The sequence below is a fragment of the Danio rerio genome, chromosome 14, assembly GCF_049306965.1.
Source record: "Danio rerio strain Tuebingen ecotype United States chromosome 14, GRCz12tu, whole genome shotgun sequence".
NCBI classification, from domain to species: Eukaryota; Metazoa; Chordata; class Actinopteri; order Cypriniformes; family Danionidae; genus Danio; species Danio rerio.
The window spans coordinates 28344934-28762959 of record NC_133189.1 but is presented as its reverse complement, the minus strand read 5'-3'; the positions used below and the strand labels follow the sequence as shown (position 1 = coordinate 28762959).

The 418026-nt window shown below is 37.2% G+C and overlaps 13 protein-coding genes and 9 long non-coding RNA genes across 54 annotated transcripts; 12 read left to right on the top strand and 10 right to left on the bottom strand.

Moving 5' to 3' along the window:
* The first annotated feature begins 4128 nt into the window (after positions 1-4128).
* Positions 4129-79431, top strand: LOC137490493 (uncharacterized). 4 transcript variants are annotated; one of them, XR_012389744.1, is made up of 5 exons: positions 4129-4220; positions 5190-5255; positions 60238-60410; positions 72798-72888; positions 79216-79431. It is a non-coding gene; the product is annotated as an uncharacterized lncRNA (long non-coding RNA). The 4 variants fall into 4 exon arrangements; XR_012389745.1 differs by lacking the exon at positions 60238-60410; XR_012389746.1 differs by lacking the exon at positions 72798-72888.
* On the top strand, positions 30998-34036 carry LOC137487522 (uncharacterized). Its single transcript, XR_011006128.2, has 7 exons — positions 30998-31111; positions 31216-31323; positions 32135-32218; positions 32339-32393; positions 32493-32568; positions 32643-32819; positions 33153-34036. It is a non-coding gene; the product is annotated as an uncharacterized lncRNA (long non-coding RNA).
* On the bottom strand, positions 36683-44673 carry LOC137487588 (uncharacterized). The gene is made up of 3 exons (XR_011006210.2): positions 44576-44673; positions 37927-37974; positions 36683-37070 (listed from the first exon to the last, which is right to left on the bottom strand). It is a non-coding gene; the product is annotated as an uncharacterized lncRNA (long non-coding RNA).
* Positions 79432-81236: 1805 nt separating the features above from the next.
* Positions 81237-91107, top strand: cxcl14 (chemokine (C-X-C motif) ligand 14). The gene is given in 4 exon segments (NM_131627.1): positions 81237-81547; positions 82535-82640; positions 85280-85393; positions 89911-91107. Coding segments are annotated over 4 exon segments (303 nt in total). The 5' UTR covers positions 81237-81480; the 3' UTR covers positions 89927-91107.
* Positions 91108-93533: 2426 nt separating this feature from the next.
* LOC110438987 (uncharacterized) lies at positions 93534-96838 on the top strand. The gene is made up of 2 exons (XM_068213266.2): positions 93534-94588; positions 94672-96838. The coding sequence occupies exons 1-2, from the start codon at positions 93973-93975 to the stop codon at positions 95619-95621; spliced, it is 1566 nt and encodes a 521-aa protein (XP_068069367.1). The 5' UTR covers positions 93534-93972; the 3' UTR covers positions 95622-96838.
* A 3584-nt stretch (positions 96839-100422) lies between these two features.
* On the top strand, positions 100423-175250 carry fam13b (family with sequence similarity 13 member B). Of its 8 annotated transcripts, NM_001328042.1 has the most exons (24): positions 100423-100617; positions 114401-114561; positions 115053-115233; positions 122315-122524; positions 122771-122948; positions 124806-124950; positions 135601-135716; positions 155453-155494; positions 156660-156779; positions 156893-157016; positions 158176-158279; positions 159027-159081; positions 159173-159275; positions 159854-159919; positions 163712-163922; positions 163995-164133; positions 165075-165156; positions 165495-165641; positions 166022-166242; positions 166418-166501; positions 167399-167494; positions 168010-168275; positions 168884-168985; positions 172901-175250. In NM_001328042.1, the coding sequence occupies exons 3-24, from the start codon at positions 115083-115085 to the stop codon at positions 173022-173024; spliced, it is 2886 nt and encodes a 961-aa protein (NP_001314971.1). In that variant the 5' UTR covers positions 100423-100617; positions 114401-114561; positions 115053-115082; the 3' UTR covers positions 173025-175250. The 8 variants fall into 8 exon arrangements, with proteins under 8 accessions (NP_001314971.1, XP_005173185.1, XP_005173186.1 ...); XM_005173128.6 differs by lacking the exon at positions 159854-159919 and having other exon boundaries at positions 100457-100617; XM_005173129.6 differs by lacking the exon at positions 165495-165641 and having other exon boundaries at positions 100457-100617.
* Positions 109147-208122, bottom strand: klhl3 (kelch-like family member 3). Of its 4 annotated transcripts, none has more exons than XR_012389593.1 (16): positions 207786-208028; positions 207131-207253; positions 205580-205686; positions 203396-203517; positions 200535-200697; positions 200293-200402; positions 199766-199882; positions 199543-199692; positions 196649-196766; positions 196372-196569; positions 194160-194261; positions 193792-193920; positions 193553-193693; positions 190742-190885; positions 190538-190663; positions 109147-109537 (listed from the first exon to the last, which is right to left on the bottom strand). XR_012389593.1 is itself a non-coding variant. In NM_001423975.1 (15 exons), the coding sequence occupies exons 1-15, from the start codon at positions 207797-207799 to the stop codon at positions 190635-190637; spliced, it is 1767 nt and encodes a 588-aa protein (NP_001410904.1). In that variant the 5' UTR covers positions 207800-208122; the 3' UTR covers positions 188835-190634. The 4 variants fall into 4 exon arrangements, 2 of the variants coding, with proteins under 2 accessions (NP_001410904.1, XP_009289334.1); XR_012389594.1 differs by lacking the exon at positions 109147-109537 and adding an exon at positions 187082-187273; NM_001423975.1 differs by lacking the exon at positions 109147-109537 and having other exon boundaries at positions 188835-190663; positions 207786-208122.
* On the top strand, positions 198068-341271 carry LOC141377517 (uncharacterized). Of its 2 annotated transcripts, XR_012389752.1 has the most exons (4): positions 198068-198269; positions 337764-338678; positions 338787-339024; positions 339090-341271. It is a non-coding gene; the product is annotated as an uncharacterized lncRNA (long non-coding RNA). The 2 variants fall into 2 exon arrangements; XR_012389751.1 differs by lacking the exon at positions 198068-198269 and having other exon boundaries at positions 337791-338678; positions 338765-339024; positions 339090-340554.
* LOC107195253 (uncharacterized) lies at positions 208299-213829 on the bottom strand. The gene is made up of 4 exons (NR_135142.1): positions 213542-213829; positions 210855-210979; positions 210698-210767; positions 208299-208485 (listed from the first exon to the last, which is right to left on the bottom strand). It is a non-coding gene; the product is annotated as an uncharacterized lncRNA (long non-coding RNA).
* Positions 212056-214464, bottom strand: hnrnpa0a (heterogeneous nuclear ribonucleoprotein A0a). Its single transcript, NM_212645.2, has one exon. The coding sequence runs from the start codon at positions 214368-214370 to the stop codon at positions 213453-213455; it is 918 nt and encodes a 305-aa protein (NP_997810.2). The 5' UTR covers positions 214371-214464; the 3' UTR covers positions 212056-213452.
* On the top strand, positions 214666-224123 carry dpf2l (D4, zinc and double PHD fingers family 2, like). The gene is given in 11 exon segments (NM_212696.2): positions 214666-214733; positions 215278-215438; positions 215528-215635; positions 217137-217333; positions 217434-217526; positions 217667-217751; positions 219989-220120; positions 220434-220565; positions 220658-220770; positions 220847-220928; positions 223131-224123. Coding segments are annotated over 11 exon segments (1218 nt in total). The 5' UTR covers positions 214666-214701; the 3' UTR covers positions 223214-224123.
* chrm1a (cholinergic receptor, muscarinic 1a) lies at positions 226527-242084 on the bottom strand. 3 transcript variants are annotated; one of them, XM_073921831.1, is made up of 4 exons: positions 241944-242084; positions 239853-239916; positions 232754-233558; positions 226527-229921 (listed from the first exon to the last, which is right to left on the bottom strand). In XM_073921831.1, the coding sequence occupies exons 3-4, from the start codon at positions 233456-233458 to the stop codon at positions 229229-229231; spliced, it is 1398 nt and encodes a 465-aa protein (XP_073777932.1). In that variant the 5' UTR covers positions 233459-233558; positions 239853-239916; positions 241944-242084; the 3' UTR covers positions 226527-229228. The 3 variants fall into 3 exon arrangements, 2 of the variants coding, with proteins under 2 accessions (XP_073777932.1, XP_073777933.1); XM_073921832.1 differs by lacking the exon at positions 241944-242084 and adding an exon at positions 240168-240273; XR_012389737.1 differs by lacking the exon at positions 241944-242084 and having other exon boundaries at positions 226535-228170; positions 228325-229921; positions 239853-239927.
* On the top strand, positions 240963-244690 carry bnip1a (BCL2 interacting protein 1a). Of its 2 annotated transcripts, none has more exons than XR_012389738.1 (6): positions 240963-241057; positions 241366-241458; positions 241542-241633; positions 241788-241892; positions 241983-242097; positions 243206-244690. XR_012389738.1 is itself a non-coding variant. In XM_684156.10 (6 exons), exons 1-6 carry the CDS (start codon positions 240974-240976, stop codon positions 243400-243402), a joined length of 690 nt encoding a protein of 229 aa, XP_689248.3. In that variant the 5' UTR covers positions 240963-240973; the 3' UTR covers positions 243403-244690. The 2 variants fall into 2 exon arrangements, 1 of the variants encoding a protein (XP_689248.3); XM_684156.10 differs by having other exon boundaries at positions 241979-242097.
* nkx2.5 (NK2 homeobox 5) lies at positions 247986-269393 on the bottom strand. Of its 3 annotated transcripts, XM_073921161.1 has the most exons (4): positions 268555-269393; positions 268164-268272; positions 250336-250638; positions 247986-249198 (listed from the first exon to the last, which is right to left on the bottom strand). In XM_073921161.1, the coding sequence occupies exons 3-4, from the start codon at positions 250598-250600 to the stop codon at positions 248600-248602; spliced, it is 864 nt and encodes a 287-aa protein (XP_073777262.1). In that variant the 5' UTR covers positions 250601-250638; positions 268164-268272; positions 268555-269393; the 3' UTR covers positions 247986-248599. The 3 variants fall into 3 exon arrangements, with proteins under 3 accessions (XP_073777262.1, XP_073777261.1, NP_571496.2); XM_073921160.1 differs by lacking the exon at positions 268555-269393 and having other exon boundaries at positions 268164-268344; NM_131421.2 differs by lacking the exons at positions 268164-268272; positions 268555-269393 and having other exon boundaries at positions 250336-250779.
* On the top strand, positions 259263-317899 carry LOC141377519 (uncharacterized). Of its 4 annotated transcripts, XR_012389755.1 has the most exons (6): positions 259263-259303; positions 262007-262065; positions 305285-305456; positions 314370-314417; positions 314497-314707; positions 314815-317898. It is a non-coding gene; the product is annotated as an uncharacterized lncRNA (long non-coding RNA). The 4 variants fall into 4 exon arrangements; XR_012389756.1 differs by lacking the exons at positions 305285-305456; positions 314370-314417; positions 314497-314707; positions 314815-317898 and adding exons at positions 263000-264257; positions 266375-266589; positions 266663-267286; XR_012389757.1 differs by lacking the exons at positions 305285-305456; positions 314370-314417; positions 314497-314707; positions 314815-317898 and adding exons at positions 295443-295609; positions 298428-301528.
* Positions 271528-276901, bottom strand: stc2a (stanniocalcin 2a). The gene is given in 4 exon segments (NM_001014827.1): positions 271528-271885; positions 273897-274108; positions 274388-274530; positions 276763-276901. Coding segments are annotated over 4 exon segments (852 nt in total).
* On the bottom strand, positions 281228-288889 carry LOC141377520 (uncharacterized). Its single transcript, XR_012389759.1, has 3 exons — positions 288786-288889; positions 285021-285200; positions 281228-283453 (listed from the first exon to the last, which is right to left on the bottom strand). It is a non-coding gene; the product is annotated as an uncharacterized lncRNA (long non-coding RNA).
* Positions 331392-369044, bottom strand: LOC141377518 (uncharacterized). 2 transcript variants are annotated; one of them, XR_012389754.1, is made up of 5 exons: positions 368896-369038; positions 346562-346846; positions 346260-346463; positions 332942-333018; positions 331392-331993 (listed from the first exon to the last, which is right to left on the bottom strand). It is a non-coding gene; the product is annotated as an uncharacterized lncRNA (long non-coding RNA). The 2 variants fall into 2 exon arrangements; XR_012389753.1 differs by lacking the exons at positions 331392-331993; positions 332942-333018 and having other exon boundaries at positions 343982-346463; positions 368896-369044.
* An 8680-nt stretch (positions 369045-377724) lies between these two features.
* On the bottom strand, positions 377725-397428 carry LOC141377516 (uncharacterized). 2 transcript variants are annotated; one of them, XR_012389742.1, is made up of 4 exons: positions 397044-397428; positions 396858-396903; positions 388703-388826; positions 377725-378796 (listed from the first exon to the last, which is right to left on the bottom strand). It is a non-coding gene; the product is annotated as an uncharacterized lncRNA (long non-coding RNA). The 2 variants fall into 2 exon arrangements; XR_012389743.1 differs by having other exon boundaries at positions 396858-396938; positions 397044-397267.
* cpeb4a (cytoplasmic polyadenylation element binding protein 4a) lies at positions 381376-395576 on the top strand. 9 transcript variants are annotated; one of them, XR_012389411.1, is made up of 10 exons: positions 381376-381448; positions 382270-383441; positions 384732-384822; positions 385820-385843; positions 386050-386226; positions 388397-388486; positions 388566-388846; positions 390266-390380; positions 390617-390798; positions 392565-394592. XR_012389411.1 is itself a non-coding variant. In XM_005173113.6 (10 exons), exons 2-10 carry the CDS (start codon positions 382332-382334, stop codon positions 392790-392792), a joined length of 2136 nt encoding a protein of 711 aa, XP_005173170.2. In that variant the 5' UTR covers positions 381376-381448; positions 382270-382331; the 3' UTR covers positions 392793-394592. The 9 variants fall into 9 exon arrangements, 4 of the variants coding, with proteins under 4 accessions (XP_005173170.2, XP_009289296.1, NP_001338649.1 ...); XR_012389412.1 differs by having other exon boundaries at positions 381376-381885; XM_005173113.6 differs by having other exon boundaries at positions 388728-388846.
* si:ch211-277c7.7 lies at positions 396735-400051 on the top strand. The gene is made up of 4 exons (NM_001346205.1): positions 396735-397149; positions 397240-397298; positions 397381-397489; positions 399521-400051. Exons 1-3 carry the CDS (start codon positions 396846-396848, stop codon positions 397486-397488), a joined length of 471 nt encoding a protein of 156 aa, NP_001333134.1. The 5' UTR covers positions 396735-396845; the 3' UTR covers position 397489; positions 399521-400051.
* Positions 400052-410237: 10186 nt separating this feature from the next.
* msx2a (muscle segment homeobox 2a) lies at positions 410238-412090 on the top strand. Its single transcript, NM_001030269.1, is given in 2 exon segments — positions 410238-410599; positions 411153-412090. Coding segments are annotated over 2 exon segments (774 nt in total). The 5' UTR covers positions 410238-410280; the 3' UTR covers positions 411608-412090.
* The last annotated feature ends 5936 nt before the right edge of the window (positions 412091-418026 follow it).

Here is a 418026-nt window from a genome sequence, read left to right as displayed (position 1 = left end):
TGATAGTGTGTGTTAAATTCAGAATCAGAATATAAAATAGGGTGTGTGTGCGTACGTACATTTGTTTTTATTTCTGTTGTTTCATTTTATGATGAAAACTAATATACAGAGTTGTCTTCACCCAACACCGGGACTAATATAAAAAACCCAACAGCTGGGTTTAAAATGTCTTTTAAATTTATTAATAAATAATATCCCAGCGTTTGGATTGTCTATATTTTACCCAGTGTTGGGTTAATACAGTCCAGCATTTAGAATGTAGTATACTTTATACCAGGGGTGCCCAAACTTTTCCTTATGAAGGGCCAAAAACCAAACTTGATTGAGGCTAACGAGCCAGATTTAAATATAATTGCCATGGGTAATTTCCAAATTCGTTAAATAAAGTTTAAAGATAACTTTGCTCACTGATGTCTTCAACATAGTCCTCTGTCTATCAAGTGACACAATTTACATTTTTAAAAATTAGATTCATTGACATTTACATTTAATTGAAACATTTAATTTTAATTTACTTTTCTGGTAACTCAGCAATTATACACATGAACCCTCTCCATCATACTCAATATCTTCTACGATGGGGTGGTGGGCCAAAACAAAGGTTACAATGGGTTAACTTTGGAGCATGTGCCCTAATTTGGGCATCTCTGTTTTATACTGACCTGTCTTCTTTTCTGTAAATAAATGCTTTCCATAATAATAGTTTTATTTGAATTTTTGAAGACACATTATCAGTAGTTCATAAAATAACAAATTAATGTTTTCAAAATCTGTCCATCAGTGGTGCAAAACACTTACTAATGGCATATCCAATTTATACTGTAGTTGTTGTTTTTTTAGATGTCATCTTTATTATTTTATAATGTAGATTGTGTCAAAGCAGCTTAAGATATAAGTTCTAGTAAATTAATACTGTGTCAGTCCAGTTTTCAGAGTTGAAGTTCAGTTTAGTTCAGTTCAGTGTGGTTTAAATTTCATTGCTGAATGTCCAAACAAAGAAGAGCAAATCCATCGATTCCGCGCTCCACAAGTCCCAATCAAACAAGCCAGTGGCGACAGTGTTGAGGAACAAACTTCACCATTTGATAAACGTAAAGGGGAAAAAAACTCAAGAGAAACCAGGCTCAGTTGGGTACGACCATTTCTCCTCTGGCCAAACTTCTTGTGCAGAGATGCAGTCTGGCGCCGGAGGCTGGAAAATGCTGGACGTCCATCATGAAGAAGCTGCTGGTGTGAGTAGGTCACCGGCAAGTGTTCAGGCTGGCTCATGGGATCAATGCAGAGACTCGTCTGTCACTGAGGTCTTTCAGGAATCAGTCTCATGCTCTCCACTTCTCGATGACCACCACAGCATCTGCTCAGGATACGGCCTGGTCCAGGATTATGGAGACTTCAGGATAAGGAAAAACAGACTAACCTAATAGTGATGCTGTTCAATTTATGTTTTTTTTTTTTATAGTGTTAGCTGAAGTTTGTCCATGTGGTACAAAAAATTGCCTGTGTTAAAGGTATTAGATAATCCCAAAGACAAAATGTCATGTTTTGTTAATATTTAAACAGTGCATTTAGAAACATATTAAAGTTTCAGCATTAATGTTTTCTTTATTTTTTATTTTTTTGTCAAATTATTGATGAAATAATGGTCCTTTACATTCAATGTAACAGATTTATTTATACCATTTTTTATTGAACTAAAACAGCCCCTCCCCCCCCCCCCCCCCCCACCCCCCCCCCCACCCCCCCACCCTCCCACCCTTCAACATTATTATGATAGTTACTAAATAATTAAATCAAGGTTGAATAATATTAGGCTACTTTATTGTTATTAGGGAATACCCCTTACCTGAAATCTGAATCTAGGCTATACCTTGCCTGAAAAAGTTGAGTTTTGTTTTTTCTGTATTTAGGTAACATTAGCTGTGTTTCGCATAATCTAGCTGTCGTTTAGATTAATGTGAATACTAAAAGTATATTCAGACCATAGGCAGAAATAAACTATGCAAAGATCCGTGCATTTAGCAGTTTTGTCCACTAGATGGAGGTGAACACCGGTTTTACATTAAATCTGAATCTGAAACGTGTCCTGGCAGGTGTTGAGGGGTTTCTGACTGGATCCTGGTGATCATTTTGGTTAATGTTTGGTGGATTTGGCATTTGGGCTTCATTCAGGAGATAAAAAATGCATGTGATTAGTCTTGTTTCTGATCCAAATTTATACGGATTGTTTAGTAAGGCTTTTTTTATTTCTAGTTAGTTTTTATTTCTAGTTCAGTTAGTAAACAATGACATTTTTCTTGAGCTTTGATAAGTTTTTCCTGCTGTTTGTGCTCCACAAAACCTGTGAGACCAGTTGTCTTTGAATAACTGGATCTTGATCCTTTTTTCCTTAAGGGCACTCTGAACGTTTTGTGTTGTCGTTACTCACTTTGTTTTAGTAGCCTTGGACTTTATATTAACACAATATTGTGTAGATAGGAGCTATATATCAGATCTCCAACTCATTCTCACTGACCTTTACAAATCGTATTCTTTTTCATTTTCAGTCATAGTGGCCTGTACCATTTCTTGCCATTAAAGTGTTAAGAATGCTATTTTTGTGTCATTCTAATTCATAATATCATTCTAATACACTTCAAAAGTCCTGAGGTCCTTTACTATTTGTAGCACACTGCTTGTCTGTTTGATTGTCTCAAATAGACACAGTTGGTTTGTTTATTTATTGTGTTAATTTTTATAAAGGCTAAATTAAGGCGGGAGCCACCTCCAATTGGACTGGTCAGCACCAAGTGAGGTCCAAGTGGGCTGTACAAACCGCATTTTAATTTATTTAACCGCTTATACATGAGTCCAACCTCTTTTGTTTTATGAAAGTCTACACCTACCCTAACCCTAAACCCAAGTTCACAATAACCTGTTGTTTTTTATGAATGTCGACACTTGGAGATCTCCAGTCTGCAGTTACTGACTTGGATTTTTTATTTATTTATTTATTTTTTATTTTTTTTTGGTGAGTCTTTCTGCATTATTGTGCCAGCAGGGGGTGACAATCGACTGTATTTATGCATGTTAATGTGTGAGTCATTGAAGCATTCACTCAACCAATTCATTCAAACTCCTAGCTAAAACATATAGCCTACTTTCTAACAATAACGATATAATAAAGCAAAAAACACTATGTGAAAAGGACAGTGTCCAAATTTAACAGAGGCCTGCTAGTGAAGTGCTGAGTGCTGAGCAACCGTCTCCTATGCAAAGAATCTCTGGTTCAATCCCAACTTGGAGTGAGTGGGCGGTGTAGAACCAGCGGGTTACACAAATTTGACATAATATCGCATGAGACCACTAAAGAAAAGTTTGAGATTATGTCAAATTTACTTTCATACAATGCACATTCATAATATATCCAGCTTATCTTTATGGGATATGGCCATTTTTAATGTTCAATAATTTCATGGTTTTGTAGTTAGGGTTTTACTGCAAATACTGTACAGAAAAATATTACTTTTGTATTTGCTTTGCCCTATGAAAATTAACAATGGTTTTATTATTGTAAAATGTTACCTATTTAGTTGTTTGTTTTGTGCATTTGCTTTTGTATAACCACAGTTTTTAAAGTAGTCTTATTTAGTGCGTTGCAAAATATCTTATTTAGTGCTCATTCAATTGGAGGTAATTACTCTTTAGTAATTAGTAGCTTTAGTAATTTAGTAAATTAGTAATTTTATTAAGTTTTTCAGTTTTGTTTAAAGTTTTGAATAATATTTTGCCAGAGATAATCGGAGCAAAAATACGCAAACTTTTAATATTCTGTCAAATATTACCTTTGTAGCCTGTTCAAAATGAACATATTGTATAGTGTACAAAACAACATTTACATCAATAATATTAGCAACGGTTAGCTATTATTTGAGGGAGACTAATGTTAACTATCCCAGTTTCGGGAATGTAAAATATCCCAGCTTTTCCAACTCGATCGATTATTGCCTGTTTTACAGCACATTCAAAACGGCCTCAACATTCACAAAAAAAAAAAAAAAAAAAAAAAAGCTTATCAGTTGCTGGCTGCTAGCCAGTGTATCATGTAGTGATTATTTTGACCAACAGAGGGCGTGGCGAGCTACACTGATTAAATCACAAGTTTGGCAGTGAAGAACAGAACCTGGATGTAAACAGTGCTGTTATAATCAGTCATTAAAAGAAACTCCATTACTGCTTTCAAGGTAATCACGTACTAACTTTTAATGTTAAAAGGAAATAATACTGTTTGTTTGTATGGTATAACAGTGCTTGAACTTGCTTTTGGTTGGTTTTGTACACAATCTTAAATGTTCCTCTGTCACTTAGGCCTATACACAATACCATATCTTAAAGTAGGCTACTATACTAAATAAATTGACACCCTGTTTAAACACCCAATATGACACCCTGTTTCAAAATTGTCAAAAATGAAACTAAAATAATGTAGTTTCTATTTATATTTGCGGGTTTCTCAACAGCAAAAGTGTTGTAGTTGGGTAAGAGCAGTGAATGAGAGAGTAGCCTACTACTTTTGCCAGCTCACTTAAAAACGCCTTAAATGTTTAGTTTACAAATACCTATAGTTTTGTTTTACCAGTTGTTTTGTTTTATAGAACTTAATAATTAATGTTTATGAGTTTCCTTTGATTTGTTTTTAAATTATGATTCATGTTTTATAATGAAAATTATTCATAAAATCACTTTGCCTTTACAGTAATATTAATTTTCATAGATATTGTAATAAAGGAGCTGAGTAACACTTTTGTACCTTTTTATGAGAACATTTATGTACATCACCTTCATTTCAATTGTACCATAAATGGTCCAAAACGGTATCATAAGAGGTATCATTTCTGTACCATATAAGGTTCAACTTTTGCAAAGGTACAAAACCATTTGTAATGAGAAACATTATTTGTTCCATTGTTTACCTTTTTTCTGAGAGTGTGGAGTGTCTGGTGAGGTATTACAAGTGGTGTTTCTTAAAAGTTTTTGGATATGGATTTGGATGTCAACAAGGCTTCATTAGCTGGAGTTTTCATTACATTTCTCAAACATGCATTTATTTATCTATAAGGCAACTTCATTAGTGCACCTGTAGAAACCCCATGACAAGCATTATTCTTTCATTCTCTTTCATTTTTCTTCATTGTTCTTTCTGACATTGACAGTGGAGCTTTTTTACGGAGACATTGACAAAGTAGACATCAAGGAGCTCACTCCATTTCAGATACAAGGTAATTTTTACTTTACTATTTGCTGTTGCTAGTCTGAAGTAAGAGCTATCAAAAAAAAATGATTTATCACTTTTTAAGTAAAGTACTTAAAAATAATGATTTATCACTTATTAAGTAAAGTACTTAATACTTGGGCACTGTTATTATATAATTATTATATAAACAGTGACATAAATTAGTCTTCAAATGACAATAAAATAAATTATCGAAATCATTTTGATGCCAGGCGACGCTGTGGCGCAGTAAGTAGTCCTGTCATCTCACAGCAAGAAGCTCGCTGGTTCGAGCCTCGGCTGGGTCAGTTGGCGTTTTTGTGTGGAGTTTGCATGTTCTCCCTGCGTTCGCGTGGGTTTCCTCCGGGTGCTCCGGTTTCCCCCACAGTCCAAAGACATGCGGTACAGGTGAATTGGGTAGGCTAAATTTCCTTAGTGTATGAGCGTGAATTAGTTTGTGTGAATGTTTCCCAGAGATGGGTTGTAGCTGGAAGGGCATCCACTGCGTAAAAACGTGATGGATAAGTTGGTTGTTCATTCCGCTGTGGCAACCTCGGATTATTAAAGGGACTAAGCCGAAAAGAAAGTGAATGAATGAATGAATGAATTTTGATGTCAAATTATCAAATACAAAAATTATATATTAAATACAAACATACAAAAATTATATAGCCAAGGATAACTGTGACAACATTACTGCTTACTGCAGCACACTAGCACACAGAATACTACAGATGACCTCAAAGCCAGCAGACATAGAATTAAAGCCACCAACTCCAATTTAGATTTCATGGGCTCTCAAAGGTTTCTAAAAAAAGTGAAGAGTTCAAGACACTCATTTAAAGTGAAGGTCAGGACGACCTTCTAGCTCTATTATCTTTCTTAGTAATCCACAGGAAAAGAGAGATTTTAATAGCATTCAGATTAAATGGCGAGCATCCCAGATTACCCGGAACAATGGCGCAGTAATACCCAGCTGCACCGGGTTTGCAGCGTGATACGTCCACTTGTTTATTGAAGTGGCTAATCTCTCCATAAGTCTTGTCCCCGTGAGAATCTGTGTTTACAAAAGGACGGATCTGCTCCTCTTTCATGCCATTCAAATCCTTTCAAGTGCTCGGTCATTATGTTCAGTAGCTTTGCCTCTTAACCCTGCTTTCCTAGCATGCTGCTCTTCCTCCTGCGAGAGCAAACGGAGAGGTAAAACTGCCAGGGCATGTCAAGTTATTAAGGCACTATAATACTTGCGATTCCTCAGCATTAGCCACACATTGTGGTCATTTGAGAACTGGCTCCTGGGGATGAACATTGGCACAGAGTTCTAACGGAGATGCAGGAAATGAAGGGAAATGCTTCAAGGAATAGTTTAGCCAAAAATGACTATCTTGTTATCATGTACTCAACTCTTTTATGCTTTCAAATCCGTGACTTCTTATTTTTTCTAAGGAACACAATAAGTGAATTTTTCCAAAATGTGGTGGTTTTGATTAATGGAGCTTGTAGGAAATCCCTGTGTGGAAAATACCAACAGATTTCTGGCATCAAAACAGATTCAGCTGTATAATGAGGAATGTGAGGGAATTTGTTTTTATTTTTGTCTTACAGTAAATAAATGAAAAAGAGTGCTGTATAGCTAAGCAAGATAAATGTAAAAGATTTAATGTCAAAAAGTCAAGACAACAAATATGTTTATGATGCTTTAACTTATTTTAATAAGTTAGTCATGTTTCAACAGACTTTTTAAAGTTATACAAAGTATACTTGATCGATGTAAGTTCCGATGACAAGAAAAGTAATTTTTTTTACAGTCTAGTAAGAAATAGTAATTTTGATGCAAATAAAAAATTTGGTTTTAGAAAATAGGTTTAGAGTTTAATAGGTTGTATAGGTTTCTTAAGAGGGTGGCACGGTGGCGCGTTGCAGGTAGCAGTGTCAACTGGTCGCTGGTTTGACCCCTAGCTGGGTCAGTTGACATTTCTGTGTGGAGTTTGCATGTTCTCCCCGTGTTCGTGTGGGTTTCCTCCAGGTGCTCTGGTTTCCCCCACAACTCCAAAGGCATGTGCTATTGGTGAATTGGGTAAAATTGTCTGTAGTTTTATGTGTGTTTGTCCTGGTCCTCCAGGTTAAGGGTTGAGCATTTTCTGTGATTACTTGTGTCAGAGCAACAGAGATGATGTTTATTTAATTTCTGTTTAAATAATATATATTATTGATATAATTTGGAACCAAATTAATATAGAGATGTGGTTTAGACTGGGATTGTATGTGGAGTGTCTGGTGAGGTGTTTTTGTTTATCTGGCATCTGTTTACATTTGAATTTTTACGACCCACCTTGTAAAAATTTGATTTTACGAAACACCAACATGGTGTGGCTAAATATCAACTTCTATATAAATGAACCTTGGAGTACATAAGTAAGGTTTCTTTAAGTAAGTTTTTGTTAAACCTTTTAATAAATATAATATAATTCATGGTTTGTTAATTTGATAGAGTGTTTGATTATTACAAAATGTATTAGAAAGTATTAGAAAGAATGTATTAAATGTTCAGAAAGAAAGAAAGAAAGAAAGAAAGAAAGAAAGAAAGAAAGAAAGAAAGAAAGAAAGAAAGAAAGAAAGAAAGAAAGAAAGAAAGAAAGAAAGAAAAGATAATCCAGTGCTTCATGCTTGAGAATTTTTGGTGAACTATATTAACTGAATAACTGAAAATGTTCGTCTTATGAGTTGCTCACAAACATAAATTTGTTATTTTAATATTAAAACAAATAAGTTAGTTTTATTTTAATCATTTTGTTTTGAATTTTGTGACCAAGATATGATAGCTGGGATGAATGTCAATTTTATTACAGTGACAATGTAAGGGTTTTGTTTTTTTTGCATAGCTTTAAATTAAAGTTCATATTCCTTACTGATATGTTCATGTTTCTTTTCTACTCTTTGAAACTTAAAAGAAATCGATCAGAATATTATTCATTCATTATATTTTCTGCAAAAGAAATTGATTGAATAATTGAGTTAAATGAGATTGAGTTGAATTGAAAATTTTCATCACAACTGCACCAGGTTTCCAGAAGTGTTTATCAGTGAGTCATAAGCAGAGGGTATCTTGACAATATTGGAAATGAGTGAATTATGGCATTGACAGAGAGCATGACACTGTGTGAAAGAAAGTTCCCACCACACAGCTGCTTATAATCAGGCTGAGAAAGCAAACAGATGGTACCCAACTGGCAGGGTTGTCACACACCAGAATGTTGTGCAATATGTCAAACAGAACATGTCTGAGATACAATTAGTTTCTGTAACTATTGCTTTATTTTTACATAAACTTTTTATGTAGCAAATATAGAATTTATATATGTTTTAAATAAATGGTACTTGCAAAGTTTGTGCTTACAAACGTAAACAATTGTTGTGTGCATTTATATCATATTGTTATAAATGAAATCTAAAATGATGTAGTTTGGTTGTATTCAGCCTATTGGAGAATATATCGTCCTATTTATTGTTCGCACACACTGCGGTTTTGCTATCTGTGGTTTTAAATTCGATGTCAGGTAAAGTCTGATTGGATGTCATTATTTTTGGCATTCAGTTTCCAGTGATATTATTCTTTGGGATGTCATCATCGTTGTAGTTCTGGTGTAAACTTCTTTTATATTAACTATGATTTTGAGGGATGTGTTTTTATTTACAGTTGAACTCAGAATTATTTTTACCCCCTTGAGTTATTTTTTTCCCCCAATTTCTGAGAGAAGATTTTTTTCAACACATTTCTAAACATAATAGTTTTAATAACTCATTTCTAATAACTGATTTATGTTATCTTTTTCATTATGACAGTAAAAAATATTTGACTAGATATTTTTCTAATCACTTCTAAACAGCTTAAAGAGACATTTAAAGGCTTAATTAGGTTAATTAGGTTAGGGTAAGTAGGCAATTCATTGTATAACAGTGGTTTGTTCTGTAGACTATCGAAAAAATATAGCTTAAAGGGGCTAATAATTTTGACCTTAAAATGTTTTTTAAAGAATTAAAAACTGCTTTTATCCTAGGTGAAATAAAACAAATAAGACTTTCTCCAGAAGAAAAAATATTATCAGACATACTGTGAACATTTAAATATCATTTGGGAAATATTTAAAAAAGAAAAAAATTCAAAGTAGGACTAATAATTTTGATTTCAACTGTGTGTTATTATAATAAATGCATAGATCACCCCCAAATCAAAAATTCTGTCATTATTTTATTTATTTGTTTGTTATGTTGAACACAAAAGAAGATATATCAAAGAATGTTGGAAACCGGTAACAATTGCCATCCATATTATTTGTTTTTCCAACTATGGATGTCAGTAATTACCAGCTTCAAACATTCTTCAAAATATATTCTTTTTGTATTCAATAGAGCAAAATAACAGTTTGGAACAAGCCAAGGAGCAGTTTTGCGATTTTTATTTTTTTATTTATTAATTTATTTTCCTTTTTCTATCCCTTTCAACCTTGATTAGAACAGGTCTTAATTCCGATTCAATTTAATCAATAAGTAGAACAACATGTTTAGTGTTTTTGTGTGTGTGTGTGTGTGTGTGTGTGTGTGTGTGTGTGTGTGTGTGTGTGTGTGTGTGTGTGTGTGTGTGTGTGTGTGTGTGTGTGTGTGTGTGTGTGTGTGTGTGTGTGTGTGTGTGTGTGTGTGTGTGTGTATTCCTAAAAGGAATTTTGTTTTGGAAAAAATGTCCACACCTCAAGGTCTTGCGACTGCATGGCTAGCATGTTTTCAGCTTGTTTGTGGTTTCATTTAAGACCACCACTAAGGGCATTTAACTCTTTTACTGGGGTTAATAAGCAAACTATAAAGTGAGCCACAAAGCCTTGGAAGAAGTGCAGTTTGTTTTGCAAATGACATTTTCCTGAGTCTCTTTTTTTTTTTAATAAAAAATTATAACGTATGAAAAATAATATGTATGCTGCTGAAATAAGTAAAATTGGATAAAGCCAAACAACAAAACCAGGAAAGTCCTGGATCAGATTCATTTTTCCTTTTGCAGTCAATGAGTAGTTGTTCAGTGGTCATCGGAGACGTTTGGTATTTGAGTGTTTTTAGGAGTGTGACGGTGGAGGGGTGGCAGCCTGGCCTGGCATGGGGGCGAGACTAACTGCTGCTCTGCCCTCAGATCACTGACAGCTGTGCACTTTCCAGTCCGATAATTCTTTCCAGCATGGGACGGAAAACCAGCTAACACGGGAAGAACTGCCCTCTTTTCCCAGAAGTCTTCCATCAGCATCTAAAACATGCTGTCTACAAAATTACCTGGACTATCAAAGAGTAAAAACTAGCCAGTTTTAGGGTCAAATATTTGGTCATTCATTCACAATCTGTTTTCAGAGATCTTGATCCCCAACGTAAAAAGCAAATCCCACATTACAAATTTAAAAAATACACCTCATGAAGCTCTACAACAGGTTTTATAGCAGTGATATTCTTTTTTTATTAGGGATGATCTAGATGATATGCAGTTTTCTTATTGTGCAGTCTGAATTACCATGAATAGTTAATGGTAAACCATTGTAATGGCAATTGTAATAAAATAAAATGTTTACGATTACCTGGATGATAATGGCATGAAGGGATAATATCACTGGAATTAATTTCAGATTGATGAATGATAAAAAAATATTGGCAGTCAATGAGACTTTACCTGACATGAGTCATCTTTACTCAGCTGATTTAAGGCAGCCCTAAAGTAGGTCTGTGTATTCTGAATTCAGTGTGAAGACGCTATGCTGCATTATACAGTTCATGAAAAATACACAATTTCATGCTGCTCCAGCCTGCACAATAAAAAAACAGCATGACATCTAGATCATCCATAAGAATTTAATGTAACTGCCAGAAAACCTGTTGTAGAGCTCCTTGAGGTGTGTTGTGTTTTGAAGTTGGAGATAAAGATCACTGAAGAAAGATTTATTTTCTGCAAAAGTAGAAACTATGCAGTGAGCAACAGCTCTGGGTGTAGCCTTGTTGATGTCAAAGGTGAGTGGAGGTGATAGAAAGACTCATAACTCAAACCATCACTTTAAACCTTGAAGCAGATGAGCTACAGCAATAGAAGAGCACACTGGTGCCACTGCTGTCAGGCAAAGACTCGCTAACAAAAGATTAGAATAAGTTATGTGATTGATGAGGACCGATCCTCCATTTTATCAAAAGCTGTGGCTGCTGGTGGTCTAAAATTATGTGAATTTTTGGTATACAGTACAATTTGGGCTCTGTAGAACCAATTGAGCATAATTTAAATTCCACAGTTTTTTGCTGACCATGTTTATAACTTTATGACCAAAGTCATCTATCTTGTGATGGGATAACGCCCAATATTACATCATTAATGTATAGACGACAAATCTGCAGTTACTAATATCAATATGGACCAAAATCTTTGAACGTTTTTAGTACCTTGTTTAATCTATTCAAATAAGAATTCAAACAGTCAGTGTATTAGTAACACTATTCCATTCATTTAATTCAATTTAATGTTAAAGGGATATGTAAATTCTATCACAATTTACTCACACCTCACTTGTTCCAAACCTGATTGACTTTCCTTCTTCTGTTGAACACAAAGGAAGATATTTTGAAGAATGTTGGAAACATGTGACCATTGTCTTTTATTGTATTTGTCAACAAACTGGAAGTACTTGAGCTTAAATTGTGAGTACATTTGAATTTTTGGGGTGAGCTGTGATCTTTATTATTATTAATATTACCATCCTTGACCCTTTAGAGTGTGAAGAAGCCTGCTGTAAATAGGTTTAAAATAGCCACAAGAGCTTCATACATAACTGAGTCGGCCTGATGGACATAAAGTGGCCTCAAAGTTTTCTAATTGAAACAGCCAAGTGAGACTGAGACATCCCAGCGGGGTCAAACTCACCTGCCTGCAGACAGTTTGCTGTGAAGGCACCTAATCACGTCCCAGCAGACCACCATCTGCCCGTTTCTGCTCTTCAGTCACCCACCCACCCGCTACCCGTCAATCTCACAGTCCAGCACACAACGCCTGGGCATCTCCGTGCCATGCAAGCTTCATTTATCTGCAGATTTGGGTCTGGGAAGAGGCAACGTCCTTGACTGTAAAGTAAACATGTCGGCAGAGAGTACTTTTCAACAGTCTGATTGTGTTGGATGGCAGCACTTTGTTCTGGGGCAATTCATCATTCATTCACAGCTCCCTGTCAGAGATGAAACACTCGAGTTGGTGTTCAAAGGCACTGAGAGGTCATGGGGAGAAAGCTTTGTTAAAGGAGGAAATCCCACAGTGATATAATAGACAATTTGAGCATGTGGTCTATGGGGTCTTTTGATGCTACTGCAAACAGCCAGTCCTTCTCACAACCTGTAATGAACTATGGAAGAAAAAAAGCACCAGCAAGTCTAGGCAATTTCTGTCTGAGTCCTTTCTTCTGTGAGCACCAGTCACAACATTAGCTTTTTTCAGATGCATTGAGCAAAGTAAATTTGCATCATTCTGAGGGCAATTTGTTTTTATTTATTTGTTGTGCATTCCCAGCATCTACTTATAAAACTAATGATATACTGTAAGTGGATGATATACTAATGATATAATTAACATAATATTAAAATTAGTCCTAATATAGAATGAGTAGGGAAAGTATTCAGACCCTCTTACATTTTTCACTCTGTTATATTGCAGTTTATTTTTTCCTCACTATTGTACTCACAGCACCTCATATTGACAGAAAAACAAAGAATTGTTGACATTCTTGCTGATTTATTTAAAAAAGAAAAGCTGGAATATCACATAGTCCCAAATATTCAGTATTTAGTAGAAGCACCCTTTTGATTTAATACAGCCATAAGTTGTTTTGGGAAAGATGCAACAAGTTTTTCACACCTGGATTTGGGGATCCTCTGCATTCCTTCTTGCAGATTCTCTCCAGTTCTTTCAGGTTGGATGGTAAACATTAGTGTACAGCCATTTATAGGTCTAACTAGAGATGCTTAATTTGGTTTAAGTCAGGGCTCTGTCTGGGCCATTCAAGAACAGTCACAGAGTTGTTGTGAAGCCACTCCTTCGTTATTTTAGCTGTGTGCTTAGGGTCGTTGTCTTGTTGGAAGACAAACCTTCGGCCTAGTCTAAGGTCCTGAGCACTCTGGAGAAGGTTTTCATCCAGGATATCCCTCTACTTTCATCTTTCATCTTTACTTTCAGAAAAACACCCCCACAGCATGCTGCCACTTCCATGTTTCACTGTACTGTATTGGACAGGTGATGAGCAGTGCCTGGTTTTCTCCACACATATCGCTCACAATTAAGGCCAAATAGTTCTGTGTTGGTCTTAGCAGACCAGAGAATCTTATTTCTCACCATTTTGGAGTCCATGAGGCAGGCTTTCATGTGTCTTGCACTGAGGAAAGGCTTGCGTCAACCCACTCTGCCATAAAGCCCCGACTGGTGGAGGGCTGCAGTGATGGTTGGCTTTCTACAACTTTCTCCCATCTCCCGACTGCATCTTTGTAGCTCACAGTAATCTTTGGGTTCTTCTTTAACTCTCTTATCAAGGCTCTTCTCCACCGATAGCTCAGTTTGGCTGGATGGCCAGCTATAGGAAGGGTTCTGGTCATCCTAAACGTCTTCAACTTAAGGATCATGGAGGCCACTGTGCTCATAGGAACCTTAAGTACAGCAGAATTTTTTTGTAACCTTGGCCAGATCTGTGCCTTGCCACAATTCTGTTTCTGAGCTCTTCAGGCAGTTCCTTTGACCTCATAATTATGGTTTGCTCTGACATGCATTGTAAGCTGTAAAGTCTTATATAGACAGGTGTGAGTTAGTGTGTGGCTTTCCTAATCAAGTCCAATAAGTATAATCAAACACAGCTGGTCTCAAATGAAGGTGTACAACCATCTTAATGATGATCAGAAGAAATAGACAGATCCTGAGTTAAATGAGTGGCACAGCAAAGGATCTGAATACTTAGTACCATGTAATATTTCTTTTTTTTTTTTTTTTTTTATAAAATGTCAACATTTCTCTGTTTTTCTGTCAATATGGGGTGCTGTGTGTTCATTAAACTTTATTCATTTATAAAGTAAATAATTTAGCAAATGGTTGCAATATAACAAAGAGTGAACAATTTCAAAAGGGCTCAGAATAATTTCTGGACCCACTGTAGATTTAACCCTATCCTGGGGATATATGTGGCTCTGAGACTCTGCCTTCTTTGACATGGAACTCTTCTGTGGGTTTGTCAATGCTCAAGAGTAAATTCATGTAAAAAATGCATTCAATAGTTTTATTTTTGTTAAGTTAATTATCAAAAGCTACTTGTCTTCTCTGGTATGTGACTCGACTTGACTAAATTGGCAAATCACAGAGCTTGTGCAAACATCTCTGATCAGATGTTGTTTTCTCACTGTATTTTTAGATATATATTTATTTTGCTACTGAGAGGAAAGGGTGCGGCACATGTAATTTTCTAAATGCTGCTCATACATAGTGATAATATCAATGTAAATATTGTGCAATGATTTTGTTCCTAACTGTAAGACACTGATGTTAATTGCATGAAACGTGAAGTTATAAAACTCTAAATCTAAGAACATGGCACAAAACATGTTTTGAAACAGTTCACAATTTGCTGTTTTTGAAATTCAAGACATTCAGATTTTATAGAAAAATATTAAACGGAATTGTTTTCAAATTTGTTATGATGCAGAAATTATCTCTGCTACTTTGTTATTTCAAACTTTCTTCGTTCTGTCTTTAGTTGAATCAATAATTTGTGATTAAATGTCTCAAACAACCTTTTACACGTCCCGTAGATTGTCAAGTTGCTTTTGAAAATCTCAAAGCTCTGTTGTGCAATAGTCCAGTCCAGCATCTCCGTGATTTGAGCATGCTTTTAAGTTAGTGGTTGATGCAAGCGCAGAGTTTTGGCAAGTCCCTTTAACAGAGTGTAAGTTGGATATATCTGCCTTTGTGACGCCCGATTATTTTCTACAATATAACGTTATGGCTTAAACGTTATGGCCTTCGGGTTGCAGAACGCACGAACATTCCAACATTTGGTTCAAACTGTTTTAGCTGGAGTACCTAAATAACGCATATTTGGATGGCTTAGTGATGTTTTCCAGTCAAGGAAGGAACACATGTCCATACTATCTAATGTGTTTGAGCATTTGAAAAGTGCTTCTTTGACACTAAACCTTGCAAAGTGTGTGTTTAGTCAAGCTACTGTTGCTTATCTTGGTATCAGGTTGGACAGGGTGAAGTGAAGCTAGTGAAAGCAAAAGTTGCGGCTATTACCGCATTTCCAGTACTGGTGACCCAACGACAACTGAGACACTTTTGGGGTATGATCGGCTATTTTATTAACTTTTGTTGGAATTTTTCTACTGTTGTAACTCCTCTCACCAACTGAAGGCTTGTCGTGTCTTGTTGTTCCTCATCTATTATCAATGACAGCAATAATTACAACAGGTTTAATGTTTTCCTTTTCGTTCCCCCTCGACCATTAAAAAGTAACTGAAGGAATGAAAAATATACACGTGTGTGTGTGTGTGTGTGTGTGTATTTTTATTTTTTTTACTTACCAACTGAAAAAGCATAGACTAAAAACACCCGATACTGAAGCTTTTTATTATAAATGCTGTTACAGTTAAACCCCAATATTAGCAATTGAATATTTTATTGTGTGTGAATAAAATAGTTTTTTTGTTTTACATTAAGATTTACTTATTTTATATAATAATAACAATTTATTTGAAATATAAATTTAAAGCAAAACATGTTCATACATTTTCGTACAGTATAATAACATCATGTGTGTAATGCCTAAATATTCTTGAAACATTGAAAATTACTGATTTTACTCTTTACATTTTTTATTATTATTTAAACAAAATAAGGATGTCAATAAATTCAGAGGTGTTTTTCAAATATAATCAAATATGTGTCAGCTATTATATTAACATTCATGTGACAACTTTTTTTCAAAACAAAAAAGAGAGATATCAGTTTGTCCTTTTGTAGTTTTTATCAGTTTATTGCTTGACCTATATTTGCTTGTATGTCCACGTATAACATGAAACAGCCATATTTCAATGCAGTGTGTATCTATTTGAGGCTTTACAAATCTCTGTTCAAACATAGAAACTCATTCATACAATGCCTTGCAGACCCATCCATCAATATTAGGCGCTTGTACGTCATCACAACACCTGTCTGTTTCTGCCCCACGCAGAATCCTATTTCCAACTGCCAGAAGATCAGTTCTAATGCCAGGTTATTGTTTACTGAAAGAAAAACTACTGCCTTGTCTTTCACTAGCTCTATTAATTGTCTAGTTGTAGGTGAAAGACATGTAGAAATAGTGCTGCAAAATATATGTTTTCAGCATCGACATAGCAATGCGCGTACAGCAGAGATGTATAGTAACGAAGTAGAACTACTTCACTACTGTACTTAAGTACTAAAAGGCAGTATCTGTACTTTACTGGAGTATTATTTTTTTCTCCTACTTCCACTTTTACTTAAGTACATATTTTCCATGAGTTTAATACTTTTACTCCGATAGATTTTTTATGTGCTGCATCGTTACTCGTTACTAGGGGTGTCAAAATGATTGATATCAGTTCAGTAATAGGTCATAACCGGTGATTACGTGATGACGTCATTTATCTCCTATGCGCGATGTCGCAATACTATGGCGAAGGACGGAGGCGCGAGGGCGAGGCGGCACAGCATATCAGCCGCTAGTTTACTATTAGGGAGAAATGTTGTAAAACTTCACCTCTGCCTATCTCTCGCTCTCTCACTTTGGACATTTGACCCGCGGGCCAGTTTGTAAGGTAACTTTTCCTCTCTTCTTAGCTGTTAAAGCTGTGGATCCAGACATAAGCGTGCCTCATGTGCAATTAAGGTTTCTCCACTGTGTCTATTACCTGTGATAATCGCGTAATCTTCCCGCCATGGGTGAACAGCGCTTATATTTCTAAAGCCCTTTCTGTTGAGGACAATAACCAATCATAGCCGTGTAAGACCCGCCTGTCAGCGCTCAAAAAGCAGGCGGGATAATATTGACATGAGTTTATTAGCTGTAAATGCTCGTGCTGTCTTCTGTGCATGAGTTTTGTTTGATACATCCAGAAAGAGTGTTTTCTTTGAGCAGGTCAAATTAAGGGCACAGTTCGTATATCTGACTGCTGTATTAAAGGACAAAATTTTATTACAAAAAACCCTTTAACTGTCACACCAAGACAAAAGCAATAGAAATTTTTTGATTTTCATTTCTTAACTCCTAATGTCGCTAGTTAACACAATCAGTGCATTTTTATTCAACACATCACATTATTTCTAAAATATCAGCCTCTACCAAATGGTTGAGATGTTGGTTTATGGTAAAAGTACCAGAATTAATAAATATACTACAGAAAATATGAACTGTAAGACCAATTTCATTAAAAATGTGATAAAAATAAATAACAATTATTACTAAATCATAGCCATAAGCCATAAAATATTTCAGATTTTCATTTAACACAGTAATATACACATTTTCCTGTTTTGTTTTTTTTTACAATAAAATCAAATGAATTAGTGAAGCAGGATTTAGTTTGCTTGTTTAGTTTAGTTTCACGAATGCTTCCAGAAGACAGAACTCCTGTTTATTGTGGTATTAACCAATCAAACTTCAAAACTCCCAAAGTTTAAGTGTGTCTTTGTGTGTGTGTGAGTGAGAGTGAATAATGTGTGAGTAAGAGAAAACAACAGTGTGATTGTACCTGTGTGTGCATCTGTGTGTGTGTGTAAGAGAGAGTGTAAAAACAATTGCAACCTATGTAATGTCCCCACAATACACAAAAATGTGTGTGTGAGAGAGAGAGAGAGATAGAGAGAGAACTGTGTGTGTGAGAGTGTATGAATGTGTGAGAGTGGGGAGAGAGTGTACATTTAGGTGTGTGCAGGGCAGTGTGTGTGTGTGTGTGTGTGAGAGAGAGAGAGAGAGAGTATGTGAGTGAACATGCTGAATTATCTCATCAGTGAAGGCATTTTCTGGTAAAAGGGCCTGACGATGTGAGCTCTTGTACCATAGAAACTATTTACAGAGAAAAACAGTATCATAAGCCATGTTTCTTTTCGTTCTGCTTAATCAAGTACCCCAAAAAAGATATTTAAAATAAACAAAACAATTAGTGTAATTCGACTGCTTTCTTTAATAACTACATTGCACAATACTTGTACTTTTACTTTCAGTACTTAAGTAGTAAATTTTGAAATAAACTACTTGCAATACTTAAGTACAAAAAATGTTGAATACTTTTGTACTTCCACTTAAGTATGGTGCTTAAAGAGCACTTCTACTTCTACTCAAGTCAATTTTTGATAAAGCACTTGTACTTTTACTTAAGTATGGGTCTCTAGTACTTTATACATCTCTGGCGTACAGTAACTACAATAGTCAAATCCCTTGATGAGGATGCCATGATTAGCTGACTGCGCACCACAGTTGAATTGTGGAGTATTTGCAAAGTTTATTACAGTGAAAGTTCATCTTTTTATATTGTTTTTAAGGTCAGATACTTTGAGTGAGTTTAAACCATTCATGCACAAGTAGTTTTGTAGCATTAACAAAGATTACTTGTATTAAATTGATAATGTGATGACTAATTTGTTTACCCATATATTCAGAAAATTATGTTAAAATCTTTTTTTTTTTTGCTTTGCTGTCAGCTAATGAAGGGCTCAGTGAAGCAGCTTCAACTCAAGATTAACTTCAAAGGTGATTTATTTCACAAATTAAGGAAGAAATCATGTTTTAGAAATCAGTTCTATGCTGAGTCAATCGACATTGCATTATGAATAGACCTTATTCTTCTCAATACCTCAAGATGGTTTGAAGAACCATGTTTTACTATGGTCTTATTTGTAGCTTTTCCCTTTCAGCTACAAGATATGGCTTACATGGCATACTAGATGGCATATTTACATTACTGTGTTGGTTAAGTTTAGGGTTGTGGTAGGGGTAGAGGTTAATAAAATACAATTTAATGGGTAATTTAATAAATAACGTGAATAATACTTAATTACAGTCTTTATGTCAGTGTCCCACACATAGACTTTACTTGGGCCAGCCGCCTAGGTATTTTAATGGCTGCCCAAGTATATTTAGTGACATTTTTTGTTTACTTTTATGATCATTCTTTACATTTTTTTTTTTTTTTTTTTGAAATCTTCTCTTGTTCACCCATTTCGTTCTGCACGACACCTGTCAACATTCCCACAGACAGTCTCATGTGCTCTGTAGACCCACAGAGGCACATCGTAAAAAAGGGACTTAAAAATTTTGTCCGGCCAGGTTCTAAATCTTTGTTATATGTCCGGGATTCTGCTTTTGTTTTCGCTTTCTAAAACTTGGACATTGCAGTCCAAGGTCAGTTTTATCCAATATCATGCAGCCCTCTTTGCAGAAATCATTGTCATTCATCAAAAACCATATGTGAATGATTTTAACACCATGGAGATGATAAAGTCATGAAGTGTCACTTGACTCACGGTATACAGTGTCCAGCCATAAATACAGGAGTTCAGGTTCTTGATTATATATATCTTAAGTACACTGTGAAGATTCGCCTTATTTGCATCAATATCTCCACAGTTCACCACTCATGGATGCCAGCAGGTAATATTAGAGGATTTTATGACTTTTGAGCATAATTGGAATTGTAATGTTGCATGGTCTGTTTCCATCATACCGCTTCCTCTTCTCTGTCTCTTCTCATTCATCACACATTTGTTTTTCTTCCACCAATGACTGGCTTCAACCGCCTTATCTAACAGATTTTGCCTCGGATTTTAGTTGTGGACATGTTGTACTCTCTGAGTGTGAGAATGTGTGTTTTTTTAATGCATTTATTTTAGGAAAATGCTTGTGGCGGGAGGGGGCGCTTGAATTTTTCTAATGAGGGTTGGGTTCTTCAACACTTTGTGACCTTTTACTGATGTTTCCTTCTTTCCTGAGGCGTGGGGTGGTGTTTGTTAGTGTGTAGAGCTTGGCAACAGGTACGACCCTTCTTCAATGACACAATGCCCTTCTCCATGTTTGACCTCTTGCTCATCGCCCCTTTGCTGATTATATGTTACCCTCTTTCGTCTTCCTGATTGATCCTCTAATCTTTTCATCTGGACGCATGCCTTCCATCCAGCTGCTCTCACAGAGCGAGGAAAAAGAGCTCGTCACGGCTCATTGTTGGGAAATAAAAGACTTTTTTTTTCTCAGCTGAGAAGCAAAATTGCTCACACACTTCCTTTGTTATCACTTTCACTTAACTTTTTTAACTTCAGAACATCAGTGCATTGTGCATGTTGTTATATGGTTGAAAAATAATTAATTGTGAGCAACTTTTTAATGCATTTATATGCCGTTTCCATCCAATTTGGGTCGTTTAAGCCATTTTAAATATGCATGATGACTGATAATTAGGTCTGCATGGAATCTGTGCGTGCAAAAATCCGCAGATTTATAGCCCATCGATTCCTATATATTCACTTGTGTAAATGTATGTAATTTTATATTTATTCAGTTTTTAAGTAAATTTCAGTAATATTTTTGACTGATATGATAATGTTCATATATTTTGTTTACAATGTTAAATAATATTTTCTGTCTCGCTGTAGGTATATTAAATGAGAGACTTGCTTTGTTTACCAAATTAATGAATCTAATTATATTTGCATGGTATTATTATTAATAGGTACTTTTTTTAGTACATATATAAAGTTTTTAATAATGATCCTCCCAAAATCATTTCGCATAAATCCACAGATTTTTTACAAAATTCTCTGCAGAAATAGCAAAAAATCTCTGCAGACTCTGTCTGGCCCTACTGATAATGCATGATGATTAATTAATTAGGTTAAAACATTGGGAATAACACTGCTTGTTAATAATTGCTGGGTTGTTTCAACTTATATTTTCTTTCTTTCATTTTTTTTAACAACGCAACAGTTTATAGAAGCAATTTCAATTTCATTTGTTAAAATTGATCAACCACACTCTTAAAATAATGGTTCTTTATTGGCATTGAAGGTTCCTTCAAAATAAATCATCCATCCATCATCCACTAACACCATGGGAACGTTTTATTTCATGAAAGGGTCTTTATTGTTGAAAAAGTCCTTTGATTATTAAAATGTTCTGCACACTATGGCATCCCTGGGAAAACTCTGTTGTATTCTTTATTTTTAAAAGTGTAAAAGGGTTGTCATTAAAATCATTTAATATTTCATTTAATATCTATGTTTGACACAGCATTGGGTTGCAACAAGCCATGCATCTTTTGTGTACACTAGTAAGAATTAAAGCTAAAGGCCATTTTGGCAATAGAAAAAAAAAAAAAAAAAAAAAAAAAAATATATATATATATATATATATATATATATATATATATATATATATATATATATATATATATATATATATATTGTGCATATTAAATGCAGTTGTCTAGTTATCTAAGTAACTCTTATAAAAATAAAAAATTATTTACTATTAAATACAATAATGTCCCTTGACAATAATGTCATTTGGTACTGTGGCATTTTTACATTGAAAAGACTTTATAATAATAATGGTCACACTTTACAATAAGGTTCATTAGTTAATGTTAAGTAATGCATTTACTAACATGAACAAACAATGAATAGTACATTTACTACTGTATTTGTTCATGCTTGTTAACGTTAGTTAATGAAAATACAGTAGTTCATTATTAGTTCATGTTAACTCATGGTGCATTAACTAGGTTAACAAGCATGGACTTGAATGTTAATAATGCATTAGTAAATGTTCAATTATGATTAATAAGTGCTGTACATGTGTTGTACAGCATTAGTTTATGTTAGTAAATGCATTAAGTAATGAACCTCATTGTAAAGTGTTACCATAATAATAATAATAAAAACAAAAACTAACCTTAACGTAATATAAAAAAGAATGTGTGATTGTACCAAACATTTGATCCTTTAAAATAAATCATCTTTGAACAAAAGCATTACTCAGTAGAGTTAGGACTAACATGAGCAATTGTTTTTTTTTTTTTTTTTTTTTTTTGTTTGTTTGTTTGTTTGTTTGTTTGTTTGTTTGTTTGTTTGTTTGTTTGATTGATTGTTTGTTATTAACTAGCATTTTCAAAGATAAATACTGAAGCAAAATACATGTAGGATCAGGCTATCTAAATGTTATGGTACATTTTACCAAATATTTACCTATCTTAGCTTATTGTAAAGTGTTGCCATTAAATGTATAACCCTACAGTCTATTTCAAAACGGTTTCGGTGATACTGTTGTTTTTTTGTCATTTGTTAAATATAAAGGAATGTCTTTACTGCTACAGTACATGTAGAATCAAGTTTGTATTCATTTTCTGCTATAGTTATGAATGAAGGTTTTAAATGTCTTTCCAGGTTTTAAACAAACTTACCAGATTGTGATCCAGTAAGCTTTTCAGACCTGCCATTCACTGAATGTTCTATGATTGACTTTCTATGTTAAGCGTTAACTTTATACAACCACAAAACAACTTGGCAGTTTGAACATCTGATACACAATTTGGGCTGTAAGTTCACGTGACCTCCGCAGGGCTCTGCTTGCTTTGATTTGTTGGCCTGCTCCCATTTTTTCTCTCAGGGACTTGGCAGACGATTTTAACACCCTAGCAAGTATGCCTGAGAAAATAAAAAGTGTATTATAAAGTATAGACTAACAAGAGGGTAATTTGTTCTCTGTGGCAGGTGAGCGTAAGTGATATTGTTTTACATGCATTTGTGGAATGACCATGATCCTATGGGCCTATGGATATAGTGGATAATAATATATAAATATAATGTCTGACATTTAATTTTACGATGTGACGACTGAGCTGTCAAATCGCATAGCAGGGTTAGCTTGTTTGTAGCTGAAACTAAAATAGTTATAAATCTCTTGTCTGAAGAGAAGTACAATGAAACCTCTAAAGGAAATCCAGCATATATATACTGACAAAGCAGGACTTGTCATTTTGCCCTGAGGTTCCCTGCAACCAGCGTTCCAAGGCGTTAGTGGAAAATTCCACCCAGTTTGTTTAAAGCACATTTTTGTTACCTGTCTGTGATGCAAAATGGAGATTGCTGTCCTTCATGTACTGTAAAAAGTTATTAGTTGACTATACTTAAATAAATTGAGCAAATCTGTTAACATGAAAATAAAAAGTAAATGTGTATGTGTATAATTTAAAAAAAGATAAGTCGGCATCAAATTAAAATGTACTTTTCTTATTTTTAGGTGTATATAGTGTTTTTATAATTTATGTATCTTGTCCACTTACTTTTTTATAGCATTTATTTGCACTCAAAATCTAACCAATGACCCCAACCTTCACTCAAAATGACTTTTCTTCACATCTGGTCACATGCGTTTCGTGCAGGCTGTCTATCAGCACTCAAAAAAACATATTTTGCTTCTTGTTCAAACTACTTTTTAAAATGAGTTGAAACAACACAATTCTTGAGATTGGGAAAACTTGATTGTGTTATGTTCAAACCACTTACATTTATTAAGTTAACTTATAGGTTGTAATCACATGAGGCACAGTTGCCTTGAACCTTGTTGAAGCGCGATTGTCCCCTCTCCCCCGACAGCCTGCACTTACACTGCTCCTTGCCTTCTGAACCTGAGCACGCTTATGTCATTGATGATGCGACTGTTTAGTTTCACAGAAGAGAAGTGCTCTCGCATAGCACAGTGGAATACTTTAGTTATATTGTTTTGTATTATTTTAGTCATTTGGAATACAGTGGCATGCGTATAATTTGCCAAAGAGATCCGCATCTTTTGACACTCATAAATTATTATAAGTCCTTGTACTGCAGGTATTAGGAGGTTTGCTGAAGGTGGCTGCTGATGTGCAGCGGGGGGTTTGTATCTTTAATAAACGTCATGTAATAAATGTCATGTTCATTGAAAAGTAAGAATGATTAATAAATCCATACGAAGCAGTCCCTTAAAAGTGACGTTGCATCTTCGGTTGTGAGCTTGTGCTTTGGCATGCTTTGCACTCACACCATAAGCATACAGTGTCAAAGCCCAACCAAACCACGCTCTGGCCAACCTCTTCCAACCGGGCCCGGCTATAACTAAACTGCTCCTGAGCCCGATTCGGTGCGCTGGGACAGCATGAATAAATTATGTGGAACCCTACTTTTTTTACAGTGGGAATAGTTTACTCCTTTTTGGCCTGATTTCATCCATTTGTAAAAAAAAAAAAAAAAACAGGCATGTCTTGGGAAATAAAGGTCTTTGATATGGGTCTTTAGCAGTTCAGTTAGGGTTGGATATCATTTGGATTTTTTGGTACCAGTGTCGAATCAATACTTATAAAAAGTACCCATTAAAGGAGTGACATGATCATTTTATAAAGTATAGCCCATCAATAAAGTAGCGATTATGTATGTTCAGGCATTTACTGTAGGTGCTAACAAAATTCCTGTTCGGGTTTGGTCTGTAAAAAGGCTGTGTTACACACAATCAATTTGTTTTGGGAAAACATGAAGAAATTAAGTTAACTTATTATTATTATTATTATTATTATTATTACAAAAATTGTAAGTGGATTGAACATAAAACAATTAGGTTGTTGCACTCAAAACATTTTTGAGTGGGTACATACCGGTTATATAGATACCGGTGTTATATTGGCATTGGGTTTCAGTACCCAACCCTAGTTACAAAGGGTTTACTCACTTTTTTTTCAACTAGAGAAACTAATTCTTTTTACAGTGTGATGTAAGTCTTAAAGGGATAGTACAGCCAAAATTAAATAAGTCACCATTTACTCACCTTCATGTCATGCAGAACCTCTGCAGACTCTTTTTTTTCATCTGTTGAATGAAAAGAAGGCATTTCAACTCATTTCAGCACAACCTAATGAAGTGTAAAGGATGACGTCGTGATTATCATTTTTAGGTGAGCCATCCTGTCATTTCTCTGCATGTTAACATGATTTCTGGCACGTCTCCTACATCCATTCACATCTGAATGATTTTTCTGCATGAATCATTTGACTGACGTTTGTTGGCATATGGGTGGAGTAGCTTTGAACGTGGGAGCTTTGTGTTGGTTGAAGGAATTTAATTATGTACATCAGTAGATTATTATTTTAAGGCTATGAAAAGGCCTAACTCTACATTTGGTTGAAAATGAATGACAACTAGTAACCACAAATCGTAATTGTAGATCATAGCATGTGTTACTCTATATGGCGCCAAACTGACTAAAGTCGCACCCGAACACATTGACATGCAAACATGTGCATGACCAAGCACTTTCTGCCATTTTGGGGTGGTACATCAACAACACATCTGCACCTGACATTATTTCTTTGGTTATCGGTCTAAAAAGTAGAAAGTCTTGAAAAATATTTTTTTAAAATTGAGAATAGGCTACTTTTAGGGTGAAAAAGTGGGAAAATGTCAAAATGTAATTAAAAAATTTGTATAAAATTGGTATTCAACATACTGATCTACACTTAGATAATATATATTAGATGTTTACCTTTATTACCACATTTAAATAAAACCACTAAATATCAAGTACAAAAAAAAGATGTGTTTTGTTAACATTAAGAAAGTTAGTCTTATTGTTTTTCATTAAAAATAAATAACCAATAATTGAAATAACCAGAAAGGCACTAAGCTGAAAAGAAAATGAATGAATGAATTAAATAACCAGGGAATGAATGTGTGTACACTCGATTCAAATGTTAATACTAAATATCCAATAAGCCACAGAATAGTGAGGGCGTATATATATTCAGTTTTTATTTTACTTTATAAGGCACTCTGTTGAACTAATTAAAATACTAATTAAAAGGAGAATAAACCCTGAAATGTTACTGTGGATTATTACAGGATTTTTCACTTTTATGACTGTATATTATGGTGTAATCAATGTCAGTGAAGTTTCTGTTCAGGTTCCTGGTCCGATAAGGGGTAAAAGATATCAACTATAAATGATTTTATAGTGCTAAATTTATCATATTTGACACAATTCTAAAAACCTCTTTTTATCTTTGACACCTAAAACAGTTACAATAGTTCACATGAAAAGTCATATCGTATTTTAGATTCAATATTAAAGAAAACATTTTTTTTGAGTGTGTATTTGATATCCTGCATATAAAGTCAGAATTATTAGCCCCCCTTTGAATTTTTTTTCTTTTTCAAATATTTCCCAAATTATGTTTAACAGAGCAAGGACATTTTCACAGCATATCTGATAATGTATTTTCTTCTACAGAAAGTCTTATTTGTTTTATTTTGGCTAGAATAAAAGCAGTTTTTAATTTTTTTGAAAACCATTTTAAGGACAAAATTAATAGCCCCTTTAAGGTATTTTTTTTTTCGATACTCTACAGAACAAACAATCATTATACAATAACTTGCCTAATTACCCTATCCTGCCTGGTTAGCCCAATTAACCTAATTAAGCCTTTAAATGGCACTTTAAGCTGTATAGAAGTGTCTTAAAAAATATCTAGTAAAATATTATGTACTGTCATCATGGCAAAGATCAAATAAATCTTTTATTTATTGGAAATTTATTTAGTTATTAGAAATGAGTTACTAAAACTATTATGTTTAGAAATGTGTTGAACAATTCTTCTCTCCGTTAAACAGAAATTGGGGAAAAAGTAAACGGGGTGGGGGGGTGGGGGGTCGGGGGGGTTAATAATTTAGGGGGGGCTAATAATTCTGACATCAACTGTATATTGAATATTTTTGTCATAATTATAGACCACCAAACTGTTTTTGTTTTCTTTAGCTTAGTTTTTCGGGATAGATCAGTCTGGTCTCCCTCTAGTTGTTTTATCCACTTTAATCTGAATCATTTCCAGACATGCTTCATATATAAGTAGCAGTGCCCTTACACATCTCTCATGCCAATAAATCTTCAGTAGGATTCCAAGCATTGATTAAAATCCCCACAATGATAGGCCTGAAAGAAATGAGTCCTGCTTTCACAACAGGTGTTGAAAGGAACGTGGTTATGTGTTTGTGTGCGTATCTGTGCACCAGAGCTGGATTTGGAGGGGCAGCATGATCCCACAATCCCTTCCAGGCATCGCCATCTGGCCCTGCCACTGAAACCCACTCCAGTGCATTTATCGAGCAAACACAAAGGCCCTAATAAACTCCATACTATAGGATAATTAGCCAAGCGAGAGCTCCAATGAAAGCAGATTAATGTTAAAGAACTTCTATTGGTTGTACAGACGCAGTGGGAGCAGGCTGGTTGTTAGGAGTTTGGCTGTGGTGGAGGCAGGAATTCAGCTGCACACATTCACTTGTCACTTCATTTCAATTACTGGTAGCACTTTATAATAATAACTGCTAGGGTTGGGTGATTAATCGACAAATAATCCAAATCGACATTCAGAACCTATTAATCAAACTTTCCAGGTCAATTTTTTCAATTACTTTTCCTAGCACGTGTGGAGTCACATGACCCCGCTCTGTTTACATTTTTGCTTTGAGTGCAGCGTTTGGTCTTGCTCAACCTTCATGCGTTTGCATATCCCTCGATGTACTTGATGCCGACACTGACCTTTTAAAAAATGTAACTACACGATGCGACGACGCATAACGCAAGCTCTGTGATTAGTCAGCTTGGTAGTGTTGACGAGTGTAGGCGGCGCGGAGAGGGCAAAAAAAATCATAATCGAGTTAAATTGTTCAATTAATTGAGATTTAGATTTTAGGCCAAATCGCCCAGCCCTAATAACTGCACACTTTAAATAACTAAGTATTAAGCATTCACATATAGTTAGTTCATCCTTTAAGTATTAACTCTACGTTAATAAAAATTTGTAAACAGTTTATAAATGCACATACAAATGCTACGAGAAAGTACAAGACTATTTATGCTGTAAATTAGGGTTCCTTCATTGAGAGAGTGGCCACCTCCATCAAATTTTGTACTTTCTCCACCTTTTGACTAAAAACAGACAGGCAGTCATGGCTACTAACAAACCCCAAGTGATGCTTAAGCACTGCTCATGTATTTAATTATGTTTAATGGTAGCCTTTTAAAGTAAGATAATACAAGATAAAATTACAAGAATAATGCAAAATGTGTTTAAAAAACTTCTGTGATCAGGATACCACCCTCCCTCATTTTAAACCAGGAACGAAACTTACAAAGCATAACAAGTCATCCAATTAGTCACAAAAAAAAACATCTTTTAATAAATATTTTATTAATATACAGAGTAGCCACACTGTAAAAAAATCCTGATTGCCGTAAATTTTTAAGCTTAATCAAATTAACCTGGAGTCCAATGGACTTATAATATAGTCACCTTACAATTATAAGGTTCTATCTAAATTTTTTTGTCCAATTGTACATTATGGGATGTTTTTTTTTTTTATAAGTTGTTTACATTTTAAGACTTTTTATTCAAAAAACAAATGTTAAACACATTCTGTACTGTTTGCTATGCAATGCAAAAGCTTTAAGATCAATATCTCAAAATCATTAAGAACGCAGACAGAACCTTATAATTCCAAGGTGACAATATGTTAAACTGACTTGTGCTTGTGCAACTTATAAAATTAAGTTAAAACATGATTAACTAACGGTTACATGTTCTCCCTGAGTTCTTCCTGCGTTTCCTCCGGGTGCTCCGGTTTCCCCCACAGTCCAAAGAACTTAACCAGCAAGTTTTTACGCAGCGGATGCCCTTCCAGCGCAACCCATCTCTGGGAAACATCCACACACACACTCATACACTACGGACAATTTAGCCAACCCAATTCGCCTGCAGCATGTCTTTGGACTGTGGGGGAAACCGGAGCACCCGGAGGAAACCCACGCGAAGGCAGGGAGAACATGCAAACTCCACACAGAAATGCCAACTGAGCCGAGGTTCGAACCAGCGACCTTCTTGCTGTGAGGCGACATCACTACCTACTGCGCCACTGCCCCACCCCACATTAATAAGTTACAATGACCTAAAACAAGGTCTAAAACAAGGTTTTAAAAGTGTACTATATGCCTTAAAAATTCGATGTTTAGTGTTTCTTAATCTTATTTTACCCATACTAAATGATTTTAAAACCCAACTAATCATCAACTAATCTTAAATAATCGGTTCATCAATAATACTTAATTTAGTAGTAAAAACTTAATCATAAATAAATGTATGAAAAGGCAATCCATAATACATTGTATGTGTCAAGAATACAGCATTTGTAGCTTGTAGTTATACACTGCTTATTAATGTCCATTAATATAGAGTTAATGCTTAACAATTTTGTACTAACTATGAGCTAATGCTTATTATTGATTCATACTGTGCAGTTATTATATAGTGTTACCAAATTGTTTTAAATTAGCATATTGGTCATGTTGTCTTTGATAGATGCCAGCCATGCTGTCTTATTCGCATATCTATGATGATTTCTATCAGAATCATTCTCGTTTGCCCTGTTAAACTCTTCATGACCGGAGTACAAAACCATCTTATTCCTTCTCAGTTCTTCTCTTTGACCTCTTTCTCCCAGCAGATGGCATTTATCAGGGTGTAAATGTATTAATGAGTTTTCCATGTCCTTTGCTTCAGGCTTTGGGGACTTGAAGCAAAGATTAGCTTTACCCTAAGACAACTGTGATTAATTTCTTGCTACTATTACTGACAAAATGTTGAAAGTTTCTGTTTGCGCCATTAGTCAGAAGTCAGACTGTGGTTGTCGTAATTACTCAGATTGATTCCTGATAAAAGTTTAAAGAAGAGGTGTGTACAATTTCATGTCACCCTGAAGTGGATCCAAACCTTTATGAGTTTCTTTATTCTGTTGAACTCTAAAGAAGATATTTTGAAGAAAGCTGGAAACTTGTAACCACTGACATTCAAAGGAAAAACAGATACAATTTCCAGCTTTCTTCAAAATATATTCGTTTGTGTTTGACAGAAAAAAGAAACTCAAAATGGTTAGTTACAAGTTAATGACTAACAAGTAAATGATGACAGACTTTTCAGTTTTAGGTGAACTGTCCCTTCACTCTCAGAAAAAAAGGTACAATGAGGGTACAACTTTGTTCCTAGAGGGAACAAAATATAAAATTGTACCTTTAAAGGTCCCATATTGGTATTTAGGGTACAATTTTGTACCCAAATGGGCTATAAAGGTACAAATGTCCAGATTTAGGTTTGAAAGGTACATTTTTGTACCTTTTATAGCACATTTGGATACAAAATTGTACCGTAAAGGACCAATTTGGCACCTTTAAAGGTACAATTATATATTTTGTTTCCCTATAGGAACAAAATTGTACCCTCAGCTCATGATAAGATCAAGACACTATATAACACTAATTTAAATGTATTAATACTTAACATTAATACTAAAATACATAATTTAAAAATATAATAAATAAATAAATTGATTGAATTAAATATTTTAATAATAAATAAAAAAAATGTCATGTATTTAAATTACATTTTTTCGCAAAAATGTTAATAATTTAATTTATAATTGAATGTAATTTTAATCATTAAAAACGTAAATACTGGTCTTTGCTTACTGTTTAAGACCCTATAGTTTATGGGATGTAGAATAAGAACTATGCAGAGTGACAGCATCTTCATACAGGTGGTGATGTTGCTCTCTCTTTAAGAATTTGGCTTGTTGAGACGTTATAGTAGTGTTTGTTACTGAGGCGGTCGGTAGAGTATGCTGGCTGTTTACACAGAACTTCGCACGCTCTTCAAAGGAAAGTCTATTTTGGAGTCCACACTTTTCAGGTAAGAATGTATTAAAGATATATTTTCAGTCTCATTTTTACATGTGAAGTCGTGTTCTGTTGATTTTGTCTGACTCTCGGGTCTCGGCTTTCCCCCGCTTTAAGTGCTCCGGGCTGGCCTGCAGGATGGAGTTTGCTAAGATGTCTGCAGCTTATTAAAGAAGTTAATACAATGTGATATCGAAGTCACCGAGGGACATAACGTTATAGACGGTGAGTACTAACGTTATATGCTGTTAGTTTTCTCGGTGTAAAAGTTCCCTTTATCGCCTACGTAACGTATTCGCGCCTTATATACGTTACGTTACTGCTTTATTAATAAGTGTTGCCACGGCGGAATATAATCGGAACCCAAATAGCAAAATACACTCGGGCCAGTTGCGGCAGCAGAAGCGAGCCGACGCTGCCGTATCCGTGCACCGAAATCGGGCCGTGAGTAATGTGCGGTGTGGCCCGGAGCTCGCGCGACTAAAGTCTTCATATACCTTGATATAAAACCTTTTGTTATTAATACTGGAAATTTGTAATTATCGATAATGTTTTATATTTTGAGGCCATTTTTCTAGCCACGGTTGACCGCTGAAATGTAATTTTAGAGGTTATATAAGTTACACCGCCATTTTGTGAAGAAAAATCACAATTTTGTCACCGACAAAGCGACTGATTATGTAAACGTGGCTAGTTACAAACGTGGCGTGTGTATGCTTGTACATATCTTCGTTTCAGTGTCTAAGTTACATTAATGTTGAGGAGTGTCCACAAACTCTCATGTTCAGAATTGTTGGTGCTTTACTATCGTTTAACGTTATACTTATGTTAATGTAGAATTATTAACATACCACGTTTTATAAATCGACGTTTTAAGTTATACTTTGTTCTTTAATGTAATAATTTGTCTCATCTGTTCTGAAACTGGTACCTTGAGCTATTTTACCTATTTTATTAATATCTCAAAATAAGTAAATAGTTATTGCTTTATCTTATTGCTTTCCAGAAGTTTTTGAAGTTTCCAATTGTCTTTTAGGACAAGATTGAACAACAGAATGCAGCCTAACAGCATCAGATCAATGAAGGCATGTCATATGAAAGCATGGCTCAGTTACAAGATGTAAGTATGTCTCATTATCTATACCATGGTTTTAATGGCTTACATACTATTTTAAATGTGTAGGTTTTTACTTACAAACAACAATAAATGTACACCCACATGTTTAAAATTATTTTCTAGGTTTTCATCGAAAGATGAGAGATCAACTGAAGAATGCTATGGATCTGACTCTAAGGTACTCTTTCTAAACTTTCTCCACTTGATTAAAATTATTAAATTCTAGCTTTGTATGGATTCCTTCATATTTGTTTGTATGCCACATCTTATGTTCCAGGAATTGATTTTACAGCAGCACTTCTCATGTTGCCAGCCTTGTTAAGCGAGACACTTCAACATTTCGTTGTGCTCAGGTGTGTAAGTTGTTTTCTGTTTAGTATATGCTGTGATAAATGCATTTTATAATGCTTGATATTCTTTATATTAGGATGACGCAGTGGGTAGTGCTGTCACCTTACGGCAAGAAGGTCGCTGGTTCGAGCCTCAGCTGGGTCAGTTGGCATTTGTGTGAGGAGTTTGCATATCCTTCCAGTGTTCGTGAAGGTTTCCTCCAAGTGCTCCGGTTTCCCCACAAGTCCAAAGACATGCGCTATAGCTGAATTAGGTAAGCTTATTTGTCTGTAGTGTATAAATGTGTGTGTGAATAAGTGTGTCTGGATGTTTCGTAATACTGGGTTGCAGCTAGAAGGGCATATGCTGCATAAAACATGCTGGATAAGTTGGTGGTTCATTCCACTGTGGCGACCCCAGATTAATAAAGGGACTAAGCCGAAAAGAAATTGAATGAATGAATGAAATTTATATTAGTCTTTTAATCTGTGATAATTTTTTTTAAATCAGTGAATATTAATTATTTTCCTTTCTATGCATGTTGATTTTCTCTTCATCAGTGATAGAGTGACTGATATTAATGTAATTATTGCTTTGTCATTTACAGTGAACCATCTTCACCACATCCAACAGTTCAAGTACAGGAGGAGGCCACCGACTGGACAACTGTGTTAACAAGACGAGTCACGGCAGTCTTCAGAGTTGATGGGATTGGGATTGGCCGGGCTAATGATGTGGACGAATATACATTTTTGACATATCCATCTTATTAGAAAAACACCTTGATGTTTCTGCAGTGGAATGTTTTGAATGAACGGTGGACGGTGACAAGCCTTGATCTACTCCAGTTACCAGAGTGATCAACCTTGTTTTTTGTTTCTCCACATGCTCTTGGGATAATCACAATCATCAAGTGAATCCAGCACACTGCTATCATTTATGCATAAAGCAAATTTTTAAATAACTTGTGGTCCTGATGACTATCAAAGAACATTTTCCAGATATGAGTGCTTTACATGTCATGTTTATCAAAAGCATAAACACATATTGTGTTATAACAAATTACAACTCCACTTGAGGAGTAATCTACTGATGTTGAGGAAGAGGCTACTGATGTATGGTTTTCTGCACTGTTGAAGCAATTTATAGAGAAACATTGCCTTCATTCTGAAATTCAGAGAAAATGTTGATGACAAATTATTTATTATGACCGAGTATTCTGACTAAAGACAAATACTTTGGACTTTATAAATACAGTACTTGATGTACTTGATGTAGCCTGTGTAATGTGTTTATAAATCTTAAACAGTATTCTTGTGGTCTTTAAGTGTAGATTATTTAGTTTTTATTCTTATCTAAATTGTTCTTTTTACTGTTTTACATGTCTGCTTTATACTTGCTGTGTAATTCTATTTCTTAACACATTCAGTTGTGAGTTGTAATGAAATATTTCTACATTAATAAATAAAAATGGACATCTGTGAACCAAAATATTTTATTTATTTATTTGTGCATGCAGTCACCAAAAGATCAAAATGCCTGGGTCAGTACCCTGAAAATACTATACAATATAAAAAGGTACATTTTTGTACCTTCAGTGTCTAGGGTACAAAATTGTCCCTTAAAGGGTACAAATGTAGAAGGTACAATTTTGTACCTTTAAATAGAGGTACAAATTTGTACCCTTAAGGGTACCACCCCAGTGACGGGCCATTTGTACCCTAAAAGGTACAATTTTGTACCTTTTTTTCTGAGAGTGTTTAAACACACCTGAAAGTGTGTCATTTTTTAGTTTATCTTCCACCAAAAATGTGAACAATGAGCTTCACCCACAACTTTAAAAGCTGTCCATTCAAATCTGTCAGTCTGTTTGATTGAACAGCTTGACCAATTGTTATAGTAGACAGGCTGAGCCAGAGGGTGTTGAAGCAGTTTATGATGAGGGCTGAAAAAAAGAAAAGAAATTTAAAGTCAGGTACAAACAAGTACTTGCCAAAATTCAAAATCTTGGTAAAATAGTCAGAGAGAAGCAAAAAATGTAAAACAAGGAAAAATATTGTTAATGCAAGACGATTTTTTGAATATTTGGGTTTTAATCTAAAGTCTAAGTGAAAAGTTGTTTGAAAATATGTTTTTGTTGTTGTTGTTGTTGTTGTTGTTGTTGATGTTATTCATCTAGATCAGAAGTTCTCAATCTCGGTCCTGGAGATGCGGAGTCCCAGAGATTTTAGCTCCAACCCCAATCAGACACACCTGGGCTAGCTAATCAAGCTTTTACTAGGCTTTCTAAAAAAATTATTGCAGGTGTGTTAAGGCAAGTTGGAGCTTAAATCTGAGAACCCCTGATCTAGATGATATTCATATATTCATTCATTTTCTTTTCGGCTTAGTCCCTTTATTAAATCTGGGGTCGCCACAGCAGAATGAACCACCAACTCATGTAGCATATGTTTAACGCAGCAGATGCCCTTTCAGCTGCAACCCATCACTAAGAAACATCCATACACACTCATTCCCACACACTACGGACAATTTTAGCGTACCCAATTCACCTGTACCACATGTTTTTGGATTTCTGGGGGAAACCGCAGCACCTGGTAGAAACCCTGAAACCCTGTTTACATTCTGAAAATGTACCCCTACTGTATATACATTTCTAAAGAGTGCCAAATACATCCCAGGAGGTACTGTATGTTGTTTTTTTTGTTTGTTTGTTTTTGCAGTTTTTGCTTTTGTGAATTCACCAGAGGCTGCTGTGTATGCTTTTCAATTTTATCGTTTCATGGTAATTGGTATTACAGCATTCTGTAGCATTCAAAGTGTTTTAAATGCTAATATATAGTATAATACACTTTGTTATAGTACACTGTATAAACAGGTTGTTACTGTAATTACACAGAGTAATTAATGTGATTATAACGGTTATCAATGTATGCAGGTTATTATTGGTTATTATGTATTTTTAAACATACAATAATTGGTGTGATTATAAAAATTACTGTAATTAAACACATTAATTAATGTGATTATACAGAATAATTTTGTCATTTTGGATGAAATCTCTAAATAATCCATCAAATTTTTCACTTTTAATATACTTTTAAAACAGAAACAAACATCTTTTAAAGAATGATAATATTAGAAACTATGATATAATGTAACAAATATTTTTAGCATATGTTGGTTAAACTCCAAAGCAATTGGCTTGAAAAAATACAAAACTGTTGAGGATCAAATAGCAGTTTATTAAGAGAATGATCTTGCAATTAAAGGTTGAAACAGGAACAAGCAAGTGCATACAGAATATCCCAAGCGCAAAGGCAGCAAACAAAGTAACAAAGCAAAGGGTTAAACACGATAAAGGAAAACATGTCATAATGCTCACTAAACAGTTTAACGAGACTCAGCAATGTGTCTGTGTGTGCTAAGTTTATAGTCCTTGAAATCAGTCCATAGCGATCTTCTGACTTTTTGTATTCAGTGAGAATCAGGAATCGGTGTGTGGGAGGTGCATGCTGGTAGTTTGTTAAAGTATCATGTGTGTAGTTCTCCAGCTATCTGCAGCTGCTAGATCGCTGGTTATCGTAGCATAGCAACATAGTTAGGCACTGATTAATTTTTTTAAGAATAACAGAAACCCTTTTTAGAGGGGGAATAACAGGTATTTAGACCCACACTGTAAAAAATGTTACTTAGATCTAACTTATAAAAAGTGAGGCAAGTGGTTGCATAGGACGTTTTAGGTTGATTTAACTTCCAGCCTTTTTTAAGTATTTTAAACACTAAAACATTGCTTAAAACAAATGCAATAAAATTAAGTTGAGCCAAATAATATTTCTAAAATTACTCAAATCAGATAAACTTACTTTTTTTGTTAAACTTAACTTACTTATACATTGCTATATGTTGACTGTACTCATTTTAATTAAGTATTATGAACTTAATGATCTAAATAAAATTAACCATGCATATGTCATTTAAAACTAATTTAATTGACTTCTGGCTGTAACCTCAGAAAATAAATCGGCGTTTCTATATTGTAAGCACAATATACACTAGTAAACACAGATAAACAGACTTTCCTGTCAATAACAATTAAATAAGAATGGGAAGATGGATTAAAGACCATAACATGTATTCAATATCAATCAATGTTCCTTTTAATAGTGACTACAAAATAGGCCATTAATGTGGCTACACGTACACAATACATAAATAAAAACATTAATAATACCAGATCCTATTGAGAAATCATCCAAGGCAACTCAGTGAGGAGATTTGCATATTTTGATGAAGATTTTGGATGCATAACGTCCAGTCCCACAAAGAGTCTCTAATACATCTTAAATGTATACAGTTTTGATGGATACTTGAAGTCGAGGACATCGGTAAGTCCAAACAGGAGCCATCATGCATTTGACAGGTTTGGCAAACCTCTGACAGTCCTATGATAATCCAAACTGTGTTGGGCTGATGGCAAATTTTTCCCGTGGGCAGCCGCATGCACCTCTGATTCCTCACAACTCTATTGGTAGAGACAAAAAGAAACAGGAGTTCAGGTGGTTGCTACCAAACAACATTAAATAGCTAAATACTAAATAGAAAATAACTACAAGTGAAGTTACAAAAGTCCAGTGAGAATGATGCATGGATGAAACACCTTAGTTTATCAGTTAAAAATTACCTTAGTTAAAATTACCTAACTTTTATTTAAAAAATAAAAAAAGGTTATAGAGGTTGTGTAATTACATTATTCCAGGTGTTTTTAGTTATCAAATTTTAAAGAAAACTGTGATTTTACTCAGTGTAACAGTGCATGTCATTGTGGTTTCCTGTCAATCACAGAATTGTTAAAATTTAGGTATTACATTTTTTTTGTTTATTTTGGCAACTTATAAAGCATAAGAATGTGTATTTAATTTAGATATTAAAACTGTTTGAAAACGGCTATAAGAAAATTATAGAATACAAATTCTATAATTTAATTGTCATCTTCATTTTGCACCAAACTTTGCACGTCATAATACAAATTTTATTAAATAAATAAATAAATACATTGCCATTTTACACATTACATTAAGGTTTACATTAAATTTTTGCTAAAGCTACATTTAATTGACTTTTTCTTCAAATTTAATGTCACTGGCAAATGACAGTTCAGTGATTCAGTGTTATCAGTTAGCTTTATTGAAAGACTGACAGATAATAAGAAACTGCATTAGGATATTTTTATACTGTTTTTACTGTTGCACACATAAAAAAAATCTTCAGATATCAAATGTAAGTTAATTCTATGGAGCCCGCTATTGTTTGCAATTTTACCAATGTTTTACTTACCTGCAAATAATTATAGCTGTAATTGTATCTAATGTTTTTCTTACCTGGATGTGAAGTTTGAAGATCCACAGGTAACAAAATCACTTTGGTATCTAAAGACCAAGAACGTTCGAGGTTACTAAAGTAACCCTTCGTTCCCCGAGGAGGGGAACGGAAGCACTATAAGTGGATTTGATTTGTAAAATCCACGCATAGGGAGGTTCGGTTCAGAAGCTACTCGTCTGAAAGAGTATTGAACGGGCCAATTAAGAATGAATTGGCAGCGCAAGCCTGCGCAGGTGAGCGGCATAAGCAATCAACTGAGTATATAAGCTCACCTGGCGCCAGCAGACGCTATCCTTTTTAAGCTGAAGAGACTTTCAACAGCTAAGGGACAGTCATTATGGCGACGGAGTATAGTGCTTCCGTTCCCCTCCTCGGGGAACGAAGGGTTACTTTAGTAACCTTGAACGTTCCCCTTCGGGGGGAACTTCAGCACTATAAGTGGATTTGATTTGTAAAATCCACGCATTGGGAGCCCATTGAAAGCGCCATAATGACTGCACCTTACCAACACCCCCGATGAGGAGATAGTCAAGCAAGCGTGACGCACCCGCATCATGGGGGGCGCGGTCCTCCAACGTGTCCCTGGCCCTAATTTATCCTACTTCAACAGAAGTTTTACGGATTTAGATATATTTTTTGGGAAGTCGTGAGCATCTAGATAATTCTAGGAAATACGACAGTACGTTGGGAAGCGTGCAATCCCGATAGGGAGGACGCTGCGGAGGCCATCCGTTACCCGAGGGGGGATAGATGGCAGAATTTACATATGGACTAGCCCTAAAAAGGGGGAGTACGCATAGCAAAAGAGTGGTTAGCGGGGAGGGAAGACACGGGTCCGCCCAGGGGGGGGACTTAACCGTGGCGGAATAAGCATATGGGATCGCCTAGTGGGGATCACGCATAGCAGGCACCTTTACCCAAAACGCGGGCTGACCAGCGGGCAGACCTACAACGTAGTGGGCCAGCAAGTGACTCCTCCGCTGAGTCAGTGCTGGGGGCCACGGAGGAATCTGCAGGGCTCACCTGACGGGGAACTTTACTGACAGATAAAAAGGCGCACGTATCTCCGTGTTAGGGAAAATGGCGCAGCAAGCGTGTTTCAACACCCTACCGAATTGTTTCCTCAATCACCAAGGGTTACCTAATACCCTTGAGGAAACCGGCTCCACTCGCAGATTGTAAAACCTTGCAAATGTGTTGGGTGTCACCCAGCCCGCAGCTCTACAGAAGTCTGTTAGAGGGGCGCCGCGTGCGCGCGCTCGAGAGGATGCGAAACTCTGAGTGGAGTGCGCACGCGCTCTCGGGGGACGCGGCTCATCTCGGCTCTGATAGTGAAAGAAAGGCATCCACAATCTAGTGGGAACTTATTTCGGTACGGCACTTCCCTGCTGCCGACCGTTATAACAGACGAAGAGCTGCTCAGATGATCTAAACTCTGAGTGCGGTCCGGATAATACGCAAAACGCGAACTGGACAATAAAGAAGGGCTGGGTCTGCCTCCTCCGAGGGCAGCGCTTGCAGGCTCACTACCTCGTATTAAAACGGAGTGGTAGGAACCTTGGGCACATATCGCGGGCGGGGTCTCAGGACGTGAGAGAAGCCAGCCCAATTACAGGCACGAGTCACTGACCGAAAAATGCCTCCGGGTCCCCGACCCTCTAATCGATATCAACGCGACCAGCAGAGCTGTCTTCAGGGACAGAAAGATACTAAGTCGAGGATCGAAGGGATCTGACGCGGCTTGTGTAGCGAGGGCGAGATCCTAAGAGGGCATGAGAGGGGGCGGGATGGATTAATTCGCTTAGCGCCCCTGAGGAACCGGATGATGAGGTTATGCGTTCCCACGGTGCTGCCAGCCACCGCGTTATGAGAGCGGAGATGGCAGCCACGTAACCTTGAGTGTGGAGGGCGACAGCCTGCTCTCCAGCTTCTCTCGGCGTAAAGAAAGCACAACGCTGATCTGGCAAATTACGGGGGTCTTCTCAGCGAGAGACACACCATTCAGTGAATAGACTCCACGTCAGGGCATAGGCGCGCTCGGGGAGGGGGCTCTAGCCCGAGTGACGGTATTAGCCACCGCAATCGGAGGTTACCTAAGTCTTCCTCGCGTCTACAATCTCTTCAAAGATCGGCGAGGGTGCCAGGTGGTGCCCTGTCCCTGAGAGAGTAGGTGCTCTCTCGAAGGGACTGCCAGGGGAGGGCTATCGCGAGGGAGAGCTCTGACATCCAGGTCCGGTTGAGCCAGAGGGGCGCAACCAGCAACCTGTTCCTCGTCCTCTTCCTGACCTTGCACAGTAACTGCGCGAGCAGGCTCACTGGGGGAAACGCGTATTTGCGCGTGCACCGAGGCCAGCTGTAAGCCAGTGCATCCGTGCCGAGAGCACTCGGTCAGGGAAAGAACAACTAGCAATGAGCGATCTCGGGGGAAGCAACAGATCGATCTGGGCTTCCCCGAATCGCGCCCATATCAGCTGAACAGACTCGGGGTGGAGTCTCCATTCTCCAGGACGCAAGGCTGCCGTGAGAGCGCATCGGCTGCACGGTTGAGCTTGCCTTAATATGAATGGTGTGCAGCGATTTCAGCCGCGGATGACTCCAGAGGAGCAGACGGCGGGCGAGCTGAGACATGCGGCGAGAGCGCATACCCCCTATACGGCTGATATACGCCACCGCCGCCGTACTGTCCGTCCTGACCAGCACGTGTTGCCGCTCCAGCACCGGAAAAAAACGGTGGAGAGCGAGGAACACTGCCAACAGCTCCAGGCGATATGCCAATGCAACTGGGTACCTTTCCACAGGTCCGCAGCCGCATGCCCGCAACGCACAGCCCCCCAGCCCGTGTTGGAAGTGTCTGCTGAAACGACAACAAGACTGGACGCCTGTTCTAGAGACACCCAGGTCTGTAGGAACGAGGGGTCGCTCCAAAGGCTGAGGGCGCGGCGACACAGCGCAGTAACAGAGACTCGGTGTGCGCGCGCGTGCCATGCGCGTCTGGGGACTCGATCGTGAAGCCAGTGCTGAAGTGGTCTCATATAGAATAATCCGAGCGGCATGAAGCGGCTGCGGATGCCATATGCCCCAGGAGCCTCTGAAATAGTTTCAGTGGGACCACTATTTTACTGTCGAGCTCTCTCAGACAGTACAGCATCAGCTGAGCGCGCTCTCCGGAGAGGCGCGCTGCCATGGTGACCGAGTCCAGCTCCAGCCCGAGAGAAGAGATCCTCTGCACGGGGGCGAGTTTGCTCTTTTCTCGGTTGACCTGAAACCCCCACAGGTGGAAGTGCCAGAGCACTTTGTCTCTGTGCATAATCAACTGCTCTGAGAGAGGGCAAAAATCAGCCAGTCGTAAAGAAATTGAGTATGCAGATGCCCGCGAGCCGAAGGGGCGCTGAGGCACCCTCCGCGGGCTTGGTGAGGACCCGCGGAGACAGAGAGAGCCCGAAGGGGAGGGCTTTGTATTGCCAAGCTCGACCTTCAAACGCAAACCGCAGAACTGTCGGTGGCGAGGAAGAGTGGAGACATGGAAATACGCGTCCATCAGGTCTAATGCTGCAGACCAACCCAGAGGACGAACGCACCGGAGGATGCGCTTCTGCGTGAGCATTCTGAACGGCAGCTTGTGCAGGCAGCGGTTCAAAACGCGCAGATCTAGGATTGGCCGTGACCCACCGCTCTTTTGGGCACGATGAAGCGTGGGCTGTAAAACCCGCTCTCCATCTCGGCTGGAGGGAGCGGCTCGATTGCATCCTTCGCCAGGAGGACAGCAATCTCCTCTCGCAAGACAGGGGCGGACAGGGGGCTGACCCTGGTGAATACACACCCGTGACTTGGGGGGCCGTTTCGCGAACTGAATCGCATAGCCGAGTCTGATTGTGCGTATGAGCCACCGCGAAGAGCTGGCCCGCGCTAACCAGGCAGGCAGAGCTCTCGCTAATGGACTCATCGCTACAATCGCTGACGTACCAGCAGTGGGGCAGCGCGGAGTGGGTGTGCTGATCCGGGAAGCTCGCGGGTCCCACGGAAAAGCTGGAGGTGAGATATTTGCTCTCACTCCAAACCCGAGCTCCGGAGGGGAGGCTCGAGGGGTGGGAGAAAGGAGACCGTCCTCCCAGCGCTCGTGAGCCACTGGCGAAACGCACCGAATCTGCAAGCTAGAAAGCATAGCGTCCCAGACTGGCAGATTTCGGGCTGTCACATCTGGGGAAGTGAAAAGTGCCCTTTCATAATGTTTTCATGGCAGTAAAAAGTGCCGTTGGAAATGGGGCCCCGCCCTCCAGCGGGGAAAGAGCAAGTTCCCTCTTCTCCAGATGGCCTGTCCCAGGGGCGCTTCGCGGTCCGTTGCCGGACTTAGCGGCGTTCTGGGCAGGGGGGCTGCCTGCTTCCGAGGTGCCCGACGCGCTCGCTTCGCCTGAGGCGTGTGCGGGGGCGGAGCAGCTCTCGTAGGCGGGCGCCTTCGGCGAGGAGCAGGTATGAATGGCACGGCGGGCGGAGCGGGCTACGGACCGCCGATAAGACATCACCCACCAACTGCTCTCTCACCGCCTTGAATTCCTGGGTGAATTCACAGACAGTGTCGCCGAACCTGGACTTTGTCGACTTTGCGCATATCAGCCAGGGGTGGCGCTCCTGGACCACTAATGTGGACATCGTCCTTCCCAACGCACACGCAGCGGACTCAGTAGTCCGAAGAGCTAAGTCGGCGGCGGTGCGAAGCTCGTAAGCCTGGGTTGGACCCACCCTCGTGCAGCTCGGCCAGCGCCTGCGCTTGGTAGCGCTAGTAGGTGGCTATCGCATGCAAGGCTGAAGCAGCCTGGCCCGCAGCTATGTAAGCTCTAGCTCCGAGGGAGGTAGATAACTTACAGGCTTTGGATGGGAGACGAGGCGGATCCCGCCAAGAAGAGGCGCCGCGCGGATTTACCGCCATCGCGCACTCAACCTGAGGAATCGCCACATACCCCCTGGCTGTTTCACCGTCAAGAGTGGTTAGGGTGGAGGAACACGCAGCACGAGCAGAAAAAAGTGCTTTACAAGACCGCGTGAGCCTACTGTGCACCTCCGGGAAGAAGGGAACGCCCCTCTAGTCGGTCCGGCCGCGGAGCTGGGGGATAAACCATCTCCAACCCACGGCCGAAGCAGCCCGGGAAAGCACGGCTAACATGTCCGTTTCAGGATCCGTAGTGACAGCGCTCACCAGCCCGAAGGGGGCGAGCGGGTCTGGATCATCATCGGACAATGAAAGCCCACCCTCCGATGCCGCGGTGGACATCTGGTCTCCGGTGTCATCGGGCGTAAGGGCTACCATCTGTTAGATGGATCGCTTCCCCCGCCCGAAGCTTGGATGGAGCGCTTAGAGGAGCGGGAGGTCCGCGGGCCCGTGGGCGACGGATTATCTCTCGCTGAAACCCTCAGATCTGCCCGAGTGCCCGCTGCAGAGCAGGGGACAACTGGGGTGGTTCACCCTTTTGCAAAGGCTAACCGCGATCTTGCGCAACAGTCATGGCATCGCAATGACGACATGAACTGCCCGCGAGCAGCGCATTAACATGCTGGACCCCCAGACATGTAACGCAGTCATCCGAGGACAGGAAACCACCGCATCCAGAAACGCACAGTCGGAGCGCCGTCCTGATAAGGACGTGCTGCACGACTGTGTTGCTCTTTCTGTGAAGTTTGCAACTTTATACGCACCGCTCTGGAGGACCGGACCCAAAGAACGCCAGGCAAGGGAGAAACCCAGCTCGACCGTCTGCCACTGCGTGTACACACTCTGGACCGGGAGAATGCTCTCGTTCGCTCAGAATCGCTGGTCACAGCAGGAGGAACCCTCATCGACTCGATCAGAAAGTCTCTGAAGCGAAAAGGATAGCGTCTGCTGGCGCCAGGTGAGCTTATATACTCAGTTGATTGCTTATGCCGCTCACCTGCGCAGGCTTGCGCTGCCAATTCATTCTTAATTGGCCCGTTCAATACTCTTTCAGACGAGTAGCTTCTGAACCGAACCTCCCTATGCGTGGATTTTACAAATCAAATCCACTTATAGTGCTGAAGTTCCCCCCGAAGGGGAACATGCATTTTAGAATGAGGTGCATACAATTTAAATGGTTCTGTAAACATCAGTAGTAAATGTAATTTAAGTTAAAATAAATTGTAAATCTGTAATTTATTCACTATGCAGCATTAAAAAACTTATGGACTAAATCTCTAAAACACAAACTTTAAGTTATACTTTCTCTTACGTTAAACACAAACTACTTAACTGTTGCATACGTTTCTGAATTTAATATCCATCCTTAATGTGCTGCTTTAACTTAGGTGAGCTAACTTTAGCTAAGTTAGCGCTAACAAACTGAACCCCCACAGCCCGACCGCCCACCAGTGACCTTGTTAATCGGTTCTGCAACGTTAGTTTTACCTACTAAGTGTTTTAAAACTACTTTCACTATTTTTCTCAATAATATCACTTTTAATCGTTAGTATAAACTAGCGTTGGTTAGCGTTAGCCAACTTAGCTTTCCATGTGAGAGCAGTCTAACTGTTAACATACCTGAGGCTACAGTACAATTTACAAAGCTAAAACCTCACCTGCCTAGCGAAGACAGCAGTTTTGCATGACTTTACAATTATCATTCGGCTAAATTTGCAACTTACCGTGTTAATCAGATCCGCTGCTGGGAGCAGTTAATGTCGACCATTGCAGAAGCTGCGTCTGCCTGCTAAATCCCGGGCAATGAAAAAGGAGTCACGCCAAACTATTAAAATCACGTTTTATGAACACCTGCCCACATCGACAGCTGCTCTAATAAAGTGTCTGTGTCAACTCACTTTTATAACATTTATTCTACACAATAACCACGTACAAAAATCTACTCAAAGAAATTGCATTAGTTTTATTTAAAATATACAGTTATATAAAAACTGATATATTTTAAGTAAAGAGGAAGCAAATTTTATTTTTTTGGTATAAAACAAATAAAATTAACTAGATTGCAATTATTTAAAGTAGATAGAACCAACTTTGTGAGTGTAGCACTTTTTACAGTGCATGTATACACTATGCATTACAAAAACTAAACTCATAATTAAATAAAACATTAAAACAAGGGTGTCAAACTCTGTGCAGGTTAAGTCCAACCTTTTAGGATAAAAATATAATTAAAAAATAAATAAATTAATATATATATATATATATATATATATATATATATATATATATATATATATATATATATATATATATATATATATATATATATATATATATATATATACTGTATGTATATATATATATATATATATATATATATATATATATATATAATAGTAATAAAATAAACAATTTCAAGTGTACAGTGCATTCATTATATGCAGCCTACAAACAATGGGCTATTGTTTGACATTGTAAACCTCACTTTAATCCTCATATGATTACTATTCTTATAGTACTAAAAACTATTTTTGTTCCCCTATTTTTATTGAAGTAATCTGTAAATATTAATCTAATATTCTGTGTTACTCTCTGAAAATACAGAAAATTTCCTTTTGAAAGCAGACAAACAATGTACTACCACAATACAAGCAATAACTGTAAATTTAATGTTACAATTTTTAATTACAGAAAATATCTTCAAAGCATGTATATTTCACTGTATAATGAAAAAACATGAAAAATTCTGTAAAAAATAAAGACAATTACAAAAAATAGTGTTTATTTTTTCATGTGACTAGAGCGAAAAACTTTAATAAATTTAGCCAAGTGCCCATATGTGAACTTTATTACTGCTTTAAAAGCATTCTTCTGCTCCATATATCATATGTTGTATTTCTATTGTATATTTATAGTCAAATACGGATTTGACTCAAGTACTAAACTCTTGAGATTCTTTGGTCATTTTTAACGTTGATCTGTCAGTTGTGTTTGTATTGCTGAGCTTGAGGACACGGCATTTGATGATCTCTTTGGGAGAGAATAACAGCTGGTTTGGATCTTTTCCATGCTTTTATCATCACAGAGTCAGATTGCATAACTCTCTGATCTCCTCCCGCAGCTTCTCATTTGCCCTACATTCCACCAGAGCTTTAAGGCGTTACAGTTTTTATCTTCTTCCATTTTTAACAACAAAAAAAAATTTACAATCCATGTCCAGCAAATCTGCCAGATATTTGATGGTATAGCACTAAAAAGAGTCAGGCGGTGTGACTGACAACCACTAATGTCATTAGCATACAGCCCTGAAGCATTTCTCCACAGTCAGCAGCCTCGGGGAGAAGCGGACGTGTTTTATAAAGTCACGGGTGAATCTGCAGCGACAGCCGTGTGCAGTTTGAGGAGAAGAGAGGAGACAGGAGACGGGATGAAAACATTCAAAGGAAGTCTAGCAAACATTACGCTGTGTTTGTTTCTGGGTGGTCTTTGATACAGGATATTCCAGATAAAACAAGACATGATAACTCTTAAATGCTGACATGTTTGTCTTGGACTGCGTGTGTTGATATTGAATGCCTTGGAACATGTTGCCACTTTCAAACTCTCCTTTTAATTACAGCGTTCCGTTTGTGGTTTGGTGCCACTGTTTTACATCGTTCAAACAGGCACTGCATGTTTTCAAGCCAGAATGGAATGCATTGAATGTGATGTACACCAGTCCTGAGGAGTAACAGATCCTCCGGTATAGTATAGTATAGCAATACAATTGCACCCTATGAGTTTTCTCTTTTTTTTTTCTTATTTTGTAGTAGTAATACAAACATTATGTTAATAGGTTATTTACTTTATATCCATATTCATATTCATATCGCACAATTTTAGCTACGTTTTGGAAAACATCCACTGACATCTGGATTTATTTTGATTGCAATTATAGAAATGTAAATCATTTCCAGAATCTTAATTTTGAATGTTTATTTTGCTAGTGCACGTTACTATTTTTAGGTGAACATATAATCTGTGCAAGTTAATCCACTGAGAAAAAATTGTTTTAGTAGTCTTCAATCAAAATCATTTGCTTCAGTGTTTGGAGTGGTGGTCCTACTCTGTTGACGTTAGTTTGACAGCTTCAGCCACAATATTCTTAATCACACTCATCCTACTTTTATCTATGAAGAAATTATTTGCAAAAAAAAGCCTTCTCAATATTTGGTTTCATTTGGAAGTACATGATAATACTGATATAAAAGTTTCAGCAACTTCTGGCAACAGACTTTAAAAACAGTATCTTCCTGAGACCCCGCCCATTGACTTGTTCCCTCAGTAGTGGACATTGCGTTTTCATAAATTTTCTTTGAATTTTTTGAGCTACTCTGTCAATTCCTGTTGTACTGTTCAGAGGACAATCCTGGGCTTTCTTGTGATATGTCATTTGATTGGCTGGCATGCTAGGAACCACTTACACTGCATCCAAAAAGGCCGACATACAAAAAAACACATTTCATGGGAAGGATAGAGTCATGTAAAATTTAGCTATTTAAATATATTTTTTTTACTATTATTATTACATATATATTTGTTTATTAAAGTGTCTGGAACAATACATTTAGCTTTCGAAGCTGTTAACTTGTTTGTGTTTCAAAATATCATCCTTTTTTAAATGTCCACTATAGTGGACACCAGGACCATCTTAATGTAATTAATGAGGATTAATGAGGATTCTTTAGTTGAGGGAGACTCTAATTTAGTGTCTGAAAATCAGACAATTAGAGAATTAGAGACTATTAGAGAATGACAATCAGTTTTAAATCCCTTTTAAGTTAAATTTGTTTTAAATAACATCATTTCTTTTATTTTTTTGTATTTATTTATTTATTTATTTAACTATTTATTTATTTATTTTTTAATTTGGCTCTCTTTCAGACTAAACTGTTTCGGGAATTTCAATGCAAAAGAAAAAAATGGCTTTTGTTTAGTTTTTGTTACATTAATATTAGATTAAAATCCCTTTACAGCCATATCCTCTACTGTTTTATTGTCTAAGTGGCGGTCGTTTCGAACTAAAATGGTCCTGTGGTCCACAACAGTGGACATGCTGTAAAATTAAAAATGAATACAAAATGTAAAAACTCTAAATTGTAGATTTTTTTTTAACCCAAAAGATGTAGGAAATCAAAAAATATATATAATAATAAAAGAAAATAAAATTCTTTGGGTCTCAGCAGGATATATTGTACCTTTTTTTAATTATTATAAGACATGGTCTAGACCAGGGGTGAGTCCTGTAGGGCCGGTGTCCTGCACAGTTTAGCTCCAACTTTAATCAAACACACCTGCTTTTCGATTTGTAGTGATCTTGAAGACATTGGCTGTTTCTCAATATGCATTCTTCAGCGGTCTTGCGTCCTCATGTTCTCGTGCAACGTCATCATCAGCTGCTTAAGTTCATTTCCAATACTCAAGACCGCAAGTATGGAGGGCGCGTGAAACTTCCCGGATGTGATCTTGATATCGAGGACGCACTGATGCAGACTTGAGCACCGAACTCGCTCTGGAGGTGTGACTGGAGGTGGGAAGCACAGCATTTAATCTAGATTTATTATTAAAGTTCAGAGATTTAACTAATTTACCTCAGGAGTTTCCCTAAATGAAACGGTGAAAGTAAACATTAACATGAATATCTTAATAAAGGAATTAACACATTAAGGGTGTTTGTTTGCTGAAATTCGTATTAAAATTTGTTTTATTTATATTGTGCAGAGTATATTGATAATGTTTTTATGCAAAGATATTTTAAATATTTTGAAGAGGGGAAAAACAATATATCGTTGTATGAGTGCTGTCATGTTTAAATAATTTCCATTTAAAACGTGTGAAGGTCACGTGACCATCAGAAAGAACGCAGCATCCATTTCTCAAAGGACGCGATCTCTGGCCTCGTGGTCTCCTGAGATCGTTCTTCCGAGGACACCTGGCAAGACCAGTCTCCACAAGGACGCAAGTCCATACTCTGCGTTCTTGGAATTGAGAAACAGCCATTGATTAGCATGTTCAGGTGTGTTTTACTAATGTTGGAGCTAAACTATGCAGGACACTGGCCCTCCAGGACCGAGTATGCCCCGGGTCTAGACAATCAGCATCAGAATGAAAAAGAAATATTTTTTGTGACTTTGAACATGGCATATTTTTTGGTGCCAAATGCTCTGGTCTGAGACCTGCTTCATTCATTCATTCATTCCTTAATTTTCCTTTGGCTTAGTCCCTTATTTTTCAGGGGTACCTACGGCGGAATGAACCGACAACTATTCCGGCATATGTTTTACGCAGTGAATGCCCTTCCAGCCGCAGCCCAGTAATGGGAAACACCCATAAACTCATTCACACTCATACACTATGGCCAATTTAGTTTATTCAATTTACCTAGTACAGGTCTTTGGAGTGTGGGGAAACAGGTGCACCCGGAGGCAAACTCCACAAAGAAATGGCAACTGGCCCAGCTGGGACTCGAACCAGCGACTACCAGAGACCAGTTTCAGAAACTGCTAATCTACTTGGATTTTCATACACAATCATTTCTAAAGTTTAGAAAATATCCAGTGAGCAGCAGTTCTTTGTGTGAAAAAGTTGATGACAGATATTAGAAGAGACAAGACCAGACAGGTTTAAGCTGATAAAGACAAACAATATTTACTCAAATTACCATTCTGCAGAGAAGCATTACTAAACTCCCAACACATCAAACCTTGAAGCAGATGAGCTACAGCAGCAGAAGACCAAATTTTGTGCTACTTATTTCAGCTTAGAACAAGAAACTGAGGTTATACTTCACACATGGACAGTAAAAGATTAGAAAAAAGGTTGTCTGATCTGAAGAGTCTTGATTTGTTTGGTGCCATTTGAATAGTAGGGTCAGAAGTTGGTGTAAACAATAAGAAATCATGGATCCATCCTGCCTGGTTCAGACTGCTGGGGGTGTTATGATGTGGTAGAATTTTTCTTGGCACACTTTGAGCTCTCTAGTATCAACTTAACATAAACACCACTGCCTACTTGAAAATTATTGCGGACCCTTGGACCCATGTCCATCCCGTTATGACCACAGTGATCTCCATATTATAATGGCTACTTCAAGCAGGATAACATGCCATCATGTCGCAAAGGTCAAATAATTTCAAACTGGATTCTTGAACAGTCTCCAGTTCTCAGTCCAATGGAGCACATTTGAGATGTACTGGAACAGGAGATTTACATCATGGATGAGCAGCTGAAAAATCTGCAGGAATAACTCAAAAATGTATGTCGCAAGATGAAAAAAAAGATATGTCAATTTTATTGTGACTTGAAAAACTAGTTATAGTCTTTTCATTGAAATCAAGCTTGGGATGGATTGTTATACTACCTCGTCCTTGATCCAAATGATGGACAGTCTCTAACCTACACATATGATGAGAGAACGCAGCCATGATGAGGTGCTGCAATAAATGTCACTCTGTCCTGCAAGAGACTGGCCTCGGACGCTAATGATCTGGAACAAATCTTAGTTCATGGGTAGGGCAGACATGCTAACCGTTCTTCTCATTACACCCACCCGAGACATGCTAGAGGAGATTATGAGAGTAAAGCAGTAATTATCTAGTCACCCTCAAGCTGTTTCATAATCCTGAGGCATTATTTTAACCTATACTATAACATTTGTTTTATTTAGGATTTCCTCTCATGTGAGGGTTTGCTAAGCTCCTACAGTAAACAACAACATATCAACGGTTTAATCAAGGTTTAAATGGAGTTAAATCAGATTTGGTTCGAGTGGAATGCTTGATATGTTGGAGGCGTGACCTAATGGATCACACACATGCTCCAACATGTTGTTTACTGGTGCTCATAAATGCAGGTCTTAAAGGTTCAAATTCATTTGTGGAATTTCTCAATGCTGTCAAGCATTCATTGGATCAAAAATGTAGAGAAAACTAATAAATAACATTTAAAAGTTATTTTCTGTGTTATATATATATATGATATATAAAAATGTGTTTTTGTACTACAAATGTTTGATCCATGGTTGGTAGACATGTTATACAGTTGTTTTAAAAAGGCAGTGCCTTAAAAAAGCAAATATTTTAAATAGCTTTTATATTCATATTTAAAGCAGTGGAAACATTGCACATTCAATTCTTTTCAAAGAGATTTTATGAAATCTGTTTGAAATATTTTATAGATTTTATTTCCACTTCAGCTCACATAACTGAACAAGTATTTAGTTGCATAGCCATTATTTTTTCTAACTACTGCGCATTTGTATTGTATTTTGTCAGTCAACTTCTTGCACCTATAAAGAGATATTTCAGCTAAGAAAGCACAAATGACACCCAACAGTTTCGGTAAATTTAGAGTTTTGCAAACATTATTTGTCACAATTACATTATGTCACTCTACCAGTTTTCAATTTGGTGGAGGTCAGGGGATTAAGCTGGCCACTCCGTTACCTCAATCCTTTTTTGCCTGATACTAAGTTGTAGCTTGCTTACTTGTGTCTTTAGGGTTATTGTCTTGTTGAAATACTAGTCCTATAGCATTTTCTCTTTAGCCTAAGACAGGGAGGGTTCTGCAGGGCCGGTATCCTACAGCATTTAGCTCCGACCCCTATTTTATACACCTGAACCAGCTAATTAAGCTCTTAGGTATACTACTTTCTGGCAGGTGTGTTGAAGCAAGTTAAAGCTAAACTCTGAGAACAATTGGCCCTCAAGGACCAATTTGGGCACCCCTGGCATAGAGAAACATAAACTCTTAAAGTATTTAGAATTATTAAAACTGATCTGAGATCCATGGAAAGCGATAAGTAACGTCACAGTAAAACCAACACCACGGTAGAGTTTAACATCTCCACACCATGATTTGTATGCCACTATGCTTTAGAGTATTTACAGTGAACTGAAGCTTGAATTTGGTACCTGTGGGTTTTCTTATCTATCAATGGCTAGATTTGAAAAGAACACAATTACTGTCACCAGTTCATATTTGTCTAAAAGGCAGTAAATGTGTTGTTTGATTTTTTTTTTTTTTCCCGAATTTTGCATATGCTGGTTTTGCTTTACTTCTGGCTTACAACTGAGGTTTTCTCAGATGTCTTCTGACTGTAACTGGTACGTACACTGTAATTTTAGGAGGTTATGATTGGCGAAAATGTAAAGCATTTGAGATGATTTCAGATAAGCTTTTTTTGATTTGTGCTTCTTAAAAAATTCCCTTTCTAATTAACTTTTTTAATTACTTTTTGTTTGAATTGAACCATTTTGCTTGAATTCATTTTTTTTTACCACAAAAGATTGTATTTTATTATTTTTTGTTATATTATATGTAGTATGTAGTATTATATGTATTTTTCACAGAATTAATTAATTAATAATGTCATTAAATTCCACACTTCTATTATTTTAAACACATCACTTTCAATCTATTAGCCAATTAAACAGCCCACATTACAGAACAGTGGGGACAGTTGTTTTTTATTAAACTACTACTTCCACAAGTAATTATTTTGCAATGCACTAATCAATGCAATAGCCATATTGCTAATAACAGAAGAAGGGTCAGGCTGCAGACTAGGTGCAGATGCAATCTGAACTGCATCCAATACTTTTTAACCCTACCCCTCACAGTGGTGTCTCTAGCTCCACTGAGTGCATTGCATCTCTGAGCGATGCAGTCTCAGCTTGCATCATAAAGGCTGCATCCAGATACTATTGAATAACAGTTGTTTAAGAGTTTACTGATGTTGTCTGGTTTCTACAATGTCTTGTCCCCAAATATGGTCCCATTTTAAGCCTAAACCCTTATAGGAACAATAATAGCACAGCTCTTCTCAATAAGGTTTTGAGCTGTCATTTAAGTCCACAGAGCAAAAGGATTGGGATGAGTTCCTAAGTTTAAACCTACAATTAGAGGTTTGTTCAACTTGCTTACCCTGAGCAATAGTTAGATACAGTAGCAGTTGCTAAATATTGTCATCTGTTAAGGAATACCTGCATTTATAGCCCCTGAAAGCAGACAGAAAGATGAGCAGGATGTGGATACTGCTGAGCTCCAGTTGGTGGGGGCGTAGTCTCAGGGTACACAACACCTAACTGGTGTTTATCATATACTGTAACATTTAACGCACCACTCACAGAAAAATAAAAGCTGGCCAAAACACGCTCTCAAACATCCTTCTGACTCACTGTCTCTTTTGCACGAAATATTGTGCAATGTCACTCACTTTTAAATCACATGGCAAGTGCCATGACAAATTTCAGTTTTGGTCATGTGACCTGTTTGTGCCACGGGCATAAATAATGTTGAAAGTGATGTATTAGTTTTCATAGTGATTAGATCTTACCTGATCAGCGTTAAAAGCTCAAATATTCAGTCATATCTAAGGGAACAAAATATGATTTCTTAGGATTTTATTAAGTTGTTTCTATCCTGAATAGTAAAATAAAATATAAACTGTCAAAATTCACAGATGAATCTGTTGTCGCATTACTGAAATTAAGGCAAATGTTGCTTTTGTCTAGGGAACAATAGGATAGTGAAATATAAAGCACAGTTCAAAAAGTCAATTTTAAACCAAGCAGCTTTTACATTTGAGTGCCCAACATTCTCAGGAATAAAGGTACACGAGCTGTCACTGGGGTGGTACCTTTTTAAAAGGTACACATTTGTACTTAAAGGGTCCCTCAAAAGAATATATTAGTACCTTTTAAGAGGAACACTTTTGTACTTTTAAGGTACTAATATATACCTTTGAGGTATTAATATGGACCTTTTAGGTACAAATTTGTACCTTTTGAAAAGGTACCACCCCAGTGACAGCTTGCTTACCTTTATTTCTGACAGTGTACTTGAAAACTGTAATATCTGCATGAAGAAATTTCCAACTGCTTGGATTCCTAATAAAGGAATAGTTCACCCTAAAATGAGAATATACTCACTGTTTATATACCCTGAAGTGGTTGCAAACTTTTGTGAGTTTGTTTATTCTGCTGAATACTAAACAAGATATTTGGAAGAAAGCTGGAAACCTGTAATCATTAATATTCATAGTATTGGAATTAAATACTATGTAAGTCAGTATGTTTCCATCCATAAATGTGAATAACTTTATGCGCAAAACTGGATTATGGCATAAAAGATTTGCAAATAAAGCAGCGTTTCCATCCAACGAATCAATGCAAACAAAATCGTCACTTTCTGATTAACTGGCACCAAATGTCAACAGTAAAAACTGAATTTGCCGCAGTAGGAGAAGCTGCGTCAGTCTTTTCTTCATCTAATAAATGACTTCCACCTCAGACGGCAATCCTGACACACAGTAAACTCGCGGTAGGTGTCAGATGCTGAGCACAGACACTCTTGATTCTGGAGGTCATTTATAATATAATACCACTAGTACTTAAACGATGAGGCGTTTTAGAATGACCAAAACAACATTTCAGATGTTTAACAGTGTGCTCAGCATCTTTTCTTATCGAATAAAAAGTTTATCCTACTCCGTTATGTGCATAAGTTTTTTTATGCACATTTTTAAAATTCATGCCATCATGGTGTTTCCATCAACCGTTTTTATGCGCATATCTAAAATGTGCATAAAACCAAAAAAAAACTAATTATATAACATGAACACAACTAAATGTTCATGTTATATATTTAGTTTGTATTTTGTATAATAGATATATATTTAGGATAATAGGATCTATTATCCTTTAATAATATATAAAGGGTAATAGATATATATTTTTAAGTGTAACAAATAAAGCCATTCATGTAAATGAAGAAGAAAGAATAATTTTTTTATTAAAATATTTATTTAAAAACACTTTTTACTGCAGCTTTTACTGCATCCACCTAGCAACCACACATCAATGATGTAGAAACCTTCCAGAACACTCTAGCAAGTGCACAGCAGCAGCAAGCTGTGAATCATTCCAGGCGTGGTATGAAGGCCTGACTGTACAGATTTACTCACCTGTCATTTATGATCAGTTACAGAGCCAGCAGTACTGTTTGACTACCTAAAGCCCCAAAATACTTACCGTCCTTAGTTTAGAAGTAAAAATGTTTCAAATACCTGAGAAGCTGTATACTGTTGGCAAACGTCCTGATGACATCTAGATTGTTAATAGCCACATTTAGATGAACATGCAAATATGTGCTGTGCCTTTTTTTTTATTTGTTTATTATTCATCCACCTACAACCCAGTACTGGGAAACATCCATACGCACTCATACACAACACAGACACACTTATACACTACGGCCAGTTTAGTTTAGTCAATTCATCTACAGCGCATATCTTTGGACTGTGGGGGAAACTGGAACACCCGAAGGAATTCCACACTTACATGGGAAGAACATGCAAACGCAGCCGGGATTCGAACCAGAGATATTCTTGCTGTGGTGCGACAGTGCTAACCACAGAGAAACCGGTTGCCCTGCCTTTTTTTTCTCAATTAAAAAAATGTATATTCATCTTAAATTGTAAAAATACAGAAAATAGATGAGAAAAGCAATTAAGGCATCTGTTATTCAATAGTGATATGGATGTTTACACAAGCTCTGAAAAGCATTAATTAAAGTCACATCAATTTTATATTTTACTTTAAAGCAAGCAGGTTTACAGTATTAAACATGAAGAATTCTCTTTGTTGCTTTTAAAGTCGAAATACACTTCCATTTGTACTATAAGCAGCTCTTTAGAGTTTATAATTTAACTTGGTTGTCTTGACAGATGAAATGAACTAGTAAAGATTTCCATGTCAATTTAACAAAGCGGTCCCACACTTACCGGAGCACCTGTAGGAAACCCACGCAAATATGGAGAGAACATGCACAATCCACACAGAAATGTCAGTTATGTGTTATTAATGTTAATGTGTCATTGTCTGAATAACACAGTTGAGAACCGGGTTACTAACTGTACTGTGGTGTTGGTAACTGTACTATGGACTGGGTTGCAAGCGGATGTGGGATCGAATACTTTACCAAAGTTGGCAACCCGGCGGTGTTACAGAGTACCTAAAAGCTGAGGATAGAGACGGGGTGGAATTACGAGAGTTTTCTGGGAGAAATAACAAAATGGGAGGGTGGCGGAAGATGGGTCTGAAATACGGGAGACTCCCGGGAAAAATGGGAGTGTTGGCAAGTATGGGCTACAGTGTTAACCACTGGGCCACTATGCCACCAACAGAACTCCTAAAAGCATCTCGAAGCAAACTTTTATTGCTCTGGTTTTTTTCAAAGTGATGTCAAACTAGTTGAAGTGTATTATGGCCATCAAGTAGAAGACACATTTAATGCATATGTCTTGTTTTTGGAAATGCTACCCAAAACTGGATTTTCTTTTTTTTTTTTACTCTTTTTTTTTTTTTTTTTACTACAACTAAAGAACTTACTAAAGAAACGAGAGTACTACAGCTTTGCTGCTTCCTTATAGATAGTGCACACTACACGTTTTATGTTATTTGTTATAGTTTTTTGTTGCAAGTGTCACACTTAGGATACATTCATTTTCTTTTTGGCTTAGTCCCTTTATTAATCTGGGGTCGCCACAGCGGAATGATCCGCCAACTTATCCATCATATGTTCTACGCAGCGGATGCCCTTCCAGCTGCAACCCATCACCAGGGAACACCCATACACTCTCTTTCACACACATACACTATGGACAATTTTAGCTTACCCAATTCACCTATACCACATGTCTTTGGACTTGGACTTTGAAATGCCAACTGACCAAGCTGAGTACTAGCAACCTTCTTGCTGTGAGATAGCACCACTCAATGTTCATGTTTCATCTTTAGTTTGTATTTTGTGAGTTAATGACGTGTGTAAAATATTGCTGCAAGTGCTATTCACATAGTGAAGTTTCACAAACTAACGTTGAGAGGAGCAAGTAATATACATGTAATTTATCGCAGCTGGATTATTCCAAACTCATCATAAATAGCCCGACTAACATTATATCTTCGTTTTTTAAAGAATCCCCTTTTCCACCTCATCTCCCACTGTCCTCCTTTACCTGGTGGAGCTCTCAAGAACTAATGATCTAGTACCTCTTATATGCTCAATGACCAGGCGGGAGCCCTGGGCTCAGATATATCAGAGCTCAGGGTTCTCACAAGGGACAGCATGCCAAACCTACTATTATTATCAAGCAATATTTAATTGTGAACACTTGACATTATTGTAAACAACAAATATTGAATGAACAATAGATCATCTGTCATATTTCTATTCCTATAATTACTATAATTGCTTTGAAATTTCATTATACTGTAGCATAATACTAAACAAAATCCAGAACCATCATTTGTTTTTCCCTGATAGAGATGTTACACAAGGGTTTAATTACAGGACATTAAAGCAGAGTGATATGAATTGCTGTGGGAGGCTGAATGGCAGAGACATCCATGGGACTTCCCGATACCCATGCATTTGCACGTGAATTGGGTTCCCATGCTTAAGAAGGCATCCGCTGGTGCTCTACATTGCCTTTGGAGCGGCACACCACACTTTCACACCCCCCGCCACGTAGGGCAAGGAGACAGTAATTAGCCTCCTGCTGCGATTGGCAGCTTTAAGCGAGACCTCCCTGCTGCGTATAGACACCCTCACCCCGACACACGTGGTCAGATGGATGAACGGACGCTGCACCATGGGACAACATTACCCTCCCTTTACAATAGTAATTTCATTGAAGAGTAAACAAAACATCCTGTTTATGTGGAAAGATGAAATTTGAGGCAGAAGTGCTATATTGTTCCTGCTTGTAACAGCGTTGCTAATCCAAAGGGCTCGGTTACATAACATTCCAGAGAATTCTTGACGACGCTTATTGTCCTGGGACTCTCTTCTGAGCATTATCATGTATGATTCATCAGTAAAAGGACACCGATGCACAAGGCTTCTCTCTGTCTTGAGTCTTCAGTGGAGGGATGGGGAAACTTTTGGTGTTAAACTGGCATTGTCATCTTTGGCTCTTCCACCTGTTCTTTTCATAATTGCTGATGGACATGTTTGCGATATTTGCCAAAGAAACAGAACAATGTCCTGCTACTGTAATTTAATCTCCTTGAGGGCGGGATGCGGTTTTCTCTGTTTTGCGTTGTGATGATGTGGGCAAACGTGGTTTGTTCTGAAAAGAAAGCATGGTTTGTGTGGCTTTGAATCAAAGGAAAAACTCTTTCTGTGCATTACAGGTGTGGTTAGTTTCTGAAGGATCTGACATGCATGATGATGTACCTTTACCATACTTTTAAAACTGTTAAGCACACCTTTAGAGTTATAATAAATATTTTTAAGTCCATATAGTAAATGCTTTCGGACACTTAATTGCATGTAAAAGGCAAGCGAATGTCAATTTTATTTAAAACAATTAACAACCTATAGAATGCTTTTTGACCACCAGTACATGTACACTGTCTAAAATAAAGGTACAAAACCTGTCACTGGGGTGATGCCTATTCAAAAGGTCAAAATGTAATCCTTAATTGTACCTTAAAGTATACTATTGTTTAAAGGTACTAGGAGGTAAACATTTGTACTTTTTAGGTATCAATATCTACCTTTAAGTTGCAAATGTGGAAATGTAAGGTACAAAAATGTACCTTTTGAAAAGAGTGCTAAGATAGAGTGGAAATTTAGTACATTTAAAGTATATAATAGGGATGTACCGATCAGGTTTTTTTGAACCTTAAGTACGAGTCTGAGTCATTTGATTTTAAGTATCTACCGATGCCGAAACCCGATCTGATACTTCTATAATACATTAAAAAGAGGATAAAGAAGAGCGAAAAAACTGATCCAGGATGTTCCTCATTTTTTATTTAGGTTACTTTATTTTAACATTCAACAGTTTTGTTCTCAAACAGAGCACTTCTGTGAGGTAGCTTGAACAATCAAGTTATACATAACATAAATCAGGCGTGTCCAAACTACGGCCCGCGGGCCATCTGCGGCCCGCAATCAGTTTTGTGGCGGCCCGCGAGGCTTTTTATAAATTTCAATAGAATCTGGCCCGCTATACAAAAATGAACGTAATTCAATAAATAACCACCGGGTGTCGCTATTAAATGCATTCAATTAAGCAGCAGTTCTTGTTATGATCTATCTATCTATCTATCTATCTATCTATCTATCTATCTATCTATCTATCTATCTATCTATCTATCTATCTATCTATCTATCTATCTATCTATCTATCTATCTATCTATATACACACAGTTGAAGTCTGAATTATTAGCCCCTCTTTGATTTATTTCTTCTTTTTTTAAATATTTCCCAAATGATGTTTAACAGAGCAAGGACATTTTCACAGTATGTCTGATAATATTTTTTCTTCTGGAGAAAGACTTGTTTGTTGTATTTCGGCTAGAATAAAAGCGGTTTTAATTTTTTTATGAACCATTTAAGGTCAATATATATATATATATATACATATATATATATATATATATATATATATATATATATATATATATATATATATATATATATATATATATATATATATATGCGTGTCTGTGTGATGTGTGTAAAATTTGGCCCGCGACAACGTTGTTTTTTTTTGCATCTGGCCCTCGGCCCAAAAAGTTTGGACACCCCTGACATAAATTCTTCAATTTTGGACGCTTGAGCTTTATAATACCTCCAGACTGCAGACATACTTGTGCTTTCCGCTTAAAGCTGCTTCCATGCTCTGCTTTGCCGGCATTTAACTAACAGCATCTCTTAATAAGCGGATTGGTGTGTTATACACTGAAACCAATATGAGTCATTCTTGTTACAAATGTAGCAGTATTCAGTATCAAACAGACAAAGCCATAGTTGCATGTGTTACATTTAAATCTATGCATTTGGCAGACACTTTTATCACTTGCATTGAAGGCACAAATTTTTATCAATTCTTACTTTAGCTGATAATCAAACCCATGATCTTGTCATTGCTAGCATCATGCACTACTATTTGAGCTACAGGAAAGCTAATTTTTTGGTGGATCAGTGGTTAGCACTGTTGTCTCACAGCAAGAAAGGTGCTGGTTCGAGCCCAGGCTAGGTCAGTTGGCAATTTTGTTTGCATAATCTCCCCGTGTTGGCATGGGTTTCCATCGGGTGCTTCAGTTTCCTCCACAGTCCAAAGAAATCTGGTATAGGTGAATTGGGTAAGCTAAATTGGCCGTAGTGTACGTGTGTAATGCGAGAGTGTCTGGGTTTTTCCCAGTGCTGGGTTGCGGCTGGAAGGGCATCCGCTCCAGTGACCCCTGAACCATAAAGGGACTAAGCCAAAGCGAAATGAAATGAGTGGCAAAGCATTGCATTATATAGTAACAATTATGACTTTGATTTCAGAGAGACGGAGCAACGCAGTGGCGCAGTAGGTAGTGCTGTCGCCTCACAGCACGAAGGTTGCTGGTTCGAGCCTCGGCTGGGTCAGTTGGCGTTCCTGTGTGGAGTTTGCATGTTCGTGTGGGTTTCCTCCGGGTGCTCCGGTTTCCCCCACAGTCCAACGACAAGTGGTACAGGTGAATTGGGTCGGCTAAATTGTCCGTAGTGTATGAGTGTGAATGTGTGTGTATGTTTGCTTCCTAGAGATGGGTTGCAGGATAAGTTGGTGGTTCATTCAGCTGTGGCGACCCCAGATTAATAAAGGGAATAAGCTGGAAAAAAAACGATCCCAGAGAGACATTAAAATGGGTAAAGACTGCACAGTTGTTTATACTCCTACTACATGATTGTAGCTTGTCAGTCTGCACAAACATGATTTCCATGTCAGACTGTAGGATCTCAGCTGTCATAATGGCAGACTGAACGACAATCAAGATGTGTCAAACAGATCCATGCAAGAAAACTCACCTGGACTTTGACGTCATCCATCTATGACGCATTTAGTAATCCACATTGTGAAATGATACCTCGCAGCACACATAAACAATCTGTAGTAGTAATTTTGCTCATAATATGCATTAATCATAAAACCAGAAAAATGCGCTTTTAACAGTCTCACACAGTGTTTTGAAGTGTTCATTGTGTCATGACATTCAGCGCTCCTATTGGCTCTTGTATTGACACTCATCATAGCTGAAGTCACACTGCAGGAAAGTTTCTGAAGTCTTCTGACACCACCGGAACTTCATCTCAGAGAAATCGCAATTACTATTAAGCGGCTGTCAGTGAACATGTCAAAACAACAATCAAAGACCACAGATTTTAGCATAGGATCATTGAAATCTTTCTTTGGATTCGCCAAATTTGTCTCTGATGACCAAATGATGGCTGAAATTGCACCATGTAATTTAAATTAAAGATGCTTAAAACTGGCCAGTGAGATCCAATTTCTTGCGTTTAACCCCAATCAAACACACCTTTTCATGCTAATAAGTGGTTGTTTCTCAATACCAAGAACACAGAGACTGGATTCGCAAAGACTGCAAGAACACGGAACACATCCTGTACAAAATGAGATGCTCCAATCTTAACAAACAGCCTGTTAGGTGCAACATAGGCTCATTCTGAAAACCTAGCCGAATTATGAAGGCCTACTATTTCTGGAAATCGTGAATCACATGGCTGCATTTCATCTTTAAAACGAATGCTACAGGGCAGTATGACAGCACTACTTTTCATGCTTTCCTGCTGACCACTTACCTCCGTATGAATGGCTTTCCTGCCATTACCAGTTCATCCTGTAGCTCACTGTGTATGTTGGCGGACTTTAGATGCAAAGAAGAGTTGACGATGGGGTTTGAGTTTAATAAAAAACAGTTCCAGAAAGAAGGTTAGAAAAAGTCAAATAAACCAGTAAATAACAGGTTGAGAATGTGGTAAAATCTAAAAGTGTGGTAAAAATTTTAGCTGGATTAGCCTGTTAGGTCATCATTATAATGACACATTTAATGTACCAAAATATTTTCTAAAGATTTAGAATAAAAAAAAATAATTAAATACTTATTTTTAAAATACAAATGTATTAGATCCTAAATCGTTAGAAAAAATAGGAATCTGTTTAAGTTTTAAAATTAAAAACTGTAGCCTATTGTAGCTTTAGCCTACAAACTGGCCTCTGTCAGAATTTGGCTATTTAAATAATAAAAAATAAAATAATAATAATAATAATAATAATAAAAGAGCTTCACAATTTTTTCTAGCCTCTCTTGTAAAAAAGTACATTTGATTTGATTGAAAATTCATGGATAACAAAAATAGTCAAATTAGTTTTCAAATTAATTTTAATATAGCATTTTGCTTGGTCTTAAAGCCTTTTTCAGAGTATTAATTTCATAGCAGACAAAATAAGACAAATGAGCTCGTATGGGACAAATTCTGGATCTTTGGGCCTGCATAGTTACCATAAATAAGTTTCAAATTGGGATAATTTTGACACTTACCACCACTTTTTTCATGTTGGAGCTGGAATTTATGTATATGCTTTGATGTCAGTTGATGTACAGCATGCATCACATTGTCAGACTATTCTTGTTGACACCTTGGAGTGAAAACAGACTGAACTTGAGGCCGGTTGACCTGGTCCGATAAAATCACTACACAGACAGCATGATCGTCCTTCTCGGAACCGCAAATGGCCATGGCGTGACCGCAGTATAACTCGCACGTCTCCCTCGTCAGCCATTATTCAACACACAGGCGGAAAGCGGGAGACCAGCTCTATAGCAACCTCTCGTGACACAACCTCTCCAATGCGGCGCCTCGCGATATTTGCAAACAAAACATATGGATCTTTTTTTATTATCATTTGACAGTAACGGAGGAACGCCGCGAAATGTAGCGAAGTAAGAGTACAGATTTTTCTATAATAATTTACTTGAGTAAGAGTAAAAGTACACATATTCAAATGTACTCAAAAAGTACACGTTACCCAATAATTTTACTCAAGTAAATGTAACGAAGTAAATGTAAGTCGTTACTACCCACCTCTGGAAGTTTAAGGAAGGAGCAGGGTGGGTCAATCAATTGGTCAGTCAGTCCATCAGTGGACAGCAGCCTCTGGTGAATTTACAAGTGAACAGCAAGCGTGAATGGCACTCAAGAGAGAAATGTGAGATCTGAAAAAGTGTACACAGCGGCCTCTGGTGGATTCACGAAAAAAAACTCTACCTCTAAAAAACTCTAAAAAACGTACCTCCTCGGACTTATTTGCCTCTCTACAGAATTGTATGTAGGGATTTGTATCAGAATGAGCCTGGGTTGGTTAGGTCAGTTCCAAAGCACATAGTATCAGAAACAGTTTGTACACCATGAAAAGAAAGACACTTATATACCAGCATGTGTTCGATTAAAAATATAGACTGTGGAATGCATTTTTAACAGAAATATTCTGTAGATTAAATTTATGAATGAAAAATGTTAAAAACAGTAGATTACTGGCATATTATTTTTCTGTAAAATCACGAAAGGAAAAAAAAACAGCAAACCATTGTGGACGATATATTGTCTTTGTTCATGTCCAAGATGAACTGAAAATAATTGATTTTATACTGAATCTTTTGTTTAAATGTAACTGTGTAGTTACCAGGGCAATGTTAATTGCAATCACACATGTACACATTAATGCATCTAATGACTTTACATTTTTATGCACTAAGCTACGATTTTGTGAACTGAACATTGTATCAGTTCATGAAATACGGTTATTTTCTGTAAATTTAAACAGTTCTATAAAACCTCCGTATTTTTTACGGAAAAAAATATGCAATCACAGCTGCTGGTATTTTTCTGTAAATTTAACAGATATTTTACAATATAAGAGCTAATTGTGCTAATTAACACTTTCCAAAGTGTTATTTTAACACCTTCATAGTGGTTCCCATATAAACTCTGAGGGAGTGTTAATTTTAACTCTAAGGTACTTAAATCTACTGTCTAAAATTTGCAGTGTAGACATTCTCAATGTATTAAAATAATTCCTTTAATTTCAGTGTTTTGTAAAGTAGGCAGCATTTTCACATCAGTCTCATGTCACCCAATCACTCAAACTTCACCTGACAAAACTTGGTTTCATTCAAAGTTATTTTTGGACTATTGAGGAAGTTTCAATTTCTTAAAGTTTTAATGTTGGGTTTCAGAGTACAATAACCTATTGTTAAGGAATGAGGGGATATTTGGTTTCTTAAATAATAATGGAGAGTTCAAATGTAATATCGAATCCACTCTACAGGTAAAATTACAAACAAGTACATCACATGTGCTGTAGTGTGTTAGTCACCTCATAAAAAAAGTGTAAATCTTTAAAACACGATAAAATATGTTCTTTATTAAATGTTCGTTAAATTAATATATTATTTTTACAATCTTTAAGAAACATAATGAAAGTGGATTCATTTTAAGTATCAGCCGATTATTAGGACGACTTTAAATATAATGAAGTACTTCTTCCTACTTTGACAAGGGTGTATTTACAAACATCTAATTTATGTTTGTTGGACTTTTCCTGAACTTATGATTTACCACTTGAAATCCTATACAGAAAAACAAACAGTCGAGATTCAGTGATTCATGCATTCCCTGGTGATTGCAGAACAGAAACTGTTTTGCATTCAAATTGCCATAATGTTATATCAGTGTATAAAATATGGGGGTTGACGTGGTTAAATGCTTCCGGCAAGCGATGACGCATTCCTCCGCAGAACAATGAAGTTGAAAGTGACTCATGAAATCTCTCTGTATCTCATTGTTCTCCCCTGAGAAATACAGATTAGGACCAGATCTTCCAAACCAGAAGAAATCTCTACAGTCTATCTATTGTGCAGCTTCACTGTGATCTCTCCCCCTCATAGTTTTGCATTTCAGTCACCCAGCTGCGTTGAGCCCTATTTGCTTATTTATCATTCTTGATCCAGAGCATAACAACCTCTGCACATTTCCCATAATCCTCAGCACATGAATCCTGATGCAATCGCTAAGAGGATTTTGTTCGGTTACAATAATTAGCCGCAGTGAATCTCTCATCCTTTATTGGATCACTTTGAAGTATTTAACAGAACTCATCTTTTGTTGAAGAGAGAACATTGATGGCCGATTCTCCACCAAGCTCTTCTTCGAATCCACAGTGAGGAGTTTGATTCTCCAATGTCTTATTAGTATTCATCTTCTAAGCATGTCATGCGCTTCTGTACGTAATAACGAGGATGTTTTGTGACTCACAATATGCCAATATGCCTCCTTCTCCACCACAACAATAGCACCATTGTCTTGCATCTATCAACTTTTCTCTCATAATACGACAGAGAAGGGGGACAATCTGTCAGTTGGATGTTGAACATCATCTTCTGGATGCTCTAACAGACAGTGCCATTCAAAAATTGAGCAAAGTCTAAGCAAAAGTTAACTGTTAAAAGGGATAGATGTCATTACAAAGACATAATACCTTCATTCATGTTTAGAAAACATTTATTCATTCATTTTCCTTTGGTCTCAGAGGTTGCCATAAGCAGAATAAACTGCCAACTATTTCAGCATATGTTTTTCACAGCGAATGCCCTTCCAGCTGTAACCCAGCACTGGGAAACATACTGGAATACACAGGAATTGACAAACATACACTACAGCCAGTTTAGTTTATTCAATTCACCTATAGAGGACTTACCAACCTACATCACATATGACGTCACACAGGTTCCTGGTTGCAAAAAAAGACCGGTTGCAATAGCAAACATGTGTTGTGCGGACGGATGCCAAATTAAGTCCAAAAATAAAAAAACTTAACTTTTACCGGACACCACACTGCTTTTAATGCCAACCGCAGACGTCTTTGGCTAAAAGGGAGCTCTATGGGGTGAGGACCTAATTAAAAATGCTGGACTCTGCAGTTCTCATTTAGTATCATGTAAGTTCATGCTATGCTGAATCATACACATTACTCATTTTTGATTGCAGCAATGAATGATTTTAGCAAAAACAGTTAAATATGGTTAATTAAACTACGGATCCTGAATGCTTAGAATGAAATGTAAATATCTAAGTCCACATACTCTGCCATACAGGTGCAGTGCACTGTCAGAATGCAGTTGTTTTGCTTGGTGATGATTACCCCGGCCTTGTATAGCTTCGTCTTCTTTCCTCGTCTTTGTCTTGGCAGAACCTCTGTTTTAGCACTGCAAAGTTTTGAATCTGGTAATCATGAAACAATATTTATTGCGCATGACCACACAGAACAAAGTTGTAGGCATCCAAAGACTTGTAGGCCTTTAACTTCTCCCTTGTAAAATCACTTGAAGTTTCAATGAGATGCATGGTCATTTCATCTTATCCAATATCATTGTGAGGGTGCTATTGCAAATAGACCTGTCAGACAAACGCCACTTTATTGTTAATTTTGCAGAATCACTGTGCTCATCACTTGATGACACACTGTTGTAATACACTGAAAGCATTATTTAAAAAAAAAAAAAAAAATATATATATATATATATATATATATATATATATATATATATATACACACACACACATATATATTATATATACATATATACATATATATATATATATATATATATATATATATATATATATATATATATATATATATATATATATATATACATACATACATACATATATACATACATATATACATACATATATATATACATACATATATATATATATATATATATATATATATATATATATATATATATATATATATATATATATATATATATATATTGAGTAGATATTATACATATATATAATATCTACTCAATATAACTTATTTCTAAGACAACAAACTCTGTACCGCATCAGATGTCCTTCCCTCGCTATAAATGCTAGTGCTTTTTCAGATGAGACGTTAAACCAAGGTCCTGAGTCTCTGTGATCATTAAAAATCCCATGGCACTTCTTGTAAAGAGCAGGGGTGTAGCCCCGGTATCCTGGTCAAATTCTCTCTATTGGCCCTTACCCATCATGGCCTCCTAATAATCCCCATCCACAGAATTGCCTGTATCACTGTCTCCCCTCTCCACTAATACTGGTGTGTGGTAAGCGTTCTGGCGCCGTTGTCCTATCATTCAAGTGGATGCTGCACACTGGTAGTGGTGTGGAGAGACCCCCCCTCATGATTGTGAAGGGCTTTGGGTGTATGGTCATACACAATAAATGTGTTATATAAATGTACACACAGTACATTACATTACGCATCATGGGTAATGGCTATAACTTGATTTAGAAGTAAAAAATCCGGGTTATGGTTGGGCAAAAAACTGCAGGTCATCTTCTCAGTTGAAATCTTCAGATGTGGATTTTACAAAGTTTATTTAATCTACAGTGTGCATCTTCCTCTGCTTGAAAACAGCGTTTTAGTGTTCTCATAAATGCACTCATGAATGCCACAGCAGAATGAACTGCCAACTTATCCAGCACATGTTTTACACAGCGGATGCCCTTCCAGCTGCAACTCTGCAACGCAGAGGCTCGAACCAGCAACCGACCTACTGCGCCACCGCGTCACAGGGAATAAATTGTTTAAAAAAAATTTTTTTTGGCTTTATAAAATTACGGTTAAAGCACTGATAACTCATGGACTGTTTTGATGATGTTCATGGTACCTTAAACATTTCAGGATCCTTGATGTCTAATAAAAAGCTCTCTGATATTATTAAACACACTTTCAGTTCCGAAGATGAAAGATCTTATGGTTTTAAAACAAATTTAGTTGGACAAATAAATAACAGAATTTAAATTTTGCGTGAACTATCCCTTTAAGAAGGTCTGTTGCTTTCTTACGCCAAGGAATATCACTGTCCGAGGTGGGGAGAAAGCATCTTGCCCATTTCATCCATTACACAACAGTTCTGGTGCACTACGGTATGCGGCTGTTGGTGCAATTACACCAGCGGGCATCTGCTTTGTCTCCCGTGCTTCTCATCCCAAGTAGGGTCCTCCAGGCCTGCAGATAATGTGTGCACAAAGCCACTATTATGGCCCATGAAAAAATGGCCCTATACCCTGGGTGCAAACTTGTCTCAGGACTTGTGCCTCATTCACACATAGTTTCCGCAGCAGGTCAATGGCAGTTGCTAAGATGCTGGATTGGCTGCCCATTACCAGTTCAACTTCCCAGCCAAGGTTGAGCCCCTAGCTTAAAGGAAGGTGCCTGCTTCTTCTGCGCGATCAAAATGCACAGCTCTGGGTTCTCATACTGGGGTGTAGTTTTTACCTGCCCTTATAAATACAACTATTGAGATCTCAGATTAAACACAGAATGAAGATGAGACTGGAAAACAACAAAAAACGTGTATATTGTCAAAGAAAGCTCAAGGGAGGGCAGAAACCAGTGGAAGATTTTAACTCTTAACCGCACATGTCATCACCGCATAGCAATTTATGGATGGCAGCACATTCTCTTTGAGTTATATACCTTACATAGGGAGGATGTGATGGATATCCTTTTACATATCACTTTAAGTATTTAAGACTTTAGTCACGTTACTCTTTTGTTGTCTTATAAAGGCTTTAAAACAAAATGTCAGAGTGACCCATATTCTATTTACAGTTACCGGCTTGCTAAAATAGCGGCATGTCCTCAGTTTCTTTGTTCTCCACAGTACATAAACAATGCATTTAGTTTTAATGCAGGTAAGTCTCTTTGGATCCACAGTGCATCCGGAAAGTATTCATAGCACTTGACTTTTTCCACATTGTTTTATGTTACACCCTTATACCAAAATTCATTAAATTCATTTATTTCCTCAAAATTCTACACACAATACCCCATAATGACAATGTGAAAAAAAAAAGATTTTTGAAATTGTTGCAATTTTATTACAAATTAAAAAACCTGAAAATCATCAGTCATATGGACAAAAGTATTGAATAAAGAATTGTCTTGAGGCACAAGGCTGGGGAAGGTTACTGAAAAGAATTCTGCTGCTCTGAAAGTTCCAATAAGGCAAGGCAAGGCAAGGCAAGTTTATTTATATAGCACATTTCATACACAATGGCAATTCAAAGTGCTTTACATAAACAAGAATAAAAGAAACAAGTAAAATAAAAATAAAAACAAATAATAAAAATGCGTAAAAACAAAACAAAACATAAAAACAGGTAAAATGTGATATAAAAGAATGAAGAAGAAGAGAAAAACATGATAGTGCAATCTGTCGGACGCAGCACAGTGCTCATTCAGTAAGGCACAGTGGTCTCCATCATCTGTAAGTGGAAGATGTTTGGAGGTTTGTAAGTGGAGGCCTGTGACCAAACAGAAGCCACTCCCCATTAGGAATTTGCCAAAAGGCATCTAAAGAACTCTCAGACCATAAGAAACTAAATTCTCTGGTCAGATGAGACTAAAATTTAACTATTTGGAGTGAATCTCAGGCGTTATGTTTGGAGGAAACAAATAGCACCTCAACTTAAAATACCGGCAGACAATCCCAACTAACTAACTCTGTGTCACCGCATAACTATAGATGTGTTCGAAAATAATGAGAATATATATATGTATTCTCGAGTTCGAGTCCGAACGTCCGATTCCGATTGAATCTAAAATCGCATAATCAGCAATCACGTGATCGATTCTAGACTTCCCTATATTTAAATTATAGTTATTTTTTAATGATAAATGGAAAGCTAACATTTGATGTTATGCATTTAGGACATTTTTATTTGAAACTATTAAATAAGTTTTGTCCATTTTGAACACTAAAGAAATGAAAATCAATAAAACAACGCTCACCACCAAGCTGCTGCAAAGCTACAGCTAAAAAAAAAAAAGAGATCTTGAAAATTTTTTGTTTACTACATTTATTTATTACATTTTAATTCTTAGCTGGGCGACGCAGTGGCACAGTATGTAGTGCTGTCGCCTCACAGCTAGAAGGTCGCTGGTTTGACCCTGGGCTCGGTCAGTTGGCATTTATGTGTGGAGTTTGGATGTTCTCCCCATGTTCTCCCCAAGTGAGAACATGCAAACATGCACTTCCTCCAAGTGCTCTGGTTTCCCCCACAGCCCAAAGACATGCGGTACAGGTGAATTGGGTAGGCTAAGTTGTCCATATTGTAAGAGTATGAATGAATGTGTATGGATGTTTCCCAGTGATGGGTTGCAGCTGAAAGGGCATCCGCTGCGAAAAACATGTGCTGGATAAGTTGGTGGTTCATTCTGCTGTGGCGACCCTGGATTAATAAAGCGACTAAGCTGAAAAGAAAGTTCTTAGCTGACATTTCTTTGAAATTTACAATGAATTCTTTTGCAGAATAACAAAAAGGTCAAATGCATTCAGACATATTTCTTTCATGTATATTTTTTGACACCACAATACCAATGTTTTATCTTCAGATGAGTGAAAAGTCAAAATTATAATGATGCAGATTTCAGTAATAACAAATGGAAATATTTGTAAAAACATTTGATCTTCTGACCAACTGTTGTCAAGGTTACAATTCACTTGTTAAAATCAACTTTCAAACTCCAGTAATGAATCGCAAAATGACTCTTTAAAGTTGTGGGGTTACCAGCATTCTTTAATATATTCTAGAAGAGAAGAAAGGGAAGAAATGTTGACTTACTCTTATTTAAAGATAGTACATTATACCTGATCTTTAAAATGATAGATGGACCCAAATTCTAAATATTTCAAGGCTTGATTCTGCTAAATGTTTTGAGTTTTAAGAAGAAAAAAAAATCAGCTGTGTGTGTGCGAGCGAAAGAGAAAGAGAATGTGCTAGGCCTTGTGGGATTAATCAGGTTATTTAACTGCTGTTTATTTACACTGTGAAGGGATGATTTTCTGGGCTGCACTCTCTGACAGCTAAAATCAGCCAGGCTTTATTTTCCCAAGAACCATACTAAGCTCATGACACATGCAATCTGGATTAAACCGCAGCCCTGCGCTGATACTCCTGCCTCTGGCAAAGGCCATCAAATGTGTTCCCTGCTTTGGCAGGTTTGATGGGTATGGCATGTGATGTTTGGACAGAAGGTTTTTAAAAAGACATCAGTTTATCATGAAGTGCTGGTGCATTACATCAGTCTCACTCAGTTAAATAAACCGACTGGCTCCAACAGAGCAATCAAGCTCAGAAAAACAGCAGAGAGCTCTTGGTGTGAGTGGTGTGCTTCACTCTTCAGCCAGATTTGGACAAAACACAAATTTCTTACACCATGTAATGTGCTCTGGCTAATGGATTATGGTGCACAAAAGGTCATTAATGAGAACGCATATTTTATAGAAAAGTATTTTGAATGTGTGTCAAAAGAATAGCAAGGAGTTGGTTTTGTTAGGTTTTCAAATATTTACATTTTCAGTTTTCTGAAGAAACCACTGTTGAAAAGTAATTTTGTTTTTTCCCTAAAGATTAACATATTTTCTTCTTGGATCAGAAAATGCCTTTCTATTTTGTTGTAAATAACCTTCAGGGTTCTGCAGGGCTTGATATTGGACTCTTTTCTTTTTTCTATTTGTATAAATTGACTCACTAATTATTGTTTTGACAAAGTTTCTCATCTCAGTTAAAATTAATTATAAAAAATATATAAGCTATCATTTACCCCAGGACTACTTCTGAATTAAAACATTTCATTTAATGATCTACACTACCTGACAAAAGACTTGTCGCATATCCAAGTTTTAGGAACAACAAATAATAACTTCACTTCTAGTTGATCATTTGGTATCAGAGGTGGCTTATATGAAAAGCAAAGGCCTCGAGATTATGCTTACTTTACCTAAATAAAATATGATCGTGCCTTGACTTTGCTTGGACAAAAGTCTTGTCACTTAACAGAAATAATGTACAGTATAGAACATAAAGTCATGCCCAAACCATGATTTTTCCATCACCAAACATGACTGATTTCTGTGAGAATCTTGGATCCATGTGATTTCCAGTATCTTCTGCAGTATTTGTGATTATTGGGATGCAGTTCAGCAGATGATTTATCTAAAAAATCCACCTTCTCCCACTTTTCCTTTACTAGACATCAAGTTTTTATTTGTTGCTCTCACAACAGGGATAGGCAACAAGACTTTTGTCAGATAGTGTATACACAGTTAACAAGAATTTGTCCTTCGTCTTAATTTCGCCATGCAGATGACACATTGTACACATTTCTGGCATTAATAATAGGAAAAATTATTTTCAAAAACTGGCCTGTCCTTATTCATTTAATAAGATTTTGTTTGTGTGTGTGTGTGTGTGTGTGCGTGCGTGTGTGTGTGTGAGTGAGGTGTGTGTGTGTCGATCTGAAGCTCTAAAAGATTTGCTGTCACTTTTTATTTCCAACCTTTTCCATCATTACACCTCTGGCTGTCATAAATCTTCAAAGCAATTACTTCTGTCGACTTCACGGTCCTGATTAAAGTTTAAAGGTGATTATGATTTCTCTGTTGCTTCCCAGAGGCAATGGATCTGTGAATTTGATACTCCTGCACAATTATATATTAAAATCATGTCTTCTTCCTCTGTAACCTTTCAAGCCATTGTAACTTGTTTTGTTAGGTTAAATTCTTTATTTGGAGTCATATAGTGCTTTTGTCTTATTTAAATAGATGTATTGCAGTATGCAACATGTCAAACATTTTCTATAAATGAAGATTATTTTTCTAGCGTGCAACATCCCATTATTATTTTAACCAGACTGACTTGTATAACAGTGTATTATGTGTTATTATCACAGGGTTTTTGTATCAATTTAGTTGGCTTCATGAACAAATCATATTAAAGCCATGTCAAACACTGCTTATCCTGTATCTGAAAATTCTGCAATGCATTTTTAGACTTGGTCTGTGGTAAAGAAACTTATGTAAGCAGAACAGCAAACTTAAAAGTCTCAGCAAAATGTTGAATCCACCACAGATATGAGATGAATAGATCAGAAGCTCCAAAGACAGTGTTATATAACACTAACAGTCATTAGTGTTCTCCTTATGTTTATTTACTCACTAAAGGCCTGCTCTTGAAGAGAAATAGAGATTGAAGGAGGTGTACAGAAACTTGGCTGGACGCGTCTTATGTCTCGGCTTGTGCAATGCTGAACAGGTCAGTTCTGGTATGTACTACTGCTTGTTTATATGTCAGTGTGGGAACAATTATTCTCTTCCCAAAATAAACTGTTATGAAGTCAAATTATTTGTGACACTGAAAGTCAAATGCATCTTCTGAGCCTCCCTGTTTAGGTCTTATGCAGGCTTTCCGTGTAATTTAAAGCAAGCATTCCTCTGATTCCTCCATGACTTTTAGATTGCTAGTTCTACTGTGCAGTATCTGTGAAATTCTGTGCTGGGATTATCCAACGTGTTCTATCACGGGGCAAGTATACGCGAAGAAGCTGACAGCCCGCTGGCCATTGGCTAACTTGACTTAAAATCATTACATGCAATTACAAACACCACCCTTCTTCGGGAGCAATTTGCTCAGGCATGCCTGATCAAGTAAAAAAGGAGCCGCTCTGATTCTTGTTGATGTGCTGATTTACATGTTGTCATGTCATGGTGCTTCCCTTTTAACACCTGAGATTCTGTGCTGATATTTACTGCATTGAAAATACTACAGTAAAAATCTTTAGAGCAACTGAAGAAATATTGTTTAACATCACAGGCCGATACACTACAACCTAATGCAGCAAAGAGATAGAGGTTTGTCTTAATGCACTAGTCAATGAAAGAACAGCAATGAAGTAGAATAGGTCTTTATGGGTGGTAACATAAAACAGTTTAAAAATGCTTTCACATACAGTCACGCTATAGCTTACAGTCAAAGGCATTTTACTGGTAATCTCTACAATGATTTGTTTGGATCTGTATAGGTTTTTACTCAGAACAGTACACATAATTTAAACCAATCACAGAACTCAAGATTTGTGACATGTAGTAGCTAATGACTTATAAAAAATATGTTAACATTACAAAAGTTACTCAGTTAAAAGAATGATGTCTTTTGTTGATTTATTTATTTTTGTGGTCATTTTAGATTTCACATTATAGTTGGTGCCGATATTGGACAGAAATATAGTGGAATTGTACTGTGGGCATCCCGAGTCCCTTTCCCCATCCTATCCCCTGATCTCTCTTTTCAATTTCATTTCCCATCAATACATATACTGTCCAATTATGAAACCAAAAAATATTTAAAAATTTTTTTGTTTGTAATCACAAGCAAAACTGCAGAACTTCAAAATAACTGTTTCAATAACAAATGCTTGCTGTACTTTAACTCATTTGTAGGGCCAGATGGAATCTGTGGACATTTTTTGCTATTTCTGCGCAGAATTGTGTTAAAAATTTGCAGATTCATGCAGACTTATTTTGTGAGTATCATAACTAAAACCTTAATATATGAACTAAAAAGTAATACCTTTTTAACTTGCATTTAATGTTTACAATGCAAACACAATTAGATCCACTTTGTTTGGTAAACAAAGCAAGTCTTAATATATCTACTAAAAAAGAAAAAATATTACTTTACAAACTGTTTTGTTTAATAAATTATATGAACATTTTCATATAATTCATTTAGAATAATTTAAAAAATTGAATAAATATAAATTTACACACATTTACACAAATAATTAAACAGAATCAATCATAGGATAAAAATCTGCGGAATTCTGTGCGTGCAGATTCTGTTGGGGCCTACTCATTTAGTTATTAGTGATTTAACCTTTGAATTGATGGTTGATTTGAATAAAAAAGCATAAATATAAAATGTGTGCATAATCACTGACACATAGATAAACACTTTATAGCTGGTCTTTAAGTATACTGACTAAGGCAGGATTTTCAGCTGTTGTATTTTTCCATCCATCCCAGGAAGAAATAAATGTGAGATTCATTTGTTTTCCACACCGAATGAAGAATAACACATTTAAATGACAAAAGAAAGAAGTAAAAAATTTATAATTTGAAGTCCCATATGACCATTTAAAGTTGAAGTCAGAATTTTATTTATTTATTTTTTTTATTTTTTTTTTGCCAAATGATAATAAACGGAGCAAGAAAATTTTCACAGTATGTCTGATAATATTTTTTCTTCTGGAGAAAGTCTTATTTGTTTTATTTTGCCTAGAAAATAAAGTTATTTTTTATTTTTTATGAACAATTTTAAGGTCAATATTATTAGCCCCTTTAAGCTAATTTTTTTCCTATACAGAACAAACCATCGTTATTTGCCCTTAATTACCCTAACCTGCCTAATTAACCTAGTTGAGCATTTAAATGTCACTTTAAGCTGTATAGAAATGTCTTGAAAAATATCTAGTAAAATATTATTTACTGTCATCATGGCAAAGAGAAAATAAATCAGTTGTTAGAAATGAGTTATTAAAACTATTATGTTTAGAAATGTGTTGAAAAAATCTTCTCTCCATTAAAAAGAAATTGGGGAAAAAATAAACGGGGCTAATTATTCAGAGGAGCTAATAATTCTGACTAAAGTCAACTATACATATGACAATTTTTTGTTAACTAATGCGTTCAGATATATTAGCTGTTTATTAACTATAATTGTATATATGTTTATACATAGCCATATCTAAATATAATTATATCTAATATGTTTGAACAAAGGCGATGAGTGGCGCGGTAGGTAGTGCTGTCGCCTCACAGTAAGAAGGTCGCTGGGTCACTGGTTCTATTCTCGGCTCAGTTGGCGTTTCTGTGTGAAACCCTGCGTTCGCGTGGGTTTTCTCTGGGTGCTCCGGTTTCCCCCACAGTCCAAAGACATGCGGGGATGTCCGACATGCGGGGATCCTCCGTGCATGTGGTACAGGTGAATTGGCTAGGCTAAATTGTCCGTAGTGTATGTGTGAATGTGTGTGTGGATGTTTCCCAGAGATGGATTGTGGCTGGAAGGGCATCTGCTGCATAAAAACTTGCTGGATAAGTTGGCGGTTCATTCCACTGTGGCAACCCCAGATTAATAAAGAGAATCAGCCAAAAAGAAAATGAATAAATATATGCACATATTTTAAAAAAATATTAAAGGTATTCGTATTATAACTGCAGACGTCACAGTGGCACAGTGGGTAGCATGTACACCTCACAGCAAGAAGGTCGCTGGTTCGAGCCTCGTCTGGGTCAGTTGGCATTCATGTGTGGAGTTTGCATGTTCTCCCTGTGTTTGTGTGGGTTTCCTCCCTGTGCTTAGGTTTCCCCCACAGTCCAAAAACTTGTACAGGTGAATTGGGTAGGCTAAATTTGTCCGTAGTGTATGTGTGTGAATGAGTGTGTATGGATGTTTCCCAGTGATGGGTTGCAGCTAGAAGGGCATCTGCTGCATAAAGCATGTGCTGGATAAGTTGGTGGTTCATTCTGTTGTGGCGACTGCAGATTAATAAAGGGACTAATCTGAAAAGAAAATGAATGAATGAATGAATGAATGAATGAATGAATGAATGAATGAATGAATGAATGAACAAAGCTAATTGTTGTCAACCTTTTGTCATTGCATTTTTTACAGTTTTCTATTCTGGATTTTATGTTTGTTTGTTTGTTTGTTTGTTTGTTTGTTGCTGTTGTGTTTTTTTAAGATGAGGGCATGGCATGCAATCTGACTAATCTGTCTTATTTCTATCAAGTGACAGATCAGTACGTGCCTAAACACTGTAGCATTTGAATGGATGATTATATACAATATAGAAAGTGATTAAGAGTTGTTAAGCCTGTTTGTTTTGCTGTTCTACACAATTATATGTTTAGTTGTATTTTTCCTTGCTGTCCTCAACTTTTCAGAACAGACTTGGGATCCACCAGAGCCCCTGGTATATGCATCTTTATTTTCAGTTGACGTCAGAATTATTAGCCCTCCTACACTATTAGCCCCCTCAATATTTTTTTCCACAATTTCTGACAAGATTTTTTTCAACACATTTCTAAACATGATAGTTTTAATAACTCATTTCTAATAACTGATTTATTTTATCTTTGCCATGACAACAATACATATTATTTTAGCAGATATGGTCCACGATACTAGTATTCAGCTTAAAGTGCACTTTAAAAGCTTAGGTTAACTAAGTTAGGGTAATTAGGCAAATCATGGTATAACAGTGGTTTGGTCTTTAACCAATACAAAACATTTCTTAAGGGGGCTAATAATATTGACCTTAAAATGTTTTTTTTTAATGAAAACTGCTTTTATTTTAGCTGAAATAAAATACATAAGACTTTCTCAAGAAAAAAAAATATGAAAGGAAATACTGTAAAAAATAAAAAATAAAATTTTTGCTCTGTTAAACATCATTTGGGAAATATTTGAAAAAGAAAAACTATTCCCAGGAGGGCTAATAATTTTGACTTCAACTGTATGACAACCGAGACACTGCTGCATTCATTATTAACTTTGTTAAATATCATCAATCCCTCTGAATCCCCTCTCGGATCGCTGTTGCAAACAAACATTTTTCAAATAGAAGGAAGAAGGACCATATGCCAAAAATGGCCTTAGGTCTAGACAGGTTTTATAAGCATACCAATAGTAATTGCTCCAATATGCCTGCCTGGAATGAGCATTGCATTGTTGCAGGGTCAGTCAGGTCCTTTCACATACCTGGTGGAAGGTGAGGTAGTGATTGGTGGACGGTGTTTTGCATTAGATTCAGCAGGTGGCTTGGACAGCGTTAAAGTATCAGATTTAATCCACGAGAAATGGGGATGTTTATTTTAGTTCACCAACTGATTTACCACTGCAAACCTTTCAGTGTGCACGGTGCCTCCTTATTTAGAGAACCTGATTGTTGTTTAGTCTACTGCATATAGAAATATTAACCAGCTACAATGTTTTATTGCTTATTTGTGATTGGTTAGATCTGCTTAATATAGCATCAGACATATTTGGATACTAATGCCAAATGAATAGGATTGCTAAAATATGAAATGGCTCATTTTAGTTACAGCATGTAGTTTACATGTTATGATAAAGCAGTATACAGTTGAAATCAGAATTATTCGCCCCCCTGTTTATTTTTTCCCTAGTTTCTGGTGAACGGAGAGATTTTTTTCAACACATTTCTAAACATAATAGTTCTAATAACTCATTTCTAATAACTGATTATTTTCTCTTTGCCATGATGACAGTAAACAATATTTTACTAGATATTTTTCAAGACACTTCTCTATTGCTTAAAGTGATATTTAAGGCTTAAATAGGTTAATGAGATTATCTGGGCAGGTTAGGGTAACTAGGCAAATTTTTGTACAATGATGGTCCAAACTATCCAAAAATATATAGCTACTATCCAAAAATATATAGCTTAAAGAGGCTTTTAATTTTGACCTTAAAATGTTTTTTTATTAAAAACTGCTTTTTGTTTAGCCAAAAGAAAACAAATAAGACTTTCTCCAAAAGAATAAAAATTATCAAACATACTGTAAAAATGTCCTTGCTCTGTTAAACATCATTTGGGAAAATTAAAAAAAAGAAAAAAAATCAAAGGCGGCTAATAATTCTGACTTTAACAGTATGGGTCCAAGAAAATATAGTCTTAAAGTATCAAAAAAAAAAATGATACCGCTTTTATTTTCTTTAAAATGTGTTCTTTTTAATTGTATGTTTGTTTTTTGAGCAAAAAATAATGACCATCATACTTTTGGCATGAATTACAGAATGACATAAAATGTCATTGACTATAATGATAGTTTATGTATCAACAAAGCTCATCAGACATATTTAGAGCAAGAATCATTTTCTGACATATTAAAAAGCTCTATTTAAGGATCAAAGACAATTACTTGCAATTTTCAATGTTTATATGTTGCCAATGCTTTTATGTACTAGTTTTAATCATTTGTTTCCCGACAACATTTTTAATAATTTGAAATATAACCAAATCATTCGATATTTGAATTTCATGTGCTTTTTATGTACTGTATATGAGGCAACATCATAATGGGACATCTCATCTTTTGACCTTCACATCAACTTAAAAATATATATATTTGTGAATGTATTAAATAGTTTATTTTATTTAAAAAATTTCTTTAATTCCAGATGAATTTCAGGTTGATTTTAAAAACTTATTTCTATGAAATGAACCAGATTTTCACATGCTGCCTGCCATAATATGTTTGCACATTGTTCAGTGAATTTACCAATAATAAATTTAGCTTAAAAACTTGGTTTTAAATGCTTTTGCAAATCTCAGTTCACCCACATAGATATTTACTTAGAAATCTCTTTATGACATTACCAATATAAAATAGATATAGCTGCCTGTGTTTTCGGTTTGACTGACAACATAAATGCACTTTGTGATTTTAGTTGATTTGGGTTAAAGAGGGCCATCAATCTTGTCTGTTACCATTACGTTTCTTCTACATCCAGTCAAGCAGAATGAAGGGCAGCTTCACATATGATTTTCATGCTTTTCAGTTCTCCAGGACCTTTGGATCGGCCACAGACAGTCATGAAATGGACTGAGGCAAGGCTGATGACAGCTGGGACGAGGCTCTCGTCCGCACACATAGATCCTCAGATGGTTTGCCTCTTGCCCTTCAATAATCCATGCATGAGGAGAAAACCAGAAGCAGTCTTCTCAGGGGTATCATTTACCGGCAAACACTGCGCAGCCAGTGCACACAACAATAGGTAGGTCTATTTGACAATGTGACACACAAATTTTAAAAAGGTGACACAGATTGAAGACCCATAATTATAGTATCATCTATGGAAGTAAATAGCCAGTGAGCAACATAAGCTAATAAACTGGGTAGCTCCCCGAATGAGCCTTTCTAACACATACAATACAAACTCCCTTTGCATGTCTTAATATGCAAATAAAAGATTTGCATCTTCAAAATATGCCTGATCTGTCTTTAAAATAAAGTTATGCTAAACATCCTTGTTACAATAGGACTTGAATTCATCATTAATTAATTTTGTCTTTAACGGCTTAAAAATTGACAAATTTCTTATTGTATTAACACCTACAAATGCTATTCATTATATTACATATAAACTTTATAAGAAACCAACACATGTGTTTATGAAAGATATTTTATTAGTGTTACAGTTTACAAATGATTCAATTTATTTCCATGCTGTTTGTTAGAGACCATTTTGAGGGATGTAAACAAAAACAATCGCCCCGACGTATTTCCTGTTTTACATTTTTAATTTCTATAGCATCCGAGAATCCAAAAAGAGCCACATATTGATGAAGAATGTTATGTATTGTTGCTTTCTTTATGCACAATGTTTGTATTTTTGCCATTATTCATCTAAAATATTCTTTTGTTTTGCAGATTGATGTAGTGCTATTCTGATTTTAGTGCTGGCATATTGTTTTTATTATCTTACAGATAAGATTCTAATATTTTGTTTGTTTTACAGAATGTGGTATCACAACAGCAACTTGTCTTTGCTAACTGTGGGTCTTTTGAGTTGCCTGTTCTTTGTTGAAAACACATCAGATTGTAAACAATATACAATATATTTGCATTAGTGTTAGGGTTAAGATATTTTGGGATGTTAGTAAAGCTTTAAAGAACTTTAAACTTTTAATTTGGCCCATATATGGGCTCATTTGTCCTATGTTCGACCACTAATGAATTGTAAAAACAACTGATAGAAGAAGGCTTTAAGACAAGGTTAGTTTTTAATTATTCAACTGGAAAAGTTAAAAGAAGAAAGTTGAATGAGCTGACCAGTTTGTTATTTGCCTTTTAGGCAACTAGGTTTTCCCTATTTTACTATTTTATTCCTATGTTTTATTTAAAATGCTAATCTCATAACATTATTTAGAAAACTGTAATAACTGACTGTTTAAATGAACATTTGTAAATATATATATACTTCTTAGTATAACAGTATTGTTATGGTGTAATATGTTTGGTATCAAAGAGTGTGGCTAATCTCATCAACCAAAGTTTATTGCTTAAAAATCACTAAAGTGCAATATTTAAAGCTCATACTTGACTAAAAAATTACACTTCTTCATTTTTAAAGAAAAAAGAACCACCCCTTTCAATAGGCTGGCTGGCCTGAACAGACATTTAAAATGCCTAATTTGCCTAAATGTTTTGTGGGCTATTTAGTTATAAACTCTTTTTTAGGAAAGATGATGTCCCTAGCTTCAGTTTGTAAAGGTTTAGTTAAAGAAAGCCTGCTAAAGTGAGCCTTTATTCATGGGCAAGAATCAAGGAGAACAAATTAAGTGAGACTTCAACAAAAGCCAAGAAAGCCAATGCAATTATCTCCCTTGACAACCCACAGACTCTCCATATAAACTTTTTAACTCAATTTCATCTGATTTTCTGAGGCTATAGACGTAGCCCGTGTATCAAAACATAGAGAGCCGCCTGTCTATTCAGCCTCGACTCCGTCCTCGCGACTTAAATCTGCTGTCTAGGAAGGCGACTCGCTCGGATTGGAGACGCGGCCACAGTTAATTCGTCGGCGGGCTCTGCATATCAATGAGGCGCTCGAGCGCGCGTTTATAGAAGCTCCGCTCGAGATTGAGGAGAGTCCGAGAGCGCGTGTGACGTGTCGCGGAGCACATTCAACCTGCTACTGACATCACAGAGGCAGAAACAGAGTTTATCATCAAACCGACACTGTTTGAGGATCTCCATTATTGGATTTGAGTGGTACAAAACAGACCGGAGGCTACAGGAGTTTGTCAACAAACTATTGGGGATGAATCGCTGTAGTACGGCCGCTTTATTTTTGCTGGTTATCGCCATTTATTCGCTCAACACAGAGGGTGAGTGTTTGTTATTTTTATCTATTCGCTAAATTCCCCAAGAAATGTAGTGGTAAATGTGTTTAGCTGCTGTTAGTTTTAGGTTTAATGAAGATGGTTTTAGTTTTAGTCCCTAACAAACGTCTGTTCTTCCGTTTGATCAACTTTTCCTGCTGAAAAACAGAGCCTCACGCTTGTCCAACTGTCAAACATCTCTCTTTCTCTCAGACAATCTGGTTCATTTTGTAAAACTTGGCCAGTGACAGTAGATAGTCGCTCTTTGTGTAGCTGGATGAGTCTTGTTGGCTTCTGTCCTGAGAGGCTGTTTAGAGATGATGCTGAATGGAGCCGAGAAGATTGATGAGGGATTAGATGTAGGTCACACGTCTTTCAGCAGCTCACCTGCCTCAAAACCAGCGTGCTGGAAGAGGCTCAAAACTGCAAATGGCACTTTAATGAATCGCCACTCCAGTGTGGCTGTGCTGTTTGTTGATTTTCTGGAAACTCGTTTGTCACCTCAGTTTTCTAAAGTGTAAAGCCTAGTAGGGGGAAATGGATCAGCCTGGCTGAAAACATCTCAGGGAAAGATGCATATATTTAAGAACAAAATGAGATATTTGAATCCAATAAAAGTAGACTACGTTGTAATAATCAAGAAACATTTTTTAAATAATTGTGGGAACACAATGCATATGTCTGTTTGCTGTACGTTTTAGATCATTAATGAAAATATACATTGCATAGACATTTCATATTTACAATATTTTATCATAGAAAAACGTTTTTTAATAAATGTGTAATCTAAGACACACTTATTTGTTCTGATTATTGCTCATTTCTTTTTCTGTTTGTTTTTGTTTTGTTTTGTTTTTTGTTTATTTGTTTTTGTTTTTCTTTTTTCAGTTTGGGATAATTCATATGTCAAAACTCTTTATTTTTGTAAGATTCAGCTATTTCTTACATCATTCTTCTTGAGACTAAACCATGCTTTTTATTCATTTCCTATAGCATATAAGTGCAGATGCACAAGAAAAGGGCCGAAGATCCGGTACATAGATGTACAAAAGCTGGAGATCAAGCCTAAACATCCGTACTGCCAAGAAAAGATGATATTGTGAGTTGCAAAAATATATTTATTTTTTTCTCTCATTTTCTCATTTGGGTCTGGAAATCATGCCTATAGCTTTAACTCAATAATTACTACTCAATAATTATTGACAGTCTATAAACAGGGCCATTTTAATTGACTAGTCTGTCTTAATTTAATAAGAAAAGCCGTTTAATAGAAGAGACTATATTTCAGCATGTTTGTTGATTTTAAGCTTCCTCTTCTTGATATATTATGAACAGCAGTGCAGTCCGTTATGGCTGTCTACCTCAGAACCTGCTAGAAAATCCAGGTCATTTGACCTCAAGGTGGTCAAGCATGGTCATCCAGCTCAATCCAGTCCCCACCAGTTTAACCCAGGCTGTAGCTGTCTGGAAATCCATCTTATCAGCCAATGAAACCATCTTGCACAAGCTAATGACCATAAATGACCACCTGAGATCATCTATATGCCTTGTAAAACCAGCTGCCAGTAGAAGAATTTCCACGAGAAAGATTTAATAGCTCACTTGGATTGTGGAAGGTGGTATTGACAAAACGGGCTTAAAATTGGTCAGTGTTGTTGTTATGATGATGCATCCTGTTCTTGAAACCTATATGATCCAACGTGTTTACTGTTTATGAAAAGCTTGCCTTTATTGCAGTGCATTATCATACACTACTGTTCCATCTTCTGGTTATACTAGGTATTGCAGTCTAACAACAGAGTTGGGAACGAGTCAACAATTATAATGACCTTGAAGTATTCATTTTAATTCCCAAAAGGAAGAGTTATGCCTTTTGTTAAAAAAAATACATATGTATGGATTAAGGACAGACTACAGATTTTTAAATAAAACCAGTCAGAATTGCTTAAATTAGAGCAAAAACTAAGATTTTATAAACAAATAAAAAAAAATCCACTTAAAAATAATTCTCAGTTTTTCTGAATTTATGACAGTAATCTCCAATTAACAATATATATAATTTAGAGTTTTTTTATTATATAACAAAATGGTGCCATGTGTTCGGATATGTTTAAAATGTTTTATATCTTATTTGTATATATTTTTTCTTTTAAATACACAATACCATTATTTAAAAAAAAAGTTAATCTGAAGAATTAAGAAATACATTTTTGGGAATAACAACACATAATATTTGTTATTCTGACCAATTGTCATTTTTTGTAAACTAAACTATATTTTTATTTGAATGTTAGAAAAAATGTATCATACGTTTTTAGAAGAAATGTTTATTTATAATTGATTATATAAAATCATTCATTTTTAGTAAATAGTAAAAAATTTACAATTACATGATTTTTAAAAATAATTTTAAAAACTATTATTAACAAATAATGTAAATGTAGTCCATATCTTGTTAAAAACATCTATTTTGGCACTAATTCTATTATATATAATTATGTTTATACACATACCCGGCGTCCAAAGGTCTAGAATTTGTCCCATAAACAAGCTCATTTGTCCTAATTTGACTGCTATGCCATAATATTTTGTGAAAGTAACTATCGAAGAAGGCTTTAAGACCAAGCAGAATCTCTCTTTTGGCTTTTGCTTCAGCATGACTGAGGAAAGTTAAATGTGCTGGCCAGTTTGTGTTTGTCTATTAAATGAAAATAGGCTAGTTTTTAAAGCTTGAACAGCATCCTTTTATTGCAATAATATATGATGTAATAAATTTCTATTATAAAATAAGTATTATTCTCATATTTTTTTCTTCTAGATTTTTAGAAAATGTTTTTTGTACATTAAAAAATGTGGTTGATGACCATCTGACAAGCTAATCCAGCAAAAAAAATAGTACTTAAAACTTATTTAAACCTCATAATTAAATAGAAAATGAGGCTAATAACTGCAAAAATGTCCATATTTTAGGAAACAAAAAAAGAAGCACCCCTTTCACCAGGCTGGCTACGGGCCTGCATAGATACAATACTAATACTTTTTTCCAAAAGGTAGGTTAATTTTATATTTTTCCATTAGTTCGTGTCACATTCAAAGTTTTTTGGTAAATAATCCCCGGACATTTAGCTCATTTGTCTGGATTTGCATTCGTGAGCTCTGACCTCAAAAAACAAAGCTGCTGAGAATGTTCCTTCACTGCAGTTTATGGCACTGGATTCTGAGTGTGAGTTTAACATTCTAGAAGCTTCTCCAGTCCTACAAGAGCTCCTGCAAGTTTAGAAAGTTTAGAGTCAATAAACATGTCCTTTTGGCTGCACAGGTGAATAATAAAGCGAAAATCAAGATAAAGGCCGATGGAATGTTGATCAGTTTGCTTCAGTGACTCCAGCAATGTGGTAAACATCTTCTTAATAGACAAAAAGTAGTTATGCTATTGAATTCTGTTTTGCACTTGTTTACCAGTCAAGTGCTTAGCGGAGCATTTGAGCTTTTTGTGGTCTTGACGATTCACCTTTTTTAAAATGAAGGTCCAGCAAAACCTTTAGACCTTAACTACTCAAATATCAGAGTAGAAAACAACAATACTCATTAACAAATAAAATAATAAAAATGCATCTTGGTGATTCAGGAAATTCTATATCACTGATTACTGTTTGTGTTCCTTAAATGGCTAATGTTCTCACCTTGTTTTTTTGTTTACCCATCCACTCATCTGTATTTTTTCCCATCTGTTTATAGTGTCACCATGGAAAATGTGTCGCGTTTCAAAGGTCAGGAGTATTGCCTGCATCCAAGACTCCAGAGCACTAGGAACCTTGTCAAGTGGTTCAAAATCTGGAAGGACAAACACAGGTAATGTCCAGCAACAGGATAGTATCAAACTAAACATTTGCTGCTTGTAAAGAGATTTAAATTGCTGTTAGGTACACAAAGCTGCCACCCAGCACAATTTAGTTCTGTTTAAAACCCAAATTAATCATGTATAATTTGGCATATTTGCGAAGTTAAAGTTAAAAGTAAAGTTATTTATTTTGGGGTAAAAAGTAGAGTAAATTTAGGAGCAATGTCAGCTGAAAGATTCAATTAGAATAAGAATAAGTTATTATAGTTTGATAAAGCATTTTCTAATAGATTAAATTGCAGAGATTTTTGGAAAACATGACAAGGTAAATTCAGTTAAACTAGGGATATGTTCATACGACAATGGTGTGCTAGAAACATTTCTCCTTTGCGAGATTGAGAAGTGTTTGTGCAGATAACTTTGGCTACATTTACATGGAACCAAATAACTAGTAAACAGATGGAAAAGCCTCCATGTAAACACCCAAATTCATCCAAAAGCTATTTGAATTGTATTGTATTGGAAGAAACACTCGATCATATTGAAAGCCAAAACTGGAAAGTACTGATGTGTGCAATGACGTAGTAATGGCATATTGACTCATGGAATGAGCTGATGTTTTGTACAAAGAAGTGAAGTGGAGCACAACAATGTCTCTTCAGTCTTCACTTTTTGCACTCAGAGACATTGTCACTTCTTGCTGTTTTTCTGATCGGATGGCTATCCGATGGCAAAAAGACCAGGTGTAAATGCCCTCTGAAACGCATTTGAGATTGATATAAATCACTTAAGAAAGTCATCTAGGACACATTCCGAGTTAAACTGGATAGGCCTAAATGCATCTGGTTGTTAAAACCACTTATTTAAATATTAGTATTTGCAAAAAAATGTGAGAGCATGTTATGGGCTATTTACTGTATTATTACATTGTCAGATATACAGTGCCTATAAATAATCATCATACCCCTTTGAAATAATTACTTTATTTTTCCTTCAGTCTGAAGTGAAATCATGTTCCAAATGACTTTTTCATCCTTTTGAAATGTTTTTTTATAGCCTTCTCCTAACCTCTGCCTTTTTACAACTTTATCCCGAAGGTCTTTTGAAAGCAGGGTGTAATTTTCACAGGATATGATGATTTTCTTTAGGCACTGTAACAGAGCTTATATGGAGCATGCAACGGCAACTCCTCAAATGACAGTTTATGATGTTTAATTAAATTTTATTTTCATTCCATTTCTGCCCAACTAAAACGTTAAATTGATATTAAATGACAGCTGTAACAGCAGAGATGCATATTTTACCTGTGGTTACTCTGTGAATGTAGAGGCTCTGTCATTTAGGAAGGCACAACGTTTTGCTTTCTATACAGTATACTAATATATAGGTTATACACATTATTGTGTAAACTCTCCACAGTTTTGAATGATGTTTTATAAAGCCTATATTGACCGTAATCACAGAGCCCGCCTTGTGATGATATTTTACTGGAATGCGAGTGAAGTACAAAACTCAATATCTTGAGCAGGGTTGGGTGTAATTAGTTAAATTGTTATACATAATATACTACATAAAGTAAAAAATATATAAATAAATATATATACCATCCATAAATTTCAAAATACAAATGTATTTTGCAGTATATTTCTATTTGGTTTAAAGCACTGACTCGTGCTGACAGAGAAACTGTTTACACAATAACCTTTCTGCTAAAATGGAAAATTATATTTTTATTTTTATTCCAAAAAAAACGATGCCATTTCTAAAAGAGTTTCAAAGTTTGTATTGTCTCTGTGTAAACTACAAAATCATGATTGAGTGAAAATGATGAATTTGTGTCTTTAGGCATGCTTGAGTATTTGACAACCAAAATAAGAATGGAGATCTATACAGTACAGGACTGCATGTAAATGTTTGATTGTAAAGTAACCGTTTCAAACATCCACCAAGACATCTTCATTTTCACCAGTACATGTATTTCTCAATAAGGATGAAAAGACCTTAAAACCTTTAGGGGTAAGCCATAACAGAAAGGGAGATGATCTGTAAAAAAAAATAATGCATCGAACCAGAGAGATGCCAATAAAAGTAATTGTATTGCCTTTTTGGGAATCTCTTCAGGGACACACTTGACCAAATAAGCTTTAGTATAAATCAAAGAAAATAAACTACAAGCAAACTTACCTTGGTTTCTTAAAGGAAGTGTTTACACACACACACACACACACACACACGCACACACAAAAATCACTAGTTAATTACACTCGTGGTTTCAAACACAAAAGATAATTTGAATAAAGATGAAAACATTTAACCATTGCCAAACACTATAGAAGTGAGTGTGTACATGTTTTCTGTTCAGCAGAAGGAAGAAACTGTTAAACAAATGAAAAGTGGAGGTAAATGACAACAGATTTTTCAGTCATGGGTGAACTTTCTCTTTAAACAAAATAGAAAGAACAAACAAACATGACACAAAATGGTGTCTCATCCTGTACTCCGCTTAGAGTCACAAAAAAGTAAACACAGCATAAATTTGCAGGGTTTCAAAGGCTTCTTAAATCTAAATCACAAATGAGAGCTGTATTTTTATCCAGGCAAAGATCAGATAAATTTGTGAAAAGTAAAACTACGATGACACAAAAGGTTTTCTGGGTGGTCCTTATAACATTATGTGCAGCACAGCTGAACCTATTACTAATTAACTGATAATCAAGTCAAGTTGAGCTATTGTCGTTCCGCTACATGTGTAGACATAAAATTTCTAGCAGGACCTAGTACATAAATAAAAAACTTAAATATGAAAGTAACACTGGGCATGCAGCCATATCCATAACTTACATACTGGAGTGGTAATCTATACATAAATAGTTAACTATAGTATAGTATAGTAAAGTATAGTATAGTATAGTATAGTATAGTAGACTATAGAATTACTTTACATGTATTACATTACTAATACAAATCGCATTACCAATACAGAAAATGGTATGCAAGAAAAAAGCCAGTTGTGCAACAGTAAAAAACAATCCTTATTGATTCCTTATAAGATGGAGTTTTAAAAAGTTGTGCGATGTATTTAGCGAGAAGAATTTCATAGATGTTGTTATACATGACCACATCCATTCGAAACATAGCTACACAGGAATAGAGAGAGAGAGAGAAACAATACAAAGAGACTTATTAAAAATTAAAGTCCACACCACATGGCGTAGGCATAAGACCAGGGGTGCCTAAACTTTTTCTTATAAAAGGCCAAAAAAAAAAAAACTTTATTGAGGGATCTGAGCACAATATTTACCAAACTGAATATATCACATCGTATAATATTAAATTTGACATTTGTTATTTCCTAATTTATTTTGTAAAATTTAAAAATAACTAGAAAATGTTGCTTTTAATCATATTTACTAATGCAGTATCCTTTTAAATATTTTAGAATGAACTGTACCACAATTGAGTTCTGCTGAAAACACTAGTCAACTTGCACATACCTTTGCCTTCATTTGCTCATCTCTTGTCCATCACTTTTTGTTAAGTGACAGTATTTACATTTTAAAGTCTGATTCATTTACAACATTTAATTGAAACGTTTAATTTCAGTGGACTTTTTTGTAGCTCACCAATAAAACAAAGAAACAAAGGATTACAATAACAAGGGATGAAATAACGATCTCTTTCGAGGGTATCGCCCCAACCACATCACCATCAAACTCCTCCCTCTCTTTTTAGATGGGATGGTGGGTCAAATCAAATGTTACAGTGGGCGTGGGCCAACTTGGGCCCGGGAGCTTTACTTTGGACATCTCTGCATTATCGTTGGGCGATGTCAACCAATTTGGCATCGTACATTAATGTGAAACATTGCGATGGAATCGTTGTCGTAGGCAATGGTAAATTAATTATTTATGAATAACTAATTAATTCATAACAAATAAATTTTTATAGCCTACTGTTTCAACTACCTGGCCCGCATGGTCTTTGGTTTACCCATAGCTAAACCATAAATAAATAAAAATAAGGTACACACAAATTACCACCTGTCAATCACTTTTTTCACAGGACTCTGGCATGAATAGGCAGTGATCTGTGTCGTTATAATAGTGTCGACAAACTTGCTTTGTAAAAAAAATCATCTATCAATCCAACCCTACTCTGCAAAAGACAAAACAGACAAAAATATTTTCTGCATTTTTCAAGGTTTAGTTCACTCAAAACTGAAAATAACATGATCATTTACTCTCCCTCATGTAGTTTTAAACAATTTTGAGTTTCTTACAAAAGAAGATATTTTGAAAAACTCTGGCTGGGATTGACTTCCATAGAAGGAAAAAAATACTATGAAAGTCAATAGGTGCCAGCTACCAGCATTTTTCTAAATATCTTTGGTGCTCAACAGAAGAAAGAAACTTAAATAGGGATTCAAGAAGTGAAGGTTAAGTAAAGAATGACAGAATTTTTGTACTCTTTTTAGGATTTTCTGACAGTGCAACACCTTAACAATGTTTGTTTCTTGTCATTTTTTTAGGACGTTTGAAGCCTAAATGTTCTACATTATGCACAAGGCTAAAAGCATTGTGGGATGACACTACCAGTGAACTGTGGATGACCAGAGGACCAATTTTTTAAAAGCATGACAAAGCATATACCCAGACAAGCTTATAAAGCACACCGGTCTATTTTATGAAGTTATATTAATGTGGAATAATGTATAGTCTTACACAAATGTTTCTTATGAGCCAAATGTGCAGTTATGGCAGAGAATGTAAGAAGCGATCATTACATTCCTACAATGTGTAATGTTTTCTGAAGCATCAGTTCTTGGTCGTTGTGTCGTGGCATATAAAGGGTCTTGACACTTATATTTTGGATACTGTCTGGTTTGAAACTACTGTGATCTTCTATCCACAGGTGTCAAAGTAGATCTTAGAGTTCTCACAGTACAAAAGAACTGAAATATCGAGGAGGTGTATATAATGTCTACAAAGAATTTATAATATTCTTTGCCAACATTCAGGCTGGTAAAAGGAGGCAAAGTGTTTTTCACTTATTTCAAAAAATAAAAATGTTTCTCATTGATCTGCCCAAAAGTGCCGGAGGAACTTTCGTTTATTTTATACGTTAGTATAAAGTTTATAAGTATAGTTTATTTGCTTTGGAATTTGGTACTTCATGGTGAAATGAAAGAGACAACTACATAATATAAACCATTTAAATCATATCATGCATTTACTTTATATTATTTACACACATACTTTATTCCTCGGTGGACATGTACCACCATACGAAGAGCACATGAACTTTGGGGCCTGTGTTTAAAATGAAGCTTTTTTTATTATTATTTAACATCGGCCCTCTTATCAGCACATTCTGAACTACATGTGCCTCCTCTTTGAGGTGTGCAGGTTTTGCAAGCTATTGTTTTCTTGTTTTGGTATGACTGTGTTTTCGTTTTCTTTTTGGTAAATGGAATGTTTCTCGTCTCTTCTTGTACATCAGATTGTATGTATAAGCACACAGAATATAGGCTCTTGTGTATAGAGCATCTTGCCTAGTCTAGCTTGTTGAGGATTTATTAGTGAAGCCTATTGTATCACAGAGTTGTCGTTTTACTATTTAAATAATAAATATTAGAAATGTTTGATTCTTTGTGTTTGGACTGACCCACCAAACACAACTTAAGTCCAAGGAGTGTAATCTTCGAGCACAGCAATAAACATTTAAGTAAATCGTTGAGTGAGTCTTGATTATTTTTGTATCAATTACAGTATCGAGTAGTTGCTGTATGGATATTTACAGGAGACCAGCGGGTGATTTTGCAAAATAAACAATACAATAAGACAAAGTTTAAAAAATCTAATGTTTAATGAATTCATATAAAAATTTACAAATGGATCATTCAATTCAATTCAACTTTGCTTGGTTTCTGAATGAATCGGCCGTTTTAAGGGATCGCTTGAATAATTGAATGAATTGCTCATTATGACATGGACTTTCTGCCACCTATTGGCGATTTTAATACAATTTTAATACAGTATCTTTTTTCAAGATGGACTTAAATCAAAATTTATACACCAAATAATATACATTTTATTATCGTTATGAATACATATAAGTTATTCGTTTAAAAAAAACTTTTTTTTAATTTTTAGTTAAATAAGTTAATATGGTTTTAATGTAATTGCAAGCAAACCATGGCAATCTCAATAATTTCTTTTTCTGATCTGGACATCATGCTAAAATAAGTTAGGTTTTAATATTTGATTTTTAAAAATGTTTTACATTAAGAATGAGTTACTGTAAACACAATTTTTACACAATTATTTTTTTTAATTAGAGATAAATATATTTATGTTTTGAGGAATGTGAGCATTTTTTTAAAAAACATTTTCAATGTCAAAATTATTAGCCCCTTTAAGCTATTTTTTTCAATAGTCTACAGAACAACCCATTGTTATACAATATCTTGCCTATAATTACCCTAACCTGCCTAGTTAACCTAATTAACCTAGTTAAGCCTTTAAATGTCACTTTAAGCTGTATAGAAGTGTCTTGAAAAATATCTAGTCACATATTATTTACTGTCATCATGGCAAGGATAAAATAAATCAGTTATTAGAAATGGGTTAATGAATCTATTATTTCTAGAAATGTGTTGAAAAAATTGGTGTGAAAATATAAATGACAACATAAATTCAATGAAAAGTCTAGTATTTATTAGATTTTTTAAAGTTATATTTGTAACTGAACATGAGCATACATGACCTGGGACATGGCAATTCAGCTACTTGCATGGAATTAGAGTAATTACTTTAAATTTAATTTATTTTGGAGCACTTATCATTGTTTCTTATTGTGGAAATGTATTAATCATCTCAGGCTTTAAGGATTTTTTAAATTGCATTTTTAAATATTCTGTACCATATAATCCCTTGGGGACACAAATCGTCACCTTGGAATTACAAGGTTCTATCTGTGTTCTGAATGACCTTGAGATATTGAGCTTCAAAGTTTTTGCATTCCATACAGCAAACAGTACAGTGTGTGTGTGTGTGTGTGTGTGTGTGTGTGTGTGTGTGTGTGTGTGTGTGTGTGTGTGTGTGTGTGTGTGTGTGTGTGTGTGTGTGTGTGTGTGTGTGTGTGTGTGTGTGTGTAACATTTGTTTTTTAAATAAAAAGTCTTAAAATGTAAACAACTTATAAAAAATCATCCCATAATGTAAATAAGTTGTCATTTAATAAAAATATGTCAATAACTCAATTTTGACAAAAATGTCAGATATAATTCAAAATGGCACCAAATAGGAACCCAACAATAGAATAGAAATTAAATATAATTATATATAATAAATAAATAAATAGCAGTATAATTCTATTAAAAAACAATTTTATAGAGTTAATGAGTTTATATAAAAATCTTGACATAAAGATTAAGAACACAAAAGTGTAATTACACTATTGCTATTCAATCATACAGTAGATAAAACAAGCAAAACAGTCATTCAACATGCTTTAAAAGGTTCCATCACCCTGCATAGATTAATTAATTAATCTATATGTGTTTGTGTGTGTGTGTGTGTGTGTGTGTGTGTGTGTTCTTTTCAGGCAATTTATGATGGCTTAGTAGTCAAAAATGGAACAAATCAGTTCATGTATAGACCAAATTCTGGACTTTGTCATGTCACAGGGGGTCTTTCGAACCACCTGAACCCACCCTGGCTTCGGGCCTGCTTTTTAAAGTAAACTTAACATTTGTCACTTTTGTCATGCCAATAAAGCAATTATTGAATTGAACAAAACTACATACTTATGGAGGACGAAACTTGCAAAAACAATTTTAAAAATATGAAAATATATAAATAAATGAGTAAAGAAATTCCTGCATAAATAAAATAATTAATAAATATGCAAATAAACAAATAAATGCATATTAAATACATATATATATATATATATATATATATATATATATATATATATATATATATACATACATACAAATAATTAATAGTGCGAGCAAGTAAATAATTACATAAGTGTACCCTCATCCCCGCCCAGGAATTTTTGGATTTATTTAGTCATTTATTTATATGTTTGCGTATTTATTTATTGTTTTTGTAGGTTTCGTCCTCCATAATACTTGAAGGGAGAGGAATAACTGATTTTTATTCAATAATGGCCTAAAATATGATTTTCACCTCTAGAGGGAGCCATACTTTCATTTATGCAGTAGACCTGCTATATTAAAATATGCCCCAAATCTGATAGCGTTAAATCTGTCGTTTAAAAAATGCGCTCAGAGTAAATTGAGAACCGATTTGATGAATTTAAACATAACAAAACAAATGTAATATGTAAATAAAAGGCCTATATAAGTGAATATGGGCTATTCTACGAGATTTAAATGATGCCTGAAAGAACGTCACAGGTTTGAAGGCACGAGAACGTTATAAAAGAATGTTGACATCATAGAAGCCATTCCACGGTGAACAGAGTTACAGAGCATTTGGCAGTCGCTACTAATCGCTTATTGAATCCTTGTTGTCGTCGTTGTTGTTGTGATATAATCTTCACACCACTTCTTTTTCAACATGTGGTCTAACAGTCAATGCGTGCCACGATCTCCAGAACATCGAGACGTGAGCTCTCCTAAGCGTCAGATGAAAGTTTCAGTGAAAAGTGTCAGCTTCTTTTTACCCGAGTCTGATCTGAACGCCGATACTGAGTGTCCCTCGTCTGATCTGCCCCATTCCTGGAGCAGTGCAGTGAGGATGGACACAAGTGCACCTCTCCATCAGCATCCTGAGGTTGTATGCTCAAACTTGACTGTTCTGAAGCTGTGCCATGTTCCTGTGAAACCTGCTGAAAAGCAGAAGTTCATTGATGGTCATGGGCTTCCAAAACGTCGAGGAGTGATGTCTCTTAAACATATGATGGAAGTTTCCCTGGAAGACATTAACTATCTTTCATGTGAACGTGACCTGAATGCCAGCATTGAACATTCCTCGTCTCTTCTGCTGCCCCATTCTGAGAGTCGAGAAGTGAGAACAGATAAACATACACTTCTCCGTCAGCATCCTGATGCTCCACGCTCAAAACTGCCTGTTCTAAAGTCAAAGTGTGTTCCTGTGAAGCCTGTCAACCAGCAGAGTTTCACAGATGAACCCTCAGAATGGCTGGGCGTGGGGTCGAATCATATGAAGAAAGGTACAGTGAAAAATATCAACCCTTCATGTGAGTCTGACCTTACTGTCAGTGTTGCCCCTTGCTCATTTTTGTTGCCCTTTCAGGCAGCCAACCAGTGAGGATGGACAAGCGTACACCTGTCCGCAAGCATTCTGTTGCTGGACGCTCAAAACTGCCAGTTCTGAAGTCAAAGTGTGCTCCTGTGAAGCCTGTCAGTGGAGAGAAATTCAATGATAGACCTCCAGAGCATCAGATGAAAGTGTCACTGAAAGACTTCAGCTATCTGTGTAAGTCTGATCTGAATGCCAGCGTTTGCTGTTCCTCATCTCTTCTGCCTCCTTCTGGGAGCAGACCAGTGAGGATGGATAAACGTAGGCTTTTCCAGCAGCATCCTGATGCTCCACGCTCAAAACTGCCCATTCTGAAGCCAAACCATGTTCCTGTGAAGCCTGTCAACCAGCAGTGCTTCACAGATGAACCCTCAGAATGGCTGGGCATGGGGTCTTGTGAGAATCAGGTGAAAGTTTCACTGAAAGATCCTCCATATGAGTCTGACCTGAATGTCAGTGTTGAGTGTTCATCATCCTATCTGGCAGTAAGAGTAGGCAAATCCCAGCATCCTGCAGCTGTTTCCAAACACTTGCCTGTTTTGAGGCCACGCTGTGCTCCTGTCAAGCTTTTGGGTGGACAGAAGTTCATTGTCGAAGCACCAGAACATCAAACGTCGAGGTTTCCTCCTTTAGTGAATAAGGCAGAGAGGACTGGCACTGACCCTTCATGTGGGTCTGATTGGAAAGTTAAGTCTCACCTTTCCTTACCCAGCCTGCCACGTCTTACAAGTGGAGTGAAGATGGGAAAACATGTGCCTCTGCATGTTCCCGTGTTTACAAAATTGCCTGCTCTGAAAGCAGCTCATGTTCCTGAGCAACCTGCTCTTCCTTCAAACTTCATGTTTTTTCCATTTGATGTTGAGGATGTCAAGATGAAGAGGGCTCGGTCAGTAAAAAGAAGCCCTCCTCTGCCTTCAAGGTTCCACTCTGCAACCTATTTTTAGGATTATTCTTGTTTTTTTGTGTCAATAAATGTTGTCACTTTAAAATTATTCTCTGTGTGTTATTCTTTTTTTTAATGCTTATTTGTGTATTAATCAGTTTTTTAAACATTAAGGGAAGAAAGATATTTGTGGGTCAGAAAGAATTCCAACTTGCTTGAAAAGGTTCCATCACCTTGCATAAAATAATAAATTAATCTCAATAACATTTTATTTATGATGATAGGTTTGACAAATTATGAAATGAGCTTTACATTTTCTTTTTTCATTATTTAAAAGCCATTGATTTGAAAATGAGTGTATTCACATGTATTACACACACATGTAAAGTTCTAACCACTTGCAATATGTCAGCCTGTTAAACAGACAGTAAATCAAATTAAATCCAAATATCAAATAAATAAAATAAAACTGCCTTTATTTATTCAAAGGTAGCAAAATACATCTATTTATGTGTAAGTTTAGGATAGTGAGCAGTTAAAATTGGTCTCTTTTTGTCTCCTCTGGGTTTTAAAAACACCTTGGGATTCTGTTGTGGAAAAAAGATTCTGGTCTGCAAAATATTCTAAGTCTAAATCAAACTTTTCAAAAAAAATGACAAAGTCTGAGATCTCCGAAGTCTTTGGGCAAAGCAGTTTATTGTTACAGCATCAGTAACAACAGAGACAGGTCATTCGAGTGTCTGCCGAACACAGGCTTGCACACAGTTTAAATACATTTTGTTGTCTTAATACTCCACACAAATTTAAACATTACACACCTCCATCAGCTTCTCCGCAAATGGGATCTAAAATCTCTCAGATGCCCTCCACCAATAGAATCTCAGGGTCTTTCAGGGGTCTTACCCATGTCTAGTTAAGGTATTTCCTTCCTGTTTAAAAAAGTGATGACTCAGCCAAAAAGAAATGCTCAACAGTATATATTATTCACTGTTCACTGAGCTGTCAACTGTAAGTTCAGCTGAAGGTACTCATAATTTTTTAGATGTCAGTACAAATGAGAGTGGGCACACATGCAGGTGCCTTATTATGAGTTACAGAACAGAACGCAGGTGTCCTTATTGCCTTGCATCCTTAAATCTACCCTCATAGTGACATTAATGCTGCTGTTCTAATTTATCTTCTCATCTCTGACTGCATTTACACAGAATGACTTTTTCATTTACCAAAGCACACATACCTGATAAAAATGCAGCAGGTATGGGTAATAATACAATAGATAATAATAATAATAATAATAATAATACTAAAATCACTCAAATAAGCATATAAATGAGAGTAATACTTACATCAGAAATTCATTAAGACACAATGAATTCCCCAACAATTCGAAGTGACTCACAACAGACATGAAGAGATGCCATTCTTCAATAAAACATTTGCAAAAGCTTAATTATCATGTTTGTTTAAATGTTAAATATATAAAACAGTGGGGGGTCCCCCACCGTCCAAAGACTTGTGGTACAGGTGAACTAGGTAGGCTAAATTGTCTGTATAGTGTATGAGTGTGTATAAATAAGTAAAAATTAAGCAAGTCCTTATAATCTTGTTTTTGTTTTGAAATAAGATTATTTTGCTTACATCTCCACTAAATGTAAATAAAGAAGGTACAGAAATAAGTCTCAATGTATTTAAAAGCATAAAACAGTAACATAAGACCAAACAATGCTTAAAAACTTGTTTAAGTTAGCATAAACTGATATCACAATTCACATTTAAATAATCACCACTGAATTTACACTCACCGGACACTTTAATAGGTACACTTGTCCAACAGCGTGTTAACACAAGTTTCTTATCAGCCAATCACATGGCTGCAACTTACTGCATTTAGGCAGGTAGACGTGGTCAAGTTGATCTGCTGCAGTTCAAACTGAGAATCAGACTGGGGAAGAAAGAGGATTTAAGTGACTTTGAACATGGCCTGGTTGTTGGTGCCAGACAGGCTGATCTGAGTATTTTAGAAACTGATGATCTACTGGAATTTTCATGCACAGCCATCACTTGGGTATACAGAGAATGGTCCTAAAAAGAAAATATCTAGTGAGTGGTAATTTTGTGGGCGCAAATGCCTTGTTGATGCCAGAGGTCAAAGGAGAATGGCCAGACTGGTTCCAACTGATAGAAAGGCAACAGCACCTCAAATAACCACTCATTACAACCGAGGTATGCAGAAGAACATCTCTGAATGCACAATACATCCAACCTTGAGGCGGTTGGGCAACAGCAGCAAAAGACCACATCGAGTGTCACTCCTGTCAGCTAAGAACAGGAAACTGAAGCTACAATTCGCACAGCCTCACCAAAATTATAGATTTTAAATTAGATTTTAGATTTTAAAGAATTTAAGATTTTAGGATTATAGAAGATTGGTAAAACTTTGCCTGGTCTGATGAGTCTCCATTTCTACTGCGACATTCAGATGGTAGGGTCAGAATTAGGCGTTAACAACATAAAAGAATGGATACATCCTGCCTTGTATCAACAATCCAGGCTGGTGGTAGTGGTGTGATGGTGTGGGGGATATTTTCTTGGCATACTTTGGGCCCATTAATACCAATTAGGCATCATGTCAGCGCCACAGCCTACCTAAGTATTGTTGCTGAGTGTTGACCATGTCCATCCCTTTATGCCCACAGTGTACCCACCTTCTGATGGCTACTTTCAGCAGGATAACGCGCCATGTTAAAGCACAAATCATCTCACACTGGTTTCTTAAACATGAAAATGAATTAACTGTACTCAAATTGCCTCCACAGTCACCAGACCACAATCCAATAAAGCACCTTTGTGATGTGGTGAAATGGGAGATTCGCAACATGGATGTGCAGCTGATAAATCTGCAGCAATTGCGTGATGCTATCATGCCAATATGTTCCAAAATCTCTGAGGAATATTTCCAGTACCTTGTTAAATCTATGCCATGGAGGACTAAATCAGTTCTAAAAGCAAAAGGCGGTCCAACCTAGTAAGGTGTACCTAATAAAGTGGCTGGTGAGTGTATATAATTAGTGAATTATAAAAGTATGATGTTAACACCTGAAAAGTCAGAACTGAAAATTCAACAACAGTGAATTCCTTTTCAAAAATAACAATTCACTATGAGATATGTTAACTGCAGTATGAACAAATATGAAAACTTGTCTGTTTTATGTTGCATTTATGAAATCAAACACTGAGTGGCACTACAGTTTCATATAATATAACAGTGTTATCAGGGCAGAGTTTAGGCAATGTTGAAAATAAACATATTATAATTTAATTTGTGCATCCGTTTTTGTAATTAATGCTGACTTTTCCAATAATAACTTGCAGTAAATAATGATGAAAATATAACTACTGCTGACAACTACTGAAAACAAATGTGCTATGCTTTAAACATGTAATGCAATATTATTTTCAATGCTTGTAACCGGACTTCAGCCATATTTTCTAGCATTATATCATCATGTTATTACTTATAAGAAGGGCCAAACAGAATGTGCGGACATTTTTGCTATTTGTGCAGATAATTTTCTAAGTAACTAAATAGTATCGTAACAAAAAAAATAATATATGAAAATATTAGAATGAAATATATAAAAATTTTATTTAATGTTTACAATGCAAATCCAATTAGATCCACTTATTTGGTAAACAAAACAAATCTCACATATAATATATCTACTAAAAGACAGAAAATATTACTCTACAAACAGTATTCATGTGAATCATATGAACATTTTATTATTTCTTTTAATAGATCACAATAATATTAGTGAAATGGATATAAAAACTAAACAAATATACACAAATTTACACACCTTTACTCAAGTAAATGCATAAAATCTGCAGATTTCTGTGTGTGCAGATTGGGTGTGGGCCTACTTATAAATAAAAAATAACTAATGAATTATTAGAAGATAATGCAAACCAAAAGTACACAAACTGTGTGTGTTTGAATTTCATCACATGCATCTACTAGGATGGTGTATTTAAGGTTTATATTTGGTGTTGACAGAGAGTAACCACAGTCTAAATTACAAAACAAATTTTGTGGGTTTTACTTGTCTGTCTGACCAAATAAGTAGCATATAAACATTAAACTTGGGAAAATTTAAAATTGCATCGCTCTAGCGCAGTTAGTGTGTGTAAAGGAGACTCTGAAAATGTCAAAACAAAGCAAAAATGCACATACTAGGTCACAGGACAGTCTTCTTAAAGACATACCTTTGCCTCATTCTTAAATGAATCAGCCATCTGAACAAATCAATTAATTTAAAGATACACCCATTAAACCACTACTGGCAGTTTACTTTCATTATATATATATATATATATATATATATATATATATATATATATATATATATATATATATATATATATATATATATATATATATTTTTTTTTTTTTTTTTTTTTTAAATCAATACTACTGGAAATTTTCTTTCATGATAAAAAGTTTCAGTGCATTATTCCAACATTTCGTTAAAATTATGCAAAGTCATTGTGCAAAGTTAATGCATTACATTGATTTAAACTTTTTAAAAAATGTCTGTCCCTTGATTGCTTCTATTATCTTTACAGTGTAAATATTAGTTGATTTGGAAGTAATTTGACAAAAATAAATTTGAATGCATGACATGGATAACAATGGCTGCAAAATAACATTTACCTTGTAGTTAAATGTTAAATACATGATCGATTTGTGCAATTCACCTTTTCCATGTCTACTCAATCACATGAATATAAACAAGTCAGTGGAATATTCTGGAAAAAAGAAAGTGTGTCGAGAAGAATGCTGCGAGAGAGGCGGGGTCAGTGTGTCTTTGGCATCGCTGTGGGTGTGTAACTTACACTGTCTCCATTCCACCGAACCAACTACTCGCATTGAAACTGGCCATGCCTGTCCAACACTGTAGCTAGTCTCCGTCTTTATCACCCTTTTACCGTCTCCTTTGGACCAAGGAGTGGCGAAATTATTCGGTTTGGTGTCGCTTGTCGTCTGCTTTGACCTGGTAAGTGCGGATGATTTCTATGGAGTGACTTTAGCGGATGCTAGCAGTCTCATTAGCCAGCTGAGGCATCGTCTAAGCGACTCATCCTGGATTTGCATCAAGTTATCGATTTTTACTTTCTTTTGTTGTTGTGTGACGCTTGCATTTCCGTCTTTACATATGTACTTAATTTCGTCCTTAATTTTAATTAGTTAAGAATGCATGTATAGTGGATTCAAAGCTGTTTTTGTGCCTTGACTGATGTGTGCGGCAGCAGGAATAGATGTTGACAGTGCTAAGCTAATGTTATTAGGCTAACGGTAGCTCCGAAAGACGTTTTTTTTTATTTGTGAGATTTAAAAACGGGGCTTGTTTTTTATTGGTTACTCTTCTGTTGTCAGGTATTAACCTCAAATCACGAGTTTTATTGGATTTTTTAATATATATATATATATTTTAAACGTTTTTATTTAATTCTTTGTACAGTATATTATTTATTTATTTTGCTGGAAAGAGAAAGATGCTCCCATAACCTAAGCGATTGTTGACAGCTTAAGGTACAACAATCACTTCCTGTGTGTAAAAATGAACATTTAACGTTATGCCTTGTTTTAAAATATAAACGCATATTTTGACATATAAAAAAAAAGAGTCCTCTCAGCCGTCAGCTTCTTAAAATAGCTAAAGTTTCGTGTAATTGGGATGTGAAACTTGAATCTTGTATAGAGCTGTTTCTGGAACAGCAGCTGTGGGGGATTGGTAATGGATTAATTATTTAAAGCGGATCTCGACCTTGGTTTATTGGAGTAATATAAAAGTGTAAAGTATAGTTTATATTTCATTTCAAAAATAGAAACAATAAGCATTTAAAACAATTGGATGTATACACTGTAAGTGTTTGTGTACCCTCAAAAACATTTTTGATGCTTGTTCAAACTATATTTAAAATGAGCTCAACAAAATTCTTGAGTTTTTTTTTGGGGGGGGGGGAGGACAACTTAATTTTTTATGTTCAATAAACTTAAAATGAAAAAAAAAACATTAAGTTAACCAAATCGAAGGGATTGTGTGCAACCCTCCCACCATTTTTTCCAGTGTAGGAAAGTTTTTTTTTATCCTATATATAATATAATCCCTGTGCATTGTGTAAACACCTGTTATTTTCCTTCCCCCGGCACTTTTCAGTTGTGGTGTTTTACAACATACTCATTTGTTACAAATACAGCCTGAAAAAGTTATGAAAAGTCAAGAACATTCATGGACATTTTTAGATTTTGTGGTTTATTATTCTATATGTTTCCAGCTAGAAATTGTGGATTTAAAGAAAAAAAAAACAGTTACAAATCCTCAGCCAATAGTAAAATTGTATGGAAAAAAGGAGGATGTTCTAATCCTCAAAGTTCACAGTGTTAATTTGTGACCTTGTAAAACAAACAGATTTTCCTGGTGTACGTGAGAGATAGGGTGCAGAGTCATTGGCGGTTGTCTGTCCTGTTGCTATAGGTTGTTGTGATAACTGCATGTTTTGTAGTGCAGCAAGGCCAAGCAAAACCAAACACGTCAGATCTCCCGACGAGCCATAGCCAGGATGTCTGAAAGACTAGACAAACTCTTGCATTCACACCAGCATGAAACCAGGCTTCTCTTGTCTTCCCACAACAGAAAATGGGCACAAGGATAACTTGTTGCCATTGGAAATTGTTGGGTTTTTACTCACTACACCCATAGTAGATGCAATGACCTGGCCTTTAAAATCTGCTGAACATGTCCTGTTCAGATTATAGCTAAACCCAGCTGTCCTTGAGGAGCTTTCATAGTTGCTGCTTGGCTCATGTATAAGTGACAGACTCTCTTTAGATTCATCCAGCCGTCTGTCATGAAAACAGTTGGAGCACCATATGGGTTGTGAGCTAGATTACGGTTAACTGCTTTCATTTGTAATGATGTGCATTGGTTTTCTGTAATAATGAACTGTAGTTTACTGCACAGGTTAAATCATCATGTTTGAAATCAGACCTTGAACATTCAAATGAATGATTATTGCTATGGGGAACACTGTCTTGTCATGAGCTGCTTTGAATTTTTTTTTCAGATAACAAAAGTGAAAGTGTGAGTTTCCTTCCTCATGGCTTCACTAAGGAAATGTTTTATTTCCTTGGGTGGGAATCGTAAAGAAAGAAATCTTGCACAACTCAAAATAGATTCAAGCTGAAAACAGCTCTGTTCCTTCTGGTGGGAATGGGAAAACTATTGAAGATACACCATTACATCAGCAAGTCATCATCATGAAGTATTTGCATTTTGTAAATTAGCCTGAGGCTTGCGTCCTATTTTTGTCAAATGGACCTTAGATTAGTTTGTTACATAATAGTCATCTGGTCGTGGTGACTATGGGTCATTATGATGCAGCGGTGTGCTGAAACCATTTATCATCCTGATCAGTGTTACTTAATACTTTCAAGTTTACACAACAGAGAGCTTTTACACAGGAAAATCCCTGTGACAAACATTTGCGTAAAACAAATCTAAACAAAACTCGTATTCTTTTTGTGTTGGTCAGTCCCTGATCATGAAACTAGGAACTAAACATCTCTTAGACCTAGAATGAACAAGGCACCTACGTCATTTCAAAAGACCATAATGTCACTGAGACTTACTCTATACACACCATAGTTTCAATAGTCACAGTTAAATGAAGGAATTAATTCCCTAAATTATCATTTTGTGTGGGTGAATGAGTTTTCACGTTCATTCCATGCCCATGTGGATTTCCTCAGGTCCTCCGGTTTTCCCCATAGTCCATAGACATGCAGTATAGGTGAACTGAATAAACTAAGTGTGTGTGTGTGTGTGTGTGTGTATGGGTGTTACCCAGTACTGGATTGCAGCTGGAAGGCCATCCGCTGCATATTGTTGTCACATTACTGGAATTCGGTACCAGTCAATGCTAAAATTTTAAAAACGCCCATTTCCCGCTAACATTTGAGTGCCTTTGAGCTATACACTTGGTAACCTCAGATACCTAGGCCTTCATGGCTTATCACAGTCATTTCTGTTGAGCATGTGAACACAGTGGCAAATCAGCACTGTTTAAGAACACGCTCAAATGTTACAGGGAAATTGATGAAATACCTGTATCGTGACAAACCTACCGCTGCATAAAACATATGATGGAATTATTGGTGTTTCTTTCCACTGTGGTGACCCCTGATAGTCAGGGACTAAGCCAAAGAAAAATTAATGAATGTATGTGAGATTTAACTTGTTTTCAGAATTGCGACACAATGACACTAATCATTTTAAAGTTCTGCCATCATCACCTTGTTTGGTATTCGCTCTTGTTGTTCAAAGAAATATTTCATTTGTTAATTTAACTATCCATCATTAAAAAAATACAACTTTTCAAGTTTAGAATTGTTGCCAGGTTCACTATTCATAAGCAAAAATCCTTAAAAAATCTTTAGGTTTAAACGATTCAGTTAATGGAGTCAATATAGCAGGTATGTATAGGTTGGGATATTTGGATAGGTGGCTTGTTTTCTAAATAAACGCTTAAAATGGGTTTAGTTTTATTTGTACACCATTCCCTGTGATTTTATGCATCATGTCATGCATACAGAAAATGGAAACAACTATGCTAGTTGTAAATGTAGCCTTGGATATAGTTTCTTCTTCGCCTCGGGTCAGTATGTAAACTATATTGTAAAACTGATGTTTGTTCACAAGATGTAAAGTTCCTGGTTATGCATCATGTTTTGGCTTGGCAATGCATCTCCATTATGGGTTTTCACACAGTCTTTTCTGTAAATGTACTGTCAAATTGTATTTAGAGATCATGTGTGAACAGGACCTTTTTATAATGTGGCAAATCAATTTTGCCAGTGCAAAGTTTTCAGTCATGTAACTGGCGCAGAGGCCTGCAGGGCAGAACAGCCATTGAACTGCAGTACAGATCTGTCAGGTTTCCATTTGTACCAAGCCACAGATATTTATAACAAATATTTCAGAAGAAGAAAAACAAACATAACAAACTGAGAGATTTGAAAACTAGTGCCACATATTGGCCTTATTCTAAAATGCGGAAGTGTGCTTATTTTTGCGATTGTTTTAGAACTTCCAATTAGGTTGCCTATGGGAGAATAGACTAGGAATAATAAACAGTAGAAAGTTATCTAAATTCTTAATTTAAGATGTAAATAAATATCAGTTTGCTACATCAAGCAGCATAACGAGCTGTTCTTAACGTTTAAAAAATGAATGGAGCTGAAAGAGACAGGAAGTCTCAAGCCAAAGGGATTCAAATGGCTGTCCCCACTTGTACGCAAAGAATAAGGTCAATACATACAAATGTTTAGTAGGATTCAGGTCAATTATTGGTCTATTCATATGTAAATATTAAGATTTCTTTCATAATTTCAGCCCACATCGTCATCCGAATATTTGGCTAAGTGGTACTACTTATTTTGGCATGTATAGAAAGAAACTAAGAAACAAGCTACTCACCACAACAGCTAGTTTTAAAAGAATTGTAGCCCAACATTGCATGCCATGAATTATATTAATCACAATAATAAAGATCCCACCATGGACTCTTAAAGGAGACATTGAATGCTCGATTTAGACAAATTGATATGATTCTTTAGGGTCTTAACGAAAAGTCTATAACGAAGTTGGTTACTTTTTGCTCACCTTACCCCTATTTAAAGCTGAACCATGAATGGATAATAGCAATCCTTTCTTGAGATTGTAAACCAGCACGCTAGATACAGCACTTAGCCAAGCCTCAAGCTTCTGCTGACTGTTGTCTAGGGCTGCATGATTAATCGGAAAAAATATTGTGATCTCTATTCGACCCCCAACACAAACTTAATCCAGCATCTCTATTTCTCAGCCAATTATATTTTTAAGGTGAGGAGAGAAGCATAAAGGCGGTCACACAGGTCTTCACATTGTTTTTCAGCAACTTAGACACCACCAAATGGTGGTTGAGAGTCACATACTGTATTTATAAGGTATAAATCACTCAAAAATGTCATTTCTGTCCTGATGTATGTGCGGCCCCAAAATCACAAGTGAGCTGACGCACCGATTATTACCGGGTGGATGCGCATGCACACCAATGATGTCTAGTGAAAAGAACCTGCATAGGCTGTGAATAACAGGTTATAACGTAAATAACCTTCAGTTTGTCGCACAGATCAATCTTTTAGGAGCTGTGCGTGCAGTATGATTACCATGTGTTTTTTTTTTCTCTAAGTGATGGCAGCCGAAAGCGAACACATTATTTATGATCACATCGCATTTTTATGATTATGACAAGCATTTGATATGTTTTTCTTTCATAGGGAACACAAAGTAGTGTGCATGAAAATAAATGATTACTGGGTCAGTATAACTACTCTAGCCTATCCAAAGCCGAAAAAAAATGTCTTATAATGGTGTCAATGACAAATGGCAAGCATCTGTTTCAAACATAATAATTCAACTTCTATTAAAATTATTAATAGTTGTATTCTGATGTAATTACTTTATTGGCATTAACAACCAGGTCAAATTTAAAGTCTACTCAAGTCCACCGTTCCAAGTGTATACAATTTAGCATTTAACCAACAGTAGACCTACACATAGGTCTAATATTATTATTGTTTTACCATGTTTGAGAATTAACGATAATAATAGCCTACTCATATTAACATTTGTTTTATATCTACAGAATCATGTCAAAATCGTGTTCTTGCTTTTAAGCAAAAGATATAATTGTGATTCTCTTTTTAACCAGAATCGTGCAGCTCTACTGTTGTCTGTATGACTGAAATAGAGTATTTGAAGCTGTTTCCATTGTAACAACAAAATCTGAGTTTGTGTTCGAACCAACTCTGGTGCATATAATCTTTCCATATAATCTATCATTGCTTGACATTGCAGCCCACCATTATCAATCTGTGATGTATGAAAACTGACACTGCAGGGTTTAACAAATGCTCACCTGAACAGGGTCTGCTTGTTACTAAGAAAACCAACAAAACCACAGTGAAAAAACACCTCTCCATATGAGAGGACGATGAGCTGATGTTAAGCACAAATGAACTGAAGTTGTCAATGGCCACCAATATCAAAACAAACAAGACTCATATATTTAAAAGATATTTGAATCTTTCAGATAAATTGTAGGCACTACATCCTTTAAAAGCAAATCAGCTGATATACCAGCACCCTAATGCATTGAGCCATTTTCTTTAAAATGTTTTTCAAAGGGAAAATGCTTAATGCCCTCAATGTAATTTATTGGATTATTTTAAAACTCTGGGTCAGTCTTATATCACCTGTATAGATTGCTATAATCGCTGTCTGGGATCTATACTGAATTTTTAAAAACTAATTTTTACACTTTTTAAAAATGATTAAGTTTATTAAATTAGTACAAACTACAAAGTACCAACTTGTTCAACAAAGTACCAAAAACAAATGGTTGTTAGAGAAGTAAAGCCTAATATTTGGCTCTTCTGATTGATATGTTGCAGAATGTGAAAATGTTCTGGGCTTATGCGTTTAACAGTTGTGACCAAAAAATGTTGTTGAATTTGGACGACTTGATGTGCAGCATTTATAGGTCATAGGGCTGCATAAAATGTCATTTTACCATTGATATCGCAATGTGTTATCTTGCAATAGTCACATCACGAGTATACACAATATTGAGTCTAGATTATAGTTTATTAATTTCCAAGTATTATTTGAAGCCTTTGACTCTGTGAGGGTTTTAAAAGCATTTAGGCATAGAAAACTGTAAAGTTTTTAACTTTTCCAAATTAAGAAAAAATTATTTTATTGTTTTTTATTTTATTTTAATTGTTTATAAAATGAAGACTACGCAGTAATATTTTTTTCTACAATTGTTTCTTATATTTTGAGAATATGTACTCCCTAAAAGATCCCAATCAATCAAAACTTATAAATTCTTTCCAAAAATAGATATTAAAAAGTCATCTAGTGAAATTTTATTCCTATAGCAGTATATCACAGAATAAAATAATATCGCAATGTTAGATTTTTCCAATATCGTGCAGCCCTAATAGGTCATTTTGCATTATCAACATCACAGAGTTACTCTGTAGATGTATCAATATTATCCTAACGATAAAAACCAAATGCATTTCTAGTGTGAAGAGTACCAGTTTAGTAATTTACAGAGTTAATTAATCTACACAGATTCACTTCTATATACTGAAAAATTTATTCTGCATTTTCTTTTGCATCATGAGCAAAGATTGATGTAGGCTTGATAAAGATGTTTACTCTTAAGTAGTTCATTTGTATTTTGACCCCTGTTGCTCTTTCTCTGGATCCCTTCAGAATGTTGTCAGTCAGTGGTTGATTAGCTGTATTTGCCGTTGTTCTTGTTTCCATCTTAATGAATAGAGCTGCATTCACTGTTGTCAGGGACCACCACACTCTTAGACTGGCATTTTACTGCAAGTGTACATCCATGGCTTAAATATAACCATTTGGAAATTTCCATTCACTGCAGAGCTAGGAGACTCTCAATCAATAATGTCAATGTCAAAGACAAGCTCAAGTTGTTTTCTCAAAGTGTCTGAACTCGCCATTTGTGTGGCCAACTAGTTTTATGTTTATATTTGCTCTTCTGCTTTCTTTATTTGTGGGTCTGATCCTATCGTTGGTGGTCAGGCCTGATAGGTTTTGTTCTTCAAAATGATATGTAATTTTTGAAGTTGCACATTGATTGTTCTTTCAACTTCTGCATTGATATAAAGGTCCTTTGTTGGCATCTCTGGCATTGTATTTTTTATTTGCAAAGACATTAATTGCATAGTGTTCAGAGTTAAAGTTAGGTTAGGTCTGCAACAAACATCTATTTTGTTTATTGATTAATGTAACTATGAAGACCTATGGATTGTTCCACCAATTAGTAAGCAGGCTTAGGCTATGATGAATTATTTAGCCTTTTCAGACATTCACTGTTGAGTGATATGCTTAATACACTCAAAAAATGACATTTGCAATTTGTTCAAAATACTTATTTAAACTTGGCTTAAATGCAATTCTTGAGGTTTTTAGTGAGACAACGTAATTGTTTTATGTTCAATCCACTTAAATGTGTAAATACTTATAAATCAACTTAATTCCTTCATGTTTTCTAAACACAAATTGATTGGATGGAACCCTTCATTTTATAGTGTAACTAGGCACTTCACAAAACTATTAAACTATTCCTGAGTTTTTTTCACTATTTTTTTCTTCAGCTGTGCAAATACAGCTTTCCAATGTTACATTTTAACCCAAGTTGCTTTTTATGATTGGAATCTACAAAAGACTCCCATCTCAAGTGCTGCCATCTTAAAAATTCTGTGTATTATTAACAAAGTTTTATTCAGCAGAACCAGCTTTGAATGTAACATTGAAATGCCAAACTACATAGAGCATTATACAGAGCAAACAGTTCTTATTCCAAGTTTTAGTTTGTTTATAACCTTTTGCCTAATACATCAAAGCAAAACTGTTTATTCAAAGATTATATTGGATTGCTTTAGTTTAGAGCCACATAGCTTTATTCACCATTCATTTGCAACTCCTTTTACCTTCATTTACAGTCTGCATTTGCAGAACACATTGCCAGTGACATACTTTCACTTTCATACTTTTCATACAAACTCCAATACTTTAATCAGTGTTCATGCATCATGTTAAAGTGTTCAGTAATGGGTGTCATGATCTAATTTGAATACAGAATTGATTGTGCAGCATGGTGGCTCAGTGGTTTGCACCGTCGCCTCACAACAAGGTTGCTGGTCTGAGTCTGGTTGGAGAATGCATGTTCTCCCCGTGAGTATCCTCCAGGTGCTCCGGTTACCCCCACAGTCTAAAGCAGAGATGTCCAAAGTAGGGCCTGCATAACCTTTGATTTGGCCCACCATCCTATCTAAAAAGAGAGGGAGAATGATGAGGATGTAGTTGGGGCAAAGACCTTTTACAGAGATCGATATCTGGATTTAAACGTAACCTTTTGTTTCTTTGTTTTATTTCTGAGCTACAAAAAAGTAGTAAAAGTAATGCAAAAGATATCTAAGAGCAAATCAAGGTAAAGGTAGGCATAGGTCGACTAGTGTTTTCAGCTTAACTCCATTGTGGTTCAGTTTCTACTGTAATAATAGGTTCATTTCAAAATGTTAAAAAATGATACTACATTAGTAAATATGATTAAAAGCAACATTTTCTAGTTATTTTTAAATCTTAGCAAAAAAAAAAAGAGGAAATAACCAATGTCAAATTTAATGCTATGCGATATTCAGTTTTCTATATAATCAGCCCATATACCTCAATCAAGTTTTTGGCCCTTTATAAGAAAATTTTGGGCACCCCTGGTCCAAAGACATGCGCTTTAGGTGAATTGATTAAACTAAATGGTCTATAGTCTATGAGTGTGGGTGTGAATGAGTGTATGGGTGTTTCCGAGTTCTGGGTTGGGGCTGGAAGAGCATCCGCTGTGTAAAACATAAGCTGGAATAGTCAGTGGTTCATTCCACTGTGGTGACCTCCTAAATGGAGACTAAGCTAAAGGAAAATGATTAATGAACAAATGAATTTCTTGAGAACCATTTAAAATATTTTGGCAGCAGGCACAGGATGTCAACATGATGTCAGATTGATGTTGTACCCCAACATCATTAGGACATTTTGTTTTGGAATTGAAAATCGAGTTAATGTCAGAACCTAACGTCCAACCTAAAATCAACTAAATATCAACGTCTAATGATGTTACAGCTTGGACGTTACCACTATGATTGGATTTGGTTGCCATACATGACGAATAAATGTCAGTACTTTCTAACACAACCTAAAATCAAGCAAATATCAATGTTGTTATTGGACGTCAAATATACATAATACTAATATTCCTAAATGTATCGTTAAAAATATTCAATAATTATGGATATCGAATGATATGAAACATGAAATCATGAATTCCTGATTTATTACTTTTTTTTTGCAAAATCGTGCAGCCTTACTTATGATGATGTGTGTCTGCTGGGATGTCAGGCTAAATAATTTTTAAAAATCATTGAATCAATCATTCTGCTGCCTTTATTCGTTTAAAAAACACCGATTTCTGTACAAATATGGGATCTTCAAAGACCTTTTCTGCTGGTGGTACTGTTGTCCTAAAAAAAACGTAAATAAACCTTACACATACTTTAGGAACGGTATAGCAGAACATTTTTGTTTTAAAACCTTGACTTTTCCAAATCGCAGTATACCTTGAAATCGTCCCATGTCTAGTCACATGTGAGAAATTTGGAATTGGGTCACATTTAACTGGCAGTGTAAATGGGACCTAAATCACTTCAGCTTTTAAATATTTTTTTCCAAACATAATCTCTCTTGAAATACCTTTTAGTATTACATTAATCATTCCACAATGTGAAATTCTAATTAAAAGCAACACATTTTGTTTTGCCAATGTTATCTTACGGTGTGTTTTGCATTAGATAAATGCTGCATTAGAGACACTCCTCTGTTGTCATGACACCCAGCATGCAAGTTGTTTTCTGCCTAGAGTCACTACATAATACAACACCATCTTTGCTATTTAAATGGGTCTATACATAGATGAATTGATTTAGCATTTAAATAAATGCAAAGGAAGTTCCAATCCAGCGTACAGTATGCAGATATTTAACACTGATCTAGTTCAATCTGGTTTGAAGCGAATGAATTGCATGCAATTATGGAGAAGCGGAATCAAGAAAGAAAAAGAACTTCTGCACTGCCTTGCAAGACACTGAAAATTAGTGTCAAGGGCTTTTTCACTTCTAGTGCCATGAACTATTATCAAGATTTGAATTATTTTCTTCACTCCAGAAGCCCTGAGTGTGTGTTACTACAAGATTGCTACAATAAAGTGCTTTTCCTAAATTACAGGGTGAGCTCTTGGATCTAGTTTTAACCTTGAGCCGCCTTATAATTGCATATCTTTTTAAAGACGTCCCTAAAGATATCCAGAGAGTTATTAATTAATCACTGGCTTTTGAGATTTGGCCTGTGTTCTGTAAGTGGGCTGATATAATCTCCTTGTTGGGTCATCTTCGGGACGCTGTTGTTCAAGGGATTGTTCCGGAATGTTTAAAGCCGCTCTTTGTGTATCTACAGCATGCTTTTCTGAGACTGCATCTACAAACTGTCCCTGTGACAACAAGTAACCATAGCGAGACGACTAAGTTTTGCAAACATCATGTCACCAAGGAGATGTGGAGATGTTTGCCTGCAGAAAATTCCAGCATCGTCCCTTTATGTGTTCTCCAGAGCTCGGAGAAATGAGCCAAGGTCATACTGTGCGCTCTGCTAACAGCCTCAGCGCTGGGCTGCGTTTAGCTGCTACAACAATGGTGAACATTGTGAGTGAAAGGTCATCACGCATGATATGTGGGATTAGAAGTACATCTACTTTCAGTTGTCAGTAAACTAAGACATCTGCTGTTAGGGCTCATTTCGCACATCATTCCAATTCGTTTTTGGGACATTTTGTTCTTGTTCCACATGCCTGGTGTCTGGTAGCAAATCGTGCCTAAAGAGGTCTGCAATTTGGCAAGGATAGAATGCTCAATGTCATTTTTGTGAATGAAAGTACTTGTAATAGAGTGGATCTAATGAACTGTAAAAACCTGTGTAAAAAGCATAAATTGGACCATAATTGGACCATTTTTGCTTAAAATAGAGGCGACTGAGATATGCTACTGTTCAAAAGCATGGTGTCTGTTTATTTATTTAATAATACTTTTATTAAGCACAGATGCTGTAAATCAGAGATGCCCAAACTAAGTTGGTCCATGGTAACCTTTGATTTGGCCCACCATCCCATCTGTGAAGATGATGGGGATGGTTTAGAGAAATTTAATGTAACCTTTTATTTGTTTGTTTTATTGTTAAGCTATAAAAAGCTAACTGAAATGAAATCTTTCAATTTAAATGGTGTCATTTAATCAGATTTAGTTGTACAAAATGTACATACTGTCACCCGACAGATAGATTACTTGGGGGAGCAAATCAAGGCAAAGGCAGATTCTGCCTTACTGTGTATTCAGCATCGAACTTCACTGTGTTATAAATGAGATTGTTTCTGTTTTTATTGCAGTTAGTTATCATTTAAAAACTTATGCTGCATTAGTTAATAGGATATAAAGTAATGTTTTCTATTTATTTTTTAATTTTATAAAATAAATTAGGAAATTACTTATGGCAACATAAAATAGCTTGCTATATTTTTCTTCGGCCCACAACTGTCATTGATATTTGTTTTTTGGCCCTTCTGGAAAAAGTTTGGGCACCCCTGCAGTACATTGATAAAAAAACAATTAATGTTTCTGAAGTTTTCAAATACATTACACTAAATACACTTTTCTTTTTAATCAGTGATTCCCTGAAGGAAAAATAATCTTCTCAGAAATATTAAACCACATAATGGTTTACATAATAACAATTAATCGTTTCTTACTATTATGATGTAAACTATTATGCAGTGTCATATTTTTGGCATAACTTCTAAGGAATCATGTGCAGAAAAAATGTAACTACAATCACAACGTGAAGGCAATTTTTTATATCATAAATTTGTAATTTATGGATTATATTCCTTCTTTTCACATCATCTTTCTTAAATGTTTAAGTTTGCTTGACATAACTATAACTGTAATTGAAAATAGGCATGGGCCGTTATAAGATTGTGACAGTATAAAAACCTTGGATAAAAATATCACTGTATGACAGTATTGTGATTACTGCTCTCAAATATGTTCTTCTGGGTAAAAAAACAACATTTTTAAAACTATTTAAAACATGTCAGGTTAAATAATTAAAATAAATCATTGACCTGTTATCTTAATTAGATTACAAAACAGATTTCTTTACAACTTGAAAAGGCATCTTTAGATATCTTTCCTTTTATTCTATTATATATAATAGAACTTTTTTTTTTACTTTACTTTTCCAAACCACCTTGAAAACAGTTATTATCCTGTGCCTATTTTTGAATGCTTACAAATATGGAGATTCTGACTAACGCTTTTATATATTTGTTCATTCTAGCCCAAAATGGTATAAGTGAGAATATTTGCAAACAAAATAAAGTCTTCTGTCACATCCTCTTATGTGTAAATGGCTAAATTTAACTTGCAACATTCGTGACAGTACAGTTTATTGTTAAACTTTGCAGTTAATCTGTGGATATGTGCCCTGAACTGTGTTTAGTGTGATCGATTCAACTGTGATCCATTGAACTCCAAATTCAAACAGAAAGTGTCTACCTGAAATTGTTAATAATTCAGTTTTGCTATATTTTTATTGAATAAATGCAGCCTTTGTGAACATTAGAGATGCTGTTTTAACAAACAGTTTGCATTTTGGTTTATTGCTTGAGTTAGTAATATTACTGAAATTCTTATTTCCCTGTTTAGACCCTTGGAATACTTATTAACATTCCTTTAACCAAAAAAAAAAAACATGAAAGAGATATGTCAAAGCTTTCAGTGGCGTGATTGGAAAACTTGTTTTGGATTAAAATTCCACTTAGTATTAAATTGTGTTCGTGTGATGCCAGATGCAGCAGGGTGAGCAGATTGCTGTGCTTTTTTTTTTTTTTTTTTCAGCAGATATGTTTTTCGGGTTTTTGCAGATGTCCAGTAACTGGATAAGTGTTTTGTGAATTTCCCCAGCTAATATCAATCAGAAGGACTATCATGCGTTTGAATGCATTTGCTGACGCTGCTCTTTTGTGTTTTCTTTTCTCCAGCTTAACCACTAACGTCCTGAACAGGATTTGCGGTCTGTCAATGAGGAACTACAGGCTCATCTTCTGCCACAACCTGAAGCAACCATAGATGAATTTGGTTTACTACTAGTGAGTGGAGCAGGAGATAAAGTTAACTTCTTGGTGCTTGCTAATACAACAAGGTAAGCGCTGCTGTGACAGAATATCACCTCATATCACCAATCTAAAAAAAAAAGAATAAGATAAGACAAGAACATCTGCTGTTCTCACGAAAGACGTGGTCAGATCAAGTCCAGATTGTGTTCCTTCTTAATCGCATGCAGGTGCAGAGTTGTATTTTCTCCAGCATTAACAGCACTGGAATAATGATTTGTTATGTTTGTGATGGTATTTGCATGCTGAAAGAGATGACAGCCACCTGCTACTATCATCAGAATCAGCCTACCGCATCTGACGGCTGTATGAACTTTGCACACGACAGTCACTTACATAAGCTCTCCTCATCTAACACATGATGATAAGAACCAACACTACCCTAGACGGGAGAGGCCCCGCTCCAATTTTGTTTTGTTTCTCGTTTGAACCCCTGCCGCGCCCATGATAGCGTGTTTGTACAGGGAGGTGACAGTTCGGCCAGCCGATGTGACCTTGTTCTTTGCGTATCTATGTGCAGACGGACTGAAGCAGCTCGGCTGTGGAGGCGATGAGGAAGAGCCTCTCTACTTCCCTCAGCGACTCCCTCAGCACGACCAGAGTGTTCGGGATCCCCTTGGAGGAGGTGCAGCACAGCGGACAGCCAGGACATGAGGTCCCCCTGCTGGTCAGGAGCATTGTGGAGTACATTGAAGAGCACGGTGTGTGACTTGGGACCCTCCTAATGATTTACTTTCATGCTAAGCTTTATTATTTGTCAAAGATAGTAGCATATACAGCTGTTAAAACAGCTTCGGGAATAGAAATGAAGACAGCCCAGGTATAGAATAATGTACATGTTTGGCAGTGAATATACGTTTTTTAAGACATTTCTTCTTCATTCAAGGAAGATATCAGTTGTACAAGCTGTAGTAAAAACAGTTTTTCCTTTGCTTATGTGGTTTTATTGAGCAATGGGATGTTCGAACGTAAAATTTGTTTTCAATTACAAACAGTCAGTAAAACTTTATATTGTAGATAAGTTACTTAGTTTGTTAGTTAACCTTTCTAGCTTCATAAGTATTTTATATTTGTGTAAGTTTTATATCAAATATACCAAAAGTCTAATGCTTGGGGTTGGTAGTTTGTTTAAATAGAAATACTTGTTTATTTATTTATTTTTTTCACAAAGAAAATTAAAATATAAATATGCAGTTAATCTAAATTGACCATAACGGTATTTGTAATTGTACAAAAAGTCAAATATATGTTGTTTAATACTTCAAAGAATTTTGAGAAAACGTTTCAAGGTTTGTTTAAAAATATTAAGCAGCATAACTGTGTTGATATTAATAATATGAAATGTTTCTTGATCAACAAAACTTGCCATTTTAGAAGGAACATGTAACATTGAAGCATGGAGTAACAGCTGCTTTGCCATGTTGTAAAAACATCCAGCTTTGGCAAGCTGTAAAATATGTTATACTTTCTTTTAACCCTTATGTGCTGTTCGGGATCAATCTCAGATGATTGTCAGTGTTAATTTGGCCTCAGTGTTCGCTGTGGTTCAGCAAATGGAATGATTTTTGGTGACAAACATATTTTGACACTTATTTTGAAGAAATGCTTTGAAAATGTTCAAAAATTCAAATTCTGTGCTAATTTACTATCCTTTCGTTATGTTCATGGCTGTTTTTGCCCCATTGACTTCCATCATAATGGCATTTTTTGATTGTGAACTCATGACGTAATGTAATAATGACGTATAATCATGCATTCTTCATTGTTGCTGGTTTTCCCTTTTGGGAAGATGTAAATTTTTACTGTTGACCATTAGTTTCAGTGCAAAAAAAGTTTAGTTTTTGGATAAATATTATATGCTTATATGAAGTTTAGTGTGCTTATGTGTGAGTGAGAGTTTGAAAGAGACCTTTGCACATTTACATTTATATGTTTTAAAAAAATAAGCAGCTCAGCTCTCAGAACATATTAAACATAGTAAGTGTATTTATGCATGCACACTATTATTAGCTATTTTACCCCAAAGAACTCCTTAAAAAAGTCATACAACTTTGTTGCACAGACCTACCTAAACTGTTAATAGTGCCAACTGATGATCAACACTAAAAATGTAAAGTTTTACCTCTTCACAACTGGGAAAAACACCAACAATCAGGAATGCATGATTATTGGGTGTCAAGGCTTGGCAATCAAAAAGTGTTGTTATAATTTAATGGGTCAAAAACAGCCACGAACATAAAGGAAAGTTAGTCGATTTGAACAGTACACAGGAGTTAAGATTGTAATATTATTTTTAATATTATTTAACTAATAATATTATAATTTCCCAATTATGGGTTGCAGCTGGAAGGGCATCCGCTTCGTAAAACATATGCTGGAAGTTGGTGGTTCATTCTGCTTTGGCAACCCCAAATTAATAAGGGGACAAAGCCAAAAACTAAATGAATAATAGTATTATCAGTAGTACATAATATTCGTTTTTCTGTATTTTTATTAAATTTTTACTTAAAAAAAATACTTATCCTGTTAGGAGAAAACTTAAAGTTTTCGACATTTGAGCATGCTAGTGTAATAAATGACATATTTGTGTAGTACTATCTACAAAGCCCGCAATTTTCTGTAAAGCATTTTTTAACTTTCCGCAAGGTTGTGCAACAAATGAGTATTTTGGATCAGAAATATGTGTGTGAAGCTTCAGCATAAATGATGAAATGACTCTGTGAGCTCCTCTGTTTTCTGCAAGAAATATCAAATGGTTCATGGCATTTACATCTGATAAGGCCAAAAATGTAGCTTGGCCTGATTGTACGATATGAGTAGCCTCCCTGTTCTCCTCGATCAAACGTGTACTTCCTTTCTTTCGCAACATTACAGAGTTAAAAGTGAAAGAGGAACATTATTCTGCCTGAGGCTTTTATAATGACACCACATCATAATAAAGAGTCTCTCACCTTCTAATTAACTGTTGAGTGTAGATACGTAAATGCCAAGTCTTTTCTCTATAACTGGTATTTGCAAATTGCTGAACTTCTTACTTGCACTTCAGACATATTATAAATTCCCTTTTTGGCCTTTAAAGAGATGTGAAGGCGACACTCTGAGGATTAAACTGTAGCACAGTTTGAATTTTGAAAATTTTCTGGGCTTTAAATTCCTGGAAAGAGGTTTAACCGCCACTGTTGTGTCCAAACATCAGCTCTGCCTCTGAGTTCAGTGCACTGGCGTTTGTCCTCTACCATTTCATATGGAAGGATGTTTTTGTACTGAGGCTAATTTAGACATAATACATAGCGACGCTGTGGCTTCCTCTCATGCAGCGAAGAGACTTGTGTACACACACAGCACACCAGGGGTGGGAACCGAGACAGACCAGCTAATGTAGATTTGCCAATCGAGCTTTTAGAAAGCTTCTGATCTGATCTGGTGAAAATCAGCAGTGTGTTTGTGTGATCTGGTGAAAATCAGCAGTGCTTCAGTCAGCCATAAAAATATGCATTATTGCTTTTATTCAAAACTTTTGGGTTAAGGTATGTAAACTTGCTCATTTGTGAATTTAACCCATGTGTGTCAGTTTAAATAAAGGGCACAAATGTAAAAAACACATGATTTTAAACTATGTAATGTTTATTACATATATATATATATATATATATATATATATATATATATATATATATATATATATATATATATATATATATATATATATTATTATACATTCAATAAAGTATATTTCATTGCTGCCAACCATAACTACAGAAATGTATTTATTTTAAGAATTTAAATCTGTTAGGTCCATAAATATTTGGACATTGACACATTTTTGACTCTATACACCAACACAATTAATTTGAAATGAAACTAACAATGCATCCTTTAACTGCAGACTGTCAGCTTTAATTTGAGGGTATTTGCATCAAATCAGGTAAACTCTGTAGGAAATAAGCTGCATCAGACCGGAAACGCAAGCTTGTGTGACAAGTTTCACAGTTCACTGCGTTAGAAAGTTCAAGCTTGGTGAACTCTGACCTGCGAAATCGCATCACATGATTGCGTGAAACCAGTCGAAGATCAAAACATGACCTGAAATTTAAAACATGAACTGATCGCTCACTTTTTTTAATGTCTAATCATCTTGTTTAATCCCACCCTTTTCGCAGCGCTGTACTACAGCATTTTGCATGCACAAACACTAGTGTGACCACAGCAATACAACAGTTTGCGTATGTGCCTCCCACTTGTTAAGGGTCCAAAAGTAATTGGACAATTGGCTTCTAAGTTGTTCCATGGCCAGGTGTGTGTTATTCCCTCATTATCCCAATTACAATGAGCAGATAGAAGGTACAGAGTTCATTTCAAGTGTGCTGTTTGCATTTGGAATCTGTTACTGTCAACTCTCAAGATGAGATTTTAAGACGGATTTTTTTAGACGATTACTGCAAGTTATTTTGTTAGATAAGCTCCAGATTTGGCTTCAGTGCTGACTAATCTAATGTACGTATATGCGCAAAAATAATATTGTATAGCTTCCTAACAGCAGAACTGTTTTGGATAATCAGTCTTGGATAACTCGGTGATCAGAAACATCAATTTTGAGGCATTATTATTTTCACAGTAAATACTGTAAATTTCTCAGTGTTTACGTACAAAACTACTTGTAAATATTGTGTTCAATAGTTTTAAAGAGCACCAATGGGTTTAATATTTGTCCCAAAGGTCCTCAGAGGAACCTTTTTTGTTGGTATAGTGTAAAAATGAAAGTGGAATATTAAATTTTTAACGAAAATGCATATTTTTATCACAGTGAATTCTGTTTGAACAAAGCTACAATTATAGACAAAAATCATTTATAGATGCACAAGGCCAAAAAAGTATGAAAAAGTATATATATATGAATATATATATTTTTTTCTCATTTTATTATTATTATCTGAATATGATTATTTTAGTATTGCTGGGGATTTTAATATTCACATTGATAATCCAGAAATCAATGCTGTAAAAGAACTGATGACTGTTTTTAACACTTTTGATCTGACTCAGCATGTTCAAGGACCCACACACAATCGTGGACACACTCTTGATCTACTTATAACTAAGGGTTTACACATTTCATCGACTGTTGTTAAGGATGTGGCACTATCTGATCATTTCTGTATTTTCTTTGATATATTGATCACTCCAGCTATTAAAGACAGATCTGTCTCTTTCAGAAAGAGATGCATAAATGAGAACACTAGTGAGCAGTTTATGAAGGCCATATCGCTGGCACCAAGTATATCTGCAGACTCTGTTGATTCTCTCCTTGATTTGTTTAATTCTAAAATTGAAAATGTAATAAATGACATCGCTCCTGTTAAAGTTAGGAAGAGAACTGGCAAAGAGAGAGTCCCTTGGAGAAACTCAAGAGCAGTCCAAATGAAGAAAAGACAATGCAGGAAAGCTGAGCGTATGTGGAGAAAGACGAAACTAGTAGTCCATTATAATATCTATAAAGACAGTATTCAGGCTTTTAATGTGGAACTAAAAACTGCTAGACAGACTTTCTTCTCAAACCTTATAAACAACAATGTAAATAATGCTCGCACACTCTTTGCAACAGTAGAGAGGCTCACAAACCCCCCCAGTCGGATTCCCAGTGAGCTACTCTCTGTAAGCAAATGTAACGAATTTGCTAATTTCTTTACTGATAAGATCAATAATATCAGAAAGGCAATCAGCTCATCCAATCAGCCAAGTTGTGTCGATATCAAACAAGCTCAACCACAACTTGAGAAGTCAGACATTATGTCTGATTTCATGGCAATTAACGGTAAAATCTTAGAAGAGATGGTGCAAATTATAAAAACATCAACCTGCAGTCTTGACACGCTCCCCACATCATTCTTCAAAACGGTGTTTACCTGTTTAGAAATGGATCTTCTAAAAGTGGTAAATGCTTCACTTCTCTCAGGGATTTTTCCAAACTCACTTAAAACTGCAGTTGTTAGACCCCTCTTGAAGAAGAGCAACCTGGATAACACCCTATTGAGCAATTACAGGCCAATCTCAAATCTCCCTTTCATTGGCAAAATCATTGAAAAAGTTGTTTTCAACCAGGTTAACAAGTTCTTAAACTTCAAGGGGTGTTTAGACAATTTTCAATCTGGTTTCAGAGCACATCACAGTACAGAGAGCGCTCTTATAAAGATAATCAATGATATACGTCTAAACACAGATTCAGGTAAAATAACAGTGTTGGTATTGTTGGATCTCAGTGCTGCATTTGACACTGTCGATCACAGCATACTTCTGGATAGGCTGGAAAACTGGGTTGGGCTGTCTGGGACAGTCCTCAAATGGTTCAGATCTTACCTTGAAGGGAGAGGTTACTATGTCAGTATAGGTGATCATAGGTCGAGGTGGACACCCATGACATGTGGAGTCCCACAAGGCTCGATTCTGGCACCTCTCCTGTTCAACCTTTACATGCTCCCTCTGAGCCAAATAATGAGAAAGAATCAAATCTCCTACCACAGCTATGCTGATGACACTCAGATCTACCTAGCCTTACTGCCTAATGACTACAGCCCCATTGACACCCTCTGCCAATGTATTGATGAAATTAAAAATTGGATGTGGCAAAACTTTCTTCAATTAAACAAAGAGAAAACTGAAGTCATTGCGTTTGGGAACAGAGATGAGGTTCTCAAGGTGAATGCGTACCTAGGCTCTAAAGGTCAAACGACAAAAAATAAGGTCAAGAATCTTGGTGTGACGCTGGAGTCAGATCTGAGTTTCAACAGTCATGTCAAAGCAGTCAGTAAATCAGCATACTATCATCTCAAAAACATAGCAAGAATCAGATGCTTTGTTTCTAGTGAAGATTTAGAGAAACTTGTTCATGCTTTTATCAGTAGCAGGGTGGATTACTGTAATGGACTCCTCACTGGCCTTCCCAAAAAGACAGTCAGACACTTGCAGCTCATCCAGAACGCTGCAGCCAGAATTCTGACCAGAAGCAGGAAATCAGAGCACATCACACCTGTCCTCAGGTCTCTACACTGGCTGCCAGTTACATTCAGAATAGATTTTAAAGTATTATTACTGGTCTATAAATCACTAAATGGCCTAGGACCTCAATACATTACAGATATGCTCACTGAATACAAACCTAACAGATCACTCAGATCTTTAGGATCATATAAACTAGAAGTTCCAAGAGTTCAGTCTAAGCAGGGTGAATCTGCCTTCAGCCACTATGCCCCTCGCTGCTGGAATCAGCTTCCAGAAATGATCAGATGTGCTCCAACATTAGGCACATTCAAATCAAGACTGAAAACACATCTGTTTAGCTGTGCCTTTACTGAATGAGCACTGTGCTGCGTCCGACAGATCGCACTATTATGTTTTTCGTTTTCTTTTTCATTCTTTTATAACCTATTTTAACTCATTTTAATTTGTTTTTATCTGTTTTTAATAATTTTTATTGTCTGCATTTTATTTTCCTAAACTTGTGTTTTTAATTCCTGTTTATGTAAAGCACTTTGAATTGCCACTGTGTATGAAATGTGCTATATAAATAAACTTGCCTTGCCTTGCCTTATTATTGGTTTTTGAACATGGCCGATGTTATCACGCTTGCACATCTGACTAAAGAGATTACAAGTTTAACAAGCAAATTATCAGCATGCTCAGCTGCTCTGTGCAGTGATTCAGCGAGTAACGTCTCCTCTGTCAGATGTTTATACCTTACTCTGCTGGCATGTTTCTCTATGTGACTTGAGCATTTGCGTTTTATAGGGGGGCTGCATCTGAGTCTGTTTCTAGTGAACGGGAACGCAGAACGCGTGGAATGGCTCAGGCAGCGCTACGACAGTGGAGTTGAAGTCAATCTGGAGAAGGAGGCCGACCTGGCGTCTGCCGTTAGCCTGCTACGCCTCTTCCTGCAGGAGCTCCCAGAGCCCATCATCCCTGCAGGCTTACAGGCACAAATAATGCAGCTCTACCAGGGTAGGTCAAGCTTCCAACATGTCCTTTTCTGAAGCCAGCTGTCCACATTGGCTTAAGATGAATCTCTATGAATTAAAATGCCTGTTTTTTTTTTTCTATCTGGAGTTATAATTGAGTTATAATTGCATCATCAAAGCACCGGTGTTCTTGCACACCTTTACATCACTCTGCTCGCCTCTGACTTTCACATCATTAACATTAATAACCGCACGTCCTACTGAACCACCTTCTCATTCTGACTTTTAGATTACAGCATTGAAGAAGAGCTGGGCAGAAACATGAAGTACTTCCTTCAGCAGCTGCCGCAGGTCAATTACAGTTTGCTCCGCTTCTTGTGCCGCTTCCTGTCCGGTGTGGCGTCTCTACAGGAGGAGAGCTGGAGCTTAGGAGCTCTTGCTGCCGTCTTTGGGCCTGACATTTTCCAGTAAGATGCTTTTGCCATTTCTGTCCATTTTTGTCAGTTTTTAAAGATACCTCATAAGAGCCACAAACAGGGTTTTTTTCTTTTCCAATACAACACATCCTGTCATTAGCAGGCCCACGCACAATCTTTTTCACAGTTTTGGTTGTGTGGGCAAATCTTAAATATGGTGAAATGATAAATAAAGCGAAGACAAATCTAAAGGGCAGGGTAGAAGATCTATAAAAGCTGACTTCAAAGATAAATCTATAAATAAATATAAGCTGAAATGTGTCATATATGCAGCATTAGTCTCACCAAACTGAATAACAATAAATATGTAAAAAAAAATTTAAACTGAGGCCCTGTTTACACTAATATGTTTTAGTTTTAAAATGTTTTAAAACCACGTCCACACTGGTGTTTCATCTAGCATTTCTGAAAAGATCTCCGTCCACACGACACCACTGAAAGTGCACATCACGTGACCACACACACTCTAACATGCGTTGCAGCGTATGCGCACGTCTGAGCTCCAGGCAGTCAGTGGGGGCTTTGAGCACACCTCCCTAGATGAGAGCAGCGTACACCACCACCATCTCACTATAGTTGTTAAATCTAATATTTTATTCATCTCTATCTTATGGTCTTTTGAATCTATTAGTTGCTTTCAGGTAGCACATTTTGGCTGAGCGCAAAGATAAGTTATTATATTAATTTATGCAACCACGTACACTGATTCTGCATATTAACTGATTACTTGCCTTTATTTCCTATATTGTATAAACTTTTTGTAGGTTATACTTTTATAAAGGCCATTATTGATTATTAAAACTGATATTCAGCAAAAGAGAGATTTTGTTTCATATTTTTCAATAAAAATGAAAGAAGGCAGTAATGTTATAGGCTCTTTTTTTAATTTTTTTTTTTTTATAAATATGTATACAGTGACGATGACGGTCACATAAATATGAACCTACAAGATTCCTTAACATTTTTAGTGTCTGTTAAGTTGTTAATATCAAAATTAAAAGTGGCATTTCCTTATGTCATGTTTTGATTTTATTGATAATATCATGTGAATGACGTTTTTGTACACTGTTCCCTTGAAGATTTACCTGACGTGTCCTCGGGAGTTTGTTTTCCATATCAAACTTGCAAAGTCTGGACTTAAAAGGAAAGGGTACAAGACTAAAATTTGTGGACTTAATATTGAGGGAAAGCGCCAATTTGATTTTCTCTGTTTTCAGATGTCTCTATTTTCCCTCATTCACACTGACACAGCAGCATTTGAAAAAAAAAAACAACAAAAAAAAACGACCTCTTCAGCGTTTTTAAAAAAACTCAATTTTCTGGGCTTAAACTTCAGGGTAGTGTAGACTGAAGGCCTAACTTTAAAACTAAAACCTATTGGTGTAAACAGAGAATAATTTTTGAACACTTGGCCAATGATCTGTCAAAAAGTCTTGCCCTAAATTAACAATAATAGTAGATGGTTCCCCTAAAATTAAACTTTACTCACAGTTTTGTTTCTTTATTCTGTTCAACACAAAAGAAGATAACATAGTAGGCAAAACAAATACTGTAAAAGTAAATTTTCTTTAAAATATCTTCTTTGCATTTAACAAAAGAAAGAAAGCCAAACAGGTTTGGAAGGTGTGAAGTAAATAATGACTGATTTTTCAGTTTTTAATGAACTGTCCCTTTGAATTAATGTTTTAGAGTCAGGTTATTTAAATGATCAAACAAATTAGCACAATTTTAATCGATCACCATTGAGGTGATCAGTCTACAGACACATTAAGCTAATACTAATAAACATTGAAAATTAAGTTAAACTATTTTTTTTTTTTATCATTTCCTTTGTTTTCTGTTCTGAAGTTTAGACACCGATGTGGAGGATCTGAAAGAGCAGGAGTCAGTCAGTCGGATTCTGGCAGAACTGCTGGAGAACCAGGAGGAGTTCTTTGAATCGGAGGACGAAGACATCTCTAACACCAATGACTACAGCTCCATTAATGACCAGGTGAACTTTCAGCCCTCTATTAGTGTGTACTTATTAGTGCTGTTTAGCTGTATTCACATAGGATACTGCGGAAATCTGATGCCATTCATTCAAAATGTAATGAGACATGCACCATTCAGTCAGCCACAGATAATGGATGATATTGTAAATCACTGTGAGGATCACACTTATTCCCTGATAATGAATAATTATTTTTCCTAGCGCTCTACATATGAAATTCACCTCTAGAATTTAATATTATATGCAATTTTACAGCCTGTTAATTAAAAAAATGAGTGTATGCAATTGGTGTGATTGGTAGAAAGTGTAATTACATGAATTTGGCTCTAATGTCAAACTGATAAAAACGAAAAAACGAAACTTTTACAGCTGCAAATCTAAAAATACTTACAAGAGCCGTGTTCATGCAAGTTAATCCTCGGGTAACATTACTCTTGTGAATTATTCATTAATGCTGGTTTGTGTTACTTAAACCAGATCCTAATGATTGTAAACAAATCAAAGATTGGAATGTTTTTTGGAGCTTGTATTGGATAAAACATGACATGAGAGTAACAAAGCATTTAGCATAAATGTTGATTTTTCACAAAATATGCTTAAGTATTGACAATTAGATCAATTTTAGCACATTTCCTGTTTATTCCACCTCTAATTGTTAGTGCAGCACTTACAAATGGTGCTGTGGGAGCTGCTATATATTTGCTTTCTAGATCAATGTGATTAGATTAAGTCAGCATTAGCTTTATTTCTTGGAAAATACTTGCCCAAACCTTACAAATGCGATATTGTGATTTGAGTTTTAAAAGGCGATTATATACTTACACTTTGTGTTTGTTTAAAGCTTTTAAATCATGTACTGCCCACCCCAGTTCCAGCTAGAGGCAACGCTTAACACACGCAGATGTGAAGCTCAGAGAAAGGAGAAGCAGTGTTAGAAGGTTATTATGTCTGCAGTGTTATGTAATGCACTGAAGCTCTCCGAAGGCGTGTCAGTTCTGTTCACTGTGTTTTTGTGCGTTTGCAGTCTGCCGGTTTTTCTCGCACCAAAGAAACGGCTGTGATTTTGTTTTCTTCGAAAGAGCAGATTGTTTTAAATCTTAATTGTGTCTTACTCTGCGTCCTTTTAAGGGCCTCAAGATTTCTGACCTCAAAAGAATTTACATAGCCGCTTTCTTCATGTATACAGGAAGCAGTCAATAATGGAATGTAAATTCTTTCCATGAGACTTCTCCTTCTCCCTTCTGTTAGACTGGCAGAAAAAGAGGAAGCAGCCCTTTTGTGAAAAGACAATACTAAGCGCAGTTACATAAGTGAGTGATGCAAGTTTGGTACAGGCACCTGTGCTAATCGCTAGGGATATCTTTTTTTTTTCATTACAAGCAGAATTATGCAGACATTCCAGGTTAATCTAAAAGACCTAAAACCTGGCGAGCTGCCTTTTTGTGTAATCTCTTTGTGAGCAGCCGCCTTTTAACTGTCATTGAGTCACTCAATTGACTGATTTGAATTGCTTGACGTAGATGTAACTCACAAATGATTCCATTAGAATGCTCTAGATGACCTTTTATTTGGGAAAAAAAAAATAATAATTCAATATATTTAGTATCATTATTATTATTTTTTTTTTAATCACTTTCAGTTTCATCACTCTTGGTTTGTTTCCACTGAGTGGTATGGTACAGGTCACCTTTATCACGCTTTCGTTTCCATGATGGTATCCTTTTGGTGGGCGTGGTGTACGACAGAAAGTACTACAGATGTCATTCTCGCCCGAGTAAATGTCAAGGTAAAGCTGTACTTTCTAAGTACAAGATTTAATAACTACAGATCAATGCAAAATGCAGATCAATGCAAAACGGCCTACTGTAATGTCTGCTATGATATCAAATAAATAAATGCAACATATATGAACACACAAAGTCCCTTGCAGTCTCTGATATGTTACCAAATACAGAAAAACTACACACAGCATACTTTTAGTCCTTATTTGGTGTCAAAAACAACACAACATATAGCCTACAATCAGTGCAAACCTCTCATCTGTATCTTTAATCTTCGCCAGTACTTGTAACCTCTTAATCCATCTAAAATTGTACAATTTTTATCAAAAGGAAACCTTAAAAAACTGTTTTAGATTTTTATCTCATATATTAGCATTATTGCTATTTATGTATTTTACCCTGGACATTATTTATTGCTGTTGATGACTTTTAATTGTTAGAATATTTTATAATTATAGAAAATTGGTATTTATAAAATGTGATAAACTTGATCTATTTTCTTTTTGCCATGACATAGCCATAGAAGCTGAAATGGCAATAAAATTAAAACTCTCTCTCTCTCTTGTAACCTCTTGTTAGAAAGTATTTCCATATTTCAGAGTTCATAATAGTCCAAAAGGCGACGATAATAATTAAACGTAGCAGTTTTTCCATGTTTTAGGTTGCTAAAAGAATAATTTGCTCCTTTTTTTTCTGGCTCCTCCTTTGTTTGTTTTTTCATGCTTCACTTTCACGTCTGTCCTTTTCTAATGATCAGATGTCAGAAGTACTTCAATAATTACGCGCGCATTATAATCGTCAGCTAAAGAAGTTCATTATTGCTAATATAGATTTGGATGCGAAGTGAAACTGCTCGCGCTTTAGATGGCTTTGTAAACAACAACAGGGCAAAGTGTAGATTCTGCTTTTCTTGGCTTTGTGGCTGTTCATCAAGACAACAACGTTGTTTGTTTAAAGGGTCACAAAACACCAAAACACATTTTTTGAGCTGTTGACAGTCGTATATGTGTCCCACACTGCTAAAAACACTATTAGGACACCTATATTTCACTAAAAAGTGTTAATTGGTTGTTTTTGCATTATTTCAAGCAAATTCGTACTTCCGGTTTGAAACTAATTTTTGAAGCTGCGTCACGGCCATGACATAATAGCGTTGTATTCCAGCGTGCAGACTGGGCGTCTCTCCCAGAGTGTGTCTTATTACGTCTTACAGTGTGTTGCATTAATGCATGAGTAAGGCTTGGTTCAAACCAATCAGCGCGCTCTATTGTGCAACTTCATTAATATTCATTACTGTCAGAGTGTAGACGGCAGAGACGCCACGTTGTGTTGGCAAAACAAGCGTGAAGTGTTGCTTTAATAGTTTGCTGCAGTTAAGTTTTGTTTTCATTTTCTCTCTGTGAGAGCTCAGCTGGCGTCACGTGTGGATTAACAGTGTACTCGACGCTCGACAACAATAACTTGCGTGTCTAAGGAGGCACATTGTTTACCTGAGAGCTGTTCTCATCTGCAAAAGCTGAGATCCGGATTCGCTTGTAGTCTCCTCTAAACAAAGACGCGGCTCTAGTTGCTGTGGATTGTCCTGTCTCTACAGATTTGGTAAGTGAGCGACCAGTGCTCTTTGTTTATTCAGTTGTATTTTATTCGTATCAAACAAACTATTGCACCGAGTGTAAACAAGTTAGCACTAACAGTTACAACCAAACTATAACCTTGTGTTGGATTTTGTGACCGGAATAACAAACGCGGCTTTCTGACACTACCTGCCGTGTGCATCTAAGTTTCCGGGAAATGCTGAGTTTTTTTTTCTCTCATTCGCCGTGCGGTATCAAACATTGCATGAAAAATACACGCTTAGAACAGTTCCTCGAATCAAATATCACGTTTGTCGGGAGGGATATGAATGAATTCCCTGAATGAAAGAGCCAAACTGCAGTTAAAGTCCACCATTTAATAATTTGGCAAATAATTAGACTACAGATGTCCATGTAAACACAGTCACATTGTCAGTGGTTGTGTGTTTTGACTCTGATATTCAGCGTGCCCAAATAGACACTCCCACACCAAGCCTCTTTTCTTCCTCCGACACTCCCCCTAAACAGAGCTGGACACGCCCACTTTTCTGACTTTTTCCAAAGTAGAGGTGTGAAAACACCCTGCTGAAACGAGGGGGTTTCATGGCCCTTTAAGCTTGGGTGAACTATGCCTTGTTTTTATATGTATATATTATTGCGGTGTAATGTCTCAGCAGTGTATTTAAAAATAGCGCTTCCTTTGTTTTCATTCTTCTAGCTTGTGTCCGGACTAGTAACATTTCTCTGTAAACTTTTTCGAAAGGGTACCCAAAAACTGGTATGGTTTGATATTTAGTATCTTTTGACAGTGGAAACGGCCAAAAAGCGTACCAAACTGTACGGTACCACTCAGTGGAAACTATTATTTTTGAATGTCTGTGGTTGAAGAATTAGTTTCTCCAAAAATTTTAATTTTGTCATTAATTATCCTCATGTTGTTCCAACCCTGAGATTTCGGAACACAATTTTTTTTAGATGAAATCCAGGAGCTCCCTAGCCCTGCAAGTCAGCATGGGTCTAGAGATGTGAAAAGAAACCAAAAACATTGTCAAATTGTTCCATGTGACTTCAGTAGTTCAGCTATAATTATTCAGAGCTCCAAGAAAATATGTCCATATGACTTTGTTCGCCTATGGCCTCTCTTCAGCTGTGTCAGGGCAGGTCCTGTTTACTACTGGCAATGCGATGGTTGCTTGTTGCACTAACTCTAATGGCTGTACATTGTATTGCCCGTAGCAAATGCACATGTTTTAAAAACAAGTATATTTTTCAATGATGTAACTTAATTAAATGGATTGGAAATTATGGAAGAATGTTTTCACTGAGGCTTACTTGTCCTCGCTGATTTATATAAAGTGCGGTCACATTAGCAAACTTTCCACATTATTTCCATTTTAGTTACGAGAAGATTGTCAGTAGTGTAACAATATAAAAGGCACAGATCATACAGAAGTCACATCACACACAAAAACTTCTATTGTTCAGTAGGGCTGAAAAATATTGGTAATATTTATATGTATTGCGATATAACAGTTTTACAAGATGGCTTCACTTAGAAATTATTTGTTTTAGACTGATCACAGTGCTTTTGTAAAGTAAAGTGTAGAAAATGCAATACAAAAAAAGCAACAATGCTTTCGGTAGAGAAATAGTCTACACTGCATATAGTAAATGCAATTAATCTTTATTAAAGAGACAAACCTAGAATGTTTACACAATAAACACATTTAATTTATCAGTATTTGCTCTGTGGCCAAATGAAAACACATCACATTTTGATGAACTTTGATGCCTGGTCAGCTTTTTAGTTTTACATGACATCATGGATGCACACAATGCACAACAGTATGTTATATATGATATCAGTGATGACATGAGTTATTGTTTGGCTTGAGTGTGGTAAATATGCATGGCATTAGAAAGCATTAGAAAATCTTTCACGCACACATGAAATGCCTAATGAAATGGATTTCTTGTACAATGCTTAGATTTCTCTGTGAAATTTTGATGAGCAACTGTAAATAGGGACTTAATGTTATATACAGGTGAAGTATTCTCGACCAGCCATTCACAGCAATGGTTCCTTTTAGTCCTTCTTAGGTTGGCAGCTCATTAACTTTGGATACTGAGCTCAACCCACAGCCTAGTTCAGATTGAAACAGAAGATATTATTTGCTTCACTGGGTTATTCCTCTTCAGACATGCTTAGAGCGATTAGACAATTCAGATGGCCACTGCTGGGAAGATCGCCCTACTGTAAAAGACAGAATGGGAGCATAAGAAACAGAAGGGGCAGACACAAATGCAAGCAGCGGGGGGACGTGACCTATTTGGATTCAGGCCAGTGCTCAAGAAGCTGGCATATGCTGAAATGAATACGGGTTTAAATCAGAGGTTTATTTCTATACATGTTTTGCTCAAAAGGCTCTCCTATGCTCTGATCACACGTACCACTCAGGGCTCCTTCCGTGAGGATGAACTTGTGTAACTGTTTGGACTGAAGGTTGCCATGCTTTAGGGTTGAATAAAGCAATTATTGCATAAAAGCAGGGCCAGACAATCTGAAGACATTTTTTTGCTATTTCTGCGCAGAATATTGAAAAAAATATGGAATGATTTTTTGAGTTTCATAACTAAAACTTAATTTGTTAAATAAAAAGTAAAACATGTTTAACTTTTATTTAATATTTACTTTGCACATCCTATCTACTAAGAGACAGAAATTATTACTTTACTAATTTTATTGTAAAGAAATAAAATGAACATTTTCATATTAGTCAGTAATAAAGTAATTTATTACTGTAAGTAATTTATAATTATAAATGTACACACATTTACATACAACTAAATAAATAGACTCATTGAAGGGCTGAAAATCTGCAGATTTTAGCGTGTGCAGGTTTCATGTTGGTCTACATATAAGCAAATAAGTAAGCAAAACCTCCAAAAACTTATTCATTAATAATTACATATCTAAAATTGTGTTTAAATTAATTTTCTAATTACTCTGAAAAGTAACTTGGCTACTGAATAAGTAATTTATTTGCATGACTCAATTCTAAAAAGTATTAATAACTAAAAATCCCAAAGCATAAACAATCGAACTTAAAAACTTAATTGACTGATCCTTAGTCAATTAGACTCTTGTAGTTTTGTTCACATTCATTAAATATTAAATATTTCATATTAAAACATTTAATATTAAATATAAATATATTACATTTTAAACATTTCACAACGCAAGACGTTTTAATGTAATGACACCATATTTCAAACGTGTATATTCCATTTTTTAAGTATGTACAGTTGTAAAATAACTCTAGTTGAGAAATACAATTATTGTTATACAAAATATTGGAATAATAGTGTGTGTGTGTGTGTGTGTGTGTGTGTGTGTGTGTGTGTGTGTGTGTGTGTGTAAATATACTGTATACATACATACATACACACACACACACACACACACACACACAATTGTTATGGTTGTACACCTTATATTGTCATGAACTAATTAAAAAAATTTTTTCAGGATTTGCAATTATTTCGATGTAGTCTTTAATTGAAAAATAGAATTATTCTGCAAATTATATGTATATAACAATTATATAATTACAGTAACTAGTTACTTTGTAACTATTTACATCCTACCCTGCTTATAAGATTAAATCATTTTGATACAGTAATTGCATTTCATTAAGAGACTATTGGAATGAGTTCTGCCTATTTAAGGAGAAGAGCTTATTAATTACAATGATTGTGATTTAATCTCCCTAGTAACACTGGCTCTTGTGGGTTTGTCATTCAAACTCTGGTGACCGTGAAAGTATGTGCCCTTTTGTTTCTCAAATTCCTGTTTCTGCCCTGAAGTATTCGGACGTGTCAAAACCAAATGCAAAAATAAAGCAGGTCAGTGGGCAGCTGTGCAGATCTTTCCACACACAGATGCTGAGCCTGTTTTTCAGATTCTCAGAGGATGTGAGATGTGTTCTCTCTTTGTGAGGGTTGTTTTTTTTCTATTCAGTTTGTGTGTGCGCTTGACAGCATTTTTTAAATTATTAATTAATGAAGAGCGCCTTTAATTAGAGAGTCAGTCAGCTCTCAGCTTTTGGTTTTTTGGTATGCAGATGTTGCATCAACTGTAGAGCACATATTATCAGAGGCTCTGAGGCCAAACAAAAGCTGTGATTTACATGCTGCAGCTTCTTGGAGATATTGAAACATCATCAGTGAACTGTGATGTTGTCTTCCCCACCTTGGCAGCAGCATCTTTACTTGAGACTGCATGCTGGTGTTTTGACAACTTAATTAGGACAGTGTTAGGGAGGGGCCACTTTTTGTTTAGAGGTGTGAACTTATTTTCATATTTTACAAATGTTATGTAACAACAAACAGTGATGTTTCATCTTTCATAATTTAAAAGTGGAACACAAAATAAGATATTTTAGAATAAGAGGAAATTAATTGAGCTGAATTTGTGTAGTGTTAATATTGTTTTTATTATTATTATTATTATTATTATTATTATTTCTATTATGTAGAAAACATTGAGATACATTTTATGTTTTTTCTGAGTTGATAGCAGATAAAATCAAATTATGAGTTTTCTATAGATTGCTGTCTTTTAGATATAAGATAATTGAATCTATAGCAGGTTCATTATCTAAAAGATAATTGAGAGGGAGCGGTGAGTGTGAAAATACAGTCGTCCTCTGAGTCCTCAGCAGCCGCTTTGCACACTGCACATGACTCATATCTGCATGGCCACTGAACAGCAGCCCCACTTGGCCAATCAGATGTAGAGGGAGATGGTTGCCATGGCAACATGGCAGCAAGACTGCAGCAGATGCAGAGTGCATTTGATCATGTGCTGGTGCCAAAGTTTGGGTGATATGAAATACTGTAGGATAGATTTACATGTGGATGTGTAGCCCTGAACACTATGTGCCATGCTTTAAATGCCTCTAGTTGTTTTGGTTGCACATTTTTATTTAAACCCATTATTCATGTGGACTGTAGAACCACACTATTAATACAAACAAGCACTCAGATGGGATATATGAGCATACGATATTGCACCTTAGCAGTTATTTGTCTCATTTAACATGTTACAATTATGTAAAATAATAATTATAAGTAACAAATATGGTTTTACATGTACAGTTGAAGACAAAATTAGTAGCCCCCCTGTAAAAATACATTCAATTTCTAATATTATAATAATTATTTTCACCTTAAAAATATTTTAAAAACATGTTAAATCTGCTTTGTCCAGCCAAACTAATAGAAATATAAAAATAAATAATACAAAATACTGTGAAAATGTCTTTCCTCTGTTAATCCATCTAAAAATGAAAATTGTGTTACAAATGACTCACCCTCATGCCATTCCAAACCTTTGAGACCCTTCATTCCTCTTCAGAGTTTAAATTAAGATCAAATCGGAGAGCTCCCTCATCCTTCATAGACTGAAAGTTTTTTGGCTTGTTTGAAGAATTTACCAAAAAACATCCTCAAACCAGTGGTTTAATCTGACTATATTCATACTGCAGTTTCTTTTGTGTGTGCACATAAAACAAAAATAACTATTTTATTTAACAGTTGTGCCTCCTCAGTGTCAGTATGTTGTGCACATTAACAAGAACTCAGTGTCATGCTCTGTTGCCTGCTGATGTAATACCTCTGATGTGCCTGTGCTTTTTTTTTTTTTTTAAACAGAGTGATTTTAATGAAATGAAATGAAATTAGGTCAAAATTAAGATGTCAATGCCTTTAATAATAATAATAATAATAATATTAATAATAATAATAATAAGAAGAAGAAGAAGAAGAAGAAGAATTCCTTACATTATTATATAGCACCTTTCTTGACACTTAAAGGGCTTTGCACATTTTTTGGGGAATCTCCTCATCCACCATCAGTGTGCAGCATCCACATTTTTTTATCCTGGTATTTTTATTGACAACAGAGAATCAGGACCTCAGTTTAACATCTCACCCAAAAGATAGCGCTCACTAAGCAGTATAGAGTCCCCATCAATATACTGGTGCATTAGTTGAGTGCCCCCTGCTGGTCTCACTAACACCACTTTCGATAGCAACCTAGCTTTCCCATGTGGTCTCCCATCCAGATACTGACTGAGCACAGCCTTGCTTGGCTTCTGAGGACGACCATGTGAGAGTTACAGAGAGCTAGCTGCTGCCCAATAGCTGTCTGCTATTCCTGCCCAATATGAAAGAAACCAACAATAAATCTGGGTTATGTTACATTTGTATCACAGCCTTTCCGATTAGCAGGGCCAAACACTAACACACACACACACACACACACACACACACACACATATATAGATATATACATACATACATACATACATACATACATACATACATGCATGCATATATACATACACACACACACACACACACACACATATATATATATATATATATATATATATATATATATATATATATATATATATATATATATATATATATATATATATATATATATAAACATACATATTATTTATAAACAACATTTTTTTGCTATTTCAACACTGAATTTTTTTACAAAATCTGCTGGATTCATGCTGGATAAATTAGACAGTATAGTAACTAAACTTGACACATGAAATATAAAATAATATGCTTTTACAATGCAAATCTGACTACAACTTTTTGGTTGGTAGGCAAAATAAGTCTTCATCAATATACTAGAAAAAAGAAAATCTTACTTTTTGTAATATTAATATTACAAGCTGTATTGCAAATAAATCATATAAACATTTGCATATTATTGTTAATCAAAAATGAATTAATATATAAACACATTTGTATAAGTAAAAAAATATACTCAATGATGGGATGATAAAATCAGCGGAAATTTGCTGATTTATGCACTTGCAGATTCTGTGTGGGTCTAGCGGTTTGGCTAATCCTAACGTGTTAAACTTGATTTTGATTCATTTTCGATTTGCCCTATACCAAATTCAAAACAACATGATACATTACAGCCTTTCATAATATTCTGTAGTTATTGACAACACACGTGTGATGAGTCACCAGTTGTACCCACAGCAGGGGTGAAATCTCATAAGCAAGCAGGCGTGTAAATTAGACTCCCTCTATATAAGCAGCATAGGTGTGGGATATTGCATAATAACAATGCGTCTTTTCAAGGGGGCGAGATGTTGACATGTAATCTAATGCTAATGGTGAATTACAAATAAATGCTGCAGACTAGTGTCATCAGGTTCGCAGTAATCAAATTCCCCCCTCTCTCACCCCTACAGATCACAGAGCTCCTGGAGGAAGAGAAGTTGGATGCTTGTGAGGAGCTCCCGCGAGATGGAGAGGACGGACCCTCCTCCCTGTCCCCCAAACATGCCCAAGTCGCCCCCTCCTCCAGGTAAAACAAACGCCGCTTTTAGAAATGTCTTCATCTGGGATCTGTTCCGTCTGTGGTCCCCCTCTGGCATTTCCCCTGTGCAATTTAATATGAGCATGTATATATGTATTTAAAGACACAGTAACACAAGTTAGCATCATGCACCTTCATATCCGTGCCACTTGCTTGCTGATGACATGTTTTTCTGCTGAAATTTGTTTATATACTTTGCTGCTCAGCAGTTTTTTTCTCAGGATGATTGTTTTTTCTTCTTTAAATTAATTTCTTTTTTCAACATATAAATGATGCATTAAATTGAGCAAAAAACAACTGATATTTTGTTTTAATAATGCTGAACTTTACTAATCAAAATAATAATCAAAATATCCCGATTTTTTTTTTTTTTTTTTTTTTTTTTTTATTGAATAAAGTCAGCATATTATAGTATTCTTGAGACCCAGAATGGCTGTTTTTTTACTGCAATAATTCAAGTATATTCAAACAGAAAACATGTATTATTACAATCATTACAAATTGTAATACTCTACAATAATGTTTTACTTTCATTTTGATCAAATTATTACAAGTTAGTGAGCACAAGACATTATTAATTCTAAGGGCCATTTATATCGAAGTTGATATTTAGCTGCACCATGTTGGTGTTTCTTAACCATTTTTTTTTTTACGAGGTGGGTCGTTAGCCCAACACTCAGACCCCAATCGGGAGGACCATGACATACACCCATATACTACGGACAATTCAGTTTACCCAATTCACCTACAGCACATATCTTTGGACATGTGGGGGAAACCCACGTGAAAATGGGGAGAACATGCAAACTACACACAAATGCCAACTGACGCAACTAGGGTTCAAACCAGTGACCTCCTTGCTGTGAGGCGACAGCACTACCCACTGAGCCTTTTAATTTTGACAACCCCAAATTTTTGCTTTCTGCTTTTTAAACAAGTCTTGTTTAGACAAGATTCTTCTGACAATTTATGGAAAAAAATTATTTGACTCCCTGCTTGAAATTTTAATTTTTCTGTATTTTACAGGGTTCCCACGCTTCTTGAAAGTAATTAAAAGTACTTGAATTTCAGACAAATGAATTCAGATCCTCGAAGATGCTTAAAACAAACGCAGGTCCTTGAAAGTGCTTGAATTTAAATTGTAATAAAGTTTCTTTATAGTTTTATTTCAACAATTGTACTCAATTGTCAAAAATGGGTCCAATCTTCGTATGTGTATTGCTCAGTTAGCTGGATTTGGTGATTGATGAATCAACACAATTCAGGATTGTTTCGTTCTTCAAAACCCATCCAAGAGTTGTTATAGCAACAGTTCTGTTAGCTCAAACCTGCTCAGGAGCAGGCTTATTTCATATAAACAGGATTAGATCAAGTCTTTTCAAGCAAATGTAATACTGAAAGTGTGTACAGAATTCAGATTTTTTTTCAGAAGTAACCTATAGATTATATACACTGGGGAAAATAGTAAAATAGTAAAAAGAAAATAAAATGCTTTAATGCAAAATTAATTTAAACAGCCATTTATTAAGAAACTTGAATAGGCCTACTAATCTGAGCATGCAGCCCACAACAAATGTAGAAAGTTATTGCATATCATATTTAACTAACGATTTATTACAAATTTTATGTAATTTGCTCGCATGGGTAATTGAACATTAATCAGATGATGCCGTTACACTTCTCTGCCGTCAGCCAATCGTTGCATTGCTGATCATGATTTCGAGGATTGAGAGATCTGTCCTTCACAATACACTCAGCAATCTCAGAACAGTTCATCCAGACATTTGAATCTGATTCATAAATTATTTTGAAGAACCAAATTTGCCAGAGATCAGTTATCAAGATTAAGAGATCCAGGATCTGCAAAATTATCTTAGATCATTTTAGCGAGGTGCGAATAATGGAGCCAAGTCAAAAAACTGAGAAATTTTTCAATTTAAATCTTGTACAATGACATTGACAAATATTGCACTTTAATGCACTTTTTTATTTATATTTTAGAAACTGCTTTTGGATGTTACCAGTATTTATTTCAGCAAACTGTATTAAATTTTTGGAGTATGACTGTTTAAAACCGATTTGTTTTGAAAATCACTCTGATATTAAGTCAAAGTTAAATATTAAGTACAGTTAGAACTTTTGTGGCGCTGCATGTGCTGGGGTATGAATTACAACGATGCTTGATTTAAAATTGATGATGCTTTAAAAAGTCCTTGAAAGGCCTTTTGCTGATTGTTAAAGTGTGGGAAACCTGATTATAAGCTAATAAATTTGATCATTAGTGATATTTATTATAATTACATTTGTTCAACACAAAGTTTAACACTTTTTTGTAAGGAAGTGTTGAAAGAATGAACATTGTGTCATAAAAGATGCCTTATTAGAAGTGCAAAAAAATATTTGAACCATAAGATGATACACAATATTGGTATACGAGAACTTGATAAGATTATACATAGTGTTTTTAAAAAATCATCAGTTACAAAGATGACTATATAAATCGTTTTTAACTAATAGTCTCATGAATGTCTCTTCAGTTCTAATGTAGGTTTCAGTTATATCATGGAGTACATAACTGAACGATTAACAAACAATGAAAAAGTTTTCAACACAAACTGACAAAATAACTGGCTTCTCGTCTGTAAGATTTTCATGTCTATGAGCATACCTTAGAATTGTGAATTAATTATGAGCATAATCTAACTATAACCTAAACTGTATGTATAGGGACCAGTTGTACATCTTATCACATATCTTTTTGTCCATAGGTTATAGTGAAGCTAGTGATGGAAAGAGTACGGAAACATCATATTCAAGTACTATTACTTGCCCCGATATGTAGTTCAAGCTTTTAAAAGTATTCAAGAATATTGAGTGTTACACTGTGAAAGGTACAGTAGCTGCGTTTACATGCAATTTGTGTTAAAACATAATATTCTGTAGTTCATTTAGTAATTGTTTAAGGCCATTTGGGGATTTCAGTCATCGTATAGTAAGCATCCTTCATCTTCTCATCAGTGACATGCTGTCTAAACTCTAAACAGTTTTTGGGTCATTGCGTGTAAAGATTTTGGAAATCTTCTTGGACACTTTTAATGCTTCTAAATGGTTTTCGATTTACCTTCTATGTGCGATTTTCAATAGACTGGAATAACTGGACTGATTTTTCTACTCAGCCAATCTTTATAGACGAGAAAAAATAAAGTAGTGACTAGGGCACGATTCTGGCTAAAATGTGAATCACAATGTTTTTTTTGGCTTAAAATCAAGATCACGATTTTCTCACGATTCTTTGGATGTAAAAGAAAGGTTAATGTGAGTAAGCTATATTTATTGTTAATTCTCAAACATTTAGTTACCTTGGAGTTATAAGGTTCTATCTGCGTTCTGAATGATTTTGAGATATTGAACTTCAAAGTTTTTGCAATTATATAGCAAACAGTATGTGTGCAACATTTTTTGTTTTTTAAAGTCTTAATGTAAACAACTTATAAAAAACATCCCATATTGTAAATTTTTCATTTAATAAGAAAGTTTTCATTTAATAAGAATCTGTATGTCAATAACTCAATTTTGGCAAAAATGTCAGATAGAACCTTATAATTCTAAGGTGACAATATGGCAATACAACACTAATTATATTAGGCCTATGTGTAGGTCTACTGTTGCTTATTCTTTCAGCGCGGCTCTTAAATGATTACTCTGTGCAACAAACTGAACATTATTTACAAAATGTTTCTGCTCACTAAAGTAGCCGTCATTGGCGTGCACGTGCGAGCTCCTCTCCTGACCTTGAACATTTTATTGGCTGAATTGTAGAAAAGCTGAATCGCGATCGTGATCTGTTCTTGATTAATCGTGCAACCCTAGTAGTGACTGCAGGTTGAAGAAAAATATTGGAGTAAAATTACCAATACAGCACTAAAAATACTTAAGTGAAAGTAAAATTACACATTTTTAAAACTACTTAGTAAATTACAATTCTTGAGAACAACTACTCATTTACAGTAATTTGAATATTTGTAATTTGTTACTTCACACCACTGAATGGAGCTATTTTCCCTTAAAAGTAGTTTTTGGTGTGAGGATTTCATGACACAGATGTCTGATGTCTCCTCCCTGTTAAAACTCCTCTGATCACCATCATCCCACTTTGTTGCGCCCCATAAGTGACCTCTCAGCAGTAAGTGACCTATCAGCCATCAGGACTGCGATCTCTGTTGGCCTTTGTTCTCTTTCTGCCCTCTGAAGTTGATCGGGACACAGATTCAGAGGACATGGTAAATGTCAGACGGCCTTACCTTGATGTCATATTATAAAGCTAGCACTTCAGAGCCATACCAAGTCAATGAGTCTGCGGTCTTTTTTTGTGTAGCTGTTTTTATAGACATGCTCCAGATTTTAAAGCTGGTATGTAAGGGTGTGGAGAGGATGATTAATGGCTGTCATTATCCTATAACTCTTCCCTTGAGACATGGGCAGTCTGCCGAGAAGTGTCTGGTAAAAGGTACTGCAGAATGGATCGGTCAGATGCACGCTAAACTGGAAAGATGTTTTGGAGAGAATGCCAAACATTTGAGACTCTATTCAGTGATGATATGGTAACAGTGTTTGCGCCATTTGGTCTGTGTTTAGGCTGATTAAAGCTTTAATAAGCAGAGTGTCGTAAGAGTGTGTCAAAACAACATGCACAGTCGAGAAGTCTTTGAGATTGCTGAAGCGAGACTTGTTTCCTGTGGAAAGAATGCAAGGAAGTATTTTATTTGTTTTGGCTCTGGTAGAGTCATCGTTTTTGTTCATTTACAGATCGATCCTCAGAATTGAATTACTTGAGCACACGGGTAAGGACTGTCGGGGTATCTGCAGGGTCTTAAAATATCTTAAATTTCAAAAAACTAATTGTAGGCCTTAAAAAAAGGTCTTAATTGTCCTTTGTCCATGTAAAGCTATACCCAATTGGACCAACATCCATCCAATCACTAGCAGTATATTTTAATAAGTTTTAAGAAACGTTTAGTTATTAACTCTATTTACTTATTAAAATGGTTTAATTATCTTTATTACAATAAAATTTGTTTTAATTTTTTTTAAGGTTTTAACTTGACTATTAAAAAGTTGTTAACGTTTAGCCCTTGGTATGTCTGAAATTTCATTTATTACTGTCTTAAAAAGGCCTTAAAAAGGTCTTATAAAGTCTTAAATTTGACTTGATGAAACGTGTAAAAACCCTGATAAGTGAACAGAACAACAAAAATAAGCAACAAATTTCCAGTACTTGCGTTTTTATTTTATTTTGAACAGGCAAGTGTTCTGTAATGTACATAATAAATAGTATAATAAAAAATACTTTACAGTTGGGAGCATGTGTATTAACTTTTCAATGGTTGAGGGCAACCCTCTCCTAAAACAGCAGAAAACAATAATTGAACAATAAATTCAAGATTCAGTAAGGTTCAAATGTCAAATCTCTTTTAATGTAAATGCTAGCATGGGAGGTCTATACATCTGTTAATGCAGCAGTGTGAACTGTAGACAACTCGTGTTCAATTACAGCTCTTGCGAGTGTGTTTAGAGAAGGGATCACAGACTGGCTTATGTGTGCAAAAGATGGGGCAGTGTCATATTTCAATTAGTTTTTTTGTTAAAACTTGCTTGATGGATGTGCGTGACCAACATACACTTGTGCCTTTGGAAGCGTCTCGCACATTAGCACTGCGTTTTTTTTTTTTAGACAGTCTGTCAAGATTTCAACTTTAACTTGCAGCGCTGCTCCTAAATGTCAATTTTAAAGCAGTGGACCAATCGTAAGAACTTGACAAGTGTTGCCAGCTTCTATTTACAGTTGTAAAAGCAGTAATTGTTTTATTTGATATAATTCCTTTATCTTGTTATTTTTGCTATAGTTGAGGGTAACCAGGGTATCTTAACCCTCTGGGGTCTGAGGGTGATTTGGGGCTCTGGAGAAGTTTTGACATTTGTGTTGTTTTCAGTATCTTAAAAATATATTAATGGCTAAAGTGTGATAACACTGTAAACAGCACAAGTTGGGCTACAATTATACCTAAGGAGCATGTTTGTATGTGTTTGTGTTTTTGAGAAAGAAACGTTTATGCGTGTTTCGTGAAAAACTAAAATTTTGAAGTCACTGAAACAAGGCCGTGAAACAGATAGAACATTTGTGCACAAGACTTTTGAGAACTGGATCTGGTAGTCTTGTTCACTTGCTCAAAGAAAACAATATAATGAATTAAAATTTCTAAGTCATTTTTTGAGTGAAATTGGTTTATGCGGGAAGGTGTGAACTATCATAACTATGCAGTGAGTCACACCTGAGAAGACAAAGACCTGCATAATGAGCCATCAGACAGGTACAGGTATGTGACTAGGAGGGAAGAGTTTCAAGAAGGAATCAGAGGAAAGTTTATTTACTTTTTTGTTTGCAGTTTATTTAAAATATATTAATCACACAAAATAACTGGAGATACATTTGTGAGAGTCAGTACACACTCTACTGATTTTTTTTTGTAAATGAAGAGTTTTGTTGCAAAATAAGATTGATCCATTTTGAGAAATGTTGGTTATTTGACATTATTATTTAAGACATCAACAGTCAAGTTCATTCACAATTTTATACATTAAACTATTAAGCTCATTGAAGTCCAGGAACACAATATTCTTTAAATCCAGGATATTTTTTATTTAACTTTGTCTATAAATATTCTATAAATAAGTCAAAAACATGCCGAAATGCAACATATTATTTTAACATTCTCAAACATCTAAAATTGGTTAAAAAAACAATACATTATAATATATGGAATAGTATATACAAAGTTTGAATTATAATAATAAGATTCTGAGTTAGTTTTGGTAATATCATATTAGAGCAATGTTACTTTAAAGAATGATAATTAATCCATATTAAAAAAAATTACTGTGAGCAAAAGAAAGCAGGTGAAAACACACCATGTTTTAGCACATTTTACTGACGCGTTTCTAAAAGCAGTTCACGGAGAGAGAAAAGACAGAATTCCTACACTGTTTGTTTTCCTTATTTTGCAAAAGGACACACGTTTATTGTTGATGTGTGTGTACACAAAAAAAAGTAGACACATAATAAATTCAATTGATGTATTGATCTTATCTGTACGATCAAAACTGAAAGTGTTATTTAAGTTCATTTCAGCAGTTTGACACCACCACTGGTCAAAACGCATATATGCGGTCTTCGACCCCAAAGGGTTAAAGTCTTAAAATGTTTTACGTTTCAAATTCAAAATTTTTTACCTTAAAAAGTCTTAAATTCACTGAAATATTATGTGGTAGGTCTTAAATAATTTTAAACAGGTCTTAATATTTTCTTTGTAAATGTAAAGCTACCCAATTGGACCAATACCCATCCAGTCACTATCATACCATCCAATAAAAGTATTGAAAAAAAATTATTTATTAATTCTTCTTTATTAACTCTATTTACCAACTCTTTTTAGATTTCCTTTTATAAACATATGGTTGAATTATCTTGCTTACAATAACATTTGTTTTTAATATTTTAACTGGGCCATTAGAAACAAATCTTTAGCATTTAGCCTTGTGTAAATATGAAATTTCATTCATAATGATCTTAAAAAGTTCTTAAAAGTCTTAAATTTGACTTGATGAAACCTGTAGAAACCCTGGTATCACAAGTTGCGCAATATAATGTAATATTACTTTTCTAAGTAACAAGTAAAATAACACATTACTTTTTTATAGAATCTTTTTTTTTTTGAGTAATGCAACTTAAATTTTTTAGTTTTTTTAGTTTAGTTAATTCACTTTTAAAGTAAGTTGCTGAATTAAAATGAACAAAGTCAAATTAAATTTGCACACAATGAGAGAATGCAGAAACATTCCTTACATTTCTGTGATGGAAGTATTCTAATTATTTTAAACGCATTGAAGAAAAGGAAAAGAGAATAATCTGAATGCACAGCAATTTTACTTTTAATAAGACAAAAAGTGCGAAAGTAGCAAATGCATTGCTTTAAACTTTTATTAATCTGTATATATGTCATGTATAGCTCTGGGGTCAGGAAGTTATCTGAAGAGTATATTATCCTACATTCATTTTCTTATGTGTGTTTTTGAAGGTAAATAAAGGTTATACAGTGTGTTGTGAATTGAAGAGCTCCTCTGATGGAGGACTTGCTCCTCTGCAAGATCAAGCCCTAACCAGGTCAGAAAAGTAGTTCAAAAGTAATGTAACGCATTACTTAACATAAAAAATAACTACGTAACGCAACTAGTTACTTTTTTAATTCCTTTAAATATTATAATGCATTTCTTTCAAAAAATAACTTTCCCCGCATATCCAAAACTCTATTAACATAGTTTAATTTTGTCATTGCAAAGCAAACAATGCGACACTCATAAAAAATAAAAGTTAACCTTTTTTTAGTAATATTTTCAGTATATTTAAATTTTTTTAAAATAAGATTCATAAATTTGAACTGAAATACAGTAAAAACTACCAACAGAAATTTTCATTCTGCTTGATATTTTGTGAAATCCATGAAAAAAGAAAACTTTCATTCATTTTCTTTTAACTTAGTCCCTTTATTAATCAGGGGTTGCCACTGCGGAATGAACCGCCAACTTATCCAGCATATGTTTTACACAGCAGATACCCTTTTAGCTGCAACCCATCACTGGGAAACATCCATACACACTTATTCCCAAACATACATGCGGACAATTTAGCTTACCCAATTCACCTATACCACATGTTTTTGGATGTGTGGGTGAAATCAGAGCGCCCGGAGGAAACCCACGCAAACACAGGGAGAACATGCAAACTCCAAACAGTAATGCCAACTGGCCCAGCCGGGGCTCGAACCAGCAACCTTCTTGCTGTGAGGCAATGATGCTAGCCACTGTGGTGCCCCTACAAATTATTTATATTATGCATTTTCTTTTATAAATCTTTTAACTTACATTTTTGGCCAATTTCATATGAATAAAAATGTCATATTGACATCTAGGATTCGGAGTTATAGTGTGCAAAAAGCTGCAAAAACATCAATCCCCACTAAAACAAGTTTAGACCATCTTCTGTGTGCAGCAAAGCTCCAGACGTCCTGTCTGTCGACTTGTTTAAGAATCTTAGGTATACTTTGCTAATCCTCCATGCTTTGAAGTGTTTGGTCTCTGCATGAGCAGATTTGGACGGCAGCTGCTGCAGTAAGTCCAAGTCAGATGCAAGCAAACACTATGATCAGCAGGGAAATGGGTGGAGCAGAGCTGCTAATTAATATGAACACATCCAAACGCTCTGGCTCTAATAAGCTGTTCATCAGTGCCAGGCTGTTAAAACAATCGCCCACAATCATTTTAAGCACAAAAGCTTTTTCTGTTTGAGGCATTTCTTTCCACTACTTGCATTGAATATTGGCTTTCCTTCCAAATCACCATGCATAAAGGGTGGATTAGACCTGTCATGATTATAATTACATTATTTTGTCATTTATTTTATGTACAAAGATGTTAGTCAAACATAACAATGGATGATTCAATTGCGATTTTTAAAGAAATGGCAGCAGCGTAACCACACATATTATTTAAGTGGTCATAGGACAGGAAAAATTTGTCATGCATTGCTAAATTGTAACAGTTTTTGGTGAATTAAATAAATGTTAGCTCCTTTGAGTATGTCATGACCCTTTTAAGGACAAGAAGGCTTTCACAATGTAAACATCATTAAAGACATGAGCCGGGTCAGGACAGAGGCATACAGAAGCATTGTTATTTTTTCATGCCGCATTGCTATCTCTAATGGTCTCTCATTCACAGCAGTCACGGATAGCATTTTATGGCTTTTATGATATGTTATGAGGAAATCAAATGACATTTGGCATTTGACATAGAAGTCAGTATAGCAAATAATCAGTTATTGCCTTCAGATCATACAATTTGTTTTGAACTATGTGCTATAAATACTTCTCTTTTATTGGAGTTACAGTTTTAAAGTTGGAGTGTCTTGTAAAATTGCTTTATTGATGCATAATTTGGCTTGTTTATCAAACCATCAGTGGTGATACGGTCTCATATAGTCTGAGTCAGAGCAGGTAAACTGGGAGTCTTGTGTGTTTATAGATGATAAAATGAGGGAAAAGTTCGACGCATCTGTATTTGGTGTTGTCTTGAGAAAGAGCAGCGGGACTTGTTTACGTCAGGTTCCTGCAGCGATTATATTTGCCCCCATTGTGCCCCAATGGAATCTGAAAGAGTGTTGCACATAAAGCTAAATATACGCGCTGCAATGTATCCTTTGCCAGCTATGGAAAATACTTTTCACAGAGCCCTAAAATAAGCTGTGTTAGATTGGTGTTCTTGAGTCATGTTGTTCAAGTTTGGAATGTGTGAACAGTTTTTGACACACTGCCGGTCTGCTATTGGCTGAAGGGTTATTGACCGCTTTCAGGCCCCTTTTAAAAGCAGTGCTTGCATAGCTTCAGATTTTAGATAAAGAGGCCCTCACAGATACTTCTACCCCTTGAATATTCTTTAAAGATGATTGCTTGAATCTGGTAGGAAATTTTATTTTGCAATGAAGAGTTGTTGATTGAAGAATAGTTCAGGTTTTTGGTCCATGTTTATTAATGCAATCAATGTCTACTATGTACATGAATACACATGTGTTTACATAAAAGTGATAACAATTAATAGCATTCACTATCTGATTTAAAAAATATATAAGTTTCATGATGCTATTATTTGTTAGTAAGCATAAAAATCTGGGGGGGAAAAGATATGGATTCTTAAAATACCAAAATATAAATGTTTTTTCCTCCACTTCTAAATATTTATCTTCTAGATGTTTCAAATGAGAACAGAACTTGCATAACTTCTATTCTAACTATAACAGAAGACATCCTAGCAGCAGTCAGTGCTATCTAATGAGTGCCAATAGACCTGATGATTTCCCTTAAGTATTTTATATATCAGTTTTCCTTGACATCTCTCATATTTTAATGGCTGCTGGTTTTCAGGGTCTTTCGATATTAGCTTAAGTTGTTTCAGCTATCTGCCTGATACATAAGAAAGAAACTGATCATCCACAGTGTCGTGAAGACTTGCAGGGCCAGATGGAATCTGCGGATGTTTTTTGCTATTTCTGCAGAGAATTTTGGTAAAAATCTGTGGATTTCTGCAGAATTATTTTGGGAGTATCCAGCGGAGTATCATAACTTACACCTTAATATATTAAATAAAAAGTAATAAATTACTGGATAAAAACTGAATAAATTCAGATTTACACATTTACTCAAGTAAATAAACAGAATTAACAATGGGCTAAAAATCTGCGGAATTCTGCGGAAAATCTGCGGCAATTCTGCGGAAAATATGCGGCAAATCTGCGGAATTCTGCGCGCGCAGATTCCGTGTGGGCCTACTTATGAGTCTATATGATGCACAGTTTTGCCATGTTGACTGGAGATAAATTGTCTTATTTAATCCCGACCAGACAGGGTTTGTAAAATCCTGATTGAACACTGATAACATCTACAGTAGGGCTAAGCCAATGGTTTTAAAATCAATTCCTGGAGGGCCACAGCTCTGCAAAGTTTATCTCCAACCACCTCCAACACTTGCTTAATAGTGTCTAGTAGCCTTGAACACCCTGATTAGTTGGATCCGCTGTGATTAGGGTTTGAGCAAAACTGTGCAGAGCTGTGGCCCTCTAGGAATCGAGTTTGAGACCTATGGGTTAAACAATAAATCACATGCAGTTGTTGTACGTATTTGTCTATAAAGAAAGCTCTGATATCAGCTCTGAAATCTTCAGCGTATGCTCAGCTGGAGCAGCATTTATAACACAAAGTCGTAGTTCTGTCAAGCTACACAAAGTATCATGTGTGATACCATTATGTGATGGTCAAATCACAAATAATCATTCTGCTTCTTGGTAAACTACAGTCTTTGTAGTGAATGTTGCTAATGTAAAACCTGGAAGCATGTGCAAATACCACATATAATGACGTTTTTTACTTAATTTACTTTATAGCTTCAGTCGAGTGCGAGTACTAGTGTGAAATAATGTATTCCTACACAGAATAAAGCACGCAAGATATTTCTTAATAGCATTCTAATAAGCAGTGACAAAGGCATCATTGCATTCTTTTTTTATTAGAAAAATTATAAGGACTCAGAAACTCATATGCTGTCATGGTCATTTTTATTCATCTCGTTGAATCAAACGAAAGCAGTTACTGTATATCGTATTCTTATCCTACTTTTATAAGAATTTCCCATATTAATTTTTATAGTATTTTCTGCACTGTAAAACCCAACGGTCAACTTTATGAAATAAAATGAGTGTAGTTAACTCAAAATTTAATGAAAGTTACTTCTACTCATTTGAAAATAGTTTGGAACACAGTGTTGTAGGTAATGGGTTATTTAAATACAATTGAATAACATGACATCAATAAATAAATACCAATTAAATAAATAATATCATTTTCTCACATGGTGTGCAAGACAATCAAAGCTTTTACTAAATCGCAACTACCTCTGCTCTTTATGTTGAATTGTAGTTCAGCCCTGATCTATAGAATTTTAAATGTTCTACATTTTGATATTAATATGTTGCTTTACTCTTTATTCTAAGACTACAGTAATTACATCACATCAGCTTTGTTCTGCATGGACAAGGGAAGAACTCAAGACTGTAAACCGAAATTAATAGACTAAGCAAAACTTTTAGCAGAAGATTATAGTATATCAATATATGCTGATGTCCTTTTAATATTTACCTATTACTTATTTAGATAATGGCTGCACTACACCAACGCTAGCTTGTCATATCCCAATGGTCAGTCAGATATGGAAAATTTTGGGCACGTTTTTAAATTTAATTTAAAAGAGACTTTTTAAACATCTTTAAACAGATGAGTTTGACCATATTTGACCCAACGTTGAGTTATAACAACCTAGCAGTTTAGTAATGTGCAGTATCTCTTAATACACACTATTCACAAGGATTTGTGAAGCAGATTGCATTATAAGCACCTACTACTAGCACATCTTTCAGTTGCAACCTTGTTTTCCTTGGAGGTGTTCCATCCAAGTACTGACCAGGCTCAACCCTGCTAGCTTTAGTGGACAGCCAGTCTTGGGCTAGAGGGTGACTTTGCTGGTGTTGCAAGAGTTTAAGAACTGTTGTACATTGTGGCACTAGAGTGGATAGGATCTCCTTTACGGATGTGTGTAAACACGTGAGAATCTCCCTTTGGATCAAGTCTCCTAATTTTCCCGTGCTCTCTTGTACTGAGACATCAAAACAAGTGTCGTGTTGACTTGCATGTCCATCTGACCTATCTGACACTCATAGATGGAAACGCAGTAACTCATTTCCACTGCTCTTTTTAATTACCACAGGCATTCAGACACATTTATTGGGTTTCACCCTTCTTTCGACATCCAGTCACCTGAGTATGTAGAGCAGAATGCATAACACGCAGGGCAATATGATATTCTCGGTGACCAGCTATCTACTTGCAGTGAGGGCAGAGTCTGTTTTACTCTCTATCTCTCATGTTTAATAGGGTTTCTCATTCTCATCTCATCAAAATTAGATTGGGGATGTCAACTGGGTCAGTGAGTCGACAACTAATGTAGCTTCTTATTTTGTTTCCTGCTAATTGATATTCTTGCTCATCCCTAGAACTCTAGGAAGTGTGATATGTACCCTGACCGGCTGTGACTATTCTAGCAGTGTTAGTTGGCAGAGTTTAAAGGGATAGTTTAGTGACGTTAAAGAATTCTATCTTTGTTTAGTGCAATACCAAAACTGAAATCAAATAAATGAATTCAGTTATAAAATCATTAATAAGTTATCTTTAATATCAACAGAGGTAACGGTGCTATGGTGTAGTGGTTAGTGCAGTGACGCATGCACAGCGGTGCTCACGGCGACCTGAGTTTGATTCTGGCCTAAAAGGTATATATATATATATATATATATATATATATATATATATATATATATATATATATATATATATATATATATATACACATATATATATATATATATATATATATATATATACGCTACACTGTGCTACTGTTTATTTAAAACCATTTTAACAAATAAAGTTTTCAGTTGTTAGGACAAATTAAGAAATTTACTACAGTGTTGTAAGTTCAATTTAATAAATTATATCTAAAATTTTATGTATATATAGATATGTAAAACAATAAAAACATCTAAATGACATTTACATTGCATTGGCTATGCTTTCCATGCACGATTTAAGATTTTACTTCACAGCACAAGCACTCTTGTACATTAAAATGTATAATTTATAAATATATTTACATTCATATATTTTTGTAATACAATTTTGTCCTTTAATACAAGCAGTCAGATATAGGAGCTGTACCTTTAATTTGATCTTTTTGAATGTATCAATCAATACTCAAGTTCATGCACAGAACAACATGAGCATTCACATGAGCAAATAAATAAATCTAAATATTAATCCAGCTTGCTTTTTGAGCGTTGTTGAGCGAGTTCTTAAACATCTATGATTGGTCATTATGTTCCCGCACTTAACAGAAAGGGCTGTAAAGCCTGCGATTGGCTCTAACGGTCAGCTCTGGTGTTATTCACCAATGAGTAACACGGATACAGATAAACGGCCACGGTTACAGTTTATATGCGCATAATGGGTGGTTCTCACAGCTGATCCATGATAGACGCGGTGAAGAAAACTTGCTTTGCAGACACATTCGTGTGTGTGTGTGTGTGTGTGCGTGTGTGTGTGTGTGCGTGTGCGTGCGCGTGTGCGTGTGCGTGTGCGTGCGCGTGTGCGTGCGTGTGTGTGTGTGCGTGTGTGTGTGCGTGTGCGTGTGTGTGTGTTTGTGTATGTGGATAAACAAGAATCGCTGTAACAGAAAGAAGCAGAGCAGAGTTCACAGCTTTCATTTCATCACCATAGGATGATGAATTAATCTTTTTTTACTGAAATACTTGATTAACTTGTTTATCGTGACAACCGATATGTATAATATAACCATATGTATTTGTTTGTTTATTATTGCTTATTTCTTTTATCTATATGTATGTTTTGTATTTTGTTTATTGTCATTGCTTTGGCAACATTGTGCTTTATTTCACAGTCATGCCATTGAAGCTCTATGAACTTGAACTTGAAATAGGGGCTTGTGGTTTCTGCTGTAACAGTAGTCTGCATGCTAAGTAATGTTAGTTGGATTGTTTTCACTTCTCAGGCTCGCCCCCCTCGCCCTAGTAATAATCAAAATAATTGCAGCTTTTGATTTGATAATGGCACCTCAAAATGCGATTTTGGTTTAAAATGTATTAATTGTGCAGGCCTATTTGACCCTGACAAATTTACCATCAAACAAATCACCTTCAAGGTCAATAATTTCACCCTTCCAAAACATTAGCAACCAAAACTGACGATTAATTTCAGCTAATGTTTTTTTTTCTTTCTGTTTTTTCAGTTTCGTGTGTGATTTCAATAAATTGTGATTTCAATAAATAGTTGTGAGACAAAGAAACACTAAAGTTGTTAGTTATAATCACCAACAAATTCATAGGTTTTGTATAACACAATCATGACAGAATATGATTTAAAAAGGAATCCATGTCTTTAATCAGGTACTTTGATTTCCTTAGATCGCAAAAGCCCTAACTGTAAACAGCGGTGCAGTAAGGGGTAAAAGGATCTGAACAGTGTACAGTGACGATATATAAAAAGTCTAACAGGTGTTTGAGGGTTGACTTTGAGTTAGGCGAGGTAGTGCTCTGTCAGTGTGTGTGTGTGTGTGTGTGTGTCTGTGTGTGTGTGTGTGTGTGTGTGTGTGTGTGTGTGTGTGTGTGTGTGTGTGTGTGTTTATGAAGAATCGATTGGCCCAGAGCGCTAGCGATGAGGCTGCGTCAGCCGGCCGTGTATTTAAGCAAGGGGCCAACTCTTCCACTGCAGCACTTTTTTATCAGAGTGCCGAGTCCCACACACAGGCAGGCAGCACATACAGGACTCCGCAGAATGAGCTCCGGCAGCCTGTGTTTGCTCTTTGACCTGCTCATACAGACTTTAGCACCACAAAGTGCCCAATTAGGATAACCATACGCCCAAAACCTATCACCAAAACGGCTTATCGACGAGAACATCAACCTGAACATCATGGCGTGTCAAGTCCTTCTCCACAGGTAAAATCTCAAGAAATTCAATGAGAAAAAAAGATGTTTCCTGAGAGGCTGTTGTTCAGGGTGAAACACTTAAGGTGGATCGATTCGTTCCTGTTGTTTATTGTCTTGTTTATGTCCTGCATGTGACATCCTGATGAGTCTTCTCGATGCCTTTCAGATCGCATGACAGAGCGCCTAAAAACTGCTGATGAGTTAAAACGTGATCATTTGATATGGAAACTGAGGCAGAATAGTAAATTTGAGGAATCACTGCATGACACAGCATTTATTTCACTCACAATTACATTGGAGTGTGTATGTGTGGGAGGGATGGAGGAAAAGAGTGCTGCGTATGTGTGTGTTTTGGCCACTTGCTGATAAGATAAAGTGCCGAGTCAGAGGAAGTCGTCTGTCTGTAATCTTCCTAAACCCTTGGCTGATCTCATAGTGAAACAGCATATTACCTTTAATTCTGCCCATCACACTCTTTATATTTGTGTGCTTCATTCACACTTCAGTCTTGTGGGAGTTTGTTAAGACACTTATTATTTATCAATGCGATTTTTGTTTTCCCTTCCTTCAGAGCTGTGTGGGTTTGTCAGCACAAAAAGTCAGTATAAAGGAACAAAGATATTACTTATTTACAGCTAACATTAGCGTCAGAATTTTTTTTTTTTCTCATTAAAGCAGTGAGATGGTGATGGTTGTTTACTGGCATTCTGAAAAAGAAAGCACTCTTGAGATATATTCAACTGATTTAATCAACATGTGACAAGTTTTTTTTTTTTTTTTGCATGATTAAGTGTGAATGGATCTCTATCAAATCTGTAAACCCACTGGAAAAGTGACATTCATGAAGGATTCTGATGTTTTTGTGTGCCTTTTTCATTTGCTACATGGGATTGTGGTTCTTTTTTCCTCAGTAAAACCGTTAGATGTACACTAGTGTACCTTTTTGTTTTGTTTATTTAGTTTTTGCCTCATTTTCACATAATTATTTGCTTCTAACCAAAATTTGTCATGTTGTGATCAGCATAGCCGGTTGTTTTTGTTCATGGCTTACAATCTTTTAATGAATGGGGAAAAACAGCACTACTGGAATTGTAGACCAGCACTAATGCACTATATTAGAAGTTGTTAATTGAATTGAACTATTAAATGTTGGAACCAAGGAGTATGTTTACATGGCCACCAGTATTTATAATGTGATTAAGACAATACTCTAATTAAGAGTCTACCTGGTCAACAGTGATTTTTGATGACTTTAATCTAAATAAAGTCATAATCGAGCTAAACAGAAATGAAATTGACGTGGAGTATGGTGATTTTAGTCATAATATTGAAGTGCAGTACAGACATCTTAAACTATTACCATTGTGTAGGATTTTTGTCACAATTTCGACAGGATCTACACATGCGGCTCGTTGACACTATTCTCTGCACCTACTGATTCATTGAAGGACCACAGACACACACAATGCAAAATGCAGAGGTTTTTTCCACCATGCGGCATGTGGTATCAAATTCCATTGAAAAAAACAACACTCAGTAGTTCATACTCGCATCCAATATCTTATTTGTCTCGGGGGGCATGCTTGAAATGTTCCTAAGTGAAAGTAAAGGTGCCAAACTACAGTTAAAGTCGACAAACTAATAATGAAATATCCAAAATGACATGAAACTCCAGAGGAATTGTGCATAGAGTGGTGAAACAATGACGTTAATTGAATTATGTGCTATAACATCTAAAACGGGATCATGGAAGGAACATTCAAAAAGCAACTCGTATAAACACCTTAATCATATTATTGTCTTATTCAGATTAAGGCAAATAATTTGATTAATGATGTTCATGTAAACGTAGTTATTCTCTATAATGTTTTGATGCTTGATATCTTCTTTGATTTAATCTTACTTTCAAATAAACATTAGACAGATTAATGTCAATCATTGAGCATAAAATGTATATCCTTATTTATTATCAACCTAACAATACCAGTCTTAAGTTTTGATTTGCTTCTCAGACTGAATCACTGACATCAGAGATCAGGTGATGTCTTAAAGGGGATATGAATGGAAAATGTTACAGAAGGTTCTTTATTAGAGTGTTTCGTGCTGAGTAATGCACGGTCAGTGTGGACGCATTACTGTAACTGATATCTCTTACTGCCCTGGGAGTTCTGTGTGGGCAAGATACTGAATATGTCTTAAACAAGGCTCATTTTGTTCCCTCTTGCAATATCGAGCGATGCACTTTTCAGTGCTGATGAGAGAAAAAACTCCCAAGGACATTTTTTCAAAAAGTGCTACTCTAGTTGCCCCAGCAGCAGTTTCCTTCCTTCATGATGTTTCCTCTTTTAATGGCCATGCTATTTTTAAGTAGACATTTTCATCTGCCCTGTGTGTAAATTTTGAAATCTGAAATGACTCATTCAGAGTTTAGTTGCCTTAGACAATAATTCTGTATAAATATATATAGTACAAGCTGAACCAACTGACCCTTAAATTAAACGGGTCTGATTGAGTGGCCATTTCTTTTTTATATGAGCCCAGATTCTAGAAATTAGGATGTCGTTTGAAGTTTTGACCTTGTAGACTGTTGTAGGTTGTTGCATTTTACATAGACTGCAGTTAAGCTTCATTCACACTATGAGGGCTTCGGATCAGCAAAGTGACAAGCGCTCGTTAATTTCAATGGAGAGTGAGCAACTTACGGCGATCTCCATCAACACCAGCAATAGCGACCATTAGCGACCGGGCGGGTATGTCGAGACTTTGCTAACTTTATGCAAATGTAGAGCAACTTGTTTGAGCGACAGCCTATAGGAGCACCAGTAGAGCTCATGTGATCTTAGCTCACTCAGAGGTCGGTTGTATTCTCCGTGCTGTAGGCAGCTACAAAGTCGCTGATAGTGTGAATGGGGCATTAGCAGAAGGTATTAGGTGTTGTCTGGATATTCCTTTTTACATGGGAGGACTGGTTGAGCACAAGCCTTTCTAGCAGTCTAAAGAGCTTAAGGGGTCAAGACTTTACACCACAGACCACACAGTTGCCGTCAAATGACTCGGATGTCATTTAAAGCTCATCTGAACCTCACACTCATCTTGTTTCTGTATGTTTATTGGCATGGCACATGTTTGTGTGCTGAATGTATGGCAGAGCACCTGTTGTATCCATCAAGTCCTTATTTGTTCATACTCCAGAACCTGACACTGGTGCTAACAACCAGTTGGCAACTAGTGTTATGTAAGCAAGAGTTTTTAGCGTGTCTGAATTTGTTTACGGGACTGCCCCCAATTCCACTCAGATGCCCACTTCTTCACCCTCCTGATGTTTCCTGTGACCTTTACAGGAAACAAAAAACCATGTATTTCCACCGCGTACGTGACTTGTATAATGTACACTAAGTAATGCTTCTTTTCCGTGATGGTACTGCTAAAGTTATTATTGTAAACAGAAGCATGGTGAATAAGAAGTTTATATGTTTCTAACGTGTCCTTCCTTTTCCTCTCTTTCCAGTTCTCACATTGCTTCCATCAGCATTCTTCCAGGATCTGCCGAGTAAGTGTCTTCTACTAGCATACCTATAAGCTTTATTATTAAGTCTCACCTAGAGTGGTATTGTTTGCTTTTTTTTTTTTTTTTTTTGAGGGGGGGTGTTTTAAAAACATGAGATGAACAACATACAAAGCCTTTCTCTGGCTGATAGGTCTATTCTCATAGTCTATTTAAAGTTAATTTAGATGACATTAATTTGAACTATATGCAATTATCCTCTGGACTAAATCAGATTTGTTGACTCACAGGCCACAGTATGCAATAAACAGACCTTTAGGTGGACAGCAGGAAAAATAAAGCTGAACAAATGTGATTATGGTCTTAAAAGCGGACAACTTAAGGGGATGCCGTCTCTTGCAGACAGAGTGGATGTCTTTGTGACTAAGGCATTCAGGAAAAAACAGAACTGAAAGAGGAATTCTGCCAAGTTATCAATTGTTTACATTCCACTAATAGTGTTCATAATGAAACAAGAATTTCTATCGTTTCATTAGCAGTTAAAGAATTGCATTCAATAACCTTAGTTTCTTACTAGTGACTTGCTGTTTAAGTGAAGCCTTCACTACCAGCAGCACATTGTGGCAGCAGAAAGTTAATGATCCCATTTCCAAATGGCCTTAGAGCAGATAATGCATTAAAGTATCTGTAACCAAACAGCTTGAGGCGAAGCTGGTGCATCTGGCCCTGAAATTGTACAGCATTAGCGAGGAGCTCTAACAGAGACCACTGCAATGCTTGGGCACAGAGCACAAACAAGCTCATCTTCTGATGATTTATTGTGTGGAAGTTTGGCATGTGCAGAGGCGGTGTGACCTAGCAAGGCTTTTGGCTTGGTTGGGCACGTGGAGGGTTTAGTATGGCATGCTTGTCCATGGTTTTACACAAAACATGTGACTTTAGCATAGCCACTGAAACTCGGAAACTGTGACCAGAGACTTGGCTGTTATAATAACAAAGATCTAGTAAGCTCAAAACATGTCTATTTTCAGACACAGGAATCTGTGGTACTTGGAATGGAGGGTTATTTGTTATAATGTTGAGCTTGCAATGAGATCCCCTTGGCTGACCTTGTTAAATAGGCTGAACAATGATTAATATGGGTACTCTGTGTCCTGGCCTCAATTGTAAGGCACATTTTTATAGACATATTGAATTTGTTTATTTGCAGTATAATCCAGAGGACCATCCGTGCTGCGGTGGAACAGCACTTGCTGGACTTACAAACGTCCATTGACAAGGAGCTCGGCAGCTATGAGAGTCAGGTGTTGGACTCCAAACCCATTCATGGGTGAGTTTTACAACACACACACTTTACTTTTTCAGGTATTTATTTGTTTGGCTTAGGAGGTTTTTTTCTTCTTAAATCTATGGATAGAAGTCAATGTTTGTTTTCCTTTACAGAAATAGCCCTACTCTGAAAACACCAGGGCCTGAGGACCATGAAGATGTGCAGTCCGAATCTGAGGCAGAGACTGAGACTCTCCCAGAGGTTACAGAGGAGGGCCTGCCGTCAGAGAATAGCGAAGTAAGCAGTTTGAGGGTTAAGCTTATCTGGATTAATTGGACATTCCTAAGAAAAACCCAGAAGAACAACCAGTAGACAATTGGCTTTCAACCTGGGGGTCTTTGCTCACTGTTGGCCTCAGAAATCTTTTAAGATGATTTGTTAAAGCATCTGAATTTTATAACAAATACATATTTTGCTAGTTGTGCAAAGTTAGTAAATATTAGCTATATATATAATATATAATATACTATGTATAATTATACTATATATATTATAATAAAATGTGGAAGTATTTGTAGAAATCTGTTTATGTTGTAAGTAAATAGTTTGGAATTAAATATCAGTTTTTAAATTATGAATTATATAATTATTGCAATTTTTATTTACAGAAAACTAAATGAAAACAAAACAAGAGTTTGCCGGCTTTTGAATGTTGTGGACAATAGGCAGACGTATGCATTACACAATTTCTGTAGTCTAGAACTGGCCTTGAAGACGTTTAGTCTCTCTCCTATCAGCAAGGTCATTAATACACAGCAGAGCAGCTCCTCCTCAGGAGAGCATGAAACAAGGGCCTTCCTGTCAGATAAACAGACCATCAACTGTTCTCAGCAGGCACAAGCAATCTTCCAGTTTAACAGCGTGCCAGAGCAAATGAAACATTTTAGATAAAGGACTTTTTTCAAGTAACTAATTAAGTAACACGATGAGGCTGGTTCAGACGAGCATCACCAAAGCTGATGATGAAGCTTTGACTCTCTTTTGCAGTGAACCGTGAGGTATAATAAAGTGAGAAGTGTGTCCGGGGTGCTTGCATCATGACTACTTTGATTAACAGTCTCTTTGGGAGGCTTCTTTTTCCCTCCACACGTACCTCAAATTCTTGTGGCCTGGCCACAGGTTAGGAACATATGAACTGGGTCACCTTCTTTTAATAGCAAATCCTGAAGAATGACAGCACCACCTGCTCAGCGCAAACAACTCCCCCCAAGAGGCACCCTATTCCTCATTCTTATCGTCTGCTGACCTTGAAAGACAATCATCATTAAACACGCATACTAGGCGTAGATATGAGCGTTCAGATGGCTTCGAGAACATTTGGCATTGTGCAGTGTCTCATTTGCACTTGTAAACCTGTTTTTGCTGTCGGTGGTAATTGCCCTTCTTTTGCACACAGGAATCTCAAGGTTCTCAGCTTAGCAGCCCTATCATGGAAGAAAGTTCTGGGATGGACCTTGACACAGAGACTCTCATAGAAACTGAGAGTCTTGGCGCAGAAAGGTTAGATTACAAATGTTAAATATACCATTTTTGGTAAATCAGGTTGAGAGATCAAGTCATTTCCATGAGAATCGTTTGGGGGGTTTTGCGTGAAGGCGGATTATCCCATTTCAGACTCTAATGATATCTTTTTATTAACTTTAAAGTAAATTTTTAGTAGAAATAACTACTCAGTCTATTACATTTATTGCCAGTGGCATTTATGTTGTGCCCCCTAGAACGCAAGCATGCACAACCACACTTTGAGGATGTACAAGGACTTTGCTTGAGTCCTCTTTGTTCCTGTAGTGACGTGGGGTTTATTTCTGGACTTTATATGCCTTGCAGCCTATTAGTGAAAAAAATACTTTTCTAACGAAGTAGCTTTATTTTTTAAGCTTCCAGGAATAACATTTTACAAGGAAACATACAAAATTGTTCTACTCTTTTAATTGAAAATAATAATATAAATTACTAGCTTTAAATAGCTTGCAAAGTTCAAATAGTGTTCTTGTAAAAACATTTGTAAGCCTGTTAGATCTGGTAACTGAGTGTCCTAGATTGCAGTCTGTAGTGGGTGTGACTGGTGAAGTTTAGATACACTTTAAGTTCTCTACTTCTTTAACAGCCTTATTAATAGACTTAATATGACAGTTTTTTCCCAAGCAAGACATTTAAAGAGCTCCTATGGAATAGCGCTATAATTGACAGGCATGAAGGGAACAGATCACACTGTGGAGTTTACAGTCATTTGTTTCCACTTTTCAGACTGGAGAAGCACTCAGACTATGAGCAGATGGACCAGACTGATGTTACCACCTGCGTGAGTAGATTTCAATACCACCAGGATTCTGTCTGTTTTCCAAACACTGCAAGATTGAAGCATCTAATCAAACTTTTTCAATGACTCACAGGAGCCCGATGACTGTGACCTGAATGCTAATTCTGAGTCCACAGAGCCAGCCAGCGGTTTTCAGTCTTCGACCAGAAGCATGTTCTTGGAAGGCGAACAAGAAGGTAATTCTTTCACTCCTGTCTTTATAAAATACTACAAGTCAAACATTTACTTCTTAGGTTTCCTATAAAGAAATTTTGCACACTGTTTACACCGTGAAAGCATTCAACTGCTTGTTTCTTCATTGTTAAAAAGCTATGAATTAAAACAATAACCTGCTCAAGTCTGTCCGATCTGTGGTTGATGTTAAGGCATTTGTTTAAAGTCAGTCCTTTGTGTCCCATTTGGAGCGAGTTGTGCTGTAATCTCCTTTGAAATTTGACCAGGATGTGTCTGTATGTTTGTTCTGGCTGAGTGTTGGCATTCTGAGAAGAATTTAATAGATCACTGAGTTGCAAATAGGGAAAGTAAGCTTTTATTATTCAGAAACCATCAATGCATATGGTTTGGCTTTCTCATGTATTTGGAGATGTATGTGAAATAAATGTGGCTCATGTGGTATAAGTGAATTCTAGTTATGACTCATTTAATTCCAGTCATAGGTCCACAGCATTGTGTGTGTCTGTGAGTGTGTGTGGCTCGTAGCTCATTGCACTCTTCTGTGCTATGTCTCTCTCTCTCTCCGCCCATGCCTGGTCAGCATCATGCCCCATCAATTTCCCACCCATTGACTTCACTTGTATGCACCTGCAGAGAGAAGGGAACGGTAAGTAGCATCTCCACAGACCACTCCTGCTCGTCCAACATCTGCTGAACCTCTCAAGTTGTTTTCTCACTTATTTTAAAGCCAAATTTGACTTCACCCCCTCTCCTTTATGTCACTCAGCTTTCGTTTCACTGTCTTACTTTGACCTTACACTTTCAACATCAACCACAGAGTTCCACCGTGAATGGCTTTAAAAAATGTTTTGTGAGCTGCGTGTGCACATAGAACAACACATGGATAAAACATGTCTCTTAAAATTGAAGCAGCATTATGAAGGCCCAGAGGGATTCTGTGTTTTCAATATAATTTTAGAGGAGTTCTGGAAAATGGATTTAAATATGTTATTATGTGTTGAACCAAAGTAAAAATACTACTATTAAACTGGTCACTAACAGCAAAATAACTTAAAGGGCACCTATGATGTAAATCTATATTTTGTAAGCTGTTTGGACAGAATTTTCTGTATGTGTAGTGTGTCCACTGTCATGCTGGAGTGATAGAAACCTAACAAGCCTCTTTTTAGAATTTTCCTGAGGTTAAAATAGGATCCAAATCCCAGTCATTTTGAGGCCCACCACAATGTAACGGTTTTCCCCGCCCACCAAATTGATTGACAGATGCCATGTCTTCATAATAACATGTATATACTTCCACAGAATCTTTTTTTGCAAATAACCTGGGATTACAATATCTGTTCCAACTCTGTGATTTTTACAAGTTTAAAAACGTTTTAAAACAGAGCATGTTCGTGATAAAGACAGTAAAATTGCTATGTATTTCTTAATCGATATAATAACCACGACCACATGGTGTCAGTTAACGCTAATGTGTGTTTGTGTGTGTATGTGTGTGTACTGCAAACTGCATGTGTATGACTCACTGTATCAGAAAGGCTTGAATAGACTTCACCGCAAATACATCAAATAAACTTACTTGTTATTTTTGACTCGTGACCTTCTTTCAGCTTCATCTGAGTCTGTCTCTGTCATTGTGCTGTTTGTCTGACGTAACGCACAATGACACGCAGACATGCACATGGGAACGGTGGGCAGGGAGAAGCAGCCCATTTTCATTTAAAGCCACAGACCACAAAAACAACTACTTTGTACTCGAATACCAAAATGGGCAAATTCTGGAGGCTTTAATAAATAATCTGATGGGTATTTTGAGCTGAATCTTTAAAGACACATTCTTGAGACACCAAAGGCTTATTTTACATTTTGTAAAATAGGTGCCCATTAAATGGAAAAATAAATTTGATGTTAAATTACCCTCAGGCCATCCAAGATGGCAGTGACTTTAACCTACAGTGATGCAGATTTTTAGCTAAAACCATTGTCCTCTAGTATACATATAATGAAACTAAGTGGGTGCCCTCATTTCAAAATAAAAAAAACATATGTAAGCAAAACGTAATTAATTCCTGTGGCTCCTAGTGGTCCTGAGCAACAAACTTAACATTATTAACTTTATTAGTAAAACAAAATGTGCAGTTTGTTGCACAGAGCTATTGTTTGATTTTTTTTTAACACCTCAGTGCATCGTCAAGAGCCACAGGTATTACTTATGATTTGTAAACCTATTTTCTTAAATCTCAATTTATAAGGGGGGTCTCTCCACACCACCACCAGTGTGCAGCATCCACCTGGATAATGCAGCTGCAGCCACAGGACAACGGTGCCAGTGCGCCCACCGCACATCAGCTGTAGATATAGTTGACAGACAGTGATAGAGCCAGTTTGGTGGACGGGGATGAATGAGAGGCCATGATGGTTAAGGGCCGATGGAGGGTATTTGGCCAGGACACCGGGGTTACACCCCTACTCTTTACGAAAAGGGACATGAGATTTTGAATGCCCACAGAGAGTCAGGACCTCGGTTTAATGTCTCACCCAAAAGATGGTGCTCACTGACAGTATAGTGTTCCCTTCACTTTACTAGGGCATTAGGACACACACAGACCGCAGGTTGAGCACCCCCTGCTGACCTCTAACACCACTTTCAACAGCAACCTGGTTTACGTGGTATCCCATCCAGGTACTGGCCAGGCTCAACCCTGCTTAGCTTCAGTGAGTAACCAGTCTTGGGCTCCAGGGTGATATGCTTGTGGTATTATATGGGTACTAACAATGGTTTCAGATCGTCTTTGTTGTTCTACAAAAGAGGAAAAGGAAGCTGTAGGTGATGAGCAAGCAAATCAAAAAAATTGGGTGAAATATTCCTTTAACTTGATTTAAGAAATATGCAAGGATATGTAGAATCTTTTGAATGTGTTTCCAGTTCTAATCTGTGAACCTTTCTGTAGGTTTAGGTTCCATGGTGGACTTGAAATAAAGTAACATTGGCAGCCAGTCAGAATCCATCTGACTTTAAAGCGCTCAAGCATTTAATAAGGCAGATGATAAAACCACAGCTCACGCTCATTATAAAACAATTGCTAACATCCATGGCCCTGTACCATCCACATGAATTCACAGTATTCCAGATTCCATTTTTCTAACAAACTCTAGCTTCATGACAACCACAGTCACACTTTCTGACGTCAATCTGAGCTTGGTCTGTGGTAACGGCTCTAGTGTGAGAACGCCTTCAGTTTAAGTTCGCCCCCCTGAGACTCTGACTAACCCTTCGGCTCTTCACATGCACCCAGTTAGTCCAGCTGACTCCCACTATTTACCATCTGCCATCAGCAAATGCATCAGCTTTCTCTTAATCAACTACCATGTCAGACATCCAGGCAGTGCAAATTTGATCAGCTAGGTTTCCATAGCAGGCCCTAGTCCAGTACATTCTCTGCCCTGTTGGGTCAACGTGACTTCTGCTCTTAGCATGTTTCCTTGTATCAAGCACTATTAACAATAACTGCTGTCTCTGCTGATGAAGCAGCAATGAAGTACCATAAATATTTTGGCTCGAAAATGTATGTGTATGAATGTTTGCCTGAGTGGATGACATTATACTGTGCACTATTACCCAGAATAGACAACTGCCAAATAATTTGTCCATTTCTCCTAATGCCGAGTTCAGACTACATGATTTTCGCCTGGATTTTGACTTGCTGACATTTTTAATTCAAATCATGTCTTGTCAAATAAGTTTTGACTGAAAATAACATTGGTGATCTCCTACATTCAATTAGAGAGCAGCATCCAGGGTGTTGGGAATAAGTGGTATTGGGGGGTGTTGGATGGTGGAGAGGTGTCGTAGACAAAGGACGAATGTAAAGAGCGGAAGGTTGTCGCGGACAAAAGTAAAAGTGAACAGCGGACAGGGGAGGAGGGCGGTTGAAGAGGGGGATCAGTAAAATTAGGTGCCAGATCAGATTTCAGAGGTGCCGGATCTGGATCCAGTGTGTTCCGGCACAAATTAAGCCCTGGTTGTGGGAGACAGTTTTGGAACAAAGACAAAGTTGTCGGCGATTCTATCTACTGTAAAGTCATACAGTGTGAAACGCCATCACCGATCCATCTTGCAGTGTAAACACAGCAGCAACAAAAATGCTACACCAGATAGTCATGCAGTGTGAAAACATCTGTGACATGACTAAAATCGTGCAGTCTGAACTCAGCATAAGTCTTGTGATGATGTGAATTTTAGATTTGATGTGTTGTGCTGCTCGCTCTATGTCAGAGCAGCTCTAAACATTGTTCACCTATTTAGGCTTTGGATTAAAAACAAAAGGCAACTTTTCACTGTTGTCAACTTCTTATTCAGTGTTATTGCGAATTCAACTACTAAGTTGTTGGGATGGTGTTGCTTGTATAATGGTATGTGTGTCTATGTCTTTGGCAGATCCCATGCCAGTGTTCATGTCATGGCAAGAGGAGACCGAGTCAGGGGAGGCCCAACTGTCCCCGCTGGCAGGCCGCATGATGCCCTTACCTCTAGAAGAGGATGCTCATCCACTACTGGCTCGACGGTTTCTGGATTTTGGCCACAGCCAGCGGTTCTTGCAGCAAGACCATGATGCTTCATCCTCCACCAAAACTCTGTCATGTGGGAGGTGAGCAGAGAAACTACAAAAGTTTACTCAGATACACTGACAGTCTATTCATGCTTGTGTCATGTCCCACAGGCCTCGCCGTGCTTCCCTCTCTTCCAAAGACAGTGTGAAAGGAGACAATGTCTCTCAACAGCTCACCAAGAAACTCCAGAACCTCAAGAAGAAAATCAAGCAGTTTGACGAACAGTTTGAAAAAGAGAGAAACTACAAGGTTAGAAAAGATCTGGCAAATACGTCCAGTACACTTGCAACATCCTTAAAGTCGGCATGAAATCAAATATTACTCTTCTTTTTCTTAGATGTATATAGTAGTGCTTGTTATTAACAATGTTATACCAAACGATCAAATCCCATAACCCACCTACCCACCTTGAAACTTCTTTTCTTTACTTCTGGTCACATGAAATGCCTTTAGGACAGGGCTATCAGTGTATGACTTGCTTTTGCCCTGCCTTTGAGGGAGACTGCTGTTTGAATAAATGTTATAAATTAAAACAATCTATAAGATGTAGATCCTCGTTCTCGTCATCAGGCACCTGAAAACATTCTGACAGTGATTTCAGTTGACAGTTATTTCTTACACTTGAGTGTAAACTGGCATTTCGCAGTCCATATTATTAGCAACGCCACACTTCTAACGATCTAATCGGTTCCCAAAGGATGAAATCATGCGCCTCTCTAACGTTCCAGCTTCATCTTTAATTAGCAGCTTGTATTAATAACTTGTAAAGTCTCAAAAGTTGATTGTTTTACTGAACGTTTGATAATACATTTACATCTATAAGATTTGGCTCCTCGTTGTTGTCATCATTGGGCATCTAAAAACATTTTGACGGTGAATTTAGTAGACAGTTGTTTCCCACACTTGAGTGCAAACTAGGATTTCGCACTCCATTTTGTTAGCAATGCTGTACTTCTAACGATTCCAATCATTTCCTAAAGGAAGAAATCATGGACCACCCTAAGTTTTTCTAACTTTAGACACCATTCCTACGTAGATGTATGTATGATAGGGAAAGAAAATGACAATCCTAGGATTTTAACCCTTTATTAAAGGAAACCCTTAAATTGTAGCAGGAAGTTTTGCTCTTGCAAATTGTCAAACGTGAATCATGAATTCATTTTAATGAACTGTCTTTTTGTCATTTGCAGCCATCTCACGCTGACAAGGCAGCTGACCCGAAAGTGTTGAAATGGATGACTGACCTCACCAAAATCCGCAAGCAGCTCAAAGGTAAGAGTGTTAGTGTGAGCAGGGGGAGCGTTTTGGGTGTAGAGGTTCTGATTGTCAGTGTCACAGTTATTGGGCAGTCCTACTCTGGCCTGCACCCCTGTCCGCTGCAGGACAGATTGGAAAAGTGCACCTTACACTGCATGTCTGTAGAGGCTCTGGGGTTCTCTCTCATGGGACCACCCTCATACTCTACCGGAGACCCCTCCACTCACTGTGTTTGGCCCCCCCTACACTTCCCATCATCCATTTCCATTTAATGACCCCCATCGGAGGTGCACTGTCGTATAAAGTCTCTCTTTCTCTTTAACTAAATCCCCTCGGATGGCCCGCATCGGCAGGACGACATCACCTCTTACCCAAAGGTTCCCTGAGGCACCAGGCCGTGCTTCAGTCTTACAGATGCCATTCGTCCTCTTCCTCCGTCCCGAACACACCCCATATTACACTGTCACGCCCCCTTGCCTCTAGACAGTCACCCCACTTCTGTAAGTACATTTAAGCAGCAGTAAGTAGACTTCAACACTCCTCTCTCTCTGACTGTCTCTCTGACCGCGGTCGAGCAGATGCATTCCCCCTACGGGACACTCTCAGCCACGTGTCTCAGCTTCTTTAATCACCTAAAGTGTATGTTTATGGGGATTCAAGGGCTTACATGCTGTTTTCAGCTGAGCTCCTTGGGCTTCCCTTTTGAGGATACTAAAATATTGCCTCTGATATTTTACTTTATGAGGTCGTCAGTTAAATACTTTTCTCAGATATTGGCGATACACGGTTGGTGTGGCCATCTTTACCCTGAAGTTCCCAGCGACCTGCCACCTTCTGGTTTCTAAAATTGTTTCTTTCTCTTTGTGTCTCTTTCGTCCAGATGCCAAACACAAGGCTGAAAGTGAGCTGACTCCACAGACACGTCCACGCAGTAACACTTTACCCAAGAGCTTTGGATCCACTTTGGATCAGTCCGCTTATGAGGACACTGTGGAGATTGAGGCACGGGGTCACCGGCCCACTCGAGAGGAGACGCTGGAGCTCATTCAGCAGTGTATCCAATCCAAAAGAGATGAGGATGGCTGGCCAGAAGATGTCAGAGTGCGTTCCAGTTTCATCTCTAATTAACAGCTTTGATTATTAAATTGTAAAGTCTTAAAAGTTGATTGTTTTACAAAAAGTTTGACATATGTTATCTAATGTTGTAAAATCTGAAATCTTTTTACCAAATAGTCTTTTGACTACTCTAAATTTACTTCCATGTTGCTCTTTACAGAAAATGACCAAAGAGCAGCTTGCCAGTGAGAAAACAGTACTGCAGAAGAACCTTCTGTACTATGAAGGACTGCATGGCCGCCCGGTAGGAGTCACACACACGCACACATATGCACATTAAGGCCCAATCCCAATTTTATTTTTGTACCCCTACCCCTTCCCTTTGGCCCTTGAAACAAAGTGTGAAGGGAAAGGGCTTCAAAATTTACCTCTAAGACTGGGGCACCACTACAACACCCGGACACGTCATCACACGTCATCGCAATCTCTTGCTTCATATGAGATTGACTATGATGGTGACTGTTGTAGTTATTTCAGTTGCGTGATATTTTGCTATTTCTCTTTAGGAAATCACTGAAGGCAATGATATCCTGTTATTATAATAAGATGATGTGAAATTAAGATCATAACAGTGCTGTGCATTTACACCGCGGCCATATTCATTTATGTAAATAAAGGAAACACCATTAACATTATTCCAGACACTGTAAAAAGGTCATTCCCAGCCTCTAGACTTATCTGACACGGTATTTAAGAGTCATCAAGTGACAGTGTTGTGAGACTACTATACAGGAGTTATTATTAGGCATTATAGATGGGGGGGTTTTCAAAGCATGACGGTGAAACGCAAATGCTGTTATGAATATATTAAAGCATATGCTTTTTTGTTGTAAGATTCGTGAATAATGACAATAAATAGTAATCTGTGCCTCTCCTTACGTCCGTGTGAAGCCATGCTGACCTTATTAGAGGTGTGTTCTGGGAAGTTTTTGTACCCATACCCCTTGGTTTCAAGTGTGATACTTTCAAGGGCTATCTTGCCCTTGCCCTTAGCCCTTTGCCTTCAAGCTAAAGAGAATTGAGATACCCATTCCAGTGAACGTGCAAAACTAGGGGCAAGGGGAAGGGCTAAGTTGTAGAACTGGGATTGGGCTTAAATCTTTCCCATGCATGCAATGCTCTGACAGAAGTTTGTTTGCAGGTGACTCGAGAGGAGCGCTTGATTGTGAAGCCCTTGTATGACAGATACCGCTTGGTCAAGCAGATGCTCACCCGTGTCAGCATCACCCCCATTATAGTAAGCCTTTTGGGTCTTTGCTGTTATAAATAATATATAATTGGTGTTTGCAATCTGAAACCTGGTCGGGAGCATATCGATGCATATTCTATGAGTGATATTGAAAGTGCCTGAAATCTGATAGCATAGCGAAATGAAAGCTAAAACTGTTTTGTAGAATTGAAATAGGATCTGGCTGGGGGGTTCTTTTAGATTTTATGTACAATACATTACACTGTAAAATCCAACAGTCAACTTCATCTAATGAAATGAGTGTAGTTAACTCAAAATTGACTGAAAGTGAATTCTACTCATTTAAAAAGAATTTTGAACTCGGTGTTGAAGGTAATGAGTTAATTAAATACCTCATTACTTCAACTTAAATGGAGTAAGTTCACAGTACTTATTTAGATTTATTTTTTTAACTCAAATGGTTTTTTGCAATTTGTTTCCTCTAACGGTTTGAGTTACCTTAACTATTTGGGTTTTACAGTGTAGACAAAGCCAAAATAAGTGTGCTCTCCTCTCTCACACAGGCTTCTCCCTCAAGCAAACGGCGCAATCAAATGTTACAGCCCATCATTGAGGGCGAAACGGCCCACTTCTGTGGTGAAATCGAAGAAGAGGAGGAGGATGAGGGCAGGGGGCAGCAGGAAAATGTAGAGATGCAAAGCGAGTGCTCTGATATCATCATGGACCCAGTAGCCCAACCCAGCTCCCAGCATCCCACTCAGGAGAACATCCTCAGCTCCGGGAAGCTCAATCTCGATCTGCGTCTGTCCAGTACCAACGCCTCCTCAATGTGAGTGTAGACAAGAAAATCCTGATGTTTACTTTCTTTCTTGCTTATTAAATGCTACAAGAAATGTATTCTGTAATAAATGGCAAGCTGAAGTAACTTTGAAGGCCTCCGTCTGGAATTACCCAGTGGGTCTTGGGTTTAAAATAAAACCTACATTGGCAGAATCAATTTCTGCAGGGTGATTTATGTGTACACGCATTTACGCACGTAGCCATGTGGTTTATCAGGTAGGTGCAGCAATCGGCTCACACTCTCGTCATATGAGGTCTATTAATAGATCTTGGCAGATGCCTGGAAATCTGCAGGAGTCAGTGGCCCGAAAGCCTCAAGCTGGATCAAGCCGTAATCTTGTATGAAAGGAAAACAACTGCCCAGACAGCCAACTTCTAATCTACTAAACTAGATTGAGTGGCACTGAGATCCATGTCGCCTTGTTACTAACTTTTTATTGACCAAAGGTAACGTCAGAGCAGTGCGCTTGTCATGTTCAAAGGTTGTTTCCTGCTCAAGAGTGTTTTGAGTACACAGTTTCCTGTTGCTGTGGTTTCAAGGAAGCTTCAGCTCCATATATGGAAATCCAGCAACTTAACACTACCTGTATCCCACAGGCCTGAGCTCCTGGAACAGCTATGGAAGGCAAGAGCAGAGAAGAAGAAACTGAGGAGGACCATCAGAGAGTTTGAAGATGAGTTCTACCAGCAGAACGGCAGGTAGGCTTGCCAGATTTCATATGAATGCACAGAAGGGGCAAACATACGGGTGTCTTAAGATCAATGACACTTTAGTGCAGTCATAATACTGAAATTTTAAAAGCGTCCATTTCCCACAAACATTTGAGTGCTGTTGAGCACATTCTTAAACACATCTGATTAATATATAAATATGATAGGATGGCTTTGCCACAAACTGTGTGAGAACTAACCGACATCTCCAGGTACTCTTTAGAACTGGACCCAAAAAAAAGTTGTGTGCACTACTGATTATAATGTAGGAATCCTATTAGGGGCAGAGGTCCTATTTAGTGGTCCTAATGTACATGTCATTACATGGAATTCGATACCAATCGGTACTGAAATTTTAAAAACGTCCATTTTCTGCGAATATTTGAGTGCTGTGGAGCGCATTCTTAAACATTGCTGATTTGCTACTGTGATTACGTGCTCAACAGAAAGGACTGTGATTGGCTGTGAAAGTCATCTGTTCACTCACTGCTGTTTACTGAGTGTAACCACAGATAATTGTGTTACTATTTCCACAAAAATATTCAGTACCACAACTATTTTCATTGAAATCAAATTCATGACTGTGGTGTTGCTTGCATCTAATAATTCCTTACATTTGTTGAGCACTTTTCTGGACACCCAAAGGGCTTTACTTTTTTGGGGGGGAATCTCCTCATCCACCACTAGTGTGCAGCATCCTCTTGGATGATGCAACGACAGCCATATTGCGCCAGACCGCACATCACACACTAGCTGATTGGTGGAGAGGAGTGATGAGGCCAGTTATCATATGGGGATTGTTAGGAGGCTATGATAGACAGAAGCCAGTGGGCAAATTTGGCCAGGATAATCTTTTTCGAAGGACATTCTTGGATTTTTAATAGTCAGAGAGTCAGGACCTCAGTTTTTAACATCTCATCTGTGCTTACTAAGCAGCATAGTCCCCATCAATATACTGGGGAGTTAGAACCCACTCAGACCACAGGTTGAGTGCCTCCTGCTGGACTCGCTAACACCACTTCAACCCGCAACCTAGCTCTCCCGTGTGGTCTTCCATCCAGGTGCTGACCGGCCGCAGCCCTGCTTAGCTTCAGTGGGCTCACATGTGAAAGTTGCAGAGAGCTAGCTGCCGGCATCTTGCTCTACTATGTAAGATGTAGAACTGCTGTTTCATTTTATATCATTTAAAACAAAGATTTTCCAAATTTTCTGATTAAAGGCATTTTTGCTTTAATATATTTTTTCCCTAGAACAAATCACAGCACTGAAAACTAAAAGCAGACACACAGGCTTGTCCTTAAGTGTCGTTTGAACAGGTTGTTGTCAGTTTTTTTTGATGATGGTGCACAGGTCAGGGTAATCAGACTCTGCCATGATAAGCCTCTGACATTGTACCAGACGAATGCTGTAGTTGCTTCTGTAAACACTGACCCACCCCAGACTCTGTTCAGTTCATTGTTGTACAAATGACATTGCTACAGTAAGGAACAGCTGTTCAGCTTTTTAACACGATGCTGATTAAAAGCTTAATTGGTTTTGAATAAATCACCAAAAAACAAGTTGTAATACGTTTTCCAAAGTAATCCACTTGACATGACCAGCTGTTGAAAACTAACTGGAAAGTAACTAGTGTAAGCCCTCATGGGGAGAAAACATTCAAACAGCTGCAAAAGACCATGTCTTTTCTGCCTTCTTAACATATTCCTAAACATTTCAGGATGTGTTGTAGAAGAATAATAGCTAGATTTTTGCTGTCTGAGATTTTAAGTTTGGTTTAAAGAATGTTTGGAAGTTTCTGGATGAAGTCACATGGATTATTTTGATGATGTTTTTGATTAATTTCTTTGATCGTCTCCTGACTATTGCTGTAGAGAGCTCTTGGTTTTCATCTGAAATATCTTAATCTGTGTTCCAAAGATGAACAAGTGGGGGTTGAAACAACTTTAGGCTGAGTAATTAATAACAGTAAATAGTAAATTAACTAACAATTTTTCTTGGGAGCAGCCGTTGCCTAATGGTTAGAGAGTTAAGGCTCGTACACACCGGGACACTTTTCGTTTACGTTTATCATTACGTTTTTTGTATTTTGAGATGTTTTTCCGCATTTTAGCCCAATCGATTTTTTTCTCCATAGGGTGGCGCTAAGCTTCTGACACCTGCTTGTAACAGAAGAAGAAGAGAGAAAGTTGACACGCTTGTTGTTAAAAATAAGAGTGCAATAAGCAGCTCCACGTTCATATTGCCTCTAGGCATCTTCTTCAATGTTCGCTCAAAATTGACAGTAACAAAAGGGCCAATCTGATTAGTGGAGAAGGTTTTGACGCAGTGCGTTAAAGCAAAAAACAAAAACAAAAACAAGCATGAGGCGTTTCTTTAAAAATGATGCTTTCAGACCTGGGGTCAGTTCTTCGTACGTGGATTACTCAGTTAGCTGGATTTGGATATTGACGATTTGACACGATCCAGGATCGTTTCGTTCTTCAAAGCTGATCCAAGAGTTGTTGTCATAGCAACAGTTGTGCTAGCTCAAACCTGATCGGGAGCAGGTTCAATTCATATAAACAGGGTTAGATCGGGTCAGTTCAAGCAGTGTTAATACAGAAAGTATGTACCGAATTCTGATATTTTCTTACAGTAGTAGTTATATACACTTGGGAAAATGGTCAATATTTTTAACTATTTATATAAAGTTACAGTTATTAATAAAATAAATAAAGTTATACACATTAATAAACTTATGCAATCTGCACCCTCGAAATGAAAGCACATAGACTGCCAACTTATTATTGATACTTATTATTGGCAACTTATTATTGCCAATCAACTTATTGATATGAACTTTTTAGATCGCTTTAGTACAAATTGTGTATGATAATAGAAATGCACAATGTGACTTTTTTTTTAAAAGCAATAATACATTTATGCAGTCGTAAACATGTTTTGACAGTTAATAGGCCAGAGATGTGATGCATCACAAAAGTTGCAGACGCCTTTACCAATATCAAAATGCTTTTGTAAACAACCAGTTATCCTTTACACAGATAAAAAAAACAGCTACTAAAAATCTATTCTAAATGTTGAACTAAATACACTGATATGCATTGTAATACATGACTACTCTTGACACATGAAAGTGTAAAGCCTGCAGCTCACAACAAACGTGGAAGGTGATTGCTTGTCATATTTAATAAACCATTTACTGCTGCTAATTTGATATAATTTTGCTCACATGGATAATTGAATATTAATCAGATGATGTCATTACGCTGCTGTGCCGTCAGCCAATCGTTGCATTGCTGATCATGATTTCGAAGATCAATCGATCTGTCCTTCACAACACACGCAGTGATCTCAGATCAGTTTATCCAAACATTCTAATCTGATTCGCAAACTTGTTTGAAGAACCAAATTAGCGAGAAATCAGTTATCAAGATTAAAGAATCCAGGATCTGCCAAATTATCTTAGATCATTTAAGCGAGCTACGAAGAACAGACCCCTGCCGTTTTGCGAGTTGGTGTGCATGATCACATTGGCTGCCTTTATTTAGTCACAAGGCGTTAAACGTCGACGGAAGACGCGAGCAAAAAGCGTCCTGGTGTGAACAGGGCTTTAGACTTGTGACTGGAGGTCACATGTTTCAGTCCCGGCATCAGCAGAGATTGTAGATGGTGGGATAAATGTAGAGCACAAACCCCAAGTATACTTGGCCACATATCACAACATTCTTTTACTTCCTTTTTCCTTCTTTTCCTTCAAACATGAATTTTTTTTTGTGGCTTGATCAACCAAAACTTAATACTAGTCAGTAACAGGACCAATCTCCATATACAAATATTTTATGTTGGACAAAGCATTATATTCTGCATCATTCTTAATTAAAAATGTGTGTTTCCCCCCAACAGGAATGTTCAGAAAGAAGACCGCTTGCCTATGATGGATGAATACAAGGAGTACAAGCGCATTAAAGCCAAACTCCGGCTTCTGGAGGTCCTCATCAGCAAGCAGGATTCATCCAAGTCCATCTAAAAAGTTTCCAGTTGTCTCCAGGAGCCAATCAGATCAGCCATCTCTAATGCCCAAGCAATGTCATCATCTCGACAGTGGTCCATCAATTTCCACTGTCGTCCTTCATCGCTCAGCCACTGAAGAAAATAAAACCCCAGTCATCTAAAAGAAAAACCTTACAAAGTTCTTCTCCTTATTTAAGTTTGATATTCAGACTTTTGTTTGTTCCTGTTTCCTCATTGCGTGAGCTTTCTCATACTGAGATTCCACCAGGGGGGTGTGCTGGGATCAGTAGACATCAGGCATCTAACTCTTCCTCAGACCACATATACGGTCAACATATTTCAAACACCCACGTCATACTCCTCCTCTCCCCGATTAATGAGGGGGCTTTGTGTTCTCCGAGGGTGTGATTTGGGTTTTGTGTATGTACACTTGTACAGATCTATACTCTCTGTATGTAAGCATAAATATTTCGTGTTTTTCTTGATGAAGACTGATCAGCACAGATTTCACCCTTCCGCTTTTTGCTTACAATTCAGAAGACTCTTGCATCAGGGGGGTGCTTTTTTAATCCCGTGGATCACCTGATCAGACTGACGAAAGCAACTCCAGCTGGACTGTCACAAACACTTCCTGATTCATATGTAAATAACACGTAGCTGTAAGTCGACTCTATTACTGTGTTCTATCTATTATGTACGTTTTACTAAAAGGACGACGTCATGAAAAGTGAATATATATATATATGCCAAACTGACATGTAGGTTTGTCAATGTTAGATCACAGCAGTAGATCATTTCTGACTCTATTAGTAATACGAATAAATAGAATTTGTTTGTTTTTTGTAACGTTAACAGTTTTTCCACACCTCCAGACTCTCTGAAAGTATCCAGTCATGACCAGTAATGCTGTAATCATCTTCAAACTTGATGACTTAAAGGAATAGTTCACCCAAAACAAGGGTATTTAACATACTCATGCCATTTCAATCTTCTCGAGACCTTTGTTCATCTTCGAAACACAAATGAAGATGTTTTAGATGAAATCCTGGAGCTCTCTTATGCTCCATTAACAAGGGTCCAGAGAATGTTCAGTGTAGAAAAGGAGCCCAGAACTATCCTGTGACTTCAGTGGTTCAACTGTAATCATATAAAACTCCAAGAACACTTTTGGGCACCACGTAAAAATGACTTTATGTCTCCACCATCAGGGTTTGTGTATGTTTTTGGAGCTTACTATGATTACAATGTTACGTTTTTTTCGGAGCTTTGGAAATATCTTAATTAATGTTTCATAAATGTGAGCTCTTAGGGGATTGGACCGATGTGAGAGTGAGTAATTAATAACAGAATCAAAATTTTGCGTGAACTAACCCTTTAAGGCTCTGTAGTTAACTATTTAGGAAGTTGCAGTGTCGTCGTGTCTCTCGACGTGTGATGTACATGCCGTCATTATCATGTGTCGTGTTTTTAGGGCATAGGATGTGGTTTGTTGTTAGTGTGGCGAGAGGTCAGAGGTTGTCCTGGCACTGCGGGCACCACTCCTCAGCATATCATCTGATCTGTCGTGGTCACTTTCAGCTGCCAGCTCATATCATTGCAGCATCCGCTTCAACTGGCCACCCAAAAGATGCTGCAGGCATTGAGTTGAGCTGATAGAGCGCCAAACAACTGCATAACGTCTTATCCAAGAGATAAGGAAGGAGTGATATACCGGATGGGGTCGCTGGGATGGAGAGCGTCGGCTTTGGGAGTCGTCGGAGGTCAGATGGATGTTCTGTGTGCTTGCCGAATGGATGTGTGTCCGTGGCAGATGAAGGAGGTGATGGAGATTATTTGCACAGCATTCTGGGAATGCAGTCTGTTTCGTTTGTCTTTCTCGTTAATTAAAGCACTACTTGCAGATGAAGGCTGCAAGAGCATGTTGTTATTTGATGCGTTCTGGCCCATCTTTCACCGTGTGGTGTTGTCTTTTTTATGACCATTATTTTGTACTCTCATTTCGTTTGTCGTCTCTCTTCCTGCGATTCATCTTAACAGAGCGGTTTCTCTGTATTCGTGAAGCACTTGCTTTGTCCTGTTTTGTATAAGCTTGTCAGTAGTAGGTTTGCATGGCAGAAATTTGTATTTCTATTTTTGTGCCATGAAAATGAAGCAATAAATTAGCATCGAGGCCTGTATCAGTGGAATGAGAGGCCTCCCGTATCTACTATGTGCATTTTCAATAAAAAGCTTGTGAGTATTATTTCCTGCTTACTGTTTTTGTACATGTAGATAGTGAGTATATTACAGTACACACCTGACATTAAACACGCAGACAAAAACAAACACATCACTGAAATCACAGTTGCCATTTCCAAAATGTTGCGGCTGCATTTGTACATTTTTATAGTAAATTTAGCTAAAGCTCCTTGATTTCTGTCTGAGCTGGGCTTCATTATTGACTTTTTGCACACTAAATTTAACTTGCATTTCAGAACCTTCACATTTGATGACACAGAAGTGACTTTCAAAAGATTTGTGTGACGAGCTGTTGTGAAATTTGCAGTGGAACTTATTTTTTCTTCCCAGAAAATTCCAGATACTGTGCATTCATAGTGAAACTACTGAACTTTAACCACTGAAACTATGTGAAGTTTATTCATAAACTAATTTCGAGAGGATCACGTGCTTATGATTTATCACATCCAGTCTCGTATTTGCTAATCACTAATCTTCCAATCATATGAGCCCTAAGGCACCATAAATAGTCTAAGTTTTCAGTTCACTTTATCTTCGTTTGGAAGAAGCAGCTTCACCGTAGCTAGCTCCGTTGAAGAACCAACTCTAAACCAGCATGGACAACTAAAGCAGCAACAAGCTACAATCTTCAGGATCTTCATTTGGAAGAACGCTCTGCTCTGCTCATCAACTACAAAAGCTACAAGTGCTACAAGCTACAAAAGCTTCAAGCTACAATCTACAATATACAATCTAAAAGCTTCAATCTACAAGCTACAATATACAAGCAACAACAACAACAACTACTATTGCTACCATTTCAAACAACTACAACTCCAACAATTTCATCAACAGCTTAAACAACAACACCAAAACCTTCCACTTCAAAGAGCCTCCACAACGCATCTGCTGTGTCTTCAACCTTATTTCCCAGCAAGATATAAGCCAAAACTCCAAAGCTATTGCAATAAAACGGAACCCTCACCTTCTCCTAGCAGTACACATGCTATCCATCGTTTAACAGATTGTTTGCTGGAATGTGTTCAGCAGAGCAGCAGCTCCAGCCACAAACAATGTTGAATTTGATCAACAAAATGGCCGCCAGGCTTTTTGCACCTTTTGCATGGCCTGACTGAAACTCCTTAAGCCAATAGCTGTAAAGATAAGCGTCTCCATCCAATGAGCTAAAAGACTGGAGATGGTCCCGCCCTCTCTCTTGACTCTGTTGCAAAGACCTTATGAATGAATAGGCCAGACACGCTTGTAAATTTAGTTAAAAATAAATAAATAAAAAAAATAAAAAAAAATTAAAAAATAAAAAATTCCATTTGACATTTAACTTCTGAAAAGATTATTACCCAACCAGTAAATATTAACAAGCTATTGAAAAACATTATGCCATCAAGCACAGAAGTCCAATTGTAATACGCCAGCGACTCATGTGTTGATTTACAAGCGTCATATAAGATTATATAGCAAGTCAGTCGGATGTGAAAACGGCAAAGAAACAAACTTCCCACTTGACTGTTATAAATACAAATTTAAACTTCACTATCACTTCACATGCTCAGTCTTCAAAGGGTACCAGTTTTCCAGGACCACCAGACTAGCCATATCCCATGTCCTCAGCTCTCCATTCATCTGTCATCCCGTTAGGAGACGAACACCCACCCCTACCATCCTTGCACATCGTATCAATGAAGTCATCGGACCATGCATTATCAAAAGCGCTTCCATTTACAGCCGCCCATGCCCTTATTAAGATGCCTCGCATGGATATAAACTAAAACAATTTTCATGTCTGCCATACTTGTATTATTTTGCAAAGATTTAATTTCTGATTCTCTTTGTTTTTTCTATTTTAGAGATCATGACTGCTGGCTCCAGAAGCTGACCCTCATCCAACCTATTACACTCCACATCCTCTTCACAAAGGATACATTCCATTTTTCACTTTATCCAATCTGTCCTAACCTGCAGTCTGCAACCTCCGAACCTGAAACCGTTGATTATCTTATTAAAAAGAAATCGACAACAACTTCATGATTGGAACTCCAAGGCTCCTCCTTTTAATATCTCGCGCATTAGCCCCATTGGTGTCGCTACTCAAAAATGTTCTGGCAAACGCCTTGTAGTCGACCTTTCGTCCCAACACAATTGCTCCTTTCCTAGCATTAACAGCACTATCCCATTGGACGAATATTTACTTAACTACCACGACATTGATCAAGAGATCTCTCTCATAAAGATAGCCAGTCGTAACACCTGGCTAGCCAAAGAAGACATTTCCCCTACCTTTAAAATCATGCCAATCCACCCAGACTTCTGGCACCTTTTGGCATTTATTGGCGAAATCAATTCTATTTTTCGGATGCAAAAGAAAGCCCAAAAAATATTTGACATGATGTCAGAAGCTTTATGCTGGATTATGTCTAATATTTACGAAATACCATACCTCATTCACCTTCTAGACGATTTTCTTATTTCCCCCCCGTCATCTCCTCCAGCCAAACACCTAGCGATCACCCAGCAGGTTTTCGCCGATCTCGGAAGGACCCAGTACTTCAATCGAATTTCTGGGTATTAATCTAGACTCGCATAAATTCCAAGCATCCCTTCCTAAAGAGAAAATCAATCGAATAATTTCTCTATCCCAAATTTTCCTTGGAAAACAGATGTGCACACAACGAGAACTCCTACCAATTCTCGGCCATCTAAATTTCGCTATGCGCATTATTCCTTTCATTTCCCACCTCCTTCAATTATCCACCACAGTTCATGGTTTAGAAGAAACAATTTTTCTCTCCAAACCCAGTCGCGATGAACTTTGCTTATGGATCTCTTTCCTTAAGCAATGGAACGGCTGTTCCTTTTCTACAGCGACTTGATTGCATCCCCTATTGACATCAACACATACACAGACGCTGCCCCTCCAATAGGTTACAGTGGCTAATATGAAGGACACTGGTTTGTCTCAACATGGCCAACCCAATTGTAATTCCATTCCAAAGACCAATGTTTTTCAGCCCTCTTCAAATTCTACCCTATCATCGCAGCAGCCATCCTGTGGGGGGACGAATGGTCTACATCTAGCATTCTCTTTCACTGCGATAACGAAGCTACAGTGCATTGCATTAACAAAGGGCGCTCCCACTCCCAATCGCTTATGCCATTTTTAAGACACCTTATCTGGATATCTGCTAAAAAACAATTTATCATGATTGCTGAACATGTACCTGGTTGCAAAAACCAAATCGCTGACTCTCTCTCTCATTTCTCTTTGCAGATATTCTGGCAACTAGCCCCGGAAGCAGACCCTCACCCAACGCCGGTCCCTCCTTATTCAGTAACGATATTTCCATAAACCACCCACTTCATAATCTTCATCAAACTTCTCTATCTCTTATCCTACAAGCAATAGCTCCCAGAACCCTCAATGCATACCTCACAGCATGGAATTCGTTCAAACAATTCCATACCATGCTAGTCAACCCATTACACTCAAAATCCTTACCTCATGCATCTACACCCTCTGTAAAGGTTACATTTCCTCCCATACAGCCCGCACTTTAGATGCTATGCTCAATTTAGCATTTTTTGGGGGGTTTCTTAAATGTTCTGAATTAACAGTTACATCCAAATTTAACCCTCTACTCCACCCCACCATCTCAGATCTAGCTTTGCAAGACAGGGAAACTATCTCTTTCCTTATCAAACAAAGCAAAACAGATTAATTCCAGAGAGGACACTCTATCCTCATTTTCAATATTCCTTCACCTACACGCCCATTCCAAACCCTCTTAGCCTAGAAAATCTCAAGAGGCTAACCCACTGGCCCCGCTTTTTACTGATGACGCTAACCGTCCAGTATCTCGATTCTGGTTTCAAAAACACCTTAAAGAAATCTTTCGCCTATCAGGTTTTTTCCCAGAGCCCTTTTCCAGCCACTCATTCAGGATTGGCGCAGCCACTACAACGGGCTCTCACACCATCAGATCCAGACCCTTGGTCGCTGGTCTTCTGAAGCTTTCAAATCTTATATACGTCTCAGTAAATACCACCTCAAGAAAGCCCAACAGGCTTTAACCAACCCCCAAGCACCTCCTCACACGGCTCCAACTCAAAAAGGTGTCTAACAGAGCCTCGACTCTCGCAAGAGTCATCCAAACCAAACTCCGCAGAAGCCCAATTGTCCACCCATGGCACCCTTACATGTTTGCCAAGGACTCCCTCAAGGGCCATTGCAGTTAGCATCTTCTGCAATCACCAATAGCTATTTACAGATGCAGACGTTTGTATCCACATGTTCTTTGCGCATTTACTGCGTTTGTACATATGTATTATATTTGTGCTTGTTCCCTTCTTCCAACTTTTCCAAATCTTTTATCCTTATAACCCTACTTTTCAGCCTCTCGTTCCTTTCTTCTCTACACTCCACTCCCAACTAATCTATTTTACACTCTACCTCTAATGATCTTGTTTCTCCTGTCTAGACTCTTCAGACACCCGAAGGGGCCCCCTTGAGCTCCAACTCTCGCAGGATTCGGCCATAGCGGCCACAGTCCTTTCTTCTTCACGATGTTACCTATTCTTTTTTCGCCTAGACTCTTTCTCCAAGCTCCAAACCCCGCAGGGGTCCGCTCAAGCTAAAACTTCTTCACTCTACTTCAACTACCTCTCTTCTCCTTATGACTCACCCTCTAGCTCTGACCCCCACAGGGGTCGCTCCGAGCCCCAATCTCTCGCAAGAGTTATCCAAATCCTCTTTCCCACTCACTGATATCTATCTCCTCCTATCCGCAATCTACCCTCAAGCTCTGACCTCCACAAAGGTCGCTCAGAGCTCCAACTCTCACAAGAGTTACTCTCTTCCACTCACTGCTACCTATCTACACTCTACCCCCAAGCTCTGACCTCCACAGAGGTCGCTTCAAGCTCCAACTCTCGCAAGAGTTACTCTCTTCCACTCATTGCTCCTCCCAGCTACACTCTACCCTCAAGCTCAAACCTCCGCAGAGGTCACTCCTATCTACACCCTACCCTCAAGCTCAAACCTCCGCAGAGGTCACTCCTATCTACACCCTACCCTCAAGCTCAAACCTCCGCAGAGGTCACTCCTATCTACTCCCTACCTTCAAGCTCAAACCTCCGCAGAGGTCGCTCCTAGCTACACTCTACCCTCAAGCTCAAACCTCCGCAGAGGTCACTCCTATCTACACTCTACCCTCAAGCTCAAACCTCCGCAGAGGTCACTCCTATCTACACCCTACCCTCAAGCTCAAACCTCATCAGAGGTCACTCCTATCTACACCCTACCTTCAAGCTCAAACCTCCGCAGAGGTCACTCCTATCTACACCCTACCTTCAAGCTCAAACCTCCGCAGAGGTCGCTCCTATCTACACCCTACCCTCAAGCTCAAACCTCCGCAGAGGTCACTCCTATCTACACCCTACCTTCAAGCTCAAACCTCCGCAGAGGTCGCTCCTATCTACACCCTACCCTCAAGCTCTAACCTCCGCAGAGGTCACTCCTATCTACACCCTACCCTCAAGCTCTAACCTCCGCAGAGGCCGCTCTAAACTCAAACTCTCACAAAAGCTCCATCTTTCGTAAGAGCTACTCTCCTCCACTCACTGCTCCATACCTTCACTCTACTCTGGCCCCCGCAGGGGTCACTTAGAGCTCCAACTCCCACAAGATTCACTCAAAGTTCTCTTTTCACTGCTTCAAACCACCTATTCTCCCCTTCTTCTCAACCCCGAAAACCATGACCCCCGCAGGGGTTCCTTCAAACTCTAACTCCAGCAAGAGTTATTAGAATCCTCTTTTCACCCTTATTAATCCTATCTAATTAATGCCCATGCATTTAACCTCTTTCCTTCTATTATATCCAGCAGCCGGATATAGCTCTAAATTTCCTGCCTTTTGGGGGGTTTTTTCTTCGAATACGCGGCTGCTGTCCCGAGCGATTAATTTCTGCATTTTGGGGAGTTCTGAGATCCACCGAGCTCAGGCTCCCTTCTTGCTCTGCCAACGGGAGGAAGCCCCGGGCTCGAGGAGCCCTTGAGCTCGGGGCTCTCTCCCGGGACAGCATGCCAAATAAGCTTTGTAAATCATCAGCTAAGTGTGAACTCTTGAAGTGAAGTTTATTCATAAACTAATTTCGAGAGGATCACGTGCTTATGATTTATCACATCCAGTCTCGTATTTGCTAATCACTAATCTTCCAATCATATGAGCCCTAAGGCACCATAAATAGTCTAAGTTTTCAGTTCACTTTATCTTCGTTTGGAAGAAAACCCCCCTCCTCCCCTATTCTCCTCCTTTACCTGCAATTGGGCGGCACGGCGGTCCAGTGGTTAGCACTGTGAACCACACAGCAAGAATACTGCCGGTCCTAGTTCAATAGGACCGGTGAGTGTTTCTGTGGGGAGTTTGTATGTCCTTCCCGTGTCCGCGTGGGTTTTCCCCGGGCTCTCCGGTTTCCTCCCACCATCCAAAGACATTCAACATACTTAACAATCAAGCTTGTCTAATTCCTTACGTTCCCTTAGCTACAGCGGCAGGGGAGTTCTGAGATCCACCGAGCTCAGGCTCCCTTCTTGCTCTGCCAACGGGAGGAAGCCCCGGGCTCGAGGAGCCCTTGAGCTCGGGGCTCTCTCCCGGGACAGCATGCCAAATAAGCTTTGTAAATCATCAGCTAAGTGTGAACTCTTGAATGAAGATTAGTCAGTGACTACAGTGTGACCTTGGACTACAAAACCAGTCAATTGGAATCTGAAGAAATAAGCATTTGCCATAAAACGCATGGCAAATGTAATTCTGACATAGAAATGTACAAGAACCTGAGGGTAAAAAAAAAAAAAATATTGAGAACATTTATTTCAAGTTGTTCAAATTATGTTCTTAGAAATGCATAATAATAGTCAAATTAGGTTTTAATACATCTACAAAATTTGATCATGGTACATGATTTGATTTAATATTCTAATCCTTTATGTCATAAAACACGGGTGTCAAACTCAGTTCCTGGAGGGCCACAGCTCTACACAGAAACCTACAGGTAAGTGTGTTAAAGCAGGTTTAGACCCAAACTGCAGATCTGTGGCCCCCCAGGAACTGGATTTAACTCCTGTGGCATAAAAGAATTTTTTTTTTTTTTATTATTTTGGCTCATCCAAGTTATCGTTGGCGATTCCTCCAAATGTTTCCCTGGTTTTGTGCACAAATATGCAATAATGCAAATCACAGAGCAGACTAACAACTCCACAGTCACAGAGGCATCATCAGACTATGACTTTGTTGGTTGAGACTATACACAATCTAGTGGCCAAAAATGCTGTTAATAACGATTGTTCCTTTAAATTTTGAGCCTGTACAATTTCTTTATACTGCATAGGCCTGCTTGCCTTTAAAAAAAACTTAAAACAAGTATTTGCACAAATGATGCTGGCAAAACGGCTGTGGACAGCACACATTCGGCAGCTACTAGAGCTTTAGTGAAAGGTCAGTGATTTGAGTTTATAATTGACCATATTAGAAATATTCTTGCTACAAAAACATCCATCCACTTTTTAAGATGTGTCAACCGTCTGGCAGATTATGAGTTCATTTTACAAAGGATTTATACGCTTTTGAAAACTTAAAAGGGCTGCTACCAGGGTGCGAAATACATTGATGATGTGTAGTAGTTTAGTAATACATGCTTCAGTGAATCAAATTTATGAATGTATTTAAATTACATAAGTAATTAATAATCTGTATACGTTTTTTGTGTTTTGAGGGATATTTAGTGATTACTTAGAGGTTACTGTCGGTCAAACTATACAAACTGTCTATTTTTTCCCTTTCTTTAGGCTACATGCAGATATATATACACGTATTTTACAAGAAATGTGTTTTGAGAATATTTAAGATGTCTAATGGTGGTCTAGAACTGCCATTTTCAGACTGTTGAATCATACTTTTCCTAGCATTAATTGGCGCGAGTGATTAGTCGGGGTGGGGGTCAAATGTATATTTATATTACACATTTTTTATATTTAAGATATAGATCAGAGCAGGCCTGGTGCTACGGTGGGGCAATGGGCGGCATTGCCCCCTCAGAAAGAGTTTGTGTTTTTATAAAGGATTGTTCTCTTAAACTGAAAATTCTTTGTGTCATTAATTCTTTACACCCCGGTTGTTCCAACCTTCAGAACACACATTTAAATATTTTCAAATATATGACAAAGCAATTGAATTATGAGAATAGCTTTATCATGATGAACAGTGCTTTATAATAACAATAATAATTTCTTACATTTCTATAGCGCTTTTCTTGGCACTCAAAGCGCTTTACACATAGGGGGAATCTTCTCATCTACTTTTTCATTTTTTTTTTTATGCAAGAAAGAACATTACGAAGATATAATATGAATAAAGAGACAAAGAGGGTTACATAAATAGAATTCCAGCAATTTAAACAAGTCTAAATGATTTACACTAAGAAAGCGTTTTACATGCAGTGTAATTGTTAGAGTCTTTTAAAGAGTTCACATAAATTTCAAAGTCCTTTCTGAAAATAAAAAAGTAAGGGTGTTTCTTTGAAAATTTACATTTATGGATGTAAAATTTTGTTTAAAAAAAAGCAATAACTCAAAAATACATTTACAATGAGAAGGATCTACCCTCAGAGAGTAACCAAAGAATACAATTTTTGGGGAAATACAGAAGTTTGGAAATAAGAATTTTTTAATGAAATTGGAAAAGTCAACCCAAAACACTTTACAGTAAGTACATTCCCAAAATAAATGGTTTATTTTGGCCAGGATGCCGGGGTTTAACCCGTACTCTTTTTCGAAAGACATTCTGGGATTTTAGGGTATTTGCTGAAGCATGCTAATATGACTTCATTTGCCAGTAACCTGGCTTAAGCGCTTCCGGCGAACTGTGTGCCAAAGGAAAAATCTGCACAATCTGTTTTCTTTAAAAATCAGCGATCTCCACTGGCTGAGTGATATCCGATATGAAGTGGGTCTCAGATTGTACTAGAAGCGCTGCATTATATTACATTTTCCCCGCCATGTCTTTATAATATGAGCATTTATTTTACCCGTGTACTCGATGGAGCGTCTGTGCTATCTTCCGATTCTGACGGGCGAGTGCGAGTAAAAGGCTTTTTGTTTCGTTTTACTCTTGAACAACTAAATGAATGCCAAAGTTTATTTAACTGAATGTATTTCAATTACATTAAAACATGAATGCTGTAAAAGGAATCGTATAAAATGGAAAAAAAACTCATAATAACAAGTCACCGGAAGTTTATAAGTATATGGGAACAACACGAGCTCGGCATATACCCAATTATATTCATCTGTCTCCATATTCTACTGCATCCCAGAATATTACACAGCACCAAAAATGTAAAAAATATATATATTGTATATATTTAATATATTTTTGTGTACGGCAGACGGCAACTCGCCGTGACGCAGATTCCCGAGTCTGTGTGCTATGGGTGCTCCAATCAGATGAGCCCTCTTCAGCGCTCGCCATGACAACGAGATAGCAGTGACGTGTCTTGTAAAAATTTGCATCTGCATTCCTATAAAGCTCGTGTGCTCTCTGTCAGCGTTGTCAGTTCGCTCGGTGTTGCTGTTTGTACTTGACCAAGGTGAGTTCAATACCGACGGTACGAGTGGAGCCACGCCAATCTCACGAAGTCCGCTTCGTGAAGCTTCACTCGGGCCCGTCTGTGCTGTAGTTCCTTGTGGTTTACGTACATAAACGTAACATCGCAAGGAATATTACGTGTTTGTTGCTCGAAATGTGCCGCCGAGCAACATCCAGTGAATACTGGCACGGCCTGGCGCCCGGTCTTCTCGTGCACTCCCTGGGGCGAGGCGGCCTTTGAGCCCTAGGCAGGGAACAAACAACCCCCGAGGACCCTCAGGGAAACACGGGGGGCCGGTAGTGGGACCTCGCTGCGAGGGTTATGGTGGGTGGGAGTAGCGAGGCCCACTCATCGTCTATTTTAAACTATAGTTTCAAACTTTAGTTTACTATAGTTTGAAATAGACACCATGGTGACTGTTATGATTTAACTTTATGCAAAGAGCTTAGAATGACCAAGAGCAAAAGCCCCGGATTTCGCCATTTTGAAGTGAAAGCGATCGGCCGTCCATTGGATCTCATTGCTGTCGCGATGGAAAGCAGTTGCTTTGTTTTTATTTAATTTATTCAAAAAGCGTGTTATTGTTTCCCAAATTGTAGTGTCGCCTCTTGGTGATTCTATGCTCTTTGCTCTTTGTCTGACTGTTGTAATGTTTTGCTTTGTTTTTCAGCTAAGCTGTTGAGCAAAGAAGGACTATTGAAGAAAACAGTTGAAGACAACCGCGGGTTATATTCACGAGCGCACGCGTTATAATGTTTCCGGGTTGTTTACTGAAAGTTTGTCTTGTTTGCATGTCAAACTAAATAAACTATACTCTTTCTAAACACCTGTCTCGTGTTTTACTTGTCCTCTACAGCAATGCACTGTCATGTAAGTCTGTTGAATGCATTTGTATGCAACATGGTTTGACAGTACTGTAGTCTAACAAATAAATGGTTGTTTTATATGTACCTTCATTATTTAACATTTGGTGTAGGTAATGAAAAGTTAATCAAAGATTTCCTAAGACATAAGGGCTATGTTATGGTTGTTTAATAACTATATTTAATATTATTCTGTATGAGCAAATTGTATATATATTTAACATGTCATGAACTTACTGTTATTTTAAAATTTGCTTAATAAAATGTCCTAAGACAAGAATGGGTGTTTTGGTTTTATGGCAACCTACAGTAGGATTAAGGTTGACCACAGCAGCTACACACATCATAGGGAGTTCTTTTAATGACCCAAATCAAGTAAAACGTCTCTTACTCAAGTACTTTTAGCATGCAAAATGTAAATTTAAGTATATAAAATACAGTTTCCAACAACAAAATTTTGTCTTGTGAAAAAGACCAGTGTGGTGGTGAGAAAAAAAAGTAATATCAAGTTATATATATTTATAAAAGAAGTTGAACAAGTGGTCATAATATTTAGTCATTAGATAATGTGACCGCTAGATGGCGCTCAATTAAAAGGAGCGTTCATTTCAAAGGAGCGCTACCCTGTACTAAAATGGCGGCTCTATTGACGCATTCCTTCCAAACGTAGCCTATATTACTGCCTTAGGTCAGTAACTTGGGCAGTAATGCAAAGTAATAATAAATGCGAATAAATAGCCTAAATGAAAGAAACAAGAAACGAACATCAGACACTAGGTCTAGTGCCCCCCTATGGATTTAAAGTGCCCCCTCAGTTTTGACTTCCTGGCGCCGGGCCTGGATCAGAGAAAGCTTCCTCCTTCTATTAAAGGGCTGACCCCCATACATCTTGTGTTGATACGGTTTGAATCCTCCTCAAACCTCCCTATAATTCGCACCCTGGCTGCTTCCCACACCATTAACTTACACCGCAAGTAAGAGCCAGAAAAACGTTTAAGGTTGTATACACCGAAGATGGATCGAGATAATTATGTGGTAATTTTAAATTTGGGGTGAAACATTTCTTTAAAGTGAGCACTTTCGACCATCTGTAATGGGGGAATGAATGTATCTATAATTTGTACATATTCAGAAATAGTAGTGTTACATAAGGTTAGAGTCTAGATTTAATTATTAATTTGGCGCGAATTCATGCGTTTGACGCCAACGCACATTTCCCATCACGTGGTCCAACTCCAAAACAACTTTATCCTTTCATCTCGGCGATCCACGACTAACTGCTGCCCTCCAGTGGCAGTTCCTAGACTAGCAGTCACAACAAACACATAACCACCAAATCCTCTTAACAAAGCTTAATTTATTAATACATTTGTTTAGAAACATTAATACCTTGTTCACAAACCACATTCGTGCATAATCCATCGGTGATGCACCACACTGGAATGTCACTGATTGAGTGTTGTAGATCATGATGTTTAAGGACATCAGAAATAAAATGGCAGCAGTTTTAGCAGACAGCACAAAATAAACTGAGAGCAACAAAAACATTGTAAGTTTTACTGCATAGAATGACTTTCATATCAAATTAACAAAGAGTGTCAGTGTGTGAATCTGCGATATGTCAGCACGAAATGTAGGCAAGGTTTTAGCAATTCTTAATCATTAGCAAATTTGTCTTCAGTTTACACTTCACAATGACCAGTACTGTGAACTACAGTGAAGCTCTAGTGATGAGGAAATTATAAGCATTAGACCGTAATAATATTTTTAAACAAAATGATGTCCAGTTCTGCTGTCAGATCTAAAATATCCAGTAAGCTAGAAGAGGATAAATGGTGCACTCCCAAACATATCGGCCATCTTGGTATTTACCAACAACTGAAAGAGTACCAGCTCAACTGGAAGAAAAATACCAGAGCAATTTCACCCAAAAGCAAAGCTATTTTAACATTTAATCCATAAAACACACTAGCACTTTTTTTAGGCAAAAACATCTTATCCATTAAGTACTAGTGCTTATTCATTAGTTTATAGCACTTACTCTTTAGGTACTAGTTCAATTCTTTAAAATTAACTAGTAATTATGTATTATTCATTAGATACTAGCACCAATTAAATAACTAATATAAAAAACTAATATATTTTTAATAAATAACAATATATACAAAAACTAGTATGTAATGATAAGAATATGTTTCTTATTAAAGTGTACTAGTACCCTATTTACTTTTTATTATAATAAAATATTTACTAGTCAGAACTTAATATTTGATCCCTCAGTGACAGATCAATAAGGTCAATGGTAAAATACAGAATAGCTACTAGTTACTGTTAAAAGAAGTACTTGCATCTATTTAATAGGTACTATTACCTAACAACTACACCTATCTCATAAGTTTTAGGGCAGTTCCTGGCAAAAGTCTTGTCGTTGATCTCAGTTGTAAGAGCAACAAATAATAACTTGACTTCTAGTTGATCATTTGGAAAAGTTGCAGAAGGTAGATTTTTGAGATGAATCATCTGCTGAACTGCATCCCAATCATCACAAATACTGCAGAAGACCTATTCGAACAAGCATGGACCCAAGATTCTCACAGAAATCAGTTAGATGTGGTAAAGAAAAAAATCATGGTTTGGGGTTGCATTCAGTATGGGGCGTGCAAGAGATCTGCAGAGTGGATGGCAACATCAACAGCCTGAGGTGTCAAGACATTCGTGCTGCTCATTACATTACAAACCACAGGAGAGGACACATTCTTTAACAGGATAGTGCTCATTCTCATACTTCCCATAGTTCCTGTAAGCAAAGACGGTTAAGGTGCAAGAGGATTGGCCAGCCCAGTCACCAGATATAAACATTATTAAGCATGTCTGGGGTAAGAGGAGGGTAAGATTATTTGAGGCATAGCAGAGATGTATGGATGCAGTCCTCCAAGCTTATGGGAGTCATACACAATATTATTTTTTCCCCTTTATATTCTATACTGTACATTATTTCTGTTAAGGGACAAGACTTTTGTCTAAGCAAAGTTACTGTCCTAATTAAATAATTAAAAATCAAGGCATGATCATATTTTATTTTGGTAAAATAAGCGTAATCTAGAGGCCTTTGCCCTTCATATAAGCCACTTCTGGTATTTGTTCCTCCTAAAACTGGGATCAACAACAAAACTTTTGTCAGGCAGTGTAAATAATTACTGAGTATTAGTGTCTACTTACTAAATCAAGGTATCTAACGAATGAGCACTAGTATCTAAAAATGTTTATTAGTGAGACAAAAATAGATACTAGTGTGGTTTATAAATTCCATGTTAAAACGGCTTGCCATACTGCTATTTCAGTGACTGCATCTATAGAGTTTCATGATAAAAGAAAGACTCTGTGTGTCCAACATGGACAATTGCACACCAAACTGCATCATGAAAAGTGCAAATGTACAAATAACTACTAATATTATCCATCTGATTATGAGTTACATTTGGCACATTAAAATCACATTTACTGACGTTAAGCAGATTTTCAGGGGTGAAATTCTGTCATTTCAACAGCAATACGTCATCGGGTGTCCCACAAAAAGGGTTAAATATGGCCCCCCAAGCAAATTTTGCAACAAATTTGCCACACTGACTTAGAGAAAGCTGCTTGGTTTGACTTTTGCGTGAGCTGTGCTTTATAGTACACTGCTAAACTATCGATCTTTGCTTAACATATTTTTCCTGAAATTTCCCAAAGTGACCACAATTTTACCCTGTGAGATTTCTATGCTGTTTCTATTTAGAAGTTAAATATATTTAATACTTCATGGCACGAAAGCAGCTGGTAGAGGGGGAAAAAAACATACGGACTCATTCCAATAATACTTATCATACAAAATAAACAAAGTAACCCTGTAACCAAAATAATCAGCAGATAAGATTCCATACAAACTTACAAACTCATCTGACATTAAAAAATAAAAACAATTGTAATATCGCATAAATAATTAGCGAATAAAGCATCCTTCCCATGTGCTCAACAAAACAAAATGGTCACTTCCTGGTAAACCGATGCAAAAATTCAGTAATAATAAAAAAGGAAGTTGCTGCAACCGGGGAAACCTCTGTAGCTCTATTGTCATACATAGTAAAAGAGTTTTGCGGATGACACACAATAACAAACGCTGTCATGTTATCCTGCAGTCGGCCTTTAACCAAATCATTTTGATGACAGACTTTGGCTTAGGCATTTTAGAAGGACTAAAACAACATTTGAGCTGGTGTGCGTTGCGATTGGTCAGTCCATTTATCCAATCACATGATCTGTTGAGCTTGTTGATGCGCGACGATGAATGTATTCAAACAAATGTTGCTCCATCATAGTTCAAATTCAGGTTTTCTTTTATAAAATATTATATACCTCTTTTTTTAATTTTATGCAGATCTTCGGGTTTAAAGGGTGTGATATGCATTAGTGTTATCCTGTAGAAGCAGTTATGATGTTTTAGAGTAGACTGTTATAACGATTGTTCAAAGTAATGTCAGTAGTACAGCAAGCAGAGAGGTCTCGGTTGGCACAGTCTTCACCTGCACCTAGATTACCACCCAGATTTCAGCCCCAACAGAGCACATAGTCGTCCCGCGTACATACTGTCCTGGCAGATTTAATCCAGTTAGGCCTGTGTAAACGAGGTTTCGTTTAATAATTACCTTATGTGGCCTCTCTGTTAATAACAGAGCTAAATGGCACTTTCTGGAGGCTGGGAGAGGTGTGTGTTTGTGAGGCAGTCAGGCTTTAAGATGAAAAGTTTCCAGCACCTGTGAGCATCAGGATTCAGGCTTATATCAGCGTCTGTCTGTCACAGCTCAGCCCTCGACAGGTGTGAAGAAGAGACCTGCTGCCCAGGACTTTTAGTCATAATGGCTTGTCAATAACTGACACCCCTGAAACAGACAAGAGCGCAGTTTAATTCAAGTTTTAGCTGATCGGTGGAGCATAGAGGTTGTGAGAAGGAAACAGACCTGCGTAACTACGGCCGTTGCTCATGTTGGTGGGGATGAGACTCCATTTATCAGCAGCAGGGTCGTAGTATTCAACAGAGGACAGGTTACACGACCCATCGTCCCCTCCAATCACATACAGTAAACCGTTTATGGCACACACTCCTAGAGACAAACACAGTAACTACATTCACAATGGTTTTAAAGGTCTTGTAATACATCCAGTAGCTGACTTTCATAACAGGAACTCCTGTAAATTTCTATTTATAAATGTGTGCTTTAGCCCTTACAATGAAACCATGGAGTCATTATAGCCTGGTATAGATTTTTTTTTAACTGTAGTTCTACCATAACATGAATGTGTAATTCATTTAAAATGTGAATAATTGCATAATATGCTCACCAGCCACTTTATTAGGTACACCTGTCCAACTGTTGTTAACGCAAATTTCTAATCAGCAAATCAAATGGCAGCAACTCCAATGTATTTAGGCACGTAGACATGATCAAGATGATCTGCTGCAGTTCAAACTGAACATCAGAATGGAGACTAAAGGGGATTTAAGTGACTGGTTGTTGGTGCCAGATGGGCTGGTCTGAGTATTTCAGAAACTGCTGGTCTACTGGGATTTTTACACACAACCATCACTAGGGTTAACAGAGAACGGTCCAAAAAAAAGAAAATATCCAGTTAGCGGCAGCATAACCGAGGTATGCAGAAGAGCATCTCTGAATGCACAATACGCCCAACCTTGAGGCGGATGGGCTACAGCAGCAATAGACCACAACGGGTGCCACTCCTGTCAGTTAAGAACAGGAAACCGAGGCTACAATTCACACAGGCTCACCAAAATTGGACGATAGAAGATTGGAAAAATGTTCCCTGGTCTGATGAGTCTCGATTTCTGCTGCGACATTTGGATGGTAGGGTCAGAATTTGGCATCAACAACATAAGAGCATGGATCCTGCCTTTTTTCAACAATTCAGGCTGGTCGTGGTGGTGTAATGGTGTGGGGGATATTTTCTTGGCACATTTTGGGCCCATTACTACCAATTGAGCATCGTGTCAACGCCACAGCCTACCTGAGTATTGTGGCTGACCATGTCCATCCCTTTATGCCCACAGTGTACCCATCTTCTGATGGCTACTTTCAGCAGGATAACACGTGTGAATCATCTCAGACTGGGTTCTTGAACATGACAATGAGTTCACTGTACTCAAATGGCCTCCACAGTCCCCAGATCTCAATTTAATAGACAACCTTTGGGATGTAGTGGAACGGGAGATTCGTGTCATGGATGTGCAACCGACAAATCTCCAGCAACTGCTTGATGCTCTCATGTCAATATGGACCAAAATCTCTGAGACATATTTTTAGTACCTTGTTGAATCTATGCCATAAAGGATTAAGGCAGTTCTGATGGTAAAATGGGGTCCAACCCGATACAAGGTGTGCCTAATAAAGTGGCCGGTGAGTGTAAACATTCATAATTTAACCATTAATTGGACCAAAAAAATGTAGAGCAATTTTTTCAAAATGCTTTCCAATACAATACTAATGAATTACTTTTGATGTGTATTAATGAGACTGTAGCCACTGAGACTCATATATTTTCACAATTATGTAATCATGGAAAGGTATTTGAACAATGTCGTAAGCTAGCTTTCCACTGTGTCGAAACGGACTCATTGCACATTAGGTCATTACGTGAAACTAGAAAATCAATTTTTCCATCATACAGTTGAAGGTCAAATTATTAGCCCTCCTCTAAATGTTTGCTTTTCTAATATTCCCAAGTGATGTTTAAACAAAGCAAGGTAATTTACCAAAAGGATCACCCAAAAAAACACACCATATGGCTTCAGTGGTTTTTTGTGCACATAAAACAAAAATAATGACTTAATTCAACAGATTCTTCACCTCGGTGTCAGGGTGCATGCTCCTGAGATGAGTCTCATAGCCTGTAATATTCAGATTATTATTGGATATTAAACTAGCAGGGACCATTGCTGTCTAGAGAATGAGAAAACTTTTTAGATTTCAATGTAAAATATCTTCACTTGAATTCCTAAGATGACAAAGGTCTCAGGGAGTTGGAATAGCATGAGGTAATGAGTAATTAATAATATAATTTTCATTTTTGGGTGAACTAATCCATTAAAAATTTATTTATTTGATAGTTTTCAATTTTCCACTGTTGTCCAGTGACTTAATTATCCTAGTTAAGTCTTTAAGTTGCACTTTAAACTATAAATACTTATACAAAAATAAATAGTAAAATACTACCTATTATCATAATGGCTATGACAAAATAAACCAGTTATTAAAACTATTATGTATTCATTCATTCATTTTCATTTCGGCTTAGTCCCTTTATTAAGCCGGGGTCGCCACAGCGGAATGAACCGCCTACTTATCCAGCATGTTTTTACACAGCGGATGCCCTTCCAGCCACAACCCATCACTGGGAAACATTCACACACACTCATTCACACATACACTACAGTCAATTTAGCCTACCAAATTCACCTGTACCGCATGTCTTTGGACTGTGGGGGAAAACGGAGTACCCGGCGGAAACCCTTGCAAATGCAGAGAGAACATGCAAACTTCACACAGAAAAGGCTAACTGACCCAGTCAAGGCTCGAACCAGCGACCTTCTTGCTGTGAGGCGACAGCACTACCTACTGCGCCACTGCGCCACCTCTATTATGTATTAAAACATTTTTTAAAAATACCTGAGAAATATTTGACAACTATTTTCTAATAATAGGGCTAATAATTTTGTCTTCAACTATATGTCCCCCTCCTTTCCTCTAATGACTCACCTGCATTCCTTCGACACATGTTCATGTCACACACCTGTCTCCAGGTGTTTGTTGTGGGATCATAGACCTCTACACTCTTCCTCACCAGAGGCCCATCATGCCCACCTGCAGCATACAGCTGTCCACTGAGCACTCCAACACCTGCACAAAGAAACCACAACAGATTATAATCGGATGTAAAAAGTACAGGTAAGCTTTATGGACAATAAAAGTATGTGCAAAAAAATAATAATACCAACCAGCTCCACTGCGTCTAGTGCTCATGTCTGACACATAACACCACTTATTACTGACTGGGTTAAACTCTTCTACAGTACTCAAACACTGCCTAGATGCTCCATCATATCCTCCAACAGCATATAGCTTTCCTGTAGAAAAATCAGATGTATTATATGATGTCAATACACAAACAAGTGTGGGCAATGAACAGCTGCACAGTTAAACATAGAACAACAACAGCCTTAAGGTAAAATGTTGTGAAATCATCACTATTGCAAAATCATGCCATTCTAAACTTTTCATTGCTGCATAACTCATTTCATTAACAAGTATGTGCTTGAAATATTAATACAGAGATTTGCTTTACATAAGAACTCAAAATGCTCACCGTCAACTACGCCCACCCCGACACTGCTACGCCTGGTGTTCATGGGAGCCACAAACATCCACTCGTTAGCTTTGGGATTGTACGCCTCCACTGATGAAAGCCCTGCACAGAGATGGAGCTGTGTTCACAAGCAATTCTAATTGCCCATTTTTTTGAAAACAACACTAATTTGAAACATTTTAAACAACTTTTTTTAATCCAGTTTAGATCCACACAGAATCTGGAAACACAGAAACCAGCATGTGATGTACATATACACTGATATTCAAATACAATAAAGCTAGATTTTCTGTCTTTTAGTAGATTTATTAGACTTGCTTTGTTTACCAGACAAGTGCATCTAATTAAATATGTTTTGTGAACCTTAACCCTTATCTATGTTGGGGATGTTTTTATCCACTCAGGGGTGATTTTGAGTCTTAATTCGGCCATAAATTTTTCTGTGTTTCAGCTAGAATGATTTTTGATGACAAATCTTATGCTTTCAAATTTAAATGCTTTGAATAAAAAAAAAATATTAATGTTAAAATACGTGATTTAGTGTGTTTTTCCACCAAATCAGAGACATTGTTTGTAAAATTGTCAATTAAAGAATTCCTTTAATTGCAATTAAAAAAGCCAATTAAAAACTCCAGTTATTTTCTAAACAAGTTAGTAGTTTTGATCAGGACTTAGGTTGATTAGGAAGAAATATATTTATCTTATGCATTTTTACAGCCGTTTAGTTGACAAAAGTTAATTTAATAGAGTGCACAATGGTTAAATGAAAGTTTAAAAGTTAATTATTTTTTTCGTGTTTTAAGTTTTTAGTTACAATACTCCCAAAATTATTCCGCATAATTCTGCTTATTTTTTTTACTAAAATATGTAGAGATTTAGCAAAATATTTCAGCAGATTTTGTCTGGCCCTACCTATTGATAAGCCCTTTTCATTGAATGCAGACAAACTAAAGGCAATTGAGAACTGGAAATATTTAGGTTTTAGCACCATAGAGGAACACTGGAAGAGCCAAAGCATTTTTGTTTGATGCTGTTTGTGCCATAAAAATTATCAAATGATGTGCCGGGTTACTCGTAACACTGACTACATATGTCCGGAGAGGGTGGGCAATCTGTATGATCTGTAAATTATCAAAAATTGACATTTGTAAACACTTACATGCAAATAACACTTGTTATTCCCCATAATAATTTTAAAATATTTTATATGTGACCCTAGACCACAAAACCATTTTTGTGTTTTGGCAATAGTCAAAAACACATTGTATTGGTCAAAATTATATAATTTGTCTTTGATGACAAGAATCATTAGAATATGAAGATAAGGTTCTATGAAGATATGTAAATTTCCTACTGTACATACATCAAAACTCAGTAATACATTTTTGATTAGAAATGTGCATTCCTAAGCACTTCATATAGACAAATTTACTGGTGATCTCCTCAGTATGGACACTTTTCACAAGACACATTTAATGGTCATCATAAATCCTTAAAGGTTTTTCTAATATTTAAATTTTTTAAAAATATATTTACATGTATATATATTTACATATTTATTAAATCATTTAAGGCATTTGAAATTCTCTTTTCAGACTGTCGCTATCTGTCTCACACACTATTTTTTTGCTTTTCCTGAAAGTCTTGATAACACCATCATCTAGTTTTTCTTTAATTATTTCAGCTAAATAAGATTGTAAAAAAAAATTTTTAGGTTTACCCAACTATGAGGACTTCCTTTACTGGGAAACCTAGAAATGTGAAAAGGGTCCATTTTGATTTGTTTTGAACTTCACACTGCAGATTTTCACTAAGTTGTATCTCTGTCAAATTTCATCATATCCTAACAAACCAGTGCAAACCTTTTTTCAGCTTTCAGATGATGTATAAAAATCAAATAAAAAATACACTTAAACCGGGTTTTGTGGTTCAGGGTCACATATATCATTTTATGGCATATTTAAATCCCACCTTAATGCTCCTCAATAAGTGGTGGTCCTTCTTTGTCCAAAATATTTGAGAAAAATCTCAGGACAAGGTTTTTATACTGACAGCTGCCATTGTAAAACAAATGACAACTCTTTTTGTTTGTCAGGGATAGCAACAGTAAATAAGGAAGTTAGGGCTCACCAATGTCCAATCCAGGATAAAATATTTATTCAAAACCAAACCTTAACAACACTGAATTTGTGAACATATCCTGACTGTATACCTGTACTCCCATCAAAGCCTCCGACAGCGTACAGCAGGTCCCCCAGTACTGCTGCTCCTAAAGTGCTGCGGCGCTCTTGCATGCTGGGAATGGAGCTCCACTGATCTTTTAGTCCATCGTACACATCAACCGTCCGCACTCGCAGAGAGCCGTTAAATCCCCCCACAGCATACACCTTACCGGCCATATACACCACACCTGAATGACATACACACGGAGAGGGTCAGAGCAAGAAAAGAAACGGCATGTAGATATGAGGAGCAGAACAAAACACAACCTGCTCGACAGCGTCTGGATGGTAAGTCGGCCACCTGGTACCAGCGGTCCTCTTGAAAGTCATAACACTCCACACTGCGGATGGCCTTAGGTGCTTGACCCCCTACCACCATCATTACCTGCAAGATTCATAAAAAACATTCAGCCATCTTCTCATGATCTTTTCCAAGTGAAGTGAGAAGTTACACAATGACTTATAGTGTCATTCACAATAAACAGTATTAATTATAAACATCAAGCCTAAACACATTTAATTCAAAACTGAAACTAGCAGTGTGTGAGAAATGTGCTATACAAATACTCACACACCTCTCTCTTTTTTGGCATTAGTCTTTGCATGTGTATGTTTGCCTGAAGGTATTTACATTATATACTGTATTGCTTAGAAATACAAGTTACAGCATGACTTAATCAATAATAACACTAAAGATGACAGTGAAATGTTATTACTGTACAGCTGAAGTGAAAAACTGTAATGCAAACTGTGCTTTTAACGATAAATTCCAAAGAGCAATAAAGATGAATAGAGAAAGAAATAAAAGCTAGAATGCATTCTAACAAGAATTCTTTAATAAAAAAGACAAATAAAATTCACGGAACCTTTCAATCAAAACCTGCATCCAAATTTGCCGCTGATTCATACATACCAGACTAATGCGTCCTAATTCTAATCCAGCCAAATTCTCATTTCATTTCAATTGAATTCATCTTTATTTCTATGGCGCTTTTACAATGTAGATTGTGTCAAAGCAGCTTAACATAGATTATAATAGATTGAAGCTGTGTCAGTCCAGTTTTCAGAGTTGAACTTCAGTTTAATTCAGTTCAGTGTGGTTTCATTTTCACTGCTGATGTTCAAACACTGAAGAGCAAATCCATCAATGCGCAGCTCCACAAGTCCCAAACCAATCAAGCCAGTGGCACACACATCACACATTTAAAATCAGCTATGAAATCTACATTTTTCTTCATCTCAAACTCCATTAATATACATATTTATCCAATGTACCTCTCTTAAAGAATTATAAGTAAACTATCATATTAAATATGTGTCTAAGTGAAAGCGGTTTTCAGGCATCGAAACAATTGAAATAAGAAATTTATTTTTTCCACAGATTCCTGTTTTTGGAGCAAAAACTAAAGATTTCCAGAAGAAATATATGCAACAAAAGTTTATGAATCAAAAAAAACTGACAGGCATACACTAACTGACAAAAGTCTTGTCGTCAATCTCAGTTGTAAGAGCAGCAAATAATAACTTGACTTCTAGTTGATTATTTGGAAAAGTTGCATATGATCATCAAGGCATGAAATGATCATTAAGGCATGATCATATTTTATTTACAATAAGCTTAATTTAGAGGCCTTTGCTTTTTATATAAGCCACTTCTGATACCAAATGATCTTCGAGAGAAGTTATCAGGGCTCGAAATTAACCTTTTTGCTTGGTAGCACCGGTGCTCCTAACTTTAAAAATGTTGGCGCATCAGCCAATATTTAGTCGCACCCACCAATTATGAGCACCGTTACTACAAGTTTTATACAAAAATATTTATTGTATTTGAAATCAACACTAATCAAACTAACAAGCAAAAAAATCATGTATAACGTTATATGCAAGCGTGAGGAAAATATGTCTCAACAAAATCCCGTTATCACAAGAAAATAAATTTTTATAACAGAACTGAGTGACCAAAGCATACACTGAGCGCTCACCTGCCCTGCACGCACTGCTTGAATTAATCTGTTAACCGTATAACTGTGCTGTTCTCACAAGTGCTGTCGGATATTGCACTGATGCTTTTGACATATACTGTACCCTATTATATGCATACATGTTAATAGCAATACCGGTCTTTTTAGGAGTAGCAATGTTAGTTTACTCAGTGTAAGCCCGTTTGCTATGGTGTACGTGGTGTTAAATTTGACATATAGCTGCCACGTGCACAGCGCACAGCATCTGGTGATTATATGAAGGATTAAACAGAAGCTCTCGTGCTAGATGTGCCAAACAGTTACCTGAAAATTCCATCCCACAGAATTTTCATAGCGGACTTGAAGCCAATAGAAGTCTTCTACTCTTAGAAAAGTGTAGATGGTGGATTAACATTCAGCACATGATCACTAGTAAGATGTGTCATTATTTGTAACTGTAGATGCCATGGTTTCTCAAATAAAATCTGTCAGTGTTATGCTATCTTCATTCTCATCTTCAGCGCTTTACAATTTTTCGCGGTAGTAGCTCTCTGTCATCCAAAGCCAGAAGGCGCTGAGTGATTGACAGCTTATATTAACCAATCATTCGCGTTCAGTGCTAGAGCAGTGGTGGGCCAATAAGAAGAGTGCGAAGGCGGGGCAAGCATTACGGACTTGGATTTGTTTACTGCAGCAAGTTGACATGACAACTGTTTTAAACCATTCCTGAGAACTGCGTTTCGCGTTTCAAGTGTAAACAAAGAGCTTAGAGATGCATTCTGCGTGAATGTCTCCCGAATCCGCGAAAGTGGTGAACATTTTGCAGTAAAAACTGGTCGCACACAACAATTTTAAGCACTCGCAAAAATGCTCCCAAATATATTTTAAGGTCGCACAGATAAAATTTCGGGCGCATATGCGACCAAAATGGTTGCAATTTCGAGCCCTGAGTTATTATTTGTTGTTCCTAAAATTGGATAGGTGACAAGACTTTTGTCAGGTAGCGTATTTAAAACAAGGATAGGTTGATGTACAGCTCTGAATATAGCAATCATCTGTTACGTTACATATCTTTACACTTAGTCACTCTCCTTTTTAAACGATTAAATTAAACCAATAAATTACTTTTTCAGCAAGAGCTTTTCATCGTTAAAAATAAAATCAGTTATTATTAGATTTTTGTGCTCAGTATATTATTACCTTGGGCAGGCTGATTGGTGTGCGTGGTCTTGTTCTGTCAGTCTTTATAAGGTGCCGCTGGTCTGCAGGTAAAAGGTGGTACTTCATCGCCTCAATGAGAAAGTCCTTACAAGTATTGTTGTTTTTTATTAAAGGTTCCTCCTCCACAATCTGTACAAATGCACAATCATGTACTAAAAATAATGCTTGAAGAAATTATGCACGAATAATGCTTGGATCATACCTGAACCAAGTAATCTCTGGACAGTAAGGGAAGTCGAACATGCTCCATGAGTTTTGGCATGTGCTCTAAACGGGCCTCTTTATCGTGCTTTATCCAGGCAACCATGGCCTCAAAAACCTGGCGGTGGAACAGATATTATGTTTTTCTCTGCATAATGTATGAGTGCAGCCCACAGCCACAGCAGGTCAGGCTGCCACCCTCCTCTGTCTGTGCCACTGCTCAGATGACACTGAAACATCTGACAGCTGCCATCAAGTGTGTGTATGTGTGTGCGTGTGCAGACTGGAGACACAAGTTACTCGTAAGCAGAGAGCAGCTAATGCAGTGTGACTGACAGATGGCTTGTCATCTCCTTCAGCACTGCACCAGCATGTACATGTAAAACCCAACTATCAATCGTTTGCTGAGTACAAATCGTGCAAGAATATGTTAAAAAAAACTGTCTGTGATTGAGAAGCACAATATGCAGATGTAAATGTATTAAAAGATAACATCTGAGTCAAAACACTTGGGTTTTTGTGTGTTACCTTCTCTTCAGTTGACACAGTCAGTTTGTCACTAGAGATCAGACTGCACACCTGCTGTAAGGACAGGGCCATAAACTCCTCGCCAACCATGACGTCTGTGAAGTGCTGCTCTGCTTTAATCAAGCAAAACATACTCAAAAAAACTAAACTGTACGTCAACATAAAAAGACATATCGGTGGGTTGCTTAATCGCCAAGCTGTTCCAAACTTCCCACAATGCATGAAAAAAGATGAGAGCTCACCGGCATAAGCGTGGGCCTGGCTGAGAAGTACTGTGCAGGCGTGAAGGTCAGCGAATGCTCGGATGCCCAAGCAGTTGGTGGGATGAAGCTGTGTCTGCAGGAAGTCACAGCAAACCTGTCGAACATCCATCAACTGCAGCAGACTGGCAGCTGGCAGCAACACCTGAACACAGCAGGGATAAACACATCACAAATACTAAACTATAAAAAAAGACATCACACATACTATACATTGGTATAATGTGTGTACATTCATATACATTCAGTTTTTAAATTAATTTCAGAAATATTATTGACTTATATAAAATGTTCATTTGATTTATTTAAAATACAGTATATGGTCTTTTGGTAGATATATTAATATATTATATGAGAGACCTGCTTTGTTTACCAAATAAGTGGATCTAATTGGATTTGCATTGTAAAATTAAATAAAAGTTAAAAAGCTATACTTTTTTATTTCATCATATATTACGTTTTTACTTATTATGATAATATGAGCTCCCAAAATAATTCCGCATAAATCTGCAGATTTTTTACAAAATCTCCATGGAAATTGCCAAAAATGTCCGCAAATACCATGTGGCCCTACTGATAACACAATAAGTTATGAAATGATGACTAGCCTTAAATGCAAAAGAGTTGTGCGTTACATTGATGCACAGACATACAGAACTGAAATCATTTCTGAAATAAGTATTTTATCCTCAAGAAGACTGCATTAAATTGGTAAATAAATATGTTGTGATATTACTATCATTTTAAAAAATATATCAGTTTAATTTCAAATAATTGTTTTAAAATGTTTTTTTTTTCTGTGATCCAAAGCTGATGTTTCAGCAGATATTACTCCAGTTTTCACAGCAGAACATAACATGATCTTCAGAAGTAATTTTATGATAGTTAATTACTGACTATTTTTATATTATCTAGTAGGGCTGCACAATATATTGTTTGAGTTTAGATATTGCAATATGTGCATCTGCAATAGTCACGTAGCAACATTTGCAATGTTGAGTTGGGATTACAGTTGACAACAAAAAAAAAAAAACACAGGAGATTAATGGAGACACTGTAGAATTTAACACTAATAATAGAGTGAAGGTTTATCATCTGCATATGTTTTTAAGGCCAGTGACTATGTGAGCATTTTTAATGAGTTTAAAGCATTTTAGTAGTGCATAAAAGTTTTATTATTTATATGATGAAGACTATGTAGAAATTTTTTACATTTGATTGTTTAATTTTTGAACGTGTATACTGTTACTCTCTCCAGAATGCTTGGTTTATTTCACTTTAATATGTGTTCTATCGTGTTTATGACTGTAGTTTGTTTATTATACATATATAATAAATTGCATAAATATATACATTTATATTTCACTCCCCAACAAAATCACCTCATGCTGTAAAACAATACAGTAGTGCACACAATACATTCATGTGGTCTCAAGGCAAATCGATTAAGTTTACTTAACAAATTCAAATTAATTTGACATAAAACAAATATAATCTCAAGAATTGTGTTGTTTTAGCCCATTAAAAAAGTTTATTTGAAGAAGCAGCAAAATAATTCTTTTGAGTGCAGTCAATCTTAAGTAATGACTTTGCAAATAGAGCTAATTGTAAATATAAAAAAATTAAAAAATATAAAATATTTATAATTTTTGCTTGTTCAACATACTTATTTAAAATAAGCTGAAACAAAACAATTCTTGAGATTTCATTGGAACAACTTGAATTTTTTATGTTTAATCTACATAAATTTGCTAAAAGTGCTAGGTTAACTTAATCGATTTGTGGTGAATGACTTGTGTGGAATCCTGCATTTTTACAGTGTATATTGCAGGGAAAAAAACACTTTCAAATTTCAAATTTTCCCATTATCGTGCAGCCCTGTTATCTACGTGTAACCAGTTCATCATTTTTGCCAAAACTGTTTTTAAAAGAACAGCATTTATATGACATTAAAATTTGAAATTGAATTTGATTCATTTAATTCATCTTCAACCTAATCTAAGTACACATTTATTTATTTTTAATAAAACAAAACAAACTTCTCAGAATTTCCCAGGCTTTGCATGGTAAGGTCTATATTAATATAGACAGAAATACCAATGGCTATTATTGTAATTACAATAATACACATAACATCAGTTATACTTCAAGTAAACGGTTAATAAATACATTTTAGTTATTAGCAAACCATTACACATGTGTTTCAAACCTAGTGCCAACTGATATACTAAATGAACTGTGATAATAATTAGAGGTATCAATGAAATGAAGGCAGCAGCAGCTACTTAACATACAAGTAAAGGCCACAGGGAAAAACGACACTAAATTAGATAAAAGCATCTGCTCTTGACCATCTTGTGTTGCCTGTGTCCATGTTCTTTCTAGTAAAAGAAAGAAAATGGCCTAAAGGGATATACAACACAGGGCGTATCACAGCACTGAATGACATAGTAAAAATCCCCAATGACCAACTAAGTCATAAACAGCCACTACCCCCCACTGAAGCATCTGCCCATGCTCTCCAGATGAAAACTAGGCCACTTCATGCTATTCTTGAACAAATGGCACGAAGCTTCTAAGATCATCTGTTCTCTTCTTCTACACAAAATAAGGCCCACACGCAAGCAACAGAGCACACAGGGACAATAGAGCTCCAACACAAAGGGCAAAGAGCAAATCGCAGAAAACTTCCTCTGCCTCTCTGCTCATTTCCTTTGCTAAAAATGAGAGGAAATACCCTTCACGAAAGCTCCAAAAGCAAAAAGTGCAATCAGCTTTTATACAAACAGCTAGTCACTTTTAATGTTTGAAACATTACAATGTATATGTTAGTGTTGTCTTACCTGAACGTTTTCTTCAGACACTTCTATCTCAGCAGAGTAAATATAATCCACCAGCTTCAAGAGCGTCTGTCCGTCAACATCCCTGATTTCGACATGATTAGCTTTGCTTTCACTCATGTCACCTGGATACAATAAACACAATGCAGAATTAGGCTTTGTTTACAACTGGTATTAAGATGCACACTGATACAGATTTCTTTGAAGAAAAGGCCTGTGATCAGGTTACAATTGTAGTCAAATGTATTATTCCTCCTGGGAAGATTTATTATTTTTTATATTTATCAAGTAATATTTCACATTTTTTTCCAACACATTTTAAAACTTTCTCATTTTACATGATTTCTGCAGGTTTCACCAAGTTAGATTTAAACTATTTTAAGACCATTATGAATTAAACTTAAGACTTATGCAGGGCTAAATGCTAAGTTTTTTTAAATTTCCCAGTTAGAAAAGATTTTTACTTGGCCAATCAAAAAATAATTACAAATTAATACATTTAATAATACAATAATTATACATTTGTAGAATATTTTTTATTCATTTTCAAATATATCCATTCACAAACCCTATATCCCGTACCAACAATAGAATAAAACATTAATATTACATTATTAATATAACATTAATAATAATTTAATAATAAAAACTATAGGTCAGCTCAGTATCCTCAGTAAAAAAAGTAGAACTTTTAAGCAAATGTTACTGTAGGAAAAGTAAAGAAATGCTATTTTTAAATAAAAAGTTAAACGTTTTATTGAGATGGATTGTTGGTCATTGTATGAGTGTTAATGGCCAACTGTTTCTTTTGTTTTTGCCATGATAATAGTGCATAATATTTTTCTAGTTATTTTGCAAGATACAAGTATTCTGCTCTACCAAATGGTTGACCATATTTCTACTGTTCTACTGTTTTAAATAAAGACTGTTAAAGTATTTTAAAGAATGTTGTAAAAAAACAAACAAACAAGAAAACATGTTAAATAAGAATCTGAAATATTTTATTGCATACTTCAAAAAATATAGATGATTCAAAAATGTTTTATTTTGATTAGGTTTGTAATAAATTGGTCTTACACCCAATTTTCTGATTTTGTATTATAAACCGACATATTTACTATTTGGTGGAGGTTGATATTTTAGAAATTATGTGATGTGTTGAAAAAAAAATGCATTGAATGTGTTAACTAGCAACATTAGGAGTTAAGAAATCCAATCCAAAAATGTATTTCTTGGTGGGGCAGTTAATTAAAGTGCAATATAAAGATTTAATTAGGTAACTTAGTTTACTAGGTAAGTTATTGAACAACGGTGGTTTAGTGACATTATCACAGGAGTGCTAATCATTTTGTCTTCGACTGTGTGTATAATTTTTTCAGAAATTTCTGGAACTGTGAAATTTGTATACAAATAATGTTAAAATAGGCAAAAAAAAAAAAAGATGTGGACAGCAGGAGCTTGTCGTTAATGCTCTATTAACCACAAAAATTCATCAAACTACTTCAACCGAACACTGTGCTTATTTTATTTTTTCACTTTCAAACCAAATGTACGATTTCAGACAGCAAAAATTTAAATCCCATCTTGTTATCCCACTTCAACATGGTGTCCCATAATGATTATTAGGCCAGTTGGCAGTGAACAGGTGGCCTTTTTCTGGCTGTTGAACCACTCGACCACATGAACATCTCATTACAAAAGCAATCTGGTCAAAAGCGTTTTCGACTACCTCTGGAAAAGGACCAGAATAGCCAGTTCAAAACATTTCAGATCCCTGATATTGAGCCTTATCCACTTGTGATTGAGACAAAAACAACAAAAAACATCTTATTACCATGTACACAGTTAAAAATGAGACCTAAATGTAAAGAAATGTACATCATAACATTTTTATGCAATCAACATGACTCATGAAGTAGTTTGCTAACAATTCAATCCATCTATAAAACGATAGTTCACCTACAAGTGAAGGTTTTATCATGATTTATTCCCTCTCATATTCCTCCAATCCTGTATGACTTTAGGTTTTATATAGCATATAAAAGAAGATCATTAAAAAGAGCAAATCGTGTTTGACACAAAATGAGACATAAATCCCCAATAGCAATTTTGAAGATAATTAAAGGGCAGTGTTGGACATGTCTCATCACTGTAAGAGTAGCATTAGAACATGTAAATAAAGAATACCTGTGAACATGGCGCAGAAGTAAGGGCTGCAGGATGCTAAAACTACTCTGTGTGCTGGGATTTCCACTTCGCCTGCCACCAACAAAACATCACAGAGCATCTTCCGACTGTGGTTATAAAGAAATGAAAGAAAATTTAGGGGTTAGATCAAGACTGCTTTTTTCCAAAAGTAATAAAAACCTACTTAGATTTTATAAACCATTGGCGGCAGTGGTTTCCGTGATCTTACATAGAATTGAGGTAATATAAACCAGAAATACCTTGTGGACAAGCAGCCTACACCAACACAACTTATAATTAACTTCAAGTCAAGTCAGATTTATTGCATTGTTCTAAACCTAAAGAATTATTACCAAAAATACATTATAAGCCAATATGTTCATGACATAGCAGACTAGGGTTGGGCGATTTGGCTTAAAATCAAAATCTCAATTAACTGAACATTTTACCCTGATTACGATTTATGAACGATTATTTTATTTATTTAAATTTTTTAACTCTTTGCATATTAATTGTGTTCTTATATTTATTTGAATAAAGGGTGCATTACTTGACTTTAAAATAATTGAGGGAAACACAAACTATCTACTATCTATGATCATTTATTGAACGTCATAAAAGGGGTCTCAAGGCATCTCTGGCGCAGCCTCCAATCATCATCAATGTAGTGCAAAAGTGCAACGTGTAGTTACGTATTTTGAGAGGTGCGCAGGTATGCGAGCTCGTGAAGGCTGCGCCGGACCATGCCCGTGCGTTCGATGCAAAAGTATAAATCTGTCTTAACAGAGCGAGATCACATGACTCCACACACAGCAGGGAAAGTAATTGAAAAAAATTGACCTGGAAAATTTTGATCGATTATAGGTTCTGAATGTGATTACTTTTTAAATAATCGCTCAGCCCAATAGCAGACCTCACCAATCTTAAAGTTTACATTTTGCAACTACAATGAAGCAGTTGAGATAGGCTACATAATACATACTGCCCTACATGACTATACTGTACGCATGCAAATAAAGTTGAACAAACATATAATTTTGTCCCATTTTGGTGTAAATATATGACAATCTATGGGTTTTACATGTATGTACAATGAAAAGATGCATTTAAGAAAAACTACACTTACTAAAATGACAAGGGATTCCCCCACATTCCAAAGACATGCAGTATAGGTGAATTGGATAAATGAAATTAGCAGTAGTGTGTGAATGAGAATGCATGAGTGCCAGATTAATTAATGGTTCATTCCACTGTGGTGACCCTGATAAATCAGAGACTACACTGAAGGATAGTGAGTGAGTGTTGCATGAATAAATATGGATATTATGGTATATAAACTATTGATGCACTGAACGTATTGGGTCTTAACAATTACATTTGATAGGAAAATAAAACTTCACATCAACCAGAACATTTTTGTGAAGGATCAAATTGAATATGGTACAAATCCACTCCAAGGCAGCTAACCTGGAAATGCCCCTATCGATGTCTGCCTCCCTGAACACCATGAAAAACAAAGGGTTGAATAACAAGTTATATCACTTTACTAACCTTCTCAAGTCATTCATGAGCAGAAAGGCTTTCCTCATGTGTGTGTGACTGAAGGTGTGCAGCCCTGGATCTTTGGCATCGTCCTGAGAGTCCAAACTAGGCACAGGACAAGGGACTCCAAATCTAGTCAACGAATCAAAACAGACCTAATCAACTAATGCTAAATAGCATAATGTTACACCAATTAAACAACAACAAAAAACGAATCTCTCGATCTAAGGACCACCTAAATTAACGTTTAATAGTTTCCAATGACAACTTCATTGCACAGTTGTTCAACAACAATGTTATTACGGGATGACAAGAGTCAGTTTTAGACCACATCACTGCATATGGAATCAAGTTACTGAACGATTATGATAATATTTTGATTATCTCGTGAACTATGGACAAGCTAGTCTAGAACAGTATCATTTCACGTTACATAGACGAATTTGTATAAAAACCCTTAAATATTAAGTGTCATTTTAAAATGAATTCCCAGGAGTGGATACACAACCCTCCGCTAGCAATTTAGCTGCTACAAATTGTACTACAGGATCACAAGGCGTTATTCTGTTAGTTTCAAATTAGAATTTAATATATTACTTTCTCTTCTGCAGACATATTTGTTACAAGTTATCTGCATTTCTCTTTTTTATAATCACACACTTACCCGTCATAGTCCATGTTTGAGCAATATCGCGCTAGGCAGCTGGCTAAAGTTAGCTTGCTACATCATTTTTCCGTGTAGGATGTGTAACTCATTCATTCCCTTTATAGACGTGCGTGGTATTTTAAAGCTTTAAGTCGAGTAATGTATGTCTTCATAAGTATTCCTCGTGCTGAGCCTTGTCTCTCGTGAGATGGCCGCGGTTGTTTATCTGACTGGTTAGCAGCTCATAGCTATCGCTGCCTCACTGACTTTACACCCAGGACCGTCGTAGCGGTCCTCCATCATCAGAGGGTTGCCTGGCAACAGTGATACCATCGCTCCATGATCACCAAGGTCACTCATGGCACTGCCACATCACTGCACTAACCTGCTACTCTAGCCCTTACCAGCTATATTAAAAAAAATAATTCATACTTATACGGGTTAAAGCTAAAGTTAAAACACCATCCTTATTGCTCAGATGATTTCAAATCAAAATGACATAACTAATGTAAAAGAATCAAAAGACTCAAAAAAGATCAATTTATTTTATTGAAATCACATCAAACATTCATTTAAATGTTCATTCTTGTCCATAAGCACAAGTGCAAAAGATTCAGCCGCCTTTAACAACTTCCCTTCCGATCCCGCTACAGTCAAAAGATCCATTTGAAGCCATCTCCCAGAGACAGAGAACAGCATCACTGCCATCACCGTTGGTCTGTAAAACAAAAAAAATATCAGGGAAGAGCATAACCAATTTATACAAGACAAAAAAATTAGGGGGGGGGGGGGGGGGTCTTGTTTTCTGAATGCAATTTCTCCCACAAGTTAAGAAAAATCTAAATCTTAGAAAGAATCCCCACAAGACCATATTTTGTTATGTTTCACAAATCCAAGTAAGTCTGAATAGATTATGATTTCGCAAAAGCAAATAAATCACTTAAATGTACAATGCAATCTTTTCATTGTCAGCGTTTAATGATTCAGAATGTTCACATGTTTCAAGTTCTTTAAGTTTTAGTCTGGAATAAAATATACAGGGTAATTCAAAAAGAATACAACAACTTAGAAAATCTGTTTTTAATTATAAAAACATGATGGAATTTTGGGTAAATAATTAAATGTAAAGAGTTCATAGATGTTTAATGTGACCCCTCCAGACACTCGAGTGACATCAACCTGAAAGTTGTGGTATTTATTCCAAATCACCCTGGAATTTAATTGTAGCATATTTTAACATGGATCCATGTTTTGCATCTAGTATTCACACTTATTTAAAAAAAAATAATAAAATAATCTAACAAAAACACATATATACGTGAACTAAACCTACCAACACATGTATAACAATGATTTGTGCTTTCTGAAGAATCCTTGTTCGCATTTTCATTTGCTTACTATTTTACTATAGTATACTCATTTGTTTACTATTTTATATGCAAGGAATTTCTGTAAACACACTAAGAGATCTGCAGCAAGAGCCATTTTTTTATCTGTATGGACCTTTGAAGTATAAATTAAAATCAAACTAACTTTGATTTTGTTGACTGACATTTCTAGTTCTGTGTTGAACAATTCATACGTAAATGTCATTAAAAAAATTTTTTTTGCCATTTTAATTGTAATATATATTTTTATTTAATGTTTGATGTAATCTCAAGCGAAACACAGAGATGGTAGGACGGTCTAGCCCCCCCCCTCCCTTTTTTTTTTAAAAACAGCCAATAGTGTTGTCTTTTCACCACTCTGCCAGTGAGAGTGGTTTAGATTAAGTGCATTAAATGAAAAGCATAAAGAAGAGGGCGAGGCATGTCTGATACTAGAGAGCGTTTGATTGGTTATGATGTGGTTATCAAGTAAAAATGATTGGTCCATATAGGCAGAAGTGACAAACTACAAGCTTTACATGTTTATGTTAGTTTTATATCTTCTAAACACGAAATTTTTTAGCTATTTTGGTTCACACTAGCTTATAGACATCTCATAAACCAACAGTACTAATACGAACACCTCAACTTTAATTTCATGGGACTTTTAAAACCTGAAAATGCATTTCCTTTTTTGTTTTCAGGTAGTTTGTCAGATAACACAATACGCAAGCCTAGGAAATTCCTCCAACGGTTAATTTTGAAAACAAACAGAAATGGTGAGGCAGGAGTATGTAAGGTTCTAATAACTCTCCCCTAACCCTTTTTCTGATTGTTCTGAATTAAATGCTTATTTTACTACATCCAATCAGCTCACAGTAGAAAAAGCAAGCCACGCCCACTGTTTTGTCATTTAATATTCCATTTCTCTAGGATCTGCAATAAGGAAAATGTGTATATACAAAAATGATCAGAGCTTCCTGTTCATGTGAACTTTAAATGGCAAAATAAAAAAACAGGTCTGTTTGAGAATTCTACCCATTTAGAGATCACATCTTGTAACCTCATGACCTGTTTTTGGTCCATGCTGCATTTTCATTCAGTCCTTTGGAGTTTAGATGCATGCACACCCATGTTCAAATGATAGCACTGGACATTAAATTAATCACACGAAATGATCAAGTTCCAATCCCAATTCTTCCCCTTTCCTCCTTACCCCTTGTTTTGCACGTTCACTTCAAGGGGTAGGGGTGTCAAAATTCTCTTTAGCTTGAAGGCTATGGGGAAGGGGTGAAAACCTCTTCGAACAAAGATTTTTCAGGACCACACTCAAAACCAAGGGGTAAGAAAACTTCCCAGAATACAGCAGGCCAAGGGCAGATAGTTACACAAGGAAGTAGGGAGATCCACAAATTAGTATTTTTTTGTCATTATTACAATTTTTTACAACAAAAAAGCATGCTTTAATATATTCATAAACAGATGTTATAGATGCATACAATAAAAGAATTGGGATTGGGTCCAGTTGTAGGTTTAAGCCTAACACAATTTACAAAACCTCACCATGGACATTCTTGCTTCTTGTAGGCCCACAGGCATCTTGCATACATGTTGCAAAGCAATCTCTGCCAGACTGCAAAAACAAGAAAGAAATTATGTAATTGGCATGAATCTATGATAGATGAATTTGAGGGAAAAAAAAATTATAATTACTACTCACCAAAGTCACTGACGGATTTCATCCTTCATTTTTCAGAGCAACTGGATACACAGCTGCAGCAGAAGTTCATCAAGCAGCTGCTCTTAGAAGTGGGATTTTACTTAAATCATTCCACTGTTTACCCTCTGTGGACAAAGAAAATAAACGTGTCAACAAATAGTGTCCTGAAACATGTTTGTTTACATTCAGTTTATCAAAACCCCATACGTTTGTGCCTTTAAGAGGGTCTATGTAAAACATGTGCTTTAAGAATAAGAGTTGAACATCTCTCTTTTCAAAAAAATGCCAATGTCAAAATGGTTTTACAGTTGCATCTTCACTCAATTATCAACTAAAACCACTGTCCTCTTTGAGTGCCAGAAATGTAGGAGGACAAAAACACGAGCAAAACACCGAGATGAGGAGGGGAGGGGGATTGATAAGATGTAAAGTAAATAACTGAAAGCACAAACCTTGCTTAATAAATGCTGATCTCCTTTGCATTTGATGTCATTAATATCTGGAACTAATGCATCAAGTATACAGGAACTATAAACTCCATTCTCCGGTTTGACCTTAAACTGGAAATTGTCTAAAATATTGGATTAAGACATAACTACATAGACCACAGTCACCACAGCGTCACACACATTGAACTACAGAGCATATTCTAATCGCCACTTTTCCTCTGTTACATGATCACCGCAGTTTAACGCTGGTATTTAGGAAATGCTAAAAATAAAGTTGCATGCACGTTTTACGTTAACGACTCACAAATACCTGATTTTGTTCCAGGTGGATCCAAAGTATGTTAAAGACACACCCGATGTAATGTCTTGTGTAAAGTATTTCTACAAACCTGGAAACCTGGTGCGATTATCCTATGGATTTTCAGCTGGGTTTCTACATCTCTGGAGTAGCCCTGGAGAATCCAATGACGGAGTAGTGGACACAGCTAAGGTATAGATCCATCTTATTTGATCACTAAAAGTATTGGAACAAAGCTCTAAACATATTTTAAGAATAAAGACAACATATGGTTGGGAAAATGTTAACATCCCCACATGTTTGATGCAAAGAAATGCAATTCAAATGGAGCACTAGAGCCTAATAAAGGCAAAAATGCGCCTCCAATTTTAGTCTTACCTAGGTGGATAGACAAATGACTAAATGGGCCTCATAAGTCAAAAGCACCCAATGAATGTCAGATTGGCATAAATCATAATGGCTACGGAGTAATGACTTTTATTAAGAGAAATACATACAGTTCAGTTGTATCTGAAATAAACAATATTCAATAGGTTATTCCGTTGAAGCAATAATACAATGAGACAAAAGCATTTAAGTCTTTTACTAAATGATTAAACTGTAAAAAAACAACTCCAATCAGTCTTCAGAGTCCCAACGAAAAAGGATTACTGAAACACCATGACATATTTGCATTATGTGCTTGAACTATTTAATAAATGACACTAATTGGGATGGGATACACGTTAATCACTATATTAACGTATACTGGGAAACTTTAAGTGAGCTCGAACAGTCACCCAATTAACTTTTTGTTCCTGAGACGCCATAAATCTGTTTATTCCAACACGTTTTTTATGTTTAGACAAACAACATCTAAATGTCCATTGAGCCTAATTAAAGATCAATCATCATTGATTGGCAACAAAGTCCATGACAAGTCTTGCAAGCACTATAGAGCAACCAATTTAGTGGCCATTGTTTTGAAAATTTGTTTTCCCATTCATCACAGTTTCAAAGAACTCTGCATTAGAGCTATTTTAAGAATGTATTAAAATAGTTACAAGATGAATAATACAATACATTTAGAAGAAATGTAGCATTCTTTAAATTTTCATTAGTGTTGATTAGATTTTATTTGGTGGAGATGTTTCATAGAATCACTGGTAATGAAGTTTTTAAAGAATTTATTGATACGGTTTACCAAGTTATTAAATTTATTATATATATATATATATAGATTTTTTTTTGGCCAATGTTGCTTTACAGATCTCAAGATATGCAGATAGGGCCTGCTACCAATCAATGAAGTCTTAAATGTCTACAGGGGTTCACTGTGATTGACTAAATAAAAACAAGATATAAATGTCTTAGAAAAAATAACATACACAATAAAGATACAATACATATGCTAAATGGAGAAACACATGCCTACACTAACAAGCAAAAACACTAATCTTAACTTAATCCCAATGCACAAAGAAAAACGTGTGAAAAGCAGTTTCGCGAACAGGTAGCCTGCCCCGACCACCACTGGCCAGTCTTATAATAAGAAGAGATCCGGAGTAGTAGTCCTATATGTCTTGCTGGAAAAAAATATCTCCCTAAATACATCAGGGAAAAGAGCAAAATGATGTGTAGTAGTAGTAACAGCTGTAAGATGTTGAATAAAGTCGGATAGGTGAACCCTACCTATGATCTGCTAGGCTGGATAAAGTTCTGAACTCCTGAATAGAGCTTGAGTGTTTCAGTCAATGCCTCGCCACATTAAGGTGACTCAATCTGGCTACTTAGCTGAAGATAATCTGTGGTCAAAACTGTGATGTGGGCTGGGGAAGGAGCTGCTCTTAACACGAGACCTAATAAACGCTCTTAATACGAGCCTCCGTAACCCCCCCTGCCGTAACCACCACCACCACCACCTCGGGAGTAAGGAGCGTTGCTTCTGCCCGAGTAATTACCTTTCATTGGGCCATAGCCAGAGGACTGCTGGCCATAGCCGCTGCCAAAGTCATTGTAGCCGTTACCACCGCCGTAGCCTTCCATTTGGTCCCCGTAGCCTCCCCCATACCCGCCACCGTATCCGCCTCCATAGCCACCACCGTAGCCGTCGTTGCCCCCATAGCCGCCGCCACCGTAGTTGCCGTATCCTCCGCCGCGCCCGCCGTAGCCGTTCTGCGGTCTGCCCATCCCCCTTCCGCCTCCTCGGCCGCCACGACCACCGCCGCGGCTACCGGCAGCTTGCATCTCCTGCTTGGTGAGGGCTTTCTTTACCTCGACTTTATGACCGTTAATGATGTGGAACTTGAGCACCACGGCTTTGTCGGCCGAGTCGTTATCTTCGAAATAGACAAAGCCGAAGCCTCGCTTCTTGCCGGTCTCTTTGTCCGTGATCACCTCCGCCTTCTCCACCGCGCCGAACTGCGAGAAACAGTCACGGAGGTGATCCTCTTCGATATCGTCTTTTAGACCGCCGATGAAGATCTTTTTTACCTTTGCGAGAGCCTCGGGCTTGCCCGCGTCTTCTCGGGCCACAGCCCTTTTCAGCTCCACGTTATTGCCATCTAGAATGTGAGGTCGGGCCGACATGGCGGAGTCCGCCTCGTCCGGACTCGAGTAGGTCACAAAACCGAAGCAACGCGAGCGCTTCAATTGTTGGTTCTGCACCACCACGCAGTCCGTGAGCTTGCCGTACTGCTCGAAATGGTTTCGCAGCCCATCGTCGGTAGTCTGGACGTTAAGACCGCCGACAAATAGCTTGCAAAGCTGGTTTTCCATTTGAGCCGTCATCTTCGTAATCTAATCTCTGCTGGGTTGATGTAAAATGGCGGTGAAATATAAATGGCGGCGGTGCGGACAGATGATGTCATCTAAACGTAACCACGCCTACCATCGAAAGAGATCAATGGTTTTGAGTTGTTTTGATTACCTTAGTAATATCTTTTGAGAATATCTCGCAAAATGTTTTGCACAATATTACAGAAATGCCACTCTGGTTATCTTCCGTCTGAAAAGACGGGTCAAACATTTCTTCCTCCAAAGAGGAGAACGTAGCATTGATTCAAAAGATATCCACTGCGCACGCGCAGTAAAGACAACAACAGCCCACTACAGCAAAACAATGGCGACTGCCGTGGAGAATATCGTTAAAGTGTGAGTACATGTAGTTTTTAAACTCTTTGAATGAATATTGGCGTGATATTTCCTGTTTATGTCGGAATTAGAGAGGTTTTGTTTTTGTTAGTCAGGCTGAGGTATTGTAGTGGTGTTTGACTGGCTAATAATGGAAATCTGCACCTCGTTCATTCATCGTTTTCTGTGACATCAAAGCGCGGTTCAGCCATGTGTCTACTTTTAAAATTACTTTCTCTGACCAGTGACGGACTAATTTGTTTGTCTGTCAAGTTCCGTGATCCAACTTTTTAAAGAAAAGTCTACCAGGATGTCGTCGTTTTTTTAAAAACAGGCAAAATTAGTTCATCACATTGAGGTCCATTGATGTCCATTGTTTGAATATGGGCACGTTGTGACGCACCAAATGTAACAAAAAAATCATGTCACTTTCCGAAGAATCTGATTTAACTAGTCAAAGGCTCATATTTATTAGTGCTATGAGAACATTGAATTCACATGTCTTGTGAAAACCTATATAATGTATTACCTATGCTGTTCTCTTTTATTTGTATGTGGACTAAAGGCTCGGAGAGCAGTATTACAAAGATGCTTTGGAGCAGTGTCATAATTATAATGCCCGGCTGTGTGCGGAGAGAAGCATCCTCATGCCCTTCTTGGACTCCCAGACTGGGGTCGCTCAAAGCAACTGCTATATTTGGATGGAGAAGAGGCACAGGAGTGCAGGTACAATAAAAACAGCATCAGTCCGATACACAGATTCTATTTTCAGTCTATCTTACTATTACTAACACACTTTGTGATTGCTTTTTAAGGCACGGCACCAGGACAGCTGTACTCATACCCCGCCCGGCGCTGGAGGAAGAAAAGAAGAGCTCATCCACCAGAAGACCCAGCATTGGTTTTTCCTCCTCTTAAAACGGGTAATTTGTTATGACACTGTATTTTCTTATGCTAATTAAAAAGAAAAGTTATTTATTAAAGAATGAAGAATTAATTAGATCATAAAAATAATAGTTTATTGTTGTTTATTAAAAATCACCAGCTTATTCATCCTTGTGCCATTCAATGTGTATTTGTCTTTCTTTTTCCAGACAAACGCAGTCAGAGGCGTATTAAATTATACCCTCGCTATTTACAGCTTTTTAATTGCTGTGAATTTTTTTGCTCTTTGTTTTTTTTACATTTGTGAACACACATTCACTATTTGTTTGATGCCAGTAATGATTGATTATATTATAAGTTTAAAATTATTAACCAACTGGAGTCAAATGGATCACTTGTAAGATGGATGGATGTGGATTTTGAGGGTATCCACAGGGTTTTAAAAAGTCTTAAATTCATTTTTTCATTTTCTTTTCTCGGCTTATTCCCTTTATTAATCTGGGGTCGCCACAGTGGAATGAAACGCCAACATATTCAGCATATGTTTTACGCAGCAGATGCCTTTCCAGCTGCAACCCATCACTGGGAAACATCCATACACAAGCGTTCACACAAATACACTACAGACAATTTAGCCTGCCCAATTCACCTGTACCGCATGTCTTTGGACTTGTAGGAGAAACCAGAGCCCCCGAAGAAAACCCACGCTAAATTCTTTAGCATTTAGCCCTATAAAAGTCTGACATTTAATTCTTCATATTCTTAAAAAGGTCTTAAAAATTCTTAAATTTGACTTTGTGAAACCAGCAAAAACCCTGATTTTGGAGCTTCAAAATGTAACATTAGCAGATTTTTTATTGTTTTGTTTGACCCTTGACAATTTTAGTTGATACACAAATGACTAGGCCAGGGATGGGCAAACTTGATCCTCGAGGGCCGGTGTCCCTGCAGAGTTTTGTTCCAACACTAGTCAAACACACCTGAACAAACTAATCAGTGTCTTCAAGATCACTTGAACTCTATAGGGAGGTCTGTTTGAATAGGGTTGGAGCTAAACTATGCAGGACACTGGCCCTCCAGAATCAAGTTTGCCCACACCTGGACTAGGCCATATAAATTGTGAACATGATAAATATTTTTTACTTATCACTCTGTTGTCTAAAAACATTTATTTTATTGTAATGATAAAGAACATTTGCTGGACTGAGGCAGGTTAAAATTACTTGATTTTCCAAAAATAATACTTAGACAAGGAATATGATATTAAATAGGCATCTTTCATTGAAGAATTGATTTATGCATATGCATATGTATGTGTACTGTGTGTGTTATATCTATCTCTCTTTATAGCTACAGAGAGAGAGTATCTATTTTGTGTAAACGTATGATACAGAACATATTTAAAATAGCATTGTAAATCATGACTAAATGATTTCAAAATATATATTTTTTCTCCTACTGTTACTGTAAAACATTCTTAAAGACTGGAAATGTGCTATGTAAAATAATCTTATTATTGTTATTATGTTTTTTTAAAAGCTGAGCTGGAACTAGGACTTAAAAAAGATGTGTTGGGCCCACTGGATGGGAGTAGTCTAGAAGCCCTGCTAAAAGGAGAGCCGCTGGATAAAAGAGTCACCACAGAGCTCAGACCACCTGAAGAAGAAACCAGTCTTGCTGAAATTACTGGAACCAGTACAGCCAGCAGCCACAGCGGCTCCACGCGCATCAGAAAGGTATAGAGCAGGGCTGTTTGATAATGTGACACCTTAAATATGAACTTTGTACTCTGGGTTCATAATTGAGGGAGTTTTTTCTTCATTGATGCCTTCTCAGAGAATCCTTGAGCCAGAAGACTACTTGGATGATCTGGATGATGAAGATTTTGAGGAGGAAACTCCAAAAAGAAGAAGCAAAGGAAAGTCTAAGGTAACACGCCTAATCTCCCGTTTCCTAGTTAAATGAATATTAATGCAGTATTTAAGATTTGTTTCCACCTGATGTGATTAGTTTTGATTACAGTATGGTCTGAAGGGAATTGTTATGAAAATGTCTTTTTAACCTGCCAGGGTCGAGGTGTTGGAAATGGTAAAAAGAAATTGGAAGCTGCAGCAGCTGCCCAGGAAGATCGAGACAAACCGTATGCTTGTGACAGTGAGTTGTGACCAATGTTATTTTAAACCATTGAAAAGTCCTCCTTTTAAAGCATTAGAGTTATCATATCTGCATTATTTAAGACAAATATAGAGTACTGTTTAAAAGTTTGGGGTCATTGACAGAGTTTATTATTACTGTTATTTAACAAAAATAATTGATAAAGTGATCGGAATGACTATAGTATTACAACAGATTTTTATTTCAATTAAATGCTTTTTTTATTATTATTTTTTTTTGGTATTCATTAAATTATTATTATTATTATTATTATTATTATTATTTTATTTTTATTTATTTTTTCAAAAAACTATCTAACCAGTGTTGCTTTTCATACTTTAATTAGACCTTGCTTCCTTTTTCATATAGTTGATAAAAAGTTAAGAAAAGCCCAGTTTAGAAAAAAGTATATTGCTAAATTCTACAGCTCCACTTCACATGGCAATGAATTTATGCCAGTCTGCATTCATTCATTCATTTTCTCTTAGTCTCTTTATTAATCAGGGGTCGCCACAACAGAATGAACCACCAACTTATCCAGCATATGTTTTACGCAGCAGATGCCCTTCCAGCTGCAACCCATTACTGGGAAAAAACCATACACTTTCATTCACACACATACACTAAAGACAATTTAGCTTACCCAATTCACCTGTACCACATGTCTTTGGACATGTGGGGAAAACCAGAGCACCCAGGGGAAAGTCCACACCAACTCTGGAAGAACATGCAAACTCCACACAGCTAGTGTGCAGAAATTAACATCATTTAGCCTTCAATATATGTTTACTATCATTGTTACTATCACTATTACAACACAACCTGGTAATGCTGTGTCAATTCAATGACCAGCAGAGACACATTTACACGTAACAGTTAAACATGTCAGATATTTTTAAACTGACCACAGTGTGCTGCTTTTGTCTATAGTCAGTCCACTGAAGAACGACTTCATGTGCAGGCTCACTGCATTCTTCTTTGATTTTACTGTATCCTGCTGCTCTGTCTGTGTATGTTTACAGCACCATATATAGGTGTCACATATACATATTACACCATTTTACACATTTCCATGTGGACGCAGACACTTCTTGAAACAATAAGTGGATAGCACAAACTTTTGGATTGACAAAGAAAAAATATGATCAGTGTCATATCGGTGTATGGATATTTTACAGTTTGAACCCAAAAACGACTAGTTTGTCAGATGAAGAAGAGCCAGAGTCAGAGATTGATTTTACTGAAGATAGTTTGTAATTTTATCAGCAGAAGCCAGCTTCAACACTCACAAAATGTTCGAAGTCCACTCTGCTTACAATCTCAAAACATTAACAATTATACTCTTACATGATGTCATTCATTCATTTTCTTGTCAGCTTAGTCCCTTTATTAACCTGGGGTCGCCACAGCGGAATGAACCGCAAACTCATTCAGCGTATGTTTTACGCAGCAGATGCCCTTCCACCTGCAACCCATCACTGGGAAATAACTGCGTCATATTTTACCATTTTACTTCACTCTGGCTAAACCATTCACATACTCAGAAGCAAACATTATGATCTTGGATAAAACTAATTTGATTCTCACTGTCTGGCCAATTAGAAATGTTCACAGGTTAGCTACCTGCTTAAACTCTTGATTATTTGAAATTCTTTCATCTTTATTTTATTCTTTCAGCAAGCTTTATTTGTCATTCTGCAAAACTTGTTCAAAAATATTACCCAGTTTTACTCTGAAGTGGGATGACACAAAGGTTATCATATAATCTAGGCTCTTAAATATTCAACTTTATTAATAATCATAAAGACATAAGAAAGGATATGTCTTCACCCTGGAGCAGACATCCATCAGAAAATCCACGCCATTTATAGTCTTAGAAAGAGGTGCCCAAATTTGTTCCTGGAGGGCCGATGTCCTGGAGAGAGCTCCAACCATAATCATACACCCCTGAACTAGCTAATCAAGCTCTTACTACATATACTGGAAAGTTACTGGCAGGTGTGTTGAAGTAAGTTGGAGCTAAAATCTGCAGGACACCGGCCCTCAGGGACCGAGTTTGGGCACCCCTACTCTAAGCATTATAAACAACCAACCACTGTTGAGAAAACCTTTAGTTGTGAAAGCTCTATAGAAAATATTTGGGGGGGAAAAACATTTTAAAAATCCTGATTTCCAATAATGCACAATGTTTTTTACACTACTGTTTTAACTGTAGTTGTTTTCTTTTTTTTAATTAGTCTGTGGGAAGCGCTACAAGAACAGGCCAGGTTTGAGTTACCATTACACTCACTCTCATCTGGCCGATGAGGAGGGAGAGGACAAAGAAGAGCCTGAGATTCACACGCCTGCACCCCCAGAGGAACCCAAGAGTAAGCATTTAATCATCACTAACTGTGCATGTTGAGAAGTCATCATCTAAAACTGTGTACACTACTGACACCTTACTTGCACTGTTGTTCCTTATCAGTTTGAAAGATTTAACAAGTATGATGTGCTAGTATTTAATGTTTAAACCGCACCTTTTATAGTTGTATTTATGACATTTAAGGGTTAGATATTGTTAGATCCTTGTGACTTAAGGATATTGTATATTACAATACAAATATTTGCCAGTTTTGTTACAATGACAGTCAATTAAAATACAAAAGTGTTCCAAGAGTTGATCTGATCTTCTTTTTACAGCCCCTAAGAAAGGACCAAATGGCCTGGCTTTGCCTAATGACTACTGTGACTTTTGCCTGGGCGACTCCAGCATGAACCAGAAAACAGGGCAGTCTGAGGAGCTGGTGTCCTGCTCTGATTGTGGACGGTCAGGTATGGCAGAGGGACAGGAGAAACTTTAAACCTCTAGAGGTCTTTGATTTAATAATTCAAGTTTTTTTTTCTCTGGTCTTCTCTTACTTAAGGGCATCCTTCATGCCTGCAGTTCACCGCTGTGATGATGGCTGCTGTAAAGACTTACCGCTGGCAGTGCATTGAGTGCAAGTGCTGCAATGTTTGTGGCACATCTGAGAATGACGTGAGTCCCCAGACATTTGAATGAAGCTCATACACACAAAAGGCATCTGTTAATGTGTTGACATTCTCTTCCTCAGGACCAGCTTCTGTTCTGTGATGACTGTGACAGAGGATACCACATGTACTGCCTCAGCCCTCCCATGTCAGACCCTCCAGAAGGTACAAGCAATTGCTTTTATTGTTGTTCGCCTATGCTGGTGTCGTTCCAGACACAAATTGACTGGGGTCAGATCTATGCATCTCTAAAGATGCATTATCAGGATATCCTAAAAATGCACCATCAGAACATGGGCTGGGGTCTGTTTTTAAAAAAATTGTTTAGAAAACCGGAGAGTCAAAAACCTGACTTCAATGAGCCGAACTACTTTATTTGTTAACATACACAAGTAGTGACAGATAAATCATAAGAAAATCACCAAGACTTATAAATAAACATTATTGTATTATTGTCATTTAACAAAATGTCTCAAATTATAGAAATATTACAAAGTAAAAATGACAAATGTTTGGTTTCTAAAAGTGCTCTTGTGAGAGCACATCACTACTTATGGCATACTGAGGTTTTAAGCCTTTTTTTGTCATCAATATATGTAAATTCATACTTTACATATTCAGGGTCGTACTTGCACTTTGACATAGTTGTTGCTATAATTAAATGAAATTTCACATGTCAAACGGTACAGTTATCGCTCGCACATTTCAAAATAAAAGTCTTATTTAAGCAAAATAGGTTAAAAATTAAACATTTGTTGTTGTTTTTTGACCACACACTCTGCGACCCACTGAAAACGTTCCCGCGACCCACTTTTGGGTCGCGACCCACCAGTTGAGAAACACTGATCTAGATAACTGCTTGTGCGTGTTACTGTCGTGAAACCTTAAAGGTCGGGCATAGATGCACTGATTATGTGGTGTGCTACCATGGCAACTACGAGAAAGGAAAGATCTTTGAAATAAGACACTGCTATGTTCACAGTGAGTAAGCCGTGTTTGTTTTAGAGTTTAAACATATAATAATGTAAACTTAATAATCATAAACAATGGCTTGCAATTAAGCAAGAGAGAAGGTTGACAGGAAATTGCAGGTCGTCTCAATAGGCTGCATATTTAGCTATATATTTTAAAACATAGGCCATTATTTAGGCCTATTTACATATAAATTAAATATTTGTCACAATACATTGAAATTGTGCTTGCACACGTGTAAGCGAGAGAGATAATGCGAGCTTACTGCCTATTGTTGCTTGCAAGGAAAAGTTTTAATGCATTGCAGACTAACTGTAACATACAAAATGTGCTTAACGTCAGCACATAAAGTTTAAAATAATGGCAACAATGAGCCGTGCACGCACAAGTGGTGGGACTTTTAATTTGCTCCTGAAACCACTGCAAATTGCTGCTTTTCCTATGACACCTTTCCTGCGCCCCGTGGAAAAAAAAATTATTTTATTTTTGGCTTAGTCCCTTTATTAATCAGTGGTCGCCACAGTGAAATGAACTGCCAACTTATCCATCATGTTTTACATAGCAGATGCCCTTCCACCTGCAACCAATCACTGGGAAACACCCATACAAACTCATTCACACACAAACTCTGCGGACAATTTAGCCTACCCAATTCACCTATAATACGTCTTTGGACTTGTGGGGGGAACCGGAGAACCTGGGGGAAACCCACGCCAACTGACCCAGCTGAGGCTCAGACCAGCGACTTTCTTGTTGTGAGGCGATTGTGCTACCCACTGTGCCACAATGATGACCTAGTTGAAATGTTGTAGTTTGTAATTGTTTTGTTTGGAATGACTCGTTTGAATTTAAATGTGTATATTGTTCTGTTCTAAAGAATAAAAACAGCTACAGTATGTTCAGAGCAGCAAATTCCAAACATTCTGAAAGGTAGAATAAATAATCTGATGTGTGTTTTGAACTGAAACTTTACAGACACATTCTGGAGACACAAAAGACTTTTCTTAAATCCTAAAAAAGGGGTAAAATAGGTCCCTTTTAAGATACAGAGCAGAGAAAACTATCTCATCATTAAAGAGCTGAATACATCGTTTTGGCATCTTTCAGGGCAGATCAAACCTTTAATTAATGGGGTCATTCCCCAAAACCCCTTGTTATTCACAACATCTTTGTTACATCTACAATAAGCATGGGCAAATGCCATATTGTGCACGAAACTGTAGAATACAGAAAAAAAAATCATAAAATGCACCACCCGCATGCCAAAAGTAAGCACTGTCAAAATGGCATGAAAGTAATGTTGTAATTTATGTGCTGAAATTCTCAAATCGGAATAAAACAAGATACCTAGTTATAATTAGAGTGATTCATATTTGGCTTGAATAATGTTTACAGGAAGCTGGAGTTGTCACCTGTGTCTGGCTCTTCTGAAGGACAAGGCTTCCATTTATCAGAGCCAGAATCCTGCAATGGAGTGACCACGTGAACAGTCTACCTTGAATGCGCAAACCTCACGTCCATGCAGAAATGCATTCAAACTGTCTTGAGATTTTCACAGAATGATGGAGAGGCGGGAAGAGAAATCATTGGCCCTAACGTAACCAGTTTTTTTTTTTTATGTTTCACTTTGACTGTTACACACATCACACATCACAGGCAGTGTTTGAAATAAAGCCTACACAGAGGTTTCCGAGTTTGAAATGGGTAATATACGTACACTTCATGCATTATGTGCAGTATTTCCACATTCCTTGACGTTAGGGCCCATGTTTCAGATGACTGAGCACCTGTTTATGCATTGCCAAATATTCTTTTTTAATCGCTCACTCAGCATTTGTTTACATGGAGAAAAACATGGCTTATTCTTCAAATGTTATGGATCGAATTATTAATTTGTATGAGATGTGTACCTCTGTTTATATCTTTAATGTGTATAATTATTTCCTGTAAGCTGTTCTTTCAGGAAGTAATTTTGCCAAGAGTCAGATTTTAAAAACCAGAAGATGGTGCTGTATTTTTTTTTATCATCAAGTTCTGTTTTTTGCTACATTTTCTGGACTCACTCGTTAGTCTATTTTATCCCACAAAACACTCTCATGAGGCAGGTTATCTTTCGTAGTATTTTGTATGTGATATTATATCTATTATCACTGACTAACCATATTGAATTATTGTGAGTACTGTATCGTTTTTGTATTTGTTTTTTTTTTGGTATATCATGTCAGTTTGTATTGGTATTGAATGTAAATGCTGTATTTTTCTGTCTTTTTTATTTACATTTTTCATATTGGCCTTTCCATAATAAACATACATGTAACAGATTCTTAATAATGTTTGTTTTTTATGGCTGCTTAGTGCTACCAGCATAGTGAATAAAGATTTGGCTGATAAAAGTTCGATATTCCTGTAATAATGGCACCAGTGGTGAAAAAAGTACTGAAAAATCATACTCAAGTAGAAGTACCATTACTTGCCTAAAAATGTAGTGTAACTAGAGTAAAAGTATCTTGTAAATTTGACTCAAAGTAGGCGTAAAAATTAGCCCTTTCAAAAGTACTCAAGAGTAGTGAGTATTAAGCTGTAAAAAGCTGATGCATTTACATGTAATTTGTGCATGTGTGTGTAAACGTAACATTCTGTAGTGGGTTTAGTTCTTGCCCTGTGCAGGCACACAACGTCATAAGAGGCTAATATTAGGTTAGATTTAATTTGTGATGTCAAGTGGCCAAAATTCAATGTCTAGCCAGCGACAACATTTTGATGTCCAATAACAACTTCAAATGACATCGATATAAGGTTGATTTTAGGTTGTGTTGGAAAGTGATCAAAATCGTTGAGCCAACATCTTAAACCAAACTTATATTGATGTCAAAAACTGACATTTGTTCATCACACATGGCAACCAAAATTCAATCTCTGATAGACGTCATCCGCTTGTTAAGTGTGACATCACGCTAAGCGGTTTTCTGGTCCAAGCGCTTTATTCAACTGTATGGGAAGACTCATGACATGGTAATAATAAAGTGTACAAAGCAATTTAATACGTTCGAAAATCAAGATCGCAATATATATGTCCATGCCTAATATCCAATGGCCAGAAAGTGATACTTTTTTTTATAAATTGTTAAAACATTAGTATTTGTGATGCACCAAGCCTAGAGATTGTTGTGTACACCATGACCTTATAAAAAAAATCACTTTAATGTGTGATATGAATAAAAAGTGATCATAAACAAATATTTTCTCAACTCAAATGAGTGGCGGGTTGGACCCGGAAACAGTATTACATACGTCACTAACATGCCCTTAACAAGCGGATAATGGTAACATTCCCACAACATCAAGCTGTAACATTATTAGACGTTGATATTTGATTGGTTTTAGATTGAATGTTGGACATTGACGTTGTTCTGACATGGATTTCTGACGTCAACTTGATTTTTCATTTCGAAACAAAATGCAACGTCTCCACAATGTACAACGTCATTCTGACATCATGTTGATGTCTTGTGCCTGCTGGGTGTGTAAGGCCATTTCAGTCATCATACAGTAAACATACGTCATCTTTTCATCGGTGACCTGCATCTAAACAGTCTCTGGGTCAATGCATGTAAAGATTTTGGACATCTTCTTGGACAATTTAAATGCTTCCAGTTTGGTGCAATTATAAATCGCCCATGTCTTGAGGTAGTCTTAGATTGCGATTTACCTCTTTACTTCTCTGTGTGATTTGATTGGACAGGAATTACAGGACTGATTTATTTTTTATTATTTGTCCCTAGAGTAGTGACTGTAGGTTGAAGAAAGGTTGTGGAGTAAAAGTATCAATAGTGTACTAAAAATGTACTCAAGGGAAAGTCAAAGTACACATTTTTAAATTAAATAACAAGTCCTGAGAAAAAACACTTAATTACAGTAATTAGAATATTTGTAACTAGTTACTTTACACCACTGAACAGCACTCATACATCCACCCTTGTGTATTACTCCACCTACATAGAGTGACAGCAGAGGAACAAACTCACTACAGTTTGACAAATATTGCTTCTGTTGGACAACATAAAGTACTTTTGAGGCTTTTTTTAGGCAAGAATGTTGTTTAGATTGTCGTCATACTGAGCAGTGCAAAGACAGTTGGCGCTCTGCCACAAGATGGTGACAGAGATGCATAATAAGTCCTTGGGGGAGAAAAACAGCTTAATTTCAAACTACAGCTGATCAAATCATTAAACAGGTAAGTGATATTCTAAGTCGATCTCTCTCTTCTGTATGTTGTAGTGCTGTTTTTATGCCATAGTAATTGTAGTGCATTGAGTGTGAGATGGGACTCGCATACCGGGAATGTATGTATTTTGTTTTGGCCGCTTTGTATAATCCTGATTTATTTTTTGGTTGGCCATCTGTTTCTAATGAGTCTTCTGCTTTTGCTACTAAAAGCAGACTAGTTCAGTAAAAAGAAAAAAAAAAATGAAAGCCTGCATATGTTCAGTGTAAAAGTAGTCTGATAGTGTTTGCATTTGGCTTTTTAGTGGTTAATTATTGTGATTTTCCTGATTGCAACAGAAATACTGGGAAATCTCTGTAGACTGATGTCATTTCATACCATTCAGCCTTATATGATCATAAATGTTGACAAAATTACCCGTTTTGTCATCTCTTTAAAAATTACGCTAGAAAATCATTCAAATACTAGCTCTTAAGTGACTTTGGTGAAGTAGCAACAGTTTCTGCTGTTCTGACATCAGCTGCGGATGTGAATGAATGGCGGAAGAAAGGAATTCCTCAAACAAAAGGATTTTTAGACTCTCCATGTTCTTTTTTATGTACACAATTATGCCATAAAACTGTTGTACAAATGCAAAACTAAACTCGTAGCAGAGCGATATGGCTAATTAAGCCATGATCGAACTGTTGTAAAAGCAATATCACACTTGCAATATCACACACTCCTCTCACCAGTGCTGATTCACAGCCGTATCACCCTGCTACACATGTGATATTGCTCATATGAAGAGCACAATAGCTTTGTTTCTCACAGTACATCTTATAAAAAAAAATTCTAAATGACATTTTATTTTAAATTTTGAAGAAATTTCATCAGTAGTTCACAGAACAAAATGTTAAATTTTACTCAAACATAAATCATAAACTTAGATAAACTGATCATTGTCAAATGGTCCCTTAATTTTCACCATATATAAAGTAGCACTTTGTATTCAAGCGTATGCTTACATGAAAACAATGTATTAAAAAAGACACTGAAATAAAACACTGAATTCAAAAATCACTGAAATATTCTTTGTCTAGACAGAGGTTGTCATTAAACTTACTCATTATACATTCAACTATATACACAGTATACATTCAACATGTAATACATGTGATTTCTTATACATTCATTTTTAAATTGAGCAAGTTTTCATTTTCAGGCCTTTAAAACTGATTTTGATTGAAGCTGTGGTCATGTAAACATATCTATTACATTGCACTGTAAATACACACACAATGATAAAACGCATTTTACACAATTACAAATAGTTTTTCCCTATCTCACTGCTGCTTTCATATCTAGAGTTCTAATACAAAGTTATGTCAAGAGTTTATTCCTCACAAACACATACCCAGATGCTACATTGTTATTTTTTCAGTGCTCGCTAAGGCAATGAAAGTGTAAAAACTGATACAAAAACAGAGAATCTGAACATCATGCTCAGCTTATATACTACTAGGATCTTTTCAAGGCATTTGGCATCATAATACAGCATTTGACAGGATTGGTCAATAAATGCTGAATTTAGTGATACCACAAAAACTGTAAAAAATCAACTTAAAAGGTCATGAAACCCTGGACTAAACCAACAGATTTGTGTGTTGACAACAATCAAGACAACGTTAGCATCTGTTAGCTTTAGTTGTAGGGAACAACTGGCTAATTTTGGGACTGCCAGTCCTAAGATGATGTGAGGACAATGTCTATTTATTACATTTCCGTTTAGTCATTCAGCAGATGCTTTTGTCCATAGCAACTTACAATTGAGAAGGTATTCAGCAATTTAACAAGAAAATGTTATGTGCTCTTAAGTGAAGTGCTATTCAAAGTAACTTGGATGTCCTCAAAGAATTTAGTGCTAAAGTAGTTTTATTTTATTTTTTTAGAGAGAGAGAGAGAGTATGTGTGCTTTAGTGGGTGGTTTTGGTATTATTCACCAGGGTTCAATCGTTCTTGGAGGAGATGGGTTTTTAGTTGTCATTTAAAGGAGTGTATTAGCAATCGAGTGGGAATGGGAAGATCATTCCACCAGCGTGGAAAATTGAATGAAAAGGTTTTGGAAAGTGACTTATAGTCTTTCTGCGATGGCATCACAAGGTGGTGCTCCCACTCTGATCAAAGGCTCCTGGAGAGTGTTTAGACCAGGGGTGCCCGGTCTTGGAGGGCTGGTCTCCTGCAAAGTTTAGTTCCAACCCCAATCAGATACGCTGGTTAATCAAGCTCTTACTAGGCTTTCTAGAAACAACTGTGCAGGTGTGTTGAGGCAAGTTAGAGATCAAAGTTGCAGGACACCGGCCCTCCAGGACTGAGTTTGGACACCCCTGTTGTAGACCTTCAGCAGCAGGTAGAGGTAAAAGAAGCAAGCATCAGTGATTTAAACTTGATTCAAGCTTCAACTGTTAACCAGGGAGATAAAGAGAGGTGTTGCGTGGGCTCTTATTAATCATGATTATTCTTATCCTGTGAAATGACACTGCTTCTGAATTATTCGGTCAAGTAGTGAGACCATGCTTTTATAATGGGCTGTGGTACCAGTAGTGTTGTTCGAGTCTGTACTGCAATGTATAAAACAAAGTGCTGATAGCAGCATATGATGAGTGGATACCTGAACACTGCTGGTTGACCATTGTGTTCATACACTCAACAGATATGGCTGTGATTGTCTCTAATGACCAACAGTTTACAAAGGAGCTTCTCAGGCAATGGAGTGTTTGAAAGCCGTGTCTAGTAGCTGATCTGACATGATTTCCTCAAGCCCATTTAAAATGCTTTTTTTTTTTAATTCTGAGAGAGATTTGAGATAGAACTGAAAGATGGGACTCTCACTAACTCATTCACTGCTCTTTAGCTTATTTCCTGATTCATCAGAGGTTACCACAGCAGAATGAAATGCCAATTATACTCTGGCAATTATACTCTGGCTATACTGTAAGCCAGCACGATCCTCAGTGCTTGCACACTACCCCATTCATACAACTAAGTCCAATTTAGTTTATCTAATTCACCTATACACCTATTCCAATTCACCTATACCATTTCATTGGACTGTGAAGGTAAGCGAAGCACCCAGAGGAAACCCACATGAAGACAACATGCAAACTTCACACAGGAAGGCCTCCTGGTCCAGCCTTAACTTGAGTCAGCGATCTTCTTGGTGTGAGGCAACTGTGCTAGCCACTTAGCCACCGTGGAGGCAGGTTTCGGTAGAATGTACATGACATATTCAGGCATTTCCATTCGGGGTCCACCTTATTCCCTTCTTATGTTCCTTCCACCTACAGAGCAGCAGTGCCCTAAATGTGACACGGAAGTGTTTGTTACAGAGCGCGTAGCAGAGCGGATTGACTGTGCTGTTAACATAGCAGAGCCAGTATCCCAGTTTCCAAAGTCTCTCAGGAACACAATTGTCGCAGAACGTGGATACCAGAACCATGATGTTATATGGTGTCCATGTTACAATGAAAGCCAGAAGAATGGCACTGAGGGTCCGGGCTGCTTTCTTCTCCTTGATCAGTGATGAAGTGCGGGCTTTTCTGCTCCTCTGACCTGCGTTCAGTAATAGAGCAGAAGCTTGTGTGGTTGCAGGATTCATAAGGGAATTCGGACTTTCTGACTGATCGCTGTTGTTCATGGTGGCATCGTGAGGTTTATTGGCCGCAGACTTATCCATTCCAACTAGCGGGATGTATTTGTTATTATGGTCTGTTCTTGAAGAAATAAAGTCCACTTGTGGATGGTTGTTTGTAGCGTATGAGTTGGAAATGTCTTCCCTTTCCCTTTGTTTCTTCCAACAGGCTGCTGTTCGATGGGTGAAGCTTGGACAGACAGGCCTTGGTTCATTTCTGAGCTGCTGCTGCTGCTGGTCTGTTTGTGGTCTGACATCTTCATTACTGCGAGAACTGCTCTGACATGATCTCTGAAAGACAGGAATTAAAATTTAAGAATTTTTTTAGATTTAAGAATGTTACACATTTTTACACTGTATAAATTTGACTTAGTCAATTTTTAACAGTCAATGGTGTTTTTTATGTTGTGTTTTATATAATCCTTGTTTGTTTGCTACATGCTATATGCTAATGTTCTTTTAAAATGTTGCACAGTGCCCCTCTATCAGCTCCTAGTTAAATAAAAAGCTAAAATATCCTTTATTAATATCAATGCTACAGTAAAGTATATTAAATATTATCGTGTTTTTGAACCATATTATGATCTTGAACTGATCTGTTGTGGTAATTCTATTGTTGCTATAGTAGTACAATAGCTATAGTAATATAAACAAATATGTACATTTTCTACAACTATATATTGTACTTCAATACACCACAGTGGACAGTAGTAATATCAATCAAAGTACACTGTAGTGTAATGCAAGACTCAGTTCTTGATCCCTTCATTTTTACATTATATACTGTATGTTACGGCAAGACCATATCATTAAAAAACATGAGGTTAGTATCCACTGTTCTTCCAACGATACACTTTTCACTCACCAGCCACTTTTCTAGATAGTACTGGGTATTGGGTTTGTACCCCCTAATCCTTCGTGGCATTAATTTAATAAGGTACTGGAACTATTCCTCAGAGATTTTGTTCCATATTGGCATGATAGAATCATGCAGCTGCTGCAGATTTGTCAGCTGCACATCCATGATGCAAGTCTCCCATTCCACCACATCCCAAAGGTACTCTATTGGATTGAGATCTCGTGACTGTGGAGGCCATTTGAGTACAGTGAACTCATTATCTTGTTCAAGAAACCAGTCTGAGATGATTCACACTTTATGACATGGTGTGTTATCCTGCTGGAAGTAGCCATCAGAAGATGGGTTCACTATGGTCATAAAGGAATGGACATGGTCAGCAACAATACTCCGTGGGATTGACACAATGCTCAATTGTTAATAATGGGCCAAAAGTGTGCCAAGAGAATTTCCCCTACATCTTTACATCACCAGCAGTCTGAACCATTAAAACAAGGGAGCATGTATCCATGCTTTCATGTTGCTGATGCAAAATTCGACCCTACCATCCGAATGTTGCAGCAGTAATCAAGACTCATCAGACCACGCAAAGTTTTTCCAATCTTCTATTGTCCAATTTTGGTGAGCCTGTGCGAATTGTAGCCTCAGGTTCCTGTTCTTAGCTGACAGAAGTGGCACCCAATTTGGTCTTCCGCTGCTGTAGCCCATCCGCCTCAAGGTTGGATGTGTTGTGCTTTCAGAGATGCTCTTCTGCATACCTTGGTTGTAATGAGTGGTTATTTGAGTTACTCTTGCCTTTCTATCAGCTCGAACCAGTCTGGCCATTCTCCTCTGACCTCTGGCATCAATAAGGCATTTGTGCCCACAGAACTACAGCTCACTGGATATTTTCACTTTTTCGGACCATTCTCTGTAAACCCAACCCAAGAGTTTGTTGTGCGTGAAAATCACAGTAGATCAGCAGTTTCTAAAAAACTCAGACCAGCCTGTCTGGCTCCAACAACCATGCCACATTCAAAGTCACTTAAATCATCTTTCTTTCCCATTCTAATGCTGGGTTTGAACTGCAGCAGATCGTCTTGACCATGGCTGCGTCCGAAACCGCCTACTACTCAGTAGGTACTGCATTTGAATTTAAACGTACTACTCGGCCGTTAGAAAAGTACGTTCTATGAACGTGAAAAGTATGAATGGAATTCGGACGTACTACATCCGCCATTTTGTCATTGTCACGTGACAAACCTGCGTCAATTGCGTCGCTTTACTCCCATTCATGAATTCGTTCGTGGGGCATCATGGGATAGCGCAGCATGCATGTGATGCGCACTTTAGAATCTGGCCAGAAGTAGTAAGTCATCCGGGTACTTCTCGCATACTGATTTTCGAATTCTATGAATTCGGTCATACTACTCGGCTCGCATACTGATTTTAGCGTCCTATATAGTATGGAAGTATGCGGTTTCGGATGCAGCCCATGTCTACATGCCTAAATGCACTTGCTGCCATGTGATTGGCTGATTGGAAATTTGCGTTGAGCAGGTGTACCTAATAAAGTTGCCTGTGAGTGTACATCTCCTCTCAACCTGATCATTTGTACAAATTCACAAAACTAAAAGATTGTGTAGCTGATATTAACATTACCGCCTATTGCAGGTGTGTCCAAACTCATTCCTGGAGGGCCAATGTCCTGCATAGATTAGCTCCATATTCCTTTAACACACCTCCCTGGAAGCCTCTAGTATATCTAGACAAAAAGGCTTGATTAACTGGTTCAGGTGTGATTGATTGGGGTTGAAACAAAAATATGCAGGACACCAGCCCTTCAGGACTGAGTTTGGACACCCCTGGCCTACTGGAAATACAGCATTTTAAGTGAAGAAGGGATTTTTTCAGCAACATTGTTGCCTGTAAAACATTTCCTTTTTAGGAACATTGTAGTCTTTTAAACAAACCTCAAGATAAGGGAAATAATAAAATGTGACCATAAATAAACAAGGAAAAAATGTAGCCAACAGAGGGAGCAAGAAGAACCAGAATGATTTCAGATTCCCTAAGGAACCTTTTAATAAACAAATCTTTTTTTAACACCCAAATTTAGGCTTGTTTGTATTTGAAATAACTTAACATTTGTTTGAATGTGATCTGTAATGAAAACAAAAAGCATTTTAAGTGTTCAACAACAGCATTTTATGTCATGCTTTACCCACTGTGATGCAAACTAAAGGAAAAAAATAAATAATGGACAAGGTCTTTACTGTAAAACCCACCTGAGATGCATTTCCAGTTCGTCCTCCCTGTGACGCCATCAGTCCAGCCAGCTTCTGAGAGCGCTTCTCTGTCTCACGATACACACGCCAGTACAATGCCACCATCACACTTACTGGCAGGTAAAATGCAGCGATGGCTGTTCCAAAGGTGATCACAGGCTCTGACAGAAACTGTATTGAACACTCATTTTCCTGAACAGTCCGTTCCCCAACTATATACTGCCAAAACAAAATTGCTGGAGCCCAAATCACAAACGAGATGGTCCACGCTAGAGAAATCATTATCATGGCTCTTTTGGGTGTTCTTTTAGCTCGATAGGTCAGAGGTCGCATGACAGAAAGGTAGCGGTCAATACTGATGGCCAGCAGGTTCATAACAGAGGCGTTGCTTGCCACATAGTCCACAGCCAACCACACATCACAGGCAAGATTGCCTAAAGTCCACCCATTAAGCAAGATGTATGTAGTATAGAGGTTCATCGAGATGGAGCCCAAAATTACATCAGCCACCGCCAAGCTTAAGAGAAAGTAGTTGCTTACTGTCCTCAGGAGTGGGTTGACCCGAAAGGAGATCATGACCAGGACGTTACCTGTGATGGTGATGAGGGACAGGGGAACAGTTATGAAGGTGATCATGGCTGTCTTCCATGAGATGAAACCAGGGATGGGACTATCTGTCCCATTGATGAAACTGGAGAGATTCATGATGAACTGAAGAAGGCAGGAGATATGTGATTATGTTTGTCTTTTAAAAGTTGGATGTTTCTGTTGTGTGTCTTTTTGTAGAGTCTTCATTTTTGCTTATCTGTGTAAACAAAAATCAAGGAACAAATTCAAAAGTCAGTCATTGTTTTCTGATGTTGCATGTTTTAGCTACTGTATGTTTACCTTCTTTTTCTAACCACAAAACACCAAATAAAAAAGTCCTGGTCAAGCATGTCTACATATACAACAGAAGTGATGGCAAAACATTAAAGTATGATCCCATGTGACACATGGCATACAGTATATTCCACTATATAAAACCTGATAAATCTAGATTACTCAAAATATTTGAGTGAACCAACTTTCACTATCTATTTTTATTTAAGTAATTAAAAGCTGACAATTTTATTTTTTGTAATACACTAACACAACAGAGTTGGACAACAGGGGTGAGGATCAATGTGCAGTTTATTTTTAAGATTAGTCAGGCAGACAACGGTCAAAACAGGGGTAAACAGATGCATACAGATAATCCAGAATCATGGTCAATAAAATAGGTGAGCGGTTTGTACAGACGGCAGGCAGGATAAATAATAAGACAAAGCAAGGGTCAAAACACAGCTAGACAAGGCAAGGGAAACCCTGTTGTAATGTCAGTAACAGATAACAAGACTCGGTAATGTCTGTGTGTTTGCGTGCTGTTTATATGATCCATGTAATCAGTCCTTGAGCAACTCCCAGCTGTGTATGTGTGTAATCAAAAAAGTACCGGTACAGGTGTGAGTGTGTAGTGCATGGCGGGACTTGTAGTTCGATAGTGTGGTGTGTGTGTGTGTAGTTCTCTGTCGATGTCCAGTCGCTGGATCGCTGGTGCTTGTAACATACACCAACATGTTTGTGATTATATTAACGCTATCTCATGACAATTTGTAACTTTTGATTTAGTAGCTAATTCGTACGAATACGTACAATCTAATTTGTACAATTTAGTATAATTTGCTCATCACCCAATGACGGTTGGGGTTAGGGGTGGGGTTGGGTTCCACGCCTCCTTTTTTAAAACCGTTCATTTTTATACGACTGAACTTGTACGAATTAGCCACTAAACTGACAAAACGTAAAATACTTATGTTTCCTCGTGAGATCAGACTGGATTATACACAATTTTCTCTCATTAACACAGTCTCCTGCTCCTGGCTTCATACTTTTCTAATTGCAAATACAATTTAATTGAACTGTTGAATTAATTAATTTGTGTTTGCTTAAACATCACATTGTTATTATGATTGTCTTAGCTGTAAAATTCTATCAAAGAGACTAGAAAGAATATAGTTATGAATCATGCAATATATCTTTAAGTATTTTCAACTCATCCTCAACTAAACCACAGGTTCTACTCTTCACCACAATGGTGACCTAACAAATTTTGATGAAACAGAAACCTTTAAATCCCAACATAGCACAAGATTGAAGACCGAGAAGACTGAAGATGTAGTTCTTCTTATGTTTATCTTGTTTATGCTTAGTTTCATAATAAAAACATTTGTAAAGCATGCTGGGAACTTATGAAATCTGTTTCTATTTAGTCAGTTTAGGTCTTAATACAGTATTTTTTAGTTACATACATTTCTATTAAGCACAATAGACTTTTTTTAAAAAATGGGTGACATTAATATCAGCTTTCAGTTTTACAGTGGAATTTTTGCCAAGAAACAATTTGTAATTTAAAGCATTAATTGATATAATTCTTGACCATTCTTTGTGCGCAACTGTGCATCATTTTGATAAACTAAAGGAACAAAAACATTACACAACCCATGGAAACCCCCCAAAAGTATTTTCTTCAATGAGCTGCATGTCTCTGAAACTGAACAAATAATCAAAATGAGCTGTTGTTGCGCTGGACACAACAGGTTCATCTACCTCAGTGAAGAAAGTAAATGTACTGTATTTGGTGATCCATTTCAGTATATCTGGATTTATCACATATTGTTTGCTGTGTCTGGGGAAGTGCATGAATGTGTAGTCATGCACATAGAAACACAATCAAGGTCAGAAGTTTCATTAAATTATCCATTCATCATTGAGGAAGCAGAGATCCGGGATGCAGGGGTGGACTCACTCAACACCCAAGCTGAAGTCACTAAGGTAGTCTGCAAGCTCTGCAGTGGCAAAGCAGCAGGGGTGGATGAGATACACTCTCTGTACCTCAAGTCTCTGGATGTTGGGGGGATGTCTTGGCTGACATACCTCTAGAGTACAACATCATGTGGCGGTCGGGGACAGTACTTCTTAACTGGACAACTGGCATGATGGTTTCCATTTTCAAGAAGGGGGGCCAGAGAGTTTCTTGCAACCAGATCACACTCCCCAGCCTCCCTGCCAAGCCTATACCAGTATACTAAGAGAAGGATCAATGGAACAATGCAGGTTCGTCCAGGCTGCGGAACACTGGACAAGCTCTGTAACCTCACTAGGATGCAAGAGGGTTCATGGGAGTATGCCCAACCAGTCCACATGTGTTTTGTGGACCTAAAGAAGGGATTTGACGTGTCCCTCGTGGTACTCTCTGGGGGTGCTCTGAAAATGGGGTTGGAGGGGTCTGTAAAAGACTGTCTGGGGTCTGCATGATTATAGAAGGTGTTTGGTTGGCAAAAAGTTAGACTTATTCCTGATGCATGTTGGACTCCTGCAGGACTGATCTTTGTCATCGGTTCTAGTCTTTATTTTTATAGACAGAATTTCTAGGGACTATGTCTTGGGCCGAAGGGAGTCTGATTTAGGGCCTACTGCTGTTTTCACATGATGTTGTCTTGTTGGCTTCATTAAACAAGATCCTTCAGCATATACTGGAAGGTTTAAGGGCTCGTCTGAAAGAAGGTGGCCTGCCATCTCCAGGTTGGAGGAGAGTCCTTACCCCAGATGTAGGAGTTTATGTATCTTGGTTTTGTTCACGAATGAAGGAAGGATGGAATGTGAGATTGACTGGCAGATTGGGTCTTGACCAAAAGGACAAGCTCTCTGATACAAGTGTCCCAAATAACATAAGTGGTCAAAATGAGTTCTGGCCCAGTGACTTGACCTTGGATAAGTGGAAAAAATGAGTTGATAAAAAAAAAAAAATTATCAAGAATCATCCCTTCTTTAATATCATTTGCCTTTGTTGGACCAGATGGATTGGCTAACATACTTTTAAGGTTTTAATAAACAGTAAAGCAGTTTTGTTAATTAAAAAAAAAGTCAAATATCATGTGAAACTATTCTTTAAAAAGTTTATTTAAAAGAATGTTCTTTTAAATAATTTTTAGAATAATTTATTAGACCAATAAATTCACAGATCAATGTATGAGCATCATCTGTACTGTTTTGCATATTGAAAGCATTAAACTTAACTTAAAGTAAGCGTACTATATGATTAAAAACCTTTTTTTGCAGAAAAGAGCAATATCCTTCATCAATATTTAACAGAACTTCAACAGGACTCTGTTGAAACTAGGACTATTTCTTAAAAACAGTTTATATTATTTGAAAAATAACCACCTATATCAATATCAATAACCACAAAACCACCTTCTGGGTGGTTTTGACAAAGCACTGGAAGAACACATTCTCTTCTCCGTATGCACCAGACACATTTTTATCAACACTCCATATTTTTGGAAAACATTGTGATTTACACAGCTTTAAGGAATTGACGAAGGAGTATAATAGGCATATTCTAAACTAACTTTGACTTGTCAAGTTTATTGCTGTCTCTCTGATTTGAAGTGCTTTTTTATCATCACTTGTAAGTAACTTTAATGACAGCAAAGTTTGATAAGTCAATACAAATACATGACAACAAAATACACACAAAAAATAATAATTACAATAAACTAAGCATGTAAGTATTTGTTCATGCTGGCCTGTTTACTGATGGCCATCTGGAAACACACTATCGAGCACTGAAAGTCAATATCTCTTCATGTGTGTTTAATTTACTTGCACTATAGCAACTATATATTGTAAACACTACAGTATACTATAAGTCACTGTGTACAAAAGCATCTACAAAATGACTGAGTCAATTCTTTGTTATATAATCTTAAATGTTTTTTACAGGACCATCAGAGTTCGACAGTCTGTTGATGTTAGAATGAATGTTAAAGACAGTGGATTTAGGAGTATGTTACCTGGGGTTAGTGTAGCGCACAATTAAAACACTCACTAATGCCACTTGCTATATAAAAAAGACTTTAAGCACTTGACAAACAGCACTTTCTAGTCCACGGATGCAGATCCTTCTTCTAAATGCTTTAGTTAATCCCGTTAGACAGGTTCCTCTGTATAAAAAATCATCAGTCAAAATGGGACGCTAACTCCACCCTCAGCAGAAATCAACAACATATTTGTGGATTGTTACTGTCCATCGGCAAATATAATTAATATTTATATTTACTAGAAATTTACTACAATATTCAACTTTACTGCAAAAAAAAATGCTTTTCTAACTTTTCTAAGATTTTTTTTTGTCTACTTTCTAGTCCAAATATCAAACAAAAATAAATCAAGAAGTATTTTAGACAAGTAAAACAAATTGTTTTATTTAAGAAATCATGAGTCAAAATTTCCTTAAGTAAAATAATCTGCCAATGTGGTGAGTAAAATAAACTTATGTGAAAATGAAAAACAAAATTATTTTACTCTGGCAGATTATTTTGCTTGTTTTAAAGTAAAAAACTCACTTCATTATTTTTTAAAACAAGACAATATGTTTTACTTGTCTAGAAAAGGCTTTTTGAGTTAATCATTTTTAGATATTTGGACTAGAAACAAGACAAAAACTCTAAGAAACACTTTGGTTTGCAGTGTATGCATTTTGCAAATCGTTCTTGTTTCTACTTAATCCTCAGTAACACAATGTAGTGAAAAATACCTAAACTAAATGCTATATTTAAAATACTTGTCATTTTCACTCACTATACCGTCCAGCTTATAATTTAAAAAAGCTGTAATAAACGTCTCAAACCCTTTAACAGTCATTGTTACCGCCTGGTTGTCCTTTTTTCCATAGGTTATCATTATCATATCATAATATTTATCAGAGTTGTGTCAGTATATTATTCAATCCAAAATGTGGGCCAAAACATTTTTTAAGGAGTAAAAAAATGCACCTTAAAGAGCTAATCACCAAACAGGGTCAAAACAAAGTATTGGGTAATGGCATGTGAACCTCAATCAATTTTTGACAAATCTTCACAAAAGGAAAAAACAGGATTGGTGGACTAGCTTAGTTATCTAAGCATAAGGTTTTGAGGGAAAACTCATTAAGAAGTGCTTTTGCATATCATAATAGGAAAAGATTTAAGTTATTTCAAACCTTTTTTATTTATTTATATCATGACTTTATGCTTTATGACTTTTTTGCATTTTCGTCTGTGACCTAAAATTAACATTATTTGTACAGCTATGAAAAAAATTTTAACTTACCACTTAGAGACAACTTCTCAGGAATTTATGGTGTGTAGGTCTTAGTAAAAAAATATTATTATTATTATTATTTTATTATTAAAAATACTGTAATTTAATGCTTTTTTTCTTTCAAAAAATTTTGGTCTTTTCTTGTGATTAAAATTCTGGGGTATTCCACAAAAATAATCTTAGTACTTGGTATTGTGTTAGAATAAAACAAACTATTTCTTATTTTTATTTCAAACATGGCTCTAATACCAGTAGTTTACAGAATAAAATAGTTGTTTTAGAATAATGAAATAAAGTAGACTATTACTATCAAACAAATATTACACTATATGATTATAGCATAACATTATATCTGTTGAGCAAACACACTTAAATCATACGGAGATAATAATAATACAATAATATAATAATGTCATGCAGTGCAAGTTGTCGCACATATAATTTTTTAAAATATATATACAGTTAACAAAGTTAATATATATAGTAGTTTATGTTTTGCAGTAATGTTTGGGCCCAAACAATAGTATTGTATTTAGTAACGTTAACATGAATCATGAATAGTTTTACTTTTGCTTTACAACTGTTCATTTGTGTAAAATCACAACTAACTGGTGCAACAACTCCATACAATCTTCTTAAACTATGAAAATTTTCAGCAACATTATAAAAATTCAGAGATTGTTCAGGGACATGAAATTAACCATTTGGCAATTAAAGTAATACTTACTGTAGTAGTTTCCATGCACAAACCCGAACCAAATATTAATTGTGTACACATTAATGCACATAAAATCATGTTGTCTATTTTTTTTTTCATTCACAAATGTCTTAAACAAAATGAAACATTTCACTTCAAAATTTTAGTTTTTTTCTTTTTTCAAAAACATTTCTGTTATATTATATTACTCAATAAATTCCACAAAGGAAAACGTACCTGCTGCATCCTCTCAGATCTGTTGCTCTGCAAGTGTCTCTCATGCTCTGAACTCTCAGCTCACCTGTACAGTGCAAATATTCAATGAGTCCAACAATCAAACAAACTCTGGAGCTGGAAAGCTGGACAACTGCTGACATGCCTCACTGCCAAAACAAACAGTGAATGTACAGGACCAGATCCCAACTTCCTTCTCAACTGTAAACTAGCAAATGTCTAAAACTGAGAATTAAAACTGATAAAGCTAAACTGTGCCAAAAGCTTGTCTGCTTTTTGATAGAGGTGGGCTGGCTACTGTAAATAACACTCAGTTACCTGTAAAAGTATAGTGTCAAAAAAGAAATTAAAGAGATAGTTAATGTTAATGTTAATGTTTCTCTCGTTTGTACAATATTTGGATGTTGGTTTTCTTCTCACTACCACTAGATGTCAGCAGAGACTATATATGTATTGACTTGTTGGGAAAGTAGAAGTGTTGGAGAAATAACTCCACTTCTAATTTTTGCAAGGATGCTGGCCAAATCGGTTAAATCAGATAAAAAAAAAAAAATAATAATAATAATAATAATAATAATAATAATAATAATAATAATAATAATAATGAAAGATCTGATTAAATTATATTAATTTATTTAATAAAAATATGAATTGTAAAGCATTAAAAACTAAATAAATTAATTTAATTTAGATAAATAGATTTTTAGGTTAATAAAATAAATGAAGTTACTTGAAAAAAAAACATTCCTAGAGTTGGGTTGCGGCTGGAAAGGCATCTGCATGTGCTGGTTAAGTTGATGGTTCATTCCGCTATGGCGACCCCTGGTTAATATAGGGGCTTTAAGCCAAAAAGAAAATGAATGAATGAATGAATGAATGAATGAATGGACGAACGAACTTGGAAAAACAAACAGATAGCTGATGATTATAAAAGAAAATGACGCAAGACTATGCCTCAGAAAAGTCGTGAAAATGTGTTTCAAATTAAACCCATTTTAAACATTTAGTCATCAGAAGAAAACAGTAAATAAACACACTGAGAAAATAAGGAGCGTCACGACTTTTATTTTGAAAATTGGCAGTTTTTTTTGCGTCCGGAAGCTGTAAGCCTTCAGACTGCAACGATGGCAGCATCTGCTGATGTACACGTCCGAATATGTGAACAAGAAATAATCAAGTTTGATTTAGAATTAAAAGCTCTTGTTCAGGTATGAATCAAACTCTATTTCTAAAGCTTAAACCTGACAAAAGTTTCATATTAGTGCGTTTAGGCACAATATTTTTTATAAAATCTTGAAAATGTTGAATAAATAAATTACAAATAGAATGAATGAATTGCATTTTTACGTTATCAAGTTAACCAAATCATTTTATTGTTATGTTGACTTAACATGTAACATATTATACAATATAACTTGTTCTGAATACTAGTCTTATATTGTAAATAATGATAATGTTTGTTAAATGTTATTCTCCTGTGTCCAGCATTATTACTAATGAATTAAAAACATTGCAGGATGTCAATGAATGCACAGGACCACAAAGCAAATTGACAGATTTAAATCTTATAGTGAAAGAGAAATTCAACAAGCTAAGACAGCGCATCCAGGTGAGAAACATTATGTGTAAATGGTTTGTTTATTAAACAAATTCTGAATTTAAAACAATTCAATCCCGTCTTTTTCTAAACAGGACCTGGAACAGATGGGCAAAGAACAGGACAAGGAGTCTGACAAGCTTATGCTTCTCTTAAAAGTTGAAGGACATCGAAAACAGATGCTGAGGTAAATCTGATGAGTAAAAAGCCCTAAAATCACAGCTTACTCTGAATGCTTTTAATGTAAGAGAACAGTACAACGTTTAAAAATACAAAAGTTCTGTTTAACAGGAAGGATGAGTGTTTGTTTGTCTTAAATGAAGAGTGTGTTTTTCTTGCAGTAATCAGACAGCATGGAGGAAAGCTAATCTTGCCTGTAAACTGTCCATTGATAAGCTGGAGAAGGAAGATTTATTAAATTCTGAGGATATGTCGGTGAGACACAGGTGAGTGTATACAAATGCAAAATCTTCACTAATCATGTTTTTAACCTTTACCTCTGATCACCTGAATTCTCTTTCCATCTGATCAGAAAGATGACAAAAGAGAGCCTGGCTCAGACCTCCAGTGACATAACAGAAAGTCTGATGAGCATCAGCCGGATGATGTCACAGCAGGTCCAGCAGAGCGAGGAGACTATGGGCACATTAGGTGAGTTTATGCCAAAGGAGTAAGTTACCAAAAACTAAAAATTCTATTATTTAATCACTCTTCACTTGTTTTAAACATGTTTGAAACATTGTTTTTTTAATTCTGTTAAACACAAAAAAAGATATTTTGAAGAAAGCTGGAAACCTGAAACCATTGCACTTCCATTGAATTACTTTTTACGACGATGAGTGTTACCTGTTCCTAACATTCTTCAAAATATCTTTTTATGTGTTAAACAGAATAAAAAAACTTATAAAGGTTTGGAACAAGTGAACGGTGTGTAAATTTACATTAATTTACATTTTCTAATTTTCGAGAGGCTCAAATGTATCTCAGGAAACACTTCTGAGGCTGCATAACAGTTTCATAATTTACAACAAAATTGAGAGAGCATTGGGCAAAACGAGATCAACATTTACTCATTTCCAATGCAAATTTTACTTTATAAACTCAAAAGTCAAAAGTTGGTCAAAGATACTTTCACACAAACTGTTTGCCATGAAGGTTTTGATTGGTGCCTTTTACTAAATACCTTGGCACAATTATTGACTCTAAACTCTCCTTTGATGAAAATTGTGCAGCCGTGTGTAATGTTAATGTTTTATATCTTTGTCCATTTGTTGTGGTCACTATGTTTGTATTTATGAAATGAGGACTCTTGACTGCAAACCAAATCTACCTTCGGGTATAAATAAAGTAACATAAGCTACATTACATGGCATTATGTCACACACTAGAATAAAGCAAAAATTAAAAGACAGGATCTCAGCATCTTGGTAGCTCCTCTCTCAGAAAACAAAAATGTAAATATTAAAATTGTAAATGACTTTGCAAAAAAAAAACATCTAAATGCTGCCATTTAAGATCAAATCTGCTGTCTGCTGCTTTCATATCAAGATTTCTTAATATACTCATTCTTTATAAAGTAATCGGCCTGATATTGGTTATTAGTATCAACCCAAATATCCATACCAGTGCATTCCAAGTTACGTTTATTTGCTGAATGATGTTTTTAGTTTTTGATCATCCCACAGTAGCCTCTTTTTCTATTTAAGCCCTGTCTGAATGCTGAGAAACTAATGTGTTCCTGTTTGTTCCACACCTTTAGCAACATCTTCCAGGACTGTTCTGGAAACTCATGAAGAGTTTAAAGCCATGACAGGAACTATACAGCTGGGCAGAAAGCTCATCATTAAATACAACCGACGGGAACTTACAGATAAGCTGCTTATTTTCCTCGCTCTTGCTCTCTTCCTAGCTACAGTCCTCTATATTCTGAAGAAAAGACTTTTTCCTTTCTTTTGAGTAAATTAACCAAAATATAGGCTTATAGGAAATGACTGAAAGGTAAGTGTTCTTAAAAAGAGGAAGAGAGATGCACATACAGACTGTATAATCTTTTCACTTTTTTGTGAAACTCCGATCAAAATATCAATATGGATGGGTATGGATTATGTCGGTGTTAAGTTATTTTGTACAAAAATACCATCAAATATTTATGACAATATTATTGTTAAAGGAGCTGTATGTAAGAATCTGAATGTATCATTCATTCATTCATTCATTCATTCATTCATTCATTCATTCATTTTCTTTTCGGCTTAGTCCCTTTATTAATCAGGGGTCGCCACAGCAGAATGAACCGCCCACTTATCCAGCATATGTTTTACGCAGTGGATGCCCTTCCAACCGCAACCCAACACTGAGAAACATCCACACACTCAAGCACACACACTTGAATACACTATGGCCAATTTAGCTAATTCAATTCACCTGTACCGCATGTAGACTGTGGGGGGAACCAGAGCACTCAGAGGAAACTCTTGCAAACACAGGGAGAACATGCAAACTCCACACAGAAATGCCAACTGATTGTGCTACCCACTGCACAACTGTGATGCCCCTACGTATGTATTAGTAGATTTTATTTAAAATATGCAATAATGTTATTCCTTTATTCACTCATTTTCATTCAGCTTAGGCTCTTTATTTTATTAGGCTTTGCGACAGCAAAATGACCCGCCAACTTATCCAGCATATGTTGCACGCAGTGAATGCTCTTCTAGACCTTTTTTTTGACCTAGTTTGTTTATGGAAAATTCAAAAGATAGTGACGTTTATGTGTGCTCCAATTTTGCTATTTGAATACAATGCAATGTCAATGTGTAGTGCAAAGAAAGGGATTCACAGATCCCTCACAGAGCCTCACAGATCTAAAATGTTGATTTTTTTTTTTAGCGATTTTTTGTTTGCTAAAAGTATATCAATGCAAAGGTATTGATACCTTTAACTTATAATCAAAAAACAAGAAAGAACCTTCCTGCGAGTATGTTGTGTACATTATTAATTACGAGCGTTATGTGTACACGAGTATAGAATTAGCTGTCTGTAGTTGACTAAACGGCCAGCGGTGTCGCTACTGGCTAAAAGCACATTTGTGAACTATACATTTTTAGCCCCTTTAAGACTTATATTAAGCATTATAATGCATTATTGTTGCTGGAATATTTATTAAACAAAACTGTTTTGTTGTTAGTCCTGTCACAGCAGAAATGTTTGCAAAAAATTGCAATAAAATTATTTTAAAAGAACATCAGATTTTGAGGAGCCTTAATTTTTACATCAAAGTTTGTTTTAACTTTTTTTGATTAGTAAAACATCTAGAAAGTGGTCATTTAATTATGCAACATGATTTGTTTATACATTATGTTAGTTAGAGATCCAGAATCCTGACATGGTTTCAAATATTTGATAAATTTTAAAAACACCAATCGTTCAGAATATTTTTATGTTTTAAGATATGATGTGCTCTCAAAAGGTGCAGTTAAATGATTGATAAAACAGAAAAATATTAATATTATATGTAGTTTCTATTTAAAATTACTTTAGCTCCAGTAAGTCCTGAGAAACAATATTTTCAAGTGGTCTCTTAATTGATTTCATCGCTTCATACGCATTTAATTTTAGTAAATGTATTTTTATTTATTGTTATCAATATTGAAAAAAAGTAGTTTTTTTATCATACTTTAAAAATGAACATCATTTACAAAACATTTTAAATTATAACAATATGAAAGTTTGATTCTGGCTTGATAAATTAAATACATCTTTGCTGAATTAATATATTATTTTTCTCTTTACAAATCAATTCTATTTATGATATGGAAGAAAACAAATTAAGACATAATTATGAAACACATCATGTTTTATTTATTTGTTACTGCAATTATAATTATTATTCAACAAGTCTTATTTCATGGTTATACTACTGATCATGGTATTGATGTTGATTCTAGAAGTTGTTCAGTTTCTCCAGCTGAACCCAAAGCTATGAACTGCCGGGTGTCAATTGAAAACCTACTGTATGACAGGCAATTTAGGTGAGTTAAACTCGCATCCTGCACAGTGATGAAGCAGCAGCTGCTATGTCAGGCAGGGCACAACAGGAGTATCACAGAGGGGGGAAAAGCTCAGAAAAGCTCAGAGCTCCGCTGATAAAGAGGCATGCAACCCTGTCTTTCCTCCGATAAGACCCGGAAAAGCTGATTATTCCATCCCTGGTCTCTCTCCCTCTCCCTCTCTCTGTCATTCTCCTTCCATTGTGGCCAGAGGACAAGGTCTGTTATTTTTAGAGATGTGCGTCCATGTTATCTGACTTGTTCTTTTCAACGCCTCTGAAGAGTGGGCCACTATTGTAACTGTGTGACCTTTCTCTTTACCTCTCGGTGGCCCCATATTTGACTCAAAATGACACTCATTTCCACAGATGCATATATTTGTGCTGTAAGTAGACACTGGCTATAGTAGAGACTTTGGGAGTTGTGTTTGCTGATATGTGTGGAGAGGCTAGAGAGATGCCCAAGGACAGTCTATTACTCATTTTAAGTGGCAGCAAATGTGGATCACATTCCCTCCTCCATCCCAGTCTTTACATGCAGGGCCGTGCACTCTTACCTCTCTATGTCAAGCAAATTGTGCCATTCTGCACACTAAGCAGAGCACTTTTGTGTTGTCAATCAACGGTGACACCAGCCTTTACAAGAATAGCATACACAAATGGCCATTTCTGTATTTGGGTGTCTGTGTGTTGACAAAAATGTCTTGTGGGTGCATGGGGTATTATGAGTTTAGCTTTGAAATTAATCTGAGCTGCTGGTGAACTGTAAATGATTGCAAATCCACTAAATAGGGTTAAAACGTTTTTTTTTTTTTTTTTGAATGACCTGTTAAATCAAATAATAGATATTAATTGTAATACACTAAAAATGACTTTTGTTGTTTACTAAACTACTTATTTAAAACAATACAATTGTTGGCTTTGGTGTCAACTTAATTGTTTTATGTTTAAATTTGTAAAAATTAATACATTACCTAATTTATTTGTGTTGTAATACAAATCAATCATGTGGAACCCAGCATTTTTTTTGGCAGTGTATAACCTATTGCAAACACGAATGAATGGCATCTGCACTCAAAAATATGGCTTTTTGCTGCTTGTTCAAGTTACGCATTTAAAATGAGTTGAAACAACTAAATTCTAATTTTTTTAATTACATTTTTATGTTCAATTTACTTACATTTTTAAAAATTATTAAATTTACTTAATTTGTGTTAAGAAAACATAAAGAAATTGTGTGCAATCCATAGCATTTTTACTGTGTGTGCATTAATCAAGAGCGTGTGTACACAAGTTTAGGCACAATTAGCTGTCTGTAGTTCAATAAACGGCCAGCGGTGTCGCTACTGGCTAACAGCACATTTCTGAACTCCACATTTAAGCCCCTTTAATTATAATGATAAAGAATTATAGATTAAGCATTATTGTTGCTGGAATAATTATTCAACAAAATGGTTTTGTTGTTAGTCCCGTCACAGCAGAAATGTTGCAAAAAATTGCAATAAAATTATTTTAAAAGAACATTAGATTTTGAGGTGCCTGAAATTTTGGATCAGTTTATCAAGTGTTTCATTAGTGAAACATCTAGAAAATGCTCACTTAATGCAACATTATTTTTATACATGATGTTTTTATAGATTCAAAAACCTGACATGGTTTCAATTGTCAGATCAGTTTGCATTGGATTTGTGTTGAGAAAACATGAATGAATGTGCAACCCAGCATATTTTAACAGTGTGAAGTACACTGAAAAAAATATTCAAAGATGATTCCTTGGATTTACTCAAATTTTTTACATTAAGTGGTTGTAAACTATTTTTTAGGGGTGCATTTAAACAAACAAATTAAGTTGAACAACATTAAACTTAATTTGTTTGTTTAAATTCAACACAAATAAATTGTTTGCAACAGTTCTGCATGCAACACTTTTTTCAGTGTATAGCAGTTTGCGATTTTTATAGACGTTTATAGCACAGATGTTACACTGAGTATCACCATTCCATCCTGGGTCCTTCTTGATTTTAAACATTTCGCAAATATAGTTTGAGTTAAGCCTGTATAGAAATTCACATTCAATAAATAAACAGTCAAAATAAAATAAAAAAACTGTGAAAATTAGTTAAAGGCGCCTATAGACTTGCACTGCGTTTACCAAACTTACGACAAGAATAAACATGATTTATAAATCATATTTATGCTACAATACCCGTGTTTTAAAACTTTGCTCTCATTTCAGATAAAGCAGTTATAAATTATATAATGAAATAAAGTTAAGGGAATAAAAAAGAATAATTAAATTAATCACATTTCGCAAAACTGTTAACTATTATTATTATTAATATTATTATTATTATGTGTGTCAGTTTTATGAATGTGATTCATAAAAAGACGAATAAAAATACTTAGCTTGTTTAGCCTTTCTAAATGTGGATATGCCATTGTTGTTGTGTTGTTTTATTTGTTATATTTAACAAACCAGATAATCATTGCATACGTTCTAGAAGATCCTTTATTGTTTTTCTTCAACAAATGTACATATCAAACTTACACTGGCAAAGCCTATTTTAACAAAAGGTAAAGTCGGAGCCGTGTTCGTGCTGCAGCTCACTTTCCGCACAAAGGAAAAAATAAGTTAAAAAATCCTTGATGCACTGTGGTTATCAATAATACAGGTCTTTATTAAGCAACGTTTACAAAAAAAATTAACTGATTAAGAAAAAAAAGAACTCAAGAAAGAAAGAACTCAAGAAAGAAAGAAAGAAAGAAAGAAAGAAAGAAAGAAAGAAAGAAAGAAAGAAAGAACCTGGTAATTTCGCAAGAGATTTAAGCACAGGCCTCATCATACATTTGGTGAAAATATAAATATTCTGCCTACATTTTCCACGTGCTGTTAATCTCATAATTGAACTCAAGTGCAAGCAAATTATTCAGACAGTTTTTGAAAGAAATGATGCGCACGCATAAACATTAAACGTCTCTTGGAGAGAAAAAAAAAACATCCCAGCCAAACCATATCTCAAGAATCAATAATATTCATCATCAAAAATATCATTAGAATGTAAATGTCCACAGAAAGATGAATGCTGTCGGTAAATGTAGTTTTGTTCACCAAGCTCTGATGCCATGTAGTGAAGGAACACTGCTGGATTGAAATGAAGCCTGGACGTTATTTAGATCCCCAACACCAAAGTTCATGTAGTTGCTGTTGGACTGTGAAGGTTGGATGCTGGACATGCTCGACGGATAGTTGCATGAGTAGTTCGAGTTGCCTGGACTCGGAAAATTACTAAACGCAGGGTAGGTGTTGTAGGTGAAATGATTGATTCCCACATTGTATGAGGTGTTGTAAGTGGACGTGTCTCCCAGACACGGTTTACCATCCCGAACCAAAACTGGCACAGAGATGCGTCTCGGAGGTGCGATGCCCACCATCTCCAGGGTCTGATCCTGACGCTGCCTCTTGCACTTGTATCGTCTGTTCTGGAACCAGATCTTCACCTGTGTGGAGGTGAGTTTGAGAACATTGGCTAGGTGGTCTCTCTCTGGTGCAGACAAGTATTTCTGCTGCTTGAAGCGTCGCTCCAGCTCGTACACCTGCGCCTGAGAGAAGAGAACTCGAGGCTTCCTCCTCTTCCTCTGCTTGGGCCGCTCCGCATCATCCAGCTTCAGATCTTCACCCGGGTCTTCCTGACAACAGCCGATGTCTGAAAAAAATTGTTTTATTGAATGACTAAAATTTGACCACCGGTAAAAATTAATCATGTTATAACAATATATTTTTATTCATTCGTTTATCTTAGAATTTTAATTTTGCTTTAGAACTTAATTTTGTCATAATTTAGCCTACTCATTTTATTATTATTATTATTATTATTATTGTTGTTGTTGTTGTTGTTGTTTTTGTTGTTATTAGACCTGTGATATATTTCTGTTATTTCTTACCGAAACTTTTTTTGTTGTTGTTTATTAAAGTTTATTTATATTCATTTTATTCTTAAACAGGTTACTAATTAGGCTACTTTAGGCCTGTCACCATTAAATGTTAGCTTCCACACAATCGATTTGTTTTGGGATAACATGAAGGAATTAAATTAACCTATTAGTTTTTAAAAATTTAAGTGGATTGAACATAAAACACTTACGTTGTCCTTCCCCCTCAAAACAAGAATTGTGCTGTTTCAGCAAAAGTTTGAACAAGCAGCAAACAGGCTTATTTTTTGAGTGCTATAATGAAGTTTGGGCCGAAGATTAATTACCATAAATAATACAGATAAAATAATTAGCCTAATTGTTTTGGTCATACATGTTAATTTTCCAACATTTTATTGTTTAGGCTTACAGTATAATTATAAAGCATAATAAAAACAGCCGCATATGACTTACATATTTTAATGCAGTAATCTTCATAGACTAATATGATAAGCATTATATTTATTTATTTTATTATTGCAAATAGCGTAATTATGAGTAGATCGAATATTCAGGGTGGTGACAATAGTCGTTATACGCCTAAATATGGACTAAAAATAGTGACCTTAGGTATTCTGCCCTTTTGGATCTTTATTTTAAAACTTCAGATTAACGTTTTAGAACACTTTTAAAAATAGTTTTATTAAATTAAAATTTCAAAGTAGGCTACATTTTCACATTTTAGATTTAGCCAAAAACATTTTTACTACAAAGCTGAATCGACAGATAAAAACATATATACGCACAGTTGTCCTAAAGAGGCTGTAATATTCAACCTAAATGTACACAATATTTGGAAAACGCATAATGTTTAAACAAATAAAGAGTATTTTCAATTATATCGGTTTAAATGCCCGACTGTTAAGGCTCACCTTTTTTCTCTTTGTCTTCAAATGTGTCATCTGTCTTTGCGTCTTTAACATAGTCCATTTCTAGGAAGTTCTTCGCGTAAAAGCCTGAAGCACTGAAGTTAATAGAGTTGATTTTGTTGCCTTTGTCCTCCTGAAGGTCTTCGCTGAAGAGAGAGGATCCGGATGGCATTTCCATGAACTGTTCCTGTTTGAAAGTGGACAGCATGCAAGATGAGGTCGGAATAAGGGCGCTGTCCAGCCGCTGAGACATGTCCAGGGAGACCATGTCCTCCTGATTCTGCTCCAGGTTCAGTATGTCCCGCACTGAGAAAGGAGTGGAAGTCATTTGGCTAGAGAACATTGCCATGGAATGATGATCCACTTGGATAATCCGGTTGGGATTTATCAGGGGTACCTATGACAATTTGTTATGTGTATATGCCCAAAGTCATCTTTCTAATAGATCCCTCATAACACACTTTTGGGGTGTAGGGTAAGTCTGAGTGAAGGCATGCAGTGCCCAGTGAGGCAGAAGGGCGGAGTTTGCTGTATGCAGCAGCTTTTGATTTGTCAGACAACTTTCAATGACGCATAATATTAAAATGACTTGTGGAACCTCCATACAAGTCCATGTGTGAGAAATAATTTCACCTAACAATAGCGTCTTTGCTCACAAACAAGAATTACTGCAGTCGATTAGTTGGTTTTCTTGCTCTTACAACTGATAATCATTTTGCGTGTGTGTTTTTTATAATCAAAAAGTTACGAATTGCCGTGAGATTGCGTTGGTTTTTTTTTATCAGAAACTATATGTTGCAATTCAAAGAGTTGTTGTTTTCTTGGCGGCAAAGTGATGTTTGTCAATAATATTTTTCCATCATAGTTGAAAGATTTCCTGCACGCAAAAAGTTTAAAAGCCTATGGCCGTTTGGACCGGAACTGTCACTGCGCGGGAAATTGTGCACTTAGTTTGTTTGTTTTCCTCCTAATTGGCTAATCCAGAGGAAACTATAGGTCAGAGACGAGTTTTCTCCAAGGGATGAGACCGTGCCGTTGCTGGAACCTGAAACCTGCAATGACAAACCCAACTGTCTACCACTGAAAGATTCTGGTGCCACTGGGTTTGTTATCAAGACGTGATAACAGATGACAACAAACCAGAAACCCACCCACGCCGAACAGCCGCAGCAGAAGAGCAACACATGCCAAACAATATAAAATATAGATCCATAGATCAGTGTGGCCGATATAATTGCAACAATAATCTAAAATGTGACTTTTAGGCGTTACACACATCTCGTCTAATTACACATTTCTATATTAAGTATTAATATGTTTATGGTATTTATATTTATATAAGTCGATATTTAATAATATTCATTAATTATTTTATAGCCCAATATTAACTTTTTGAAATCAACATTTTTTAATAGTTTTAGTTGATTTGTCTCTGCATGAACATTAATTAATTCATTCATTCATTCAATTTCTTTTTTGGCTTAGTCTCTTTATTAATGAGGGGTCGCCACAGCGTAATGAACCGCCAACTCATCCAGCAAATGTTTTACTCAGCGTATGTCTTTCCAGTTGCAACCCATTACCGGGAAAATGCATGAACTTGTTCTTTTTAATTTATCAATGTGCTTTGATCATAAATTAACAATATTTTGCTTTAATCAGGCTATTTTTGATTGATACTAATTAACACTATATCATCAAATAGAAATTACTTCATCAATAGTTTTTCGATAAAGCTTTTAACATGAATAGAGGGGTGGTTCCATACCTCAAGTGGTTCCATGCCTATGAGTTTCCTTTTTATGCTGAACGTAAGATATTTTAAAAAATCTTGGAAACATATAACCATTCATTTTCATATATATTTTCCCAATAGGTAACTTTGTCTACAGTTCTGAAACTGTAGGCTCTCTCTCTCTCTCTCTTTCTCTCTCTCTCTCTCTCTCTCTCTCTCTCTCTCTCTCTCTCTCTCTCTCTCTCTCTCTCTCTCTATATATATATATATATATATAGCCTATAACCTACAGTTTTAGAATGAAGTTTCATTAAGAAACCAAAGTTAATTCTTCACTCCTAAATATAAAGTTTCGTTCAAAGGTTTACCATAAAGGACAATTTCTGGTTTCTTAATAAATCAGTTAACAGAATCTTAAAAACTTTTTAAAAATCACTTTCAAGAAAATGTCTAGTAGATTTAAACCACTAATGCGCCGCAGCAAAAACCTTATAAAAAAGGTTTTAATAATTCACAGTTATAACACAAATGTAGTCCTTCCAAGCAATTTCTTATTAAGTGAATAATAAGCATTCATTAAAATATAACTATTTCTATGCGCTCCTGCTTTTTTGGCAACAGAATTTGGCATAAGGAAATTGTGCTTCTATTAGTCATCAGTTGTGCTTGTGCAGAGGAGACAGTATTATCGTTTATTTTATCTCTAGCTGTTAATGCGGTGGAGTAAATGGTGCCCGTGTCTGCACTAGAGCTTCATGTTTATAGTTTTGGAGAAAATCTGTGCGTCTGACTCTCAGACAGGCGTTTCTGATAAATGAACGCGAGCACTTTTCGCTATGAGCGAATCAACACTCCCTTATCCATCGCTGCAATAATTGGTGAAATAACGTAAACCGACTCCGCAGCTTATGGAAACTGCTTTATATCACGATGATTTATAGAGCATCTCCTCCACTAAGCGCCACTGCAGTTAGTGACAGTCCTCGTGACGGATGGAGCTGAAATCTTGCAAATGTTTCTGAGAGATTTTTTGTTTCTGAGACAGAGGTTGCTTGGTGCAGCGTGGAATAATTCGTCTTGTTTGATGCATTTCTGAAATAAATATTATGACAGACTACATGGTCAAGAGAAGAAGAGACACAAACTCCCACAAAGCAACTGCATCTGAAGGTTTGTCTTTCAACAGCGCATTTGGAGCAGATAAAGAGTTGGATAACGTTCTTGAAAACTTCCTGTAGGCCGACCTGTTTAGGAAATGATGGGGCAGAGGGTGAGATGGCTGTTATCTAAATGAGTCTGCTGCAGTGCTGAGAGCACAGACTGAAACACAGACCTTTCCGCCACACTCTTCATCGCTGCCAATCACTTCCAAATTTACACCTCACGAAGAAGACTTTTTAACCAGTGCTGTTTAAGCTTTTTCACAAAGTCGACCAGTTTTTTCCCCAAGTCATTCAACATCTCTTTGTGCATGCTGGTCCGTTCTAAAGAATGGAGATTGTTAAAACGTCATAGTTTTAGCTATGCTACTATTTGATCTGATTGATTGAGCAACTTCAATATGGTTAATGTAAGAAAATGTTTGAGAAATTCTTTGACATTTTAAATAAATGCTCCACAATGCTCCACCGCCGCCCCCTAAAATAAGATAATTAAGAATAACATCTTATTAACAACAAATGAACGGCATTTATTTAGATTTTATTTAATAACTTAATCCTAATGTTTTAAAATCTCCAAATTTTAGATAGCTCATCAAATATCCTAGTCCAGATTTCACAGTTATTACTCTAAAAAGTCGAATAAAGGAATTTAATTAGCATAAATAAATTAGTTTATTTTCAGGTAAAAAATTGCATATTTTATGTTCATAACGCAACGAATACTCAGTCTACAAGATTCAGTCCCAAAAAGTGTGAGATGACAAACAGGCTAAGAAGTTTACTAGCCTATTTACAAAGTTTTTCGACAATTATAAAAAAAAAAAAACTTTTTTTATTATGTACGATTTAGCATATTCTTATTTTATTAGATTATATACTACAGAAAAGTAAATCTTTTGTATCAGGGTCATTCTACAGAAACGTGTATTTTTCTGTCCCTTGACTTAACAGCAATTTTACACTTGGAAAAATCTTTAGGATAATAATTTCTTATCAATGTAAAATGAATCAATGTTATTTGAATAAGTACCCTTTTGAGCCACCAGTGTGGCAATAATTGTGTTTTAATTACTTGTAAAATTTTAAACACCACAAAAGCCATGTACAGAAGGAATTGCTTCATTTTGATGTCAAAAACAGATTTTCTACCATTCAAAATATTAATAACAATCAAATGCATGATGTAAACGACATTAAAAAGGAAAATCCTAAATAAATATTATAAATATATAATGAAACTAAAGTAGTTATCCCCTATGCCACTGGTGTTACAGTTGAAAAAAAAATATGTTCTGCAATAAAAACCACTCTGGTGACAACTTTACTGTTGTCTTCATATTTCCTGAAGAACTATAAAGAAAGATCTATTGTAACTCTACCTTTTCATAAGAAATTTGTCAATTACATCCCATGATTTCATATAAAGCTTTTTACAGGTGTGACCTCCTGTATTAAATGATAAAAAACTAAAACATAAATGGATTAATTCTCTTAATTTGCAAGATTTCACTGAAGTTGTCACTGGTGTTATCAGTAACACTAACACTAACATCATTGTGTTTCTCACTAGTGATTCATTTGTTTCACTGCATGATGTTTTTTTTTTCTCCATCACATATAAATGTTGATATAAGTAATGATTTTAATAAATAATTAATTTAACAATAATTTTCATCAATTGCATCCTGCTGCACTTAATATTTATGCTTTAAAGGATGGCATCATTGCTTGTTTATAGATGATTTTAAAATATTTAAATGTTTATAGCAATGGTTGCAGAAATGAACTAACATCCTGAAATAGCACTTTTAACAAACCTGATTAAAACAATTTCCTTATTTGTTGCATTATCAATATTTTTTCCTGTCTCTGACTTCGTGTTGAAAAAAAATATTTCATAAATATTTCATAAAAACATTTAATATTGCCAAAAAATTAGGTACCAGTGACAAAATCTTTAAATAGATGTAAATAAATAAATAGGATTTATGTTTACGTTTCAGTTCTGCTCAAGGCTTCATTTATTCGATCAAAAATACAGTAAAAGCTGTTTAATTGTAAAATATTATCGTACATTTACATTTTCTCATTGAATTTACTTTCAAATTTAATTTATTCCCGTAATTTAAAGCTGAATTTTAATCATACTTCAGTCTTCAGTGTCACATGACCCCTAAGAATTCATTAAAATAAAGATTTGCTTATATATTCTGGAAACGTTTTACTTGGTTCTTAATATAAAAGAAAGTTCAAGTAATAGTGTTCAGTTGCATTTTTAACATTATAAATATGTTTGAATTAATAATATTCAAAATGGAGCTATTATTTTGAACTTTTCTTTTTTTAATCAAAGTATCATAGAGCCTTGCGAGCAGAATTGGCTTCTTTTAAAACATTTAAAAATTGGTCTATTTAAACCTTTAACTAATAGGCTATATGTGAACTTTAATATATAAAGAGTAAATCAGGTGGTTTTCATCACATCATTTGTCTTGTATTTCTCGGGGAATAACAGTTTTCTTTATGAACTCATGTTTAGAGCTTTGGCAGTGGATTAGTCGCAGCAGACATGATTGCTCCCTGTGGGAGTCCGGTGACCTGCTCTCCTTTGGATGGTTCAGAATAGTTTTGACTACTCGCTCATATTGAAACATGTTCATACGCTCATATTTCAAAAAGGCTTTGTCACTATAGCCCATTAATCATAATTAAAGAGGACATTTGCAGCTGGTTCCTCCCGTATATTCACAGATCATCTGCGAAAGCCACTGTATGTTAGGTTATCTCTCGGACAAGTGACTGTCATATACACTTTTTCCATCATTTGCCCTTTATAGTTCTTCATAACACTTTAATTTAAAGTATATGTTTATGACACTTTTTAATCTCGTTTGTAAAATTGTCACCCTAGAATTATAAGGTTCTATCTGACATTTTTGTCAAAATTGAGTTATAGACATATTCTTATTTAATGACATCTTATTTACATTATGGGATGTTTTTTATAAGTTGTTTACATTTTTAAGACTTTTTATTAAAAAAAAACAAATGTTATGCACACACTGTCTGCTATGGAATGCAAAATATTGAACCTCAATATCTCAAAATCATTCAGAACGCAGATAGAACCTTATAATTCCAAGGTGACGAAATGTAAAATAAGCCTAGTCCCATACTGAAACGCGTTAATCTATCTTGAGTAGAAATTTTCTATCTTGTTATTGTTTTGCTAGACCCGCCTCCTGGTGGCAGATTTTAAAATAGCAGTGACATTTCTGATTGCTCAGATGATATCAGGCAAATTAGGCCATCGATTAAAATGGGCTATTTAAGTTTGACATGTCTTATCTCTTTAAAAGCCAATGACTGCAAAGAATGCTGTTGCCATAACTTGTCATTTTAGCAAATGAATTTATTGGTAAGTGGGCTTGGGCAATGGCTCATTCTGAGACCACACCAAAAAAGAAAGGTGAGTGCTGACATATGCAATATTACATTTATAATTAATGGTTTATAGCCCATGTACTGATTTTCTCTGATATAAAATTCAGATTTTTGAAATAATCCAGATATTTATAAGAAGAAAAGAAATGATGCCGTTACCAGCCCCATTTACCGGAATATGTTCGGATAAAATGAGCCAGTAATTTCAGTTAAAACGAGCCACCTTCTGAGTTGAGTTTAAACCTTTATGTTTTTCCTTTTTTAACATTATTCTTGTTATTGTATATTGTAATGTAGCATTTGTGACACTTTTTATGTTACCTCCTAAATATGTTTTGTATGTGACTTGTGTTTATCTGGGGTCAACTTTGTGTGTGTGCATGTGTATGTACACACAAAGAAAAAAATGGTATTTTTGATGATGATACCTTTAAAAAACATCAATCTTAAACCCAAACATGCACAGACAGACACCACGCACTCTCTCACACATCCACACACAACAAATGTTTAGGGTTTTGTTACATTTTTTTATTGATGAAATTCATTGAAAGTTTCTTTAAAGTTATTTTACTACCATAAAACTAATTGTTGTTGCATTTTGTTCATGAAATGTATGAAATTGTTTGAAACTAAAATTTTGTTTGGTTTTGTTCATTTAAAATGAACTTTGTAATGTAATTTAACTGTAATTTAAATGCTGTGTTCTGAAATATAATATAAAAATAATCATAATTCCATAAGTTTTATCAGAATGTGTCTAATTCATTAGCAGTCTGACTGGGCCATTTGCTGATCAGCCAGCTCATTTTACCTGAACAATGCCATATAAAAAATGTGGGCCAGCTAATGTTTTAAAACCTGTAGGGATTAAACAAATATATTTTATTACAGTTCAACACAAAAATATTAAAAACAGTACTTATTAATGATAAGCACATGGTTAAATGTCATACACTGTTTTTTTTTTTTTTTTGGTGTTTCAAACGATTAAAACAAAAGTGGCTCAACTTGCCTGATATCACCCTGTCACACACTAACTAGTCGACAATGATGTTGATGAGATAAAATGATTTTCATAATATTAAAAACAACATTAAAAACAGGATACTGCAAACAAATATTTACATACATATAAAAAATCACTTATCTTTAAATTCAGTTGGGTTGTTCATCCAAACAGAAGTTGTTCTTATAACATATATATCCTGATCTGCAATCTTGATGCTGGCTGTAATCAAAATTTTTTAATTAAATTTATATAATATAAAAATTGATGTTGTAAACAGTCACTGTAACGTGTGTGTTTGCGTTAGATAATGTCATTACATGTTAGGAAGTTTAAGCTTTTTATTTATTTATTTGTAGGAAGTTCAAACACCTCATGAACACGCTCAGGGCCTTTACTGAGTTAATAATCCTATAATATCTTTGTTTGCACAGTTTATAATTGTCTGTACTTTGCTCTTTTTCTTCATTGTTTGTGATTCTTGATTTATTTTTTACAAAAGTGTCTGGAACCTTAAATGTAATGGGAATAAAGCATATTTTGAAAACTGTATGCTTTTTATTTACACAGCCATAATTATAAATGTATTAGTAGTACTAGAAATACATAGCAATAGTCATACCAGAATGGAAAAAAATAACATTGAATCAAAATAACCCATCGTTGGGAAGGTGCTCTAATAACCTATAGTTGGGTTATATGTTGGGGTATTTTAACACAATTATTTTACCTGAGCAGACTTATAGTTTCTTTTTCTTTTGGATGAAAATGCTTTAATGTATTTTCAGGAAACATCCATTAATTTTGTTTTACTCATATGTTTTAGACTTTCCAATTTGGTGACTGTTAACTTGCAGTATATATGACCATTCATGGACAAGCTTCAGCCAAAAATCTCACATACAAAGGAAAAGCATAGAATAGGCCAGCCAATAAGTAAAAACAACAACATATTTTCAATTTGGTTAAATTATTTCTTTAATGTATATGATTTAAGCATGCTTCCTTGGGTGTGTTAGAAAAACGATATACTATAGCTCAATGGTGTTCAGTACAATTGAATGCTAAGCTAATTTTGGTCGAAATATAAAAAGTGGGTGAAACAATTCTGACGTTTAAGTTGTTTTCTTTGAACTAAATATGTTGTTTTTTTGGGAAAAAAAAAATTTATGTAACAAACCCAGTTGAGCAATTCGTCATATGCTACATGCACATGCAAACACAATTCAAAATGTAAGCTTAAGTTATTATTAGTCATTAAATACAGAAATAATGGATCATAATTAAACAAAGCAGATATTTTCTATATGCATTGAATATAAATGACCGCTAGAGGTCAGTAACGCAGTGCTCTAAATCGAGGATATTGACCGTTCAAAGGAAAGACATTTTCCCATTATCTACGCTCATTTAAATGTGTGTGCAAAAAAATTAGAAGTAAGTGTGCAAGACTGCCACCGGAAAATTGAAAAGTGGCAAAGCTTTTAAGCTTCTCAATCCAAATTATCCCAGCACCTCTTAAGAGCCGAATTTGAAGCTACGCATATCCCATCATTCATCACGGTCAGGAACCAACGTTAGGCTACAGGAAATCCCGTGATGTTCAGGAAAGCTTGCAGTGTAGGTATCATTAAATACCACATATTATTTGTGTTAATTGTCGATATTAATATTTAATTGATACAGAGAATTGTAGTTGAGTAAATGTTTGTGTTAGATATATTAAACGCCACAATCAATCTGTCATTTAATTTAGCCAACTGAAGGCAAAATAGTAGCCCACTCCTGTAGTCTTTTTCAAATATTTGTCAAGTAATGCAAACAGAGCAAGATCTTTTTTTTTATTGTATTTTCTATAGTTTGCTTTTCGTTAGGAGAAAGTCTTACTTCTTTTAGTTTGGTTGAAAAAACAGCCTATAAATATATAAATATATATATTATTCTTTTTCGATTCAGTACAAAATCAACCACTCTTTTAGGCATGGGCTGATATAAGAATCTGATGGTATCATATAACCTTGAACAAAAATAACACTGTTTCACGGTGTTGTGATTACTGCTCTTTAAAAAGCTTCTTTTTGAATGTCTGGATAAAAATCATGACATTTTTTTCTGCATTAGATACAATGTATTTTATTTTAAGAAACATTTATAAAATTTTGAAGCTGTAAACCTGTCAGGCTAAATAATTCAAATAAATCATTGACTTCTGCTGCCTTCATTTGTTGACACTTGAAAAGGCAGCTTTGGAGATCTTTCTTTTCTTTGGATATAAAGTAAAGACACGGCACTGTACAGCTCTGTAGCACGGTTATATGTTGGTGCATAAGTGATTTGATTTCAAATGTTTTCTAAATTTGGGGCTGACCAGTAGCTTTTGATGTACAGATACTGTTGCCCCCCCACCCCCTTGAAACGGGCTGTCATCCCATGCCCACCACTGTTATCCAATAACTTGCCTAATTAACCTAACAGGCTTATTGGGTTAAAAATGCCATCTATTTAAAACTTTAAATTGCATTTTAAGCTGAATATATTGCTAAATAATTAGTAAAACATGGCAAAGGCAAAAAAGTTATTAGAAGTTAGTTATTCTTAGTTAAAAAATGTGTTGAAAAAAGCTTTAACATTTGCAGAGAAAATCATTAAATGTACAAAATATGTAAATTAAGTATAAAGTGCACTGTAAAACTTGTATTTTTATAAAATAACACATTTTTTTACTCACACTTGCAGTCTTCACGTCCCACTTGAACACACAAGCCAAATACATGCAAATTCGTTGTGTAAAGGTGTTCACATTATAGAATAATAAAAAAATGCAATTAAATTAAACTCTGTTGCAACTTCACTGTCAGTGCGGTTCAAGACCTCAGACGGAGCAAGACCTCTGAAAGATGGGTCTGCGTCTGCTGCCAAACAAATTATGGTGTGGCTCAACTGAAATATGAACATAACACGTACCGAAAACATCTAAACAAACCAAAAATAGGACATTATGTCTCAAGATGTGACTATGAACTGGACAGAATGCTCAAGCATGTTTGGGTTTTCACATAGTCACAGTGTTGCCCATTATAGTTCCGTACAGATGCCAGAAAAGTGTCGCCTTTCTAGCAGATCTTCATTTGTCTGTGTGATGGAGGAATTCCTGGCACTTCTTTGACTCCTTTTTACATTTTATAAACTCTTCACAATTGATCAATTGATAAAAATACTATCACATGTCAATAACAGGTTGTTTCTTGTGGTTTTGTATCTTTAGGTTAAAATTAAAAAATGACAAAACTACTTATTTAAAATGAGCTTAAACAACATAATTCTTGTTATTTAGGGCAACCTATTTTTTTGTTTAACATACTTGAATTTGTTAACCTATTTTACCCCTTTTTGAAGATTTAAGGTTAGTCTTTTGTGTCTCCAGAATGTGTCTGTAAAGTTTCAGCTCAAAACAGCCATCAGATTATTTAATATAGCTTTCAGAAGTAATTTTTCTGCTCTGAACACACTGTAGCTAGTTTTAGTCAGTGTGCCTCAATCACCGCCTCAGCTGCGTAAGATAAACAGCACAGTGACAGAAATGGAGGAAGGAGATCTCACATAATGTTTGTGTGAAATACTACTGTAAGAACTTTCCCAATGATTATTTGATGTGTTTGTTGTGGAGTTGCAACGATGAGTCATACACAATGTTAAAAAGTTCAGTCCCGCACACACACCAAACGCGTCTTTTACTTTGCACTGTTTTTGCATGCAAATGTGACAGGACACATGTGAATATGCACTGCTGTATGGATATCCATTATGTTAATGTAGAAAATAAACCTGATTGAATGTCCACAAACCGGGATTAAAGCGTCTTCTTTTATAACTGTACGGACAGGCTGCTGTGGTGATAAAAATGGTAAAATAGCTAAAATTCATGATAAACATGCACTTACAGAACAGATCTTTTAATCCCAGTTGCTTTGCATATGTCCTGTCTTGTTGATATGATTATATGCGTTACTATAGAAACATGTTAATACGCGACTGTCAATCAATTTGGTGGGCAGGGAAACCACACTCCTATGTCACATTGCAGTGGGCCTCAAAAGGGATTTAGATCTTATTTTAACATCAGGAAAGTAAAAAAAAAAGACTTATTGTGTTTCAGTCACTCCAGACAGCTCACAAAAGATGATTTTCATCACAGGTGCCCTAATTTAAGCTAATGGAATAGGTTTGTTTTGAGACAACATGAATGAATTGTGTGGAACACTGCATTATTTACAGTATAAGTGAACCATGACTAAATGTATAATTTTCTTTTTTTTTTTTTAGTTTGGACAAACAAAGCAAGAGAACTGAACTACAAATGTGAGCACAGCACGCTCTATACTGTAAGTAGGCAAGTTCTCAAGTACAAAGACTGTAATTGTGGTTAAATGTCGATGAAAATGTACTCACTGTTTTACAAACCTACTAGTTTTGACTCACTATTTTATGTACTAACTTCTGTTGAAAAGGCATTTTGAAGAAAACTAAAAAAACTGCACGTAACCAAACCACTGGACGTTAGTGGTTTCAGGTTTCCAGATTTCTTCAAAATTTCTTCTTTTGTGTTCAAAAGAACAGGGAGCACGGTGGCTTAGTGGTTAGTAGGGCTGCAAAATATACAGTGCTCCGTATAATTGAGTACACCCCATTTTGAAAATAAATATTGTTCTCCATTTCTCAGTGAATATAGGCAAGGTATTTTGGTGCATTTAAACAAAACAGATTTATTAAACAGATATATTTATTAAAATAATATTTTAGTCACCAAACAAATTTATAAATAGAAAGATAATACATTTAAATTCAAGCAAAATATTGCAAAATCAAATTGCAGCCTACAAAATTTTAACTAAATCTTTCAATTATTTTGCTTTTCTTAATTTTTCATTTTTTTTAAATTGCATTTAATATTTTTCTATAACATAGAAATATGGGTGTACTAGTTTTTGGACAGTTATTGTAAGTTATTTTGTTAGATAAACTCCAGATTTGGATTTAGTACTGACTAATCTAATGTATATGCACAAATATAATATTGCATAGCTTCCTATTACAAATATGAATTTAAAAGAGAGATTTGTGAGTGGTTTACTCTATTCACCTTATTCTCCGCCTACTAGCGGGCGCATCAATTTGAATCATTTTGGCTCGAGACTTCCTGTCTCATTCACTTCCATTCATTTTTAGACGTTAAAAATGGCTCGTTTGCTGCTTGGTGTTGCAAACTGATATTTTCCTCATTCATTCATTCATTCATTCATTTTCTTTTCGGCTTAGTCCCTTTATTAATCTGTGGTCGCCACAGCGGAATGAACAACCAACTTATCCAGCACGTTTTTACGTAGCGGATGCCCTTCCAGCCGCAACCCATCTCTGGGAAACATATTTTCCTATTATATGATTCTGCTTTCACTGTACAGTAATGCAAACACAACTATTCCTAGTAATTTCTCCTATAGGCAACTGAATCAGAAGTTTTAAAACAATCACAAAAACGAGCGCACTTCCGCATTGAAAAATAAGGTCAATATACTGAGCACTGTATAATTTCAGCATCGATATCCCAATGTGTGTGTTTTAAAGGCATTTCAAATGTAAAACATTCCGCAAAAAATTATTCTTGCAGTTTTATCTTTTTTTATACATGATTCACACCCTTACAAAATCCACCCAACCAGTCTGAAAAAATAATTTTTTATTATTCAAATAATCTAGTGAAATCATTTTCATATCGCATTATATCGCAGCAAAAGAAAATATTACGATGTCAGATTTTTCCAATATCATACAGCCTTAGTGCAGGGTGTCTGTGGGGTCTTAAAAAGTATTAAAAGTTGATAAATTAATTATGGGAAAATTTAGGCCCTTAAAAGGTATTCAAAGTAAATTTCTTAAATTTTACCTTAGGTCTTAAATTTTGTTCAAGCGTTGTCCAGAGTGTTTGACTTAACATAAATATATTTATTTTCCTCAATCCACGCGATTGTTTTGGGCTGGGTGCATCTGGCTAAGCTCCTTTGTCCGGGTGATGTCACGTAATTTGCGACAAAAATGGGAAGGTGATGTGACACTGACACTCCACATGTAGCGAAATCATAGAGCGAAACAGACAGCAAAATGGGAAAATGTAAGTTTGCGTACTCCTGGTTGGAGAAAGACGAGTTTAAGCAGTGGCTGAAGCCTGTCGTCCACTCAATTTATCCTTTCAGGCTGTTTCTTCCAAGCTTATCTGAGTTCTGTTTCATGGTTGTGCTTCCTTGATTTATTTAACTACAACTGTTTATTAACAACTGTTTATTAAGTTAAAGGTTTGATACTGATTAGAACTTGAAGTGGCGACAAGGTCTTATGTACATTTATCTATCTTACACATTTTTAACTATTAATATTTAAGATATAAATCAGAGATCAGAGAAAGCTATTCATTACTAACAATGGGCTGACCCCCATACATCTAGTTTTAATGTTTTAATGTACCATTAAGTAGGGGGGTAAACCCACCCTGCCTCCAGGTGCTCAATCTAAAGACATGCAGGTTATGCCTAGTTCACACTAAAGGATTTTAAGCCTGATTTGAGCCCGATTTGGAAGTTAACGAGCTCGCCGACAGATCGGGCCTTGGATCGGGAAGAAATCTGCGGGTGCGCGGCGCTCGCCGCTCTTTATGTGTGAACTACTGAACAACGCATCAACGAGGCTCGCTGACGCGTCGCCGACACCTAGCAGACGGAAATCCAACATTCAGCATGCTAAATATTCCAGAGCAGTCGGCCGACTCAACCCCACGTGTGGTCAGATGTAGTGACGAGCTGCAGCCATTGAGAGAGCATATCAGCATGAGCCGCGTGCCTGTGTGTTCAAGAGCTCAGCAGAAACATCTGTGATTGGTCAGAATGGGCATCGGTGCACTGGCTTCATTCTGCGTTAGCACAGACATGAGAGTAGGCTATATTAACAGTGGAACTAGAATTCTGTAACTATTAGAATTACCATACTGCTCATTCTGACGGTTCTTATATAAAACGCCATATCGTCACAACATATTTACATTCAAAGCTATTATTGAGATATTAAAATTAAGCTTTGAATGTCTGGCATCATATTTAATGACACCATTACCCTAAAAATATAATCTTTTTTTTTAATACAGCCTATAAATATGTAGTAAGATACTAAAACACTTAAAGATCTTGGCTTTCATTTTCACTTTCAAACAGGAGCTATTTCACAGCACATAATATGCTGTTTTTAAAGATATCTAAAGTAAATTGATGTTTTTGCCATCAGAAAGTTTTGTTTATGTTAGCAGAAAGTTCCTAGGCAAGAAAATGCACACATATTTAAAGTCACAGTGAAAAGTATCATGTAGTGTGTGACCCCCCTCTTGTGGATCGTTCACGGGGTTTTGCGTAGTGTGAACACCACAGAGATTAAGGCCCCGTTTACACTAGTGCGTTTTAGTTTGAAAACGCATAAGTTTTGCTACGGTTACGCCATCCGTCCACACTATGCCGGAGTTCTCGAGCGCCGAAAACGGAGCTTTTTGAAAACGCTGGAGAGGCCGTTTTCATTCTGAAACGCTGCTGCTCCGTCTCAGTGTGGATGGGGAAAGACGGAGACATCTGAAAACGGAGGCGGGGCTGCAAACGTTCGCCTGTCTGATTGGGGCTTTTCCTCAATATTAAGTAGCCCACACACACAGTTCAGTCTCGCATCCTCTTCTTATAAGTTAAGACTTCGCAAGTTTGATCAAGGCTGCAGTCTCTTCTTCTCAGTTTGATATGGAAAACATACCGAGGACACGGGTAAATCTTCAAAGGGAACAGTGTACTTTATAAATTCATTCACATCACCTTGGCTACGTTGTTTCACTTTCTCAACAATAAAATGTAAACTTGATATAAGGAACTGCCTATTTTCTTTTTAATATTAACAACTAAACAGACAGCAGAAATGTTGAGGCGCCGTGCTGCATATATGAGCGTCATCTTCATTTTGTAGATATTTATAACAAAACGGAGCCGATAACAACAGCCTCCTTTCAATTTCAGTGAAAATACGAAACACACCCTCTCTTTTGCTGAATATCAGTTTTAATAATCAATAATTATAAAAGTATAACATACAATAAGTTTATACATTGTAGGAAATAAAGGCAAGCGATCAGTCAATGTACCTGGATTAATCATTAACTTATCTTTGCGCTTAACCAAAACATGTTACCCGTGAACAAGTAACTTAATAGATTCCAATGACCAAAGTCAGGGAATTGGCCTATGTCGTTAGATAAAGACAACAACATGAATGAAATATCACGTTTAGCAAATATAGTGAGATTAGATCCAGCAGGAGATGCTTGATGAGCAGTCCGACAAGCAGAGCTCTCATCTGGGTAGAAATGCTGGAGCGCTTGCCCGAGAGTGTGTGTGTGTGGTCACGTGATGTGCGTTTTCAGCGTTTTGGTGTGGACGGAGAGCAGTTCAGAAACGCTGGGTAAAACGCAAGTGTGGACGCGGATCGTTTTCATTCTACAACGCCTTTTAAAACTAAAACGCACTAGTGTAAACGGGGCCTAAAAGACACAAAGTCAGGTCATGTAGTGTGAACGGCACAGCGATCTGCTGATGTTTAAAATCCTGTAGTGTGAACTAGGCTTTAGGTGCATTGAATTAACTAAATTGACAGTAGTTAGTGAATGAGAGAGACTGTGGGTGTTTCCCAGCACTGGGGGTTGTACTGGAAGGGCATTTACTGTGTAAAGCAATTGCCAGAGTGATTACTGGTTCATTACGCTGTGAAGAAATGATATATATAATCCTGGACCAGCCCATATCCTGAGCAGATGCTGTGGCGGTCATGGAGAAGTGGTGAGCATGAGACTTATTCCTGTAAGACCCCAGTGACAGACGAGTCTGCGTATTGACCCACTTACACCTGTAGTTCTCCATGATGGACGTCCAGCGTTCCCCAGCCTCCGGTGCCTAAACTGCAGCTCTGCACAAGAAGTTTTGCCAGAGGAGAAATGGCTGTGCCCAACTGAAAATTGTTTCTCTCAAAGTTTTTTCCCTTCACTTTTGTCAATTGGTGAAGTATGTTCCTCGCTACAGGCTTGCTTGGTTTAGGACTTGTAGAAGCTGCGCATTGATGGATTTGCTCTTCAGTGTTTGGACTTTCAGCAGTGAAAATTAAACCACACTGAACTGAACTAAACTGGACTACAACTCTGAAAACTGGACAAACACTGTTTCAATTTACTAGAACTTCTATGTTAAGCTCTTTGACGCAACTTGCATTGTAAAAGCGCTATAGAAACAAACATGAAGTGAATTAAACTGAATAAATAAAGCAGGGAATGAGATAAAGGAATGTGAGCAAGTGAGTTCCACAGAAAAATGTAAGTCAGGTTTGAAACAAGTAAAGGATGAGTATAAACAATAACCTAATTTAAGGTTAAAACCACCTGTAACAGCCTGGAAAGTAGCACATCTTCATCTTCTTTAATCTTTAAAAATGTTTATTCATTTGTTTAATAAAGGAACAAGCTATTTTGTCTAACTATATGAGATTTACGCCTCTAAAAACGGTCTCTTTGAAAGCCTGGCTACACACGTCTCTGACTGCTTGAGCAGATCACCCACACCTCCAGCTCAGTAAATTCATCAGCACTCAGAATGGCCACTTTGTTGTGGCGCTAGCCTGTCATATATTAGGTGCAGCGGCCCGGCCTGAGAACCAGTGCGCCTGCTATTCGACCACAGCCACCAGGGCCTCATAAAGCCTGTTTATAGATCTTCAGGCCTGTGACAGGAGAGCCTGAGCCAGAGCGCAGGGGAGCTTGTTTACGGTGCGGTGGTCTCATTCCAGAGAAAGAGCGTTTTTCCCAATGCTGCGATGAGCTGAGTGTTTCTGCAGGAGGCTGGTGGAGGTGCCCGATGCAGCCTGGCGCCAACCCCATGCCACACGCCCTGACAGCTTTATGCGCCAGTCAAGAGGAACAAACTTCAGATCATCAGTGCTGGCTCTAGACAACACAGACCTGACCAAAATCAGTGCGTTTTTTTCTTCTCCTCTTGGAGCAAGCAGATTCTTAGAAATTCAGGCCTGTTTGGGTTTGCGTTCTGCTGTGATTAATGTGTTTGTAGATTCGTCACCCTCTGCGTGTAAATCAAGCAGCAGATAGTTCTTGCCATGGTACTATATTTGTTGACTGCTTCATGCTCATTACAGCTCTCAAATGTATAACTGTACATTTAATCATGTTAAGTATAAATTTTAGAACCAGATATGAGATAAAATTTGAATTCAGTAATTTATTGGCTTAAAAGGTGTGCTTAAATTAATCTTAAACTTATCGCAAATGATGTAGCCAGAAGTACGTATGGCTGCATTTTGTTTTTAAAACAAACGCTACCGCGTGGTATGACGCAGTTTCTTTTCTTACCTTCATGTGAACAGCTTTCCTGCTGCTACCAGTTTGTTCAGTATTTCGCCATGTATGCTGGTGGACTTGAGACACAGGGAAGAGTTGACCTCGACGAAGGAGTCTGGGTCTGGTGCAAAGTTATTATAGTTAACGAAAACAAATGAAAAAACGAAAACTAAAATGGTAAATAATTGTAGTTAGCTGAAATAAAAACAAAAACAAGTTATTTTTTTAAATCTAGGCCTAACTGAAACTGTATTGTGTACATACAAAACTAACTGAAACAAACTAAATTTATAGCAAAAACCTCCTTCGTTTTTGTATTTGTGAATGTATTTGATAAATAATCTTACTGGAAGCTATTTAGAAGTAAATATAGTTCGCGGGCAGGTGTTTGAACCTTTCGCACCTCAGAGTCTGTAGTCCTGCTGCAATTGGCCAGATCAAGCTGGTTCTCCTGCAATCATCCTCGCTGTTGCTCCTGCTACAAAAACAAAGAGTGGACATGACAGCCCCACGGTGATAGCATTAAATACAGACAATTTAAGCTATTGCTTTAACACATTTGTGCCCAATAATGACTTTTATTTCTCTATCATGATCGAACGAATCTTTTTAACCAGATCTTCTAAGTGAACCAGTTTAACTAGTTCATCAAATGGAACTAAATCATTTGAAAAGATTTGCGTCTCCAGTAAGCACTTATCCACAAACTAATTACTTTTGAACAAGCCTAATACCCCCCTCTGACTAAATAAATTATCCAATTTATACTCTCATTCACTTATTAGAACAGTAACGTTACATTGAGAAGCAGTGAACTGATAGTACTGTGTATGCATGATTTAATGAACCAAACACAAATAGTACAGCCTGCTGTGTGACTGAATTTAACTTGAACAACTGCAGTGCGGGTGGACTGAGGGCTTAAATTCTTCTGGTGAAGAACAGTTCCAAAAAGCAGATAAAACAAAAGTAAATAACAGGGTGAGAATGTGGTAAAATCTGAAAATGTGGTAAAAATCAAGTGAAGGATTTTCTTTTTCTGGATTGCTTTTGAAAACTGTCAGTTGGGTTTAGGGAAGTTGGTGGACGGGTCAGTTGGTGCTTTTGAGAACACTATTGGTTGGGTTTAGGGAAGAAGGAGGAAGGTTCGATCAGTCAGTCGACAATGGTCAGTTTACGTGAGAACAGCAGTCACAAACGACACTTGTGAGAGAAATTGGGAGATCTAAAAGAAATGTAAACAGTGGCCTCTGGTGGATTTATGCAAGAACAACAGGAACAAAGGCTCTCACAAGAGAAATTGGAGATCTGAAAAAACATATACAGTGGCCTCTGGTGGATTTTCATGAGAACAGCAGGCAGAAACGGCACTGGTAAAAGAAATAGGAGATCTGAAAAAGTGTATACAGCGGCCTCTGGTGGATTTACATGAGAACAGCAGACATAAATGACACTTGGATAGAAATTAGAGATTGTAAAAGCATACATAGCAGCTTCTGGTGGATTTATGCGAGAACAGCAGACATAAATAGCACTTGCGATAGAAATTGGAGATCTGTAAAAGCGTACACAGTGGCCTCTGGTGGATTCAACAAAAACTGCAAAAATACATTTCTTTAGGGGCGTATTTGGAGCTCTTCAGAAATGTATATAGCGGTACATTTTCATTATAATCCTGAATTGGATTTATTGGTTTGAAAATGCTGATATTTGTTTTATGTTATAAAGTTCTGACAGCATTTTTAAAATCGGCAAATCATCTAAAATGACAGAAAAACTTCAGTTCTTCTGCTAAATAAACTTGTTCAATTCTAACCACTGACATGTTGACTGTTTTTAAAATATTCATATTCATGACGTCATATAATTGAACAAACACAGAAAAAAAGACACACCTGAGTAAGAAATTATCTTGTGTTTTTATTTTTGTCTAATACAATTTGAACAAATACTATCTTTATTTATATGTAATCTATCATTCCACATAATAGTTGTACACAGATATCCCCCCTCATTCCTTTTTTTGAAACAGTTTGAAAGTATGCTTTAAAGGCTTAACCCCAAAAGCTGATCACATTTTGCCCACGTGTTCACTGGAATTCCTGAGTGAATTAAAATATGATTGGTCAGAGTAATTACTGTAATCTTTAGGCTGATGAAAAGCAGAACTATACAGGCCGTTGCTTATTCTTAAACCAGCAATCAGCGCCAAACATTTTATTAACCAATCACGTGGCAAGGACCCAAAACAATTCTTTCCTAGCTATAGTAAACAATAATTCACCCATTTCAATATTATTGTCAGTAATACCCTGAGCTTCTTGTGTAGACTTAACCCAGTTTCTGGGTCTAAAGCCAGCCGACTACAGTTCCAACTTCTGGCTCTTCTCAGTGGCTCTGAGCGAGAGAGAGAGAGAGAAAAAAACCTGCTATTTTTTACTTGAAAACACCAGTGGCTTGCTGTGGACTTGGCTAGAACACAGGCAGGCCAGCTTTCCATGAGACACCATACGCTGAAGTTATTCCTGTGTTCAACTAATCTGTTTGGGCGAATCCCAGATGCAGCAAACACATTAGTGATCCAATCAGGGCGCTTTATCATACGGAGACAGCTTGTTTATATTCCAAGCACAGATCTGAATATAATGCTGAATACAACTGTTATATTTGGACATTTCACTATAATACATCTGCTCGGGTTCCACAGTTTATTTTTAGGCTAATATTTTCAAGGCACAATAAGCACGTGTTTTTTTTTGTTTTGTTTTGTTTTTTTTGCATTTTTTTTTTTTATGTAATGTCTTCGTTTTCCTTCCAAGAAGCACACAGGGTTGTACTGTATGTGCTAGATCTGGACTTCACTCCTTTACAGCTTGTATTTAATCAAGTATTTCAATTATATAACAATTACATGCACGTTAATGAAACAAACAAACATATCTTACATATCTACAGTCAGATGCGTAATAATGTAACTAATACGACAGCAAGCATTCTTTGCACTATATTACATATAGTATATCGTTACTGAATATGGAGGCTATGTTTAGGCAGGTTTATATAAATATAGATATACAGAGATTTATATTTACATGTTTTTTTATATTCGAACATTGCATAAAATAAATAAAGTGATTGAATCTTGAGGATATGATTTGCCAAATAGAGATGCTGTATTAGAACTAAAATAAAAGCAATTCTACAAAATTAACAATCTGGAGTATCAAAAAAGCTGCACCACATTTACCCTGCGAAATGTACAGTTTGGGAGTGCTGGAATGACTGTGTGGAGGTGTAGGGGAGTATGGGTTGAATTGCGGAGTCTGTTAAGTCTGGGATTTGGGGTGTCATGGTCAGTTTAGATGATCCTGCTATTTCACCTTCGGATGTCACTTATCTTTGAGTCTTCCTGCTCGGCGACTACGGCATCTAAACTGGCGCGGCGCATGCCTTGGCTTCGAATTCTCATCTGGGTATTAAACCCAGCCTTGCCAGGCTTCTCTTTGTCTCCTTGTCGAGCGCTCTTGTGGTGCTCCCCATCCGAATGAGAGGTAAGCGCCGGACGTCGCTCATGGCCACCGGATGCTGGAGCGGCAGTCATAGATGTACAAAAGCTCAGGCTGTCGCACAAAGCGCCCCAGTTCTGCTCACACTGCAGACGCACACTCCGAGTAATGGCTTCCTTCACCTCTTGTCCACAGCCCAGTAAAATGTTCACCAGCTCAACGTAAGGCCTATGAAGGTGGGACGATAGAGATCAGTCATGGTAGAAAAATTGCTGCTCTACTTTAATATGCTTTCTCAAGTTTGAAACGACATTCCCTGTTGAGTACATTACAGGCTAGTGCTGCAGTGACAGGTTATGTCTCCATACAGCTACCGCATTGACCTTTCGTGAGATTGTATAAAGACGATTAACAGCTGCTCTACAGACTCAGTCCTGTGTCTGAATAAATAAATTAACTTTGCAGAACTTTGCGCTGCTCCACATGCATTTTTAAATGGAAAAGTACATTAATTGTCTGGAAATATGAAGCTAACCAAAAATATATGCGTATTCAGTTGACGACTTCAAATTTTTTAGATGTGTAACGATTATTTATTGGTGCTTTTCAATGTAAAAACTGTTACTTGAGATAATAACTGTGTAGTTTACATTGATTTTTATTTTATTTTGAAGAAATTTGTGGTTCCCTTTTATTGTATGATCAAATATATAATGGAATGAGAACCAAAGTGGTTAACTTTACTTTGCATTTTATTGAAGAAGCTCTGAAGATTTTAGGGGTTGATCTGTTCCTTTTAAGCATGCAAAAGAAATTACGTCAAATGTGTGATGATGTGTCTTTACATCTTTATCAGCCTGCCTCTCATGCTGGAAATGTTGGTTTTAATTCTGCTCGTAGTGGGCCCTGTAGAAATGGTGTCTCTTTTCCACCAAGGCAGATTGAGTGCTGGTTCAAAACCAGAGCCTAGTTTCATTTTTAAAAAAATCTATCGACCCAAAGCAACGGCTCTGAAGTGTTTTTGAAGTTGCATCAAAACTTTGCTGATCTATAAATAAGAACTGCTTACATTACGGGCTGAGGGTGGGGTTACCATAACCAACGAGAACAACGGAAACTCAATTAAGCACCATTTTTGATAAATTTTTGGTAATCTCTGTCTATACAGATTGCAGCCAGTTGCTTGAACATTATTATCCTTTGTAGTTCACCTCTGTTAATGCAAATTACAGCACTGTGCATAAACACTTTATTTTTGCTCGCCATCTTTGTCTATTACCATGCTACCATGTGCTGTATGAGCACAGTTTTTGTACGGTATGATGCAAGTTTCCAAAGCCAATGATATTAATGGAAACGCAATGTTATTCATGAGTTTGTATTTGGCACTTCTGTGTTTTTGTTACTGGGAAACAATCACTTTCTTTAGATTATTCCCTGCTTTATCAGAGGTTGCCACAGCATGATGAAATGCCAATTACTCTGGCATTTGTTTAACACAGTAGATGCCCAACCCATTGTTTTCCAGCACTGATAGGACAACCCCCAACAGGGAGAGCCCTGGTCTCTGAGGTGCACTAGATGGTGCACAGACTTTAGTGTGCTTATAAACATTTGAGTCCTGCTGAGAGCATGGTTAGTGGAAGAGGGGTGCCATGACCTGGCTTAGAGTAAGGTTTAAGAAGGTGAGTGTAATGGAGGCCAGTTAGTATTTGCAGTGAGTAAAACTTCACTCTTTTGACCTAAGGAGGCACACTGGACAATTAAGTCCTTAGCATTCTTGCCAATGTGCAAACATCCCATGCTGCTAATGCCAGTTTGAATCCTGCTTCTAGAGTGCACGTAAAACTAGCTTGGTGCCGTGACCCATATGGGAGTGGGTTTAATTGAGGTCAGCTAGTAAAAGCTGTGCAAGCAAACCTCACTCCCCTGGTCTCAGGAGTCTTGAGTCTGCAGTTTTTAGCTTCCTTATAAGCATGAACACCTCCTATGCTGAAAACACTGGTTCAGATTACTCAGAGTGGGGCAAATGGAATTAAGGAGTAACAACAGCATTAAGCTCACAATTTAAGTCACAGTGACAGTATTCATTGCAATTGTTTGCATTACAATTAATTACACGATCTTGACAATTCTACTTGCAAAACCTCGACCCGAATTACATAGACAGGGAGCCATGTAGATGTGTAGAAAAGAGAAGGGAAATACAGAAAGATGATATGCCAAGAGCGATACCTACCCTTTGGGAAATAAGTCTTGGAAATGTATCATCTCCACCATGACATTGACGTTGTCTTTAGCAGCCGAGCAGAGGTTGTGTTTCATGTAGCATTCCCGCTGAAGCTGGAAGACCATATCCTTTATGGCCAGGCATTTTCGGCTGATGCAACTAAATTTGTGCCTCAAGCCATGAGCCATGCACTTCAGTGCATCCTTGATGAACGACTTGCCCTGTGAGTATTCAAGACAAAGTCTTATCAGATTTACAGCCTTTTTTTCTCTGGTGAGAAAATATGGAGTAATATTATAACTGTTAATAAGGGCATGTCTCTGTAGAGGCACACATCTTCAGACTGCATTACAAGCCTGAAACCCACAGCCTCAAATCCACCTGCACCTTGTGAAACATGAGCCCTGCTGGAGGCAGTGCCAGCTGGCTGAGCCAGCAGCAGGGTCATCCTCTGGATGGGACATGAACCCCATATGAGACTGGGGCAGCCATGAATTTACCTGCGAGTCGAACTTGCCAGCATTGTGCAAGAAGGTCATGCAGATTTCCTGGAGGCCCCGAATTTCACACGAGTTGTTTTCGAAACACTCAAACACCCCGCAGCCCACATCTCCTGCACTCACAAGACAGTGCTGGATCTCAGCTGAAAAACATAGAAAGAGAATTTAGAAATACATCAGGATTTATAAGGAATCCAACACTTCATTTTTGACATCTTTTTCCAAAGCAATCTCTCTGAAGCTTCTATATTTGTAAAAGTAATATATCGGTTTTCGAAATATACTTGACACAACCATTGACATCATATGCACATAAGCCTATTTTCAGGCTTTATTTGTCTTGTGAAAATTGAAGAACTATATTTAGGGGACAAATTTAGCAGAGAGAGCGCTGTGGTAATTAAGGTATGCTATTAAAATCCATCAAACTGGGAGGCATCCTGCAGTAACTGCCTAAGATGTGGGAAAGCAAGGTTAACTGTATATAGGGCAGGACGAGATTGCTTTTACTTTGCTGTAAAGCTCAGAAATGACTACTGAGTTTAAGGAAAAAAATAGCCAGAATGGAATACAATTTAGTACGTCACCTTCTAATTCTACTTTATCTGCATCTCACACAATAACAGATGTTTTTTACTTCTTATCAGATATTGTTAAAGAAGAAAAATCATATTTGCTCAATGGTAGCAGAAACCATTGAGCAGAGCCGGATTGTCTGTCCGTATAAAGCAATTATAAAAAGCCTGCCTTTTTGTCCCGCACTGAACTATGTAACAAAATGTAAATACAAACATTAGCTATGCTAACTACCTGTTTACAAACATTTATTTTAAAGTAATTTTCAAATGAACAAATGATTGGCTGTAATAAGAAAAAAATTATTATTAAAGGCAGAGATTTAATAAAACATACTGTAAATTTTAAACTCCATTGTGTCAGTAAAGAGCCAGTGCTCCAGGCAACAACAGTTGATCAAAATCTAAAAGCTCAGCAGCTATCGCATTACATATTAAACCATTTTAGGCTAAAGTTATACTATTTCTAGGGTTCTTGCGACGGCTACTTAAGCCTTCATGATTCTAAAGAGAATTTCTAAAGAGAAATTATTTTGGTAAAATAATCAAATATGAACATAAAATTTTATGTTTAACATCACATTGTTTGAGACAATCTGATTTTTAAACAATTAACAGTTTCTGAGACAGAGCACAGACATTTTAATCTCCTCTTCTTGAAGACCGACATATTCTCTTGTTAAAGGGAAAATTCCGTCACTGTTTACTCTACCGTCAGTTGATCCAAACTTTTATGAATTTCTTTCTCCTCTTTAACACAAAAATATATGTTTTTAAGAAAGCGTTAAACCTGTAACCATTGACTTCCAAAGTGTCTGTTCTTCCTGTGGATATCAATAGCTTTCTCCGGCTGTTCTTCTTTCAACTATTGTTCTTTCAGCTTTCTTCAAAATACTTATTTTGTGTTGAACAGAAGAAAGAACGCCATAAAAGTTTATAACCATTGAGGGTGAGTACATGGTGAATACTTTTTATTTTTGAGGAGAACATTCTTTTTAATGCATTTGACAGAATTTAAAAAATATACATTTTAGGTCATTTCAAGTTTACAAATACTAATATAATTTGTTTTTCTAGTTTACAATGGATCACGTGTAGAAATCTACAGCACTGATTTATAACTGAGTTATTTAGCTATAGTAACCTATATGCTGCCAGCCTGGGCCAGTACAAGCAAAAGTTGCCAAACACGAAACATCATCTACTGACGCCTGATATGACTGTCATTTTAATTGTCAATATATACAGGATTGAATAGCCTTTGTGCCGTGAGAAAGGTTAAGTTCGATCCACCTCCAGTGCAACACGTAGAGCCATTGCATCACTCAGATCCACATTACAGGTTCAACTTGCTTGTCCGCACAATGCAACAAAAGTTGCGAACGTCTTTATTTGATGCTCTCTATTGTAAAAGCTTTGCATGGCAGTTATAAGCACTTATTATTAAATACCATGCGAGGAAGTCCTTCGTAAACGCAATTCCACTCGAAAATAAGACACACAGGCGAACCTGACAGTAATGTCACCGTATATCTTTCCCTACCTTGTGCCGTGCTATTAATAGTTTACGAAGATATTGGATTTCTCTACGTGTGCTCCGTATTTACGAGATATCGCCTTCCTGCGCAATCGCTGCGCTTGATAAGATGTGCATTGGCCGGTTTTGCGCTAAATCGCGTTGTGGCCGCGCAGCTCGCATGCACGTGCCGCACATACAACACTCATTTCGGGCTTGACGAGACGCCTCGAGTGCGATCACAGTTCCACCACAGACACACACATACACACTCATTCCCTTACCTGTGTTCTGTAACGAGAGACGTCCCTTCTGACTGGCCGGTTTCTCGGGGTGACTCTCGTGCACATCAGGATTATCCGTTCCTACCACTTCCCCCAATACGGAGAGCAGCAGCAGGGACAGTGTGAATTTAATCAGCATTTCGACTCTCAATTTCTCGAGCTATAATGACACAGGCTGTCAGCCTGAGATCTGATGCGGAGACTGATCGAGATGACACAGAGAGCGTGTGAAGAGTGGAAACGGGATGGATGCTGCCTATATTTCCCAGAGTCCGGGTGTCAATTTGGATGAAGGAGTTAAGCAGGTGTTGTCAGTCGTGCGTCCCGACCAATCAGAGACGCAGACCACCACGTCCAAGTTTTAGGGGTGTGTCTGGCGAAAGTTGTCTCTACTTGCCATAAGCTAAGCTTGTAAAATGGGTAAGGGTGGGTGGGTATTTACTCTACAAGTGCTTATGAGGCATCAGACTGTTGTGTGGACAAGGGCATGCGAGTCTTCGGAATATGTTTACTGGTATTTGTATTAACACTGTATTTATTTATTTACACAAGTGGGTTCTAAAAATCTAATCACAGAGAACTGCATGAGAAAAGACAGGCTATTTCCATGCATGAAATAAAATTTTAAAATGAGCAAAATTATTGAAGTTTTTGTAGGTATATGTTGCATATACAACAAAAATCTATAATTATATGTTTGATGATATAGAGTTATAATTATTATTATAATAATAAGCAAATTAATTATTTGGATACTTCAAAGCAAAAAGTAGGCTATACTTACAACAACAGAATAAGTATGTGTGATATATTAAAACAACATGATTTGCATAAAATACCCAGAGTACATTAAAATAAATATAAACATATGGAAAGAGTAAATGTATAAACAAAATGCTCCTAACAATTATTGAGGATTGCTGCTAAATTAAACTTGACATTGACAAGGAATGGCACATTCTGCTCTATATACATTTTGTGTACACTATATATATATATATATATATATATATATATATATATATATATATATATATATATATATATATATATATATATATATATATATGTGTGTGTGTGTGTGAACAATATTTTAATTTTGGGAAAATTTTATATTCATAAATGCAAGTGCCTTAAAACCAAACCACTGTTTTTAGTTTTCCAAAAGGAATTTTGGCTATACTGTAAATCTTTACAGCTCATAAAATCAAATTGTGGAAGAAGACTCTTTAGTCTATTGAAAAATTTAAAATTAATAGAAGACCCGATGTAAATGTTTTTTTTTTTCTTTTCTTTTTTTGTGTGTCTTTTCTCTGGTTTAAGTAACTTTTTTCATTTTAATTTACTATGTTATTGACTTTATTATTTGTGCTCTGTTCTATAAATGTAGATAATAGTTGTTATTCAAATTTTGCCTTATTGTAATTGTGTTATGATGCAATAAAAAAAAAAATATATATATATATAACTGAGACATTGTTATAAAAAAACATCCCATAATGTAAATTAGTTGTCATTTTATAATTTGATAAGTTGTTTACATTAAAAGATTTTTTATTTGAAAAAGCGAATGTTATACACATACTGTTTGCTATGAAACGCAAAATATTTGAAGCTAAATATCTTAAAATCATTCAGAACGCAGATAGAACCTTATAATTCTAAGGTGACTATATATATATATATATATATATATATATATATATATATATATATATATATATATATATATATATATATATAATGTATGTGTGTGTAATTTTAACATAATGATAATGTGAGTTTTTACATTGCAATTTTTGAAACCCCACCAGTCGACAGAGCTAATTATATAGTCCCGCTGTCACAATGTGCCAACTCCACACAGTGAAGAAAACGGGACAAATTTGCTAATGGGTGGCAGCGATTGCATCATTCAAACCACCCCCTCTAGGCAGCTGCCATATCAGACAAAGCAATGCAAAAGCCATATAGATGAGTGCACATCTGACTCGGACAAGCATATACTCAATTTACAGACAAACAGCTAAACCAGAGATTAGTTGTTATCATGTCTCGTTTCAGTTTGGTTGCTGTGATTTATTTATTTTTACTTCTATGAAGTCTATGTGGCAAATCACTCCCATAATAATGATAAGATTCTGCAAGTATCGTCCATTTTTCCTAATTATGAAATTTAGAGAATTACAAGGACACATTTTGATTTATTCTTTGGTGACTATGGTTTAGGACAGTGCTCTAATGATCTGTTCTAAGTTATGCTAATTTATTGCAAATGAGAAATATGCCTTAAATGAGATGCAGGCCATCCTCTGTGGGACTACTCTGAAGCTGTCGGTGTGGCAAGCCATATTAACATCCACTAATTTTATGCTTTTACCATACAGATTTTAATATTACATAATCCATTATGATATATTTCATTTTCACTGCAAAGCAGGGACTTTTTTTTTAACCATTGGAGTGGAGAAATGCTGGTGGCTGGAGGGTCTAGCAAGTGTCAAGTCCCACAGAAAAGCCCCTGATGGATACTTTTGTAACTGTGTTTACCTTTTGAGTAAAGTTGTTAAACATTTGGCAGTTCCTGCCCCTTTCTTCCTTAAATGAGTATGAGTTTCAGCTATTTCTACAATACAACTGCAAGTATTTCCAGCATAAACCCAAAACACTGGCAAAGAAAATCAACACAGTAGAACACAGAAAGCCTCATAGTGTTTTGGAGGTGTTATTGCTAGAGCAGCACAGACAAAATGCAGAAGTATAAATGCTCACAACAGCATGGGCTACATCTAAAGTCTGATTTATACTTCTGTGTCAAGTGCACGCATACGGTCCAGCGGCGCCTGTGTGTGGTTGCATAGCCCTCGCCATGGCTGACTGGCACCTCTAAAAAACAATAATACACGTTGCAATGACGCATTCTGCGAGTTCTGTGATTGGTCAGCATGGGTAGCTAAGACGAAGTATAAATGCACGGCTATGCGCCAGTGGTCACGCTGATCACTCGATTCAGAAGTATAAATCAGCCTTAAGTTATGTGCCATGGGCTAAGACAGGGCTATTCAATTGGCGGCCCGCAGGCCGAACCCGACCCCTGAGGCAGTTTGTTCAGGCCCTTTAAATAGTGTGACCAAGACATCAAAAATAAATTTAGTTAGTCGAAAAACGGCCGCTATAGTTATGAAGTGACGTGCGTCTGTTCAATACAGCGCAAGCTGCAGAGGCTGGGCAGAGTGTGAGTTTCCATAAGCGAGTGCACGGGCAGCCGAAAACATTTGAATATGTTTTGTAGAAAATGCCTGTTGTACAATGCTCTGTAATCGTTAATATGGATGCAACAATTAGCTGATTTCACTATTAACTGCGCTTTAATTCTTCACAGTTAATGAATCGTAAAGGCTTCTCTAAGCCGCTTTTCTGTTGCACGGAAAAGTTATGACAAGTTGCCACCTGTGCGCTAGTTTAAATTTCCAATTATGTACACTGAGGCTTATACGCACGCAGACTGGATTAACTATAACAGAGGCCGTTCCCATATCTGGTCTTTTCCGCTTGTAAATTTGTTATTTCTAATGTAAGAATATATGGCAATATGCGCGCACAAGCGTAACAACACGCCTGGTCTTTCTGGGCGCATGCAGTAGAAAACATCTCACGGTGAGAGTTGAGCGTGCCTTTCAGTGCAATGTAAACAAAAGATATGTTTGACGAATTATTATTAAAATGATTATGTATGTTTGAACGCATATAACAGTTAATCTAAATAGCTACTTCCCGAATATAAACCTTAAATTTACATTAGACGTTATAACCCTGAAACCAGGATTATTCTTTAGACTATATAATCGTACAACCAAAATCTAAAATGTTGCATCACTAATTGTTATGCAGTTCATAACATAACATATGCATGTGTCTGAATGTAGAAAAAGCCTACTTCAGCAATGCACTGCTTTTGTTGTGCTCTGAAATACATTTAAAAAAAAAGTAAATTGGACAATGCAGTGATGTTATGTTGTTTTAAAATACAATATATTAACATTTTAATGTGGAAAAAGCCAATGTGGGTGTCTTTATGAGCACAAATACAGCATATGGGCTCTTATATGCAGTCATGTCATCATTCATATAGCAAGTCATATCTCTCCGGCCCTAAGTTTGGGATGCTTTTCATGAACCGGCCCATATGACAAACGATTTGAATAGCCCTGGGCTAAGACGATCACTCGACAAGTTATTCATGGATACTCATGGGAGACTATAAGGTATTTTCTGAGATTTTTTTAATAGTGATTTCTTAATCTGTGAAATAGGTAATGTATCCAGCTTAACTAGTAACTTTTATGGCAAGATTGATTTCAGTTAAATAAAACTGAGCAACATTTGGACTGACAAGAAGCTAATGTGCCATCCTAAAAGTTTTTTTTTTAATTTTCTATTTTTACATTGAAATTTTGTTTTTGTTCACAATATTATATTGTCATTGTTTATACATTTCACATTTTAGCCAACAGTGGTCAGGGTTGATGAAATTCTTCTACCACTTCTGCTGTTAACTATTTTGATAGCCCATTTTAATTATACTTATCTATATAGGCCTACAAAAATGATTGTATTTATTTTATTTTATTTTAATTGCTTGTTTATTTTACAGGGACAATACACTTGACATTGTTATACAAGATATTGACCTTATTATTATAATTACTAATAACACATATCTATTATTTAATGAATAAGTACTAATTAAACAATGGCTAATTTTGTATTACCTCCTAATATTAAAATAAGCACCAGGAAGGCATTCGTTAGTGTTAAGCAATGAATGTTATAACGGCATGCCGTATTGAGAATTGAAACGGTTCCTTGTGCGGCCACCCGTTGGCGAAAATAGATGAACACAGCGTTGAAGCTGCAGACAAATATTCGGTCAACACACTCTCGTGCTGAGAGGAGAATAAAACATGGTTTGACAGTCAGTGCTTTATAGACTATCTAGCACTTCGTAAGCTGTTGGCAGGAATATTCACATTATAAATTAAAACCTGATATTTCAGTTCTCTATGCTTTGCTTTCCAGGAAACGAACTGTAGTATGCAATGGCTTGGAGAGGTGCGCTAAGTGTTCATATGCTCCGCTATATGGGGGGATATAAGGCGTTTAGCGCATTCTCGGTGTGTTGCTTTACCTTTTTGGTGCGGTGGTTGTGCCTACCTCACAGCATGGGCTGAATCAGGGTCTGTAAAAAAGCCAGCCCATGATGCGCGCACACCCTCGGTCTCCACCAATCAGCGCGCGCTCACCGACCGCAACCTCGTAATGACGCGTGTCACCACAGACGACTGGAGCGCCGAAAAGAGTACCGATGGTTTACCCATATATTTTGTACTTTTGAGATGCCTAAAAGCGTGTCTTAAAGAGAGGGAGAGAGAGAGAGCGCACCGCGGCAGCCTGAAATGTGCTATTAACGAACGAAAAGATAGCCTGTATTTATTTTAATGCACTTTCAACGTGACGTCTACATCATAATTTAAAAGACGAGGTGCAGTCATCTGGCATTATCAGATGGCTCTCAATAATTAAAGGCAATCACATCCGCATAAACGGGGATGAAGCAGACCAAAACCATGCATAAAATACATAAACATCTCTCAGGAGGGTCTTTAATCATGCTGTAATTTATGTCTTGCCTTCGCTCAGTGTGTTGCTGGAAAATGCCAGCCTTGCTCGCAGATTGCATGAGGCTGTCAGCAAGGGTGCTTATTAATTCCCTCTTGGCAGTGACGGTCTGTTAAAATGTGAGCTATCATATTGAAGTGCATCAATTTCTGTTTTGCTTAGCTTGCTAATCCCATCAGTCCATCATCATCATTTTGGACTAGTGTTACTTTGACGAAATTAAAGTGTATCTTCTGGTTTGGTGGTGAGTTTTTTCACCAGCCATTTCTATATTCTGCTTCCCATGATGGCTGACATCACGATGATTGGGGCTTGTTATTGATAAGTGAACTTGCTGTGCGGAGCGAGAGTCTTCTCGGATGTCCCGAAAGGCCTGCACTATGCGCAGGGCCATTAATCCCACATTCCAGGGGGCTCAGAGTGATCCCGGCTGAAATGGAGATGGCCCGAGAAGCTTGGTGAGTTTGAAGCAGAGATTGAGACCAGGAATGTCAGCGCTTCTTCCAGGAACCGTGACGGCGGAGAAAAAAGATATGTGTGTATCAGCAGCTCATAAAGCACTCCCTACTATGCTGGAAGCACTCTCTATGCTTTTGCCACATGAAAGGGTGCTCTGCTGCATAAACTCACCTGACTCGTGAAAAGAGAGTTTTTACAAGCGGAGCACAACGCGCCAAAAATGCACTTTCATTCCAAACGTGTGAAAATAGTGCTTTGGACCCCAGCTTTTACTGGCTTCGAACAATGTGCTATTATAGAGTGTTTTTTTATGCTGTGATTTATATTGCAGCAGTGTTGGCAGATTACAGCCAAGCCTTCCAGCTCATTACAGTCCGTGTGGCTTTCCCACTGCAGCACAATAGACTCAGTGATGCTGCCATGTGACCCTTTACCTTGCTTGCACTGTCGATCAGGAGAGGGGTTGATGTCATCTGCTTTTGGAACGATCTGGGTCGGACACGCTCTCGGTGTGGGAGGCAGGACAGCGATGCGGTCCGGACACAATGGGAACCTGGAAAATGAGAGGGAGCGATCGGGGTCGGTGTCATGAATTACCGAAAGACTCTTGTTATGTAAGGCAAGACTTGGATTTCAGTGGGTTATGCTGTTTTGATCCAATAACACTGCACCCAAAGGATGCTAAATTTAACGCCGTTGGAGGGCCAAAGACAACAAGCCAATGCACCGTGACACACTTACTCCTCATTAGAGATGAATAGCACATTGTGGTGGGTCTGAGATCTCGGGGGATCATTAAAAATTTTCCGCAATGCTGTATTTACTCGTTGTCAATCAAGAGAAGATTGTATGCCTCATGACCCACATTTGCTGATGTGTAGAGCCACCGGATTGGGAAATAATTGACAGTGCTGAGGAAAGAGCAGGAGAGCAAGTCTCTATCTGTCTTTGAGAGCTGTTTAGCTCACGTTTACCTGCTGACTTAATTGGAAAGAAAAGAGAAAATGGGAAAATATGATATATTTTAGGTTCTTTATTGTTTTTCAGACATGGTTTACACATTATGGCAGATACCTTATAAAACAAAGAAAGATAAGTTCAGCTCAATATTATATATCGTAGCTTCTTACTGCAGTGAGTGTTAGTTAAAAAAAGAGACTGAAAACATATTAACTTACTCCAACATTTACTAGATCGAGTGTCACTGGCAATATCAGTTGACTTTTTTGCAAGACACTCCTCATAGCCACCTGTGGTGCTTTTTTAGGTGCTGGTTGTTGTATTTTCCTTGTGCCGTGGCAACAATTCTGCGACAGCTCTTACAAATGACCTGTTTTTGTTTGATGTCTGTGACTTTGAAACCACAAAATTCCCATATTACCGATGTGCAGTTTTCTTTGATTAGTTAGTTAGTTAGTTTGACTTTATTAATCCCCGGAGGGAAATTCACATGTCACAGCAGAGCTCTCCATACTAAAAATAGATAAATAAGTTACATACATATAAAAACAATAATAAGATTACATTTCATACTGCACACCTTGGTTCCAAAAACAACAAGTAAACACTTGTACATACCCATATCTAATTCAAGTTCAGCACAATTCATCTGGTATGACTTTGGTTATACAATCTGATCACTGTTGGTAAAAAATATATTTATTTGTCTATTAATGCTTCTAAAGCAGCAGGCACCATCATCCCACTCTTGCACTTTTCTGTATCTTTGTTTTTTTTTATTGTGGGTGTTCCACTTAGTCTAGGTGCCCAATTCTAAATTGGCCAGTACGAATGTCAGGGTTCATACACATTTTAACAACTGAAATTCCATGATTTTTTCAAGACTTTCAAGTAAATTTTCACGAACTAATGTTTCAGGCAATGTCTACATATGCATGAAAAAAGAAAAACAATGCAAGTTCAAATTTGGTACAGTATCTCAGGACGTAAAACACGCATCAATCTATTTTGTTTAAATTTATATTTATACCTATGTAAAATTTATTTAGACAATGCTTACACCGCACTAATAATGTGAGAGTATGTGATTGGCCAAGGACAGACGTAAAGACAAATAACCTATATTCAAGCATACAGTATACATTCAAGTATATAGATACCTGTTTTCCGTGACTTTTCCAAAACTTTGAGGGTTTTTCTGTTTTCTAAAACTTTTCCAGGTCTGGAAAATGCCATGTCAAAATTTCATGACTTTTCCATGACCGTATGAATCCTGCAGTGTGTCCTCACTCAATTGGCTAGTACGACTGTCACACACAGGCGGCAGTCAGGCATTTGCTCTGGGCAGGAAAAATTAAACAGTACATATTCATATCACAGCCTCTTGCAATTAGCTAATTGCAACATTTCAAATTGTAATTCGATTTCGAATAATCGCGCAGCCCTAGCACCACCCATCCTGACCTAATGGGAAAATGGGTTTTGCATGATTGTGATTGTTTTAAACAATGTGATTTGTATGAAATATGAAATGTACAGTTGAAGTCAGAATTATTATCCCCCTTTTGATTTTTTTTTTTTTAAATATTTCCCAAATGATGTTTAACAGAGCAAGGAAATTTTCACAGTATATCTCATAATATATTTTTTTCTGGAGAACGTCTTATTTGTTTTTATTTCGGCTAGTATAAAAGCAGTTTTGAATTTTTTAAAATACATTTTAATGTCAAAATTATTAGCACTTTTAAGCAAATTTTATTTCCGATAGTCTAGAGATCAAACCATCATTATATAATAACTTGCCTAATTACTCTAACCTGCCTAGTTAACCTAATTAACCAGGTTAAACCTTTAAATGTCACTTTAAGCTTATAGACGTGTCTTGAAAAATATCTAGTAAAATATTATACTGCCATCTTGGCAAAGATAAAAAATGTTAGTTATTAGAAATGAGTTATTAAAACTATTATGTTTAGAAATGTGAAAATTGGGTAAAAAAAATAAACGATTGGGACAATAATTCAGCCGGGCTAATAATTCTGACTTTAACTGTATGTGTAAAAAAAGCCAGCATGAAGGCCTTCACTAGACTTAAAGGCTAATTAAAACAAAAAATAAACATCCTCCAGCCATCCAAGATGTATGCAACTCTTCCTCTACAGTAAAACAGTGAGGAATTTTAGCTGAGATCATTGTCCTCTGTTATCCATATAATGGAGGTCAGTGGATACCATATTGCATGTAAAGCAAAACTAACACACAAGTCTGCTAGGGAATTCTGGGTATATAGTGTACAGGTTTCTGGACCATTTTAATAAACAGACCAATAGGCCCCTAAAAAAACCTCTGGGCCCTATGCACTCTTTTTCTTTTGTTTTTCTATTCCTGATCATATGTTCTACATATCAGCTCAAGTTAGAGTTACAGTGGCAACAATTCAGCGTGTTGAATCTATGTTTGTGTCTGGGAAATGGCAAAACATTGTCCTTAATGTAAAGTTATTATGGAGACAATACAGTCCTCTTTTATTGATATAGGGCTGCACAATTTTGGAAAAATCTGACATTGCAATATTTTATTTCTCTGCAAAATCAAAAGTTTGGGGTCAGTAGGTTTTTTAAAAGTTTTAAAATAAGCTTCTCCTGCTCACCAAAGCTGCATTTATTTGATCAAAAATACTGTACAAATAGTAAAATTGTAAAAAGTTATTGCATTATAAAATAAAAAGTAAAGTAGTAGTAAAGTAAAAGTATAATTTATTCCAGTGATTTAAAAACAATTTTTCAGCTTCATTACTCCAGTCCCCAGAGTCACATGATCCTTCAGAAATCACTCTAATAATATAATAATGATAATACTATTATTATATAATATTATTAATGAAAAGAAGAAGAAGAGGAAGGTATCACTTTATTTTTGGTCTCTTAAACGCATTTTGTTGAAGTTAAGTTACATTGCATTAACATGCCAACTAATTCTCATTAGATTATATGCAGACTGTTAAATTGAGGTTAGGGTTGTGGTTGGGGTTAGTGTAATTTGACATGCAGTTGCAAAGTTCCTTATAGTCAGTTTAATGTTGAAGAAGCAGTATCAACAGATATTAAGCAGACAATCTACTTATACTCAACTGAGAAGTAACTAGCATGTAGTTGCAATGCAACTTTTAGTAAACTAAATGTTTAATATGGACCAAAATAAAGTGTTACCAATAATGATAATGTAACAGTAATAAAAGCAATACATTTAAATCTACATACAATAAGAAAGCAGTTATTTAAAATATTATCAAATTTTTAACAATTTTTATATGTAATAAATGCCACCTTGATAAACAATAATTTCTTTAAAAAGAAAACATAAAAAAAAAACTAACCCAAAACTTTTGACCGGTTGTGTATTTAACGATATGAACACAATTTTATCAGATGACTTGGCTCTATTTGGAATAAGATCATTAATTAAAATTGATCGAGATGATTTTGTAGCAGAGTGAATCAAACTAATTGCAAGCATAAATAAATAGGATAGAGCAAATATAAAAGTGAAATAAGCGGTGCTTTAGGGTATTAGGGTACTTAGGGTACAGTAGCCAGATATTCAAGTACAGAAACTGAATAATCAAATGTAATGTAAAACATTACACTAGACACTAGTTTTTATTGCTGATCGACTTTATCACAACTCAACATTGCAGATTCTGCGATTTAACAATTGCACATATTGCATTATCGATGCTGATACAATATATTGTGAAGCTTTACTCTGATGTCAGCTCGATGTGTCACAGCCTGTGGGAGATTTGAGTTGCACAGGTTTAAAATGCTATCTGCAATCCATCACATAAAGTACATGATACAATCTGACTGGCTTCAGCTGATTCTGCAGTCAATGAGCCTAACTGCTAAACATTTAAATAGTCTGGCTCAGAGTTTTCTTTAGGCTGGTCCTCCAAAACCATCCAGCTCCACCTGTCTATTCTTTTTCCAGGATTTATATATGCCTATTCATTTCAGAAGTTGCTTGTGGCAATGGTGCAGGCTATGCATTTATTCAATTGAGGCTCTGTAAACAGACACATGGATGTCACATCTGCCACCATGGCCTATGTGACTGCGAGCATGCGATCACATGAAGCTAAGGAGGGGGTCTCTGTGACCCTGCCTGAGGCACAGGAAGGGCAGCAGCGGAAAACCACTTTACTCGACTTCTCACATGGATCATTGGGGAGGAGGCTCAATAGGGGGTTTCAGTCAGCTTGCAGGCCTTTTGTTGAGCTCCTACACTCTTTCCCATACCTTCCCCCACTCACAACTCTTCTGCAAACCTTAATGATTGATCTGCCTTTTCTGATTGGAGATGTTCATGTTCATTCAGCACCACGCTTTGATTATAATATATCTTAGCTGTACTTCACCAACCGGTTAATTACAGTTCGATTTCGATGATGAGAACGTTTCTATCAGGAGTAACAATATAAAGATATTTCCTTTTGTTTCTATGACATTTTGGTGCAATTACAGTTGGCCCAAAAATAATCTCACTGGTTCATGCCTAGGGTGGCATGGTGGCTCAGTTTCTGGGTAGAGTTTGCATGTTCTCCCTGTGTTTGCGCAGGCTTCCTTCAGGTGCTCTGGTTTCCCCCACAGTCCTAAGACATGTGGTACAGGTGAATTGAATAAACAAAATTGTCCGTAGTGTATGAGTGTGTGTGATTAGGTGTGTATGGGTGTTTCCCAATACTGGGTTGCAGCAGGAAGGGCATCTGCTGCATGAAACATGCTGGAATAGTTGGCGGTTCATGAATTTTCATGAATGAATGAATGAGTGAATGTTTCACACCTGAATGATGTCTTTTCTTCAACAAAGGAACACAACTTGTAACTGGGGTGGTACCTTTTCAAAAGTTATACTTTTGTACCTACCATGTTGGTACTTTAGCAACTTTGTACTTTGGAAGTCGGCATTAAAAGGAAGTTAAGATTGCTCCTTTTTCCATATCATGCCTTGCATCCAATTGAAACAAGTGCTGAAATGAGAAAAAAATGTTAGATGTTGCATAATTCTTTTTTCAAAACTTTTTTTTGGGGGAAACCAATTTGATAGTTGGATGAGATGCACTGCGTTTCAAGAGGGCGAGGGGAGAGTTATGATGTTTTATTAAAGATTATGAAGGCAAATACATTTTTACAAAACAATGAAGTGCACAGATACATCGTTCATAACAAGCACTACTATATTGCTCTAAAAATAAGATGAGTACATTTTGATTTCATTCTGACTTTAAGGTACCATGAGACAAGCTGTGTACCTTTATTTCGCTGGAACATTGTGGAAATACACTGTAAAAAATGCTGGGTTCTACACAATTCGTTCATGTTGTCCCAACACAAATTGATTAAGTAAATTTAACACTTTTAACAAATTTATGTGGATTGAAATAAAAAAATCAACTTGTCCCAATGAAATCTCAAGAATTGTGTTGTTTCAGCTCATTTTAAATAAGGGCCTACTCACACTATGCTATCCGAACCGTGCCCAGGCCCGTTTCCCGGATTGTTTGAGAAGTGTGAGTGCTCTAAATCGGGAGCGCGGTTCACTTGGGCTTTGGCGCAGTACCCTTGCGTGTGAGTGCAAAACCTGCCTAAGCCCGAAACTGAAAGCGAGATGTGACTTTTACGGGACTGTTTCATAAGCATGCTTTGGCCCGTTCAAGGCAACTGTACATAGTGTGAGTATGCCCTGAGTAGTTTGAACGAGAAATAATTTTTTATTTTTTTTTAAATGTAGTGATATACTCATAAGCAGTAACCACTTTAGGCCACAGTTATCATCACTGAATCTTTTGCCATTTTCCTGTGAGAAAGTTACACTGACCTGCAATGACATGAAGTGAAGTTTATTTATAAACTAATTTTGAGAGGGTCACGTGCTTATGATTGACCACAGCTGGTCCTGCATTAGCAACACAGGATTCATCAATTGAATGATTCCTAACTCACTATAAATAATCAGTTTCTTACCTTAGTTATCTTCGTCTTGAAGAATCCCCCCTTCCACCCCTACTCCTTCCTTCTATTCCTTAATAAGGCAGCACGGCAGCCCAGTGTTTAGCACTGTTTCCTCACAGCAAAAATGTCATTGGTTCAAATCCTTACTTGGACTTCGATTCTGTGTGGAATTTACATGTTCTCCCCATGGTCGCGTGGGTTTTCCCCGGCTTCTCCGGTTTCCTCCAACTGTCCAAAGACATGCGACATAGGTGAATTGACCAAACCAAATTGACACCACTGATTGACACCACTTAACAAGAAATTTGTAATTGCCATTCGCCATAAATGAGCGGGGGAGATCTTGAGACCTACCTGAGCTCAAACTCCCCTCTTGCCTTACAAACAGAACAGAGGATTTTATGAGCTAAAGGCTCTCTTCCCGGACAGGATGCCAAACACACTTTATAATCAATCTTCAGCTAAAGCCTGGATTATACTTCTGCATCAAGTGATCGACATGACCTATGCCGCATGCAGTGCGCGTAGCTGTGCATTTATACTTTAACGCACTGTTTCTGTTGCTCTGCAATAACACCTCAGATTGTATAACACTAGCCGGCAGTAGGTGTTTATGTTCCTCTGTGTTGAGTTTCTTCACTGTTTTTTTTGTTTTTTTCTGAACCCTTCCTTAATGTACAAGTGGCTCAAACTCGTTCATTTTGAGGCTGGAATCAGCAGACGTGCAAAAACATTTATCGTAAGGTAAACACAAAACAACAGTCTCCATCCGGAAATATTTCACGGGACTCCACACTTGTAAACACTCGCTACATCAGGCTCGCGCAGCTCTCCCCTCCGCCCACACTCATCAGCGTTACTAAGCCGACCAATCACAGAGCTTGCGCTACACATCGTTGTGACATGCAGTTACATTTTTTGAGAGGTGCAGGTCAATGTTCCCGAGGGCCACGGCGGGGCTATGTATCCACACGTAGGCTGCACCGTAGCGTACGCATGCGCTTGATGCAGAAGTATAAATTAGCCTTAAGTGTGAACTCTTGAATGTGAGTAAATGAGGGCTTATGTATTTGGAATAATAGTAATATCAACAGACAATTGCAAACTTTCTTTTAAAGATGACAACTTCTTTTTATTACTCCTTTTTGATCAAGGTGAGAAATACAGTCCTGTTCAGGTCTATTTTTGTCTCTGTGAAAAAACATTTCTTAATTTAATTCCAGAAATTCTAAACCTTACTTCAAGAGTTCTTTTTTTGCTTTACTCTCAGAACAAACATGCCCTTGTTTTCCTCCTTGTTAAAAATATGTTCTTTTCATTTGCCTGGCTTTATCATTTGAAAAGTGCAAAAGCGGGATGCTGACCAAAGAAAACTACTGAAATATTGCTTACTGAAGATTAGCAATGAGTTCTGTGAAACCGTAAAACAAAACATTTTGTGGGCCAACTCCTCTACGTCTCTGACATTTACAATGAAATGTATCACACATTTAGATTTAATAAAGTCTTATTATTATACAAAAGCTTGAGAAAATACAGAGAAAACCATGAATATTACTAGTTGCTTCTCCCCCCATATATACGCTGGCACAATCTTTGCATTTCACATCAGCCTTCAGGCTCGAAGGTTTTCAAAAATATTTTCCACACAGACTTGCAATTTAATAATGGATGGGAATGTATCAAATGTGCCAATTTGTGACGGATGAAATGTCCAGATAAGAGTCCAGACTGACTCTGTATAATGATAGGTCAGTCATATCAACCTGATTCCGAAATGCATCACAAGACACCCTAATAACATAACAGCGCTATGAAAACTATGGCATCTTTGCTGCAATGGTGGTGCTAAAGTTTACAGAGTGTCTTACCAAGACTTGAGGAAGCTGAGTCTATAATCTTGATCTCCCGGACATTTGTTTATCTTTTCTCCCTTTGTTGGCACATGTTGAATTTTTCCAAAGGCAGCAAGCTTGGACATTGTGACAGATATAAAGATCCCAGTGAGGCGAGCTTCTACAGGAATTCAAAAAGCTACCTCATAATTATGAGGCGCTTTGGACACTTCTGTCTTCTTCATTTTTTCCCCACAGCCGTGTCCAGTCTTCACTAATCACACAATATGTCAGAAGTCAAAGTTGTCTATGTGTGGATTCTTCTATGATGTTTATAAATAGTAGCTATTTAATAAAACAAATCAAGACAGACTCCTTGTTTTTTGTCGTAGTTTCTCGCTTCTATGAAGTTGTCTGTGTGAAAGAGAAGCTATGATGAAGCACAAGTCTGATATTAGATGCCACATGAATCAAGCAGAGCAAGTACTAAGAAGTCAGAGTCATATGGGTCCCTGGCCTAGAGGTGAAAGTTTATCGTCTATCATCGCTTCCTAAGAAAGAACTTACATCAGAGGTATTAACCTGAAATGAGCATATCACTGGACTATATTTAATCTCACCATGACATGGAAAAAAGGAAGACATGAGTTTATCAAGCTCAGGTCACCTTCAATACATTATAAGGCTTGTTTCAATCAACAATAGTAATTTTAATTAATCTTGATTTCTTTTTTTAATGATTCCATTTATTATAATGATATTTATATGAATTAAATAATGGATTTTGCACTGAGTAGTTATTGGACCACCCACCAGACAGGTCCCTGTGAATTAAATGTCCCCTGTGGCCATTATCTTGGTTGCATGTGCATTGTTATTTGGGGATTGGAAGTGACATAAGCCAGCTGAGAGTGACATCGAGCATAGTTTTCAACATAATTAACAACTGGAAACGGAAGGTTCTAGGAGCTAGGCTGCGTTTTTGTTGTGTGTCTTTTAAAATGGTGATGGAATGTTATACTATAGGTGAAACCAATGGCAACTGATAGGACTGCATATCCTGGAGACTGAGAAAAAAAAACCAACAAGACAATAAACTTAACTCACTGGTGGTTAATATTATGATTGAATATTCAGAAGTAGGAACTTACTTGGACCTGTTTACACTAATACATTTTAGTTTTAAATTGCCCAAGTTTTGCTACAGTTATGCCTTCCGCCCATACTACCCCAGAGTTTTCAAACGCAGAAAAAGGAGCATTTTAAAAACAATGAAGAGGCCATTTTCATTTTAAAACGGTGCTGCTCCGTGTCAGTGTGGATGGGGAAAAATGGGGACATCTGAAAACGAAGGCGTGACTGCAGACATTCGCCTAACAGATTGGGTCTAATGCCTCAATATTAGGCTAGTGCACAAAGTCTAGTCTTGCATCCTTTCCGTGTAAGTTCAGAGTTTGAAATGGAAAACAAACTCCCGAGACATGTCGACTAAATCTTCAAAGGGAACAGTGTACTTTATAATGTCATTTCCATTACCCTTATGTATTTGTAGGACCGTCATCTTTACTGTACGCATATTTACAACAAAACGGAGCCTATAACATAACTGTCTCCTTTTATTTTCATTGGAAAAGATATGAAACATAAAATGTTTCTATTGCTGAATAATAGTTTTACTAATTATTAATGACTATTATAAAAGTACAATAAGTTTATGCAAAATAGCAATCAGTCAAAAGTGCAGAATCAGTATACGTGGTTACATAGACTAATATATTAACTTATCTTTGCACTCAGCCAAAAAACATTACCTGCGAACAACTAATAGATTCAAAAGAACAAAGAGATGTTAGATAAACACAAGATGAATTAAATATCATGTTTAACAAGTATAGTGTGATGAGATCCAGCGTTATATGCTTGATGAACTGTCTGACGCGTGCTGCTCTCCCGTGGGGAGGTATGCGCACAGCACTCACTGACTGCCTGGAGCTCAGACGTCCGCATATGCTGCAGCACATGCCAGAGTGTGTGTGTGGTCACATGATGTGCGTTTTCAGCAGTATAGAGTGGATGGAGATCTTTTCAGAAACACTAAGGTGAAACACCAGTGTGGACATGGATCATTTTAGTTTTTAAACGAAGTTAAAACAGTTAAATTAGTGTAAACGAGGCCATAGTTTCCCCAAAAGGCACTTCTATTTGAAAGTGTCCCTAGTTCCCAGAGATTTTCAGTTAAATGAATAGTACTACAAACATATGGTATCAATTAACAGCAGTGTTGGGTAAAAAAAGAAAAGCGGATTAAAATCTTAAGCCTATCTTAATCTTTAAAAAAACTGAAAAAAATAACAGTACACATACTTTGATATTACTTTCCTTAAAAAGTAACCAAGCATAACTAAACACTAGGGATGCTCCAATCGATCGTCCAGAAATCAGTATCATCCGATAATCACATTTTATAACTGGATCTGTACTCGCTAATCTGGCTGATCTCGTAAATTGATCACAAGTATTTGTATATGCACTCAAAACTTCTTCACTGAGGTATGTTAAGTTCTTCTTCCATCATTTGCTGTTTCCAAATTGCATTCTTAGTCATTTTTCTAACCAAATTTTTTAATCTGTTTTATCATGTTGAGGCGCATCCGGTGTGCAACTCGCTTTTTTTCTGTAAAGCGGCTTCTGACCATGACATGTCCACACTAAATGGTTCTAAGGGAAGTGTTTAGAGGGATATATGCAACATCCTTGAGTTATTCTCTTAGGTAAGGAGATTTCCACTTAAATATCATACTTAGAAGGAAAATGTGCTTTATGCAATGTTAAAGTTATACCATAAAGATTACTATGAAGAGGAATCGATATTCGGTATTGGAGCATCCTTATGAAATGCATTTAGTGACTTCAGTTTACAATATAGTACATTTAAAAGTAACTTTATCCTACACTGAGTAAGAGTTTATATACAAATAGTATTATTAATAATAATAATCTGTCAGTATTATTAGTAACAAATTTCAAAAAGTAATGTTGCTGTAAAATGTCTTTTTTTTTTTTTAATAGAAGCAAAAAAAATTTTTTGTGTCTCTTTAAATGCAAATGAGCTGCTGTTCCCTACCCTATTCCCAAAGAGGGTGGTGTCTTTATATATCTTGTCTTAGGTAATTCAGCAACAACAAACACAATATCTGCATGTGTTTTAAATCTGTGTCAGTTTAAATAATGTTTTTAAGTAAGGTGGGAAAAGCATGCCTTGATAAACAACCAATTACCACTAGATGAAATGTTTTTTCTATTCACTAAAAAAGACCTGGCTATAAACACCATGTCAACATCGTTGCAATGTTGTGCAACAAGAACAAAGACAGTAAAATGTGTGATTCGATGGCAGCAACAAATCTCCAACAACAAACATGTTTCCTTCATTCTGAGGAAAATAAATAAATACATATGAAGAAATATGGACAAATATGTTATTTAGATTCACTAGTTTTATCAAAATCAAACAGTTTAACTTACCGCAAACACCACATACAGTATATCTCATTTTATAAACTTAAAATATATGCTAAGTTTACTTATGTAGTTGTCTCTTCCTGTGTAAATCCATCCATCCTTGTGTGTATATCTCTCTATTTCTCATTCTCTGTGGGAGTCCATAGTGCTGTGTATGGGGACACGTTGGAGACATGCATAGCAGTGAGAAATATGTGGTAATTATTATCTTCAGGATGGCCATCTGTCATCGCTTCCCCTGAAGATATTTGCTGCTTCCACATTCCTGGTGCTGTGAAGCTGGCTAAGAGAGGACAGTTGTTGGGGTTCGAGGTGGCGGGAGGACTGTGCTGTGGGCAAAAGCATCTGACAGGCACTGGCAATGTGTAAAGTGTGAGGGCGGTGAGTATGATGATGAACAGACCTCAGCTTTGACCAAGATTGTTTTCTGAATTGTTTCCCATTTTTTTATTGCTGTTGTTCATCTTCTCCTTTTGAGGCTTGGATGATTTTGCAGTAATTAATTAATTTATAAGAGCGGCAACAACTTCTTGCAACATTAATGGCAGGACACCTTCAGAATCAGCACGGTCAATTTGCCCTCTATTTTAGCTAGTGGCATCATCAGATGAATACCTGTGTTCTTGTTTAATTAGGGTCTTTTTGAAATCAAGTTGCTCTGTGGCTGTTGAGTGTTGTTGCAGAGTCATGCTCATCAGGGCAGTTCTAGGAAGTAATTTTGTTGACATGCCGTAAAACAAGATTTACATAAGAGGCATTTGCACATTGCTAAAGAAGCTTAATTATGTGTGATTCCTGGAAAGCTGAAATGCCACACTGTTCTTTGAAAGTTTGGATTCAGTGAGATTTTAAAAGTTTTTAAAGTTTTTTTTTTTTAAACACCTAAAATGTAGCTCATAACATTGTTATTTAGAGGGTTTAGACAATGAAACTGAAACACTGGTCAATTCAGTGTTGGAGGTTTCATGTCTAAATTTGACCAGCCTGGTAGCCAATGTTCATTGATTACACATTCCACCAGTAGGAGCAGAATGTGAATGCTTAATTAGCAGAGTAATAGCACAGTTTTGCTTAAAATATTGTAATGTACACAACATTACAGGTGACAAATCAGAGTTCAAAAGAGGACATTTTGTTGGTGCGCATCTAGCTGGCGCATGTATCAAGAGCCACATTATCCAGGTTAATGTCAGCATACCACCAAAAATGACGATCTACATCCAACCGGAGTGATTGTGGATGCAAGAGGAAACTGTCACAAAAGGATGTCCGGGTGCTGTATCCAAAAAACAAAAGCTGCCTGCCCGACTCACTGCAGAATTAAATGTGCTACTCAACGCTCCTGTTTCCACCAAAACTGTTTATCGTGAGCTCCACAGGGTCAATAAACATGGCTGGGCTGCTATAGCCAAACCTTTGGTTTCTCATGCCAGTGCCAAATGTCAATGGTGCCAGCAATGAAAATCTTGGCCTGTGGACAATGTGAAACATTTAGGCCCAATCCCAATTCTATTTTTGTACCCCTACCCCATCCCCTTGGCCCCTAAAACGTGTGAAGGGGAAGGGCTTCAAAATTTACCCCTAAGAATTGGGACACCACTATAGCACCTGAACACATCATCAAATGTCATCATGATCTCTTGCTTCATATGAGATCAGACAATCGCGCCTGCTGTGGTTATTCTAGTTGTGTTATTTTTTGGCATTTATCTTCAGGAAATCACTGAAGGCATATATTATGTTATTATAATGATATGATGTGGCAATAAGATTGTAACTGTACTGTGTATTTACATAGTGGCCATATTCATGCAGACATACGAAATAGCAGACACTGTAAAAAGCTCATTTCCAGCCACAAGACTTTTCTGACAGGGTATTTGCGTGTCATCGAGTGTCCGGATGTTGTGGAACTGCTATACATGAGTTATTATTAGGGATTTTAGATTGCGGAATTCAGCGGTTTTTATTTTTATTTTAAGAGCATAACAGTAACACACAAACGCTGTTCTGAATAAATTAAAACATGTGCTTGTTTGTTGTAAAAATTCGCAATGCTGACAAAAAATATTAATTTGAGGATCTCCTTCTGGGTTCAGCAATACTGCCGTTGTAGCTGGTGTATTCTGATAAATTTTCTTTTTCTCCAAAGGGCTATTCACCCCTTCCCCTTAGCCATACGCCTTCAAGCTAAAGAGAATTGGGAAACCCCTACACCTTGACGTGAATGCGCAAAACGAGGGGTAGGGGTAAGGGAAAGTGCTAAGGGGTAGAATTGGGATTGGGCTGTATTGTTCTCTGATGAGTCCATCTTCACTGTCTTTCCCACATCCGGGAGAGTTACGGTGTAGAGAAGCCCCAAAAGAAGCATACCACCCAGACTGTTGCATGCCCCAAGTCAAGCATGGGGGTGGATCAGTGATGGCTTGGGCTGCAATATCATGGGATTCCCTAGGCCCAATGCTTGTGCTGGATGCACACGTCACTACCAAAGACTACTGAATAAATCTGGAGGACCATATGCACCCAACGATTCAAATATTGTATCCTGAAGGCAGTGCCATGTATCAGGATGACAATGCACCAGATGATAAACACAAAGCAAGACAGGTGACAGAGTGTTTTGATGAACTTAAAAGTTAAGTTGAACATCTCCTATGGCATCCACAGTGACCAGATCCAAACATTATCGAGCTACTTTGGGGGATTTTGGAGGAGCGAGTCAGGAAGCATCTTTTCCCATCAGCATCACGTAGTGACCTGGCCACTATTCTGCAAGGAAATTGGGTCAAAATCCCTCTGGTTGCGGTGCAGGACTTGTACAGTAACTGTTATCCCAAATTATGCTGTATTGGCCACAAAAAAGGCCCTACTGCATACTAATGAATTATTGTGGTCTCAATGTCCAACCCCTGTACTTAATACTTTCATTGTTACTAAGATAATTATACTGTAAATTCTTTTGCCTTTTTTCAAATTGCTGAACCCTGATTGAATCAAGCCAGTGAACTCCAATCTTCTCTTCTCCTATTGTGTTCCGGAGAGTTTCACACAACAAGGATGACCTCACGTGATTTTCTCAACAATATTCTCACAATCAATATCAAACTGCAAAATGTGGTGGTGGTAGGTTATTACCTGACTGAGTTAAAAGACACAAGTAGACGGCTGTTATGAATGCACCCTTTTAATCCCTCAGGTATCTTCAGAGCGGTGGGTGGAGACATTCACGGCACACTACGGTGAAGCAAAGAAACAGCATCCTTTAGCCACTTCCTCCCAAAGTGCACTGACGTGAACCCTCCTGCATACTCCTGCTCTTCCTCAGGTCTTGGAAAGTCTGTACAGTTTTTCTGTTGCTTCAAAGCATGAGGAGAAACTGATGGTGAGGCCAAGACAGACATGGCTAAAATGTCATCAGGGCTCAAAAACACCAAAGACCTGAAAAGTAAGCAAAGTGGCTTTCTGATGCTGTCTCTTGGAGGAGGAAATCCCTCCATTGAAATGCTTTCTGAGGATGCTTGGCCAGATTGCTTGACAGTGGTAGTAGCATTTATAAATCACTAAGGTTTGAGAATTAACATTTAGAGAGTAAGGTTAGAGAGAAATTTACACAGAGCATGTTTTGTTTGGGGCAATGGAATGGCCCAATCCACCATGGTCTATAAAACTGATGGAGATGCAGGTAGCTTCCCCATGGACTGTCCCGCAGAAGAGAGACCTGCTCTTCCAATCTAACAATATGGCATTCGAATACAAAGTTATGGTTGCCTTATGTCTGGCCACACAGCAGGGCTTGCCTTTAAAAGATGGACTCCCTGAGGTCTTTGAACACAATTTCTGTGGATATCCAGAGATATGTCTACTTCAGGGGTGGCCAATCCTGTTCCTGGAGATCTACCTTCCTGCAGATTTCAGTTGCAACCTTTAGCAAACACACCTGTCTGTAATTATCAAGTGGATTTCAGGTCCTAATTAATTGGTTCAGGTGGGTTTGATCAGGGTAGGAGCTAAACTGTACAGGAAGGTAGATCTCCAGGAACAGGATTGAGCACCCCTGGTCTACTTGATGGCTTTACACACTTAAATGCAGACATTTTCCTGAATTGCAGGCTGAAGACCCATTCCGCTGCATAATACTAATAATTCTTGCCTTTCTTCAAGAGTGGTTCAAAAGTGGTCATATTTAAGGGAGTAGAACTAGCATGTTCCAAGCAATATCAACTGATTATGGAATAGTCCTCAGCAAAAACTTAACGCCCTTCAAAATGTGTTGTAAAAAGAGTTAAATCACATTCTCTACTTGAGTCCTACCTCCCCCAAACAGATATGGGCAATGTCATTGGCCGTGCCTTTGCCTGCTGTAACGTGAGAGGCTGTGACTTTGTTTGGAAGTTAGCAGCACCAAAACTGCAACGATTTTTTTCAGGTGTATACAAGGCTTACAGCTGTGTGCAAGGTATGTGCTGTGAGGTACTGTGATCACTTGACAAAGAAATCAGGCTTTACTGTGCAAGGCTCATGTGTGATATGGGTGACACGTGGGTGTCAAAAGCAAGTGTGAATGGCAAAAAAAATGGACATAAGTTACTTTTCAGAAAAGTGTAAGTCACTTAAAGTCAAGTTTAGCACTGAGTGGGGCTAAATTCACCAGTCCCCACCAATGTCAAGAGCAAGTGTACATCAAATCTCTTGATCATACGCCATCCTCACTGAAAGTGTTTGTAGCCATTATAGCAGCCTCCATTCACATACTGGTAATCTCTCGGTCAGTAGAAATGACCTGATCATATGCTTTTTAAAGAGCCATGAGGCTGATTCCTCCTCATCCTTCTACCTTGCCCACTTTGGAATTGGCACTTGTGTTCAACACCCTCATAGGCTTGTGTTTAACACCCTCATAGGCTTGTGTTTGAGCCCATGCAATTATGCAATTCATGTTTATTTATACAGCGCTTTTACAATGTAAATTGACTCAAAGCAGCTTAACATCAACAAGTTCTAGTAAATTGAACTGTGTCAGTTTAGAGTTCAGTTTAGTTCAGTTCACTGTGGTTTCAATTTCAGTGCTGAAAATCCAAACACTGAAGAGCAAATCTATCGATGCGCTGCTCTACAAGTTCCAACAAGCAAGCCAGTGGCAACAGTGGCGAGGAACAAACTTCACCAATTGACAAAAGTGAAGGAAAAAAACTAGAGAGAAACCAGACTCAGTTTGGCAAGATCATTTTTCCTCTGGCCAAACTTCTTGTTCAGAGCTGCAGTCTACTGTAGGCGTCGGAATCTGAAGAACGCTGGATGCCCATCGTGGAAACCTGCAGGTGTGAGTAGGTCACCGGTAGGTGTTCAGGCTGGCCCACAGGATCAATGCAGAGACTTGTCTGTCACTGTGGTCTCATGCTCTCCACTTCTCCATGACCACCACAGCATCAGCTCAGGATATGGCCTGGTCCAGGATTATGGATACCTTGACATAATTTCTTCACCGGTCTTGGACTATGTTTTTTTGTTGAAGCACAAGTCATAACACTACAGTGTATGCTTTCCATACTGAATCACCAGCCGGGCCAGAGTCACTTAAACTCGTGCCCTGTACTTGTGGTACACAATTATGTTAAGAATTTTTATGGGGTTGTTGCCATGTTGTCTGTTCATACATTGTAGAAAATCCTCAACACTTGATAAGTCATAATCCAGTGATTTAGTCATAAATGTTCCCTTTCCAAAATATGCTGCATGCAGTAAACCAGTCACAAAAGATTGGGTCATCAGACCAATCATCACAGAATGTCATTGAGCAATTCTATTGGGAGACATTGAGCAAATAAGGCATATTATAAGACAATAAAAGTGTTTCTTGCTGTAGGCCTGAGCTTTGTTGCCAAGAGCATCTGTCTCTTTGGTTATGTACATGAAACATGACATACTAGTCACCGCCATGATCCATCATTGTGACAGCAGGATTTTATACATTCCCCATAGGAACTTCTAATTACTCATGTGTCCTCGGCTTCCTGAGATGAGAGAATGAATTTTAGGAATGTGCAAGTAATAGCAAATGATCCAAATCATGTTCAATTTCCTATGTATGTCATCGGGGAAGAGATACAGAGTTGCTTTAAACAAGAAGTAATTTATACCAGTGACTATACGTTTAAATGAAAAACTACCTTGGAAAATGTTGCATGTTGTCTTTTGTTTTGTAATATGTGTTGTTATATGAGTCCAAGACAAATGTGCAGTTTGAGTCCAAGACCAACTTTCCGAAAAGGACAATAAAGTGTAACTCAACTCAACTCATATTTATTGCACTTAAACATTGTTGGCTAGTTTGACTGGAGTGATTCAACAAGTCTTTAAGTATAGGGTTGGGCAGATAGACGATGGCCAATAGACAACTCAATGCTGAGCGGGCATCGCCGATCCTCCACCCCGCCCCTGTTGCAAACCCGCTCGCAAAAAACTGTTGTTTACACTAATACGACTTAGTGTTAAAATGGCATTTTAGAACGAAAATGATCCACATCCACACCATGTTTTATCTAGCATTTCTGAACAGCCCTCCGTCCGCTGAAAACGCACATCACGTGGCCACAAACATACACACACTGTCATGCGCTCGTCTGAGCTCCAGAGAGCAGTGCACGTCGGACAGTTTATCAAGGATGTACCACTGGATCGCGTCTCACAATAGTTGTTAATTAATCTTGTCTCTATCTAACGACTCACAGCATCAGTACACTGCTTCAGTCTTTCACTTTCACACTTGTACTTAGTAATTTTAGTGAAAACCTCAGATACTGTTGGTCTTGCACCTTTTTTACCGACCAACCTCCCGCAGAAAAAGTGATTAGCGGGTGGTAATTTGTGTGCATCTTATCTTTGTTTATTTATGATTTATTTATGGGTTCAACAAAGACCATGTGGGTCAGGTAGTTGAAACGGTAGGCTACAAATAATTAGTTCGTTATGTATTAATTAGGTATTCATAAATAATTAATTCACCAGCTCCTATGACAACGATTCCATCATCCATTGCGATGATTCACAGTAGACAAATACAATGCCAAATTGGTCGACATCGTCCTACCCTACTTCAGTAGTGTTTGGTTGCCCATGGCAGTTTCTTGTTACTGACATCTCTCTTAGGGAACCAAAGTTAACTGGAGGTGTTTTCCAGTTAAACTTTCATTTGTTCTATTTTTTTATTCATTCATTCATTCATTCATTTTCTTTTGGCTTAATCCCATATTTATCAGGGGTCGCCACAGTAGAATGAACTGCTAACTATTCCAGCAAAGTTTTATTTATGTTTTACGCAGTGGATGCCCTTATAGCCGCAATCCAGTGCTGGGAATAACCCATAGACTCTCGCATTCACACACGCATTTAATACACTATTTTGTTGACCTAATTCACCTACATCGCATGTCTTTGGATTGTGCGGGAAATCCAAGCAGCCGAAGGAAACCCTTGGGAACATGGGGAGTACATACAAATTCCAGCTGGGAACTCCAGTTCCAGCTGGAACTCGAACCAGCAACCTTCTTGATTAAGCAACAGTTCCAACTACTTAGCTACTTTGCCGACCCTTGTTTTACTTTTTAACACCAAAATCCAGATGCATACTATGGAATTATGACTATGATTTCTCCATCTTTTCAAATCCTAAAAGATTCCTCTGGTCCTAGACAAAAATTAGTAGTCTTTTGTAGTTTGATGTTCACTGGTTTCATCTTTGATCATTTTGTTTTGAGGCACAGTCCTGATGTCTGTTAACAACCAACAAAGCAAGACTTTAAGAACCCAAGAAATTTTTACTACAGATCATTTTTGCTCAGTTTTTCCATCCATTTTTCCTTTTACAACAAGCTATGATAAAAGTTGTAACTATGTCTTTATTTAGGCAAGAATAAAAACAAATACAATTTTATATAAGTACACAGTTGAAGCTTGAAAAAATGAAAGCTTGAACTTATAAGTGTGTTACACTTGTAATTGTTTGTTATGTTTACAATGATTTGTTTTGAAGAATTGGAAAAGTAATACAATTAAGTAAACCTACTCTTTCTGATGCAGGCATCTCATCATGTAATTATTTTTGTCGTTTTCCAGTTTTATTTGTAATGACTGATCAAGTTGTGAGGGTTAGTAATTTTCGGTTTATTGACATATGGAGTTGTAAAATTACAAATTCATTCACTGTCATTGTGTATTTTGTAGTATTAAAGTTTCTGTGTTCAGTAACAGGAGATCTACTGTATTGCTTACATATTTTATTTTTTAAGTAAAACCAAAGTCTATAGAATACACAAGATGCGTCACTCAGTTTTGAATGGGAAAAAGTGTAATGTCAATATGGCGAATGAAGCCCCGCCTACTAGTACAGGAGCTAATCATCAATCTCTATAGACTGATGATTCTCTGTGGGAAAGTTTTAAACCAGACGTGTGCTTTAACGGCAGTTTTTGTGGTCAACAAACGCACTGGAATCTCAGTGAATACTTGCTTCACAGACAAAAGCTTAAAACCTGTACTTTAAAATCAACTACACTTGAAAACAAAAGTTCTTTGGTTTTGGGATCTGCATGAAACGAATGCGAGGTACAGTCCATTCTGCCAAACGTGCAAAATGTGTAAATGTGTTAAAAATGTGTAAACAAGTATTTTACTGTCCATTAAAATATTTAAAAATGTCTCTCAGTCTGTCACATCCATAACGACACTTTTTCCTCATAAATTCAAAAATGTTAAATAATTTGTGCAATTTAATTCACAGAATTTCTATAAAGTATGTTGTATACTGTACACTCGCAGACATTTTTAGTCACATCTATAACGCATGTTTATTTTCCTCATTTAAAATATAAAAAATGTTTACAGATTGATATTTTTCTGATCCCATCACTCTGTGGTTAGTTGTTTTGGAAAATATAAACAGGAATTTCAATATAATTTCAAAATAACCGTAACCTATACTGCCATTTCTGTCAGTTTATGTTTGGAATTTTTATTTTGTATGTCACATCCATAATGCTGCAATTGCTCTATCCGCCTTATATCAAACAGATTTAAAGTAGGATCTCACATAGCGTTTGTGAGAAATGCTACAGTAAGAACTTTACCAATGAGTTTTTGTTGTGCAGTTGCATCGATGAATCACACACAATGTCGTTACAAAGTTCCTGGTTGCTTTGTGCACGTCTGGTCTTGTTTACATGATTATACACGTGACTACCGAGACATGTTAATACACACAGCTGTCAATCAATTCGGTGGGTGGGGAGACCGCACTCCTATGTCAAGTTAAAGTCGCTCTGATAACCGCTCCAATTGGTTTTTATGTTGTTAAATAAAAAAAAAAGGACTAGGTGCGTTTATATAACCCCAATATGATGGTCTATACACTACACCTACACAAACATCTGTCAAAACAGCTTGAAAAGTAGATTTTTTACCATAGGTGCTGTTTAAAGTGAGTTTTTTATAAAATCATGCTGTACACAACAATCTCTGGACTTGCTGCATCACAAACACCAAAATTTTACCAATTTATTAAAAATTATCACTTTCTGGCCATCGGATATTAGGCATGGACATATATATTGCATTATATATATATACATTGATCGTGATTTTCAAAAGTATTACAGCGCTTTGTAAACATTTATTATTACTATTTGATGAGTCTTCCAATTCAATCTGATAAAGCGCTTGGACCCTGAAGCCGCTTTGCGTGACTTCACACTTAACAAGCGGATTGCAAAGAAAGCTTTAAAATTCTTACCAAACTATTTTACTTAAACATAACTTCATTCATTCATTCATTCATTTATTTTATTTTCGGCTTGGTCTCTTTATTAATCCAGGGTCGCCACAGCGGAATGAACCACTAACTTATCCAGCACGTTTTTATGCAGCGGAAGCCCTTCCAGCCGCAACCCATCTTTCTGCAACCCATTTCTGGGAAACATCCACACACACTCATTCACACTCATCCACTACGGACAATTTAGCCTACCCAATTCACCTGTACCGCATGTCTTTGAACTGTAGGGGGAAACCTGAGCACCCGAAGGAAACCCACGTGAACACAGGGAGAACATGCAAACTCCCCACAGAAACGCCAACTAACCCAGCTGAGGCTCGAACCAACGACCCATCGACCTTTTTGCTGTGAGGCGACAGCACTACCTACTGCACCACTGCGTCGCCTAAACTTAATAAGGTAAATTTTGCTTAATTCTAATTAAGTCAATGTTTAGAAACGGCAAAGAATAGTTTGTACAGTCTAACAAGAAATAAGATTAAAGGGCTACCATAAATCACACATTGTGCACCCTGTAATTAACAAGTTGGATTCAAATCAGGAATATGTCATATGACTCATTCAACCGGATTAGATTACTAGGTAATAAATCAGCTCAGTAGAGTGATTTCTGAATTATCAAATGACACTGAAGACTGGAATAATGGATCCTGAAAATTCACAATCACATTTTAAAATATGTTCGCATAAACGGTTATTTAAAAATCTAATAGCATTTCACAAGATTACTGTATTTTTGATTAAATAAATGCAGTCTGGAAAAGCATTTGACTTGAATAGCTTTTTTAGAAATCCATTTTTTAACAATGGTGAACGCATGTAAACAACTCTTGTTGAATTCATGCACAGATACTGCACAGCACACTGATAATTTTCTATTTGGACTCAAATCGATGCAGTATTACATAATGAAAACTGGATCAACAGCCCTTTACAAGTGTACAGCACACACTGGTGTAGCGTGTCATTTTCCTTTGCCGAACACCAGACCTTGAACCTGCAGGATAAGCAGGACTGCTTTCAAACCTCAGCTGTGTTTGAGTAACAGAGGGTTTAATTAGAAAGGGCAGATTTCTCAGATGTAAGTTATGGGGGTCTGTGCAGCCTGTAGTATTTGAACCAATTCCCTGCGGACTCATATGAGAGATCAACGGTCCACAGATGTGGCTTTTCAAGTTATACAAGAGCCCAGTGATTCTGAATGATATTTTATTGACTTATAAAACAGTCGTGTCAACAGAGTCCTCTCAGGCAGCGGAGCGGCTCTAGACCCATAAACCAAAGACTCACAGATGCTCCGATGTGTGTGTTTATATGATGTGTGTGTGTGTGCGCATATGAAAGACTGACATTTTTTTTTTCAGCAAAAGCACTGAGTCACTGGAGTTAACGCTGAGATCATGTCACCCCTTCACTGTGTTAAATAGAGATGTGTGACAAGTCCTTCTTTGAAATCAGGCCTGCTTTTCCTGGAATGTTTGGGAGTAAGTCACTAGATATAAGTGCAGTGTCTGCCAGGTTTTTATGGATACCGAGGCATCAATTCAGCAAATGTAGCAACTCATCTCCCGGCCAAATAGGCCAGCTCAGAATGACTTATGTGTAATATACTGTATAGTTTTTGATGTAAAATTTGCCTTTAGCACTTTTTCATGCCATCCCCATGAGTGGAGCTGTTTGATATGTAAAGTCAGGCAAGCCAGAGGTTGTGAAATGGAAGGCATTGGTCAACGCTACATATGACACAGGAGAAAACCACTTATTTTACGATTTCTGAGTCATTGAAAGAGCTTGACACTTGGGAAAGGAATCCATTGAGTCAGAGTGAGCCATTACAACTCAGACTATAAAGAAAGGCATTCAGTATGTACTTGGTGAGACTTGAACTATTTTTTAATTTATACATATGTACACACAATAGTCTGTATATTGTTGCATTCAGGGTGAATTTACTCATTTCTATTGGCCAAATCACATTTGTAAGTTTCTTTTCATTGTAGACAAATGTAAATGTATATTTGCTTTTCATTAGTTACGCTGTCATTTTAAAGGGTGATCCAGAGTTTATTTTTATGACTTGGTTTTGTTTATAAGATAAAAAGCAACGTGTGCTCATGGTTCACTTACTTTCATTATATACAGCTACTCAGCTAACATGAAAACAATTTTCGCATTTCCTAGTTCCTCTGAAAGGCCCACCCTCAAGAGGCTCTGATTGGTCAGCTAACATATTGTGCTGTGATTTTTGAATCGGCTCTACGTTACCAGGAAAAGCTTCACGCCTCCACAAGCATGTGCTTAGCCTCTGCTGTGTTGATACAGAGTCAGTCAGAAATGATCAGAAAAGATCTTCATTTGTGTTCTGAAGATAAATGAAAGGGATTGAAATGGCTGAGACCGAAAGATCACCTTAATCGATCTACTAACCTTTTTAGAACAGTAACTATAGTAAATGCATGTTATTTTGCAGGATTCACTCTAGTAAATTTTCTTCTTGTATTAAAAGTGATCACAACTTCCTACAAAGCAAAACAGTTGTTCTTCAGTGTACTGTTGTAAACGGTTGTCAACCTTTGTTTGGAGATCTGGCTTAAACGGTGTTAAGCTGTTCGTGTCACTTGCTGTAAAGCACCTGGCATGTAGGTGGTACGGTTCTCACATCTCCCCCTCGGCTCAGCATTCCCATGCAAAACTGGATAGCAAAGTTGATGCAGAAAGAGCAGAGCCAGAACCACCACACATAAATGGAAGCAAATACATGGAGTGCCTGAGGTTTCTTAAGTGGCCAGATTTTATGAGTAAATGATTAATTCCTCACATTTGGACACTTTTGCCTTTCCACAGCAACATATTTGCAGGCTAGACAGCTGGTACCAATTTTTGTACCCCAGTCGCTTCAAGGTCCAAGTGCATGTGTGTGTCTCATGGCTCATTGTTGCAGTAATTCACTCCTTCCTCTCACGGCTAAGTTATTAATAGTTCTTTTTTTCCTCTTGGTATTTTTAGTCACGCTTACATCTCCGGGTCATTGAAGTTTTGTGCGTGTCACAGCTGCTGATTGTTGGTCTCCAGATTTTCGTGCCAGGCCGTGACACCCTGCACCATCTTCTTGATGCCATGCTTTTCTCCATCTGTTGAGCTGTTTAAGGAACTTCACAGTTCACTCTCGCTGTAATCACATTAAGGGAATAACACCTGCATTCTAGCCACCTTGTCGACTACTTGTCAAAACTGGATTTTATTGAAACTGGCTAAATGAAAACAAATAAAAACGCTTCAAAATCAGCCAATTGGTCAATAAATCTGGATTTAACAGTCTATTTTTGCACACTGGAGCAGGTATTTATAGTTTTTTAATGATGCAAGTCTAGGTGATTAAGGAGATGCATGGCTGATCGCATAAATTCTGGGTGTTGTACTGCCATAACCTATTAAACCTGTTAGAATTCACATTTATCTCCATAAACACACTCACTCTCTTACAACACCTAGTGAGTAAGCTAAAGAGGGGAACATTTTAAGGCTTCAAATGCTTAATCAGATCAAAATCTTATTGTAGTCTAAATCAAGTCTTTGTTACATTTTGTTGCACGTTTCAGTTGAGAAATCCAATAGCACACACTGTCTACAATTAGCAAATTTAAAATACAATACTTAGGGTAGAGTTGCGTGGTTTACCGGTACTATGGTAGTATCGTGATACTATGGCTCCAAAATACTCAACCCAGGCTCATTCTGAAACATACCTCTATATACATTTCTGGAGACCATGCATTAACTCCCAGGAGGTACGTTTTTTGCAGTTTTTGTTTTTTGTGAATCCACGAGAGACCGCTGTGTATGCTTTTTGAGATCGCAAATTTCTCTCGTGAGTGCCATTCACGCCTGCTGTTCTTTCAATAATCAACCAGAGTTGACGGACTATTTGACTGTTTAAATGACTGACTGAATGACTGATTGACTGACCCACCCTCCTCCTTACCCGAAGTCCGCCGATGTATTTGGATATCTAACGGGACAAACTGGTTACTGCGGGAAAGCTATCTATACTGAGGTAAGTGGTCAGCTGGTAAGTGAGAAAATGAACGGCGTCATACTGCGTTCTGTTCGTTTAAAAAAATAAAATGCAGCCATACATACCTCTGGCTACATAATTTGCGGTCTCCAGAAACGGATATAGGGCTACATTTTCAGAATAAGCCTATGTTGAAAATACTGGCGGTGCCAGTGTAGTTTGTAAACGGTAGTTTTGTGATTAATGGTCTGATTACAATGATCTACAATACATAATGTTGCACATAAGTCACTAAAATGCTCACACGTTTGTGCAACAATACATCTTTTTATTTGAATATGCTTTGGAGCACTTTAAGATTGCAAAACTGTTTAGAATTTTATGGTAGCCTATTGCACATTTTCTGATGCTTCAGTTTGAATGCACAACTGAATCAGTTCTTTTCTCTTCCTGTCAATATGATTCAGTAGCTACAACAACTGTAACAATCTCTTAAAAAGAATAACTCACAAAGTGCATTTTTGAATTACTTTGGATTGTTACCTGATTAGACAAAAAAACAACAACAACAAAAACAATAGATGAAGAACCCAAAAGAGCAACAGGAAACATTGAAACAATTTAACCACTGAATTTGCTCTTTTTGTAATGAATTTCGTTCTGTAAAATTTGTATCTTTATTTTAATGTATTTTTTTATTGATCAGTTATCTACAAAATAAATAAAAATAACTTATGCACTTTTTTTAATAATAAGGGAATTATGAATTTTTATTTCATAGATTTGAGTTATGAATTACAGTATCGCAATACTACTTGGCATCAAGATACTTCAGCTGGTATAGTATCGTAATGTGAATTAATGATATCGCGACAACCCTAACTTAGGGTAAATTTTTTGTACTGTTTACTTTGTGCACATCTACAAGAAGGCTGGGCTTGTTGTACAGATCACAAATAATGGAATGCAGCAATTCCGCCGTGTACCACTCTGGGGGAGCAGACGGCGAGTAAGCTGAGACATGTGGAGAAAGTGGATATCTCCCATGTGGTTGATATCCGCCAACATTGCTGTGCTGTCCATCCTGACCTGACATGTTTTCCTTCTAGTATCGCGAGATACACTGCCGTCAGCTCCAGGTGATTAAAACGCCAATGCAAACAGGTTCCTACGGACCCACAGCTGCATGCCTGCATCACACAGCCCCCCGGCGCAACTTTAAGAAGTCGTCAAAACGATGACATGCCTGGACACTTGTTCTAGAGGCACAACCTGAGAAAACAGATCCTCTGTACGGGTTGAGCTTGCTTTTTTCTCGGTTGACCTGAAGCCCCAAAAGGTTGAGGTGCCAAAGCACCCTGTCTCTGTGCGTAATCAATTGATCCCGTGAGCGCTAAATCAGTGAGTTGAGGTCTGCGTGCACCTCTGCCCTCACCTCCCTTGATGGTGGAGCAGCCATGAGGGTACGAGTCAATTCCCCAGATTGAGAGTGCCGTTGAGGGCCCGCATGGTGTCTCTTCCTGGTGGAGTCAGCCTCGTCTCCTGTCCCGGAGCCAGAGCCTACACAGCTGCGGGCCAGGTTGCTTCCAACCGTGCACGCTAGGGCCACCTACCAGCGCTACCATGCGCATGCGCTGGCCCAACTGCACGAGGGTGGCTTTGACCCAGGCTTGTTACAAGCACCGCAACCGACTGAGCTCTATGGACCAAAAGTCCGCTGCATGTGCCCAGGGAAGGACGATGGCCACATTAGTGGTCCAGGAACGCCTCCTCTGGCTAAACCTGAAGAAAAGATGTGCGCAAAGTTGACAAATTATGCTTTCTTAACTCGCCCATATCCCAGGCTGGCCTGTTTGGCGACACCGTTGGTACATTCACTCAGGAAGTCATGGTGGTGCAGTCGGATGTGATGAGTCATCTATTGGCGGGGCCATAAGACTGCTTCCCAACGCCGAACCATCCACATCCACTGCTTGTCAGAGCACCTGTCTACGAGAGCTGCTCCACCCCCGTCTGCACCTCCGACTAACGCCTGTTTCACACCGCAAGCGTCAGCGGCGCGTGAGCAGAGCGTGAGCAGTGCGTATGTCGAGCAGTAGCAGCACGCAGGCGTTTGCCTTTCACACCAGCTGCGTCTGCAGCGCGCAGCTCTTTGGCAGCTGCTGCAGAGATCAACCTATCTCTGTCTATTCTATCTACTTGCCCATGTCTCTCTATATACAAATACACTTTTTAAACTTTTCATCTGCACCAAGGCCCCTCCTATGCTGTTTCTTTAACCTGCAAATGTTTATTTTACAAATTTTATAGATCAAATAGTACTGTCTGCTTCTCAAGCTAACTTAAATGAGAAGTGTCTACAGTCAGAAGACAATCGCCAGTGCTATCATGTCATTTGTTTTTTGATTATCAGGTTGCTGTAGACCTAGTTATAATCATATTTATACAATATAGTAATAATGATATTTATACAAACTAGTGTTACTTTCTCCGCTTCAGTGATGTCCAGCAGCAGAATGACAGCTCGTTAATTCATGCTCGTGCAGAGGATGAGACGGACAAAAGTAACCAATGCATGCCATTCTTTTACTTATTTTCATGTTGTCAGGTTCACAGTGCAAACAGCTCCCGGTAGGAATAATTCGAGTGAACATAAACAAAGCCGATTAAAACTTTCTTGCTCTGCTCAGCTGCACAAAACACAGCGAGCTCACATAATCCAGCATGCGTGTCGAACTACACTACCCACAATACACTGCGCTATGGACTACAAATCCCGTAAATATTCCATTTCCCCTCTCCTACAACACTAGTGTGCAACTTAAGCAAAACTGATAGTAAAATTGTTTTACATTTGGTTTTGTAGTTCGGGCCTAAATAAATGCTTGTTGCCGTTTTTAATCATTTTAAGTTCATTTGAATGACTATATATAAACCATTTGACATTATTAACGCATTTATTGGGTAAAATTGCTCATTTTTACTGTCATTCAATGTGTTTTGGTCATTATCAATGCACTGTCACTTTAATTGAGCGTGAGCAGCGCATCAAAAATAGACCCAGCGCCGAAACTATCGCTGCACTGCTGCTTCGGCGACGCTCACGCCTCGCTCTGACGCGCTGCTGCTGCGTGCGCTATGAAAGCTCTAATCTGTTAACATGGACGCTAAAAACAAACGCGCTGCTCACGCTCTGCTCACGCGCCGCTGACGCTTGCGGTGTGAAACAGGCGTAAGTAGCAGCACTGAGCACCCTTAACTGCGCAACAGACATGCCACCACAGTGATGGCATGCAATGCCCGTGAGCACTGCTTTAACATGCTGAACCCCCAGACATGAAACGCAGTGCTTATGCCCATCATCTGAGGACAGGAAACCTTGTTCTTTCTTTCTCTGTCGTATCAGCCGGAGAAAAAATCTCATCGACTCTCTCAGAAGCTTTGTGAAAGGGTCTGAAGCGAAAAGGATGCCTCAGCTTGGCACGTACTGCGCTTTTATTCCAAATTGATTGTAAGTAGCGACAGCTGTGCATGCTGACGCTGCCAACTCATTGGCATTTCATTGGCTCATTTATATACTCTTTCAGATTATTGTATTCTGCCGAAATCACCATAGTGGAAGTTTCCACATAGCATTAGTTTCCCTCCCGAGCTAAATATAGTCAAATGTGACCATTTACTTGAATATGTTTGACCTAAAATTACAGGGAAATTGTATTGTTTCTTGATAGAGCGATGGCACAAAAAACTATTTTTCATATCAGTCATAAATCCTTTATGCTAAAGGCATAAAACATTGGTTAAAATTGTAAAAATAATAGATCCAATTATTAACAATAGTATAATAATAATAGATCTAAGATGGCAGGTAAGGAAAGACAAAAGTCAGAACGTGGGCTGCGTCCGAAATCACCTACTCAGTAGGTACTGCATTTGAATTTAAATGTACTACTTGGCCGTTAGAAAAGTGGGTTCTCTGCAGTATGAATGTGAGCAGTATAAATGGAACTCTGCCGTACTGCATCTGCTATTTTGTCATCATTACGTGACACTTAATGTTGTGACACTTTACTCCCATTAATGAATTTTCTTGTGTTGCATCATGGGATAGCGTAGCGTCCATCCGATGAACACTTCAGAATCTCGCCAGAAGCAGTAGGTCATCCGCGAACAGTAGGTCATCTGCATAATGTTTTTCGAATTTTATGAATTAAGACAGACTACTCGGCTCACATACTGTTTTTAGTGTACTATAGTATGGAGATATGCGATTTCGGATGCAGTTTAAGTCCATGTTTATATTTAATATTCCAAATTCCTCAATTATAAGCTTAAAAGCATGTAGCGTGATGGTTACAATGCTCCATAGAAAGTATAGCTATCCACGTAGTAAGTACTGCAAGGTGTCTGATAATCTTCGCACTAATAATCTTTACAACATCATTTTCTGAGCTATATTTTTTTCCTTCAGAAAATAAGAATTATTAATGAATTCATTTGAAAACAGAGCCTACGTTTGTTCTAAAATGTTAGCTTTTTCCTTAAAAACTAAGACATGTGCTTACTTTTTTTGCACTACAACCCTCATAGTCATAAAAGGATTAGAAAAGTAAAAATGTATGATACAGCTCACTATTGATGAGCTGCTCATTTTTGTTATTTTGGATAAGAATAAATGGATAGTTCACCCAAATATTTAGTCAAATTTCATCTAATTCAAACCTTTATGAGTTTCATTCCTTTGTTAAACACAGCATAATTAAGTACACCCCATTTTGAAAATGAATATTTTTCTCCATTTCTCAGTGAATATATTAAACAAAACAGATTTATAAAACAGATATATTTATTAAAATAAAATTTTAGTCAGCAAACATATTTGGAAATTGAAAGATAATACAATTATAAAGCGAAAAAAAATACAAAATTTTAACTACATTTTTCCAGTTATTTTTGCTTCTCTTGATTTTTTTTCTCTTTTTAAAATTTGTATTTAATATTTTTCTATAGCATATAAATTTAGGTGTACTAGTTTTTAGACAGTTATTGTAAGTTATTTTGTTAGATAAGCTCCAGATTTGGCTTTAGTACTGACTAATTTAATGTGTATGCACAAATATAATATCGCTTCCTAAAAATATGAATATAAAAGATAGGTTTGTGAGGGGTGTACTTGTATATGCTGAGCACTGTATTCTTTAAGGAATGTGACATCCATATTTAGTTTTTCCTAAGATGGGTGTCAATGGTTACAGATTTCCAGCTTTCTTTAAAATATCTTCTTTTGTGTTTGGCAGAAGAAGGAAACTCATAAAGGTTTGGGACCACTAAAGGAAGAGTAAATAGTAAGTACATTTTCAATTTTGAATATTGCTTTAAGTTAACTATTGCTTTAAGTTAATTTGCGGAAGCACTTTGCTCTAGTTTTGTTCTCAACAAACTGTTGAGAGCTCAGCGGCTTCTTCTGCCGCTCTCCAGAGGCTCAACTACAGGCTAATGAAAGAGTGTTTAAAAACCTGGGAGTGACAATGGAGAGGAGTAGAAACCAAATCCTTGTGGAATTTGGTTTTTGCTGTCAAAATGTTTTTGCATGAATGGCATTTAAGGATGTTAGGCCAAGTGTAATCCTTTTGTGGTGAGTCTTTTCATTCCATCAGGTTTTTGCATACATAGACAGACTACATTTTTCACTTTACATTGAGACCAAAGTTGATATTAATGGCTTTCTTTTGCCAACCGCAGGACTGGCCCAAGGCTCCAGAAATCAGCTTATGTGCAGTAAAATAGAGGCTCCGATGGCTCACGTTCAGTCACGAGGTAGTCTGTGCCAGAAGATAGTGGCAAAGAGGAGCCCGACTCTGCATACTGTCTGCATATCCAGGCCAAGATGTAAGGGTTTGACTGAGTGGATAAGTGGAGGACAAAGCAGGGGTTCTCTGGGTAGCATTTATCATCTGAACTACCCCAAATCAAAGGATCAGAGGTAAGGAGAGCGTGAAACTAAAATGAAGGAATTACTGAGATTATGGAGAATTCGCAGTTAAAATAAAGATGTTTGTAACCAGAGAGCAAAAACACAGTTCCAGCACGAAACTTATCCAGTGACTCAGTTTTTATGTGATGTAACTCAAAGCTCCCGTGTTGTTGATGTCTGCTAAACCTGCATGCCTGTCATGGAAAAAATAATAATTCATCAGTGGCCATAAAGGTGCTCGTCGGTACAGCTGCCAAGAGCAGCTTCGAAATACTTAAAAGCTTTCATTTTTTGCTCGCCCACATTTAAGCCTCAAATTCTTGTACTGTGTTTCAGCTAACCACATTGGTCTGGTACCACTGGCCTTAGACTCGTGACCACTAACAACACCATAACCACAACAACCACTGCTGCTATTTATACTGCTACAACTACTCATTTTGATACTACTCCTTCTACTTTTACTACCATTACTAATACTATTACTACGACCACTATATGTTTATTTTCACAAGTGCTAGTTTTATCTTTTCCTGCTGTAACAACTAGCAGTATGCTTCAACCTGTAATACTACAGCCATCAGCGCAATGATTACAGCCCATGTCACAGTTATAGTGCCCTTTTGTGCTATTTTAAAGCTTTATAATTTTGTTTTGGAGGTTTACATCCATTCAAGGTCAAAAGACGTTAATTTTGTCCAAATCCTCTTCAGTCTGCAAGGATTTGTTTAAAGATTCATACTTTCTCAACCGCTCCTTTACGCAAGCATACTCTGCTCTGATTGGTGAGATGGTCTAGTCTGCTGTGACTGGTCTATCCCTTACAGTGTGTGTAGGACACTAAATGCCCTATTTTCATTTCAAAGTTTCATTAATTGCACACCCTGTAGCACCTTAAACGGATAAGGACAAATTTTACCATGTCTGAAGATAAAATACCCAACTGACCAATTCAAACTTCCAGGGCAAGCATAACTTAAAACATTTATCAATGTGTTTTTACTTATTTTTTATTGTTGTTGAATGCTGAATTTTGATTGGCTGATAAACATTCTGAGGTGTGCTATTATTTTCGTGGAATCACAGCTAAAGTCAACATAGGCTCATTCTGAAAACGTAGCCCTATATACATTCCTGGAGATTGCGAATTATGTAGCCAGAACTAAGTATGGCTACATTTCGTCTGTAAAGCATAGGCTAAGGTGCGGAATAATGCTGTTGCTTTTCTTGCTTACCAGCTGAGTGCTTACCTCTATATGAATGGCTTTCACGCTGTAATTAGTTTGTCCAGTAGACGTATGTTGCTGGACTTGAGGTACAGAGCAGAACTGGCTGCGACGGGGTTTGAGTCCAGTAAAGAATGGTTTAGGGCTGTGCAATTAATCGAAAATCCAATTTTGATTTCGATTATGGCTTCTAACGATTTTGAAAAACCCTTAATCGAGATAAACTATTATTCCATTATTTACCGCCCCTTTCCAGTTGTTCTCAATTGTTGCTCTTAAAAGCGTGACAGGTGTGTGCGGCGCACAGACACAGTCAGAACCATGTGTTCAGCACTTGGTCTCATTCACACATTGCGACGAGCAGAGAGCACACACATCTAAAGTCATTAACGTGAGCGCTTTAATGTTCAAATAGGTGTCAAAACGCAGTGTTTAGTGATTATTCATATTAACCCTCATTTGTGTAATAAACAATGAGTTGAGAATCAAAAGACGTGTGAAAGCGAAACCATTAAAGTGACAGCACAATGGCTGCCGGCTGTTTTATCATGATTAATAAAACAACGAGAAAATCCCTCTCTGCTCTTGACTGAAGGACTTTTGTAGCTAAAGTGTTTTTCTTACAGTGAAGATGCTTAAAGCAGTTTGTTTCATATTTTTATTTTATTGTATTTATTTCTCTTTCCTTTGCAGGGAGGAAAATAATATATGCCGTTGAAGTCAGAATTATTAGCCCTCCTGAATATTAGCAACCCTTTTCCTCCCCAATTTCTGTTTATTGGAAAGAAGTTTTTTTTCAAACACATTTCTAAACATAATAGTTTTAATATCTCATTTCTAATAACCGATTAATTTTATCTTTGCTATGATGACAGTACATTATATTTTGGTCAATATTTTTTTAAATACAAACGTTCAAATTTAAATGATTCAAAGGCTCATTATATAACAGTAGTTTCTTTTGCAGACAATCAAAAATATATATTTCCTAAAGGGGCTAATAATATTGACCATAAAAAAGGTTTCAAAATTATTAAATCTGCTTTTACTCTACCCAAAACAAAACAAATAAGCCTTTCATTAGAGCAAATACTGTTAAAATTCTTTGCTCTGTTAAATATAATTTGGGAAATATTTATTTTTTAAAAATCCTCAGAAGCGCTAATAATTTTGACTTCAACTTATAATCGTTTGGAATAATCGTGATTACAATTATGACCAAAATAATTGTGATTATGATTTTTACCAAAATTAAGCAGCCGTAGAATGGTTCTAGAAAGCAGGTATGACAAAGACAAAAGCCAAAAACTAAAATAAACAAGTATATAACAGGGTGCGAATGTGGTAAAATCTGAAAACATTAAAAAAAATCAGGCTGCTATAAGGACTTTTCTTTTTCTGGATTGCTTTTGAAAACACTGCGATTCAATCAGTCAATTAGTGTTTTTTAAAACACTATTGGTTGGGTTTAGGGAATGGGGTGGTTGGGGGGATTAGTCGGATGGTCAGTCAGTCAGTGGAGAGCGGCCTCTGGTGGATTTACGTCAGAACAACAGGCGTGAATGGCACTTGCGAGAGAAATTTGAGAACTGAAAAAGTGTACACAGCTGACTCCGGAAGATTCACGAAAATAAAAAAACTGCAAAAACACGTAGCTCCTGGGACGTATTTTTCCCTCTCCAGAAATGTATATAGGGATACGTAATCGCTAACCAGAATGAGCCTGGGTTCGCTAAAGTAGTTCCAGGCAGGTCTAGCAATATCACATTATATCTCAATATCAAGAATGTCACACTGTATTATGCCGTTAAGCTGTATAAATGCAATATCACACTTGTGGCACTGTAATATGGATGTATTTCAGCAGTGCTAATTTAAATCCAGAATTTGAGTCACAACAAACTCTGTGTAAGGGACTGCTTTCTCCAGCCATGCATCTGCAGCTGACCACTTAAACAGCAAAACCCATTGCTAATTCAAAAATGTCACTTTAAAAGTATTTGAAACATTTCCTGTCGTCATTTAAAGTATAATGTAATACTAAATTAAAGTCTAATGTAATACTGTAATACTCGAATGTAATGTCTCATGTAACAAAACAGGATCTTGCTCCCAGATCAAGATTATAAGTGACATAAACTTGTACCCTGGATGCTCACATGTGACTTCCTTTGTTTGAAAAAGACTCATCTGAGGTAATACGTGAGCAATGCAACCGTACAAGAGGAAGACATGCATTCAGAACACTAACTCCCAAGAATGCGAACCCTATAGTAATAATGAGAAGAATCTGTTAAATAGTCATTATTTTTGTCTTATGTGTACACAAAAATATTCTTGTAGCTTGATAATATTTTAATTGAACCACCAAACCACAGGAACTTTTGTATTTTTATGGACTTTGCTGTCTATGGAGGATAATAGAGCTCTCACAATTTTATGTAAAATCTCTTAATTTGTTATTTGAAGATGAACAAATGTCTCAGGGGGTGAGTAATTAACATAATTTTTAATGTAGGACTGATTATAATTTGGTCTCTGTTACCATCTTATGTTGAAAAAATGTAACATCAACTGCTAATCACACTTCATGTTCATTCATTCATTTTCCTTCGGCTTAAGCCTGGTTTATACTTCTGCGTCAAGTGACCGGCGTAACTCACGGCGCAGGCATTTATACTTATACATACTTATACATTTATACTGTGCATTTATACTTCTGCGCGCTGTCTCTGTTGGTCTGCATTACACTTCCGAAACGCTAGTTGGCAGTGAGGTGTAAATGTTCCTCTGTGTCGAGTTTCTTCGCTTCTGTTTTGGTTTTCTTGAACACTTCCTGGTTGTACAAGTGACTCATTTTGCTCATTTTGAGGCAGGAACCGGCGGACGTGCAACAACTTTAACTATAAGGTAAACACAAAACAAAACTTTCCATCCGGAGCTCCTTCACGGGACTCCACACTTGTAAACAATCGCTCGCGCCATTTGCGTGGCTCTCGGTCCTGCCCACACTCATCAGCGCTACCAAGCCGACCAATCACAGAGCTTGCGCTATGCGTTGATGCGACTTGTTGTTACATTTTTTGAGAGGTGCACGTCAGCGCCGTAGCATACACCGGTGTTTGACGCAGAAGTATAAATCAGCCTTTAGTCCCTTATTTATCACCACAGTGGAATGAACCAACCATCTATTCCGGCATATATTTTATGCAGCGGATGCCCTTCCAACCACAGCCTAGCACCAGAAAACACCCAGAGGCTTTCTTATTCACACAGAATCATACACTGATGCCAATTTTTAACCCAGCTTCAATAGACCGGCCAATCGACTCACCCACCCTACTCCTTTACAAAACCCAACCAATTTTACTGATTGACCCGCCCACCCGCTTACTTCCCTAAACCCAACCAACAATTTACAAAAGCCGTCCAGAAAAAGAAAAGGGAAGCCCTCGTGTCTCAAGTCCGCTGACATACACGACAAGCTAACTGGACAAACTGGTTGTGACGGGAAAGCTCTCCACATGGAGGTACTGTAAGCGGTCAGCCGGTAAGTGCGTAAGGAAACGACGTCATACCACCCCGTAGCGTTCGCTTAAAAAATGAAATGCAGCCATACATACCTCCTGCTTCATAATTCGCAGCCTCCAAAAACATCCACGGGACTACGTTTTCAGAATGAGCCTGTGTTGCCAATTTTTGTTTACCCAATTCACCTATACTTCATGCCTTTGGACTGTGGGGTAAACCAGAGCACACTGGGAGAACATGCAAACTCAGAAATTCTGCAAACACAGAAATGCCATGACAAGTAGCCCAGCCGGTGACTGGTTTCTTTAAGATTTCTGACAAGATTCTTGTGAAAAAGAATAACAGCCAAGTATTCACCCAGCATATAAAATTTATTGCTTGAAAAGTTGAGAAACTCCCAACTTCTGCAGCGAGCAACGCCGCTGAAGCAGCACAGGCGAACCAACAATTCAGTTCGACAACGCTTAATGTCACTGGGAGTAAATGAGAAACGTTGGAGCTGACACCCCGTGTAAATGGGGTGTGTTAGAGTGTGGCCCCTTCATTGTTGCAGAAATGCTGAATAAACTCCACAACAGTTACATAAAATAACCATTGGGAAACTTCCTGGTTCGGTTTTGTATTTGTGACTGGCACATCTCTGCTAAATCTTTTTCCTAGTGTTTGTTTGTCATTGTGCTGTGTTTATCTGACATCTAATGATAAACTTGGCCAAAAAGTGGGAGGGGTAAACCAGCTTATTTGCATTTAAAGTCACAAGTGTGAAACAGTGAAAATTGACAGACTACCATAATGATCCACCATCTCTTGAGTCAAGTTGCAATGTCAATGGTATAATGCATTATGGATCAATGCAGATCAGTTACAGAAGTGACTTCATTGTGTATCTTGTAGACTTTACATTCACAAACATCTATTTCAAACTATAAGAAATGTAATGCTTAAAAAAGCATAATTGGGCACTATAAAATACAAACCTACATCCACAGTTAAATATGAGAAAACATAAGTCTGAGTGTGACGTGTCTGTTTTTGCTAATAACACTTAATCTATGACCAAAAGTATTTTGCTAACTTTTCTATGTCAAGCATTTAGAACATAGGGTTTAATAGTTCTCATTGTACATTCTGATGCCACAACAATCTCCTTATCTCACATTACGCAACCAACACAGCAAGTGCACTGCGCTACAAAGTTTCATTTTCATTAGAAATTTAAAAGAGCTGAGAGCACAGAGGATTTGTTTAATATCTAATGATTCGCCTCAAGTGAAGATTGAGAAACAGTCGCTGGAACTCAGGAACCCTGCAGAGAGCCCGATCCCGCTGGCTTATGCAGATCAGTGCGAACTCATTAAAATATCTCCCCTAAAATGAACTTTGTCCAGTGCTGAGGAGGAAATCTGAGTCTGACTTTAATGTCACTCTCCAGTATAACATTTGAATAGAGGAGGGTGAGAGGAGAGGGGTTACCTGAGGTAGCGCCAGATGAGGTGGATGAGCACAAAAAACAGATCTCTTATTCTGACTTTGGTGACAATTTTACAGAAGTCTGGAAGTAAGTATTTGTTCTCTTGGAAGTACAGAAAGTACCACAGAATGTTAATCTCAGTGTTTTTTTTTTTTTTTTGTCAAATATTCTATTTTATCAAAAAATGGTGAGAGGGTGTTTGGTTTGTTCTAATTCTGTTCATGCAGATATAAAACCAGCCTCTTACATTTTCAGATGTTTGCATTTATAATAGACACTACAACTGCAACACAAAAAACTCAGTTTTATTTATCAGTATAAATGGATGAACATTCTTAAATAAGTTACATTGAATTAAGGAGACATTAAAGGGGTGGTCCAGAGTGCAATTTGAAAGCTTGATTGTGTTTATAAGATGGAAAGCAATGTGCGCTCATGCTTCACTTCTAAAAAAAATCACGTTAATTTTTCTATATATCTTATTTGATTATGTACAGCTACTCAGCTAACCTGAAAACGACCTATATTTCCTAGTTCCTCTGAAAGGCCCGCCCTCAAGAGGCTCTGATTGGTCAGTTAACATAATGTGCTGTGATTCGCAGATCGGCTCTACGTCACCAGTAAAGCATCATGCCTTCACAAGCCTCTGCTGTGTAAATACTGTCAGTCAGAGCTGTAAGCAGTTATCAGTTTGAGCCATAATCAGACAGAAAATGAAAAGGATGAACCCCATGCCTGCTATCTAAAATAAAATCTGACAAGTGTCTGCAACGAATGAAAATAGGGTGTGGCTCCTTTAAGAGACATTTTTATGTATGTGTGTGAACAGTCTGTAGACACATGTAACTCGAGAACCGCATGTGTGCGGGACTGATGTTTATTTTTATTTTTCTCTGATGTTCAAATTAAGTTATTTTTCTGTAATATAAAGTGACACTGTTGACAGGAGAATAAAGCGCAAGATGTGGAATGCGGCCCGTGTGAGCTTTGAATGACTTTTCTGCTGCAACACAAGTTAGTGGAGTTATCTTGTGTTTTTTTTTTACCTAACTCAACGTGTTACATGACTTTCACATATATTCGGGTTATAAGCATGTGTGAGTAATATGAAACGTTCCTAAATCATTTGTGAGTTCATTATTGGAGATGTACAATGTATGAAAAGTGGTCGCATTGAGTGACACTGCAGCACCGGTGAAGATTGTGGGTGTTTAAATATGAATTTGTAGCTAAATTGATAACTGTGCCAAACAGCATTTCCTGTTGTTTACATTTGTGTTCATGTCCTCGCTAAAACATACTGTTAATGCGAAATATGATGTATGTAATAGATTAACTTTAACAAATAAAAATACTTACAGGTTGTGGCCCACAATCCACAGCTTCTGCTTGTTGGAGCTGCTCCTTTGAGCAGTTTTCAGCTGAATCCAACAATAAACTGGGAGAGAATCTGGAAGCTGTCCTTTGTCAACTGCTAGCTATATATCTTTTTTGATTCTCTGGGACATAACTAAAATTAAACTGTAAGCAATTCTCTCTTTGTGTCGTGTCCTTTGGAAGCCCAAATACAGGAACAGAAGCTCTGTGGAAATAGCAGCGTTTGGACTGCATTTTAGCTTTCTCTGCTGTAACATTACAGCGCCTCTAGCCACGCCCCTAATGCTATGCGAGGTGTGTGCACATGGTGAATGTGCGTAATCTCAAGGGTCTATGATTTTCTTAACTCGGATGTGTTTTTTGCAGTCCCCAAACTACGTTTGCTGTCAGCTTTGCTAAGCTAACTCTATAAAAGACAATGTCTCCCTTTGCATTGAACTTTGAGCCTATTACATTCAGTGATGTTGTTTATGTTCATGTTGAGGCCTTTCAGAGGAACAAGGAAATAAATCAGCCGTTTTCATGTTAGCTGAGTAGCTGTGTAAAATCAAAGTGAGATTTATGAAAAAATAACATGGTTTCCTTTAAGTGAAACATGAGCACACATTGCTTTGCATCTTATTAACACAACCAAGTTTTAAAATTACGTTCTGGACCCCCCTTTAAAAATGGTAGTGTGAATGATAAGTCAAACAGTGCTAACAGAGTAAGTTGAAATATGGTGCTTTTGTTATGTTTATACCAATGCAGTCTCATGGCAATTTGTAACTTTTAGAATTAGTGGCTAATTTATATAAATTTGTACATTTTACTACAATTTGCTCATTCCCAATAATGGGGGTGTTTGGGTGCACGTGTTCTTTCAAAAATCAGCAACTTTTTCTGACAATGCATAAAAATTCTCAAGAGATCAGGCTGTTTATACATGTAGACATGGCCATTTTTTAAAACAAATCAAAGATCTGCTGTGAAGAGGTGTGTTTGACAAAGGCCATATTGAACTGTAATAAGCAACATTGTGAGTATGATGAGAAAAAGTAGGTATGCTTGAACAGTCTGTCCTTTTGTTTTTATGGTCACATCTTGTGACGTTGTGACCTGTTTCTGATTTGTATAGATGCCTTTGGTCTGTCACGCATTCAAATTTCAGTCAGAGTTTTTGAAAACCGACTGAGACCCATATTTTTAGTGGTCTTGGACCTCTTGTTTGATGTGCACAAAGGTTTGGATGACGGTCTTCACACTTACTCAATTGAACTGCACTAACAAACACAAAGCAATGATAAAAGGGTTTGTTTAATCAGCCCAAATCTGCTGTAAGTGTACACATCCTAACCCTAAACTTTTTTTTTATGCCAAATGCATTAGAATTGCTATAAATTTGATCCAAAAATAATTGTGATGTTCAATTGGAAATAAGTGCTTTTTGTAAGCATAAACTCATTAAAAGTTTAAGAAACCAAGTAATTTTGATTTGTATACTGTAGGTTTAGATATTATACAGGAAATAAAGACTAAAATTCAATTCGAATTCAAACCTACTGTTTACCTTTTGGGTGTAAGACCCTCAATGCAGTTTAGTTTAATCATGTACACAACTATCTACAGCACTGTTCTATTTCTTTGCTAGTCAGGAAAGACCGTGATGGTTTGGACTAAGAAGGTTGTTGGTTTTTTTAGCGAGGTGTGGAGACCCTGCAGAAGTGGGAATGGTGGTTGCAAATGAACTATAAACAAGGAGGAACAAATGAAGTACAGTGTACAGCCTAATTTGGGACCCTAAATCATTGCCCCTGTGTGTGACAACGCTGGCAGATGCTTGCCAGCACTCTTCAAAAAAGTGGGTGTTCTGCTAACCCAAGAGCATTCAATGCATCTGGCCAAACACAACACTGGCAGCATGCCCACCCCGTTTGCTGTGCTGGCGTGAGCCCACATTCAGAGCAGCCTTGGCGGTGGTCATGGAACCTGGCCCTGCGGGTACACTGGGAAAGTTGCAGGTACTTCAAACCCACGGGCACTGTAAACCGGTCACACAGACGTTACTATATGCCACAACTGCTTGCTGAAATTTGAAAGAAATCAATAGAGTCAGACATCTTGTGACGTATTTGTAAAATTGATTTGAAAAAGGGCCTTTGGACATATTTTTGTCTATGCTATTATACTATTTGTCTGTTTTAAATAGTTAGATCATTCCAAAAAATGCTGTCATCATTTACTCACCGCATATCATTTCAAATCTATAAGAAGTTTAAGGATAAGGACATATTTGGTGTCTTTTTTTTTTAGAAACATTTTAAAGCAGAAAACACTTTATATATAAAAAACAAAATCTCTCTTATATCTGTAATTAAAAAATTCTATTAGGTGTCTAAAAATTAAAGTCCACCTGAACTACAATTTGCAGAGACCTACTGATGTAATTTCAATTCAAACTATTGGTAATTGGTATTGGTTAATAATTTTGTAGCTGAAGCTGTCAATCTGAAGTCAACAGACAAGAGACACCATTCCAAATGTGGAAAGCAAATGGTCAGACTTTGATTGAAGATTACCAAACATTTTTTTTTTTTTTTTTTTTTTTTTTTTACCTAAGGAATGACAATGTAGCAATGTAAAAACTGTATATTGTGATTTAACGTGCAAAACAAATTTCTTATTGGTTTGAAATGACATAAGAAAATGAGCAAATTATGACAGAATTTTATTTTGGGGTAAACTAATAAAATCTATTAAAGGTGCAGTAGGTCATCTTTCACACTGCTAACAGCTTAGCATAAATCTCTGAATCACAGTCACTCCCCTGCCGTCTAGAGCCACACCTCCTCAAATACGAGCACAGCAAAAGAACCCTCTCTCATGTGTTAGAAGCGATTAGTGCTTGTCTGGCGGTGAGCAAGCCAAACCGACATGGTATTTCAGAGTAAATTTTTAGAGTTGCATGGAAAACAATATAGGGAGAGACTAGGCGGAATAGCGCTATTTACTTGTGTTTTGTTGGTAAACTAATTCAAATCTACATTATAGATGCTGTAAAAGGTCTCTTATGGAACTGAAAACAGTCTTATCAATTTTTTATCGGAAGATTTTAGTGGCTGAACAACACTTCCGTAAAGATATAACCCGTTTGTAACAACAACGTTACATCAGCTTTGCATGAAGCTAAAATAGTTTTAATACAAAACATTACCTGTCTAAGAGAAATCCTTCAGACATTGTTTCATCCTTTCTCCAGCGTGCAAAAGTAACTCCAATATTGATTCAGATTTTTAAAAAGTTTTGATTAAGCAGGATTTCACCGATCGTGCGCTCTCTCGTGAACGCACGGCACCAACAGCGGTCGGCAGAGATGTGTACAAACGGCTGCGCAGTTGTTTAAATCTGCATTTGCTGACAGACAGATTCGCCTACTTATCGAATTATGAGAGATGTCGGTCTGACTCTATTTAATTTGATGAACATTTTTTAGTTTTATGCCTTACCCAAAATATAAAAATACATATAAATACATTTAGACCATTTACTTGAATCATTACTATTGGACTGTGAAGAGACTTTCAACCAGCACAACAAAAAAATGCTTCTGAAGACAATCACCTACTACACCTTTAACTCAGGTTGAAGCAAAGTGAAATTTAAATGGTTAAATTATGCTGTGTAAGTGTGTGTTTGAGTTGTCAGAGCGGTGCTAATTAATATTCACGACTGATCCAAATATGGTCAATATGGACTTTCTCATTGTAGGGTTAATGAGCATATAGCAATAAATGAACATAAAATAATTTCTGGATTTTTAAATTTACCTAAGCCATATAGCTATGTTGATTTCAGAAAACTACTTAACTTATTGAATCAATGCAATTTATGACACCTTTAATTAGGGCTGGACGATAAAATAGATACTGACTTTTATTAACCGTACACCATTGTTAATATCAATTTTAAAATTTTGTAATTTCGGTATGAAGCGCGCTATAGTTTTATTAAGCGCACAACTTGGAATCAGTGCCATTAAGCTCAGGGTGTAAGTTTGTCACTTACAATAGAAGGCAGGTGACTTGCACAACACACATGGTAGCAACCAAGTGTGCCGCAAGCCTGCGTTTGAGTGAAGGTATCGGCCGTTAGATCGCCCCCTGGGGGCTGGCTGCAGTACAAGTCATAAAGCCCGCCTCCTCCATGTTAATGAAGGAGACTTGAGCCCAAATAAAAAAAATTATTACACTTGCAATAAAATGTCCCGAAAGATGGTTCTGGTCGATTAAGGCACTGGTTATTGTGCTGAAATAGGTGCAGATCTTCATTTTTGTAAACAGTTTGTTTTTAGCAGTAATTTAACGCTGGCCGTGTCATCGTGATTGACAGCTGTGATTGACAGTTTCTCAAAGCAGACTGTCTGAGCTTCGGCAGGAGACTGAAGTGTTATTATTCGATTTCTGTGTTATTTTACCATGATAAAATGAGTTCAGCAGTAATCTACAGTTTCTGACATACATGATCTGGTGAAACACTGTTTATTCGCTAAGGTCAGGTCTGTTTTCGGGCTTTATTAGTTTGCTGATACACGCCTAGCCACCCAGATAGCAAAATACACTCGGGCCAGTTCCGGCTAGATTCTCGCCTGCCAGAGACTTACCCCTCAGAGCTCAGACTGACTACCTCTGCTGGACCTACTCTGGATGCCTGGACTCATTGCCCAATTCCAGCCCGAGTCAATCGAGCCAGATGCGGCGGCCGAGCGAGCCGGCGCTGCCGCATGCGAGCCGGAATCAGCCCGCGACGCCGCGAGTAGGTTATGCGCTGCGGCCCGGAGCTGGCGCGATTGAATATATAAAACCCTCATATTTAATAACGTTATTACACCCATTTGTGTTGATATGACAGCAAACGCATGCTGAGAAGTTCGGGGGGCGTGGTTGATTTTACATAAAGCGTTTGGTTGGAAGCTCGACTCCGCTCATTTTCGCGGCTCCTCCTCTGGCTCCATCAGACAGTCCTTCTGCGCATGTCAAGGCTCCAATTTCAGCAGTCTTTTGCGATAGTTTGTGCCCGTCAAGCAGGCGTTTTGCCCTCAAGGCGTTCAATGGGAAAAGGGGCTGTCGCGTCGTCCATATTTTTTTACAGTCATTGGTAGCAACATGCACATGCTGTGCAAGCGGCACGCATGGAAACCACGCCCATTTTCCAGCCGCACCTAGTTGAAAACATCTGAACTTTTCCAAATGCTGAGAGCACACCGCAATTCATGTATGTAGAACAAATCAATATGCTTCACACTTTGTATGGAACATGCACATTTCAGTAATAACGGCACACTGATTACCTGAGACAAACACAGCGCACCCAAACACTGCAGTGCTTTTTACTTATCTCCATAAATTTGCATCGGAGCTGCATCAATTACTTGTCTGTTTGTCATCCACTGTGAAAATAGTTGATGGTCATCTAGTTAAGAGAGACGCCAGGGGAGAGCGAGGGCAAAGTCTATTATAAATGGTAAAGGAATCCAAGCGCACACACTTGTCACTTCAGGTCATAATAACAACACATGCAAAAATGAGTTCCATATAGCAGCAGTGAGGAGATTGTAAATAGAAAAGGATGTAAGGATGTCACTAGAGTGGCTTTTTGGTTTCTTTTCTTGTGCATCCCAGCCACTAGCTTCCTATCTGAATTTTTAATTTTTTTCAGCTTAGGGGGTAATCCCTCTTTACAATTTGTAATGTTGCAGTATGTATTTGAATAATGATGGTTGGTTCCTTTACTTGAAAGCTCAGATTTGATTATCATAATTTGTGTTGTTTACAGAGTTTGAGGTTTACTGTATCATTATTATTCACAGCTTAAAGTTTGCTTTTATTGTTCAGTATTTACGCTTTACCTTTACGCTTTACACTTGGACTGTACCATTTATTTATTAAGTTTATTCACTTATGTTTATTTTATTATTAAGAGATCAGATATTTTGTTTAAAGATTTTAGTTTTTGACTATTAAAACAATTTGCCTTAGTAATGTTGGTAAATTAAAATAAAGTGGTTCAATAAAAAAATCCTAATATTCCTAAACGTATTGTTTAAAAATATTTAATAGTTATCGACATCGGATGATACGAAACATGATATCAGGATCCATTAATATATGTCAACACTTTATACTGATGTTCTCCCAGCTGACTAAGAAGTGACTTTAGAAATTTCCCTAACCTAACAGTCTAATATTACTCTAATTTACATGTAATTACTTAATGTCACCAGAATGTCTGAAGCAGCCCATCAAAATAAAAAGAAACCTACTTTGTTTATTTGTTAACTTTGCAATCTGTGGCTGGGGTGTTCTGGTTTGCTGCTGGATGATATCAATTTTTAGAAGCTAATGTCAGTGTTGACACTAAATGAAACAGACAAGTATGCAACTGAACTAGAGCCATGCAATGTCATGACAGCCTTGGAAGAATGCCTCTAATGTCATGTTTATTTTGCATGCAATTAGGCTGGGGCCTGTTTTCTTCAGTCTCTTGTGGTTGATATTTTTATCAGCCAGCGAGAATTATACTATATGCAAAGTGCCAACACATTTTTCTTGGCCAGTGTGGGTGTTTGTATACACCTTTCCCCCAGTGCCCTTTAACACCCTTGGAATACGAAATCCTTCTTGAGAAAAGCCACTACTGGTCCCACTGTGTGCTGCATACGTAGACCAGCAGCTCTGACTGCGATCAGTGTTGTGTGTCAGCAAAAGTTGAGTTTCTAGTCTTGAGGTTTTGAGCATATTTTGATAGCTATAAGTCTTGTTTGGCACATTCTATGAAAATGCATATAGCATGTGACCCGAGATAACTGCAAAATAAAAGTCTTTGCCCAGTTTTACTTGGAAGCGAATAAATGACAATAGCATTGGCCAGTTCTTTTTAGGCATAATTCATCAGTGGTTGATTTATTAAGGACATGCTTATTCTGTCAAACTTTTCTATTGACGTAGCAATCAATTGAAGAGGCCAAATAGAATGCATATATCTCTTAACTGCTGAGTGTTTTAGACTCGTATTCATTAAGGGCAGTGTGCTGATGAATGATTCAGGGAAACTATGTTAAGCAGTAACTTGAGAAGAACATGAAAACAGACTTGGCAAAAGCTTCACAAATACCACATCAGGACTTTGAAAACCATAATTGGTGGTTATATTTTTCGGCATTGTTTATTTCAGAGTCTGGGGCTACAATTAAGGGAATTTGCCTTGCAATTAGCATGTTAAAAATAATAAAAACAGTTTACCTAAAATACCTGCATTTTGTTTAATGATTTGGACCAGCAAATTGAAATTACAATGTTTCGACATTGCAGAGTTCTGTTTAGACGTTTAAGTAAGGTATTTTTGTGAAAAAGAAGGAAATTGGGAATGACAAGCCAATGCCATCCGTTAAAATGTTATTTTGAGCATGCAAGAATCTAGCGAATTGACTCTTGGATGACTTATATTACAATGCTCCTCAAGTTTAAGTGATGATGTAATCTTAAGAGGACACATTCCTAAAAACTTGCAACTTTGTCACTAATTTTTACTACATTTTTTAAGGCTTACATTTAAAAAATAATCATTTATTTTTAGAATGCTGTTAATGTCTGAAAAAATTTATTTTTATGTCAAATGTGTAATTAAAAGAATTTACATTTTGGTTGAAACATTCCTTTAAGTTCGAGGGTAATTGTCTTCATCTTAAATTCAAGTCAGCACACATTATACTATACTTAAAAAGCTCTGGTTGGTGAACATTAGGGTTTAGTTTCATTTAGAGAACTGCTTTAGTATGCAGCTGAGAATGAGAATGATTTCTGAAGATACCCAGAGGGAAAGACATTTTAATAGCAGACAGGTCCCCACTGCAGCAAACCATAATAGAGTTTAAGAAGTTTTGATACCACTATTAAATCGTAAAAAGACTTTTTACTTTTCACCTCAGTTTTAACATAAAATGGTTATGGTTGAAAAGTTATGAGGCAGTAGATTGCGATGGATTTAAATCTCTGTGGGTATTCAACCTCATTCACTTTTACTGTGTGATGAAAAGCAGTCAGGACTATATACTAAACTGCTTTTGGGTTTTACATTCGTATGAACATTTTTTGAAGTGCATAGGAGTATGGATTATTAAAACGTGATTAGATTTAAAAAAAAACTTTATTCTTTCATTTTCTTTTCAGCTTAGTCTCTTTATTAATCTGAGGTCCCCACAGCGGAATGAACTGCCAACTTATCCAGCATATATTTCCACGCAGCGGATGCCCTTCCAGCTGCTAATCGTCACTGGCAAACATCCATACACACGCATACACAACGGTCAATTTTAGCATACCTAATTCACCTGTAGCACATGTCTTTGGACTTGTGGGGGAAACCGGAGCACCTGGAGGAAACATACACGAACGCGGGGATAACATGCAAACTCCACACAGAAATGGCAACTGACCCAGCTGAGGCTTGAACCTTCTTGCTTTAAGGTGAACGTGCTACCCACTGCAACACCGCCCATTTAAAAAAAAATAATAGATGTTGAATGTTTTGAAAAATGATCCCGTTTCCATGATAATTTAAACCAAGATGTAGGTAATTCTTCTTGCTTAATTAACATACAACTTTTAGCTGAAATGATGATCCTTTGAGATCCATATATTGACATTCTGCGGCAATTTGGGGGTCTTAAAATGATTATATGATCTTATGAAGCAAAACAATCTATCTTTGAAACAAACTGAGCATTTATTACATTTAAACCATGGCAAATGGTCTGATAATAACATTCGAATTGCAAGCGTCTTGTCACAATAATTACAACATTAAAACCCCAAATCAAAAAAAAGGAAGTGATTTTCAAATTTGCATTGACTTGTATTTCATTGCAGGCAATACAACAAACATTATTCAATGTTTTTTATTGGTGTGTTTTTTTTTTTTTTTCAAAATAAACACGTATTCCATTTTTGATTTTTACAAGACTTTTAAAAAAGGTAAAACAGTACAGCAATTTCCCTTTTGTAATGTCTCCTTTCCTTTCCACAACACTTAAAAGATGTTTAGGGACTGAAGACACCAAGTGAGGAAGTGTTTCAGGTTTAATTTTGTCCCATTCTTCCTGCAAACAAGTCTAAAGGTGGGCATCAGTATGGGTTCTTCGTTGTCACATTTTCACTTCAAAATGACCCACACATTCTCTATTAAAGACAGGTCAGGACTGCAGGCAGGCGAGTCAGGTACCTGTATCCTCTTCCTCTGCAGCCAGGACTTTGTAATGTGTGCAGACTGTACTTTTGCATTGTCTTGTTAAAATATGCATGGGCGTCGCTGGAAAAGAAGGCAACATATTGTGCTTCAAAATCTCTATGTACTTTTTAGCATTAATTTGCCAAGGGCACTAACACAACCCTATGCCATGACAGACCCTGGCTTTTGGACTTATTGCTGGTAACAGTCTGGATAATCCCTTTCTTTTTTGGTTCAGAGCACACAGCGTCCATTTCTTCCATAAATACCTGAAATAACTGAAGTACTGGCCACAGTACAGATTTCCACTGTGTGATGGTTCATCCCAGATGCCTCAGAGCCCAAAAAAGTCGAATGTGCTTCTGGACACTGTTAGAATAGGGCTTTATTTTGACACAATACAGTTTTAGCTGGCATTTGGGAATGTAACTACAAATTGTAGTACTTGACAAAGGTTTGCCATAGTCCTGGGCCCATGTGGTGACATCACTTCTAAATGAATGATGATTCTTGATGCAGTGCAATTTAAGTGATCAGAGATCAAGGTTGGTCAGCTTAGGCTTGCTCCGTATTCCTTTACGCACTGAAACTCCTCCAGATTCCTTGAATCATTTAATTATTAAGCACTGTTAAGGGTGAAATAACCAAATGGCGTCCTATCTTTTCTCTAAGTAACATTGTTTTTTCAAAAAATTTCTCACTTATTTGTTGGCAAACTGGCGATCCTCTGCCCATCTTTGCTTCTAAAGCACGAAACCTTTCTTAGATGCTGCTTTTGTACCAAATCATAATTACAGTAATCTGTTGACATCATGTTTCAAACCACATCATTATTTACCTAATTTCTAGCCCTAAACTGCTCCTGTCCAAACTTTATTGGAATGTGACCAGACAATAAAGTTGACCAGACAAAATTGGAAATCACTACTTCATCTTTTTCTGATTTGGGGTTGTACATACAAAATAATTAAACATAATTTTATGAATCATAACCCACTAAACTGGCTAGTGTGTTGATGCATTACTCACCTCAGCCATTTTCACTGCATTTGACAGGCTGGTAGTGGGTGTTGATTTCATACCCTGGCACCAACCATGTAAAAAATCTGTAAATAATTGTCAATTTGTGCCAGCATATACAACTTTATGTCATGAATGGCACATGATTGCCGAAACTTAGTTCATTCATTCATTCATTCATTCCCTTGATTAATCTGCGGTCACTACAGCGGAATAAACTGCTAATTTATCCAGCACATGTTTTAAGCAGCGGATGCCCTGCCAGCCACAACCCATCACTGAGAAACATCTATACACACTCATTCACACACATACATTATGGTCAATTTTTATTCATTTATTTATTTTATTTTCAACTTAGTCCCTTTATTAATACGGGGTCGCCACAGCGGAATGAACCGTCAACTTATCCAGCACGTCTTTCCATGCAGCGGATGCCCTTCCTGCTGCAACCCATCTCTGGGAATCTTCTATACACACACATACATTATGGTCAATTATAGCATACCTAATTCACCTATACATGTCTTTGGACTCTGGAGGAAAGCAGAGCATCCAGAGGAAACCCATGCAATCACAGGAAAAACATGTAAACTCCACACAGAAATGCCAACTGACGCAGCCGAGGCTCAAACCAGTGACCTACTTGATGTGAGGCGAATGTGCTAACCATTGCGCTTCTGGGTCACCAAAACTATGGATTATAACAGAATAAAGTCAACATTTTAGATGGGCCAAGGAGATTAAGTAAAAAATGTAATTTTTTTGGGTGAACTATCTCTTTAAGTTGACTGCCTTTGGATATTTTCTGTCAGTTTATTAGTTTAACATGGAGAACATAATTAAGACCCAAAATAACAAGATAAACCTATTTTCTGTTCCATTAACTACATGCCTTAGCTTTTTGAGGTTTGTAACTATATTTGGATAGAGCCAAGTGTCCAGTCATCTCTCTTTCTCTCTCTCTCTCTGTGTGTGTGTCTGTCCATAGAATCTGCTATTTTTCCATCGAACGTGACACATGTGCTTTGAGGAGAACAGAATAAACCATAAACAACTGCTGCTCGTCCCACGCATGCAAGCCACTCGTGCTGGGGGACTGACTGAGGTCTGGACCTGTCGTGCAGGACTGAAGATTTCGCTCACGGAAAGCTCTGTCTCTCATCGGGGCTTCTTCTGCTGAAGACTCGTCGCCCGTAATTAGATGTGATGTTTCGAGCCCAAAACGGCGTAATTAGACACAGGCTTCAAACTTTCAGCGGCTACAGAGAGGCAGATGTGCACAGGCGAGATGGTTTGGATAGAGCTGACCGGGACGTTTGCCGGTTCCACAGTCACTCGTGCATAAACACCAGAGCTCGGTCGGGAGCTTTAGAAATGACTGGCATTCAACAGGCATCACGGCGATGTGCCAACAGAGCCAGTCGCTCCTTATCTCCCGCCGCGCGGGAATGTTTGCGCTCTCTCTCTCTCTCTCGCTCTCTCTATAATTGCTTTATCGGCATGACAAATGTTACAAATGTATTGCCAAAGCAGTTATAAAGTTTACGTAAAAGTAAATATATATTTACTGTGTATATATATATATATATATATATATATATATATATATATATATATATATATATATATATATATAAACACTGTGAACAGTAGTAGTAGAAGTTGTAAAAAAGATATAAACATAATAATTAAATAAAAATATATAACTAGATATTAAAGTTTGAGGACAAACTTTATGGTGGCTTGAAAAGCCGAATCTGAAAGTTTTAAGTGGTTTTAAAGTGTAAATAGCATGTTAGTATGATTTTAGCTTGAGTTAACATATTACTAGCACGAATTAGCATGTTAGTAGCATGATTCTTACATGAATTAGCATGTTGTTAGCATGATTCTAGCATGAATTAGCATGTTACTAGCATGATTCTAGCATGAATTAGCATGTTGTTAGCGTGATTCTAGCATGAATTAGCATGTTACTAGCATGATTCTAGCATGAATTAGCATGCTACTAGGATAATTCTAGCATGAATTAGCATGTTAGTAGCATGATTCTTACATGAATTAGCATGTTACTAGCATGATTCTAGCATGAATTAGCATGCTACTAGGATAATTCTAGCATGAATTAGCATGTTAGTAGCATGATTCTTACATGAATTAGCATGTTACTAGCATGATTCTAGCATGAATTAGCATGTTGTTAGCATGATTCTAGCATAAACTAGCATGTTACTAGCATGATTCTAGCATGAATTAGCATGTTGTTAGCATGATTCTAGCATGAATTAGCATTTTACTAGGCGGTTGCTAGGGTGTTTTAAGTGGTTGCTAGGTGGTTGCTAAGGTGGTGCAAGGCAGTTGCTAAGGTGGTCTGACTAGTTGCTAGGTGGTTGCTAAGGTGTTGCTAGACGGTTGCTAGGGTGTTTTGAGTGGTTGCTAGGTGGTTGCTAAGGTGGTGCTAGGCAGTTGCTAAGGTGTTCTGACTAGTTGCTAAGTGGTTACTAAGGTGTTGCAAGGTGGTCGCTAGGGTATTCTGAGTGGTTGCTAGGTGGTTGCTAAGGTGTTGCTAAGCGGTTGCTAGGGTGTTCTAAGTGGTTGCTAAGGTGTTGCTAGGTGGTTGCTAAGGTGTCCTAAGTGGTTGCTAGGTGGTTGCTAGGGTATTCTGAGTGGTTGCTAAGGCGTTATTAGGTGGTTGCTAGGGTGTCCTGAGTGGTTGCTAGGTGGTTGCTAAGGTGTTGCTAGGTGGTTGCTAGGTGGTTGCTAAGGTGTTGCTAGGCGGTTGCTAGGGTGTTCTGAGTGGTTGCTAGGTGGTTGCTAAGGTGTTGCTAGGTGGTTGCTAAGGTGTACTAAGTGGTTGCTAGGTGGTTGCTAAGGTGTTGCTAGGTGTTTGCTAAGGTGTTGCTAGGCGGTTGCTAGGGTGTCCTAAGTGGTTGCTAGGTGGTTGCTAAGGTGTTGCTAGGCGGTTGCTAGGGTGTTCTGAGTGGTTGCTAGGTGGTTGCTAAGGTGTTGCTACGTGGTTGCTAAGGTGTCCTAAGTGGTTGCTAGGTGGTTGCTAAGGTGTTGCTAGGTGGTTGCTAGGGTGTCCTAAGTGGTTGCTAGGTGGTTGCCAAGGTGTTGCTAGGCGGTTGCTAGGGTATTCTGAGTGGTTGCTAAGGCGTTGCTAGGTGGTTGCTAGGGTGTCCTGAGTGGTTGCTAGGTGGTTGCTAAGGTGTTGCTAGGTGGTTGCTAGGGTGTCCTGAGTGGTTGCTAGGTGGTTGCTAAGGTGTTGCTAGGGTGTTCTGAGTGGTTGCTAGGTGGTTGCTAAGGTGTTGCTAGGGGGTTGCTAAGGTGTCCTAAGTGGTTGCTAGGTGGTTGCTAAGGTATTCTGAGTGGTTGCTAAGGCGTTGCTAGGCGGTTGCTAGGGTGTCCTGAGTGGTCGCTAGGCCCTTACTAAGGCATTACTAGGCCGTTGCTAGGTGGTTGCTAGGCGGTTGCTAGGGTAATTTTGGTGGTTGCTAGGCAGTTGCTAGGGTACCCTGGTTGGTTACTAGGCAAGCCTCACATACATGCTTGATAAAACATTTATACTTAGTAAGCATTTCTAGCAAGTTACAGTACTTGGCTAGTCAATATTAGCATGTAGCTAGTCACTGCTAGCATGTGTAGCATATAGGAAGTTCCGTTTGCTAGCATGAGTCAAACGAGCCAATCTCCAAGTCTCTACGATGTTCTGATGCTGAGATACAGCTGTTGATGAATGGTTGCTAGGGTATTCTGTTTTGTTGCTATGGGCGAGGTTACAGAGTGAACTTGAATGTGGTTGGTTGTCTTAGTCAAAGAACCAACCCCCATGTCTCTATGACACTGCTTTGCAAAGATATGCATCTTGGCCTATTTTAATGGAAGTCTACGGGACAGTTGCTAGGGTGCAGTATGTGGTAGTTAGGGTGTGGCTAGAATGTTAAAAGCTCATCAGTTATTGGCAGTTTGGTAGTCTGAGTCAAATGAGCTCAGCCATTAGTCTGTATGACAGTCTGATGCAGAGTTATGAGCTCACAAAGTTTGATCCCATGTTAAGTCAATGAGAGTCTTTTGTAATGGAAGTCTACGGGACAGTTGCTAGGGTGCAGTATGTGGTAGTTAGGGGTGTGGCTAGAAAGTTAAAAGCTCATCAGTTATTGGCAGTTTGGTTGTCTGAGTTAAATGTGCTCAGCCATTAGTCTGTATGACAGTCTGATGCAGAGTTATGAGCTCACAAAGTTTGATCCCATGTTAAGTCAATGAGAGTCTTTCGAATGGAAGTCTACGGGACAGTTGCTAGGGTGCCATAAGTGGTTGCTAGGGAGTGGCTAGTAAGTCTAAAGGTCATCAGTGATTGGCTGCTGACTAGACTGAGTTGAATGGGGCCTGACTCTAGTCTGTAGGACAGTCTGATGCAGAGTTATGAGCTCACAAAGGTTGACCCAATGTTAAGTCAATGGCAGTCTTTTACAATGGAAGTCTATGGGACAGTTGCTAGGGTGCCAAAAGTGGTTGCTAGGGAGTGGCTAGTAAGTTTAAAGGTCATCAGTTATTGGCTGCTGGCTAGACTGAGTTAAATGAGCCCAGTTAGAAGTCTGTAGGACAGTCTGATGCAGAGTTATGAGGTCACAAAGTTTGACCCAATGTTAAGTCAATGGGAATTTTGGGAATTTTCCGGGTCGTTTTTCGGAAAACCGAAAGTCGGATCAGTTGGAACAGATATAGCAACCCGAGTCAGACCAGTTTGAAGGTTTGACGAAAGTTTGAAGTATGAAGCTTGAAAAGTTTAGGAGGAGATACACTTTAAAATTAGTCTCAGAAGAATAAGAAGAAGAAGAAGAAGAAGAAGAAGAATAATAACTAGATAGTAAAGTTTGAGGACAAACTTTATGGTGGCTTGAAAAGCCGAATCTGAAAGTTTGAAGTGGTTTTAAAGTGTAAATAGCATGTTAGTATGATTTTAGCTTGAGGTAACATATTACTAGCATGAATTAGCATGTTAGTAGCATGATTCTTACATGAATTAGCATGTTGTTAGCATGATTCTAGCATGAATTAGCAAGTTACTAGCATGTTTCTAACATGAATTAGCATGTTGTTAGCGTGATTCTAGCATGAATTAGCATGTTACTAGCATGATTCTAGCATGAATTAGCATGCTACTTGGATAATTCTAGCATGAATTAGCATGTTAGTAGCATGATTCTTACATGAATTAGCATGTTAGCATGATTCTAGCATGAATTAGCATGTTACTAGCATGATTCTAGCATGAATTAGCATGTTGTTAGCATAAATCTAGCATAAATTAGCATGTTACTAGTATGATTCTAGCATGAATTAGCATGTTGTTAGCATGATTCTAGCATGAATTAGCATTTTACTAGGCGGTTGCTAGGGTGGTTTAAGTGGTTGCTAAGGTGGTGCCAGGCAGTTGCTAAGGTGGTCTGACTAGTTGCTAGGTGGTTGCTAAGGTGTTGCTAGACGGTTGCTAGGGTGTTTTGAGTGGTTGCTAGGTGGTTGCTAAGGTGGTGCTAGGCAGTTGCTAAGGTGTTCTGACTAGTTGCTTAGTGGTTACTAAGGTGTTGCAAGGTGGTCGCTAGGGTATTCTGAGTGGTTGCTAGGTTGTTGCTAAGGTGTTGCTAGGCGGTTGCTAGGGTGTTCTGAGTGGTTGCTAAGGTGTTGCTAGGTGGTTGCTAAGGTATCCTAAGTGGTTGCTAGGTGGTTGCTAAGGTGTTGCTAGGTGGTTGCTAAGGTGTTGCTAGGCGGTTGCTAGGGTGTCCTAAGTGGTTGCTAAGGTGTTGCTAGGGTGTTCTGAGTGGTTGCTAGGTGGTTGCTAAGGTGTTGCTAGGTGGTTGCTAAGGTGTCCTAAGTGGTTGCTAGGTGGTTGCTAAGGTGTTGCTAGGTGGTTGCTAAGGTGTTGCTAGGCGGTTGCTAGGGTGTCCTAAGTGGTTGCTAGATGGTTGCTAAGGTGTTGCTAGGCGGTTGCTAGGGTGTTCTGAGTGGTTGCTAGGTGGTTGCTAAGGTGTTGCTAAGTGGTTGCAAAGGTGTCCTAAGTGGTTGCTAGGTGGTTGCTAAGGTGTTGCTAGGTGGTTGCTAAGGTGTTGCTAGGCGGTTGCTAGGGTGTCCTAAGTGGTTGCTAAGGTGTTGCTAGGCGGTTGCTAGGGTATTCTGAGTGGTTGCTAAGGCGTTGCTAGGTGGTTGCTAGGGTGTCCTGAGTGGTTGCTAGGTGGTTGCTAAGGTGTTGCTAGGTGGTTGCTAGGGTGTCCTGAGTGGTTGCTAGGTGGTTGCTAAGGCGTTGCTAAGCAGTTGCTAGGGTGTTCTGAGTGGTTGCTAGGTGGTTGCTAAGGTGTTGCTAGGTGGTTGCTAAGGTGTCCTAAGTGGTTGCTAGGTGGTTGCTAAGGTGTTGCTAGGTGGTTGCTAAGGTGTTGCTAGGCGGTTGCTAGGGTGTCCTAAGTGGTTCCTAGGTGGTTGCTAAGGTGTTGCTAGGCGGTTGCTAAGGTGTCCCAAGTGGTTGCTAGGTGGTTGCTAAGGTGTTGCTAGGTGGTTGCTAAGGTATTCTGAGTGGTTGCTAAGGCGTTGCTAGGCGGTTGCTAGGGTGTCCTTAGTGGTCGCTAGGCCCTTACTAAGGCATTACTAGGCCGTTGCTAGGCGGTTGCTAGGGTAGTTTGGGTGGTTGCTAGGCAGTTGCTAGGGTACCCTGGTTGGTTACTAGGCAAGCCTCACATACATGCTTGATAAAACATTTATACTTAGTAAGCATTTCTAGCAAGTTACAGTACTTGGCTAGTCAATATTAGCATGTAGCTAGTCACTGCTAGCATGTGTAGCATATAGGAAGTTCCGTATGCTAGCATGAGTCAAACGAGCCAATCTCCAAGTCTCTACGATGTTCTGATGCTGAGATGTAGCTGTTGATGAATGGTTGCTAGGGTACTCTGTTTTGTTGCTATGGGCGAGGTTACAGAGTGAACTTGAATGTGGTTGGTTGTCTTAGTCAAATGAACCAACCCCCTTGTCTCTATGACACTGCTATGCAAAGATATGCATCTTGGCCTATTTTAATGGAAGTCTATGGAATCAATTTGGGGGCGTGGCTTGTGAGCTTTATTATCATATTGAGATGCTCATTGGTTGTCTGAGTCAGATGAGCCATCCCCCAAGTCAATAGGACACTGCTATGCAAAGATATGCATGTAGGCCAGTTATTAACATGAGTCTAGTATGAATTAGCATGTTACTAGCATGATTCTAGTTCAAATTAGCATGTCATTAGCATGTTTCCAGTATGCGTTAGCATGTCATTAGCATGATTAGCATATGAGTAGCATGTTGCTAGCATGATTGGCATGTCATTAGCATGTTAGAATTATAAGCATTTGATAGCACAGCTAATTACATTATATAGGACAGTTGCTAGGGTGCAGTATGTGGTAGTTAGGGGTGTGGCTAGAAAGTTAAAAGGCCATCAGTGATTGGCTGCTGGCTAGACTGAGTTAAATGAGCTCAGCCATTAGTCTCTATGACAGTCTGATGCAGAGTTATGAGCTCACAAAGTTTGATCCCATGTTAAGTCAATGAGAGTCTTTTGTAATGGAAGTCTACGGGACAGTTGCTAGGGTGCAGTATGTGGTAGTTAGGGGTGTGGCTAGAAAGTTAAAAGGCCATCAGTGATTGGCTGCTGGCTAGACTGAGTTAAATGAGCTCAGCCATTAGTCTCTATGACAGTCTGATGCAGAGTTATGAGCTCACAAAGTTTGATCCCATGTTAAGTCAATGAAAGTCTTTTGAATGGAAGTCTACGGGACAGTTGCTAGGGTGCCATAAGTGGTTGCTAGGGAGTGGCTAGTAAGTCTAAAGGTCATCAGTGATTGGCTGCTGACTAGACTAAGTTGAATGAGGCCTGACTCTAGTCTGTAGGACAGTCTGATGCAGAGTTATGAGCTCACAAAGGTTGACCCAATGTTAAGTCAATGGCAGTCTTTTACAATGGAAGTCTATGGGACAGTTGCTAGGGTGCCAAAAGTGGTTGCTAGGGAGTGGCTAGTAAGTTTAAAGGTCATCAGTTATTGGCTGCTGGCTAGACTGAGTTAAATGAGCCCAGTTAGAAGTCTGTAGGACAGTCTGATGCAGAGTTATGAGGTCACAAAGTTTGACCCAATGTTAAGTCAATGGGAATTTTGGGAATTTTCCGGGTCGTTTTTCGGAAAACCGAAAGTCGGATCAGTTAGAACAGATATAGCAACCCGAGTCAGACCAGTTTGAAGGTTTGACGAAAGTTTGAAGTATGAAGCTTGAAAAGTTTAGGAGGAGATACACTTTAAAATTAGTCTCAGAAGAAAGAAGAAGAAGAAGAAGAAGAATAATAATAAGTTTACGTGAGATAACAGTATGTTGGCTTTTCAAGCCACCATAATAAGTTTACGTGAGATAACAGTATGTTGGCTTTTCAAGCCACCATAAAAATATGTATCATTATTATTCAATATATCATATTATTCATTCATATCATATTCATTTATAACAATAAAAAATAATAATAGATTAGAATAAACTGTACATTTAACAATCAAAATTTAGGATAAAACAGTAGTAAAAACAACAATATTAATCAGAATATTTACAATGAGTTTGGGGTAGAATGTTTCTCTGATGGTTTGTGCAGTGTTGAAGTGTTCCTCCATTACCACCTCTGCCTGGGCCCAGTGTGGGCAGATGCTGCTCTCTCTGGGTTGCCAGGTCTGTCTGTATCGGCCCGTCTCTACAGTCAGACTGTGAGCATTCAGTCTGTATTTGGTCATTGTTGTTCTTAGTTTACTGTTCTTTACTGCTCTCAGATATGTTGCTGTCGTATAATCTCTGTTTAGGTCTAAATAGCATTGAAGTTTACTTTGTTTTCCTGCTGCTTCATTCCAGTAAATTAGATACTCTTCATTTCATGTATTTATAATTTGATTGGGTTTAGTTCTGTGGATGAGCATGCCCGTGTCCTGATGCTGCAGTCAACTGTTGAGCTGCCGAGAAATGAGCTGTAGATGTATCTGCCCAGAGAGTCTCCTCTCACCCTGCCATTGACCAGATACAGACGAGGCTTCGACAGAGCTCAAGTAGGAGCTTTCCGTTCTTATTTATTTGTGCATCAGAGTTATTCCTGGAAATATTTACAGGGTTTTGTTGATCCAAATATGTATTTATTTCCACTATCTTTGGTACGGTCAGTCAAGGACCCTGTTCTAGCATTGAGATCTCCACACAGCAACACACTTTCCTGTGCCTGGAAGTGGATTATTTGAGTCTGGATGGTCTCAAAGATGTTTTCATAAAAGTAAAGAGATTCGGATGGAGGAATGTAAAGAGCACATATGAATATGTCCTTTTTCATTTGACTAAGCTTATTGTCAATTTTGAGCCAGATACGAGATTCTTCTTTTTAAATGTTTTTGATGTATTTACTGATTTCCGGTTTGTGCCAGATATCGTGCCCCCGAATCTGTACCATGTTTGATTTTTTCATGTTTTTTTTAGATGAAAAGGATATTTCACAGTATCCTGGAGGATAAATGACCTCATCAGTTCTGTGCCATGTTTCCTGGAGGATTATTATGATGTCTATGTCTGACATGCTTTTCTTAATGCTCTTCTTATGCTTCTCTCTCTCTCTCAGCTCTGAATTGCTATAATAACGTTTGATTTCCCACATGCATGCGGTTGGCTCGCCATCCGAAATGCGAATGCAAATTCCAGTATATATTTAACCATCCCCAAAAATAGCTAAGCAGAAGAGAGGACCTCAGAAATGAAATCACTTGTCACCTTTTGCTTGGGGAATTTAACACATTTTTGGATGTTCTAAAGTTACATATTAAACATATACTTTAAACTCCGTTTAGTTCCATTCAGGAATGTGAATAAAGTGATACAATGTCACTTAATGTTAATTTACACTCTCAGAAACAAAGGTATGAGAGCTGTCACTGGGCTGGTACTTTTTAAAAAAAAAAAAAAAAGCTACACATTTGTACCTAAAATGGTCCCTATTAATACATCAAAGATACAAATTAGTGCCTAAAAAGTACAAAAGTGTACCTGTTAAAATGTTTTGGTACAAATGTAAGCTTTTAAGCTACCATTATGAACCCTTTAATTACAAATGTGTATCTTTTGCAAAGATACCACCCCAGTGACAGCTCCACCTTTATTTCAGAGTGTAGAACAATAAAAACATTTCACCCTAACATACAACCATGCACTTTTACTGGAAAGCTTCCAAAACGCATTGTACATTTACAAATGTACAACTTTCAAAATCAAAAGAAAATGTTTTTCTCTATGAAGAAACATTGGTGCGATGGAAATATGTTAGAGTATTTATGCACCATTTAAAAAAATTAGTTAGAATTTAACATTTTTTAATTAAATTACAGCTTCTTCAATGTGTGGCTGCTTTTCAAAAAAAAATTGTAAGCTTTACATTTTGTAAACTGGGGGCAACACGGTGGCGCACTGGGTAGCACATTCACCTCACAGCTGAAGGTCACTGGTTCGAGCCCCGGTTGGGTCAGTTTTCATTTCTGTGTGAAGTTTGCATGTTCTCCCCATGTTCACATGTGTTTTCTCCGGGTGATCCGATTTCCCCCACAAGTCCAAAAACATGTAGTATAGGTAAATTGGGTGAGCTAAATTGTCTGTAGTGTATGGGTGTGAATATATGCTGAATAAGTTGGTAGTTCATTCCGCTGTGGCGACCCCAGATTAATAAAGGGATTAAAGCTGAAAAGAAAATGAATGAATGACTTTTTGTAAACTATCTTTTCAAGATGCCACCTACTGAATAAACTGTAGCCTACAGTACATCCATCTTTCACAACCTCACATTCATTTCAAACAAATAAATAGGGCATCTACTCGAAGCAGCTCTTTATGTTTCACTTACTATTATCATTTTAATTCCTCTAAATACTATGTGGTCTTTTCTGTTCCATTCATTGTTTAAAAACAATAGTGTTAGATTGCAGTCAAAGATGAGAATGGTGGTACCAGTTATTTGATAGTAGTATTATTATTGTTATTTTCATTTCCTCAAGTTGTGGTAAACAAAATATCAGAAGATCCCTTCAAAAAAACATTACATCACCATGATACTGCTGCCTTGAAAATCACCTTCTTAAAAGCTTAAATTATAGAGCTGTTAACTTCCAGAACCACAATGTAATAACGTTACTTGATAATACCTTGCTGTTTATATATTTCAGTTATTTTTGCGCTGGAATTTCCACAAGGACATTCCTGCTTTTGGCACTCTTTAGCATGCAGAATTTCTCCAAATATTTAACATTTGGCTTTGTTCATTCACTCTGCTGGCAAACAATTTCATTCTGCATTTTTAATGATAGATAAATAAGAATGTTTACTCAGAGTGACAAGATGAAGTTTTAGCTGAGGTTTTTCAGGTGAGTTTATAGCTTTAACAGATGTGATGCCGTGATGGTAGGTCTAACAGATCTGTTGAGTTTTTGGTAATGTGCATGTGTGTGATAATGAGGACATAAAATCTCAGCTTTAATATATGTCAATACCATACATTAGAAACACTCATTCCATTTGAAGTCTGGGCACTTGAACGCAAGGACTGGGATCAAAGCATTATTTAGAGCTTAATCAGAGGGTCTGTTTTTTGCTACAGTCGTCAGATGTGCCGATGTGCCTGCTAGTGTTGACGATCACAGCTGGATATTAATTGTAAGTGGTATGTGGCTCATTCTGCCGTGGTTTTAAGAATTACCCAAATTCTTGATAAAGCTTCTTAAGGGTGAGTAGGGTAAGTAGGTGATTGTATTGGTTGAATTTTTTTTCACATTCCAATAGAAATGAATAAAGTAAATTATGTAAATGTATTCATATGTATTTTTATATTCCTATAATTCTGATGAGCAGCCCAAACTGTCAGTCAACAAATGTAGATTTGTACATGAGCGCATCTGTTCGCGCAGATACACCATTAGCACATGCACGCTTGTATGCGCTCTGCACGTTCATATGCACAAAACACACATGAGATCACAGGGGTAAAATCAAATGCTGAATCAAAACTTTTTAAAATCCTAAATCAATATTGGGGTAACACGATCGCCTCACAACAAAAAGGTCGCTAGTTCGAGCCTCGGCTGGGTCAGTTGGCATATCTGTGTGGAGTTTGCTTGTTATCCAAAGACATGCGGTACAGGTGAATTGGGTATGCTTGTATGTGTGTGAATTAGAGTGTATGGATGTTTTCCAGTGATGGGCTGCAGCTGGAAGGGCATCCACTGCGTAAAACGTATGCTGGATAAGTTAGCAGTTCATTCCGCTGTGGTGACCCCAGATTAATAAAGGGACTAATCCGAAAAGAAAATGAATCAATATTGGAATTACTTTTGCACACTGGAGGAAGGATGACACCATTGCTGAAGTATTTCTTTTAGACAGGTAATGTTATGTTTTAAAACTATTTTAGTCACGCAAAGCTGATGTAGATTGTGTTGTTTTATGAATGGTTTATATGCACATAAGTGTTGAGCCAATGAAATCTTCCAGCAAATGATTGGTCTGACTATTTTTAATTTTATAAGGGACCTTTACAGCATCGAAAATGTAGATTTTTTATTTAATTTAACAACAAAACAAAAGTAATAAATAGCGCTACTCCGCCTAGCCTGCTTTACTGAGGTGAAATTGATTTTCACCATACTGTTTACCCTGCTACTTTAAATATTCAGTCTAAAATAGCAAGTAGTTATGGCTTAGTAATACAGTAAGTGTAAATCCTGCACCCTGCCGGCCAACCACCATGCAATCCAAATGAAAATGTGCTAGATACAATAAAATTTTCACTCAGAATTGTAGTATTATAAAGTACTATAAAGTTTTACAGATTTGTCTACTGTCATCTTTAATGTGCGCGTTCATGGCTTTGGACGGCAGGGGAGTGTGTTTTCAAAGATATTATGCTAACGGATAGCATTTTGGCTGATCACCTACTGCAGGGGTGTCCAAAATCGGTCCTGGAGGGCCAGTATCCTGCATATTTTAGTTTTAACCACAATTAAACAGACCTGAACCAGTTAATCAAGCTCTTAGGTATACTACAAGGTAGGAAGATGGAGTTAAACTATGAAGGACACTGGCCCTCCAGAACCAAGTTTGAAAACCCCTGACTTACTTCACTTTTAGTCATTGTCATTTTCAATTTTACAATCAGATAAATAACCTATATAACACAGATGAAAACAAGCCTGGTATGACCTCTTATATGTATAAAATCAATTAAGAGGGAGTTAATTGTTACCTAAAGTAAAATAAAAAACTCCATCCTTGAAATCCAGACAAGATGCAATATTTCCATAAATTTCAGCATGTTCAGTCCTGGATCTTGAGCGCATGTGAGTACGCGTGTGCACCGATTTCTGCCACCGAACAGTCCCAAGAGTCTCAAACACAGTAACAGGCCTTGTGAAATCTGTCTCTCCTCACTATAGACAGAGGCACTTTGCTGAAAGAGAGACAGAATTTCTGAGTAAAAGGAAAAAGGGAGAGCAAATAACAGCTTTGAGAATGTTTGGATTTTAAAACCAGAACATTAGTACAAACCATAATAGCTGGCTCAGAGAGCGTCTGGTAACTCCAGTCTCTCTCACACAGGCAGTGATGTAATGCCAAACATTTCTGATGAAGCATTCGGTTGTTGTGCTCTGAGACATCTATTTATACTTTGTTCATCCACTCCAGAAAGCACTCCATGTTTTGTTAATGGCTTGCCATAACTCATTGCAACCAGCTTTTCTGATTTCAAATGGTTTGGCTGCAGCATCGGCAATCATCGATGTCATTATCACATAGGATAACAAAATACTTGAAGGGGTGCGAGGAATTCAGCTACAGTCAATGGAGTAAATGAATGAGAATTAATAGGCTAGTAGCTGAAATAAAAAGTGACTAGATAAACAGTCTACAAAAACAGTTAATTTGTCGTTTGTGTGGTTATAATAGCTGCTCTGAGACTGTAATGATATTTATTATCAGCCCACTTTATATTAAGAGAGCCAACAGAATAAAAATGTGGTTTTGTGATTTGTCATTGAGTGAAACTCTTAAGAAAAATAGCTGGCTATGGTTTTGGTAGTCCAGCTTAGTTCTCAAAATAAACAGATTTAGTTTTGAGATGTATCAAGCCATTATGTGGAGCTTTTTGGTTTTCTGTCAATGTGTTTGTTAACATGTTTAGTCCTTGTATTTTTAAAAGGCACAGCACACAGAAAGAAATATAAACTGTGTAGATTAAGAGGGCACAAAATGTAGTAGTTTGTTGTAACTGAAATCATTTTGCCCCCTGGTGGCTGCATTTCTCTCATCACTTTAAAACACCTAGTAAATCGTCCTAGTTTTGATTCTCCTGAAGACTGTTATGGATTCAAATCATTCACCAATATGATAATAATGTTTACTCGGTGTCATCATTTCCATGGATTAATATTTGAGCTTAAAAGATGCTAAATGATAGTCTTTCAAATATATAGAGACTTGTGAACTTTCCAGGTGTGTGAAACCTGTCAGCACCTGTCTTTCTCCTTTGGAAATGTTCATTCCTTCTGGCATTTCTTTAACTGAACATTGAACATGCCAACATTAAATAGTAAATACATCTTTAAAATGACCTTGGCCAAGGTATGATTTGAGCTGTAAGCAATCATTACGGCAGGGTGCTTCCTTAGCCTAAGGAAAGACTTCTTCTTGTCTGCTTCACTGGGTGGTGTGAGTTACCTTAGCAGGGCGGGGATGCTATACAGGAAGCCATGTTCCATTTCAGACGTTTTGAAGGGGAACATTAATGTCTGTCAATTATGCTATGAAACACCATAAATGTCAACGAGCGTCTTTGCTTTGGCCTGGAGCAGAAGATGAGTGGCTGGTCAGGCTGATTTGGGAGTGATTTGCTGGACATTGGTTCCCATTCTATGTCAGATTTGGACAAGCCCCAAAGTGACAGGCCAGAACCACTTACCATGACCGTGTTTGGTCCCACGCATTTCCCATGCTCTCTCACACCAAACAGTGAGGTTTACCACAACTCTCTCTCCTTTCCAACTTCCTCCATCAGTCCATGTGCTCGCTTTGTGCCATTGTACAAAAACCCCATTCTCAAGCCCAAGGTTTTAAACATGGGAAATCATTATCGAATTGGGACACTGTGTCTTAGGGTCCGCTTTTTTCCTTGTTCATTTGTCTATTGTCGTCTTTTTGCCTGCTGTCTGTTTCCAGACTCTTCCATACAATAGTCCTGTAGGCAGAGAAGATGTGCGTATACTCCTATCTGCCCGGTTGCCCCCTAATTATCCCCATTGTCTGTGAACTGTGTTTTCACATAAAATGCCATGATCTCACATACAGAGCAGGGAGGAACTAATTAGTGCCTGCTCCTGACACACAAGGACCTCTCTGTCAGTGTGGTCATGACCTCTGACCTTCTTAATTGCAGATTCACAGAATCATGGATAAGTACTCAGTCAGCCAGAAAACCACACACCACGACGATGCTTAGACTGAATAGCAAAAACTGTGCTAGGATTCCATGGCAAATGTGGTTTTGACATGTCATTTAAATGTTTAATGAATTTCTTTTAATAGCACATTCAACATTCATTTCCATCGTGATTCTATTAAGAGTTTACTGCAACACAGGTAAACATGATCAATTATTGAGTGATACTATAACCATATAAACCTAGTCCAAGTGTATGTGAGTTACTCTTGTCAAACACAGTTGAACAAGCTTATCAAGGTTTAAGAGCTATAGAAAGGTTACAGGCAGATGAGGTTTTATCAAGGCTGAATTAAAATTCTGTAGGACTGCAGCTCTATATGACTGAACTTGGCTTCACCTGGCCAAACGTAACAAATTTATACACATATTTGTATTAAATGAACATAATAAAAACTTTTATATTGTTAGTAAGATTTCAAGATGATTTATATTACACGGTGTAGGACATTTATCTTACTTACTCAAAGAATATACTGCACAAAATTGCATATTTTGTTTACTTGACCTAATTTTTGGCCTATATGCTATATCCCATTATATGCGTTAAAGACTGAAGAACTGTAAATTCAAGGACTTGTCATTTAGTTTAAGATAAGGATCTTTAATCCACACAGGTAATACACAAACAGTCCTCTATTGCTAAAATGTATTACAAAAAACAATGAACAGAGAGAAGTGAGGACTTGGGAATAGACAAGGAACAACCATTAGAGAAGACAGCAAGTGTGAACTAATCAGAACCTACAGAAAGTGGGAAAAGGGAACTAAGCGAACAAACATAGTCAACTCAAAATAGGAACAAGGAACACTAGACCTACACTGAACAGTACACTGTGACATTACTCCCCAACACAAAAAAAAAAAAAAAAGTAAAACTGAGGAGTGAGGGGGATCTTGAAGAAGACGATAGGGCAGGATTCAGGAGAAAGTGCCATCAGAAGAAAACAGAGACAGAGAAGACAGAGGGAGGAGCCAGAGAAGGGAAATGAGAAGGAAGAGCCAGGTGGGGACCCAGAATCTAGCCACAAAGAGGGGCCACGGTGAAGTTGATAGAAGGAGGAGTAATGGTGAAGACTTGGATGGCCAAACCAGGAGGCAGATAAATTGAGACAGAGTTGAAGACTCAGTTTAGAAAGTGGAGATCTGGGGTGAAATTGGGGGCCAACATAGAAGGACCAAATGGAGAAGGGAGCTTTTGTGACTTAGGGAAAGAGGAGCCTGACTCTTTGGAACTCTGACCCTTTGGGATACAGCAATGAGGTTTAGCCAGAGCAGTAAAATACCATGGCAATAACAGGCCAATGATTGACCAAGACATGATGTAGGGATGAGTGAGACTGGCGGACCCTGACTGACAGACCTTAGTGGAGATGAGGGCACGAGTGTTGAAGGGCTGAGGGGAAATCCAGGGCTTAGAGATCTGAGCTGGAGCCTAAAGGGTGTCACACACCGGCGCGACACGGCACCCACATGACAGTTGAAAGTATTGCACACCAAACGCGCACATTCGCATGCTATTTAAAATGAAACTATTCAGATGGCGATCAGTGGCGTGGCGGAAATATGAACAGAGACCTGAGTCGTGGCTGGCAGCGCCGGTGTGTGTACCCTGATAGAAACCTAAGTTTAGAATTCTGAAATGCGTGGCACTGCGTGGTGCTATGCGGCGCGTCGCCGAGCGGCGCTGCTGATGTGTGACCACCTTAAGGATCCTCTTGCCAAAACAGAGCTGGGATCTGGAAGATCTGAGTCGTATCCTTATTGGATAGTGGAGTGCATGAGGGAAGAGTTAAGGGGCTGGAGGGAGCCAGTGAGAACAGGGCCAGTGCACTGGCTGTGTTTGGCAGAAAACAAAGGTGTAAGAAGCCAAGGAGATCAATTACTGGCAAAGAAGAAGTAGAACTGGCAGACAAAAGAAACACAGAGCTGAGCAGAACCAGCAGAGATATAAAAAATGCAAGACTGGATGGAACCAGTAGACAGTAAAGGTTATTCAGGGGTGGATGGAATTAGCAGAGACACATGAGATACAGGGTTGGATGGCTCCATCGAAGATTGAAGGCACAAGGAAATTTATTTTTCTGTTACCTCCAAACATATAGTAGAGGTTAACTGCTGCTCACCTTCAGCAACCAGAGTGTGTTTCTCTGTTCATACTGTGTGTCACCATGTGGCTGTGTCTTCGTTTGTGTTGGCCATGTGCTGGTGGTCCTGCCACCTTGTTTCCTTTTACCATGCCTTCTTGTTTAGATCTTTAGTCCTCACTTACAGTACATGATTGCTTACACCAGTTCCTTTTGCACCCTGCACTCTTCCTTCTTGTCCTTAACAATTTGTTGTAAATGTTTTTGTCTTTGTATTGGAATGAGATTATTGGGTCAAAATAGTCACAAGATAGGACACAGAATTGAAAATAAATTTAGCTGCACTGGCAAATAGAGCAGATGACCTTGTTGACTCCAGGGTAGCAGTGGCTTCGGGCCAAAACTCAATGATCAGAACTGGTTAAACTTGGTGGCTTAGAGTCCAACTTTGGACAGGATTTTGGAGAAACTGGCTGCTCAAGGCTTACTGCCATATCAGTTACAGTGGAGCCACCATGACAGGGAAAGTCTGCTGCTCAGGATCTGGCCTCCATGACATGAGGACGCTGCTCAAAACAAGACTGTAAGGGCAGACAGCATGGATTCTCCAGTGTTGGTCCATGAAGGGCCTCTGAACAAAGGGTTTTTACCCTCTGGCAAGGGACTTATTACCCATATAATTCCAAGACCATAATGTTACTTGTGCTGTCAATGGGGTGACATGCGGTGGACTTAACCGATTCTAGATTATCAGGAATGAACATGGCAGACTTTGACAAAACAGCAACTGACTTGACAGGCAAATAAATATCAGAAGCAGAGTTGGTAACTTCTCCAAAGACTATCCTGATTTTGACCACTTTAGAGGACTTGGCAGACTGAACAGGCTTTAGGCTACATGTTTAACAATCTACAATATCAAGCATAAACAAATAACTTAAAAAAAATAATGCAGCATGTTGCCTCATAACAAGAAGTTCACTGGTTTGAGTCCCAGCTGGGCAAGTTGGAGTTTGCATGTTCTCCCCATGTTCACGTGGGTTTCCTCCGGGTGCTCCGGGTTTGGCCACAGTCCAAAGACATGCAGTATAGGTGAATTGGATAAACTAAATTGGCCGTAGAGTAATGAAGTGATGGATGTTTGGCTGGATGTACTGGGTTGCGGCTGGAAGGGCATCCGCAACGTAAAACATATGCTGGAATAGTTGCTGTGGCAACCCCTGATAATCAGTTATTAAGTCGAAAAATAATTAATGAATGAATGAATGAAAAAAAATTAAACCAAGATCAAAACTTTCAAGGCAAAAAGACCAGATAAACTTAATTTAAATTTAGAGCGCAAATAAAGCTACAAGTGGGCAAGGCCAACTGTTGCTATTTTGCTTGTGCATCATCTAAATACCATTTACAATTTTCAAATTTTTTTTTATGTATGGCATCAGTGCTGTCCGTAGGGTTTGAGGGGCCCTAGGGGAGATAAAAAAAGGGCCCACTGGTGTAAAAACAATGAGATGATAGTACACAAAAATAACATTTTAATATTTAAGTATATACGTTTTTATTAACTGAAACATATTTAACCTAGATACATATAAAAAAATGTACTCAGATTTCCACTAATTAATTTGCAAGTATCGCAAAATGAAAGTGCAAGTGTGTTGTAAAAACAAATTGTACATAAAACAAAGTAAATAACATAAAATGCAAATAAATGAAAAATAAATAAAGATGGGCAGAGATTGGACACTTACTGTTATATTACTTAAGACTTTAAGACACTTTTTGGCTTTATTTCGAACGTGAGCAATTTGGTGAGTTGTGTGGAATCTGTGTAGGAATACGTTACGTCATTCTAGTTCACCCAATAGCCGTTTGTGAGCGGTGTTATGCTGGGTGCTGCTGGGTATGTTTCTAATGTTATCTGCTTTTATTTATACTGTTGTTGTATATTTATTATAATTTTTTGCTATTTGCCATGCATGAATTATACAGAGCTTTCTTTTGATGAAATGTGGAGGTTATTTTTTCTCACAGTCGTTGTGAATTGTATCACATTTAATGGGGTTTGTGCATAGAACAATGAACGTAGGACCCTAGGCAACTGCCTGTATTGCCTGTTGGATGGGCCGTTCTACTTATTTGCTTTCTCTACTGCATCTTTTTCAGTATTGTTGTAATTTATAAGTCTGTTGGTGTAATTCACAATATGTGATTATGTGTGTTCGTGTGTATGACCTAGTTAGCGCAAGAACAACTGGTCACTCTGAGGCCACTACGGGATCAGCACTGTCAGGCTGGCATTTCACTCGCCTGGCTGTGGAAAATGTTGTGTATGGCGGAAAGGTGAGGATCCAACACCCTTCAGCCTGCAGCAATCAATCCTTGTCCCTGCTGGGAATTTTTCAGATTTTTTGCTTGATTCCCCACTCACTGCAGTAAAGTCTGTGCTCTGCTTCTGGAAGCAAAATGGCCCTTAAGTAGGTGTACGTGTTAGTTGGCCACTCACAGAAATGAAGCATGTATGTGCAAAAACGCAAGCCTCTCCTCCAAACACTGGGGTGGCACGCAGCTCAGGCCAGAGGAATGCGTTGTCTGTCTGTCAACACGAGTTTTTACACCCTGGCAGTTGCTGAGGATTTCATAACTTGGAGGATTTGGAGGACACCTTTTGCCATGGGCTCAGTGCTCTTTTCAATTCTGCACTAGAACAGAAAGATCACTATGAAACAAATACACACATAGCCATATTCTGCCATAAGGGTGTCACTTTTTTTTAAGAGGCACCAATGGCAGTCCTGGCTCACTTGATTTTCTAAGCAAGATGCAGTAATGCTCGATTCAGATTGCACTATTTGTTTTATGTATGGCTATTCATAAAGAGTAATGGGTGTCAATGCGCAAGAAGGGATCATTTTATGGAAAGTCAAAGTGGATGACAACCAATGCCACATACTGTATGGGATGCTTTACAAAGTCATGAAGAATTACTAGCATGTTTAAAAGGATATTGCCGCTTGCCACCTATGACAGAATCACTGGTTTGAAACATGATCTTCCATGTAATTTCCATAAAATCCGTGACAGTGACAAACAGAAGCACTTAAGGCCTTCTGTACACACCTTGGTATGACACCACCACTCCCGTGTTTATAATGTTTGCTTCAGGTTTGTTACACTCTTGTTTCCAGAAGTCTGAGGCTAGTTACACATTCTCAAAGATACCATGTGCATTGTTAAAGATGGCAAGCGATGACTGGCCAGGAAGCTAATTGTAATCTGACACGTTTCTTGTCTATGCCACAACAAGAATTTAGGAGTTAAATTCACAATAACAAAGATAACTGTAAATGTAACACTTTAGTTTAAAGGTGCTGTAAGTAAGTTTTTGACTCTTCTAAAGCATAAAAATACTATAATATGTCAGTAGATATTTAAGAAATATGCTAAGTGATCATACTTGTTTATCTGAAAAACAGTGCTGAAGTTAGATATAGTGCTTTGAAAATGTGCATTACATGCCAGAACAACTGTCTTTGATTTGGTTTCTTTAACCTGCCCAATGCCAGTTTAGCCAATTTAGCACCCCGGGTTGCCTTGGTGGAAAACAGTATAATTTATTCATTTATTCCACATGAAGTGGTTATTACTTAGCAAATAATATAAATATTACGAACGCAAACATTAGGTGAGCAGGTTATATTGTAACCAAAGACTATAAAAAATATGGATGTAGTATCCGTGATGTCACCCATTTGTTTCTGAAGAGCACAAATGAAGCTACAATTGGGCATGGGCAATCATCGCCTTTTTGTTCACGCATCATCGCGCTGACCAGGGGTAACCAAAAAAGGGCAAAGAGGCAGAGCGTGAGCGGAACTACAGATGCCTGGTAGTATTTTGCATAAAATGGCTTTTCTTTGGGAGAAATGGTTTAAACTTCATAACCTGCGATTTGTTTGTGTTCTGACCACATGTGCTTGATTGTATACTATATCAATAAAGTGTTTGGTCTTTTAGAAATATTGTTGTAATACACTAAGCCACTAAGCACTGTTCTCGTGACGTCTTTCTACAGGAGGAAAACGCTAAATCGTATTATTTAATAGTAACCTTAATAACTATTCACTTGTTTTTGAGCTTATTGTCTTAGTTAATGGTTTGTTAATAGCATGAATTGTACAGTGCATTAAAATAAAGAGTGACTACTGAACATTGTCAATAATTACTCACAATCATGTTGTTTTAGATCACTTTCTCTGTTTGCTTAGAGCTCAAAGCATGGGTGTCAGAAACTGACACAGAAGAGAAGAAACTGTTAAAGTCAACAGCTTTATTTAACAGCTTTATTCTCTTAGCTTCAGACCATTCATTACGATTGAACCACTGAAGGCACGTAAACTGTTTTCAGAATAAACCTTTCTGGGCTCATGACCCTAGCTGTCTATGGGGTGTCAGAGATCTCTCAGATTTCATCTAAAATATCCTAATTCCGTAATGAACAAATGTCTTGTGAGGACGGATATTTAATGAGAGAATGAGCTCTTTTGGCTGAACTATCCCTATAGGCTGACAGGGATTATAATAACAGCTAAAAAATGTTGTGTTGTCTTAACCCAATGTTAGACAACCAAGAAAGTGATGTGTCTCAAATTGTGGTTATCAATTTTTTTGGGGTAGTAAACACATAGAAAATCGGGAAGAAATAATAAACTTCCTTCATTCATTTTCCTTCAGCTTAGTCCCTTTATTCATTTGGGGTTGCCAGACTGAAATGAACTGCCAACTTATCCAGCACATGTTTTATACAGAAGATACCTTTCCAGTTGCAACACAGAACTGGGAAACACCTATACACACCCATTCACTTGCACACACACTCATACACTACGGCCAATTTAGTTCATTCAATTCACTTGTACCCTATATCTTTGGACTGTGGGGGAAACTGGAGCACCCAGAGGAAACCCACGCCAACACAGGTAGAACATGCAAACTCCACACAGAAATGCCAACTTGCTTAACTTAAACCAGCCACCTTCCTGCTGTGAGGTGACATTGCTAACCACTGAGCCACCATGTCACCAAATTATGAATTTTGTATCCCAAACAAAGATGCATCCATGATTTATCTCTCCATTCTCCAAATTGCTTGGACTAAATTAGGTCAAAGGGATTTTGGATCCCAAATATATATGAATTTATTTATTTACAAATTTATACATTTGACCGGTATGCCAGGATTTGTAGTGACATAAAAGATAGAATGCAACAACAAATTAAGTCAATGACTTGCAGATTTGAGAGGAGTGACCACATTTAGAAATAAGAAAATGTGATTTCTGCCACAGATCTTTAAATAAACATGTTTGACCAGTGACTCAGACATTTATTTTGGAAGTCGTATTCAGAATCCATTTAACCCAATCTGACAGCGCATGTGGTCTGATGCCCTATCACTCTTACAACTGAGCAGTGATGAAACACTATGCACGTGCAACCTCAGGACACTCATACATCTGTTTGGGGATTCAACGTACAGACCCAGGCATCACATTGGGTCTCCTTCTCCCCAGAAGCCAAAAGTTGATGAATGCTGTGCTCTATATGGGGCCGGTGAATGTGGCCTAGGCCTATGCTGCACCACCTGAGTGATGATTCTGTCTTCGACAGAGCGTCTCCAGCATGCCTGACCTGCTGGGAACACAGACGCACTCTGTGCTGCCCCTTCTGTTGCAGTGGCAATTAGAAAGTAGGCTCAGGGAGTACAAGCCCTGCTCTCATGCTGTCAGCCTGCATTAGAGAGAAGTGCTGGATCCAGGGACACTAGCTCCCCTGTGGATCCCTTCGAGGTCAACACTTTACTGTACAGGACGTGCTACCCCAAATCGGCCTGGTGACTCCACAGCACTCACCTCACACAACGCTTACTGTCAGCCTCAAAGTTTATTATTAGCCAAATAAATTTAGCATGCTTAATCCTGGTTGTTTTTGGCACCGTTTTTCACCGCACACCATTACATTCTGTTCTTTCCACCAAAAAAAAAAAAGTATTTCTGTATTTCTTGTTTGTCACATATTTGGAAGTTTTACTATGGTAACCTCAATTTCAACCAAAATCTTGGGGATAAGTCTGTTCACAACAATGGATATTATATTACTATTAAAGACTTTACTATTGAAATGCTGCACTTACATTAAGTAAGAATAGGAGAAAATACAACACAAAACATTTAAAAGTCTGAACTAATTATCAGCCACTAAATGGCGAAGTCGTCACAATATCACAGCTGTCATTAGAAACAAAGATTGCTTTAGAAATAGTGTTCTAATATGTGATATGACACAAATTCATTGGCTGGTGTAGCCTAAAAAAGAAGCGTTATTAAAGCTATTTCAGCATTAAAAAATAATGAAACAGTTGCTGAGAAGTTGATGTTTTCCGTTGAAAGAGAAACAGATGCACAAAAAAGATGGCTAACAAGTTAAATGACCTTACATAAGGAAACTCACAGTTTATTTGTTGCCTGCTCCATAAATGAGCTGTTTAAAACAGAGAAGAATCTGATCAACCCCAGAGTTAGGACATTTTGTTAAATGTAATCCAATCAAGAGTCTTTGATTTGATAAAGCTAGGAAAAGGTTAAAGAGACTAAGCAGGTGATCTGGTAATACATGAGGCCTTCAGGATTGGATGTAAATGTTGCTTCTTAGTATTAGCATGTACACTGGATAATGGCACATCACTTTGTGCCAAAGGTCATGTGAGAATTGGCAAAGAAAATAAACAATTAAATTAATTAATGCCAAATTACAACCAATTAAATCATTCACCACCTACTAACCACACATTCACCTACACATCAGTTCTGTGATGTGATGCCACAGGTTCTTTAGAAGGCAACAAAAATCAGATTTAAAAAATAAAAAAATGTAAACTATCAAAGTGTGCTGCGGGGTCTGATGAATATACAATTGAGTTGTTTCAGGAAAAAAAGGATATTGAGTTATTGTTCTCAAAGACCAAAGGGAGCATTTAGATTTTCCTGAGCAAAAACTGCAAAAACAAACGTCTATCATGGAAGAGCAGCAGATCAAATGGCACAGCACAGAAATACAGCTATGAAGAATTTATGGTTATTAGATCAAGTCTCATTCTGCATGTGCATCAACAGTGTGGTTTTGTAGACACAAAGTGAATGTGCTTAACTGGCCTACTGCAGTCCAGATCTGTCTCCTATTTAAAATGACAATGGCGACCACAGACTGTTGAGCTGCTGAAGTAAAAAATGATATCAGATTGAGCAAAGAATTTTCTTGTAAAAAACGTACAGCTAGAATCCTCAATTTCCAGACGAATAAACATAGTAATTAAAAGGAAATTTCTTTTTTGGAGTATGATGGAGCCATCAAAATCAAAATTTGTTTATATTTATAAAATACAATTTATTTGCTCACTAAAAAACAGAGAAATATTTTCTTTGTACCTTTGTCAATTAAATTAACGTTAAATAGAATCCGTAAATCACATATTCTCGAGAGATTTGGTTGCACTTTTTTGGACTTGGGCTTAAAAACCTAAATAATTATTTAGATCATAGATTATCTATGCAATGTATTTATACCCTGAGGTTGATAGTTAGGTAAAATTACCATTACTTGCCTAAAAATGTAGTGCGAGTAAAAGTGTCTGTTACTCAAAGTAAAAAGTAGACATTTCAAAAGCAGTCAAGAGTAGTGAGTATTGCATATTGCTCTGTAAGAAGCTGATTTACATGTAATTTGTGGATGTGTGTAAACGTAACATTCTGTAGTGCATTTAGCTATTGCCCAGCAGGCACACAACATCATAAGACATTAATATTAGGTTAGGTTGTGACGTCAAATGACCAAAATTCAATATCTAGCCAGTGTCTAAAAACATTATTTGATCTCCAATATAACAACATCAAATTACTTTGAAATTTAGTTAATTTTAGGTTTTGTTTGAAAGTGACCAAAATCCAATGTCAAGACAACATCTTAAACCAACATCATATTAATGTCAAATACTGACATTTATTTATCAGTATGGTAACCAAAATCCAATGTCTGATAGACATCATAGTGGTAACATCCACACAACGTCAAGCTGTAACATCACTAGATGTTGATATTTGGTTGATTTTAGGTTGGACATTGGACATTGATATAAGCCTGACATTGGGTGCTGACGGCTACCGATTTTCATTTCCAAACAAATGCATTATCCCTGCGACGTTTGGGTACACTATCAATCTGACGTCATGTTGATGTCTTGTGCCTGCTGGGTGTTTAAGGCCATTTGGGTCATCACACAGTAAACATCTGTCATCTTCTCATCAGTGACATTCATGTAAACAGTCTCTGGGTCAATGTGTGTAAAGATTTTGGACACTTTAAATGCATCCCAAACAGTTTGCTGCAATTATAAAGTGCCCATGTATTGAGGTAGTTCATTATGAAGCAATTATTCTTCTATGTGCGATTTGATTGGACAGGAATAACAGGACTGATTTTTCTAATACCCATAGATAATAAAATAAATAAAGAAGTGACTGCAGGTTGAGGGTAAGCAGTGGAGTAAAAATAACAATACTGCAATAAAAATCTACTCAAAGGAAAGTAAAATACACATTTTAAAACGACTTAGTAAATTACAATTTCAATGAAAAAAATACTCAATTACAATAATTTGAGTATTTTTAATTTGTTACTTTACATCACTGTCCAACAGTAAATATTTAAAAAATATAGAGTCTTGAACACAACAAATTCACACAGTCCAGTTTTTGACAAAGAGCGTAAATGAGCAACTCTGAACACCCGTGTGACCGAGGCAAGGCTGGCGTCACCCACAGTGCTAGAACTTTGGACAGGAACTCAAATAAAAGTGCCAAGGACTTGACGTCCACACACACACACACACACAGGGTTGTGGTTAACAATGCCCTGTGTGGCACTGCAGGGCAGTTAGGGACCCAAAACAGAGACGTGCTCAAACTCCAGTGCTCTCTCCAAGCCTTCTTTTGTCTCCTTATGAATAATCTATAGTCAAATGTGGTAATCAGACCTTCTAGGCAAGCCTAGTTACAATGCTCATCATTTACCCCCATTAGCAATGCCGTTACCTCATTTCTTGGTTAACTCAAATTGCATGGAAACAAGTCAGCATGGTAAATGGCCTGCCAGCAGTCTGGACATGGTCTACAGCAGTACATTATGACAGGGGCAATTACTGTTGGATAGGTGGACTTTGCCATTGTACGCCTCCTGCGTGGTCTGTGTGGCACTGTTGAGCGCTAACAGAAGATGATGATGATGATGTCATTATTGTGCAAAGCCACATTTATTGGACATGACATAAACGGAAACACGATCCTCCCCATTCACACACAATTGCTTCAGCTTGCACAGACGATGGCACAAAACCACACACATAAACAGACACACATTCAATCAATCAGTCTGTGCAATGATGCTTTACTGCATGATTTACTGGCAGTTCTTACAAACTTGGCTGTGCCGTGAGCTGTGCCAACTCATTTTTCCAACTGTCTTCATACTGGCTTGCAAAGCAAACACACTTAAATGATGATAATGTGGTTTTTGTGTCACTGGAATATAAAGGAATAAAGGAACTGTGATCCGCTTGTTTTCAGTTGCAAAGTACAATCCTTGGATAAAGAAGTCAATTTAGCATAGCATTTACATCTTATTATTTTAAATGATATGCTTAAGTGCAATTTAAATGTCAAGTTTTCAGAAAAAAATAATTGCGTCATTCATTCATTCATTTTCCTCCGGCTTAGTCTCTATTTCAGAGGTCACCACAGTCGAATGAACTGCCAACTATTCCAACATATGTTTTACGCAGTAAATGCCTGTCCAGCTGCAACCCAGTACTGGGAAACACCCATACACAGTCATACACTACAGACAATTTAGTTTATTCAATTCACCTATATCCCATATCTTTGGACTGTGGGAGAAACCGGAGCACCTGGAAGAAACTTAAGCGAACACAGGGAGAACATGCAAACTCCACACAGAATTGCCAACTTGTCCAGCTGGGACTTAAACCAATGACCTTCTTGCTGTGAGGCGACAATGCTAACCACTGAGCCTCCCCTATAAGTGCATTGTATTTTGCAAATAAATTAAATTACATTACATGCAAATGTGGAGTTAGTTACTTTTTAGTCACTTAATTGAGTAGAAAGAACGTTCGAGGTTACTAAAGTAACCCTTCGTTCCCCGAGGAGGGGAACGGAAGCACTATAAGTGGATTTGATTTGTAAAATCCACGCATTGGGAGGATTCGGATCAGAAGCCGCTTGTCTGGAGAGTATTGAACGGGCCAATGAATGAAATTAATTGGCAGTGTAAGCTTGCGCAGGTGTGCGACATCTGCAATTATCTCAGCATATAAGCACACCTGAAGCCAGCAGACGCCATCCTTTTAAGCTGAAGAGACTTTCAAACAGCTAAGGGACAGTCATTATGGCGACGGAGTATAGTGCTTCCGTTCCCCTCCTCGGGGAACGAAGGGTTACTTTAGTAACCTCGAACGTTCCCCTTCGGGGGGAACTTCAGCACTATAAGTGGATTTGATTTGTAAAATCCACGCATTGGGAGCCCATTGAAAGCGCCATAATGACTGCACCTTACCAACACCCCCGATGAGGAGATAGTCAAGCAAGCGTGACGCACCCACATCATGGGGGGCGCGGTCCTCCAACGTGTCCCTGGCCCTGATTTATCCTACTTCAACAGAAGTTTTACGGATTTAGATATATTTTTTGGGAAGTCGTGAGCATCTAGATAATTCTAGGAAATACGACAGTACGTTGGGAAGCGTGCAATCCCGATAGGGAGGACGCTGCGGAGGCCATCCGTTACCCAAGGGGGGGATAGATGGCAGAATTTACATATGGACTAGCCCTAAAAAGGGGGAGTACGCATAGCAAAAGAGTGGTTAGCGGAGAGGGAAGACACGGGTCCGCCCAGGGGGGGGACTTAACCGTGGCGGAATAAGCATATGGGGTCGCCTAGTGGGGATCACGCATAGCAGGCACCTATACCCAAAACGCGGGCTGACCAGCGGGCAGACCTACAACGTAGTGGGCCAGCAAGTGACTCCTCCGCTGAGTCAGTGCTGGGGGCCATGGAGGAATCTGCAGGGCTCACCTGACGGGGAACTTTACTGACAGATAAAAAAGGCGCACGTACCTCCGTGTTAGGGAGAATGGCGCAGCAAGCGTGTTTCAACACCCTACCGAGTTGTCTCCTCAATCACCAAAGGGTTACCTAATACCCTTGAGGAAACCGGCTCCACTCGCAGATTGTAAAACCTTGCAAATGTGTTGGGTGTCGCCCAGCCCGCAGCTCTACAGATGTCTGTTAGAGAGGCGCCGCGTGCACGCGCCCAAGAGGATGCAACGCTCCGAGTGGAGTGTGCACGAACTCCCGGGGGACACGGCTGACCTCGACTCGAATAAGCGAGTGAAATGGCATCCACAATCCAGTGGGATAATCTTTGTTTTGATACGGCACTTCCCTGCTGCCGACCGCCATAACAGACAAAGAGCTGCTCAGATGATCTAAAATTCTGAGTACGGTCCACATAAATGCGCAGAGCGCGAACTGGACAAAGTAAAGAAAGGGCTGGGTCTGCCTCCTCCGGGGGCAGCGCTTGCAGGTTCACTACCTGATCTCTAAAGGGGGTGGTAGGAACCTTGGGCACATAACCGGGGCGGGGTCTCAGGATGACGTGAGAGTAATCCGGCCCGAATTCCAGGCACGAGTCACTGACCGAAAATGCCTCCAGGTCCCCGACCCTCTTGATGGAGGCCAACGCAACCAGCAGAGCTGTCTTCAGGGACAGAAATCTTAGAGATACTGATTCGAGTGGCTCAAAGGGATCGGATCGCAGACTCGTGAGAACGAGGGCGAGATCCCAAGAGGGCATGAGAGGGGGGCGAGATGGATTAATTCGCCTAGCACCCCTAAGGAACTGGATGACCAGGTTATGCTTTCCCACGGTGCCGCCAGCTACCGCGCTATGATAAGCGGAGATGGCGGCCATGTAAACCTTGAGAGTGGAGGGCGACAGCCTGCTGTCCAACTTCTCTTGAAGGAAAGAGAGCACAACACTAATCTGGCAATTTCGGGGGTCTTCTCTGCGAGAGACGCACCATTCAGTGAATAGACTCCACTTCAGGGCGTAGGCGCGCCTCGTGGAGGGGGCTCTAGCCTGAGTGATGGTATTAACCACCGCAGTCGGTAGGTTACCTAAGTCTTCCTCGCTGTGGCCCAGCTGTGGGCCAGTGCATCCGTGCCGAGAGAGCCCTCGGTCAGGGAAAAAAACAACTGGCAGTGAGCGTTCTCGGGGGAAGCAAACAGATCGATCTGGGCCTCCCCGAATCGCGCCCATATCAGCTGAACAGACTCGGGGTGGAGTCTCCATTCTCCAGGACGTAACAGCTGTCGTGAGAGCGCATCGGCTGCACGATTGAGCGTGCCTGGGACGTGAATGGCGCGCAGCGATTCAGCCGCGGGTGACTCCAGAGGAGCAGACGGCGGGCGAGCTGAGACATGCGGCGAGAGCGCATACCCCCCATGCGGTTGATATTTGCCGCCGCCGCCATACTGTCCGTCCTGACCAGCACGTGTTGCCGCTCCAGCACCGGTAAAAAGCGGTGGAGAGCGAGGAACACTGCCAACAGCTCTAGGCGATTGATATGCCAATGCAGCTGGGCACCCTTCCAGAGGCCCGCAGCCGCATGCCCGCGACACACGGCCCCCCAACCCGTGTTGGAAGCGTCTGTTGAAACAACAACATGGCTGGACGCCTGTCCTAGAGGCACACCGGCCTGTAGGAACGAGGGGTCGTTCCAAGGGCTGAGGGCGCGGCGACACAGCGCAGTAACCGAGACCCGGTGTGTGCCCGCGTGCCATGCGCGTCTGGGGACCCGATCGTGAAGCCAGGGCTGAAGTGGTCTCATATGGAGCAACCCGAGCGGCGTGACGGCGGCTGCGGATGCCATATGCCCCAGGAGCCTCTGAAAGAACTTCAGTGGGACCACTAGTTTGCTGTCGAGCTCCCTCAGACAGTTCAGCAACAGGCGAGCGCGTTCCTCGGAGAGGTGCGCTACCATGGTGATCGAGTCCAGCTCCATCCCGAGAAAAGAAATCCTCTGCACGGGGGCGAGTTTGCTCTTTTCTCGGTTGACCTGAAGCCCCAGTAGGCGGAGATGCCGAAGCACCTTGTCCCTGTGCATAATCAATTGCTCCCGCGAGTGGGCTAAAATCAGCCAGTCGTCGAGATAATTGAGTATGCGAATGCCCGCGAGCCGAAGGGGCGCTAGGGCACCCTCCGCGAGTTTGGTGAAGACCCGCGGAGACAGAGAGAGCCCGAAGGGGAGGACCTTGTACTGCCACGCTCGACCCTCGAACGCAAACCGCAGAAATTGGCGGTGGCGTGGAAGAATGGAGACATGGAAATACGCGTCCTTCAGGTCTATGGCTGCAAACCAATCCCGAGGACGAACGCATTGGAGAATGCGCCTCTGCGTGAGCATTCTGAACGGCAGCCTGTGCAGACAGCGGTTCAAAACGCGCAGATCTAGGATTGGCCGTGACCCACCGCTCTTTTTGGGTACGATGAAGTATGGGCTGTAAAACCCACTCTCCATCTCGGCTGGAGGAACCGGCTCGATTGCACCCTTCGCCAGGAGGGCAGCAATCTCCTCTCGCAAGACAGGGGCGGACAGGGGGTTGACCCTGGAGAAATACACGCCCGTAAACTTGGGGGGCCGTTTCGCGAACTGAATCGCGTAACCGAGTCTGATTGTGCGTATGAGCCACCGCGAGGGGCTGGCCCGCGCTAACCAGGCAGGCAGAGCCCTCGCTAATGGAGTCATCGCTACAATCGCTGACGTACCAGCGGTGGGGCAGCGCGGAGTGGGTGTGCTGATCCGGGAAGCACGAGGGTCCCGCGGGAGAGCTGGAGGAGAGCGATTCGCTCTGGCTCCGCACCCTGACTCCGGAGAGGGGGCTGGAGGGCTGAGGGAAGGGAGACCGTCCCCCCAGCGCTCGTGAGCCACTGGCGAAGCACGTAGAGTCTGCGAGCCGGAAGGCAGCGCGTCCCGGACTGGCAGAACTCGTGCAGTCACATCCGGGGAAGGGAAAAAGTGCTCTTTTACTGATGTTTTGGTGGCACTGAAAAGTACCGTTGTTATCGGGGCCCCGCCCTCCAGCGGGGAAAGAGCAAGTTTCCTCTTCTCCGGATGGCCTGTCTCAGGGACGCTTCGCGGTCCGTTTACCGGACTTAACGGCGCCCTGGGCAGGAGGGGCTGCCTGCTTTCGAGGTGAACGCCGCGCCCGCTTGGCCGGAGGCGCAGGCGGGGGCGGGGCAGCACTCGTTGGCGGGCGCCCTTGGCGAGGAACAGCGGAGGTGGATGGCTCGGCGGGCGGAGCGGGCTTACGGCCACGCCGATAGATGACATTGCCCATCGCATCCGACTGCTCTTTCACCGCCTTGAATTCCTGGGTGAATTCACCGACACTGTCGCCGAACAGGCCAGCCTGGGATATGGGCGAGTCAAGAAAGCGAACTTTGTCAACGTCGCGCATATCGGCCAGGTTTAGCCAGAGGTGGCGTTCCTGAACCACAAGTGTGGACATCGTCCTCCCCAGCGCACACGCGGCGGACTTAGTAGTCCGAAGAGCATAGTCGGTCGCGGTGCGCAGCTCATGTAATAAGCTTGGGTTGGACCCGCCCTCGTGCAGCTCGGCCAGCGCCTGCGCTTGGTAGCACTGGTAGGTGGCCATCGCGTGCAAAGCAGAAGCAGCCTGGCCCGCAGCCTTATAAGCTCTGGCTCCGAGGGAGGCAGACAACCTACAGGCTTTGGACGGGAGGCGGGGCAAACCCCGCCACGTAGAGGCGCCGCGCGGACAAAGATTGACCGCGATAGCGCGCTCCACTGACGGGATCGCCTCATACCCCCTGGCAGCTCCGCCGTCAAGGGCGGTGAGGGCGGAGGCACACGCAGCACGGGCAGAGAAAGGTGCCCTCCAAGACTGCGTGAGCCTACTGTGCACTTCCGGGAAGAAGGGGACGAGAGGCTTCGAAGGCTTCGCCTTCTGGTCCTCTACGTAGCACCCATCTAGTCGGTCCGGCCGCGGAGCTGGGGGATAAACCATCTCCAACCCCACGGCCGAAGCAGCCCGGGAAAGCACGGCTAACATGTCCGCTTCAGGATCCGATTTGACAGCGCTCACCTGCCCGGAGGGGGCGAGCGGGTCCGGATCTTCGTCGGACAGTGAAAGCCCACCCTCCGATGCCGCGGAGGACATCTGATCTCCGGTGTCAGCGAGTGTGAGAGCTACCATCTGGTTAGACGGATCACTCTCACCACCCGAAGCTTGGATGGAGCGCCGTGAGGAGCCAGAGGTCCGCGAGCCCGTGGGCGGCGGATTATCTCCCGCTGAAACCCTCAGATCTGCCCGAGCGCCCGCTGCTTTTTTAGAACAGGAGGCAACTGGGGTGGCTCGCTCTCTTGCGAAAGTTAGCCGCGATCTTAGCTGTGCAACGGTCATGGCATCGCAATGACGACATGAACCGCCCGCGAGCACCGCATTAACATGCTGGACCCCCAAACATGCAATGCAGTGATCGTGTCCATCATCCGGAGCCAGGAAACCCCCGCATCCAGAAACGCACAGTCGGAGCGCCATCCTGAAAAGGACGTGCTGCACGACTGTGTTGCTCTTTTAGGAAAGTTGCAACTATACGCACCGCTCTGGAGGACCGGACCCAAAGAACCGCAGGCAAGGGAGTAACCCAGCTCGACCGTCTGCCACCGCGAAGACCCACTCTGGACCGGGAGACACACTCGTTCGCTCTGAAGTGCTGATCAGCAAGAGGAACCCTCATCGACTCACTCAGAAAGGATCTGAAGCGAAAAGGATGGCGTCTGCTGGCTTCAGGTGTGCTTATATGCTGAGATAATTGCAGATGTCGCACACCTGCGCAAGCTTACGCTGCCAATTAATTTCATTCATTGGCCCGTTCAATACTCTCCAGACAAGCGGCTTCTGATCCGAATCCTCCCAATGCGTGGATTTTACAAATCAAATCCACTTATAGTGCTGAAGTTCCCCCCGAAGGGGAACAACAGTTTTTAGATATATTACCAAAAAAGGCTGTAAAAGTCAATGTACGTTGCTTATTTTTTACCTTTAATTTAGACAAAATAATAATAAAGTAACCATTACAATTAACACAAATTAAATTAGTTTTAAATAATTTTGGCCACAATTATTGCTGGCTCTCTCTGACAAAAGTCTTGTTATCGATCCCAGTTGTAAGAGCAACAAATAATAACTTGACTTCTATCATTTGGAAAAGTGGCAGAAGGTAGATTTTTCACATTAATCATCTGTTGAACTGCATTCCAATCATCACAAATACAGAATAAGTTCTATTGGAACCCGCATAGACCCATGATTCTCAAAGAAATCAGTCAAGTTTGGTGAATGAAATATCATGGTTTGGGGTTACATTCAGTATGGGGGTGAGCGAGAGATCTGCAGAATGGATGGCAACATCAACAACCTGAGGTATCAAGACATTTGTGCTGCCCATTACATTACAAACCACAGGAGAGGGCAAATTGTTTAGCAGGATAGTGCTTCTTTTCATACGTCAGCCTCCACACCAAAGTTCCTGAAAGCAAATAAGGTCAAAGTGCTCCAGGAATGGCCAACCCAGTCACCAGACATGAAGATTATTGAGCATGTCTGGGGTGAGATAAAGGAGGAGGCATTGAAGATGAATCCAAAGAATCTTGATGAACTCTACAGATGACTTTATTAATAAGTTATTTGAGTCATTGCAGAGATGTATGGATGCAGTCCTCCAAGCTTAAGGCAGTCATACACAAAATTAATTCTTTGCCCACAGCACCATGACTTTATTTTCTATACTGTACATTATGTCTGTTATGTGACAAGAATTTTGTCTAAGCAAAGTCAGACCTTACTGTCCTAATTAAATAATTTAAAATCAAGGCATGATCATATTTTATTTTGGTAAAATAAGCGTAATCTAGAGGCCTTTACCTTTCATATAAGCCACCTCTGATACCAAATGATTAACTCAAAGTCAAGTTATTATTTGACAAGACAAGACTTTTGTTAGGTGTTGTACAATTATTATGAGTTAAACATCTCTGAAGTATATTTCAACTATTGATATTTCACAATTTTGGCATATATGTGACTACAAACTTCAAAGGCCTTCACGGTAAATAAAACAAATAATATAGTTATAAAGTGCAATAAAATATCGTTGCGCTCTACAAAATAGAAAGGGACTGTGATAAAATAGCTCAAACTTTTAAAAATCCCATTTCTACTTTAGAGGAAGTGATTTAAAATGTACTTATCAAATTGTGGTATTATGAATTTGCCTAAAATAGGACATAATGTGTTGTCTTAATGCTCAGAGAGGAAGATAGTTTGGGTGCAGGCACTCGAAAATGCAGAAAATGTAAGGAAAGTCAAAGAAAATTCATTCATTAATTTTCTTTTCGGCTTCGTCCCTTTATTAATCTGGGGTCACCACAGCGGAATGAACCGCCTACTTTTCCAGCATGTTTTTACGCTGCGGATGCCCTTCCAGCTGCAACCCATCTCTGGGAAACATCAACACTCATTCACACACACACACATACACTACGGACAATTTAGCCTACCCAATTCACCTGTACCGCATGTCTTTGGACTGTGGGGGAAACCGGAGCACCCGGAGGAAACCCACGCGAACGCAGGGAGAACATGCAAACCCCACACAGCCGAGGCTCAAACCAGCGACCTTCTTGCTGTGAGGCGACAGCACTACCTACTGCGCCAACGCATGGCCAAAAGAAAATACAATAAATGAGTAAACAAATAAATAATAAAAACAATAATTTGGTATACTTAGTTTGTTTACTTGTATTTAATTTGCACCTTAGCATGTATGTAACCTGTTCTACATTCTAGCCTTTTAATAGGTGTAATAATCTTGTGTACCACTAGAGGGTGCCGTCTTACTTATTTTTATACACTGAAACATTTCTTAGGCTGAATAACAAAACACACTGCCTTACCACGCTTTCTCAATAAAAACCACAGAAATAGATACAGTAGTATGTTAAGATGCTATTGTGAATTCATAATAAAAATGCGATCCCTGAGCATTGTAAGCTATAGATTTATAAAAAATGACAGCTTACCAGGTTTGTACCAGAGTTTTAGACAAAATTGTGTTTTGTGGATGATGCAATCTTTTCTGTCAGCTTTCTCTTGCCATAACCTAAAATAATCTCGGACAGAAGAGCAGCAGTAACTGTATTTGTGCATCTGAATCAGTAAGAGTGAAATTGTAGGAAAGTTGTTGAAGTTTTAATGATCCTGGCCTGAAGCCTACATGACTCTGCATGTCTGTGTATTGATTATGTGCTTTCCTGCTGATATTCTTCACAGAAAATTGCCAACAGGGCATTTTAACCTTAACACACATTGTTTTGCCACTGGCCAGTGCTTGCGGAAGCTGTTTGTCTTTCTTTCTTTTTTATTTACAGTTCCAGAGGTTAAAATATCTTTAAATCATCTATAAACAAGTGTGCTCTAGACTAGAAAGACGATGAAAAATCTAGTGTTAGGAAAAACTGCACATTAGAAATGCAAGAGTGAAACAGCCTCTCTGAGTCGCATTTGCAAAGGAATGATTCAAAGATGACTCACTGTTTCATATCGTAACCTGATCATGAATTTACGCTCGCACAAAGATGTATCCACCATCAGGACTACACAAATAATGACAGAAAAAAAAACATTTCACATCTGTGTGCCCACACACTCCTACTTTAAAAATCTAAAATTACAAGTTGCTTATTTTAATGTAAAATTGCAGTATTAAATGATATGACTGTATTCAGTCAGTTTTTGATGGAAAAAAAAAAACAAGGTGAAAAGTCATTTAACTGATAGTACATACGTAAATACTAGGGTTGCACAATATATTGTTTCAGCATCAGTGTGAGTTTGCAATAGTCACATCGCCGGGATCTGCAATGTAGTTGAGATTATAGTTGACTAGACATTACAGTTATAACATAGTGGAGTAATTTCAGATTTTAACCTTAGATAAGAAATGTATTATTTGAACGTGTTTTTAAAACCTGACTGTAAGAATCTGAAGCAAATTTAAGCCATTTGGGCACAATAAATTAAAAGTTTGTAACTTAAAGATTAATTGTGCATTATATAAGTATTTAATGGTTTTATATGACGTAAAATGATTGATACTGTCAAACTGTCATTTTTTTATTACGTGTATGCTATTAAATATTATAATTTATATTGCATAATATGCATAGACTATGGTTCAAGTGACCTAATTTCTTTCTTCACATGTGGCACAGATAGAAAAAACAAAAACATGAATTCCTATATTCTCCTATTGGTCTAAGGTTTCATTATTTTGTGTAAATAAATCTACTATGAATCTAATACATGCAATTGTGTCTGCCATAAAACTGGTGAGATTGAAAATTTCCTGTCAATGCAATCATGTCAGTGGCACAATGGAGAATTAATGTTCCCCTCACCTTAAAAGACCAATGTCATCCTGACCTTTAAAGATGAATGAACTTGAAAGTTGTTGGCAAATTGGAACTGAGCATCAAGCAGTGCCCATTTGGGGCAAACTTCTGCTGTGCCATATAATATCTGGCTTAATCTAAATTTAGGACAACTGACTTTATCTCATGGTGATAAACAAGGAAATGCACATGTGTAAGAGAATAACACATGCTGAGCTGGATTAAAAAAAATAAATGACACAGCTCTGTTGTTTTGTTTATTATTTAAGCATGTTTTTGCTGGGAAAATGGAAGCAATGTTTAACGATTTTACTTTTATTAAATACTTTGATATTGTTGCATTGTATAGTAACATTTACAAAAGCAATGCGGTACTTGATGAAATATTGTGATTATAGTCACTCCACATTGTTCATGAGTGGATTCACCTTATTTGGTAATTATTAGGGCAATTCTGTGTTTTTTCCCTAGGGTTGGATGATAACAAATGGCAATAAACTACAAATTTTAATGACATATTTTAATATGAAGCTATTTTAAAAAAAAAAAATCTAATGTTTACTTAAATAAAAATAAGGTTGATTGAATGGTCTATTGTATCTGATTGTTTTGTTACAACCCCAAATCAGAAAAAGTTGGGAATGTATGGAAAATGCAAATGAAAAAAGAAAGCAGTGAATATCTAAATTTACTTTGACTTGTATTTCATTGCAGACAATATGAACACAAAATATTTTTTGTTTTGTCTGGTCAACTTTAATTTATTTGTAAATATACATCTTTACCTGTCAACCTGCAACACATTTAAAAAAAAAGTTTAGACAGGAGCGGTCACACTTGAGTTTGTGTGTGTGAAATTCTGTCGTGCGGCGGTGTGAAAAGACGGAATAAACAAAATTATTAGGCATTTAATAAGCAAGCGATTGCTCCATGTTTTAAATTTCTGTCCAGAGAGGTCATGTTTTGATCTTCGGTTGTTCTCACGCAGTCAAGTGATGCGTTTCGCAGATTAGAGTTCACCAAGCTTGAACTTTGCACCGCAGCAACCTGCGAAACTTAACGCATGACCCTTCGTTTCCGGTATGATGCATTTGCGTGTGTATGAATGGTAGTCTATGGGAGGAAAAGCCCAGTGTGACCACAGCTTAATCAGGTAAATTGGTTAAATAATGATGTTATTTGAAACAGGTGATGTCAACAGATGATTGTAATTATGATTTGCTACAAAAGCAGCATCCAAGAAAGCTCTAGTGCTTTAGAAGCAAAAGTGGGTTGAGGATTGCCAGTTTGCCAACACATACGTGAGAAAATTATTGACATGTATAAAAACAACGTTCCTCAAAGAAAGATAGGAAGACATTTGGATAATCAACCTTCAACAGTGCATAATAATTAAAAGATTCAAGGAATCTGAAGGAATGTCACAACCGTGATCTCTGATTCCTCAGGCAGCACTTCATCAAGTATAGTTATTCAGTATAGCAATATCACCGCATGGGCTCAGTACTACTTTGGCAAACCTTTGTCAAGTACCACAGTACAGTATGTAGTTACATCCAAAAATGCCAGTTATAGCTGTATTATGCCAAAAGGAAGCCCTATGTTAACAGTGTCCATAAGCGCTGTCAACTTCACTGGGCTCATAGGCCTCTGGGGCGTACCGTCACACAGTGAAACCGTGTACTGTGGTCAGATGAATCAGTATTTTAGGGTTTTTTTGGGGGGAGAAATGGACGCTGTATGCTCTGGACCAAAAAAGAAAAGGATCATCTAGACTGTTACCAGCAAAGATAACTTGTTGGCACCATTAATGCTGAAAAGTACAGAGATTTTGAAGCACAATATGCTGCCTTCTTTTCCAGGAATGCCCATGCATATTTCAACAAGACAATGCAAAACCACATTCTGCACACATTATAAAGTCCTGGCTGCGGAGGAAAAGGATACAGGTACTTGACTGGTCTGTCTGCAGTCCCGACCTCTCTCCAATAGAGAATGTGTGTTGCATTTTAAAGGACAAAATGCGACAACAAAGACCCTCTACTGTTGCCCACTGGGACAAAATTAAACCTGAAACACTTCATTACTTTGTGTCTTCAGTCCCTAAACATCTTTGTGGAAAGGAATGGCAACATTACTAAGTGGTAAATGTTTTACTGTTCCAACTTTTTTGAGATGTGTTGCAAGAACGTAAATTGGAAAAAAAAAATAAAAGTTTATAAAAAAAACAACAACAACAAATCATGAGGAACACATTAAATGATGTTTGTTGTATCGTCTACAATGAAATAAAGTCAAAGTAAATCTAGAAATCATTATTTCCTTTTTTATTTGTGTTTTTCACACTGCCCCAACTTTTTCCGATTTTGGATTGTATGTATTTATTAAGAAATGGGTAACACTTTACAATAAGGTTCATTAGTAAATGCATTTACTAACATAAACAAATCATGAACAACACATGTACAGCATTTATTAATCATAATTGAACATTTACAACTGCGGTAAACAACTGTAAAAAAGCTACAATAAAATTGTAAACTGATTTGAAGTTTTCCTAATATACATGGTGAATAAATTTGTTGAAGAATTTGATAAAATTATGCTTGTTTTATTTAATCATTAATTATTTACATTACCTAATTTTGTTAAATAACGTTCAATGCGTTATTTTAAATTATTTGTGTTACCATGATGTGTTTGGTAGTTGTGTGAATGACACGAAGCGCCTTCTATGAATTATGTTTTCCTGGAACCGATAAGCCACTATAAATTAATGAAATACAGTAGTTTACCATGAAATTTCTAATTTTTTTAAGTTTAACTGTATTTTTACAAAATCCTAACCACAACCACAGCTGCCTGTTTTTACCTTAAATGTTATGTATTGCCTCATGTTCTGATCTCTGCTGATAAATGCTAGATGTTTTATGTAGGTAGTTATTGTGTTCCTCTGCTGTGGGTAAAGAGGACTCAGAAAGTGACAGATGCTGCATGCCAACAGAGAGGCTGCAGTGAGGGGTTGTGAGCTGCATGGGCTGCCAGCTGCTTGGCTGCTTATCAGTCTTGGTCTCCAGTCGCCATTCTGGATAAGACGGGACACAGTTGCTATGGCAGCCACAGTCCCATCGGGCATGACAGATTCACAGTTTTGATACAGGTTATTATAAGGTGTGTGATAGTATACATTTTGAAATAAAATGTGGTTGTGATTTTTAATGGTCGGGGGATTTCTGAAAGCTAAGGTACATGATCGATTCATATTGGCTGACTCCTGGACAGCCATTTAAGTAAACTCAGCTGATTTTAGAGACTTTGTGCTGTTATGCCTGAGATGATAGTGGTCCATCTTAAGCTGCTACATTAAATAAATTATTTACTCACCATCTACGTGTTCCAAACCAGTTTTAGTTTCTTTCTTTTGTTGAACACAAAAAGAGGATGAAAAATGTTGGAAACCAGCAGCCATTGTCATGCATAGTATGCATTGTCATACAAAAATACACGTAAACATTGTTGGCAATGTCTTCTTTTGTGTTTAATAGAAGAAACAGAACTGGTTTGGAACAAGTCAAGGGTGAGTAAATGACAGAATTGTCTTTTTCGGTGAACTGTTCCTTTAATTTCTCCAAAGACTATGCTTTCAGAAGTTGTGAAATAAAACATGCTTTCCAAACCATGCCTGTCCCTTGTGTACGTCTGTAAAAAGAAGTACACATGGGATACTATTTTAGAGTACAGATGTTCCCTGAAAGAGAGCTAGCAGCTTAATGCTTGCCCTGGTTTGCTTAAAATATCCTTTCATTTAAACATCTATGCCATTTCACACAATATAATTCTAAAATGATGTGAGTAAGCTTAAAGTTGGGATCAGTTTCACAATAATAAACACGCAATGGTTTCCAAGAAATCAGTTTTATCTTGTCTCGCACTAGATAAGGACATATTTGGTTCTTTCCCTCAGTCCTACCCTGTAATAAAAGATTTTTGTAAGCTAAGGTAAAATTAAGAGAGAATATATTATTTGATTAATTGATTTATTCTTATAAGTAGTGTCTTTTAAAGAATCTCTACTAGTTTTATTATTGCCATGGCATATTTACTGTACATGTAAAAAGGTTTGACACTTCATCTACTGAACACCACTATTTACTGTTTTAACATCAAAACAGAAGAACCCACATTTCTGCTTTAAAGAACACAAACATCCTGACGCAGCAGAACATAGTTTTTGTTAAGTGAAACAAGCAGGAGTCTAGAAAAAGGACACATTATAAATCAAAGGCCTTTTAGAGAGAGAGAAACTGAAGCTCCCAGGATCTCCGTGGGCCATGAATAAGTGATTGTGAAAGACTGATAAATAATGAAGGTGGTTTGGAGATAAAGCAGAAAGCCACTAAAGTCTTATTGTTCTCAGGTCTGGGGGTCAAAGGTTCAAAACGGGCCAAATATTTGTTGATTGTATGTTTACTAACTTATTTTCATTTAGTACAAAACTAACCACCCTCTTTTAGACATGGGACGATAACCATTCATTCATTTTCTTTTCGGCTTAGTCCCTTTATTAATCTGGGGTCGCCACTGCGGAATGCGCCAACTTATCCAGCATAAGTTTTTACAAAGCAGATGCCCGTCCAGCTGCAACACTTCTCTTTGAAACATCCATACAGACTTATACACTACTGACAATTTAGCCTACCCAATTCACCTGTATGTCTTTGGACTGTGGGGGAAACCGGAGCACCCGGAGGAAACCCACACGAACACAGATAGAACATGCAAACTCCACACAGAAACACCAACTGACCCAGCCAAGGCTTGAACCAGCGACCTGCTTGCTGTGAGGTGACAGCACTACTTACTGCGCCACTACCTACTATTGCCGGGACGATAACCATTTTCAAGGTATACCGCGGTTTTGAAAAAGTCAAGGTTTTAAAGCCGCCCGAATTTTGTTCTATACCGTTCCTACGGTATGTTTAAGATGTTTTTATTTACGATAAAATATTTTTTAATTTGGAGTGTTTTTTTGTTTGTTTGTTAGGAAAACACTATCTCCAGCAGAAAAGATATCCAGGATGCCATTTGAAATCTGTGTTTTTGAAACAATTGAAGACAGCAGAAGTCAATTATTTATTTGATTAATATAACCTGACATGTTTATTGCTCCAAAATATTTTAATTGTTTCTCATAATAAAATATATTGTGCTCAAAGGGTAGAAAAGTTTGAGTTTTTTACGCAGACATTTAAAAAGAATATCTTTTAGAGCAGTAATCACAAAACCGTCAAACTGTGATATTTTTATCCAAGGTTTTCATACCATCAGAATCTTATACCGGCCCATGCCTACCCCTTTACACTTGAAAAACTCAGGCCAGACAAGTTAAAACCAGTCCATGACAGGATCAATCTTAGATCATTGATCATCCATTCACTTAAATATCGTAGATGATACACAAACATTCAAGCAAAATCTTAACAGAGATTTCAGCTTGACCATCCACACTTTATCCAGGTTTATAGGACCTTGATTTACTGTGGTTTTTGTTTGCAGTTGTAAATCTACACGGTCATACATGTACTACAATTCTGCAATATACGCAGTCTATTTGTGTGTGTGTGTGTGTGTGTGTGTGTGCGTGTAATCACTTCTCACGCAGTGTTGCTCCTGCTCCTGCAGGTGTAATCTGCAGACCAAAGCAGAGAGCAGTGCTGCTTCCGTTGAGCTATTTCTGTTCTGTTCACGCACCCAACCTCGATAATACACAACACACTGTCTGGCTTATGCTCCTTTAGTCCGCATGTCCTTGGCCAACAGAACTGTGTGCATGCATGTTGGGTGTTGCTTTCCATCAATAGCTGAGAAATAATTAACATGCCTGATCAAATGACAAATGCTTGTGTTTAATTAGAATTCAAGATTGAATTATAATTTAAAAAATGTTGGTCTCAGTCCAAAATATGCTGAATGTGTATGTATTCAATGCAAATTTTCTCTATGTCTTTGCATGGTTTTCTACCAGGAGTAAAAGAAAGCCACAAGCACACTCTAGTCACAGCAAGTGAGAAGTTAGGAACGCCATGCAGTATTGGAGCCTCGGGCTTAGGTGTGTGGCTCTGAGAACACGTTTCTTTCCACTTGAATGAAATTAGACAACATCAGCACTTTCGGAGGCAGGCTGAAACATACAACATATCTCTCACTTTCCTTTTCACTTCCTTAAATCACTCACATGGTCCGAAGAATTATCACTTTTTCAAAATCCTGTCTCATCTAACTTGCTCAACATGCTCTCGGAGAGTTTAATTCTTTGGCCTGGGTTAAAGTGGACTTAAATGTACAATACTGCTGCGTTAGCTTCAAGCTTGAAACCCACTCAGATGTAAAGAATAGGAAAATGGCCTGTCTCCATTGATTAGACCCTCCAGAGAAAATGAATGCTCACATTCAACAGCACATCCACAGGGGCTATAAAAATGTTCCAGGTCTGACAAGGTTGACTGACATCATTAGTCTCTTTATTTAGGTTGCTTGTACGTAAACAATTAATCAAGTATTTATTTTTGTGAAGGAATGTTAGCTTTATAATGAAATAACCAGAATCAAACAAATCACAAGCAAACATTAGATAACAAATTGGCAGCACAGCGAGCTGTATTGCATTAGTTTAACAGAGGTTGCATGCTCTCGACGAGGCACAGTGAGTGAATCAGTGGTCAATAAACACTACGCTGACCTCCCTTCAGAGATATTGACTGACCCTTCCAAGTTCCGAATTGCATTTTATGGCCACAAGTCCCATCAGTGCCTTTCTCCAATGTTTTTGATTGAATTATCTGATTTTCTATTTATAATACGTGTTCAACCCTGTTACAGTACAGAGAACCCAATGCTAGAATTGTCAATAACAGAGTAGAACTGATTCAAATTAAATTGAGGCTTTGAGAATCTTCAAACCTTGTCAAGCTAATAATTGACTGTATTTTCAATGATTCGTGAACTGAAAGATACCCACCATTACTATATGTCTACACTAGCGTCAAATTAGCATCTATCATGACTAAGGCGTCCTCCAAACTCAAAGTAAATCAAATATAAGCTAGACATTACCAGGAAAATAGCTTCAAAGTTTTTACCAGAGCAGCTTTGTTGCTCTGTGCATGACTCGTGAAGTGGATATTCAGTGCGAGAACAAAACTGACATTGTGCTCCTGCACAGTGTGTCTTTTTGCATTGCGTTTGGTGCATGTGTCTGTGTGTGTTATTGTTCATCCTCTTGCACTGTGACTCTCCGCTGCCAGGCCAAAGCAGAAGTTCTCACATGGCCAAAGCCTTTAGTCACATGGCCTGGGCATGTGCCACGCAGCGCTAGCAGTCAGTGCACACCAACACTAAAGCTTCTCCCCTTTAACACAGATAAAGGACAGTTTAAAAAAGAACAGAAGAGGGACTGAGACCTGTGGCCAAAAGCTTGAAGATTTTAATTGAAACCGAGAACATGAAAAAAAGACTGCAGGGGAATCGATGTGAGGAAACTGAGGAAGGTCAAAGGAGGAGAGAGAGAGAGAGAGAAAGAGAGAGAGAGAGAGAGAGAGAGAGAGAGAGATGAATTGCATGGTCATCTTCCCAGCTGTCCCTGTACATACACTGACATCGGCTTAGCTTTAAGCTACACATCAGGACAGACCGAAAGGGAGGGAGGGAGGGAGGGAGAGGGAAGTGTGTGTGTGTGTGTGTGTGTGTGTGTGTGCACGCATATCCTTGTGTTTTGTTAGTGTAACAGTGGAGAAACAAGAGGGAGGGGTCCTGTCCCAGCTGTTGCAGTGTTTGCACATGGTTTATGACACTGCAGTAGGCATAGCTCAATCCCTCCTCTAACACTGCTCACTGTTCACCCATAGTGGGTCTAAAATGTGCTGGGGGTCAAATGGGGACTCAGGAATTTGGGTTGAAGTGCTTCTGAATGATATAATATGATATAATATAATACCACTCTGAAATCGCATCTTAATTTTGCTAATTTTTGCATTTTAGGAATTTGCTAAACATTCTTGATTTGTGAAATCATGTCCTTCACATATTTAACCTTGAGGGTTAAATTTCAAAGCTTCAGTATTACTGTTGCCATGGAGGGATATTAATTGCTTTAGAAATCCATGCATGCAATATTACAAAGGCAATTGAATTATTTTTGTGACACCTTAAGCTTGCATTCTTTGACAAAGCTGAAATGTGGCTCACATCCTGTTCTTAAATCTTTAAACAGAATGTAAAATAACACAAAACTGAATGCATCAATTGGAGCGATGTCTAGCAGACGACTACAACGCAGATGTGTGAGACAGAACAACATTACTGTGAGCTACAAGTGAAGATAGTTGCCTTTTTAATCCTCTGAGCAGCCCCCTCTCTGTACTTGTCCTTCTGCAAGATGACCTTGCGCGCGGTATCTTGTGACAGACCCACAGACAGACTGATGAAAGGAAAGACCACAAATGGTTATTCAGGTCCTGGCTCTGCCTGGTTTCTGGGAAACAGAAAGTGAGTGATGTCAATGATGGATGCATTTTAAACACGGCTGATTCATTCTTGGCTGTTTATGGCTGATTTGCCTCTTTTTAAATACATGCCATAAAAAGGACTTAATATATTCTCAGTCGCAATGCAAAGGTGGACGATGTCTTGAACTATATAATTTATTAAACTGAGGTAATAAGCAATACTATTCTGTGAATGTTTATTTTTTATTTATTTTTAATGTTTTATTTTAATTTGAGAATTGATTCACCAAAATGTTTTCTCTTCCTCAGGTACATTGAGTAAAACAAATATATTAGAGCAGGCCTAAAATCAACATTATTTATAGTATTTCAACCCCCATCCTCTGCAGTTCTTAGCATGTTTACCGCATTCTGCAGTGTGAGCTTCCTGATGCACAAATGTGGTAATCTTTTAAATTATGTTCATTTTTAGCCAGTCTGTCTTTAAGATTCCAGGGTGCTCAATTTAATTTTACCTGCAATTTTGCATGATGTTTTGACTCTCAAAATGGCAATAGGTGTTGATTTGCATTTTATTAATTATGAATGCAACAGTTTTATTTAAGAATACCCTTTAATAATCTAAATGGAAAAAAGCCACAAAAATCATTTCTGCTGTGCATCTAGATAAACATGCAACATATGCTAAAGCTGCACATACAGTGCATAGCATAAATGAGTACACTCTATTTTGAAAATGAATATGTTCATCCATTTCTTAGTGAATATGGGTAATATATATATATATATATATATATATATATATATATATATATATATATATTCGCCGGGTCGACAACTTCTGCTCAGTTGGCGTTTCTGTGTGGAGTTTGCATGTTCTACCTGCCTTCGCGTGGGTTTCCTCCGGGAGCTCCGGTTTCCCCCACAGTCCAAAGACATGCAGTACAGGTGGATTGGGTAGGCTAAATTGTCCGTAGTGTATGAATGTGTGTGTGGATGTTTCCCAGAGATGGGTTGCGGCTGGAAGGGCATCCGCTGAGTAAAAACTTCCTAGATAACTTGGGGGTTCATTCTGCTGTGGTGACCCCGGATTAATAAAGGGACTAAGCCGACAAGAAAATGAATGAATGAATGAATGAATGAATGAATGAATGAATGAATTTTGGTGCATTTGAACAAAACATTTATTTAAAAAATATTTTAGTCACAGAACACCTTTAGAAATGGAAAGATTCATTCATTAAATTTTTTTCGGCTTAGTCTCTTTATTAATCTGGGATCGCCACAGCGGAATGAACCACCAACTTATCCAGCAAATGTTTTATGCCGCGGATGCCCTTCCAGCTAAAACCCATCTCCGGGACAAAATGGAAAGAAAATACATTTTAATTCATGTTAAAAAGTTACAAATTACAATATTTCAACAAAATTGTATATCTTTTTGTTTCTCTTGATTTTGCTACTTTTGAAAATGTTATTTAATATTTTTCTATAACATATAAATTTGGGTTACTAATTGTTGAACCATTATTGTGTGTTATTTTGTTAGATTGGCTCCAGATTTGGCTTTAGTACTGATTTAACTAATGTATATGCACAATATAATATTGCAAAGCTTCCTATAGAAAATATTAATTTAAATGAGAGCTTTGTGGTGGGGGGGGGGGGGGGGGTGTTCATATATGCTGAGCGCTGTATGTGGTTAATTTTGGACTGTGTAACTAAATGTTTTGATTCTCATTTGGTTAAACAGTCTAAATATTACATAAATTAGTCAGTGTACGTTAATCAAAAATGTGACAGACACAAAACGGTTGATTTAAGACAGCCATCCAGTGAATGACATCCACTGCTATAATTCAATGCTGCAGAGAAATGGATTGATTTGATCTGGTCCAGGCATGAATAGTCAAGCACTAAAACTCGATTACAGGCTGAAAATAGAAGCAGCTTACTTTAATGGGATTGCAGGCTGCAGTGAGCAGCAGAACTGGCCTACTGAAGGCATCCATGAGCCTCTAAACCCATCATTAAAAAGCTATAGACTGTGCCTGCCCATAAGTAAAAGCAGTGTGTGCAGGCTGAATGAATGTGAAGAAAAACAAGGCAGGAATCTGTACCGTCATCAGGCATTACTCTTTAAAACCTGACAGCAAATGTTTATTTTTCATTCAGTCAAGCATGTTGTTGTTTTTTCAAGCCAAGAAAATGCTTAAAATAATCTTTTAAAAAATATTTTCTGTTCTAACCCTTACAAATAATGACAAAGAGGTGCATTGATTCATTTATAGACCCTTTAAAGACATGTGCAGGCAGTCAGTATTCATTCTGCATATTATTTATTGTTATATATATATAGAGTTGTTTAGGAATGTGATCAATGTCAATCTAAGACAGCGTGTAGACTGCAAATATTTAAACATTTCAAACCGGTCGTATATGTATTTACATTCTGGGCAGGTACAGTCACCCTTCTCTCCATGATAGAAAGTAACTGGTTGAGAAGGAGGTGTGGTTGTGATTCTCAGTTCCAATCAAACACCGCGCATTCCCAAACTTGGGCGGAGATTCTACTATACAAGGGCGGGGTTAAAGACGGAAGTTCAACCGGATTGGTCGGTCGCTTGTAACACTCACAAACCATGGTCATCTGCAGCCTGTCCTTGCAACTTGGAAACGTAAGAAAACCTGTATCATTCTCAATGTTGATTCTGAACAGTCTTTAGCAAATCTAGCCAAAAAACGCGTCGAGCGTAAACTGTTGGCCGACGATGACGCGTGATCGTTTTATCCGCTGTCTTGATTAAAACGCCGACTGCGATGCACGGTGTCATTAAGCAAGCAGAACACGAACGCTGGCGTTTGCTGTGAGAGATCTAAAATAATCTAGCGTTGCATATGAAGCAAATGTATTAGAAATTCACCGAGTGTCTTTTGACATCGCACCCGTTGGATTTAATCGACGAGACACTGTAAATGTGAGAATTTATAAGGTAGAATTAGCACCGAGGGGGACACTACCCCTATCGCACATAGACTGAAACGTCATCAACATTTTCCTGTATTTAAATGGTTGAGAGAGAGGAGGTCATTGCTGAAATAAGGAAGAACGCCGGTAGGTCATTTGCTTTTACTTGAAACATTTGCGATGACAATGCTTTGAAAATGCGTGCGTGGAAATCCTCCATCAGCGGGCGTGCTGAATTATTAGATAAGGTGGCCTGTGTCATGATGGTTTGTCGTGATGTGTTTAAAGACGACCCCGTTTTGCTTTGTAGAAATGTTGTCGATGAAATCAACGGTGCACTCCCCTTGGCGTTTCTCAATGCAGCTTGTTTTCCTCCTTTATTCCATAAATATTGATTGCAAAATACATTGATCCATTATTTAACTGTGTTGCTTCTAAATGATGATCATAGATGTGAGTGTGGTGATGAACAGAATATGCACATAATGGTTGAATAATTTGATTCAAGCATTATTTTTTCTCTCACACTAGGGTATTGAGACAAACTGAGGGAATTAAGCACAAGTGAAGATTTACCTGATTAGGCTACATAAATGGGGGATTACGGCTTTCTGGTTAAAAACAACGCCGCAAACAAATCAGTTTTCCCAGTAAGAATCCATCCACAACTGCAGCATACGGTCCACCACCAGACCACTCCACCAAGCCCCCCAGCTTTCATCAGCAACAACAACACTACCAATGGTGGAAGTGTTGGGTCTGCTTGGCTCTTTCCAGCTGTGACGCCCCACTCTAACATGCAAGATGATATTTTGGAGTCTGAGATGTCCAAGGCTCCCCAATTGCAACAAGAGAGTCAGGAAGGACAAGACAAGCAAACACTCTCTCCGCCAGGTCACCAGGAACCACCAGGAATCATATCTGAGTTGGACAATGCCCTGCCAGAGGAGAATCAGCTGGAGAAGGGTACCATGGAGAATGCTAATGGAAAAGAGACGCTGCGGCTTGAATCTCCAGTGTTATCAGGGTTTGACTACCAGGAGACTACTGGAATTGGTACTCTGGCACAATCCAGTAGCTCTTCCTCGTCATCCCTCACCGGCTTTAGCAGTTGGTCCACTGCTATGCCCCCCAATCCCTCCACCTTGATTGAAGAGGTTGGCTTTTTCAATCAGGCTGCTACTACTAACAATGCTCCTCCTCCGCTGCTATTTCAAAGTTTCTCTCATCACACTAGCACAGGATTTGGGGGGAATTTCTCCCACCAGATTGGGCCTCTATCTCAACACCATCCATCTCCTCATCCCCACTTTCAACATCCTCATAATCAACACCGCAGGTCTTCTGCTAGCCCTCATCCACCTCCCTTCTCCCACCGCAGTGCTGCTTTCAACCAGTTGCCCCATCTGGGGAATAACCTAAGCAAGCCTCCATCCCCTTGGGGAAGCTATCAAAGCCCCTCTTCCACCCCTTCCTCGACTTCTTGGAGCCCAGGTGGAGGGTATGGAGGCTGGGGTAGCTCTCAGGGACGGGAATATCGCAGAGGAGGGGTCAATCCCCTCAACTCGATCTCACCTTTAAAGAAGTCGTTCCCAAACAACCAGACCCAAACGCAGAAGTATCCCCGCAACAACTCTGGCTTCAACACTAAACCTTGGATGGAGGATACCATAAACCGCAATGAAAGCATATTTCCATTTCAGGTAACTAAAACTTGATCTTTGCTAGCTGTGTGCTTTTGATGATTTTGATTGGGGACCATTGTTTGGAGTTAATTAGTTTGCAAATGTGTGTGTGTGTGTGTGTGTGTGTGTGTGTGTTGGTGATGAGATGAAAACAAATGTTGCTTTTTTTCTTTCTGCATTTGCTCCCTTTGGCCTAATCTAATCTGATAGTGACAGAGCGCTCATGTGGCCTTTTTGTTAGATAATATAGCTGTGATAGATCAAAGCTTAGATGAGTAAAGCTGTGCTGTTGCTCCACTTCTGGAAGCTGTGAATGTCACTGATATAAAAAGACATGGATGAGTGAGTCAAAGTCAGGGGATGGCACGCAGCACAGGCAACAGGAGGGGAACTGGAAATTGTGATTCTTAGTTAACCACTTATGTCAGCACAATTACCAATTATTCCAGATAAGAACTTTTTCATAAATACCAGGAACTTTTCAAAATGTAGTCAAAGAGGCCTCTGTGTCTGACAGTGGAGCACCCACAGATAATTTCATAAACAATATCTTGTGATTTGAATGTTTTCGGATTTTTAAGACATCATTTCTGAGCTATCTAGCAACTGTGGTACTGTAGCTTGTTGCTGGCATCGGTAAGCTTTACCTGTTACCAGTGAACTGAACTGCATTGTTATATGCTTTGGTACACAGCAAGATTATGTTCCTGCTCAAACCATGGTGGTAACAGTGAAAACGCTCACTGTTTCACATGCTCAGAGTGTCCTCCCAGTTCAGTTTGCTGCCTAATACCAAGAACAAACCTTGTATTGTGTTTGAAAGGCTTTTTCTCTTGGTAAGCACAGGGCTGTTGTGCTAAAACTCCCAAGGGCAAAAGTGCATTTCATCAAAATAAAAGATTTTGTTGTCAATCCAGGTTATGAGGGCACCCAAAATCAGGTGACCAGTGTAGAAATTGTTTGTTTTGCAAAATAAACAGATGTTACACCGAAAATTAACTTTTTCTTTAGGTGTGTAGGCTTAGTGAGCCTTCTACGATGATTTTATTTATCAAATGGCGCTAGTAATGTACATTTCAAACTGTGTCAGACATGAGCTGGATTGAAGGGATCTCGTGAACAAGCTAGATGCAGATTTAACTGATCCTGATGTTCAAGTTCTAAACAAAGCTATACGATTATGCCAGCAGCATGGTGTTTTGAAAACAGTTGATGTTTCTCAAAGTTCTTTGTCCGTTTTGCAAAATCTATTTATTAGTTAAGACTGAATGATGGGGTCTGATCACATATTCCTTGTCATTTTTGCAGGAGCGTAGCCGGTCTTTTGATGGTTTCAGCATGCACTCTCTAGAGAACTCTCTAATCGACATCATGAGAGCCGAACAGGATTCTTTGAAAGGTAATTTGGTAGTAGTCATTGCGTATACTGTAACTTATTTATTCAAGATAGATAATGTTTATTTTAACAAGTAAACATTGCATTTGATGATTAATCATTTGAATTTTTAGGCAAAGGCACAGAAACTTAATTGTCTTATCACTTGTTATAGAATAAATGAGTGCTATATATGTAAATGTATTTTATACATCCTGTATGGAAATGTAGATTTGGTAGCTGGATTTAGATAAGGTTTTTTAGTGCCCCATTTGAATATTTCAGTTTAGATCTAATATGCAATCTCATCTCAAGCACAGCAGTTTTAGTGTATTGTTTGTTCTCTTAAAGCATGTGTTAGATCAGATATACAGTTTTCAATTTATATGTGCTATATTTGTATCATATTTGCTGTATCAATGCTTGATTTACAGCCAAATAGAAACTGACATGCAAGCTACTGTAACCTTTTGCTGCATTTAAGTAACATACACATCTCCACTTTCTAAGTTACAGTTTTGTGATTTATTGATGCCATAGGATGAGTTTTTCAGAAAGCACAGCCACAGATGTGCACAAGGCATTGAAATGCTTTCTCAATATATCAACTAAGCTCCCTTCAGGATTTGAAGGCTAACCTAGGACAAACAGTAAAGAGTTTGACATGTAGTTTCTGCACAAACCTGGTTTGGTGTTTCCACACCTTTTATATATGCTAATGTAAACATTTTAGTCATAGTGAAACATAATATTAATGAATACTTAATTTAACAAAATATATTTAATTAAACCAAAAATGTGGTAAACCAAATTATATTGTATTTTCTTGTTCATAATAGGATAGCGGTTACCTTATGCTCTCCAATTGTGCTCTTAAATGTTTATAATATTGACTATTTTAATACTGGTAATAAATTTTACCAACAGTGTTTGGTAGCGTTTGACTATTTAATAGCATCTGATAGCAATTTCTAAGTGTTTCCTAATAAGACACTTTTATTTTGTCCTATTTGACATGCAGCAAGGAATTATGGGAGGCGACGAGGTAAAGTTCTCAGAATTACATTTAAATCTTTGATCTGTTGGTTCATGTCATTTCTTTTCAAGTTACAGCATGCCTTATGTTAAATTGTGTTGGTTGCCTAGGCAGGTCTTTTGTACTCTTGTTGTGTTTAGAGTCTTTGCTCATTGTATTCAAATGAGGAAGTGTATTAATTACACTGAATGGATTTTGGGGCTATTTTGTGGCAGGTCACTCATCATTGTTTCCCATGGAGGATGAGCGGAGTTATGGCGAAGATGAGAGGTCTGATCAGAGTCTGAGTGGACTGGGCTCACCACACAGTTTCCCTCACCAGAATGGTGAACGCATCGAGCGATATTCTCGCAAAGTCTTTGTTGGTGGTTTACCTCCAGACATAGACGAAGGTATTAAGAAATAAAAGGTGTCAGTCATACAAATAAATTAGCTCTAAAAAAACGATTGCAGTGTTATACTCAGTCAAAATATATTGACTAGTGTTTTTATATGTTAAACTGCAAAAAGACTATTTAAATATGAAGTCTGCATGTTAATGTCAATGGTGAGGTTTCACTTACTATATCCATATTCAAGCATGCTTGATGCTTTTAGCATTTTTACCATCTGTTGTCTGCCTTTATAAAGTGACAATGAATATTTACTGCTCTGAGTGTCACTATGTATAATTTGGCATCTTATGATGTTATATGTACACAAACACAAAAAATAATTTGCAGATTTACTTCTCTAAGTACTGGTAGTAATAATAAAATTAACAGGAATAATGGAGAATTTGAAAGTAGAGCTTCATAGGGTTTAAGTTGTCAAATTGAAGTCTCATGATTTGAATTAGCTGGAAATATTACCATTTATTTTAACCAATAAAAATGAGTCAGGGAAAATGTAAAGCTGGGGAAAATGTTTTTTTAATAAAAAAAAAACAAAACCTGAAAGCAAGCTGAATTTGACGAGAAAATAGACCAGATTTCATAGTGCCCTAATATATACAGTGCACCCAGAAAGTACTCATAACGCTTCACTTTTTCCACATTTTTTGTTACAGCCTTATTCCAAATTAGAATAAATTAATTGATTTCCCCAAAATTCTACATGTAATAACACATTGTGAAAAAAGATTTTTTGAAACAGTTGAAAATGTATTAAAAATAAAAAACTTGAAAGATCACATGTACATAAGTATTCACAGCCTTTGCTCGATATTTTGTTGATGCACCTTTGGTGGCTATTACAGCCTCAAGTCTTTTTGAATATGTTGCCACAAGCTTGGTACACCCGTCTTTGGGAATGTTTGCCCATTCCTCTTTGCAGTATCTCTCAAACTCCAACAGGTTGTATGGGAAGCAACGGAGTACAGCCATTTTCAGATTTCTCCAGAGATGTTCAATATGATTTGGGTCTGGGCTCTGGCTGGGCCACTCAAGGACATTCACAGAGTTGTTGTAAAGACACTTCATTGATATTTTGGCGGTGTGCTCTGGGTCATTGTCCTGCTGGAAGATGAAACATCATCTCAGTCTAAATTCAAGAGCACTCTGAAGCAGGTTTTCATTTAGGATGTCTTTGTGCATTGCTGCATTGATGATGAGCGGTGCCTGTTTTTCTCTGAACTCTTTGAAGTGAATGCCAGGCATTACGTTTAGTCTCATCAGACCAGAGAATTTTGTATTATGATCAGAATGTATCTTATGATCAGAGTTCTTCAGATGCTTTTTGGCAAATTCCAGGAGGGGAGTGGCTTCCGTCTGGCCACTCAACTATACAGGCCTGTGGTGAATTGCTGCACAGATGGTTGTCCTTCTGTAAGATTCTCCTCTCTCCACAGTAGAACGCTGAAGCTCACACAGAGTGACCATTGGGTTATCGATCACCTCCCTGACTAAGGTCCTTCTCCTTCGATTACTCTGCTTAGATAGCCGGCTAGCTCTTGGAAGAGTCTTGGTGGTTCCAAACATCTTCCACTTACAGATGGAGGCCACTGTGCTCATTGGAACTTTCAGAGTAGAAGAAATTTTTCTGTAACCTTTCCCAGCCTTGTGCCTCAAGACAATCCTGTCTTAGAGGGCTTCAGACAATTCCTTTGTCTTCATGCTTGGTTCGTGCTTTGACGTGTACTGTCAACCGTGGGACCTTATATAGACAGGTGTATGCCTTTTTCAAATCATGTCCAATCAACTGAATTTACCACAAGTGAACTCCAATTAACCTGCTGAAACGTCTCAAGAATGATCAGTGGAGACAGAATGTACCTGAGCTCAAATTAGAGCTTCACGGCAAAGGCTGTGAATACTTGTGCACGTGATTTTTCAGGTTTTTTATTGTTAATAAATTTGCAACAATTTAAAATATTTTTTCATATGTCATTATTATGGGGTATTGTGTGTAGAATTTTGAGCAAATTAATGAATTTAATGCATTTCTGTAACGTAAAAAAATCTGTGAAGCACTATGAATACTTTGTGTATGTACTGTGTTGTTTTTAATTTTATTATTATTTCTTTTTTATATTGTGCAGCAACCAAAACAAATTCTTCATATGTATTGTGTATGCAATTTCAGATGAGATAACTGCCAGTTTCCGACGCTTTGGACATTTGTTTGTGGACTGGCCCCACAAGGCAGAAAGCAAATCTTATTTTCCACCTAAAGGTGAGTTTCAGAATCATTTGCAAGGACTGCACACTGAATAAGAAATGAGTCATGCAGACATCAGCTTCTTTTGTTTCAGTTCAATTCTGTACTGCTAAGTGGGTGTGTAGATGGCAAACCCATTGTTTAAAGCTGAACTCAAGATGAATATCACCACTGGAAAAGCTGCAGGTCAAGGTTATTGTGAGTGACTGGTTGCTTTTTTTGCCTACATACTCTGAGTGAACCTGTTGTCTTTCAGGTTATGCGTTCCTCCTGTTTCAAGACGAGAGCTCAGTCCAGGCACTGATCGACGCCTGTATGGAAGAGGATGGGAAGCTGTATCTCTGTGTTTCCAGCCCTACAATCAAAGACAAACCAGTAAGATTCAATATGGAAGATTGTATATCCTTAGTATTTGTGATGAACCACAAAAAAAAAAAAAAAGAAGAAGAAGAGGAATATCAATTCACAAATTCAGTTCTTTTTTTTTTTTTGTTTTTTACAGCAGAAACGAATGCTATTATATTTGCTTTGGAATACATAGCCTATGAAACAATTTTTTTTAATCATAGATTCAAAGTCTTGTCTTTATGATTTTTAGTAATTCTCATCTGGAACTAGTGAAGATTTATCACACACTTTTAAAATTAAATTTTCAGTTAAAATTCAACTTGACAGTGATCACCCCAGGTACACGTCATGTGCTTAATTCAATGTTAAATGCTAAAAATCTGAGTTTGAATGCCCTTTTACATGACATTTATTGCCATACTATTGAAAGAAGCAGCAGATAGTTCACCTATCAGCCTAACACGCATCAATGATTCAGCATTTACAATTAACAATATAAAAGAGGTTTAATATGTATTAATTAGATTATGTTTTGTTTCGTCTGGTGTAAACAGTCAAAATGCTCATCAACGCAAATTGTGTTGTTAGGACACGGGGTTACAATGTAACCTGCTTAGCTATTGTTTACGCTCGTAATGTGTGTGTGTGTGTGTGTGTGTGTGTGTGTGTGTATATATATATATATATATATATATATATATATATATATATATATATATATATATATATATATATATATATATATATATATATATATATATATATATATATAATGCTAATTAATAACCTCATGTGGAACAATGAGTCTGTCTCTTCAGAGTCTGCTACTATCCACTGGAGGTCGCATTTGGTCACGGGCACATGTTCCTTTGAATGAATGAATGAATGCATGAAATGCGCTGTTTTCCACCAAGGCAACCCAGGGTGGTAAAATATAATGGGCTAAACTGGCATTGGGCGAGTTAAAAAGAACTAAAACCAAGATAGCTTTCTGGCATGGAACGCCCATTTTCAAAGCAGAGTATGTGACTTCAGCATTGTTTTTTTCGGATGAACTAGAATGTTCACTTGGCAAATTTCTTAAATATCTGCAAACATATTATTATGTTGTTTTATGCTTTAAAAGAGTCAAAAACTAACATGCAGCACCTTTTAATACTGTTAATCCAAATGCAGTTTAGAGTTTTTAGCAAAATAAATGTTAAAAGTTTAATATTTCTATCTGCAGACCGTATTCCTTTTTCTTACCATGACAATACAAACAAACCATCAGTAAAATATTAAAAGCCTGTTGTTCTGGTCCTATTTATTTTTAAGCTTCTGTGAAAGCAGTCGGAGCATTTTAAAGTGGAAAAAAAAACAAGCTTCATTGTTTTGATGACATTTCACTGGTGTTTGCTGTATAGAAAATGGCGAACTAATGGTTTTATGTTTGTGTATCTTTAGGTCCAGATACGACCCTGGAATTTGAACGACAGTGATTTTGTGATGGATGGCTCTCAGCCCCTTGACCCTAGAAAAACAATCTTTGTTGGGGGAGTTCCACGACCTCTACGAGCTGGTTTGTTTGGCTTCCAGATATTTCCAGGAACTGTCAAAAGTTTTCTTTTTAGTTAACACAGTAAATCCAATCTATTTGTTTCAGACCATGTGAAGTCTAGTACATTTAAATGTTTTCATGTTGTTGTATACTGATTTTTACATTATGCACTTGAAATTGTTTTAAAAGCCATTTTAAATGTGATTCTTCCACTTATTATAATCCTTTTTTTTTCAATTGTTGTTTTTTCATCACAGTGGAACTGGCGATGATTATGGACCGACTGTATGGCGGGGTGTGCTATGCTGGCATTGACACAGACCCTGAGCTGAAGTATCCAAAAGGGGCTGGACGGGTGGCCTTCTCCAATCAGCAGAGCTACATTGCTGCTATCAGCGCTCGCTTTGTGCAACTGCAACATGGAGAGATCGATAAACGGGTGAGAGTGGGGGTTAGAGCTTAAAGCAATGTAATTTATGCAAACTGATATAGTCAAGCCCTTTTTGCTTAACTTCTGCTAGTTCTTCCTTATATCAAATTTCAGCTCCATCTACCACAGATCTGTTCACCTGATGTAGCTATTTTTCTATTCTCTGAATCTCTCTGTGTGATCAGATCGTTCAGTTTAGTTTTTGTGAAGTAGTCAGCATTTATTGCTCAGCAATCCATTTTCAAATGGGTGTATGTCTGGTTCCTAAGGTTACTCTATTAAAATATTTCAATTTAAATGAAGCCACAGAACAGTTGTTTTGTTTATTTGTTACTATTTGAATAATTACTTTGAAAAAAAAAAAAATCCCATCTTAGTTTTTTTCTGGCTAAAAAAGATGGATTGTTTACTGTAAATTACATTTCATAATGCATTGCAACTGTTTACTTGTTTAAATTGGGAGTGTCAAACTCAAATTAAGTTGAGAGAGTGTCCCCATGTACTGGCTGAATTTGTTAAACTTTAGTGCTTACAGTAACCACCATCATTTACTCATTTATTTTCTTTACGGCTTAGTTCCTTTAACAATCCAGATTCGCCACAGTGGAATGAATAGCACATGTTTTGCACAGCGAATGCCCTTTCAGCTGCAACCAATCTCTGGGAAATATCCACACACACTCATTCACAACCACACACTACGGACAATTTAGCCTACCCAATTCACCTGTACCGCATGTCTTTGGACTGTGGGGGAAACCGGAGCACCCGGTTTATAAAGTTTAGTTTTGTACGCGAGGCATTATAGGGTCACTAACTGCATTTTAATACACTTCATATAGTGGATGTTCATAGACTGGACGTGTATCTTGCATATACATTGCTAAAACCACAATTATTATATTCTAGCAGACATTAGCTTTGCTTCCATCCAAAGATGTTAATTAAATTTATGCACATAACTGGAATATTGCATAAAAGACGTGCAAATAAAGCAGCGTTTTCATCCAATGAGTCGAAGAACAAAATTGTCACTTCCTGAGTAACTGGTGCCAAATATAAAAAGTAAAAACAGAATTTACTGTGGTAGGAGAAGCTGCATGAGTCTTTTTATTATTTAATAAATGACTCCGAAGACTGTATGCCGACACACAATGAACGCGTGGTGGCATTTAAAGGCGTCAGACGCAGAGCACAGACACTCTTGACAATTCTGGAGGTAATTAATAATATCATAACACTAATACTGAAATGGTTCAGGCGTTTTAGAATGACCAAAACAACATTTCAGATGTTTTACAATGTGCTCGGCCTGCTGAATTGTCCATTCACACACATTTTAATCATCACATGATATATATAACAAAATAGTTTTATTTTTAATGTACATACTGAAATGTGTTTCGTAAAAGTGTTTCCATCATAGTTTATGCACATCTTTTCTTATAGAATAAAAAGTTGATCCTCCACATTTATGCGCATGTTTTTTTTATGTGCTTTTTCAAAATGTATGTGCATCTTGCTATTTTCATCATAGCTCCTCCTTTTCTGTTGTAAGCTGTGCCTCAAAATATTGCAGAGAACGAATTTTTTTTTTAATGAATTTTTTTTTTTTATATATATTTTTGCTTGAATAATTTTCCATGGGCCATTTAAGATACCTTGTTTGACACCCCTGGTTTAAACGGATTATGGTCTTCATTCTTTTGTTCTTCATGGTCAGGACTAGCCTGCTACTGCATTTTTGCTAAGCTAAAAGTGTCTGCCTTTTCCAGGTGGAAGTAAAGCCATATGTACTGGATGACCAGCTGTGTGATGAGTGTCAGGGCACGCGTTGCGGGGGCAAGTTCGCTCCGTTCTTCTGTGCTAATGTCACTTGTCTTCAATACTACTGTGAATACTGCTGGGCAGCCATTCACTCGCGTGCCGGACGTGAGTTTCACAAGCCTCTAGTGAAGGAGGGAGGAGACCGGCCTCGCCACATCTCCTTCCGCTGGAACTGATCCGGGACGTCAAGGCTGTGCTATTCGTATACATGCACTTTTCATTTTGCTAAGTCCTTTTTATTTCGAGTTCTTTTTTAAGTCTAAAAAATTGTATTTATTCTTAAGTTTTTAATTTTTTTTGCAGAAGAGAATGCTAAAAGAAAATGGTGTAATCCTGATTTTTGTTGAAAAGCTACATTGGTGCGCATGAAGACTTGAATGCATTAGATTTAAAAATATAGATGTTTAGCCTGACTTGACTCTGAATTACTGTTCTATCTTTATTCTCTCGGAGCCTCATCTTCTGTTCGTAATGGGTCACATTTTCACTTGAAGGCTATTCACAAAGAGGCTGGAAATGTAAGGATTCAAGTCTCGTTCATATGACTTTAATGTTGAGGTTTGCTATTTCAATGACTAATCTTAAATGGTTGCATGGCAAATACGGAATCTTCTAGTTACTCCTTTCAAACAAACGCATAGTAGCAGCTTGCAAAAGACCACAAGCTATCGTACGAATGATATAAAATGACATATTTTTCTTTAAGGGGTCTATTCAGGAATGATTATGTGGACTGGTTCTAACATGCAGATCTTTGTGATTTAGCAGGAAAATGATGTAGTTGTCAAAATCCTTTAGAGGTTGTTCTCCTAAATGCTCAGACACAGGCTTTCCAATCCTGTAGCATTATATACAGATTGCTATTAAACTACATCCAAGATACCTGTAACGTAATCAAGCGTAGATGACCCTGAGGCAGGTTAAAGGACAGTAGAGATGCAGTGATAAAAGCTGTGACTGTATGTTGTGCTTGGTGCGCAGGATTTTAGTCAGGCAAACCAAAGATGAGCCTTAGAGATATCCTACTGTCTGTGGTTATACAATGAAGATTATATAAATATAATATATACATCTACAGGATAGAAAGTTTAAAAATGTAATTGGTTTGACGGATTAAAAACATAATTCTATTAACTTAAGTATTTATGATTCTTGTAATGGTTATGGCAGTAACTTTGGCTCATTTGTCAGGGATTTTGTGCTAAAAGCTAACTCAGTGTCGTAGTATTTGCTAATGAGAAATTACCTTGTGTTGCATTGATGATAGTGTTTTACTGCATGGGTTTTGCCATGGGTTCATTGGTGTTCTAACTGAGCATTGCAGTAGCTGAGCACATTTCAAAGAATTTGAAAAACAAATATTATTTTTTACATGGTCTGCTGATTTTTGTACTGTGTTTTATAGCTAATTATTTTGTCATGGACGTAAAACCATTATGCACTACTTTTCTAAATATTGTTTTTCAAGTCACTTTTTTCCACAAATGGAAAGTCCTTTTGTGATAACTTTTTTTTTCACTTGTTGAATATAGATTTTGTACCTTTTGTTACTAAGAGATCTGGTTATAACGCAAGCGCATACCTTAAAGAAAAGAAAATGCTAATATAATTTTGTTTAGGTTTCTATGTATTTACGTGCTGAAATCCCTAGATTGTCGCATATATGAATATATATATATTTAGGTGACTGTATTGTTGAAACTAATATCTAATATTTGCAAAATGCAAACAGTGTTCATTTCTGTCTTAATGGGCAAAGTAAATAATCTAGCATGACACAAATTCCTTAAAATGTGTGGTACATGTAGAAAAACAAATATATACCTATCTGGTACCTACCCGTTATCAGTTATGAGAATGATGATAATCCCTCATTATTGGCTTTAGAAAATAATTAACAATGTAAATTAGAGTAATGTTAGGATGCACCTTGTATCACAATAATGAATGTTCCATATTAAAAATATTAATGTTTACTGTTGTGTATAATTCAGAGAGGCAACAAGGTAAAGTTAATTCAGTAGGTACGCATGAGCTAAATCTAAGTTATGGTTTCATTCTTTTAATAGTAGTTTAATTTCAAACCTTTTGCCATGTTGTGGGAAACATTTAGCCACATTTTCAGTTGTGTACCTTCCCCATGCACAAACGGTGCATAACCCATGTTACTGTATTTACTAGTTGACAAAAAGAGGGTGATTAGTCACGTATTGATTCAGGGTTTACTTGAAAACACTTTCAAAATATTGACAGTGAGATCTGTGCAATACTTTTCCCCCAGAGACCTACTTTTAATATAAACTACGTGCAAATCCATTACTTCTACACCTCAAGAACCCTCCTTCAGCCATCATATCCTTTATCGTTCTCTGATTTATACCGTAAAAAAAGAACTACTTAATATATATATATATATAGGTGTTTTTACTTTTATGTATTCACATATTTTCCTACTTGAGTTCATGCTACTGTGATTACAAACTATGTAAATATTAAGTGAATAATGTTTTGACCATTTACTGATATATTTTTAATTGGAATGTAATAATTGTCATTTTGATTATAGTTTTTGATCAGTACACTTAGATTTTCTAGTTTTAATAATCACTATATTGTGCTTCATGTCTACAGAAGGATAAGAAACAAAATATCAGAAAACTATCTATGTAACTGCTTATTTAAATTTACATAGTTTATAACTGTGTATGGGAAGGTGTATTTATCAATAGATTTTTATAAGAGGAATAATTTTTTTGCTATGTCATTTCTAAGTTTTAATTTTTATATTTTAAATCCATATGGAGTTATGTAAAGAGAAAAAAATATCATTTTATAGTTGGGTTAGTCATACATGTGCTTTGGTAGTTGAGTCTTGATTATTTGCGGTTAAATATTTATAACAGAATGCTTAAAGTATTTGTAATGTGAAATGTTGAATGAATAAACTTGATTGCAGGAAATGACGTGGGTCTCGTCCATTTAAAGGAATGGAACATGGTAGAAAAATGTACCTGTAATTAATGTTAATTTAACTCAACCTTCAAAAGTGTAAGGCATCATCTTTTGATAGAGCGCAGTTGGAAATGCATTAAGCTGCTGGCACGTTGTCTGAGAATGGGGTCAACCCTATTTTTAGCTTCTTTGAGGCAGCATGCAAAAACAACATTATGATTATGATGAGGACAAAACAGTGAGACCTTGATTCTGGAATTACTGAGATTGATTATTTGTACTATAATGTAAGGCCATATTAATGGATCTTTTATGAAGGTATGCATGAGATATGCAAATTGGTACTTCTAACGCAATACTGGCAGCCCTTTGTGCTATAATGCACATTATTTTATATGTGTGTATATATAAAAACTGAGTTTATATTAAATCTGAATAAGGTTTTTAATGCAGGCACTAAAGGCCGCCTTCACCATTATTGCAGATGGAAAAAGCGCCCTCTGGCGTGACTTTTGTTAATGCATAAAAACAAGTGAACATCCATTTATAATTATTTTTATGTCCAAATCAATTATATTGCAGTTTGATTTGATTTATAATAAGGTTTATCAAACAATCTATGTACTACGTTCGTTGTGTTAATCAAAATAACATTTTGTTATTTAGATTAGTATCTCGACTGATTTTTTTTTTAAGTAAATGTTAAATATTTTGTGATTTTTATTTTTCATAACTCAACATATTTCACAATTCATACCTATTTACAATACTTTTCACTGAGAGCCTATTTAATAAATTACAATTGCTTGAATGGTGAAAAGGCAGCACAAAATTAGTGTGTTAGGAAATATAAAATGAAAAGAATTTCATAATTCATCAGTGTGTCGTCATAAAGCATGAAACATGCCACTGGAAACATATTTGATGTAAAACTAATGGGGAGTTTTATGTAACGTTAAATGAACAATGGAACAAAATGACAGAAAAACAATTAATTGCGTAACGTTACATATTCTGTCTCTGCCACAATTAAGTCGTGGATCTGAAACAAAATAATATTTGATAACATTTGTGGACAAATATCGCTTATTAATGAACTGTTATTTTTGCATTTACTGCTCCTTTAAGGGCCTACAGTATAGTAGCGTTTGTGCCGCCATTTTAATACATGATAGTACTGTTGATTAACTCGTGACCTTTCTAAGAAACTTCTGTCCCTTTTCTCAACACGCGAACTACTTTATTTTGTAAAGTCAAGATTTGTGTCGCCGTTTAAAATGTCAACTTACCGTAAACTGCTTTACACACCGCTCTTTGGTTCTCAGCCGTTCCAACCTGACAAGAAAACAGGACGAAACGGAGAAAACAAACTGAGAAAGAAAATGAACACGATGACTCAAGAGGGAACTCCACTTATGTTTGACACTAGTCCTGAAATAACACCATGCTTTTCAAGAAAGGTGAAAATACACCACCTTTTGAGGGTTTACTCGAATGTGGGGATCTCGAAGAAAAAGTCGTCGGTTAATCTGAGAGAATCTAACGGCAGAAAACCACAGCGCGCCAGACATACAGCGAGAGGTCTGTGAGGTCAAACAACACATTTTGCATAACGTTACTCTGTTAATGTACAGAAACGTTAGAATATAAATGTGCTTATGCTTTTTGTAGAGCCATTATCTGATGATTTTGTGTTTCCGTCAAGAAGGACTCGAAGCGAAAATAAAATGGTGGGTTTAGTACGATTTCAGAGATTTACGGCATTTTATTTTTGTGACCTGTTTCTTTTCTTTTTTTTTACCTCATTGTCAGGCCCAAACAAAACAGGATGTGTTGAGGACGATCAAGAGAATGGTAGAGGAGAACAGGGTCACCAGAGTGCGATTACTCGCCTTGAGGCAGATGAGCAGAAGCAAATGAGGTTTGCATTTGTCTGCAGGAAAAAGTACATCATAAAAACTAACTTGCGTCAATGTTTGCACACCCTCATGTTTCACGCCCGTGTGATTAATTTTTCTTTTCATGAAACAAAAAACAGCATTTTTAGAGTCTTCATTTGAACTACGTGTTAATATTTATTTTTCGTGGGGGAAAAAAAAAAAAAAAAAAAAAAAAAAAAAAAAATATATATATATATATATATATATATATATATATATATATATATATATATATATATATATATAGCCTAAAAATTAAAACAGCTAGAATAAGTCTGTAGGTATTTGTGTTTAGGCTCTATGATTATGTGCATATGATTTTGGCTCAGTTATAACAGACTAAAGTTTATGTTTAAGAAAAAGCTGTGTAAAGAAAATGTTGAGAATAAAATATTGACCATAGTTATCTTACTTTTTTGTTTTACCTGACATTAATATATTAATTAATATTTAATACAGTGGAAGTCAGAGTTATTAGCCTTCCTAAATTATTAGTGCCCTTGTTTATTTTTCCTCAGTTTCTGTTTAACGGAGAAAAGATTTTCTTAACACATTTCTAAACATAATAGTTCTTAATAACTCATTTTTAATAACTGATTTATCTTTACCATGATGACAGTGCATAAATATTTTATTAGATATTTTTCAAGACACTTCTATACAGCTTAAGGTTAATTAACAACTAGGTGAACTAGGCAGGTTAGGGCAATTAGGCAAGTTTTTGTATAATGGTGGTTTGTTCTGTAGACTATCGGAAAAAATATATAGCTTAAAGGGGCTAATGATTTTGACCTTAATAATGTTTTTTTTTTTAATTAAAAACTGCTTCTAGCCATTTATTTATTCTAGCCAAAGTAAAACAAATGAGATTTTACTCCAGAAGAAAAAAATATTATCAGACAAATTGTGAAAATTTTCTTGCTCTGTTAAACATCATTTGGAAAATGGGTGTGGTTTAATAATTCTGATTTCAACTGTATATATTAGTCTTAAGCCTTTAACTGCCTGCTCTACCAAATGGTTGACTATATTTTGACTGTTTTAAAAAACGACTGTTAAAGTCATTTAAAGGATGACTTTTAAATAATGGTTTACACGCAGCATTGTTACAAAACAAAAACAAACAAACAAACTACTGTTGCACTACTACAATTAATTTGCTTTTGTTTTTTGGTAATAAACAATAACAAAAAAAAAAACAAGAAAACATGTTACCGGATGTCCGCGAGGTTTAAAAAAGTATTAAAAGTTGATAAATCAATGTAGAGAAATTTAAGGCCCTTAAAAAGTATTAAAAAGGCTATTTTGCATGGTATTAAATTTTGTATAATTTTTGATTGTGTAATGTATGGTTGTATACTAAAGTTTGCATGAATTAAAGCTGTGAATATCAGGATGTTGTGTAATTATGAAATCAATAAAATCCCACTATAGATTTAGCTAAAATCAATAGATTTTGTTTCAGTATATAAATAATGTTTTAGTTCTAGATTATTTTCTTACATTAATATTTAGTAAAATATACAGTAAGTTAAAAACTTTCCAGTGTTTCCGGTTGAAAAGTGGTTATAAGGTCTTTAGGAAAGAGTCTTAAAAAAGGCCATAAAATGTATTTAATTTTACTTTCTGATTCCTGTATATACTCGGAGTTAAATGAGAATCTGAAATATTTTATGGCATACTTCAAAAAATAAATGATTCAATATTCAAAAATGTTTTATTTTGATTGTTTTTAAATAAACTGGTCTTACACTTCATATTTTCAGATTTTTCATAGTATATGTATTAATTCCGTCACTTTTACCATAAACCGACATATCAACCATTTGGTAGAGGCTGATATTTGAGAAATTATGAGATGTGTTGAAAAAATGCATTAGTGTTAACTAGCGACATTAGGAGTTAAATGCAGTCCATTTTTTTTCTTGGTGGGGCAGTTAAAGGGTTGACAAGGCCAAAATACTTATGTTAATTAATTTAATTTTAATTTGTGTTCCATATTTCATTTTTAGGTGGTACCACATGAAAAGAACATTAAAAAGGAAAAGACATTCCTCTGTGTACATGCCAGTGCCTTTTGTAAGCTAGAGAGGGAATTTGTTGATCCTTTAACTTTCTGTTAATTGCTCTAAAAAAGTCAATATATGTTACACATTTTCAGAACTAAATTAAATGCTCTGGAGGAAACTAGTATGTCTGACAGATCACCACTAGATGGTGATATTTCCTAAATTAAGAGCAGCTGAAGAAATTGGTTTGAGGTTCACATTAAAATATTTATTTATTTATTTATTTATTTATTTATTTATTTATTTATTCACTTGCAATTGTAAGTATTTTAGAGGTAATTTATTATCTTTTCAATATTTATTGATAAGTATTTATTGATTTTTATATGTAGACCTATATTTTGGGCTAATTCATGCCAGTAATTCAAGTAACTTAACTTTTAATGACTGTGTTCACCCATAAAATGCTGATTTAACACTTCAGTGTTGCTGTGAATATTTGTTATGGTGTTGACCACATTGTGTTTGTTGCTAGTTGCTTGTTTAAAAAAGTAAATTTATTAAAATACTGATTGTCTATCATCATTACATCTATTTATTTTTATTTGCTTCTGGAGGATCAAAACATGCTGAAATCAATCATCACTAAAGATTTAACCAACAAATAAAAATAAATTGCATTCGATTTCCATGGTAGAAGTAGATCAACATGTTGCTTGTGCAGGTTGTGGGTTTGTGGCATAAGACATCTAATAGAGAAGCTTTTATCAAGAACATGACCTCAGACATTTAAATTGAGACATATTAATCATGTTGTCAGACCAAGTCTGTATAATGAGCAATAAACCCCAAGCTTGATTTCAGACAATGATGCTTATAGTTTAGGCCCCTCTCCTGGGCGCCTGCGATGATTATGTGTTTTCTTTGAGCATCAGCTAAATAACAGTGGGTAGATCTCTAAGATTAAATACAGGTTAAATGCAACTACTGTAAATGTTTGTTGTAGATTAGGATCAATTTTAGAACTCGAGCAAAAAAAAAAAAATGATGATGCTCAGGGATGTTTAAATTTCTAACAATAACCAGCTAAACATGTATTTCACAGATAGCAGTAACAAAGTGACCCTCTCACAATGAATCAGCATTAAATTCAAAGAAATATGTACAATCAAACTGCCATGAAGTGGTAAAATAGGTATATATAAAAAAATCGACAGCTCAGAACAATGAGCCGCAGTTGTCCGTGACTGCGTGACATTCTGGCCTTGCACATTTGATACGGATTCCAACACTGAATTAAGCTGTAATTATTTTCACCACCGGGCTCATTTAGGTTCATGTGTTGAAACATGCTAAACAAGTGGAGCCACACCTTCTCTTTAGCGTTGTTATGAGTCCATAGCCACAAGCAAGGGTTGCTTAATGCAATTTTCATAATGATTTGCGGATAAACAGGGAAAACACAAATTATCTCTCAAAGGATAAGATAGACCACACTGCATCAATGTACACAACAGCACTGTAGGATAATTACAGTTTTTCTATACATCTGTCTTATTTTTTTCTGTTTAATTTGCTTTATTTTTATGTAATCACATCATTCATGTATTGCTGGGACAGCAGATACGGAATCTTCTGTAATCAGCTCTGCTTCATGTTCCCTTTGAATTTAGCTTTGTTGGCTCATTAACTTCAGTACAGTGCCGTTTTTCATTTTCTCCTCTCTACATTACAATTAAGCTATTTATCATTTTTTTCCACGTCTTTGGCATTCAGATTTAATATATTGTGTTTAATGACACATTTATGTTATAATGAGCTCCAGTAGACTGATAGAATCTCTATACTGTTTTGTCTTCGGCTCTCGACCTTGCAGAAGCTTGATGCGGTTGAATGTGCACAAAGACAATGACAGTGATTCAGCTTTACTGTGCCACGCACACCTTATGCTACTTTTGCACATTTTTCCCCTCACAGCCTATTTCCTTTTTAACTACACAGCATCCATAATTGATGAAACACCTCCATCTGAACAGCTGGAATTAGTTCTGAGGCTAAAAAACAGTTTGAGGCATACAGGAGTTATCATAGTTAATCTTTTGGTGCAGTTTTTTTTTTTTACATGAAAGGTGTACTTTGAAAAGACTCATTACACTTGCAATGCTGCTGGTCAGACTTTCAAAACCAGATCACATGCTTTAATTACTGAAAGGTTCGTAAGGGAACCAAACGTGGTTCTTCTGTTTAATGTCTAAAAGATAACTTTTGACACCTTTAAGAGTTTCCTTTCTGTCCAGTTTGTCATCAGAAGCATTGATAAAGGTATGGCCATGAAATATCTAACTAAATATCTATACTGCAGTTTTGTGCTTTCTCCTCAGTTTACAATCCCATACTTTTTAAAATCGTGTATCAAAATTTGTATGATCCATATTACAATGGAGCATCACTTTTTTTCTAAGATTTCAGTAGTGCTGTCGCCTCACAGCAAGAAGGTCCCTGGTTTGAGCCTCGGATCAGTTGGCATTTCTGTGTGGAGTTTGCATGTTCTCCCTGTGTTTGCGTGGGTTTCCTCCGAGTGCTCCGGTTTCCCCCACAGTCCAAAGACATGCGGTACAGGTGAATTGGGTAGGCTAAATTGTGTGTGTGTGTGTGTGTATGTTTCCCAGAGATGGGTTGCGGCTGGAAGGGGATCCGCTGCGTAAAAACGTGCTGCATAAGTTGGCGGTTCATTCCGCTGTGGCGACCCCGGATTAGTAAAGGGCTAAGCCGACAAGAAAATGAATAAATATTCAATCAATACAGAATATGTGTTTCATCAATATAAATGTTTGATTTAAAGTCCCTGCCTTTCATCATTCTATAAATAGTTTTACTTGCACCTCTTTTTTTTTCTTTTTTTTTTTTTTTACATATGTTTGTCTTTAAATTCACAATTCATTCAAACTGATCAATGAGTTATAGGTCATAGGTTATGTTATCTAGATTACTGTAAATCTCATTCTAATAGATGTAGTTATTGTAAAACTTGTTTGCAGTTTTATCAATTTAGTAATTTTAATAAACTTGTTTGCAAAAAAAAAACAAAACATTTTTAAACTCTTTGTTCAAAGTGTGTATGTGTTCACCAGGTATTCATCACTGTGGGGATCTGAAGTATAAGCATAATAATAATAACCAAATATCTGCAGAATAAGGGTTGAGTTACTGTGTAGAAAGGCATAGCCAGTTTAAACGGTGTAAAATTCATGTTTATTGAAACACTGAAGCCCAAACTATGGGAAAATATAGTCAGGATAGAGTTAAAGGTAGAGGAAATGAACTACAGTTGAAGTCAGAATTATTACCCCTCCTGAATTATTAGCCCCCCTGTTTATTTTTCCCCCAATTTCTGTTTTACAGGGAAGATTGTTTCAACCTATTTTTAAACATAATAATTTTAAAAACTCATTTCAAAAAACTGATTTATTTTATCCTCGCCATGATGGCAGTACAGTGAATAATATTTTACTAGATACTTTTTAAAACACTTCTATACAGCTTAAAATGACTATCGGAAAAAAAATTGGCTTAAAGGGGCTAATAATTTTGTCCCAAAAATGGTTTTAAAAAATTAAAACTGCCTTTATTCTGGCTGAAATTAAACAAATAAGACTTTTTCCAGAATAAAAAAATATTATTAGACATACTGTGAAAATTTACTTGCCCTGTTAAACATAATTTGGGAAATATTAATATAAAAAAAATTAAATAGGGGGCTAATAATTCTGACTTCAACTGTATATGTAACATTAGATTGATCAGATGCGGATTGAGGGAGGCTGACAGCATTAAGCACAACCTTTTACACAAGAGTAAGTCATGTGATCCTGTAAACAGAAGCCTAACCATGGCAGAGGCTACCACATTACTGCAACTCTACCCTCTAAAAAGGCAAACTCTTTAAACTATTTCTTGCGGTTTAATGGCTATAACAACATTTGCCCTTTCATTTTGATAGAATATGGCTAATGTGGCATGACTTCATGCTGTTGTGTTTCAGTGAATAAATCGAATGTTCTCATTACTTATTTCAGTAATTATTTGTTTTGAAAATATGATGTTTACTAAAAATATTCAATTCAATTAATCTTTATTTGTATAGGCTTTTACAATGTAGATTGTGTCAAAGCAGCTTCACAGAAGATTATAGTGACTTGAAACAGTGTAGTTCAGTTTTCAGTGTTTAGGTTCAGATTAGCTCAAATCAGTTCAATGTGTTTTAATATTCACTGCTGTGAGTCCAAACACTAAAGAGTAATCCATCCATCTAAAAATATACTTCAGTATATCTGATATCTGACTATGAGTGTTTCAAGCATCGTTAGTTCGAATTTTTGCATAACAATTTTCCAAATGTACAACTATCATGTGGAAAAAAGCACTAACGTAGTTGAATTGTATAATCTCTCTTATCCTCTCTAGTTCTCAAGTGGCAAATCTCTAGTCTCTCTCTTCCCTTTTCTCATTAGCTCTGTTTCTTAGACACACACACTTTGAACATAGTAGTTATTACGTGTTTTAAATGGCTTATTCTGTAACAATAAATCATTTGCTTAATTATCCATTTTGGAAATTGCAAGCCATAAAGAAAAATCTGTATCTATAAGGAAATGCATTGATTGTTACCAAATGATTCACTGATTAACCATTAAGACCAGTTGGATTAAATCAAATCAGATCGAGTTAAACTTTTAAAAGAGTTTAAGTTAAAGAACTCAAATCCAACACGCTACGATTTAATAATAGACATACTTATGAAACTGAATCAGAAGATAGATAATTTTTATTTGAAAAAAATATGCTTTTTTTGAGCTTTTGTAAAAATAGCAGAGTTTTAAATTTTTGGAACTTGATTTAAATCTTCCACCATTACCACAAAAAAAATGTTGCAAAAGCATAAGTGCTTTGTAGTTGCTGCTTGAACAATAATTTCACCAATAATTGTTGACTGCGTACCTGTAAATATATAAACTCAGCCACTTTATTAGGTACACCTTACTAGGACCCCCATTTGCTTTAAAAATGGGCTTAATCCTTCGTGGCATACAGTAGATTCAACAAAGTACTGGAAAATTCCTCAAAGATTTTGGCCCTTATTGACATGATAGCATTACTCAGTTACTGCTGATTTGTCGACTGCATGTCCATGATGCAAATCCCCAGTTAAACCACATCGCAAAAGTGCTCTTTGAGATCTACTGACTGTGGAGGCCATTTGAGTACTGTGAACTCATTGTCATGTTAAAAAAAAACAGTCTGAGATTATTCGTGCTTTATGACATGGTGCGAAGTAGCCATCAGAAGATGGGTACACTGTGGTCATAAAGGGATCGACATGGTCAGCAACAATACACAGGTAGGCTGTGACACAATCAGTCTCAATTGGTACTAATAAGCCCAAAGTGTGCCTGGAAAAAAATCCCCAACACCATTACACCACCAGCAGCAGATTGAACTATTGATAAAAGGCAGGATGGATCCATGTTTGGTGTTGTTGATGCTAAATTCTGTCCCTACCAAACAAATGCCAAAGCAGAAATCTCATGAGACCAGCCACATTTTTCTATCGTCCAATTTTGGTGAGCCTGTGTGAATTGTAGCCTCAGTTTCCTGTTCTCAGCTGACAGGTGTGGCACCCGATGTGGTCTTCTGCTGCTGTACTCCACCCCCCTCGCCTTGTTTGATGTGTTGTGCGTTCAGAGATGCTCTTCTGCATATCTCTGTTGTAACGAGTGGTTATTTGAGTAACTGTTGCCTTTTTATCAGCTCACACCAGTCAGGCCATTCTCCTCTAACATCAAGGCATTTTCGCCCACATAACTGACACTCACTGAATATTTTCTCTTTTTCTGACCATTCTAGTGATTGTTGTGCGTGAAAATCCCAGTAGATCAGCAGTTTCTGAAATACTCAGATCAGCCCGTCTGGTAACAAAACCATGCCACCTTCAATCACTTAAATCACCTTTCTTCCCCATTCAAATGCTCGGTTTGAACTGCAGCAGATTATCATGACCATGTCTACATGCCTAAATGCATTGAGATGCTGCCATGTGATTGGCTGATTAGAAATTTGCATTAATGATCAGTTGGATAGGTGTACCCAATAAAGTGGCCGGTGAGTGTATAACACTGATTCATCCCAACATGAGGACATCCAGCTCCTTTAAAACTGTGCTCTGGAGTGGCCAACTTTGTGGAAAAGCCCAACATGACCAGATATCAGCTTGTGGGAGATAAAGTTCTAAGGCAGACAATAAGGCTTCATTATATAGATGTGAACCACTGACCCTGGCTGATGGCAATCTCATTAAATTGTGCTTTATGGCTTTTAATTCACAACATGACAGAGTGCAATAAAACTGCCTCTACCTCTTGAATTTTAAAACATGGTGTAAAAAAAGTCCTTGACAGAAGCAACCACAGGGTGCAGTTACCTGTGTGACAGCTAAAAAAAATATCCCAATACAACAAATAGAAAATTCCTCCACACCAAAAAACAGTTTGTAGGGAAATTATCAAAATCACATCCTACTTTTCCCAGAAATGGGTTTGTCGTCTTAACTGCTAGCACACAGGTATAATTGCATATTGCCGTGAGGAAATGGAAAGGTGTCAGGAAGAAGCCTTCAAGCGCTTTACATTGTGCAAGCGCTGATGAGGGCGTAATAAGAACCTGGATCCATATAGCCAAGAGCGACACAGGCAAGCAGTCCAGCTGTGTCAGAAACATTAGACTTGTCTCACTGTGCATGTTTCTATTGGTATGTGAACTACTCACATTCACACTCAGTGTTCAGTCACAGTTTAGTGGCTTCCTTCTTAACTGGCACTGCATATTTCACTGTATGGGGTCTAATGGAGAGAGCTATCAAACAGAAACGGTCTGTGCGCAATTGTATCAAATGTCGTTTTTGCCTGCCACGTGAAGAGTCTCATCTGGTGTACAGTCAGAAAAAAATGGGATCAAGTTTGATATGGTGCTCCATTTATGTACTGAATGTTCCTGTAGTGCAGTTCACCCCTAAAAGTGGGGTTGTTTGCTGCATCAAATACTCCATCTCATGGGACATAAATTGTGCATAATGGTCTGCTTACATTGCAGTGTATCTTAATGAAGAGAAATGAACTGTTTAAAGGCAATGAGCAGTGAAATTGTTATTAGGACCTTTTGTTTGTTTGTTTGTTTTTGTAGAATTTCAAATTGAATAATGCCATCTTAACTCTTGGCTTCTTGATTTATTAAAAAAAAAATATATATATATATATATATATATATATATATTTTTTTTTTTTTTTTTTGAAGGATTTGTTTTATTGTTCTTTGTAGTTTAAAAAATGCAAAAAAATGTAATTGTTAACATGCACAACTTAAGTTCCCAAGCAATTTAAATTTAGCAGATTATCCCTAAATTGCTTAATTTGAGCAATAGGATCTTTTTATGTTCGCTCTTCAAAATTCCAAATGGCTTTTACAGCAATGCCATTGTAGAGTCATTTTAATTATTTAAAGAACCTTTCTTTTTCGTAGATTAAAAAATGTTTTACAATCTTTTCCCACTATAACACCTTTTGTGCTATGAAAGGTTCTTTAAGTGTTAAATGTGCTTCATTGGGTCATGAAATGCCAATAAAGAAAATGTATTATTAGTGCACTTATCTATTCATTTATTATTTAAAATTTAAAGTACTTTGGGTCTCCAAACTGCACAGTTTAGCTCCAACTCTAATCAAACATACCTGAACAAGCTAATCGAGGTATACTTGAAACTTCCAGGCTGGTGTGTCGAGGCATGTTGGAGTTAAACTCTGCAGGGACACCGACCCTCCAGGACCAGGATTGGTGACCCCTGCTTTAACCTTTATCATTTACTAAATCCGGTTGAACTGTGTAGCACCAAAAATTATGACTACGGTTTGAATTTTGGCATTCTGTGATTTTGCTCCAGTGTTAATTAGAGTCCATGTTAGGACAAAGTAAGCAATAAAAAATGGGTAAAGTGTATTACTTACATTGTAATATTACAACTTATGCTGCATATTCTCTAAAATGAGTGGCATCACTCTTTATTAGTATTTGTCAGAAGTTATATATATATATATATATATATATATATATATATATATATATATATATATATATATTGTTTGTCAATCCCAGTTGGTCCCAATTGACATGTACAAGACAATTTGAATTATTTCTTCAGGGCTATTTAAGCTTTTTAAATCATGCTATTGATGTGCATGCCAATGTCCTTACAGAGTTTCATTCCATTTTAATGAAGTACATTTTAAAACACAAATATAATTTGTTTTCTGTGTCCTCTTTTTGAGAACCAGATTTTTGTTTATGCAAAAAATATTAATATTAAGTAAAAGTATATGTTCCATGAATACATTTTGTAATTTTCTGACCGTAAATACTATATATTCATAGTTTTTGCATATATGTATTGTAGTTAGCTATGTATTAGTAATATAGCTAGAAACTTAATTTGAACAACTTTGAATGTTATTTCTCAATATTTTGAATTACAAATACACTGAAAAAACTGTTGCAAACAATTTATTTGTGTTGAATTTAAACAAACAAATTAATTATTAATAATCTTCAACTTAATTTGTTTGTTTAAATTCAACACCAATAAATTGTTTACATCCACTTAACGTAAAAAAATTGAGTAAATCCAAGCAATAATCTCTGAATATTTTTTTCAGTGTAGTCATATCTTCCAAATAATGCAGAAATCTCAAATTATAACAAATTATTGCTTTCAAATTAAAAACACTTAGAGCCAATTTGTCACATATTATTGGCTGCCTGTTCTGTCCGAATTCCTTTTTTTAACAATTGTCTTGACTTAACTAGGTCTTATAATTTAATTAAATCAAAATCACACAATATCTGAAGCGTTTTCCAATACACCTGGTCTCTGTAGCATTTCAGTAACAATCATTCCTTTGGGCTCAAATTGTATAATAATCTGCCTTGTCTACAGCACCACAGGCCACTGCAGCCAAATCCTTGTCAAGGATTATCTGTTAAAACTTCCCTCCAGTGTTGACCCTGTCTGTATTGCATATTATGTGACAGTATTGGCAGGAGTGAACTTCTTGATGTTTTCTCTTTTTCCACTAATGAGCACAATACACTGTTCTTGCTAGTCTTAAGTGTCTTTTCCCCCTTCCTCTAATTTTCTAGTTTAACATTGTAAGCGATTTTAAAAGACATCGCAAAGAGCACAAATTACCCTGATTTTTAACCCCAAGAGTGCACCCTAATTACTACTATTACAGAAGGGAACATGTAAAGGTGAATGCTAAGATGATTCGCAAAGCATTTAAGTATAGAACGCAAGTGATGCGAACACAGTGATTCATAAAGCTTAATGAAGCCATAAGCCAAGGCCTTTGCCACAGAATTAAACCTGTCACGATTACAGAGTATGACTCCTCTGGAGAGCTGTAATAATGGTGCAGGAGCCCAGACTTGGTGGAGACACTTAAGTGTTAGTTTTGACAGGACTGACTTGTACTTCTGCATTCTCTAGGAATCAAATAATTACCACAGTGCAATGCAAATCCTGCAGTGGGAAAAAGAGAGTTGCATGTTAGGTTTGTTTCACATTGAGTTTGTTAGGATTCCTTGAATAAACGTTACTGATAAATCTGTTGAGCAAAGACTTATAACGCATATTTAGGTTTATTGTTTAAGATCAGTTTTACTTCTGTTTTCATTTTAATGCATTCTGTGAGATTTACTTGTAAACTCTGACAAAGCAGAGCAAAGTTCATAACCTTTAAATTGACAGACTCAGGCTATGTAAGTGGGCGCCATACACCTTGTGAAGGTAGCAATTTTCCAGTATTACGGTTAAATCCTGTTAAAAAAGAACCGGATTTGAGGAGCCTAATTACAAGGTGTTAATAGCAACAACATTGTAATTACTGTAATTTACATGCTAGCTTGAAACATTTATTCCCCTCCAAATGTATGTCACAAATGTAATCATTTATAATTTAGATTTTGCTGTTGCTGCATACAGGATCGTTTGTTCTTAGAGCACTATTTTGACTGAAAACTCTTGTAAACCGTGTAAATTGCGACCATTTTGAGGGATTTAAACAATGGTCCTGACCTATTTTATATTTTCATAGCTTCTGAGAGTCCAAAAAGCTCCACATATTGATAAATAATGCTGTTATAACACCAGCTTATGATTGAATCGCCTCTTGTTACAGATATGAAATAGTTTGACAAGAAGGAAATGTTCATGGGTCAATGGCATGACCACGTTGAAATAGTCTATATGAAGTGACAAGCTTGACTGTGTGTCTTGAAATGAACAAATTATTGATGCCAGGGGTAATTTGAAGAAAAACTTCAGCTCTAATTTTAGCGTCTGTATTTCCCCACTATAAACACCACATTATGGTCTAAATATAAGCTCTTTATCCGTGAAGAGTATCATTTAACGGCTCAGGAAGTTCACTGCAGATCTCTTGATGAGGCAATCACGCGTTCACCTCCCTACAAACACTCATTTCTGTGTCTCAGGATGTCCAGAAAGGCTTTCTAAGTAGGCGGCTCTCTATGATTTGAGACGCAGTTTCTGACTGAACGATGATTGGCTCAAACTTTGGAGAGACTTGTAACTTTTGTCAAGTTATTGTTAGTCATGTAGCTAAAAGTTAAGGGAGAGCGAGCGCGTTTACAGGTTAATGGTTCTTACTCAAAACGTCGATATTTTCTCCGGGATGATTTCTGCTAATCATAAAAGTAAAGTGTCCTCCGATGAAGATGATGATGACCACGGCTCACGGTCAGTGCGGACGCAAAGCCTCCCGTTCAGCGTCGATGCCCTGATGTCGACTAAAGAAAGGAGCGAGTCAACTTCACGGGGATCAATTCATATGACACGCATCATAAATCAAGATGATCGATCAATATATTCAGATTCGGTGGATTTCACCAAACGATGTGAATCTGCTAAAGAGGACTCCTCATGGATCAATAAGCCAAGATTGTCAACATCACCACGTAAGTTGCCAGAATGGAAACGGACAGTTAAATAGTAAAGCAATGTGAAGCAATGTAGCACATGTAAACAATAATTAATTATTTATTTTATTCACTTCAAGGCTGTAATTCTTACAAATATGAATTTGAACAATTAATAATTAGTTTGTAGGCTTACAGATTGAATAAATATTTCTACTTGTCTGTCTGTCTGTCAGTCTGTCTAGAAAATAGACAGTATTCTTCCAATTTTAAAAGTCTTGCTGTGTTAGCAGAAAAAAAAATATTAAACTCTTAAATATAAAAGTTTCCAAATGGGAGGTATTACATGTGATTTAATAAAACTTTGATTCCCCAAAAGAACCTGTCTGTGAACAGTTCTTAAAGGAACAATTTTTTTATATAAAAGAAAACCATTGAAAAATAAATGTGGATTAAGGTTTCTTTGGTTTTAAAAGTACAATGAAAACCTTATTTAAAGAATGTAGCATCAATTATGGGAACATAAATATAGGTTTAGTCCTGTGTTAAAACAAATTATTCTGCCTGATCTTTTTATAAACTTATTTTACAGGCTCACAGAGTCCCACAATATGCCCTCTCCGAAAGCACAAGACAAACCGCAAACCCCGGACACCTTTCACCACTGCTCAGCTCTTGGCCCTCGAGCGGAAGTTCCGTCAGAAGCAATACTTGTCAATTGCTGAACGTGCTGAGTTTTCCAGCTCTCTCAGCTTGACTGAGACACAGGTGAAGATCTGGTTCCAGAACCGAAGAGCGAAAGCCAAACGACTGCAAGAAGCAGAACTAGAGAGGTTCAAAATGGCCAGCAAACCCATCTTACATCCTGGCCTTACTCTACCGTTTCCACTCTGTACACAACCTCAGACTGCAGCTCTAGTTTGTGGACAGTCTTTCCCTTTTAGCAGACATATGCTGCCTTTTGCACCTATTGGAATATACTCCACACCGATGGGTTACAGTATGTGTCATCTCTCCAAAGACGGCTACTCTGTGGAGCCAGTCTAGAGGAGCTTTTCGTAACTATTCGTTTATCTGCTGGACATATTGACATTTTTATATTTGACACACCAAACATGGGGTGTCATACATTTTTTATATATATTTTGGATTTCATTTTTTTTTTTTTTTACATCCAACTTTACTTCGGAAGCTACCAAGGACTAATGACATACTTTGAGGTTTACTGATCTTAAAGTGTCACAGAATGTAATACCATTCTGCCATTTTGCTTTGAAATATTAATCTTAGAGGGATTTTGAGTCACACTACTAAAAATAACTTAGAAAATTAGTTATTTTACCAAATATGTTTCTAGAATAAAGCATAGCTGTGTAAGGATTCCAAACTCAAGTGTGTTTCTAAAAAGCAAATGTAACATTTTATATTTTACACTTGATTTGATTTACATAATTTGCACCAAGATTGTTTTGTATCCTAATTGGATATTTTAATGAAAGAACTATAAATATTAAACCTTTTATGCTCAGATTTGAGGTGTGAGTATTTTAGGGAAACATTGGAGAAGGAGATCAGCTAACCCTTTTAAAGCCGCAAGATTGCTAATGCTTTTTAAATTGAGCTGCTGAAAAGAGGCTTTTAAGCGTCCCTGCTCATAATCAGTGAAAATGTTGTTGGACCTCTTAATGCTGGTGGTCCCAGGAAAGTTAATTAAACGGTGTCATTACATGACGCACTAAAACACCGGGTCAGTCAAGTAAGTATTTCAGCTCTTAAATCTCGCTGTGTGCTTGACGGAGGAATGTGTCAACTTGATGCATTTCCAAAACGATTTCAAGAAATGTAGTGTTGCTTAGAATTTATGATCAATTAATTGGCTTTGTCGTACAGCTGACTTTTCCATTAAATTATCTATAATCTGCCCCAACTATGTATGTGGAATATCTACACAGTAAAAATAGCCCAATATAATAGCCCCCTTCAGTCACAGTCCCTCAGCCAGAGTGAATTGAACACAACTGCTTATTTTCCATAGACACCAACCGTGTCTTAGCATGTCCCTTGGTACCAGAAAACAGATAGGTCTTCTCCGCATGGTTTCCCCTTTAGAAAATACCCTTGCCTTTGTGTTGCGATTTGACTTTGAGCCTTAACTGATCGTGAATGCCGAGTTCTATGTCAACCAGACCGTTTACTAATTGTCCTTACCCTCCAAGTTTAACTACACTAGTGTGAAATGGTGTATGTTAAGACCTCGGCGATAAAAAACATTACATGATTGGGTTCACCTTCTTTTGCTCACTTAACTGTGGCCTTGTCTGGCACCGGCTAAAGATTTCTTGTTACTCTACAACCATGTTACAATTAGCAGTAATTTCACAGTCCATTTCTGTTTCTTTGTTTTTAAAACAAGCTGCAACATTAGTTTGATAACAGATCTTTCTGTCGCACAAAATTGACTTTTGGCCTGAGATGGTGGTTTTACTCCTTTTTGGTTGAATTGTTTTTTCTGACTGCTCCATCCACTAAGACTTTGATCCTTGGTGACTACGACCAGGGAGGTCCACAAAGGTGTTTTTATCCATGCCAATTGAGCACTTCAGACTAAAAATGTATTAAAAGGAAAACAATGGAACCATTTACTAAATATTAACCTCCAACTGACCCTTAAATCTCAACATTTAGCTGTTTACTGTAACTAAAACACATTCAATCTTTCATTTTCCTTCGGCTTAGTCTCTTTATTCATCAGGGGTCGCCACAGTGGAATGAACCACCAACTTATCCAGCATATGTTTTGCACAGCGGATGCCCTTCCAGCTGCAACCCAGTACTGGGAAACACGCATACACTCTTTTTCACTCGCATACACTAGATTATTCAATTCACCCAAATAGCAAATGTCTTTGGACTGTGGGTGAAACTGGAGCACCCGGAGGAAACCCATGCCAACACAGGGAGAACGTGCTAACTCCGCACAGAAATGCCAACTGGCCCAGTCGGGATCCAAACCAGCGACCTTCTTGCTTTTAGGCGATAGTGCTAACCACTGAGCCATCGTGTCTTCATAACTAAAACACAGCATATTAGATATACATATATACAGTAGGAAGCCTGTTTAACAAAATATGCACATATGGATTTTCCATATGGTCTATGGATATGGAAGACCTTTTTTGGCATCCAAACTGTACTGATGACCAAAGTAAATGTCCTGGAATTACTGTCCTGAAATCTGTGAGTTTCTTTCTTCTGCTGAACACAGTAAAGGATCTTTTAAAGAATTTTGGTAACCAGTAGCTTATTTTTTTAACACTGTCTTTATTGATTTTAGTAGCTTTTATTATGTACAACAGAAATCTAAACCAAACATACAAAATAATAATAATAAATGAAAAGTATAACAATGAAAAAAATATATGTATATACAAATATATAAGAATATGCATGCAGGAAACCTACAAAGGAATTTAAAATTTTGCAAAACTTTTCAGGTTTTCTTTTGAATATATGTCAATTTTTCTAAGCAATACAATACGACAATTCCCGCAACCATTGTTCAAATTCAAAATGCAGGCTTTCAGTATTTTTTCCAAAAACAAGCTATTATAAGTTTTGCATGTAATAAACAGAAAGTTAACAGTTTCTTATCTGAACTAGTAAAAGTGCTTGTGATAAGAAAAATATTAAGAATACACAGTTTTGGACATTTGGGTATATCCTGTTGTAATACCAGATAAAAAGTTAAGAATTTTCTCCCAAAAATTTTCAACTAAAGGACACTTCCATAAACAATGATATAGAGTTCCTACCTCTTTATTGCATTTTACGTATTGATCGGGAATGTTTGGATTAAATTTGTGAAGTAATTCAGTAGTTAAATACAGTCTCATATTCCATTTTATTGCAGAAGTTTGAATCGTGTATTAATTGTTTGGGTTTGTGCCTTTAGACAGATACTCTGCCATTCATATTCTGTGATACTTTCTCTCATATCTTGACACCATACTAAACGTGTATTTTCTGATCTTTCCTTGCAATTACCAGTAGCTTAATAGCAGATAACTGTAAAAATCAGTGGTTTAAAACTAAGATTTCAAGGGTGAGTAAATTGTGATTTTTTTTTTTTTAATTTTTGGATGAACAATCCCTTTGGGGTTGTTATTATGATGTCTTTTTGACTATATTTAAATACATAAATTTTTACCTTTTAATAAACATTATTTATACAAGTCAACATAAATTCTACTGTCTTTACTTTGCAAATATATTACATAATCCTAACCAAATCTGTAGTGTATCTAAAGTGTATCCCTGCTGGATTTCCTGATAAGTTACCATTTTGTTTTAACTATCTAACTGATTTGATTTAGGTTACTTTGTATCAAGTATGTGATGTGATAGTCAGCAGTGCTAAATGTTGGTAGCATTGATATTATAGCTTTGTCCACTAGATGTAGCAATCTCTTTGAGAAAATAAAGACAAGACAGTCCATTTAAAATTGTGTATATGTATACAGTATGTGTGTGCGTGTGTGTGTGTGTGTGTGTGTGTGTGTGTGTGTGAGTACACCCCTCACAAATCTCTCATTTAAATGAGTATTTTCTAAAGCAAGCTTTACAGTATTATATCTGTGCATATACATTCAATTAGTACTAAAGCCAAATCTATAGCTAATTGAACAAAATAACATGATAATGGTCCAAAATTAGTAGGCCAAATTTATATATTTGGGGAAAAAATGTAAATAAAAATTCAAAGAGCAAAATTCAAGAGAAACAAAAAATTAAAAAATGTTGAAATTTTACAGTTTATAATTTTTATTTGCAATATTTCACATCAATTTAAATGTATTATCTTCCCATTTCTAAAGACGTTCCATAACTAAAGCATTATTTTAATAATATATCCATTTAATCTGTTTTGTTCAAATGTACCAATATATACATACATACATACATACATACAGAACTCAACAAAGACTGTACTTCCTTCGTCAGCTAAGGAAGTTCAACAACCCAAAGGAGCTGCTGAAACAGTATTACACTTCCATCATTGAATCAGTTCTCTGCAAGTCAATAACTGTCGTTTAGCTCAGCTACCAAATCTGACCTTCGCAGACTACGTCAAATAGTTTGGACTGCTGAGCGATGGTACAACCCTGCCCACTCTCCAAGAACTGTACTTATCCAGAGCGAGCAGAAGGGCAACCAAAATCACTCTGGACTGCTCACACCCAGCAAACTGCCTCTTTTACCTAGCTGTTACCTTCTGGTTGATGCTACAGAGCACTGAGGACCAGAACAGCCCAACACAGAAACAGTTTCTTCCCTCAGGCAATCCATCTCATGAACACTTGATGATAATAATTATGAAAGAAACATCACTACTTGCTATACACTTTTTAGACTTATTTTTATTTTTTATAGACTTATTTCACTTTTTTATAACTTACTTTACTTGCCAATTTGCACATAGCAGCTGCACATATAACGTTGTATCTAGTTATATACCTGTACACACACTTGTCAATTTGTATATTTGCATTCACTACTAACTTCTATTTTTTAAAATACATTTATTATCGTTTTTTGTTCTGTCTCTGTAGTTCTGTTGCACTGTAGAAGCTTTGTCACGAAAACAAATCCCTCGTATGTGTGAACATACCTGCCAATAAAGCTCTTTCTGATTTATATATGTACAGTTGAAGTCAGAATTATCAGCCCCCCTGAATTATTAGCCCCCGTTTATTTATTTATTTTTTCAAAATTTCTGTTTAACGGAAAGAAGATTTTTTTTCCAACACATTTCTAATCATTAGTTTTAATAACTAATTTCTAATAACTGATTTATTTTATCTTTGCCATGATGACAGTAAATAATATTTTACCATATGTTTTTCAAGACACTTCTATACAGCTTAAAGTGACATTTAAAGGCTTAACTAGGTTAATTAGGTTAACTTGGCAGGTTAGGGTACTAATGCAAGTTATTGTATAATGATGGTTTGTTCTGTCTATCGAAAAAAAAACTATCGCTTGAAGGAGCTAACAATTTTGTCCTTAAAATGGTGTTTAAAAATGTATAACTTTTTATTCTAGCCAAAATAAAACAAATAAGACTTTCTCCAGAAGAAAAAATATTATCAGACATACTTTGAAAAATTCCTTGCCCTCTTAACATAATTTGTTATTTATTTAACATTTATATGGGGTATGCCACTGGAGACATACCATATAACACAAAGGAATAGCTCTTGTGCAGATGTTTGACCTGCTCAAGGTTAGATCTGTGAGAAAATTTCTCCTGTCATTTTGATGTATACTCAAATACTTCCATCTTCTGAGAAGCAAATAGTTTGTGTGAAATGTTTACATAAAATATGTGACGTGCATCTGAGGTAGAATAAACTATGGTTAATTGCTCAAAGCAGTTCACGAATGATTGACAAAGAGCACAATGGCCTTGATGGGGAGGAAAAGAAGCCAACCGATGCTGCTGTGCTGTTTCGCACACCTGCCAACATGACCAGTGGCTCAGTCATCTCTCTGCTCAGTAGAGCATGCAACAAAACCAGTCTGAGAGAAACAAACTTCAGACTTTGTGTTTTCCTCTTCACTAAGCTCTGGAGAAACATGTTTACTCAAAAGAAGAGGCTGGCTGAGAGAATCAGGTACAGTACAATGACTTAATGATAATCTGTATCCTCGATTGAAGAAACTAATTTGACAGACACTTATGCAAGACAGCTTTTATTGTATTCTAAAGAAAACAACGTTGATTCTGTTAATGAAGCAACACTGCTTATTGAATGCTTATTGAAAGGGGTAGTTGTTTTTTTCTCAAAAAGTGAAGCTCTTTGCTGCATTAGCTTGTTGCATGGTTATCATAACCACACTTTTTGATGCAACAAAAATATTTCCTACAATTTTGTCTAAGTGCTTACAATAGTATTTTACCATAAAGTGTTTATTTTCAAATATCTGTTTGAACTTATTAGTTTAATAGATAATGTTATGAGATTACAGTTTTAAATTCAATTTTGAAAATAAGTAAATAAACTGTTTTTTAAAATACAAATTATTATTATTATGCACAAATCTATTAAAACGTATTATAAACCAACATCAAAAACTAGCCTGTAGGGAAATAACAAACTGGCCAGCTCATTTCTTCAGAATTTTTAAATTTGAAAAATTAAATATTACATTTACAATTTGATGAAAAGTGCACTATATTTGCATAAAACTGAATGAAGGTTTATTTAAAAATTCTTGTTACATTTTTTGATACTTTAGAGTCAAATGTGTTTTACGGTGGTATCTCTATAGCTCTCTTCCACTCTGTAATAAAAAACTGCAAAAAGCCAAATAACATAAATAAATAATAAAATAATCACATTTCTTTGTGGAATAAAATGTTATATACGGAATAATCTTTAATATTACATATGACCCTTTACGTA

Coding starts and splice junctions, on each gene's coding strand:
- bnip1a (XM_684156.10), top strand. CDS start 240,974: ATGGCAGCATCTGCTGATGTACACGTCCGAATATGTGAACAAGAAATA. Junction 241,058..241,365: donor AATTAAAAGCTCTTGTTCAG/GTATGAATCAAA, acceptor AAAACATTGCAG/GATGTCAATGAATGCACAGG. Junction 241,893..241,978: donor GATATGTCGGTGAGACACAG/GTGAGTGTATAC, acceptor CCATCTGATCAG/AAAGATGACAAAAGAGAGCC.
- hnrnpa0a (NM_212645.2), bottom strand. CDS start 214,370: ATGACGGCTCAAATGGAAAACCAGCTTTGCAAGCTATTTGTCGGCGGT.
- klhl3 (XM_009291059.5), bottom strand. Junction 200,698..203,395: donor TGTCTGAAGAAAACGTTCAG/GTAAGACAACAC, acceptor TGCTGTGTTCAG/GTGTTGCTGCCAGCTGCCAG. Junction 199,883..200,292: donor CTGTGTCAACTGAAGAGAAG/GTAACACACAAA, acceptor TTCCACCGCCAG/GTTTTTGAGGCCATGGTTGC.
- nkx2.5 (NM_131421.2), bottom strand. CDS start 250,681: ATGGCAATGTTCTCTAGCCAAATGACTTCCACTCCTTTCTCAGTGCGG. Junction 249,199..250,335: donor TGAAGACAAAGAGAAAAAAG/GTGAGCCTTAAC, acceptor AATTTTTTTCAG/ACATCGGCTGTTGTCAGGAA.
- si:ch211-277c7.7 (NM_001346205.1), top strand. CDS start 396,846: ATGTCAACTTACCGTAAACTGCTTTACACACCGCTCTTTGGTTCTCAG. Junction 397,150..397,239: donor CGCCAGACATACAGCGAGAG/GTCTGTGAGGTC, acceptor TGCTTTTTGTAG/AGCCATTATCTGATGATTTT. Junction 397,299..397,380: donor CTCGAAGCGAAAATAAAATG/GTGGGTTTAGTA, acceptor CCTCATTGTCAG/GCCCAAACAAAACAGGATGT.
- cpeb4a (XM_005173113.6), top strand. CDS start 382,332: ATGGGGGATTACGGCTTTCTGGTTAAAAACAACGCCGCAAACAAATCA. Junction 386,227..388,396: donor ACCTCCAGACATAGACGAAG/GTATTAAGAAAT, acceptor ATGCAATTTCAG/ATGAGATAACTGCCAGTTTC. Junction 388,847..390,265: donor CTACAATCAAAGACAAACCA/GTAAGATTCAAT, acceptor GTGTATCTTTAG/GTCCAGATACGACCCTGGAA.
- LOC110438987 (XM_068213266.2), top strand. CDS start 93,973: ATGTGGTCTAACAGTCAATGCGTGCCACGATCTCCAGAACATCGAGAC. Junction 94,589..94,671: donor GTCGAATCATATGAAGAAAG/GTACAGTGAAAA, acceptor TTGCCCTTTCAG/GCAGCCAACCAGTGAGGATG.
- fam13b (NM_001328042.1), top strand. CDS start 115,083: ATGAGGAAGAGCCTCTCTACTTCCCTCAGCGACTCCCTCAGCACGACC. Junction 122,525..122,770: donor AATAATGCAGCTCTACCAGG/GTAGGTCAAGCT, acceptor TCTGACTTTTAG/ATTACAGCATTGAAGAAGAG. Junction 122,949..124,805: donor TTTGGGCCTGACATTTTCCA/GTAAGATGCTTT, acceptor TCTGTTCTGAAG/TTTAGACACCGATGTGGAGG.
- chrm1a (XM_073921831.1), bottom strand. CDS start 233,458: ATGAATCTCTCCAGTTTCATCAATGGGACAGATAGTCCCATCCCTGGT. Junction 229,922..232,753: donor GAACTGGAAATGCATCTCAG/GTGGGTTTTACA, acceptor CCTGTCTTTCAG/AGATCATGTCAGAGCAGTTC.